Consider the following 550,464-nt stretch of genomic DNA (forward strand, 5'->3'; position numbering starts at 1 on the left):
GAGAATTAAATACAAACGCGCATTTATTTACCTTAGCTTAGTTCCGACGGGTTAGAATGGCCGTGAAGCTAACTGAGTCAGATTGCCAACTCTAAAGGTTAATTCATTTTACTTAAGCTATTTTTGAACTAACTTGCTGATTAAATTCTGTGTAGCTTATTAGAATGATTGCTACATTGTTAGTTTATTGTTGTTGTCCGGGTGCTTTATGCATTCTGTATTAAAAATAGAAATATTAAAAATAGAAAATCTGTCATAAATAATACAGGTTAGTCTTTTTTAGCGCTATGCTTTATCGTAATAATGTTAGCCATGGAAATTTCTGTCAAGAAAATATCGAAGTGTTTACTAAACTCCAAAAATACGACATGGCTTATCCAAAGTCTATCAAGTTGTTGGTGGCGTACATTTATGGCGAACATTGTAACCGCTATACAAACACACACCTTTGAGAGAGTTACGCCCACCCACAGCACTTAGGTAATAAAACCAAGAAAGTAGTTTTAAGGAAGCCCGCGACAGCCATTGCAGCCCCATATTACCCGCTGCAAAACCCTCCTTATTACACGAGACAAACAAGTTATTCGTTTCAAATTGAAAACTTTCCACCCCACTAGCCATGCTGGGGCTGTGGCCCATAAATTCCCGCCAATTTTGTTTTATTTCGCGATGCAGGCAGGGTAATAAAAGTAAGCTGGACGTGAGACAAAGCCTCTAGCCGGGATTACGCGGCCATCGCAATGGATCACTGCAGCCTGTGATATGGACTCTAAACAACGACACCTCACTAACTGGACACGCCTACGTAATTCACTCGAGTTCACTCTACGCCACTCTGCGGCACTCTACGCGCACGTCCTAAATGTGAATACCGATTTTATGAGATAGCCGACACCTTGTTCCGAAAAAGAAATCCCTCTTAAAACTCGTCCCACTTTGAAAAACATATCCATAAAACTATACTCCAAGTTTACGGCCGAATACATAAAAATATGGACCTTAACCTCGGCTCGGCGAAATTTGGCTAGAGAGAAGTCTTTTTTTCTAAGCAAATAAAATCCCGTACCTTCATACTTCGGTAGAACCAATATTAAAGGAACGCTGCGTGCGAACATAGGTACTACGATATCTTTGACGATTTACGAAAACATTTATTGTAAATGTCGGAGCTTAAAATAGCGCATGTTGTAACATTTGTAGGCAGGTGCATACTTCTGGAGTATCTCCAATCTCATCTGTTTCTGTTGGCACTGCACCGAGTGGCCGCATGTGTGATCTTTACTCCATGCTCATTGTTCCGGTCTTTCGTTCTCAAACGTGTCGACTAAGCACAAATATCAGTCCGATAAGGAAACAAATATTATTTGCTTTATTTTAAAACATTTATATTTATTCAGTACAGTCGGGATCGAAGGTTATTCTGAAACATTGTTGAAGTAGTTTTTCTGTCTGGCAAAAGAACTCTAATAAAAAACTACAAAGTTTTATAACGCAACAAATTCCGCGGCCTTAATGAAGTGTGTCCGCTCGTACCCACAAGCTGCGCTTTAAGAAGTGCCAGGTGAAAGCAAGCTCTTTTTATAGCGACTAAAATAAAATCGCCACGCGTGAGTAAGGAGAGGTCCCAATGGATGCAACCACAACAATGACACTATAGATACAAAAACACTCCTTAACGCGACACTGTAAAGCTCAAATTTATTTCCACATCGTTTTCTCTGTGAACAAAACAATGCCTGGTTTACGAATAGGATTGCAAACAGTTGCTATGTCCAACGGTTATGATCCGTCGTTTCAGCAACACGCCAAATTTGGTCCCGTCATAAAAATAAAAAGTAAAGTAGTCTGGATAACACATGCTCTGAAGATCATCCGTACAACACGTACAACGGCAGCTCTTGAATAATTTGCCTTTCAGTTCTGAAGGAAATGTAGAAGATCGCTGTAGTAGTATTCGAACATGGTCAAATAATATTCTTCCTCTAGAAATCAATATGAGCCACAAAACAACACGTAAAACAATAAACCCTCAAATAGTTAATGTGCCAAGAAGGAGCGTGGGAGCCAATTAATTTTTGCTGAGACCTCGGTTTATGTTTTCCCGGATAAATAAGGAGATTTAGCGGCGACGCCCAGAGCCACCTCATAAAATGGCTTGCTCGTAACCGGCCGCGGTCAGTCCCCTAACTAACGATTCTCGATAATGTTTATAAAAACTTGGTATATTAAGCGCAAAAACTAAATAGTCATTAATTTATTCAAATTATCATTTTATTAATTACAATTAGAATAACCACTTACTTATACTTACTCGAAATTTGGTAGATTTTATGGTTACATTTTAGAATATAATACACGGGAACCAATTACTACAGAATTAAACTTCAACATTTTGAACCTCAGCATCAAAAAATAAATAATATAAAAGTTTTTCAATACAAACATCATAAAGCAAGTTACGACTCACGGTACATTTGATGGTGCATGAAATTGCACTGTACACACAAGAGTCATTCGAATGCATTTTATTTTCGTGGAGTAGGCGAGGAGGCCGGGCGATGACTAAATAATGACCAGGATAACGCAGTTTTATTGCCGGCTCCGTGTTGCGAATATATAAATGAACCCTCTAGGGAGTGTTAAAGACGCCGCCAAAGAACTCCTGTCGAAACAAGTCGGGCTCAGAGAAATGGCGCCGTAAACCACCCTATCCGCTGAGACGTCATTTTGCTCTTTGTACGAAACTGCTGTTTGGAACACAAAAAATATAAGAATTGTATATTTGTACCAACAAGCCAATTTACAGCACCAATCGATATCATAGCTGAAGTTTACAATTTTTCTTGACAATTTATTTTAATAACAAAGATTTTATGTTTCAGCATTATGATTAGATTCATTATGTATTGTAGTCAATATGATGGACTCTACTTTGTATGATATAGCAATTTAACTTTTGTAATCTGAGGCATTATCAGTTGTCTCTGAACAAAAAAATATGTCATGTATTTACTAAAATCAGATTCTATGCAAAGAACTCGCTAGAAATCTGTACATTGTTAGCTAGTGTATCAGAAAACGAACTAGTATAGAGAACAAAATGGCGAGTCAGCACAAAATTAGTTTATTTTATGTATTTAATTATGCCAGTTTTGTTCACGGCTCCAGTTCAAATTGTGATTTCACGGTGTTAAAATATTAAAACTTTAATTGTATTCCGGCGCCCGACTCCATAGCCGTAAAGAAGCCAGCGAGGCGCTCCGTTGATACACTATTAATGCAATTGTTCGAAAACAGCGCGAGGCAATAAAATTTAGCCTTCAGGTAGAATATTCCGCACCACTTCGCAGCCGTAGCCATAATTTTTCGCATTGCGGATTTCAGGTAAACGTATTTCATTACTTCATTTTACGGTTTTACGACTAATGAGTTTGTTTTAGAGATTTAAGAAGATAAATATAAAATTATTTTTAGGAATTAGGTTACTTTAGGATATTGTGGTACGGAGTGAAAATTATATTATCTTTTAGTACTAAGATGTTTGTGTTTCTTAAGTTTTGACAAGGGCTTATCTTATGTAATTGCTTCAAATATATTGAGAATATAAAAATAACGGTTTTCTTTTTCAACCAATGTCAATTTACACTAGGTACGAGTAACTCTCTAAAGAAATGTGAAGTAATAACTTCATTTATAGCACAATGTACATGCTACTTTTCTTTGCGAAAGATTAAGGATCGTAATTCTCGCATAACCTAGATTTTAAAAATACCATCTTGCTATTTTGCGCTGGAATTTTCATAGTATAATGTTAAGTCCCCACTGTGTATACTCGGAAGAGAGCGGGTATTTCAAGTGTACCTAAATATTACATTTAAACCTTGTTTGTTCTTGAAAACATTTGTTGCGCAAGATCTTGCTCAACGTTGTAAAAGAGTGGTGCTGAATTCAATTCAATGAGTTTCTACTTTACTATAACGATGACTTATAATTTTAGAATTATGTTCTCTATAGATATTTGTTTAATACATGTATTAAACTAGTAGGTATCTGTAAAAGAACATGAACAACACAAATTCAATTTGTATTACACAATGGAGTATTTTTAAAGTATATAGCTATGAATACTGTTTAGTGCCTTTGAATAGGTTTTCATTGTTTAATTTATAAAACCTGTCCACTTTTGATGAAAAAATATGCGAAATGTCATAATATTTTTAGAGAAATAATATTTCAAAAGAAAACATAAATGGTATTACGTAAGGAGTTTGGCTCGTGACGGCCAGTTATTAAAACTTTACTATCGAAATAGGTTTGTAATAACGCATAAAAATAGTGAAAATTATCATTACATGGTTGTTTGTCTTTTTTGTAAAAATTGCGGCGTAGCTAAGTAGTTTAGATTCGGAAAATCTAAAGATCTTATTTTTTTCAATAAAATAAAATAAAAAAATATGACAAAAATAATACGTTTATTTCATAGTTTTTAATTTAATTAACATTAATCACTTTAGATCGGACGATATACATTTATTTATTGATACAATAATACTTATTTACAAAAAGGATAACACTAAATAACACTGTAACAATATACGTCCCATAAAATAATGACTGAAATTACCATAATAACATAAAGTATAATACATTTTCGAATAACATTTTATCACATTCCTCGTACCTACATACATATCGTAAAATTTCTATTGCGATGCTTTGGCTATATCTTATTTATATCCTGCAAGAGTTCTCCCGTTTTGCTGTTTTCAATAAATCTCAAGTCAAAATTTTCAGAGCATTTATTTCTCTATCCATAAAACGTCTTTGGACTTACGCTCTACACAAAATTATGTTTTATTCCTGTATTCTACTAACGTGAAATTATTGTATTCTCAACTACTTCCTTAAGAATATAAAACGATCGTCGACTTTCGTAAAGTTTTAATTTGCGTTGGTTAATTAAGTTAAAACGACGTTTAGTATTCAAAACGACCGAATACTTTTGTTATAACATTAAACTATGTACATTTAAGTTTGTGAGGAACAAACTATCCAATGGTTTATTTATCAGTCAGTCAGAAACCGCAACTTGGCTGTAGGTCTGACAATTTTGAACGGTATTTGTTCATAATTTTTGGAGTAACAACGCCACACACAGTCACACACATTCGCCCGGTTGTGTCATGTCGGGAGGCTGATATTCCACGGCGGGTAAGTCAAGTAAGTCGAAGTAGTTCGATGCAGTTCTCTCATTCGCAGTACCAAGTAGTTCTCCGTACTTTCTTGTCACCGAATCTTTTAACTTCGCCCGGCACTCCGCGCAGTGAATTATCTGGAATGAATAAGAAACATAGTTCAATTAATTTGCCTATAAAGATAAGTATGTACGGACGGGAACACGCACAATGATAAGTAAACAGTAACTGCCACCAATCAATAAAGAAGAAAGCAGGTCTAAGAAACCATCATAAAATAAACTTGAGTGAAGCATCGTGTCGTCTTTTTCTATTTAGTACAAGAAGAGGGAGAGGTAGCGAGATTAACTACTTATAAACCAGTCCAGTGGCCGCAGTCCATAATATATGTAGTACTCGGTAAGGTAAGTACTAGACATAAATCACTTTTATTTCATGGCTGTAAGGTGCGTCGGTCAGTCAGAAAAAAATAGGGGTAAGTGGGACTTTTCTGGATACTTTTGAGATCTAATAAATTGGAATCAATAGCTTAAGCCGGATCTCAACTACGGAAAGAAAGAAATGTATTTACGAAGATCATAGACAGGATTTTAGTCAAAAATGCGAAGTGTAAGATTTATGATGTACTTTATAAGTTTATTTATTCATTATGTTTTATTACATTATTATTAATGCGATTTTTTTTATAAACAATCCATCAAAATTCTAATTTTGTTTTAAAAAAGGATTTAATAAAAAAAATCACTAGCACCTGTGCATTATGTGTCGAGAAAAGTTGGAGGAATGCCATATAAATTAAAAAATATTTTAAAAAGAATTTGAATTTTAAAGGCTTTCATATGAATGTTTTAACTTTAGATGGACAGTAATTTAAAACCAACCAACAAAAAAGGTACTTTTGTTAAAATTATTCTCATACTATTGAAATATACAAAAAAATAGTCATTTTAAAGTGCTAAATTAAGTAGTTTTTCAGAAGTGTAATAAGTTTATTTTAGCCCATATGAATTATAAATAATCTAGTCAACTAATATTTATTTTAAACTTCAAACAAACCTGTAAAAAGGTCTGAGTTGCAAAAATTGCACGGTTACTTTTCAATTCGTATAATCCGGTAACTGGGACAGTAAAACGATGACAGAACTGTCTCACGCGTTGACACATTTAAAAACTAAAATCTCGTTATTATAAAACGTTTATTCGTCTCCTGTTTCCATACATAATATAATGTAGCTTTAGCCTTGACATATAATATGTTTAATATTTTTCCGTTTTAAGAAACATAAAATGAAAGGAAAGTCACTTGTACCTAATGTTTAAATAGTTAGGAAGTTTATGAAATGGAAACCAAATCCCCAAGCATATCGCTAAACAAATCTTGATATAGCGAAAAATAATCAACTTTTAATTTCGCACCGAAACCAATAGTTGTAGCCTGTTGTAGACTGTAGGTGTAAAAGCGAAGACAGAAAACGAAAGCTGAACAAACACTAGGTGGAAGGTTTGGAAGCGTGCCTAAAGTACTGACCTACAAAGCAATTCATTGGTGTAACTTCACGACAACGAAACCACCTAACAGACCTGTGGCAGAGACGTTACTGTGAGTGAGTGATGGACGTACACTACAATTACATTGCGTTGTTGCGGCATCAAAATCTCTCGTGTAAAAAATTACAAGAAATTATTAGTTTCGAATGCTCAGTTCTAAGGAAGATTTTATTAATGGTAGATAACTTATGATGAAACAAGTCTTATGCACATGAGCGTTTTAACATACAATTCTGATTTGATTAGCGTTAAAAAACTTAGTTAGACAAGAGTTCTTCAAATCGCAATGGAGATAAGTAGGTACTAGGTAAAAAAGTGGAAAGCATTCTCTCCCTGCTAGAAAGAATAAGAGTGGGCATAGCGCATATTCAGCACTAGTACTAGGGATTGCAATCCGGTCCGCCGGATCCGGTGTTTGTATTTGAAATATTTTCGTCAAGTGAGATAATAATTAGTATGCTCTCCTCTAGTAGGTAGATACTTACAGATAATTACATTAATAACTGAGACTGATTATTTGATTACTTAGAATTATTATATCTTAATTTCATTAGCTGCAAAAAAGACGAATGAATACTAATCATTTATGGCGTAACACCGGATCCGGCGGACCGGATTGCAATGCCTAACTAGTACATATAGACTGCGTTGTGCGTAAAGCAAAATGCTATCGACTTCGTCATAGAGTAGTTATCATATAGTTTGTATGGAAAATCTGATAGCACCGCTAGAATGTCAACGAAAACAATGAGTATGTAGTCCAAACTGTGGTTTTAAGATAGAATCTCTATGTTGCATCGAATTTTCGTGATTATTACTTATCATTGGCGGTTGCCGTATTGTCAGTATTTCTAACTCTAAAAGCAAATAGTGTAGTATAAAATAGGACTCCGTGTAAAACCACAAGTAGGGTTATACCTTACAAATTATGCTCTAAACTCCTGAAGAATTATTGCAAACTATTGGTGAAAACCGATCTTAAATTGGTTTATAAGATTTTGAATTTATCGCGAGCAGGGAGACCAGCCGCAAGACTTTTTGTTGTAACATGTAGTGGCTACAATATATTCTACTTATTTTTGCATAATTTACATATTTTTCCTATACATAGACAAACAACTTTACAAATCAATAATTTATAACTTAACAAGTCATTGTTTCATCTATTGATTTATTGAATATATTCCATAAAAACCCGTCCGTTTTAAGAAGATCTTTGAAACGGAAGCTATTCTCCATAATGGCGGAACAGTGTACAGTTCAATTACGATTGGACATGCATTATGCATCAGATATGTTGATGCATTATATCGAATGCGTATATCTGCCATCGACACACTTATCGCGATGTAAACCCATGCACGATATCAACACACCTATTTCGTATTCTATATGAGAAGTACATAGTACATAGATTTTGGAGACATTGCTTATTAAGCGGTACTTTAAAGGTTTACGGATAAGTGTCTGATAACTTATCCATTAGTTAACTGACAACCAATATGGCAAAGAACGGGATTAGTTATTAAATATTTTTTTAAATTGTCTCTCCACTTAAACTTAATGTAAAATAGAAGTAAGTGAACTTGTCTCCATATCAAATTATTCTCCTACTTAAACCATTACTTAGTATTTTTGAGTATACTGACCAAAATATTTTTAAGTAGCCGACTCATTGACGAATTGAAAAAACGAAACGTCGAAAAATGGCATTAAAAAAAACTGAATGAATAACTTTATGCTTCTATCGAGTACATTACTGAATTAGTTCCGTTGTCGTACACTAGAGGCGCTGTATAATTCACCATACGAAATTGACGATAGCTACTCAATGATATTCTAGATATTCTTAGGAGACCGCATATTTTATAGTCATTTGTCATTTCTTGAATCAAAGTGGCAATTTATAACGACACTGTTCAAGCTCGATTTGTTACTGTGTATCTGAATTTAGTTTTGACTATCAAAATTTTGCAGTGAGATTTTTTTTTATCGAATATGCAATATGACAAAGGGCATATCTCTCAACACAAACAAGTGATACTTGTGCTCTTTTTGAAATTGTATATCCAATTGTAAGATAGTTAGTATATAGTTTGTGGTTGATATTTACATTTGTCATCATTTCTCTCAGACTCGGTGGACTCCTCGCTGTTCATGGACACCATGGATATTCTCTTGTTACGCTGCTGCTGAAGTAGTTCTGGAAAATACAGGATATATAATATTAGTAAGGTTCTATACTGCAAATAAGGCCGAAAATATGGAACAATAATATATTTATAATTTGGAACAAAGTTCTTTAAGAAAAAAAGAAGATGTCAATGAAGTGGATTAAAACTATTATTGTAATATAATAATTGCTTTTACTAAATGTTAACCAAATGGTGCCGCTTAGTATCAAAAATATGGCTAAAACTATAGCTACATTACTGTTACTAATGCTAAAACTGCTACAACAAAATCATTTCGCGCTACTATTTTGTTGAATATATTGCAGTGGTTTACAATAAAATTGTAGTTCCCAGTAATTTGAGGGTACGATACACTTCAAACAATCAACTCAAATATACGGACAATTTGAACAACAATTTTAGGCGGCCATGCAATCGACACTAGAAAATAGTTTTACACGCTAGGCGCATGCCGCCTGTCAAAATTCCATGGAATAACTGTTTGAATTTCAAATGTTGTACATTTATTTAAAACTAGCTAACCCAGCGAACTTCGTACCGCCTAACAATCGACTATTACTTTTTTTTTATTGTGTGATTTTTTTATCCTTAAGAACCATCCGCGTACTTCAAGGAATATTATAAAACAAGAATTAGTGAAATCGGTCCAGTCGTTTACGTGTGATGGCCTGACCAAGGGAAATAGGGATTCATTTTATATATCTAGATTAGAATATATAATTTATGCAAGTTCGGTTACTACCATTTATGTTCATAGAAAATATTTATATGATTTGGCTTCATATTTTTTTTTTTATATCAACTAAAGTAAAGTCTAAAGGAACTTCTTGTGATTCAGATACATTACAAGAATATCTTATAAATTTGGTAAGTCAGTCTTATAAGTTAACGGTATGACATGCCGTATCACATAACAAATGTAAGCAAATAAATTTTCCTTCTTTTTTTCAAAACATTTCCGATCCAGTCTTAAAAATAATATTTACGGAATTTGTATTTATAACTTTGCTTGAAAATTCTCGCATCAGTCGTAATCTGGTAAAAATAGACATTGATAAAATGGAGTATGAAGGTCGGTGCGAAGCGGTTGTACTACAATAATGATATCCGTGTAATATGTACTGACCGCAGGCGCTTAGATTATACCTGGCGAATATTATCACGATAATATATTGAAATGTCACGAATTTCTGAATTGCGTATAATTTATCTGTAAAATATATTAAACGAACCTTACGGAAGTTTAAAATTTCAACAAATATTATTTAATTTATTATTGTTGGATGTCAACATTTTGAGAAAGGCATAAGTTTATCCAAATTGTTCAAATACATACATAATTTTTATAGATTATGCTATCAACGTATTGCAAAAATATTTGATAACAAGTTTACACGTGGACTTATAGACATCAACCAAAAAAATCTAAACGACAATGTATCTAACATAGTGACAACAAAATCAAGAAGACTACATTTATACTATGTTTAATTCAGCAGCGAAGCATTTTCCTCGCAACACTGTACTGACTTGCGCAAGATGATAAGCGAAGCGAATGACATTATTTCTGTGTTTCCCCTCACCAACGTAATGTTCAATAACCACCCAAGTATCTATAGTATGGTGAAACGCTCCATGTTACCACATAAATCATTACACACCTTTTCATTTGTCTCTACTTCCCATGAACTAATAAGCATGTGTTACTACAAACAACTCATGTGAAAACCACTTACGTATAACCCCATACAAATATCACCTATCTCTTTCTTTCAAGTCACTTTTTACTCTACAGTGACAATTCTGCTATCAAAATTATATTGCAACATATTGCTGTCTCTTTTAGGCCTCACCTGACTCCGCTATACTGATAACGGTGCTGATAAACGCAATCCTTGATCGCATTTATAAAACATTAACAACACCACGAACATTTGTGTTTTAAACTATTATTTATCAATTAAAAGAATGTGTTCTCAAAAGAAACATATTTCGGTCGTCTTGATGACGCACTCTATTAATCTAGAGATAAAAAAATAATTAACTATCATGTCATAGATGATGTACCTATCACATTAAGCAATATCTCTACCACGAGTACAGCATAAATAATCGCTATCGATACCACTATCAGCTCTTTACGTGATTAGAAACTGATATCAGGATAACTACGAACATTGGGTATTGTTCAACAAATTTCACACTAAAATAGATTTGACATCAATAATCTGCTTTTACTTATCTCAACAGCGATTAGCTAATATAACGTAACTAAAACTGTACCATAAACATACAACATTATTCTATAGAAAGTGTGAGAACAGACGATATTGTTGTTAAACGAAAATTCAATAATGGATAACGGGCGACAGACAGTAGCGTTCAAACTACGGTAAGTATCCTACAATAAACCGACTGTTCCATAACAATAATAGAAGTTGATAGAGCGGCCGTCACCTCCGATAGTTGAGATAATGCTCACGTAATGACACAAAGTGAACTCCCGCAAAACTATGTACAATCACACAGCTCGTCTCGATCACAGCTATCACAGGACATATGATTCACACGTAATGTATGCGCATCAACGCTAACATCACGATCCGAACGTATTTTGCAATAGACAAAAGGCCATTGTGCATTTGAGGAAATCGCAATTGTCGCTAAATAGCTTCGAGTAACAAAGAAACGCGTTACCAGAAAGATTTAAACACCAGTTTACTCTTATCGGCGTAATCTCAGCGAGAAATGTGGCATTGTAACAGCGAGAGTTCAAAACGATCGTACTTTCGTCGCAGCATTCCCTTGTGATACTTCTATCTAATTATCCGTAAGGAAAGGTTGTTTAAGTTAGATAATACGGCCGCTGCTCAAAGAGGAATAAAGAACGCAAAGATAAGTATCGTAGGAACGTGTGAGACGTGTTGTAAAATATTAACCCGACGCTTAATTTCGTTTTGCGCAAAAACAGCATTCGGAGCGATCGTTGCATATTCGTTTGCATTTACAAAACAACGGCGGCGTCAAAGAAAAACGTCGAGTTCCTGGCGTTCCCACAGACGAGACGCAGTGCACACTGCACATGCAACTTGCCAACGAGTGTCCAATAAAAAACTGTGTCGTCGACCCCGCGCCTCGTGCGTCAGCTCGTGATAAAGAAGCTCGCTCCTTCCGTCACGTATTGTACGGACAGCCACCGGGAGCAGATGACGATCAATTAAAAAGTTTGTTCGCATTAACTATGCGGGAATTAGTTCGGTTCAGCGTGCGTGCCAGATGGACTCGACCAATCTCTTTATGAGAAATGGGCTCCAAGTTAACGTTAATGTTCTCCTACTTATCTAAACGTTCCGTGAGAGCCGCGACAGAAAACGAATTATAAAACAGTTCAGTAAGATGTGGGATATATTAATATCACATTAAGATATTATACAAGCAGACAGAGTGGGGTTTTATAACGATAGGTTACTGAACTAATAATTTTTTCGAGTGGTTTCTTGAGCATCGATTTAATAGCAGTTTTAAAGATGGCAATTAGAATAGATAGGTAAATAAGAATGCTTTCTATCTCGAGAGGGAGGGCTCTCAAGCACGCACGCAATGTTTGAAAGGTGACATAATTCCAGTGCGTGGTGGCGGACACGCTTTGTCTGTCACACCACTCACACCACTCACACCCTGCTGCATTGCATAACGACACACTCGTTTCTACAGTGTGTCTATTGAACGTGTTATTTTGTTTTCGCGACAAACTTCTATTACATACAGCGGTGAAGTATGGAGACAAGTACGAAAATTTACGAGTGGTCGTAAACACGTGACAAAACCGAAGAAAATAAATTCCGCAAGTTGATTTTCAAAGCGAGTCATGTATTGTAATGACACCATAAATAATTTGTACGTTATTGCTCGACACACATTGTTAAGTACTCGAAATCGCATCATTAGTCAGTGCATTGTTTCATCGTAGTTTCCTTATCAGTATAATTTTGATGTCCGCATATCGGAACCTATCGTCAAACAAGATCTATATTTTAGCCATAACTGATAAATAGCCAAAACAAAGCCGTTATCTGGTTCGTGAAAATCGTGTTCAGCCATGTTGTTGTAAGTGCTGCGTGTAATAGATAGAATGCCAGGACTAATAATTGTGATAATAACTATAATGTACAGAATACAGTAAAATAAAAGTCAAATTATACTAGCGGATGTAAAGTAATTAAGATTATTGTAAAGACATGATTAGGTTGATAAACAGTGATAAAACTATGACTAACCAAACATGTCCAGAATGCGGAACAAAAGTCAATACGTACTTTCCAAATTACGATCATTACATAACCACTGCAATATATACATATAGTATACTACAGGCTCTGGCCTCGCACGGGTTATAAAGTTATTTGAAACAAACCCTTAAGAAATTACACACTAGATACTTACTCGAGAATCGATCTATCTACTCTTAAAAATTGAAAGAGAACCCGTTTAGTAGATTTTGAGTATATCGCGAACACACAGACGGAAGAGGACTTTGTTTCATAATATTATAAAGATATCTACCTTTTTTCTGCATGGCCTGTTCCCACAACAGCGAGGTTATGTCCTCAACCCAGGCGTTTCTGACAGGCGGTTCACTGGTCTCCAGCTTGTAGGACTTGAGGTTTCTCTTCTTGTACCAAATAGTGAACTTATGCTGGTCTTGTTCCTTCGCAGTTATGCCCAGGTCGTCCACCGATATATGGTCTTTGTAGATGAAGTACTCCACTCGCGGTTGCTGAAAAATTAAATTAATGATTTAATACATAAATAACATCATGCTTATTATACTCGTAGGTGTAGGCAGAGCTGTATGAAATACACTCGCGTTTCGCCGTTTACAAATTTAGGGGCCGAGCCGAGGGCTATATACCGGGCACATTACTTTACTTTGGGCTATTATTGGGCATCGAGCCCAGGACCACCGCCGGCAGTCCAGTACCCCGGAACAGAATGTTTTATGCCCGGTTTCTGAGAACATTTAACGGTAGTTTAGCTATTCAATAGCGTTTTTTTATATGAGTTTTTACGCTATTGAAAAAATAAACTATCGTTAAATGTACCACAGAAACCGGGGGTTAATGATGTCCAATCAATACAATAAGTGTATGGAAAGAGTAGTCATTATAAAATGTTAATTAGTAGTTTTAAGCCAAATGAGGTTTTAAATTCAACAAAAGACTATCAGTATAAAAGTGTTAATAAAGATCGGGGCCACGTATTCGTAGCTCCAACGGCTTTAATATGTAGATTTTAATTTATTCTCGCCAGCATCGATGTGTGGACTATGAACGGAATATCAATGTCACGTTTGTTTTTGCGTAAAATGCAAGACTGAATCATCGTAGGAAAGGTCATGATCATTTATGTTGTTTGGTTTTGAGATTGTTATTATAAAAACATGTCGCTGATAAGTACTTCGGGCGTATAAAACTGTTATATATTTATGAGATGCAACAAAAGGAAATCAATGGTATAAGTAAAGTAATATACATCGTTATTTTAGAAACCACCTACAACGCGTTATGCAACATATATTATCACTAAGTAAATATCCACATTAACAGTTTCACACATCGACTTCATACAAATTTTCACATATCCAGGTCAATAACCTTTCCTTAGTGCCCACCTTGTCGAGCAATTGTATGGAAAAACACCTAGAATTTATGGTGACATCCACAGCCCGTACTAATTGTGTTGAATGGAATAGCTTCCCACAATATTACGTATTTCCTGTACGTAAAGCGTCCAACAGCTGAAATCGACGATGCGTGAGGAATTAGTCGTTCCGAAGCATTGGCAAGGTCATTTAACTCTCGCCACTACAATTGCTATTGTGTACCAACATCACTAATATCTTCATAATTTGCGTCTCAAATAATGAGTCGCTTTTTGTTTTACTACGCAATACTTTTGACGAGAAACAATAACCAAAATTTTAGCTCAAATGTTCAAGTATTTATAGTAACTACCTTGTATTCTTGTGTTGTGTTTTATATAGAATGCGAATATATCGCAAGCGTGGTAAAGTAAAAGCTATATTCGGAATGTAAATGATAGAATACAGATAATTGTCGTCGACGCCAGTGCGTCGCGTCTTCGTAATAAACACTTCGTAATTTCCGACGCACAATATCTCATTATGATGCAAGTTAAGAGACAGCTAACAAATTTCATTACAAACTTTAATAAGTTCTTTTACGATGGCACATGTGGGTGCATTGCCTTATTACAACAATAATGTGTTGTCTTCATCCCCCTCCTAACAAATAATGAATGACAGAGAAAGACGAAAATAGCCTCTGGATTTCAATTCGCATAAAATCATAAGACATTAAGAGGTTAACCTTTAAAAGAAACAATATCTACTTAAGTATAAAAGAGGCGAAATGGGCTCTTTAACGTAAAACTCTTGGAATTTGAACTGAAATTTACCGCGTCAAGTCGATACTTGGCAAATCAACTTTCTTTCAAACGTCACCCTTGACTGATTTGTAAATGGCTTCAAAGGAATCCGAGACTCGGAGTATCGAACAATAAACTTTAAGGGACTCAATACCTAAACAGGCTTTCTAAATCTTTGAAATTATGGAAATTATATTAATCTTATAAACTTGTTGTAAACTTAACTTTAACAAAAATTCAAGAACACTTATCATCTTATTCATAGGTAGTTATTATCATTTTATTCATATAATGGATAGGTGTATCTAAGTGGGTAATGTGGGTATCGTGTATCGTTCAGTTCAATGAAACGGTTAATGGCATTTATCAACAAAGATATAATATCGAGTACGAGTACTGTGAAGTAATCGTTACTTTACTTCAAGTTATTGGTACTCAGTCTAAACGGTCCCAGTTATTTCCCTAAAATCAGTCCGATCATAAAACTTTTCGTACAAATTATTTATTTGAATGGCAATAAAAAGTACCAACTGATACAAAATTACCATTAATTTTGTCGTAAAATGGCTGCTCGTCCCTTATCATATCGGCCGACAGTAGGCACCGACTGGTGTAATTATAATAATTTTATTGTTGCATTGATAAATCGTGAGTCATTAAATTATGATTCATCGTAATGATGTTCAAGTAACTATTAGAAATACTCTTTATTTGCTAAATAAAATAGGTCAAGTATGATTAAGGTCGTGGCCTTTGTGATAATGTCTATATTAAATAAATGTCCGGGACGGCTAATGTTCTGGTGTAGACTCGAAGAACCTCATGTCGCCTTAACCTTAGAACAATGCCCAAACTAAATATTCATACTCAATTTGAATAAAATATAATCCAATACATAATTTGTGTAAACCAGGGAAACATTGATAAGCAATCTTTTATCGTCAGTTTAGTTTCACATGGCAAGTGTATATCACATTTTTAAATTAAAATTTGCATTCAATATGTTATTTTATTATTATTATGATCAAACTCAAAAGTTTCATGACAACCATAATACTTATAGTATTATGGTTGTCATCCATAATACTTATAGTATTATGGTTGTCATGAAACTTTTGAGTAAAAAAGAGCAAAAATTAATAAAATATTTTATTGTTGTTACCTATATTCGAGAATAACCATTTCAGAAGCTCCTTAAAATATTCTTTATACTTTTTTTCATTATTAAACTATTATCTTACCCTTCACACGTGTTTTCAAAATTAGTGAAATTATGAGCATAAAAGGAAATCTGTAAAGTTTTAACTGAAAAACTTTGTAAAACAGAACGACATTGTCGCATACAAATATGTAGAACTTGTTATTACATAGGAATAAAGCAAGCACTATTGTATTTAGAAACTAGTGTTATGAAATTAGGTTTTTGTCAGCAATACTGCAGCTTAGATCAGTGAAATTCTATTATAAAGAATGCGATTGTAATTACACAATGACTGTTTATTACTATCTCTCGTATTTGGAATAGTTTCACTTCACACACGCAAGGAAAACAAAACATATCTTGTAGATATATGTATTTTCTAGTTGTTATCTAGTTAGAATAAATACAAAGATTAGTGTTAAATCAAGCAATTGACCTTTAAAAAGTTAGCGGGGCGGCTATTTGCGAATGTGGTAAAATATAAAAAAATAAACATTTTGAATCGCAATAAAAAAACATAAACTTCATGTAATCGGGTGGGAAGTGCGATATCGTGTTATCTTTAAAAAATACGACGTAGTATTGTTTCTCAAGCACCAAATTTACTTAAAGTTTTAAGTATACTTATTTGATTTGCTAAGTTTGACGATCATACCACTTATTGTTTACAATCAATATCTATCAACAACCATTGATGTTTCCAAACACCCACAAAGTTTTCCTTCAGCGAGGTTGTCGATCAATTGTCGGACGTCTTTCCTAGTCAAAACAGCGGTGGAAACCGACATTATGTAATCAATTAGCAACTTAATTACTTAGCTCACCACTGAGCTATTGGTTAATTTGTATTAATTGATTCCTTTTAGAGCAATTTTAATGTTACTACATTTACATAACCGTTCAAGTTAATTAGTCTGCCATTATTTACAATACTTTTATGTTTAATAAGAGTAATTAATACTTACCGGCTCATTATTTAATGGCCGCACATTTATTAAATAATTGGTGCGGTATTACTTAACAAGGACTAATGAATGGCATATAGTTTAAAGTCTACTGTTTAATGTTGACTTATCGCGGTTCGGAGTTCTTCGAAACTTGCATGCAGCAAATCTGTCATTGTTATAGTTTTATGGTGACTAATATTACGTGGTATTTGCTGCAGCTAATACAAATATAGTATGCAGTTTTATATGAGAGGACCGCTTTCAAATGCAAGTCTTTTGTAATTAAGCGATGAGGAATGTTTGAAACGTATCACCTTATGTGATACTTACTAAACAAGCATAGTATATAATTATGTTGTTTTTCTAATCTCTGTAAGACCGCTATCTAATAATAATTAGATAGCGTCACTCGCGTGTTATAAAAGATCATGCACTGTAGTTTTATGTTTGAGCTGAGCTGGTTAAGTTTTACGCAAACGTAATTTAATTTTCAATTCATTCTATAATCGTCATCATTCGTTTCAATTTACAAATACTGTTCAAAATCATTCCTCGAATCATCGCACGATAATAATAAATTATTCGGCAATATATAATGTGTAAGTACAATGATTATAACGTGTATTATTTACTTAAGCGGAATGCTTGGCGGCCTTACTATTACTTGGATTTTTTTATTTAACGTGGTTCTATTTCCTATAGTCAAGCAAAGGCGCCTCGTCCGTACTTTAACTCTAATAAGAGTTAAAAATATTCCATATTACTTACTTTTCTATAAACAACAGTGATGAGCACAAGTTTGTCGAAAAGGAATATCCTCATGAGCTGGCGTCGTCTTCGCGCGGTGTCCATCGCGAAGAACTCGTTCTGACGCAGCAGCCGACCTTGGTTCAACAGGTTCAGGTACGGCTGCAAATAAAACCAACACATTAGAGACCTTGCTAATACAATAATTTTACTAAAAAACTTTTTTTTGGGGTATCCATTTTAAGACTAGTATCTAATAAGATTTCCTTTTGCTTAAGCGAACTGAGAATGTCCTTAGAGGCGTGTAATACTAATATTTTATGTATTAAATGGCAAACAAATGTTCTGGTAAAATATATTCCACAGTAAAACCTTAAAACAAGTTTGTTCGTTGACACCGCAATGGCCGTTATTTACAAAGGCCACGGTTGCGAAATCGGTTATGAATTCATTAGACACAGGCTTACGATAGCTAACATGAATTCGTTGTATTTACATACATTAACTATAAACAATAATGTTTATAATAATATTAATATAACAATCAGCGGTCGTCAATGTTTTTGATAAACAAACTTCAACAGAAACACTTAATGAACAACACAAATTGTCAACGATTATCACAGTCCAATTATTCTGTACAGTACAACCAGTCCCATTATCAACAAACTCAGAGACATATCTGAGACGTTATGAAAATAAGATAATAAACATTATCTCACTCGCCTCAGGCTAAATATGTACTCGTACATATAGGGAAAGACAATACATAACGTTGAGATTCTATGTTACAACAATAGGCGATCCGACACTATGTTTTGACGGAAGCCAATTATTAGATTTCACTCACCGGACAGTCACTAATATTCTCTAGCGCCATTATCTCATCGACCGCTGTTAATACACACTCAATCATAGTTTTTGCCAACTTCAAACTTTCCAATGGCGTCTCGTCGTTATCGGAGGACTCGCCGTTACTGCCGCCGGTCTCGTCACTGTCCACGCTCAGCTTCGATATCCTCGAGTCTGACTCACACCTCTCATTCTCGTAATTGCTATAAGTTTTCACCAGATCGGCCAAAAACAATTTATACCTCGGTATCCTTTGCACTGGTTCGAGTAAATAGCTCGAGAGATCTAACCGATCACCTAATTCTAATTGTATTCCCTGAAAAGTAAAGTTTCGTTTAAGTACATTTTGTTCGATCGACTGGTATATCGTTCGCGGTTATATTTCATTTAGTAATCATAATTTTATAGCCTTTCACCGGCTTTCATGCGTAATTTGGGTCGAATGATATGTGATCGCGATCGAGCCGTAGGATTACTGGAGCAGAATTTCATCTGAGCAACTAGACTGAGAAGGTTCACAGAAGGGAAATGGTACGCGACAATTATAATAATAAAATACAAACTTTCACTCGAGTTGGACGTTTATGTCGCGACATTTAACTTGAGTCAGCACTGAAAAAGTATGAAACTTGTAATTTGGAAAATACTAATGGAAGCTGTAGAAGATCTGAAATAGGTATATTAGCACTCGTTCCACCAGAATGATTAAATTCATAATTTTGTATAATGAATACCCGCTTGTACGTAACGGAGTATTATTTTTTAAACGGTGGCAGTCGAGCAATGCCTATGAATGTGCAAGTATAACGGTAGTACCAACAGTTAGGCGGTTGTTGAACAGTGCTCGCCAGCCACCGTAACCTCACAGAAATGAGGAAATAACGCTGGACTACCATCGTCCCGCCACTCGTGATGCGTGCATGCGGCCAACCGATAATGTTTCAATCAATTGAGTTTTTACGGTAACGTAAATCATGTAGTAACGCGACACTAATACCGCCATTAAAGCCGCAATGACGTACAGCTTTTACGTGCCACAAAAACATATTTGTAACTACGGCTAATAGAACTTAATGGTTTTTATTCATCTCATATTTATAGCTATTTAATCTACAATGTGTAGGAGTCGGATCTGAACTTTAAATGTGGGTTTTTTGCTAACGGGGAAATACCGTGACATATAATAAACAAATATAATGTTCTTATCAAACCTAAAAGCAAGTTAGTGATAATAAGTACAACTCATCAAACAGTAAGAAGTACCGACTGTATTCCGTGATTCTGTGTCAAGGTTGTATTTACTTAATTATCTTTGAATACTGTAATGGCTTCTGTCTAGAGGACTTTCACCTTTTTGTTCTAATTTAATGCCGCAAAAAATGGCCAGTTATAAACAAGACTTACCTGGAAAAATTGTTTGTGTTCAAATACCAGTCTCGTCGCTCTCTTATTATTCCTAGAGTACATTACGTACAGATTGAATCTTTTTTCCTGTAAATAAAAAAACGTGTTATTTGGTCATACTTTGGCTGAGATGTTTATATTAAATTCGCGTGGTAATCATAAAATGTCACGTACGTTAACCACGGTCAGTATCAAGTCAATATTGAATTTGATTGAGCCGATATAATTTGAGTGAAATTCCTTTACTTTCACCGAATACGGCCGAGAGCAGTAAAACTACTAAAGCCAGGGTAATGTGGCGAGAAGTTGATGAACTATGGAGAATTGTTGGACACGTTGGTGAATATAAGGGTGAGGGTCGAGTGAAGCTGAGACGTGCGGAACAGCGGTTTACATCAAAGAAATATTTAAACGAAGCGAATTTCTGATGCTATTTCTATTATATTTTCTATTTCGTCAATCTTACAAGTCTGTTTGTTGTAACTCCGCTCCGCTCATCTCAGCTTCAAAGAGACCTCACCTTTTCCATTGAAGCGAGAGTCGTATTTAGTCAAAGTTCTCGTGTTCTAGTCATTTCTATGAATCAAAAGTGAAGAAAGACGGTCTCATTACTGCAGTGAAGTGGCCAGGCATAGAATCACGCTCGGTAGTCCGTGACACCAATGTTTTTATAACGATTTGCTCTTAATCGGTCATTACGTCGACTATTTACTCTAGTTAGAGAGAGATAAACGGTTTGCAGTGAACTTGTACTCTATTTTTGTAATGTAGGAAATGCATTTGCAAAGATTGTTTTATGATAAGCGCTAGTGGGGCAACCAAGAATCGACCGTGGCGAGTGATAATGAGGCATTATTATTTTAATCAAAAGATGTTATCTAAGTAAAGGAACAAACAGATTGCTTTGCTATTAGATTGCGTGATAAGAATACAAGAAAGCCTTGCTAAATTGGACAGTCTAGATGAATGAAGAAATTAATCTTTGGCAACACACTTCCAGAATTCGTTAGCTTAGTGAATTTAATGTTGAAAGATTAACCTACATTATTAGAATGTCTAACGACTTACTTCCCGGCCTACTAACATTTATGCATATACAGTAATATTGAATACAGAAGGATATGTTTATTAAATTACTTACAAATCGCCTAAAACATTGTCCCAACTTCCTGAGATCATTCTCACAGTCTCTCAAAGCGGGCAGGAACTCTTCGGAGTGAAACCTGAATATCCTCTCGATGTTGCCGAAGATCTCTGGTTTGAGAGCTCTGAAGTTAGCCGCTAAATCCGGCCGACTCATGTGAGGTATGTAGTCCTCTACCACATGCCTTAGTCGTTCAACGTACACGTTCTCAGTATGTATTAGTTCATTCACTCGTTCTGTCAATCGCCTGCAAGAAAAAGATAGAAGATTGCTATATTCTGAGTTAGAATGAGATAGAAATAAAATAAACAATGCCGTGCTATTGTTTGTGGTACGGTTTCTACTATAATGCATTTTGTTTTTTGTTAAGTATAAAAGATATAATGTTCCGAATTCTTTTATGATACGAGTATGAGGAAATTCGTTGGTAATACGTCTGGAAATATAAATAATAAGCGAGCAAGCTGGCAGACAGACAAACGTTTTGTTTTAAATTATAATCGCGAGGTCAATATCAGGGTCACTGCAAACGAGTGGCTCTTGAGCACGTATACGTTTGCTTTCCTAAAACTGGGACAAACAAATATACCGTATTATAGAAAAGACGGATTAAACACCTAAATATTTGGTCTTTATTTTTTAATATCACAAAACTAAATTTTATGTATATTGGTTAATTTCCACCAAACTGCACGAGAATTTACATAATGAATAATCAAATAAACAATTAGTTAGAATTCATCGGAACTTAGTCATCGCGGTCAATAATATTCAGATTTCTGTGGTCGCAAATAAACAAAAAACCAGTATGACTCGAAAAAACTCTTTCTCTAGGAAAACTAAATATCGCCGGCCACTAAAAAAATACTTTCATATTGTGAGACCTAGGTATCTATTAGCCTCAACAGGCTGAAATAATTTGTTTACTATGAATTTTCTCACTGAACACTCGGATGGTATTATATCTATTTATTCTCATAATAAGCTAGAAATATATATAATCACGACCTAAGAATCTAACAGATATTTCCTTAAGCCATATTTACTCGTTCACATCTTGCTATATAAAGACATACACAGATGTACATAAATAGGTAAATAAAGTGCATGATTTTCATCTGACGTATTTGCTGACAGCTGAACCTATCAGATACGAATAACGACTTTAAAAATAAAACATTATCACTTATTATCAAATGGGTCAAGATTGCTCTATTGTCAATAAGGGCTAATGAATTAAATTAAGTGCATAAGCTATAAATATATTACTTCCTACAAAATAATGAGTCACAGGAATATGATACGAAACCGACAATACATAAAACAAAGAAAATATGTCTGAGATAAAAGTTTTTGCAATATCATGTTTCACGATTTCATTTAAAACCTTGAAGTTTTCAGAATAGAAAAGTTATTGCATTTTATCGAGTTCTTTGTTTCACAATACATTTAAATTAATTGCAATACAGCGAATAGCCATCAAAGGATATGAAAGCAAACATATTTGTATTTTATTGGATTCTGTAATTGACACAAAGACTAACATATTTAATAACTGGATCATATTACTTCGTACACTTTTTCTACAAATAAAGGTAATTTTGCAATCAGGTTCAAACACCAGTCTATTGAATTTTGCATTTGACTTTACTATAGTACAGTTTCAAAGGTATTAGTAAAACTTATAAACCATTCATATTTCTAACTAGCCACGGGTCAACGTCATCTATGAAAAATCTAATTAGTTACGGACGGAACTAAGGACAGCTGTTATTTTTAAAACAGCTTATTTAAATGTTACGCCACTCGTATTTACTAATACATTACGAAACGAATTCACACCTCAAATTACAATAGCTGCATAAAATGATACTATAGTCTAACAACTTAGTAAACACTTAAAGAGCCTTGTATGAAATGATCGCGATCGTCGGAGATATTCAAAAATCAAAAATACGAACATCAATAACACGCCAGCTTATGCAGCAGACGGAGGCCTGTTTGATACAGCTATTTCATTTTGGAAATACAGATTATGTTTATTGTAATTTAGATAAATGGCGCATGCCAAGGCTCTCTACTAAGTTGTCGGTCTATAAATAATTGTAAAGTGATTGTAGTAACATACAATAAGAAGATATTTTCGGTAGTAATTTACTGGTCCCACTTCTCGGAGCGATTGCAACGAATATTGAATATCAGATGATATCGTTTGAATACGATAGCCTGGGAATTGTAACGAATCTGACACCGCTATGAAAGTAATAAAGATTGATAGCAATCTACACTTGGAATTATTTTCAATTTCGAAGCAAATTGCGTTGTGAGAGTACTACGGGCGGATGTGCACTTTAAAAATAGTTTTATTGGAGCTGGAGCACGCTATTAAAGTTTAGAACTATTATTTTGAGAGATTATATAATTGACTTCTTTAACATAGTTCTTGAAGGTATAGAAAGTCCCCAATCCGCACTTTGACAGCGTGGAGGACTCAAGGCCTAACCCCTCTCTCATTACAGGAGGAAACCCTTGCCCAACGATGGTTAATCAATTATTTAAATGTATTATTAAAATTGAAAGTGACTAAAAGAAAACTGTTGAGGTACAAAGAGTTGTCTGGCTTCGTAAATAGCAAACACAATTTGTGCTTACTTCTGAAAAAAATTGAATCCAATAATATTAATTGCAATCATATTGACCACGCGTATAATATTTTCGGTAAATGTGTAGGTCATGCAACTATCACGTTTTACCTTAGTCGACAACTAGATTGCATTATTATAAAATGTTGAGTTTATAAATTGAATGTCCGCAAATTTTTAGCACCGATATATAAATTTAAAACGGTATTAAGTAATTCTAGCTGATGAATATTAAATGCGTCCATCGTTTAATTGAGGAAATCCGTGATTGTTCCTTATCTGTTCTTCTGTATAGATAGCCGGGGTTTTTTTTAACAGGGTCATTACCCAGCTAATATCGTCATTTCAGTAAACGGCGACACATTTGTGCAGTAGCGCAATTCTCTACAGTCAGTGCTATCGAGTATCGAGAGTTTGACATTTAAAATGTACTGCAAAAATAATTCCTACGGCGCCCGCTAGACGTACGCAAATTTTCATACAACGTTTTTCATTACGTAGCAGCCGAAAGTCGGTAATGGTTGAGAATCATCGCTATAGTTCTGTAAGCAATATTGCCGGATGTTTTTGACAGTTGTTCTTCAAATAATGCCGCAATGAGTATGCAAGGAACAACACCTGATTTGTAACAGAGTAATCTAGGACGCTAACTGCACGTTTGTCCTAGTCTAGGCTAGTATTAAGTGTGCGAAGGGACATTTGATATTCAGTTCCATATCCATATCTGATTGTCCCAGAAATAGGATACTTCAAAACCTTCTTTTTCTTTTTAAGTTAAAACTTCCGTATTACCATGTGTCACTCCGCACAGCTGTGTTTAAGGAAGACATATTAAAATGCACAAATCAGAACACACCTTGAAACTCTTGTTTATGAATCACAAAAAGTCTGTACGTTTCTAGAATTCAAACCAATGATTTAGATTAATCATTACTATACAGTCCTTTGATATAAGGTGACATTTTGCGATAGTGCTGGGATAGTGCAGGTCCAAAAAATAAGTTCGTGTATTATTATTACTTATTTCATATATAAAAATAACAGATTATGTTTAGGTAGCAATAACGACTAGAAGGTTCCCATTCTCACCCAATTATACTCATCTAACAGGCATTTAGACTAATTAATGAGGTTAACAAGAATACAGGCAACGTCCAAAATATGACCTAGACTAGCAAACAGACTAATAAACACACCACCTTTGCCTAATCAGTCGGCTAAAAGCCACACCTACTAGTAATCTGTACTATACCTTAATATTATACATATTAGGTCGGGGAAAAAGTCTTTTCGCATTATAGTATGTAGGTATGAACTTGTAATAAAATCTCTTTGGCTTCAAGAATCACAAATGAGTACATGGTTCATTAGGTTTCTTTTAGTGAGCTCGTGAGGTACCCAAATATCGAACTTTTTTGTGTAGAGAAAAGATTTTATTACAAGTTCATACATACTGTATTGCGAAAAGACTCTTTCCTCGACCTAATATGAAAGGTTGGATGTTAGTTACTCTTTCACGTAAAATCTACTCAACAGATTTCGATGTTATTTAGTACTCAAATAGTTCATAACCTGGAATTACAAGCATACAATTCTTTTGCTACAGGAAATCTTTTCATGCGGACGGAACAGAATTTAATATTTTATAGAGCGGGGCTATTAAACCACATAACATAATTAATTTAGAAACCAGTATTACTCATCTCGAAATCGCATTTAATTTCCCGTTAATATGACATAACGTGAAGAAAGCACGTTTGGAAATACCATGCCGTGACGTAAGAGATGTTTGGAGCTGCGTCACCATCTTTTGTAGGTTAACTACTCATGTGACGTCGTTATCTACATGTGCCTGTTTCACCATACATAAATATTGGCATATAAAAATAAATAAATGAACCCGTTAATATGTTACCAATTAATATTATATTTACATCCTACATTTGTCCAACGAGATGGGCCAAGGCCTGTACCGAGCGTCTGCTGAACCTAGAAAACACTCCTGAAGAGAAGATCCTCACTCTAGGAGGAACCCTTTCCCAATAGTGAGACAGTGATGAGTTAAATTATTTTACTCCATACCGCATTTTACTGGCATTTGTTAATTATGGTGAACTCTGGCATGAGTTTTCTAGTAGTATAAGTTTATCTGAGTAACTGCAGTTCAGAAATAACACGATATGTTACTATCTAACTCAATCATTGACACAAAACAAAGATTTGCATCAAAAGCAAATATGATTTTGGTATAATCGTGCAATGTCCCTTGAATCTATTTTATTATAAACGAGTTTTTTAAAATAATAAAAAGTAGATTAGACTTAAATTATATATATTATCTTGATATAAATATATATTGCGAAGTAGCCTTGATGTTTTTCCGCGATTTCACGTAGCACGGGCAACGGGCATGCATACAGAATACGGTATCTACAAATGTAATACAAGCAGTATATATACAACAAATATGTATATTATATTATATTGAATACAAAACGTTTTCTTAATATAACTTATGATTCAACCGATACTATAGTTAGAATTCCGTTCTTGTATTTTAATCGTCTTGTCTATTATGTTTGAGACCGATTGACGTCAATAATTTACTTGGAGTTATTAAAATCATTATTCTAAAGGCTTAATGCTGTAATACTAGTTATAGTGTCCACCGGCCACCGGATTTCTAAGTTCACTACTAGTGGAATCAATTCATAACATAACAGGTCTGACTTCCGTAAAACAGAAAAACACAAGGAAACTCACTTGTTCCTGTTTTCATTACATACCATACACATACATTTTTGTCGGTAAACTGTAGTTTAGCAACTAAGTTGGCGATTAAAAACAGTGGCCAAGAGTAGCCAGCTCTTCTTATTGGCCTTACGAACTGGCGGTAAATTCACTCTCTGTATCATTGACTAGCATTAGTGTCAGTACTTGACCTATATGAATAAATGATTTTGATTTAGCAGGGAGCCTTGTATGATAGGTGACCAGCTGGTCGAGGTAAAATATAGAATTTTGAACTTAAAGGGCCGTATAGTAGTAGTATGCAGCTGATGGTAGCTCGCGTGATACAGCATCTTTTATTTTAAAATACACAAAAAAAAATTCTAGATTAATCGCACATGCAAAGGCTAACTAACTTGTTGGATAGTATTCATAAACGTAAAATCTCTTCAAACGGTGTCACAGTCGGCGATAGTACACAGATAATGGTGAAGAAACATAAATACGACAACAACCTTGGCATCCACGCGGCGCGCGCTTACATGTAAATATACACGCTGTGACGTCACACCTGCCAAATTAGACAATGAGCTATTTGCACTACATTCTAATACATAATAATATTTTTGGATGTTAAACGCACGCTTTGTAAAGAAGAACGCCATAAGTCCGTTTAAGTAATAGCAATTTTAAATAGATCAATGTATGAGTATGTACAGTATAGTTCTAAGAAATTATTTTTATACAATGTGTAAATTAAACTAACAAAGCTGTTGCTCGGTATTTATAATTCTCATTAAAGGCCGCAAACGCATTATCAGCAATAATGTACATTACTACGTAATTAGGCTTTGACAGCAAATCACGAAATTCATAATTTTTGTAGTCATGATGATGCTACTCGTATCATAAGGTTGTTTCATGAAATTTTAAGCCGTGTTTCTAAAACACACTTGTAATTTATGAAGACGTTATAATCTTTATAATCGATAAAGAAATTAACCAAAAACTAAATCATAAAAAAACAACAATTTTTGCTTGATTGAATTTTTAGTGTGATAGTGGGTGAAATGGTGAACCGATTGGATAATTAATATAGTTTGGTATAAGCACTGGTAATTATGTAACCATGTTTTTATTTTGAACTACTTAATACTCTCATACTAGTATACTAATACATAGCATTCCTGTACAACTTACTGTAATTCTGCTAAATTTTAACTGATATTTCCCAGAAACTATAAACACAATCCCATTTTATATTAATGTTTGAGAAATATGATCTGAAATCCCACCATTAAAGTGTCCTTAGAAAGAAAATGAACAAAATAGGATTACGGAGCTGAAGTTATAACCATTTATACAGGCTAAGCTTACTTTATGGTCATGGACAACAGGTTTAATCTTAGTGCGCTGGTTTCGCGGTGGAGGTCACTTAGATGTTGCTACTATAACATAACATAACAATATTGTTTGTACCACATTAAAACGTATAAACAAAATTCTTCATAGACTTTATTTACTGTATGAATATGTCATATAATATAGTGTAAATTTAACAAACTTTGTTGTCAAAATTGCTGAATTTTTTAGCCTGTTTTTGCCCTAGCCGCGTTATTTGAACATAACCTGTAGTTGATGCAATTCGATTAATTAGTTTCCCATATTATCATGCTATATATATATTCTCCAATTACCATAGGTCAAAAGACCTTTTAGAGCACTCTGATACTGCTAATTCACCGTATATCTATCCCTTATAACTTATTCCTTTACATCAAAAACCATTTTCAATTATTATATAGTACATAGTTCTGTTACGCACAGCTACCAATTTTAAATAGTTATAAACATGAAGCCAAATATTTTGATTATCTTTAAATATATTTATGTAACACGAGTTTCAATGTTTATAAAACAAAAATCATCGATCGATCGCTCACATTCAAATTGAACTTAAATTAATTTAATACGTAGATAATAATAAAATGTTAATTATGATTCATATAATTATTATATAAAAATGAATCGCCAAACGTGTTGCTAAATGACTTATTCTTTTTGTGAAATTGTCTTAAGACACATGAAAGGTTCATTTAAAGGCAAGCTTCATCATTTACAGGCAAGCAAAAAAATGCAAGGGAAATTCGCGAGCAGAGCTGTGCGGGACAGCTAGTTATGTATACATACATATATGTATATGTGCGTATATTACTGCTTTTGTTATGATCTCATTGAGGTGCCGTAAGGTCTGCGAACTCTGCTGAGAAAAATGTGTGATACATGAGTAAGTATAACAATGAAAACATCGATATTAATAACAGGTTTCTATTATAAAGTTTCTCGCGGTTTTCCGGCGTTTCCCCACTTTTTCTCGATAGATAGATAGGCCTATGTTATTCAGAAACCACAGCTTCCTACTGTGAAATATATTTTTAAGCTGTTTTGGTGAATTTAAACTACAAACAGACAACGTATATTTTTGTCATTTTTACATTAGATGATTATTTCATACATCATTTTAGTAAACCATATCAATATATATGTAGACAGTCAGGATCACTGATATTCGAATATCATAAGACTTATTCATTACATTCTTAGCGTTCAATGTTCTGTTGGAGTTTTTCCCACTGCAATAAGACGACATACATTATGATTACTTCCGCCAGTCAGCCGCAGCATACAGATCGTTCTTAAACAGAGCAATATAAGGGCCCTATACAGACGACATGACACACTGACTTTAAACAAGTCCTAGTTTCGTTCGCAATTAGAGCTATAGTCCAACGACTTATGGCCGGTTTCTGAATACATTTAACGGTAGTTTATGTATTAAATAGCGTTTTTTTATATACACACGTCTAGTTTAAACGCTATTGAATAGATAAACTACCGCTAAATGTACCTCAGAAACTCGGGGTTAGTAAACCTTGTACGCAAGTTTCGCGGCTGACGTAGGAACACAAAATACAAAAATTTTGAAAATCAGTGACCCCCATTTTAGCTGACGATGGCCTGTTTCATACAGTTACTTTATTCTGGAAGTATTCAACATTAATTATTATACTCTAGGTAAATGTTGCATGCTGAATCTCTACAAAGTTGTCAGGCTATAGGTACGAAGTATACATGCGCATGTCATCTCTTTAGCACTGCGATGCTAATTTGCCCACATCAAGTGACAGTCACTTTCTATAAGGAAAAATGACATTTGTGGAATTAAATAGGTAATAGAGGTCTTGTCACTTGTTTTAAGTTTGGTAATAATTGTGCTAAAAGGAAACTGCTTCTCAACATGGTTACTTAGAAGTCGCAAAAATGAGACACTAAAATATTTTTTGATTGATTTTATTTAATACTGTGTTATTGGTGGGATTCGGCATAAAGCCAGGATCACCACTAAACTAAACAAAAAAGAAGAGACATCATATAAAATAATCTTAGAAATCGATTGTTTAACTATTTAATACTATTCAATTATAACCATCGCCAGTAACGATTGCTAATTGCACTACTAATGAATAAGACATGCTTCTACGAACTACTTTTTAAATGCTGTCACTTGTCCAAGATCAAGTGACGATATTGAACAAAATCATTTGCATTTGTAGTCACGCTTATTTATTCTTAATTTGTTCTAAATGTGGGTCTGATCCAAAACGTGTAGGAGTATTGTGATATCACCAGCTTTTTCGATCATTACAAAATGTATTTATTTATGTATTACACGTAATTCTGATCACCACGAAACGGAACAACAAACACACATACCTACATTACATAAATGTCTACGTAAAATCATGCTCTTTAATCATAGGGGCAAGCAGAGATCAGACAACATACATAGATGCATATATAAAATCACGCTTTCCTTCCTATAGGTGCAGGCAGAGATTCACTTTCCTTACATACAAACAAAACAAACGTCATTTACTTCTAAGTATAGTATACTGACGGCAATTAGAACAACTATTGAAGAACCATGATTCTATGAAACGATATTTACAGCTAATGACTTAACATAAAGCCTTGCTTACTCGTAGTATGAAAATTGCACTATTTTGCTACTCATATTATTATAATTTCCTGGTGTTTACTGTTTGTATTTAAAAATGTTTGTAAGATTCGACGTATATGTAATTTAAACCAAACGTCAACTGATCTGATTTTGGTTCGAACGATATTATTATTATTGTAAATATGTGCCGTTTAGTTTAACCAAATGATACACCAAATTTTGAAGCAAAAGCTTACTTTTGAATGACACAGCATGGCAACTTTCCCAAGGGAAAAAATAATTAATTGTTTGCTCGTAAATTCAGCAGTATTTTATTTTATAAACGTATAAAAAAGACTGTGACAGTAAAGACCGGGATAATACAGCTCTCTATTCATTGATGAACAACCTGATTTTTATTGAGAAGTGAGTACTTGCGTAATATAAGCTTCCGTCCGCGGGTTCTTCAGCATCTCAAGTCAAGTTATATACGTATGTACCAAAATTCATCAAAATCCCATCAATATTGAGTAACAAACATCCATCTAAACATCCAAACTTTCGTAAATATAATATTAGTACGAATCATCGCAAAATTAGATAAAATAAGGTGCCTATCATGTTATCTTATAACAGATGATACTCGTAATACAAACATTACTAAACAGTATGACACCAATTCGTCTGGGTCATAGCCTATTATTGATATCAAACGGCCATTGTGTCCATATGTTTGCACTTTGACAGTCAAAACATCACTGACACAACACCGTTTAGGAACAGGATTATGCAATGTAACATAATGTACCAAGATTATGATGAATTAGTTGATAAGTATCAACCTGAGTTTACCAACTGGGTACCTATATTCTAACTACTCAGTAGAGGGCTTTCTATGTAACATACAAATCTAGCGAAGGTATACAATATTCAAAATTTTGAACATCAACAATCAAATGGGTGGCCTGTGTGATACAGCTAATTTATGCTAGAAATAAACAGAATTATTAATTGTTATCTAGATAGATCGTGCATGCTAAATCTCTCTCTTATATTGTAGGAAACATAAGAAAAGTTTTTTTCTAAATAAACGTCTATAAGAAGCCTATTTTTAAAACTAAAGGCACAACTATCTCACTTTTTTAAATGACTATTTTTTACACATCCTCCTAAACTTAAAATACCTAGTTAAACTTGGCCATTAGACTACTTCGTCACTCAGATATAGTCTATATTTATTTGACTAAACTCAAATAAAAAATATAATTCGTTAAACGTATAAATAATAATTTCCCTGCTAAGCACCCGATAGGTGAGTAGGCACTCATCAAGAGGTGTTGAAATAAGCCGAGAGCCTTTCTACTTGAGTATGAGGAAAACCGAAATAATGTTTGATACAGGAAAAAAATAATGAGAATTAAATGAAAAAGGTGCTACTATTTTCACATTTTTTTTGTTTTTTAAGGCTTTACTGTCCGTTTACTGAGAAATGTTCTCCTGCCGAACTGAGTCTGCCGCGCTGGCCAAGGGCGGTTAGGGCATTATTAAATTCTCTTAAACTATGCGCGATTCTCCACTACTATAGAGTATTGAGAACCGGCTTGCTGTTGAAAAATGTTGTATGAAAATCTGATCTGCGCCTTTAACGGGTGCCGTTGGAACTATTTTTGCAGTAAATTTAAAATGCCAAACTCTCGATACTCAATAGCACTGTCTGTAGAGATTCGAGCTACTGCTTAATCTGTTTGTTCTCAGTGTAAAGGGCAATTGTTTTAGCTGCGTAGTTCTTTTAAATAGCTCTCCCATCGTGACTATGGCATCCGACGTATTCGATTCGGAATGACGTCATTTAACCTCATGACTCACGGTTTTCTAAGGCTATTGACATTTCATTTGAAACGTAAATATGTACGAAGCGTACTAATACATCAAGTATACCAGATAAGGTATGAGAAAGTACCATAACATTTCAAATTGCGCAATGAGTGTTTAATATAATTTGTTACCTGTGTCATTCAGCTAGAAAGCTTGTAAACTAGGCAAAGCGTCAGACAAAAAAAATACGTTACTAAACAAACCGCATTAATTTCACAACAATAAACATATTTATATAATGCAGAAATATGTTGAAAATTTATCACCGGTCGATTTTTCTTTCCAATTTAAATTATCCTTCTCCGGACCAAAGGTCTACTATTTTCAATTGTTGTTATTCTTTTCGAACTCCAATTCAACATCGGATTGACGGTAGTCACTAATAGGCTTTTAATGTAGCTACTTTATTAACTTATACATATTCAGACTGATTGAATACCGTTGGTATTAGTTCGACCACTAACCTAAAAAGTAGAGAAACAGAACGATTCGTAATTAGTCTCGCCTTTGAGTCGAAAAGACATAGAATTCTATTTTAGCAGTACTTCCTTTAAGCCCTGGTTCCATAATGTCATTGTTATCGCAGCTGACTCAATGTTTACTGACGCTCCTATTGTACTACAAGAAAGTAACGCGTGTTATAACCAATACGTTACATGCTAACTGCTGTCCTAATCATCTTTGTATTAAAATAAAGCTCAATTTAGGTCAAATAGATCAAATCATTGATCATATAGTTGTCAATCATATTATGAATCAAATAGTTGATCTTTTTGAGAGATTATTTGTAAAATACTAGCAACCTTGCAGGGCAAGATGGCAATAACAACAGCATATAAGTAACACTTCTAACCTTATCTAATGAGTTAAGGTAGTTAAAGTTAGTTTAAACACTAAACACTCTCTGTAATGCAGTAATAATCTAACACTCATCCGCGATGTAAATATCTATTGTATTTTTGGCCATCTAATATTTTCCTAAACATAAAAACCAAAGACAATGCCCTATTAATCGCTTCTTGAAAATAGAACGGAAACAGCTAAAACCATTGATATTTTCCAAAACAATACAATCATATCCAAAATATTTGAAAATATTTTTATTATTGAATAATAGATTCGATAAAAAAATAAATATGTGATGTAATTCCAAAAGAATAGCATGATGACCCTTAACCAAAACAAAACGGAAGTTTATCACGATTGTGCATTGTTTAAAATCGTTTTGATCCTTTGCTTTTAAGCTTGCTAAAACGTAAGTGCCATATTATGAATAATGGTTTCAAAACTCTTTTACTATGATTCGTAAACATATTGTTTTAGGAAGTTGTGATATCTAATCAAGAATGGTATAGTACAGAGTTACAGAGGGAATTCCATAATACTCAGACTTGTATTTTGCCTAATGTTATGAAATTAGTAAAGCTGCCTAAGACCCTTTAAATACTTCAATTGGATTAACAAATTGTAAATGGGACTAAATGTAATTGTAGATGTCCTATGTGGTTCATTATCTGGTCACCTCAATACGAACAGTCTTTAATAAAGCAGCTACATTTGGTGTCTAATCGCTTACGCAAAAATGTTTTGAGAAACATCCATCCGCAATGGAAATAGTACCGTCAGTTGTTTGACAAACCAATCGGCCACGCACAGCAACACCGAACGTCCTTGCCTCCTACGTGGACAGCTATTTAAATAATGTTTATCTACGTTTTTTGTTATACTATAGTCGATTTAAGAATCTCCGTGAATCACGACCAAAAATAACTACTTATTGAATTTATGTATATCGATATAACAAATTGTATTATGCATGGACTATTGTTCTCAACATACGTGTGTCGTTGAGTTATGTATGATGTTCCAATATGTCTAAATTGCTTGATGCGTTTATAAACATTACCTCCTCCTTTTAATTAAAATTATGATGTTTTATTGGAGTTTGAAGTCGTCTTACATATAAGCTTCCACAGATGCATTGTTGTTCTAAATTAAACTCCAAAACATTGCACGTTAATCATAACCTACATACATCAGTCGTGCAATCTCGGATTCTTGTGTTTATGTAGAATGTAGGTATATGGTATATGTTATAACTAAATGTTTTATCAAACGGTCGTAGTATACGTATTAGCCACCTGCCCACTTGCTCGCACCATATGAATAAACATCAAGGTGAAACCTCATACACGGCCACAACACATACATTTGCACGTTTGTATGCAGTAATCATTCTTGATTTTTTGTTCAGACTGTACTGACAGTCAAGAATATTATATTGCTTATCGAGCGATCGTAATTTACGAAATCATGAATAAATGAAACAAAGGCCCGTTAGCGATACCTATACGCACTCAGGCAAAAGATAACTTATCGCTCCGTGACAAAGCCGGGCGGCGATATCGCAAATATTTTTCTCGATATCTTGAAAAAAATCAAGTGACCTCACCTGCGATATTTCTCCTTTTTCGATTCAATCGGTAGCAATACCGGTTCCGTTGACTTGGAAATACACCATTCGTTCACTGCACTCACAGTAAGAAACTCGGTGTCCGGCGCGTGGCACACCTCGGAGCCAAACTCGTCCGAGGACACAGTAATACTGTCATACTTCTGATACGGAACCATGTCGAAAGACGATATAGACTTAATACTAACATTGTCATAGTTTCCACGAACACCAGATCCACCAGAAGAGACGGACTCACCGTCTCCTCTTTCACTCTGAACGTCACTGTCTTCTTCGTTGATCAGCGTGTCTGTAGAATGATCAGTGGACATCGTTTCTACTGCACCGTCGTCTATGTTTATGATATATTCCTTCCCATTGCTCAAGTTATCACTGCTTGAATCATCACTACTACTACTACTATCATTTTCTGACGAATCAGGGGGAGACTCCCGAGCTGGCGTTTCCTCTTCGTTATCAGACGGGTCTGATCGTTTCAGTCTTAGAATCCTTTCGATATCTTTCTGCGTCACACCGTAAGACCAATGTCTTTCTCCAGCGTGCACTTGACTTCCAGCTGTAGATTTTCTTCTAATGACTGGAGGTTGTCGCGAGCGTCGCGTTACAACGGGCGAAGAGTTCGGCGTAGTAAAGGAAAACCGTCTTTCCTTATGCTTGACCTCCTCATCCGGAACAGGTGATGGTGATTTACTTTCCGGTGAGACACTATCCTGGAACTCAACCGGAGGCGGTGGCGCGGGTCGATGTGGCACTAACATGTCTACTCCAGATTTCCTATCAGAGACAAAACCCGATGAACTAGATTCGAAACTATGCTCCGAAGCATTGGATAAAATAGAATTCACTGAAACATTAGAATTTCGATCCTGTGACTTTGTAACCGGACACAAGTGTTGGAAATGGGATTGAATAGGATTAACTACACTTGTCAAACTTCCCAAGTTCGGTTCTCTGCACTTTTCTAACGATTCTCTTGAATCGCCGAGGTTGTCTAGATTAGTCCTTTCGAAACGTAGAATCATATCTCGAACGCTAGCCCTGTCCTTTCTGATGATAACGCCATCCTCGTCGGAGGCGTTCCCGGAAGACGAGTGGAGCTCGTGCTCGAGCCGGGAGCAGAACTCTTCCTGTGTCATGGTGCGATGTTGGCAAACACTCTATTACACAAACCGCGAGCGAAGTTACACGGGCTCATATCAAATAAAACACAGTGCGCACAAAGCGACACGCGCGCGCCACTGATAACCGCACACGACTGACGGCGGCGCCCGCGCCACACCGCGCACCACTTTCATAACGCAGCACTGCATATTGTACGAACGTCGTGCGCTACCAGACAAACGTACAGCTCAGCTTGAGCTGGACGCGTTCATTACACAAATATAACATGATAATTGATGCATATTGATTTTTTATGAACCCCGGTTCAGTACAGACGCATTTGATCGCTACTATACATGATACTCACCAAGATTATTATGATTAATATAGTTTAATATAAAATGTTGTGTACCTACATAAATGTATTTTTTAAGACTACGTTCATGATTAGCTTGTAGTCTAGAACCTTCATTATAACATTGATTTATTGAAGCATTGTTACTTATCTCAAGTCTGCTTTAACTCAAATTATTTTTATTGCAAATTCGAAAGCAGTTACATGCAATCGTTTGAGTTACTTAATCGTAGTGTTAGCATTAATTAAGGCTTTGAGCTTGTCGGGCCAAGGTTTACTTTGCACCCACACACTTGCAGCCTACTTATAGTTTTTAAACAATCGCTGTCACAAACTTACAAAATAATTTACAAGAATAATATTATGTTATGAATCAATTCGACTAATGAACACTTTGATTAACTGTCTGGACTAAATTAACGTGTAAAATAGAAAGACATAAATGGCTAGAAGCATCGATATTTTTAAAAATAGCCCAAGAGCAGATTTAATACAACGATCTACACATAATTGCGAGCTTTCATTACAAAAATTGCTACCTAAGCGGTGCACTCTTTTCAACAATCAAACAAAATGAAAAATTTGATAGAAACAAAATAACATTTTATTAAAAAAATAAATTACAACGAACAACAAAACAAATTCACAGAGATTTAAATAACCAAATTCAAACATTTAATTGTTACTTATATTTAACTAGCTGACCCGCGCAACTTCGTTTGCGTGTATCCCGCTACTTCGACAAATACAGTCAACGCACCAACACATATTGGATACTAATTTTCAATTCACAATAACTTCTCTTTCCCTTAACCGCGTTTAAAATATTAAAATGTTTTTTGGTTTCTGTGACTCTTCTTTGATCGCCCCCCCTATCAGTTTTTGGAAAAAATATTTAGTAAGTATTTATAGGGACGCTGCCCCCGCCGCCGCGGCCGGCCCGTACCGTGCCGCAATACTAATATCGTGATATCTCCTAAACTATATGTCTAAATAACACACTGTAAACTGCAAAAATAATCTAAATTAAATGCTCGTGATGATGAATTACTTATTTTGATAAGGATATATGTATTATTGGTTATATCACCAGTTAAACATCACCCAACGAATTCAATGTTTTTTTAATACAGAAAAGTAGTTTTTGTGACTTAAATAAAAAAGCTGGATATATGTCATCGCGGACTTTTTTGTAGAACTAATAAAGACCAATGTTTTTGCTATACATTGTTCTTACTTGTATCCAACGGTATAAGCGGCACACGCACAAATGCAATCTTCAATTAGATTTTTTTTCTGACTTCTTGGACATAAATCGCTATAACTCAGCTAATATAGTTTCAATGTATTTCAATTATATATAAAAACCTGTCGGAGAAAATACTCTTTCTATTAGTGAAAACCGCATCAAAATCCGTTGCGTAGTTTTAAAGTTTTATGCATACGAAGGGACTACAGACAAAATGGGCGACTTTGTTTTATACTATGTAGTGACTAGCGTCATAATTTTGTACATTAACACTCTTATTCATAAAAATGTATGAAGTTATGAAAGGTTTGTAAAGAGTTTTGTTTCTTTCACTCCTTAGCAAAATTAAAGAAAGAAAGCATATTGTAGTAGTTTTTTAACTAAAATAGGTTTATAGTGTAGTAAATTTTCAGTCCACTTCAAGTTTGCGGAAGGAGCCTTCAATGCCGAACAACGTGGCAGAATTCTTGGGAATGCCGTCGGATCTCTTAGACTCATCGGATCGAGCCTCCTCTTGTTGTAAGAACCAGTCGCGGTAACTCTCTACTTTAGCTTTCCAGTGATCTGCGAAAATTGCATTTTATCTGAGTTTCTCTATCCGTCATGGCGGCAGTGTTGAAACATGGCTACATACAACTTGCACGAAAGTTTTTATGTCTCATTCTGCAATTACGCTTACAATTACTTGTTTTATTGATGACTGACAATCTGAATGTTTTACTTAGTTAGTTCTAGTAGCTAACTAGGTAATACAAAGATATTTCAAGATTTCTCCTAATAATAAAGGTGCTAGTATATCCAAAAATTAACTAGCCGTTCTGTTCTGATCCGTTAGCGTAATCGAAAAATAAAAATGTATCATCTCATTTGAATGAGGATAGTATTTTTTGAAGCACATGACTATTGTGGCTTTAATAAGTACAAAAGTGCGCCTATTTACTCCAGAATTGTTATTTATTTATAGATTATTCAACAAACTGTATACTAACTATGAACAATATGTACTTCTAACTATAAATAACTAAATACTTGACATTTTATTGTGATAGATTACCACATACCTAATGCTAATCGGAAACAATATCCCCCAGTAAAATTCCTCTTTTTTTTACTAAATTCTGCTCGCGCCTTTGTCCGTCAGAAAATATTTTGTAAAGAGACCAGTAGTAGTATGAAAATCTGGGTACCAAACTCCGTTCAATAGTTTGGGCCTGATTGAGTCATCAATATCAATCCAAACTTTTGCATTTATAACATAAATGAGAATGTTGTGTTTAAAATAACAAAAAATTCTAAATCTAGTTTCTAACGTTGTCCCCTTACCTGTTAGTTCTTGTAATCCACCATCCGTCCCTCCGTATTCAACTGGTAAAATATTCTTTGGTATTGTTTTATACATATCACTATAATTTTTATTATGAACTTTTATCTGTAAACAATAATACGGGAATTACAATTCTGTTGGTAAAATCCCTATATGCTTAAAACGATGTGTGGTATTTTTTAATACCACAAGTTTTATCACTAGCAAAATCCGGTCGAAAATGTATTTTTGTCATTGTAGTGTTATTACGCTTTAATGATAATATTTGGGAAATATTTTTAAACTTAATCAAACGTTGATTTACTATAAATTACTTTTTAGTCTTTACTTTTTCACTGCAAGTTATAGGTCCTCTCCTAACGAACGCTTAGACGAAATAGGCTATAGGTCCGCGTCGAGTGACGTTAACCAAGAACGATTTATGTAATTTAAAGTAAAATCTTACTCTCTTTTTAAGTTTCTCTCCTAAAAATGACTTGAATATCGTATAAGCAGTTTCAAAGCCGACCGGGGTGTTTAAAATATGGTTGATCTTCATCCGCACCGGGAGCGCCTTCTCGAAGCATGATATGATCTTTTTCGCAAGCGCTGGAGTCCATTGACTTAGTACGGTGATTCCTACGTCTTTTAAATCAACTACAACTTCCTAAAATATAGAAAACTGATTTATTTATGTGGTAAAAGTTACTATCTATCAATATAAAAGTTATGCTCTTGTGGACCCGATACAACAAAAGGAAATTCTTCTTAGTATAATTTAATAATAGTTTCCTATTAACGAAGAAAATATAATAACAAAGTCTAAGTCAAAATCTGTATGGAGTTATGCATCTTTTTAAGTAAACATGTATTAAATATCTTGTAGTTTGTAGCAAACAAAAAAATGACACCATTCCTCATAGAATATTTTGCAGTCATACCTCACCAGCTACAGTAAAATTGTCATCTTCAAGCATGAGTATCTCAGTGACCATGAACGCTACTTTTATCAAGTCTGACAGGTGGTACTTAGACGGGTCGAAGATGCCTAGCCTCATGATGCATGACCGAGGAGCGTCTTCCTTCGGGCAGTTCTTTAATGGTAAGAAAACCCTGAAAAAAAACCATATTATTCAGCAATAATGCAAGGAATGCAGTCTTCATTTTTGCAAAGTGTGGAGCGAAATAACTCAGTGTGGAGCCCAAGGATCCATTTTTTTTATTTGCCCTGTAGAAAGTCTTACAAACCGAGACGTATTCTCTTGCTGTGGTTTAACCGTACTTATCAGTATTTTACCTATTCCGAAGTCCTCAAGTTCTAAAGAACATTGGTCAGACTGAATTAACCTCGGCCCAAACCACAAACAAAAGCTAGCTAGTGTACAAAAATAAAAGAAAACCAGAATTTGTAGCCAACAATTCTACATTTTAGTTGGAAGTGGCCACTGCTCCACTTTCCTCATTTAGTCAACATCGATTAGACGCCGGGTAAAAATATTTCCTTACCCGAGCTTGAGTATTTCTTGAATTCTAGCCCCGCAGGGATCCTTGTCCGCAAAGAATTCTGGTACTATGGTTTTTAAAGTGTAGTACATTTCCATCTTCTCTTTGCATCTTTCTAGGCTGAATTTTGATCCACGTAAAAATGCGATAAGCCATTGGTCAGCTGGAAAACACATTTTGCGATAAATTCATATAAAAAAAATAATTATTAAAGGTAACCATATTTTAGGTTTAGGTTCTTTAAATTTTTCTTTAATCTATATTTAACAAAATGCGACATATGGCGACATCTATGCCAATAGACACGTAACTTTTTGTGTCTTGGCAACAACCAATCGTAGCATATCGTAGCGCATTGTAGCGGAACATGGTACTTATTTCTACCGATACAAAATAGATGGCGCTGTAATATTTTTTTGTAATTTAAATGTATTTGCTGCTATTCATAGGCTATTTCAACTACTATGTTATCGACCATCAGGCTATTAACTATTTTTTTCATACAAACGCCTTTATCATTAGTCTAATCATTTTAAACAACAAATCTCATAGCATTGTTTTATGCAGGAAAAAATAATTGAAATATTTACTCACTTGGTTGAACTAATTCTAAATGTGATTGCTTTTTTAACCATTCTCTAATTGCTGCGATATCTGAAGCAACTCTTTGTGGTTTTTCATTTATTTCTTTTTCTGCTTTCTTCGCTAGAGCACCTGATAACTGTCGCACAGTCATTCTTCTTTTATTGTTGAAGCACTGTAATCACCAATGGCTTGAATTAAAAGTCTTGCAGGAATTTATCTAGTTTTCAAGAGATAATACTTGGGAATTCCACACATAGGTATACTTGCTAAAAATAATTTGATTATATCTAAAGAAATGATTCATTATTGTTCGATAAACATTCAGCAATATCATAAAATAAAACCGGCTTCAGGCTTTAAACTGAAGTATGCTTATCAACATTTTGTGAAAACTGAAAAAAGGAGGTTACTAATGTACTTATTTTTGTTGGGTTGATATCATTCCAACATCAATTTGCAAAAAACGAGACGACGGAAAGTTTTTGATTTGAATTTAAAATACCTAATTAGTAAAGTCTTCTGCCCCGAAATCAAATAGAAATTACGAAAAATTGGGAAGGCGGACTAACAAAGTAGTTTCACAAAAACTAAGTTCTTTATTAAAGTGAATTTATTTACATTTTAATGGCAACCTTCGAGGCGTTTTAAATTGTGGCTACAAAAATAGAATAATTAGTGCTAAAAACTGCTCTACATCCTTTAATTAGCTGGATAATTATCACTTATTCGTTCCTTGAATCTTTTGTACATGTAAATTACATATCATTTGCGACTTAATAAAAGTACAAAGAAACCTCATCGAGGGGCGTCTAGATTTATTTTAAACATGAATCAAGAGTTGTATTTTTCCTGTTAATTTAGTGGTCTCATTCCTATAACATACAAGTTAGCTAAATACTCTCAGTGTAAACGCAATTACAATATAATCAGTGATTAGATAACACCGTACGGTTGCTACAATATAACGAGGTTATCCGCTAAACATTTGAAGACACCGACATGGATTATGATTAAGGAAAATTATGAAAATAGACATTAACTGCCAACGACATAAAAAATGCCTAAATTCATGCTATATTTAGCCAACACTAAAAGAAAATTTGTATTCTTTCTCTTTCGTTCTTTCTCAGTCATCAAAAAAGACTGATGAAAATGTCTCTGTAGTAGAGAGACAACTAAAAATATTTATTTTTTAAGATCAGTGATATGCAGATTGCAGAATATTTCAGATTTTTAGTAATCAAGGTTTTGAAAGTATACCTTATTTTGAACATTTTTTTAAATTACTTGTTATAAATACTTATGCAATTGACCAACGTTATAATAACAATAGTGACAAAATGGTTTTTAAACAGTTCCTTACAATTCCTTTTACTATTATCACCATTAGCAAAGTAAGCATATCAATTGGCGCGGCAGTCAATTTACGACCAACATTAAAAATATATATCTACGAATTATACGCGCTATCCTAATTAGGTGTCTCACAGGGAAAAAGTATTCACTTAAACGTGCTTAAACAGCTCCAATGCACAACGAATAATTAAATAATATTATGTACCTAGGTAGCTTGTTTCTACTAATTAATTATAATACTTTAAGTAGGTAGTTAGAATTAACTAATGGGATGAAGACAGGAGATCGTATAAAAAAAAATAGACAGGAACTAAAAACGAAAATGTACTATTAAACAATATGTCTCCTAAAGTAACACTAAATTGATTTCTAATTAATTAATTACCTCTTATTACTGTTGACACTGAAATTATTCCATAACTGGTCACTGAACGAAACAAGGATTCATTTCAAGGTAATATCCCTTATTCTCTTATAAAATAAATTATGTTTAATAGCTATTCAGGCACCATTTACTTTCTAAGCACGTATTACAATGTGCGATACAGTTAACCTTAATATTGACCTCTGGCATCTAATAATAACTAATATGAACTTTGACTGGAACTTTCACGTTGCATTTATCTCAATCTAAAATCTATTACGAGAGGTCACATGAAAGTTGTCTTTAAACTATAATAAATTACGTCTATTAACTAAAAACCTATTCTTAAAAAGTATTCTTATCGTTCAAAATAGTGGAAAGCCTTGTACGCAAAGTACCCGGCTGGTGGAGGTATAGAAAAATCATAATTTAGAACACTAGTAGTACGCAAGAGTACGCAGCTGATAGCTGTTTAATACAGCTGCATCATTTTAGGAAATACACAGAAATGTTAATTAAAATCTCGATACATTTTACATACCAAGACTCTTTACTATAGAACTTTAACTATCACAATCACACACGTAACTAAACAAATAAAAAAACTAACCTTAGCCGCAAAAAATCCGAATTCACTAAACCATACAGTCAAACCATCCGCACTGTACTGTTAGTTTCCTTATCGTACTAGTTTACTGCCTTCCTCCTAATATGTTGCATTGATAATTGTAGTTCACCGTTTTGAACTGTGTTACCTCGTTCCTGATTAAGAACACTATATAAACAACAAACTGTGTTACAGTCTACGCCACTACGTAATGTTTATTCACTGATTCATCTCTTAAAACTAACGTAGATTATCTAACCTAACTCGTGTTGGTTAATTAATATTCATATTACCGTGTCAATTAAGAAACAGTTATCTCCTTAGCGATGGCTTCGACGCAGGTGCAAGCCACTGACGTATGTTAATACTTTTGAAACTAAAAGATAATGTTTGGTTTTTCAATGTGTTTTTGAAGGTTTCGTTCAAACAATGTGCGATATGCTTCAGTCAATATGAGTAGAATTAGTGTATTCCTATTTACATTTCTTGATTCTAAAAAATAGTGGTTTTTATTCGTTTACGAAATGTTTGTCTGGAAATGTTAAGTTTTCAATGTGATTGAATTATAGAAGATAGTGGAGTATACGCTGGAAATTGTGCTTAGATTTCTATGATTCGTGTATTTTTACAGTAGTTTTCTTGTCTCTCGAAGATGGCGCTTATAATAATACGCTCAGCCTACTCTGGTAACACATTTCTGGTAAAAATAGTTAATAAACAAAAATGTAGCATAAAAGCAAAATTTTAAATTGTTAACAATCTTTTCCCATTTATTCAGACATTAATCGCGTATACAGTTGTGAAAATCATATTTATGTATATTTGATTACAAAAACGCCTTCTTTATGAAAACGTAAACAGCTCGTGATGTGTTTTGCTAATAAAAACCATCAGGTTTACACCACGCTCTACTTTACTCGATGTATGTATTTCTGTCTACAAAGTGACGCGTGTAAAAATATCTTGTGTTTTATCTTTATCTTTAAAGGTGTATTCACACTGCTGTTATATTTTGGAACAAAATGCATTAAACCGACGTAGTTTAATTCTTATATCATATACTAGCTGACCCGCGCAACTTCGCTTGCGTCACATAAGAGAGCATGGGACATAATTTTCCTCGTTTTTGTAACATTTTTCTTTGCTACTCCGCTCCTAATGGCCGTAGCGTGATGTTATATAGCCTAAAGCCTTCCTCGATAAATGGTCTATCTAACACTGAAATAATTTTTCAAATTGGACCAGTAGTTCCTGAGATTAGCGCATTCAAACAAACAAACAATCAAACCAACAAACTCTTCATCTTTATAATATTCTTATATTCTTATATCATATATTTGTAAGTATTTGTTGTATGTTGCTTGTGCATTAATATTGTCGCAGAAGCAGCTTTAGACGAATTGTTGTTTACTTAGATGTGATTGCATAGCGCAGAATCGGATGGATATGTTCATAAACAGAATAAAAATATCAAATTGTTTCTAATCTATTATCCTATAATATAAATTAAGTTTATTCGACTGTTCCTCAAGTTAAATTTATCACGGCAGTATATTGTTACAACAAAGAACTTTTCGCGATAGAATATTACCATTGGTCACAAATGTTTTATAAACTGCTCTATAAAGAGTAAATGCGATGTAGCTGTACCATAACAAGAGGAGAATAGCTACAAGTGAGTGCACGGGTGCAATGACCGATTTGAAGGTACACACTACACATGCAACACCTGGAGAACTAAAATTAAGGAGATTTGTTTATTTTTCTTTTTGTATTTCGACTTTGATGACGGTCAAACCTTTTGTGGTTCAAGGAGGTTCAAAAACATGTCTGTACATTTTTAAGTTTCTCAGATTTGCTGCCGTCATACTCGATGTGGAGATATTTTTTAAAGTGATGTAATGTAAAGATAGTTGAGAGAACCTTGTGTTTTAATGTTTAACGAAATCCTTACAGAAGTGATTGTTTCGTTTCTGGCAAACCCCAAGGGGAAGGACTGTGAGAATTTATATAATTATACGGACACGATGCGATAAAATAAAAAAAAGACTGACTAAGAAATAAATGATTTACTTTATTAAAACAAAGAATTATTTAGGCAAGTATGGCAGTTATAACATTATTCAAATTACTTCAGTCTATATCAAGTTTTCTAAAGGATCCTTCCGCCATGAGATCAGCGGCGACCGGTGCTCCGATGCGTCTGGACTCGTCTGTTCCCAGGCGTTCTTCTTCTTGCATCCATGGTTGATATTCTTTCATTTTCGACACCCAGTATTCTGTATAAAGTTTACAATACAATAAAATATGTGTATATGATCTCAATAGTGCGTCTTTAAAAAAAGATCTGGGACGCGCAAGTTTCAACTCAGAATTTGGTCAAATTGATATACCGATTCGAAAGGAACACAACTCGATTCCCTGTCGCGTCAACACTACGTATGACTGATTTCAATGTAAAATTAATGGCTTCTTCATTTTAGATATTTTATTGCTGTAAGTACCATGTAAATTATTTTCTCATCATTGAGAAACCAAAAACATTGTCAAAATAAATTCTTTGACTTTGTACAATCTTAAAATATTTTACGATCCTTTGTAAGTAAAAAAACAATATAATTGTTTGTTTACTCCAATTCCTGTTTGTCTTCATCGAACATTTTGTACCGAATTTTGACCTACAATAAATGACGTAGGAAAATGATCTGTGAAGTAGGTCATTTAACTATAAAGAAGGTATATTATAAATAACTATGAACTTGGTATAGCCTGACGTCAGACTAGTGAGTCGATGTTCCGTAGACATGTAAATTAATGGCCTCAATCACCATGGAAGAATCAGTTCAAGGGCATTTTCTCGGACACGATACTGATCGCTCTATTTAACAACTGACTAACAAAGAACGATTACGTGACTTGGACTTTTTCACCACTTGAATTGAATACGGGCTTCGGATACAATGCTGCCGAACGCCTTTTATCCAAATGCCAACTTAGTAGCGAAAAATATGTATTTACTAGGAACTTCGACCCAGAATAATAAATATTTAGTTATAATACTGCTCTACTCATGTACATTTTGTTTTTCTTATAGCCTTTTGTAAGTCCCACTGCTGGGCAAACATCTCCCCTCTTTCTTTCCAAATCTATCTGTATTTTCGTACCTTACAAGACATAAATATATAAACTAAAAAACATATAGAACATAGTTCTCAAAACTTACGTGCTACTGGCACCACGCCGGCACATATGTACATAATAGGTATATAGGAAGTGTATTAAGTCAAATATCTACATTCTAGCCAACATTATACCAACATATACCAACCTGTAATTTCGGCGATGCTAGCACCAGTACCGTCGTATTCTTTGGGAATTATTTCTTTAGGTATATGCTCTACCAATTCTTCGTGAGTTTTGTGAATTTTCAACTGGAAAAACATAAAAACATATAAATAAGTATCATTGCAGTTCGATAATCACGATAGACTTAAAAATCTTACAAATGTTATCCAACTTTTAAATAAAATTTGGCATAACATATTAACTATATTGGCTAATTGACCTCCAATGCACCGAAAGAGATTTTTATTTTCAACTTGTTAGATATGAATCAGTTATATAAGGTTGTCGTTTAAAAAAATAGTTTTAAGAAGTACTTTTACTTTGAGCAATATCCAGTCAACAAACTTTTTCATTTTTGTTCCAATACCTGATATTCCTATCAACCTATTTTCATAATTTTGACTGAAGCATACATAAATAATGTAATTAATTGATATTTACCCTTTGCTTAGCTTTTTCATTGAGGAAAGCTGAGATCCATGTGAAGATCTTTTCTATGCCGGACGGTAAGTTCATGTGATGGTTGCCCTTCAACCGAAGTGGCATAGAGTCCTAAAAAAGGCATCACATAATATTAATATAATTTTTTTGGAGAAGGTAAGGGACAACAAAAACTAATTAAGTTTCTGACACAGATGGTCCAAAATACAATACTTATTTTAAAAGAACATGTTTTTAGTGAAATAAAGTTTTGTACTGAATCACACATTGTATAGATGTTACATTATAAACGTACTTGAGCTACTGCAACCATTTTCTTAAGTAAAGGTGGAGCTTGCGCCAGGTGAGTCATCGTAACGCCTTCATAGTCGACTACAATTTTTGTACCTAGGATTGAAGCGACATCATCTTCTACCACCAAAATCTGAAAAGGTGATAACATTTGTTAAGACTTTTGGAACCTATTGAATTTCATAAATAACTAGCTGACCCGCGCAACTTCGCTTGCGTCACCTAAGAGAATGAGTCAAATTTTTCCCCGTTTTTGTAACATTTTTCGTTGCTACTCCGCTCCTAATGACCGTAGCGTTATGTTATATAGCCTATAGCCTTCCTCGATAAATGGGCTATCTAACACTGAAAGAATTTTTCAAATCGGACCAGTAGTTCCTGAGATTAGCGCGTTCAAACAAACAAACAAACAAACTCTTCAGCTTTATAATATTAGTAAGTATAGATGTTTATGGACGTTTATGGATTTTAGTAAATATTCAGAAAACCCTGATTCTAACGAATGACATATTAGTATTGCAACTGCTTATTTATTGATTTAGAAATAAGGTTTGTAGCGCGAGTCTGTACAATCGGTACTGTCGAGTATCGAGTTTGACATTTCAATGTACCGCAAAAATAATTCCTTCAGCGCCCGCTAGAGGCGCTCATCAGATTTTCCTGCAAAATTGCTCGATAGCTAGCCAGTTGTCGAGATTCACTCTACTACTCATGACCTAATAATACATTACACCATTAGTCATAGCCGGAACGGATATGATACTAGGTTCAAGTAGCACAATTCATCGTAATCAGAAACGATAGTTATTTGATTTGATAGTGATAAACATCTGTACAAGTTGGAAAGTCCACTACATTAATCGCTGGTATAGTGTGTCAATGCAACTGAATAACCGCTAATACCTACTTCATAATTCACGCAACAAATATTTTATCCGTTTCTGACTCCAGGTTCTTAATTTAACCCTGTATACATTAAATATGCATATATAAATTCACATCTTTCTCCCAACGATGTAGACAGGAACTAAATAACGCTACTTGTTACGATCCCTTCAAGACTCTTTATCTTTATTCGCATCCATACATATTGATGTAATATTGTTCTATGATTTAAAATAGAGTTCTATGTAAGTTATATTTCAGGCGAATGAAGCCCTGTGTAGAATCTAGTCAGTTATAACACTGAGAACAAACAGGGTGCATTTCCGAAAACGCAAGTGTTTTACTGAAAGTGCAAGCGAAACTTGACCTTCGTTGACAATGTTCTGTATGACCCTGGAAAATGTTCTGGAAACGAGTTTCCTTTCCCTTTTTATTTAATTTACTATAATTGTGTATAAGTACACATTATGTAATTATTATGTGCCGTAAAGTACCTAATAACTGAACAGCATGTATTTATGACGTTCAATCTAAGTGTTTAATGTATACGGGATATACATATAATAGAATACGGGAATTAACGCGAACACGCATTTTACCTTAAATAATTCCCGTATTCTATTATACATCAAACATGCAACGCGAGAGTTTAAAAGTTACAATAAAAGTGTGTTACGAGGTTGTTTGAATGCTAGGTAACATCCGTAATTTCTATACAAATAGGCGTTCCTTTCAGGCAAATATGGGGTCTAGACACAATTTATATTCATAGGCGACATAGGCGTTGTATTCAATGTTTCCTTTTTAAAATGAGTAAGTATTGAAGGTTCGTATGTAGAATGTATTGTATCTTATGTACAAGGATAAAACTGCAAGAAAACCTGAATCCTAAAGGTTTTTTGTTAAGTTGTTGTTACGTAAGCAGGTAGTTGATTACGAGTTTACCTTCCCATACTCGGTCACGACCCTAATTTTCGGAGAGACCCGGGCTCAATTGCTTTTTTATAATATTTGTAGTACTGGTGACAGAAAGTAGCACTTTTACTAACAATATAATGATAACCGATTTGAAAAACTCTTTGTACTCATAACACACATTGCCATGTCACGGGTTACTATAAGACTAGGACTTATCTCAGAGAAGGAATCCACGACCGGATTAAATACCAATTCGAAAAACATGCATTATTTAGGTCAAGAAGTGTGTTTATTACCAACCGAAAGTTAATTTACAGTCAAAACATGAAAGAATATTATAATAAACGTTAATTAATGAATGGAAATAATACGAGAATTATTTACCTGTACTAAATAATACAGCATGCACATAACATCAGCCACGCTGTGTGTAGCGGGATTGTAGACGCCACCTCTGATGAGGATCACGCGAGGAAACATCTTGTCCTTCGGCTTTGGCAGTACAAGCACTGATCTGAAAACAAATAACATTATAAAATCTGCGCTAAAATTAGTAAAAAATTGCCATATACTGAAATATTATAAAATAATCTTATTATTTCCTTTATTCAAAAATACATCTTATTTTTTGAGTCAGTGTCCATGGAAACTGGTTTTTGAAAATCATTGTTTTTAATGAGATCCAAAACGCCTTGTATTATAAACAATAATATGGATGCTGCCACGTTTAAAAGAACATTGATTAAATATCAAAATAACAATTGTTTTATATACATATAATATATTATTTCAAGTCGGTAATCAGCCTCGGTGCACAGATGATCCTTGAAAAAAAACAGGATTTTTGATAGTAAATCTTTTTGATAAAAATCTTGTAAAAGAATACACAGGACTTGAATGGCTATTTCTAGCCATTGTGCGTCATTATATTAAAGATTAAATAAGCCCTGGCTGAGTCAAAAAATATATATTTTATAAATTAAGTGTTTATTTTGTTAGAAATGTCTACTTGAAGAGTTTATTAACTGGTAATTCGTTACAGGTTTTATCAATTTCCTCGAGCACCACTTTAAAATTATCAGTAAGTACTGCACTCTCGCTTTATTAATTTCCACTGCAAAAGTGTATTATAAAATATAGTAATTATTACCATACTACGAGTTTAGCGTGCATACTATATCAGTTGGCTGATAATGAAAAAATCGTAACATTAATACGACTAGTGTAATATCAATAAGCGCATTTAAAAATACTATATAGACACACCCAAATATGATCAAAGTAGCCTTATTGTGGCAAATTGTGCCTGCCGCTTAAAATTATTAATTATTTTTCTAATACAGAAGGAACTTCATAAGGCTTTTTCATTTTAAAAATAGGACTTAGTGCCGATCCCACATCGTAAAGGGGAAGAAAAGTGTTAAGAGCCAGTTGGACATCTTACGAACTATTGTCATGTGACTGCTAAATAAAGTATGAACAGCAAATGTATGGAAATAACTGTCTAGATTAGAGAGAAGAAACATTTATTTAGTAACTCGCCTTAGTCTTTCGAAATTACTCTTCATAAGTTTATCCAGAGGTTGTGAAACCGCCTGTTAAATATATTAGATATTATATATTCGCTTAGCCTTTGTTCCAAACTTTGTTGGAGTCAGCTTCCAGTCTCACCGGATGCAGCTGGATACCAGTGTTTTACATGGAGCGACTGCCTATCTGACCTCCACAACCCAGTTACTTAGGTATTAACACGATACCCTTCGGTAAGGCTGGTTATCAGACTTTCAAGCTTCTGACTACTGTTAACGACTGTCAAAGATCTTCGAAAATGACAGCCGGGACCCACAATTTAACGTGCCTTCCGAAACACAGAGGAACTCGATATGTATAAGATGGTCACCCATCCACGGAACAACCTCGGCAAGTGTAGCTTAACCTCAGAGATCGATCCGGCTGTTGTAAACTAAGCCACGAGCTCCTCATTATTAGTGACTAATCGGCTTTTTATTCATCCAAAATAATCTTATCTAAATTCGTTTTAGTAGTTACATACCCAAGTCTAAAGAAGTCAATGAACTTAGGATCGGTGGGTCTAATTCTTAGTGTGATGTCAGGAGCCGTGGTCCGCAGCGTGTAGTACAGATCCAGCTTCTTCTTGACTCGCTCGAGACTGAACTTGCAACCCCTCAACAAGGCTATTAACCACTGATCGTCTGTGAACAATATTTTTCATAAGTATAGTAAAACAAGATTCAAAAATATTCCTAATTTTACAGTCCTAGTTTTAGTCAATGACTGAATTTTGGTAAAATTGTTACATATTCATTTGATTTCTGGTCTTGAACTATATTTATTCTAATCCTTATCAAAATCAACTCAGTAATTTGACGGCAAAAGCGTGTCAATCAAGCAGATTTTTCAATTAATAAAATTAATATGGAAGTTTATGTATGTTAACTCCCTGAAGCAGTTTTTGAGTAGCAAAACTCACTATATTATATTATATTCACTGAACAATTCCTAATTAAAAATTTGAATAGACTGCCTAACTAAACCAAGTTTTAACAATCCATGCATACATTAATTAGTAAATCGCTTATTTAATTATGTTTATTTTTTGAAAAAAAATAAACATTATTTAATGGCACTCAACGGCAACGACCGGTGACCGTGAGATTTTTATAACAATGTCTACATAACTAATAACATTTTCAAAAAATTAAGAAGTAAACCTACTTAGTTAAAATAAAATAGGCAAAAAACACGAATTATTTTTAAGTTTCATAAGTAAATACAAAATAGTTAGGTACATAGAACATACATATACAGGGTGTAAACGACAGCCTACCGAAAACGAAAAAAAATGACTTTAGACACGATTCTGGTGCTTATGGCGTTGAAAATTTTCATCGGTTTTTTCTTGATTTTTCCGACTTTTTATGCGTTTTTTTTTATTTTTTCTGGTATTATTTCGTTAATACTACACAATGCAACATGAATATGAAAATAAAACCGTCATATTACTGTTTTTCACAAAAAACAGCAATGGATTAAAACAACGTATAAATTCGCTATCAGCTGTTCGGCCAACGACACCGCGCCGGCGGCGGCCGGCCGCGACGGTCGACGTCACACCGCTTACCTACGCGCGCCACACAGACACGATTACGCACACAGCTGTCAACCTCACACTCACTAGTATGCAGCGTTACTTAGTATTTGTTCTATGTTAAAAATGAAAATTACATAATTATCCCGCTCTCCGATAAAAGGTAAATTCATAAGATTTAAAATGTGTGATATCTTATTATTACACGTACAAATACATACAGAACAACAAAAAATCCTATTGATATTCTTTAGCGCTATAAAAATCTCTTATAAACAATTTAACATGTATTGTCGCTTTGTTCCATTTGTTCTTGCAAAATTCTATTCGATATTTACACGCTCATTCATACTTCATACAAGCGCGGTGCGACTCGAAAAGTAGATGGCCGTAGTGACGCGTGACGCCGCGACCGCGCGTGGATGTTACATAGATGGGATGCGGCAAAATGGATGCTAAGTAATTCTCCGGGGATTATGAATTATGATAAGTTAGTTTCTCTGATAAGAATATTAATGGATATTGATTGTTATCATTGTTATGTACCTACATTTTTTATGGTTTAATTAAATAAACGTTTCGTGTTTATTTTATTTACTTTAAGCTGATTTTATGTTATAAATATCAAAGTTTTTTAAACTTACATCAATAATGTTTGTAATGTTATTTGGTATTTGAATAAAACTACAATGCAACCAGTAACAACTGTGACAAGTAAAAATAGTAATGCCACATCAATATTTTATTGAATCTAATCTCTCGCTGGGATCCTAACTCGTCGCTCGTCACCAAATCGGCGGCGCGCGGGCGGACGGCGCGGAGGGAGCGGGTGGCGCGGGCGAGGGGCGGCGCGAGTGAGCGGAGAGGCGCCCGCGCCGGCGGCTCTCTTTGATCGATAGTTCGAGCAATTCGCTCGCGGAAGACGGAAGCTCTTCACCGGTGTCGTTCGTTATGTCCTATTCGTCGTGTCGTGTGTGAACTGCTGTTTATTATTACTTGTTATTGTTCCGGTTTTGAGTTGTTAGTGTTTTTATTGTTATTATTTTTGTTGTTATTGTTTTCAAAGTGCAGTTGTGTTCGTAAATAGGAAGAAATGTTGATGTGTTATGTATGGTGAAGCACGTGGAAGTGCACGGCGTGCTCTGCACCTGTACGTCCGGATCCAAAGATACTCAAACTCTCGCCATACACCAGGTATTTGCGTGTTGATAGACATTGATAACAATTTGTTTTAGCACTTCCTTATTATTGGTTACGTTTTGCTATTATTTTTTGATTTCACGTAAGCCAAGTAGGTACCTACCTACTTACAATTTTACTATGAGCTATTGTAACATACGGGCCTACTTACGATACCATAAACGATACATAAGATTGTTATCTAATGATAGCGTTGCATACTAGTGAGCGCATAGACGTGGTGGTACGCGTATGTACCTACGACGCGTCGCGACATGTCGTCGCTCAGCGCGCCGCCGCCGCCAGAAATCTCGTAGGCATGCGCGGAGATACATCGCGTTGTTCACTATACATTGAACGCTCAAAAATGACTAACTCGGGAACCAATCATTTCCGAGAAATATCGTTGGAGTAAATTTCGCGCATACAGTGTCACAAACTTACCAGTAAAGTTTTCGGTTAGCTGTCATTTACACCCTGTATAACATTATACTTGTTATACCCGAAGATACAGGCAGAGGTGTATGGAATAAACCCGTGTTTCGCCATTAACATTTATAGTCCTATGTAATAGGGCGAGTCTATTGCCATATATTGGGCACGTTAGGTACGCATGTACTCTTAATAACAGTATCTAGATAAACTCGAGTCTCGAAATTAATGTAGTGTTTGATATAAATGTAGATTAGCAGTGATAAAGTAGCCGATGTCAACAAAAACTGTTTACACAAAGGACAATAAACAAGGTGAGATAAACCGTTAATGAGTTTCTAAAGATTACCACGATTACCGGCCTGGAAAATATTATTTGTACCCAAAATCTAAACATGATCGCATCGCTATGTATTTTAACCTATTCAAGAAGAAAAAGGTTGTCAATTTGACTTGTACTATTTTTTTGCTTACAACTTTGTCTATCATTAGCATAAGGCATATATTCAGCTATTTAAAATTATACTTTATAAACTACATAGTCCACCTATTAATGTAAGTCGCACGAAAGTCCGCTCAGTAGATTTTTTGGTTCATTGAAAGTATAGATCACATTTCAAGCCTATACAACATTTTGGAAGATTGAATGTAATTCTTATTAGCCTTGATTTACGATTAGTATTATATGACGAAGTAATGAGTAAACTACAAACTAACCAGATTAATTTGAGTATGTTTTTCTGAGTTTACTTTGTAGTTAATAGGTCTGTCTGCTACGTGATGTACTATCAATTAATTCGCTTGGCCCAATAAATAAAACACTGTGACATTTTCACATAAACAACAATATGAACAATCCTAGTCAACAAATAGAAATGGCTATGTACATCCTCAGTAGACATAAGTCGTGTGCAGAACAACCGGCTTATGTTATGCAATATCTGTCAATGAATTTGTGTAAAAAATCTAGGTCTCATGTTATTAAGGATGCAATTTGTTGCTTAGTAAAATGTTTAAACTCCTTATAAAATTTGTTGAACATAAAATGATAGTGAGGCTCGAACACCTGTTAAATCTACTTGGTATAATAAAGTTATGCTAATCGCTTTAGTATCCAAAAAAATCTACAGCAAAATTGCGGAATTACCGCATTATTATCTTTTAAATAACAAATGATTAGAGTACTATTGTGATGTTGTTACCTGTCCTCGCTCTCAAGTGCGGCTGCTTGGAGATCCATTCCTTCAAGTGCTGCAAGTCCGTTGGCACTGTCTTCGGGTTCTCGTTCAACTCATCCTTAGCTATTTTAGCCAACTCCGGTGACAACTCGCGAATCATTGTTTACAAATCATATAATTTGAAGGCTACACGAAAAAATAACATTAATGTATACTTTATGTAAAATATTTCACACTAAATAATACACAATATTTGAACAAAAAATGAGCATGATTTCCATGTCTTGTCCAAATTTATTGTTTACAAAAATAACAAATGTGCAAATATGTCAGAGAGTATAAATTTATGATTTTCACAAACTAGAAAGACGTATGTGTTTTTAAGAGCGGAAAATATGCAATCATTTAAACGATTTTATGTATATGACATTATAGTGTGACAAAAGTAATAAAATAATGGAAAGTAGAACGGTACGTACCTATCGTTTGTCTGCGCGGGCTGTGTATCGACTAACTGATAAAGTACAGGCGTTATCACAATCGCGTTGTGACACCGACTTGCCAATATAAAGTAATGATAGACTGATACGAGCTCACGGATCACGCTTACTTTGTGACGATTATTATTATATTCGTGATGTGTAAAACAGCCTGATATTGATTACAGACTGAGCCATGCACCTTGTTTCTATGGTATGACGTAACCGCCTATTCAGCCGCTAAATTGCGTTAACTACCGTCAAGGTCTTAAATTCAACTAATTGCTGTATTAATCTCAGACTAATTATAGTGTTACTTTATAAAAATATATATATTTGTCAATTTATTACAGGCCTTTTCAATTTACGTCAAATATAAATGTGAATGCATTAAATCGTAAATAAAATACGTTAACATCTCAAGACCTTACATATTATTATATTAAGCCTTTATTGTCACAATCTCTTTATAACAAACTTAAGATTATTTTCTTGTAACTGACATCATATTTTGCCTTTCTAGAGTTATTTTCTTGGTGGACTGGCTTGAATTCTATGGATATCAGACTATCTATCAATAGTACAAACTTACCCTGTAAGTTTAACGGTTAAATAACTAAATCTTGTCATTAATTTGACAATGTAATATAAGCCATAGCATCTTAGGATTCTCAGGAAACGACATTGACTAAGTTGAATTAAATAGGCTTTACTAACTTTTCGTCAAAAAAAAACATCAAGTACTGACGAATACAAAATAAAAATCATAAAAATAGTGTTATAATTATTTTATTGCGCGGAAGTAGTTTTCCATGTGAGATCAAACCTGAGGTCGAGATAAACCATCTAATTGCTACTGCAATTTTATTGTTGCGAATAATTTAATAAACAAGGTACTTTACAATATTGCTATAACATCAAAGACTTCGCAAATAACATTTTTTACAAAGAAAACAAACTTTGTAGCAATTACTTACTTACATTATTTTCCCGAGTTACCTACATGATATTCATCGTTTTAAATAGTTTGAGATTCTAATTTGTGACTTTCCGACGAAAACAAATAAAGAACAGTTTTACAAACAGCTATTTAAATGCCTAGTCTACATCAAGTTTCCTAAACGATCCTTGTACACCGAACATTCTCTCAGGGGTCTTAGGATTGCCGGGCCGTTTAGTCTCATCTGTTCCATATTTCATGTCGTCGTCCAACCACGATTCGTATTCATCTATTTTCTTCATCCAGTAATCTGTTTATAAAAAACAAAATGATCTCATCAATATTAACGGGACGTTCGCATCAAAATTCACCACTAGCTTACAAGAAATAGGCCTTGAAAGAAGGATTTACTCTTTTTTGAATATATCTTAGATTGACGAATAAACGCTACGAAATATAAAATGTATTAATGTTGTTTTTTACCTGTGATTTCTTCAGCAGTGCCACCATTTCCACCGTATTCAACAGGTAGAGTTTCTTTAGGAATGTGTTCGTATAACACAGTCATATCCCTACTGTGCACGAATATCTAAAAAATACGAAATTAGTAAATATGTATTCGTAATATTGGTCACCAAATTATGCATTTTATGACTACTTACTTTCTTTCTATGTTTTTCATTGAGAAGTTTCACAGCAAAATTGAATATGCTTTCGAAAACTGGTAATGAGTTGATATAATGTAAAGTTTTTAGCCTCAGTGGAGACGCATCCTAGAAGAGAAGATATTTATATTTTATTTAATGATTTATTATTTAAACCTATTTTAAAGTAACGTCGACTAATAATTGAAACTAACATTATTAAAATATGTTTACATAATAACATTTCAATAAATATAGTTTCATATAAAAATAGTTTCATATAGTTTTTTTGTTTACCTGGCCAGCAATAATCAACTTTTTAATTTGTGTCGGTGTCATTTGCAGGAAGTGAGTCGTGGTGATGCCCTCTAAGTCCACAATATTTATAGCTCCATTTACTAAGAAGTTATCATCTTCTAAGTACATTATCTGAAATATCATTAAGTTTAAGTATTTGTTTACATTAAACATCTTCGCAAAGATTATTGCAATTATGCGCTATTTACGTTAGTTTGTTTGTTGTGTCTCTGGACCACGCATTTAATTAAATCGCAAACTGCACAAACTATTACGCAAGACAATGTAGAAAAATGCATTAAATCTATGAAAGTGTTATATCTTTGAAAAGTTTTATTAAAGCTTTACTAAGTTACATACCTGCTGAATAATATGACAAAACGAAAAGAATTCCGACATTGTAATTTTATTGGGGTCGTATAAACTTGGCTTGACAAGTACCACTCTAGGGTCCTCGGGTCTTGCCAGTTTCGGCAACACTAACACCGCCCTAAAAGAAAAATATACCTTATTTAAAGATATTTCATGATGAAGCAACCGTGTTAAGGTCAAGGTCATAATGAACGTCATATAATATAATTATATGTATGTTCCGTGTATATTGTGAGTTCAATAAACTCATTTGATAGCGCGAATTGTGCCAAACATGTGAACTTTGATCTTATTGAAGAAAATCTTATCTGTGTGAACGAGAATATGCATATACTAGATAGTTATATTTAATTCTTTAAAAATATATAGGTAATTAATTTAATCTCACACTTCCTTAAGTGTGAGATTAAATTAATTACCTATATATTTAAGTACCAAGTACCAGGTTTCTCTTTTCTATAATAAGAACAAATATATAAAAGGGCATAAATATTTTGTTTTTTTTCCCTTTTCTTAGAAAATATGACTTTCACATAACGTAAAAGTCATGTGTCCCGAAGAACTTAAAACAATGGTTAAGGTTCTAAAGGGGTTCTGAGTTTGTAAGCGTATCTAATTTCTAAATGATTACTTACCCTGATTTCATCAATTCTCTAAACCTGGGATCCCTTGGTCTAAACGCGAATAAGTCTGGTGAGATGTTTCTTAGAGAATAATACAAATCCATTTTTTCCTTCGCTCGTTCTAGGCTGTGTTTACATCCTCTTACGAAGGCTGCTAACCATTGATCCTCTATAATAAGTAATAAGTTTTTACACTCAACTGTATTAATTTTGTTATAGTTTTATTATTACTATATGAAACAGCGAGTACATAACATACAGTAGTTGTTTAATATTTTAACTTAAGTTTCTATAGTAGTATAGAGGCAGACAAACATGTGCAATCTGCGGAACTGGGATAAGCGAATTGTTATCAAAGCCAACTGATGTCTGTTTTACGGATACAAATTCTGCGGCGAATACAAATAATATTCATTAAATTTAATTTTGATATTTACTTTGAAATCCCACCTAAGCCGCAGTTAGTTAATTGTCATAGTTGGAAAAAGAAATATTGTTAATTACTTTTATTTACTTTGCTGAATTTTAGGCGTCCATAACCCAGCTCTCCTAATTGGTTATTTGTTATGCAAGTTGTAAAAATGTAATGGACACTTATTATGAACATAATCACCTGTTCGGGCTATCAAATGAGGCTGTTTCTTAATCCACTCTTTTAGATGTCGTATTCCATCTTCAAGTTTCTTCGGAGTTTCGTTCAGCTCCAACTCCGCTTTCTTCCTTAATTCTGGACATAACGGCCTCACTTGCACTTCCATGACTTACAAATTTGCTTAACTTTACTCTGATTTAAATATACAAAATGAAAACGAAAACAATTTTCAAAAATATAAAATTTCGATTTTACAATGACTCAATTAATTCAAATAAATTATTTAATATGCAAGGCGCTCTCACACGCACTTTAAAAATTTAGATTATTTTCTAAAATTAGTATAATAATGATAAAAAGGGGTCACAGTTTGTGATTTGTCACACCACTGCACTGCACAGTTGGAGCACGACTGTACGAGTGATTACCAAGCAGGTCGGATATGAGGTCGGAACAAGATCAACACACTTAATAAGTGAATGTGTATATTTGTCGTCCTCCGTGGCGCAGCGGTTTAGGTCGCCACGCCGAAACCATTGTATCGGGTTCGTGTCGGGTCATGGGTTCGATTCCCACACGGAGCAATTGTTTGTGCGATCCGCAAATAATTGATCCGGGTCTGGTTGTGCTTTGTATCCGTTGTTTGTATGTTTGTAAAAGTCCACGCGACACAAGAGCAATTCTAAGTGTGGGAATTGTCTTTTAAAACAAAAAAAATAGAAAACAAAAAATTCGCTAACGTAGGTCGCTAATGCACAGTGGTCATAAGGCAAAGGATTGCTGTATCGGGTATCGAGTTTGTAACCCGAGACTGGACTCGGTTAGGCTAAAAGTTGATTCCGAGTTATTTTCTCAAGAATTTCTAAGTGATTGCTCGACATGACGTACTGTGTTTTCAGGGCTAAATCGTTGTCAATCTAAAATTTTAATTCGTATATAATAAAGATAGGCACTGCACTCTTTAGTTGAAATTATTTCACATGACTCGAATTCGAATTTTATTCAATGATAATAATAAAATTTTGATAATTATCCGACAGACACCAATCAATGATAAATCATTTCCAACTAACAAAGGTAACACTTTTATAGAGGGTTAATGGCAAAGGTACCGTTAGTTGCATTATGAATTATGCTAAATCCAATAGACCCCTTTCTTAGCCGACTGTTGGTATTATATCAATTAACTTTATCTTATCACCAAGCTTAATCTTATAGGTATTATTATGTACACTTAAATGAAAAATTATGTCCAGTTAAAACACTGTTTTATATTTTTGTCGCGTCATGCTGACATTTGAAATTATGATCATAAAATTAATTGCATAGCTGACAAATCATACCTATATTTTGGGTGTTAATGCAAAGAGTATGCTGCGTTTCACCATGTATTTGTTTAAAAAGGGGTATAAAAAGTAATATCTAGGGTTAAGTAGTTTAGTCGAAGTCAAGTTGTCTGAAGGAGCCCTCGACTCCGAACATGTCTTCTGAGGTCTTGGGCTTGCCGGGCCGCTTGGACTCGTCGCTGCCATACAGTTCATCCTCCGTCAGCCATGAGCTGTACTCCTTTACTTTGTTCCTCCAATATTCTGTAAGAAATAAATACTTTATTAGTAAATATATTTTGTTCTGAATTTCTATCGTCTACAGCATAATGGTAGTTTAGGCTTTTGGTAGGTTAGTTAAATAATTATGAATTATTAACCAATTTAAGAAACTGTTATAATATTCCAAGATGGGTTTGTCTGACGTAAACGGGAAGTTAAGGCATACTCCGCTGTAAGTAGAAAAAGGTGTGAATGATGACAATGATGTTGAATTAAATTATATAATTATACTTATTATTGAATCAATTTTTAATTTACCTGTAATTTCCGCAACGGACCCTCCATTTCCACCGTATTCTTTGGGCAAAATATCTTTAGGAATATGCTGGTACATAGCATCATAGTTCTTGTTGTGGACGTAAAGCTAAAATAAACAGATTTATAAATAAGTATCACGACTTGTTTAGATTTTAATTAAATACTAATATAACTTCAAATAGAAATACAACTTACTCTGTTCTTATTTTTTTCATTCAGCATAGCTTTCATGGCGTTGAAGATAGTTTCGAATCCTGGTGGTGTGTTCAAGTAATGGGTACCTTTCATACGTAAAGGCGATGCATCCTATAACGTGAAAAAAATAATATATAACAAAGATGACTTATGAATATAAAGAAAATATAAGACCATAATATCACAAAAGAGTGCTTGATCTAAAAAATATATTTTTTATAGGATAGATAGAGTATCAATTCCCAGTGTTAAAATTCTTCATATAGACTTTATAGCATGATTATTTTTAGGTCTAACCTGTCCCATAACAACCATTTTCTTCATAGTGACTGGAGTCATCTGTAAGAAGTGTGCCATTGAGACTCCCTCCAAGTCCAGGATAGAGACGGCTCCTGCTACTGTGGCGTTGTCATCTTCCATCATTATAATCTGAAATGAAAACGTTATAAGTAAATATTGATTCTGAGAAAGGTTGGCTACCGTTAGCTCATTCACTGTAGATCAAAAACTTTCGACTGAATTTTTAGAACAACTGTCAACTGTCTGATTTTCGTAGTAATTTCATGTTCTCGCTTGTCTTTCTTCATGTTTACTATAAAGTGCAAATACCTACGTAGTATAATATTTCTACTTTTAATCATCAAATGTTAGTTTCTAAATAGCAGAGTTAATTACCAAGTTCAAAAAATATCTAACTATACTGTCATATTAAAGACAAATTGTCTCATAATTATAAAATACCAAGAGAAATAATTTGTCATATTACCTTCATAACTGCACTTGAAACAGCCATTACATCCAGAATATTATATTTGCTTGGATCATATGTTCCCGGTCGAATCAAATTGACACGAGGCGCATCAGGGCTTGCTACTTTCGGCAATGTGATAATAGATCTAAAAAAATAAAAATATGTCATAACACTGGCTGTCGATAAAAAGACCATTGGTTTCAAGGTAGTTCCTTAAATCGAGAAAATTATCATGCACTAGCTGACCCGCACAACTTCGCTTGCGTCACATAAGAGAGAACAGGTCATAATTTTCCCTGTTTTTGTATCATTTTTTACTGGTACTCTGCTCCTATTGGTCGTAGCGTGATGATATAATTATAGCCTAGAGCCTCCCTCAAAAAGTAAGCTATCCAACAGTAAAATAATTTTTCAATTCGCATCAATAGTTCTTGAGATTAGCACGTTCAAACAAACGAACTCATTCAGATTTATAATATTAGTATATAGTTTTAGAGGTGCTAGAAAGTTTTTGGTATTGAATATTTGATCATTTCGACATTGCTATGATAATTTTAATGATTAAACACCTACCCCAAACTGAGAATCTCGTCAAAAAGTGGATCAGTGACTCTGATGCGGAACATTTCAGGTGCCGCAGTCCTCACTGAGTAGTAAAGGTCGAGTTTTTCTTTGGTTCTCTCCAAACTGAACTTGCATCCTCGCAGGAACGATAGCAGCCATTGGTCGTCTGTAAATATTTGGTAAACAAATGAAACATAATCTATCCAACAATACGATTCTTAACTGGAAGAAGAATGGTTTATCCTCGTATATATTAATTACTTACCTTATATTCTGATTTATCACTTTTTACGTAAACTAACAAAGTCTATTAATTTTAAAGCAGATACATTATAAATAAATATAGAATTACATAGTAACTATGGACAACATAACACATTCAAGTTAATCATATGATCAATCATAATCCAATACAGGAAGAAATGGTTTCAGTCATATATCTTTAATACTATGATGAATTGCAATTAGTTATCTAACAATAAAACCTGCAGACATTTCAAATGTTAATCTATTAAACCAGCACATCTTATCAAATATTAAATTTATTAAAACCGATAATGGGCACCAGTAACATACATCGTAATCTATCTGCACTTTATTTAGAAAATAAAAAGGAGGTTCAATGTATTGAATATATTGTAACCCAGGAATGTTATATATTTATTTCGAATACTGTCTTCCTTAAGACATGACTCTAAATTTATTTTGCTTACTTATAATTCATTAAAATTATTTAAAATAAATCTGTTGCAAAATTTTTGTTATGGTACGAACCTGTTCTAGCTCTGAGGTGAGGCTGCTTGGCGAGCCAGTCCTTAATGCTCTGCAGGTCACCAGGAACTCTCTTAGGATCCTCGTTGAGTTCGACGCGCGCCTTTTCCGCGAGCACGGGAGTCAAAGTTCTGACAGACATCGTGTATCAAAAACGTCCTGTCACACAAAGAACTTGTACAACTCTACAATTACATATATCGATCAAGTGATATTTGGAAATTATCTTTGATTAGTTATCTGCCTTATAATATAACTGTGGCCGTGTATTATCAAGTCACGGTACAATGTTAGATAACGACAGATATTCACTTTATTTGTTTACGATATTTACTGTTCGGTGTTCACATTTTATACTCCGAGTAGGCAGTTACATCACTCCCAGAAATGCTTTTGCCAATGACCAGTAATCATTTCTTGTTAAGACAATAAAACAATCATTAGATTCTCGAATATTCCATTCCCCGGTACTTACATTACGTGTGTATGTTCCATTAGTGATACCTGAAAATCGTCGGGCTTTATATCGTTTTACAGCTCATGGAATATGAACAGATAAATTTGAAGTGGTGATAGCACAAATGGCAACGTCCTCAGTGGACTCATAAATAAAAGAGTTGGCTGCTACCCGGGGACAAGTATTTTATTAGATATTATTTTATAGCCCGTTGAAAAATCAATGGAGTATAACTAGCGAACAGCGTTCAAGCGACCAAGACATATTGTAGTATCATAGAATATTCCATGTAATTCTACTATTTATTAATGTAAAGCTAGATATAAATAACATAAGTAAAATAGAATCCGGTAACCCTAAACTTTTATTTTCTTACACCAGACTATCTGTCCCTAGTTATTGATGGGAAATAAATCGGGCATTTTACAGAAAATAAATACTAATGAACAATGAACCTGTTTTAAATTATGACCCCAACTGTAAAAAATAATCTTCGCTTTTGACGTACGTAGCAAATGTAAACAAAAATGGTTTCAATCATACAAGTACTTATTCCTCGCAACTCGAATGCAAGCTACTGGCACTGTAGAGACGGTAATATAAATAAATAATGTACAAGTAAACAGAGAATAAGGTGCTACATTCCTACAAAGTTTTCACCAAAGTATGTTTCTCATTCCATCTCATATTATAATCGTATCAAATAGTTTATATTTCAAAGAGTGTTTGTTGTTCTTCATAAACCAGCGATCACCAACTCTCCTTTGTGAAGGCATTCTTGTAAAAGTTCCTTTGGAAAGATATGTAGTTTGTTTATACTGTATGGAAGCAAAATGTTTTAAACATATTTTAATTGTTATGAGTATCCGTATTTAACGTTAGTGTATGTAGTTATTACACAAATGTGTTGTACTGTACACGTATTTTATTATATTGTGACACATTTGCCGAATGATGTAACCAAAAAAATGCAAACACATGATGATGAGAAAACAATTTTTTTTTTAAACTATTGGCTCTAAATGTTTGTTTACACCCTTTTCGTGTATTTTTGTACTTACACACAATGATACAAGAGTTTTTTTTTCAAATTTAAAGAAAGTTAGATGTTATATTTTTGAGTTTTAACAAAATAAACGCTACTGCGATGTTGGTGTTATGTGAGAAATATTAGGGATAAATTAAACACTTCATTTGTTTAAACAACACATTTATTCTTGTGTATTTACAATTAATAATTTTAGTTTTATCTACAACCCTGTTACATTAATTTAAAAAGTTTGGACTAATCCCAAATTTAGGACAAACTAGTGTATCGGTGGCCCCGTTTTGTTCCGAATTATAAATAGTCTTAGTAACAAAAAGTCATGTTTCTCCGAGCAACGTATATTTAGCTTGTCCTGAACTTGAGTTCTCCAATATGTACACATTTAAAATTACTGGCTGAATTGATTATATGACACTTTTTCTACAGTAATCAACATCAATAAGTTATCATTGTCAAGACTAATAGGATCACAGAAATACTGTATGGCCTGAATTACAGTAACATGACAATAAAAAGTACAATAGTGATATTTAGTTGTTTATTTAACATTTTGTGAGATCTTCCATTGATGATAATATTTATCAACGCATGAAACAAGTAATAGTAATAGTATTCTTACTTTAGTTTCAACATATTTAAACACAGACTTAAGGTTTAAACTTTACTCACTAGATGGCGTTACAAACTCTATAATCGAGGGATTTGGAAAACAAAAATATAGTTTACATTATAATATAATATTAATTTCTATGTGATAAGTTAAGGAAAATACTATATCATACTTCAAAATCACAAACAATATTTGTCATCGCTGACATATAATCTAAACTCTTACATGCTAACATTTGAACTAGAAAGCATTGGAAATGTAATGCATAAACTTAAATATAAATATTTACACTTTACTAACTTAAGACTCAGGTGACACAGACCGAGGTATGGACGATTAGGTACATAAATGAAAATGTGATAGGGTCAATTATTCGGTAATTTTTATTATTTCATTAAAAAATTTCTGGCCAAAGGTTTCTATTAAATGCACACAGGAAGTTTTACTCTGGACCACTAGCTGACTGTAATCTTAAACTTGGATTATTCTCTCGTTGTTATATCCATACAGTGATTTTCACACATTTTCCATTACATCATGTGTACCTCTACTACTTTGACAAATCCAATCACAGAATAGACCTAGACAGCTTAAAAGTATTGTGATGTAACCATAAAATTGATTCCTTGCCAAAATTATAACAAGAAAAACGAGCAACGTGCTCAATTAAATCTTTATACTGTGTTGTCATTCTCCAATCTCAGTTGTCAGCATCTCAATCAAAGTTATTCATAAAATACAAATCATTTCACTCTATTCAATTATACGGACGGTTCTCTATAGACTCACCAAACTCACTTGGCCTCAAATAACTAATAAAAATACACTTAAATTGTAGGTGTTAAATATTATATGAAAAAATACTTTGAATATAAGTAGTTCTCATTATTTAGGCGTGTGGGCCTCGCTCTTGCGATATTTACTATTACCTTACTTAAACCATTGATGTTTGTTTAAAGCATCAAAAGTTAGCGAATAATTTCAATTCATCGGAGTCCAATGAGCGGACTGCTTTCCAGTCAGTCTCGGGGTACTCGTCGAAGTTGGAGGTGTCGCCTTCGTATGATACTGCTGGAATTATTGGTGGCTGTGGACAAGAGAATTTATTTAAAACATTATTTATTCCTTCTTTACTTGTTGTAGTTGACAACTCAATTGTAAGTCTGCATTGTGGTCTAAATTATGACGAATGTAACTTTCTACAATACCAGAACAAATTTTATGCGATCAAATAAAATATGCAGCAATGTACATTTCACGTTTCCCGTTCAGAATGGTCTGTAGCCAATTAATGATTTCATAAAAGGACTATGGGCGGAATCGTCCCCACCCATCAACAAAAATGAAATGTAGCTCAATTGATATATCTTGGCAAGACGATATTTTTATACTATGGCGACATTGCCCAAATGCATGGGGTTCTCATAGTATCTTACGTTTAAACAAATATCTCGTTAACGTATAATTGACGACTAATTCCAAAATACATGCTCATTTATTTATTAATTAGTGCACAGCGGCGGACGCCGCATGCACATAAAGATAGCTGGGTACAAAATAACCCCCTCCTCCCGCTCTCCAACCCACGATTTTAGATCTGATCAGATTTTAATCTGCCAGCGCATCTGTTAGACAGCATTATAATTGACGAGTAAAAATAATTATTGAAATATGAAATCAATAACATGTATTAACCATATAATGGAAATGATATAAGTATATACATATGAGTGCCTCTGTGGCGCGGTCGGTAGTATATGCGACTGCGGTGCGAGAGGTCTCGGGTTCGAATCCTGGGTCGGGCCAAACAGTCTTTTCTTAGATTTTCTGTTAAGAATTTCCTAGAGATTGCCCGGAGTTAGGAAGTTGAGGTCGAAGACCTCCGTGTCTCGGAGAGCACGTAAAGCCGTCGGTCCTGCGCCTGACCTCTCACTGGTCGTGTCGGTTATCCGTCCCACCAAACTATGAGAGTGATGGAATAGAGAGTGTACCTGTGTATTGTGCACACACTTGGACACTATAAACAAAGTCCGGCACAGATGGCCAGTTTCAATGAAACAGACCGCCGTAGCCGTATATCGGCTAGGAGGACATTATTATACATGTGAGTTAGTACTGTAATATAACAATAATGTTAAAATAACTTACAAATGTAAAATAAAAATATACGTTAAATAATAATTACAAATAGTTTTTTTTTTTAAATATATATTACCACTGATTTATCAAAAACAAAGGATTTTAATTAAATAGGGGGCACTTTATGAACACGTTGGTATCAGTTCCATGTTTGTTGGTAGGTGGGGACGGAGCCCATACATTTTTGCCCATAGTCCTTTCACACATACATAGACCGTTATCCGTATAAATAAAAAAAATGTACTCAAAATCAAAGGTGTTATCTATATTATATGTCATTGTTAAATCCTTCCTTTAGTTTGATACTCTTATCTGCTATTAACAATACTTTGTAAACCGAAATACGAATCATACGTAAGTATTATCAAATCGTTCACGTATAAAAGTGTTGTAATTCGGACGTACTTGGCCGTCCACTTGACCTAATTAAAATCACTGCTTATGCGGAGACGGTATTGCGCAACTAACTACACATTATGTAGGATTATCTAATTAGTGTTAATAACTAACGATCCAATTAAATACCAAAACCTCAAAGGCTGTACCAAACACCATCCTACAATCTTTAACCTTTGTACATAAACAAGATAAAGAACTCATTATGACTCATCTTATGATATCGTATAAACAAAAGTAATCAAATAAGTACCTGTAGTTTCTTCATGAACACGTCAGCCCAGTCTATATGTTTGAACCATCTGTGCCGTTTGACGTCTTCCGTGCCGCACTGCAAGAGAAACAACAACATATTAACACGAGAAAATATACAAAGAAGCACAAAGATCATCATTCAACCCACTGTATTACTGAAATGTATACGATCGATATCAGTGAAATATCAATCAATCATGAAAGCAATATTGACTATGACTATAACGCGCATTTGTGGGTGGCCGAAATTAGAGCAACTTTGTTATTATTGGCGTTCGCGACGTTCTTCAACGGTTAGACATCGTAAATTCTAAGATTTAGAGTTAGCCGAGCATATCGGAGCTTAATTTATTATTGTACAGCGATGCCAAGCGGGCCACTCGCTTTAATACCACCGTGGACCATTGGGAATTGTCCCATAATTCGTAGAAACCTGCGCTAATGTCCTAGTATTACCCTATTTTAATAACACACATTTAATGGAAAACCAGGCTGTGATTACGCGCGTCGAGAAAAGACGTTCAACCACTTACAAGTTATGCGCGGTATTGCTAATTGTATGTACATTTCAATCTCGGGTTAAAGTCGAGAGATTAACTAATTTCCCGGGGATGAGATTTTCCGAGGCTCTTCTTTAATTTAAAGAAGGTTTTTAGAGTAGATAGGTACTAAGATACCATAGTATTAAACACATGTTAGGTATACACAACGATAATCCTGTAATCGATAGCTTAAGTGTATCTATGTGGCGCAGTGTAGTAGGTAGCTACCAACTAGGTCATAAAGCAAGTATATGATGAAGTATGTTCCAAATAATATTTTTGTTTGGAAAAATACGAGCTTGGTGCAAGTCATCGCGCGTAACAAGCCTCATAGTTTTCTAGTAAATACGGAGAAGTGGCGAGTACATGGTGGATGTGACGTGTGTGCGTCGAGACATAAGTCAGTGGCGGACAGAGGCGTTTGATGTCGCCGGGGCGGCCACCTGACTGATGGCTTTCTAAACATCTCGGCGACACCGCGGCAAAAAGCTCGGTGAAAACAACCAACCACTAACTGCAGCCGTTTAAAAATACATTCTCAGCGTGATAGCGAGCGACACTTTATTGGGCACGCCGCATCCCGATTTCTCGCTTACCATGACCACATAGAAAAGGGATATTTATAACATAGAAAAGCGTCTCCAGTGCGCCATTATACTTTCTACAGTCGGTACTTTCCGTGCTTTATGATGTCTAGGAAAAGCTTTCGCTTCGTTTTATCGTCCGTATATTATTGTATTTGTGCGTTTGAAACAAAACATTAAAGTAGCGTTGTTCTCGATACGACATAATAACAGTACGTTACAAAACTATCTAGCACATTGTTGACAACGTCAACGCCAAAATTAAATAAATATCAACAATGTGGCTTGCCCAATGGCTCGAACTCAATTTATTTTTTCATTTCACTCTCAATGTTTTTCAACTGACTTTTGAGGCTAGTCCAATTTTTTCTCTAATAAAATCCAAAATTTTGCAATTTATTTCAGTAGTTTAACAGTAAATATCTATAGTCTTTAAAATATAGCTTGATTAGAATGACAGATGTCAAACTGTTTTGACTAGGGTTGTAGAAGTATTGATCAAAATCGATAGCGAAAAAATCGTATCTAAAATAATTATATTCGATTCAATTATTTTTGCTAATTGTTGTTGTGAATCTTATTGTTTAAGCAAATTCGTATAGGACGACCAGCCCTAATTTTAACACCGCACGGAGACCTCTCCTAGTTTAGTATTAATTAGGAACAATAAAATAAAACAATGAAAACAGTTAAATAAAATTAATTTATTCAGTTAATGGTGCAATTCTGATGATAGGGATGAGGATGATAGTAATTTAGGATGCGCAGTTAATAGTGCGCATCCTAAATCAGTATCATCCTCATCGCTATCATCAGAATCGCTGGAACAATCTTGAAGATTAATTATTAATTCTTGGTCACGAATAGTATCAAAGTGTACTTCGCGATTAACGATTAATCAGATGATTTATTCTTATCTATTGTGTCTCCTCACTAAAATTTTTGCAACATGACGTAGCCTTGTAGAGAGGTTGAAAATTATTAGGTTTATTTTTAAGACTAAAGAAAATAGGACAGATTTTTAGTTTAAAGGCTGATTGTATTGAATAATTCTGATTTCTTATTGAGGATCTGTATTTAAAAAATAGTTATAATGCTAGACAAGACAGATTTTTCGTGTTTCAATTTGTAATACTCGTTAGACGTCACTACAAAGTTGTGTTCTCTGTTTTGCTTAGAACTGTCATTTTAATCAAGCTATATTTTAAAGAGTATAATTAGACATTTTAGCTGTATAATTAGATTAGAAACGTCTTTAATTTTATATTTCCGTGATGTCGAGGAAAACCCGTCCCCGTGGAGTGTGTAAGTGAATAGAAAATCAATTACGTACAAAGCGTCAAGATTAGATCAAAACTTATATATGAACTAAACTGGAATACGGCCAACTTCAAAGTCACATAAATTTTCTTTTTGGACACAATCCACTAAATGTAAAGTGTATGCCACCAAAAACATTCTGTAAAAACCTCAAGTCTCGCAGCTCAGTCTTTCTGGCGTAAAAAGTGGTGAGATCTATATAATACCAAGTCGATTAATCTATTTCGTCTTTACTTAAAGGACCTTCTGTCTTAAGTTATTACATAAGTTATTATCATGCCAATATTAAAAATATTTTACGTTTAAAACAAATAGACCGACCTGGCCATCGCATGATTTGTATGTATTACACTACACAGCACGACGAGAAGTTAATGCTCCTGAAATTTTAATGGCGAATTTGTGTTTTCATGCGATGACCAAGTCGATCTATTTGTATTAAACGTAAAATATTTTTAATATTGGCATGATAATAACTTATGTAATAACTTAAGACAGAAGGTCCTTTAAGTAAAGTCGAAATAGATTAATCGACTTGGTATTATATAGATCTCACCACTTTTTACGCCAGAAAGACTGAGCTGCGAGACTTAAGGTTTTTACAGAATGTTTTTGGTGGCATCTCACTTCTTTTTGTAGAACGAACATAAGTCCAATTTGTATGGAAAGACGTTTTTTCTTATAATTCAACATATTTTCCTATGGGAATGTTTTTCAGTTTCATGGGCTAAGCACCCTTACCCACCTTATATCCCCTCCCGTTATGCCTCATATAGTATGTACCTATCTACACCTATTATTTATTATTTTCTACAGTAATAATGATTCTTAACTGCAAATGTAATCTTGTAATCTAATACATTTATATGGGATTACAAAGTTAATGTTGCAGTTAGTGTATTTAGAAAACTGGACCGAAATTAGAAAATATTGAATTTTTCCCATGATTAAGACACTAAACCCTATTTGTATTCTAAATTTTAAGCTTCTAAGTCTGCTAGAAGTACCTTATACTTTTGATGATCGGTGAGTCAGTGAGTCAGTGAGTCAGTGAATCAGTGAGTGACAAAATTCAAAATTTTAACAAGTTGTCATTTTTAAACTACTGGTTCAAATTGACTGAAATTTTATATATACCGTGTTTATACAATTAATAATTAGTAGCTGAAAATTCAGGCTTCTTGTTTTATCCACAACGACATTATAGGGGGTCGAAAATAGCCCGAATTGCTTCGAGAAAAGGATGGTACGGCCGTGCCGCTTTTTTTTGCTCGACTTGCGGGGGCACTTCCGTGCCCCCAGATGAGAGTGGAGAATTTTAAAAAAGACTGCACTATCGTAACGTACCTATCCGTTTTTAAGATATGTATACTCGAATTAAGTGGCTTATAATGGGGGAAAGGCGCTTGCCAAAATGTTCGATTCTATTGTGTCATAATTTTGAATAAATTAATAAGTAGTTGGCAGCACGACGAAGTCTGCGATCAAAGATCTCTGATGGTATTGTAAATGTATTCGTAAACAAACAGTACTGCGCTATATTCTGAAACTATCACTGAAGCGGGTCAAGCGCAAGGCTAGTGTATTTCCAATCCGTTAACGAACAAAGCCACGAGTTCAAAATAAACTTTATATTTCGATACGTAATAGAAACGTGTAACGTCAACGAGCTCATTTAAAATATGTTAAATAATAACGTGAATTATAACGTAAATATTTATTTACGACAGCGCTCATAAGAACATGAAATTAATTTCCTGTTGATATAACTGTTGAATAACATTTTGTTACTAGACAAAACACGTTATTGACGGCTACATTTGTTAATGCAGAGAAAAAGATTCAAAACATTTAGAAAGAAAGCAATTAGGAAAACAATGATTGTCATCTGACATGGCCAATTAGAACGAGAATTTGGTTTTTAGATTTGGCAAAGCATTACCCGTCGGTAATTAATTTGAGTAACGTAACATGTGCAGCTACACGTGAGGATCACAAAATCGCGGCAATAATAAAAACAGTTTCAATGAAAGTGGAAATAGAATGCGTGAGCGGAGTGCAGCGCGCCGGTGGCGGGAAATGTTCAACAACATAATGTCATATCAGACGGTAACTGTCGTCACGTGGCTGCTCATTTTCTCTGCCACAGTATCAACAACTACAATTAATGAATGCAGTCTCTGTGTTCACAAACAAACATAAGTATTTTTAGTTTACTCAATTTCTAATGACATATCGAAACGTCGGATACAGGTTTTTAGATTGCCTTATAACGTCATTTCACATCCTTCATTTGAAGCCTACGGATGGATAAGCAATTAGTTCATACTAAGGTTGCCAGTTTATTAGCTAAGGAGCATTTAATACAAGTAATCTGTCAGTGAATATGTACATACCTTCATATTGCCAAGCCTTTTGGTTCTGTCTTGTACCAGCAGTTTCTTGATAATGTCCTTGGCGACAGGGTCCAGGTGCCGCGGCCACTCCACGCGGCCGTTCAGGATCTTCTCGTAGATACCGAACGGGTTGTCGTCGTAGAAGGGAGGGTAACCCACTAACATTTCGTAGATGAGTACGCCTGGAAACAAAAGACAACACCATATGAAACCTTATCACACGTTTACTTTATTTCCTATCTAAAATTTTTGGATTAGTCTCATAATAGCCTAGAAAACTGGTACTGTAAAAATCAACATTATTTTTTTATGTCCATCTGTGCTCCTAAAGAAATTCATAAGAAATCAATTTTCATTTAACAGACGTATAGATACCGACAGTTGAACATAAACATTTATTTTTAAATACGCAAGTATTGGTTGCAAATCGAATCCGATCTACAATCAAAATCTTTCTACTAAAATACATCATGTTTTATTATTGAAACCCCATAAAGCTCTATCCTATTTATAATCGTAGTAAAGTCGTAATTTTCTAATACTATCTTAATAGCGATATACGTACTACGTTCGAGTAGTCGTTTAATCAATTTTCATTACTCAATTAACGTCATGAGTTTAACTGATGGGACATTTTATTAATTAAAACAACAACAACTATATTTTACATTTAAGTTATCAGTGCCAAAACATTTGTTGTTCCATGGACCTAATAAGTAGGAATTATATGGTTTGTGAAGTTATAAATGTGTCTGCAAATATGGACCCTTGTCAAATATTTAGTAGTAATTGTCTCTTAATACGATGTTTGCCAAACGTAAAGTATTAAAATAGAAGGACTAAAATTAACGACGGGATTGTTTTGAATGCATAGTAACATGATACTGAAGAATATCAAGAGCTGCAAGTATATAGTATTATAAATAAATATTGTAAGATGCCAAGCACGGGAGTTTGAAATACAACTAGTAGTAGCATAAACATTGTTTGCAGATACATAATTGTATAATTAGCCAAGATACCACATGTAGAGTAATAAATCAACTAAATATGTGAGTATATTATTAATAATCGTATGTAAACAATTAATTGAATCGGCGCCACAGAGGGCGTACCTACTACAATAATAAACTACAAGTGATGACAATACTAAGACAAATTGCTCTATACGTCAACGAATATTTCATTTCAAACGAAACAACGACAAATGTAGAGACAGCATTACAATGAAAGGCAGAGGACACTGCTTTTAAACACAAAAATGTGGAAACTTTTAGTAAATAAATAAATAATGTATATATGACGTTGTAAACTCTTGCAAGAAACGCCTAGCTTACTCTTTTTAATCGCAAAAAAAATGTTTTATTTTTCTACTATAAATTATTTATATTTTAACGATTATAAGAAAGGTAACTGGCAAAAAAAACACTTTCTAGGATACATATTAACGAAAACAACTAAAAATAGCTAAGTATAATCGCCTTTCCAATTCTATTTTATATATTTGTAACAGTCTATAATTATTATCTATATATTAACTATACTATAAATCTATTAATAACAGTTCACAAATAGAAATAACATCATAAAATATAAATAATCCGGTGTCAAATATTTTTTAAAGTTAAAACTAACCAGTTTATAATTATTTATTTATAGAGGTTCAGCGAAACAGTGACATTAAATCAATTAAAACAGTGCAATAAATTGCACAACTTTCTTATTTATTTTTAGACAAGTATGTCTTTCAAATTACTTTTTAGATCTCTAATCTGACAGGACCCATTAAGGACTACCGACGAATAATATTTTACTACGTCGTAGCGGGATTACACGTGAACCTTATACATAAGTACGTTACATACATTATCTATAGTTACAATCAAAGCGGCGAACTCATAAATGCTATTACAGTTTCCCTGAACACAAAGACTTTGGTGGCGTGACTAACCCCCGTTTTCCATTACGTTACCGCAATGACATTTTTAACGATAAAATATCGTTTGTTTTCGGAAAGGCAATTAAGTTGGCACGAAAATTATTTCCGTGATATATCCGAATAACTACAAATATAGTTAAATAAAGTATTGAACTTACCCAAGGCCCACCAGTCCACGGCTTTGTTGTGTCCTTTGCTTTGGATGATTTCAGGCGCGAGGTACTCGGGGGTGCCGCATAATGTCCAAGTTCGATCAGTCAACTTTTTCGCAAAGCCAAAGTCCGTGATTTTCAAATGTCCATCCCTGGCTAGCAGAAGGTTCTCTGGCTTCAAGTCTCGGTACACGATATTACGTGCATGAAGATATTCCAGCGCTGACACGATTTCTGCAGCGTAGAAGTTTCCTGCGAAAATAACATTAAAATGCATTGATTTTTTTATGAGTTCAACCTATAAAGCTATAACCAACGACCTGATTTCAGGCGAGGCACGATGGCAAATGTTTCGTTAACTTTTTATGATTGATTGCAATTTTTGTTTGCTACACAACCTTAGCTTTGTGGCTTTGGTTTTATAAAAATGTAGATATCTGGACTTATAAATAAACTAAAAACTAGACATTTAAATTGTGGCTAGGTATAAAATGTATTTGCAAGTTGTAAATAAACCAGGAAATCGAACGAGTAATTTGATGCCAATTATCTCCGGCCAGTTATTCCTATTTTAAGCGTAAACCAATCTTAAAACAACATTCTAATGTATTCAAAATATATACATTTACGAGGGGTCGGGTAGATCACTACAGATGCAACTAATAGTATATTATAAATCCACCTACATCACTTTCACTATTACAAGTTATTTTCCATTCACTTCATATACATAAATTATGACCCCGGTTATTGTTGTCTCTTGTTTACAAACGAAATCTCGAACTGGTTTTTAACTTTTATAGGCACGCCATAATATCGTTATTTACATTTAACTGGAAGTCATCTAGATAAAGTTTATTTTCGGAAGGATGTTACAATAGTTCCACTGCATAACCGTTTAGAAAATGGAGAAAGCGCCAATCTAGCTTAAAAAGAATTTAATTCTTTAACAACTCTAATATTTCTGAACTACTTTTTATATTTACTTATGGTGTTAAAACACAAATAAGTAATATTGTTTTCGATTAAATATCGTATGATGGCTCTTCCGTTATATCGTACAACATTATTCATGACAATGAATGTGCAACGATGAATACTGCCAAAAACAGTTTTAAAACATTCTACAATCTTTTCCCCAGTATTTGTGATTTATTGCTACTTTAAAGATTTTTTCAGCCACTTAAATCTGAAGTAAATGAGTTAAACATCATCTTAAATGTAAACACTTTTACCAGAAAGAATAAAACAAAATTGTTTACAAACAAATATAATTGTTTGAATATATTTACCTACTTACATATATTTTAACAATGCAGGTATGTTACGAAGACGTTTTTAAAAACCTGATTTAAAAATTTAAACAGAATTTAATACAATTTTTAAATTCTGCATATTATGTGCATGATTATTGAGATGAATATTATTATGACGGTATCCGCTAATTATTACCTCGTTATTAAAAAGAAAACAAAAGGAAGTGAACAATCGTAAACCAAACAATAAAACGTAAAATATTTTTTTTATAAACGCCTACTGGAATATTCGAACGGATGTAAAAAAAATGCAGAATTTATGGTTCACTGTGCGGAATATAACAGAAATGAGTTAAAATCATCATAATTTGTTTAATAAAATACTATATAGATAGAAAAGTAATAATAATAGATACTATACTGTGACGAGTTAAAAATATTTTGCTAGATTTAAAAAGTAATCAAAGATGCAAGTTTGTTAAAATATGCAATTTTATTAGTGTGTCTGTGTTACTTTTAGAGTATTACAAATGGCTTAATTCATATATTTAATTAATCAAATATTTGTTTATTTTTATTAAAATAGCTAAATTAAAACTTGTATGTTGAACTTTACGTTTAGAAAATCTATTTACAGAACCCACACTGATTATGATCATATCTGTTTATAAAACATTACATTTTATTTGAATAACGATTTTGACTTTAATATAATTATAATAAATAAGTAACGTTATGTTTACGTAACAGTATAACATGTTAGATATAGCTCAGGATTAGCCAAATCACGTTTATTTTTATAATTCGTAAAGTCAATGCCAGCTGGATGAGGCCCGGCGTCACTTCACGCTCGCATTATTTGTGAGATGGAAAATCTCTTGCATGAAAACACTGATATTTCACAAATCATTAAAAAATATAATCCGCATTAAAACACTCGTAAATTACATTTTACTACCTGCAGACACTTACTGTGATAAAAGTGTTTATTCTAGCCTAGACTAAGAAAAGAAGTGTCGACTGTCGACTCTACATACATTTACATACAATTAACTAAGTATATCTTTGTAAAACGATTTGTTATATTCGAAAATGTTACAAATGTAGTAAGCCTATTAAAGAAAGCGATAGTGGGCGACATCGTTGATGGTACCACTCGGAACCATGACGAATATGGCGTCTTTGCGGCAACCGTCGATGACATCACGCCATGAATAACGCGCCCAGACCAAACAAAGGTGATCGTACTAAACAAACCTTTTTAATCCGAAAAATATATTTAATCAAACAGATACCGGCCTAAATGAATAATAAAGTTCCACGTTTGAAAATACATTTATAATGAATGCGGATCAATTTGTTTTCTTTTTCTAAATTAGGACACCTACCACTTAGACCAGCCAGTTCGAATTGTAAGCAGGGTGAAGAATGCTTTCTTCTTTGAAAAGCAATTTAGTTCACAGATGGATCTCTCTGGCACAGTTTATATTTTGCCTGCTTCGATTCCTCTTTGGTATATTATTACACTTTAAAAATCTCTTTTATCTTCAGTACCGTCTTTTGAAATCATCAACTGAATCCGTTCATACAACGCTAGTGCAAGTGCACTCCATTTTTCTGCTTCCCGTCATGACTAGTGTAAAGTAATAAAAAAGTTGATACGCCTATCTCTTTAGATAGATGTGTCTTTATAATATCTTGTTTTTCATACTACACGGTGCTGATAAATAATAGCATGGACATTTTTACATGTAAAAATAACACATCCAAAAATAATTTAAAGAAAAGGCATTTTTTTTACTAATCTTCGCATTGTCAAAAGTAAGTCGTAAATATTGGTCAACAAGTAATAAAGAAATCTGGAGAGTGTTTATGAATGCAGATGATAATTTATTATTGTGTGCGGTGCACGTGAAGTCGTGCGGCGTGATGGCGCGGTGGCGCGGTGGTGGCGCGGGCGTCATGATGTCTGGCTCAGCGGCAGTCAGCAGCCGCCAAATGGCGCAGACATTTTTATTGTCAGGGAGCTATAATATTCCAACGTCAACGCTCTAAGCCATGAAAAACGGGCGAAAACACCTTCAAGTCGCACGGCACTGAAGACGTAGAGTATTATTATTTAATCTACGAGCGAAGCCCGACAGTTACTCGTTTACTCCTCACGTCACTGAACCCACATGAGCCCCTATTTCTGTCTTGTCTTTTCTCCAGAAACACGAGTCGGTCATTTGCCGTGTATTTTTTAAATTTTTTTGCAACTGTATTTCATTACACACAAGTAGTACGGTATCTATTATTTTTCTCAGTATTCGCAACACATTACGTCAGTTTAAAAAGACAAAGTAATTAAGGACAAGCTGTATTTTTGATGTGGTATGAGGTGTGTATTTTTTGTTTTGTTTTTAACTGTAATATAATATTTAATTCGGCTAGAGCTAGTCGTATTTCGAACATTTCGACCATAAAATGTACCAAAAATATACCGACAATGTTGACATCATCGGGCTATAAATGGCTAAAACTAACGGTCGAATTTACATTACGGTTAGGTACATTCGAAGTTTATTACATACTAGACATCGCCTTTCTTACGACTTCAGTACATTCGTACGGTAAAGGTGCAGCGTGCAAAAGTCAGAGGGAATAAATCCTAACTATTCTAATTTTACAATTCTTGCTCATGTACACCTATCCTACATATATTGTACGTTCACGTATACATAGATTTTAATTATTTTTAAAGGAAATCTATAATTCATTGTTACAGCGTGACTAGTTTATTTAAGTCTGTTGTTTAAATAAACATCTGTCGCGTTTTCATTTGTTGGAAAAGTTTAGGCATATTAAAGATAGTAACGTTTTAGCAGCCGTTGACATAGAATTATCTGACACGCGGCGAGACGTCGTTTTATTTTTCGACTTTGAGCTTTATTGTGCTAAAGTACAAGGATAATATTCGATACAGACACAGTGATGTGATAAAATCTTGAAAGAAGTGGACATCGTGGATGATTGCAGATGCCACGGTACGGTGGCCTGCGTGGTGCTGGCATCTCTCCAAATGTTATTTATTTATTCCGCTCCAGTTTATTTATTTACATCGATTAATAACCGAAATTCTTACTGTATTCTAATCTAGTCATCAAAGGTGGAGGACATCGGGTGATGTTGTTTTTGTCTTTGTTGTATTCAATTTTACGTAAATTTATACTAAAGTGAGGGACATCGAGGTCTACTGTATACGAAACTTGTGCATTAGAATTAAGTAGAAACTTCCGCAAAAACAGCAAGGTGTGAAATGATGTATGTAAAGTGAATATATTGTATATTTACCAATACTGTTGCTGAACCTGCCAGCGTTTCTCAGGTAAGAGAACAGCTCCCCGCCGCACACGTAGTCGAAGAGCATGTAGATACACGAGTCGTCGTGTGTCCACCACCGCCTGCAATATATCATAACTGTCATCAACTGGTAGACGCGGCCAACATCAGCGCAGATCCAAGTCCTCGATCACCACAAATTGGATGCCTAGTACTCGCTCGGATAATTGTAGTTAGAAATGCTTGCCAAGGCTTACACTAACCATAACATAGAACGTATTCAAAACTTCTCAATTTCACTTACGGTATTTCAATTACTTTTAAATTCTAAAATGTAAACGAAAGTTGTAAAGTTGTCTAAATCAGTGCCTCGATTCTCTACTACTATCGACTACCGACAACCGAGCTGTCATCGAGAAATTTTGTATGAAAATCTGAACAGCGCCTCTGACGGGTGTCGTAGGAAACAATTTGGCAGTACATTCTAAATGTCAAAATTCGATAGCTAGCCGGTTGTCGGTAGTCGATAGTGCTACAGAATCGAGGTACAGAATATTTTTCGAATGTTCTTACGCACAAATAAACGAATCCATACACTTAAAGGAAATGTGAAAACTATTATTCGCGTTTTGTCTATTTGATTTAGAATCTTTGAAATAAACAAAGACGTCAACTGAAATTGATTAATGGGCTCAACTTATTTTAAAACTTCGTAGAATGCAGTGACGACAAAAGCATTGCTGATCACTATTATACCGCCATCAATAGGGCACGCGCGTGACATTTGTCGCCTCGCGACGATCGCACTTGGCGCTAATACGGCATTTACAATCTCTAAAGTACTCTAAACAAATTAGAGCGCGCCAGTACAAATAATAGTAAATAATCTAATCGATATGCGCATGTTTAAACTCACTATTGGGTCAAATCAATCTGATAGGAAAGAGGCCGCTTCTAGAAACAACAAAAGTTTCTTTTCAGGTCAATTGATCTTGAAATACTAATAAAGAAATAACGGTAACGTTATCGCGGAAATACAATTGTACAAATGCAAATGACAACGTGATGTCGATGAAATTTGTTGTTAATCAGTCGCACCATGCGCTAGCTGGAAGGTGGAACGATTAGAAAGAAAACAGAGGTAAGTAATAATATTGGCCGAATGCCGGTGTTCGGCGCTCCTTATAATTGACGTGCGTCACATGCACTCATGCACGTTTAATTAAACGTCCAACTGTGTTTCAATGGTAAACATCGTTGTTATTACCCCGCGAGAATAATGATACCCTTTAGATATGTCGCATCTGTCTAGACGTTTTGGATAAACACCAAGAAAATTAATTGCAACAAATGATTGACGGGACATGGCAATTATTTATTAAAACATTGAAGGATGCACTTACAAGTTAACTATGAAAGGATGATTGATTTCGGCGAGGATGTTCTTTTCGTTCATGACGTGGTCGACTTGCTTGAGGCGGATGACGTCGGCCATGGACAGTATCTTCATCGCCAGATATTCATCAGCGGCTTTGTCACGACACAGGCACACGCGACCGAACGTGCCTGTACCTGAAACAATACAACAAAGAACATTAGCACCATGTCAGCTGGCACGTTGTACAATATCACTAAGTATCACAGTTATACAGTCAGCTACTGATAATGTCACTCCATGCTATGAATAATTTGAAAGATTTCGACCATTGATCATGAAAGTTGCATTTCACGTTCGAAGTAAGACGATATGTTTTTGCAGCCCAATTGCATGTGTCAGCGTATTACATTTGGGTCAGATATTCATCCAACATGATTTTATAAGGCTGGAACCGCTGGAGGAAAACAATTCCCAGTACACTACCTACAGTATCAAAATAAATGAATCACTCCCGGAGATTCCCGAGTCATTTTAATATACCATCGTACTGTAATGTGCCTAATGCGTTCGTGGTACTCGATAAACAAATTGAAAAATAAATTACTTGTAAACAAAACTCACTCATCAAACATTTGTATGTGGTTTTTATCCATCTCTCAGTGTTCAGTTATTTAACCGAGTTTTCGATTTACAGACTTTGAAATAGCCCCAATTAAGACTCAATAAACAAAGTGAAATACATTACTGTTACACAAATAAAAACAATGTAGCATTAAGCACATTTAACGAGTAACATTTTTAATAATACGCGTTCTGTTTACCTCATTTTGTGACTGTGATGAAAGTAAATAAGGAAAGTGCGCACCGTCACTGAGTTCATGCTGCAATCTTAATAATAGCCAAACATACAATATGTTACAATACGGCGATATTTTTACGTGAATTCAATGAGGCTTTTACTGAATTAATTTTGTAATGAAAGCCAAGCGAATGGCAAGGCCCATCATTATGTCACCGCCTTACGTTCCCGGAATAAGTGATCCAGTAATTGACCTTTGTAGTCCTTCCTACATAATACTACGTACAATAATTGAGTTAAGGAGCTCTACGTCTGTTTATTACTTCTATTTATATCTTATTTTACATACACAACGTTTATACCTACATGCTATATTTAAACCATGCGCTGTTTATTGCAACTGAAAGTTCTATCAGGATCCTTCTGTTAACGCACACAAAGAAGAGATTGTAAGAAATGTGCAGATTGTTAGTTTATAGCTTTACACTATAAAACAAGAAAATCATTAATTTCAAACGTAGAAGGTAATTTATTTTTTATGACTGGTTTTTGTTTACATACATTGTCTGGATAAGATGTAAAACCTATTTTGACGTTTTACTGTCAAGTTCAGAGACCTGAGAAAACTGGGTGAATTTTGCACAAAAATGTGAGGTGTGGTTGAAATCTGATGAAACAAGTAATATAATCTATTTGTTGAGAGTTTGACGCAATCTGTATTGATTCCAAGATAATGTATAGACTGAACCATTCAATCAATGCCATCGTACGATTATCTTACTCACATTTCATAAAAAGGCATATTTTTGAGGCAGGGTTCGTGTTAATCAATCATTTATACATATGTACAATATGAGTAGGTACATCACTGGGGTATCAGAGCGTATCTCGCCTAGATCTGAATTGATATAAAAAGTAAGTACATATAAGCTTCCTTCAGTGATTGGGAATTTTGACAGATTTCTCACCTGTTGTCTTTAATGTTATCTATCTATTGAATATGCCATCTAACACCTGTCTGTAACTCTGAAATAGAAACGATAGAGTGACAGCAAGTAGAAATGCGTAAAAAAAACATTCTAAAATATGTATAGTTAACTCTCACAGGGTATTAAACATTTTATGAGATGTGAGCTTCACACATAGTAGAAAGCAAAGTCGCTTCCCGCGTCTGTCCATACGTCTGTATGTACGCTTTAGATCTTTAAAAACTACAATACGGATTTTGACTCGGTTTTTTTAGTAGATAGCGTGATTCATGTGAGCTAGGTTTATGTGTAAAAGTTGACAAGGTTTTTCTGTAAAATAGGCCGGTAGTTATATATAAAACTGTTTAATAAATTAATATAATATCAGAAAATAGAGACTAACTAAAGTTCTATTCTCTATTTTCTAAGCGTGACATAAGATGAAGCACCTATTTACCTATCAAGACGTGAGATTCAGATTTATATCTCGCCACTTACGATAAAGCAAAAAACCCCTTCATCAACGAAATCTACATATCGAAGATTTCAATATCGATGATGTAATTTTTGTAATAAGCATATTTGCTTGTAAGCTCAATCATGTGTCCCGTTTTAGCAAGTGACGGTTTTGAACGACAGAAAAGGATGGAGCGATGGGATAATGGATGTGTAGACTTACCCTAAGTACTAAAATGTAGCTTAGACTTCTAGAACGGTAGGCAAAAAATGTTGCATCAGTCACCTACTTACTGCATAATCGGATAATACTAATTCCCTATAAAAAGTATGGCTTCAGTCTCTCTTGTATAAAATAAACTACCTAATGTATTTTCATTGTTTTACAAAATGTATTTTTGAATGTACATTATTGTGGTAAAAACTTTGACCAACAACTAGATACTTTTGCGGTATTGTTTAGAACAAAACAAATTATTTTATATGCGGTTGTAAATGGTACATTGTATTTATTATCGGTCTTATTCGTTCTATAAATATACAAATGGCTAGTTTATCTATTTAGCAAATAAATTGTGCATTAATAGTTTATTGACTCGTACTTATCCGCAAACCATTCCTGTATTAACATAAAGAATAGCAAACAAGTACATAGTGGTTGTGTTCTGATTACATATTTGATACAAGTCTTGCGTAAAGACCTACTTTATGCTACTACAATATTATAATAACACATCGCTTTTACATATTCATGCAATGGAGGTTGACATGCGATTGAATTCAATATCAATGTCACGAATAACCTGCAGAACAATAGGCTGTTGAACTGTGCTCGTAAAATATTGATAATAACGGCTAGAAATAGTTAAAACCATCTCTTTTGAAGTCGTGAGTTCGATACATGCAAGTTGCTTTTAGTACTTTTCTTATTTTTCGTGTGAACAAGTATACTGATAATTTTATCGGTATACTTGTTATTATGTAATGATAAGCACCTAAAATATCCATCCATACTAATATTATAAATGCGAAAGTAACTCTGTCTGTCTGTCTGCTACTCAATCACGCCTAAACTACTGAACCAATTTGCATGAAATTTCGTATGGAGATATTTTGATACCCGAGAAAGGACATAGGCTATATATCATCACGCTACAACCAAAAGGAGCAGAGTACCAGTAAAAAATGTTATTGGACGCAAGCGAAGTTGCGCGGGGCAGCTAGTACATAATAATTTTTATGGAGAAAAGGTGGCGCACAAGCATATCGCTGAATTAAGAGCATTATCAAGGGAAGCCCGCGAGCATCTTGATCGAGTCGAGTGCGTACTCACGTATAGAGGGATTCAGAATCATCAATGTCATTTTGATGTGAAGCATTTTGCAAAAATATATATTACTACCGTGAAAAAAACCTAGATTTTAAATTTGTCCCAACAGAATTATTCTTGTAAGATCAAAACGAATGAAGCTCATAACTAATAAAGTATTTTTTTTCTTCGCCTTGAATATAGTATACTAGAACCAGCTCTCATGTTATGACACATCGTCTATTTACGACACCGTATCACGTACAGTTTTGTGATTTTAAATAATTTTTAAATATTAACTGTTAAAGCGTTTATCCCTTCATAATTTTCGACATTCTGACTATACGTAGGAGCGAGTGTTTAGATATTACGATAATTAATATATTTTTTCAAAAGTCACGTATTTACTTTGGTTGTAAATTAATTAATAATGCTTGTTTATATATTTTTTTAACAAATAGTTGTTTACTGTATAGTGCTTGTTCCCACGAGATAACAGGCTTCATCCATCACTGTTTTTTCAACAATACTGGTTAATCTGGTCTTAATGGTAGGCAGTGGAATCATTTTGGAATTCAAAATTAGCTCGAGACAGGAGTTAATAATATTTTTTTCAATTTTAATACTGCCGAAGAACACAAATTATGCAGAAGAAAAAGACTTAGACTCTAGATATAATATTCTAAGTTAATATTATTATGCGATATCGATGGACCTACCAATTTAACTAATGTGTTAAGATAATATTATTATGCGATATCGATAAGACTACCAATTTCTAATTAATATAATTATGATCCACTCGACAGTTACACGAAACAGAACGCTATAATCGCTTACTTCCTTCCGAGAAACACTTGAACGTAACCAAAACTTGATCCATATAAAAATAGGATTCCAATGTTTCAAGAAACGACACAGTATCATTATAAAGAAGTCAATTAAATCGATCTAAAATATTGCTACCGAAACCTACTATTTAGGTTAGAAGGCCGATGATCCTAAAAACGGGCTATAATTTGCGTAACACTAGTTAATGCGTTGATGACGTAGCGGGAACATCTTCTACGCACTTTATTTTCTGCGTTCAGTTGCGCAAGGTTCTGGTCGGCTCTCGGAAAATAGGAACAGGGGCCATCAAATAATCGTCGACGGAAAGGAAACACGCTACTGACGACACTAATTCAGAGATACGCGCGCTTGTAACGTTAGAAAAGTTATTTTACTATGAAATCTCTCTACTAACCCGTCGTTGTGGACTTCGCACTTTGTTAGATTATCGACACGGATGTACATTTTCTAAAAGAATTTCTATCAATACTATCGCAATAGTGATTCATTACATCCCATGCATAAATTTCATCACTTTAGTTTATCTGTACATCTGTTATCAATGTCCACTTTTATTTTTATCATAACTACCTTCTCACATCACATAGAGTATGACGAACAAACACAATCATATTTCATTATATTAAATTGTATCTACATATAGATGAGGTTAACGCCCGTCGCGTGTTCTCAGAAAGGGATGATTCAGTTACCAAAATAAGATCTTATATTTCTCTTATAAATATATTACTTGTCTCGTATGAAATCTAATCTTACAGAAACATGGATTTGATTTGCCTTCAATAATCTCTACGGAAACCCCTAAAACAATACGGTATTTCATTTTATCAACGTTGTACTGAGTAGATTAGGAATTCAGTTATTCAACGGCCTCTGAGACTCAGAATGCGGACCCATTTAAAGCGATTTTATCGGCGGCGACTATTATTCCCTTGTTGATTTATTAATCTTACGACAGGAACATAGTAGTAAACAACACTAGTCGGTAAAATGGAATATTTTAAGGGGAAAATCCGATTATACACAAACCAAAAAGCTCACTGAAAAAAACAGAGAAATAATAGAAGACTTGAAAAACTTAAACAAATATTCTAACTATAAATAGTAAATCTTTATATGGCCACTATATTATTATTATTTACACGAGACAGTGTAAAACATGTTTCACCTGATGCACGCGGTAATTTGGAAAACTACCGGGTTTAACGACGCTTTCTCTCAATAATAATGTTTGTATTTTAATATAATTTATATGTTAACGTAAATAGCATGGCGTCTTCCGATATAAATTATAAGATAATATTACATAGAGCCAAGCTTGGCATGTAAACAAAAGCAAAATACTGCCCGTAGATGCTCAGTATGTTTGTAAAGTATAAAATTATGGTAAAATATTGCATAACAAGTATTTATTCGCGTCATAAACAAATCGATTGAATCGAGCGTTTTACATACAATAGTTGGACGTCTATCAAATTGAACGAATGAAATTCAGATAATGGATTCGAAAAAATAACTCTGTAGGTATAGGTTCATCACAACATCCCGACCTCTTTACTACCCTATGAAAACACTTTTTAATTTTATTGTCTCAAGGCTCTATGATGAAAATTTGTTCACACGATATAAACAAAGTCAAAATTATGACTAATAGTTTTAAAAATATTATATAGTTACCTATTTCTAAAAACGAGATATGGATGGCGTTTATTAGAGTGATGAAAAACTGTTCTATTGTGGAGATAAAATAAATCGCCTTGATGACATGCAAAAGTTCATTAACATTTTGACTTATTCAATTAGTCCAGGCGAACACATCACTGAACACTTAACACAATGTGTTGACATTTAACGGACATTCGTCACTACCTACCTGCTAGATTATATACATATTTCAATTGTGTAGTGCAAGTAACAGCGACAAAAGAAAACCTCGACACTGTAAGTTGCAAGTGACCTTTATCTTATATAATAGATATCTTATATAAATCCATTACGGGTGACGTTTTAGATCTGTGTATCAGAAATATCAGTGAAGGGCATTCACTAATTTATTCGATCAGAGTTGAACCGTACGCGCGCGACCACTTTCACTCTCGAGCATAACGCACGCGGCCGACGTCTGACGACTCTTTACGTCATCATCTTCGACGACACTAATTATATACCAAATAGAAAATTTATGTGAAATGATTGAAACTTTCCACGCCTACGACTCGACTGTATCTTATCTCATCTCATGTTGATGGGCGTTGCTTTCATAAAATGTCAAATAAATTCACTAGTCTACGTAACATTGCAAAAAATCGGAACTTGGCTACGGTACAGGGGTGGTAAAATTAGAAGTGATATATTTCTGAAATTAATTGGACTGTTGAGACTATTTAACAAAAATATAAATAAGTATAATATTGTCCAGTCGAATAAACCTAGCAAAAAGCAACGGGCCCGGCTGTTCAACAGTTTATGCAATGAAGATACATTCATTTTACATAATACTCGTAAACATGTAGGTGTAGATGCACCGTATTCACCTCCGAAGCTTGCATTGAAGCGTGTATTAAGATATTGCGCAATCAGTGATTGACACGATACAGGTGCTTACGAACCGCTGATAAATAATGCGTCCAGATGAAAACACGACGCGACTTTGGCAATGACACTCGCGACAAATCCTAAATAGAAAACGCAATAATTTAGACGTGTCGTATACGTCCGTAGATGACGGGAAGAAAGAGCATTTCCGTAATGTTACGTACAAGTATGTTGGCGCCTCATCTATTTCTTGCACGTCTCTCCGCTTTCACGCATTCTAATAGCAACCGTCGCAGAAGAATGCGTAAATGTTCAATAACTTAATATTAATTGTATAATACCTTAGCTCATTTATACAAACATCAGATCCACATCGACCCTGCCCCTGACCCTTTAACTTTCTAACATTCAAATGAGAAAATTTATAATGGTTTCCACTGCGCTTGACATCTAAATTAATTAATATAAGGTTATATAAAAAGTCGTCTTGGTCGTACGTAAGCTACGTGCTTGTGCAATAGAGCGATACCTTTCAATATCATTGCCATACTTAGTCTATTGGCATTTTACCCGCACAATAGTAGCGTGTACTTAGATCAGCACAATGAACCGCAATTATATCACGCAGTCCTATTCGTAAATCGTTAAACTATTAATAATAGAATTCTATTCAAAGGTCGTTACTAGAAACCATAGATATACGTACAAGGTGTTGAATTATTGACACAAAAGAACTAATTTAGTAAGGAGTATCAATATTATATACAATTAAAGATACCCATACATTATTGGTATTTGAATCGTTATACAACGTGTGCAAAAATTTCTCATAGTGTGGAATAAAAGTTACACATTTATCATAAATCATTTTTGTTTTAAATTCAATGTTTTAATATCGCATCTATCGTAAAGACGTGTGTCTAAATACTATTGACATAACACTTTACATCTTTACCCGTATTTGATGTTGCAAACTTATCATTCCAATGTTTTATTTTTAATCAAAATAGTTTAGTTCTTAACACCTTCACACTGGTTAGTTACAAATAATGGAGATTAAAGATTTACGCTTCAATAATCAAAGGTTGAGGCCGATTTAAAGTCTTTGTTTATTCTAAATATAGTGTCCATAAAGGCTCAATTATTGCGAGTGCTTCTTATAGAACAACGGTAGCCGAACACGTGTATGTATTTATCCAATTACTTAAGAGGTTAACGACCTTCCCACCAATCTTATATAAGCAACGTGTAACCGATATTAATATTTTATAATCAATAAAAAATTTACAACTCATTAAATGTTCAATGGAGTTTCCCAATTCAGTAGTTGTAAACCTGAATATTAAAATATTATATGTAAATATTGACCGGATCACTGAAAATATTTTGGTTCATTTTACAGCCATAATAATAAAGTATATTTAGGTTCAAGCCTTGTCCCAATTTTGGTGAAGTGCATGTGTTACCTACATATATTATTATAATACATACATCGTGTTATTGTATACCCTCCTGTCAAGTTGTCAGACAAATATATTCATAAACTAACACTTCATCATAATTATAACTTTCGCTTTTTCTAATTTCCGATTCGTTCACCACAAAGTAATTACACTGGAAATAAAGTTAATTTGTAATCTATTTTGAGATTAAAAGGAAATAAATTAAGTTAAATATTTATTATAAAACGTACTAGGGCTAGAACCTATTATAAAAATCTCTATAGAAACTGCTAATTATTTATTCTGGTGTATCTTTAATATTTAAAAATCAATAAACAAAGGAAAGTTTATGTATACAATTACTGCTACTCTTAAGCTCGGTTGACGTTAGCAATTTGCAGAAAGGTAGTAAAGACAAACAGGAAAATGTTTACTTTTTGTGCCAAACTTAAATATAACCACTCAACACGAAATGCTGTAAATAAACACAAATAAATTAATTTCCAGTTACAAACGAGTTCTCGCGGAAGTAATTTTGTAATCGTTTCTATTCTTGTCACCAATCTTCGAGTCGAAAATTAAATTAACTACTATTTCTATACTAGATTCAATGGTAAATAAAAAGCACGAAATTGTAGTGACACGCCAAACTTAAGCAATTATCGCTGTCAGCGAATGTAGCGCGATGACATCTGTCGGGATAAAGAATTAGCACTTATCTACTTGTATTTCTGTTCCTACTTTCCTAGTCCGTCATAGTCGAAATCGTTTAGTCACTTTTGACGCAAATGTCCCCACAAATTGATTCGAAACTTATGTCCGCTGCCAACCGCTTGGTACATTTCTTATGTAAAAGAAGACGTTTGAAGTTCAAACAACGCTTCAACACTCCGTTAGTTGGTCAGATTGTTTATTAGGTTTTTGGCCCCATCTCTTTAATTCGTAATGATTTTATGTTACCCGTGGGACTTAACTTTACACGAAATCATTCTTAATTTTAATTCGCATAAAGTTCTTTTTATTTATAGCATCACGCAACTACTTTTAGACTTGTTCTGATCATAGCAGTTCCATGAAAGTAAGTAATTCACTTCAATTAATCATGAACCTGTGACAAGTAAAAGTATTTTTGAAAGTAAAATATCATCACACGATGTATAAACTACTAATATTAATCATAATGATTACTTGGAATTAAGAGTATCTGCTTCATATTTTGATAATATTATAAATAGCAAACATATTAAAATCCGTGGTTACGGGTTCTGTTCAGCAAATTATAATTTTATATAAATCGTCATACTAAAGAACAGGAGTAGATAGGTGTTTTGAGAGAGTGTGACGTAAGCTCACAGCTGTCTCTATTTACACCGGCTTGACATACGTTCTATTATTTATTTTCTAAAAACACTTTTATCAGCATTAATCTTCGCGTTAGCAGCGAAGCGGTACCGCGCCGGGTGACGTCCTGACGCCGCCGGTCGCCTGCCGCCTGACGGGCAACCCACTGAGACCTTCAACCCAAGGCAACACGACGTATCAACGTAAAAACGTAGTTTATAACAATATTCCACTTAATTGTCGGTTAAATGACTTACTACGGATTAGATTAACAACTACTTATCTCACTTTTTGCCGTAATAATCCAAACTCTAACCCTACATCATATTTAAATACATTGCTCATATTCTTTTTTTATGAACAATTTTGTTGAAAAAATACGAAGAGATTTTTTATCACGGTGCATACTTTAAACACTCACTACTACAATGGAAATTCAAACTTCTATTGCAAGAAGACAACACACAATTTACTTTACATTCTAGATTATTCCATGCATTAGCCATAATGAAACTGGCAGCCACAACAGACAACTAACTTTCATTCGCATTAAGTTGTAATTTAGCCGTTCTTGTTCGCATCACCGCAAATTTCTCAAAACTTCTCTGAGGCGTTAAATAAGCGGAACAGCCCTGAAACATATGAACGGGTCACCGGGAGACTGAACGTATGAACGTATGGCAAGTACGTGTAATTATACCTTGTATGACAACTACGGGAAGTGTAGCGTCGTCTGTCGTTTGTAGTTAGACCGCAAACTCACACACACGACTGAAACCGTGTCTTATGTCTTCTTGTGTTTGTTACGAAAAAAGTTTGCTGAAAATACATTCGATGGGTCTGCAACCTGTCACTAATTGAGATTATTGTGAACATAAAGACTAACGCATTACAGCCCTGAAGCCATGTGCGCGCTCTGAGCCTTATACAAACCTAATGATGGTAAAATATTTTAAAATTATTTAGGTCAAATAATACTGTTAGATTAAAATATCGAGTAGTTTGTGTAATAAATAAATAGGAGACAGAGTGAGACAAAGTGGTACCACTTTTATTATACTGAGTCAACGGCCAAACTACACACTCTACATCAAAAGAACTGTCGGTCATAAGTTTGTGTGTTTATATTGACTCACTAAGACCGCATTTTATTCGCTAATGGTTTACAAACAACTTGTTACCCTAGAAACAGGATCTAGGGAAAATTCGATCGCATCAGTTTTCAATTCTTGGCATCGTTTAAGGCGATTTATTTTTGCAAATCAATCTTCACACCATCAAAAACTTTGACACAAATGTTCTCGATTCCGCGTTACAATATATTTAACACAGGCTATAAAGCGGTTTTTGACACAAATTGGGAACAACGCTTGAGTATAAGAAGAAATGTTTAAATATAACATAATGATATAAAAGTAAAATTCGGGAAAGTAACAAAAAAATTGGGTGCAGTGTTGAAAACATTTATTTGGCTCGTTAAGTGGCCAACACCGACCATATTGCGCGTTCTGAGAAACCGCCTCGTCATTAGTCACAGTCAGCTCGTTATGAGTGCTGTTTTATTAGAATACACCGTCCTATAATAAACTGCGGCCGCGTTACTAAACTATAACCGACACTATATGTAACCGTCTACCTCGTGTCAAGGATGAAAGTCAAAGTTGTGATTTTTGGACCAAATCCAAAGTGTCACCGGTTCCATTACATTAATTTATGAATGAACGCACTAAACTTTAGTGGGTGATATGCAGAGAGTTTGTTTATGGCACGCACGTCTTGTTACGCAGAATAGACGTGTAAATACGACTCTGTCTCGATGATACGGCGGAAACTGAGCGTCTCTCACTCAGACTCATGACGACTGACGACTTACACCAAACATGAGCGCGTACGTATGTACGTGTCCCGAAAAAAATGTTTATGTGACGCTAACATTTTACAAGTTTTAAAGTCAGCAAGTTTATTTTAAAAGTGTAGGTGTAAGTATTTATTACGTAAGTTTATTGGCTTCGATAAGTCTGCAGTGTGTAATTATTGGCATATCTGAAAGGCAAATTAAAATAACTTGGAATCTAGACTGGTAAAGTACCTATCTGACAATCACTGGAACCATTTAGGTACTCTACGGGAGGCTGAGAATGGAAACATTTCACAAACGAAGGTTAAACTAAACCACCAGCGTAGTTGAACGTCAGTACGTTCCGATCACTAAATTCTGAAAGCCGCGAATGCTCAGACAATTATAGGAGCCAAATAGCTTTGTCACACATTAGCAAACTTTATTTAACAGTCTTCAATACTCATTATCACTGTTTTTAATTATTTTCGATAGAAAATAAGCTTCACATCGGAATCGCAAATTAAACTTGTGGACTTTGTATTGAGGAAGTTCGCCATATAACGTCATTAATACATCTCAATCAACGTCAAGAATGTTTAATGAAATCAAATAAATTAAGAATCGTCATGTAGAAAGTTCTGTGGTTTAATGAATTCAGTGGTTTAAAAAAACATTGAAATAGGTCAATTCGAATGCCAATTGACTCTACAATTTTATGAAACGAATCTAGGAAAACAATTTTAGGAGTAACTTTATTGAATCTAAGATTCCATAACAATCAATACCTTATTACTAAGAGGTATATTTATGCACGAGTATTGGAGTTGAGCAGTAAATTAGCAACAAAACAATAGAACCGTCTGGCTCTCGTATTGTTTTACAACAAAATAACTCTCGGGTTGCTAAGCTGTAATACTATCCTCGAGTTTATTAAACAAATGCATTCACGAGGCAATTACGTTCGAAGACATAAGAGCGAGAATCGTTTTGTAAACTAGTTTGCGCGGCGCCTTCGGGCATTCTTTAAATGTACAATGTTGCCCCCGCAATAAAACGCATTACGGAACAATATCAAGCTTGATATAAGTACTATTATTTACGCTGCGATTGAGTGCTAGTAATTAAAAATAAATGATTTATGTTACCTATGTTCCATCTCCATTATGTTACTCAACTACATGTGTAGAGTCAAGTGAGATCCAATGTTACTACGTTTTAATTCACAATTCACGATTTTTTTACAATCGAAACTAAAAATCATGGAATTATCGAGAGAAAATCTCATTATTTGAACGCAGTTCTTTTGTTGCACTATAGTTAGCTGTTGTTTTAACAAGTAATGTTATTCAAACACAATCTGTCAACGTTATTTAATTCCCGTGTTTTCCTACTATTTCACCGTTACAGGCCCTTGAATAAAACAATTGTAGCACAGTTTAGTATTACCAAACCATTGTGATTGCTACAGAAACCGGAACCTTACTATACAAGTGAAGGCGAAATGCTAAGTGTGACACGCTAACTGTTCAGATAATGTTACAATTTTCATTTTAATTAATAAAGTTTTCATACTAAATGTATAACTATGCCGTGCAATAGTTAAAGTACTGAGTAAACCTACCTCAAATAATACTGAGATACTAAGAAGTCATTTGAATAGGTGACCAGGTTTTTATCTTGCTTATAAGTCGTCTCAAATATTGAAATATTTTACAAAATCAGGCTAGTTATAAAATCTACATATTTATTTCCTACTTGATCATATATCTGCGTGCTACCTCGTCCTTGCTTTGATCGCAAGCCACACTGTATCCGATTGTGTGCAGTTCGCCTTTATGCTCGTTCTAACAAAAACACTCGGATATAATGAACGCTCTACTAAATTCTATTAATCTATGATAAAATGTATACAATTTTATTTTTATGCGGAAACAAAGGCAGTTCGTGACGAAGGTAAAGGTTTTAACGTGAATTTCAGTCGTGTTCCCTCGATCGCGTGCACCTCTGTATCACGACAAGTATTAATCACTACACATACGCGTAACTATGTTTCACTCATTCCTTGCTAGCGTGATATACCACCGAAAAATATCAAATATCCCTCTACAAGTAGCCAGTCTGCCAAATTTCAATTTTTCATAGATAAATAAGCAGATAAACAATCTAACTTCCGCATATAATTAGAATACTAAGTGTGAGTAAAGAAATGTATTTTTTTAATAACATACAAGACTACGTAAAATTTATCGTTGTTTGAAATGATGTTGGCAATGAAACATCTTGGGGACTTCAGTGCCTATTTTTTGTTTAATTTTGCGAAAACATTTTTAGATATGCTGTCGTACAATATGAGAAACAACTGTGTCTAATTGTTTTCCATATATTTGACATTTTATAACAGAGATACAGTTGATTTAGCGTTGTTTAAAAGCTCTATTATTCCCTCGTTGATATAAGCCGTAGTGAAGAAGAAAATAAGGTTTTTAATCGAAGCGTCAATCGGTATGTTAATTTCTTGCAGGTAAGCAATGAATATTTAATAGGAGTGGATATAAAAGGTGTTTTATATTCATGGAGAGCAAGTTCAGTCGGTTCAACGGTCTTTGATCGTAGTTCACGTAATAGGTAATCAACAACACTACTCTTTATCTTCTAAACGTATTTTCTTTAGTATTTTCGTTTCGCATAATAAGAAGACTTATCGAAATAAGAACACTGGCTAGAACGCAATAGTTTTTAAAAAGAATTTACTTCGTACTCGTTCAATAATAGCTTTTGTTTTTCTTGTTTATCGATTAGGAACAAAAACAACGCAAAAATACATCGAGGACACAGATAAAAATCACGGCAAAACAAATCTGATTAGGGATACTTTCAGAGACTAGATGCCGAACACGATAAAAGCAATATCCTTTGATTTATTCAAGAATACCCTTGCCGCCATAAAATTATCCTATATTTTTTACCAAATAAATATGTTTTATTTTTCAGGATCCACTTTGTTTTCTTATTCGATTTTATTTTACGCTTTTCGCTACTGTTTTGGCGGTCATGGTTCAATAAATGAAGTTACATTTGAAACGAAGATGAAAAATGGAAAATCGACACGTAAAGTTCTACGTTCGACGGAGCGTGGACGCAGAAGAAACCTAGTAAGCTAACCTTTTACACTAACTTAGGCAAGGCACGTGCAATAATTAAGCCTGTTAAGAAACGCGTCATAGTTCTCCGTGGGCCGCGCATATCCAACCGAAAACGCTTTTATGGCGTACACGTGAAAGTTTATATCTTAGGAAAACCGATATTTAAAAAATCCGTTAAGGAATTATTTTCTAAAATCAATTATTCTGATTGACAAAGATATTAGTCGCAAAATGACGAAACTGTGTCTATAAATTTCGTTTAGATTAAAATTCCGCGTTTATGATGTAAACATCGCGCGTCCGGTGTCCCTATATTTGCTTTGAACATGAGTTAATCACTCGTAACATGAATAATAACGACGCAGTATAACAATCACAATGTTAAGTGCTTCACATGATACACATGACGTCAGACGATCATGTAAAACCTCCAAACATTGTAGATATGTTATTCTTTTACTTCCGAACGGACGGCACGTTTTGGCAGCAACCTTATACAATAATCTTTCATAACAAAGTTAAATATACGGTTTCAGCTATTGAAACTATAATCTAGATATCGTAAAAGTTATCTGGTAAATCGCACATGTGATTTGAGCGGAGCATTGACGCACGATGAGTTACTCTCTCGTCGGTAAACCTTTCAAGTCGAATACGTCAGCCGACGCCCGCCTCGTCCACGCTGAAGAAAGTTCCGTCTGGCTATGTTTGCAAAGATAATAAATATATATTCTGATGTATATGTTAATGTGTAAGACGAAAGGTCAGTCGAAAACAATATGTCGATTTCCATTTTGAACTACAGTTAAAGTCTAAATATGGCTTGTTTTCATATTTATGGCAACGGAGATTTTTTCAACACAGAATTGAATGAATAAATAAACGAACAGAATGAACTGTACCGGAGGATTTGTAAATTATAATAAATTTAGTACGAGCAGTAACAATATTACCACCTCTAGTACCAAAACTACTCTCCTTTTTTGTTAACTAAGAACCTAATAGTTAATAGCCAAAAATCAGTAGGTCAGGTAATCAGTGAGTTCTCGATACATGAATAATAATACCACAGCTTGGATGCTCCATTCAATATTTAATATTGGCCAGTGACGTACGAAACGGCCGATATGAAATGCCGTAACTCAAATCCGTTCATACCATAAATGTTCCAAGAAAAACACTACTCTACATTACTGTGATGAATTTGATGAAACGCGTGATGCCTATAAATAATATTATTAATATTTTATAACATTGTTTTATGACGTCCATCTTACATCAAAGAGATAATATAATATTCGTAAAACATAATAACAACGGGAAGGGTAAATAAATAGTTTAAGTAAGAGAAAACGTTGTTCGCTTCGAAATATTTTAAGTGCTCATTTTATTGGCTATAAAGTCTGCGTAATATCTGCCATTTAGGTTTCAAAACACATAACAATTTCCGCCAATAGACTTTAAAACGTAAGAGCATAATATCATTCGCTTGACCAACTACACGTCCACATAAAGTCTGTGTAAATAATATCGTTTAAGAGTTTATGGTGGAAATATACCCTGTAAAGTGGTGCGGCGACACAGTCATACGTACTACTGTCAGTAACATCATCGAACTTCAGTAACGCACAGCTGCGACTATAAAAGTAACCTATCCTTGGCATGGAACAAGTAGTGCGGATATACGCCGCGTCGGAAAACAATAGCTCATAGCTGAGTACATCAGTAACATAATAATAGGTTAAAACTAGATAATTATCGCGTCAGACGAATTAATCTTCAAAACGAAAGTACTCAAGTAAGAAACGTCTGTAGATCAGAGTAAATAAAACTTTAATGAGCTAGAAATACACACTTCAATTCTCACGTCGTATTTGACGTTTTATTAAATTGTCAAAACAGTAAATGGGCGCTTCCCAGAAGCGTGGGAGTTACAAAGTGGAGCCGCGCGCCGCAACTAGGTCGCATTCACCGGAAAAAGGAAAATCTGCACTCTACATTACATTAGTTATCGGTTGTATTTATTTATTAGAAATAGATTTTTAGGTTATCTATTAATTACTCGAAGACAACAGTAATCAAGTTTTGTGTATATGACTGTATTTGTATCTAAATGATATTTTCAGACTATTTGGTTCATTAAATCTGGGTCATCACAGTAAAAATTCAGGATAACAAATGTGGCTAATGTATATTTATGACGTTTAAGTAATGTTTGACCTGTTGTTGTGGTTGTGTCAAGTTACACGTTATTAATTAGTGCCAGTAGCCGGCACGCAATCCACGTAGTTAACTGTTAAATATTCAGTGTTTATTGTTACGTGTGTAACCAGCCAAAATCAGCGAAGCACGCCAGTCGCATTGTGAGATACGGGAATAGGCACTTGTGAAATCCGTCGACAATCAAGTTTCCGCCAACAAATAGTCACTTCGCCTTAAATCGCTTGCGCTTCTCCACTTTCGAGTTTGTTGACTCTACGGAACATTTCACTTTTTTCGTATCTCGGTGCGGGTTCTCCGGTGTGCCGAAAACCGTGTTTGATTACGCGATGTTGCATAAACAAACCTGTCTCCGATCGAATTTAATGTTACGTTAGGCGTTCGTTTATACCTCATTTTAGTCCAAAGTAGGCTTTAGCAATACTCATATCTGATGCGCGTAGATTAATATATTTGAAGAATATTGTACTTATCTCAACTCTTGATCTCCCGGTGTTAAAACAAGAACATTGTGATGTTCCTTACGTAAGTATGAATGCTTCATGAAAGTCAAGATAAGCGGACAACCTGCGAATTTTATCTAGACAAAAGGAAAAGTAGAATCGGAATATCAAAAGTAAAATAAAAAATAGAGAGGCGGTTATCAAACAGATTGTTGCACATAGGCATTGTTTGTAATTCCGAATAGCCATTGTAGCTATTAGTTATTCGCCGGCTCGTATTAGCTGGGCAGCTATCGTTCAAGCGATAAGCACGCAATGTCACGGCTGCGCCACTGACTCGTGGAGTCTTCTTGGAGAAAGTACATGCGAATCTTACGCACGAATATTTCCGACACGTATTGTACAAATAACACTATTGGGTAACACGGCTTGTGTACTCACTACTCAGTAGTTAAGCTATTTATACACCTCGCGCGCTCTTAAAGGTAAAACGAGAACAATGTTGGCAAAGAAGTAGAAATTAACTGCACATAAACGTCGAACCGATTCACTCGTAATACTAACAAATATTTTTGCTTGTTTAAATCTCGTGCTTTAATACCCACTATTGATGGTGCAAAAAACATGCGCTGATCAAACGCATATTTTTAGAAATAATTTACAATACGAAGAGTAAATGAACCGATACTGACATTTATTTTCGCCTTGTCTATGTCTTAAAGCAGGTAGTATTTTAAATATTGGTTACTTTATAATGCTGTTAAATGAGAGCCCCCAAGGGCATATACAGAGTGTCCTCGCCCGCATCCCTGTGATCAAATAAATTATGAATAATAAGGTCAGATTTATAACAACAGAATATAAAGCGGTCAAGGGCGCTGCATCCATGTGCTACTCTACCGTAATCTACTCTACCATACCACGCTACTTTCATGACGGCAGGGCCGAGTAGCGAGTGTACCTATGCAATACTATGCATTATTCAGAGAGGTTTAAAACTAAAGAAATGTTAATTTAACAAACGTGTCTGCATTTTCACGTAGCCTGATATCTTAGAAAGTTTTTTTTCCAGAGATTCACCATCGTAAGTTAATAAACAAATGAATGTAGAAACAACCGCCCGATGATAGGCAGATATCTACGAGGAATTAACATGTGGTTTCAGAAATTAACGACACGCTTAAGCTTAACTTATAAAAACATCAATTGAGCAATTTAATAGTTGCGAAATTATGCGTGTTAATATTCTTTAAATCGGCGCTCTGCCGATATTTAATTAGTTTTTTGACACACATTTGAAATAATTTTAATCGGATTAACTTTAACCACCATTTTCTAAACCTATCGAGTGAAGTTATTAAATAGAAAAAGGTTTTAATTCTTACAAGAAGATCTGTATAGTTGTTGCAAAAAAAGTTTATATCAAAGACAATGTTATGCGACGACAATAACTGTTATAAGACAAAAGCTCGTAAAGTTGATGTCTCGCCACGGTCTGGTGGTGTTGGCTATCAATCAGTAGGGACAGTGAGGCTGCTAGCGGCGCCGTGTCCGCCTACTGCGCTCACTACGTCTGGACGCTGAACTCCACCCGTGTGTATCGCCTCCCGGCAACACACATTGTTCTTAAGCTTTCTTTTCTTAATTTTACTCAGAGCGCAAGTACCTACCAGCTTTCAATTGTGCACGAGTGAACTATGGGAACGACTCATTTTGCTGATTTCACGCCCATATTATTATGTAGGTACTTGATTTATGACCTACAGTATATTTAGCGATATAATTCACCTTGGGTTTCTATTTCTTCAGCTACATTACGTTCATTTTGATAAACGAATTCATTTATCGACCTCATCTTGGAGAATAATTTATTACGTCCTGTTATATTTTATGTTCTATTGTACCAGATGTATGGGAGTCGTGACGTCCGATTTATAAAATAATAACCATGTGACATAAAGTAGATACGTTAATTAAATAATAATTTATTATGTTGATATTTGCAGTTCGGCACGCGACACACTAACCTACATATCTGTTGGTAATCACGCGTGTCAAACACAATTGTTCGCGTGCGTAAACATAAGCAGATATGGATTCTCTTGTCTCAGCTATTCGTTTACAATTACAAGTCGTCTCGCAACAGTTCATTTGCAACTAATACTTACTACACGCCTTGCAATCCCACGTACACATCGACTACATCCGCTATGCTCGTCTCACAAATATTGTTTGAAACGTTAGTTGGGTTTCCGTCTGTTCATAATGTTACCTAAATGCTGCCTTGAGACAACGAAGAAGACGTATATAACGCATTTATTGCCATTCAGGTCAAAAGCGATTTAGAGCTGTTAAGAGGTATTATTTTAGTGATACAATGTAGGTAAGCCGACAGTTGCGGTGCGGTGCGGCGGACAACTCGTGATGGAGTCGTTAGCGCAGTAACTGGAGCACCGAATGGCACCGCGAGGATAATGCACAAACTAGATCTGCGTCGTCTGCGTAAGTGCCTGACTTTTGTGCTCTGTTTCCCCGCCACAATCACCTACTGTACACACAATACACACATCCCACAGCATGGAACATGAGAAACTGTAACGAAATACTGAAATCCTTGAGTAGAAAACTATATTTTGAGTTCGCTCACTCAAAATAATGCACCGCGATCTTTAGTCTGAACATGTTATTCACACCTCATACTGATACCGCTTGGACGGTTTGGAATCCTGCCCGTACCTAACTACGAAGTGTCTAGTTATAACAACTTAGTACATCCTCTATTGTAAAAATGTTTTATGCGACAATGTTTTCTGAATCCATATTTGGAGACCAATGAAACTTACTGAGTAACCAGTAAAGAAACTGGGTTTTTCTATTATCTTTTCTCTCGTATGCCTACAAGTATCGTACACATACGTGCAGAGATATTTGCTAAGCGCTTGTTGAATGTGTAGCGCTATGTGTAACAGAAATCTGAACGCATATACATGCAGAATACTGATACAGGTTGTTATGTCCATGTTAAATGCATGTTGACTTCTCCTACTTTCGCTATCGATATTTGTTGTATATTTGTTACATATGTTATATCATTTTATTTAAAAGCACAAGAGCGAAAAGTACATATTCCGATGCAAATCTTTATCATTTATAATACTTATTATGGAACGGGGTCATCGAGTAGGCAGTAGTTTATAATATTAGGTATAATTCATATCAAGCTATTAGAACATTTAACTTCAAGCTGAAGTGTAACATTGCGGTATCATGTTATTTGCTAAACTGTAATTATTACTTAACTTCCCTTCTAGAGCTCGATAAATATTAACAAGCACCTTAAATTTTGCTATTTGCAATTAATACCAGTAGGAACCTCAGGGCAAATTATAGTAATTAGAATTATGCGGTAGACTAACATTCCTAGTAGTACAGGCATACCGTGTGGTTGCTAATTTAGTAATGGTTCAATTTGTTCACATGATAGAGCTACAAACAAAGAAAATATAAAGTACCTAGCTATCATAACCGGGCCATTATCCTACCGGGTCGCAGCGAGGCCCGCGACCTTGCCCCATATTCTGCACACCTAGAATTAGGTCGCGATAAAATCACCTGCATGCGCTCTATACACATAATTATTGATACGATAAATCGCATCAATAATTACTCTGTCATTTCGTCCTTGATCTATTTATTTTGGCGCATCATAACTCGATCAGCGATAACTCTATACAACGCGATATAGCCCTTGTAAAAAACGAGCTCTACGTAACTAAAAATATGAACACTTTGGCGCCCATATTTCTCGACTGTTCATGATGTAGAGCTTCATAAATTTCCGTCAAACTATCTCTCATTAATATAGCAATAGGTAGCTTGTACTTTTAATATGCACAATTTCCACAAGATCCATCACGGGCTGGCAGAAACCAAAAGAGCTTTCGATATTCTCTTGAGGCTGGTAAAAGAAACTTGTAAAAAACCTGTTCTATCCCATATCGTCAACTATAAATTACGACGAACATTTTTATAGTGGGTAAGAAAATAGTCTTATGACATCTTTTGAAATACAACTACACGGACAGACAATAAAAGAGCGTTTGATTAATCATGAAGTCTGCAAGTGTTCTCTTCACTGACAATTTAATAAATAATTCCACCATTGTTCCCGTAAAATAAAACAAATTTGCAACTGTCTGATAAAATAGAAACATAACTACGGAACGGAATATTAATGTGTTTACGTTACGCATGTTATAGAAACTATTATATAATTTTCAATAGCCTTTACGTGCTGATTTAAGTTTAGTTTCTTCATCATTTAAACGTATGCAACTGTCGTTTTGTTTACAATCAAGTATAGAAATTATTTATTAAATGAAAACAATGCAACTTAATCACATCTAGTTACTTAATGCTTGTTTTGTAAGCGTGTGGTAGGTGCGGTACTATACGGATGTTTATATTTTTTTATACCTGTAGCTTATTCGGGTGTAACTTCATTGTGTTGGTGAATTCTTTTGTTGTATAAACTAGTTTTATTCTTAAAAAATCTTATAATTAGTATGAATTACAAACCACGGAACTCTGTAATAAATTAAGTTGGTTTCTTTTTGTTTGTCGGCTAAAATAGAAACTATGAGACTACTGATGAAAAAAGGCCTGATATATTAATTTTTTAAGGCGCTAAAGGCGCGATGTACTGTAGGCGTGCTTAATTTATTTCATATTACCAAGTTTGTTACATTATGAATCACAGACCATTTTATTATAGCTTCGCAAGTTATTATTTTATTATAACATCAAACTAACCCGCAACATGAGTCAATTTCTATAATAACGAGGATAAGTATGAAATAAACCAAGTTATTGATTTATGAAATACTTTCCACAACTTTTCTAATAAACACTGATCTGACGACATATTATGAAAACATTCTCATCACCGTATTTCCGCATTTCTCTACAATTCATTAGAAATTATCGACACCAATGTCAGACGAAGTATCGTCGATAAATAAATTAACTGAAGATTAATGATTTATCTTACAACACGGGAAATGTTCAAACGAATGACAATAACAAATTACCTTTAACACGTTACTTGAATATTAATCAGTAAGCACCTAGACATACATAGAATTGAAAAATAAAAAATAGATATCCACTATAACGACATCGTCATATTAATCTATCATGTGGGCAGCAGAGCCAATGATTCATATCAGTTTTACTATATCTGTGACTATCTTGTAAAATTAGCAAAATGTGAGACTCTTCTATTAATAGACATGTTCCAGTGTTCTGGAGTCATTGGTAGTCGCAAGAGTATTTGCTCTTCAAAAAATCTGAGACCTGGCCAATTTTATATCATGTTTAAATTATCGTGTCGGTAACGAGTAACGTATCTTTAGTAAGAGTTGGGTATATAGATTATTTGCTTTTGTGTAGTAATTATTATACTATAATTGATTAATTAATAAAGATTATAAAAAGGCATTTATATTTAAATTTTGCAACTTACCAATAGTTTTCAATATCTGAAGGTCTTCAAGTTCGTACTCTTTCTCCTCCTCGGTATACTCTGACTCGGTGGTGGTAGAGTCCTGCTCCTCCGTGGACGACGCCACTGACAAGGACCGCACGTCCGAGCTCAGCTCTGAGCTGCAGTCTCTCACCATTTTTGCACTGGCCATCATCATTTTAATAAGTCAAAAGTCACAATTAAATACCACGATCAAAACCTAAACTAAGTGCTACTCAGTTCATATTTTGGTTTTCCGAAGAAAGTAAACACCGCAAACTTTGTAAAATTGTTTTTAAATGTGTATTTATACTATCAATTTCACGGAATAAAGCGGTTATTATTGAATGTGTGAATAGTAGTATGTGAAAGAATATTTAATTTAATTTGTGTTATCGTGAAGATTCGCGCGATACTGTGGACGGTCGTGGAGGCGTTCCGTACACGCAGCGGCTTGTGTCTCACTGGCGGGCCCGCTCGCCTGGCCGCTTCGCTCACGCCACCGCACAGAGCGAGACGCGACTCGAGACGACCGCGATAAAATAAACGCTGACAAACTCTTGTTTCTGCAATATTGCTGACAAAATCGACGACGCTTTTTGTGTCCAGTGGCATTTTAAATTATTGAGCAGCATCATGCCCACAAATAATAAGAATCCTTGAATATAAATAACATGATATTGTCTAAGTATATTCCTTTCATCTACGACACCGTAAATAACTTCACATTTCTCTTTATTTCTTTGTAAATAACCAATTGTAAAGGCGCTTTGTTACAATCCTGGCACTCTACATAATATGCAGAACGTGCACGAGCAGAGGTTTTGTCCTTGCTGAATGCGAGATTCAGACAACGCGAACGCGTCTTCCTATAAATTTATTTGTAATTAAGTGAAATGTTCAAAGAACGCAATGCTACGGACTGTATCCCAATAAATAAAAACAATACGTTAAAACATTAATGTGATTTTTAAAATAAATTTCAGCCGTCGTAAATATTATAGGTATTATCTTTACCTAGTAATCAAAATAAATAAAAGAGGTGTAGGTAATCTGTAACACTAAAGACCAGTTTCACAGTTTATAGATAATATAGATCTGTTAGGTCATTTTTTTTTTCATACACTTGCTGACACCCTATGGTTGCCTAATTATGCTTGCTTAATTTCTATTATTGTTTATTAAACTCGTCCTGAGTAACCAAGGACTTAAAAAGAGATGGTTTTCATAAGGTAGCGGTGTACCTATGTTTTGCAATGGTCATATTAACTAAGGTGGTCACGGTGTCGCTACTCCAAGAGATCGTTGCATTAGTAATGAGTTTGTTTTTTTCCGCTATACAAATATTCCCGTAATCTGCCTGTTATTTAAAGTCGACTAATTTAATACATTTTTCTAGTTAAAAATCTATCAAAATCGGTGAGATTCTTGCATAGTTTGATTGCTTTTTCCGAAGTATTTTATCTACCGCAATCTAAGAGAACCTTGTGACGTCTATAAAATATCCGTGAAAAAAAATCCGGTTTCACATACAGCACTTCTGAAAATTATTGGTTGTCTTATCAGGCAGAACTTTGACAGCTGCTGTTTTCATACATTATTTGCCGTCACTTTGTCTATTGGATAGGTTTTCCGACACTTATTTATAAACCGTGAAACTTGGAATAAATTTACACTAATATTATAAAGCTGAAGAGTTCGTTTGTTTGTTTGTACGCGCTAATCTCAGGAACTACTGGTCCGATTTGAAAAATTCTTTCAGTGTTAGATAGTCCATTTATCGAGGAAGGCTATAGGCTATATATCATCACTCTACAACCAATAGGAGCAGAGTACCAGGTAAAAAATGTTCGAAAAACGGGAAAAATTATGACCCATTCTCGCTTAAGTGACGCAAGCGAAGTTGCGCGGGTCAGCTAGTATACAAATATTTTTTAATTGAAATCATTGCGATTGATGTGTCACTCTATACATTCTCATCTCTGAGTAATACACAGATATGCCTATTTTATCAATATCTTGGACAAACAACACCCATCTACGTAAAGATCAGATTAGATTGACAACGTTGCTGTAAGAAAAAGGCCGATAAGAATGCAATGGCACTACGAATACATTTGACCCTTAAGGAGGACATACGAGACAAGGAAATAAAACATTTCAAGTACACTAAAGTACGATTTTCATATCATATCACCGCGCTTTTATACCCGAAGATGTAGCAGAGATGTATAAAACACACCCGCGTTGGCCCATTTACAATGTTAGTCCCAAATAATGGGGGGCGAGTCTATAACGGGCACGTAATAATAGCCAGATAACTAAGCCCGAATCGGGAATTGACCCCGAGACCTCGTGAGCAGTTGTACTAATATCCATAAAAATAGTTCTAACTAGATCCTCGGCGGAAATTTCTGTTCTCCAATCCACTTTTACTTCGTTCGTTAATTAGCATCGATCGAATTAATCATCGTCATATTCACTCGATTATTAATTAGGTTCTTAATAATTACCAGTGCAAACATATATCAATAAATTGGCCAACAGTCCTCTACTATAAAATAGATAAATCGAATTTCATGTTTTCCCGTAAATAACCCAAAAATATAGACTGCATTCCGATATTTATTTACCAAAATAAAAATGCTTAAATCACTGCCCGTCTCAGTACACGAACATAGTTTTTCATCGAATTGTATGCACTGCTAAGTACTGAATTTTAATTGGACAAAGATCTAATACCCAGAAAAAATTCTAATTAAAAATTCGAAAATAATACGAAGTACGAGTACAGGGTATTTAACTTTATGCGAGAACGTGTGTAGTGGAATTTTAACATTTAACTGAATTTTTCAGCCATTCATACTTTATTTATTAGCTTATCCAACACTTATTCGCAAGCTGTGAATCTGAACTTTATTATTCTTTCAAATACCACAAATTAAAGTACTAGTAGCGTGGTAGCTTACTCAAGACACAATTGTTTATCTAAAGTTGTGATTCAGTTACTTGGAATTTGCATGCGGTATAAAAACTACTCATGAATTTGGCATCTCCATATAAATAAAGGTCTAGGTCGATTGGTAATGAATCATACCGTAGCTTAGGATACTAAATACTCGTAGCATTAGAAGCTCACTAGACGGTAGCCAGGTAAATTCATGTATAAAAGACGACTTGGGAAAATTACAACATTTTAATATTTTTTTAGAAGTTTTATTGGTTACGCATTGGATAAGCGTTCAAAGTTAAATGCTTAGTAAAAAATGAATTGCAATGCTTTTGTATAAAAATTATACAGGTAAATTTAGCAATCGTTACATGCCCGTGCGGGCAAAAATTAAACAACACTATAATTAGTTTAAAAGGTTTATTGCAAGTAAGCATAATTATAACAAAAACAAGATATACAAGGTAGTTAAATAATAATATCACTGTAGACTCCGATATATAAGTTACTGGTACCTACGAATAAATAAACTACAACTAGCTAAAATACACTGTCATTTTTACACAAGTAAATAAAATTACAATTAACTTAATGTTATATATTAACGTTTTATATGGCGAATTCAAAAGATATACATAGAAGGATGCCAAACAAGGTAACAGTGGCAAGAAGTAATATTTGAAACTTGATATTTAAACACTTAAAATAACTAATATTATTAATCCTGACTCAAGTTTAAAGAAACTAAGAACTGATATACAATTTGCGTTTAAGATCGCAATAAAATAGTATGTACAAGTAAGTAGAAGTGGTTCACTGAACGCGGAAGACGAGTTCACATGATTTTGTGATACAGCGAGCTTTACCTAAGTATGTAAAATATATTACAAATACTTAAGTCATTGTGACTTATAGATACACTCCTCGTACACGCGTAAAACCACTCCTTCAAGAAGCCTCCGACGATAAGTATACAAAACCATTGACCCTTCGACTATTAAAAGAAGCATTACAAATAAATTCCTTCTGTTAAATCCGTAATCAAATAAAACTGTAATATTTGTGTATGCTAAGTTAAAAAACATATTTATACATTTACATTTCTGTATTTATAAAACAATATACATAAGTACCCGACGTACAAACTGCGACTTCAAGCTATTACTTTAGCTGTACCATAACCGTAGTTACCTTTAAAATGTGTATAATTTGACGCGATATTTATGTTTACTTTATCTTAAACTAAAGTATATACATATTATACAGGACAATAAAAGACTTGACATCACTCAGTAAGTGGGTTTTCCCGGCTTTTCCACGTATTCCAAAATAAAGTAACATCATGTTTTACACTCAGTTACTGCATCTTTGATGCGCTTACACTCACAGTACGAAATCTATTGGGCACCATAGCAATCCATATTATCCTTCTTCATAACCTATAAGTATTTGTAAGACAAAGTCTACATTTTAATGGAAATGTTTTATGCATTTATACCGTTCAAAGTAACGGACACGTAGTGCGTCCGGCATTGATAAAACTACCCCGCTTGAGTGTGGCGTGTCTGCATGAACACTGGCTGTTAAAATGTATCGAAATAATAGTTTTTTTCTGTGCTGTTGCTAATCTGCTACTCAGTGTCTATATAGATATGATCGGAATGCTTTTATCTAGATCACAGTAGCCACAATCAAGTTTCTTCGTTACTTCCTTATCGATTAATCTATACAATTCACTTTTTTAAACTACTTTCCAAATCTACACACTTTCCTAATTTCCCCTTATTTTGTCGATTACTACTGAAGTTATAAATTATTCACACAGATAAACAATTTAAGTATTCCAAACCCCGATAAATATTAAATTATGAATCTCTTCCTCGTGTCCTATCTCTGCCAAGTTATTTAAAACATTAACTTTACCTACATTCTCTTTGTTATTAAAATATATGATAAATATAGTTCAATTGTTTTCAAATTATTATCCTGTATTGTACATACTTCACTTACGTATATAAACTTAAAAGCTACAATATAGCGTTTTAAAGAATTTGTCTCAGTCATCAATATCTTCTCTAAGGCTTACCTTCGTACGCTGACGTCGGGCGCGTACGTTGGTCAAATGTACGTATACGTATATATACGATGTTCTATGTGACACTGCACAAGACATTAACGAGCGGGGCAGTCTGTCTATGAAAAAGGGAACCGATGGTGTGCTTGACCGAGACGTACGGAACCGATTAAACAGGAAGAAAAGCCTTAAAGCGAAGATAACTTGTCGTATATTTCTAACATGACAAGACAAAGGTTCTAAATATTACGTACTTTTATCAATACAATGAAGTCTATTGCAATCATAGCACATCTTCGTAATTGTGACCAATTTATCACGGAAAGCTTTTGTTAAATTAATTTTGCCAAGTCCCTCATACATTTTTATAAATATCTTTGGCATCTTAATTTTACATATTGTTTGCAAAACATTGTAAATGTTTCTGCATATGAAACTTTTAAGGTGGTTTTTCGTGTTACTTATAAGGTAATTAATATCTAATGCAGTACTTGTGATATGGGAATAACATCAAGCCTGCATTTCACTAAGGGATGTGCGATTAAGTTTCGAGTAATGGACGAAGTTATTACAATTTATTGAGCAGTTACTGATCCTCGGTTTACTCGCTATGACTCACTGTAAACGATCCAATAAAACTGCCTTACCTGGAGGTCAAACTCGAACCCTATCACAAAACACTTATTGCACGAGCAACCACTACACCTACAAAGCTAACAGCTTATACATTCTATAGCGTCTCCCAAAATCATCATTACATTCTTCAATCAGGCACCAACGAACTTAACCCTTACAAACTACAACGCCTTATAGTTATTCTAGCAAATTACTTCGAATCTGTTTATGGATATTGTTCTGTATAAAAAGTAAAAATTTCGTTTATCTTTTGTATTAAAAATCACAACTGTCTCTTATACTGAGACGTGTACATAGCTTTATTAATGGAAGCATATAATATATATACTGATCCAGGATACGCGCTTGACCCGCCTTCAAGCGCCAAGCATTGTTAATTTCAAGGCAAAAGCACTTCTTACCCCCTTTTTCTCCTGAATTCGACACTGTTCTCTTTCGCTATCTTATAGAATAAACATTTGTTTGTAGTATTGTGTATAGTTCATACATTTATAATGAATATGAGGCCAGCGTGCGTGGCCACGGCTAACTTGTGATGATTCCTAGCCGTGGGACAGAACGCGATGGCAGTCACGTCAGACAACGGAAACCGCTCCGGAAACGTCTCTCGGGGCATCGCCGATAGCTTTTGCTGTGTTGCCTGTAACCAAAATACGAGTTAGGCTACGTTCACACGGAGTCGTGTCACCCTGTTGCGTCTTACTGTGAACTCAGCGTAACCTCTTGAAGAATCGTACTAATAATATAAAGCTGAAACTTTGTTTATTAGTTTGAGCTAATCTCCAGTAGTAGTTCAAATTGACATGTTATTTTTGTGTTGTAATTTTTATTGAGGCAGGCTATAAGCTCATGAAGCTTTGACGAATAGGAGTGGAGATGAAAACTAAAGTTTACGCGTACGACTCCTCGGGCAGTCGCTAGCCATCTAGTCAATCACGAAGTCATTAGCAAATATTGTGTATATATTTTATCGTCACGAACTTAATATTAAAATATGATTTTTAATAAACAACTGTTGAATTGTAAAATAACTCACCTTATCTCTAGCTATGATAGGCTTGAACTCAATGCCGTACTTCTCAACAGCGTCCGTGTACGTCAGCGGTTCCTTAATCATGGACAATTCGTCGTTCTTTCGCTTCCTTTTCTTTCCAAATGGAATCATCTGTATGGTCGCTATAACCTAAAGACAAAAAAAAAACATTTTAGTCGCGAGTCGGTAAATGTGGTTCGAAAATCAAGCATTCGTAATTTAGTGTGAGGCGTAGTTGAATCAAAATTAATGTTGTATACTTTGATGTTTTGAAAAAGGGGAGGGTAATAATATTACGCGTTACCCAACGTAGAGAGGAATAGTATAATTGCGTGCAGAACGCACGCAATTATACTATTTTTTTTTTCAAAATACACGAAATAATTCAAATAAATATAGTAAATATTTATATATATATATATATATATAGTGTGTGTGTGTGTGTGCGTGTACCTGTCGGTGCAGGTCGGTGTAGGCGGGGTGCGTGCGCTTGAGGCGCAGCAGCGGCGCGGCGGCGCCCACGACGCGGCCGCACCACGCGCAGCCGCCCGCCGACCGCATGCCGCCCACGCGCCGCCCCGCGCCGCGCCACTCCAGCTCGTTCATATATATATATATAGTGTGTGTGTGTGCGTGTACCTGTCGGTGCAGGTCGGTGTAGGCGGGGTGCGTGCGCTTGAGGCGCAGCAGCGGCGCGGCGGCGCCCACGACGCGGCCGCACCACGCGCAGCCGCCCGCCGACCGCATGCCGCCCACGCGCCGCCCCGCGCCGCGCCACTCCAGCTCGTTCATATATATATATATAGTGTGTGTGTGTGCGTGTACCTGTCGGTGCAGGTCGGTGTAGGCGGGGTGCGTGCGCTTGAGGCGCAGCAGCGGCGCGGCGGCGCCCACGACGCGGCCGCACCACGCGCAGCCGCCCGCCGACCGCATGCCGCCCACGCGCCGCCCCGCGCCGCGCCACTCCAGCTCGTTCATATATATATATATAGTGTGTGTGTGTGCGTGTACCTGTCGGTGCAGGTCGGTGTAGGCGGGGTGCGTGCGCTTGAGGCGCAGCAGCGGCGCGGCGGCGCCCACGACGCGGCCGCACCACGCGCAGCCGCCCGCCGACCGCATGCCGCCCACGCGCCGCCCCGCGCCGCGCCACTCCAGCTCGTTCATATATATATATATAGTGTGTGTGTGTGCGTGTACCTGTCGGTGCAGGTCGGTGTAGGCGGGGTGCGTGCGCTTGAGGCGCAGCAGCGGCGCGGCGGCGCCCACGACGCGGCCGCACCACGCGCAGCCGCCCGCCGACCGCATGCCGCCCACGCGCCGCCCCGCGCCGCGCCACTCCAGCTCGTTCATATATATATATATAGTGTGTGTGTGTGCGTGTACCTGTCGGTGCAGGTCGGTGTAGGCGGGGTGCGTGCGCTTGAGGCGCAGCAGCGGCGCGGCGGCGCCCACGACGCGGCCGCACCACGCGCAGCCGCCCGCCGACCGCATGCCGCCCACGCGCCGCCCCGCGCCGCGCCACTCCAGCTCGTTCATATATATATATATAGTGTGTGTGTGTGCGTGTACCTGTCGGTGCAGGTCGGTGTAGGCGGGGTGCGTGCGCTTGAGGCGCAGCAGCGGCGCGGCGGCGCCCACGACGCGGCCGCACCACGCGCAGCCGCCCGCCGACCGCATGCCGCCCACGCGCCGCCCCGCGCCGCGCCACTCCAGCTCGTTCATATATATATATATAGTGTGTGTGTGTGCGTGTACCTGTCGGTGCAGGTCGGTGTAGGCGGGGTGCGTGCGCTTGAGGCGCAGCAGCGGCGCGGCGGCGCCCACGACGCGGCCGCACCACGCGCAGCCGCCCGCCGACCGCATGCCGCCCACGCGCCGCCCCGCGCCGCGCCACTCCAGCTCGTTTACTGCCTGCGACACTGATCATACGCAGATACAACAGTTACTTTTTTGAATTTTAGCCGGTATATTGCAAATGTTAAAGTATATTTCTTACACCAGTGTGCTTGAGTGAAATTATGTTCGATTTCAAGACCTTTCTCGAGTACTGTTTCGCTTTACCATATAAAACTGACGACAACACGATCACAGTGAGCAGGGACGCAATTCTATACAGACGGTACTATAAAGTATCGAGAGTTTGAAGTTTAAAATATACAAAAAAAATGTTTGTACGACATCTCCGCCTAAAGCGGTCATCACATTGTCGACAATCGATAATGGGAGAGCACGTAGTCACGACACATACCGAGGTTGTCGTCGCCGGCCAGCAGTGCAGCGGGCCAGTGCGGCGGGAACAGCACGCGTGCGGCCGCGGCATGCGCCTGCAGCGCGGGGCGGCCCGCCGAGCCCGGGCCCACGCCGCCCGCGCCCGCGCCGCCCACGCTGCCCGCCGCCACCACGCCCGCACCACGCGCCGTGCTCATCGATGGGAACATATCCACATCTACAAACAACCGATGAAAAATTTTACTCACTATAGGTATACTCATCTGTACCGCGATTCTGTACAACTATCGGGTATCGACTACCGATACCGAGTAGCTATCGAGATATTCTGTATGAAAAATTGGTCAGCACCATTAGCGGATTTCTGCAACAACTATGTACTTGAATGGCGCCATTTTCCACCAAACATTAAAATTTTTATTTTTTTTTTTGCTTGAGGCCATTTAAGGGCAATTCGAAATTCGAATTTCGAAATAAAATATTCTTTCCATTTTTTATTTGAATAAATTATTTAAATAATCTATATTAAATAATTTTAGGAAGACGAGGCCAACGAGGCTGAATAGGTATTGTTTCCGTTGCCTGCTTCAACGTAGGAAAATAAAAAGACGCTGATTCTTTTTTTGTGTTGATAATGTTTCGTTGAACAACATTAATTATGATATTTTTATATTATTGATTTATTTTTACTAATACGGTTTAAAGTAGACTATAATTATTATTTATGAGAATAATACTTTTCATGATTATTTTTTATCCACTATATAATATACTAGCTGACCCGCGCAACTTCGCTTGCATCCAATAAGAGAGAATGGATGAAATTTTTCCCCGTTTTTGTTACATTTTTTACTGGTACTCTGCACCTTTTGGTCGTAGCGTGATGATATATAGCCTATGTCCTTTCTCGGGTATCAAAGTATCTCCATACCAAATTTCATGCGAATTGGTTCAGTAGTTTAGGCGTGATTGAGTAGCAGACAGACAGACAGACAGAGTTACTTTCGCATTTATAATATTAGTATGGATTTAAAATTAGTTTATACACAATTATGACCAATAAAATTTAATTTAAGGAACAAATTTTCAGAACGAATCTTTTACTCACTTTAAATGTCAAGTTTTCGATACTCCACAGCTCGCTATTCTCTGCCGGTTTTCTAACGAGTAGCTCGGTAGCTATGTATGGTACTCGATAGCGTGACGTTAGTAGCGAATGTACAGAATGTAACTCGGTGTGTATTCCAAACTAAGAAGCCACTACCATGGTAGACTATGATAACCAGACAAATGATAAACATACTATACTTCTAAATACATCTTCAATCATAAAAAATCTTGAAGTCCTGGATGGTAGTCAATCCCGTCACACTCGACGCAGAGGTCCACCAAACATACAGTCGGTAGTTTTATTAAGAAATAATAATTATTTGAATATAACACAGGATCTGTTTACTAACCTTCAATACACATGCTTTCAATACGTTCATCGAAGTATGGATATAGTACAGTAACATTATTTTCTGTTGACTTCAGTAGTGGTGAATCGTTGTTCAGGTCGTAGTACGCGATGATACCATCCGAATAGCCAACGACTATGTGGGCGTGGCCTTTTTGCTGAAACGTACAATTTAACGTATACTTAACGATTACAAACAAACGCCAAAAATGATGTAAAAATATGATATAATAATATATCTCTAATGACTATGCCTTTGGCTGGCTTCATCACATCCGAATAATTACCATTTAGCTTATCTAATGGAATTTTAATACAAATTAGACAGGTTACCCGACACTTATCCATGGCTCGTGAAGCCGGCGTTTAAACTTACCGTGGACCACTTGATAGCTGTCGCCTGATAGCCCGTTCTATTTTTACCCATCGTTAACCTCAATTCCACAACAGGTTTCACGGTATAAAACAGTTGATCTCTGAAAGTATAAACAAAAATTTACAAATTAGATCATTACCAATTATTTTAATTGCACTCGCGACCGAATACTCAGACGTCACATTTTAAGTACCAATTAAGAATATTTATTTGTTTATTTTGCAGTAATGTGACCGTGATAGTTTTATTGTTTATATTAATTTACATTACATTAACGCTTAGTACTCCGTCGTTAAAAATAAAACATTTCTATATCGTATAATCTATATAATTGGGACTATATAATTCAGACTATGTAGCTTTTTTCGTAAATAATGTTGAAATTGTAATTCTTGCAGACTGAAACATTTTATTAGACACTCATTTGATAACAACGAAAATATGATATAGTGACGTCACTACGTCGTATTTCTATACTATAGTAGGGCCGCTGAGTTAGAAACATAAAACGTGTTTTTGACATTACATAAAGAGTAGCTGATTTGACTCGTAGGCAACTACCCTAAAGTAGGTATGGTATATCTATACGTACTTGTCTTTCATCGTAGAAGGATAAGGCACAGGGAATATGTAAGCGGCGCCATTGGCACAAGCCGCGGCACACAAGCCCAGACGCGACGTGTCGAGGGATTCTACTTCCAAGTCGACCAAGTCTCTCGCGCCGGACGGACACCAGTCGATCGCCCATATCGTGCCGGCGTCTAGAGATATACCCATTGCAAGCTGAGGCACACCACTGGAAAAACAAAGTCGGTATTTTTACTTGTACTAGAAACATCAATATAAGATTAATTAAGAAGTTAAATAATTTATTTTCCCACGTTTTGTGAATAGAAATGCATGCCTTCACTGATATAATATTTTTGAAATGCTTTGTTAAGTCACAACATATTGGCGCCTGCCGGTGCAAACGTGCGAATAACGTCATAATTTAAATAATCATAGGAATGTGATAAGGTGTTAATGTGAGCAAGAGTATCCGATTAAAATGGCATGGCGTAGTTCGCGCGTTTGTACCTAGCCTTGCTTCCAAACTCTGTTGGAGTCGGCTTCCAGTCTCTTCCAGCTAGATACCAGTATTTTACGACGACTGCCTATCTGACCTGCACATCCCAGCTACCTGGGTTATAAAACGTTACCTATCGGTAAGACTGTAGTTCGCACGTTTGTAATAGCCCGAATATATAATTTCAACGTATAATATCACAAGACTCACGCGATCAAGTTCCCGCAGTCCCATATCTGCAGGAGGGAGGAGTTGTGAGTGTGTTTGTCGCGCCACACGTGTCGCGGCGTGTCGGCGCCGAGGTGCGTGACCACGGCCAGGAAGTCCCGCGCCGCGCCCGACGTGTCGCCCACGCACGCCGGCACCCAGCACATGGACTGGATACAGCCACCCATGAACATCGTTATTATATCTGGAAATTTAATACAAAATATTATTACGATTTCATTAATCGAGAATATTCTTTCATTGATGATTGATTTTAGTTCCGTGTAATACATTTTATGGAACATTATTTTGTCTTTGGAGTGAATCAAACGAACTCGGCAGAATAACGGCCATTTTCAATGCTGTATCTAAGATGCATATCTAAAAAGCATTAATTAAGTTTATCGTTATTACGATTTCTATAGTTGCATCATGGATAGCATTTTCTACAGGCATCGCTAAATGATAGATCATTTTGAACTAATAATCTAAGATAGCAATCTATCCTTAATCTTTGGCAGAACGTTAAGGGTAAGTCAACTGTCAAAATAGTACGGAAATGTTCCAAATAGAGAACTAGACATCTGAAATTTCCGCGACTGTAGGTATTTAATTCTTTATTTAACTTACCCTTTTCTCTCTGAGCTTCGAATCGTTTATAAGCAAGCCATATATCTCCGTTGTCATATTTAACTTTGCACGATTGTTCTAACGGCGGCATACATTTGTTCAAGTTAGCTTCAGTCACCGCTTCGTAGTGGAAGGTGCGCCACTGCTCAAACAGAGTGTCCTTTGTCATATGCAGAGCGATACTGAAACATTAAAATTTTTCATAAGAATACATATTACTTATATGCTTGTACCAAATTATTGATTTAATAAACAATTTTTCGTGATTTTCAAAACTTACAATTCCTCAGCACTTTTCCTCATGTAGGTGCTAAGATTTCTAATCTGGTAAGGCAACCGTTGTAGTATTTTGCATGCTGTAAAATCGATATAATAAACAAGTTAATAATTAAAGACACATTATCGTACCTAGCTAGTAGTCAATTTATATCGGCAATGACGTTAGTGCCTCAATTCATAAATAAAAAATGTTTGATTTTTTTCATACGCTGCCATCGGTCGAGCGGATGAATTCACACAATATAATATGTAAGTATAATAGGACACTGCAAAGCGAGGTTGACATGCACGGCATATTTTTCCATGAAATATGTGACCTATTATGCACTGAACCGACATCAGCGTAGAAGTAAATTAATGCTTAAACTTACTAGACTCTCCGTGTTTCTTAGACTTGGTAAGTTCCTGGTCGCGCGCCTCTCGTTCTTCATCAGAAATGTTCGAGTCAATATCCGTGTCTGTGTCCTCCTCTTCAGAAGCATTATCCAGTTCCACCGACTCGTCAGAATCACTGCCCTCACATTTTGCCTCTACACACACGTGATTCGTCATTTCTGATTCGATGTCCGAACTAAATCCACACTTGGGACAGTATACGCCCTGAAATATACCATATAATGTTGTAGTATAATATTTTTTAAAATACGTTTTGATTTTGATTCATATTCTCATACTCATCTATGTCTAAACTTATTGTGATACTACTATAAATGCTGAAGATCGATTTTTTGGATGTTTGTTAGTCAAACACGCTTGTAATACAGATCGGATTATAATGGAATTTGATCCATAGCTAGTTTGAAACTCAGATTAACCCAAAATATACGTTTTACGCCGAAATTTCAGACAGACAAAATCATGCGAAAAGGCTAGTCTAAATTATTAAACAGCAATTGTTGTAAATACTTACATCACTGGTATTGCTAGTATACTTTTCTATAACAGTCTTTGCCCTGAAACAAATAATGTTCAAATAAATACAATTTTCATTTTTATTGATTTGCAATAAGTTTAAAACTTTTGCGTCATGTTCATTATAATAAGCGTGGACGCAGGCTGACAGTGGTCGTGGTCAATGTAACTTGCGCCGAAACGTCAGGCATACAAAATATTATTTTTACTGCTAAATACATACTTATATAGATAAATTTACATCCAGGCTCAGAACAAATACTCGTGCTCATCACACAAATATTTGTCCCGGGTTATTTCGCAAGGTGAACACGTCAACCACTGCGCCAAACGTGCAGTTTAAATAAAAACGCGTGTTCGCGTTAATCCCGTAGCCTAATATATAATAGAAGAAAATTAGTTTTAATAATATAACAAAGTGTTCCCATACTTCTCAGCTGCCTTCCGTCGTCCGCCAACAAACTCAACGACGTTATCTTCTTCTTCTTGTTTGATCTGTTTCTCCTTGGCGGCCCGTATTTTACGTTCTAAAGCATACTCTTGCTCTCTATGCATCGTCATGTGCTGACTTTTGTATATACGCAAATATTTGTTGTTGCATATCTCGCACACGCTTTTATACATCTCTGTTTCCTGTAAAAAATTTAATAAATTATTAACTGAAACTGATACAGCGAAACTTATTACATTTATCATTTTTTTCGTTATTTTTAAAATATAAGAAATATCTTAGAGAGTCTTGCATATCTAAGAGTTATTCAAACAGAATGCAAAGCCCCTTTCCCAGAGGAGAGCATTTCTCCTCACGATGGTCTTAATCCTTAACGGATACACTCTCTCATTCTGGTACAAGACTCTTGCACCACAGTAGGACCATAACGAGTTATAATTCAAAATTATTGTGTTTTTAGTTACCTCCTCAGTCTTGCCGCAAGTGATGATATGTGCGTAGAAGCCGACCGCAGATATCCTGCTGATACCACAAGATTTGCATATCAACTTGTTGTTATTTTTTGTCTGATACTCCTTTATATAGCTCTCTACTCCGTACGGGTTGTTGATATCCTGGAAAATAATAAATCGTATGAAACAGAATAACATGTTATATGATTATTACGCATGTAAAAAAATAGGTTTTATTTAAGAAACAAATAATATCAATAGATCATTGTCTAGCAGACAGACTAAAATCGTGAACTTCCCAATTTTTCTAAGCTTTTTTAAACATTTGGAATCAATTTTCTAGATTCATTTTCGTTCTAATAAACAAAATTATATGTGTGTATACTGTATAATGGTGTTGGCATCATATAAAACACTTACGATTGCAGGAGCACCGACCACCCAGGCAACATTGTAATGATTCTTCATCGCATGGTCACGCCAATCTCTTGGGTCCACTTTTGCTGAACACACGGCACATTCCACCGGGTCTAGAAGACAATACAAATAATATAATAACAGTCAATAAATAAAAAATCTAAATATCTGTTATTTAAAAAATAATTACTTTAAACCACAGTTATAAATTTGTTTAAAAACTCTTGCGACATAAATAACCACTGAATCTTTGAGCCCTACTCGAAATTAGCTTTTACTATACTTTGCTATAGAAATCTATGTAGAAAATATTTAACTGCTATTTATATTAATATTGTTATTCAAAGTACCTGTGCCAGTAACAACGTAGTTGCTACTAAGTACGATGGTGCCGCACGTGTCGATGTGGGACAGGTATGACTTGGCGTACTTCCTCGTGAGCCCACACTTCTTGCACTTCAGACCTCCCATGTACTTTGTCATCTCTACCAAGTGCCTCAACACGGCTGACTGGTCGTCTAAATCCTGTAACAAGACAATCGCATTTAAGTTTTTTTTTTATAATTCCTTCAACATTTCGGGATTAATCTTGCTTCTTATATAAATGGGAAGCGAAAACTTACGGTTATCTGTATATATGTATTAGAAAGTAATTAATGGAAACAATATACGTATTTCTAATAAAACTATACTGTTAGCAAGGCCAGCATAGTAGTTTGATCGAATACTGGATATTAAACAAACAGTTATACTAGTTACTACGTATTCACATGTGGTATTGCGCTGTCGTTTTACCCTAAAATACGTAATGTGGACCGCAAAACCCAGAACTTTAAGACGCTCATCATAAATAATATCATCCGGTCGAATCCCTACTTTGAGTACAACACATCGCTTGATCGAGTACAACTACAGTATTAAGGTAAGGTAGGTAAGCGGTATTCAGCAACCTGTGTACAGTAACTTAAGGGTATTATTATACACTATACTTACAATTGCCGGGCGTCCCTTGATCCAAGCTAAGTACTCATGTTTATCTTCTAAATGCGCCTTCCACTCGGACGCTGGCACCTTGTCATTGCAGACGCCGCACACCACTGACGTAGTTGACGCAGTAGGCACTTCAAACGAACTTATAAATGGCTCATCCTGGATAGTAATGTTCAACGGCTGGAAATAACATTGTTTATTATTTATTTATAACATCGTATCTTGTACTCTTAATGTAATTAGAAATGTATGAAATATTCCAGTGTAACGTCATACGTGAGAGCAGTGATAGCCGAGTGGTTTAAGTTGGCACCTCCCACGCAAGTGGTCGCAGGTTCGAATCCGAGGCAGCACACCAATGACTTTTCGAAGTTATGTGTGTATTAGAAATAATTATCACTTGCTCTAACGGTGAAGGAAAACATCGTGAGGAAACCTTGCATGCCTAAAATTTGTTTAATACATTTATTGAAGGCATGCAAAGTCCCCAACCCGCACTTGGCCAGCGTGGTGGACTCAAGGCCTAACCCCTTCCCCTCGTTTGGGAGGAGACCCTTGCCCTGCAGTGGGACAGATATGGGTTATTAAAAAAAAAAAAAAAAAAAAAACGTCATACAAATAAATAGTCTCATGAAGGGGGAGGGCCTATTGCTATATAAAGAAGAATTTAAAAAAATCACAATATTTACTTTATTTTTAACTACCTCTTGATAAATACTTCTAAGCAAACCAAAAGTTGTTTGAAATGTTTTTGTGTGGTATTATCAGTCAGTCGCTTTATAATTTGAAAGGGTATCCTGTATTTATATGTTACTTGTGAAAAGGCGTTCGATAAAGCAAAGGTAAATATATGGAAAATGTATCAGAATTTACAATACAATATTATTATAATCATAAACTAAACACGTACCACTGGCTCAGTACATTCTTTAATGTGTTGTAAAAATGATTTAGGATATTTCTTGACAACGCGACACATGTTGCAGACCAATCCGGCGTATGACCGTGAAATGTATAGCAGGTGAGCCTTCACCGCGTCCATATCGTTCAGGTCCTGGAATCAAACACATTTTCTTAAAACAAGTTTGACATCTAGAAGTTTGTGTGGGGAAGATAATATTATCTTTATACTCTACTTCATTGCAGAAATGTGTCTGTACGTCGTACGAAACATTAAAATTTTTAATACAGAAATCATTTCATCATATAATACAACATATGTCCTCTGGTTCGTAAACAAAATTAGAGATATTTTATTAATTCATAAAAATAATTTGTCAAATCATGCAAATATTTTTTCGGTAACAAAAAAACCAACGACCACATAGCCCAGTGGCCGCATAGCTTGTAATAATTGCGTTACGTACGTAGACTCTCTCTCTCTCTCACTCTTTTCCTGGCTATTCGTCCCATATAGTAGTAGAATCAGCCTTCCTTACACTCTTGCTCCACTTCACCCTATCCTAGACGTCGATCTAGACTAGAAAATATTATTACCAGAGGCGGTTTCCCTTGTTGCCACGCGAGATATTTATGTTCCTTTCCGATGTGAGAAATCCACTTCGATGACTTAACTTTCTCGTTACACACGGCACACGTCACTTTGTCCTGGGACGTTACGTCAATCGTAGTGTCTAAGTAGCTGGAGTTCATACTCGAATCATTGCCAGGAGCCTGGAAAACGTAATATAGAGTATACTGCCTTAAATTGACAAAATATCTACGTCTAAACGCTAACCAATATGTTTATAAGCAAATGCTTAATTATGTAATTATGTAAAATGGACACAGTCATCAAAACTGAACTGAAGTCAAAAGGATTTTTTTGTTATGTTCACCAACTTGTTTAGTTAAATTAAAACCAGAGGTTAAATACTAGAAGGGGAATTTATACGTCACCACGTGTTTCTCATCAGTTTTCAGTTTTTGCTCTTTTAGATATATTTACGATACGTGCGTGCAAAATTCCCAATAAATAGTTAGAAATTCACGGTTCTTAAAAATGTAAAAACTTCACTTACAGTGCCATCACAAGTCTGTACATGAGTTAGATACAACTTGACTCGTCTACGGTTCAGCCCACATTTGTAGCATATCAATCCGTCGCCGCTTCTAATTATCTCTAGCAGGTGCTCTTTTACAGCATCCTCGTCTGTCAAATCCTGAAAAAAATAATAAACCGGTCAAACTAAATTCAACTTTGGTCACTATGTTTTTGCGGACAAAACTGCGATGCGAAGTCGGTTTGTAAAATCTGCAAACTCGCACGACGCATCCACCATCGGCCAGTTTCACGCCTTAGTGATACAATACTTAGACCTAGTTCCAACGTTTCTATCAGACAGTTTATGAGATCTAATTTTGGCAGCAGTTTTCAAACATTTTCTGTTACTTTGTTTATAAACAGTGAAACTGCCTCTAAAGGGAACAATCCAGTAGATAAAGTGGCAGAAAATGGATAAAAACCACTTACGAAATTTCACCTGTTAATTACATAATAAGCATGTCCTTACCAATGGCGTAGTGCCGACTCTCCAGGCTAAGTAATTATGTTCTTTGCCGATATGTTCGTTCCAGTCTGCAAGTGGCACCTTCGCATTACAGACTCCACATATGTATTTCTTCTCGTCTTTCTGCTTCTGTTTCTCCTTGCCTTTTTCTTTATCCGTGTTAGCTACTTCACGTTCAGATTCATTCGAATCGATCTGTAATAACATATTTTAATGTTAAATCGGGACCCATTGTCTATTCACACTATTTTTTTCTAATGGTTAACCTAGATATAACTTAACGACTGTTACTTTAATTTACAGCAACCGGGACTGACCGTTTACCTGCTCTCTGAAGTACGAACGCTCAGTATAAAAACGTATACATTTATGGAATGTTCGCGCTTAGGTTGCATAACCCACTGATCGTTTACCGACCAGTGAGCACACCTAGCTACGAGCGCCTCCTTGCCTTACTCACAATATAATATAACGTTGATTTAGCAATAATATAATAGTATTGTTAACTTACGCCTTCACCAGCACAAGTGTTGACATGTGATAAGTACTGGTGAACTCGTTTGCGACTCGCACCACACTTGTAACAAATCAGTATTCCTCCACCTTGTTTCAGTAGTTCCAGCAAGTGCATCCGTACCGCTTCTTCATCGTTCAAATCCTTTACAACAATAATATTATAATTAAACATAAATTAACGATAAAAAAAGTATACAAGTTTTTTTCTTTATTTAGGCATCGTAGTAAACCTTTCAATACTAACAATATTCACCTGAAAAGTTTGTTTGTCTGAACTCACTAATTTCAAGAAATGCTGGTTCGAATTGAAAAAATAGTGGTAAATAGGCAATATAGTGAGGAAGGCTATAAAACATCACGCTATGACTATAACGAGTGGAGCAGACATTAAAAAGAGTGTGATGAAAACGGGAAAACTAAAGTACTCGCGGACTAAATCGAAGGCTACCGCTAGTATTATTAACCAAGAAAAAGATGTAAGCTACTTGTCCTTACCAAAGCTTGTTTCCCATGTTCCCAAGCGAGATAATTATGTTCTTTGCCAATATGCTTGGTCCATTGTAACACCGGCACCTCTTGCTTACACACTCCGCATGTCATATCCTTCCTGTCAGTAGTATTTGACGTGTTCTCTTCTACTTCGATGGTAGTATCCAAGTCGGTGCTCATTACTGAATCATTGATACGAGCCTGGAAAAGGTTTAAAAGGAAATTTTAATACTAACGTACACGTAAACGTAAGTATCCGTTAGGTTTACGAACATCTCGACGTATGTACGTAACGAACGTGAAATGGAGCGTGATAGCTCCTACTGTTTTAAAAGACTCCTGCAGTGATTTAGTGTAAGTTTTTCGACTCAATGGGTCTTGAGTAGCCATTTTGTATGTTTTACATTTTTTAAGGTATGAAGTTATACATCCAAGCACATTAGAAAAAATTAAAATAAAGTAAATAGCATATTTACCTCACTACCATCGCATGTTTCGATGTGCGCTAAAAACAGCTTGGCACGTTTGCGTACCAATCCACACTTGTGACAGATAAGACCTCCACCTATTGTTATGATATTCTGTAAATGCCTACCCACGGCTTCTTCGTCTTCAACGTTCTGAAATTCACACACATGATACGTTACACTTCATATTACAATAAACTGAATAATCTTTTTTAAACTCTGGCGACTTGTACACTTAATATTATATCGCAACGTCTTAAACGCGATCAAAAATTAAAGGTTATAATATCTTATTTGTTTCCCCGACGTTTCAATCAGATTGAGTCGCCCGTGGTGACGGGCTGACTTTTTAAGACTCGTTGCGATATAATGCTATGTGAAAAATCTTTGTATTCTTATTTGTATAAAAGGGGTCTGTGACTGATATCTACAAAAGGTTATTTAAACGTGTGTGAATGAACAAGATAAAATATTGTCCTGACTAGTGATTTGTATTGTGTCAATTGTGTGGAACAATAATGCTACTCCTCTAGATCGGGATAATCGATACGTATTGATAAGATACGAAGGCAGTCGATTCAATCGATTTTTGTATCGATACAATAACATGCGGATCGCTAGTGAATACTTGTGCAAATGTGCGTTTAGGGTATAATGGAAAGAAAGATGTCTAGCTAAAATAACATACCAATTTGTTCTGTCCGTCGACCCAAGCAAGATAATTATGCTCCTTTCCTATATGTTGGATCCATGACGTGTACTCCACTTTAGCCTGACATACACCACACGTGACTATATCTCTAGATGTTGATGCCCTCCTCGAACTAGGTTCCTGAAATAATTTAAAAGAAACATCCAATTACTCATAACAAGCAATGGGCGTTTTTCATCTATTATATCTATTACAAAAATAACAGCAGTGGAAAATAAAGGGGGCTGAAAATGTACTATTATATATGTTACTGTAAAAGCCCGAACTGTGGTAAATCCTAAGATTTTCCGGTAAAACCTAAGATTTACCAACTCTCAATGGTAAAAGTCCGAACAATTCTTTTATTTCGAACTTTTACCACCATTTAATTGGTAAATCTTATACATACATAATATCAAGCCTGTTACACCCGAAGGTTTAGGCAGAGGTGTTCACTGACATTAAATTAATAAACATGCCTTACCTTTTGTTTCATACAGTTCTTGAGGTGAGTAATAAACTTGTTGAACTTTTTAGTCGTAGTATTGCAGAGAGAACATTTCAGGGACCCCACAGCTTTCAGCCTTTCTTGTAGCTTATTCAAGAAGTCCTGGTCGTGTATGTTCTGGAAGGGCAAACGAAACATAATTACATTAATAAAACAATTATTATTATAAAAAGTACATTCGGTAGATTTTTAATATAGCTTATCATAATAATATATTAATTATTAATAATCTATTATTAAAGGGCATTGCATGGTACAGACCTCTTTTATTTACGTGTGGGGTTGGACTTTAATTTACTACGGTAAACGAATGCGTGTTGGACGTCATCATGCATTATTAAAAAAACAGTAGCGCGATTCTCTACTAAGTACTATCGACTATCACCAACCATCTAGCTATCGAGAAAAACTTTGTACGAAAACCTGATCAGCGCCCCAAGTGGACGTGAATTTCAAATGTGAAACTCTCGATACTCGATAGCACTTACATGTCATGTTTTGTGACTTAAATAATAATATACGACGTTTTCACAACTTCAAAAATTGTTAAAAATATAATAATAAAATCAAATAACTCACAATAGTCTGTCCTGCTCTCCAAGCGATCAGAAAATGTTTGTTAGTAACGTGCTCGTCCCACTGGTCTTCAGAAAACAGTTTCTCACATACACCACATTTGATATTTTTCTTAGAAGGTGGTTCTCCAGTCTTAGATTTTTCTGGTTTCTGTTCTTCCGGCAATTTTCGTTTCTGTTGATAAAGTAATAGCCATATATCAGTAAAGATGAATGGTACCTTTTCTTAACACAACTTAAATTATAATAAGCTTAACACATGTTCACAAACAATTCTATGCTGATAATCATTTTCATTCAAGTCTTAGGTTATTATAGCTAAACAACATGAACAAGTGTAGATCCAGTGCAGAGGACTCTCGATTGACTGATTTACCAATCGGGCGATTGACGCGCAATAGCTTTTGCGGTCGCGTAAAGTGAAGTATATCTAAAAATCGTTGATTACTGCGTAGTGTCATTTTCTAATTTCAACGACGCAAATAGAAAGCGGATAGCTGATTGTGCATAAAAAAGTAATTAAGTGGTTTATCTCACTCGAGTGGTTGTCTTCAATTCAGTGGGGGCAGGCTCATCGAGTGACCTTTTCTTTGCATTGCGTTTAGGCATTTCGCGTTTAGTATCAGTCTTCTCCGTCGTCGTCTTTTTATCACTGTTATTAATTTTCTCTTCTTTGTGTTCGACAGATTCCGGGGCAACCTAAATTTACAAATGAAATAGAATGTAAATTGACGATACAGATTTTCTGAAATAATATAGCCATGAAGACGTATGTTACCCACGCAAAATGTTGCTGCTTTTTGGGATTAGCACGAAACAAAAGTAAATCGGCAAATAAGGAAAAAATAGATATACATAAGTTTACCGCAACAAAACAAAATGCGATTGTAAGTATAACTAACTAACTAACTGCATGACCTTTTTTCAAAGTGCTTTATTATATTGTACCCTCTTCTTGACTTACCTTTTTAACATCTTCAGTAGTAGGCACCAATTTTGTTTTCGAGACTTCTTCCTGTCCTATTTCCATCTCATTATCGGCTACATTGTCTGTTATGGCGGTGGAAGGCTGTAATAACATTTAACGTTTAATATCACTCAAAAAATACATTACATAACTTACTACTCCTAATGTGGTACTTTAAATAAACGGAATAAGTGTTATACTGGTGACAACTTATACACAAATTTCACATATAACATGAATAATTTCGTTATACTTACTGTTGCTTCTGCAGTTTCAGCATTTTCAACCTGATTATCTAGTCGTTCAATAGTGGTAACATTGCTATCGTCCATCATATGCTCATCCCCATCTGTTGAAGTCCCTTCTCCCTCTCCCTCTCTCTCTTCCACTCCCTCTTGTATACTACTGTGAATTTCAGTTTTGGAATCACCAGGTTGGTCATTAGAAGTACCAGCATTGTTCGCCATTTCCTTGTCTTCAGCAATATCAACAGCATCATCTTCCTCTGTTTCACAATTATCCACATTTTCATCTACACTTTTTTCTATTTGATTATTTACATAATTATGCCAACATATATTGCTAGTATCTGCTTTCTGTTCTATTGGTTCACTTACATCTACCTCGTCTGAGACGCTCCTATCAATGTAGATAACATCGTCGTTGTAAATGCTAAATATTGTTTCTAAGCTTGAATGAGTTTCGCGTACCATGAAATGTATATGCTCATATGAGTTATCATACTCCGAGGGATCTAACCGGCCGAAATCATAGCACAAACAAAAGTCTTGTGTTCTCTGTGAAATTGATACATCAGCACTATTAATATCAATATCAGATAAACTAACTGTATTGCATGCAACTGATTCGCTTGCAGCTGCATCTGTAACATTTGAAACTAATTTTGGTTCTTGTTTCTTTTCTCTAGTGTAGGTTTTAAGTTCAGTCTTATCGTGCAATCCTATCTTAGGTCTATTTCCACCGGGCTTTTCCACTCCTTGGATACATAACTTCGATTTAATTAAATTAGTCTTGGAACTTATTGTTTCCGTTTTACTCTCTGCTGGCTGAGGAACTTCTTTAACTATTTTCTTATCCTTATTGTATATGTGGGCGTACTTCTTAATGATATCAGCTATTTCTTTTACTGTTTCCACTTGTGTACTTGTACCGTTTTCTTTACTAGACTTTAAAATGTTCTTTAGTTGAGCATCACATAATGCTTTATGATCGTTCCCATTTATTTCATCAACAATCTTATCTTCTGTAGATTTCTTCTTTTTAGACTTTTTCTTGGCTTTTTTTGGGTTTTTCATTTTTGTATCGGAGCAATCGGATTTTGAGTCATCTATGCATATACTTTCATCAGTTTTACCATTAACAATTAAATCTTTTCTGTCGACGTTTTCACTAGAAGTGTGCTGTGCCTCAACAATATTTACATTTTGGTCTAAGTCACCTTCATCTATGTTCATGGGTATATCAGTATCATTTGTATTTTCAGTTTCGTTACATCTATCTCCACCATGCTTGTGAGAATTGTCTAAAGAATCAAGCGCATCACAACTTTCTAGTACGGAAGATTCGTGATTGGTTAAATTAGTAGAAGTTTCACTCACAGAACTACCAAGGATATTGTTATTATTCTTTAAATCTCCATTTTCTAATAAACAAGGCTTATTGACGTTACTGTTAACAGTTTCTGCTACTAAATCCATATCTTGGTCGTTATCACTAGATTTAATTTCATTTTCTGTCTGTTCATTCGTATTTAAATTCGATGTCTCTTTATTGTCACATTCATTTTCAGAAATTATTTTTGGAGAATGATTCTGAGTACTTTTGTCCTTCTCTGTAGGAATTAAAGTATTCAACGGGACTTGTGTTAATGATACAATAGGTGATTGAGACCTTAGCTCTTTTAAACCTGAAGCAGAAATTACTTCTTCAGATATAATGTTGACTTTCTGGATTGTTTTATTTATTGAAGACACTACATTAGGATTTAATTTAGGCAAATTGTTTTTACATCCTTCAGAAAGTAATGTTCTTAATTTTGTTGAAGAATCGTCTATACAGCCATTTTGTAACTTTTCTTCCTTTTCATCACAATTATTATGTATTTGTATATCTTTAATAATTGGCTCGATTTCCTTCACTTGCGACGCTATATGCATATCTTCATCTCTCGTTTCAGTTTTCTCTTTCTCATTCCTTTCTAGATTATGCTCAACACCTACCGCAATTACGCTGTCAGAATTAGGCAAAGAGTCTTCATTAACATTGGTTATACAACTGAATTCAGTAATAATGGTACCATCAGGCATTATCAAATCTTTAACATTATCATCATACAAATTTTGTACTAAATTAGATTCAGTCAAGAATATATCGTTACTTCTTATTTCTTCTACCTGTAATGGTTTTTTTCCTACAGGCAAAATGTTGTTATGTATCTGAATATTATTTTCTTCTAAAGATATAATATCAGCTTCAATCTGTTTAATCTGAATTTCATTTTCATCTAGGAAGAGTATGTTACACTTGTCTTGTTTGGTGGGATTCGCCGTTTCTTCCGTGAAGACAGTATCAACAGATTGTTTTACCTCAATCGCTTCACCATCTAGTACGCCGATGTTCTCTCCGATCGGAAATAAAATTGCTTCCTTAGAAATTTCATCACTACAACACTCCATCTGTATTTCACTGGCTACAATGGAGATTATATCATTACCTGCTTGTTCAATTGCTGTTTCAAATTCCTCTGTAGCAATATATTTCTCTAATTGTTCAATAGGAAATCCATTTTCCTTTATTGGAATGCTATCAGTGCCAACTTGACTGATTTGAACAACTTTTTCTTTATCTGAAACTTTTCTACTTTCAGACTCTTCCACCTGAATTATATCACCATTTAAAATATTAGAATTATTTTGTAGTTGCTCAATTTGGACTGTAACACCATTCAGAGAAATAACATTATTCTCAATAAGTTGCATTTGATTAGCATTGTCTTCACCTGGAGTAAAATTATTATCAGTCTGTCCAGTAGGAGTCTGAGGTACTTTTGAACTAATTTTATTTCCAAACTGTTGGACTTTCATTGTAGTTCCATTTAAGTACACAATATCATTTACAGATTGTGCTTTCTTACATATTTTTTCTTTATCTGAAAAGTGTCCATTTATTTTTGGAATACAATATAACTCTCCATTCAGTGGCAAGTCATAATTATCTTGAGTTGCTACAGATGTCAAAATCTTTCCTTGTTGTGCATTTAATTCTAATGGAATATTATTTCCATTCTTAGTTTGCACTAAAACTTCATTTAAACAGATTTCTGATAGGTCTCCATTAACAATAGGACCTGCAGAAAATCCTCTATCATTTATGAGGTCATAGTTAATAATGAATTTCTCTTTTTTATATGGTTCAAGAGTAATAGTAGCATCTTGCAGACCATTGGTGACCTCTCCATTTTTAAAGGATAAATTTTTCAATGCTTCCGAATTACGACAATTTAGGTTATTTGAGATTTCAACTTCACCTGAAATCACATTAGCAACAGTAGGGACAAAGGTGGGACTTAAGAAAACAGACCTTCTCATAAGACTTGCTGTTTCCAAAATAGATGATTCATTTGGCTCATTATCAGAGGTGGTTGAAATATTAATTTTTTCTTCATCATTGACAGTTCTGGTACCTATAAAAAATAAGAAAATAATTTTAAATTCATAAAATAAATGACATCTATACTTATTCTTTTCTTATGCAAACCAAGAACTTTCTGAAATTATGGGTGAATTAGAAATAATTATCACTAGTTTTAACAGTGGGGGAGAATAAATATTTTTAAACCTTGCATGCTTATAGATTTTTTATACTTAAAAGTATTTGAATAACTCCTCGATGTGGAAAGTAACCTGTTTATTTATTTTTTAATTTATACTTACTTTTGATCACATTAGTATCCGTATTAGGTACTTTTTGGGATGAAAGTGAGTTAGCAATACTAATTCCAAGCTTCTTTAAAATGTCTGGAGGCACTACAAGCACATCAGAATCCCTTTTACTACTCTTAGATTTATTCCGGTTTGGGTGTTTATGATGTTTCACATTTTCTGTGTCCATTGTGACTTGATTTTGTACTGAATGTCATTTATACCCTCCTTCAATCTGTGGCCACAATGAGAGTGTGTGGTGAAACAATCCTAAAAACATAATATTAAATATTATTTTAGTGAAATAAAAAAAGTTATGAAACATAATATAATAAGGTTTTTTTATTTGCAATAATATCATATTATATAATTTTATATAATTTTATAATTTTCATAAATTACCTAATTTATATTGAGATAATCATAAAAGAACATCATGTGAAAAATTCAAATAGGAAAATTACAATTAAATAAATATACTAAAATATGATGCAATCTAATAATGACATTTAAACAAGTAATGAAGTTTTTTAAACAAAATAGAGATTTAAAATGAATAAAAATGTACAAAAACAAAATGTGTAGTAATCGAAACCGGGGATCGAACCACGAACACCAAAAATAAAGATCACACGTGTTCGCGACTACGCTACATGAACAGCTCCGCACAGTGTCGTAATTTATATTTCCTTTTGTATTTTACAAACTTACGAATAAAAAAAATATTCTGACATTAATTTAATGCTCTAAATCTATGCAATAGAACTATATAAGCAACACATAAAAAAAACTCACGTTTAATCTAACACTGAACCTCTCACTACATGTTCACGAAAATTATTATTTCAATCAATTCACTATTACAAATTCTCGTAGTCACTGAAAACTTACTCAAGTTTTTAACAATTTTATGATTTTCTAATCGCAGCACTGCGTACTTTGATTACTTGATGGAATACGACAATTTCACATGAAAGTATAGGTTATAATCACTCATCTGAACATTTTCTACGATACTACAGCACATAGAGCCGCCGCCACTTTTGTAATAGCAAACATTATGTCACTATTGCTAGGCAATTAAAGTCTATATTTCTTAAGCCTATTACCAAACATAATCTTGTAATTTTAAGTAAAAAACATAGGTAGTTTTCTTCAATAGATGTCACTGCATTCGATACTATTATGTACAGATAACAAATAAAAATGGTCATTTGTCTCTGGATAAATTCTGCGTAAAGCCAGCTGTTAATAGTTCAGCAAGATCCATAGCGAACTTAGGTAAGTAGGTAATAGTTTTAGTTAGTCAATTGATTGTGGCCTGTGGGTTTGTAAGTAAGTTTGTAAATTTAATGACACTTCGTATGTACAGAAAAAGTGGCAAGAATATAAGAAAATAATACGATATAATACCCTTTAGATAGACAATAGAAAACCTTTTCGATGAATTTGGTACGTGGGTTCTCACAGCTTTAGGGGTTTACCTATTACTACATCTAATCATTTTATCTCTATTAAATCATTACAAAAATGTGTTTGGAGTATTTGCCATTGCCAATACCTACATGGGATAAGAGATGAGTGTTGGACTGATTCAGATCGGCTGTGCAGAGCTAGCTTAGTAAACTGTCAATCGAAACACAACTATGTCAAATGTCAAATTTTTACGTCAGTTAATCTTGTAATAAAGACATGTTTGTATTTGTGTACAATGTGTTCATAAACTGTTTTCAATATATACGTTGAATACGATAAATCTACGATATCTTATAGCTAAATTAGTAATTCAGTTGTTCTTTATTGATTCTTTAACCTTGTTTCAAGTTAGCTTTTGTAGTAAAATTCATAAAATTGTAATGATGACCGCTAAACCAACCGCGTTATCATTTCATTTAAAAGCAGAATGTAATGTTACAAGAGCTCGCGCTGCAATCATGAAGTTACCCCATTACGACGTTAAAACACCTGTATTCATGCCAGTCGGAACTCAGGTCTGTATTGTTAGGATTATCTCTATTTTCGCCTGCCATAAACACCCAGTACTTTATTTGTAACCATGACTGTATTGGTAATTCCAGGGTACTATGAAAGGATTGTTACCGGATCAACTAGAAAGTTTGGATTGTGAAATAATCTTGGGTAATACGTATCATTTGGGTAATCGCCCTGGTACAGATGTTTTAACAAAAGCTGGAGGCCTTCATAACTTTATGGGGTGGAATAGAGCGCTCCTTACTGATTCGGGAGGTTTCCAGATGGTTTCCTTATTAAAATTAGCAGAGATCACTGAAGAAGGTGTAAAGTTCAGATCGCCTTATGATGACTCAGAAATAATGCTCACACCTGAGAAGTCTATTGAAATTCAAAATTGTATAGGTAATATTTTTTGTATGACTATGTTTATAGTAGATTTTATGACCTTTTAATTTATAATGAAAAAAATAACATATACTCATATTATTATAAAAAAAAATATATTATATTGATGATGACGATTGATTGTATTATGATGCCAAACTTTGCAAAGCTTGTGCTATGGTAACCAGACAATTGTTTTTTTTTCGTATCAGGTGCAGACATTATCATGCAGCTGGATGATGTTGTCCAAACAACATTCCAGGATTATGATCGCATCAAGGAAGCCACTGAGAGAACCAGTCGCTGGTTGGATAGATGTTTGAGTGCTCACAAGAGACCAACTGAACAAAGCATATTTCCCATTGTTCAGGGTCTATTAAACAAAGAATTAAGAGAGAAGAGTGCAAGAGACCACATGACTAAGGATGTTAATGGATTTGCTATAGGAGGGCTCAGGTAACCGAATAAATATTTACATCTGGCATATCTGACTTTGATTTAAGTTATTTGAATGTTTGAACCTGTAAAAGTAGGTAGTATTCATATGCATTTTTTTGATCCAACTCAAAAATCAAACCATTATTTCATTTTAACACATTTCTTTATTGTTTTTAGTGGAGGTGAAGCAAAGGATGATTTTTGGCCTATGGTCAGCCTAGGCACAGGAATACTTGATAAGAACAGGCCAAGATACTTGATGGGAGTGGGCTTGCCTATAGATCTAGTTATTTGTGTTGCTCTTGGAGTTGATATGTTTGACTGTGTGTTTCCAACCCGAACAGCGGTAAGTTGTTCATACATACATATGTAAAAATCAGACCTCTTACTTAAAAGTATAGGCAAAAACCTTAGTAGGATGCTTACAAACTTCAATATTTCATTATTATAATATGAAAGCTGTTTCATTTTTGGGTGTTGTATACAGTTTAAAAGTATTTTTGAGTTATTTGGTTATTAATTCAATAATGTGTTCATATTTTCAGAGGTTTGGATGTGCTCTTGTAGCAAAAGGCCAATTGAATTTGAAACAGAAGCAGTATGAAACTGATATAAGTCCAATAGATGAGAACTGCCCTTGTTCTACTTGTAAAACATACACTAGAGCTTATCTACACAGCATAGTAACAGTGGAAACTGTGGCTTGCCATTTACTCTCAGTGCATAACATTGCTTACCAGGTATCTATGTTATTAATTTTTATATCCATCTGTTTAACCTAACTAACCAATTTCAGCCATGCTGATGTTGCTCCTGTTCATTTATTTGACTCTTAGGACCAATTTCACAGTTTATATATAACTATTAAATAAACTTAGCAGATATATAGATTTTGTAGATAAAATGACAGCAAATGTATGAAAACAATCATCAGGATTCCATCTGGTGAACTATCTGATAAATATTTAGAAGTTGTGAAACTGGGCCTTAGAGTTGTAAAGATGATTATTTTAATTAGAACATTAATAATGGTCATTTAATAGAACAGAGTAATTGAATGCTTCATAATAAAATATTAATTTCTCTCATGTGTCCACAGTAACATTTTCAAATATTACAGATGCGGCTCATGAGGACTATGAGGAAAAACATAGAAAATCAAACATTCCCACAGTTTGTACAAAAATTTGTAGCAGACTATTTCCCAGAAGGTAATTATCCAGATTGGGTTATTAATTCTCTGAATTCAGTTGGAATAAATTTAGTTAAAAAGTATATAGTTACTTTTATTTATATTTTTCATACCTATTTCCCTTATACATATTGATGCCTGCCTCTTCTATGTAAACTTCAATCTCATAATAGAACCTGGTGAATTATTTTTTAATAAGTATTGACTGCTGTTTGCATGCCAAGTAAACATTACTGAACCAGATAAAACATTTTTTATGAATATAGGTGTTTATTGTATTTTACATAAAGTCATCTGAATCATTGCCATCATAATTAGTAGACATATTCTCTGTTTTCATTAAGGTGGAGTAGCTTCTTAATTCTGCTTCTTCTTTCTTTCTTTTTTCTTCTTCTTTCTCTTTAAGGTTCTTTTCTCTTAAAAGCTTTTTCTTATCTTCTCTTTCTAGCCTGTCTCTTGTTTCTCTTTCAACTCTGAGGTCTGGAAAAGCTTCTTTCTTAGTCTTGTTTAATCTATTTACAATTTCATTACATCTTTTAGCCACTCTTACTTTTCTGACATCTTTGTCCTTATGAAATGCTACTTGGCCAGCCTGAAATTAATAATATTTATATCTTAATGGGACAGTGTAAAGCTAAAGAATTTCCCTTTCCATCAAGAAAGGGTGACACCAAAATTAAAAGATAATTAGTGTTTGATATTATTATTAACTTCATAGTCTAAAACCTTATTACTCTAAAATCTTAAAAAACAGATTATTAAATATTTCATTAAATACCTCCATTCCAGCAGTTTTCTTTAGATTGGTCCACATAGTATAAACAATATCTATGTCATTCATTTTATTGCCCATGATGGAATTAGCTTTTACTAGCTGGCAAGCATCATCCAGAACAGAATTTGGTATGTCATCTATTGTTTGACCCTGCAAATAGAAATGTAATATAAAATTCATATTGCATGAAGCTGTTCTAAAAATAAGTTTTTACATGTGTCACAATTTAGTTAAATAATCAACCAAAACGAAAAGTTCACTTTAAAGATTTTATCAAGCAAAATAGACCTTACCTGCGCTAAGCGAAGGTATACGTGAGCTGAGGACACCTTGTCAACATGAAACCAGACATCTTCTGGCCATCCCCACTTTATTAAGTCCTCGTCTGTAAACCGAATTGAAACGAAGGGCACGTTTAGTGGTTTCCTATTTTAATGATATTGTCATATTATTACGAACACATTAAATTTCAGGAAATTGCCGGCGTAACTAAATACTGTTCTGAAAACGAAATCTGATAAATTAATGTGCAATGCTTACTTTCATGTTTATCAGCACCCATAAAAAGAGTAACGGCTGGAGCGACTACGTTGCTAGTAAAGTAGAAGACCATAGTGGCAGTTAATTGCCTGTAATTTCCAAAAAAGAAATAAAATCACGTTGTAATCGTTGACTGAGAGCTGTTGCAGTGTTTGACACTGACGTCTGTCTAGTGTCTTGTCTGACAGACAACCACAATGGCATTTAGATGACAGACTTCATTTAAAGACGAGTCAAATAGTGCTTGATGGGCATTATTCCGGCAGCTTTATTACAACAGACCTAGGTATCTGAGAGAATATCTAAATGTTTTTTACAACTCTGTGATATATGCAAGACTGGACGCGACATTATAAGGAATAACGTTCAGGACCTACTCATTCACCCTCTAGCCTCATGTAAGTAGAGCCGTAGGCATCGATCACCCTAGCATAAATAATATATTTTGTATCTATTTCATATTTATATCATATTGTAATTGTAACAAGTAAGGTTTCTACATCTTGCAGCGGTACAAAATAAAACACCTAGGAATTACCCGATTAACCACCAGATGGGTGCCTTATGCCTAGCTTTATTTTTTCATATAATTCAATTTCAAATTTCCGAACGACTTTTTTTACCTGTCATTTTCAGTCAAAGATGACACTTAGTCTTTGTTGTCATATGTCAGAAAAATTGAGACAATCTGCATTTCTGCAAGCAAAATATTCATCGTTTTTGTATACTTACAATATATTTGAGCTAAGACTACTTTGAGTCTAGAGACGCCTTAGGTTGATCTTTACGATGGGAAGTCCTGAAAGAGAACTGTGTCCTCCACCGTCTGAAGAAGACGAATTAACTCTTCCCAGAGCGAGCATTAATAAAATGATAAAGGAATTGGTTCCCTCAGTGCGTGTAGCTTTTGAGTCCCGTGAGTTGATATTGAATTGTTGTACAGAGTTTATTCATCTATTAAGTTCAGAGGCCAACGAAGTGTGTAATCAAAGCCATAAGAAGACCATAAATGCGGAACATGTTCTCACAGGTAATAGCCTAATTTTACAGTTCCTATGTCTGTTTTTATTGTTAATGTTAATTAAGATTATAATTTAAAGAGGAACAAAAACGAATGCAGTTGTATCTACAAATCATCATGTTATTATAACTTAGTGATAATAGAACATGTTTCTGCTAACAAATTTAAACTGTAATTGTTTTTTTCAGCATTAGACAGGTTAGGTTTTAGTGACTATACTTTAGAAGCAGAAGCAGTGTTGAAGGATTGTAAAGCTGTAGCTGCAAAAAGAAGAAGACAAAGTACTAGATTGGAGAATCTAGGAATACCTGAAGAGGAATTACTAAGACAGCAGCAAGAACTGTTTGCAAAGGTATATATATTTTTTTTATTTGGAATATCTCTTTATTATTATAGGTTACAGTGGAAAACTATGGGGGAGGCCTTTGCCCAGCAGTGGGACAATATAGGCTCATAATAATAATAATTCCTGCTTTTGGCCATTTGAAAGTTATGAGGTAGTACTTAAGTGTATGTTTGCAGGCTCGTGAAGAACAAGCAAAACAAGAACAACAACAGTGGCTCCTATTACAGCAACAAGGATTAGAAGGTGCTCCACAGTCATATGTACCACCTCCTCCAGGGCCCAGGATTGATGAAGAGGAAGATGATGATTACTCATAGACAATAAAATCATTGTGTTGATAAACATTTAGATTTCCCTGTACAACTTTAAAAGATTCTAGTAAAAATAACTTTGTTTTTCAAGAACTATCTTATTTATGTGATAAGCATATTCAAACTAATATAAGAGATTTCTGTAATAAACAAACAAGTTTCAAGATTTGAGCAGATTTTTCATTTTCTATTAGAAATAATAACTAAGGTGGTTTGTGAGGGTATTCATAACTTATAAATACCCTCGCAGATAAAATCACGTAAACTTTTTAATTTGATTTCATTCATCAGGTATCAGTGAGTTTGCTTGTACTTTTATAAAATGTTGTTTTGAAAATACGCGTTCAGTTCGCGGGAACCGTTGCTAAACATCTTACAAAGGATAAACCTAATTCGCATTTTCTATCAGATTTATCGACGGTCTTTTGAGCTGCGCGCGTATGGACCGTGATAATTTGTTGCTGTGTATTAATTTCTATGATACAGTATCCATTGCATCGGCACCGATCGATCCTTATCGAACAGTCCGTACAGAACGTACGCTCCGATTCCGACGCAGTGGACACGCAGCCTTAGCCCCCTTACGCACTAGCGGTTAACCGCGGGAGCGGCTAGCCGCGCGGTTACAGTTGCCTGACAAAATTGTTGGCGGTTATGTTGCGGTTCACAGGCGGTTGTATATTAAACTATAACCGCGCGGCTCGCCGCTCCCGCGGTTAACCGCTAGTGCGTAAGGGGGCTTAGAGTTTGCCTTCCATTCAAATCGAGATATATTTATTGAATACAGTTAACACTTTTAAGTGAACCGTATTTTTAGAGAACGTTACGCAGAGGTCCAAATCCATTCGCGTAACTGTAAAACCATATTCCAGCGCCTCACCACACATTACCCTAACTAAATGCTACTGCCATACTGCAGCACTGGTTTTATTTATAAACCTGAGTTTATCGTCAGAAATGTGCTTAAGAGGATTCGAACGGGCTTCGATCCTCAACTCTAACGCGCTTATGATGGAACGACTAGTCTGACCGCCAGTTTCAGAAAGATTGCTTGATAGAATCATCGTAAAAAGATAGTTGACACTGTCAATTCGTTGTTAAGTAGGCATCTTGGTTTGCTATAAGCGAGATTATTCATTTCGCTATAAACATTACATATAGAGCTAGTTCTTACCGTACTGTCACATTAGTTTGTAATACCTACCTACTTTGTATTTAACTTTTAATACGTTTATTTTTCATAATCTCGAGTATTTTATATGTCAATTTTATAATCTATGGACATTATAGGATTAAATTATGTAATGTCAAAACAATCATGATTTCCTATTTGTTTACAAACAATTCGATATCATATTATAACAGTATGGTATCTACAAAATGAACAGTGACTTAAACAAGAAATATAAAAGACCTAAACAGAATACGATAGCGACCACGAATCCAGGAACCTCAGTATGTTACCATTAAAATATTCCCTCAGTTCTTTACTGTTTAGTATGTTCGATATATGTAGTTACTAGAAAAGTTTAGCTAAGTTGACATGGGAGGTTCTAAGTGATGGAGAAGACAGGCACTGTTTATCACACACGCACCTGCTATAATATACGTAATAACATCGCGATACTTACATAAGTAAACAGGGGTGTTAATTGAACTTATAAATTTCGTGTTTCTATTCACCATTTTCTTAGAGACCAAGAAATAGGAGGACCGGAGCAGCAGTGAAACATACACCTGAACCCTTATGCCCTCTGTTAGCTAAAGATTCTGAATGGGTAGATATATTGCAAACAACTCCGGCAGAATCTACAAACAAATCTACTACGAACGTTTCTGATGAGGAGGAAGTATTACAACTAGTAAGTCAATTTATTTTAGTCATGGTAGTGATCTTAGCGTATATAGGTAGATACTTAAATCAGCTGTCACACAATGACGTAACTACAAGCAGGAGAACTGATCAACTATTCAAGTTCCATCTGACAGAGCCTTATGGATTGTGACATAGGTACATACTATTTTGATTTTTGAAATAACCATGGGCTCCCGCGAGCTTAGTTAGGAATACGGGCTGTCGCCTACTCAGTAAAATAACTAGATAGTACAGAAGTGGTAAAGAATTAGCGGATCCAGGTCATGGAGATTACGTGCCTAATAGCATTTGTGTTATGTGCATTTAAGTTTAGCCAAAAAAGAAATGATTTAACAGAATATAACGTACCTACATATATTATATATTGATTAAGACTTATCTTATCTATAATAGGTAGGTACTCCTATTATTTCGTCACTGCCATTTTTTTATTATTTTTGATACGATGTCTTTTTATATTCATCGAGATTTAGCAAGAGTTACCTGATGGCCGGGAAATCCGGTTCGGTATACCCGGATTGATTACGTACGTCTGATACGCAGTGTGGATATCTACGTCACTGGTGATGCCTTTTTATCATTACAAGGTTTGATAGATGGATTTTTTTGAACTTTATTTTCTTTGCGCCTAATATTTTCATTCTGTGAAATGTAAGGTAGGTAGGTATAGGTATCTAAGGCAACTAAATTAATCAGACAAAAGAGTCGAGAATTCTTTAGTGAACTATGATATTTTAGCCGTACGTGCGTTACCGAGAGTAAGTATTTTGGAAAAGAAAATGATCAAAATTTGCCGCTTTAATATTCTTCTCCCTAAGACTACGTAACAGATTGATTTATAAATTATGATACTACGGGTTTATACTTGAAGGTGGAGTGCGAAGATGGACCTCAAATGAAACCACTGGCTATTATGTTTCCCGGTTTGCTTGACAAAGATCCACAGACATTGCAAGGCATGCTGAATAGAGCTATGTCAACAACAGAAGTAACGCGACATCTAGTGGACCTCGGCCAAAAAGCAAACTTCACGTTCATGAAAAAGGCAGATCGCTTGATTCCACCTGAAAAGGTACAATCAATTTTTTTGTTTACTACTTTACCATTTAATTAAGCGTAATGAAGCAATGGTGTTTGCTACAATTAGACTACGGAGCAGATTGGAAAAATAATTACAACTACAAAGATTTACCAGACTTGGAAAGACGAATGTGGGACCAGGGTATCTTATGGAGATAGTCTAGGCTCTCAGAACTCAATGGCAATCACATGTTTCCCGTTTAAATTCTGAACCCAAATAAACATTCTGGATCCACAAGAAATAAGTCGAATTATTATATACACTTACTCGTATGTTCATATTAAAATTAAATAAATGTCTTTTACAGCAATGGATGGACAGCTTGACTGAAAACAGTAATTCCTATTGTTCTGTAAACTCCGGGCTACTAAGCAACTGTAAGTTAAAAGGTTATATCCTAAGTAAAAACTGCAATTTTATTGTTATAACAACTCAACAGATTGTAATATTAAAGGTATATCGAGTGATTACGAGGCAGACAGTGAAATAGCTGACGAGTTTAAAGAGAGTAAAGTAAAGAAGAGGAAAAAACATATCACGAATTTCGACCAGTTAATACAAGAATCCAATTCCCAAGTAATGAACAAAAATCAGCAAAAATAGAAACATACAAATGAGGTTACATTAGTTCACATGCATAAATTAATATTATCGAATAACACTAACTGTGGCTGTACAAGTTTAAAACTTACAAAATTCAAAAAGAACCAATGGTGAATAGCAAGAAATGATGATACAAAAGTAGTAGCCTACATGTTACTGCGACCGTATAAAAATGAATTATAGCCAGATATATCGATAACCAATACAGAAAAGCCAACAAGTGGTCATAAGTAGAAGTTATGAAAAGGGTGTAAAGAAAATGTTTAAAGCAAATATTTAAACAACGCCCTTCAGTTATAGATATTTTAGTTTTATTATTTATAAGGTGTTGCGAGGTCCTAATACAATACCTATTACTTTTCAGAAATTATAACAGTTAAACAGAGGAACAAATTTCTGTTTTAACACAAAACCATATAACCAGTTGATTACCATGTATAAATAAACGTTTTCCCAAAGGTTTTTATTGCTCGTAAATTTTAATGTTTAAGATCAGGAAATAAATTGTATATTATACAAAAATTTGGTGTCTCATTTAAAATATATTTATCAATAACAATAAAGAACTTAGTCCCAAATAAACGATGGTGCTATTTTGACTGTTGTACACAAAGCACTATCGCAATTAGGTAACTAGTTTATAATACATATATTTATGTATTTTGTTAACACTATAGACAAAACGTTATGTATCTATTGAACTTACTTTTATAAGCGTTATGTATGAGGCACAGTCATCCAGGCTCAGTTCACACAGCGACAGAGTCGAAGTGACGCGTTACGTAAATGTAATAGAGCTTTATCCTCCAATAAATACGCACAATTTGTGTGTATTGAAAAGCTTGCCATTTTTTCAAATAATTTTTAGTTCAGATAATGGGTTCGCAACAATTCTATCGAGCTAAATGTGAAAATATAAGATTTTTAATTTCCTATATTTCCAAATTTCATACCTTACTTTAAAACATTCCTTAGCTAATGCACTATTTCATTTGCGTGAGTAGTGTCTGAGTTTTTTTTAGAGGCACTAGGGAGAAGTAATTACAAGCTCTAGGATCCATGGTTCAGATTATACGACGCTTCGACTTTGCCTCCCTGTAAATTGAATCTTACATTGTAATATTGGTAATGGTTAATATGAAAAAATCTCTAGCTGCTTATACAAAATAATATAGTAATTAATTTATTTTAAGAGTCATTAGAACTACGAACACAATGAGCAAAAACATTATATTATTTTATATTGAGAACATTAAACACTTTGTAGCTACAACAAAATTTTATCAAAATTATTAATATCCAAAATTTATGTACTTAAACTAATCAGGGCCTTTTTCACGCGTGCACGTTTTCGACCCGTTCACCGTGCTTGCATGAAAATTCCCTTGAAACAAAGACATTGAGAAATTCTTACAGAATATCAGAATGTTGTCATTTCTTATGTTAATTAACAGGAAAGGTAAAATAAAGTAAAAAAATGCGCGGGTTAATTATATGAGTAAATTTTTATAAATAAAATGGTTGAATAAATATTTTACGAAATGCTATAATTATATTGGTAGTAATAATACATACTAGATTATAAACAGGATTTACTATTGGTGTATGTATATTTAATTAAAAATTTCATCATTATTTGTAATTATTGTTTTACTTCGAATAATCGACTTGGATGTATATGCATTACAAGCAGGTTTTTGTGACAGCCTATGCTGTATAGAATTATTCTAATATCTATACAATCAGCGCTACCTTTTCTATTGACAAAATTCATTAGTCATTTACTATTGTATTACAAAAATACAACAAGTCTATAAATCCACAGCAAAATTATATCACACCCAAGATTCCATCCAGAAACCACCATATTACCTCTATTAAAACTTTATAATAAAGACATTTCGTCGGGAATAGTGCAAATCTGCGTATCTCACATTGAATAATACCGCGTATCTACATTCGATTTAATTTTACACCATGAAGTTAAAACCCTTTGATATCATTATTTAAGGTGCAATAACGCTCATTTGCACATAGAATGTAATAATAAATGTTTTATGTATTTTTTTCCGTTTTAAATTATTATCTGTTTCAATTCATCGATCGAATGCAGACACGTGGCATTATCTATACTAGATACGCGGATTAGCAATACATCCGTCGAGTTCCTTTTGAAAAAAGAAATCATTAACATACCTATAAAGTTTACAACATTTGGGACCATTTTTTATTTAATTATATTTTTCTATAACTATAAAATATTGTAATACGCATATCGTGGTTTTTGGTTGGTTATTAAAGGTTTATTTACAGGTATTACATAATATTTGTATATTACTAATGACTAACGTATGATGAGTCCATACCACCCCACAGTAATTATTTTTTGTAGAGCATCATTACCTAGTGTTAGCCTCCCTTCACATTAGCAGTAAGCCGCTCCCGCGGCTGGCCGCGCCGCTAACCGTTTTTACAGTTGAATATGCAATCGTCTGTGATTGTATGCACTTAAACACCATGATTTTTCAGGCGGTTGTATATTATACTGTAAAAGCGAGTAGCGGCGCGGCCAGCCGAGCCAGCGGTTGACCGCTAGTGCCTAAGGAGGCTTAGTGGGCAGCTTCATAACTAAGTCTTATTCAAATGGGGGACATATTTTATAGTTATGGAACATATTTACCAATAGATCCCACTTAGTCACTCTAATCACTTTTTTTAAGTGTTGTGATACTAAGCTAAGGCATTGTGTTGTATTATTCATTAGGTATATGATACAAGAGAAAGATATAACGGCAGAGGGTGTTTAAGAAATATGTGCCCTCATTGTCTTACAAAAATATAAAGCTGAAAGGCATCTCAAGTTGGTAGGTTGTCGGTTTGGCGTGAAAAATATGGGAAATCTAATGCTAAGAGTAGGTTCGTGGAGCATGCTAGTTTAGTGCCCGTGATGCACTATACGTCGAGAACATATTATTATTGTGTAATTTCACTCGTATTAATTTTCACCATTCAATCGGATATACCGATCCGCAAGATTCTTATTGATTGGATTTCCATATTTTTATAGCCACTACATAATATTATTATATTGTAATAGGTCACTTTTTTATTTTTGTTGTTTATATGAAGAGTTGATCCTCGTTCAGCGTTTACGCCGTAGGGTGTATGAATACATTAGCATCGATTGTAGCAACACCGCGAAACCGTCTGATTTTCTTAGCCTATTCTAGCGTTCTAACAGCTGTATCTACTGAAACGTTACTCAGTATTAAGCAGCGCTTAATAATCTTTGCTGCCGTAGTACACCTCAAAGTAACAGACACAGCATGACATTTAAGCACTACTTATTCACAAATGATACCTATCAAGATTCGGATATTTTAGTGATTTTTATTATTAAAAATGTTACCGATTATTTATAAAAGCATGATTTTAATTATAATATTATGTATATTTGAAAATACAATCTAGTACCGCTTACCTATATTTACTAATCGGTTTGTGTTTCGTACAAATGCATACAAATATAACTACACTATAACACAACCGTGAAAACCGTGAATGTTTCTCTTTGTATCATAGTTTAAAAATCTAGTAAAACTTTACTTTCGGACAATAAACTGAACGCATTCAATATACGAGGCTTCGATCTATGAATTAAGCTATATACCTTTCCTAATATAAATTCTACTACATATAATAATTCTTATAAAATTTTCATTCGAACAATAAACACCTCAAATCAACTTCAAAATAACATTTAACACTAGGCATTACAAATAACATTAACCCAATTATTATTGCATCACTTAAGTTTACAACATCGTTATTTATAACATATTATGTATGCTAGACATCACCGGTTAACACTGAAACCGCAACCTGGATAGATACACTCGAAGACGTAGATCACTAGGGGAGGAGCGACCTCGCCGGGTCGGATTTGGTGAAGAGCACGCCGCCGAGCAGCGCCAGCGCTGCGGCGGCCGCCAGGCGTCACGCGCGGGGCCGCGCCGGCGCCAGGCCACACCGTCATTGGGTCGGCTTCAGCGCCGCCATCTTGCGGCCGCGCGCCCGCGCCTCCTGCCGCGACGTCGTGTACTCGAACCACAGCACGTTCGGTATTAGCGTCGTGTCCCTTATCATGAGCATTTCACATAGTTTTCTGAAAACATACAAGAACAACAAATTGTAATTTCCCTATTTTAAATATAATATAATATAATAATATAATAGCGGGTCAGCTATTTTAAATATAAGTTAATTCTGTAGATCCCAAAAAAGTAAGATGTGATGAAGAAGGAGTGTGTATAATATAACCAGCGTAATTATATTATAATGACTGTAAATCCCTGGACAAATTCATAGACTTTAGAAAAAGATGATAGACATGATCATTAGGACAATAAATATGAATTTGATGACTAAAGCTAACAAATTGTCTATAATTACTATAAAAGCTTGGAATAAAATGAAAAAGATAATAGGACAAAATTTGTTCAAAATAGCTCCACCAAAATAAAAAATTGTCTGCCCAGGAGTATAAGTAGTTAATTAAGTGTAACACTACTGACACTGCTAATGAACAAGCATTAAACATGTCACTGTCAATATACAAATATTGGTTACATTATCTACATGAATAATTTCATTGAATACATCATGAGTATAATCTCATAACAAATGGTTGTGTAAATTTAAAGTAATTATACTTACAAGGACACAAGTTGTGGAAATAACGGAGTGAAAACTCTATGTACTATTGCAAACCATAATGTTGCAAAAATAAATCCAACTATGCCTCCCACTACAACTTGTGAGGTTGTGTGATAATGAAGATACACTCTAGCAATGCTGACTAGTAGAGATAACATCAAGCAGCCACCAACAATGATAACTCTCCACAGTGCTGATATTATACTGTTGTTATTTATGTGGTGCAACCTGAAACAGTCAATTGATATTTGTTAGAAAAAATGCATTATTTAAAGTGTGATTATTTAAATATATTATGTAACAACTATCATACACATAGAGCATTTTGATATAATAAAATAATATACATTGTAAAATATTGATAGAAATAAACTTTATCTTACCTGATTAAAACAAAATATAGAACATAAATACTAAAAAACCAGATAAATTGGGCATGAGAGGATGGCATCCCATACTCATTGTACAAATTTCCTCTGGATAGTGGCCTGGCTTCACAGACTATGTGCTTCAACACTATGTTCAGTCCTTCATTTAATAAGGTCCCAGTGAAAAATGCAATCTAAAAACATACAAATTATTTTAGTTACCAATGAATTGAAATATATAATTATTTTAGTTACCAATGAATTGAAATATATAATTCTTCCACAGAGTAAACCCAAAAAACATACAAAGTTCTTAAGATCACCTTATCTTTGTAATAACAAAAAAATGGCAAAGTTATCATAAATACCTAGATTATTTAAACAGTTGCCAAGAATACCGAATTATATTACTTACAGTGTGAAGATCTCGACGAAATAAAATAAGTGCTACAAAACCAGCACCAATGCCAAATGGGGACAAGCTTATAAAGGCAAAGAACTTGCCTAACAAGTCTCCTGAAAAAAACATATGTAATTATACATTTGAAAATCTTTACAAAAAAAATGATTTCATTTTAATAAGAATTACTTGCCTTTAGGATATTCAACTAAAGTGAGAGCCAGTGGTTGCCATTCGATTTCACCGTTATTATGCAAAACATCACTCACTGATAAAGCTTCATTCTCCATTTTCGCTTCATTTGAGTTGATAAAGTATCGTAATATTTACAAGCTAACAAAATTCTTACCGACGAGTCGAGTGACGAATACTTTTTAAGAAACTACGATTCGTAAACTCACAACACGAGCGGCGGTACACGATACAATTTTTTTGACATAATGCAAGGCTGATCAATCAAATGATCAGCCGAATGACATTTGTGAGTAGTGTTGCCAGTTAATTGCTAAAGTAGGTCAAGTCCTAAAAGGCTCCTTTTCACACTACTCGTAAAACGTGGAAAATATCAGACCGTTTTCTGCTGTTTACTTTTTTCATTTATTGCAACCCTGGAGATTTCCTATGTTTGATAGTTTGTGGTTAAAATTCTCAACATGGTAACCCTTTACAATTCTTTTGTGAATTCGTCGTCAAAATAGAGGGCTAAAATTCCAGGATTATTGCAGTTCAATCGAAACTTTAGAACAAAACAATAATGGCAGACTCAGAAGTGGCTGACTTGGATTTAACAATCGATAGTTTAGTTCCGAAGAGCCCCGAGAGGTAAAATAAAACAAATGTTTGTAACTTGAAAAAGGCGATTTCTTCCTTCATTGTAAAACATGCTTACAATTTCGTAACTATGATTTAATAAAAATATTCCATAGGGGGTAATTTGTGGTGGTATAGTGATAATCTGATTATAGAACATAGGGTCCTTTGACATTTGACCTACTTATAGTACAATAGCATGATCATATGTGTGGGAGTGCAAAGAAATGCAATTAGTCAGACGCATTTGTTTTGCTTTCAAGGAACTATATTATTCAAATATTGAAATAAATGGTTACCAATTGAACTATAACCCCGTATTGCGTTCTATTTACGAGTTTCAAGTTCAAGACTAATCAGCTGTGCTACAGTTTGATATTATAACACTGATAAGAAAATCAGTTTGTAGAATAAGATCATTTCCTGGGTACACCCAGGAAATTGTCTTATCAATGTCTTTAGGAGAGTATTCCTATTTTATTATTTATTTTCGATGAAAGTTAAAATGGTTTTCCTATTTTCGTTGCATAATGTAAATTACATGCACTAGTGGAACATTATCAATGAATCTGATAACAATTTCATTAATTTCTTAGGTTGGCTGAAGAAAAAAAGGAAAGTGGTAATCACTTATATAAATTCAAAAACTACAAGGGAGCTCTGGCTATGTATGATGAAGCCATACAGCTGTGTCCAGAAAATGCAGCATACTATGGAAATCGTTCTGCTTGTTACATGATGCTTGGCATGTATAAGAAGGCTTTCGAAGATGCTCAAAAAGCTGTCTCTTTGGACTCTACTTTCACCAAGGGCTATATACGCATGGCAAAATGCTGTATTGCTCTAGGTAATTATGCATCTTAATTATATTAGTTTTGTTTTCATGGAAATTTTAAGATCTAAAAAAGATAATATATGAAATCCCCGAATTCCAACTTTATCCTTGTAAACATATAGATTTTCCCTAGTATCTTAATTGTTATCCATTATCTTTTAATTAAAATGTCAAATAAGTTAAGTGACTATTCATTCCATATACTTAACCTTGTACACTAGTTAGTACAGAATTGTAATGTTTACAACAATATTATTTGGCAGCTGTTATAACAAATGGTATTTAATACTTTCTGCTTTAATGTTTTAATTATCACTTAAGGCAACAAAAAAATTGTTTATCATGCTTATCTAAGCAATTTTTCAATACAGTAGTTTAAATGATTTGCAAGTATTTCTAGTCTAATAACTGTTATACCTGAAGGTGTTAAACACCCATGTTTAGTAGTAATAGGAAGTAAGCTTATTGTGATATACCTGGCACATTATCAAACTATTTAATGTAAATTTGAAAAATACCACTAGTGTTTTTTCCAAACTCGGAATCAACCCGAGATCCTCTTAGCATACACTAATGACCTCGCCACAGAGGCAGTCTTGTAACTAAACAAGAATATCCTATTTATATTAGAATCTAGACTAAGACATTAACTTATAACCTTTGTTTTTTTTCTAGGTGATTTACCCGGTGGTGAACAAGCTGTGCGTCGCGCTACTGAGCTGGGCGGCGCAGACTGCGCGTCCAGTGAGCGCCGAGCATTGGAAGCTCTACGTAAATTACATGAGGAGGGTCAAAGAGCCATGGAAGCTGGTGACTATCGCCGTGTTGTGTTCTGTATGGACCGCTGCCTAGATTACAGCCCTTCTTGCACTAAGTTAGTATAACATTCCTGATTCAATCATTTTTTTTTTTCCTTAGCCTATTTGAATGTCCCACTGCTGGGCAAAGGCCTCCCCTCTTCCCTTCTAAATCACCCTATCGGCGGCAAGATTCATTCATGTTATGATTAAAACTCATTCGGATTATTTATAGCCCATTGTTCCTTAGGTTGATAAAATAGTTGAATATCTGTATAAAGTGACTATTAGATTGAACGAATTAAATACGAACATTATTAATATGATAAATAATTTAGGGCGAAGCTGACAAAAGCCGAATGCTTGGCGATGCTTGGACGCTGTCAGGAGGCTCAAGAAATCGCAAATGATTCACTTCGCTTCGACAATTTTGACACTGAAGCTATCTATGTTCGTGGTTTATGCTTGTACTTTGAGGTAAGAATTAATAGTAAAACAACATTATCTTATCATCAAACTACACATTACTACAAGTACTTTTGTGATACCACCAAGCACCACAGAAATCATTTAAATATTTTTTTTATTTAAATTATATGTAAATTCACTTTGATCTTTGCTTACCCTTATGGGAAAAAGGTGTGATTTAACATAATACATATGTATATCGTAAAAACTACTAATTTTGATGAATAGGCTATGATGTGATCTGTGAATCGTTTTTACTTCACCAATATCAATAGATCATAGATTGATGACTCAGATTGTAGTTTTATTGACTGTGCACAATAGTTCATGTAAATTTATTTAACTATTGTTATGTCTATCAAAGATCAATAAAATGTTTATGCTGATTTATGGAAAGAGACCTTGATTTTCGGTCAGATCGAGGTTTTCGTTTTCAAATACATCAAAATTGGAACATAATAATATGAAGTAATCATATGTTCAATAATAATTATTTTTCAGGACAAAGATGAACAAGCATTCAAGCATTTCCAACAAGTCCTGCGTCTTGCCCCAGATCACAAAAAGGCTATGGAAAGCTATAAAAAGGCCAAGCTACTTAAACAAAAGAAAGAAGAAGGTATTTATTGAAATTGTTACATTACTGACTTTTAATTTTATATAAGTTGAACCTACTGCCATGTTCTAAGCCCTTCATAGCAAAATGTACAACAAGCAAAATGAGCACGGCACTTAAAATGTACAAATCGCATAATGTGCAAATAGCAAAAAGAGCAAATCGCATAATGTACAATACGCATAATGTGCAATACTTAAAATGAACACTATACGCAAAACGAGCAAAAAGCAAAATGTACATAATACTGTTAGGGCATGTTTACAAGACCGACTCGTGGAGATTTTTTTCTTTGATCGTTAGTATCCTAAAACAAATTTTAAATGTGACTATGAGGTTGCGCAAATCAATGCTTTCCAAACAGTATTTCCGGACGGAAATCTTTCTGGTTGTTACCATCATTATAATGCAGCTATACACAAGAAAGCAAAAAAGCTAAAGGCGAATTTGACCAAAGAGGAAAGGATGGTGGTGCGCAAGTCCTCAATTTTACCATTATTGCCGGCAAATATGATTCCTGAGGCGTGGTATGAAATCCTTGAATCATCGCCAAATACCAACGCAATGAGAGCCTTTAGACTCTACTTCGAACGGACGTGGTATCCCAAGTTTAACCCAAAGATTCTAAGCTGTGCCAACCAACGACACCGAACAACTAGCCCTGTTGAAGGTTGGCACAGGCGTTTGAATGCCAAAATTCCGAAAAAGATAAGTTTAATGTTTTTCATTTATAAATTAAAAAAAGAAGCTATGTTCAGTGATAATAAAATTTAAAAAAGTATATTTGAGCTGGCAATGAAAAATAGGAGAAAAGCAGACATCGTCTTTGATAAAAAGTATAAAAAAAATACTAAACAGTTTGCATATTAAAAGTATTTCCGTTAAACAATTTCTTCTACAGATGATATATACAAGACTTGCATTTTAGTTTGTTTTCTTTTAAGTTTAAATAAATAATATAATTTCAAAATCAAAATCAAAATCAACAGAATTAGTTGTTGCGCAAGTCCTCATTGCTTTGTTATTTGGTAATGATTCAAGGATTTCATACCACGCCTCATTAAGTTCCCTTTATTAATATATAAATAAACTTATATTGAATGTGAAGTTGTTTTATTACAATGCTATATGAATCCAACAAACCCCAAACTAAGAAACGGCAGTAAGTGGTTAGTGTGAACGAAGGCGACTATGTACATTTTGCTTTTTGCTCGTTTTGCGTATAGTGTTCATTTTAAGTATTGCACATTATGCGTATTGTACATTATGCGATTTGCTCTTTTTGCTATTTGCACATTATGCGATTTGTACATTTTAAGTGCCGTGCTCATTTTGCTTGTTGTACATTTTGCTATGAAGGGGTTCTAAGCAAACTCTAACATTATATTTTTGTCATCTAGGTAATGAAGCATTCAAAATGGGTAGATGGCCGCAAGCTCTGAACCTATACAACGAAGCATTGACTATTGACCCAAACAACAAAATAGTCAATGCCAAGCTTTACTTCAACAAGGCTACTGTCTGCGCTAAATTGAATCAAGTCAAAGAAGCCGCTGAGGCGTGTACTGCTGCCCTCGAACTTGACGAAAACTATGTGAAGGCACTGCTGAGACGTGCCAAATGTTATACTGAACTCGGCGAATTTGAGGAAGCTGTTAAAGATTACGAAAGACTATACAAGATTGATAAAAGCAAAGAAAACAAGCAACTGTTACATGAGGCTAAGTTAGCACTGAAAAAATCGAAGCGTAAGGATTATTACAAAATCCTTGGAATTGACAAAAGTGCATCAGAAGACGAAATTAAGAAAGCTTATAGGTACTTTATAAAAAGTATTATTATGAAATAGTAATAAGTTTATCACAGCACAGATACATATCGTAATATCTAAAACATTTGTGTTGTTTTGTCGCAAGACCATCCACCACCATTCAACTATTTTAAACAGTAATATTTGCTACAAGCAATCATGTCTTTTTTAAGATTATTTTTCTATTCTTTTGCTGTAGTAAATGAATACACAATAAAAAATTACTTGTTCTAATTTACAGAAAGCGTGCTTTAGTGCACCACCCTGACAGGCACGCGGGCGCCCCAGATGTCGAGCGCCGCGAACAAGAGCGCCGTTTTAAGGAAGTGGGTGAGGCGTATGGAGTTTTAAGTGATCCGAAGAAACGCGCCCGCTATGACCACGGACAAGATCTCAATGATGATGGCTCTAGCATGGCAGGTTCGTAATAACATGTAACCAGTAATAACATTCAATAAACCCGTAATACTGTTTTATGTAGTGTAACAGATTATAATTAGATTTTTACCTATTTAACAATGATTGCCATACCATTTAACATTACAATTTATTATTAGTGTCAAGTTAGGTACATCTTGTATTACCAATGTATATGGACTTTTGTATAAATTATTTTTTTTATTTCAGATATCGACCCTAACGTGATATTCCAGACTTTCTGCAATCGTGGTGGACAACACTTCGATTTCCACTCGGGCGGTGGGTTCCCAGGAACTGCTTTCAGCTTTAAGTTTGGCTAAATATATTTTATGTTCTCAAAAAAAATATTTCAACAATCAACAAACATTTAATGTTATACATAAATTAATTGGTATGTGTATACTTTATATGGAATTGGAAAGTTAATAGTTCTAGTTAAACACATGTACGTCATTCCACATTGAAAGTAATGTTTTTGAAAGAGTGATTGGAATTTTGGCAAATAAAATGTTTTATTTTTACCATAATTTTATAATATAACCAGATACAAATGCTCCCTTACGTGAATAATCTGGCAAAATTCTTTCAACATATTTCGTCTGAAAGGTTGTTGTTAACCCATATCTTCCCACCGCCCCATTTAAGGTGCACTTATATTTTACACGATAAAACCTGAATGTTAACAATTAACGACAGATGTTATATTTTTATTATATACTAGACACCTTTGCAGTTAATCTAGTAGTGATTGGCAGTGATTTTGGTAATTCATATTTTTTTTATAAAATTCCGAGTTTGGTCAATTTCGAGCAACAAGAGTGGGTGGAAAAGGTACGTTATAACTATTATATTTATTATTCATAATTTTAGTGGGGCGATGTTTTAGTAAGTAATAAGGTTATATTATCAGGTAATAATAGTAGCATAAAGTTATTTCATTTTTATATGTGAATTTAACAATGTTCTTTTCAACGCCCCATTTGAGGTGCGTTGGGAACAGAAGGCACCATGATAATTTGTTTGAACAATTTTATTTTTACATAGTTTATGTAACCTTTAGAGTTATTTCTTTCGTTTTTTTAGTTACAGGTTGAATGTTAATGAATAGTATCAGCTTTAGAAGACGATAACATTACAATTTCAGCTGATATTTTTATCACGCCACCTGAAAATGATGATTTGAGTGACGAAGATAGTGGAAGTGAGGATGTAGGGGAGATTTATAAACTTGCGCGTCGCAAATTCTTGGCTGGAGCTGAAGTTCGACGTACGGTTTCATCATCAGAAGTTCGGAAATTATGTGGTAAGGCAATGTGGACGACTGTTTGACGTCTACGAGAAAGGCGAAGCGGTGAAGACCCCTATTTGATCCGATATGTCTGCTGCGCAGCTAAAAAAGCTAAGACTATGATCAAGAGGAAGGAAAGGATCATTATATTATCAAAACGGAACTCAAATTTGGTGACGTGAATGCCTCAAAAGCCTAATTTTAGGAGCCGCTAATGAAGGGTTTGCGTAATTTTTCGCACATTATTCGCAATATTGCCTCACAATTCAATATTTTTTGTTTTACTGATTGCTTTTTCATTTATTTATTTATTATTTAATATGATGACTTGCAATTCTATGTATTTGTATGACATTACATAAATAAAAGTGATATAACATAACAACAGGTAATTTTTTCTCCATACATGTTCCAGTGGCATATTATCCCAACGCCCCATTTAAGGTGCGGTACTGAATTTCAGTTATCCTATAACCCTAAAAAATTTGCCGCCTATTTTTGTCTTATTGAAAGGCTACTTAAACTAAAAGTGTAAAGAAAACAATGTATTTTTGAATATTTATTGCTTTGGGAAGATATGGGTTAATCACACTTTGAGCTAGTATTGATATAATCACCTAATTTTGATTGCGTTCTGATATTTAGTACCTAATTATTATAATATTATGACTGATTTGGTTAAGTATCATTTGATTGTTAGCCCCCATATGAGAGGTGTAACCATGCGCTGTAATATGTATGTAATTTAATACCTAATTAATAAAACTTAAAATAACTCGTAACTACCTCGGGATCTTGTAATGGGAACATGCCTTGATAAATATCCATCTGGAGGTAATCCAACTACGGACATGGGACATGGGAAATTTTGTGAAAGTAAACTTTATTGTGTGACCAAGTTTGTTTTATTAAGTATATACAAATAACTAGACCTGCCAAACAATCGCCAATATTGTCAAAGATGTATTTGTTTAATTAGATAAATGTACCTAATAGCTTTTACTATAACATGAATAGATAGTTGTAGGTGTAACCTTTAAGAACCAAAAATCCACTACTGGGGATATAAAACATTGTTATAAATTATTGTCACCCTTAAGACAGTGTCACGGAATTATGAGCTGTTTAAGATTGAGTCTGTGTCCAATAAGGTAGTGAATCTGGTATTTAGCATAATTTTAATAGTTCCAAGTTAATACCTAGATTTTAATTTAAAAACACTCAGTAGCTATTGTTCACTGAATTCACGATGGCATATAAATAAAAATCCTGATAACTACTTAGATATATTTTTATTTAACCTAATTAATTAACTACTAATCTAACCAAATTAAAAGGGTATGTACAAATCCAAAGCTAAATTGGCACTTAGGCTGCGTTTCCACCAGAGATGTGCGATGGAAATGTGTCGTGCGAGGATGTCTAGCTGTGCTGTGAAAATGTGTGGGTGTTTCCACCAAAGCTGTGCGATGAAAATGTGTCTACGAGGATGTGTAGCGGAGCTGTGAAAATGCGCATTATGTGTGGTGCGAGGATGCGTTGCGAAGCTGTGAAATGTATCGACGGGGGTGCGGTGTAGTGGGAGCGGAGTAACGCGAACGCCTGCCTGCCGCTCACGTCTCACTTTGCTGTCGTTAGCGCTTGTAGTCGTACGCATGTCGTACGGTTGCGTGGCATAATGGACGAAAAATTAATTGATTCCGTTAAAAAGTAACTCCGTATCTTCTGCTTCCATTTCTTCATCGCAAATTGTTAAATATAAAAGTATCTTCTTTTTCCAATTATCCATATCTATTTTACGCACTTCTACTTCCAACAAACTCCGTCTATGGACTGGCTGGTACAGTATGCGCAAACCTCGCAACACATCCTTCTCAACACATCCCTCGCACACATCCCTCGTACACATCCCTCGCACACATTCCTCGCTTGTTTTGTATGCGCAAAAATCTAGCTCCGCTGAGCCGTTTCCACCAGAGCTGTGCTGACCGAGGCGAGGTAAATGAAGCGATTCTATTGGTTCTTTACAAACACATCCCTCGCTACGCATCCTCGCACATCTCTGGTGGAAACGCAGCCTTACACTATTGTTTATGTTAAGGCCACCTCTAGAGTATGCTGACAAAACTATCAAAAATGTAATTTTCAAAAATTTATTACAGTAGCCTCTTTTGTACTGACTAAGTGTATTGTCCCAGTTCAAATGACGTGAGGCGCTTCAGTCGATCTTGAAGCAGGTCGGTTTATATACTGCCTCTTATATGTACAAACAACACTTCAACCACCCAACACAACACTCAATCTCTAGCCTGGATATCCCTATTTGAAGACTAGTAAAGGTGCGTAGTGTTTAGTACCATAAATATATTCATACCTCTTTCAATTACGAGAGGTGGCTAAGGATTTTGATTCAAACAAGTGAACAACCAACAACCTTCCCCCTGCTTCTTGGTCTAACTTGATCTTTCCAGTTTCCCTTCCTTGTCTTTTTTCCAAACTTAACTTGTAGTAATTAACAAACACGAGTTAGGCTTAGTACTTTAATCATAATAATTTACACCTATAAAAATGTTAACACTCGAAATACAGTAGGTAGATAGGCTTTTATATATGGAGGCAAGTGTAAAAAAACTGGAAGTCTCTTAGTAGATAATCTAAATGTCACGGAACTGATTTCACTATTTTTTCTCTCGCACTGCCTTGTCACCTGGCTGCCGTTTCGATGTAGTTTTACTTTCAATGCCCTCAAACCTTAAATGCAATAAAACAACCGCTAAGTTTATTATACCTATGTACAAACTTTTCACTTACACTGCCACCTGAAAATACGCTTATTGTTTTTTAAAGTTCTTTATGAGGATAATAATATTTTCAAACAGACGCACGGGGAAGTTAGAGGTTGACATAAACAGCGAATGGCTTATTCATGATTCTCGGATAACGTTATTTTGCGTTGTTTAGGCTGGCTTACTGGTATTTAAGTAAAGGTAGACACTGAGCTTGTAGTTACTTAAAGGCACTTACTTTTTCATCTTAAACGGCTTCTTTTTTTCAGGCTTCGGGGGTTGATGATTATTTTTAAAAGTCAATACGTAACGCTTAACGATATCAACGTTAACTGTTGTATTTTCAGGATACATGCGTTTTTTCCAAGCTTCTCGTTCTTCCATCCACATTCTTTGATACTCATACGACAGTAACCATTCTACACGAGATTTACCTTCCTGCAAAATGCGAGCTATTTAAAGGAGGCCGCCCAAATTTATAATAGCAATCCCAGTCCCGGCGAATATAACGTGTTTTAAAATAAAAGACAATAGCAAGTAAAATGTTGCGCAGGGGAAATCGTGAAAATGAGTGGGTAAAAATATTGTTATTAGTGACTCGTGGTAGCTATAATGGCCTTGAGGATCATTGGTTTGGTATATTTGGGCATTCTCCTTTCTGCTATCATCAACCACTAACAGTAGTTATAGATATACCTACCTACCTACCTATACAGGAACAGCTGTTTGGGAATTTCATAATCTGAAGTGATGCGAATGTACCGTAAAGGTAAGTTAAGTTTCTAATGGCGGGAAAAGTCACGTGTCTAGTGTAAAATTTCTCAACAAGACTTCAACAAAAATAAGACTGGAACGCTAGACAAAATTAACGTGCATAATCTCTTCTCTCTAATATAATCTAAGCCGAAGCGTAGTTTTGTTCGAATGTTATGGATCCCTTACCATAAACTTCCAAGGCTGGGGATTATACTTGGGAAAATCTGATGAAATAATGTTGTGAACAGGTCTACACTGTGTGGATTTTTCCCACTTAATACCGGCCATACGACCCATATTAATAGTGATTTATATTTCTCTAAACATGTAGTAAAATAAAATTCATCAAAAAGAAAGGCTTCAAAATGACTGAAATATTATTATGACATTAAGTTCGAAATTAGAAAGTCTCTTTTTGCCAACAAACATTTTAATTTTATCCATGGACGATTTTTTCATTAGGCCAACGCCAAATAAAACCTCAATCACCATACCAAGTAGATACCTACCGATGACTTGAGACTCTCAACAGGTTGCTCTCTCCTGGGCTCTTGTTGATTTTATTTACCTATTCTAATGTTCAAGAAACAGTGGTGCTAAGTCTTCTCATTTCGCAGGATTAGAAAGCAAATTAATATTGGTAAGCACTTTTAAGTAGGTACTGTAAGTAGGTAGGTACTTAGACATAAAAAAATCAGAGGTTCCTGTAGTTGGCAATTTTTCTAAGCACCTACCATTTTTTCTTGACCATTCTAAGACGCTTTGGGACCAATACCACAAAATTAATACTAGTCACGAGGTCTGGGAACATGTTTTTGATGATGATGAGATACTGGACGAATTGATAACTCTAGGCTCGACTTAAATTCGAAGGTGTCGGAATGTTGGAGGAACGGTCTGAAGTTGGCAAATTTACGGCAGCCTTTGATGCCCTATCAGTTATGCTGGGGCTACATTAGCGAGCGAAGATTCGTATGGTGTTGGCGCGACAAAAACATCGTGTTTGGGTATGGGCGATGTTCTTGTCTACATTAAGGCGGGCGAAGATTCGTGTCGAGTTGACGCGATGCATCGTGCCTTGTGCTGTTCAGTTTGTTGTGCGGAGACGTGAGCGGTAAATTAAAAATGGAGGAAATAGTGGCTTTGCATTATATGTCAGTAAATTATTATTTATTACAATTGTACGAGTATCATTTACGAAATAATATGAAAAAGAGAAGAAAGAGGAGATGGTGGATGACTAGTATTCATAGAATTCTAACACTTTTTCGTTACTCCACTCCATAGTGTAAAAAATTAAATGCACGTCCGTCTCGCTTCAAAGTCTGGACGACACTGAATTGACGTAGATGTAGCCACCTAAGCGAATATTGGCGCGACAAATCCCTTTGATTCGCGCCAGTTTACCGACAGCTCCTCGATACTACGTCGTCTTCGCCCGAATACTACGCGATGACACGATGAACCCGGCCACATTCATCGCGTTAACACGAATATTCGCCATATCCCGCTAATGTAGCCCCAGCATTAGGTACTTACTTGGGTAGGTCGCATAGGTAAGCACTATTCAGCAGTTTATCGTAAATAGACTATCAATACCTAACCCATGGATAAAATTTTAATGTCAACCGAAATTAGCGATTTAGCATTATTGTAAACTCAATGTGGAACAGCGTTTCAACCTTATCTTGTCCATGGGCCCCAAGACGAAACATTTCAATGATCCCTAAAATAAATATGAATCTTGCTACTAGGTGAACGTTTTGACATCTAACACGCGTGTTTTAGATACTCCAAATAATCTATTAAATACTAACCCCTATATAAAAAGTACTTTATGTTAAATAATTAGTATTTAACATAGAGTACTTTTTAGCCCAGCAAAAGCAAGACCCCAAGGGGTGCGCAGATCACTGGTTTAAGAATCATTGATCGCATATAAGTAATCTTCGACAGATCGTTGAAAATTGTTGACCACCTAGTACAAGCTCTTAGTTTGGAATCAAATTACTTGCCTATTTCGGGCTGCATAGTATCTACCTGACAGATGGTAGGCATGAATAAAAACAATAAAAATGATTTTTTTAGATTTTTATTTGATACACAAGGAATATTAGATGTAGACTAACTTCACCCATGTACCTGAAAAAATAGAAACAGTATTGATTAGATGAATTAAGTCAACACTTATTTACCTGCTATTAATAAACCTTCCTATGTTGTCATTCCACTATAACTAATGATGGCAGGGAGATATCACAAAGTAAAGTGTATGATTTTTTGTAGTCCTTCTGATACTAGAGTATCACAAGGGTGGAGAAATCAATTTAATATGTCCTCCATTTCTTTGCATTACTCCCATAGAGAGAGAATGACTGCCTAGGAGGAGTTAACAGGAAAATTGTGTGCAACAACCATAGTAAAGTTACTAAATTTTAATCTAAAACAGAACTTGCAAGGAATAGGTATATTGTTTCAATAATTTATGTTCTATATTCAATAACAAGCCACGAGTTTGGGCTCAACCAGCTTTTTTAAAAGACAACTCCCGCACTAAGAATTGCTCTTGTGTCGCGGGGACTTTTACAAACATACAACTGCAACGGACACAAAGCACAACCTGACCCGAAACAATTATTTGTGGAGCGCACAAATAATTGCTCCGTGTGGGAATCGAACCCACGACCTCCCGACGCAGTAGTGTTGGCGTGATGACCTAAACCACTGCGCCACGGAGGCAGTAAAAAAATAAGTTTGATGTTTTGCAGTCCACAATACATTTTGTGTTCGACCAAGAGTACAGTGCATATAGGTACATACAAAAACACCTCATATGAGTTTAGAGCTTTGATTTGACCACAATTATAACAACTAATTTGTCACCAATAACAAAAACAAGCTGAAGGCTTAAATAGTTTTACTAAGACATGACTTGACTGCTCTTAAGTCACAAAATGATGTTAGGTTTGGACAGGTTAGAAACAAAATGATGTTAGCTTGATATGAAGGGTTCTGAACATAATTGCAGATAAAAAATGCTGTTTACTGTGTGCATTACGCCTTTCGTTAGCAACAATGAAATAAAATTGCTTCCCTATCTGATTTATAGCAATCATATTTGTATAGATGACATGAACACTACAGCTATGTAATTGATAAGAAAAACAATAACAGTACATTAACCTATACTGAAAATAGGGCTGATGAAAAACAGCTTAATACTATTTACTAACAAAACTAGCTGTATGAATTTAAAATTAGTTTGATAAATTAACATACAACGTGGGATACCTATCATGTGCCATTCACAGAAAAAGGTTATTTAGCCATGTGTGAGTATTCCTGACTAAAATTTTCAATGCACGAGGGGTAGGTATAGAGATTTGGACGCACAAATCATGATGAAGTACGGGTGTATAGTAATGCAACTTGACTAAACCTATGGCATTTAAAACAAGTACTGGTTTAACTACCTATTATGAGATAGTAACTAGGGACATGCTTGATATCATAGCTAACCTAAAAATAATTATTATAGACTTAACATATTCACTGTGTAAAACATGCGAATCCACACGTGTTCGGTTATATTATACTGTAATGTTTACTACATCAACGTTATATGTAGCACTTTAAATGAGTGGTTGCACTAAAATTCGATCAGACAATATTAAAAATCATGAAAAGGGGGTGACCGGCAAGTATAAGTTAATAAGAGTACCAAAAAATACATACCATTTTATTTGGACCTTGCACGCATCTTCCTCCTTTTACGCTTTAGCCTTCGCATACGCTTCTTACGCCACTGGAACAAATAAACACAACACTGAAAATGCCGTTTCTTCGATGCACGCGTTAACATGAACACAAAATTACGGATAACAAAACAGCGAACTAAAGGGAAAATATTAAATTACCTTGGCTCTCATGTTTAAGAAGAAAGAAGTTTAACTTCTGTTCTTCAGAAGGCGTTCGTGATTGCTTTAATATTTCACGATAGAGAATGATGTCGTACTTAGGAGTCCGTACAATGAAAAGAAGGATGAAAGCAAGTACAGCGCTAAATGTCAATTAAAATGTTGCCAACTGTAGTTACTAAAATCTACGATTTTAAAAGTACTTCGATTCTACTAAATTAAAAGGGCAATAAAGAAACGTTTTCATTTTAAACTATTGAGCCTAGAGCCCAGCCTTTTATCGTAGAGTTTAGACGCCTAGGGCTTCCAATCCCGCACTCAATTTTCGATCTCAGTACTTACGAGATGAGGAATTGTCAAACCTGCGGAAGCCCGGTATTCGCAGGATCAAGCAAACTGTACAACAGTAAACCATGTGCGAAGAGTAATCTCGGTTAACTGTTCTACCGATGTAATCGAATTTAATTGCAATGGTGTAGCGAAATTGTTCAAGTATAATAGTTTGGTAGAACTTACTAGGAGATATGATGACAGTGGACGCAGGTACTTATCTATATCTATAGGCTGATAGGGCTGTTTTTTTATTATTTTGTTGCTTTGCTGTACCCGGAGGAGAAAATTTCAAAAGAAACTACAGAAACCTAACAGCAATCCACTGGTTTCGAGCCCCAAAACCAGCAGACTTATTACATGCAGCTTAACTTAGACCACAGCGGGCGAAAGTTTAGTCAAAAATGTATATGAATGTATTCAATAATACTGTGCTAATGTATCAAAATTAACCGTTTATTTGGAACCCAAATCGTACACAACATAAAACTGAAAACAAAGTTTATTTAATTATTTATAGTGAGTAGAACAGAATGAATGATAATACATAGCCACCGCAACCTACTTACTAAATACCCATGCTACATTGTTTAACATAAAAATCAACTGTAAGTACTGATAAATATATTTTTTCACTTAAAAAACAATAATATAGCTACGGCTTACAAGTGTTAATATAAACTTAGTAGATGTTTGATACACATTTCGAAGGATTCTAAAACAAAGTCTGGTCACACAACATCACAGGCTTGCCAACTGTAAGAAATCAAAATTTTGACATTCTATTGACTGTATCAAGATATTCGCGCCAAAAGTTTATTGTGATTCTTTATAAAATATAATTAGTGTTCTAATCCAACGAACTACAGTAATTTGTGCAGTAAGTATATCAAGTCATTCCGTTAAGACATTAGAGTACTAATATAAACGTTTTCTTGTATTTGTTTTTACTTTTGAAGTAAATCGGACAATGTTACCAACATGACAAGTTTGCATGGCGATTAGCGATGCGAAGTTGAGTTGTCTACTTTAGATTGTAAAATAATTCTTGGCAACGTATTGATTGTTATAGCAATATATGTAATGAGTTTGAATATGAAACAATATTGTGCGTGAAGTGTAGTTTCTATTAAATTTAATAGTTACTAAAATTATGTATCAGACACCCGTAGCGATAGGAGCTACGTGTGCCCATATATTATTTTGGTAGTAGTGCTGGATTCTTAAAATGGTTACTTCTAATAAACAACCCGACAAAAAAGTTGTGAAAATGGCTGAGCCGAATAACGGAGCAGTAGTGCCCCAAAGAACCTTATTAGGTGAGGTCAACGAACATATTACATGTCCTTTATGTCGGGGCTACTACATAGACGCAACAACGATAGTGGAATGTTTACACTCTTTCTGTCGGAGCTGCATAATCAAACATTTACAAGCAAAGAGTTACTGTCCAGTTTGCGAAATGATGATAAATTCTGCTAAACCAAATATCAAACTTGACAAAGCACTTCAAGACATAGTTTACAAACTGGTACCAGGACTGTTCCAAAAAGAAATGGAGCGGCGTCAGCAATTTTACGCTTCGAGACCTGGTCCTGCTGCAACAGCTACACCTGAACAAAGGGGTGAAGATACTGAAAGAATTATTTTCAGTCCAGAAGATGTGATATCATTCTCTTTAGAGTATTGTGATGTTACTGACACTGATAGTATATCCAGCAAATCATCTGACAGCAATGAACCCCAACCTGCATCAACAACTACTAGAAGATATTTGCAGTGTCCAGCTGTTGTCAACATTAATCATTTGAAGAAATTCTTAAGTATGAAGTTCGATATCGATAGCACACAATTTGCCATTGATATATTGTATAAGAGAGTTCCTTTACCCGACTATTACACTTTAATGGATATTGCTTACATATATAATTGGAAGAGAAATGAGCCAATGCGCTTTTTCTATCAGATAACTGACTATATAGCAATAAGAAATAGATTGTTTGAAATAAATCGTAAAAATACTGTGTGCCCATTTGAAGAAAGAAAGTCTAGTCCAGCTCCCACTGAAGATACAAGTGCTAGTAGTCCAGCACCCAATATAAATGACCAAGCATCAGAAGCATCATCAGGGACTGATAGCCCTATGTTAGAAGATATTGTTAAAGTAGCTAGTGATACTGCAAAGAAAAATGAAAAAGTTGGACATCCAAGTAAAGATACAGAACAAAATAAACCTGTTAAAGATAATTGTGAAGCCCCCAAAAAGAATGATGATGAGGTTGAAAAATCTCAATTTTTAAATTCATTTGAGCTTACAGCTAAAAGTAACTGTTTACCAGCCAAGCCTTCACCAACAAAATCTGAGGAAACACCAGTGCCTAATGAGGTTACTCCAAAACCTCAGCCTAATCTAGTAAAGATTGAAGAAAAGGTTTCAGAACCTTCTAAACGAAAATTCCAAACAGCTTCGAACACACCTGAGCTGAAAAAACTAAAAATCGAAATAGAAAAGGCAAAAATTACGAATTTAGTTAGCACTGCACCTAGTTTACCCAACTCATCATCTTCCAGTGCAAGTACTAAAACCGAAACTCCTACCAAGGGGAAGGACACTGAAATCTCATCTAAAAGTTCTCCAGCCTCTTCTGCCACTCATAGTTTACCCTCCTCATTGCCAGGGCCTACAAAAGAGATCAAGCAACATATGATGCCTACTAAACAACTAGAGAGTCCTGGTGTGAAAAGAACAGTTACAGGTGCTCCTAATATCTCATCTCCAAAACGAAAACCTCATGAGATTCCTGCTTCTATGCAGCCCCCAGCCCCCCAGAAAACTGTTTCTCCTTTGAAAGTTCCTATACCAAAAACTGAGGGTATAAATACTAATGTAAAATCAATTGAAGTACAAAAACCCCCTACAAAGAAAATGCCAGATCTGAAGCCTGGTATCCCAATGGGTCAGTCATCTCAAAACAAAGTACAACCTGTTAGCAAAGTAAGAATGGATCTTTTAGCTAATAACTGTGATCCAACATGTGACCGAAGTAAAATTCTGCCTCATGTAAAGAATCCTCTTAGTACGCCTCCAGTAACCCAACAACAGTCTGGTGACCCATTAAAATCATTATTTGACTCTTGCAAAATTAGTATACCCTCATCTCTTTCTATCACATTAACAGATCAAAAACTTGAAGCCCGCAATCCTCCTGAGACAGCAGGTCCTGATCCTAAACAAAGCATGGTTAATAAAAATTTGGCTGGTGTCAGTAACACTACTCATAAAGTCCCAAGTCCACCTGTGCATAACTATATAGAAATATTAAAATTACCTGATACTGAAGCAAAAAAGCAAGGGAAATCTGAGAGCAATGTTGAAGCTAAGCCAAATCAGAGCAACAAGACAGATGCTCTTCCACCCACCAAACCTACTACTAAGTCATCGGAAAGCTCAGCGAAAGGTCCCATTCCAAATCTTAAACCTATTGCTGACACAAAATTGGCGAAACAGAGTGGCAATTACTCTGTTCCTATAACATTTCAACAAACATTTGAACAGCAACTGCAAAATCTGCAGTGTGATAAAAAAGGCAAGATGCCTAAAAATAAAGCTCAAGTTCCTAAGCTTGTTCCAGCCACACCAAAATCATTTAATGCTGCTAATAAGCCCAATACACCTGTTAATAAGCCCATTGCTAATAGTATGCCAATACTTGAAAGTAAGTCAAGTGCTGCTCTCGATTTATCTACTCCTCACAACATTCAAACTCAGTTGTTGACTATGCAGTCAATAGATAATTTAGCTAAAAAGCAACAAAATCTACCAAGTAAAGGAATACCTTTTAGTATACCACAAGCAAATGTGTTTCAAGGCATTGCTAACAGGCAGCTAGCTGCAGGTGTCACTCCTTTACGAATTCCATCTGCTCCCAACTTAAATTTAATAAAATCAGATAAAGCAAGCCCTGGTGGATCACAAATAAATAGCAGGCATGATACTATTTCTGGTAGCAAACCAAATCCTATTAAGGGCACAAAGAATGTTAGTCCATCTGTATCATCACCAGGCTATCAAATGGCATCTCATACGTCACCAAGCCCTGCCCAACCATCTCCAAGATCACAGACGCGTTCTCCTAGCTCTTCACCAAAACTTGTAATAGCTGAAGAAAAACAAGCAAACACATCTACATCTGAACAAAATGTTAATCAATCAAATCAGATTACTAGTACACAAATTTCAAATATGAATTCTAACAATGATCTCACAAAAATTACAGCAGGGCCTTCTAAACCATTATCCAAGCCTATGCCTTCTTCAGGAAAACTATTAGGCATTAGACAGCCCCTCCCAACATCAATAAAACCTAGTCCCAATATCAATGCTTCCGCTGATTACCTTTTGTCTCAAACACGTCCACAACTAATGGCCCACCATCAGAATTTTATGCAATTTTATGCGGCAGGACAACAAATGGAAATGAATGCATGGGCTCAAAGACAAATTGATCAGTTCAAGAAAATTCAGAATGAATTTAATAAGGACAAGCAATAATGTTACAGTGTTATTACTAATTTAATTATGACCATACCCTTTAAGAGAATTAGATAGTAAGCTTTGCAAGTATTAAGTAAATTTTTAATAACTAAAAAATATGCATTATTTTTAAAGTACATTAAAAAGTGACTAACAAGACTATAAAATCTTAAATTCAATCACACATGACTCTCAGTAGGAGTACTTTTGTTTTGCTGAATATTTTTGTTGCACTGGAGATATGCTAAACTAAAATAAATTAATATGTAATGCAACATAAACTAGGTATCTAATACAATATTGTCAGGTATGCTGTATGATGAGTCTTCTTGAGTTTGATTATATATTTGTTTTATTGCCAAGGCATTACATTGTGTTGTTAAAATTATTGTTTATTTTGTAATTAAATAGTTACATCAACATATGGCAGTGAGGAACATTGGGTACAACTGTGATAATGGGGTCAATGTCTGGGACTATGTTATTATTAACATGTACTGATTTGCCTCTAACAATTCATTTTTTCTGACAATGTACCTTATTTCTGTAATTGAGAAAGACTGTGGTTGTCCACAAGGACTCAATAAGGTAAATGTAATATTTTATTAGGCCTGTATACTATTTTATTAAGTTATTTTGTATATAAAATTATGTAAATTAAATACTAATTATGTTTTTGACAATATTTCTTTGTACAGCTTCCATGATTTATTTGTATTTTTTAAATTTTGCAATCAATTTTTAATTAAGTTTTGAAAATTTACTGGATGTAAGTTAATTTATTTTTGAATGTATAAAAAATGAAATATACAAAAGATGTTTCTTGTGTTAATGGGTTTATTTCAAAATATTCGACATTATTATAATACAATGTTAATTAGATAGGCCAGGGATTGCCCTATTTATTACATATTTTGGATCCAGTTGCAGTACTACTGAATAACTTCAGTCTATCAGAATATCCATTCATTTTTTATTTCATGGTTTTTACCTAATTTTGTTTTCGCCTAACATTGTAATATAATACTAAAATATGAAATGATAAATAGCCTATTTTTAATATTATTAATTGTATTTCTAATGATATAAGTTTTACTTAAAAGGTATGCTGAATTTATATGATTAATTGTAAAATAAACATCTGGTTGGTCAATTTGAAAATTGTTTATATTATTTTTACCTCTTTGCACTTAATCCTAACTTCTCTTCTGCTATATCACTAAATAGGTATGTATACAATCTGTTCGCCAGTATAAGACATGAACACATCAAATACTTATTTTCTTGAATTAAAATTTCTTGTAACATGTTTTGTTGCAGATGGCTGGAGTCCAGGCAACAATTCCATTTAGGCCTCGTAAGAAAATCTTTGTGGATGATAGAGACACAGGATCGAATGAAAATGAAGATATTCTTAATATAAGGAAAATGCCTAAAGCAAAGTGCTTTAAAAGGCCCAAAGAAAACAATCTCAAAGACAATTTTGATGATGGTAATTTACATATTTGCTTAAGTAACCAATAGGATAGCAATTGCCAGAATCATTTAAAATTTCAGTAAAAAGAATTAAGTGTACCTACAGTTAAATAGACTGCACCTTTTTATCTTTCTATACTAATATTATAAAGCTGCTATGTTTGTTCCTTTAGGCTAGACTACAATTTCAGGAATTACTGGTTCGAAATGAAAAAATATGTGATAAAATGGAAACGAAAACTGTTGCAGATTTTAAATGAGTTATATAAATATTCTGCTATTATTTTTCAGACTGTTCTGCCATTAAGATACCAAGAAAGGAGTCAGGAATGGGCACCATTTGTAACAGTAAAAGGTAAAATTTATTGATTCGTTTATTATAACATACTTATCTTTTTATTTAAACGAAAGCCTGAGAGCTTTTGGACATTTTAAATATGAAGAAATACGAAGTCACCAGTGCCCTTTATTCTTGTAATAATACCTTATTATTAGCCTGCAATACAGTTATTACAGCTACCTTTGTTTGATTTCAGTGAAGAACATATGAAACCTCTTACGAGTCGAGAAAAAGAGATTGAGTGGTTAGATAACTTTTTAACACAGCATCTTGAAGACGAAGAGTCAGCATCTTTGTATGTGTCTGGTCAGCCAGGCACTGGGAAAACAGCAAGTTTATCATATATACTAAATTTATCTAAGGTTTGTAAGCTATGTTATTTGTTCAGGTTTTCTACTCTATTAACTCTTTCGCGGGCAATGCTGATTGCACCTCTAATTTTTGTTTTCGCTGCAGAAGGCATTATAAAATAGCCTAAGCAAATTGATATTTATCAGTTCCACTCCTTAATTTAATAGGCAAAAATTTTGCCAATACTCGCGACAGGGTTAATAGGGTAAAAAAAAATATATATGAAACAGGTTTTAATCAGTTTCATTATTTCAGAGTGAACACGAATTATAGGTAGCAATAGTTTCTGTAGACAAACACTCAAGAAACTCAAGTGCTTGCGATGAACAGTATTAAAATAATATTATAATTTGTATTTCAGTTCAGAGAAGGTTACAAACAAGTGTATATAAACTGTACAATGATGAAGTCAGCAGCAAGTATTTACAGCAGAATTTGCAAAGAACTTCAACTTCCAACATCCGGTTCAACAGAGAAAGCTTGTTTTAATGCTATTGAAAAGTATTTAAATAAAAAACATAAAATGATGTAAGTATATACTATTATATACTATTCTTTATTAAATTTCATAAGAGATTTATAGTCAACCAATATAATTCATTAATTGAAATTAACACCGCGATTTAAGTATGCTTAATTAATAAAACAAGTAAATACAAACCTCATTTAGTCGAGATGTAGAATATACTGTCTCTAGTTATTTGACTATTCTTCAATGTGATGAGTTTTATTCCGACTTTGAAAATCGTATTATTGAAAATACAGACGCTAGTATAAAAGATTTTTAGTTTACAAACAAAGTGTTATGTGAATAAATGTTAATTCTAAAATTTATTGCAGCCTTTTGGTACTAGACGAGATTGATCAATTAGATAGTAAAAGACAGTCGGTGCTCTACACAATTTTTGAATGGCCAGCAATGGCCAACTCTCGTATTGTTCTCATTGGGATCGCTAACGCGCTGGATCTGACGGAGAGAACTTTGCCGCGGCTACAGGCGCGCTGCTCACTGCGACCCAACACGCTACACTTTGCGCCTTACACCAAAGAACAGATCATTAACATATTCACTACTGTGCTGGCAAGCGAGGACAAGAGCAACTTGTTCTCTCCGGTCGCTTTGCAAATGCTCGCAGGTAATTTATATTCACTATTACAATATTTTTGAATAGTGTTAGTTTCCCATAAAAAAGCAGTAATTTCTCAAAGCATTCCGTAAATTTGGGTCAAAACTAAAAATATTTCAATGTTCACAGCTAAAATCGCTGCTATATCCGGCGATATGAGAAGAGCTCTCGACATCGGGCGAAGGGTAATAGAACTGGCGAAACGGACGAAATTTTCTGACAATCAGTCCGTCGATAACATGATGAAAGACGCTACGGTCACGGTCGAACTGAAGCAAGTGCTCGAAGTACTGAACGAAGTGTACGGAGGGTCGACGAAGATCGAGGCCGACGTGGACGATGGATTCCCGCTGCAGCAGAAGCTCATACTGTGCAGTCTGATGCTGATGCTCACGAAGGGAAAAGCGAAAGATATCGTCATGGGCAAACTGCACGACGTTTACAAAAAGTGAGTATTCGCACGCCGACCTATTTATTCTATCGATATCGCAACGTTTCCGGCGAATCGTTCACCCGATCGCGGCGATACGGTCGAACCTACCTAACGAGCGAATCGTATTCCGCACCCAGGGTGGCGACGGCGCGCAACATCGTGCCGCTGGACATGGGCGAGATGGCGGCGGCGTGCTCGCTGCTGGAGGCGCGCGGCGCCGTGCGGGTGGGCGGCGGCGCGGCGGCGCGCGCGCGGCGCCTGCGCCTGCAGTGGGACCGCGCCGACCTGGCCGCCGCGCTCAGGGACAAGACTCTGCTCGCTTCTATACTCGACGACGTCAAGTGTCTACATTAGCTCACTAGCGTCGGCGACGGTGAGACTGACCTTCACGAATTCGTAGTAGTATTTTATTGTCGTAGTCCGGTTAGAACCTAGTTATTTAATTTTCATCTTAGCTTTTGACTCGGCCTAGAAGACCGTTTTATGAATAAATTTTAACGTGTCGCCCCGACCGTTAATCACCGTTTTTCTTAGAAGTGCATGCAATTTTTACCTATTCATTTTTAACCCTTTCGCCGCCCCACATTTTAAGTACGTATTATTTTAAAGATTTTACTCGCAAAATAATAATGTTGAACGTAACAAAAAGCAATATTTTATTCCATGAATATAAAGTCTGTCGACGAAAAGGTTATGAAGTGATAGATAATAATTGAACACTATTAGAATACCTATTTACGTGTTGAAATTAAGTTTTATTTTTTTTTGACAGTTGTGAAATAATTGTTTTAGTTTTTTGTGTTTGAGTGCAGTTAACATTTTTGGATAATGGTATTATTTTTTAATGTTTGATATCATGTTGTGGAAGTTTGTTTAGATTTAAGTATTACTATTATGTAATAAGGATCTTGTTATGACATAGTTGCCTTTTGACTGATAGGATAATGTTAAGTGAAAGTAAACGTTTTTAAAATATTTATTAGGCTGTGTTTGTATTACGGTCAGGAAAACTGTCGTATCTAAGTTTTAGTTACTTATAGTTAGAAGTGTAAAGAAATTACGATACACTAAATAGGTAGAGTAATGTCAATGGTTGACAAGCATTTATCAAACACATTTTTTAAAAAAAAGTAGAAATACTGTGGTTTTTTACCGCAAAATATCACTGTATTCGCAGTCATTTGTAACACGTTATTTTTATAACACTGATAAAACATATTTTGAAAGAGGAATTGTTGATCAGATGATTTAAATGTAGCAATATATATACATAAATCCTAAAATCCGGGAGAATGGCGTCTGTTCATATTTTCTCATGAGTAAATAATATTGAATGACATCTATAGCTAAATAACACAACCTGTGCTGTTATTTTATTTTTCAAAGAGAACAAACTTAGGTCTGGTCGCTTTTAGATGTTACTAAGTATTTTATTCTGTTTTTCTTTTACATTAAGAAATATATGGTTTAGTATTAATGCCAGTATTAACCACTCGGTTCATAACATATTTTCTTTTTATCTAACGATTTTATAATGAGCGATCGATGTGAACATATAACAGACTATTATATATTTCAAAGGTTACGCGGTCGCCATTATCATCTAAATAATTTAACCTACAATTGCACTATTGCACTATTACATAAAACTCTGATTCTCACGTTTTTACATTTGAATTGCGAATGCTGTGCTGCGATATGAATTTGTGGTTTTATACAATACTCCTAACGAATGTGTTATTGTGTAACTACACTTTTTTGTTTAGTGATCGACATATCAAGAAAAGATCTAAGATCGTTTTGTGTAATGCCAACTACTAACCTATAATTCTCATTAACTACAGTTCCTAGGTTGTAGTTTGCCCTTCTTTTATACAATAGATAAGTTATATTACCATAGGTTACAACAAACAGCATCTTTATGAACTTTTAAAGTAAACAAAACATCGCTAAATGTATGAAAATCTGTAGCAGTTTACTCGTAAAAGACTGGCGGGCTAGAGTTACTTTTGCATTTATTGTACCATTAAAGATAGAGCTTTAAAGCCAAAGGAGAATGTCAATATACAGTGGATATAAAATCCACTAATTTTAAGATTATGTAGGAAATATCTGTAATCTATTAAACCTTCTAGAAGCTGCTAATATTTAAAACCAACATATTTGTGTAAGTTAGCCATTTTGTTGAATGTATAATTTAAGAATCATAATAAAAAATCGCAAAAATTATAAATAGTATTTTTATTTACTTTTTGAGATTCATTTGCATTCCTTGTTAAAAAGTTATGGGCTTATGTAGATGTGATGAATGGTATTGAATTTGTTAAGTTTCGTGAGATAGTAAGCCTTTAAGAAATAAATGTAGTTATAAACAAAACGGATTGAAAAGTTCTGGATTGGTAGAAACTATTATGTATAACCTTTTTAAAATTGTGTTTTGTGTGGGCAGGAGTGGACTGCTCTATTTAAAAAACTAACCTTTCTAATTTTATTAATTATATTTATATGTACTCTTTCAGATTATTATTAGAATACAATAGCTAACAGCCTTTACTTCTTTTTTTAGTACTAGCAATTAGTTTAAACTAAGTTCTAACTAATAATTTGATTACTTATATTTGGTTTATCTAGATGAATTATTTATAACCCTAATTACAAAGAACAATATTACACAAAATGCTTTTGTCTCATAAATCCAGGTGGTCCAAATTAAAAGTACAATCTAATTATTTACCTACTTTCAAAATTCCACAACACTCAAATTTCGGCTATTCTCGATTCCTACCCGCAATGGATCTCGAAACTAGGTCCTTAAATAACATCTACTAAAGCAATAGTCGTTCGGCAACTTTACGTATGGAAATATATTATAAACAACCAAGTTTTTCATTTCTGGGAAGCAACCATATAGCTAGGCATATCTCAGTTCAATACCGCCGTAACTGTAAATGTGAGCTCTCAAGCAGAAAATTCCAATTCTTATAAATTTCGATCAACTTACTGTTATAGTTTCTCTTTGAGTTTTGTATGGTTTGAAAGCCCGCATCACATAAATTACTTTTATCGTTGTGATACCAATTTTATACTCGGATATTAGGAACGAATGTAGGTATGTATTTTACTTTCAACTTAATTTTGCACCAATGGACATGTTAAATAAAATAACATAAAACAATTATATTTTTTTATTAAATCTAGTTCTTAAATTAATATTATTTGTGCAAAAGAATACTTTTTACATGAGTGAAATAATTTAGTTACGTATCTTGATGACTGACGAAAGTAGATCAAAGGTAGCCATCAAACGATTACATCTTTTAAGTGTAATGTTTGTATGATAAGATATTGGAAAACGTATTTTCGATGTTTGATAACTGTAAATTAAGTACTAGCCTTTTTTATTCTTGAAGATGTCAAAATAACTCGTACGTATCTACTACTAGTAGTACGTATGTGTGGGAGGAAGAGGAAGTTCAGTATTAGACCCGTTTAGTGTTATTTCACTCCTCGTCTAGGGGTATTTATGACTATCACTGAGTAAAATCCAAATTGTGAACAATTAGTTAATTTAATAAATAACTTAATAATGATAGACACTTTGTTTTGTACAATGTCAGCCATCTAAAATAATAGAGGGCGAGAGTGCAGTATGATTAAAGATTCATAGGCGAAGGCCAGGGTTGCGCGAACGCACGAAGTTGAGCAACTCGTCACTGTCTTCACACACAAACGGCTTCACGTGATGACAGGCGACGTCGTGCCATTTGATGCCATCGTTGTAGAAGTTGTTCAGGATCGCCAAGCACGATTCATCGTTACCCTGCACGACACAAATAATTTGAATCAAGTTTTAAAGCTTCATGGCATAAGTTTAATCACGAGTCATGCCATGAATTATTCATTTGAATATTGGAAACGACATTTTTTGATTCGTTGCAAAATTCTACTGACCTGAGCTGCTTCACGGTTATCTGGCTGAGGTTGACCATATCCACCAGTGTAGGACCAGTCACCGGTGTTGCGTTGAGTAGTGGGTCCAATTTTGGCGCCAGAGCCGGACCAGAACCAGCCGTTCACATTAGGGGGTTGCAGGTCAGGGCGGTCGCAACCGGCGAAGTTGCATTTGCGGCCAGAAGTCCAGATGTAGCGGACATTACCGCGAGCAATCCTTTGTTTTACGAATTCATTTTCCTAAAATACAATAAATAATATAAATTAGTGTGTCGTGCACAAAACATTCCTTGCACGCTCGTTCATCTACGGGTATCTATGTCACGATAGCCATGTTGTCGTTCTGGTTTCCTCTGATGACCGGTGAAATATGCGGAGCTCGCAAAACACACCTACTTTATCTACCGTATAAGTAGATATATAGTAAGTGTCACACTTGCGGTCAACGACTTTTACACTGTGTGTAGGCTTTGCTGTTTGTTAATGAAAATCTAAATAAACGGTTGTAGTAGCTATATAATAACATATCTGTTTTCTTTACTATTGTTAATTAGGATTTCGTTAGCAGTGAGGTATAGTGTATGTATGTTAATGTCATTGGCGGGAAGTCGATGTCCATCGTGTGTACGTCCGGCACAAGAACTGGGCAACACGGCTGCAGGAGGAATTTGTGCCATGTGCTACTTGCGGACCGATCAACGTACAACCGACGTGACGCACTCGGCCGTTGCACCCCTTTCACGCGAAGTCTTCAACGCTCTACAAATCGAATCAATCTATCCTAATGAATATTAATGCGAGCAGAATTGAATTAATACTCTGTTGTATAGTGTCAATCGACAAGAATTCCGGACGTCCGTACATTTGCAGAATTGTATGGAATAGAAAAAGTCCCGAAAGAAAAGCGACGAGGCATTTGCTTTCATAACAATAGACGTTCGCGTTCGTTGCCATCTTCCGACGCGACGGAAGTATTTAGAGAAAACTTGCGTATTTTCCATTGATAACTTACCCGGATGAAGAAGTTAACAATAGATAGATAAGGACTAAAGAATAGGTAATCTCTAAGCTTTTGTCGTTATGGTTTGGTTAAGACAAACAGTTAAATTGAATGAGCTACGTCCACGAAGTATAGATAATTAACCGCATAACTACATAGATATAGGCACGTCTTACACCAATCATTGGATAGGTAGGTAATTCGTTTGGTACATCATTCTTACGAAAGACCAATTTCTATTCAATATGAAATAACAAACGGTGGCGCTTATAAAATCTGCCGGTAAATAATTTGCGGTGGAATAAATAATTCTCCACACGAGTGACCTAGATGTACATGCCAGACAGATGACCATAATAATGTGTGTAAATGAAGATGATTATCTCACAAGGCTATCACGCTCGCCGAGGTTTATTGTTTAAGTAATAAGTATAGGGTGTCGTCGGACGTCTTGAGCGTTGTTTTTTGTCGGAAAGAAGTTGAGCTACGCAACAATTTTAGTAAATAATATAATGTACCCACCTGCGGTGTCTCTAAAGAGACAGCATCCATGCAGTGACGGCGACAAATATTCCTAGCGTCAAGCCAGTCTACCTCTAGGTTGCGAGTAGGGGCATGCTCCCAACTAAAGAAGTACGAGTGGAGAACTCCTCGAGCGTCACGGTACGTTGAGTGTCGGACTCCTGCACAAAGAAACACATATTAGCTCTACAATCAAGGGCTCGTTACGTTAGTAACATTAGTGTAATGGTATCGTGCCTACATAATATGTGATATGTGTAATCGACAAGAGGCGCCTTCAATGTAAATGTAACATGACCCGAGATTGTGCAACAGCCGGGTTTAACTGAACCACGATCTACCCCGTACAAAAGCATGTCATCTATTGAAAAGTCAATGACGACAGATCTAGGTAGTCACCTAACATTTCGAAATAGTGTTTATCTGAAACGTCTTGTCGTTCACAAGTTTGCCGTTTGCGACACCGCATGTTGTCCTGATTCACACAAGCGTTGCGGTAAATCTACTTAGGTACATGTCTATAATTACCCATCTGTTTTGTGTTACCGTATCATGACGTTCTCCAGTATTATACTTACAGAAAAACAAATTAAAAACGTAAAAAATCGGCAGTATAATTAAGAAAATGGCTAAAATTTAACTTATAATTCAGAATAATAAATTAAAGATTCTGGCAGTGGCGGATTTAAATTAACAATCGGTTTACGAGCATTTGACATAAAAATTGATTCTAGTTAGTAGCTAGAGTATTAACAGGAGCGTTACCGCCACTGGTAGTGGGCTCTCTGATGATCTTTGTGTGGAACTGTTACGGTCCAAAGACAGATCATACCTAAGTAGGAACAACAAAATTGTAATATACTTAACATTTGAATTTTTGTGCTTGTGGCGGGCATTTAACATTTTACATAATAATATGCTTGCAAGTCGAACGTTTGTTTTCATTGAGGGAGTCATTGAAATTGTGCTTTATTTTATTATCTATGGGTCTGATAACCGAAAAAGTTTAAGAAACGCAAGTCTAGGTTATGAAAAAAATGATGTAGAGATCTATTTACATTCAGTTGTTAAACTTGTTAAATAATATTTTACGAGAAACTACCAATACTAATTTGTATGCATAAAACATTTCTAATTTGATTTAATCAAGATCAATAATTATCTACAATAGCCCAATAAACACGGTAAGTTGTGCGTGGGTATTTAAACTCTCGCTTTAATGCGAGACATTATCGTCTATGACTATGAAGTAAGTATGTAATCAAAACGAGCCCATCATCAGGTCGTTAAACGAAGCGATCTTTCGCAAGTAGAAAGTGCTTATGTGTGATATTTATTTTTCACACCGTTAAGTCCGCCAATATTCAAAGAATATTCACGTTAGTCATATTGACATATAATCAGTCGACGAGTCATTGTGTGCACCGGAACCATTTGCGTATCTTCCGTAAAATAACGTAATTTTAGGAATGTCACTTTACGTAATAGTGAATGGCTGAGCGTGAATAGATAAATTAAAAACATAGCTAGGCTTATTGGTAAATGTTTCCATAGTCGTTACTTTCCGAGGAAGTGTCTTTACGTAACTGTTGAGGATGTGCTATGAGAGAGGAACTTCCAAACTTAACAAAACACGCTTGTACATAAGTGGACATGTAATTATTGTTTATCTACGAATGTTACACACATTCTAAGCTGGCATTGTTATTTCACATTTCGACCAGAGAAAGTCTTGGAACAGACCGACTAGTTTTAACTTTTCATTACTCACTTATATATTTTTATTGCTAGATTATTCAACGGCAAATTAAGCATAATATATACAATTTTAATAATCTTTTTTTAAATATCGAAGCGAACCAGCACGTAGATTCCTACCTATCTAATGTTTTTGTTATTTCTGGTATTTTGAGTATGTATGTACGTAATACGTTGCCGCATAAACTAACACAAAGAATCTTTGTTTGCTTTGTGAGAGAGTATGCAATGAATGGTACATCGTTCGATTGTGAATGCGAGTGCGCTCCCAAATGACAACGCATGGAAGGCGCCGCGCCTTCCATACGGGCTCTGTATTGCGAAACATACGTTATTTCCCATAAGGATTCGTACCCATTTAGTCACATACACCCAGTACCTACATCAAATAATTTTATTAAGAATCCATAGACTAAATGCGCAAATAAACCTATTTGGATCTGGTAAACCCTGAAAAAGCCCTACACCTTAGTACGTAAGAAGATACAAATTATTTATTATATGTATAGACAGGTACCTACAAGTAGACATTAACTTATGAATCTACTGCAAGGCCTCATGACCTACATCTATCGAGTAACCATAGTTAGACGCTCAAGAATCTTCAGCGCATTTAAGGAGAGTCATTACTTTGAAGGCAATCCACCGTAATTACTAACATTCGTCGTCTGCCTATTTCAGAAACAATGATAGTCTTACTAAGTTAAATCAACCAGACTAAAGTACAGTAAGCACAGTATTCTTACATTACAGGTATTTTTGCTACTTTGATGGGATTTTTTCTAGCAGAAGACAAAGAAGTACTCAGTAATTTTTGTGGCAATGTCAGTCTTATTAATAGCCAAGTAATACCCATATAGTCATCCGCTTCTGTCAGGTCCTACACAGTCTTTACCTTATATATTTATCTCAGTTACTTTCGTAGGCATGTTATTTTTACTGACTTCAATTATAAATATTTATGAAACCGGCTGTTAATTTATTACAGACAATTACAGAGGTAAAAACTAACCTTCCATAATCTTTTGAACGCTTACGTAAAGCCGTTACAGTGACCGATAGAATTGAATTATGAGATTTAAAGCTATGATTAGATTACTTTCGACCTGCTCTTTGTTGAATATAATTATGTTTTTAGTATTTTCGTTACCTCTGGAAAAATTTGGGAACATTGTAGAAAGTGTCAAGTACTTGTTACCGGTACTTAGTTGTTACTTGTAAAACGTGGTGATTGGTAAATGTTTTATAGTTTTGTGTTGTACGGGTCAACTTTTATTTTGCCCTTTAAGTACCTATCATGTAAGAGTTCTTAGTGACAAAGAATTCAATTTTTTTGTACTCACAAATTCCCTGAAATTCAATATCACAGCAGACGCTGCACATTGATATAATATAGGTAATTTGTTAAATTAATTCCTCTGTTTCATCTCTTTGAATCAATCTTTAACAGGCGGAGTTTTATTACCTAACTTGCTATTACTTGAATTGCAAAACAATCGTTAGATGAAAACTACATGGTGACCTACACTTGTAAATTGTTGACTTTAAACGGAAACACAGCTATCGTAGCTCGAAGCTCATTGACTATTGATAGCATCGAGCTTTCGACAACACTGTATTATAGTTTATGACTGATTCTAGATCATCCACACTATGTGTAGTGGTTTCAGTGGAATATAACTGAACGGAACATAGGTACTCACGGTTGGCGCAGCTCCTGGGATCCGGCAAAGCGAGACGTCTCTGGGCATCAACGACGGAGAGAACGACGAGGAAGGCGGCAGCCGCCAGGCAGACGTGCCGGCTCATCTGTGTAGGTAAAAGAAAACTTGTTAATGTAAATAACGACATCTTAATTACAGCCAGAAAGAAATTTTTAATTTTGCGTAAATCTTGTTTTTATATTGAAATGATGTAAGTCTAAATGGGCAAGACTGATGATGGCAATTAAGAGGGTGTGGTCGCGGGCTTGCGGTGTGAGCGGCATGCCGGCGGTGTTTCTCGGCCAGCGCCCCGAGTGGCCCGACACTCAGCTGGTGGTACTGACACTGCTGCCGGGCGCTCGGTTTGACGAAAGTGGTCACGGGTGAGCCCGTCCCGTATTGCAAGTTCGCTTTCTTTTAGTTATGCAGAGCACGAATGCTCGAGGACAATCGATACGTGAGATGAATTTATTTTGTTGTATTTGTGAAAGCAAAACCCGCCTCGTTGACCTCCTTGTTGCCAGTTTAAATGTTTGCGTGAAAAGCTACTCGGCGCGAGAAATCGTCGATTTGGGACGCATTTTATAGTGACGGAAAGTCGCGTTGTGTATTTTATGTCACGACTTTACGCTTATAATAAAAACATGGAAACGTTGTTTGTTATGTAAGCTTGCAGGTTTTTGTTTGAGATTGATTGACAGGTACTTGTTGAAAAAAGTTGTGTAACTTTCTTTCTACTTTTCTTTGACAATTTAACACTAACAAATTACATACATTCTTAAAAGTTATGTAAGTAATGTTAACAGTTTTACAGGAGTGTGTACCTATTATTACTTTGCCAAATATAATTAAATAAGTATCTACTTCATTAACTTTCTACACAATATAGAACTATGACTTTATGCAATTATTATTTTAACTAGACACGTTTGTGACAAAGTCAAAACAAAAATAGAAATATATTTTTTTTTAGGGACGTATTACAAAGGTACACGATGCGCAAATAGACAGTATCAAACACTTTAACGCCGGGTAAAAAGTTAAATTAATTTAAACTAAAAATATCCTTTATTTTAATTTAAATCGTTGTAGTAATTGTGGCGTCCAATAATATAAACACAGTCTCTTGCCCATAACAATTCCTAAAGGTTTTAGAAAAACTCGTAAAACACTATTTCACTGGGCGGAAAAGTAAGGCTTTACATTTCATCTCTCATTTTTAAGGCAAGATAACATTTTAAATACTTAGATAAAAAGAAACCACACACGTCGCTTAATTTTAGAAGTAATTATTATTGTACGTATTCACTTGAAGTAATGATTTCGTTAAGGCAGCGCGTACCTCTGAGATAATGTCGAACGGACGGACTGGGATGATGCGCTTGCGTGCGGACGAGCGGGGGCGCGTGCGACAGAGTCGGTACGCGATGCACAGGTGTACAGTGCGACGTTGTCGGAGGGACTGACGCAGCCGCAGCACTCCTCTCTAATTAAGCCTCCGACATTCATTCACTTTCACTTCCAATACCAGAGAAGACCCACCCGCTTCGTCGCACCTCTTTACCATACAGAATCCAAAGACCTTCTGGAGGTCGCAGCCGGATACGAGAGTGAGTTTACATAACAAATACACAATAACAACGAAAATTAAATAAATTGCTCATTTTTAAGTTAACTCATGACCCTATTTTATAACAAAGCTTTATTCAAGTCTGACGAATTAAAAATTGTTGAATAGAATACGAGAAAAATGCAACATATATTAAAATCTTCTATTTCGAAACCTGTCCTCGTAATTTCTTAAAAAGGAACACCTTTTTCGTTATTGATGCATCTGAATGTCAGAATATTAACCAATTTTAGAAAAAAATGCAAGTTGTTGTGCATTTTGATTTTCAATACGAGCAAAGTTGTAATATTAATGTGAGTAAATAAAAAAAGTTTGTTACTTATTCCTGTTTTTAATGTCAAAGGGCGGTTTATGGTTTGATCAAGCAAGCTAAATAAATAGCTCATACCTTTCATCTGCGTAACTATCATCCTGCCTATACAAACCCAGGTACCTTCTAAAAGCGTATTGACGTTAAGACGTCAATCCGTAACCAGCAGGCCGACAGACATTTTTTTTCTAATCAGTACGTAATGTGAATAAGTTCGTGGATAGCTAAAATAATCTCTTAATCGTTTCCTAAGAATATACGGACATATCCATCCATCCATGTCCTTTTTTCAGTTTCGTTAAGTCTAAGCAAAGGCGTGGGATTTTGCTTATGGTGTTTAAGTCCAATTAGGGCCAATATTCACTCATACTAGTAAGTATATGCATAATATTATGATGCAATTAGCTATGGGTTGGTAGACCGCCACGACCCGCGGTCAGGTCAGGCGCAGGACTACCGTCTTACACACGACATCTATGACCCCTATTTCCCAATAACTATTCCGCAAATCTTAAGGAATTTCTAGTTAGAATTTAACATCAAAAACCGTTTTAAATAATCTTACTGATGCAGTTTTCTCAACATTTTAAACTATCAACCGTTATTGCCTCCTACAAATGAACGCATTACAAATCCTTTTTTTATTTTTCTTACTTCTTGCTTAGTGTAAACTATGTACCTAAGTAGTCAATTCATGCCAAAAATTCTGCAGGTACCTACCTATGTATTTTATCTTTATTTCACTTCCTCTTAATATACTACTGAATGTAATAGGAATGTCTTACATAACCTTTTTTGTGATTACTAGCCAAAAAAGAAACGACTTGTAAAATTACTTTTTTAATTGCCGCATGAGATTGATGACCTTTAGACATTATTCATGCGTGAGTAAAAACTAAGCTTTTGGTTTGTTATTATTTTACTTACATTATAATGAAAATATACCGCAAGTTACGACTTGAAGTTGACACAAATTTTGCAAGTGACTATTTTGAAGCAAACATGTAATTTATGTACTTATATGCAACGTTCATTGCATTTGTGCAATATACAAATGCAATAGCATCGGATGCGAGGTCGTGTTACTGAATGTTTTGATACCTATAACTATGCGCTGCGGCGAGTGAAAGTCTAATAAAACATAGTACTTAGATATTAATGGTATTATACAAATAATGACATTTCGCTCATTGTATTGGGGTGCTATATAAATAAAAATAAGTAGTTGACGATTATACATCCCTGTACTTCAAGGAATTTATAAAAAAGTACCTACCTAGGTATAGGTAAGTGAAATCGTTTTAGCCGTTCACGCGTGATGGCGAGACCAAGGGAAGTAGGGATTCATTTTTATATAGGTACATATAATATAGATGTGTTTACCTAATTGTATAATATAGGTACCTACCTACAGTGTTGCACTGCAAGTGCATGAAGTTCAAGTCCAATTGCACACGAGGAAATATTTCACATGTTTTACATAACTGTATTAACACTTGTTACGAGTTGAGAAAGTTCCATTGATAACTCTAGAACGAATTAAGCTGTTATGTTATTGTGTAGCTAGATGTTAAAAATGTTAGTTTGTTTGTTCTTTCAATAGTTTGCACCACGGTTTTAAATCGTCTTATGTTTTGAGCATAAAGTGATTTCTTAGATTTCAACTAAAACTAGGCATGGTTATTAGTCAGACTAATCAGCATTTTATCTTTGATTAGTGCCAGAATAATGAAGATATTTTTTTAATATTAAGATACCTACCTATTTATTAAACTCCTATAAATAACTATACCTACTTACATGGACAGAACGTAATTGCTGATTTCAAAACTTTGTAGCCTTAAGCCGAATCATTGTACCTATTGTATTAAACGGAATTTAAATGGATTTTGTTGTTATTTGCGCAATCAGATGCTAGATGTCATGCCCCCTGCACCATGGGGTGTGCAACCGCAATCGGGTAGGTACATATGTAGTAAACGTGTGACAATGGTAATCGTAAACCTACATGCTGCAAATTACTGCGAAAATGCGTGATGTTCATCTCATTTTGTAAATAAACGTTGCGTTAGAGTTTAGAGGCTAAATGCGCAGTTGCAGTCTTGTAATATTCTCGTAACTTCTCCAGCCAGCGATATCCTCGACTTAGATAATTACCCACGAGGTTATTATCGAAAGGCTTAGAGGAGATGAACGTTGAGTGCCGTATGTTGCGTAATTCTGCCGTATACTGTTGAGCACATGACCAAAGCGTGAGGTTATTGGTGGCCCCTGCCCCGTACCGCATCAAGGTGTGCGCTACCTTTTACTATTCTATCTTTAAGACTAAAATTTAAAATTGCGACTTCAAAATAAGTCACATGATGTAGTATTTCTTTAGCTTTATCCTTTGCATCATCACCAAATATTTTGTAATTTTAAGTCGTTACCTATGTCACAATGAACCATAATAAGAATAACAGAAAAATAAAAATCAAAATAAGAGAATACGTAATCTTAATTAAATATGAAATGAAAGGATTAATGTGGTGTAAAGAACTTAAATGTTTAGCAGTTATCTTCTTCAGTAGATGACTAACTTATTTTACTTTGTTTCATCAGGTAAGTACCTACATAAATGTGTTTTGGAATTAAAGCTCTAATAATACAAATAATACAACCGACAAGCAAGGTATTGATTAATCTATGAACATAAAGTTATTTATAAACACTGACCGTTTTTCTCTTTTATTATAGGTATAAAAAAATACGCAGCGTAAATTCGATTGACTATAAGCAACCATGCAAGTATTTTATAACTATCACAAGCTTAGTAATATTTCTGCATACCGAGTTAACATGCTTCGTAACCTTATCATAACTGAAACAAAAAATATGAGACTCAGCTGAACGCAATCATAAACTTTTCTCATCAAGAACCACGACAACATTTTTTTGGTCATTCCTACTTAGTGTAATCTCGGAGCAAAACTCTGATTCCGTTCGTAGCCCTCCCCAGAAATGTCTAGGATATGATGAGCCTGGATCTGACAACCCTAGTTAAGACGCAAAAAATGATACGTGTTTTTGGTGGATGCATCACGTTTTCAGGGAAGTCAGTTCACTTCTTTGCCTGAGTTCAAATTTTTTAGACAAGCGATTTTTTTAAATAAGTTACCTTTCAGCACTTCTGCTTCGTATGTCGCAGGAACATAATAGTAGGTATAATCCCGAGAATAAAAACCGATCAAGGATTTATTTATGGTGTGAAAGTGATGAATACGAAGAAGTTTAAGTAGGACCGACGCTATATTATGATCATAATAATAATATGCGGTAAGTATGCACATAGCGATTGCTCCATAGTATCAATATACAGGCTACCCGGGTCGAGCTAACAGTCTGTAATAGAGACAGGTGGCGCCGGGCAAAAGCTTCCGCTAGCAAGCTCGTGCTATATCAATTCCTAGGATATTGATCTGGGACGGTCCGCAGCTGTGAATTCCTGCTTTACTTTTAGTTGAGGTTTACTAACTAAGACCGAGGAATTAATAACACCTGTTGTACGCTGCATCACATAATGAGACCATATTCTTAGCCTCATATAGGTTCGCCGTGAACAGTGGGTAAGCAATATTGAATTGCATGATTGTCATTAAAATAGACACATACTCATTATTTTTCCGGCTATACACTTATTAAACGTAACACTATCCAAATTAGGATGTGAAAAGCAATAATAAATTAACGTAGCCCAAATATATACCCGCAGGGACCCATTAGGTCGGGCAATGTATTCCAGAAGTTATGTAATGTGTATTTAAACGTTATGTAAGAATAGTAGGTACCCACACAACACACAAATTGTTAGATTTACTCATAAACCAAACACTTTCATATCACTTTCGAAGTAAGTAAACACTTGGACATAATGACAAAGTTTGGGTAGTTATACATGTCTCTGGGTGATGGGTCGTATGGTAAAGCACCCATTACACAGTAGGTATGTTGTAAAAATACACAAAGATACATAGGTATTCCTCGCAGTGTCACTGCATAGCGCAGGTTCGAGACGCTCGGGGCAAACTTTCACAGATAGTGTCATAAATATTCACTCTATGACGCGAGGCAAGTATGTGTGTTAACTTATGGCTAAGTAAATGTTTGAATTCTATTACATTATAGTTAACCCCACTTTCAAACAGTGTTTTAGTGATGAGGATCCTATCCTTAGACTAAATTAATGGCATACTTGTGTATTCCCCATGCTATTGAATCTTGTCGTTCAATCAATGTTCCACATATAAAGTTAGATTGTGTAACTAATTACTATCATTGTTGAGTTGCATTATGTTCTAAATGTTAAACGAGACCCTCGTAAGATTAAATCGACCTACGTGTCATTTCAATGTCACGAATTCAGGTTTATTAGCGCGCTAGGAGTGTAAAATGCTTTGACAACAAAAGGATCGAACGCCCTTGTAAAGATGAACCAGGTTACATGCGCGTATTTACCTTTCAATAAAACAGATGGACTATACTTTACTAATGTTGGTGAATGTTGTAGGCCTTGTATTTTACGTAGGTATCATACAAGTACTTACCTCGGACATCAATTTTCTATTACATGTTCAACCCAGTCAGGTGCTGGCTGACTGTAGGAAGAACGACCTTCTTTTCTCTATTTTGAGGTAGGTACTAACTAATGAGTATTTAAGTTAGTAAACTATTTCCCCCCACAAGATGGACCGACGACCTGGTAAGGGTTGCCGGAGTCCGATGGATGAGGGCGGCCCAGGACCGGTCCTATTGGCGCTCGATGGGGGAGGCCTTTGTCCAGCAGTGGACGATTCCCGGCTGAGATGATGATGATGATGATGAAACTATTTCAAAGGTCATCTGCACGGTAGCCACCTTTCACCCTCGCTGTATCTAACCATGAGTTCTTGTAAACAAAGTAAGAGAACACTTGATTCTTCGTTCTTGGGTTGTCCCTGAACGGTATACGTAATTTGAATAGGAAACTCGGCTGCTTGGTACCGTTGTAATTATACCGACGTTAGCCGACACAACGAAATTGTGAGACAAGTCTCATGGTTAACAATAGAACAGGATTATCTAGATCTAATACAGCACGCAATCCCATTTATGTTTTTTTTTCTATAAAATAGAATGACGTGGTTTATTACTCTTTACTATTTATGACAGATTAGTTTTACAGCGGGTTTGTAACTTAATTAGACGCAACGCTTTGAAATAGATAATACCTTACTAAGCACAACTTTGTTATTTTTGTCGGCGGAGTGGCAAGATGCGACTTATTTGCATTGAAAGATTTATAATAAAATTGTCAACAGAGTCGTAATTTTTGTTGTTAAATCGCGAGCAATATCCACCTATCCCACTTCAATGAGCAAAAGCGGTAAGAATGTGAAATCAACACGTTGTGTCTACATGACGTCATTGTAACACATACAGGGAAGTACCCAGGAAAGAGTTATTTTTAATTTAATGATACGAAAAGAATCTTAAATATCGGTATTTCTGGTTTAAAGGGTCAATTTAATGCCGGTTAACAATATAGCGTAATCTCATTATGGGAGAGCTCGGTCTTTACGGTAGTGAGTATTTCCTTCTCATAATTACCTACCTAGCTTTATACAAAAATCCTACCATTATCGTGTAAGTAGGCAATTATTGTCATATTTTTATTTCAAGATTCAAGACAATCAAGAGACCTTTGTAGTCTGTCTTGGCAGTCGGACGCATACAATACGACTTCTAATCACAAGGGTTTGGCTCCTAGAGGTTCTATTACTGACTAATATTGATAATGGCAAAACGTTCTTATATTTCATACAGCTCTGCTCATACATTACGATATAACAGGCGTGGTGCTAAATAAATTACTTTTATTGTATGATTGTTAAAAAGAAGATTTAACACTTAAAGGTCGCGACTGTGTCTCGCTCCACTGTCTCGAACTCGGCTGTCCAAAACAAAACCTAGCAAGGGACATTTTTACTCAAACACCTTTTCTTTAACCAATATTTCTAATTTTTTTGCTGCGTTTTTCCAAAAACAACTGTATTTCTATCTCATATAGAATCAAAGTTATGAACATGCTTAAACCTAGCAAGTGCCATTCGTACTCGGAGGTTACAAAATATAAAACCTAGTAAGTAACATTTCCAAGTTCAAAATCCTATCAAGTACTATACATGCTAGGTTTTTGAATTTGCGAATTGAACTTACTAGGTTTTTGAATTTGAAATTGGTATTTTACCAGGTTTTTAATCTTGGAAACGTCCCGTACTTTGTTTAAAAAACTACTGAGGTATATAGCAATAGTAAAAGCAAAAAAATAGTAAGTCACCATGCGGACCGGTGCGAATGTAAATAATGTTGTTTATTTTATTCTTAAATACACTACAAAATATTTGTTTGTCTGTCTGTTTGTCTGTCTGTCTGTCTGTCGGTCTATCTGTCTGCATATTCTTTATAGCTGACCCGTGCAACTTCGCTTGCGTCACATAAGAGAGAATGGGTCATGATTTTCCCCGTTTTTGCAACATTTTTGACTGGTACTCTGCTCCTATTGGTCGTAGCGTAATGATATATAGCCTATAACCTTTCTGGATATATGGGCTATCTAACACTGAAAGAATTTGTCAAATCGGACCAGTAGTTCCTGAGATTAGCACGTTCAAACAAACAAACAACAAACTCTTCAGCTTTATAATATTAGTATAGATAGTATTATAGTATAGATAGAAACAAAAACTACTTACTCGACGGATTTTGACGAAACTTGCTACAGTTATACTTCATACTCCTGGGCACGTCAAAATATACTATTCATCGCGCTATAATCAGTAGGAGTAGAGCAGTGAAAGGAAATGTTGGGAAAACGGGAGAAGTTACTTGATTTTTTAAGTTTCTGTCGCGTGTGCAGCCTCAATGGTTAAAGTTACAGTGAAACCAGGTATAACGGACATATCCGACTAATATTATAAATGCGAAATTTTGTGAGAATGTTTGTAGGTATGTATGTTTGTTACTCTTTCACACAAATACTACTGATCCGATTACGATGAAATTTGGTATGTAGGTAGCTGAAGACCCAGAATAACATATAAGCTACTTTTTATCCCGGAGTTTCCCAGGGATCGGGATTTACACGAGAATGGTTCCAAGCGGACGTTCATAGAAACCAATTGAAAAACCTAGGTAGAGATGTTACTAGGTTTTTGCTATTGGTTAAACATCATACATATTTTGAAGTATCTAAAATAGTCATTAGCAAGGCACATAAAAATTGTCTAAATGCACTTATGTTAAATTTTACTATTCCACAAAGTAAAACAATTTATAATTATTCATTAGGAAAAAAGATAGGTATAAAAAAATAATTCTATTCCAAATGGCAATAGAAAATCTTTCAGGTCTTCTCCTGTATAATTAGGTCAGATGCACTTGCTAGGTTTTGGTTTTGGACAGCCGAACTGCCACCGGCTAACTGCCACCTTTACATGACGAGTTTTTAGTTTTTAGTAGCTAGGTACCTAAATGTAATAGGGTAGTCTGCTGACACGTATTTATAAATTACATGCTTGTAGCTACATTAATGATAGTCATGATAATAATATGGTGATGATATCACCTTCGGTGCTCCCAGAACAGTGACGTAGGCTCGATCCCACTCGTAATTAAAATCAGAACAACAACCACAGAATTAAGTCCGGTTGCAACACTCGTCAATATCTAACAGATAGCTTATCAGACGGAATTTTGACAATTGCTTTCATAAATTTGTTGTCACTTTGTTGTAGGATTATCTGACGGTCGTTTATCAACTGTGGAAATGGCTCTTATTAAGCTCATAATAATCTTGCTAAGTCATGCATGACAAAGTGTTTGACTAGAAATTACAATAGGTACCAGCAGCCTGCAGTCAGATGAGTAAGTGAGTGACCCAAAGGCGGAAGAAAGAAACACTAATCTACTTGAGATGCTACTTTATGATTTTATGTAATGTGTGAACTAATGCGCCATTTATCTACCGCAATTCACTAACATTCTAGTTATGAAACATTGAACCCAACTTAATCAGAATTAAGTAGGTCTGTATTTGTGGTCAAAATTAATGCGTGAACATAATAAAAAGTTTAAAATTGATTTAAAGCATTTTAAGGAGTAGAAACGATAAATGATGTGGTGAAGAACTCAAAATATATAATTTCCAAGTTTCACATAAAACCACTGAGTAAGGCGCGTTACTCGATATTTACCTAGTTTTATATGTATTTCTTACTGTAAAACCCCGAACTGTGGTAAATCCTAAGATTTTCCATTAAAACCTAAGATTTACTAACTCTCGATGGTAAAAGTCCGAACAATTCTTTTATTTTGAACTATTACCACTATTCACTTGGTAAATCTTAGTATTTACCTAAAGGGCACGACAAATATTGAAAAAGACATTTTCGTCCTATTAAAATTTAATAACATATGCCAGGTTTGACCAGTGATTGCTGGTACATATTAACTCATTTAAATAAAAAAAATAGTAATTCTTTAATAATTTATTTAAATTATATATGTGTCGCAGTAAGATAGATGAAGCCGTAATATTGTTATAGCCCTAGGGTCTAGGGATAAAATTATATACCGTAACATAGTTATAAAGAAGGAGTTTTGGACAAACCGACATGCGTGGGTTAGGTTTAGACCTTCGTGGTTATTTTTTTTAAACCAACCAGAAGTAGGAGCCCCGCGAAAACCCCTGTTAAAACCCCTTAATCCACGTTTATCGACTAGATGACAATAAAAAAAAGGTCGATCAAAACATACTCTTCAGTCATCATTGGTCACGTCCAATCTTGACGATCTGTGTGCGTGTGATTATAAAATGACTAGCTGACCCGCGTAACTTCGCTTGCGTCACATAAGAGAGAATGGGTCAGAATTTTCCACATTTTTGTAACACTTTTTACTGTTACTCTGCTCCTATTGGTCGTAGCGTGGTGATATAAAATATGCTTTTTTTTTTCACAATAAATATTCTCAAAATTATTTATATCTCATAGTATAACGAAATCGCGCTTAGGCATATCCACCATTAAAACAGTTGCCATGACAACGGAATTTTGTTAATTCAGTGTCATTATAATATTGAATATTCGCGACTTCGTTCGCCACCTGAATTTTCCCGGGAAATGCGTCATTTTCCCGGGGTAAAAAGTAGCCTATGTCCTTTCTCGGGTATCAAATTGTCTCCATACCAAATTTCATGCAAATTGGTTCAGTAGTTTAGGCGTGATTGAGTAGCAGACAGACAGACAGACAGACAGAGTTACTTTCGCATTTATAATATTAGTATGGATTCCTATATATTATGTACATTCGTCCAACAGTCCAACGCGACGTTGGACTGTTGAATCGAGTGTGACTAGTTCGATCGAGTCACACTCGATTCAAAACTTTGCACGCAAACAAGACATGTCATGCATTAACTAGGTAGGTACTCACAGTACAGCACTTGGAAGGAAGGACGAACAGTTGGACATGAGTTGGACTGTTGGACGATAATTTGAAACCGGCTAAAAATGTGGTAGGTATGATGTAACCGTAAATCGGTAATCTAGATAGAAACAAGAAAAAATTGTTCATATAACATCTACCCTGCAAATAGGAATAAGACGTTTCAATAGATTAGATTATATTCTTTTAGTCTTTGGAAAACTTACGACTCACTATGAATGCCAAGCTTTAAATTATAAATATACCATAGACTAACCAAACGTTTGCAGTATTTGGCTGAATGTAGCTACGACCTTTGTGTCTGTAAAATTAAAAATCTTTTCCTAGTGCACATTAATCACAGCATTGCTCCTCGTTCTTTCTTTCCTTTATATATTGGGGAAAAATGGCTGATAATAAATTATACGATATTTTGGGTGTTTCTAGAAGTTCTAGTGATTCGGAAATAAAAAGAGTAAGTAGACATGAACTTGTAAATTTCTGTAGATTACATCGCACATGTAATGTCATCCAATCGTTTCGTGAGTTTTGCCCATTGTCTCAATCACCGTAACTTTTCTTTATATAATTATTATATCTCTATTCCAGAACTACCATAAGCTTGCAAAAGAATTCCATCCTGACAAAAACCCGGCTGCAGGGGATAAATTTAAAGAAATAAGTTTTGCCTATGAAGTTTTATCGGACACTAAAAAGAGACAAATTTACGATAAATATGGGCTGAAAGGCTTACAAGAAGGTGGCCAAGGCGGTGGATTCCCGCCTGATGATCTTTTCGGCCACTTTTTCGGTGACATATTTGGAATGGGCGGCAGCAGAGCGCGAGGGCCCGCTCGCGGCGAGGACACCATGCATCCTCTCAATGTGACTCTAGAAGACTTGTACATGGGTAAAACCACCAAGCTACAGTTAAGTAAAAATGTGATTTGTGGGCCCTGTAAAGGTGTTGGTGGAAAGCCTGGTTCAGTGGTAACTTGCAAGGATTGCCATGGCCAGGGAATAAAAGTGTCTTATCAGCAGATTGCGCCGCACATGACTCGTCAATACCAGTCACGTTGTCCCACTTGTCATGGCCAGGGTGAAACCATTAATGAGAAGGATAAATGCCCAAAATGCAAAGGTAAGAAAGTTGTAAATGAAACTAAAATCTTAGAAGTGCATGTTGACAAAGGTATGCGGCACCAGGAGAACATTCTCTTCAAAGGAGAGGGTGATCAACAGCCTGACACTCAGCCTGGTGATGTGATTATTGTGTTGCAACAGAAGCCTCATGAAGTGTTCCAGAGGACTGATGATCTTAATCTTCTGATGGTGCATGAGATATCTCTAACTGAGGCATTGTGTGGATTTGAGTTTATTATTAAGCATTTAGATGGCAGAGACTTACTTGTGAGACATCCTCCAGGTGAAGTTATTAAGCCTGGAGATCTGAAAGGCATAATGGGTGAAGGTATGCCTAGGTACAAAAATCCATTTGAGAAAGGGAATTTGTACATAAAATTTGAAGTAGTTTTCCCTGACAATAACTTTGCTACTGAGGAACAGATGAAGCAAATTGAATCAGTGCTGCCTCCTCGCCCTGCATTTGTGATGCCAACTGGAGATGATGTGGAAGAAGTGGACATGATAGATAGTACAAGCAGTGAAGGTGGCAAGGGGCGCCAGGAAGCATATGCTAGTGATGATGAAGAACACATGCACTCAGGACCTGGGGTACAGTGTGCTCATCAGTAGTTCAATTGTCCACATAAAGATTCTACTCAAACCTCACACTATATAATTTTATTATAGGTTATTATGTAAATTTAACTAAGTAGGTATACACTATACTGTTATACTTAGTTCACAGAATGCTAGAATTATTTGACTATGTGTGCAGTGTAATGACTTATTTAGGAGTAACTGCCTGTGCCTCTTAAATCAATTTTGTTGCTGGTCTGAAGACAATCATCAGCTTGTGTCATCACTAATATGGCTCCTCACCAACATAATGTAAAGATAGAGCAGTTCACTCATTAAATAAATAAAATTGGCAGTAGGGCTTTTAAAAAACATGAAGTTTACATATATTTATATATAGGATTAGAAAATAAAGTTCAGTTTGAGTAATAATCTGCCTGTGATACCTCATAGGTCTAATTGCTGTATCATTCTTAGGTGGTGTTAAATTGTATTGTTTAATGTAATTGAGCTAAGTTTGTTCTTAATTCTAGACACAGCTTGAAAGGTTAATCCTTGATGTACGAAATTGCCTTTCATCCTGCACTAGTTGAATCAGACTTGGCACTAGAAATAGTATTAATCCAACAAGGGGTTTTGGATTCCATATTATGTATATTATATTAAACTATAAAAATACTTTGTGAACACATTTTCATTATTACTTGTCACTACTTTTAATTCTGCTTAATTGCAACTGAAAATTAATAGTTAACAGTACTTGAAAGTTATCATTACTTATCTTGAGATGATTATTTCAAAAGCTATTTCATGTATTATATTGTTTTCTGTGTTGTTAAATTTTAGTAACAAATAAACCCAGTGGTAGCTTAATACAATTACTATATTAATGCATACTTGTATATTTTGGTAACATAATACATTTCCAGAAATATAAACAAATTGGTTAGTCTGTTCATATGTAAAGCTTATGATAGTATAATTACAAAGAAAAATGTTTAATTAAAATCAGGATAAATTGCTGCACAATTTGGGGTTTTATAGTTAAATTAAATAAAGAAAAAACAACAATATTTCTTTTGTTTCAGGTTTTTAATTATTTATGTGATTTTATTAAATTATTTTGACACAATATTACAGGACTACTCACTTTACATTTTTACAACAATAAACAAGTTAAAAGATAATCAAACATCTTTGCTGTATTATCTACTATTTTCATGACTCATGTAGGGTATTGTGTTTGTGACCTGGAAAAAAACAATAAAATTTGAGTAAACAATTTCATGACCAATATTCTGTTACAGTAGTTTCATTGCAAATAGCCTACTGCTAAGTATTCAAGGTCTCTGCCCATCAGCCGCATAGGTACCTCTTGCTTCACTTAGATCAGACGCACACTTTCTTCAGTATGCATAGATTCAGTTTTTGCCCCTAATGTACAGGGTGAAATTGAAATCATGCGCTCAATTTTAAAGTTCTTTTTTTAGCTAAATTGGACAAAGGGTAACTTTTTTAGATGAGACTAGGACTACAGGTATTCGATAAAAATCCTTGAATTAAGAATACGGCCTGTGCTGATGACGTAGTGTCCCTGGTGATGGAATAACGCACATAAAAGATAAGAGAAAATAAGAACTAAAAGTTCCCCATACAACCGTACGTACCTATGGGGGAATCCCCAATAAAAATAAAACTAACATGACTAGCGAAGCAATGCACACAGCAACCTGCGGCGGCCGCGCGTCTTTTTCTCAAGCAATTTTGTCTCTTTATACGGAATGTAAAGCAGGCGGTTGTCCAAATGATATAAGCATCTAGTCGGGACTGCTGCCGACTGTTTGTGCCATTCAACTTTAATTAGGACTCACCGTTTTGGAGTTAAGATACTTTAAAATCTAAAAATTTAACTTTCTTGTAATAAACGGCGGAAATAGCGGTTTTTACATATTTACTCAGTCTTGTAGTATATGATAATATGACACATCATCACATAGGGTATGAACTGAAGAAGTTCCGTTCTTTGTAATATTATTATAATGATTATATTGTTTGGCTTTTAATAAATATTCGTTTTGGCGCTTATCTCATTATTGCCCTAGTGACATCTATTGCTCAGATTGCTCTACCTCACAAATCTGTTAGGCATTTCGAGGAGCATTCTTTACATAATATCTTTAGATTCAATGGTTGTCTTAACTTATTCCACCTTAGGAGAACAGTAGAACTATTATACATACCCATCCTAATATCTTCCGACATTGATTCTATAGAGTCACAATATCTTTTAAAACCTTTTTTACTTCTGCAGAGTACATTTAAATTAATTTGATGTATTCCTAATCCGCGCAATTTTTCTAAACGATCTTTAACAGTTTTTTGAGAAGCTGATAGAACTCTGGGTTTATTTGCAATATCTTCGACACGAAATCCTTCGGCGATGAGAAAATCAAGAAAAGGCTTTACCTGTAATTAACAAAATAATATATTTTACAGGCAACATTGCACAAACAGGCAAGTATGCCTTAGAAAATGTATATTATATAATTCCATCACCAACTTTGGTAACACGAATCGTCTTTAGTGCAGGCATCCTTAAACACATATCCTCAATAGCTTCAACTGATGTATTCAATCTATTAGCTAAATAAATCTGAGTAGATTTGGTTTCACCTAAAATGTCCTTTGTTTCTTGTGATAAACTTATAAACCTGAAAATCACCAAAGAATTAGGTATGCATTAAATTCTGTCTAATTATATAGGTAGGCACTTCAAGAAAATATAGAATTTGATGGGACAAAAAACAGGTCTTCATTCATTTTTAAAGTCATGTAAATTAAACAAGCTGTTAACTGGGTTTACTACTATTATTAATTTTAAAAAAAGCACTTCACTATCAGAACCAAGGATAAAACTGGGGATCTGATGCTCAGTACAGTTACATAAAAAATATTATGCGCCTTAGTAGCAAGGTGTTCAAACGAATAATTTTATTGTATTTATATTTTTTATGAATATTACCTCTTTAGTATACTTTCAGAACATCTAACCATCCAAGGATATAAATTTTCTATACCCATATCTTTAACTGTCTGCAGTCTTTCACGAATTGTTTCATGATGGTACTTTAATACCCACAAATCACGCAATATACGGTCACCAGGAACGCCCAAATCTAAAAAATAATGATACACTTATTAAAATAATTTCTATTAATGATTGTTTTTGAAAACGAAAAGATACTATTTTCACATTAACAAATAACTTTTGGCTTTTTGCAAATTTTAATCATCACTGGTAATTTTATTTGCAGTTACAGTAGTTCAGACTAAACTTACAAGTTTTAAAAAGCCTTTATTATGAGTGTGTTTATATATGATCAAACATCATGGACAGTGGATTTCCTACCACAAAATAAGCCACCTACTTTTAGCATTTAGTAATAGCTCAATCAAAATAGTGTTTTAATATTTAAAATCTAGATTCACGATTAAATTCAAATAAAATTGTGCTTACCCAGTAATGTATCCAGTGCTCTTTCAATCCATTCAAATGACAAACTGTATACAAAAGTTCTTTTAGGTAATTTCTCTCTTAATTCTGATGGAGGAACCTACAATTTCAAAATTATTTTTACTAAAATTACGGTTACTGTACATATCATATAAGTCAGTTTTACATTATAAAATCCCCAAAAATTAATAACATACCTTAATGCGAGAAGCAATATAATACAATCTATTTTTACAAAACCCATTCCATTCATCATTTTTAGTTGTTTTGTAAATATGGACTAGTGTTTTGATGGGCAATTTGTAATAAGGTAAGGCATCTTCAGCAGATTGAAAATTGAGGGCTGAAATAACTCTAGCTTTTGATTCATCAAAACCTGAAAAAAACATTAACAATTTTATTTGGTTTATTGCATGCAATAACAATAATCACAATATATATATAAACTATGTTAGACTTTGTTGAGCAGAAAGTAGGTTTATTTACTTACCAGCGTCTTTACTCGAAGTTGTTTTGGTTTTATAAGTAACAATCGGTATTTTGTAGGAACATGTGATATGATGGCACTGTGTTGGCAATGAAAAGTCACCTATTGATATTAACTTTAGCATACTATGTACATTGGGCCGTAAGAATATGTTAACAATTACGGATCGTAGAGCCATGATTGTTTATCTCATTTGATTTTGTAATCTGAATTCAGATGTTTGTGTAATCAGTCATTGAAGGTTATTTTATCATGATTTAAAACCTAAAATAATAATATACTCTAAGCTGTTGTCAACCTTCTTACATAGTTTTAAGACATTCAAAGTTGTTGTTATATGCTCTATCCTCATCGAATTTAGAACTACCTAAAATAATAACAAGATTTGTATTTCATTTGTGCTGCATTAATCTGCATCGCCTTCAGTTTGACAGAAGTCATACTAACTGACAAGTGACGTCATGAGTTCATGACATAATTGACATATTGTTAAATGTCTGTCAAAATGCCACAGATAATAAAACTTGAAACAGGTAGTTAGCGCCTTTCATTATATTCTTGTTTTCTTTAGTTATTTCTATGTACCTATTAGAGTTAATTATTATTCTATCATGATAGATCAATAGGATAAATCGCATGTAATGGAAAAATAAGAGTAAAGAAGAATGCAAAAAATCAAAGAACCATTTGAAACAGATTTGGCATTTATTAGGTTCATTTAAGTCCAAATCCATTAAACTAACGTCGTTCGCTTCGTCTAGGAGAATGTCGCCTGCGGCTTCTGTGCTCGTCGTCTTTTGAACTTCTCTTACGCTTTCTATCAGTTTCGGAACTTCTTTTTGGAATATCAGGCTCTGGTGACTCTGACCATCTCCATGATCTAGTCGAACTGCGATAAGACCTTGAATACAATACAATATAGGTACTAATAATAATAAAAGACATTAGCATGATAGATCAAAATTGGTATATATTAAACACTAACATATTTTTCTTTTACTCCTATACTTTTGGATACTGGCGAGTCTACTTAGTCTACTATCCTATTCTTTGCCGAAGTCTTGGTACCCAGAGACACGGATTGTTTTTTTACAGCAAAACCCAATTATTATCCCAGCCGGGAAACGTACTTAACCAAGACCTGATCGGCAGTCACATCAATTATTTACTAAAAAGGTTTTTATTTTTTGCATTTAACTTTATTTGTAACTACGCTAAAAAATTTAGTCGTAAATACCTTATAAACACACAGAGAAAAAGCCTTCGTACATAAGGCTACGCAAGCTTTTCTTTACTCGACGATTTTAGTCCCCAAGCCACAACCGCCATACATATCCAGTTGCAGGAGGATCAGTCGGCCGGCCCCCCACCACTGTACCAATCTCAATTGATTTGTATGGCGGTTTTAGCTTAATGACTAAAACCGATGGGTGTCCAAGAATTGCGTGGTCTTGTTTTCGTACGGCCTTACTTTCGCATTTTGTATTTGTACAAATGTTATACATTTAGTTACAAAAAATCTTAGATAATTTACCTGTCATTATCAGGGTTGGGTTCGTAAGTGTACACACTGAATAAATTGTCCGGATTTCTGAAGACATGTAAAAAATTACAAGCTCTTCCCTTAGGACATCGTCTTTGTATTTGAAGACCTGTAATAAATTATAAATCAATTTATTAATGGAGCATAAATATAATTATGTCGCCATGGAAACTACTATAAAATGTAATTTAACGACGGGCCCTTGTTTAAATAAGTAGTCCAAAATATCATATGGAGTATCTACATTATATTTTTGTTATAATAGGGTTAAGTTTTACAATTTTTAATTACAAACAGTAAGACAGTAATGGATTTAAATTAATTTATTGTTTCCATAAAAAACGATATGCATCTAGGTCTTCCTCATCTACTATTTCCATACATCAAATTAATTAAATATCATACCACAAATAGCATTTTTCCAGGATTTTATTAAGCAAAACTGCAAAGAAAGCTGTCTCCCTCCATACCACCGAGTGTGTAAAGCGCGGTACGCGGCCACAGCACAACGTAACTCGGAAAATTCTATGTACGTGTTCCCTCTCAAGTGTTTCTCATGATTATTGCAAACCTAAAACAGATTTAAAATATGCAGAATTTAACTATTGTTCTATAAAAATATAGGTACAAAGCCATAGACATAGTTGCACAAACCTTGCGAATCTTAACACTCTTAAATAACTGCTAACATTCTCACAAAATGATCTGTAGATGATCTGAGTAGAAATTATAAGAATGTTATATACCTAACATATAATATTATAGGCAGGTACATATTTACTGCAATACTGTTCATTTCTTTGTAAAATATTTTTTTTTTTCACTTCATAGACTTCACATCATAATAATGCTAGGGTAAAAGTAGTATGGTATTTGATCACTCACCTTAAATTGAGTAATTTTACCAAATTTTTCAAATTCACCTATGACATCATGGAAGAAGTCTTGAAATTCTGTATATGTCTCACTATCTTCATACTCTAACATAATGTCAGTATCATACTCATTCGAATTTGCATTACTAAGCCCAAAATGGGTGTAAAAATTTGTTGCAAGCAATACCTGAAACAAATTAAAATTAACCCTGCATTTTAACACTTCAGCTACTCATTTCATAACTTGACAAATAAATGAGAAACAACCAATGTGTTTTTTTTTTCAATTCTTGTTGTTATCATTTTAAAAGGATATACTTTGCTGATGCCTGGATACTGATGGTTTCTTGAACATTGGTCACCAAATCGACAACATGCTGTTTTAAAGAAAAATGGACAGAGTTCAGCACTTGGTCTTGTTTCTCGTATAACTTTTAATTCAGATGGAGGCTCATCTGCATCTCCAGATAAGAACTTGTCCAAATTTTCCATAAAGATTTCTTGTTTCTTTTTAAGTTCTTCTTGGGCTGCTTTTATTTTTTCCTCATCAATTTTCTTTTTTTGTTGTTCTAATTCCCATTCCTGGAAATTAATAAATATAATTATTCTAATTACCTATTGCAGCAATAGTACATATGCATAACATTCCTCTACACAATAAAATAATTTTAACCAATTTTCGCCTAGCTTCTTCCTCTAGATGCTGTTGCAACATTCTTTCTTTTTCTCTTTGTAATTTCAGCCATTGTATTAAAGACACTCTTTCAGCAAGAACCCATTTTTCGTTTTCTTCTTTATTTGATTTTTCAATTTGTTCAATCATTAATTTTTCTATTAGCTCTTGTTCCTTAATAAAATTTTCATCATTGTATAATTGCTCTGAAAATCAAAATACATTAAATGTCATCAAATCATGATAGGATAAAAATTTAATATGCCAATACTAATTTCTTAGTGGGTGTAAAAAAAATTTAAGTTACCTTCTTGCTTAGCTGCTAAAGTCCGTATTCTTCTTCTTCTTTCTCTTTTTGCAATTTTACGCCATTCTTTATGCCTAAAGCAAATAATGATAAAGATAAATTGTTCATGTTATATTAGACGAAATATATATTTTCAAATAAAATTCAACGAAGTGAAGTTCAAAATTTACATGGTTATAGACGGCGCCAAACAACTTGAACATAATTTGCTGTATTAGAAATTAAACAGAATGTAGACCCAGTGCAGAGGACACTTGGTTGGCTGTTATACCAGTCGGGTGGTCGAAGCTGAAACGCCCTCGCCTTTGCGCAAAACTGTTATTCCTAAACTGACCTAAAAATCGTTCACTTAGATGTGGCGAAATTGTTCAAGTTGTTTGGCGGCACCTATATGTTTGGGAGCTCACAAGATATTATAATAAAGTTGTAAAGCGTAGTTGTAAGGTCTGATCTTATCTTAAAAATGTTATAATATAATTCAAATATTACCTTCCCATATTTTTTAAATTTAATTTAATATATTAAATAAAAAGTAGCTTCAAAACTTATTGCAAAAATTGTAAGTAGATGCACCTATTGTTTATTTTTGTACGATATTTGACAGGAATCGTTTCTTTCATTTCAGCCTATGATTTGACAAGTTTGACAACTTACGGTTTTTTTATATTCCGTTTTACGGCTCCAACACTTGATTAAATAGTACTAGTGTGGCAATCGTTGACAGCAAATAAAAAACGACGTACTATCTATCTGTACCTACTAAGTGCTCGATAGAAATATAAAATGTAAAAGCACACGTAGATTCGATAAGTAGTTATGTATTCTTCAATGCTCAATCCTGGCCATATCCATATTTCTTTCATCGTTGGTACTCTCACTACCTAGTCTAATAATATGATGTGGGTAGTTTATTAAATTTATAGAGGCAGAAAATTGTAGCCGTTAACATGGAAAATAATTCTTACAAAATAAAATATTTAATTCTCAGTAAAATGGAGGAAGAATTCATAGAACTGTTACTTTCGGGTTTGGATCCTAACTATGAAGGGGGTTGGCCGATTAGATTAGCTGCTCGCTACGGTTGTACTAACATAGTGGAAACAATGATTCAATTTGGAGCCAATCCCCATTTATTAAGTGAATCTGGTAAGTTAGCACTCAATAGGTACTTGTTTCAGGTTAAAAGTGTTTGTGGAAGGTTCAGCTAGGTTTGTTACTTTATTGTTTGTTTTCAGGAGCATCGACCTTACAGTTAGCTGTATTTTCTGGTGAGCATTGGGACACTGACAAGTGGTCATTTCTACTGTCATGTTGTGATTCTTCCCAACTCGCCGATGGAGCAGCTGTGGCAATTATATTTAATAATGATGCGGCACTAAAGAAGATATTGGGAACTGGACGATGTAATACAAATATTCCTACCACTCTAACAGGTTTGAATGTATACTATTTTTCTATGTAGGTATAGGATAATAAATAATTTGACGAATAAGGTTGAAAATTATTGTCATAATAGTTCTTCCGCTGGATATAATCTAACTCCTTGCCGGTATTAACAAGGACTTATTTTTTTTAGAATGCGATTTATAAGAATCATCCAACAACATATTATACACCCTTTTTAAGACATCGCACGACGTTATACAGACGAACTTTTTTCAGGTAAAACCCTAGAACTCCTAGCAAAGGGCTACAAGCTGGCCCATTTATTGAATCCTCCTACGATACAAAGTTACCACGAACCTGCCTCAACAATATCGCCAAGAACTTCACGACAAAGCAGAACGGTAGGTATTTACATAACTAGCTATAGTAAATTTTACAAAAATTACAAACAAACCCAGAGGTTAAATTGTTTTCATCAGTGATACAAATATCGCACCCTAAGTACCCAACCCTGCCCATATTCATAATAAGTGCGGGTAGCTACCGAGTTATTGTAGCTATAGTATAATATGACTGATTTAAGTAAAACATTATCTTTGCAGGAGACGATGGATACGCTGTCCCCTTATCATTCTCAAAGAAACCTGTCACCATCTGTAGCCAGGTTTTTTCACCAAACAGCAGGCCAGACGTCACTGTCGCCTACAAGAAGAGGAATCGTTTCAACGTCTTCGTATGCTGACACCAGCAGTTAATAATAATTGACAAAACTGAATACCTACTTGACAGTGGATTATAATCTACATACAAAACTAAAAATGACGTGATAAACGAGTAAGCATAATTAGTACCTATAGTAGAGTTCGGCCTGTAAAAAATGAACGCAGAAAACCGTGGCAATTTAAAAAGTTTTTCTTAAACATTGTTTTTTTTTCAATCTGCCGCACTTTAAGGGTTTATTCTCGTTTTCTAGACATTTTTTTTTCAATCTTTTTAAACCCTCATAACCTGTTATTTAAACTCTTATAAATTACTTTTTGGTCATAGCAGAATGTAATTATTGAGGGTTTAAATAACTTGTCCCTCTAAGCGTTATGACATCTTTTTGTGGTCATTCTTAAATTTACCGTGGTTTCTCGGTTCGTCTCTTGCTGGCCAAACTCTAGATAGTTAGACACGTAGTTAGAGTAAATTATAGTAATATAATTACTTGCTTACTCACAGCATTATACATAATCTACCTATCTAGTAATTACAAATTTTAGACACATGAATTAGTAAAAAATATGAAATCGGATTTAATTTAATTTTATTGTAATTATTTATTACGCATAGTTGACATTTTAATTAAATTTATAACAATTGAATAATGTTCTTATTATTAAAGCAATTAGAGGTACTACATACAAAAAAAATATTTGCTATTTTTCTAGTCCATAATATGAGTCTGTGTTGGCGTACAAAGACTTACAGCTTGCGTGTCAGAAAAACCGCTTGGTACCTGCAACGACAAGACAATCGTGTTATGTTTACCCGTAACTGATGTAGAAAACTAAATTAATTGTATTAGTGGCAATTAAAAAACCTCATCCGCTCTTTTGCTTATTTTCGGTGGCTCGGTGCCTTTACGACTACTTAGCCTGAACGATTCATACCAAATCGGGACGCAAAGCTTTTAACCCCTATGAAAGCTATATATTTCCTTTAATTTTTTTCTTAGTTATGTAATGATGCCAAAGATGCTACAATAAAAGATTATGATACTGACCACTGAGCTCCAAATGAACATGTGTACAAAGTGTAAGCGCCCTTGTCAAAGGTGGCTTTACTAGGTATTTCCTGGTAACAACCAAATTCTAATTTGGTAATTACCTACTTAGGTCCTAGTCCGTTATACACATAATGTACCTAATATTGTTACACATGTATATTTCTCAACTTTATGATTATTATAGAGAGACCATAATTTTAACAACAGATGAAACCGAGATTAGTATATAGTTAGGTAGATGAATTACTTACTTTTTCTTCAACATTTTGAATGCATAACCAAGTAGCTCCAACCATGTCGAGGATATTGGACATCTTATTTTTCAAACAGCTCAAAAACCGTTGAACAATGGTTAACTGCATAAAATAAATTGAAAAAATCATAATAGACCAATTACCCACCAAAATAACTAAGTAACTGACTTGAAGAGTACCCTGTTGTCTGCGGACCGCTGGGAGCTCACGAGTATGTTTCGCGTATATAATGTTTGGTTGGCACTGATCAGTGCTTCAGCATACCAGAGGGTACTTATTTATATTTCAATTGAAAACTGTTTAACATTCTGTCATTAATTACTAATTGCATACACTATAATCATGCAGTAAATAAAATTAAATGATCGATTTTACCTACCTCCAGGTTTTTAGGCGTTGGCGTGATGATAGGGAAATTCCGAATGACACATAGTTTTGGATAAAGCAATGGTTCCCCGCGCCAAAATTGTATAGAATAATATGAACCTTCTTCTTCCGGCAAACGATATCCGTGCTAAGAATTTTATAGTAAACGATTAGTCAAAAGAAATAAATATGAACCTACCTATATTCAATACCTACGTATTATGAGATTACGCAAAATTTACGTGCAGCCTGGCCTACACCTGACAGACATTTAGCTTACATTAATTAGCTGCTGAACTGTAAAAATTGGTGTTTTGTTTGCAAGTTTCACGTGCATCGGAGGTATACAAAAAATTACAATTAAAATTAAAATTTCAGAGAAGCGTAATAAGGAACTGACCACTTTGATACAGTTACACCTTTTTTGATACAGAACTATTTATTATAATGTAGATAAACTGTGTATGCCAAGGCTTTCTAGTAAGTTGTCGGACTATAGAAACTCAAAATGATTACTCAACTGACGTACAATATTCTTCCAGTGCCGACGTAGATCTTTATAACATCTAAACTTGCTTATTGTAGGAAATGCTTCATAATATTCATCGACCGTAGCTTTGTTTAAACTAGAATGATGAATTAAACAAATTTAAAAAAATCACACAACTTGAAATCACTTACACATAGCTAAGTTCCTACCAAAATAAATTAATTTTAAATATATTAAAATAAAAAATACCCATTACTATTCCACTGTTGGGCGTATTAAGGGAGGGATTAGGCCTTGGGTCCACCACGCTGGATAAGTGCGGTTATTTACTTAATATATTAAAATAAAATTATGTGCACATACATTATCTAGTACTAGCTGACCCGCGCAACTTCGCTCGCTTGTCACATAAGAGAGAATCGGTCAAAATTTTCCCCGTTTTTGTAACATTTTTCACTGGTACTCTGTTCCTATTGGTAGTAGCGTGATGATATATATAGCCTATAACCATCCTCGATAAATGGACTATCCAATACTGAAATAATTTTTCAAATCGGACCAGTAGTTCCTGAGATTAGCGCGTTCAAACAAACAAACTCTTCAGCTTTATAATATTAAGTATAGATTAATTTATAAAAATATTGCTGAACCTTGGTAAAACTCGAATCCATTCTCCAGGTGAAAAGATTTCATTGTTATTCATCAAGTTTATCTTGACTGCCGCTATATCCAAAGTAAGTACATGTTTATCTGTAATGTATGAAGTGTTTACGTTTTTCGTTATTTCCTATTTTTGTAAAATCCTCATAAAAATAACGAATTATAATCAAGGAACTTGTACCGTCTACTAATACGTTGTAACGGACGCCATCCTGGGGTCCTTTTGTAAGTAAAAAATCTCTATTATTAACCAAGTAGTTTTCTCCTATAGTGTTCCAAATAGGCGCGATTTTTGCACCCATAGTGTAATGGAAACACATTTGAAAAATATCAGGTGTAGTTGTTCGTATGGCACCATCCTAAAATAATATTTTTTTATGTAGTATAAAAGCAGTTTGGGTACCTAGTAAGGAAAAATAAAATATGATCTTGTATTCGCCATACCCCAAAACAATGCATCGTTTAAACAGAGGTTTCAAAAAAGTAGAATTGAAAATTAATTGTGTTTTTACTTACTTGAACCAGTGAGAATTTCATAAAAAGAGAATTTAATTTATCAAAATCGTCACCGGATTTTCGGAACACGACGTGTACTTGTTGTATGTCTTGTTTATCCGGAGATGCCAAAATTGATGAATTCGAGAAAATTATCATTCTAAAATAGGAGCAGCGATTAAATAAAAACATTTTCTATACGCGGCTTCGTTACTAGGTAATTATTTTCGTATTTTTACTCGAACCTGCACTTAAGGATTTTCCAATGGTAATGCGATGGCGTAGATCTATCATGCTTATCACAAATATTTGCTTTTGCTACAATATAACCAAAATTATTTAGATCGAGGTTTGAAATATGTAACTTCATTTTTCACTAATAAATTATGCAGAAGTTTTAGCAAAAAAAAGCCCGCGAAAAGCTGAGGCAATCAGGCCAATGAGACAATAAGACGTCAATAGAGCAAAATACAGTCGTCATTCAAATTTTGAAAATCGAATTAAATGACGTCTAGTGTGTCTATAGACTCGACTTGAGGCTTAAAAAAGTTAATCTAGTAGACTGAGAATGGGTAGGTACTAGTATTTACTATTTTCAAATTAGGTAAATTTTAACTATTAAGTTTAATAAAACAATTTAGAAATGTTACTTTTTTTTATTAAATCAAATTAATAATAATTAATAAGTAAGTTTATATAACTAATTTCGCTAAACATATTCCAGTTTTCGAAACAATATCAATCACAGAAAACTAGGCAGATAAATTAATATTAATTATTATAAACGTAGAAAAATATCTCATTCATTTACAACATACTATCCCATCACATAATACCAATAGACAGTGCATTATATTATTATTGTCATTGTCATTTACACCAACGCCAAATCAGAGGATCGTTGCGAGTTCTTGTTAAAAATGTAGGTTATAAGTTAAGGTCTAAGGCCTAAGGTCCAGGTCTAAGGCCTAGTATCAGCATCGGAAAGGGTCCTTCGGCATCGTCACAATGACATGCAATCGCACACTCAGACACTATGCCGTGGTATGCTGCAGCGCCTTTATGGATGTCGAGGAGTCTTTAAGCCTAAATGATCACACAAATTTAGCACTCCGTTGCATTTATCCGATTTATAGGATTATTTCATAGTTACTTAGTTATTACTTTGATTTTCAAACTGGTCACGTGCTTTACGCAATACTCCTTGGGTCTTATGAATTTCCCTACATATAGCACGTTGGACGCTTCTCTTGCGCAGATTTGCAGCGTTTAGTTGCATCAGAGTTTCCGCGAGTGTCGCCTTAGTCCTTGCTAGTTTCTGCTTCAGTGTTACGTTCTCTTCATACAATGAACCTGAAACAAACAAGTAACGTTGTGATATTGATTTATTATTTTTTAATGGCTAGATTGAATTTTATCAGTGCAAAAAGTCTGAAGTGTAGTTTTGTATTGATAGAGAAGTAGAAAGAGAAAAGATAAAGTAAGAGAAAATTCATATATCTCTTGCAGCTACGGACTCTTGCTAGCTGTAATTGTAAGCTGTACCATAGCCTCAGTAATTTTGCATCAAAATTACATGAAAACCATGACAAACTTTTCTCCTGATAACCATTACAATCCTAGAATAAAATTGTGAACTTACGTGGTGATAAGGCAACAGCGTCATTATGTTCTAAGCTGGACAATCTATCGCTGTCTATGCCCTGATCGGGCGAGGTTGGCCTATCTTCTTCTGAAAGATTTTCATGTACTATAGCTATTTTGTTATTAGCTTCAACGGCTGTTTTACGCGTGACTTCTATTTCCAGTTGAGAATTAACTTCTAAGGCACTTGAAAGTTTTTCACGTGTTTCTTCGAGTTCTCTTTCTAGACGCAGTCTATCGTGCTGCGCGCGAGCTCGTTCTAACGCGGCTTGTGACGCTTGAACTGTCGCTTCGTCGGCAGCACGCCTAAGAGAACGCTCTGTTTCCATAAACGTAGCCTCTAACTCTTGTCTTTCTGCACGTAATCTCTCTGTGGTCTGGGCGGCATCAGTTAGTTTTTGCTCAATATCTTTAATACGATTCTCTAATGTCACAATTGTATTTCTTAATGTTTCTATGTCTTTGGTAGCTTCGGTCAATTTTGTTTCTTCTGACAATAAATGTTCTTTGAGTTCGTGATTTTCTGTGATAAGCTCATTTATTTGTTCCTTTGAAAATTCAAGTTTGCCGTTAAGATCATTGTTTTCTTCTTCAAGGTGTTCGCTTCGTTTGGTCAAATGATTCAACTCCTCAATCAAAGTTTCAGGTGAAGTTTTATCTGAGCGAGAACCATACGAGACTCGGGCGCGCCTTGTGCGATACTTGCTATTATCAGAGCTAGACTCACGCGCACCGACACCCGTATCACACAGACCCACGCGCGCAAGAGATACATTCCTGTCTGGCTCCGACCAACATTCCGATTCAGATATAACATCTGCCTGTGGGAAGTGTTTCAACAGAGCCTTTCTGTTGATGGAATATCTGTTATTGTCATCACTGCACATGCCGTGGTGTCCGAACATCATAGTCAAATCTTCTATTCGCAACGATTGTGATATATCGAGGTTACTCTCATCCATGGTAAGTTCCTCTGGAGCCATTGATTCATCTAATTCCAAGCCAACAGGTAAAGCTAAACTTTGTTCTAAAATACTTTCGGCCAATTTCTTCTTATCCTCTCCGAGCACACACCTGTAAATAGAACGTTTTATAAGCATACTTATGTGGGCGATAAAATTTCACGAGATTAATTTATAAAATCGTTTTTTTTTGGTGGTTGGTGGTCCAGCTATTTAGTTTGATTTCAGGTACAATAACGAGAATGTTTAAGAACTTACTTATGTGATAACAATTTATCCAAGAAATAAGCCAATCCTTGTAATCTTCGTGTTAAGAGTTGTTGAAGATTCCTGAAATGAAGATATTACGTTGTTAGAATGTTTGTAGTATAAAAACATAGAAAAGAGGTACAGAGCTGTAAGACAAATAAAGTAAGTACCCTGCTGCATCCACATTTTCAATCTTCTCGAAATGTTTCTGCAAATCTCTGACTTTACTTTCTAGATCTTTAATGTGTTCATCTTTACACTTCAGTATTTCTTCGTATTTTTCCAGTTGGGAGTCACTTACATGGGCGTATACCAATTCTTTATCCTAGAAACAAATACGTCATTTATACTCTTAACAAATCAGTTACTACAACGAAAAATCTTAGATTAGATACTTTAAATCTACAGGGTGCTTACTAGTTTTATTTTCTTGATTTCCTTATCTTGTTGTTGAATTTTCTTCATGCATCCTTTTATCATTTGTAACGCTTTCCTGTTCTCCCTGCGCAATTTGACGAGTTCATCCAGTTCATCATTATTGACAGTTACGGCCAGGTAATCTCTGTAACGAAAACAAGATTATTATAATTTTACCGATAGCTAAGAACTAAACAACGAGTTATATAAATGTACAATTATATTTACCCAGCCGACTCAGACTCTGCGCAAGTATCGTCAACCGGTTCCTTTTTTTCTGAAACCTGGTTAATAAAGCAAACATTAAATTAATATTACTTAGCCTGGCCGTAAAATGTAAATTAAAAAGAAATAATATACAAAATTATTACCTGTACTTGTGAAGTTATCTCTTTTTTCATAACAGTGCTATTGTTCAAGGACAATTCAACACTATCAGTTGATATGGAACCCTGAAAAAAAGAAAGTAAATGCTTTATTTTACTATAGGCAGGACTTTGGTATTTGAAATTCTTGGGTGTGCTGCGTAAACATCGTCAAAGTAGGAAAAAAGACAAAACAATGTCGAGAACAAAAAAAATATTCGTCCTCGTAATTTGCAGTAATTTTAATATGAGTAAAATGTTAAAGGATTAGTTTTCAGTTTTTTACCTGTTGTTCTAATACGTCAATGGCTTCTGCTGCAGCAGCTAGTAGCTCCTGTTTGTCAGTTAGTTGTCTCCTCAGCTCCTCTACCTCTACTTGAAGTCTCACATTATGTTCCAAAAGTCCCTGAAAAAAGTGTTTTTCTATGACTACCCGTAGTACCCATTGAATAAATCAAAGATGTTAAATAAAGCAATGAATCTTCATATTACAAAACCGTTTCATATTCTTTTTACATTTTTAACAGTAACAAAATATTTTCAGACTCTGGAAATAATAAAAAAGAAACAATTCGTCTTTCACTTTCGAATGTACACTACCAACGTACCTGGACTGCCGGTGGTGACCCAGTTCCCAATTTTTCTTCTAGAAAATATATCCTCAGTTTAAGGTGAAAATTTTCTTTTCTTAGTCCATTGAGCTGTTCTTCATATTGTTTCATGCTAACACCACTAGCAGTCGTTACATCTGAAGAGACAAATTACAATACACCTAAGAATGATGAAAAATAAAAACAATAGCTAATGTACCTTACGACGACATTTAGGTCCAGGTTTAGTGACATTGTTTGTAACATATAACTCCAGAAGTAAGATAATCGAGTCGTTTATACGTACCGTGTCCTTCAGCTGTAGGAAGAGCCATTTCTTGTAACTTCCGCGGACTGGTGCTGTGAATAGAACACAACATTGTACTAATATGCTTGAACTCATTCTTTAATGACACTAAATTAGTATTAATTTATATGGAGACCTATGGTGGTATATCTAAAGAACCCAAGGTCATAAACGTAACGTAAGCACGACAGATTATATTATTATGACGGTTTTAAGTGAGATTAACAACCTTCGCGCCCTTTTCCCTACTAATAACGGATGGAAATTAATCTACGCGGTAATCTTGCCAAGCAGAATTTACAGACTCAAAAACTTTCTAAAGGATTGAGTTATTGTAAGATATTGGATATAATATATGTATTATTAAACACAGGTCAGCTAAAATAAATCAATTGCAGTTCTAGGCCTAGGAAATGAACTCGCTTTTCGAAATCCTTCCTACCTTCACAGGCAGCGACAAAATTTCGCATATACACAAACCCATTTTTATTGCCTAAGCATCACCATCATCATAGGCAATATTTTGCCCTTTAACCTTACTCCCAAATGCTACTAAACTTACTATCTATGGATTGGACTCAGATGTAATATATCTATCGGGTTAAAGGTTTTATTGTAATTATTTTACCATAAAACAGCCTCAAATTGTTTACATAGTCAAACTTAATGACTACACAACAATCAAGTGTGAGGCGAATAAATTGATTGACGTCTATCTATACACACATTGAAACACTAGAATTTATTGCCGATGAGGTCAGAGCTGTGTGTGCTATATGCTCTGATATTGTTATCAATGCGTACATAATATTTAGTTTCGACTTCGCAATAACTACTAAAGTATTTTATTATATTGCCGGCAGCAAAGTTTTGTTACAGAATGCACTTTTTGACTCATATAGGGCATAGGTACTTATATTATATTAGGTTGTAAAAAAAGTAATTAGGCTTACCTAAAAGGGGACGCAATACCAGGTCCCCCTTGTTTAGCACTATGCATCCTGGGTAACGTTGCCATGTTATTAATTAACTTAATTGATTACACTATATAAAGTACACGTGCATCATCACAAAATAAAATTATAATTAACACTTTCAAAACAGAACAAAACACAATATACAAAGAGCTCCAGTCGATGACGACTGAAAATAACGTGTCGAATATCGTTCTATTTGATGGCGATAGTATTTAAATGTAAACATTAACATATAATTAAATATAACACTTCAATACCAATACAATGTCAACAAAGAAATGTGGAAAAAGGTAAATAAACAGTTGTGTAATTAGTAAATCTTATTTGCATCGTATTTGACGTGGTCCACGATCGGAGACTGAAATTAGGACGGGATGTGGGACTTCGAGCGGGATTCGGGGACGATCGCATATCATCGACGCAGAGAAAGAGAGCCGCGTAGTACGCACATGTAAACCAGCGGTATGGTTACAAGCGGGAATAGAAAACTGAAAGAGATAGATGCTGCGTTGCTAGACGGAGAAAAAAAAGGGCAAGGCGGATACTGTGAACTACAGTCCACACAACGTACAGACCGAAATAGAAGTGGCGGTGCATTAAGTTCGCCGTGTTCCAAATTTTCGATTTATGCCTTACTTCCTGCTTTCGTGTTAATATTAGATGACAATCTATAATTGCCTACGTAAGAGTAATAACAAACAGAAACTATTATTGACAAGACGTTACATGTGTTTATTGACAAACTTAACAGTGTGTTTTAGAACAAGATTTTTTTTTATAAAGATATCTTATGTACTTAGTCATTATTTTATAAAAAGGTACATTCACATAATATGTTTTCATGCGAGTCATAGGATCACAGTGTAACGAAAATAACTAGTTTTAGTAGTCTGTATATTAGTATTAATTTTAGGGTAGATTTAGTAATCTACCCTAAATACTAATAATAAATAATATTACAAATGCGAAAATCTGTTGTTGCGCTATAATGGCGAAACTCGCAGATATGCATAAATTGCGGTTGTGTATAGAAGCCCATATAGGTACATTTTTAACATACGATACGTTACGTAACTGTTACATCATGGGGAAAACTCTGCGTCATACCTAGGCGGGTTTAACTATTCCACAATTTGTTTTAGGGTTGAAAACAGTACTAAGTATATTAAATAGTATTATACTAGTTATATATTTCGGCGTGAGAACCTAATCCGCTAGTAATTTTTTAAGGAAAGGAATTAATAAGTCTTTTTTGATATCAAGAATACAGATAATTTGGATATAATGTTCTTTAGCCATCCTTGTATCTCCACTCACGAATGCAAAATATAGTACCTAGTACCTATGTATTTTGTATTATTGCGATTTATTGGGAAAGGACACCAGACTAGACTTCCTTTGACATTTCGTTTAAAAAAAAAGAATCAATTCAATCAATCATATACAGAAACAACTCTTATAGTGTGGTTTAAAATAATATGTCCTATTTATATACTACACCATATTATTATAATGCTGAGATAGCAGGCGTAACGAAATACCGCCGCACGAAAAGTAACGCCATCTAGCAATTCAAAAATGAAGTTTTCATGGAGACAGTACAATTATTTGAAAAAGTAAACATAAAAAAACAAAGGAGGGTAAAAATAATGACACCTTGTACATACAACCAACACAATTTTTTTCTAATTTCAAAATAGGTGTTTGTTTGGGAGATTTTATCAGAAACAAAATTTTATAGGTGGAAGTAAACATTCTAACATTTTTAGACAGCTGTAACTGGTCAGTACAGTATATTTTCCAGCCTTTGCACACAAATAATGGTCAGTTTTACCATAGTCTGAAAATAATAAAAACCATAGTAACCAGTAAGTAGAATTTATCCTATAGCTTCCTAGTTTTGGGTGACAGTATGCATTTACAGAACAAGTTCGAATGAGAGTTACAGAACAATTTGTTAAATGACCAGTTTTATAAGTACTAAGTTATTATCATTTTTTCATTCTAACATTGTTGTGTATATCCATATAAATAGATGCTAGCTTTAAAAAAAATGTACTTATTATGATCACCTTTATTAGAAAGTAAGCTTTTAAGGTTTTAAAACTTCAAAAAAATATATAAAAAAGTAGTTAGATTAGGGAATTTTATAATTTTAGATATTGTAAAACCAATATTTTTTTAAGTGTAATGCATGATGTTGTATACCATATTCTGATAAGCTAATAATTAATAAATTATATGCCATCAATAGATGGGCTAAAATATAATAGAAAATGGTCAATCTTTAGGCATTTGCTGCCTACACAAGTAATTGCACTAATGTTTTATTGGTCTATTAAGCCTTTTCTACTACCAGGCATATATTATTGTATGACCACTTATGCACTTATTTGGCCGCATTCAAACATTTTTTAAATGATTCAAGATCTGTAATCCAGCACAGACAAATAATATCAGTTCATGTCACTTTATAGTGAATACCAAATTAAATAAATAATTTTGTCTTGACAAAGTCAACCAGTACTCTGTCACGGTCAATATTATTTGATGAAGTTACAAACTAGTCTATCTAAAAAAAAATGTAAACTTAATAACTAGTAATTTACAAGTAATAGATCATTCAATGCAGCTCTGTGGAGGGCTCCTGAACTCAAAATTTAAGTTAATATCATGTCAGTAACATATCCTGGTAAACTTTACTTTTCCTTGGGTTTTCTGTTACAACAAACTCAGGTTTAAGCCAAAAATTTTAATGAAATAACGATTTTAAGAATAAAAGCTAGGTAGTTTTGAGTCATTGCAATAATATTATAATAAATAATTAGTGAGGAATCTATTGGTCCTTTGGCTTATACTTTAATTAAGCTTTTAAATTTTTTACACATAAGACGAAATAGAAAAAGGCCGTGTTCAACGGCCAGTGCTAAAGCAGGTGAGAGTTTCAATAGAACATGCAAGTGTCGTGTTAATAATGTTATTAACGACCACAAATTAAACAAGGACCTTGCTAGGACTAAGGCTATAACTAGTACAGTTAGTTACTTACATTAGACAAACTTCCGTTGTTAAATCAGCCATCGTTTATCGCCAAACACTGCTCTACTCTGAAATATTAACCGACCGTGTACCGAACAAAGTATAAAACTGTTTATGACTTTCAAAAGAGATTTGACCGTTAATTCAATAATCATACAAACCGATAAAAAATTGCGAGCGGTGACTGTGGAGTAATATAAGAATCCCAACGACGAATACTTATTTGACCATCCAAGTCGGAGTAATGATTATTCACGCGTAAATGTAAATTACAATATTATTTGAGATAAAATACAATACAATAACACTCACTTTTTAAAATCTGACGTATCTGCTCAGCAGTGTTGCCGACTGTTGCCGATTTGTCATTTGCCTACCAAAGACCCATCGGCCATCATAGACATTAGTTAATTCGAGTTTTAGTTAGGTAGGTACCTACCTATTCAAATATTCCACGAGTTTGAAAAAGTCTCCATTCTGTGCGACTGCGCATTAATTGCATATAAGTATAGTGTCCTGCGCGGGTAAATCTGTACACATGATTAATTTCCTTCATAAGCAGGCCGTAGAGCATGTAGCAGCCTTCAGACCTATATAGACTTAATTAATAATCCGGACAGACGGTTGGTTAGATACTAATAAGTCTAATAACCACTAATAACAAGGACAAAAGAGCTGTAGCCTTTGTTTTGATTACCTACCATTAACCCATTTAATACTGCCAAAAGTGTCAGATTTTCGACTGACTTTGACGTTTACTACCTGTCAATGTCATGCTTGTCATCTGAAATAATCTGAGTTCCATGAGTGAGGTTATGTGTGACTTATTTTTAAAATAAATAGTGCAGTTGATGAAATTTCAATTAAACTGTAACACTTCAGTAAAATAGTACAATGGCACTATCTCTCCATATACGTTCAATGCTCAAAAGAGTGGTTTTGGCAGATTTTAGAACAAACATTCGATTTTATTCGGATCAAACCGAAGAACCAACCGAAGAGCAAACACCTATTGACCCTACAAAAGATAGAACAAAAATTATTCCTGTGGAAACGAGCATTAAATATTTACAAAGTAAAGCGTATGAGCAAACATACGGTGACAAAGCAGTCTGGGTGTTGTACCGACGTAATCACAAAGGAGGTTTTGCACCGCGTAAGACAAGAAAATCCTGTGTTCGTAATGGTGTAATATCTACAGGAAACCCATGCCCCATATGTCGCGACGAATACCTTGTCTTGGATCACAGGAACACTAAGTTATTGGAACAGTTCATTTCCGAATATACTGGAGGGGTGTGTAATATATCATACCTACTAATTACTCAATTAAAATTATAATTATCAATCAGTCAATATTTGCATATGAATGACTTAAAACATACTGTAGTACTTGATTATTTTTTTATGTTATTTTGTCATATACAAATAATCATTACATTCCTGAAGACTGAAAAGTAAAGAAAGTATAAACTAATGTTAAACATTTATTTCAGGTTCTGGATGCATTTAAGACTGGCCTCTGTCAAAAGAAGCACAAGGAATTGCTAGTGGCAATAGAAAGGGCATGGGATCAAGGCCTCCTCACTTATGATGTACCATTCAGGGTATATGATTATTCACTCTATAATAAAACTGTGAATTCTGTATAAATCCATTTAATATAGTTTTTAGTCTCATAAATATAGATATTCATATATGATTGAATTCTTTGATTGCACAAGTGTTATATTATAAAAGCCTGGCATATTATGGCACTATCCTTACCCTTATTCATACTTAATTAATAAAAATATTTTAGTCATAAACATTAATTGATATGAATTAATTATTATTTACATAAAATTGCTTTTGCACATGCATTGCCTATGACTAATAAGTTTAATAACCCACTGGAAGATCAGATAATTTTGTCTTACAAACTAGTATGTTAGAATTTGCAAGTTTTTCTTGCCTCCTTGTAAAAGAATTTTCAAAAAATAATGATATTTTATGATTTTTCCAACAAGGTTAAGATTTGATTTGCATTTCAAAGTTGCATATGTTTATTAGTTAAAAGCAAATACAATTGGATTCAATGAACAGTTAGTTTATGTTAGATATCTTTTCTATCTTGTGTATAGAATATTATGCAGAATTTTTATTCATTTACTTTACCCTTTTTATATATTATGCAAAATTCTTAACCAACAATGGTTGATAATAATACCTTAATATTTAAATAATAATATTCAGTTCATGTAAAGTTGTCTATTGACTTAGATCTGTTTCTTTGAAGTAACAGTTCTCTAATGAGTGCTGACTTTTCTCGCTCCAAGACTGTTATCCTTTCATTTTTTCTGTTGACTTCCTGTAACAAATTATAAAAATAAGGACTTCTGTTGTGTTATAAACATAAACAGAGATATTTTAAACACTAGTCTAGGTCAAACCTCAGGCTACCAGTTTGTCTATAAATAAACAAACCAGCCAAATGCGAGTTGGGCTTGCACATGAAGGATTCCACAGCATTATTTATAAAAGGGAAAAAAAAATATGTTTGTTGTTCATGCCTTTAATATTAAATTTATTCTGTTTTTTATATTTGTTATATTAGGTCATTGTTCATGAGATGGTGAAAGATAGACAGACAAACAGACAGCAAAGTCTCAGTTATAGGATCCCGTTTATGCCATTTGTGTACGATACCCTAACATTCTCTTACCTCTGCAAGCATTCGATTTTGCGACCTCAGAACGGCGGCATTATTAGGTGTCGCTGTAGTACCAACACCAGATAGAGAGGCTGCCGGCAGAGCTAAATTCATGTGAAGCGAGAGCTGGCCGTGCCGCCAGCCTGCTGCTAATGCTCCCAACTGACGATTTAATTCTAAAACTCGTGCTTTTAATAGTTCCAATCTTTCTTGATGCGCCTCACTCCAGGGTTCCTGAAATGGTAAAAACGCTCTATTAAATTTACACTGTTGAGACGCGTAAGGCAATCTACTTATCTCAATCTATGCTACGGCCTACGAATGTCGTCGTCAGATTTCCGGTTCGGTTAACTAATCGATTGGGGAATGCATTATTTTTAAATCCCAAAAATAATATTGATTAATTCGCGTTGGATTTCCTGGATGGCTTTAGTTTTAGGTGCAGCGCAGACGGCACACTTTTTGTGTGCGATCGAGTCTGCAGAATATCATGATAGACATTTAAAAAGAAAAATGTGGGATGAAGTGTGCTGTATTGTTTATTCCGCTCCTGTTTGGATATGTATGAGTCTAAAGAAAAGACAAAATACGGTAAGTTTAAGTTTTTAATAGACTTTACCACATTAGTACACAGACTCGATCGCACAAAAAGTGTGCCGTCTGCGCTGCACCTTGAGGTCTATCTTAAAAGAAGGCAGGTCAAAAGGGATCGTGATCCGCCGCACGCAACGTCTTTTCGACTGCCGATGTTTTCTCTTATAAACAGCAAAGGCGAAAATAAACTACCGTATTTTGTTCTCCACTGATATGCCAATTGAGCATACACATTTGCGCAAATGTGACGAATAGTACCTACTATATTTTTAAAATTATACATGACACATGAGGATTTAGCTGCTCCTGTGCTCGCACACATGTATCCGACTGATATTCAGGACTTATCCAGGAGTACGGAAATTAAGGCAGAACTCCGTGCTTTGGACAGCACGTAAAGCCATCGGTCCTGCTCATGACCTCTCGCCGGTCGTTTCGTAATACTGTCCCCACAAGGTTATGAGAGTGATGGAATAGAGAACGTATCTGCGTGTTGCGGACACTAACTCCTACACACTTTGTAAGAAAACCCATGGCCGTCCGAACCCAATAGCGTCGGATGACATTATTAGTCATCCACTTACCTATCTACTTTTTATAAAATTCTAATCGTAATATATGTCAGCTGCTTTTACGGTTTAATATTCAACCGCCTGTGATTATACCTACACACTTAACCGCCATGAATTTTCAGGAGGCTGCATACTAAACAGTAAACTGTAACCGCGCGGCTGGCCGCTCCCACGGTGAACCGCTAGTGCGTAAGTCGTATAAGTATTTATTTATTCCTATCATCAAAATTACCTACTGCTTTATTTGTTTGCGTCGCGACGCCAAACTGAGTTCTCAAGTCTCACACGTAGGTATAATAAGCAAAAAAAAAGTTGTTTGGCCAAGAACTAATAACTTGTCCTATGAACTAATAACTATTATAGGCACTAATAGACAGACGTTTAGTTATATTTAGGTAATGTAAAACTATATCCTATTGAAAACTGAAAAATTTAATTCATCTATACTAATATAATAAAGCTGAAGAGTTTGTTTGTTTGTTTGTTTGTTTGTTTGTTTGTTTGTTTGTTTGTTTGAACGCGCTAATCTCAGGAACTACTGGTCCAATTTGAAAAATTCTTTCAGTGTTAGATAGCCCATTTATCGAGGAAGGCTATAGGCTATATAACATCACGCTACAGTCATTAGGAGCGGAGTAGCAACGAAAAATGTTACAAAAACGGGGAAAATTTTAGGTTACGCAAGCGAAGTTGCGCGGGTCAGCTAGTAATGTATAAAACTAGCGAAAGCTCTCACTAATATGTTAAATGCCATCAAAAACATTCTGTAAAAACCTCAAGTCTCGCCGTAAAAAGTTGTGAGATCGATATAATACCAAGTCGATTAATCTATTTAGTCTCTACTTAAAGGACCTTCTGTCTTAAGTTATTACGTATGTTATTATCATGCCAATTTAAAAAAAAATACCTTTAAAACAAATAGACCGACCTGGCCATCGCATGATTTAATTATTAGTATGTATCACACTACACAGCACGACGAGAAGTAAATGCTCCTGAAATGTTAATGGCGAATTTGAGTTTTCTTGCGATGACCAAGTCGATCTAATTGTTTTAAAGGTATTTTTTTTTAAATTGGCATGATAATAACATACGTAATAACTTAAGACAGAAGGTCCTTTAAGTAGAGACTAAATAGATTAATCGACTTGGTATTATATCGATCTCACAACTTTTTACGGCGAGACTTGAGGTTTTTACAGAATGTTTTTGATGGCATCTCACTTCTTTTTGTAGAGCGAACATAAGTCCAATTTGTATGGAAACACGTTTTTTTTTCATAATTCAACATATTTTCCTATGGGAATGTTGTTCAGTTTCATGGGCTAAACACCCTTATCCACCCTATACCCCCTCCCCCGTTATGTCTCATATAGTAGGTACCTATTTACACCTATTTATTTTATTTTCTACTGTAATAATAATTCATTAACTGCAAATGTAACCTTGTAATCTTATACATTTATATGGGATTACAAAGTTATTGTTGCAGTTGGTGTATTTAGAAAACTGGACCGAAATTAGAAAATATTACATTTTTCCCATGATTAAGACATTAAACCCGATTTGTATTCTAAATTTTAAGCTTCTAAGTCTGCTAGAAGTACCTTAGACTTTTGATGATCGGTGAGTCAGTGAGTCAGTGAATCAGTGAGTGACAAAATTCAAAATTTTAACAAGTTGTCATTCCTAAACTACTGGTTCAAATTGACTGAAATTTTAAATATACCGTGTTTATACAATGACTAATTAGTTGCTGAAAATCCAGGCTTCTTGTTTTATCCACAACGAAATTATAGGGGTGTCAAAAATAGCCCGAATTGCTTCGAGAAAAGGATGTTACGGCCGTGCCGCTTTTTTTTTGCTCGACTTGCGGGGGCACTTCCGTGCCCCCAGATATCGATGATTGTTACTTTGTATAAACATCTATAGATATTAAACAGATTTTTCTGTTATAGGTAGACATTTTCGTATCCCTACTTATACCTATCTTTGTTATCTATACTATCTATACTAATATGATAAAGCTGAAGAGTTTGTTTGTTTGTTTGATTGCTTGTTTGTTTGTTTGAACGCGCTAATCTCAGGAACTACTGGTCCGATTTGAAAAATTCTTTCAGTGTTAGATAGACTATTTATCGAGGAAGGTTATAGGCTATATATCATCACGGTACGACCAAGAGGAGCAGAGCAGCAATAAAAAATGTTACAAAAACGGGGAATAATTTGACCCATTCTCTTATGTGACGCAAGCGAAGTTGCGCGGGTCAGCTAGTGTAAAATAGACACCATTTTACCTAGTTCATCGGAATCATGATTGTAGGTACTTTTGTGTTAGGTTTTATAGTTCTACGCAAAACTACATAGGTACATGACAGATATTAACGAAATGCCACCTGATTCCGAAATCAAAAAAATAAAGGAATACCGTTCCGTGTTATAATTTAAAACAAAAGTTTAATGTAAATATATAACAACCTATATGGACTTACCACATACGCGCCCATTCTTCCAGCATAGCGCATTTTCTCTTGTACTTCTGCCAATTGTTTTAAATACCACTCTCTAGCTTCTTCGACTGCAGATATTCCTTGCAGTAATACATCTTTCTCTTGTTCGATCTGTTTCATACGTTTTAAAAGATTGTAATCGACACCATTATGCAGAGTGTGTCTTCGAGGTTCCCGCCGTCGTGATGTCCGGCGTAGACTCTGCGATTGTGTTTCGTTGGCTGATCTCCCATCACCAAGACCTCTGCTTTGTTCTTCTACGACTCGAGACATTTCTTCAAAATCTATTTTGTCTACGGATATTTCCTCGTTATCAAAAACAATTTCATCTTCAGATTTGTAACTGGATTTCGATGTTTCATTTCTTTCAGCGACCTGTTTTTCTAACCGTGGCGGCTTCGGTGGACCATATACTCTCCGAGAATCATGTTTTAGTATTGATGGTGCGCCCATGAGTCGTGGCTCCTGTTGTATTATCGCATCTTTGCGTCCTACCAACTGCGGCATACTAATAGTTCGGTGCTGCGAAGGATTCTCTGTACTCTTTATCATCATCCAATTTCTGTCCATGCTTTGAGTATCATTGATATCTAATAAAGGGGCAGAGGGTGGCCGATGACTTTGGGAACCTATTGGTACATGTAATCCTGTAGATTCAACGTCATCATTAAATCTGTCTTCTTTGCTATCAGGCGTATCCACCTGATTGCGTAAAAGACATATTTTAAGTCCCGTACAAAATCTTTCAAAGGTCAGTAAACCATCACGGGAAGCGACCTTCTGCAGGCTTTCAATAACACCGCGGGGTAATCCTTTGGTACGGTCGTCCCGCCAGCGGTTTTCAATATCATTTAGTTTAACATATCCAGTGTGTTTATCATCCATAATATCAAACAATGTTCTCATTGCCGCCACAAATTGCTTGGGCAAAGTTTCCATGTTTCGTGAAGAAGTACGATTCATGGTTTAAGATTCACATTGGATACCTTTATGTAAGTAGGTAGGTACATATATTATTGGGGAATTGACGAAAAATGCAATAGATATGAACGCAATAGGTATATTAAAAGTTATGCTTAAATGTATAGTCAAGATTTGTATCCATACATTAATGAGCCAAAACAGTTGTTGACATCAAAACACTAAACAGTTCTTTTTTTCACCTGTATATGTTTATAATTTTAAATTATTATTATTATGGAAGTCCACACATAACCACACAAACGAACTAAAGTTACTTTTGCAAAAGGTACACTCAGTTTGTTGTTAACTGTTTAAACTAGCACACGGAACACCGCGGACTGTTTTGAGTTGTATGACCACATGAGGACAAAATCTGACCGTTTGTCAAACGGTATGTGTGTTGTGGGCGAACCAATCGGCCGCTGGGAGAGAATTTGCGAGAGATAATAGCCTACGAGTGCGAGCAGGAGAACCGGTCAAACGACATTTCGGGCACTCCGACTTCGAAGCGGCGGCAGGTAGGCAGAGGACCGCTCGGCTCCGTATTTCAGACTCAGCTAATAAAAATACTTCCAATTAACAACGACACGGTTCTTAAAAAAGTATTTTAGAAATTGGATTAAAGATAAGAGATCTTTAGATATTATGCTGTACCTATAGATACCTAAGGACGTACTTGCCTTCAAATCCTGAAAGGTTTATCAAGTCGGCCTTTTAGAAATGATTGAAATACTTAGGTACTATTAGGTAGGTAATGCTATCTTGCATAAAATGAACTCGATTGGATATACATATTATCGTTTAAAAGCTGAATACAATGCCCAATTGTTAATACATTGATCTGTGATTGCAAGGTCGTGGGTTCGAATCTGAACAGAATAATTAATAGACTAAGCCATAGACTCGAAATCTAATCTCAGAGTCTATTCGCGAATCCAAAACGTGCCTATCCATAATTTGGCAGCCCTAAACTTCTCAATTTTATGAACCTGTGATTTCAGTTGAGGTTCGGTACTTTAACATTTGGGCTTCGATAATCCCCGATTATTTTAATCTACATAATTATTATTACTACCTAGATAACACATTTCAGATTTTTTTAAATATATTGAATATTTAGACAAAAATCCCTTGCAGTTTTTTGTAGAATTACAATCACCGTTAATTTACCGTTAATTTCTGCACAAAAATATATTTGTATACCTACATAATTTTTAATTGTTCCCATAGATGGCGATATGATAGTTTTAGGTGATTGACGGGTTTGCAATGGTTAGGTAGATGTAGGTATCTCTGTACATACGGAAGAGATAGAGTTATCCTATGTTATTTATAAAAATGTAGGTAACAAGAGACAGCTAAAACTTTCAGAATAGTTATTACTTCGCGTGAAACAGCACACTTCAAACTCTAGATCACAGTCTCGTCTTTCTTCTTCTCTTTCAGTCTTTATTTCTACTGACTCTATGTAGAATTCACTGGATGGCTGAACTCACCACTCACCGTACACACAGTACGTATATTGTAGGTAGATTAAAAAGGCCAAATAGCCCTTTAGGTCCCCCTATGTTTGGTAGTGTAACAGGGGCTTAAAACTTGAAATATAAGCTTCCAAGCAATTTTAATTTCATATTTTCGTTTAGCTAGTATATAGATTCAAACTACATGAGCAGATACTATAGGTGCAACACTGATGTTTCGTACCCATGGCTCAACTGTCTATTATTCTTAATTAGCTGTTGTTTGTCTCGTTGGCCCTTAGAACTGCATCTTTCACAGCCATATATTATGTGGTATAATAATAGCAAACGTGCCATTCCTAGGTTCATGACTGCAAAAGTGAAACACTTACAAAAGTTAGTCATTGAACACTCACACGGTCATTTGATTCCAAACTAGGTATGTAGAGCTTGAACTATAGTAACAAAATGTATATATTTAAAAATGATACCCTATTTCTCTTGGTCACGATAGCATGAATGAACGTATGGAGCGATTTCAAAATTTGAATTCTTTTTTTATCATATTCCTTTAAGTAGGTACCTCGTGGATGGTTCTTACGGAGAATAAAATTTTAAAAAAGAAGCAAGAAAGATTGTGATTTACTAAAATTCTACTGTTAGGCGATACAAGGTTTATGGGGTCAGCTAATAACTGATAAACTTACTTATATACTTCTAAACACATCCAGGCTCAGAACAAATACTTATCAAGATTTGTCCCAGGCGGAATTCGAACCCACCACACGCGGCGCTGCGGTTATTGCTGTTATAGGTTTTATATGTTTTGCGATGCTTGAAATAACATCAAACACGGTACTCTTCGGACAAATCGAGGACTGGATCGCGCGTGACTCTGTACTAATTCTATCTAAGCCTGAAATGATTCTGTTGAATGGTATTCTCGAGGTTGGACAAGCGGCACCAGTATTTTAATACCATAGAGTTGAATGAGTCCATAGACAAAGTGACGTGCGTATCATGCAGGTAACTTGTCATTTGTCATGACATAACACCTGTCGTCTGTCATAGTGTTCTTGATTTTCCAATTCCATTCCAGTTTACCTATATTAAAATTTATCACTCAATAGGACAATTTTCCATATCATTAAATATCTATCTCCAAGTTTTGTAAATTATATTTTTTATAGTTTCGTATACTACACTGATAAGCTCTATGTGTGTTGTGTAAATAAAACAAGTCCTTTGGCGAGAACTCACAAATAAATAAAAATATGAGTAATGCGGGATTTCAAAGTGAGTCTGAAGCGAACGAGTTAAATGGTAGTGTGAATCCAGAAAAAGTTCGAAAACAATGGGTGAAATTCGACGACGAGTCGCCACAAACGACAGTTCCACCAGAAACAGAAATACCGCGAAATATACCCCTGGGTGCGGGAGCGGGAGCGAGTACATCAGCTCCCAGTGAACCACCCGCTGTACTCAAAACTGAAACTGTACATATCAATCTGGAAAGAGGAGACAAAAGTGTAGAACCTACTTTGGGGACGTTATCTAAAAATGTCGAATTCATTAACGTCCGTCAAGGCTTTGGTAAGTACACAGTATAATGAATTAAATAAGCATTTGTAGTATCATATCTGAAATGACATAAACTATTACCAAATTCCAGCCAATGGTGATATCATCGTTACACTACTGCCTGTGAATACTAAATGGCCCTGGGTTACAGCAGCCCATTTTCGACCAGAACTAGTGCCTGAAGAGTTAATGGCACAGGGTTTAACAGTAAGTTTAAACTGGTTCTACCAATATAGTTGTCAAGTTAAGTTGTTGCAGATGTTTTATGCTTAATGGGTTTACTTCCAATTCCAGCTCACTGTGGAGGAGTATGTTCATGCAATGGAACTACTTATAAATGATGCTCGTTTTACATTATACAACATATGCTACAAGCGTGTACTTGTTTGTTGGATAACACTTGCATTCCTTGTGCTATTGGCACTACTATTTTCTGGACTGACTGGCCTAATGTTGTTTTCACTTGGTGTGCTATGGCTGATTTTAAATGCTGCAGCAATATTTTTGTGCATGTGGATAAAACTGAGACTGTCAAAGGGACTGGAGCAATGTTTAGCCAGAGTTAACAAGTTGCTCAATAAACATAAATTGATATTAGCTTTAGACGACAGAGGAAAAATATCATGTCACAAAGTGAATCTCTGCTTTATATATTTTGATTCTGGACCTTGCATTACACATATACAACAGTTTATTGAGAGTGAAGAGGGCAAAACTATCATGCAGGGGTGGGAGCAAAGGCTTGATGTACCTTCAAATGATATTGTCATTCAAGGATCACAATCTACTAGGCTGTCTCGGAAACAGGTATGTCTATTGAAACATTGTTTATAGGTACCTAATACCTTGTTATGATATAAGATTGATTTATTGCTAATATTGCATTGATGAAGAAATGGTGGTGGTTAGTCTACTCACCAAAAGGAGCTGTTTGTTAATTTCTGACAGTTGCACATTATTCTAGTTCAAGCAAGTTATTTTCCATATTTGTACAACTATTATGATATTGGTGGTGGTACACAAAGTAAGTTTGGTATTGGTGTGCATTATTTTTTCGATTATTATAGGAAGTTTTCGATCCAAACCTGAGCATTCTGATGTGGTGAAAATACAGCCAATATCTGTAATGACTCATAATTACTTAGAAAAACCTCACTCATGTTTAATCATTTATTCAACATAATAATAATATGGGAACTTTTATCTAAAAATGGTTGTGTAATGTTGTCATTTGCTCATTAAAAATCTAAGAACTGGTTTGGTTAAAAAAATGTGCTATTTATTAATTTGTTTAATGCATTTACTTTGGCATGACATGTGATGGTATTTTTATTTGTATATAATATATTTTGACTTATATTCTTAAGATGCTTGATATTCATTGCATTTTGACAATAGATACTAACATACCTAGTAAATAGATTATCAAAGTGGAAACAGTATAGTTTCATAGCAAATAGATTTTTTCCTGTTATATTTTGGATTTTCCTTGGAGTTTGTAATGACAATGACTATGATAACATATTTTCTTAGAAGTGATGCAATCATATTTATTGCTATCTGTACCATCTGTTCTTATTTGATTCAACTTGTTTTGCAACACATCATATAAAATCTCTAATAACTTTAAACTTAAAGTTGTAAATTTTCTCGATATGTTTTGCTTTACCGCTTTTTGCTATCGAGAAAATAAGAAAAATGTGCACAAAGGTACTTAGTCAAATATATTTGAAATAAAATTGCTTGGTATTTTTTAAATTATCCCATAAAAATACGAAATTAAGGCTAATAATCTCGATATTGTTCTTGTCCTGGTTAAGATATTTTCAAGATGGCAACCCTATCTTGTATCTAACAATAGACGGCACTTTTTACACCTCTAGCATTTTAATGATCGACTGGTCATACATAGGTAATGGCATACATTCATGCATTGTGAAAGTATATTCTTGCATTTATTTAACATTGCATTTCCCATTCATTTGCATAAGAATTTGTGTCTCAATGAGACTTAATCTGTATTTAACAAGAATTGTTCTTATTTGAAATTAAAATATGCTAATTAAGTCTGTGCCTTTTTATTAGGCCTCACGCTTTAAGTTGGTCGTAGTATATATGTAGGTATAATAGTACGACGACGTTCTTCAACTATATTATAGTTAGATGAAACCATGTAAAAACTCAAACTGACCCGTAGAGCATATGCGGTTGCCTACCATAATATTTGCGGTTCGATTCCATGTCGTACAATTTCTTTTTTTTTTTCAATTTTTGTTGGGCTATTCATAATTTTCCACAGAAGGCCAATTGTTAGACAGTGATGGAATTATCTATTAAATAACAGGAATTTCTTTTTTGTGAACTACCACATAATCATAATCTTCTAGAATAATCGTAAGCACCATGTAAACTTAGATAGATTATAAGTACTATAAGTAGATAGTAGTAGTGGTATATGTACAGGTTTTAATCAAACATTGAATACTCTTAACATTAGTAGTATTAATGGTGAATGTAGTATAAGGTGGGTAAGTAAGGCATACGAATGTGCAGGGTGTGGCAGAGCAAGTGTACCTCCGATACCTGCAGCGGTGGGGCAAAGACTTCCTGCGCCGTCGCCTCGACTGGACTCTTGATGAGGAAGGCGGCAACCCCGCTGCTCCGCGACATTTAACACAGGCACTCTGCCCTTGTCAGTATGTTGAGGAAGTATTGCGGAACAAAGAGCCCAGGGATATGCGCGCATGTTGCCCGCTCTGCAACGATTGGCTCAGGCGCCGTGGGCTAGATTGACCAAATCACTTCATCTTCGGCAAGTTTATAGATTTGTTACTGTTTACCTACCTACTACTTCACTAATTGGCTAAGCTTGTTTAATATCTAATCTTTCACAGGAACGGGGGCATCTTCTCTTTTTGCGGTATGCAGGACGATGGGGAGCATACGCTGTTAAAAACAGATTAAATCTCTGCAGCACTGTGCCTGGACGACACGGCGAGAAATACGTTTGTCCATGCCAGTTTATAGAAGAGCACCTGAAAGTGAAACCCCCCGCAGGTATCGCTAAGTATTTTACATTACCTAATCAAAATGTCCAAATTTATTAACTACTTAATATATAGTCATATCATTTCTAACTTAGCAGCTATATGAAATGTATTAATATATTTCCGTCCTTAACAATATCAGTATCATTACAATTAGAAACTTAACGTACTTAATTATTGTAACTTTAGTTTATTAGAATTATATTACACTTATACAGGCAATATGTAACATATCCTATGATTATTTCATTAACTAACCTGATAAACTCAGACCAGTAAGAAAGTATACTTAAATAGCCGAAAGCCAGCCTAAAGTAAAGCACGCCTGAGAAAGGCGATTCAATTGGCAATTGATCACTGGATGTGTTATATTTAAAAAATTAGATTGTTTGCTAGTAGGCAATAAGCGTTTTATTGAATATCATATGTTTGTAGGCTGAGCTTACACTCTGAGGCAGTCAATTCTAGACATTTTTTTGTCTCATCGTATTTTGTAATAGGTTTACTTTTTTATCGATCTGAGTTGTTAATATTACGTACATATGTATATTCTTACAAAACATTTTATAGTAGCGATGATTTTTTCTCATTGTGTCCAAAGTTCTTAAAATTATTGCAGTTTATATCATCCTCATTTCAATATCGAACCTAAGGTTCTTAGCTTAAAACATTCCAGGAGAAGTTAGGGTACAACGCCCTTGTGTAATAAATTAGATGGAGTTGTGTGTCATTTATATGTATATATAATTTTGTACTTAAAGTGTGTATTAAAAATGCTGCAGTTAGATAATATATCTTCCGTCCATAATCCAGCTAAAACACGTACCTATTGATTTTATATTTATTTTATCTGTTTAATTATTCCACATTGTATGTTATAGAAATAAGTTATCTAACGTTTTTTAATAACGAATTATTACAACAAAAAATGTATATACTAAGATAAAAAAATAATATGCTTGATGGAGACAACAATATGACCATCAACAAATTATACAACTTTAAGAAATATATTCGCACAAAATAAAATGTTGCGTTTCAATGTCTTAAAACATAATTAGTTAGGTCACGATAACAATCAGAATCTTATGTGTTGAAGTGAATCTTTTTAATTTAAATTTAGCAATAATTACCTACATTTTACCGTATTTATGTTGAGTGGCCATACATATAAGCTTTTACTGTTGTACAGAAAAACACATAGATTTATTGGAATCTTATCTGGAGAAATGACAAGGATTATTTTTGTATATTTTTTCTTGTTAGTAGGATTAAGCGTATCTATTTATTATATTTACTTTGTTTGATTCAATGTGTAAGGCATCATAGCGTCACTTTTCATTTTGAACAATACTTACCCAATATATAATTGGTTTATTTGTAAACTTTTATTGTCTTTTCAAGTAAAAAAGTATTATAAATCAGATCTGAAGGGCTTTGTTCAAAATTCAATGTTATAGTAAATGATAAGAATGTAATCTAGGGTTGCCAACCACACTCTAAATTAGAGTATTGTACTCTAAATCATGTATAATCTACTTATAGAGTACTCTACTATATAACAAAAAGTTTATTGTATCTATTCCTAAATTATTCTCCATGCTATAAGTCCGTACCCTTTATTTACTTCCTCTAAATCATAAATACCTACTCTATTTCGTCTTATATGTGTTGGCGACCCTAATGTAATCACAATCGTTTAGACTAGTCAACTACAGCGGCACAATCATTCGGTATATTCCCAAACCTTACATTGTTTTCATATTAAGGACCAAAGCTCAAAATGTCGGAGGTAAAATTGAGAGAAATATTCTAAAGTGGTTATATTGTATCAAATTGAAAACATAGCCATAATTAGAATAAGAAACTTGTAATAATATAAAGTTATGTTACCCAAAGGACTACAGAATACATACATATATATATATATATATATATATATATATCTATACTAATATTGTAAAGCTGAAGAGTTTGTTTGAACGCGCTAATCTCAGCAACTACTGGTCCGATGTGAAAAAATATTTCTGTGTTACATAGCCCATTTATCGAGAAAGGCTATATATCATCACGCTACGACCAATAGGAGCAGAGTACCAGTAAAAAATGTTACAATAACGGGGAAAGTTATGACCCATTCTCTCTTATGTGCGAAGTTGCGCGGGTACATTGCGCTGTAACATACATTGTAAACTTAATATATGTCTGCAGTATAAGTACATATCGTACGTATTGATTACTAATTAGAGTTATTATGTATAAACTAATATCTGCATACAATATAAACGAAAGGCTGATAAAGTCATACGGACTTTGGTTATAATTACATACAATGTAATAATAATATTATATGTACCTACTAAGTATTCGCAAAGTTGTGATTATTATAAAACATTCCGTCCTAAGTATTTTAAGAACCTATATACTTAGTTGTAGAAATCCATTACTTATACATATTATTTTTATGTAGCGATGTTGAATATATTCATTTTATTTTTATTTAAAACGGTGTTTTATTTTTCTAATATGTTCCCATAGTGTAAAGAAACCTCCATAAAACAGGTAATGTCGTTAAACAGAAAGACAACTAGCAGACCTGTATGAATAAGTGCCTCTGTGGCGCGGTCGGTAGTATTATGCGGCTGCCGTGCGAGAGGTCTCGGGTTCGAATCCTGGGTCGGGCCCAAAGTCTTTTCTGAGATTTTCTGTTAAGAATTTCTTAGAGATTGCCCGGAGTTGGGAAGTTGAGGTCGAAGACCTCCGTGCCTCGGAGAGCACGTTAAGCCGTCGGTCGCCGGTCACCAGACTATGAGAGTGATGGAATAGAGAGTGTACCTGTGTATTGTGCACACACTTGGACACTATAAACAAAGTCCTGCACAGATGGCCAATTTCAATTAAACTGACCGCCGTAGCCGTAACGGCTAGGAGGACATTAAAATGAATAAGTAGCCTATGCTTGATTGTCTTCGACTATCCCAGTGGAAAATTACATCAAAATAGGTTCCGTGTTTCCGCCATGAAAGCGTAACAAATAGACTTACGTTTCTGATATTGATAGATTTTCAAAACTTGTGTGTTATAGGCACCAGAAATTCTTGTTTCGTGGAGACATTTTACTATCAAGGCGGATGTGGACAGGGGTAGAATATATGCTATAAATAAATCATTAGGTACACGTTTATTTATTAACATGAAACTTCATTTACTTTCGTTTTTAATTACATAGGTATGCTTAGGTATCTATATTCGCGAACCTTATACATTACAACTGTTATCAGTGGTCGACCTGGTGTGCACAGGGCACAGAACAGTTTGGATGCCACTGAACTATAATAATGATCAAAATGAGAGAAAGCGATAATTTTAATATGAACGTTGTGTACTAAATGCCACAGGGTGGTAAGAGATGTATCATGAAGGACAAAAAGTACTTTATGGTTTGTCCTTCGCAGGGCCTAAATGACACGCATTATGAGAAATATATTTTTATTTGACAAGTAACTTGTTGAAAGAGAAGCAAGAGGCTTAATTTCCATTGTTTTAGTGCATTGTAAATGATTTTATATGATTGTGTCGTATTCGTACAATAGGTATAAAAAATTAGCATATGAAATTACTTTCATGCACTTTATGATGAAGCAGGTCTGTAGAAAAGTGTAACTAATCAATAAGCACTGGATAAAGCACTAATTGGAAGCAGGTACCTCAGTTTGACGACCCAGCTAGGTCCTTTCCGCACAGACATGTTATAAAAGAACTTATATTTAATCAAAGACAATAATGTCGAAGTTTATAGATCTTGCTGAAAACTGTTTTTATTCTGTGGGTAGAAAGGTTGTGTTTAAAAATAAAACGTGTTTCTAAGATCACAAAAAAACAATTTATTTAAAATAAAAAAATAATGACATGGTAAAATACAAATAATTAGTTTTATTTTTAATACATGGTTTATAATCTTAGTTTGTTTTACGTTTATTAACTTACGGATTTTTTTAATAATAACTAAATATCACAGAAAGCATCAAAATAAAACTTGATTATTGAAGGTGGTAATTCGTTAGCTCCAGATAATAAAAATCATACAAATAAGATGATGGTTTATTAGTGAAATTAATTAGAAAATAATGATTTAAACTTTTTTACCAGTTTCTTTTGTTTGAGATATTTAACGTACCCGAATTTGATTCCTATGATATAATAATATGTTGAGAAACCGGTGTGATTGAAGTTATATTTTTATTACCGAAATGTAATCTTTGCCTGTTTAGAATTCGGTTAACACATTTTTACTAAAACTTTAATTATTTAAGATATCTTAAAAAGTATATTTTTAAATTTTTTGCAAATTGAAGCTGGTATGTCTCTGATATTTTATTAATACTATACCAATATGTACATAATTTATAAAAAAACGTTATCGTTTTTACTTAATAAGAATGTTTCTAAATAATACTACAAATTATAAACTACTTGTGTTTCATAACAGCTACAATTGTTGCTCTATCTCATAGAAAACCAAGTATGTAATTCAATTTTGTTTTATAATGTAGAAAAATAGAACAGTGCCCTGATATTGCCATTCTTGTTTTAAACTATGCAAATAATAAAAATAGAGTCTATTATGATTAATTTTAATATTGTAACTCTTAAACAAAAAATAAATTGAGCAAATGTATAACACAATTAAGACTTTTTTGATTACAGCCTCTGTTTTCGGAATTACATTACATTACCTATTGAAAGTCGTTAATCGTTACGTGATTTTTTACGACGCGCCTTAGAACATTCGTCTACAGGGAATATACCTTTAAACGTGTTTACTTGTTCTTTTAATTGTGATTCTGTATCTATGGCTGCAATGATGTCGCGACTACGTTTGAGGTTTTTATCGGAGGCTTCGTCTCTTAAATCGATAGAACAGGCGAGGGACTCCAGAGAGGTGGCGGTGGAGTTGTCGTTGATAATTTTGCGGACGTTGAGGAGGTCTAGGTACGGCGTGGTTGCAGTTCCAGCTGCTGTGGCCGTCTGTGATGAAGCGCCACTGAGCGGCAAGTTCTCGACTGTTGCCAATCGCATTAGTTCTCGCTGCGATTCACGCGCCTCCATCAAGAATATGCTCTCCTGTTTATTGTCACAGTAACTAATCAGTCTTCATGTTTAGGTCATTTAAATTTAATGTAACACAAGCTGATAAAATGAGATTGCTAATTATTTACGTATTGTTTACGGGTTCAAATGTCCAAAAAATACTAACATTCTACTCATACGTCTAAATAAGCTTAAATGGCTGAATCGTTTATATCATATCATAAATATATCAAACCCGTATACAATTGTAACTAATTAAAGCACTTTTAAAAATCATCTGAACAAAGAGTGAAATAAAACAAAAACTAATTAGCGAGCCGTAATGTTTTTGCAGTAGACCATTAAAATAAACACTTAAGATTTTACTTCCCTGCGTGTAACCGAGTCACGATATTAGGTATATACCTAAGCTATTCGTGCCTTCTGCTGTAGCGTGATTCTGTACAGTCGGTACTGTCGAGTATCGAAATTTTGACATTTAGAATGTACTGCCAAAATATTTCCTACGACACCCGTTAGAGGCGCTGATCACATTTTCATACAAAATTTCTCGATGACAGGTCGGTTGTCGATAGTCGATAGTAGTAGAGAATCGAGCTACTGAGCGTTTAACAGATACTGATAAGAGAAACAGGATACAATGAATCAAACAGCAACGAGCTCAATTGCATTGCAAATTCTAAATGAATACTTCCCGTACAAGCAAGGGGTGTGTCCCAATTATGGTTCCCGGCACTGTTACATATACTACGATTATATAACTGGATACAATCATATCTTTATACGTAAATCTAAATACGTCGGGAATTTCAAAACGATGACCCGTACATATCTGCGAATTCTTTACCGAGGCGGGTATATAGCATTGGGCTTGCCCCTATCAAAGTCATATTGTAAATGAAAAGGTTACAACATTGCTATTAATTCAACTAAGTAGGTATATCCCTCTAGAAATTTAATTCAAGAGGGATTTGATCAAGGTCATCGTTTGATTTCATTAGCTCTATACATTACGGCTCTCTGACATGCAAACAGTACCTTGACTTCCTTAGTGGTGTATTGGTCAAGCTTGTCGTATATCACGGCATGCAACCCCATAGTCTTCAGCTTCTTAATTGTATTCTTATCATTGTTGTCGTCACCCCAACAGAATATCACTAGACCTGCGTCTGTCGCCAGTTTTACCTGAGAAAAAACACATGTAGTTGAAACAACGATAATATAGACAATGTAGGTCACCTACTCGGTGTCAATAAACCTTCAGTTCAATGAACTGCATGAACGTCATGCATACCAACTGTTTACAAACTGATAGCGTAAACAAGTAGTTTAGCAAGAATTTTGCTGAACTAATTAAACGCGGAACTTTCTTTGTTATAAAAAAAAGAGAACTATTATATATTTTTTGTTGATTTGTGGGAATCTGATTTCCTACTTGGCATAGCGGCAGTGACCGGCAACTATTTTGACCACTGCGCTGTGCATATCATAAAAAAGTCGACGACTCATCAAGACATCTATTTATACTGTAACAACAAGGTTGGGATAATAATAGACAATACCTCTGTGCCTAAGCTTTAACTGTAGACAACAAAATATGTGTATGCTAGCTAATGCTGCATGATATGCGTTCATAACAATAATAACTGCAAAAAAAAGTTGCAAAGTACGCTATTGTTCAAAGGTTTTGTTTTTAATTGTGTTAGTAATTAATTTAACTGTTTGTAGCTACTATCTAGAACTTGTGCAGTAGTAATTAAACTTTTTTTTTTAGTAATTACCATTGCGCAAAATAATTGCGTGGGTATGAATTGGTTTATAAGAACATCATTAAGACTTTATTTTAAAAATTGTCTGATTGCCTTGATTTTTAGATTAGTTTTTTAAAATAAAGCCCTGCCGTTTTTAACTAAATTCACGTAGAAGGGAAAAAAAAGGGAATCGACGCGCCTTCTTATGTGGCTTCGCTATCTTTGTAGTAAACATGATTGCGAAATACAAATCGCAGGAATAATAATTATTCGCAATAACAATTATGACGCAGTCAATAGAATCTCAATAAATTACGGAACATTAGTTGACATTGAGAGCAAGTCACGTGAACGTGCGATTTATAAACAGATACGTTTCGAGGCCATCGCGACATAATCGCTACATGTGGCTTATCTATTGATTTCGAGAGTAAATTATGAGAAACGAAAGCTGTGTTTGCTAACATCCAATATAAAAATAATATAGTCTCGGTACTATTGACGGCTTAATCGCGAAGCTTAGTAACAACTGTGGGCAGTTTTATCGCCATATGATAGATCGATTCTGATAGTAATACTTATTTATCTTATAAGTAACATATTGTATCATGTATTTACCTCATAGCTGTGATAATATTATGTAAAATATTAGTGATAAAAGTAATATTTACCTGTGTGGGATCTCTGAGTAGGTCTTCTGTGTGTACAACTATGCCTAATATGTCGGTGCTGACTGCACTCTGAACGGCAGCTGGTATAGAGGAACATCTGGGATCACGATACGGCTCATATTTTTCAGTGATACCCTGAAGATACAACAAATAGCAAATCAAATCAAACAGAATTTATAGACAAAAATATTAGAAATAGAGATTTTACTTACAACAGTTAAAAACATGACTGGGTATTTATTCTGCTTCATTCTCACCATAGTGCAGATATCTGGATTGAAACACGAAAATACGATACGACGCTCGCCTGCATGTTTTAGAACAACTTCTAGGACCTACAACAAATATAAATGCTTCATTTAACTCTATAACATAATCAACTTGTAGATGATGTTAGATTTGAGTAAATATTTTGGCAAATTTTAATAGCAACAGATGTTAGGTTTAGATAAAATTTTTCTGTTGTTTTTAATCTATATTTATACTATATTATTATACTATATCATTTATTTAAGATGAAGCCTCTGTGGTGTAGTCGGTAGTATAATCAACTGCGGTGCGAGAGGTCTCGGGTTCGAATCCTGGGTCGGGCCAAAAAGTCTTTTCTGAGATTTTCTGTTAAGAATTTCTTAGAGATTGCCCGGAGTTAGGAAGTTGAGGTCGAAGACCTCCGTGCCTTGGCGAGCACGTAAAGCCGTCGGTCCTGCGCCTGACCTCTCACTGGTCGTGTCGGTTATCCGTCCCACCAAACTATGAGAGTGATGGAATAGAGAGTGTACCTGTGTATTGTGCACACACTTGGACACTATAAACAAAGTCCTGCACAAATGGCCAGTTTCAATGAAACTGACCGCCGTAGCCGTGTATCGGCTAGGAGGACATTATTATTATTTAAGATGAAAATGTAGTCCCCTACAGGAAAAGATTTTTGTATTAAAAATAATATTAGCACATACATACCTTGTCAACATAAGTATTCATATCAAAAGGATTGTTCAATTCGAAGGTGCCATCTTTCAACTCCATCGTCCACTTCAACTCAACATTGAAGCCAACATGTTCATCTATGGACTTGAGAGTATGTTCTAATGTGGGGAAAGGTTGATGCTCCTCTAAATCTTCATCAAAGAATAATATCTCGTGGTTGCGACCTTCAACTAAGTGATAAACCTATAAAGAAGAATTATACAATTATACATTATTTATTGTTAAAATACAGACTGACAAAATACTATTTTACATAATAATATATTAATCCTACCTGTGTGGTCCATACCTACTACAATATAACAATACCCACTATTTTTAAGTAAAATAGCCAACAAACAAGTAATTCACCAAACAAATTAATAAACAAGTCAGCTGTAAACATTTTGGGTCTGTGTAAATATACCTTGAGTTTTTGTAGGTGTTCCAATGTCAAATCCTTGACAGGCAATTCTAACATTTCTGCAAATTCAACCTCCTTCTTTCTTTTCATTGATATACACACATGAAAGTCATGGTAAATAACCGGTACCATATCTTTGCTCAGCTGAACATCAAACTCTAGCAAGTCTGCACCACTTGCAGCTGCTTTTTTAAGGGAAGCTATTGTATTTTCACGAATAGCATTTCCTCTGAAAAGGATCATGTATTATCAAGAAGAATTGCCAGCTTTTATTTTGATTGGATACTAAATAGAGATCTTGTTACTTTTCATAAAAGGTGTCAAAATCTATAGTATTTTTATTACATGAGCAAAGACCAAACTGAAAATTTTACTCTTAATAACTACTTATGTTAGAGATGTTAATAAGGGGCATGGTAATCAACTATCATTAATTTACACCATATCATAATAATACAAACAATACTCACTCCTTGGTTTTAAAACTAGCACCCAATCCTCTATGTCCTACTTCTAAACCAGTCCAATTTGGATCCCAATACTTAGCATATGAAACTTCAAATGTATTAAGATTCTCAGACATAGAATTAACAAGTAAATATTCAATATTTATAGTGCCCAATGGGCGATGCTTAACATTGCATGTGACAGGTAACTCCAAAACACCCTCAGAGGGTTTGAACATATTTGGTAACACATAAGTATAGCCCACATGACATGGGGGGTCTTCAGATGAAGCCCGACTACTGTAGGAATAAAAATCTATCAAATAAGCTAGAGCTTTAGCATCCGGAACTGTTATGTTTACTATGAACACATCATTAGGCTTATATTCTCTTCCAAACTGTTCCTGGGGTTTTGGCAGACAAAGAGATGGATCATTACTAAGTGTTGAGACCTCCACAAGTATCCAAGATGGTGTCTCTGTGTCCATTGTATCAGTGCTCAGTGATGTCTCATCCACTTGTGCTTCATTTTCAAATGATAGTTTCACTGGAGTTACTTTGATCTGCATAGGTTTTTCTGATAAACGAGTCTTCAACTTCAGAGGATTATTGACAAATTTAAACTGCAGTAATGTTTGTGTTGTAAGCCACCCAGTAGTAACTGGTGATGGTTTACCATCGTATTCACCATATGTGTCAGTATATGGAACTAATACAGATTCTTTCAGAATCCTTGGCTTTAAGCTAGTTTCCCACGAGCGAATTACAATGTCGTTATTATCCGCATTTATAATTCCTATTCCATAACGATATAATACATCACAGGTGTTAGGTATTGTGACGGCTTTCGACCACAAATTTGATCCTTCTTGATGTTCGAGAACCACTAACTTTTTATAATCCCACTCACCCAGTTCTGGAATACTACCCGTAATGAAGACCTTCTCTTTTGGTCCAGCTCCTGGAGCAGCTACAGTAAATACCCATTGTTGCGTTAATGTTTCAGCCATTGTTTCTAGTTTTTTAACGGAAGGCTTTTTGGGTGGTTTATGTTTTGATCGCTTACGGTCTTCTAAAAAAAACCAACGTTGCATCTTGTTAGAAACACATCAAACAAAGGATTTAAAAATAAATGTAGAACACACACCGGAATATTAATAATTATGTAGACATAATTCCCAAATCTGTTTTGAACGTACACCCGAATACCGTAACAATATGAATCTATATGATTTTTGACATTTGGTAAACATTGACAGACGCTAATGACAAGACAAGATATCGAATTGACATTGACAGTCTTTAAAATGTCCAGAAATCATGCCAGTATTTTTATACATTTCAAAGGATATAAATAATATTTCAATAAATATCAAAATTCTAATTATGTTTATGCGCAGAAAATATGGTATACATGAGTTGGTTATCAAAGTAATATAGAATCACATATTTTGTCATTGAGCTGACTTGCAAATATTAGGTATAGGCCTACATTAAACATAAGTAAATCTAAAACTAAAATTAAATCATATTCTAATCATTATTAAAGTTGTTTTTAAGACATAACACATTCACATAACACAACTTGAAGGTCTAATAATATTTTTCCTTTTTTTCTTTCCTATCTAGGTATCTAATCTGGCATTCATATAGGTACCTACTCAATGATTTTGCGTTCTAAAAGACTAAAAAAAGTTACGAAACATATTTACGCAATAAAACTACAACGGCAAGCATCGTTTGTCGAAACATTGCGTGTTTTTTTTTGTCTTTTTTGTCTTCATTAATTTTTATGTTTGTGCTCTGGACAGACATGTGATACACATATTTTTGTGCTGAACTGAATAAAGAGTTTTTGACGCACTTATTAACCTCATTAGGATAATAAGTGCCGGGTCTCAGACGACATAAACAACAGATCACCGCTGTCCACCACACCTCTGACCACTGACGAGCATTCATACTCATAGAACCAACATCGAATCCATCTCACATCACTCACGTCTAAGTGCTTGGATGACAAAGGTTCGATTCCCGCACAGATTAAATACTTAAATTACTTATGTATTTTATGTGTCATACTTACACCCAGTTGTTGCGGGTTTAGTTTAGTTGGACTTTGAGTCTGGTGTTTGTTACTTTGTAGGCTAAGCTTTAACTAACTAGGTACTAAGTACTTAAAAAACATAATGAACAAGACCGTAGACAATAGGTAACAGTAACAATATTGTGTGACTAGCTGACCCGCGCAACTTCGCTTGCGTTACATGAGCGTTACAATTTTTCCCCGTTTTTGTAACATTTTTCACTGGTACTCTGCTCCTATTGGTAGTAGCGTGATGATATATAGCCTATATCCTTCCTCGATAAATGGACTATCTAACACTGAATTTTTCAAATCGGACCAGTAGTTCCTGAGATTAGCGCGTTCAAACAAACAAACAAACAAACAAACTCTTCAGCTTTATAATATTAGTTATAGATAATGATGCTTACTAAAGGATATGTAGATACTTAGTATTTTATTGACGTCATATTATTCGTTTACAAGTTTTTCTTGTTTATATCTCTGTATTGTTACGATAGCTTTCAGGTTGGGGAGTAGGAGTGTTCATTCACAAATTAAATTCATACCACAACGTCAGAGGCGCGCCGAGCACTTTCAGCCTTAAAGAATTCTAAACTTTAAATTCATGGCCAAGAGCCCAAAATCGCTTGAGTCGCGAGCAGTCACGCACCCTTTTATCGGTAGGTACTATTCTCCCAACTAGCAAAAAAGTTATATAATTAAGATATTATACAACTAACAGACCTATAAGGCTTTTATAGCAGTTTTCAATCAACTTAACAATTTTAAAGTAGTGTTTTATTCGATGCTTTAGTTATATATCATTTAAATCATATAAATGTGTCTAGTAAACGGTATCTCAATTAATTTATTGGATGTTATAAAAACGTGTCTGTTACGACATTTACACAATAAGGCTTTGAGTCGAGTTAACGTTTCAGTCAGATAATAGTTATGAGCCGCCATTTTTATTTAAATTTAGACACTTTTATACGACAGTTAAATAATGAACTGTCTTTTAATGTTCGTGTAATTAACTATTATTAAACTATTATAAAGTTCAACATTTATGTAACTTTTAGCCTAAAGCTTTACACTTATATGACTTTAGTAAGTCATTTGATTGTTTAAACGATATTAAGTAATTTTTATACAACATAGTCGCCATTTTTTATTACATTCTTAATTATGGATCCCGGAAAGTGGAAAAGAATAAAAGGAGGGGTGGATTTAGAAGAAAAGTAAACAAAAATTATGAATCTTTAAAGATAGCAAATACATTTACTATTAATCTGGAAAAGGCCGGGCACAGCCAAAAAGAAAGTGGCTATAATGACAGTGGTTCCGTAGTACATTTTTCAACACTAAATCTGGCAAAGGCTGGGCCCAGTCAAGATAGGAGTTGTATAATTGAAAGTAGTTCCGCTCATCTTCTTTTATCAGAAGTCACACTGAGTAGCGAGGGTAATCACTCATGCTTGACATTTTGGTGACTTCTGTCTCAGCATTTTCCAGTGAAGCAATTCCACTTCTTTTGACGACGCATTGTATTGTTGACCAGGAATCTTCGGGACGGGAAAATGGATTCTTTAATAAATCCTCTACTTTTCGTCTTGGCCAATACAAGATACCATTTTCTTCCCATTTGTCAGGCACTGCTGTTAAAACTAACTTTCCCCTTTCCACAGTTTGTACAATTTTGTAAACCATGGTACCTAATTACCTTCCTAAACATAGAAAAATATCAGGGTTATTTACTGCTATATTTACACATCGAAAAAATCAAATCAACTATAACGCATCAACTATAATATACCTACTACAAAAACAACGACGTACTATAATTTATTAGTAGGTACGATCTACTAACAATTTATATTATTAATATTGAAGTTGTTTTGAAACTACTTCTCACACCAAAAGTCAAACTAAACTAAAATCTCATTTACCTAAACACAGCGCGAAACTAAACGCGGAGAGCGAGACGGAAGAAAGGGGAATCCCTTGAGGCAGAGGGACATTTTTATTGCGCATTGACTGTCTGTCTCACAGAGTAAACGACTGACTGCCCAAATTAGTGTGATGTTTTAATTGTAATATGAATGGTCTGTCTGATGGCGGCTTGACTTTTGACAAATTAATCTAGGTACATAGTTCGGCAATTATGTAAATATAGAAATATTGAATGGAATCCTACCTTATAATTGAATCAAATATGCAGAATAAAAATAAAATTAACAATTGCAATAACATTCATCTTCAGGAAAATGGTCATATATGGCAAACTTCTTACAGTTTCGGCACCAAAAGAAATCATAGTTTAATAGTTGTACTATGCTTCTATTGTTATGTATGATAAAATGTGTAAATATTGTCGAACTGGTAGGATAACCACATCCATAGCACTTCAGTGATAACTTAAAATGTGTGTTATCCCATGGCCATTTTAAATGTCTTAGCAATCTTAAGTCTTTTTTAGTTAAAAACTTGTCTACGTCTAAAAACATCACCATTATATTCCTGAAATATAAACGAAAACGGTTAACTTTAGAGTTCTGTTGGAAAACAAAAAGATTTTTTATTTTCCAACAGAACTCTAATTGAAACCGTTATGGTGGACAACATAAATCAAATAAAAAACATCTATAAAATCAATAGTTACCTACATGTCGTAAAGCGGTCGCCCAATAATTAGGTGGCCATATGGCGAAATCTATTAATGACAATTTATGTATTTTATTTAATAAACAAAGTGAAATACCTATATTATGAAGGCCCATTAAAATATGAGTAGGGATGACTATATATATTACCGAAAAAGTTAAATGCCCAAGTATCATCACCTCTCACCGCCCATCTTACACCACAATAGGCTTTCTTTACATTAAATAAATAATAACGATTTATAACGTTTGACTTACCTTTTTATGAAGTTTTCCAAAAACAAGTTGCTTTTTTGTCTAAGTTGTACTATTCGCGTAACGAAATGTATATAGAGGTTATCGTTTAACCATAACACGACTTTTATGTATAATAGTTTACATCTATACAAGGTTATAGTTACGCAGAAGTATAACTAGATAGGTACTGTTACAAAACATTTTAGTTATACTTGCAACGTCTATATGATTTTTACACAACGTAATTGACGCTGATGCGACTACAATACGACTCTTACACGATTTAAATGTTATAATAAGCTGCGCCCAAAACCGCGTCATATATACATACAAAAGACTTTTATATAACCATACTGATATGACTGAAAGTTAAATCAAAACGTTATTCTACCATTTATATGACATTATTTTGCTAGTTGGGCTGCCCATCGCTGACGGCCGCTACCGTCCCGGTGTGAATTGAACCTTGAACCTGAAACTCTATAGCAGTAGTACAGTGCGATGTTCCAGTCATCACGCGCCGCAGCTGCGTGTGGATTGTGCGTTCGATTCCCACATGGAGCTAATATAGGTACCTACCTATATAATATGTACAACTGTGTTCGACATGGTTATACTTTGCTTTTAATTTGTAAGTTTATACCTACATGTCCCCGCAACATTCGATTAATGATAAGTGTAGGCAGGAGATTTTCTCTTTTATAAATATTGCGGCTAGTCTACACAGTGGTTTAATCGTGGTTTCAAGCCTGTACAAGATTATATTTAAATAAAAATGGGTACAATAAAACAATTGCTTGAAATAAATTTATATTTGTATTTCGTATAAACGCTTAATAATATCTTTACATATTTACATTTATTTACAACCATTAAACTTATTTACATTTAGCAGTCTTTTGAGTCTCTAACTCTAGAATAATGACTTATAGAACATAACATTACTTTATATCAAATATTTAAAAACAAAACAATCAACGGAAATTACGAGTTCTTAAAATGGGCAATTTACACCTGGGTGCAAAAATGAACAATTATCACCTTGTCGACACGACCCTCGTCGTTGGAAATATATACAAACTGCTTTGCGACCACCTCGAGCACCACCTCTACCCCTCTGTGGACCATCCCAATTGCCAGCGTTTTTACCGCGCCAGTGTCCGCCGGCACCTCGACCACGCATTGCGCCACGGAAATTGCCTGGACCCGAAAAACCATCCGCACCCGGAGGTCCTTGAGGTCCCGACATGTTGAAGTCCATAGGGAACATATTCTGTTGCATATTAAATCCTTCCGGGGGCACGGGATACATTGGGTTTGGTCCCCCAAACATATCAGGTGACATCATCATATTTTCTGGAGGCATCATCATTCCTGGAGGCATGTTACCCGGCGGAATCGCTCCAGGGGGTATGGGGCCAGGCATACCATTTGGCATCATATGCGGTGGTACTCCGCCCTGCCATTCGTTAGGAACCATATTACCTGTTTGAAATCCTGGTGGAACACCAGGAAATTGTGTGTTTGGAAAGTTGTTGGGAAATTGGTTCATATTTGCTGGGAACATGGCAGGAACATTCATATTATTTGATGATGCAGGTGCATTTCCCTTGGGTTCAGGCCAAGGCATGTTTCTAAAGTCGCTGATGTTATCTTGATTGCCAGTGACATCTTCTAATGGTATAATGGTAGGCTCAGAATAAGGATGCGTTTCAGGATCTGGTTCAAAGGCGGAGTCAGGTATCATAGACTTGGAGAAATATAGCGGTTGCAAAGTGCCTTTTTGACGTACTGCCTGTAAATCTTTTTCTTTGCTGTTTTTGCCGTGTTCTACTTGTATTTGTCCACCGGCATCGACAGGAATCAACGGTCTCCAATTTGTTTTCTCTTCCATCACATCATCATTACTAAGATTCCTTCCCTTTTGGAACGCATCTCTTTCATGAATTCTTTCTAAGTATTTCATATCCGTGAAGGTCTTTGTTACATTAACTCTTTCAGTTTCGTCAAGTTCGAAGTATTGAATCTCTTCTAGTTCAGAATCAGGTTTCCATTTAATACTCTTTTTAGGACCTTTCCGTTTGTGGTAACACAAAACACCTTTAAGGCCATTAACGGTTAATGTATGAGGTTCATTTGTGTCCATTTTATCCTCATTGTCCTGTTCCGTTGTAGACGTATCTTGAGTATCATTAGTATCAGAATTTTTATCTGAAACTTTTTCTTTACTATCCTCAGCTTCAAGAGTATCTTGATAAAATCTTGGTGGCACGGATTTACTTTCGCTGGTTGGGCTGGTGATGCTTGTTGGAGTATGTGGTGGAGAACCCTCATTTGAAGGATTGCCATCTTTAGATCCACTAGTTCGTCGTTTTCTCTTTTTAGGGTCCTTTTTATTCGTGGCTGAAGCGTTTAAGGCGTCCATGAACATATCACTTTCTAACAGCATCATCGCTGTAACAAGGAAAAATATTTATGAATACGAATTGAATGTACAAGGTTAAAGTAAAAATACACATAAGTACACAAAGTTTAAAGTCTATAATGCATAACCACGGGTTCATATGGCACATATAATCTAAAGTGTTAAAGGCGTCAAACAAAATTTATTAATTCACATGACTGCGAATCAGTAGTACAAATTAACGGCGATATAAGTAATCAAATGCAATTCAGGAAATAACTTTTCGACCACAGCGCATAATGAAAATAGCCTGAAAAGATTATCCTTGACTCGTTACATATTTTTTCTAAGTTTCTAATTTTCATGTTGATTAATGTTAGGTATAGGAAGTGACCTATTTTCCAACTCTGTATTATTTCCTGTATAAATGAGACGGTACATTGTTAAACTAGTGTACCTGCGTACTGATTCCCTACAGGAAAGGAAATAATAACAAAATCTAAATCAGTGTAATTTCAATGCTCACTTTTCTACAACAACAAAGTTATGCGTAGGGATTTAAAAATCAATACCTACGTGACAAAATGTCTCAATTATAATTAATGAACTTGATAATACTTGATATCGCTCCTTATTCCAACAGGATATGGTAACTATGAGGCTTCATAAGATTAGATAGCTGCATAACTCCACTGAGTAAAAAGTAAAGCGGGCAGTCTTTACGCAATCTAAATCAACTGCAAATATCTTTAACGACTGAATCTAATATGCATGATGTGAATCTTTAAACAGTAAATAAATAGGTACGTAATCTAAACCCTGACCTACTCAACGTCTACGGAAACGAGTAGCTGTATAGGTATCTACATTCGGTCCACAAGGAATCGGCAAAAACCGTTACATACACATTACGCTATTACTTGAAGTGCGACTTCTGCGTATTGTATCATCGTACTTAGTAAGTTATTGACCTACATAAACGTCGTATGTACATTAAAACTAAAGTGATTGTTTCAACATGCTTGCATAGCGTCGTCACTTATGTAGATTTTGTTTATCTATGGGTACCTGACATGACCTGGGTACATGACTAAATTATTGTGCCTAGTTCTGCTGTGCTTTTTAGTGGTATTTATTTCCCCGAAACCAGGTTAAATCTAGATGTTTGGCAGCCTTAGAATGCCTCGTTCACTAAGTCTGTAAAATAAGGTCAGTCGTTTAGGGGCACAGTAATGAAAAGCAACTACAATAATTTATTAGTTTTGAAAAGCATTATAACTTATGCATGCATTGTTTTACGAGAATGGTGGTTGAAATACTTTTTCTTTCTAAGAAGAAATATTGAGCCTTCGAATAATCTGATTTTGTAATTGAAATTGGATGAGGAACCCGATGGACGATAGCTAACTTCTCATCCTATTTCCGCACAGCTATCTAATCATTTGTTGTAATATATTCATCTACTACGAAGATATTTTACATCACAAACTAAGTGAGTCATGAAATATTACTAATTAAGTACATATAAAACAAAACATCAACATAAGAACAAAACCGTAACTATATACCTACCTTACTCTTATGTACCTAAATATAAAATATAACTAGTTTCCTATTTAATTATGTTTGTGAAAACGACAAAAAATATATTATCGAGAGTTAACGACATAATATTAAGAGGATCTCTGACGACGTGTTTTAGATGCAGATGGCTTACGTAATCAATATATCTTAAGGTCAATGAACAGAGAAAGTCAACTCGTCGTTACGATAAAATAAACGTGTTGCGTTGCTTTACAACAAATAGTTGCCTAAAAATGATAAAATTTATGTATCTACTTAAGTAAATGTAAGTCAACAAAAAAGTTAGAAGGGTTCACGAAACACGACTAGCGTCGATTAATAAAAACTGGCAAAGTGAGAGTTTGTCGCGCACGAAATTTTATTAAGAATTGCGTGGTTTCGTAACCCGCTTTGGATAGCGGGGAAATGGTGACAGATGTTCTCATATTATATCTTCTGTATATCACCAAGCGCTGTAGAAATACCTTTGACCAATAACTTGAGTAATCGCTAATCTAATCAAGTTAGTAGCCCACTAACAGAGCAGTTACAATGCTCGACGGACGTGATGGTTAATTTAAAATTACTTCTGACCTACTCCCTTATCTACGAATAATGATTATGTGAGGGAATGTTTCATAGCAATTTGCAAATATTTGGGCTTATCGGTATATTTCGAAAATACCCGAAAATATCAAATAGCAATAACAAGATGCACATCCCAAAAAATATAGCGCATAAACCTGAATTCTAGTGATATCTTGCTGATTTGTTTTACATTGTGATTGCAAGCCATCATAATTATAGTGATTACGCTTAGTCAGCTAGTCTAAGTACTTTCTTCCTACGCCGACGTCGGTAGTCGAGCGTATATATGAGTATGAGTGACGTGCGCGATAGATTCTTTACGTAGGTAGATAATGAGATATAGAAGGGTCGCTCGACCGATTCAGCGTAGGAGGAAGGAATATCTAAAGGGCGTATAACATTCGCGGTATAGCGCACTATTTAAAGCGGTTGCCTGAGATGGCATTTAATTATATGATGGTGTTCGATACAAATAATAATTAGACATAATATGGTTGACCTGTTCGGAGCGGACAGTGGACACGCTAAATTTGGTCTCATATCTTTCTACTTTGGATTTTATATGTTATGTAGAAAATCTGCACAGTTCAAAAAGTCGGTTACTTAAACCTTTTATCATAGCGCTCCCTTCTTATCTTAGCCTGTATAGGTACCAAAATGTTAAGCTGTTAGGTAACTATATTAAAATTTACAACCGGGGCTATCTATCTTCATAGACTAAGGGTAAGACTCACTATCAACTCAAAAACACGACCGCACACGTGATAAATAATGCAAAGAATAATCATTTTTTGCTAGACATTCGTTTAAACGGCACTAAAATATTAGTTCTACTATATGCGATGGGGTGGATGGAAGTATGTAAGTTTGTTACTCTTACATGCAGGCTACGGAACGAGTTTGGATACAATTTTGAAATAGTAGATAGGATTAACATAGCGTCAGCGTCGGTGCATTTATCAAACCTGATACCCAAATGTGTATTTAAAAAAAAATTAACACGACCCAAAAGCTGTAATTTTCGCAATGTATGTTTTGAAATATTTAAAATGGACAAAATTTTGCAAAAAATATATTTTCTGCTATACTGTGTTAAAATTAATTATTAACGTCGTTACATTTAATTTAAGTTTTTGGGTCGTCCAGGAAAGATCTTTAAATGTACATAATATCACGTTTGGCAAGCGAAACTACGATGGTTTTAACTCCGGAATGTTATTTAACGCGGACGAAGTCACGAGTAGAAGCAAGTGCTTTTTAAAATTTAATGTTATGCTGTTACTGTATATAATAAAAACCCACTTATTTAAGAACTGCAATGCATACAAAATGATTATCTGGACATGTGATTTATGAGTTGGTTCCTTACATGGTGCCTTGTTATGCATCTGATCTATCGAACAACCCTACCGAGACTCGATTAGGCACAAGAGTATAACAATATAATACTAGGAACTTATTTTAATAGGTAGGTACCTCAAATATTAGGACGGCACGTAATTTATACTATGTGTATAAACATCCTGCCAGCCTAGCCCCAAACCACCGCCAGTCAAAACATGCGAATTATAATTATAAAAACAAGAACTAGCTAGAATATACAAAGTAAATAAATCGGGAAACGTAAAAAGCAGCAATTAGTTGCAAATAAATAACGAAATTTAGATAAAAGTCAAAAAATTTAACCAAATAGTAAATAAATAAAACTGAATGTCGAATATTAAATCGGTTCAATCAAAAATAACATGTACTGGATGTTAACATCATTGGTGACCAGGTGGTGGTCGCGTCAAAATGATTAATTAATAACAATAACTTTTATAACCATTTTTACAAATTGAAGAACATTGAGCATAATTCGAAGACATTATTGTTTGAAATACAAATCCTGTAACTTCAATATCTTTGTCCACATGATATTATTTTAGTAATTATGTTTTAAATATTAAAATTTTTTATTACGTTTTTAGTCACTTGTAGCTGATAGTCTTCACTTTCCTATTATTATTATTTGTTAAATTCATTTAAGCCTTTTGTTTTCCTTCGGCATTTTATATGGTACGTATTTTGTTTCGAATAAAGTTTTACCTACTCTGGTTTATAAATTATGGTTACAACTTACAATACGTAATAAAAGCGCGCTTAATGAATTTCAGCTAAGGTACGCATGGGAAATACTAAAAAGGGGCTTTCGAGGTACTGTAGTTATCGAATCGAAGGTACCTTAAATTCTAATGACTATTGCTGATAATAAATATATCAACAACACCATAAAAATATAACGTCGGTGCGCTTGCCGATCTGATAATGTGCATTCGAAGATTTTTTGGACGACCCAAAAATAGTAAAATTAGGTAAAATATAACAACGTAAATCATATAAATAGAACAAAATATAGCAGAAATGATTTTATTTTTCTAAATTATGTTTTTTTCACATTTTCAAGACGTCCTTGAAATGCACATATCAGGCTTGACAAGCGCACTTGTTAACCATTCGGCCATGTATTTATACGCTTTTATTTGAAGTTACCGCGAAACAAAATCGTAAAATAGCAATATAAGACCTATTAAATCTCTAAAATAATGCTAAGGATTTAATTGAAGTCAAGAAAAGACATGCATACAATTAAAACGAAAATGTTCACAACGCGTTCAGGAAAACAATAATATAAATTGTTCCTGATCATGACATGTATTTACTATTTTATGTGTTTATATCTAGCGGGGCCCCCTTAGCTAGAGCGATGAAAGTGATAAGAGCGGTTAGCTCGTTCAATGTACCTACCAAATATAATGAAATGGTCCAATGTACCTCCGTTGTATCCACAGAAATGACCTCTGAAGTTGATGTCCATCCAGCGGGGCCCTTCGTCGTTATCAGGCCGAGATACTTAAAAGTGATGTCAGACGAAACTTGGCCCAATGTACCTTTCTAGTCATGTATTTGTTCTTAAAAGTTTGTGATGATATACCTACCAGAAATTAAGTTTCAAAGTTTTGTCTAGCCAGCAGGGCCCTTTGTTATTTGTATTAACATATGCATAAAATGCAGACCATTCTTATGTCTTCCCAATGTACCTCACAGTTATTCACTATTTACCAAATTTTTCGCGGTTTTTCTACCTAAACAAAAAAATAAACTTTTCATACAAAATAGTCTGTTTGTGCAACACGGGGCAACCACAAAAGTATGGTCAGCAAATTCAAAATTAATTGTTATTTTGTATATCGGTAGCAATGGCCTATACCACCAGGACAATACTCAATCACAGATGTCAATTTATAGGAGTCCTTTTGTCTCAAAAAAAGTTTTTTCTGTTTACATACCATTGCTACCGATATACAAAATAACAATTAATTTTGAATTTGCTGACCATACTTTTGTGGTTGCCCCGTGTTGCACAAACAGACTATTTTGTATGAAAAGTTTATTTTTTTGTTTAGGTAGAAAAACCGCGAAAAATTTGGTAAATAGTGAATAACTGTGAGGTACATTGGGAAGACATAAGAATGGTCTGCATTTTATGCATATGTTAATACAAATAACAAAGGGCCCTGCTGGCTAGACAAAACTTTGAAACTTAATTTCTGGTATATCATCACAAACTTTTAAGAACAAATACATGACTAGAAAGGTACATTGGGCCAAGTTTCGTCTGACATCACTTTTAAGTATCTCGGCCTGATAACGACGAAGGGCCCCGCTGGATGGACATCAACTTCAGAGGTCATTTCTGTGGATACAACGGAGGTACATTGGACCATTTCATTATATTTGGTAGGTACATTGAACGAGCTAACCGCTCTTATCACTTTCATCGCTCTAGCTAAGGGGGCCCCGCTAGATATAAACACATTACTATTTTCTATAGTCTATACGGATAATTAATCAAATCTTAAGGATTAACTCGAACAATTATTAATAGCAGCATTTTCCTATTTAATTGATCTAATAGATATATAAAATGTATACATATTAATATTAAGTAAATATATAATATCAAAGATGTCGTTGCACTGCTAAAGGTTACCTCTGCCCACCGAAGCCATTAAAAAACCGCGTGTTGGGCGGATGAGCGAGGTTTTCGTGCAATTATACCTATTTCTTAATTTGGATAAACCCTGCTTCTCACAGCTTCCGTGGACAGATATTCCTTCTAACAAGTTGTTAAGCTATCGTATGTTTTACAAAACATAAACAATTGGTTTTTCTTTTCAATATCTACGTAAATGTTTATATTTAACTGTAACTGGCACAAAGCGGCTGATCAAAGTATGAGTGCATTGACTTTCAAATGTAGAATAGGCACCTACGACCAATACTTTTCATAATATTAATGAGTAGTATTAGGTAGGTATTTAGGGGGTAGTATATTATTATGTACCTACTTACAAATAATAAAACATTCTAGGTTCTGTTTTATTTAACACAAGGTGTATTGTGATGAATTATGAAATCTTGGCATTAGTTACACAGACCAGATTTAAATTACACAAAAAATTTGATTGAAGGTAACAAATACTGCAAAAGATTGTGAACACGTACGTAATGCCTTCAAACTACTGAGTGTAGTAAAGTCGAGCCGAATGACAAAGTGCCGGTAACATTGAGAAATCATCAGTACAGTAATATGAATAGGTACGGTATCTGCAGATGATAGATATCATCATAGTCGAGAATAAAATATCAATCCTTATATATTATATAGATAGTATCTTTTTCATTTCTTACTTTATGTGGCTATGTAGTAGGTAGGTACCTACGAAATTGTTTATTTATGTCATTGAAAATTATTTTCCGATTGCATCGATATCAGAATTGATAAAAGCATATCTATCCGTACCTAGCTTAATTACCTACCTAATCATTAACGGATTATAGAAAGTATTTTCTGTTAATGGTATTTTTTTAAATTGTTATTGATAATGCATAGGTAACAATCAAATTGATTATTTTATTAATCTGCCTATTCAACGCAAGGCATCTTAATGTCAAACGAGTAGGGCACGGTAAATTTTAGTAAAACTACACTAGCGTTCTAGACACTTGTTCCAATAGGAAATCACTTGTGCCAAATCTATAATTTCCCGAATATCTGGAAAAATTAACGTATCGTCAGCAGGCAAACATACCTGCTACAACTAAGTTGTCAAAAGTCAAAATATTTACGTTTACTGCTTTGCAGCAATAGCATGGCATCGTTAACTGCTTTACAGAGAATCTTATACTGAGCCACTACTTAGGCTAATAACGTTGGATTGAGTGAATACCGGTCATAACTAAGCGCGAAATTCCAGTAGACAGGTATCATAAAAACAATACCTAACCAAATTCTGTCAGTCTGAACAATTAAGTTAAGCAGGTACCTAACAACCGTCACCCCAAAAAATCAAAAGCCAAGACATGACTGATTGATGATGATGTGTACTCTTTTGATTCTTTGTTTAGTATAATTTGTTTCAGTTCCAGTCCACCTATACCTACCTAATAATTGACCAAATAATAGACAAAAACGTAACTAGATACCTAGGTACTTAATTTTTTTACTTACTTAATAATAGCGTTGCTCGTGAGCTGCTAGTTTGTTACCTATGTCTTTGGTTCTCCGTTCTGCTGGTTTTAACGCGATCGACAAGACTAAACCTCCACTAACAAAAAAAACCGCACGTATTATACCAATATAACCTCATTTACAGCTGTTTGCTTGCATTGTGTGTACCTACTTACAGGCACAATGTAAGAGGATAACAATATACAGGTATGTAGTTATGACAGCTATATATAATATACCTAAACATATTATATCACAGAATAATATGCTAGCACGTAGGTACTTTCTGTATAATTGCTTTATTATTCTCGCTATTTACCACATGCAAACTGTTGTGTGAATTTCACATTTTTGCCTACCACTAACTAGATTAAATAAGATATTATGTATATCTATACAAGTATTTCAAGCTGCAAATCTGGTCTGTTTATCTAATGTCACCTAGTAGTAGTAGTAGCCCATTTTAACTCCTTCATGCATTTTGTGTATATATTTGGGAAATACACAAAATCAGGAATCATCAATTCGCATTGTCGCTATCTAATAATATCTTGGTAGACAATCGTAATTATAACAGATATAGTTTATTTTGTGTCCTTTAAAATAATTTTTCGCACCGGTTTCATGGATAGCCGAAGATCCACATCCGATGCACCAGCCGATTTCAACAGCTCTGCAGCATGTCGACCGGACGATCCAGTAAAGGCGCGCTGGTAATTTCACCTCACGTTTACGTCTTTGAACAGAGTCAGGTTAACGGAAAGATTCATATTGAATTCAATATTTATTAGAAAAAAATACTTTACAGGTGATAAAAACACTTTAGGACCCGTTAAGTTATGCATTTTAGACTTACCACCGAAGACATAGCAACCTAAACTACTGAATACACTAGGTGACAATGGGAGAACTTGCCACCACCAATGTAAATCTGGAAAAAAAGAAAAATTTAGTAAAATATTTAACAATATGATAATAAAAAAATACTTACGTTTAGGTTTAGGAGGAATTAATTTTATTGCGCCGGGTTTTTCAACAGGTTCTATAATTTTTGGCTTCTTTTCGGGAGGAGGATCGCTGTGAACTGGAGACGGCCTTTTCGGTATTGGTATATTAGGCGGCAATGCAGGAGGGGTCTTTTTAGTTAAGACTGCTGCACGAGAAGGGGGTGGTTTAACTTCTTCTTCCAGACCATGTTTCCTAAATTTAGAATTGAATGTTTTAACTGTTTTAGGTTTAGGTTCGTCCGGTTTTCTAACTTCAATAGATATTGAAGGTCTTTCTTTCTTGGCGTCGCTCAATTTTGGAATTTTTCCTAATTTATGAACTGATGGCGTTTTATCATCTAACTTTTCATTAGTCTTGTCTTTTTTCTCTGACTTTTCTTCTTTCGCTTTATCCTTCGACTTGTCTTTTTCGGAAGACCTAGAACTTCGATCATCTTTAGATTTACTACCAGACGATGACGATTTTTCACTCGATCTCCGGCTGTCACTTTTTGATTTAGAACTATGAGATGAATGCTTATCCTTATCCTTAGACTTTTCTTTACTACTACTGCCACTACTGTTATGTCTACTAGAGCTGCTTTTCTGGCTGCTCCTATGTTTATCACTTGAAGAATGTGACCTACTTGTATGTTTAGACGAACTGCTAGATTTATTACTACTATTTCTATCATCTACTCTATCCCTATTTTTGCTTTTGGATTTATCTTTAGGCTTCTCAGTGTCTGAAAATGTTTCTGAAGCTTTACTTTCACTATCTTCATCAACATGCGAATGAGAAATAACTTGTTTTCCGTCCTTCAAACTGATTTTTAATACTGGCAAAGTTTCTGTTTCTTCTTCAAGTTCTTTTTTAATTTTATCATCAGTCAAATACTTGTCTGCATTAATGTTATTAGAATTCAATTTCTCTACTTTAACAGGCTCCTCAGTTTTAATTTCTGTCTTAAATTCTGTTTTAAACTCCGTTTTAAACTCTGTTTTAAACTCTGTTTTAATTTCTGTTTTAATTTCTGTTTTAATGTTGTTGACATTTATATCATTTTTGAAGTCTGAATTATTTTCTAATTTACATTCAGTTTTGACGACAGTATCAGAGTCTGATTGTGCATCAGATATTATCTGCGGTAAGTCTGAAAGCTGCACAGGAATAACTTGTTCACCTTTAACTGTTTTTAACCACTGTTCTACCAATTTCGACGCTAAGGCCCTGATAGCTGAAAAGACAAATTTCCTGTTTAATTATATAAACATAATAACGTATATTCAGAATAGCGAGAAAAAAATCAGTAGCTGCCAAAGTTCTAGGTAGCTTTCGTCTAGTTCTAAAATTGTCAAAATATTAATATGATTTGTATTGAAGAATATCAAAATGTTGCTTAGCTAAAAAATTTGGTTACCGCGATGTAATTCAATGAGGCGAATTAAGAGATATGGCGTCAATTTATAATTCCAAAATTATTTTCTGCTGTGACTTTCTTTCATAATAACACGTATGGTACCTTAATCTAGAACATTGGCATACGTAAATAGATCGCGTGGTGGGTAAAATGAGTGTAACGAAATGGTGTTAAAAGTAAAGAACTGTAGGTATCAGTCTTAATTAAATATTGACAATTGTTCAAGGTAATAAAAATAACTTTACTCACCAAAGTGGTCCTCATCCTTCGATAGTTCCTTTACTAATTTGGGACAATTATTGGTTTTCAAACGTTCTATGTCAACTGGGCATAATAATAACAACTCTAGCAATTCTTTGACTAGGGGCCAATTTTTGGCCGTTATGCTTTCCGTCAACCACATATGGACCAGAAGCCACCCCTCAGAGCCCATAAATAAACCAAGTAAATCAGTTTCAGTACATTTTAGTATCTGGATGTATATGCATTTAGATACCAATTTTTTTGAATACTTGGTCATAAGTCTGAAATAGAAAAATATTATTTGTAAATATAATAAATATTTAAGAATCATAATTCCGTCACAATGCTTTGAAAGTGTGGAAGGCGTATGATTGTAATACTTCGTATCGTCGTCTGCGAATATGCTCATCAAGTGGCCGTGCAAATTAGAAGTTAATAAAGGGGTTTTTACTATGATTGCCTTTGTCAAAAACCAAGACAGTATTCAGTATAAGGATCTATTACCAATTAACGTATAGTAGTCAACCTAATTAAAATACTAATTAAGGCATTAATGGGATAAAACTTACATAGCTAGCCTCTGCACTTCGTCTCTGCTTTTGATGCCGCCTTTGGGTGACAATAGCACACTAAGGCAGTTCAGCAGTTGGATAGGATCTATACGCGGCTGTAACAAATAATAAAAGCATATTAACTAATGAGAATAAGTCAAACTGCTTTACTAATAAACGTTATACTCGTGCATAGCTCGCGATAAGATACACAATATTCTGTATTCTTCTCTCACAGAGTTTCAAACTTGGCTGATAGTGACAAAATATCGTTTCAGAAAACTTCGACGTCATACAAATTAGGACGTCATACAAATTAGGAATATACCCTAATAATGAAATCTGTGCAAAAGAATAAACTTAAAAATATCATAGTGCCGACACTGCCAATCCGACACTGGTTTGATAAAATTCATTTGTTAAAAATAGTGCAGTCTTTGTTTTAATTGATATGGATGAGAAACGCCGTAAATCCTACAGCTTTAGCAGTAAGTACGTCTATCTTGAGCCCGCGTTGTTTAAAAACAATAGACACGATTCCTACGTTTTAAGTGCGGGTCCATGGTCTTATTTATCCCAGACCGCAATAATAAAAATAATAGGCTAGGGTGGGTGTTTAAAGGAACCGACTCGTCTAATGTCTCACGACTGATGTTGGTATGGCGCGGCCAGCAGGCCGCGTCAAGCAGATTCACGGTCGCAGTAGGCTGCACCTGGCATTGCCAGTCTAACACAGCCTGGCGCAGACTTCTGATTAACTGGCCTTGGAAAATCGCTGTTTGTAATGTCCCTATTTGCTCTAGCTCTCTGTGTGGACCTTTGGTTGGCGTCTAAACATGTAAAAGCTGTCAGTAAGTTAACACGATAATAACAGAACACCGATAAGTTTCAGTAGAAATTAAAGATGATGTATATTTTAGTTTTTTATCTAATAGATTATTGAAAATATTTAACAAGTTTCCTCTTTTTCAAGTCCGTTGTCCAAAAAATATTGAGTTTGGAAGTCACAATTTTCGTACAAGATACAATTCCCCGTCCCTATAACTCTAATACGTTTCAATAATTTTAAGTCTTGTAAAATATTTTTTAATTATATAATTATAAATGAATAAGAATTTGTTTCAAATACTTTGTATAAAAAAAAATTAACAATATATTAACCGCCGCATTTACGTACCTAGTTTTACCGAGCACGATCGATCGCGTGCAGCTGACCCGCACTGCGGTGGCGATATAACAGTTATAATAGGATAGGAGAGACCTCCATGCATTCTCTGGTCGCGATTTACCCAAGTAGGTATGTGTCCTAATGTTATTATTTTAGTCCGTCTGATTCATTCTGCTCATATGAGTAATTTCATGACAATATTATGCACGTACTTTTTGCTTTTATAACGTTACCGAATAAATATTTTCAGCACATATCATCAGATTTTTTTTTGGAAGTAGGTATAATAAAAAGCAGTCCAAGAAGGAAACCAAATAAAATATCAAAAAAATATCCTCGCGTAGTTTTTTCGCTCTACACACAAATCTTATAGACACAAAAATGTTTCCCTAATAACATTAGATTTGACATACATAATTTAGCGAATTTTGGTGAAACAAAATTCCATATTATCACATAATTATTATGCAAATCTCCAATGTCTTATTTAAAAAAGCCCGAGCGGAGCGCCATAAGTGAATTGAAAAGACAAAATACCTATTCTGATAATGCTTAATTTATAACTACGCATGGCGGCCCTGAGTTTGTCAGTCTACACGTAAGACCGGTTATTCATTACTACTATGTCTACAGTATTACATGACTTGTAGCAAATTGTATTATCAATACATGAGATAGCTAAATAAAGAATATATAAAAAGCTATGATAGCATAGTCATGCCCAAATTATGAACCTAATTACCTTTATGGAAAAAAAAAACTTTCTATAAACTGTAGAATACTTCAGACGGATTCATTATCGATATCTGCCTGGCAAGAAATTTCATCGATTCTCGGGACTATTGCGATTTCTACAATAATGTGATGCAATGGTCAGTTCTATTTTTTCAAGGTAAGGCGAATTAGTTTTATATGAAGTATGGCGCAAAGTAGGTGCTGTCTAAAAAGTAAAAGTAAGTACCTAGGTACAATTTGTACAATGGTCTTAAATCAATGTTAGGGATTAGGGACACACTATTAATACCAATATTATGCCAATACCCAGCTGTTACGCGATTCCACGATCAGAGATTTGATAGGTCCGTTTACGTAAAATACAGATTTCCGTATTTTGGTTAGAGACCCGGGATCAAAGTCTAGTCAGCGTTATTGCGCAGTTTGGTTTCATACCTAGTTTACGTTGTACGTGAACAAAATGGTTGCCATTGCCCTTCTCTTTGTCTCGAGATTACGTCATCGACTACGTACTTTTAGGTGTACCTACTTCTATAACGAAATGATTCACCCTAAACTCCTGGTTATACCTATTTTTAGGCTATCTCGTAAAACAAATTCATTTGGCTGTGCAATAAGCACTGGATGGCGGCAGCTACGAAATAACTATGTAACGTGTAATGTGCTACAAATAAACTTCTTCGAGTATTATACGATTAAAAATTACAGGCATTTTTAAATGAATAAATGTTAAAACACATATTTAGTCAAAACTTACCATTATTAGCTATTACTTCAAAAAATAACACGACACCCAACTCCACAATGTGCCACGCCCCTAAACTCCAGACACAACATGGCGTCTCGTCATCGTGTTGTACAATCTATCTTGCACGTAGATTCACTTATTTTCTAATTTGATCAGTTCATTAACAGTTAACAGAACAAGTTACACTATTTCCAACATTTAGTATGTAATATTATAATGTCTATAATCACAGATGTGACCTATTATATTTTTAGGTAATATTTAGTAAGTAGTTTTCGTTTCCTATAGCTGTTACGGTTGCAACATTTAATTTTATCCTTGCAAATATAATAAAATAGCATTAAATTTATAAAATTATTCGACACTTAAGAATCAGTGAGTTGGCAGAATTCCAAGCCAAGGCCAGCTAGGCGTTCGATCCGGAACACGAAACGGCTGGCTAGCGGAGAGAATGCTTGAAGAATAAAGAAATCGAACGACCAGAAGAACGGAACGGATGGTAACTTGAATGAAATGAACGATCGTAGTAACAGGAAAAGGATACCGGTCTTACTGAATGACAAAAATATACTTCTAAATCTTCTAATGCCTTAGAAACTACTATAATTATATATTATAAATAATTGATCGGCAAATGATGTGCAAAGCGCAGAACTCACCAATGGCTTCTCCCAAAATACAAAGAGTAATTCGTAGCCCTCAGAAAGTTTCAAAAGCTTTAAATATGAATTTAAAATAACCGCGGTTTGTTGGCTTTATTTCATGCTGGCGAAACTCTATAACTCCACATCAATATAAAATTACCCTGATATGAAATTATTTGACCAATAATGCTTGTAAATTATGAAACAAGTATCTTTCGACTTAGCGGTGAACGAAACCCTGCTAAAAATATTATACTATATTTAGTAATATTTTTGTTATCGGTCATACTAAAGACCGGAAAACCGAATAAGAAAGGAATAAAGAGAAAACAAGGAATGCTTTGTGTTGCCAAGGTTTTCAAATTTTCATACTTTAACAAAATATATTACCTACCTATACTACGATTACCAATAGTTGTGAAAACTTATCAAAATCGATGAATGAAGTTTTAGAACATTTTTATTCAATAAATAAAGACAAATTATTATTTATCTAGTAAATTATTAATACTTTAAATCAGTCACCTATTAATAATTACCTAAATGCATTTATTCAAACTAGCAGGTCGGCGCAACCCTACTCGCTGTCGCATCATCTCAAATGTGTGACATTGTCATGTGTCATATGTCAATCAATCGAATAATTTATTTCAGTACCTATATTTTAATGTACTAGGTACGGATTTTCCTCCGAATTCTTCCTACGTTTAGTTTAAAAGTACTTCATATCGATTCAATTTATCAGTGTATACAATTTACTATATTTAATTCTATTTCCGAAATCTAGGTTCAATAGTTATTTGATCAAAAAGTGGGAAATCTATTCTTCGTAACAATGTGGAGCGATTCTTTGCTTATAGTTTTTATTTCGATTTGTACAGCCTTTTTAGGTGAAGGTAAGATGACGATATTATACAGAAAGTGTATTATCTACCTAACTATAAGCTATTCAAGATTTAAGTTATAATTTGACATCTTTTCGGTTCACAGGTTTAACATGGATATTGGTGTACCGAACAGAAAAGTATCAAAAGCTTAAGGTAGAGGTTGAACGTCAAAGTAAAAAGTGTAAGTATAGAATCTAATTAGCATATGTTTACTAAATCATTTTATCGATTTTTTTTGTAAATAGAGGCTTGATCATGGGTTATGAATTACAGTAGAGAAACGCAAAGAGGCACATGGAGATTCATTGGATAAACAGCACAAAAAGAAAATCGAAAGGGAGGAGGAAAGACTTAAAAACAACAACAGAGATCTCTCATTAGTCAAAATGAAGTCTATGTTTGCTATTGGTTTTGCATTTACAGCTCTTCTTAGTATGTTTAACAGCATGTAAGTAATTTAATGTTATATTCTATAGTATAGTGATATATCTTACTAAAGATTGGCAGTCTGACTGCCCTAAGTTGAACAAATAAGTTCAGCGTTTAAACAGTCTACACTTACTTTGTATACCCATACTCTAGTATTCTTTATAGTACTATGAATATAGCAGCAAACCAGATTGCTGCTACATCCATATATTACCATTTTATTGCACACCTAAACCTGGACTAATAGAACTGAACCAATTTTAACAATGTGGCTATTTATTTAATGGTTTTTGTATATTATATTTCAGTTTTGATGGAAGGGTAGTTGCCAAGCTGCCTTTCTACCCCATTTCATGGATACAAGGACTCAGCCATAGGAACCTTCCAGGGGATGATTACACTGACTGCTCATTCATTTTCTTGTACATATTGTGCACTATGAGTATTAGGTGAGTAAGATGTTAATGTGTTAACTAATGTAAATAAAATAATATTACTGGCACTAAAACTGTCTTATGGTTGTATTTAAGGAAATTATTCAGTTAAAGGTTTAGTAATGTGTAATTAAAGTATGTACTAATCATATTTTTATTTACAGGCAAAATATCCAGAAGCTTCTAGGTTTTGCTCCATCTCGTGCTGCTTCTAAACAGGGTGGAGCTTTGTTTGCTGCACCACCACCCCAATTTAAGTAAAATTTTGTTACGTAAGAATACATAAATAAGCCACACCTTGCTCCCATGGAGTTTAACAGAGCCTGAAAAATACTACTTGTTTCAATCCTTGTAAACTTACTTTATTTCATCCATGTTCATACACCTATTTGCTCATTTATCACAAGGTGTGGTTTAAGTTTAAAATTTTATATTTTAATTTTGTTGGTTGTAATAAAAGTCATAATTTATTTTGAACCTATTAGTGTTTTTATTTTATAAATTACCTAATTTCTAATATACATTAAATTCTACTAATGCTTCATTCATTAGAAATCTATCAAAACCAAATCTTGTCAAGTCTATGGTCATATATTGACTGTCAATTATTAATTCAGTTATAGCTTTGCCTATACCGGGTGCATGTTGACAACCTGTAATAAAAGGATAATGTTAAAAGTTAGCATTGTGTCTGAATGAATCAACAAACCAAATATGAGTAAGCATATTTTAACATTGTGGAGAATGAAATATATACTAATCACAACTTTTTTTAAATTTGATAACCCATAAGTTCAACATCACTTATATTTTCAGTAGTTACTGATATAATTGAAATTCAATAAAAACAAAAATGGAATAATTTTGGAGCACAGACTAAGATTTTTAAGTAATATAAAATGCGCATACCTAATCTACCAAAGCCAGTTGCTAAAAATAAATTGTTGTGGTAGGGATGTGGACCTAGTATGCCAGAATTATCGTAAGTATTACAATCATGGCTTTCTTTTGTAAACTTATTGATCTGAAAATAAAAAAAGATATTAGTGCTGCAGCTGTAGCTATTGCAACAAAAAACTTTGATTATATGATCAACTTATTTTTATTGATCATTTATTAAACATATCTACTAACTAAACAGGTTTTAAAACTAGGAGTAATACATACCTCAGCATTTTCACAGCTTGGGAATCTATTTATTAATGAAGGTTTAATTAGCTTCTCTAAATATTCTTGTTCTGACATATTCTTGGTATCATCTTTCATCAGAGGTAAGTTTCCACATAGCAAGTTATTTTCCATACCATTTCTCATTAACCACAAGCCTGTTGTGTCCATTACCATTGGAGTACATAGTCCTGTTTCAGATGCTTTTCCTTCAACTGAATACACATTGTATTCCCTGAAAATGGTTTTAGACAAGTACACAATGGAGAATGTTACCTAATTTTGATTTTTAGCACTCCATATTCTCGTTTAAAAATAAAAAATACTGGTGAAAGAATTACTTCGATACGTCAATTAGTTTTCGATTTATAAGTAAAACAAGTCGTAACCGCACGACGCTAGCTCTCGGTGACGGTGTGACGTCACTCTACACTTGCTCAGTCTGGCTCACACAGTCCGCTTGAGGTCGCGCGCTCGGTGCGTTGAAATTATTCCTAAATACTTTTAAAAATGTTCAATTCAAACACTAGGAAATCATATTTTGTGCCTAAATGTAATTTAATATTATGTAAGTAAGTACATAAGTAATAATAAATAACTTCATCTTATAATAAAACAATTTCTAACCGGTTTGATCGCGAGTTTATTGATTTTACTGTGGCAGGAAAAATGTAAAATCGATAAGTATGCGATTATTTCGGTTAAAAACTGTTTCATTATAATATGCAGTGATCGTAAATATTTATCTAACATTATTACTTATTATACCTATGTATAATATACTAGAATCCGTCCACGACTTCGTCTGCATGGAAACCCTTCCCGCGTAAATCCCGATCCTTCGGGAACTCGAGGATAAAAAGTAGTCTATGTGTTATTCTGGGTCTTCAGGTATATATATTATCAAATTTCATCGTAATCGGTTCTGTCAAATTTGCGTGAAAGAGTAACAAACATCCATACATACTTACATACCTACATACTTACATACATACATACATATACAAACATACGTACATACATACATACATACGTACGTACGTACACACATACATACGTACATACATACATACAATGACATATGTATGTCATTGTATGTATTACTTATGTACTTATGTATGTACATATATACATTCTCACAAACTTTCAAATTTATGATATTAAGTAGGATTTCGGAAGCAACAAAACCTCTATTTGTTTCACAAATAATTCGCAACCCTTATTCCATTTATTTTAGGTACATTATCCGATTGCCCTTTTTAAAATCCTTTATCCATTTTATTAATCGAATAGTATTTACTATTATTATAAGTTATTTTATACATAAGCGGACGAAAACACAACAAAATACTACGCAAGCTATTACACCTACAACAACGATTGGCGACTTAATACTAAGCGGGACGCGGCCCGCGCGGCGCGGTAAAGTAGTATGACGTCACAGCCGCTAACGCGGCTGTTAGCGGGACTCGTTATTTTTCGAAACTTTGAATGCTTATAAAATCAAAACTATTTGGTATTTTTGACTAAAACAAAAACTAGTTTATATGTATACATACAGGCTATACTGTGTCAAAATTTCAAGTGATTTGGCATACCTAGTAACATTCTCCATTAGTAGAGTAGAGCCTATGTATTCAAAACAAATAAAAATAAATAATTTTTATAGTTAATAATTCTAATGAAGTTGCTTACCTTTTCTCTACTGGTAGTGGTATTTGTAAAATGTCTTTCCCTGTGCCTATTCCTGCTAGTTTAGCAAGATGACCAGAGTTGCTTCCTGCGGCTAAGACACATACAGCAAACTTAAGTGCGTATTCCTCGTTATCTTCAGTTCTATATATTACTTTATTTATTCTCCGAAAAGTTCCTGGTGTGACTCCTTCCATAAGAACATCCTTTTGTTTTTCTACATCAAAACCTACTACTTCAGCATTGACATAAGTGGTGCCGAGTTCTTTCGATTTTTGTACAAGGGCCTTTAGTAATGACCAAGAATTAAATGTGCCTTCACCTTCAATAGCCATGCAACCTGTAAAACAAAAAAATTAAGAGAATTATTAGTTTAATTTTTATCAAATTCTATGCTTAACTTTGGTCTAGTAAACTTTATACTACCTAATTTGATATCCTGGGTATTGATCCATGGAAACCTCCTATTTATCTCTGTTTTAGTTAAAACCTGATTTCTGACACCAAGCTCATTGAGCATGACAATATTTTCTTCAAGCTTATCTGCATATTTCTCACCAGCTAATACCAAGGAACCAGTGGGGGTGTATTGAAGATCACAGTCTTCATTCAATGTTTCCCTTACACCTCTTAAGAAATCTATTGAGTACTTAGAAAGGTGAACATTTTCAGGCAATGAAAAATGTTGGGAAAGTGTCCCCAAGACTACATTATTCTGTGCTTTCTTGAACTGAAACAAACCAAACAACAAATATGAAAAACATTTGAAAATAATAATGCTAAGAACTAATACCAATTTACTCCAGTTACTCTTATGGTTTTAAATGGAGAATATATAAAGTTACACAGGAATATTAAGTACTATGTGTCCATAAGTAAATTTTACCCGTTCATCTATACCAAGAACATTTCATAACTAAATAATTTATAGAGTTTACCGTAAAATCCTTTTCTATCACTACAACAGAGAGACCTTCACCAGTTCTAGCTTTTAGTGCATGTGCAATAGCTGATCCTATATGACTTCCTCCAATTATGACTATGTCAGAGTGCTCTGGATACACAAAGTCTTTCTTTTTATTGGAAAATGATGGCATGTCTATTGCAAGAACATCTAATGTTTTCTTGAATGGATCTTTTCTTATATTCCGGGCAAAGTAGCGAACATTGGTTAGTTTTCTTCCATTGCAAAAAATATTGTTAAGCAGCTTCGTCGCCATAATTGGTTTATTTATGTAACTAGTGTAGAATCAATATGCTTTTAAGTTTCAGTTATCATTGGTTGTAATTCATATTCGATTTATTGCAGCACACAGAACAGAGTTGACAGTTTCTAATGCAGCTGAATTCAACTGCTTGATTTACACTTTACACTTTACAGCTGTTTTTGACAAATAGGTAGTTTGTCTATGCGTATATTGCGTATTAAAGAGGTCCATTCCGTCCATTCACTATTCTACCGTCATGGATACATAATCTCTCTTCGATAACATAAAAAGTCGGAATTTGTCTTTGGTTAAAGCAATGCTTGTGATGATGTCGAGCGTTATCAACTGTCAGTGTCAAGTCGATAACGTCAGAATCAAATTGAAAACAACATGAAACAATCCTCAAGAAAATAGTGAATTTGTCGCACACACGTGCTGCTATAAACATATTTCGAGTTGAAAGGCATTTTTAAAACAAAGTGCACTCTCTTTGTGAGGTAAAATAAAATTAAGTGATTTGGTGTGACTAAAGAGATTACTGACTTGATTTTAATTTAAATGTCGTTTTGTTAACATGCCGAGAAAAAAAACAATCAATTTGATTTGAGTTAATTTGTTTTATGTGATTTGATTACTTGTCATAAGTTCTTTTTAGGCTCCTCCTCCCCATAGGTGCCTTTTATGTAGTAATAATATAGTGAAATCTGTTGGGTTAAATTATTTTTGTTTATTCGCCCTAGGTATAACAGGTTATGCTTTATGAATACAACATTGATGAGAAATATGACAATTTATCCGACGACCAAGAAGAAGACAATCTTTATATGCATTTGAAATTTGGAAAATAAATTTTAAATATTAAAAGATGGATTCTAAGTATGCATCTTTTGGTGTTGGAAGTAATTCCAAAGCCAATGGCTTGAAGAGGAACCAGATTATGTTAGAAAATATCAAAGTTAAGAAGATAAAGTTATCACATGATAAACCTGGTACAACTGTCATCAATAAAACTGAATCCAATGGTCATGACAATGTCAAAGACAATAAGATTGTCAAAGAGACTGCTCAAGATTTACTGGAGGCCAGGAGACAGCTGCCAGTGTACATGGTCAGGAACAGGTTTGTAACATGAAGGTCAACTATGTAATAATCCTTAGATTGTGTTTACTGATCACATAATTACTTTATTCATGCATCATGACTTACTTTGTATAAATGCAATTCTATTCTATTAAAACTTAGGTATATAGGTACAAACATAAAATCACATCTTTTTCCCACAGTTGTAGGCAAAGACCAAAGAATGTTTATTAATTCTAATCATAATACCTTTTAATTCTATTATTTTGCTTCCTAATAAGTGTCACTTATTTATTCAAAACAGATATTTCTTCAGCGGTATAAAAAATAATACGCAAAATATTTTCAGGCTTTTAGAGGAAATAAGAAAAAATGAGACCATGATTCTAATAGGCGAGACAGGCAGTGGGAAGACTACACAGATCCCACAATTGATTCATGAGCAGAGAATTGAAGGTAGTGGTGCTATAGCTGTAACACAACCACGCAGGGTGGCTGCCATTACTATAGCACTCAGAGTGGCTGCTGAAATGAACACTGAAATTGGCTCTATAGTTGGGTAAAGTCCAATGTATATTTACTTCTCCTACCTATACACTTTTCACTACATTTTTAGGTCAATTACATGAAATTTAGTAGCAATTTGCAATTAAAACTGACTTTATATTAGTTATTTTTTAGCTAGTATTTTGTGTATGTATAGCTGATCTGTGGCTAATTGGAAACTAATGATTAGGAAACTATCATTATATTTATTTAATAAAGGCCTTACTAAAATACTAAACAACTTCTAAGCTTTGTACACTGTCTCATAAACTCACAATATTGTTTGAAAATCTTGCAGATATTCAGTGCGCTTTGAAGATGTTACAAGTCCAAGAACTAAGGTGAAATATTTGACAGACGGTATGTTGCTCAGGGAGGCGATTATTGATCCTCTGTTGAAGAAATACTCTGTCATAATACTAGATGAAGCCCACGAGAGAACAGTGAGCACTGATGTCCTCTTTGGTATAGTGAAATTAGCACAGAAAGATAGAAATGAACATAAATTAAATCCGCTGAAGGTATGTAATGCTTATCTTTATTTTACAACTAGCTTTTGCTCGAGCCTCTGTCCTTATAGACCATAGTAATATGGTCTGTTATGGACAAACCACAGGTAGAAGTTACTATTTCTTTATGCGTTATCTGGTACACAAACTACAACACTACCAAGTTTCATTAGAATCGGTTCAGTAGTTTTGGAGTGATTTAGTAGCAAAAATCCATTCAAAGATCCAAATTTTTCATTTATAATATTAGTATAGATCAAGAATGCTTCCTATTCCTATTACAATAAAAACATTTTAATGTGTTTTCAGTTGATAATTATGTCTGCCACAATGGATGTGGATGCATTTAGAAAGTACTTCAATAACTGTAATGTTATCTACTTGGAGGGCAGAACATTCCCAGTGACTATTTATCATTCAAAGATGAAACAGGATGACTATCAGTATGCTGCTATTTGTACTATATTCCAACTTCACTCTACTACACCTGCAAAGTAAGTATTTCAATCATTTCGATTTTGTATACAATACATGCTCAAATGTGAACAGTACAAACTACTTTTATAGATCACTGTACCTCACTTCATAGTAATATTCTTATTGTCAGTTTGATTATTTGACAAGGATTCATTTTCAAAGCACTACTTAATTTGACTAATATACAGTAAGATTTGGTTGCCAGTATTTCAAATTCTGTGTTGTTGTTTGTGTTCAATTTTAAACCAGTAAACTTGTTTTAATTTCAGTCATGACTTCCTCGTGTTTCTGACAGGTCAAGAAGAAATTGAAACAGTAATGTACAACATCAAACAGATAGCTAGAGTGAGTATAATATGTGTGATTCTAGAGATTTAAATTCTCTATGGTTTGCAATATGTTCTGTATAATTACTATTGCATTCGCTTTTATGCTAGATCGAAAATTCCAGGAAGCGCCAGGTCCACCTATAAGAGTATGTCCGCTGTACGCGGGACTGCCGGCGGCCAAACAGCTGCAAGTGTGGCGGGACGCGCCGCCCGGTACTAGGAAGATAATACTAGCCACTAACATAGCCGAGGCATCGGTCACCATACCTCGCATCAAATGCGTCATCGATACGGGAGTCGTCAAAGAAAGGTAGATATAACGTTGAATGTATGTAATAGGAAATAATTAATTCAAGAACTTCTTGAGAAACAAACAGAGAAAAAAAAGAAGAAATCACCTTCAGTTTCAACCCATACGGTCAATTTTAGTCACTTGGCTATTTATTTTAAGACGAGTTACCTGCTTGCCGATTGTCATTTAGATGTCCGACTAAGGGGGGGCACTCTTGTGAATTGAAGAAGCCCCCGAGAATATGGTATGACGCGTGTGGTATTGCAGGACATGGTGCGGGGGTACGGGCGCCGAGCGGCTGGCGGTGCGGGCGAGCTCGCAGGCGGCGGGCTGGCAGCGCGCCGGGCGCGCGGGCCGCACTGCGCCTGGCCGCGCCTTCCGCCTATTTACCGCCGCTGACTTCGCCGCGCGTCCACCACACCACACACCAGAGATTGTGCGGTAATACTCTCACTTACGGAGTGAGCTACTCCTTTTAAAAGTCTATGTGATATGCGATACGGTTTCAATTACTGTACGGCAAAAAAAGCATTCATAAACAAATTTTATATTTCAGGTGTCCTCTTGCCTCTACATTGTTGCTGCTAATAGCTGCGGGAGCTGAACCTACCTCTTTTCCGTTCATCGATGCTCCACCGACAGACTCAGTCAAAGCTTCCTTAACCCTTCTCAAGGAACTAGGTGAGATACTAAACAAAGAATGATTACAGCTATAAAATATGATTTGACACTTCATATAGTTTATTAATCAAATATTTTGTCTTTTTTCAGGTGCCATTGACAATGAAGCAAGTCCAAAACTCACTGTGCTGGGGAAAAAGATGTCCATGTTCCCCATAGACCCCAAGTATTCTAAAGTACTTTTAAGTGCACCAGAATACAACTGTTTAGATGAGGTATGTATGTAGAAATGTACTAAAGATATATCACATATACAATAACTACTGTTGCTCAATACTCTTATTTATTTCAGGCTTTAAGTTTGGTAGCTGTACTATCAAGTGAGAATCTATTTCACACTCCAATGCATAAACGAGAAGAAGCTATAAAAGTGAAACAGAAGTTTCTGTCGCCTCTAGGAGATCACATAACACTACTCAATGTTTTCAAAGCATTTTGTAAGGCACCGTTGAAAAAGGTGGGATTGCATTTATTTTTCTCTTGCTTTCATTATACTTGCATATTTATTTTGTGGAAATTAACTTGCATGTATTCGTGTTTTTACAAGTTTCTGTATGTTCTGCAGCAATGGTGCAAAGAAAACTATTTAAATCATAAGAATTTGACGTACGCGTTCGAAGTACGACAACAACTACTCGCCATATGCCAGAAATTGAACATGACCGTCAGCAGTTGCGGGCAAGCTCACGATCAGGTAACATACTGAATATAGTATGTGTTTTTATAATCGACGTTCAAAGCGATCGAACAGAATAAAAACAAACGAAATAATTTCTTTTTTTTATATATAGCTTCTGAAGTGTCTTCTGTGCGGGCTGTTCACGAACTGCGCGTGGCTCCGAGGCGCGGCGGGTGCGGGGGGCGCGGGCGGCGCGGGTGCGGGTGCGGGCGGCGCGCGCTACGTGACGGTGGGCGGCGCGGCGGCGGCGCTGCACCCGGGCGGGGCGCTGCACACGGTGCGGCCGGCGCCGGGCGCGCTGCTGTACTCGGAGCTGCTGGTGACGCGGCGCACGTACCTGCTCACGGCCTCCGCCATCCAGCCGCAGTGGCTGCACGCCGTGGCGCCGCAGTACGCGCGCCGCGCCCGCGCCGACCGGTGACGATCGCGTTGGGCTCCCGCCTCCACCTCAAAACTTTAACTATTCGACGAATGAACGGCCGAACAGTCCGTCGTTTAGCGATAAGTAACGTCGTGCACTTATTAGTTGTAAATGTTTTGAAGTACTCGCTTCCGCCTCGTTTTCTATGCTGAGCTAGTGCGACCGCCCAGTGTGAAGTTTCATATAGATTTATGTACAAATAGAAGGGAGTACTTAGTTACGTTTAGTCGTAAAAATGATGTGAATGTTTTGTTTTAAAGTTAATTTTACGTTTATGACGCGGTGCTAATGTCGTTGTTTTAAATAAAACCGAACCGTAGTGAGGGGTTAAGTGTTTGATTTTAAAGTTATATTAATATTAATGAAATATCCACCAGATAGACAAATGACTCGTTGATTTTTCAAGTTGCTTATTGTTAATGCCGACATAGGAATCCCTTACTAAGGTTGTGGTTTTAGAACTTAATATTAACTATAACTGTAGAAATGTAATAAGGATTGTAACATGAATAAATTTTCTAAGAAATTGAGAAACTTGTACTATTATTAAATCATATAAGTAAATCCATTATGTTCTAAACTTTTACTTCCATTTCTTATATACAGAGATCCTGTGTAAATCCATGTGGCAAATTTTAAGGAAACATTTTACCATAGTAATGGGATAAGTTATCATCTAAAGCAAACCTTTGCTTCATCAACACTTCATAGGGCTCTTTCAATTTAGACGTTTTGTGTCGTACGGCTGCCGCACGTTAACCGTGCCGCTGGTTATAGCCCGCTGCCGTACCGCTGCGGTACGTTAGCCGTCCGACACCAAACGCCTAAATTGAAAGCGTATCTGACTGCCGTGCGTTTGTATGTTAGTGTTGTTTTAAATTCATGTGACAGCAGTGTAGCCATGGACTCTGACGAAGAAACATTACTGTTAGTGCTCCTGTTAAAAAATATCAAACAGAAACAAAAACGCCGCGCCCGTAAAAGAACACTACCGATGTTTTCATTAACATGTAATTTTGGTGATTTCCATATTCTTTATCCTAGGTTAAAACAAGACCCAAGCAAATTTTTTAATTACTTAAGAATGTCAAGAGAATGTTTCTACGAATTACTCAATAATTCAATTTCATTTATAAATTCTTCCACGTCTATATCATCCATTTTAAGCAAATAATAAACATGAAAATTCATTGAAATTAGCTGTCACGTTTAGTCACCGCACTATTCAACAGCGAAATGAACACGTGGAGCTTGCGACGTTGCCGTCCTGTCGTCGTGCGTTCTCGGTACCGACACCGCACTGTTGCCGCACCGTGCGATTTGTATGAAAACAAATGACCGTCCGTGCACCGTACGACAAACGCACCGTTTCGGCACTGCTGCGGTCCGACACGATACGGCTAAATTGAAAGAGCCCTTAGTACAGCATTGCGCCGATGGATGTCGTTGTTTTCAATTTGTATTCATGTGAAGTCCTAAAAACATTTTTCTTTAGGATTAGTGCTAACTCGCCAGTTTGATAAAATTCTAATGAAAATATCAGAATTTCTCTGAAACTCCTGAAAATTGTTTGTATAGTATCGTATAACGGCCTATGGTACGCGTGTGGTCCACTAAGTTCAGCTCGGGTGCTGTAAAGTCTTGCCTAGCTGCGTCATGATCTTAGCTGGTTACAGTGGCGTAGCTACCTTGGGTGGCACCCGGTGCGGAAGTTGGTGGTGTCACCCCATGGAAAGTGAAACAAATGAGAAATGTTGCGACTGAGACGTCAAAGATCGCGAGTATGGGACGGGGAATCCCTCACGACAGCGTCAAGATCTTTTGCGGATCTCCGAAATATACATAGAGCTGAGATACGAGTTTTTTTTTTTTTTTTTTAGTAGTGTAGTGCTAGTGGAAGAATCCCCGAAAAAGAAATTATTGTGCTAGCGATTTTTTTTGTTTGCATGCTTATTCAAACTTAGAAATGGCCTAGGAGAGAGACCGGGGGGTGTCACCCCAAAACAGGTGACACCCGGTGCGGGCCGCCCCCACCGCCCCCCCTTTGCTACGCCACTGGCTGGTTATTCAGGCTGGTGTTCTGCTAGAAATATGTTAGCTCGTTCACAGCTCGTGCATTTCTGCGTGCCAAAGTAAAGTAAAACGTAGCCGGAGAGGACAGTAGTCATGAAAAAAATTGACCATATCTTCTTCAATGTATTTAATTTAATTATTTTATAGTTTTCCAATTGGCTCACAAGCTGCATATTCACCACATTTGAACAAGAAGACACTTAGAATAAAGCTTTATTTTAAAAAGTGTTACTCGTTTTGCATATCGTTAGATCATCGTTGCAGTCAGTCTGAAATGAGATCGTAAAAGCGATTACTTTTATGGTCCTCGTTCCATATCCCCGAATGCTGTGTAAAAAGTTTCAATTTCAGCTTCTAATTAAAATAGCACCCTGCCGAATTTAATTTTCTCGCTCACTTCTTTAAAATTTATTCTGTAATAAGCAGCAATGGCAGTCGTAAAAAAAGGATCCAAGAGAGGACTGAGGACATTCCCCTCATTAAAATCATTCCAGCTGGAAGCGGAACAATGTTAATTCGATAATTATGCAAATTTTCAGAAATAATTCATTAAAATTTATGATGAACATACTAAATGGAACTGGCCGCATCGGAAAGTAGATAGGCATCTGTAACGTGAATAGTGACTTGGTAATAAATTGATGTACTTAGGATTTCTGCCAATGCATTAATCGCGGTGGAAGACTTAATAAAAATAACACAAATTTAAAAAATCTTAATACCTACCAATCGAAAGTTAACTCAATAGTTTAAAGACTACATTCAGAATTTTAGCCTCCATAATAATATTTGATCGAGAAGGCTCCCACATAGGCGTTTATATTTGTACGTGTGAGTAGCACAGTCCCACATACTCGCCGCGGCTAATGGGAGTTTAGAATGGATGACGTCGTCGATAACTCTCCCGTTTCTGGTTTTTGTGTTTTAACTGCTAATTGCCAAACTTTCTTGCCAGTAAATTCCATGCTTTTGATTTGCTCCCACAATTAAATTAGATCTGCTTTACCTGGATGAATTATTTAGGAAACTTACCGAGGAAGCTTAATGTTTTTACTAACTAGCTCGCACATTGTTGGCTAAACGGAGATAACGAGGAATATCAAATGAGTTTGTGAGCTATGTACCCGCGACTATATTGGCACTCGTGCGTACGAGTACAAATTGTATAAAAGCTTTCGAGAGTAAATGGAGTAGGTATAGATATTCGTACAAGTTACCTCTCGGAAGGGTCCGGTGTCTCAAGGGGCACAGTTCGGACCGCTCTGTACTCCACAAGGATCTCATTACGCGAACGTGTACTTATAGGCATTACTTTGTTCTCTCCTTTCCTAAATGTTTATGGGCAATATGAGAGTAAGTAGTTCTACTAAAACACTGATTACTTATGTTTTGTATTTTTTTTATTGATAGTTGGATAAAAATGTTTTCTACGTTTCACACGTTACCTACGTTCTCACATGAGCGGACTTCCTGTAAAATCTCGACCCCGCAGTTGCCTTCAGTATTTTGAGTTTATTACCCTTTGTCCTGCAAAATAGTTTCGAGTTTACGATGAATTATTCGCAGGCACCTACTCGTATACATCCGTTACGTGTAAAATTTAACCGACACGACGTAGATTAACGCACGCCTCACGAATTAAAATGCAGATGTAGATAATAAAATAATAGGGTGTGTTGTTAGCCCTGGGTCGGTGAAAAGCAGCTTTAATTCGAGTTTAATTAAAATTCAACCGCAATAAATTACTTACATACTTTTTTACTACATACTTTTCCGGACAAGTTGCGTTCAACAATGGGAACACATGGTACCGTTTCGTGTTGCATTTGCGTATTTTTTACGTGCGTAAAATGAATAATCCATGATTACCACTCAAAGAATTATGTTCTCATAACCTTAATTGTAACTTCAGAGTAGGTGCCTCAACAGATGACTACAATAACAATACATGAACAAAACTGTTTCTTTTTTGAAGTCAAGAAAATAAAACAACATTTTATCAAAAATATACTCTTTAAATCTTGTCGTGATGTGCGTCTCAACTCAACAAACTCGTTCGAAATAGTATAGAAATTCGGTTACAAGCTAAAAGCTTTCCATTTGTCGGGTAAAACGCCACGTAGGTATGAAGTTAGGTGCGTCGCCCTAGTCTTCGAACGCTTTCGTTGATACTCATATATGGCCGCAATAAATATTTGTTGACTTAGGATAATAATATACCTAGCTACCTACGAGTTGTACAAGAATAAGTCGTTATTAATACATTTAGCTTCTCGTCTTGAATGTTTTGGAAAATAGCCATTTTTACTAAATATAGTTCTAAGTCTAAATATAGTCCTATATAAATTTAAATGTAGTATTAAATTTATATAGGACGGTACTTTAACATACTTTATGTATGTAAATATTAAATTAACTCATAACTTGTTTCGCTAAATCAAATAATTTTATACATTTATAATATTTTTAATCAAATAAGACAAATAATGAGACAGAGCTCACTAAAAAAACGCCCTAAAAGTGCTTATTTGCATCAAGATGAGGGAGAACGCGGGAAAATGAAGTGCCGAAAATGAACCTACCAAGAATTGCTAATTTAATTGTGAATTTATTACAATGAATCGTATTTAACAAGAAATCATTTATGTGGTCCTTTTGGTCGATTTTCAAAGCATTTATCATGGTAAAGTTCGTCGGTAATGAGTAATGTCTTATGCTTGACTAAGGTAATGACGCGAATAAATCATAATGTCACAATGGCAACAATGAATCAAGAATGTAAATTAACCTACTTATAATGTCAGTTGATGTGGTATGTTCCTTTTGTGTGGTACCTTCCAACTTGATCATCACAAATACAATAAAATTATAAGAGTCTGGCTTAAAAGAATATAATATATCTGTAGTTAGTTACACGCGCCAGCAGTTAGTCTTAATGTTCGATAAATCGAAGTTAAGAGAGGAACCTGTTTTAGGAGGAAAGCAGTTAAGGAATTCCCAGGCTCATAGATATAGCTTGGGTTCTAACCGTGGTTACCACAAAGAGGCGTAACCTATCTATCTTTGTAGACGATGTCTTTACTTCTACGTCATTCTAGAATTATTTCTCTCGTTATGCAGGGATATTTTTAAGTTTTTAAATTTTAGACGATGGCCTCACGTGATAATTTTAGCCCTATTATTGTGTTAGATGCTATTAATAATTTAGTGTGAATGCTTCAGGTTTTATTACGTAGGTATCTTAAAATCTGGCAATACGAAATGACGATAGGTACAAATTTAAACTTGTTATAAATTAAAAGTCTACGCTCCGTTGTATGCAGAAAAACCTAAGTTAACTATGTAGGTACTTACATAACTGTAGCCACAAACTAGGTTTGTAATGAATATCTACTACAGTCTCAACACGTTTGCGGGAAAACAAAAAGTTTTTTTTTTTTTTTTTTTTTTTTTTTTTTTTTTTTTTTTTTTTTTTTTTTTTTTTTTTCAGGCAAATCACCCATATTTTTGTTTACATAATATAAAGATATTACATGGATATACATAACTATTAACTAACTTATTTAAAATTATATTATTATTATGGCACATATTATTAATTAATTGGTAACATTGTATCTATTAACGTTATTAATTAGTATTTGTTACAACTATTTTTTATAATTATATATTTTTGGTATAAGTTTGTATTAGTACGACATATATTATAACTATAACTATAATTATCTTATATTTAGGTAAAGAATGTTATTTAGTACGACATATTTATTTTGTTTTATATATATTACAAATTCTCACGGTAACTTTCTGAGTACATGTATACAGCGAAAGACAGCTGTCACAATTCCGTTCTTACTTGCACTCACACGGTGAAGGAAAGATGCTCGTAACTTAGTCATAAGCGCTTCAAAGTCTATCACTTCGTAATCCGCGAACATGCCAGACGCACTACACCGCCATGGCAGGAGAAGCATCGCGCGAAATGCGTTGTTGTATTGTACACGAAGAGCGCTGTAGACACTCTTCGTGTACTTGTACCAGAGCTGGCTGGTGTAGAGCGACTGACAATACGCCTGGAACAGAGTAATCCGTACCTGCTCCGAGCACTGGTGAAAACGTCTAGCGAGCATGTTTCCCTTACAAGCAATGTTACGTCTTTGCCTCTCTAGATCATCATTGTCCATTAATGTATCGGTAAGTATATGGCCTAGGTATTTGAAGCTGTTTACTACTTTAAGTGGTGTACCACACAATGTGATCGGCAAGATACGGCTGGGGTAATTTTTTGACTTAAAAATCATGACTTCTGTTTTATTTACATTATAAGATAACTTATGTACGAGAGCGTATTTCTCACAGATGCCTATGAGTTTTCTTAGGCCGTGTATTGAGGGGCTGAGCAATACCATATCATCGGCATAACTTAAATTGTTAAGGCATTCACCACCAACAAAACAACCTGTTCTGGTATTACTCAGCTCCTCAATAAGGTCATTTACGTATAAGTTGAACAGAACCGGAGAGGTTAACCCGCCCTGTCTCACACCACTAGTCAATTTATACGGTTCTGATAAACAATTATTCCACTTTACTTGGTTTAGTTGATTAGAGTACCAGTATTCCAAAAGGTCAACAATTTTAGGTGGTACTTTAGTACTTCTTAACTTCTTCCAGAGTATACTGTAATCGATTGTATCGAACGCGCGGCTTAGGTCGAGAAAACATGCGTACACCGAAGTATTACTGTTAACGTATTTAAAAACTGTATTTTTGAGTGAAAATATGGCAAGATCGGTACCTAGGCCTCCACGGAATCCAAATTGGGCGTCGTTGAGCGGAATATTTGTTTCATTTAGGTGTATAATTATTAGACGTTCAAACAGTTTCGAGAAAATAGTGGCAAGGGAAATAGGACGGTAGTTCGACAGACTGGACACGTCACCGGTTCTGTTCTTCACAATGGGCACGACAGTGGTTCTCATGAACTCATTAGGTAAGTAACTGTGAGCAATACATACATTATATAGCTCAGCAATTTTAACAAATACTACTTCCGGGGCGTACATAAGATGTTCGACGCTAAGCCCATCGTGGCCCGGCGACTTACCACGTTTCATATCTTTAATACATTTTTTGACATCTTGAGTGTTTACAAATAATTCGTTGAGATCCGATGATGTTATGTTATTGAACATAGATTGAACAATTGATACGTCCGTGTCACGATGGGCCTCACTTACGTCGCGTACACCATGTTGACAAGAGGTCGGTGACGTTGAAGTAGGATTAAATTTATTTACAAACATATTCGCTATCTTAATAGAGTCATCCGAACCATTCACAGTTGTAGGAAGTTTTGATTTATAGTTGAGTTTATTAGTTTCTTTCCAAAAACTACCAAAATCTTTATTAAATCTATGTTTCGTGATTAAATCCATTTTAATTTTGTTTTGGTTCAACTGACACCACTTTAACTTATTTTTAAAGGCCTTTTTTGATGTAATCATATCTTCGTATATCCTACCGTGCGAGGGACGACCCTGCCAATTCCATAACACATAATATTGTCTAGCTATTAGATGGTATTCCTTTACGTGGTAATTCCAGCCGATTAATGGTTTCTTTTTATTGTTACGATGGCTTTGTCGATATGACAACTTAGCTGCGTTCGCCAAACAATTCGCGATCTGATTATAGTGCTGTTCCACTAAACTACGATGAGATCTATCTGAACAGGTCCCCGAGCAAGCAAAGTGGGGCCAGTTGTGTGTATTTATTAGGCTATTACATATTTCTGCATATTTACATGTTTCATCGTAACTTCTGGTCCCCCATATCACTTTATTAATGTACTGAAATTTTGTTGCTTCTACTTTTGGTAATATTATGTCTAAGTCACATTCAATAACTAACGGAAAGTGATCCGAGTAGTATACATCGTTTAGGACCTGGACAGAATGAATAGTCTTAAGTCCTGCTGATGTAGTGATACAGTGGTCCAGCCAGCTCGTGGTTCCGTGCGCATCACTTAGGTACGTATAGGTGTCTGATGACTTACCGAGCATATGAAGATCCGCACATACCCAATATTGCTCGTCACAAAAATTTAACAACTCGTCACCAAACAGGCTGCTTGACCGTGACACATCCGCATTAAAATCACCAAGCACAAAAACGGTTTCAACGCTATTATTCTCAATAACCGCACTTAAAACACCCAAACACTCCGTGAACAGTGGCAAGTTGTCCGCGTCCTCCGTAGGCATATACACCGACATCACAATAAAACTGCGGCCACAGCTGAGTTGTATACACACGGCCGCTACGCGCGTCGATCCGGTTTCCAGTGGAGTTACGTTGGTAAATAATGACTTTTTGTATAGTATGCCTACGCCACCATAAGGTCTTCCTTTAAGTATTGTACTCGTATCTACTCCTGATATTGCATGGTAAGAAAAGTTCGGGTGTATATTGTTTAAATATCCCAAGTTGTCAGGTAGAAGCCAGTGTTCCTGGATGGCAATCACGTCGTATAGTTTACATAGGTCGGTAACATGGTCACATGAACGTTTTATTGATCTGCAGTTAAACGACGCAAGACTGACCTTCATGTTTATTCGACTCTGGACAGATGTTCGACCCTCCAAGTCCACGCTTAAAGGTATATCTTCTGTATACAACACCTCTGGGCCAGAAATCAGCACTTAAGAAGGTTTGTTCTTGGTCCTGTTCAATGGTGATTTTAAATGATGAAAATTCCGTTTCCTTGTATTGTTCTAGTTTTACTATCTTCACAGCCGTGTGTCCGGTTTCTTTTATAAAGTCGTAAATATCTTGTTCGGTGGTTTGCGTGTGGAATCGGGAGGCGTATATGTATGATAATTTAGGTTTTCAGCACGTTGTTTTCTGTTTAGTATTTATCGTTCTGTAGTACGAAAGTGCAATTTACACATAGTGTGCTCGCAACAGCACCGAGAGTGCGGCTCTAATTACCATCCCTTTCAGTTATAGTGGATCCTCCACTTCGTATACTGAGAATTTCTTTGTATAAAAAAAATAACATTAATATTTTTTTACTGCCAAATTGCGGCACTTTTATTGAATTATCGTACCCCAAAGAACAAGTAGGTAATTTACGCGTACATTACCGTTATATAATGGCATAAACGGATTTACTCGCAGGTGAAGGCACGAAGGTATTTGTCGCGAGACGACGCGGCGAAGGGTGCGGGTGACGCGGCGACACGACGCGAGCGATCGCAGGGCGCGAGCGGGGAGACAATCTCAGCGATGGCTCATTCACTGCTGCAACGAGCCGAGCAGAGAATTGAATTGGAAGCAAATGTGCCGTACGGATACTGCCGTCGAATATAAACTGAACCACTCTCGAGTAAGCGCTTTGATCGTGAAATAAAGAAAGCCTCAGAAATAAATTTCCTAAACGCCGACTGATTTTAAATTGGATAATAAATATTACGAACGATCTTTGCAAATCAACGTAATTAACGTATAAAAAGTAAACGAGTATATTATCATTCCTCCAACGTGATGAAGGATTCCTGAGAGGGAAACATGTAATGAGATGAGAGTGACTCAGTGTACCTGTCACTCCGGCCTGTCAACGTGCGGACTCGGCTTCATAATAACGCTTAGTATGTGTACAGAATATGCCGTCATGTAGCGTGCCATGACTAAGATATGGAAAGATGATAACAGGTTTGCAGATATAAAAGAACGCCAAGATAGCGTTGTTTCAGTGGTTAATCCATTAATTGTACATTTTTATGAACGTATTGGCTTGGCGATAGTGTCCGCAGTGATTCCGATAGAGCGTGGTTTAACAAACAGTGCGTGCAAAGCGAGGAAGCGTCTGTGGGCTATTTCATTTCCGTGCGTGAGTCCGCGGCTATGGCCCTATTTCCTCTCGCTGATAGTCCGTTTACGAGCGCAGCTTCTGCACGACTGTCTCTGCATTTATATAAAACCTCAGTATATGCCACTCGAACCGTACATCTTGGACCGATATAAATAAATTTATTGAAGTTTGTCACGTATCCAAAGCAAAGACAAAATCTGAAGCCTAAGGAATGCTGAAACTACTAATAATTTTCTTGTCTCTTGGAATTTAAGGTTAATCCTACTAACAATACTATATTATTTATACATCGATACCTTGATGGGAACGATTTTTGTAAGTATGTGCTGCTTTGACTTGGATAAATATGAGTTAAGACACACATCAGAAGTTTGAGCGGACAAAATCATGTGCAGAATAGACTGATCTGATACTATTATGAATACTTTCGTTTATGAGTATTCGTAACATATTTTTTTGCATACATTCGTTATACAGCTTTACCACACTCGTGTTTTTGTGGTCAGGACTATCTCAGATTTCTGACAAGGTAGTGTTTGTATTATTCACGTGACGTCTGATTGATACCAACATCCGTGAGAGGATTTTTTATTGTATCATAATAGCTAAGATTTCTTTCCTTTGCACGTACTCTCCTGTGACTATAAATATTTTAATAGTCAGAAACCTGGGCGATATTCAAGAATATTTTCCCAAGAAAGAATATCCTTTATATGTCCGCACCATTGAAATAACATTTTGTCTAAATGTAGGATTTTTAAAAAGTCGCAAGCCATTAATTTCAGAATTCGTCCGTCTTGAATTGCATCCATCATCTTGTCTAACTAGATCACATTTTGATTACCAAAATAATGATTGATTTATTCGTAAAATAATTATCCTAGTATAGCTAGTGAAAATCACTCATCAGACCTCCTCAATGCAATGAAGAGTCTGTATAGAAGCGCTACGTTCATTAGCACGGTGATAATTACAAATCTCGTTGAGGGTTCCATATCTCAATGGCTCAGGGCTGCAGGACGCATTACGATAACGATACGATCTTGATATGTGATTTACAATCCGTCTTTATTATGTAAACATGGCGTGCGCTTTATCCGTTTAAATAAAGGGAACATCAACAAATTGTACCAGTATAAGTACTTCCTACGTATAAAAAGAGCTTTGTAAAAAGATACTGATGTAAGCGTTTTTCTTGCTTCGAATACAAATTCAAACAAAATTTGAATTTATCTTTAGTCACTGTGTTGTTCAGTAAATATAAGTATTTAATGAGATTTTTCTGCAGATTACATCCTCTTGTTCATTCACTGTGTTTCGTATTATGAGAATTCGTTCAACAAATTTATAACTATGCTATAGTACATGGATTACTTTTTCGCATTGTGAGAATATTCAACGTGGTGAAATGTTATCGTGAGCCCATAAGTATCGTACAAATGAGTTTGTATTTGGATGGGTGAACACTCAGCGACTTTGATGCTCCCGCATTTTTTATACACGTCATTAGACTGCGAGGATTCATATGTAATATACGTGGTAGTATGTACAAACACATGCGTACTTATATGTGAGTTGTTAATGTAATATTGAAAGTGTACATTATCGTCATTATTTTAAAGAGGCTTTAACCATAACGCCAAATACGTTCATCTTTATAAAAGTAGAGCAATTGATTTTTGTTTCGAGACAATGCGGTGGTAATGATTATTTACAAGTCTTGCATGTTTGCGTACATTTTATTGTCAATATTCCTATATCGCAAGTGTAATGTGACCCAAGTGTCACATGTACGACACGTAATATCTTGTTTCATGTTATGAATACCACTGTAATAGTTTTAATACGAATTTCGCATCATGCAATGCTATATATTAAAATGTCTCCATGTAAAAATATCAATATTAATATAATCTATTTGCGTAAAGTACAGCATCTCAGAGAAGCTTAGCTCTAAGAGATCTAAAGACAGCGAGTTTGGGTTTTTATAGCTATTTGAGGTTGGGAAAATCTGATTCGGTTTAAGGGTTGTGAATGTTTGTTAAACACGCAGAGGGTTGGCTAAGTTTGAGAATTGCTAAAAATAAAAGTAGGATATTTGTTGAAGACAAAGGCAGAACACGCCCAGCAGCTATATTTTTGGAAAACCATGAACACTAAGGCTCCAATAAAGCTAGACAAAAGAGTACTTACATACAATAAAGAAGTCAATGTAAAGATCTAAAGCGGACATCGGTATGTTGAAAACCGCCTTTCCTTTGTGACTGGCTTTCTTTTATGCAAGGTACTATACCGTCTTCCGTTTAAGCAATACCATTACCTTTCGTTCGAATGTGAAGTATTCGCTTTAATGAATCCACTTGAATCGAGAAATTCTCCATTCGTTCCCTATTTGCAAGAAACGAGTGCATTACCATCGTAAGCACAATAATGGTTCGTTAGGTGGCCTACTTTCTAACGGATCAATGTACCTGGGAACATGCGTTTATTCGATGCATTTACTTATTGACAGCTACTTATTATAGTTAAGGATATTTTGAGGTAAGTTTTTTAGAAATGTGGGTTGGCTTAATACTAAAAAATTAAAGAAACAATACATCAGCTATTGTAAGCTGCGCTGATCCAGTGAAATATGAAACATGTGGGGGAACTGGCGCCGAGCCAGCTGCTTGCATCACACTATAACAAAGGGTTTCATATCAGGAAATTGTTCCTAGAACAATAGGAGAAAATATAAGCCTGCTTGTATTACAAGCTTGAATATCTCGCACTTGAAAATATCATTGGAGACATTGAATATTGTACACATTGACTTGTTACCGATGCCTTATGTACTCTGAGCATTTGAGGTAACATCAGCTGTGGTCTAAGTTGTGTGAATTCGAGAAACATTGTTTTGTTTCTTTGATTTGATAAACACACGAGGGGTGTCTGTAGATTACGATAGAAAAAGTGTGTAATTAATTACTAACTAGATTCTTCTGACACAGTAAAAAGTGTAGGATGGGCAAAACCTTTAAATTACATCGATTTAAGCAGGTAAACAAGCTTAACAATAATAAAACGTGCTTTTGTGCATTACTTGTTATCTCGAGTAAATACGGCCCACCAATTAAGAAGCGAGACGTTTTTAACCAAAAACGTAACCAAATGGTGGTTGGTTACTGACGACTACAGTATTTTAATAACGGGGTATTTTTTTTAACTATAATTTTTTTTGGTCTTAACTTTACACTGACTTAAAATAAAATAGGATGTTCTTTATTCGTTGATTCTTTTTTATGAATGTTCCTCCAATGTACAAAGACGAGTTGACTGATTAAAAAAAATAATTTCATAATATGATATGTTCAATAACTCGTACATTGGTAAATTGTATGTTGAACTATTCAAAAAACTTTTCATAAAAACGTATTTGAGTAGAATTAGTATAGGTCAGCGTCGTTTGTATTGAGTTAAGAGCGTCGCAATCCCGACGAAGCCGCCAGTTGGCCGGGGGCCATCCTGCGAACCGGAGCTTTTTATTGCTTTTTACAATACAACAATAAAATATCTGTTGAGATCGTTATGTACTGTAAAATGTTCAACTCAACCACCAAACATTTAAAGTACTAGAAGCTTGTCCAAGATTGTACAGTATAAGTACTAAAAGTTTTGAAAAATATTTGCAATAAAGCGTGAACAACTGTACTTTTCTTTATGTTAGAAGTATTTCAGCAAAGTTTTGAATATTTTCCCCATATTCCTGTTGTCTTGCAACAGTGAAGTCTACGAGATGCTACGACGGCGTTCGTAGCAACGTAGCTTCGTAGCATTCGTAATGGACGAGTTGTTTGCACAATTTATTGTTCCCCCGATCAGGCTACGTTTGACTGGCTGTTTGTAGCAAAGAGCCACATGACAGAGAGCTTTTGTTTTATATCGTGCTTACGCTCAAACAGACGTTGAACTGACATTATAAACAGATACATACACGTTTCAATGAAACAACAGCTGCGATATTTTTCTATGTGGTTCCTTGAGGGTAGTTTTATCTGAGTAAATTTATTTTTTTATTGTTGAAACAGGCTGTAAGTTCAATCACAATTCATCGCAATAAACTCATTACCTAAATAATAAACGTAAGGTAAGCTCAGATTAGTTATACCGTATTTTATCACTTTTAATCAATTTTCAAACTGTATACGAGTGAAAGAGACAATCAATGATAAAGATAATCAGTCTTTAAACAAAGCTTATTAGTTGAACAGTTACAACGATTTTTTTCAAATAATATATTTTATTTATAACTTCACGCCTATTACAGCCAAAAGTGTAGGCAGTGTGAATTACACGAGCGTTTCGGTATTTGCAATAAAACGCAGTTACACATTGTTCGACCCAGGTATCGAACCCCAGCAATCCTATACACTACCTTTTAGACCACAACGCCGATTATTTTAATGGTTTATAAATTATTATGCGCTGGTTTATCTTACAGCTGGGAATGTATAAGAAGTGTGTTACTTGAGAAACCCGGCACCATTCATGATAACGTATCTGATTCTCATATATCTTGGGTGAACCTTGGCGTCGAGCCGGAATAGAAACCAGAGATAAATGCTCATACTTTTTATTGCAGGTGTGCTTCGATTATCATGATATCAAAACATTTTGTGCCCTAGTTGTAGTAATATTCTACATATTATTATGATATCAAAACATTTAAATCTATTTAGTTGTTGCAATTTATCCGTATGTTTAACAATTAGAACCTTCGTTTAGAAGTTTTTGCGAAACATATTTCTTGTGTGGATGTCGTTGGATATAAATGAGTATATCTATCACACATTTTTACGTTTATTAATTGAACAAAAAGTCTTTTTAGTGAGTTCTAGTCACATTTATGGGACATACTTCTAGAAACTTGTGTTTTTTAAACGTCTACCTTAAATTATACATTTTTATAAAATATCTTTTCCGCTTTTATGGCAGAACAGCTCAACCGATTTCTACGTAAGTTCGCATAGAGATAGTTGGAGACTCGTAAACAAACATAAGAATATACTGCCATATCTATCCTTTTTTTTTAAACCTCAGAGATTCAATTGTTTTTTCTTTATCATTTTCTCGAAACTAACAAAAAAGTCTCGCTATTTGTTAATTGTGTTTTACTTTGTATCTTAAAACGCATACTTATTAGCTTTGAAAGGATTTCGAGCTCGCTCTAGGTACGCTAGGTAATCTACAGATTATTTCGTTAATGTTCTTATTAATCACTTTGCTACGCCAACATTAACTTTTATTGAACTTTTAATGTGTTTTTTTTAGCTTTAATGTTGCCAGACTCTTAAGAGTAAATTGATACGATTGTTTTGTGTTTCGCTAAGATTTTTTGGGATCTTAATAGAACAGGATTTTTACAAAAAATGTATTATGTAGTTACTTACTACTAACTATTACTATATTGGACTTATGGTATTACGATGCGTATAATTGAATGTTAATTAAGGAATACATGTTATTAGAAAAAAAAAACCTAATTGGCTCTACATCATAATATGAACGTGAAAGAATATTATTTAAGCAAATTACGAATTCTCTTAAAGATAATACAGATTATTTATGACTGCAAAAGTATATTTATATTTTAAACTTGCCGTTCTACACAGACTGCTATCTTTAGAATTTAAAGTTATAAATATTTTGTCTTTGTATTCTAAAGCTAAATAGTATTAGCTTAATTAAATTTGAAGGTCTGCGTCTTAACATCGTTTAAGATGGTTGAACCAACGTTATCTCTTCATAACTTTTTCGCGTTTTCATCCATTTGGATTGCAAATGACTTAAACTTGGTGATTAAAATGTGCTAGAATAATACTTTCTTTTCACCCCTTCAAATAAGAGAGAAATCTTAAGTGAAAAGAATCGTTTAAGTTACAAGATATTGGAATCACACTCGCAAGAACTCGGACCCAATAGAATACATTCGAATGAAATAGTTCTTAGTCGTATAAAGATATAAAACTCGTCGAACGGAATGAGAGTGAGACGACGAAAAGGACTTTGGGTAGTAACACGATCTGCTTGTTTGAGATTAAAGTAACCCGAAACTGGATGCGCGTTAATGCTTCGACAGCCATGAGCATATATACGTATATTTTTAGTATGTATAGTATACAAATGTACACGCGTGTCAGTCCCCTTACAGTCGAAGGCAAACGTAGTACGCAGAAAAAGCCAGGATAGTTTATATAAGATTTAAATTTTCATATAAACTAGACGTATTCACCGCAAGCCATAGCTTCGGCGACCTAATACGGTTTTCCAATAACATTTATACTCGGGTATATAATAATAAAATGAAATGGAAATCAGAAACATACTGACCTCTTTGAAGGGGATTCAAACCAATTTTCCCGGGAGGAAAGATCGTGGAAGGTCACGAAGTCGATTATATTATTGTCATGTCGACACAGATTGACATGTACTCGTATACCTCATTTCATTGTATTCGCCATACGAGTAGTTAAAATTATATTTTTGGATATAAAATTGCATAATTATCAATTGAAATTGTTTCTACTTGTATACAGATATTGGATGGGATTCATTTAACCTACTGTGGCCGTAAAGTCAAATAGTAGAAGTCTTACATATATGTACATTTGTATATCTTAGTAGACATAGCAAGAATACTTTTTTCCTCATGTCGTGCCATCAAACTGGAGTAGACAAAGCTTTCCAGTGTATATCTGTCGGTCAAGATATATAAGGACGTTAGCCGTTATAAATGGTGACACAAAGATTTACCACGTCCACCATCCAACGCACATGTTCTGTTAAGATACAGTAATTAATCTTTTAAACACGATGAACAGTTGCATTTTGAAAAATATTCCTTACATCATTTACGGACAGTTAGCGTATGCCATGCCAATCCAATGCAATAATATAAGTTTTGAACTTTCTATTTATTGTACTAAATACGAAATCATAAAAAGTATGAAATTAAACATTTCCTCTAAATATGCAGGTACATATAGTTGATATCACTATACCTCAAAGGACCTTCAAGGTTTTATAATAGATTTTAGTAAAGGTATAACACCTCATAATGTGTTCAATTCAATTTGTTGAGATCACCAAAGTGCTAAATATTAGCAAGATATATTGTTATTGCGCTATTTAAAGCTTACGACGACGTCATCTGACGACCTCTATAGATGCGTACGTGCTTTTACGGCCTACATTAAACTTTATAGTTTCTTACAGCCTCTTTAATATGTGTTAAACGTCGATATACACTCAATTTCACTCTCATAATAATTCGTTATATAAAACAAGCAACAAAGGCTGCTAAACTGTAATCTTTTTGTTTAATTAGCTCCGTTGTGAATTGCGCCTCGAAGTAGAAATATTGTAATTGGGCCGCCAGAAAAAGTGATTGGCTGTTTTTCTGGGTCGGAATATTCAGAATTTTAAAAGTTGCCGAGCCTGTTGGCCCTTGTGTAATTAAACGAGTCAACATAAATCTGAGCAAACGAGACGAGCGGAAGAGTCCCCGGCCAGCCGTAACTTTGTTAGTTGAAGCACACGCCGCGCCACCGCTACACCGCCGCTACACTACCGCCGCGCCGCCATCAACGCCTTCACGGCTTCACCCTTCCACACAACTAAGTACACTGAATACAATCTTTTAAATCATTCAATTTATCCGGTTCCGGATAAACCTCTTTAAGAACTTATACTTGAATTTAACACTTTAACATAATTTTGCATTAAATATGAAGACAAAAGTAATTAGAGCGCATTAAGTACTAGATTTTCCTAGCTTTTTAATATAGGTACTGATTATACCTAGATTTCTATCCGAAACTACAAAGGTTAATATAACACAATCATCAAATGATTACGAACATAGATTTAAAGAATCTCTTTACAGAATAGCCTAATTTTGTTTGAGGATCATGTAAATCAAACAATCAGTTCGATCGAGGTATTACGTGAGCTTGTTGAGGATGTTATTTTCTTTCTACGAGAGCAGCATTAAGATTTAGAAGCGTTGTTGTGCGAGACAAGTAGATGTTAAGATATCTCCCGGGACAGTGGGTGTTGCCACTGCACAGCGAGATTACCCCGGAGGACGGTTACCGGTTTATCTGGTAAAAACCTTTTCGCTCAGATAGTAAGTTATTTAATGCATTCTCTTGATACTCACGAGCAATGACGGAATCACATGCGATTTATGGATTACTTGTTTATTTGCCATTTGGAAAACTTTATACATAAACGTTATTTTGTAGGAATGTCTTGTTTATTTGTGAGTACATGCCAATAACGGACCAAGAGCACCTACACCTGGACTTAAAATTAGTTTTGTAGATTATTTAAATATTTGTTGTGTGAACGAATCGAACCTATGTTGCGATGACTTTCACAATTTCACAATCACAGACGTCGATATACCTATATTTAAAAGTTAAAGTAATAGGTCATTATGTTTAATTTACATTTATGAAGCTTAATGGATACCTGCGTACAAATTAATTAGTTTTATAGATATAGTAGTCGCTATATAATTATATATCGCTGCAGCATGATACGAGCCAATTAAAATGGTATCGTTTGAATTCATTTTAAGAGGCACTTAATACGCATGACCTAAAAAAACATAGCACCTGTGTTCAAGTGTATCGTTAAGTAGAGGATAATATATCATATGTATTCACACATATTTTGCTTATTAGTAGCTATAGGTTGAGTTAAAGTGTTCTTTTCTAAGTATTTTTTCCAAATCTCCTAATCGGGTCTCTGTCTGACATTTTCGTCAATTATATTAGTTAAGTCTTACGACCATTTTTTCTTTAAAATTGCGTATGTAATATAAACTGAAACTTTTAATTAAAAATAGTTGTAAGATTTAAACCGTACCTTAAACTATAAAAATCGCATTTCACCGAACATTCCAGTTTAACGGTCAATAAAACCTAGCAGCAGCATATAAACAAATCATTACTTCCGGCAATACCCTTATTTATAAATAGTCAATCGCAACGTGTTAAAAAGTTTATCAGACTCCGAGAAGGTCTCGTTCAGCCCTTTCTTTGTGGTCAGTTTGTCGTGTTCGACAGTGTAGCTTATCTGTACCATTTTCTTTCAATGACCATTGGACATGGTACTGTCAGGACGACTAATGCAAAGGCGCGGAATGACAAAAATGTATCCCTCCCTGTCCGACCTGTGTCACTCAAGATTTTCCCTCAGACCCTTTATTCGGGGCCAACTTACAGAAAACACGCAAATCATCTTGGGGCACGTAGTGTTGTAATATATTGTTAAGATTGCGTAAATATTTCTGCGTTATTAAAACGTTAGTACGACAATGAAGTGAAGTTACCGCTTAATTATTCAGTGTGTATGAAAATGTACCCATAGTAACAATTTTATTTTAATTCACGATACTTTCAGTGTGCAGTATTGTCGATATTGGCATCATTGGCGCGTGCGGGCAACTTGTATAATTATCGGAGGCGGACAATGATACAGTCGGTGCGCACACCTATTCCTATCACGTAGAGATTATATGAGACATCGTCAGTTCAACCGCAAATGAAGAACTTTGCCCACACGTCGGGAGAACATGGCTGTGTTTCTATTTCTGGAAATTTATCCAATCAAGACAGAGTTGGCCATTAGTTTAGCTTCGGTCTGACATCCAATGAAATTACAACTTGCCTTCATAGTTGCGTCCACTAGTTAAGATTTATAGTCTGGCGTCTTAGTTTGTTTTTTAAGAAAATATATTGCGAGTGCTTTTAATAGTCACGTTGTATTAGTTATTTACAGTATCCACATTTTAAACAACGACTATAAAAAGAAAATGGCTTTGATGTGGCTTTTAAAAGACATTTACCCTTGTTTACGAGTGAAAAAGATAATACGTGGCGTTTGTTCTAGGAATAAACGCTACGTGACTCGGGCTACGCAAGATCCTTTTGTGCTACGAATTCGCTACGAATTTGCTACGAGATCAAGTATATAATTTATTATAGCGCAATTAGAGATCTATTGTATGGAATTACTCACGCTAACCAGCATTGTCACACGCACGCTCTTTGTAATGTATCTGAATGCACATTACACAAGCATAGACACTTGCTACAAGTGACTTACATGTACATTATAATCGTCTCCAATTTTATAGGTTCAAGCAGGTAAAAGATTTCGCTTAAAGAGCAGTGTCCTTTAAATTAGAAGTTATCCGTACGAATAACGTAACAAAAAACATGTAGGTGGTAACTGTGAATGAATAATTTGCGTTACGTCGGCAATTGGTAAGCAATAGAGTGTGTCGGCGCGGCGATTCCGCCGGAAAGTGGCCGGATACGGAACACTGTGAGAGCAACGCGGCCCGCCGCCAACGAGAGGTTAATCAGTTCCTGTGCCTACGCCCCCGGCTGCCCCCGGCCACATATCACGTGGAAATGCCCCTCATTGCATACATTTATTGATAGCTTTATGTACATTCGTCTGTTAAATTGTAGCTAATTGTTCCTTATTACGTGCTCTCCAAGTGACCAATTAAATAAGTAAAACTGATAATTTATTGAAATCAATGTAGCTTCGGTTTGGTTTTTGAATTTAATAGTGTTCGTTTATCGGTTGATAATGATTGATATTCTGCCAGTACAATTCTCGATTCTATTCATTTTGCAAATAAATGCATACTAAACGTAGCTTACCGACTTTTTATTTTTAAACGTTTTTTCCTTTTTTAGTTACGATGCATAAACGCGTCAATGTTTTGGTGTAGACATAATATTATATAATATACATTGAAAGGTGCCCGAGGCCGCGTTGCGGAGTGCAAAACGAAAAGGGATATGATGTATCTACATGCTAATCTCCAAGCGATATCCACTTTGATGTGTGGAAAAGGCTTTGTTTGATATTATCGCAAATATCAAACGATCTCTCGTTCTTAATACGGTATGAGTGCCTTAAACAAATCACAATTTTCCCTCTATTACTATTACTATTACTCTTTTATCAATTTATCATGTTTATGTTCACAAGCAATGCCTGTAGGGATCGCATTTAAAAATGTTTTATTAATTTAATTTCGCCAAATCTAAATCGTTTTGTATTTCGTGCATATTAAGTTTAATCCTTAATCCGGAGCGTAGCAACAAGTTTTATGTTCAAATATGTCAGGTTTAATTAAAGCGTTGGGAAAACAGTAATATACATCTGCAAATATGAACGATATACGTAGGTTGATAACCGGCGCGGCGGAGCTCGGATACCGGGTGCGTGTCCCGGTAATCAGGCGGCCATCGAATTATTTGTGCCCCGCTGACTTCATTTGCCAGTAATGACCTACGTTGCCTTCTCATGATCGTTTTCCTTATATTTTATCTAAATATACAAATCGGAATATGAGTGTGACTCGTTTAGACCTCAAGTAATGTAAATATTGTGAGATAATTCCGTAACACAATACACAACATTGAAAAAGAGGCTTCGAAAGATTCGTACATGTATTGATCTGATAAAAATAATATATCAAAATTGCTATTATTAAGAGTGTACTTAACGTGAAGTATGCTCTCATAACAACAAATGTTTGCAAAAGTATTGATCCAATAATTTCCTCGTTTTTCTATCTGACGGCATCGCAATCGACGACAATAAATGGAAAAATTTCGGGATGGATTGATTCCGGGTTGCGCGCGTTCCGTTTGTCACGCTATTTCATCGCCACAAGGAAGTCCTCGTTCCTGTTTTTTGTTACGTATCTCATGATACAGTTTTATTGCAGGGTTTATTAGTCTTCAAATGTCTTCTCATTACACATAAAGAGCTTCTTAAAGTCTCTGTCGAAAAATACGTATTAGACTACAGTCTAAACTAAATAGAAATAAGACACTGTATCGTATTATTTGAATATTAGTTCTATAGGTCTTACACGATGTAAATAAATAGCAATTAGTAGTAATACTTAATAAGAGTGAACAAGTTTTAATCTGCTAATCTTAGCGCAAAGTTTGGAGCTCACGCTGTGTCTACCTCTACGGGTACTATATATTCGTAGTTTAAATGTGTAGTTTGTACGTACACGAAGTCAATCTTTCCACTTTAGAGTTAGTTGGGCTCTTAAGTTTGAGTACTGGAGTTTTACGCGAAGGTACAGGGAACTGTAGGAAACAGCCTCCAGCGAGGACGGCGCCCTTGTAAAAAGATCGAGTGGCATCGTCCCTCCGTAATTACACAATTATACCAACATAATGAAATGTAAGTATATGATTACAGAACTTAGGACTCTTGTTAACTGTATGGCACACCCACCTTCTGTAATCCTTTTATAGCTTTAATTAAATGTGTAAGGTTTATGAGGCTGGTATTTTTGTACACACAGAATAAGGTTACTAGACTACTAGCAGAAGTTAGTCTAAGATATGGAGTTTTCACAAATACTCGTATATCAACAATGCGTGTTCCTAAAGAAATCATTCAGCAACTTGTTTTTAGTTGTTAACTAAAAATAACTTAATGTATTTTTCGCCAAAGTATGGAAAATCTCGCTGCACAGCTTCCACGAAATGATTCGATAGCTTTTTATTGTTGAAATAAGCATTGACGTTGTGGGTATTAAAACCTTCCATTACGTGACCTATCGTATTGTAAAAGCTCTGCGCTGAAGAATGACGATAGTGTTATTGTAAAAGATATTAATGTTTACGACGTGATGTAGCAACACACAGATGCCGCCAAATAGCACTGAATTTATAAGATTTCATGCTATTCAGACGATGTTCAACGTGTCGAGATGTAATGACAATGAGACAGATAATAATAAAAACTGCGAGGTTGTCGCTATATTCGCTACAGTCTAGACAGTTATTTACACAAATAGTTTTGTGCAGAGGTATGTTAGAACGTAGTGAGTGAATATGAAATTAGTTTACTCGCCCAGGAAAGAATATAAATTACCAGGTGGGGAATACTTATGTTTATTTCAGAGGATAATAATAGCGTTGCTGGCATGGTTTCAGCTCAGGTCGGGCACAGTGCATTGTAAATGATGCCAGCGTGCATTGAATAATACAATCAATGAGTCACACCAATGATTTTTGTTATGAGCATATTTAAAAACTAGGTACTTCAAGGATAAAAAATCTGTTTTTATTTTTTTCGTATCTTCAAAAATGACCGAGATATTAAACGTCAAAGTATGGCTTTCGCGCCAAACTCCGGCGAAGCGGCCGCACGGACGTGTGACGTCATCTCGTGACACTGCTATTTCGTCAGTACTTGCCGATACTTACATATGCTCGTTGCCTTCTCGCGGTTTCGCTTTAAATAATTTGTTTTGCTTATAGTGGACAAACAAAATGGTTAGAAAATATTGTATTGTTCCTATTTGTACTAACACCAGTGAGAAACACCCCGAAAATTGTTTTTTTCTGTACCATGTAAACTGTTTTATATTTTTGCAAAAGACACCTAATCTAAAACTTAAGGCTCGGTTCAGATACTGTCAAGCGCAATTAATGTTAAATAGAAGTTTATTGCCTTTTGAACACTTCCTCAAGATCAAGATGCCATATCATGTTCATACCTACCTAGCAATGAACTTCTACTAAACAGTTGATACTATTTAATGAGCAGTTCAATGACCTCACAGGCGGCAGCGAGCCGAGCGCGGCGGTTGAGTTGGCGTTGGTTTTTTGTTTTGAAAAAAGAACCCATGTTTATTAAATCTAATAATATCAAAATTAAAATGTTAGTTTAATTGAAAGTTCTCATTACACACCCAATCATATAAGACTACCTACAGAGTAGATTCATGCGTTCATATGATAGCCATCAACCTGACTAAAGTCAGAGGCAGGGGTGACAATTTTTTTTATAATATTATTTTAAAACTATGTTTTCCAAATTTACACTTGGTAGGTACGTAACACTCATTATTTGTAATGCCAGTTGTAACAAACTTTCAATTTTATTGTTAACTACACACAAAAATATTATTAGTAGTACCTATACGAGTTCAACTTTCTTTACCTGGGTCTAGTTGATGATTGTGTGCGTGGCTATCGAGATCGATAGGCTAGAGAGAGGATATCTTAGTGGAGGCTTATTTTACAAAAAAACAAGATGATTAAATTTATAACACATACACAGACTCTTTAAATATTAAATGCAAATCACTTTTCAAATCAAAACTCCGCATCACCCGCAGTCGAACAAGCGTGTCTGTCGCGACGTGACGTCAGCGCATAGCGCGCGAAGCAACGCAAATTTAAAAAAGCAGTGAAGCTTTATAACGCTGTAACTTCGGTAATTTTGACCCGATTTTGATAAAACAAAAACTATTATTATCAGCATAAGTACACAAATTGAATGCAGTATGTTTAATAGTCATATTTTGATGTGCTGGTGTGACTCATTGTAACCCTACATTGTGTTCGCAACAGGTATTTAAAGATGTGAACTGAAGTATGCAAACTATGTACTTAGTAATAGCGAGACTCGTACCTAAAAATAGATCTCAGTAATTTACATTGGTGTCTTTGTTACTACTTATATTGTTTACAATCGTTCGTAACGTATAAAATAAATCAATTACTTATCTACAGATTATCAATTGATTTACTCGTCATTTGTTTATTTTACTCATAGCATCTCGTGATTCAATTAAGCGAAGTGCTGACAAAATTTATGTCGTAATCAGAGCCGTCTTCTCGTTTTGCATTAATTGGACGTTACTCGAGAACCTTTAACGATAACTTGTTTTACAGTTAAAAATAACCATTAATTAAATATTGATATTTACTCGCCAAAATTATGTCATTGGGAACACTTATCACTCGCATATTAGGAATATGTTCGTAATAGTCACAGCAATCACTTAATTAAGGCAACAAACTTAATATTGCTTTATTAAAAGCCGCCTCTAAAGGTTTTAATTTTGAGTTAATATGGTAAAACGTATTACATACCTGAGAGCGGGTGTCATTATTTGAAGATAATTCAATTGTCAGAGTTAATGCTGAAAATTGTCAAGGTAGCAGAGCGTGCCCGTTTGAAATTCAAGATATTATGAGGAGCGGCGGCGTTTAATCGAAAAGTACTCTCCTTTGATCTTTGTCGAGTCGCCGTCTGCGACGCCTCCGTCTGGCGTGTTCGTGCCCGAATGAATAGTGGGAATAAGCTCAAGCAAAAGAGACGCCTGTGCTAAGATCTTTCAGTAATTTCCTCCGTTATGCAAGATTAGCGGGTCGATACCGTTACGCTACATATCACGCAATTTACTTTGTGATACAATCACATAAGCACGGAGCGTCTGGAATAAAAAACGCTACGTACAGGGAAATCTGCAGTGTCGTTTAGCAAACAAAATCGTCAAAAAGTTTTGCATGATGTATCTACATGCTAATCTCCAAGCGATATCCACTTTGATGTGTGGAAAAGGCTTTGTTTGATATTATCGCAAATATCAAACGATCTCTCGTTCTTAATACGGTATGAGTGCCTTAAACAAATCACAATTTTCCCTCTATTACTATTACTATTACTCTTTTATCAATTTATCATGTTTATGTTCACAAGCAATGCCTGTAGGGATCGCATTTAAAAATGTTTTATTAATTTAATTTCGCCAAATCTAAATCGTTTTGTATTTCGTGCATATTAAGTTTAATCCTTAATCCGGAGCGTAGCAACAAGTTTTATGTTCAAATATGTCAGGTTTAATTAAAGCGTTGGGAAAACAGTAATATACATCTGCAAATATGAACGATATACGTAGGTTGATAACCGGCGCGGCGGAGCTCGGATACCGGGTGCGTGTCCCGGTAATCAGGCGGCCATCGAATTATTTGTGCCCCGCTGACTTCATTTGCCAGTAATGACCTACGTTGCCTTCTCATGATCGTTTTCCTTATATTTTATCTAAATATACAAATCGGAATATGAGTGTGACTCGTTTAGACCTCAAGTAATGTAAATATTGTGAGATAATTCCGTAACACAATACACAACATTGAAAAAGAGGCTTCGAAAGATTCGTACATGTATTGATCTGATAAAAATAATATATCAAAATTGCTATTATTAAGAGTGTACTTAACGTGAAGTATGCTCTCATAACAACAAATGTTTGCAAAAGTATTGATCCAATAATTTCCTCGTTTTTCTATCTGACGGCATCGCAATCGACGACAATAAATGGAAAAATTTCGGGATGGATTGATTCCGGGTTGCGCGCGTTCCGTTTGTCACGCTATTTCATCGCCACAAGGAAGTCCTCGTTCCTGTTTTTTGTTACGTATCTCATGATACAGTTTTATTGCAGGGTTTATTAGTCTTCAAATGTCTTCTCATTACACATAAAGAGCTTCTTAAAGTCTCTGTCGAAAAATACGTATTAGACTACAGTCTAAACTAAATAGAAATAAGACACTGTATCGTATTATTTGAATATTAGTTCTATAGGTCTTACACGATGTAAATAAATAGCAATTAGTAGTAATACTTAATAAGAGTGAACAAGTTTTAATCTGCTAATCTTAGCGCAAAGTTTGGAGCTCACGCTGTGTCTACCTCTACGGGTACTATATATTCGTAGTTTAAATGTGTAGTTTGTACGTACACGAAGTCAATCTTTCCACTTTAGAGTTAGTTGGGCTCTTAAGTTTGAGTACTGGAGTTTTACGCGAAGGTACAGGGAACTGTAGGAAACAGCCTCCAGCGAGGACGGCGCCCTTGTAAAAAGATCGAGTGGCATCGTCCCTCCGTAATTACACAATTATACCAACATAATGAAATGTAAGTATATGATTACAGAACTTAGGACTCTTGTTAACTGTATGGCACACCCACCTTCTGTAATCCTTTTATAGCTTTAATTAAATGTGTAAGGTTTATGAGGCTGGTATTTTTGTACACACAGTATAAGGTTACTAGACTAATAGCAGAAGTTAGTCTAAGATATGGAGTTTTCATAAATACTCGTATATCAATAATGCGTGTTTATAAAGAAATCCTCTGGCGATTCGTTCACAACAATTGCTTAAAATAACTTAATGTATTTTTCGCCAAAGTATGGAACATCTCGAGGCACAGCTTCACGAAATGATTCGATAGCTTTTTATTGTTGAAATAAGCATTGACGTTGTGGGTATTAAAACCTTCCATTACGTGACCTATCGTATTGTAAAAGCTCTGCGCTGAAGAATGACGATAGTGTTATTGTAAAAGATATTAATGTTTACGACGTGATGTAGCAACACACAGATGCCGCCAAATAGCACTGAATTTATAAGATTTCATGCTATTCAGACGATGTTCAACGTGTCGAGATGTAATGACAATGAGACAGATAATAATAAAAACTGCGAGGTTATCGCTACATTCGCTACAGTCTAGACAGTTATTTACACAAATAGTTTTGTGCAGAGGTATGTTAGAACGTAGTGAGTGAATATGAAATTAGTTTACTCGCCCAGGAAAGAATATAAATTACCAGGTGGGGAATACTTATGTTTATTTCAGAGGATAATAATAGCGTTGCTGGCATGGTTTCAGCTCAGGTCGGGCACAGTGCATTGTAAATGATGCCAGCGTGCATTGAATAATACAATCAATTGTAACCCTACATTGTGTTCGCAACAGGTATTTAAAGATGTGAACCGAAGTATGCAAACTATGTACTTAATAATAGCGAGACTCGTACCTAAAATAGATCTCAGTAATTTACATTGGTGTCTTTGTTACTACTTATATTGTTTACAATCGTTCGTAACGTATAAAATAAATCAATTACTTATCTACAGATTATCAATTGATTTACTCGTCATTTGTTTATTTTACTCATAGCTTCTCGTGATTCAATTAAGCGAAGTGCTGACAAAATTTAAGTCGTAATCGGAGCCGTCTTCTCGTTTTGCATTAATTGGACGTTACTCGAGAACCTTTAACGATAACTTGTTTTACAGTTAAAAATAACCATTAATTAAATATTGATATTTACTCGCCAAAATTATCTGCCAGACTTATCACTCGCATATTAGGAATATGTTCGTAATAGTCACAGCAATCACTTAATTAGGGCAACAAACTTAATATTGCTTTATTAAAAGCCGCCTCTAAAGGTTTTAATTTTGAGTTAATATGGTAAAACGTATTACTTACCTGAGAGCGGGTGTCATTATTTGAAGATAATTCAATTGTCAGAGTTAATGCTGAAAATTGTCAAGGTAGCAGAGCGTGCCCGTTTGAAATTCAAGATATTATGAGGAGCGGCGGCGTTTAATCGAAAAGTACTCTCCTTTGATCTTTGTCGAGTCGCCGTCTGCGACGCCTCCGTCTGGCGTGTTCGTGCCCGAATGAATAGTGGGAATAAGCTCAAGCAAAAGAGACGCCTGTGCTAAGATCTTTCAGTAATTTCCTCCGTTATGCAAGATTAGCGGGTCGATAACGTTACGCTACATATCACGCAATTTACTTTGTAATACAATCACATAAGCACGGAGCGTCTGGAATAAAACTATAAAACGCTACGTACAGGGAAATCTGCAGTGTTGTTTAGCTAACAAAATCGTCAAAAAGTTTTGCACAGATAATACATATGTAGTGATGATGACAAGAGAATATTACGTACATAATGTCAAGCAAATAAATCACTCAGTGCAATAAATAAACTTTTATCTGAGTTTTTCCTTTGGGAGTCCGGATTTATGAGATTTTTAAAGCTACTGCTTGTTCATCAGAGGTGTTCTTGTGGAAAAAGTCTCTATTGTGGTTTGATTTAATGTGATATAGTAGCTGGAAGGATAAAATAAGGATAGTGTGTCGTGTGACGTGTTTTGTGTGTCTGTGATGGGGCTGTTTCTATGTACGAACGACGTTTGAAGCGTTCGTTGCGGTCGTTAAACACAAGTTATGTTTGATCCGGTTTCCTGTTAGTACTGCGGTGTTGGATCGACACCACCTTGTTACTATTTCGTATTAATATCACTTAGGAACACTTACTCGCTTTGTGTAATGTAATTGACTTGAACAACATAACATTTATAACACACTACAGAGTTTATAACCTATAGAAGTCTCGTTTGTTAAAGATGTTTATTGTTTAGAATCTACGGCTGGTATACATTATGTTTGTTTACACGAGATTACGTTGACAGCGTGACAAAGTTGATAGTGATTTGAAAGAAATCACATTTATTATTTGGACGTCCATAAAAAGATAAATCGGCGGTATAAGGCGATGTTATCTCAGTAATGCTGTCAACAAACTGTTCTGGCTGTGCTATCGCCGCACGCATCTGTGTCGGCCAATCGTGAAGATTTATAGAGGCGAACAAAGACTATAAAACTTACTTTATTATTCCATCAAATGTGCCGCTGACTCACATCTTTCACATTTAATATATCTCTACATAAAGCATCATACTTAACACAGTAGGTTTTATTGGCAGGGACGAATCGTTAAATTATTGATACGTGATATTTTGAACGCTTAAGTATGAAAACTTGTTAATAAATGATATCAAACTTTAGAACCTTCATATGTTTTCAGATTTAAAGAATATACTTATGTTTATTCAAAACGGATTTTTATCTAAGCTACAACATACCTACGTACTTTCTGTGCGGAAGTAAGGTAAAGCAATTTTCAGAGTTTACCAACCTGAATCTAATCAAAATTTTGTTTGCCAATTTTAATCTAATAAAACTTACTTAGGGGATTGTATTTGTTAGAATACCCGTGAAATGTCTGTGTATTGTAAACTTTATCAACAAATGAAAAACCTACATTAATTCGTATCATAAATTCAGCGAACTTATCCGTACCGACAGGTATTTCGTGGCTATTATAATAATATGTATTAAAAGCGAGCGTCGTGATGAGTGTGAATCCTAGCTCGTTAATATTCATGTTGAAATTATTCCTTTCATTGTCTTGAGCCAAATTAATTCATACCTAGAAAGTAAAATAAACGTGACACGTTTTTTTCTTTGTTTATACGTGTGTACTATCTTCTCAGAACATTTACTTTAGAAATTATAATTAGTCTTCTAAATATAGCAAGCCAATATTTTCTTAAATAAATATGCCTGAGAAAATTATTATTGAAAAGTTGAACTTCATCTTTGAAACGGTCTCTAAAACATTTGTTTTATGAAAAAACTGTACGCGAACTTTAACGTAAAACTTGTGTGTTCAATTTTACATAAATGTATTTATGTAAGCTTTATGTTGAACGTAGTTTACATCGTACCTGCGCTACCTGCACTACTTGCAGTTAGTGCCGAGCAGAGATTTAAGTTCAGACTGTTTGCTTAGACATTACGCTTGCCTACCGCTGAAATTGTAGGGTCGTAATAGGTTATTATATTGCCAGCAGACCACGATATCTATTTGAACTATATAATAGGAGTACGTATTCTAGTAGCACATTATGTTTGTGTTCACACTTAATTTTATTTAATTAAATTAATATGTTAATATTTATACGTAGCTTTTCTACTCCATACATTTAATGTATTACACATGATTTTTTTGTAATTCACGTGGTTTGATGTAATAAAAGTTATTTCAGAATTTCGCAGACATTAAGAACAGGTTTTATACTAAAAGAACGTCTTTCAATGTTTGCCTAAATCGAAGTTTGTCAAGTGAAAATGATATTTAGCTGAATAGTAGTTGTGTTATCATCTAAAGGGTCGTCCCAATATATACTTACGTACCTACTTATGTAAAGATGTATGAAACTTAGATATAACCGTATAGGTACATAAAGTCACAAATAGCCGTGGTTATTGTTTATGGTCGTATCAGGTTATTAATTAATAGCGGTATAAGGGATAATCTTATTGTTTGTTACCGAGATTAGCTGCTAAGTAATGGTTGTGGCATGTATTGATTTTTTATAGAGACCATTTTTGTTATTAATGTTGTCGTTTAACATTTTATTTGTTGCAATGTATGAGTGTTGAACAAACAAAGTAAAAATATACAAATGATTTTTTCATTTAGAAACATAATTTGAATGTTTAGTCTCACAACATGCCGATCTTGGGGAATAGAGAGTATAATAATATGTAGGTCTGCTTCAGATTAGTCATACATTATTGGCCCTCAAGGTATGACCCAAATCAATCGAAATGGAGTCAAGAATCGAATGAAATGGAAAACGTGCTATCGTTTTGCGTTTATTATGAATATTGATGATGTCAACTGTGCTTTTTGACATGAATCGATACACAGTGTTGTTTGCAAAACACTTGCGTGAGATAAAGCGGTGGTGCACAGTGGGCCGGCACGCGACATTCCATGCGCCTCTTTAGTCTCGTTTACATTTTTTCCATATATTGCTTACAAACATTGCTCTGGAACGTAAACATTCTCGAGACGCGGCTTGTTATTTGCGAATGTATCACATTGTCTATCGGAGACAAGAATGGCAAGCATCTTTATAATAACAAACTCAAAGTCAATAAGTTCCAGGTTGTCGATGAAGATATTATTGGATCCTTGCTTTTTAATCCAACATTTTATGATAGTAGCGGCTGCACTGATTTGTAGAACCAAAATAGCCGATTTACAGCAGAAGAAGTAACAAGATATGGTTAAATGAATATAGGAAAAAATACAAAAATCTAAGTTCGTACGTATTTATCAAGTTGTGTGCCTTGCTATTAATTATTACAATATGTGTCTGTATACTAGATTTTTACATATAAGTACAGTGTACACGCTGTAGGCGTTTGTCGTTGGACAGATGATTTTACGAACGTGTACACACTGTGAGCCGATAACCGAATTATGTTCTATATTACCCGAGGCGGAGCGGCCAGCAGGAATTTAACTCCGCTCCTCTGATGTGTTAATGGTCGAGCGCAACGACATTAAGCTCGTTTATATTAACACACACATTTATAAACTACTACAGTTTTAAACTTGTTTGTTTTGTCTCGAACACAATAATTAATAGCACGGAAGTTTGATCAAATAAAGTAGTTTGTATTTGCACTATAGAGTAGCGGCTTGATCGCGAACTTTTCGATACTACAGGAACAAGTTGTAGAATTGGCATTTGTTCTACTAGTCCACATATTATCAGCGTGAGCGTGCTAATTGTGCAAGATCTATGCTTTTTAAGAAGGTGTATAATGTAGCAATCATTACTGAAACGTCTTGAAGTGAAATATTCATAAAGTCACACTCTCACTTGTATTAATTATAGATATCACAGAGCTCTATTTTCCTTAAGGAAATGAATTTCCTTGGCTACGTTGTTTCCGGTTAAGAATAGAACCGCTTCATCACTTTCAGCGGATATCGTCCAAGGGGAACGAGGGATTTCTCACAGTGTGGGCGGCGGCGTCAGTTTACAATTTACTGTCATGATGGTCAGATCTTCCAAACAAATTAATAATAATACCAGAGTTGGCTCGTGACTTGTTGTCTATGATAGCTGGACAACGCTGCTTCCGATCAATATAAGGAAAATCACAAAGTTACCATGGATTTGATCGAAAAATGGCATGATGCGTGGGTGTAATTGCTATCTGTCTATAACGCTTTATTGACGATGACTTAAAGGTAATAAATACTTATCGAAATACTTGTTATAAAACTATTTTTATACGGGTACAGGTAATTTACTGTTATTTCCAGTAGTAGTCTGGTCCAGTAGTAGATAGTCTCTACTGAAAGTTTATGGAAATCATTGTGTGACGGAATCTTTCACTATACATAGACATAACTTTAAGTAAATGTGCTGCAAAGAGTTAGTCGTTAAGTAGCCCGACAGGTGATAGCGTGGTGGATGGGTCGCGGGCGACTGGCGAGGGGTCGCCAGCCTCGCCCGCGAGTGTTTGCCTCGCAAACAGCGCTGTACTCGAGGACGTGCAAATATCGCTCCGAGAGCACTTACCTGCGCCGCGATACCGCGCGACAAGCGACCGACACGCGCCACAATCATACCTGTAAGTACCTACTTACGTCTCACCACAAATATTATTGTCGTAAAGCCACCTTCAAAACACATTAAATGAACACCGTTTATTGCACTTTCAGTTAGAATATCACTGGCTCTGCAATGAGTTATGTGTAAGCCTTTTAATGGCGCTGCGGTGAATAAAACTCATAAAGTTATTTTTCTCTATTTCTAATGTCGTTCATAATAAATGGATTTACAGCTATGTGCAAACATAAAAACGGAACATAAAATTACACGGCAACCAGACTGAAAAATGAATGATGCTCGTGTAGATTGAAATAAATTCAGTGATGTGTGGCAGTGGATCCGCAGAGTGTGCATCGCTCGCGTGCCGCCTGTTAATATCCAATGCTGCCTATTGATCTGTAGTTGCCTAATGTGGCTTTTATCATTCACTTGACTGTAAATCTATTGTCCTCGCAAACGTTGTGTTGATCGAAAATATACAAACACACTTATTTCCGAGAGCAATCAAGAAATTCGGGGATAAAATATTTTCTTCTGGCGACGGCTACGACGAAACAATGTACACAGTTTTATTGCGTCTGCATATGAACGTAATTGTTTTCACGCATGAAAAACATACCACATGGAATCCATTACTTAGATTAGTTTCATAGATTGATATAAAATGCGCATAGTAATATATAGGTATTCTAGCGAGTGGTGTCGAAGCTTTTACCTATATTTACAGATCTCTCTGAGTAGACTGTAGACTAGATGGTTCAATGAACTGTGAATAATTTTACTGTCATATTCGTGGAAATCGTTACTGTTGTTTCGAAGATACCCTATATTTGACCTCAGGTACGAATTATACAAGAAAATTTTATTTCAATCAAATATCAATAAATACCACAACACACAATCGATTCCAAAGAAATATTTTTGTCATCAGTACGCCTCTCAATTTGTCTCTTCGTTAGCTTGGATGTTTGGTTCCTCGTATACTGCAAAACTAATTAATCTCTGAAAAGAGTTCTAAGAAGAAGGTGTGAAAATAGGTCGGTGGTTTTTTATGGGGTCACATTATTAAATAAAGCATGATTACCACGAATTATTAAGCACAAAATCCGATTACCTACTTAGTAACAATGTAAAAAACAATTTTATAAGCGGCGAATAGTACGAAAATATGTTTAAGGGTGCAAGAATGGAATAAGAAAACCGTAACGGAAAACCAATAAAAGTTGTTTTATTGCCCGTCGACCGAAACACCTGCCACATAATGAGTTTTTAGTTATTCGAGAGACTCATTGACACAATTCAACAAACATTTTTTTTGTTTAGAAATTATGGAGAGCGGAATGTAAGCATTGTGACCTCCAGTTGAGGAAAAGAGTGCGGTCGGATATATTAACACAGAAGTATAATGGAGAAAGTATTGTTGATCGACATAACGAACGTGAGGGGAAGAAAAGAAAATGTAATAAAGACTTGCTCTCTATCAATATTTGGTATACTCGTACATTGATTTCATTTGGCTTTCTGTTGAAGTCACACAGAAGATTAAACAGCAAAGAATCGCATACAAAAAGGGGTTATCGTTTGATAATATACATTTTTGGGCGTCTTTGTAAAATATAAAATGTTTAGTATCTCACCTTGTAGGTCGAACCAGCTGTTACCTCTGCGAAGACGCAAAAAATGAGTGTCTGTATATCACAAGTGACCCTGGTCACGTCCCTCCCGATGTTTGGAATAATGTTAGGACCCTCTATTTATTCCATTATACATCCTTCGTGTGAATGTATTTTTGCCATATTAAGCGAGTGGTTTTATTTGACTTTGATATATTTGAAGTTTTTGTTTTTTAATATTGTTGTCAACTTACAATTTTGAGAATCTATTTTCCTGTTCCAGAGATTACACGAGATCATTTTTTATCAAGTGATATAACTAATGTATGGCATCACTGAAGATTACTTAACTATACGTTCAGTGTATCTTTTGTACTAATGAAAATCATGTAATGTATCGTAAAGATTGTATTTTTAACAAGAAAAGAAAATCAAATTGTCTGACAAAAATATTTCTCTTTCTGTATCATTATTATTAGTTAATTATAACAATTATTTCGTACCTCTTCCAGGTAGCAAAACGCATAAATCATCCACACGAACATAAATATTCCTGAATTATGAATTGTCGCTTCCGAAATTTAATGAGTCAACAGCCAACGAACGACGTGTCTAAATTAAATGACAATTGTGCCTTGTTTGAAGGCTGCAGGTAACAGGTGTCCTGTTTAGCCGAATGAAAAATGAACTCCATAATATCACAACAATTTTGTATCTATTTTATTTTGTTTTCTGTTATAATGGGGTGTATGGTAGGAGTAAGTAGTGAGTGGTAATTTTATACATTACATCTAATTAAAACAAAAATAAAGCAGTTACTTTAGCAAATAGACAAGAATAAATATTGATGAAAAATATCTCAAGACCACCTATTAATAATATTCGTCGTCGATTAATTACAACTGATAGTAAACAGGTTCTTAAAGCGCAGAAATTGAGACTGTTACCACAGGGAACAAACAGGTGGTTCGGACCAACCGTTTGTGTATCTTGGGACCGAGTCCGGTGATATCGATCACGACATTCAAGTTGGTGTTGCGTTGCATTAGCAAACGATGGATGGATTAACAACGATGTATTCTTTTCTTACCACGCTATTACTCCATAAACTTAGTATCCAGACTCTATTCGAAATTTTGTTTACCTAATTCCCAAAAGCTTAACTAAAAACAGAAAAACTTACGAGAAAACTGGTATTATCTTTGACCATCATTAGTACCTTAGTACTGACAACTAATGCTTTAAACACTTGTTCACTTATGTTGTTTGTGTTCACTTAGCATTAGTTGGTGTTAATCAACTGAACAGAATAACGCGCAAATGGAAGTTATAGAACATACACATGTCAATTATAAAGGTCATTCTGTCTGAGAGTTAATATAAAGAAGATAATCGAACGTAAGAAAAACAGTAGTGTTCATATTGGTGCGGCTCTAGGGTGTCCTTTCATCACGTTTTATGTACTCCTTAGGCAGTTTGAATGGAAGTTTTTTCTGGTTTAGTGGAGGTTTTTGTCGGAGTAATGCGGAGGGACTGCGCCTCCCGCGTGCCTCCCAGCCCCGATGAATATTTTGTGATTTTTACGAGACAGCTGGTCGGGGATATTTATTTGATCAAACTTCTTGATTAGGAATGTTTCCTACGATCAAGATGTGTTTTTTTAAGTTATGGAGACACTCATCCAAGATTCATTTCTATGAGTTTTTATTATCCTACTCGGAAAATGTTTTATTGCATTTATTTTAATGATAAGCTTTCATATCGCATTTTGGTATTATGGTTATATGAGCATACTGTTGCAAGCCAAGTAAGAAGTATTAAAACTCAACATTTGATAAAAACAAGAGTTTAGGTTTAACATGCAAATATACGTAAGGTTAAATGCTAGCAGCAGGCTCCATCGTGTATGGTCTCTTTAGAATATTTAAATGTTCGAACAGCACACCCCGTGTAGAGAAACAATCATAAATAATTTTAACGCAATTGCCATCGTATGAAACTGTCGTAAGCACGTGTTTCGTGCCATGTTGCCACTTTCAGCAACTGCACGAGTCGCACGAGATTAGGTACCACAAGCACATAAAAGAAAATGGTAATGAACAGAAAGGTGGGTATGATGGAATTAACCGGCGTCGGGCGCGAACTTCTCGCGATAAATAAACATGATCGCCGACGCTTGTTGTCATTTGTACATATTCTGCTTTTATTCCCTTTTCACGTGATAATTAAGACCCAAAGAACTTTTATCTCATCTGCATGTCGCTCTCTCCATTCAATTTCGAAGTAAAAAGAGCTGCATACTTGTCGCATCCAATACGTATTCGGCGCACATATCGTTGCACTCAATGCTGTATTTGGTACATAGTAAACCAATATGTTTATGGCAAGATAAACTAGAGGATATAATATCGTCGAGTCGACAAGTCGAATAGTCTAGTCTAGCTGTAAGTAGCCGAGCAGCCGACGCTGGCGCGTATTTGAACGTTTTCCAGCACAAATGTAGATATTCTGTGTATTGTGTAATATTAAAGAACGTTTAAAGTCTAAAAAAGTATTGTTACATTATGATTTTAGTTAGTGTGTGGGTTCTTGTATTTCTCGCTGACAATTAAGTTAGAGTAGTTTCAGATAATACATGATTACCAACGTGATAAGAATTATATACAATATCCCCTTTAACATAATTATAAAGAATCGCCCAATATACATTGCAAAGTTTCTATAAAAAAATCATAATTCATTGATACATTTTCAATTGGTTAGTAAACTTTTAGTGAGACTGCTGTATATTTTAACTAAAAGTTTGGGTTTGCACTTGACTAAGAGGTGACTGTGAAGGAGAACTCGAAAAATCAAGGCACGCGGGAGTAAGAGTGTGTGTGAGCGTGGCGACGAAGGACGCGGTGCGTGTGTGCGTGGGGTGGGGGTGCAGCGGGCGCGGCGGTGGTTGGGGCGGGGTGTATCGATCCCCGCGGGGCGCGTGCGCCGCGGCGGCGGGCGCGGGCGGCGTCAGCGAGCCTCGCGAGCCGACTGTGTGCCACCCGCGCAGTCCGCAGCCGGCCGCCAGCCAAGCGACTGCCCACGACACCTCTGCGCGAACCTTCTGTCGCAACGTTTGACATTCAACGCGCGACAACACTCGTACAACCTCAAATCGCCTATCTCTCAGGAATTGCACTAGTGTTATCACCCCGAAACTATTAAAAACTTCTTGTTTAAATAACATTTACTAGTTTGACATTGAAATGAAACATTTTAGAAAGTGATAAACTTTATTTATTTACATACTTTAAGCACTTGTAAATTTTTTCTTCGTAAAAAAGATTTGGTCGGAGGGTGTCCGAAGCCTAATTCAATATTGGTGATGTGGTGGAAAGTAAAAAATGAGGTGCATCGTTATCTTTTGAAGTGATCGTGTTTGTGACTGAAAAAAACAGACGCTTGGAGCGTTGCTCACGAGTTCACGGGTCGTTAATTCGGTGGAAGAGAGAATCCGAAAAAAGAGGTCTCCCTTACGTCCGCTCATCGGAGTGATAAAATTTATGACAAACGGTAAGGAGCGTGTAGTGATAAGGGTTGGGTGCGTTATCGGTGCGGGCGGCGGCGCGCGGCTCGCTGTATCAGCCGCTCGTCGAACTCGAGCCATCGTTAATTACTGCTCACCGCCTCTCGGGCGGCCTCTCTATTCATTACTCTTATCATCACACAATTACATATTGCCGCCGTTACTGTCCACCGATAACGAACCTTATAATGATTTACTTCTAACTTACCACTATTCAGTTTTTCTTTTTATCTTTACAGTACCCACTTATCGCGGGGTTTCTATTTTGTACAATACTTAATTAATGTTGTCTTCTCACAACTGGATGATACTTTTTTTTCTAAGATGAGATTTTTATAGCGATTGGAACTCTTTAATGTAACTAAATAATTCAAAAATTGCAGTAACATGCTTCAGACGTCTTATAATTTTTCCTTAATATTTTATTTCATTGTATAAGTACAAAATCCAGACACTATAGTTTTTCTAATAGTTTAAGCGTAAACATTATGTTTCAATTGAGCTTAATGTCTGCAAATATGCCTATTTAAATAGCTAAGTAGTAAATGCTTAGAATGTACTTAACTTCCATGGATAATAAAATACATTCCTCGCCACATGTTAAGTACTTCCAACCCCATTTATTTTACACAAATGGCCACAATAATTCTGGTCCATTTAGCTTAACGCCATACATGGAAGAAAAGTGGCCACTATACTGCGTAGCATATTTTGTGACCGTAAAAGGACGCGTTCCAATAACACAGTCGTTAGCCTAAAACTATTCGTATGAAAAGGGACTACGCGAATGTCACGGAATCAAATTTGCGTGAAAATATATGAGTATCTATTAACGAAATGTCTAGGAATAGCGCGAGACCCTCTACGAATATTCTACGCCTCCTCTACGAGGGTGCTACGAAACCTCTACGACGCGTCGGATGTAAGGCGAGATCATATGACCGGTGTTGGAAGTCCATGACCTTTTTTAGACATTACATATTTTTGGTGTCAAGGGAACAAAAGCGACGTTTTCTCTTTCTCGAACATTGCACAGTGGCTTTATATTAAGAAAATTCTAAAACATAATCAATTACAATGATTTTACCAGTAATAAAAAAAGTTATTGATTAGGTGGATAGCTTGGTGAGCTTTATATTGTTATGAAAAATCAATAAAAAATATATTTGTAAGTATTGATTCATAAGATACCAGTACTAATAAGTTATACCGAAACCTAATTCTGTTTCTTCTGGAACATGTGGTAATATAATTTTACATAAACCAATATTTATATTTATTCACGGAGAAAATGTTTCAGAGAGCTACAAAAGGTATCAACTTATTCAACACACACGAATATTGCGTTTACTTGTAAGGCCGTACCCGCGCCAGATTGTTATTCCTCGCGTGTTTATAGATCGATATTTGTAATAAACCTAATAAGACATTTGGGCAAAAATCTATTTGAGAGCCTCGTTTCGGTTGGAAAACTTCGAACAATAGAACGCAGCAGCCATAGACATAAAATACCTCATTACTTTTTATAACTTAAAGAAATAAAAGAGAGGTCGCCCTGGGGAGCGGCAAGTTTTCATCACTCGTGTACAGTATCAGCGTGAATACGTTCTTATCTACAGACGAAACCCCAAGCATGTCCACAAAATAAATCGCCCGATGACGCCCGCGGTTCAATTTTGTGTGAAAATTACGAGTTTAGGTACGTATCTTCAGAAAATTTCCACGAACAAATAGATAGCAGACTGAGGCTCGCCGTGATTCCCCTCACGTCGCTCACGACCACAGGGTACTTTAAAAATTCGTTTCCCGACCTTCCGACAAGTTCGTATGCTTCAGCGGTGACCTTTTCCTCAAAGTGCTATGACCTAGCGCATTGCTTGTGGCAAAACAAATTAAGAGTTCCTTTTAAAAATCTCTTTATTCCATTACCAAGGAAAGACTCGTTATGTTTTCAACGATTAACAAGTAGGTCGTTTTAGCTCTGAAGTTTTAGATTATCTAGATGTAAAACATTGCTTTACGCTAATAAAGACATTAGCACTGCGACATAATGCTGCGGTAATTAATTTAGAAGCTAGAGAATATTAAAGACTCCCGAAGTAAAGCGAGAGCGCCTTGACAGATTTGTGTTGTTAAATTAATTACAACGAAATCCGTGTCAGCCTTAAAAACGCTATCAGTATTAGAAGCTCGTCTACTCCGACATTCAATCTTCTCTCATGAGGTTTCAGTGCGTTATTTTATTCAGGTCGTGAATCGAGCCGTAAGAAGGTGTTAAAGAGTGAATTGGCAAAAGGAACGAATGAATGGAATATGCGAACAGGTCGGCGTTCGTTCAGATCGCCATTCGTAGTTGAATAATGAATGCGTCAGGGACGATAATACTCAGCGTGTGCCGGCCACACGGCCCGCGCCCGCGCCCCCACGACACATGTTTCACTAGAACAAATAAACACCGCTGTCACAATACACCACAACCTACTTATTAAACGATACCTTTGTGCACGAATGCCTTTTATAAATCATTTTATAACGGGTTTAGAAATACTCAGAGATTAGTAAATTACGTTAGGTAAATAATTTGATGAAGCAAACACATTTTTTTGTCATTATCTATTTCTAATAAAACAAGTTTTGTATGTTCAGCTTCAGAAACATATACCTACACATATTCAATAATACTATTTGGTACGAAAATACCAATTTAATTATTACTATAATATTGGACAACAAACAGTGATTGTAAAATTACTCTGAAGCTAACATACAGTAGTAAATTTACTATTTTCATTGATAAAATTCAATTAAAAATGTGTTTACATATTTTTGACATTGAACTACCATAAATGTGTATACATAAGTACTAAAACAAAACATGCATACACACGTTATATTTGAGTGACTGTAGCCATTCAGTACTGACGACTTTTTAAGTGTTCCTAAACTGTACCTTTAAGCTTAAGAGCTCTATAGTTCAACGTACACGGCAAAAGTTAATTCACCGATTATTATTGAGTACTGCCATCTATGAAGACCAAACAACTCAATAATTCATAGAGTGAAAGTTAATCTAGATCGAATGTCAGTGACAAGATATGAATTAGTTACATTATGTTCCGCTCTCGACGCTCACTTATACAGGTTGATGCATGACAAGCCACAGATGGTTACCGGAGCGATGTCACACATCACAGGGGATTCTGTTACACAGTTGGATTATACAGTGAGCCAGCATCCCCTGTCATATATGTACTAAGTCTGACTACGTACTCAGGTACTAGTTAGAGGCTGAATTGCGGCTAAAGTTAGGTTTGGCTACTCAAACACGGGTGAACTAAGTCGCTTAGTCGCTGGTCGATATATCTCAGTTTTCAACTTTGGCTATGCCCTGTATTTGCATAATGTCTGTCTTAGGTGTACTCTCTAGCAATATGAGAAATTGTTAATACTTCCCAACTACGATACTCAGAACTGAATGAACTGTTCCAGGTCGAAAACACCTTTGGTAATGTCAATGATTTTACTTAGCATTTGTCTTACTTTTCATGTAATTTAATCTTATTAAGATTAGTCTGACTGGCAACATAATCATATGTTTAAAGAGGCAATTTTAAAAATGGAAAATTAAAATAGGTTTTAAACCTGTCTATGGAAAATAATTTTCATATCTCACTGGAAATGTTGAAGGACAGGTACGAAAAAAATATAAATATTTTTGGAACGATAAAGTTTGGCAACATCTCGCGCTCGGTGGTGAATATAACGTAGCTATTCGCTGGAGTCACGCGCTCCTCCGCTGTTTATTCACATTCGAATTGGTGTACGTAAATAATGGGGGAACTTTAGAACTCGCGTTAGTACACTTGCCGCCATCGAAGGGTATATATTGAAGGTATGTCGTCAACTCACGCCGATGTTCGTTTTGAAGTTTATGGATGTGACGGATTTTAAGTAGGTGAGGTTAACTGCTCGTTATTGCATCAAATGTAATTGTTTGTATAACCTAAACGTTTTACTGACTGGTTCTAGAAAAACATTGCGTCGAGTAATAATAGATAATAACTTAATTTAATATCTACAGTAAATATAGAGTTGTGGATTGATGTGTTATTAGTTTAATCTGCATTAAAAATCATTTTTTTATTGTTTTATCCAAATCTACAGATTAGGTTCTGTGTTAAAGGAAAACATCATCACAAACGTTAGCATTCAATACTGCTTTTGCCCGCGGCTTTATCGGAGTGAATGTTATTCTTTCATTTGAATAGATCCTTTCCCGTGTGCATGTATTATACTGTCGCTTTTTTCCTAAACTCATCAGCAATTTATTCATTTCAACAAATATAATAATAAAAATACTGCCCTGCATAAAATATTCTATACCACTGGTGGTCAAAATGTGGTCCGCGAATGACTTTAAAATTATCAGAATGATTATTACACTTCATCTTTAATATACTAACACAGTGGTGCCTGCTAACAAGAATAATATAAAAGTGGTCCCGGAATAAGAAGAGGTTGGGACCCCCTGTTTTATACCGTATGTGAAGAACACATACCTAGAGTGTTAGTATGACTAAAAACTTTGTCCGTACATAACTCTAAAAGTGAGGTATAGTACACCTACGGGTAAACCTTCCGAGAAATGCTGATGTGGTATTATGTTACGCTAAAATATATGTTTTCAGAGAGAAACACAATTTCCTGAGCATAATCGAAAACTCCTAGCAAGAACCCTAGTAGTTGTCCTAAATACGTTTTAAGGTTGGTTATGCTTAAAATAGATTACAATAATTGTACTCAATCGTTTTTAGATTGACGTTACCCATTATCACGCCTTTTTTCCGCAGGGGTAGGCAGAGACCAAACCATGCCTCTTGGTTCGATCCTTACAAACCTCCCTAGCCATATTCATATAGATTTTATTTCTTCATCAAAAATTACAATATAACACGTTAAGCAGTGTATTTAATACAGCCTTGTAAATGAATTCCAAGGGCTATAATGTACGTTTGTCTTTTACTTTTGATACTCTTGTTCAAAAGCACGCGGAAAAAGAAAAAATAAGCGGTCTTTTACATTTTGTTATCATAACGTTTAATACAGGCGACCGTTGTGCCATTTCCATACAGTTTTTCCGATAGCGACCAGCTCCACAACGTTTTTATTAAATAAAATAGGTGCAGACTATAGTGTTCATTGGAAATAAATATAAAAATAGTGTAGATTCACTTGTGAATACCGATAATTGAATTTCATAACTCTAATCAGGCGCTATATCGCATAATCTGCTATATTTTTCTGTTTTTATAACAACACATACTCTTTTCGAATCGTATTAACTCTTTTCGAGTTCATACGAGTTAGTCACGTCAAGCGCAGCTTATTAGTAGTATGAGAATAGAGTCTCAACTCAGCGCCGGCATTAAAGTCTTCACAAAAGAAACAGCATGAATGAACCCCTAGGCTTTATGGGGGTACATGTCAATATTTACGTACCTACTAACGCTTCCGATGTTTTACTTGCTCATAATACAACCGCGGTTGGGATCCGAATACCTTAAAATTGTGTCCATAAAGATAAGAATTTTTGCGACTTCGTTTTGCTAGGCTCGAGGTTCCCTAAAAATTTATGATCACATTTCATGACTTCGTAAGAGTTCTGTTGGTTTTTCTCAAAAAAATGTGATATCCGATGTCCTCATTTAAAGGAAGCTTTATAAATTGTCGGCAACGTTGAAGTTTTGGTTTTATTATACTCGGCAGCGTTTCTACGTATTCGCGAAGCAATTATGTTGCCTTCCACAGAAATATTGTAATTTCTGAACCACTATTTATTTACATTTTAATTATGCCACTTTGAGCTGAGTGTTTGAATATAATTGTGACATTTTTTGATGAGCTCGTGGTTGTTGTAACACGAGTCTCAATGTTCATTGTATACCTATTTTGTGGAGATTTTTGGTAAACAATACAATTATGAAAATTTTCGTGAAGCGCGGTTTTGTTAATGGGCCACTAAAAAGGGACGGGTTCTAATTGCTTTGAATAATGTAAGTATATACGTATGTATACGTATTCATCGGTAGGCAAGTTGTATGCCGACGACCGAGTGCTAGCCTTTTGTTGCTTTGAATTTAATGAAGGGTTTATTAAATAAAATACTCATTGAAGTGGGTTTTGTATAATAAAAAACATGGATAGGAGAGCCGCGCTGAAATATTGAGCGATGCTTATTTAAATGTATCCATTGTATACACGAGTGTAGTATCAAATACATAGCAAGAATGAGCTCTTTAGTGTACACTTATGAATTATGGAGAGCGTGCTTCGTCGTCTACGGCGCTCGCTAATTGATTCCGAATTTAACTCTGGTGAAACCTCGTTATACGAAGTGCATGCAAAAGATGTCACTTTAACACTTAATTCTACACTGAACACGTCCTTTGTTTGTACAAATTTAATATTTACAGGAGTATGTAATCGTAAGCTAAGTATGTTTTCTTACATACATTTTATAGACACAATTGGGTTTGGTCAATGTGTTGTTAATTAAAAAAACATTACTCTGTAAAGGGTTCATAAGCTACTGATTTAGCGAAAGATCTAAGTCTAATTCTGTCCTACAACAATTTAAACTTCATACGTTTTACAAAATAATTATCGTGGCAAAACTAAATCCTATGAGCATATTGGTTGAAAGGAACTTTGGCCAGCAGTCGGTTACAGAGAGGAAAGTATGCCAGAAAACAATATCAGCGCTAATTTAGTGAGAAGAGGAGCCAAGAAATATGCTACGTAGGTCGAGGTTCTTAAAAAGCTATAACACCACTGGGATTGTAGAGAAAAGTGATTTTGAGCCTTCCAAAACTGATCCAAATTGGATAGGAAAAGAATTCTCCAACGTATTGTGAACGTCACGCTCTGCTTAAAGCCCTTCAGTCTATTAAATCCATAGGAAAACTGAGTCTGTTTAAGTGTTATTATTACATCCGTACATACGTATAATCCCATGAGAGGGAAGCAGCGGTGGTTTTAAATGTGAACCCTTGTTTTCGTGACGATCACTTTCACTCGGAGCGAGAACAACTTTGTTTTGTGCGAATTTAGTAATTTCTATTTACTCGTCGGTTTTCCTGTTGTTTTTCCTTAATTTTGTCTCAGCTTGATAATTTTACGAAAAATATATATCTTTACTTAACGATCCGTGACGGGTGTGTTTTATTGAGACCTGTATTATTTCGGGCAAATTGTTTTCCGTTCACTTGTCCCGTTTGATACTAAAAACGATTCAAGTGTATTGTGTGTCTAGAATATTTTGTTTGTTTTTATACTAGACTGTATTGTATCTAATTTTATTCTTCAAAGATATGATTGTGACAGGTAGGCAGACTTATTGTTTTACCATTCTAACTCCGAGTTAGCAGATAATTTAATGTTTGATACTAACCAATACATATCTACCTCTATGTATGAACACAAAATATTATATAATGTATGTTTTAATATAATATTCATTTACTTCTTTTCTTTTGCCAGTCATCCAATTCATATCCTGGAATTCATTTCGAAATTGAGCAAAAAAAAAGTAATAGGATTTTGCTCTTACAAAACAATCTCACTTACGACCCAAATTGGAACCGTGCCCGTTTAAGGTCGGTAGGCATTTCCCTATCACATCGCAGCTTAATATGGTGTACGTCGAATTGTGGTCGGACGCTGGTGTGCCGCTGCCTACCCACAACTATTTACAAGCATCGGTATTTATGTTTATTATCATAACTACCTATGTTATAATTCTGCGTCTCATACGTGGATATGTGGTATAAATACACATGTTATACAGTATGTAGATTATCAATTATCCACCGCTAGCGACACGCAAGCCAACCAACATCCTGTAGATACATATCAGCCAAACCAATTACCGTTGAGCCTCTTACTTAAAAATAATTAGGAAGCATTAACGCGAACAGGTGATTTATAAAGCGTTTTTACATTCTCGAATTTCGTAGCTCTAAATATGATTGAAATCTAAAACTACGTTATTATCAATAGTTTTCGATTACATAGTTTCATATTATGTTTGAACTTTTAGCTGACGCACTATGTTTGCGTTTATAAACAAACATTGCAATCTCTAAAAACGGTAGATTAGTTCCGTGCCCAGTTATTTAAATATAGTTAATCATAAATTGATGTGCAAAGTGAGCAATTTAATTTGTGTTTCCCGGGGACTGTTGCCTTCGTCATAGTTTGATAAAGTTCGTAGAGAATTCCGCCTAAGTAGGCCAATTGATACTTAAGTTTTATTTGTTATGAGAGTCATTAGGAGAGGAAATCTTGTTAGAACAAATTTCGAGTGAAAGTTTGTTTGGAAGCCTATGTGCGGGCTCAGGGTAATTACAAACGAGGGTGTTCATCTTTTACCTATACCTCCGCGCCTTTTAACATCTCTCAAGCAAAGTTGGGAACAGTGATAAATACACCTTCATAAGTACTTTACACGATGTATGTGCTACTTACTGAACTTCAGACGATACTTCACTCCCCGCGCCGGTTTCACTAGTGTTTGATACCAACCGTTTATAACTCCACCTATTAAACTTGAAAACAATGCTGTAATATGTACTCACAACAATGCACTACCGCAAGAGTTTACCAACATGTTGTAATATGATGGATAATATACGTAGATATTCGGTTTTATTTATGTTTTACTTATACATTTTTTTGAGTAAGACGAAGCTATTGTAGGCAACGTTAGAAAATATTACAAATACGTGAATTTATGTTTTGGGTCTGCGGGACTACTAAACGAGTACTCTCGTTTATAGCTCTATAAAGTAACGTTTCATTCTAGCTTCGTCCGTATACGCTTTATAGGTCGTTGTAACTGATCGAGTACGTCACTTTTACCTGTTTTCTACGATCGCTTAATCATGGTAAATTCTGAACACGTACATACTTAAAAGTGCCTAGTACATGTCTACGCGTTACAAGCAGCAAAGTTAAAAATCAATTCTAAGTGGAGCTACGTAAAAATAAACAATACCGAAACTGGCAATCGACTCCAACAAAGAGGCATCGGTATCATGTTACTAAATATTACAGCAGACATGTTCAAACGTATCGTATTAGTCAATACGTATGCCAGGACTCACGCCGCGGTACTGCACATAAAGGTTATTCGTAACATACGAGGAGAGGGCGTCGACTTCACTATAATGTGGTTTATTTTTGCAGGCTCACGTCCATACGCTGTTAAGTGATGAACGCAATGTACACCTACTTCAATAAAATACGAATATGTCGAGTACGCGTCCAAATGTCTTTGTTTGTATTACACGTTTGTTTCAGTGCCGATCTGATAATAGGATTCGGCTTATGATGAATGAGCACAAAATGCGTCATGTTTGCCATGGAGCTGTAAGGGCGAATAAAACACAATGCGGCAACAGCAGCTGCCGCTTGCGGTGCTTGTTTGTGCAGACGACGACTTAATTACATAGTAAAACATTTAGCTGTCCCCTAACTGAACAGTTGGAAAGTTGGGCAGTATGCAGACAACCGAGCTAATATCGGCCAAATTCGGAAATTCGAGAAATCTGACTAAATAGCTTGGCCCGCGAGAATCTCAATGCATATTCTGTTTAAAGACACATAAAGATTTACAATATCTTTTATGTTTCGAATAAATATTTGGTTTAAGTTAGGGTAGAAGCGTCTTACCATTTACTTTTACTTTATACGGCATTTATCGCTATATAACTCGTTGACCCCAGGTTTATTTAAAGTTTTTTTAGTTAATTTAACCCATACCTAAACAAAGTATTATAATGGCAAATAGGTATTTCTTTAACTAAACATTTAGAAGTGATGCGATCCGTTTCAAATAAGATTATTGACCAAAATTAATGTAACATATTTATTTTTCAGTTTGATTACTTTATAGTTTACTGTATTTTCATATTGTAATTAATTTATTCAATCTTCAAACTTGAAGATGTTTCAAAGTAACGAAATCAGGAACTTTCATGAAATAGGCTAGTTTACATGAGTGCGGCCTCCGAGTGTCCTGTAGTTTAGTAATTAACTTGAATGTAATTAATGAACTGACCGTCTGCGGCGCACCACTTCTTGGTCATTACTCAAGTGCTTACTCATTAGCATAGAAGCGTTCCATTCAGATAGTATAAATAAATAGCTCGTTCATATTTCAGTAAATGTTCCGTTCTGCGACGTTCTACAGTACAACATAAACAGCAACGTCGCGCCGCTAAATGGCTGAGTATTAAACAAATTATGCAAAACATAGGTTTATATTTGATGTACTGGAGGTATTATTTTACTTTATGGCACACTAAAACTGTCTAATTTTACATGTAAAGTGGAACAACGGTCTTGTTGCGTAAGTGGCCTTGAACGTCGATAGATTTTGTTAGGTTTACTCGGTAACAGCACCCACAGAGTATCTGTGATAAAAATAGGACACTGTATGAAAGTCCATCAATCATAATTTCAACTTTACACGTACGACAAACAGTACAGGAGAAGTTCTAAGGAATAGTGTGTGCGGTAAATGTGTACAACAGTGAATGATTGCATGAACCACATCTAAGCGACACATGAACAAGCACTGCGGTTTGCTTACATGTGCAAATTATGTACACGTATAATTGTTACAATCAGCGTCTTATTGATGTATCAATATAGAGTTTACATTCAAATTAGTTACAGATTTGTGTCAGTTCACTGTAGTGAACATTACAGGGACTATCATTTAGTGCGTCGCCAGACAATAAATATTTTATGATAGTAGGCCAGCACACGTGAACCGCAAAATAACTGTTATGGCGTTGTTACACGGATAATTTGCAAATATTACCGTAAAACCGATAATGTGCACGGTTACTGATCTCTGACACGACATATAAAGCTGGCTGTTTAATATTTACCTTATTCGGGGTTATTGTTACGTAACAATTGTATTGCAGAATAACACTAGTACAATTAGATTGTATATTGGCATTGACTTAGTATCTAACTATGTTTTAAGTAGTAGCGAGGTTTGTAATAACTCACAAACTACACATGTATAACTAGCACTAAAAAACATTAAGCGTTCATGCAGAGCATTCCGCCATTGAAGTTTCACCTAATTTTTGATCTCAGGTTCGGTCAATATTGGTTAGGTTATAATAACTTCGGAATATGCTGTTATGTCAATCTTTGACTTCAAACGTTAAGTTAGAGTGCAGTGATAATATATGCGCTCATAAACACTCACCAATGACCGATTTATACAAAACTGATAGATCCTGAAATATATATCGCAAAATCACCTATGGATATTAATAATAATCTTCCTTAACCACTACAAACGCATAATGCGGTTTCGCATACAAAGTTTATAATAATAAGACTTATTATTATAAACTATGCATTAACTAAAATGGCAACATTATGAATAAATGAGAATAATGTACGAATAGAGCATAATGGGAATATTCGACACATTAATGCACCTGTAAATTATTGTATTGACATATCTATAGAGTCCAGTGCACGTTAGTAGATATTCAAATGCCAATAGAGTGCAGGCCTGGCCGCTATCGGTGCGCGGCCCGTAGAACATTAATTTTGATTGTTTGTACAGTAGTGCGATCATAATATTATGCAGGATGGCGTTATGTTATAGTTAGGTGAATCCGCTCAATGCAGTGCCACTATAATAACTATAATTCGTAGGCTCGTAGAGGTAGTGTAGCGGCGTAGCGGTGTGGCGTAGCAAACAGCCCCGAGGTGCGTGTAGCGCGTTCAAATTATTTGATCACCGCCACCAAACCAGATTAACTCCTACGATTGACTGCACAACTGTTGGTGTTCGCTTGCGGGATTTATATACCTGTAATGTTTTTTTACTATAATTGTTTCGGGGTATTTATTCATTCAATTATTTTCGTTTATTTAGTGTTCTCGTTTCCGCTACTGTGTTTGTGGTGTCTATTTATGTTAGTTTATGAGGCTATTCCTGTGAGTTTTAAAACAAACAAAACTTCCTTCCTCATACTCTTGGTATGATTGTTCAAAGTGTCACAAAGCAGTTACGGTTAAGGTCTTTTTGAACTTTGGCTCCCCTGAAACTCAGTTTTAATTAAAACAGGTACACAAAAATTAAAATAACAATTCAACAAAGACAAGCAAAGTAACCCAAAGTTTTAATAATTAAATTTTAAGTTTGTCAAACCGAACGAAAGTTAAATCACCTAACTGAAATGGTTTGAGTTATTTTTACAAAAAGGTTGTTATGCTGGTGGATAAATATGGATTTTGGGTTTAGTTGGTTGATTTACCAAAATGAATATAATACTAATTTATTATTTATCTATTCAGAAAAGTCTTTACAAGAATATATTAGCGCCAAATTGTTTTATGAATAGTCTTGTACATGACAGCGTTATTATCATGATAAATTAACAATGAATTATTTGCGATGTTTGTATTTTATACCCAAAATAGAATAAAACAATAGAAATAGCAATATTAGTAGCATACCTACAAATTTTCATGTTGATTCTCCTTAATTATTTTCGAGTATTACTAATAAATTTCTACATGATATTGTATTTCCTTTGTTAAAAAGTATTAATAATTTTCTAACCTGGCGTCTAAACGAACCAGTAGCGTAGATATTCGTTCGAAAAAAGCTGTATTTTTCAGGCGAGCATTGATATCAATAAATAAAACAGAACGGTAGTGGACACGGCGATGCCGCGGGTGGCAACACTGATGACTTTGATTTGACATGCCTTGTCGGTGTTGTGAGTTTCTGCAACTGATTGCGATTCTTATGATATTAGCCACAAGTTATGATTAGAATATAAACTTCTCCCCCGGTTTCTGAGCACATTTAACGGTACTTTATCTATTCAATAGCGTTTTTTAATATGACTTTTGACACTATTGAATAGATAAACTGCCGCTAAATGTACCTCAGAAACCAGGGGTAAGTCACGCAACTTTAAGCAAAAAATCAGTTTTTTATTCTTAAATCGTTTATAAACATTATAATGTTTTTTCCTGTCTTCTATCCCTATTATAATTGAACAGGTAAACTTAAACCGTTATAACTGTTACTTACCAGCTTAACTTTCTGTTGCGTTTTTAATATTCCCTATTCTGAGTTAAAACAAAAGAAAGCCTCGTAAAAGGAAAATCCCTACAGGAAAAATGTGTGGTAATCTGTTAACAATCTTCACTTATAAAAACGTAATTAATTGAAAACATTAAAATAGATTTTAATATTTATTTTTTTATATTTGAGAAATTGGTTTGTCGCACTAGTTGTCACATCTCAGAATAATAAATAACAAAGAAACAAAACTATGAAACGTAGTAATTTTATTACAGCAATAAAGTAAAGAAATTCCTCCAAGAAGATCGTAAATTTTATATTCTCAGGGTTTATGAGTGTGTGTCACCAGTTTTCTGTTGGCTATGATCAAATTTACAATTATTAGTATAATTAATACTTTGTTTTAATTAAACTTTATGGATAGATTTTTATATGACAGCGGTATTTATGTTTTCTACTTCAAATATATTATAGTAATTATTATGCAGAAAGTCTATGACGATGTATGTTTATTATTCTTTAGGACTTTTTGACGAGATTTAGTAAACGGATAGTTTATAACCTAAAAATAACACATAAGAGCAGTGATAGCCGAGTGGTATAAGTTGACACCTCCCACCCAAGTGGTCGCAGGTTCGAATCCGAGGCTATACACCAATGACTTTTCGAAGTTATGTGTGTATTAGAAATAATTATCACATGCTCCAACGGTGAAGGAAAACATCGTGAGGGAACCTTGCATGCCTAAAATTTGTTTAAAACATTTATTGAGGGCATGCAAAGTCCCCAACCCGCACTTGGCCAGCGTGGTGGACTCAAGGCCTAACCCCTCCCACATTACGGGAGGAGACCCTTGCCCAGCAGTGGGACATTAATGGGTTAAATTTATTTATTTATTTATATAAAGAACATCCGTGAAAATCGTTTTACGTGGACAAAGTCGTGAGCTGAAGTTAGTAACATAAAACCTGCAGTATTATCCTGTTTAAGGAAATAACTGAAATAAATCTTAAAATCTTGCCACGCGGTCAGTCACCGGCCTTTTATGAATCCTGCTTTATCCATTATTCCTGAACCCATGGAGGTTTGAGACTCCTTTCTTGACGCACCCTTATTAGCATACGTTTCAAAATTCATGGTTTATGTATTCAATGATTTCGGTTTTGCGTTTCTTGTCATCTGTAGTTAAAGGATTAAGTTAATTCTTATGGTTTCGTTATATTTTGCTTATTAAACATACAATTGGGACAGTGGAGATTCGAAAAACATAGTTCTTGAACTGAGCAAGAGTTTAGAAATGTGCATTAAATATGCAATAATTAACTGTTCCGCTAAATTATTAATATAAGTTCGAAAAAATGCAGCTAACAAAGTGGAAATTATTATTTTTAGAGTTTGCTCTATCAAAATTAGAAATGATCAAATATGGTGGGCCAGTTATTTTAGTACCAAGGTCGGTCGATCGCGTCAGGAAAAAACAATGTCCACATTCTACCTATTATGCCAATATAACGCAAATATTCTGATCGTATTTTATACTCCACTGGTTTTCTGAGACTACTTTGACCCAGTTGTGTAATACTAGACATATGAATTATAGTTTCATAGTCGATCGCTCACTTATTCAAATAGGATTGGCTGAGACTATGAACGGAATAGAAAGATTTCTAAAGTGGAAAAAAAAAGTAAGCCAAGCTCGAATGACCTTGGATTAATGTCTCTAGAAAATTAGCACACTTGCCGCGTCAAGTACCATTAATATAAAAATTAATAAAGAATGAGTAGTAGAAAAGGAAGACGTTATAAATTGTCGGCGATGAGCAGATATAAATGGCAGAAGGTTAAAAATTCAGTCCAATTAACTGGGCTGTATGCGGGCCGACAGTTTAATCCGCTACGTTATTTTAGGGTCGGGCTCGATCTCATTTTTCCTAACTGGATAAGCAAGCACGTCACGTACGGATAGTCTGAGACTGGAGGTGTCTCTAATTGGCTTGACCGCGCTCCCGGCGGCAATCCTCAAACACAAAGTCAAAGGCCTCGCTCCCGCAGCGCGGCTCACCCAAATCGAAGCCTTCCAATACTAGCCTTTAATCGATGAACAGAACGCTCTCATTCAAACTTAACCTTTTGTTCTCGATAGACAAAAGGACTTTGGAAATGAGATTCTAATCTCTTTAGGCGTAGGTTGGTACCTAAACCAATAAAATTTGAAGTATCCACTTCAAAAGATCGTTTCGCTTAAAAATAAACGGTTAGATAGCCACTTTACTTGAAGATTTAGGGGCTTACGATTTTAATTAACTCGCGGTTAATGAAAATTTCACTCATCTGTGTTTGTCACGTGAGCTACATTACACGCGTTACTTATTTTATACAAATATATGAAAAGTGAATTGATTGAAGTGTTTGTATTTCATTAAATACTTACGTACATGACTCATTGTTTAAGCAGAGGTCGCCACTTCAGCCGGAGTGCAATGGCGATTGCGATAAAAACAATTAATGGAGACTTTATTGGAAAATACTTTACTGTGATAATTTGGCATGCAAATCTTATGATGCAAACGGGAAATGCTGAAATGTTATGAAGGATTATTAAAATTAAGAAATCAATTTTATCCTTATATATTTCGCCATGTGAATATTACTGCCGAATATTTCGCATTCATTGTTAAACGCTATTGAAGTTGCCACCATTAAAGGTTCATCGAATTAAAACAACGGATATATTAAAATGCGGTGCGGAAAACAGAATCGTTCTGTCAATTACATGTTGAATGACGATAAGTCATATTGTAGAGCGTGTAATCGAGCATTATCAATTTGTGGGGATACGTGGCTGCCAGTGGCGGCCGGCGACGGTACATTTGTCACTGTGATTAAACGACGTCACACCCAATACACCCACACCGATGTTTTTTAGCTTACATTTCTGACGCAATATTCAACAATTTTTAAAATCCCAATGTCCACATTCGCTAACTGAAACCCAGCTAATTGTTTTTTATTATTGAGTTTATGTTTATTATAAGCATTAAAAGTTGAATGTTATAGGCATTTTGCTCCCAAGCAACTGGTAGAGATTAACATTTTTAAAGTTACTGCCACTTGTTATAATGGTGCAGAAAATCAATTCTCGGATACATACTAGGAGTTAATAAACAAGAACATGATCAGTGTAGTGAATCATAAGTTCTCCGTTGTGACGAGAGATCCTTGCCAAACACCAAGAAAGCATGAGTAATAAAAAATAAGGTCATAAAAAACTTGAAATCCATTGTGTTTTCTCGGAAAACATATACATTAATATAAATCTTATATTCACTTCGAAGAAGACGGCATTTTTCTTAGTATATCATATTACGTAAGCTGTATGAAGAAGAAATGCAAAGTTTAAAAGTACTCGCTAGGAGAAATAGTTCCGGAACTGACTCAATACTTGGGCAGGTCTCTGTCTGAGTAAGACGTATAGATTAATGGTTTCACATATCTCTTGTCCCTCACAATAGAAACCAAGTTTCTGACAAAAATACTTATACAGTGCTATTTTCACAATCACTCGATTCTTTGCCCCTTCCTGACCCCAATTCACTTTGGAATCCGAAGTTAAATATTTTCTGGTTCGCACTGAATACAAACAGCTACTCAATTCTGCTAATAAGATATCTGAATCGCAGTGGAAACGTGGCGGTTAGGCGTAATTCTGTTGATGTTGGCTAGGGCTGTCTGCTAAGTTTCCACAACTTTGGTGTTATTCTTCGCGCAATATTCTACGGCGGGTATTTATTTAAAGGGTGAAGGTATTTTGTGCTCTTTTGGCATAGGTTCCGTATAAACAAACTGTGTGAAAAAATATAACGTATACGCCATACGGGTTAAAAGCGTGTTTTGTAAATTTCTTTATAATTTTTTGATTATTGTTGTATACTAAAAAGGTCATATATAGGTTTTTATTTTCCCAATCACACTCGGTACATATATTAAATTATATACTTTTAAAAAGGTACAATTTCACCCAAAAAGTAACAAAAATGTATTTTATTGACTGAATCCTTAAAATAATTATTTCAAAAATTCGTTGTTTTGTTAAATAATTATGTGCCAGATCTTATTATATACCTATAATGCTGATATTATTTTATACATAATATAAGTTTTACTGGAACCATGATATTATTACAAGAACCCCACACGATTCGCATGAAGTATGAATACATAATCGTTATAAGTAATCGCTTACCTTAATCGTAAAACAACAGGCCCACGGTACCTTATTACAATTCAGGCGCAATAAAATTATTTGTTAAGGCGACACGTAGCCCAAGTCTACAGTTTATTACTTTGAACAAACAAAATTAATAAGGATCTTCCAAAATCCGTAACTGAATGTTGATAGACACGAAGAACAATTCCGTTTAGAATTTCAATTAAGAAGTTAGAGACCTATTAAAATTCAGGAGAGCGTTGTGGGCGCAAGAGCGCAGCGAGAATGCGATTGTACAGAAATAAAGGTTAGTGTTTGTTAAACGAGTTTGAGGGTCTATTAATGAGTAAGGCCCTCTTTTTCTTTTACATTGCCTCCCTGTGATTTACTGTTACAAATAAAACGTATCTGATGCTTAATTGTACGGATTTTCTGTTAGGAAACTATAGGTGTAATTCATTGCTTTCAGAGCTAAAGCCATTAAGAGTGTTTTGTTCTTTTCAATAGGCCAGCAGTAAGTACGCTATTTTACCATTAACAAGAATAATTTGTATTGTAAAAAAAGATTTTCGTTCGTCTGTTTATGATATGCAAATAATGTACCTGCTTCTCCAGTGACAAGGCATTTATAGCAACAGTTAGTGCTTATTTTATGTCCCATATGTAAGGTGAACAACATTTTACGGCGCGCTGTTCAGATCGAGTAATGATTTGAGACGCAAGACCCGAATCTGATCCTGGGAATTGCACTCGGGTTTCATCTCTTGAGAGTTGACAACCCTTTTCGAAGGTCGTTACTTTTTAGCTGTGGGTAAGTCACAGTTCCTTAGGGAAAACATTTACATTTGTTTAAAATACTGGTACGTTAGCAACATTTAATTTTGTGATGCGACGCTGAGTACATACTAATTCCTTGCGAGAACCTCTATCATTAAGAACACTTCTCTTTTATGTGTTTAATTTGTGCCTTAAAGGTTGCAATCAGTCACAAATATATTTCATGTGTTAAAATCTAAATGAATGATCTGGAAATCATGTAAATTTGTGGTTCAATGTGTTAGGAATCCAATTTATCTAAAGTTTCTTCATACAAGATTCATTCTCGTAGAGTATCTATTTTCGGTTCCGGGAATATCCCTTCAACCGCTCCCCTACTGAATTATTTTGGTGCTAACTTTTTTAGCGTTTGTAATATTTTATGAGTACAAATCTTGGTGCGTACATAAATGTTTACGACTTCATCTAAATAAGCAAATGTCTAGAAAAAGTGACGACATTAACTACATTGTGTTACGACTCGCGACTGATTGTCAACAACATCATTAAGCTATAAAAATGTTGTTGTACAAGACGAGTGTTAAATTCTTACATAACTCACATTGTAAACCAGCAGAACAGGCATTGATTATCATATATGTTGTATTGATAATCATAGTTTTGGTTAAATATTTAATATTACTGTGATAGTATAAAAAATCGTATCTGTTTTCATTAGTCTCGCAGTTCACTGCGCAATGCTACAGAATACGTGAAATGATTTATTTAGTAAAATTTTATTAATACCATTGTCAGCAGCGACATGGGTTTAAGAATAAAAAGCAAGAAAAAATTCATTCATTAGCAAGACAAATGGCAGAAAGTTATTTAGGATATTCCGTTTCTGCTGAAGAAATTTTCATTTTCTGTTTCATTAGTAAAATTTAATCTTATTACGAGAGAGGAAGGAGGAGCTATATCTTGTAGGAATCCTTGTAACGAGTGCGGGGAAATGTTTCTTGTTTTCATTGATATCTTTTGAAGAACGGCTTAATTTCAAGCCTCGAGATAAAATCGTGATTACAGATTATATTATTATTTACGATTTGTATTTGCCTAAACGTCGATTGTAATTTAATAAGAGCCTTTTGCTCTTTGCGACTAAAGAGTAAAGTTTACAAATTTAACAATATTTCTACTTTTGAACAGTCGCGTTTTTCGTGTTATAGTTTGAACAGAATTCCTTTAAGATGTAGGCGTATTGTTACGGTGTAAGTTGGATACTTCGTCCTTCTTAAATATACTCGTACATACTCATAAATTTAAACCCGAGACTACAGAATGCTAATTATTGCATATCTTTTTTTTAAATCTTTAAATATTGAAATCGACATTATTAATGCATATCCAAATTAATATAATTTTTTATTCCAAAAACTATAGAGGAACAACTTAATCTAGCAAAACAGTCTTATTTATTTCGTAAATCGATATAAGTTGACGGACATATACTCACTGAAAGTAGAAATCATTAACAAGTATATTAACAAAGCGTTTAAAATAATGTCGAGAGTATCACTAGTAATACAAAAGTCAAATGATAAAATTGGTCGATGTGGTTGCGAATCTGTTGTTACCAATGAGCTGTTGCGGTTTTGTGTAAAATATGTCACAATAATTACCGCCGGATTGGAAATTGTTATTGTAATATAAATGTTCACCTTGCGAAGGAGATTGATGGGAGGATAAAATATAGATCTATTGTAATTTGTGGATATTCTTTTAAGGGCTGCATCGTTGGAATAGATCAGGTGCGAGGTGGGAGGGATAATCGGGTTTATTCGGGAGGGTTTTAATGAAAGCCATCCGTCACGGCGCCGCCGCCGCCGCTCCTCGTCGCCCGGGAACACGCCAGCGCTATGTACCGCTTAAGCACGATGCGGCCTCTAAGATGCCAATCTATATATTTAGTAGCGAACATTTAGCTTAATGAGCGGTGTCGACATGGTCGAATCAATATTGTACGAGCCCCGAGTAGCCTAATCTTATCTTTATTAACCCTGGTCACAATTAATTGTGTAATTGAGTGTTGCTTTTTTTTGCAACACCACTAATTTTGAAACTTAGTTAAGCACTTGTATACTCAACAGAAACCAATAGTGTTTTTTTTGTATGGGTGCGTATTAAACTTTTCCTGTAAAGTCTACGATTCCTTCTTAAATTACGTCATATATTTTAAAGAAAATAACGTACTGGAGATCGTAGATAAATATTAATACATGGAGGACAATTCACAACTGGAGAGATACATTTTTCTGAGAGCAAACAGATTTCGACGCTATTGTTGGTAAAACAGTTACACTTCGGATAGCCTGAGGGTATTTTCCCCCAAAAATATATGTCCTTATGTCACGCGCTAAATGGGTCCGAAAGATGTTTGCTATTGTTTTGTGAGGCATAATGTTTACTAGCAAGTTGGGGAATGTGACCATTTGCATAATACAGTAAGTATTTACTACTTACTCAAATCCCTGTAGAGTGGTTCTTCTTTGAGTAACAATGAATCCCTAGTATGCTCTTGAAGATGTTCGTACTGATTAATATAAACGTTGCAATTAAAATGCTCCAACCAATTTATTTAAGACTTCGTTTATACTCCAATTTAATTTGGTATTTGATTCACAATAAAGACCTAATAATTTATTCACAATGTTAAATTGTGTTAACTCACAACTATTGTTTGGCATTTATTTGGTTAAATCTTTAATAAGTTCTCAATTATCTTTGATGTGTACGACCCTTTTTACCTTTGACCCCTCTTATTCAAAGGTCCTTTGCTGTCCGGCGACTTCAAAGCAAACTATCTCTAAGCTAGCTTACCCTTTGTGTGACTAGCTGGTAATCCTGACGTTGCCTCAAATTCCTGTTTGACAGATGTTTTTTGCTTACAGCAAATTGTTATTGCGTTGTACTTGGAATCAGCACTTCAATCAGGTAGATTCGAAGAAACATTCTATTTGAATTTAAGTTGTTTGATATTGTGGGTTGATTTTATTTCTTAGCGTTGCTTAAGACAACCACGACGTAAGACGACGCTAGAGCAACCGTGAAGCAATATCCGTTACCATCGACATACATAGGTAGATGGTTTGAAAAAGTTAAATCGAGGCACCAAATCGTTTGAAGCAAGCGAAGCTTTGGTTAAATTACCCAATCAACATATAAAGTGGCTACTCAGTAAATGGCGCTTGAATCCAGTCACTAGAGATAAATGAATGTCACTGATTAGATACTAAAAGCTCAGTAATCGATTCAGCTGTTTGCCTGTCTGAGCAAATTTTAACACACTGACGTGGATCATAAATATTCTCTTTGTGAGGTTAACCAATTACCTAGTGCACACATTGTACCACGCACACTATTATTTACGTATTATATGTCATGTGTGTTTTATGTTTAGTGCAAAACGAAAGAGGCCTTATATATCTTACACGAAACCGAGAGTAATTCAATATCTATAACCCTATAAAAATAAAAAATGGATTTGGAAAAATAAGTAAAGAAAATCCAACCAAAATATGACCGTGATACCGAAAAACCGAACTGTTTTTCCCATTACGCTTTCCACAACAATGACAATAAACTATGTCGCGATGGCTCCATTTCGGATATTTTTCGGGCTACGCTTACATTTGTGGTCGGTATTATTTCTCGCTGCAACATACAAAATAGAGAAGGGTAGTTTGCGTGTTCCGGCACTATACATTTGATGTTTACAGCTAATTGCGTTGATTTGTGTCGGTCGGAGTCATCTCTACGCGCCGGTACATTAGGCCGTGGGATCGCTGTCAAAGCAATCACACGTTTTTGGTGGCATTCCGTTGATGCCAACTCATTATGTTGTTCAGTCGTGCGCTCGAATAAACGGTGTAGCGCCGGCCTGGGTCGGCGCAGCCGCGTCCCTATCGATGTGGATAACGGCCAGCTGTAATTACCCGCCCGGATTTTATTTCCATAGATAACATCAACAATGTACACAAGGGTAAACAATAGCGATACTCGATTAATTCAAATTAAGCGATTATTAACGCTTTCTTTCTCCCTTGACTCTACGTGTACGATACAAGCCATACGAGATTAAACGTAGACAATTTAAAAAAGATAAAACGACAACAAACTACTGACTGCAAATATACAGATAGCTTCTTCTTTTGAGTTAATTTAAGCCCATGAACAGAGGAACTAACGAAAAACAGCTTTCATGAGGCAGGTATTTATTTTGTGAAGTACGTAATGAGGAAAGTGGAGTGGAGTGTGGCAACTTATGTGCATGAACAAACGTGCTAGTTAATTCCTTTGTAATTAGCTCGCCTTGCTTTCACTTTATTTTACTGTAAGCACTTACATATATTTGCACGAAACATGTGTTTTAGTTACGTTGCCTATATGACTATGTTGAGCTGATGTGTGTATGTAATTAGGCATTGTATATAGCCATACTTTGTTTGTGTGAGCATTTTATTTGTGTGGAGAGATTTCCCGCAATGTTTCGAATATTTTCTAGTATGGAGGTAGCAGATGTAGTATGAGGGTAGTAGATTTATTGATGTTTTATGTGGTTTTTTGAATATCGGTCAACTATCCTCTGAAAATCTGAGTTTAAAACACAGGGGTTTAATTATAAAATTTAATGAAACGATTTAAAGAAGAATGACTTTTTAAATATTATTTCAAAATAATGTTTATAGGAACAAATATAAATCGTACATATTTATAGTATGCTTTATCATTTCAGCTATAAATAATACACTTAATGTAGATTAAACATAATATAACAATTAGTACAGCTCGCATCGCTGCCAGCTTACTGGAACAATATTCGTATTGCAATTTGCGCAGTAGATACAGTTCACGGTGCTGTGGTAACATTTGCACGGAAATATTACTACGCTATACTACTAACTAGTCTCTAGGAAATATAATTCAGTGGACGCTTACGTAATTTTGTCGTCTAACGTACGATAATGTTAGTTAAGTTATTTTTAGAAGAGAAGATAAATATAGAAGACAAATTTAAAGCGTTCCTGACCTGTGGGCGAGGCTATATTCCTAAAGTTGGGAAATGTTTGGGCCTTGAGGTGTGTTGCTTTGGAGTTGAGCCTTCAAACACATGCGTGGATGGCAAAATGTTAGATTATCGCTATAAACAACATTATCTAGCATTAAATATGACTTAGTGTTTCGGAATGGTTGCACCGATCGTGGTTGTAAAACAACACAATAATAATGATAATTCTCCTGCACGGCACCTTGAGGCGAGGTGAGCGACACCTTACATTTTTAAATATGAATGCTATCTAAATGGACCACGCACGCTTTCTAAAAGTCCGGGACCCTGTTGTCCCGAGATGATAAACATACGTCCTATGAATGATAATTTTATGAGAGAAAAATACAACGCTATAGAGTCATGCAGATTTCCGCCTGATTTTCTTAATACAGTATACGGTAAAATCCATTTACTATCAGAAAGAGAAAAAAAATGTTCATTAAGTATTAAACAGCAGTTTTGTATCCAATCGGGAAAGTAGGTAAATGTAATTACGGCGGTGTCATAAACGCGACTAGAAAAAGCCCAACAAAATTCTCAATCTGCTTTCGTTAGTACGATCGCTAGAGTATCCACGCTTGACATTTTCATTCAGTTGTCTCATCAGTTCTTTTAGTAAATTCTCGTCCGTGACGGGAAGGCGAGAAGAATGCCGTCAAAGTTGTTTGTCCAACGTCGTAGAAAAAAAACAACGTTAGCTTTAACTAACCTGTTAGCTCTACAACTTTCGTTATAGCTGCACACTAACATTTTGTTTTCATTATTAACTACCTTGTGGCCGTAGCTCCGACCGCGTGGATTTTTCTTGTTGAAAATAGTAGCCTATGCACTTCATTATACATCTCAAAGGTTCAGCGATTTAGCTGTAAACTGTCAGACAGCTGCATTTATAGTTTTGTATCTTGAAGAATACAATTAACTTAAAAAAAATTAAGTTATTATTGTAATAAAAGTTACTTAAGCTTGAAAGTACTTCGTATAGTACAATCTCAGACCTATTTCGCTAGAAAAGCTTCATTGAGTTATCTTATATTCAAAAGAGATATCTATTTGACGTTTTCACGCCAATGAATAAAACTTTTAAGTAGCTACAGAGAATGTTACGGGAGATCATAATATCACTTTTCCGCTTACACTGCCGCTCCGACCCAGCGAGGCAGCTAGTCAGTTAGAATTAATCAAGTCGCTGTGAGTTAACTGCAACAAGAACAAACAAAACAGTTTCAGTAAACTTGTACACACTTATTCGCGCAGAGTAGCAAATTGCGTTAAGTTAAATACACGTTTTGAAATGGCAGCAACAAGCCACAAAACGTGTAGGCGTGGTGCTTCAGTGTGATATTTATGGGCAATGTGCGGCCCCATCCACAATCCACTATACGAAACGATATTGAACGGGAAACACGATCATGGGATTTACCCAATCGTGATTCAGTGTCGGTGGCCGATTCCGCGTTTGAGTGGCTAAAAACAAGCTCACTTAATCATGCTTGTTACTTTGTAATCGTATCACAAAGGTCCGAAAATATTAACATCATATAAGTGTAATACATTTCTGCTTAAACCTTCGGGGAAATACCTACGTGATGTGTTATTACCCGTAGTTCCTCTCCTCGACTATCACATACGCCATTTATGAAACACAATCTGTTTCACTTCCTTACATAACATCGTACCTACTTTATCGTTACATAGAATTCATTTTACTTTTATTGTGCACTTGGCACTCGGCGCCCGAGGCACGTAGGAAGCAGTTTCTGCTGAGATGTCCTCTAATTTAGACACCTGTCCTAAACTGTACGTTTCTAATTTGGCGCAATACTGTTTTGGAACATGACTTTGCCCCTAATTGGCTTTCCGGGATTGTTCTCGGAGACCCGACTATAGATATCGAGTTTCTTATTTGCTTATTGCTTAAGTTCTTCCCTTGTACACTGTCTTTGTGTGAATGAACTTTGATTTTGTGCTAGTAACAAGACCCTTTCCAGAAATAAGTTTGTAAAGATTCTGCTAATGGTATACTGTCGAAGTCTAATTTGGTCCACTTACTTTCAAATACTTATTTGATGTTTTTGAGCGTACAGAATGTCGATGTATTTCAACTATATAATATGCATAGTGGTGACTATACTACGCAACGATTTGCCCTTTTTCTTTTGAATCCCGGGGCGGGTTATAAATTTTGGTCCTCGTTGCTTTTGTTATGCCTAGAAGGAGCATGTAAGGCTTAGTATGTAGGGATTATTCTAAATTTTCTCTAACCTGCTTTAGTTGAATAATGTAATCAAGCGGTCTGGTAGGTTATAGTAGCTTGTTTTCTTACACAGTTTTGAGCACGAGGAATTTAACAAGTCTTTCAAGATCATGGTAACGAGCAAATTTCTACAACTGGATGATGGCTAATGTTTAAAAAACCTTGACAATTTCTTGTAACATTGAAGAAATGTTGTAGAAATCCACTAAGCGACATAAAAAAGTTACCAAGTCAAACATACACGTGCGTATCTTTTTTGTTTCCTATATCAGTAGTTTCAAATGAGTTACGCAGCGCCGACATTCCAATGTCAGTCTGGTCTCCGCGGACAGTTTTAGGGAGCCTCATATAAGTAGCACAAGTTTATTCTGACCTTGACTACATTCTCTAAGACATTTAGTTCAAGTTATATTGTAGGGATTCGCTGGGATTTAGAAGTTTTATTTTCTGCGTTCATCCGACGACGAAGAAACTAGATTACATCAAGCAGGTAGGTGCTTAGCTTCAGTCGTAAGAATTTGTGGATTAAAGTTCTTTATATTGTACTTAAGTTTTATTTTAAGTCAGGACCAAATCATACTTTTATTTCTCTAGAGGTGAACAAAATAAGATTATATTAGTAGTACGAGATGCTGGTAACACGAATTCATGTTAAAATTCGGCTTGTCAAAAAATGGCATTAAATATATACTTTTTACTCAATGTGAAAAAACATTTTTAGTCGAAAAACTTTAGAGCAACACACTGCTAAACTTCAAAAAATTGCGTAGGAAGGCTCACAAAATAGTTTGTAAAACTTTTCTCGTGGCGTGCCGCAAGCAGACATTTTGTTTGTTTTTAGATTCATACATTTTTTATGGTTTCACGCCTCCACAAAAATTCGTCACACTCATTAGAAACTTTTCCTTCACATAGAATTTTTGTTAGGAATTCCTTTTTACACAAGCTTAACTATATCAAAGTTTTTTACGCTAAACAAGTTCTAATAGTCAAGTAAAAATGAATTACAAAGGTCGAATATGGAAATATAATTGCATTACAAACCAATGGCGTTTTAGTAGCAGAAGTAAAGTACGAAGTAAAAAAAATATACCTATTGGATACTATTTGCAAATTGGTTGACAGTTTCGTTCGAACATTATGACTTACGAGCATGATGTTACTCACTACAGCTAGACTCTAACTGCCTAACACTGGCCGGCAATCTTGCACTGCAGCTATGACTAATAATAAAAAAGGTATTACTTTAATGATCTTTGCATGAACAAACATGGATATGATAAGGATAGATTAACTTACGTACGCAGGCAGGCTTAACCACGATAAATCTAGATAGCGTTTACGGGCGGATACAAGTGAGGCTTCAGTAATTTTGTACGAAAAAGAGTGGCACGTCTTTTGTGTTCGGTTAGAATGTTAGATAATACTTTTGGATGGAGCTACACTAAACCGGGCTCGTCGGTGCGAAGTGATATGAGAGAAAGAGACTTTAATAAAATATTTCACTAATAGAAGTTAAAGCGGGACAATTTGTCACATCTTTATGATGCCCGTAAGATGTTCGGAATGCTACGTACCTACATAAAAAATGTCGTGATAAATGTGCGTAGGAATGATTAGACAGAAGCGACACTGATAAATGGCATTGTAAGAACGCTGAACATCTGTTATTCACAAGAATAAGATAAATACGGTATGTTTTTGCTACATGGATGCTCGCCACTTTAGGGACACATTGGATAGATAAAGGTTGACTTGTGTTGTTTGGGACTGGTATAGTTTTACATAAAAATACAACTCGAATGCTACGCGATAAAATAGGGTACGACTTTTTTATCTTTTCTTTTTCAGTATATGAAGGTTGAAAAGTTATTAATGTCAACACAGTACGTAATTGAAGTCGCAGTTGTCGAATATTGACGTAGGACAGATTTACCTAATCGAGTTTCATGTTTCTCTTCTGAACTGTCCTTTTTATTCTTGTTATAAATGCGTAAATATCTACTGAATAATATTGAATAAATCTTTTGTTTTTATATTACGTTTTGTGGTTTACATAATTGAATCGAGTGCTTTAAACCTTTACGAAAACTATGTCTAAACTGTTTATAGTGCAAGTTTTAAATATATCTTCAATATATTCATTGAAATATTAATTTAAAGTATAGCTACTAGGGAAGTAGCACAGAGAAAGCCGTTTCTTAAATAATACATAAGATGTGGAATGTTTAATATACGGGTACAATTTAGTCCTCGCTGAGTTTTCATTTCGCTTCAGTCACAACAATCGACTTGATCCAACCATTTGCATTGTTGTTAAACTTTATGGAAATTCTAATAAACTTGGATTATATAATTCAAATGTCTTTTCTAAAAGTCCAACTCAAGTCGTTTCTTAAAGTTTTGTCGATCTTGACACACCATTAATGACTTATTCCGTTTTACTGAAGAGTAATTATATTTATTTTACAACTCATTTAAAATTAGGTACATACCAAGATGTTTCACTATTGTCAGTGGACTAATAGACCTTTCAATAAGTTTATTTGTTATATACGTGGCTTTGAGGCAAATATTTAATCAATACTAGACAATTACATATTATTTTACATTAGCAATTGACTTTACTGTAGCATTTTTTAGTATTCTACGACATTGTTGCAATAATAACGTCTAACTAACATTTTTGTTTTTATAATTATGCTTCTGCTTATGTCTTAAAATAAGGCATGATCCACAAAGTAAAATATAAAGTATAAGTAACACCAAAACAACCACGAAATATTCGTAAGTAGCTTTAGTTTGAATAATCTCTTGGAATCTGAACATGAAAAACATGATACGAACCTGTACAAAGTACATGCAAATAAATTAGGACGCTCGTTGAATGATTTATGTGTTTTTATATTCGGTGCTTATAAATTTCAAAACTCGTGTATTCTGCTAACTTTAATGCGAACTGAAACACAGAACGATAGATGAAAGTAATGTCAGAGTTGCGGTTATTCGAGTACGTAGGTATATCATGCAATATGTCGTACTATAGTAGTGTAGTTTTATAATGTAATATACTAGCGGTCCACTTTGATTTCGCCCTGCCTAGAGTTTTGTCAGATCTCAACAAATTGGTTATCATTTTAATTTAATTGTTGCTTAAATATACGTACAAATTGAAAAAAACTAGAGCTTTTTCCGTTTATTTATCAAGACAACTGTTTCGTGGTTGCTATCAGTTTTTAGCGCAGTGGACACAAAACCTCTAGTTGTATTCTTATCGAAACAATGGCAGTAGTGTAGTGTCTCCGGTAACGAAGCGACAGTGATGAAACTTAAAAAAAGACGCTGCATTAGCGGCCATTGTTCTTAACCATTTGTTTCACTCTGTCTGACTGAAATATCTAGTCTTGTTTGTTTTTAGGAATCGACATTGGAATGTTTTTTATTTTCAAAACATCTTTGAGTCTTTATTCGCTGCCTGAATAAAAATATTATTTTAAAGAAATCCCTTTTTATATTCCCCTACCTATCTCTTCGATATTAAGCCTGAATAAAGTTATCTGAGGAAAAAACCATTTGTAGAATAAATTGCACGACACGCTAGAACACGCAGTAACATAGATTACCATAGTAAGTACCTACGGGGAGCGATTTTTTTATTCTATTGTTCCCGGGGAGCGGAAGACTAATAGTTTTTCCATTAAGCGAATTGCGGCCCTGATTGACTAGAGATGTGATCGCGGATCGACTGCGATCACTAATCTAATATCTCAAGCGAAGATACGTTTAATAACAAAATATGCTAAAAGAAATAATCCATCAAGCCAAAATACCTACAACAAGAGAACGCAAACGTCCACAATTTTTCCAACAAAGTTAAGAATGTTGTGTGCGGGCAGTATTTAATCGAGCGTGAATTGTCGTAGCGAATGCTTGACACCCAATGTATCCAGTAAATTCCAGCGGGCACGTCCTAGCACTAGCTCATACTCCACGTGACACGTCTCGGTACATATCGCCGTCCTCGGCGCATTACACACGTTCGATTTTATTATGAACGTGTGGATTTTCTCACTATGTCTCTCTTCAACGTGCGAGTGAACTTAGTGGTAAATTCTGCGTTTATATTTGAAAAATAAACAGCTCAGTATTGATGGAAGCGATAACTGGTTTTATGGTTTAGTATAGCGAGCTTTATGATTTATGTAAAAGTCATTTGAAGCAAGGAAAGTGTAATTAAAATCAGGATTTTCACAACTTTCAAGATAAAAAGGCGACTATACTATACGTTAAACTTTACGGATCGTAAAGCATGATTCGTTTGTTACTTCAAAACTGGCCCGCAGTCATTAAGAGGAAGTTGGATGGCGGAACAACTGGTTCTTAATAATTCAAACATAAGTTACGGCTCTTGAAGACGTCATTGGCGTCTTGGGCACGATTACTTGGACTACTTAAGTCGTCAGCCGTTTAAAGGGTTAGCTGTAATTACCCCATCTAATTGTTTTTAACCGTGAACTCAAGTAACGTTTTTTATCTGCCGGCACGCTTTAAGTAATGGGTGTTTTAGTGGTGTAATGGTCTTCAACTTAAGCTTAGCAATTGCTGGAATTGGGTCTTAGGAACCTTTCAAAAGCAAGCCTTGAAATACGAGGTAATAATTAAGTTGGACGAGTTTAGTCGTTTTGTAAAGTAATAAATAAGTAGTTATTTTATTTTACTATGAATTGCTAAGCGGCTCATCCAATTTTGGTTACCATAATTGTATTTATTTGTTACGTATCTAAAAGCGATTAAATATGGCTACAAGACCATGAAATAATTAATTAATAAATAAAATAAATTCACACACCTACATAAGTATTACTCACATGAACAATATTTATATTGCTTCATTAAAATATATCATATCAATTAGTGTTGTTTTAAAACAAGCATGGGAATTATGTTCAAACTAGATTAATTTCAGCAAACGTCAATTACCGCTAGACGGAATTAAACAAATGAGCGCCGCGCTGGGTCCCGCTGCTCCTGGCTGGTAAGAGAGTATCATATTTTTTAAAAGTTTTTTGTGGTACCGAAGAATGTTCACTCTGCGTTTTACTTTTTAAATTATGTGACTCTTCCTATATCGTAGTCTCGTGAAATATTCTAACGAGTTTTGAACATTAACATAACAAATAAATATAACAGAGATAATTTGAATGTGCTAGTGAACAATTTTTCATGGAATTGATATATTTCCACGCGACAGAAATTAAGTTATAATTAAAATATTTATAGATTAGTTAGTTATAATATTTGACACTATATATTATAAAATCTATATTTTTTGCGAAAGTTGCAAATCTTATTTTGCCGTGATAGTAAAACTGACAAATTATTATTATTTATTATCATTTAGCAGAAAACATTTGTTTCAATTTTTTTTGTAAACAGCGGTAAACTTTACTCCTAATAGTTTAAAAGTTCCCCCCAGTGAGCTATTACAATGGCTCTAAACACACAATATTACCTCGTGGTGTTAAGGGACCGTCCGTTGAATTATTTTCTGTTGAAGTTGTCTCCATAACAAACGTATACTCACTCTCATAGGACCAAAAGTAATTAATTACGATATGAACTATTCGCGTTTTTGTTTTAGAAAAATATTGCCGAGCAAGCATTTCAAAAATGAATAAACTTCCTTTTTCTTCATGTACATACATAATATTATTATTTGTTTCTGGATGCAATATATTATTGAAGTAATAAAAAAGAAAGGACCCTCATTTCGTTTAAGGTTATTACAATGGAAACATGTATAATATTTTATACAACGAAATTTATTTTCAAAGCATACAGAGAACCATTAGTCTCAAGAGGATTAAAACTGAACTCATTGAACTTCTTGAGATAGATGTTGCTTTTTTTTTATTACTTCAATAATATGCAATATATCCAGAAACAAGTAATAATATTATATTCTATGTACATGAAAAAAGTAGTTTATTCATGTTTGAAATGCTTTCTTAAATCAATCTATTATGATAAGAATATCTCACATGCGAGTTTCGAAATGGTGTGTAAAAGAAATGTTCCTTTGTGAAAAAAAAAAAAAACTTAGTTTTACACTTCAGCTATTTATTCCCATTTATTTTCTATGTATTAAACCCAATCATATTAATAGCGCTATATAACGTGCTAGAATCGTTTTCTTTGGTGTAGCGTACGTAAAATAGTTCGTTATAGCTATCAGATATTCTACGTATTATATAACATAGTTTTATGTAAACCATCTTTAAAAATTCCAAATATGTTTATTAATATTTACAAAGCTTTAATGTAATCTCAACATTAATATTCAATTTAAAAAAATAAGAGATCCTTGGAATTCAAAAGAAACTTTTATAATAAATATTTATCAAAAGATCTGTTAAAAAACTACTGGAATAATTAATTCAGAACAGAATGAAATAAACAAACAGAATAATGTTATTTTCATACATTACTGAACATCACAGTTTATATTACTGTAAATACTTTTTGTTTCGGAATAATTAATGCAATCAAAAACATTCTGTAAAAACCTCAAGTCTCGCCGTAATAAGTTGTGAGATCTATATAATACCAAGTCGATTGATCTATTTAGTCTCCACTTAAAGGACCTTCTGTCTTAATTTATTACGTATGTTATTATCATGCCCATTAAAAAAAATACCTTTAAAACAAATAGACCGACCTGGCCATCGCATGATTTAATTATTAGTATGTATCGCACTACACAGCATGACGAGAAGTTAATGCTCCTGAAATGTTAATGGCGAATTTGTGTTTTCTTGCGATGACCAAGTCGAACTATTTGTTTTAAAGGTATTTTTTTTAATTGGCATGATAATAACATACGTAATAAATTAAGACAGAAGGTCCTTTAAGTGGAGACTAAATAGATCAATCGACTTGGTATTATATAGATCTCACAACTTATTACGGCGAGACTTGAGGTTTTTACAGAATGTTTTTGATTGCATCTCACTTCTTTTTGTAGAGCGAACATAAGTCCAATTTGTATGGAAAGACGTTTTTTTTTCATAATTCTACATATTTTCCTATGGGAATGTTGTTCAGTTTCATGGGCTAAATACCCTTACCCACCCTATACCCCCTCCCGTTATGCCTCATATTGTAGGTACCTATTTACACCTATTTATTTTTTATTTTCTACAGTAATAATAATTCATTAACTGCAAATGTAACCTTGTAATCTTATACATTTATATAGGATTACAAAGTTATTGTTGCAGTTGGTGTATTTAGAAAATTGGACCGAAATTAGAAAATATGAAATTTTTCCCATGATTAAGACACTAAACCCTATTTGTATTCTAAATTTTAAGCTTCTAAGTCTGCTAGAAGTACCTTAGACTTTTGATGATCGGTGAGTCAGTGAGTCAGTGAATCAGTGAGTGACAAAATTCAAAATTTTAACAAGTTGTCATTCTTAAACTACTGGTTCAAATTGACTGAAATTTTAAATATACCGTGTTTATACAATGACTGATTAGTTGCTGAAAATCCAGGCTTCTTGTTTTATCCACAACGAAATTATAGGGGTGTCAAAAATAGCCCGAATTGCTTCGAGAAAAGGATGTTACGGCCGTGCCGCTTTTTTTTTGCTCGACTTGCGGGGGCACTTCCGTGCCCCCAGATACATGTTGAATGCAAATAAAAATGATAATATAACTTAACTATAGGCATTTTTGACGGGATAACAGTAACGCTACGTGAATTTCATAATATTTTTTTAAAGGTGTAAAATTTTGTGCTTATATACATAATATATTAATTCAGAACAGTTTACGAAGGTATTTAGATGAAGTGAGTATTTCAAATTTGTAATCTATCAAGGACTATAGAAATGCCGGATAAAACAATAAAAATGCCATTATTGCCACGATTTTGTCGTTATAAAGCTTTTTACGAAAAATTCAAGTGAAACTATGTGTGAAAACAAATTCTTAGAGTTTAAGAGTAGTATAAAAGGCGTTAATTTAAAACCAAACAGATATTTACGTTTGTGAATAAACGTGTAAGGGTCAGTGCGGCTCAAAGTGGCTTTGTTAAATTGATTTTACGTGTATTGCGGACTTTGCTGGTCCGTCCGCTCTTGTGTCGGCGCCTCTACCCGCCCCGGGAATGTAACAACTACTTGGGATTTACTAAACAATGTTTTGTTTTTCCGATTTATTTACAGTTCTCTCTATCCGCTTAGAGATAAAACCTACTTGTGTCCGCTAGCACTTGTGTTTGTTCGATTGTAGATATATTTTCTTATGAATCCTTTGTATTCTTAGTTGCTGAACGGCAACTGCGTACCTACATAAAGAAAGTATTGTCAAAGAACATTTTATTTCAAAAGAGTTTTCTAAAAAGAAAATAAAGTATTTTGTTATTTCTCGTGTAAGTATGGTAATTACTTACTTTTCGTTTAACTTATTTTAATCGTCACATGATTAAAAAACAGATTTGTAACAACATTCATTATCATATTATTATAATTTAATGCGGGCGGCTTGAACAACTTTGACACTAGGTTGACCACTAACCATACGATAAGAAGAAGAAGAATTTAATGCATAAACAAAAATATTCGCATGGTAACACAGTGCCATGGAGGTTATATTTAGAAACGTTTATGAAATTACAAGAGAGCTATATAGGTAAGACTGTTATTTCTATAAATAGGACACCCAGTTTCGGGCACAAACTTTTAGTTTATTCAGCGTCTCCCGTTAGAAAATACCGTAATCTGTTGACCCACGACGAAGATATAATATGTAAAGTCATGTTTTGATCCATTCGCCTATTCCGGCGTAATTATTTCGGATGAATATAATTTAAATTTGAAATACGCTCTCGCCTTAGCATAATTTTGTTGATTTTACTTAGAATATTTATTGATATTTTATTTAATTTTAGATTTATATATTCACCCCGGCATTATATCGATTTAATAAGCTAACAGCTAATTGTCTTCAAAATGTTACACAATAAAGTTATTCAATTTTACCACATTGGATACTCAATTAAAATCCAGTTTTCATTTATTTATAAACTTTTCTTAGACTTTCTGCTAATAGTACATAAATCATGTAAAAAATAACATAATTTCCGCTATGTAGATAGGATCACTTCAATTTTACTGCTACTTTGTATAATACAGTGATTCGGAACATAGGGTCCGTAAGATGAGGTCGCCTAGTTAATCTAGTTTGTGCGGTGGAGCGGCGGTAGCAGCGGCGTCGGCTCGCGGCCGGAGGGTGCTCGACTCTAAGAGCGGGCCTAGCACAAATAGCCTCACATTTCTTCTCACAAGCCACTCGAGCCGACAGCCGATATCGACCGAGCCTCTCCACCTTTATGAGACAAGCACCGGAAAACCTATGTCACCATTATTAAGGACATGAGTATGTCACGCACGATTACATTTTGAATTAATTAGATACTTCCAATGTGACATACAATTTTTAAGTCTACACGTGCCATTTCAATCTATACTTCTATATAAATATTATAGATCAGAAGAGTTTGCTTGTTTGTTTGTTTGAACGCGCTAATAGTCAGGTCAGTTCAGTAACTACTAGTCAGGATTAAAAAATCTTTTCTTCTTGTGTTGAATAGACCATATTATATCGAGGAAGGCTTTAGGCTATATAAATATAAATACGCTACGACCATTAGGAGCGTAGTAGCAACGAAAAATGTTTAAAACACGGGGAAAATTATGACCCATTCTCTCTTATGAGACGCAAGCGAAGTTGCGCAGGTCAGCTAGTCTTATATATGTTGTCAATTTATTATGTTTTGTATAATCGCAATGGCTTTAAATGCCTATTAGTACAACGTCAATGATTACATACCGTCTACAATAGAAACGGTCGCAAGCGGCCGCCACGGTTGGATAGAATTATGTAAACGGGCGTAGGTTTTGAGATTTGATTAATGGCACTTCATTTAGAGCAGCTATTTCGCGGGATCCTTATGATATAGAAACTGGTAACCGTAGAAATCCGGGTATAAATTGTATTAGATTAACTGTATAGGCACAATTTAATAAGATTTGTGTTCAAATTTTCTTCAACATTTCGATGTTAGCGTACATTTTTACAATTACTTAAAGCAGATTGCGCATACTCACGATATTTCATACGGGGATGAAAAAATTATAATCATCTTCTGATATCGTTATACCTCATTTATATCCTTTTAATTTTGTGGAAACAATTTTATTAGACAATCAAAGAAATAATAGCTTGTTTCAAAACAAATAGATTAATAAAAGTTCTGTTCAAGAAAGAATGATCTATGACCTGCCAATGATTGATCGTTAATACTTTATGAATTTGAAAACTTTCTTGTTTATGTTGAAAGCATCGCGTAATAACTAACCTAACAATTTTGTAAAGAACAAAACAAACTTTGTTGCTAAAGACATTTATTGTAGAGTCAAATTCTTTTAGAAGAATCAATACGCATACCATTTCAACACAACATTTTCTCATATCAAAATATAAATACCTATTCGGGATCACAGAAAAGCTTGAATCTACTAAGGTTTAGCGCTTCAGCATCCATTAAGACCCCGACAGTTAAAGTTACTGGGAAGAGCTTTGAATTTTCATTCGGATTTACAATTCAAATGCGGCTAGTGGCGTTCATTTTTGAGAAATATTATATTTCTCTGTATATCTAAATTATATCTCTAAGGCAATAAGAAGTTATGGTCAGATTTTTATGCGACGTAAATTCTAGATTTTGATTGGAAATTCCTCCAATACGCTATTTACCTTTTTTATTTATATTCTCGGAAGCTAGTCAGAAACAAATGCAGTAACGAAGTTTTTATTGTCATAGCTTCTAACGCAGTTGATTACTTCTGTGTAAATCTATGTCAATAAAAAAGTATATTTTCTCAGCAAATAAAAATGAGTAAGTGCGACGAAGTGGTTGTGTAATTGTGGTGATACGACTTACATAATACCTACTACATTTAAAGCTCAGTTGTCTTTGCGGTATGCGCAAAATCCTAAACCGCAGTTGTAACATATTACATCTGTTTGTACTAGTTTTAGCGTCTGCATTAGGAAGCAGTTTATTTATTTAATTACACGTTTTTTTACATGTTTCGTCCTATTAGAAAAATATTTCTGATACTCATTTACCTAACGATTTTTCTATGAATTCTACAAGGACTATCGTTACTATGTAACAACAACAACAACCGTAGCACCGCGTGTGGTAGGTTCGAATCCCACCCGGGACAAATCTTTGTGTGATGAGCACGAGTATTTGTTCTGAGCCTGGATGTCAATTTATCTATATAAGTATGTATTTAGAAGTATATAAGTATGTTTATCAGTAATTTGGTTACCATAGCACAAGCTCTGCTTAGTTTGGAATCAAATGACCGTGTGTGAGTTGTCCAATGATATTTATTTATGATTCCCCAATAATGTTGTTTACTACATCAGTATTTTGCAACATGTAATCATCAGCAAGTTGATGAGACCATGTCCGGCAGCAGGAGATGTGCGCGTGCCCATTAAAGCTCTGCGTCAGACAGCCCCGTAGTGATTGATGACGCCAATTCGCCACTTGTCCAAGGTTCCGCACCACCCTGCACGCTCCGCCCTTTTAATTGATCACTTTTTGTTAAAATTTGTTATATTTTTACCATTTATTTTGTATTAAATTCGATAGAAGAAATAAAGCCATCCGCCATAATATTCTTTATTTTTATAAGTGAATAAATCCATGAGTTGGTTTCTGTGTTCAACAAATTCAGAAAATATTAATACCGTGTCGTAGTACCGTGCATAATAGCACTTCAAAGACATCTCCGTAGCTATGGTAATTCTACAAATATGTATCATACTCAGTTCAATTATAAAACGCTTCGTGCTCTGCTTTTAACTTTACTCATTAATTTAATTGATTACAGAGTTTATTTCATCTGAAAATCTCTCCTAATGAAACCGACATTACGTAACAATTAATAACGTGTTCTTTTGGCATTTATCAATGAAATGTTACACGAAATAAATTCCCTCGTACATAAATTAATTAACACTTTGTGAACACCTGCGACGAGTTAGATTATTCCAACTTTGCACACTCGGGTGACATAGAAACTTTGTCAAATAGATTGGGATACCAATTACAAATGTGTGTTAAGAGATCGGAGAACCCGTTCTCATTATATTACACTGTGAATTGTTTTGTATTTGTACTTATGGAGAAATATACCTACGTATGTATGTTATAATCCGACAAAAGGTTTAAAAAGCAAAATTGCCATTTTTTATGACCAAATTAAGTACTCATGCGATAAATATTACTGGCGCGTTATTATTCACGTGATAATGTTAAAATTCGGTAATGGTGTGCATGCATCAATGGAGTAAGTAAGCGATCAATCACAAGCGACGCCGGGCGCGGGCGCGGGAGCTAGGTAATCGGCGTGTTATCTTGAGCGCAGCGTGACACCCATAGCTCGGCTACGCTTAAAAAGATTAACATATTACCCGCAGATTGATGCCGACACTTCGGAAAATAGAACATCGAGATTTTAAAGCTTCACAATATGCAATTAATAACAGTATATCGGCTTTCCAATAACTTTGAAAGCTCGTTCAGTCTTTAAAATTGGCTATTACTGAAACGAAGTAAGCACGTTCTTAGTTACGGATACGTTGTAAAAATGCTGCAATAAAGCTTTGTGTCATTGACGATATATTGCACACTTAGATATTAATAACTTTTTTTATACTGCTATTTTCAGAGACAACATTGTGTAGAAAATTAAAACAAAAGTTACATCACTATTTAAGAATACAAGAGTACAGCATGGGGTAGTTGATTTCGTTTGATAAGTTAAATTCATGTTAAGCATTCGTTAGCAAAACTCAAATTTCCTCAATAACCATTTAAAGAGATTAACAGCTATTCTCTTGAGATATTTAGCATGCACATCTCCATTAAAACGTTGCTCTTGATTAAAACAACCATAACGGTTTCGTTAACGCTGGTGACTTTTGAAAGATTCATAATGGTCCTGCTAATGGTCACGATTCTGGCGGTCACGAATTTTAAACTACAGTTGACTTTTATTATGCAATTTTCGTTTAAATGACACTGACAAAACACTAAAATTTATTAAAATATTTCGTATCAAAGGTCAACGGTGACAGGGTATCAATGGGCGTGCAGCAAAATGCGGAGAGAGCACACAAAGCTTCTGCATGTCACGAGCGTGATTGATGGTACATCCCCCTCACTTGTCCCGCTCTTTGTGGGCCACTTGTGCGACCATGTTCGTAAATATCACCGCCGTGTCGCCAATAAACGTCTGCTTTTGTATAATTGATGTTCGTCATACATTTTGAAATATCCTCCGTGACTGAAATTGCTTGACTTCGTGTACCTGGCAGTTATATACACGAATTCGCAAATTGCACCCGTAAACAACAGACATAATCTTTATTTATCCTACGGGTATATGTAAGAAATTGTATTTCTTAGAAGCGGATATTTAACTCACCCATATGTACGAAAACACATTTCTTGGAATCCAATTGAATGAGATACTCGCATCGCATTTAATTGCAATGAAAGTCAGTCTTTGGTTACATAAATAGAGCGGAAGTGAACGTCTGCACGAGCGCCATTCGCGGTGTTTCGGTAGAGTCCGCTTCGGAAACAGCAAATTTCGTTTAGAAATGCGACGTTGTTGTCGTGTTTGTGTTACATTAAATTACAAACGTCGGGTTAGGTCTGTTAGGTAAATATTTTCAGTTACCTACTCCATTGTCCGCGGCTCGGCTTACTCCGCTCATATTTGATTAAAATGGAGATTTTGTGAAAATTTGCCTCGCTCTTTATTATTAGTACCTACCTATTTATATTACCAATTTATTTTACTACAATTACTGCCATACTACACGAACCAATGAAATAACACTTTGTTTTTTTTTGTTACAGGTAGAGCAAATGGTTTATTTCACTAAAATAGACAGTGTAATAAAAACATGAGCCGGGTAAGTGTTATTAGTTTTGTAGTAGTGAAAAGGTGTCGTTCGAAGCTCAGAAGATCAGTGCGTAACGCTATGTAATGTCAGTGTGCGAGGGCGTGTGAAAGAATGATGTGTTGGGCGCGCTCGGGGCGGCGGGTGTGCGCGTGCGCGAGTGCGCGGCGGAGCGCGTGATGCGCAGGGGCGCGCGCGTAGCCGGCGGCGGGTCGCCCGCGCCCGCGCTCGCGCCCGCGCCGTGCGCGTGATGCGCGCGGACCGCGCCGCGCTCTTCGCGTGGCTCGTCTGCTGCGCGGCGGCGCTCTCAGCGCACAAGTACAGCACGCGCGTCGTGCGGACCAAGTACGGACCGCTGCGCGGGATCGTCGTTCATTCGCATCCGCAGGTCGAGGCATACCTCGGTGTGCCGTATGCTACACCGCCACTAGGTAGTCTCAGGTAAATATATCATTTATCTAATAATTTCATTATATTTAACCTTATTCACTAGGTAAACGATGCTTAATTTTAATGCGGTGTAATTGAAATAACAAGTCGTTTCTTTGGGTTTTCGAAGTGTGTATGTGGGTTACCGGGTACCGTTTTCGAAATGATTAGAACAAAGCATGTCCCCTAGATACATGCCGCCGGTGACACCGTCGCAGTGGCGGACGACGCGGTTGGCGGATGCGTCGGGGCCGGCGTGCCCGCAGGTTCCGCCCGCAGCGGCTCCGCGTGACGACGCCTTGCTTCTGCATCCTCGTGCCAGAATCCGTCAGCTGGAACGACTCCTACCCGTCCTTGCAAATCAGAGCGAGGATTGCCTTTATGTCAACCTCTATGTGCCTGTAAATGGTGAGCATTTAGAATATCAATTGAACCTAATTTTTTATCGAAATAATCAAGCAGGTACAAGAGTTCTACACAAGCTCTAAAAAGCTATTAATAAACTCTTTTTTTTGTCGTGTTGCGGTTACCTAATAGAGTAGAACAATGGTACAAACATAATAGAGCGGCAACGGCGACGAGGCTTGTGGTGCTCATTAATCCTTGCCGGCGGTTTATTCATATAATTCATTCACGTCATTTCGCGGTTAATTCAATGTCTGTTAAACAAGTCCCTCTTAAAATCTGCAGCATTACGGTCGCAGCTTCTATGGCCGTTCATGAAAGAAGTTTTGTTCTGTGCGCTCTCGACTTGTATTGTTTTCATGTAATTTATTAGTATGTGCTTTCTACCATTTACCGATGTATGTTGTTTATGTTGAATTTATCCTTTAAAATTAAGTTTGCTTCAATTTATTACGACGAATATTTATAAAAATCTGTAATCGTAGTTTTTAAGTGAAACTGTCAAAACATAGTATTTTATTATAAATATTTCTGAATATTAAATACATACAAGGTACATGATAATAATTTAGTCATAGTAACATAGTCATACAACCGGTGTTAAAAAAGTACTTTATACATAATATTTTGTGTAAAACTTTTTCATGTTATATGTTGAAATATGTAGCATTTACTTGCTCTGTTGGTTGTGATAATATTTAAGCGGAACTTTTCTAAGTTTTCTGTAATTTTATGAGAAACTTTGTTCTGTAAGCAGTTACGTGCCCAGCTCTTAAAACTTTGTTTTGTTTGTTTTTCGAACAGGTATGGGTGCGGAACGTTTCCTTAGAATTCTGTTCACGTTGCCATCTGCAAAGTGACTGGATTCTATTATGCGACGGCTTTCCCGTTTTTATTTCAAAGTGCAACAGCTAATTGTACTAATAATTAATTTAAATGATCAAGACTCTCATTACAGGAGAAATATTTTACTTATAATAGAAATATATTAACGGTTTTCTATGGATAAAATATTTTGCCAACCACTAACCTCTTATTCAATTCTTTTGAACAAAAGAAAAGAATATTGAATGAATCAGCTGCTTATCATTCACACGCCATTAAACTGCTTTTGTTTTGTGAAAGAAACGAGTTTTGTTATAATCATGAGGCCCAATTTATCTATTTTATGAGTATTATTAGGTCGGAAAATCTCCTCGTTGGACAAGGGATGCTCCTATGATGATTGATGCGCGGCTCTTTAACCTTCATCGCTCCATGTCATGTAGATCGCGTACATTGATTGAAGGCAGTTTTATAAATGCCTCCGCTATGTTTTTTGAAGTATTGCTTAGTATGAATCTGTAGGAAATTGTAATTAGTAAGCTGTAGGTATCATTTAAAAAATCTAAATTTATTATGCAGTTTAAAGAACAGCCCTCGAATTAAATATAAGAAAGGTTGCTCAGCAATAGAATATTACGTTAAAAATATAGGTATGAACATTATATATTTATTTCCATTTGTGCAACCTAATTGTTAAGGCTGTGTTAACTGGTTTAGTTAAAAATTAACGGAAATTCCCGCCGTCAGTATTGGATAACCATTCTTTTACGCTTTAATCCTGAGTGCTCTCTGCTGGCTTACTTACTGCCTTATGTAGCACGTTATAAAGGATTTAATCCGCATTGCAAAGGTTCCGGGAGCTCTCCGTGTAGTAAAAGCTCACTTCGCTTATAAGCCTCCATATATTCCACGTCCAGACTGTCTACTTTACAAAATTTATTTTAAGGCACCGGTCTCATTGAAAATGTACCTAACGCTTCGTGTTGAAAACTAAAACATTTTTGTTTAAATAATAGGTTTTTGGACATACTTGTATTTCGGGTAACTTATTGTCAGAATCACCTGCGTTATTATAATTTAAAGCAAGTAACAACTTAAAAAATTGGGCAGAATCTTTTAGGCCCAAAATAGTTTACGGTTGAATAATGATTTGCACTTGAACAATTTCTTGTGGTAATACTCAAATATTGAGGTCCCATATTTAAGTCGCCTATACAATTCCTCGGGACTAGTTTGTATAGCTACCTGCGTCTAAACTTGACAGAGTCATTATTTATGCATAGTTGGCTTAGCAGCGAGCACTTAACACACTTCAAAAGTTACAAGTAAACGTTCAGCACTCATATGTAGTTGTTGTTATATAAGAGAAATGAAAGCAAGCACTTACGGAAGACGCATAAGATGACAGAGAAGATGCATCGTTGAAGGAAGCGGGGAGCTATTCGCGGCGAAGGGGTGTCGAGGCCTCAATTCCGTAGTGCATTGCAGTGCATCCTGCCCCCTGCAAGCAGTGCGGAAGTGAGGCTGAGACACCCCATATCTACAGTTGCAGAGAACGCTGTCTCCCGCCATCAATAATCCAGCGGATGTATGGGTAAACTGCATTGTTACATTCCATCACACTACGCGTAAATATAAATATTTATATATTTTAGGAGTGACGTAATAGCATTGTTAAACAAGTGCGATTTTTTTAAACATGTGTCGATACCAATAAAGTAATAATATCGGATAATAGTATTTATATTAGTCAAAAATATTAATTATTATTGTAAAAACAACGGATTCGAGATGTAATTAATAGTTTTGATTAAGTTTATTATACTCGGGTATTGGTTTAGGCGCTTGTTTGCTTTACACAAACGCACGAATAGTAAAAATATATATTTGAACTTTGTCAGATATGAATTTCATTTCATATACTGAAACCATTTCAATTTCCGAGTTTCCTTCCTCCTTTTGTACTGCCATATCATATACGGAAGTTTCATATCCAAACTTTTCTGAAGTTATTTGTTTTACATTTAGGAATCGCGGACGCAATCATTGTTTTCACATAAAATTAAATATGACTTTGCAATTTACAAGTAAGCAGAAAGATGTTTTGGTATCCTATTTTTATCGCAATAATAATGTGGAGTTTTATTGAGGGTATAATGTTTTGATGAGCACGTTTATGTTGCGCAGGGGGTGAGGGTGACGGCGAGGGTGGCGGGCTACCTTGCCTCGTGTTCGTGCACGGCGAGTCTTATGAATGGAGCTCGGGCAACGCTTACGACGGCACTACGTTAGCGGCGCACGGCAACATCGTTGTTGTCACCATCAACTTTAGGTTAGGTGTATTGGGTAAGTGATAAACTATTCATTTTAAACTTGCCTCACACGAACCTTTCATAACTACGTTACTGAAACCACATAGTGATAACGAAGCTGTAATTAAACCACTTCATACATTTCAAAGCTGTCTCGTATCATTTCAGTGTAAAGTGGTCGTCTGAATGTACGCGCTACGAGCTTTTCTGTTATGATGTCCATCAAATACGCTAGTTAATGTCATGCACTAGTCTCTGCATTTTATTTCACAGAAATACAGTGATTCTAAAGCCATCTATAATTAATTTTATTTTAGCAAATACCAAATAAAAAAGAACTATTGACGTATTTATCGATTTTTTTGGGCACCTGCAACGATAACATTTATTTTTCAAAGTACATTGGGTACTTTGAAAAAGAAATGTAACGAAAAAATCTCGCGAAATATTTTAATATATTTCCAGACGGATATTTTTTATATTCTTCAGTTGTGCGCGACGTTTGATGCAGCTGTAAAAGAACGATTCTGAATACAATAAAACAAAATTTATTCCGTATTTCTCAGTGACGAATATAATTTTCCTCAATGTTTTTTTGTCATAAACTGATGCGGTATTGATTATTCTTGGGAAGAAAGAATGGTATGAGGTAGCGAAATATCACTTCACCATTATACTTGATTCAAAGCACCTGTAAGTTAAAAAGTATTCTTTAAAGTTTTCCTTCAGCAGCTTTTGTTATTCTCAGTCAGATAGACTTTAATAAAATACCACGAAATTGGTGCGGAGTCTGAAATCATTGACATTGACAGTAACAATATCGGAGGCAGTGAGAGCCCAATACAAACTGTTTGTCGGTCTGCTTCCGCCAGACATGTTCGAGTATACAAGTAGGTTCGCACACAAAGCCAATGGTATTGTTTCGATAAATACGTTCGTCTGCTGTGTTGAAATTACTCTTGTTTCGTCGCTTCGTTTTGTTTGTTGTTGTAATATAATCAAAAAGTATTCAAGAATGCTTTTAGCGTTCCGACAACTTAAATACATTGTATAAAGAATTACTTAACTTGGCGAGACAATGGTAATAGCGGGAAAGTGTTGTCAGTCATGTGTTACACTGCTTTTATACTTCAGTAACTAATATGAGTCTAAAATCTTACATACGTTGAAAATTTAAGAATGATTGTAAGAAACCCAATCGTGTTTTTGATTACTCATAATATACTTAATATATTTTCTGGAGTTACAAACACTTTATCACACTAGTCACTGATTTTACTTGAAGTGATAGTGATTTTACTTCAAGCGTTCGGTACGGCAACTGTGTTATTAACATATCACGCTCGTAAATACAGTCACTATTCCAAATGCTATAAGTTACATCGAAAATCTCTGAGTGATGTGGTATAAAATATTGATACACCTGCGAGCATGTCTGTTCGAGGTAACTTTGAATAACGATGACATATTATGCGCGGAATTCTATGAAATATGTACGTATTTGTATTTACATAAGTGTCAGTATCCACTGAAGTGTCTATGTACGTACGTGAGGCGCAAAAATACATTACTTATATCATTATTTATAGAAGCTCCATGCAGTTTCCGTCTTTTGTTTTACGCGACAGTGCAGTATTTTGCTTTAAGTACATATTACATTTCCTTGAAGAAAATGGTTGGGTATGTGTAAATTGTTGTAGTATGTAACTACAGAATGTAACTAAATTATTTGTATTAGTAGTCTGCAACAAACCTGATTTGCGATCAGATCAACTATCAACTATTTGACCAATTTAATTTAGTGCCCACTAAACTCACCGCAATTATAAAATGTATTTGTGTGTTGAACCTGCAACAGATACAGTATAACTAGGTGGAGAATAATTGTTTTGATTGCTGGTGATTCCAAATTGATTAAACCTTGTTTATTTGTCTTAGGTTTTTTAAAGACTGGTGCTAAGGGGTCGGCGCAGGGTAACTTCGGTCTAATGGACCTGGTGGCAGGGTTACACTGGCTAAGGGAAAACCTGCCAGCATTCGGTGGGGACCCTGAGCGAGTGACGCTCATGGGGCACGGAACGGGAGCCGCGTTGGCCAATTTCCTGGCGGTGTCACCTGTCGCCAGAGGTAACTACTAACACATTTGTACTAAAATGTAAAGTGATAATAAAATAAATTAAGTTTACTGCGAGTGCACTCATTTACAGTAATCACTAAAAGCGGGTGATACAAGAGCGTGTGTAATGAGTCATAATTAGCATATATCACATGTGTTTAAAAATGTCGCAGAACAAAATTAATTAGAATATTTTTTAATTAACTGTCAGCGTAAACAGGAAGGGGTAGTGTGTGGCGGGTGCGGGTCGCTCACGTGCTCGCACGAGACACGGGAGGTTCCACCGCGGGACACGCATTGTCCGTAATTATACCGCTCCAGGCAGATTTTATTATTCCGTGTTTAGATCCTCCGTCACTTAATGCGATTAAAAGGGTCACATTAGACATGCACAAGAGCGAAGCTTTCTCAACGTAATTTTAAAATTAAGGTCAACACCGCACTTGAGACTATTCTCACGACTGCTATTAAACCGAACGAGAGAACGAAATAAAACTGTTTTTCTTGAGACCAGATTTTATTATCTCGGTGATCCTTGTTCGAAATGACAAAATTAAATTAGGTTATCTGTTTCAGAACTACTGAGGCGCGTCATCTTGTTAAGTGGGTCGGGGCTGAGTTCATGGGCGTTGCAGAGGGAACCTCTCACGATAACGAGAAAGGTACCATTAGATTTAAAATTGTCGACTGCATTTCTTTAATCTGTTGAGGAAAATAGCTTCAGGAATACACTTATTTACTTGGTGTATAAAATCTGTGAATATCTTCGGTGGTGCGGATAACGTGGGCGGTTTATCAGGTGGCGGAACAGACGGGGTGTCACGGGGAAGATTTGTTGGAGGATGATTTAGCGCCGTGCCTGCGCAACAAGCCGCTCGCCGAGCTGCTGGCCGTGCGGCTTGACTCGCCGCGCTTCTTGCCAGGCTTCGCACCCTTCGTCGACGGCACCGTTATCGTCAATCCGTCTGCTGTAAGTCTACTCAAACACTACTATAACGGCGACTTTATGAAAAATTTGTGTATCTTTGTGACAAATCTTTACGTCTACTTAAGAGTCGATAGTTAAGCTCAGTAAAAAAAATCATGTTATTGATTTCAAATAAGTAGGTATCTAAATCCAATTATAACGACCCAACGTCTAGCGTTCTACTCGATTGCTACGGTTTACTGATTATGGCCTATAAAAGCCTACCTGTCTAATGTTACTAGGCTAGGTAAAACCCTCGCCTACCAATTTCGGGGCTACTAAAATACGCTCTAATTAATGTTCAAGATACCTTTATTATATTATCCTTTAAAACAAAATCTGTTAAACCAATACCGCTATAATGGGATACTATTACCTAGAATTTAATATCTACAAAAATAAATTACAGTTCAGCAATTCCAAAGAGTAGATAAAAGCAACTCGTTTTGAGCACAATTTCGCTATAGAAGCGAATACAAAAGATATTTTAGCCAGTTGTTACGGGCTACTAATGTCCTACAAATTCTGAATTCAATATGGTGCTGCCTGCATTTTCTTCCGCGTAATATTTGTATCGTTGTAAGCTATTTTTCGTTTTGCACGGAAAAACTTTTATCTCTCGCTCTTATTACAGGATACGACTTTTTATATTTTGTTTCTATTAACTTATTTATTCTTGTTGTTTTCTTTCGGTATTTAGGTCATGGAATTAAATGCAGTACAGATACAGCTGAAATATTTAAACTATATTTAAGTAAGCTGTGTCTCACATGTATTTGACGTGTTTAATATGATTGTGTGTGATAGAATGTATGGAAGTAATTGTATAATACTATGTCTAGGCGCCTCCACCGACGGACAGTTCAAGGCTGGGAGCGGGCGCAGCGGCGGTCGCCAACGCTGCAGGCCACGAACTGGCTGGCTTCTCGCATAGAGAACTGTTATTTGGACTCACCACCACCGGTACTTATTATACATATTATTCCCATAAATGCAAACATATAAGGTCTTTTACAAAATACTTAACGAATATTACTTTCATAGCGACTATTATTTAATTGTAATATGTTAATTAACGTTTTGTCTTTACAATGGCAAGTTCGTCAACATTTCGATTGATGTCAACTACTCTATTACGGGAACTCGTACCCAGTGTGATGTTAACCTTTAAATATTAATTACGTCAAGTATATTAGTGTTTGTGCTTTCATGTATAAAAGGAATTTCGCCGTATACAAATAAACACGAACGGCGTGTTAACATCCGTCTTAATTACGTCTTCATTTAAATTTATGAATTGGACTATTTATTTCAATCCTCATTTATGTCAGCCATCAGTATGTAGAGCGACATAACTACTCACACTTTATGGTTTAGTACTAAAGTTGTAATTCACATAGCGTTAACATACTTCCGAATAAATTGAATGAGGGTTTCGAGGCGGTGAATGATAAATACATGCAAATGAGAGGTATGCCATTCCTTGCAGAATCTTACCTGGAATTTAACGCCCAAGACTTGGAGTTTGGCTTCAATGAGAGCAGGCGGGATCGCATTCTTCGCACATTCGTTCGTAATGCCTACTATTATCATCTGAACGAGATCTACTCGACTTTGAAGAACGAATACACTGACTGGGACAAGCCCGTGCAGAATCCGCTCAGTGTACGCGATGCCACGCTTGAGGTTGGTACTACGTCAAACGTTAATATAAATATTATATTTTGTAGTTACTAAAAAGAGCAAGGAGCTCAAATGTAGAGCGACACATTTATTCATTTTAGCTTTTAAAATTACACATTAAAAAAAAAAACAATAACTTTATTCAGCTAAGCCAAGAGAATTAAAAAACCAATTGAAAACCTCCAAAGAGCAATAATACCGTGAACAGAAAAAGAAATAAAACGTGATGTTAAACGTATATAGAGTGCTTTTAACGTCAGAGCAGTAATAGGGGAGACACTGAATATAAATAGAAAGTGGGGTTTTTGTTTTTGTTTCTACACAGCGGCGAATAAATGGTGTAGAACAAAACGCGATTAGCATCATCGATAGTGAAACTGCTGAAAGTTGATAACTGTCGGCTGAGTTGACGTTTCTCGAGTCCCGGCGCGGCTCCGGCGGCATCACAGACGATCTCAATTTAAGCCTCAAGTGGTTTTCGCTACTCTCCGAACGTTCGTACGCCGTACAAAGGGAGTTAATGACGCCCGCGCACCCTGAATACACGACGCCGCGTTGAAAGCCTTTATTGGAAAATACTTGCAACGACAAATAAGAAATTAGAGCAGCGACATTGTTATGATTCGATTATATTGACTCCAGCTTTGCGCGCCTTTTGCTTTGTAATTGTGCGGATGAAATCGATCACTTGCTTTGTTTATCTTTTTAATACTTTATTAATTGAATGAATAATTAATAAAGCGATATTAGAATGATGATATTAAATTGCTTCCGATATTTATTGTGGTTTCATATATCGTTTCATTGATTATTTACTGTTCTAATAGGTATTGAGTGATGGACGGACAGCTGCGCCTTTGATCAGACTGGGATATCTACATGCATTACGCGGAGGAATTACTTATTTCACACATTTTCATCATCTCTCTCAAGACAAAGATTATCCACAAGTAAGTTATTAATTATGCCATTTACAGAAAATTATGTTTATTTTATCAATTTATTAGTTACAAAAGTACTATAATAATATATTATGAATTTATATTGACCTATAAACTGAGTAAATGTTTTCAATGTGCATTTCCTTTAACTTAATCCGTATATTTACGTAAGCGACATGGTTTTTGGCAACGATTTATCGTAACAACTCTTCTTTACTCAGCGGTTTTCTTTAACAAACTATTTGTGTTTAGTTTACATATATGTAGGTTATTATTCAGTTATTTATTCTTGCAAACTATGAGCGAGCGTATACTTTCATACTATCTTATATTTTTACTTACACATACCTAGTAGCTTTAAAGACGGTGAAAGTTTGCATCTACCTCACAATTTGCATTCAGAATGAAATGAAAAACTATGTTTATTATAGGGAGAATATTCTGTTCAAAGAAAAACAACAAACTAAACTAATAAAATTCATTAGAAGTTGAACATAAGCACAGAGTGAGTGTCACAGTAGTTGACAAGTTGTGGTTAATGGCGTGTCGACAGTGGTGCGGTCGCGCGATGCATACGCCGCAGACGTTTCAAACACACCTGTTTGTTATCTATACTTCTATACTAATATTATAAAGCTGAAGAGTTTGTTTGTTTGTTTGTTTAAACGCGCTAATCTCGGGAACTACTGGTCCGATTTGAAAAATTATTTCAGTATTAGATAGCCTATTTATCGAGGAAGGCTATAGGCTCGTATATCATCGCTACGACCAATAGGAGCAGAGTACCAGTAACAAATGTTACAAAAACGAGGAAAATTATTACCCGAAACGCAAGCGAAGTTGCGCGGGTCAGCTAGTTGCAAATATTCGCGACCCGTCACACCCCTACGACTGCGAGCCAATGAACTTATCATCCGACTTATGCGGCCCACAATCATACCAGTTTAGAATTTAGGCCCAAATATTTGAGGTTTTGAATACAAAGTTAGATTCAATATTCAGAGGTTGCCCTGTGTGGTTAGAGCGGCCTTTAAGATTTTAGAACAAAGCCGGTCACTGCTTTCAGCTTGGTTATAAATAGCTACCGTTTTTATGTAGCATGGACAATTTTAGTCACCATTTTATAACGTGTGTCAAAAACAGTTACTTACGAATAACAGCTACTATAATTATAAACGAGATTAACATAGGGCGAAGATTAAACGTACGATTTTTGCCATAAAATAAGTGAAGCAGCTAAAACTTATGTAAATAACGAGTGGACTATTCAACAGTTATTGCCAGCTCAAAAATATTCGTTTTAGGATCTAAAACTAATAGGTCATGTAACATTTTCGTTTGCCTATAGATATTTTATTCACGGTCTGTTCGAATATCGGTTAGCGTGATTGCGGCTGTATCTTCCACGTGAGAGAAAATAAAATTAAGCCACGTTTTTTTAAACCGGAAAAATGAATCGGTATTGCCTACAATTTGTTCCGGATTTGGGTGCAAGGTATTCATGAAAATTCAGTTGAACATTTTGCAATAGTGAAACAGTGCGAGTGAGGGTTTTATTTATTCATTTTAAGTACTGCACGTACAGAATTTAGTGCACATAAGTGTGGCTCTGAATTCCAGTCTCGCTAGTTACCTATCTACTGAACACTGTGTATTTATTGAGCTCCAAGTGCTACTGACAGCTAGTTTTCTATAAACAAGGCAATTTAAGCAAACGCGTATTTTAGCAGCAGTCTTCAAAGGGACGGACGTGCTAACGCTTAATGATTATTTTAGAGGAGTACTTAAAACTTGTATTTACTTAAAATCTAATATTTGCAAAAGCTTTCATTCTACAGTTATTAGACGTATCTTATTGCAGTATTATCTTATTCGTGTCACAAATTATACAGAGACCAGGCTCGGTGCACGGGGAGGAGTTGCCTTATTACCTAGGCGTGCCGCTGTCCACGACACATCACCAACAGAATTACTCGCAACAGGAACAGCGTGTGTCCAAACTGTGCATACATTACATCTCCAACTTCGTTAAATATGGGTGAGTTTATCCACTACTTCACTTTTGAATTCAGTTATACGAAATGCTTAAATTAACTGCTGAATAGTGCAATTGAAAGAGAGTTTAAAATTTCACATTAACCGTTCGTGGAAACATGAACACAATGATATTTTGACAATAAATTATTTTTGATAACGATCAAAGTTTTTGCCATCATTTAAAATCTAACATATGTATATCCAAAAACAGGTAAACCAAATATCTGTGGATAAAATATTTTTTGCCGTTGTAAAAAATACGTGAATTCAAACGCTAAAGGGTACCGCTATAAAAATTGTAAAATAAATTGATAGCAACCAACAAACGTTAGGTGTAATAACAATGAAGCGTTTACAGAAATATTTTGGTACCAAAAAGGAAAATTCATATTTTGATTGCGACCGGATTTGTTTAAGGGCGAAATATAAACTAATAAAACCTTGTGCTCTTGTTACGTTGTGGGATTCATTAAACATGTTAATATGAAGTATTTAACTGATTTTGATTAAGTTTCACATTATCATTTAATAAAAGATACAATTAAGCAAAAGTATTTATTTTTGTTTTAATTAACTATGCAAATTTTCAAACCAAGTTCACGTTTGTTACCAACAGTATACATATATGTACTTATTATTGAGTTAACATTCCTACATAGAGGTAACCTAAGCCGTAAACTATGTTAGTGGGATAAGTCAAGAATTTTGTGGTCTTGCATGGAATTTGGAATTGAATTTGTTGGGAAACAAGATCTCCCAATAAAGGCTTAATTATGTAAACAGTTTGCTGTGAAATATTTGGAAAGTTTGAATACTTTCGACCAATTTAGGCTTACGATTACGTAGTTTTAAATGTAACTGCTTTTTTTATGTATGTCACCGCACATATAAAAGTGTAAATCTATTAATACAGAAACTTCGGCATATTATTTGTTGAATTATAAATTGACTATCCTGTTACATGCGAGAAGTTTAAATGTCAAAGTTTGGGTCGTAATACTCGTAATTTAGGTCTACGCCGAACATTAGCATACTGAGGGACATAATAGTATGAAGACATATTATAGAATAAGAGAAGGGATATGACATGTCTGGTAACTATTCCGCTATATGTTGTAAAAACAAGTATTTATCCGCTTTGTATGCCCATAGAAACCCAAACGATCCATCAGCAACACCGCCCCCGAGTCCAATGCTCGGCGAAACCCCGAGACTTGGTCCAGACCAGACGCCGTACTGGGATACATACGACACCATTAACCAGCTTTACATGGAGATCAGTGAGTAACTGTTCACATATACATACATTCATGTATATGCCCTGCGTTATTACCGACGAAAAACTTCCTGATTAGTTTATTCGAATACATAAGTTACCGTAGTTTATGGACCCTTCGCTCCCGGATCCTTTATAGCTCAACGACTCGATGTCGCAGTATTGTACTGAAATATATGAGAGAAGCTCGGGAAAGTTTCGTTTCCCGAGTAGTTACGAAGATTAGCATCTACAAACACAACAACACTATACAATCAACATAGATTACGGTATTGTGTCTGCAAATTTGGAGTGGGTCATTTAAAAGTTTCGGGTCGAGGAAGTCGGGTGCGTAACGAGTGGTCTCGTTTATTTCAATTCTCGCTCGTTACGGGGGCAGGTAGCAAGCCGGAGATGCGCAGCCACTACCGCGGCCACAAAATGTCGCTGTGGCTGTCGCTCATTCCACAGCTTCACCGGCCCGGCTCCGACCTGCCCGACGCCGCCATGCGACATCATCACTTCCAGGACAACAATGCCAACTATTATGAAGGTAACCGTTCTCGTTTTTTCTCTTTATACTTCAGTAAAATCATAAACAAATATATATCTAAATTCACATATGGGTACAAAGTTCGAAAAACTTAAAATGTATTGAATTTTTATTGAGTTTGAATAAACCGAAATATATTTATGAAATGAAAGTGCGCTGAAACATATTGACGGTCCGTAGGTGCGGTGAGACCGCAGTCGATGTCGCGGGCGCATGTGCCGCACGTGGTGGAGGTGGAGGGCGCACGAGGCGGCGCGGGCGCGCGCAGCACTGTGCCTCCGCGCACGGCGCCCCCCCGCGCACCGCCCGCGCCGCCCTCCACCGAGTGTCCGCCCAACGCGACCGCACCATCTGTACATCCCGACGACGCCTTGCTGCGCCGGCTGGCCTCCTCTCACTATCAGTCCTACACTGCCGCCCTTACTGTCACCATAGCAGTCGGATGTTTCTTACTGCTGCTCAACGTGTTAATCTTCGCCGGTATCTATCACCAGCGTGGATCTCGACCTCGCCGCTCGAAAGACGATCTCGCCGAAGCTGGCAGTTCCTCCTCCTCTGACAATTACGACGGCAAACTCGACTACGAAGTGCGTGCGTTCGACGGGAAAGGGTTCGGTTTCGAGTGTAAATCTGCGCACGTACCGCGTGCGGTCGGTTCAAAATTTGACCTGAGGACGCTGTCGGATTGTGGCGAACCGACTTTCGGGGAGTACAGCTGCTATGACGAAAAGCATAGGGCGGCTCGGAGTTCGATGCCCGACGTGAGCGTGGGCAGTGCCATCGAGGCCGGGAGCGTGGTGTGTATCGATACACAAAAGCCGGACATTCAGAAAGTGGAGGGGCGGTCAGACGCGGTGGGGCGTACGAGCACGTTCGAGCCGCGCGTGGTGGACAGCTCAACGCAGGTGAAGTTCGGACCGGACGGAGCCGAGGCGCCGGCGGAGACGGGCGCGGAGGCGGAGGGCGGCGCGGGCAGTGGCATCCTGCGCGCGCCGCCGCCGCCCGCCGCGCCCGCGCCGCCCGGCATCATGAAGAAAAGAGTGCAGATACAGGAGATATCAGTATGAGGGTTCCTCGACGCCGCCGCCGAGGTAGTAGTCAACAAAAGAACTAAATTGTGATGTGTGATGTAATTTAACCGTGTACATAGAACCGCGTGTACCCTATCTCGTGTACGTGTAAATATTATATCGAGTGTACTAATCGGCAGTGCGTGCAGTGAAATGGAAACGAGACCCGTGGGACTTCTCTGCCTTATTTTATGAAACTGTGGCTGTAAATTAGTGTGTGCGAACGCATCTTCAGTTTGCCACTCTATTTGCTGGTGTATCGAGGATGTACGAACACTCGTATAACTGAGCGCAGAGGATGCGGCGAAAACGTGATACGATTCACGATTGAGAACCGTTTTCGCATTACGCGCGAATAGATACCGACAGGTGTTACAGAGATATCGTTTAGCTAACTGCGGATATCAGCGAAACGAACACACTGATACGCATTTAGCTAGAAATATGCCATTGATCACCTGAGATATCATTCAAGTTCAATTTAATGGCCTAGTTACTTAATGATTGGCAATATGATAATCGAGTGAAAGGGATCTAGTCTGATTTACTATAAAAGGCACTTGGCTCGACTCCCACACTCTATGTCTGTCTATATATTTCAATACAGATAACGAATAGATTCGGGTTGCCTTTTATAGCAAAAATGTATCCAATAATTATTTCTGCTGTCGGAAATAGAAAGAAGGAATTGTAGGCTCTTGTGAATATATACGTATATAATAAATGTGAATATAACAATAAATTAGTGACAAAAGACTTAACAACAAACCGACATTAGCTGTACATACTTATATCAAACAAAGTGTTTCAGGTATGTAGGATAAAAAATAAATAATAATGAAAATTGTTTAAAAAACATTGCATACATATGTTGTAATTTTTTGTAAAGTTACTTTTAAGTGAGGTGTATTGATTTAGTAGTTTTTGATAAGTAAATATTGAAAACTTATTACTTAATGGACGAGTACATAGAAGGTTCCGTTCGGACTGAACACCTTTTCTCCAATGAAGTCTCAAGAAGGTAATCAGGGTAATAGACCACAAATGTCTACGCTTCTATTCCCAAAAAATAAACTTAATCCGCGAACCCTGGCCCGTTTCTATAGCATAGGTAAGCTTATTAATGTCGTACAATACATTTTGTAACGAAATCTTTCTATATAATCCATGCTTGCGCATGTGAAATTTTAAGCCAACAGGTTTTCCTGTTCAGAATAATTGGCCGTGCGCTATTGTACGTTAAATTTGCTTCATGAATTACTCTGGTACCGATTATTGCATAGCGGCAACAATTTAAAAATACTAAGACAAATAATGATGTCGCTTTTAATCAGGAATATTTAAAAGAAAAAAAAATGGTTTTAAGCTGTATCGAAAAGCATAACTAACTCATAGGAAAGCAATAACGTGATGCAACTTGAACAGCTGACAAATATTACCATCGTTTACAGTATTTAAACTTTGAAACAAACTAGCTAGTGCCCTCGTACTCGTCCATATTTTTATCTTCACAGGAATTGATGATGATTAACTAATGGTGAGTGATTAATACTTAAACTTACGCCATTTTCCACATTGTGACAAAATGTGAACTCTATTTACACTTAATTTATACAACCTGTTTATAGTTGACGATGTGTATAATGGAACTGGAATTGACTATGAATACTTCCAATGAATTATTTTGTGTTTGTGTAGAGTATAGAATATTTGTAAAAATATAAAAATGCCAATAAAACTTTTCCAATGTCAGAGTTATCGTAAATAAATAATGTAAGCTCAAATCTTTCGAGGATTACGTCCAGAAAGGTGTCAATTTTATACGCCAAATAATATTAATGTAAAGAGATTCACCTTTTAAATTGATAGACCGTGTATAAGAATATTGGGTTACTTTGACCACATTTGTATGGAATTGATCCTGCAACTATTAAAGAGCTGTTTAATAAATATATTTATTTATCTTTAATCCACGAAAGTTTAATTTATACTTTTTGAGAGATACATGTATAACATAATTAAACCTCCCTTCCATTCATAAAATTTTATATATTTAGTCCAATGATAGTTAAAACGAGTACCCGTATAATACTCGTAGAAAGTCTATCAACAAAAGATGTTTTGATTTTTGTAATATTATAATATATTATTATGATAAACAAGGTTTAATGAATACTAGTGAAATTGAAATATCATTTGACATCCTTAGAGGAATTGTTTAATTAAGTTGTTATATGAATCATATGTTTACTAATGTTATAATATCATTTATTATTGATATGTTGAACATTACGTTGTAAATATATCATTTTGTAACTGTTACATATTTATGTACTGACATCAGCATTTTGTTACAATTTGGTGTTTAAATGGAATGCATAAAATATGGTGTCGAATAAAGAATTGAAATTTAAATGTCTTTTAATTAATTCCGATCAATCTAAACCTTTTGAAAACATTATTTTAGTTTTAAAAATATGACAAAGTTGGAAGCCGGGATCGTTTTTAAATGACGCAGCTTCCTATAACCAATTAATCAATAGCCTTTCAATAGTCAATGAAAGCAAAAATATATAGGAACGTCAGAGTTTTGGGAAAATCCGCTCACTCTGTGTATCGATGATGACGATAGAAATAAATGTGTATAGATAGAAGCTTGTGCTATCAACACGAATATTGTATGCTACCTGCAATAAATTATATTTTGAAACTGAAAAGAGCCAAAATAAAATCACAGTTTGTGTACAGGCTCAGGTATTACGCAAACTATATTTTATTCGGTGTCCACAACCAGAATGTACCGGACATTCAATAATTAAAATGAAATACGCAATATGTAATTTCGATGCAGCAAAAATAAAAACTGATGTTACTGTACGATATCAGTATCCCACATGATGAATATTATGCATGTATAGGAGTGGAATGATAAAATTGCAAGCCAATCGGCGGGAGAAGTGTGCTGAAGAAAATAGGAAGAGCACAGTAATTAAAGTACAGATTGTGAGATTTTTCGTAAATTCATAGCAAAGTAAAAACTAATTGGTGTTACGATAAACATACATATATAAATTCCCATAGGGGTAGGCCTCTGCCTACCCCTATGGGAATTTATGTATGTATGTTTTTTTCCGCAAGATTGGTCTCTACCAAACTTGCGGAAATCTGTAGAGTAAAATTCGTTATTCGAAAAAAAAAACGGTTGTTAGTTAAATACGGGCAATAATCTGAGGCAGTAATTTGCAATATAATGTGTCAGTCTAGTTTGTCACGCCAATCATCTCTAAACATGAAATCTGACAATTCAGTTAAAAATGCCCGTGTAATGAATTGGGCCAAGAATAAATGAAAATGTGCTGAGACCATGAGGTGGAAAGTTAATGAAAGTGCTGATACTAGTGCCGGCGCCGCGTGATAATTCATTTAGTTCGTTCGGTTACTTTGCGACAAAGCGCCGCGGTGTGTTTGGAATTGCAGTGGTCTAATTTGCCTCGACATATAGCCCCGTGATTAATTCACGGAACCAACTGAATCTATTCCCAATGATACCCTCAATTGAGAGAGACATGTGATGGTGAGAAATGCAGAGAACAAACGCTCATAAATCCTAACCGCTTATTAACCTGTTGCATTCAAGCTCAAGTACATACATTATGTGTTTACAATAGCAGTGTATTTCAAAGAAAACTTTGAAACTAATGGTCACATGAATAAATTAGTTAATCTTATGAAAAGTTCGTGAAGTCCGTCGTCTCTTGTATGTTCGCGGATTAGGCGCACATGTAAGCTTGTTATGTTCGCAATATTGGAAAACTTTACCGAAGAATACAGGATTAGAAAAGTTCTAGACGGCACTGAGACGACGAACATCAACTACTCCGTATATAAAGAAGAGCTGCATCTCTCGTAAGTTTTATCAACGTTCATTTTATTGTTACCCAAGAACAAATGACTCATTCCGTATTTATCACACGTACAGATATCACGGATGGATTTATTGCCGTTATGCTAATTCAAATTATACGGATAATATTTAAATTCATAGAAGTACTCATCAATTTTCAGCTTGAGGAAACTTGAATTTATTCCGAAAAGTTTTGTGAATCTGAAGGAGAGAAACTTGGTCTAGTAGTTATTCCAACTTCAAATTCTTCTCGGTGTAGTACCAACCACAATCCCGCTTTATTTTAACAGCCCGTTTTGTTTGGTTCTTAAAGTTTCTGTAACAACTCGGAGATTTTAAATCGAGCAGTAAAAGGTAAAGCAATTACCTTCTCGTATTATGTACGTACTTAATTGGATTCCATGATAATTAGCTCGCTACGTCTACTAAGTGATAATTAATAAACTTATCGCATATTAAACGTGATTCAGTATAGAGTTAATTAGCAACAGTAACATGATGCTAGTAATTAAAAGATCATATTTTATAGCTTCAATGAATTGTAATCGATAAAATGATACATTACACTTTCGTATTATTGTTGAAGTAGTGTATTAACAACGTTATGTTACGTTCATTGTTGATGATTATTTTATATCGGTAATATAATGTTATTTGGAATTACTTTAATAAGCAATTCAATACTTCAAATATTGTAACGCTTAAAGTATGAGTATCATCTCAGGCTTGGATATGTCTTGGTGACTTGGATATGATATATACCTCGTGATAGCAAATTCAAAATGAATGTAGGATCGTGAAACACCAATAAAGATATTAAATTAACATATTAGGATTTTATTTTCCAATTGATTCCGGTGCAAACAAGCCAACTTCCATTATACAAACAAGCAGTGTGCCCGCCGGCGATAAACATTTAAACATACCCAAGTTACGGCAAAATAATTGCGTTTCCATTTGGATATGTGAGCGAGTCCAGCTTGTAACGAACGGGGAGAGCGAATGAAGCGGACCGCGAAACCTTCAAATTGAATTTTAAGCATCCAATTTGTTTGCGCGGTGCCGACTGTACCGGGTTATATCAACGCGGCTTCGTCGCCGCCCGCGCCCGTCCGCCCGCGCTCGCTCGCTCGCGCAAAATCGCCTGCCACGGGTTCCCACACTCGTAAAGCGATTTTTGCCAGCCGTACTGTGACCTCGGACGGGATTTTGTTGAATTATTTATGATCATATACGTATTGATGTATTAAACTACAAACTATATTTTCATTATAAAATATGGCGTTTGGATTTTGGATTAAATTGTATGTGTCGATCAATGAATCTATTTTATTGAATAACTGATTTTAGTCTGATTTATTGAGCACTCGTCGATATTCTATCCCATATGGGATTATGAGGTTATACGGTTGGCTGGCAAAATTTGTTACGCTTTACATTGGAGTATTTCAGAATAAAGAATTGTTCTTCCGCCTGATTACAGAAATCGTTAATTCAATTTTGGTAAGTTAGAATTCTTTCGTGTACGCAACTAAATAGGTCAGAGAGGTGACGTTGGTATTTTATATTTCGTGAAACTATTTCACGCCCTCTTGGAATTTCGCTCCAATATCAGTTATCTCCAATTCTCAAATTCTCTACACAGTTGGGTATGAACATGATTATACGAATGTGGAACGCAATCTAGAAGGACGACTTCAGCAGACATACAGGTATCACCTTATCGCACATGGTTGCTTCTTTGTTTAAGAAAAAGAATAAAGCTCTTTCTCAAACAGCGTCTTGGAATGATACGTCTTTTAATATAAAGTCTCCATGATTAATGGAGTAGAGAAAACGGCCGAGGTAAAGTGAACTTCTAGAAATATTTACTTAGGCCGTCTGCAGACTCTTGTTCAGACTTGTTGTGGATAAACACGTATCTGAGCTTTGAAGATTGTGCCTCGGCTATATTTGTTATCCTGTTGTAACCCCTTACATGAGATATGTGAAGGATAGCGAATGGAAATATATTTTTGGAGGAGTTTGTTTTGATAGATGACTTACATCAGCATAGATTGATACTCAGGCGTTAGCGGAAGATCTAGTGTTTTTATATTATCTTATCTTAGTAGAGTATTATCTAAATAATCAGAATATATTGTATAATTATTTAAATTGCAAGTACCTTTCGCAAAAATATTATAAGTTGCAGATTTTATTCCTAAAATTAAACCACCGTGTGTTATTTGCATAACTGTAATCAAGATATAATTTAAAATTGTCTCGTTCTCAGTAAAGCCACAATAACTTAAATAGTTGTAAAGTGCTTTGAAACTACGCTTAAGAGCGTCAACGCTTGGAAATAAAGTTCTAAAGACAAGGCGAGACATTAGAATTTCAAAAAAGCTTTGCTTTCGAAAGTGTCTAAAGAGTTTTGCTTCCTAGCCGGAACAATTTTCCAGTACTTGGGCTTACTTAAGGTGTCCGAGTTGGACTTTTCAGGCTTCAACTCAATAGGTAAACAGCCATTGATGCGAATTTTAAGATTTATGAGTCAGAAAATGAATAATATTGTTTTGTGTTTAGACATTTAATTTAGAAAGAGGACTTTTTAGAAGTTGATAAAGAGTTTTAGAGAGAGTGATCTAAGAATGAAAAAGTCCGAATGATAATATATGCATTATCTATATGTCTTATGTGTATTAAAGTTGTATTTGTATTAAGAATGTAAATGACGTGAAGTAATAATACAATTTACGTTAAGGAAATACATATAATTCAGTGCAATTATGTCGGATTCATCGCAGATGTGGGTAATTTCCAGAACTGCATCTTAATACTCTGTATTCAAGACGAAGTCGTTAGTTGTATTACATAATGCACATGGTATTAAATATGTATGATAATTGAGGCATTACATTTCATACTTAGGTACTGTATAAAACATGGGTTCTCGAAACAAAGTAAATATTTACAAAGTTTAATTTTTTTTCGACAGATTATCTATTACATTTTCCTTATGCTTAAAATTCAGTTAGTACGTATAATTTGTCCGTTAAGGCAGGGCGGTATAAAGAAGCGGGGATTACAAGTCATTTCCGAGCATGCGAGCAAATGATCTCGTGTGCAGGTGGGTGTAGGGTAAGGCAGGACGGCGGCGCGGGGCCTCGGCGACGTGTGCTCACCGTGCTTACTGTGCTCACTGCTCGCGTTACATAATTCACGCCTCTTCAAACACTTACTTTTATTTTACAGCTTACGCGTCGCTTTTGATGTGCTCACAAATTTGTGAGTAGATCTATTTACAAAGCGCGAGCGACGTTTATTGCATTAGCATTATGTATTTTTTGCCACCGTCACCTCAAAGTCATTCGTGCGCCCCTCATCGAGGCCCTCTGCACCTCCCCGTCCTTAAATATTATTATCGACATTAAAGAGTTACAACTTTCTTTTCGGCTATAATAATAATTACAAAAACGGCGCAAGTATCAAATTTACAAAGGTTATTACTTAAAATTGAATAAACAGATACCTAAGTAGGTGAAGTTTTGGAAAACTTCTAAGAAAGGTTTCTTCAAAAACTCCGGAGCTTTGTTTACCCGAGTGAGGCAGCTTTTATGTTGAGGGTATGAATTGTTAACGATATTTCTTTTCAGATTAATTATTTAGAAAAAACGAACTTATTGTTAAAGAGTAATGACACTGAAATGTTATTGCTAACATAAATTGTTTATTAACATCGATTCGTGAGTGATAAGAGATGAATTGATGAAACAATGGATTATTTTATTTTCCATAAAAAACCAAAACGTGCAACTTCATTAACTGTATTAAGAGTAGACTACTGACGAAATGAGACAAAGATTTCTTGGACCAACAATGGACGTCTGGGAATGAATTTTACTCTGCAGATAGTTTAAAAGTATGTTAATTTTATCACGTAATATGAATATTTCTGTGGATTAGTATGCGAGCGGCGACTGCAGGTGCGCTGAAAACTGATCGCGGCATACGCTTCTACGTGATGCGCCTTCGACAAGACTATCAACGACCAAATGACCACTTTATCTCCTCAACCAATTTCTTACTGCTCTGGAGAATACGAGAAAATATAGTCGTAGTCGAAGACTTACCGTTCGTGACTTGTATGACGTGGGGAAAAGCATTCCGGTTAATAACACAATATACTAACATTTTATCTCGACTAGTTAAACCGGTTTACCGTGATAGAAGTAGAAACAAGAACACGTTTACAGTAAACATATTAGTATTGCAGGATAACGAAATGCTAATGCAATATCTATTTTAAAAAATATAATTAAATGAGTCTACGCCTCTACGGCTACGAATGCCTACGACGGCGTAGGCGTTGTCTACGTAACGTCGCGTTTCACGGTAAAATTTTATAAATACTCTTACTTCTCGGAAAATATATTGAAAACGTGTCTTATTTGAAATAGGATAAAAAGCTAACTTTAACTCTTTCGGATGACGAAAAATATTTGTACAGAGTAAGTGAATAATTGTGTGAGTGTATTATATTATTATATATGTATATATATTGAGTAAGTCTTGTAAGATTTATATCAAAAGAGTTAATTTGCAGCGGTGAAGTAATGAATAAATCCATACAGATGTGTATGTGTCTCCAGCCCGCTTTTGTCCTCACTGTGCGTACTCCAGCAAGTAGGTATATCGCTTGATTCTGCTGAGTGCATAATTTATTAGGTCTCACATAAAATTGATGTTTTAAACATGTACCATATGTGTGTGCGAACACGACTGTCAGACCGGATACTTTCTCTTATGATACATACCGTTAAAATTCAATACTTCTCCTAAAAAAACTAGGACAGTTATAATTCTTTCGTGAAAAAACTGATAAACAAGAATATTATTTTTTATGAAAAAGAAAAAGTTCATAAGAGAGGATCGCGAACAAGCCAGAACCCCCGTGATTAATGATGAACACGACACCATTCAATTTAATTCCAGAAATTCCTGTCCAATAAGATAAAAAGGAAAAGTTTTATGCCTTTTTTATTTATTTTTAATGAAATCTCCACTTCGTCGTGTCGAAAGGTACGTTGCGACAATTAAGATGTAAGTATTAATGATGGGTTGACCGATCGCTGAATTTTCCAACAAAGCCTTTTAAAATCATTGTTATTAGGCCACCGGGCGTGTTAATTTATGCATTACTTTTTAATTGTCTTCCTCCCAACTGTCTCTCATTAATTAATTATGTAATGCCATACTAATGATGTCTTACAATAATGTTGTCCGTTATAATCAGAAAACTCTTGTTGGTTTTTATATATTTTTAGTATCAGTACCTAAGAAGTTCCAAAGCATAGTTAGTATACCCTAATAAGCGTCACATACATGGGAAAAAATAAAATAAATGCAGATTGGTTTTAGTAACATTTATTTGTCCGGACCACGTCCCTATACCCGCCCATTTACACTTTGGACAATCTAATCTACACGTTTTCTTGACAAAATAATCGTGTTTACACGAGTAAACCCGGCCACGTACGTATGCAGGGCACATAATTACGTGTAGGCAATAGTACCCATCCCTGTCTTTATAAATTGAGCCTCTGACTCGGCTATTTTGCTTCATCAAGCTTACATCAATCTTTTTGCTCATGTACGAGCGCCGTATTTACTATCCTGAACTTTGTGGAGCTTAGCTCTTTCTAGTCTTATGAATTTTATTTGTATGCTCATGCCTTAATGGAGAAGCTGTAATGTAACGGTTTTTATAGCTGTTAGATAAATATTATTATGATAAAGCATGTTTTTAAAAATCTGTTTATGAGTACCGCATAAAATATAGTTACTGTCTTCTTTTATCAAAAGTGTTTCAGTACATTATCTTGCCTTCTTACTATAATACAAAACAAAGTATCAAAATGTATTGATTGATACCTTCAAAATAAATATTTTGACACAGTTTTTGTTGTTTTTGATAACTTGACGTTTGTATTTTAGTTTTCTTTTATATTCAGCCAGCTCCATTGAAGCGCCTTCATATCAAAGTGATATTTTTTTGTATCGCACACCGTCATTTGGACAGAAAGATAATGGAAAGAAAAGCGTGGGTTTGGGCCCAAAGGATCTTTTTATATGAAATGTTTTGTAACCGCTAAATTAAAAAATTGTTCCGGACGTGACGCAAATATCAGAGAATATGAAACAACTTGAGAGTTAAGGTCAAACTTGAGACTTAATCTGTACATACTTATTAATACCTGATTGTTTTGTACGTAATCATTGAGATTATTTATTGTATAATCTTTATGAAAACCTAAAATTCATATATCTTGGTTTCGTTAAAACTACTACAGTCTTGAGATCATGATAAGAGAAATTAATCTTTTTTATTTAAATGTAAGTGGCTCACTATTAGGTTTATTGTATACTAAAAAAGTCTTTGTGTCTTCCTACTTTCTTATGCATAAGTTGCTAAGAATTACAGAGTTTTAGCTCAAAACACGTCTTTATGGTGGCGTTGTAACATTTTATGTGCGTCGATTTTACTTGTCAATTGTGTAATAAACCTCCATCTTGAGCCTTCTATCCGTATTTGATCTAAGCTCACTCGCTACTAAACTGTCTTCTCTTATTTTGTTTTATTACTCTCCGCTTAAAATAGTATCTACTTGGAACCTCGGCTCTACGTTTCAAAGGGCCTAACGTGTACTTATAGACGATAATTATGTATATGTAATGTTAAGACCGTTATGAGCGGTCCCTGTAATTTTGAAAGGCAACATGTTCTTTTAATCTACTCCAGGGTAATTATCATTTCAAATGAAAGTACCAACACGAAATAAAGGAAATATCTTGTTAACCTAGTTTATATCGTCGTCTGCCGGAGAATGAACAAAGTATGTATAAGTTCCATCAAAACATTCTCGGTTGATGAAATTTACGTTTATACGTATATTTGTATCAATAAATAAGATTGATTTCTGTTGCCTAAACTCATCTACTAACAAGTTGCAAAAGTTGGTGAACTTTTATGGAACGACTAAATATGGTCGACTTAAGTTTCTTTTTAGAATCTATTAGACACCGAAGTTATAATATCCGATCCCGGGGCAGAGCGTCGTTTACTATCACTTAACTCATTTTTATATTCGCCATTTTGGCTTGCTCGCTGTCCCAGATTCGCTATGAATACAGAGTGGAGCCACCCATAATACGATACATGGCCTACTTTGAGAGGGATTTTCGGAGCCGTGTTAGTTGTTTACATTGAACTTACATTACGTGTTTTGTGCGTCTCAGCCGGTACTGTGTAGTGTGTGTATCCCCTCTCTTATGTTACTGTTTTTCTGTATTGCGCTTTCGTAAACATAGTCGGATGCGAACGTAGCTGGTACAAAATATCTGCGAAGGTATTTTTATAATACGAGTACTCCCTGTGGTATAATATCGTAATCTATGAAGTGCTAAACGCAAGAATTTTTGTTATTACCATTAACATAGGCAAAGGATATCATGGTTCGACGTTCCGCCGCTAAGGGAAGAGAGATTAAATCTCTAAGAGAGTATTACGCTCCGCCGGGGATTATGACGGTCTTTCAATACAATGTACTCGCGTTGCCTCTTTATAATATTACACTTTCTCCACTAATGATGACACCGTTGTGATATAATAGCTTCGTCGATGCTTTAATAATTTAGCTTTTTCTATTTAATTTCCAAAACAATCTAAAATAATATGAAGCATGCTTTGTAGTTAATAAAATTGTGTGTACGTAAGTCCTGTTTTTTTAGGTATATGAAAATACTTCATATGTAATGAAGTGTTGTTTTACTATGGCTATTCATTTCAAAATAACTTATTAAGTTTATTTATTTTACTACACACTCATCTCTATACACCAACCAGTGTTCAACAAAGCTGCTTAAGATGATAATGACGGTTGGAATCATGGATGCTTGTAAAGTTGATAGTACCTCTAGTTTGCGACCTCTCTAAATCTGTCAAGTTTATTGGTGCACTTTATTGAATAGTGAATATCTGAAATCCGGTGGGTAGCGGTGGGCGAGCTGGGCGACCACAAGCAGAGCAATAAGGCGCGTGAAGCGGTCGGGCCTTGTCTTAATTGTCAATAACCGTGAGTCCCGGCGCGCCCGAGCCTGCTCCCGCCGAATAATTAACGAACTTCCGCGATTTTCGAGTTTGTAAATTGCCTCATGGTCTCGTCGACCCGCGTCCTGGTTTGCTGATATAAATTATGTGCGCAGAAAATTAATCTTAGTGATTTAAGAACACCCTTTATTTGCAGGCTTCCATTTAAATCGTATTCTTACCGAGTTTCCTAATGGCAAGTTTGGGATAACGAAAATTGTGTTACGTTGTATAGATAGAGTTACAATTCAATTTACAAATTAGAGTAAGCGGTGTCGCGGAAGGAAGTTGATAACATCAATTAATGTCATATCTTGGTGATGCTGTTATGATTTTCGGAGAAAAAGCCGTAAGGAGTGCGGCATTTCATATTCTTACATTTTGTGTGACATTACACAATGAGTATTAATGCCGCCGCGTCGGTTCTCACGGCTTTACTTTCAGAATAATTTGTTTGTGCGTGGGTGTTGCGACAAACACGTTATCGGAGACGGTAGAGTCTCGCCGGAGTCACTCAATAAATGTCGTGATTGAGTCTATTGTATTTAATTACGGCAACATTCACATGACGTAACGTTTAATACGGGCGAGAGTCTCGACTGGAGAATTGCGGGATGCGGCGCGAGTGTGAGCATAAACAGAGAATTTACAAGCCCACGCCTTTCATTAAAATGTAAACAAGCTTCCATATAATTCGTGGTACGTAAATACATCAGCGGGGATCACAAGGGCGGGGTGCACACAACGTTACGGCCGGCATGTTTTATGGTCAACATTAACCGCAATATGGTTGACCCTGAAAGCTCATCTTCCCCGACTAAATGCACTAAAACCAAAATTTAAATACTTAAGGATGTGGGTATATAGTATTTATTACAATGTTGAGCTGAGCGTTATGTTTTCGATGTATAATAAACGTAAATTACTCTTTATTAGGGTAGTTAAGGGCTACTATTATATTATTTTGAGATGTGATGTTAAAAGATTATATAAATTAAGCCTATCAAAACATAAATTATCATACTTAGCTAAATCAAGTATGTTCGTATGTTAAATAAAAAATATTAACAAATTATGATAAGTATATTTGAAAGAGACATATTGGAGCAGTCCAGTTTATTCTGCTCCACTTATCTCAGCGAGATTTATAGTGGTGTAAAGTTATATTAAGTGCCAGTGAGGTGGGAGTAAATTTATTATATTGCACTATGGGGAAATTTTCATTGTTCGAATGAATAAAAATCTCAAGAAAACTCAAAGAGTTGTTCAGCCGGTGTTTAATGTTCATCGAGTTGGCTGTTTTGTCTTGTGTTATAAAGGTGTAAGAACTTATAATAAGATAAAATTACTTAGGAGCAAGTTCGTTGTGAAACAAGAGAGTTCAAGAGACTACAGGCGTGTGTGAAAGTAAGTACGAACACCGTAACAAACTGAAGTATCAAGTATCGTACTTTAAAATTTAAAAGTTTTTATTTGATGTTCCGACAACAAACAAATATGAGAATTCGGTGATTTTATAATACACAATCACAGACAATTGATCTCATCTGTATGTTATGATATTTATTTATATAAATGTACATATTATTACTACTACTTTTTATTTTTTTTACATATTATACTAACGTAGCTAATTACTTTAATTTGTAATATAAGTCCATTAGTTCAGACTATAATAGAATTGGTTTTACAGATGTCAACAAACCGCCGGAGAGTGTTTAAACCGAGTTTAACTCTCGTTGATTTCGTAACAATTGTTGTGGCGAACTCACTCTTCGAGAAGCCATATTAAGTTCAAGTTAGAAGAACTTACAACAGCATTAGCAGCATGCACTCCTCATTTGAACCGTCTACGATTTAGCGAACAGTTTCAAGTAACGAGATTATTCCCGACCCAAGGTATACACATGTCCCTGTAGAATATTAAATCTTCTCAGGGGAGTTCAGAATCTCGAACATTAAGCACTTTCAATAAGTAATTATATTACCGTGAGATCCGTAGTGCATTGTTTGAAATTGAAACGCTTTAGACGATTCAATCTCAGTGCTAAGTTTAAATCTAATGCAATGCGTTTGTAAGGTATATGGAGTAGAATATAGGGAAATAAATAATAATGAAATACGACCGCGAAGCCTCAACTCCCAAGGGGGATCTAAAGGGATTCACAAAACGGGAAAAGAGGTTGTACTATGGCCAGCTTCCAACGTGATAAAAGGTAATCTTTTACCCAAAAGTTTATATTTTGGCACTGTACGGCGAAAGAGTGCAGTTAATCCAAATAATATAATAAAAGGTATTTTGCCAGTCCCTTTAAGAACTAATTTATCATAATTAAACTCATTTTATACCATTAATGTGCGAAATAATTAAATCATGGCGTTTGCAACGAATTAAATTGGTTATTTGATAGTAATATTTTAAACAAATAAGTGTATTGACTATCAACGTCAAAATCTAATTAATGTAATTCATATTCAAATAAAAATAAAACGGACGCAACTATTAATTGGTAAAACAATTTTCGATATCATGTTCGCGACTCATTTTTCAGAGTAGAAACGAAACGATTCTAATTCATTGACATGGCGTGATTGTGAATTAATTTGGTACGCAATTGAAAGTTTTAGTTGTTAATTCAATCAGAATAGTTGATCATGCATTGTTGATATCTGTGCGCTGTATAATCCGGTCAATATTGACCATCACAGCCGAGCTTAACAAGCGGTTTCCTGATAAGTTGTTGCCGATACAACGTTGTATATACACGTAGTGCACTTTTATCGTCTCTCAGGCACGGCATATTTTTCCTTTGTTAATGCAGCCTACAATTTAGGTATCTAGTAAACATTTTAGAGTATAACAGCACAAGGTTATCTAAGTGGATGCAGTTTATTGAAGTAACATTCAGAATACGTCGATTTCGGTGTTAACTTTGGCATGGACGCAACAAACTACCAAATGGACGCAAAAAACAGCAGCAGCAGTTTTTGTAATTCGTATAGATTGCGATACCTGATGGTCCTGACAAGATATATGGTCTTAAATGAAACAAGATCATAGGATCGTACTAAGTGGCGTTCTCTGATCTCTGGCCAACCCCTAAGAGAAAGGTGTGATATTATGTGTGTTTGTGTATGTATGCATAAATATATAAAATTCTGATAGCTACAGGGCTACATTTCGCGCTAGATGTGAACAACGCTTTATTCTTTCGGCATCAGATCTATACTTTATCTTGTCTAGTAGAATTACGTAAGAGCTTTATACAAACATACACACAGTCACACACACAAAGTCGCATACATCGTGGTGGCGTCCCTCGTTCGGTTGACCAAGATAATGTGATGTCATTTCACAACGTCATGTGTTTTGCTTCTTCCACATTTATTAAATTATTCATGTACATACATTAGCTCGGGAATCGTACCTCTATAATACCCGATGTTCTTTCATCTATAAATAAAACGCTTAGGATTGTAATTTATTACGAGGCAGTGAGAAATACTATAGGGTAAATTTATACCTATTCCTATACATAACCATCACAATCAGATTTACTATAAAAAATATTATAATTGAATACACTAATTGTATGAAAACTGCAAACAAAATATTAACTTAGTTTCGAATTATCGTGAAGATAACTTTAGTTTTAACATCATTAATCAGTTTTATTGGTAAAGTCAACACATAAAAACTGAAAACATAAACTTCAGTCCTGACAGTACACGGGCGATGACATAACTTGGGTCTAACATTAAATTGAAGAAAAATAATAACCATCTGCTCTAAAACAATATATACAGGGTAAAATATTATATCACCTTTGCAAACCCGAATGTCTTTGCAAATAGCGGCGAAAGGGCCGAAAGTACCCGTAGTGCTCTATATTAAACTGACAGAATAAAACAGGCGAGCAAGTGGGAGCGAGGTGTTATCCTCGCCGCAGGTAATAAGTGCTTCTACTTCTGTACAAAATTACTTAGCTCCAAGTTCTCAGTATAAATTCTAAACTAATTCTTCGTTGTTACTTTGTGTGGTGCGAGATATAAGAATTTTGAGGAATACAAACACTTTTCTTGTTCTTGTCTTGTTCACGCGGTTGTTTCAAACGGGAGCAACTTAATTTCTACAATCTACACTCGCCATATCACTATTATGATTACAGTTCGGTAGACAAAATATGAGCGAAGCACCTCGAAACATAAATTACGAATTATTATTAATTAAAACGTGCTTATCCAGAAGGTTGTTACTAATCAGTGTAGTGAAAATCTTCCAATAACAATATGATCGCAAAATTCACCGAAGTAATTATGTAGCTGAGTCACGTTCACGTGTAATCTGAGTTATGTACGGCGTCGAAACAAAACTAGATTATATCGTTAATCACTAACTTGATAATTATACGACGAATGAAGGTGACTCCAACTTGATTTTCGATACATTCGCCAAGTACAATAAAAACAAAAAAAAATAGAGTGTAGTGGACTACGTACAAAGAATAATAAATTAGGCTCACCACTCATAGAACTGCAGAAGTAAAAAAAAAAGTGTTCTCAAAACTTTGTTTATATTAAATAGAAGCAAATGAAAGGTACAAAAACCGCGAATAAATAATCACTTTAATTTATAGAAAGTGATGGACCCGCATGACGACGCTAGTGTAGCTACTCAAGACTGATAACACAATAATGAAGGTCTGTTTCGCAGTCGACTAACTTCTATGACGTGATTCTCCATTGTGTCCAAGGCTCTGACCCCAACATAATGTTATGAGACACTGAAAAGAATTCCGAAACTATTTCTACGTGACAACAAAGACGTCAGTTAAAAGGGTGTTGTCTGCAGTACTCGCCGAGTATATCGGAGGTTCACCTTTGTCGTAATAGTTTAAAGTTCTGTGCGCACTATGTAGCAAGTCGCATTGTCCTCGGACAACTATTCGTTACTGTGTTACCAGTGCAATAAACTTTGAGGTACTTAAACATGACGTTAATTTGTTCTGGACGTACGAGCAAAATCTTCGGTGAGTGAAATGCGTGAGCCAGCCGACAGATATGTGCCTGTTTGAAAGTGACGATGAGGCGAAATATCATTAGAACGCATTGGAGCGTTCCGCGCGCAGTTCCGACGACAAAGTAGCGGGAACATGTCAGTGAAATAGAACCAGAACACGAATTACGCTTGATTGCGTTTCGTGTATGTCACGAAGCTTTGTGTTCGTTTTCCCGCTTAATGAGCATTTTTAGGCAGAAACTTGCAAGACTAAGCGATGTCGACCACGAAATGAGACACGTGGTATGTCGTTTAAGCGAAAATAATTGCCGGTTCACTCATTAACAATTTACTGCGAGTATGTGGAAAAAAGAGAATTCTCAGAATTTACCGTAGATTTACATATACAGTAAGAACGAGAGTAACATGTGGTTAGAAGGAATTGCTACCAAATGATATGAAAGCCATTTTTAAAGTAGAGCGAAAGAAAAGCAGAGGCTGGGTCCAAATAAGGTCGTTGGTTTGCTATTCATCGAGGAATTTGGTTATCTATGGAAGTATTTTTGCGGCGGTGCCATTGTATTTTAGTGAGGTAGGACACCATGGAGGGCGGCATGAATACGTATTGACGAGTTACATCTATGTACAAGTAGTCCACACCTATATATTATAGATTGTACCCGAGTTTCGTGCACGTAGAACTTCAGCGAGAAATCGTAATTTATGTACGAAATGCGGTCCTGATATAACTTTTCATTCGGTAGTTATTTATTAACGCTCGGATTTAGCGAGTTATTTACATAAGCCCCAGTTAAAGTTTATTATAAATTACAATTTTTATCTTTCATCTATATTTGTGAAACGTAGTACAAGTTTGTTCAATATTTTTTGGATCGTGTATTTGTGGGTAATTCAGATTTTTTTGATTTAATCTAAAAAATACCCAGAGCGGATTCATAGTTATCAGCAATTTACAATAGATTTCAAATAGTTTATTTGCATAATATGGACGCTTCTTGATTTTACTCGGACGCTTTATAGGTTATGAAATGTTGAATTCAAAGGCAGTCCTTTATTTTACTGAAACTTTCATTTTGTATCTTTTCCCTTTGCTCCCTCAGTTACTCTATGATATCATGTTGAGTGCAAAACAAGAGTTTGACACTCGTATTTAATTAATAAGAGTTCTTCTGACACACGTATGCCAGAGGCGCTATTCAATATTGCTATAAAAAAGTGGCAGCGACGCGCTAACAGAGTCACAAGTGGTTCATAATAGCTCTTCAGCAATGATAATTTAATAACGTTTATTCAATGCTTCGTTTACCACAACATCGAAACATAATTACGATAATGTAATTTCCCGCGTAATTCTTTTACAAGCGTAACATCTCCTAAATTAACTCACACGGCAAATTGTTTCACGCAGCGGAGACCCTCGTCAGCTAACAATAAACTGTATTGCTCGTAAGTTTCGTTCGGTACCGCCACTGCTCGAATCGTACAACCATCCTACAGCCACGAATCAATACATCGCGTAGAATTGTTTCCCTGACGATTACCTGCCTAAATGGAATTGATTTCGTAATTCGTATTTCGCATTTTCCACTGCATTATTCTTGTTTCGCATTTGTGCATGTTACAGCGATATTACAAGGCTCGTGTACGATTGTGCCTCGAGTAAACTTTATTTAAAGTCAAAATCAATGTTCTGGTTGCGTTGTTTGTCACGAATCTTGTGCTTCTGTTTAACCCACTTGTCTAACTTTAAATTAGCAAAATCGTTGCACATATATTACATATATGACTGACATGATTTCTATGTAGTATACTGTACGCAACTACTGTGGAAATTTCTAGAAAATGTACTAATATCTTAATAGTATTTAATTTAAGTATTAAGCATTTGAAATCACGTTTACATTTGTAATCAAGTGCTTCTTATTATAGAGAGCAATCCCCTTCATATTAACCGCATTTTTTTTTTGCTATTTATTTTACACTTATAAATATTAAGCTTTCATATTTAGATGTGATAAATACGATTTTAGCGCAACACAAAGAGGTCTTTATGGTTAAATTCGCATGTGGTTTGGCTTGAGTCACTTAATCTGGCGAGGCTTAGTGCCTGTACTCGCTGTGACTCACAATAAATTATTGTCTTTGTGTTCCACTTGTATGAGTGGAGGAGGGTAAGTAAACTTACTACTTTCTCCTTTGTGGACGCCCCTCAGTCGCTCGAGTGGCCAATAATACCACTATTTTAGTGCTGTTATTTTAGGGGAAGTACAAATATGATGTGAAATAGACTCGTTTTCCTGCGTATCATATTAAACCATAGATCAACCACCGATATTTGTGTGTTTTGTTGCTTTCTCGATTGTTACGACACGCTTAGCAAAAATATATACCTATACACGCAATATCTAATGATAGCTATTGTACGAGAAAAGATAATAGGTTTTTCTCACAATCAACGTCCAAGTTAAATGTCAATAAAGGATGTGTAAAAAAGCCGTAAAAATCTATCTTTATCTTTCAAACAGCTCGGAGCTTGAAGTGGGTCGCTACTCGCTAGTTACGAACATTAACTGGAGGAGTTTAACGCGATCTAATATTTACCACCTTAGACTCATAAGAGCAAATGGCGGCAGTTCGCGATGTTACCATGATTAATTCATGTAACAAAGGCGTACCAAGTCGGTGGTGGTCGGTTTAAGTGTTTGAATTGTTAGTAAAGAGAGACCACCAGAGAATGATGTACGATCTAGCCGAGAGTCCGAATTCGTCAGGACTAAAGTACACGCCACTTAGGAAATATGAGAAGGCCATAACTCCAGTAAATGAAGGACGGACGGATCAGAACGGGCACCCGCGCCGCCAAACCTAATGGAAGTGACAAGGGTTTCTCGAAATGATGGAAGGAATCGCTGAGGGTGCCGCTGGAGAGGTGCGTTTTATGAGTTCCCACTGAAGATATGTATCAGTCGACCGTTTACTTCGTTTATGTACCTATCGAAATGAATTTCAAGTGTCTAGATGACAAACTCTTCAGTACTTCAGTAATTATATCAATATAATGAATCTCTCATTCCCCGAAATCCCTGTGAATTTTGATTAATATCAGCACAGTTTCAATTACACAACACGCCAAATAAAAACTTACCGAAAGCTTTCATTTGGAGCGCGGTGGAATGTTTGGATAATAATATCTCAGTGCTACATTAAATCTGTTTCTAGGAAATTATGTGACCAGTGATCGTATTATTATTAGGTACCTAGGTGTATGTGCTTTCATTTGACGAGTAAGATACTGTAAAATAAAGCATTTCTGAGTTTAGTCTTATTTGAATAAGTACTACATAATTCTACGCATTAGTCTACACAAGCCCTGAAAATCTTGAAGAAAAATTAGCGAAGTTAAACTAAATGAATGAAAACGTTTTCCTTTAAAAACAACATCGAAGAGAACAAAGTCAATTGTTAGCTAGAACTTTGTCGCTTTAAAATAAATACCTACTTATTGCAGTCCACGAAAAGTAATTATTTCGTTGTGTTCAACCCGTTAATCCTATAGCCGTAGTTTATGTCTACGCCTAAGGGAAGGAATAAATGAGCCCATTGTCCCAGGCTCGAGCCCAACCCATTTAAAGATAGACAATACCCATTGTCGTACAGTCAAATAATCCTAAATTTGTTGGGATGTCTTTCTCCGTTCCAAAGTTTCCAGACAAACCGAGCAATGAACAATTCAACGCACATCCTTATGACTTTATGATTGATGTACTTTAATAAACTTGTCCGTTATTATATTTTACGAAAATTGTACTACTCTCTTTGTTTGTACAGTACACGTATTGAAAAATAAGCATAAAATAAACATAGCTCACTAAGACTAGCGGTTAATTACGGATTATAGTTTAAAAACAAATTACTATACTCAGTTTATAATCTGAGAAATATTTGATTCAATAAGAACTGAATTACCACATCAAAAACTAACATAAAAAGTGCGAACTGCCTGAGATCGTTGTGACACTATGAACTAACACATAAAGACAATTTTATAGCACAGCTAAAACTGCGCTCGTAAACTTGAAAAGACGCGCACTACACGTCGCCTAAGTGAATGTTCGTGGGTCAAATCTCGCTCAAGTAATACTTAAGTTTACCTTCAACTTAATAACATGAGCGCTGTTTGATCTGAATTTCAGATGAGTATTAAAAATTCGTTCCAGCGGCGGAGAAAAAATCCACGACAAATAGCTAGGTAGAAAGTTTTACGTGCGTCTTTAGGCCGACGACGTTCTCATTTCTGAAAGTAAGCAGCAGATTGGACGTCAACTTTTCCTCTTTTTCCTCTCGTGACAGACAGTAGGTATACACAAAGAACTCGCATCTTTCGATGAACAGAACTTTACCCATCTACCTGGGAGCTTCAATATTAAAATTCTACTCGCTTTGAAAAAGCTAGTAAAATGTAGCTGCCGCGGTATATAAATGTACATACAGACTATGTATATCCCGGTAAGTATATTTCACAGTTTCTTTTACTACGCTTTTAACTCCTAAACCATATAATCTGATTGAATTGTTCAACGAAAGAATAAGACAGTACTTATCCTACCCATACCCAATCAATAATGTCGTCATCAAGTTGATGTTTTAAACGAAAATACGCACGGTCTGTTTGTATATTGTACATCAGAACAGCGCGCGATAATAAGAAATAATTGCCACTCTTCGTCGAATTGCCAATAAAATTGAGATGAAAATGTAGTAGTGATGTTCATTTTGCGACAATTTGATCACGGGCGGTCATTTATCATAATGGATTGTGCCAATTTTCAACATTGTTAAATTTTAATGATAGTATTATGTTCCGAATTCTGCGCTATTACAACCATTTTGTATTTATGACAGTAGCTGGAGTAGTAAGAGGTATGCAAATAGAGCTATTACAAGATATTTCATCATAAAATGGCAAATGAATTTCACAGCAGGAATCTCGTGGCGATTGACTTCAACGTCAGTCACACAAGATTTACGGAAGCAACGCGCTCTGCCGTGCGCCGCGCCGAGCTGCTGGACGGGTTATGCCCAGGCTAGCATAGTTACAGTAACAGTTAACATAGATTAGGTACTTGAAATATTTTATAATATATTTTCCAATCAATCGTGTGTATCAAAGTAATAGTAGTATACTTGAATTTATTCAATAAAATATGAAAGTTATACAAAAATGACGGCTTCAAAATAAAAAACGTGTCTAAAATAATGCCGAGTTTCACTTGATTCAAAAAGAAGTTAAACTTCACACAGTAAACTACATTTTCACAACAATGCTCGCCTTTGGATTAAACTTAATCCGAGTTTGTAAGACGACGACAAATTATTGACAAGTGAATTTAGCGGCGAGTACGTAGGAGACGGAGACGAGGAGACGTCGGGGCGCGAGCGTGGGGCGGCGCGTGCAGGCGCATAAGCGTCCCAGCGCCGCCGCGCCGCGCCGCACACCACCGCACACACATCCGCGCCACTCGCTGACACTCGACACGATGTCTACGTGACCGCGCAGACAGCTGCACTAATCTCGTTCCCGAGATGTGTAAGAGCTCTGCTAAATGCGGTTATACTCCACAACACGACCTACATCATAACATCTCCATATGTTTCAACCACATCACACCAAATTCATAAATTCAATATAGTCAGCTAACATTTGTAATAAATAGGTCATCGGCTTTATGCGGAAAGTTACGCGGTCATTTTATTTCAAACCGCAGAAATATAGCCGCAAATATTAAATTGTAAAAGGTCGATGGAAAGCATTTTTTTGGTATACGAATCTCGCTCCTGGTCACGTTCGAAAACACACTAATGCATGAGTTCAACTTTTTCAGTGCCCTTTTATCGATGACAAAAAAACCAGCACAAAAGTGAGAAATAAATGGTGTCGAAATGTCGAGTCGTGCTGTTTTTGTATTCAAACTTCGTCAGTAAATCAAAAACTACTTTTTGAAGTTTCGTGCAAGTGAGTTAAAGATGTGTTGTGATATAGGCACGGATCGTATTCTTTATATCGTTAGCCTTCAATGTTTTATTTAAGACGTAATAAAATATTTGTGTAAACGCACAAGTATTTATTGAGTTAAGGCGTTTCACGAGTCAAGGAAGGCTTCCGGGTGATGAATGATAAATATACAATCATATTCTGCGTGAAGGATTGAGTTCTTATTTGTGTTGACGACTTGCTAAATAATAAAATGTATACCGTGTTCCGACGTAGTGTTTAAGTATGTATGTGTATGGGTGAAATGTTTTTCTCATTCGGCGCCAGTATATATACGTCACGTTTTACATAAATGTGTGAGTACAAAGCACGAACAACTTTGTAAGCCGTGTGATTAGTCTACGCTGAAACTAGTCGCCAAATCATTTGTGAGATCAAACTGTCGCCGTGCTAAACTAACAATATTTACCTTGTTAACTAAAGTTTCGACAGTTAGTAGAAGTAACAGCGTGCAAAGTTTAAGCAAACCGACTAAAATGAATTCGGTTACCCTTTATTGAATTACTTTACACAAATAATAGTTACAACTATTGACTTGGACGTTGTTCACGTGCTGAATTTGTTTGTTGATTGATTGTTCTAGAAATAACTGGAAGTATCGGAGAACAAACAGAAAATAGAAATAGCAACGGATAAAATAGACTATCAAACTAATGGCACCGTTTGGCGTAGCCAAAACGATACGAGGCAGTGCCGACCAGGAATCGTGCATATTTTATCAGACATTTGGACACGGGCTATGAATGCAGTGCAACGCAGGTTGAAATCCATTTAGTCTCATGCGATAAAGCTTCGGGATGTGATCGTTGGTCCTCAAGTAACGTTGGATTCGTTTGTGTGTTTTACGATCTGTACACACACCTGAGCGAACATAATTTCGACTCTGCTACAATGTAGATCTGTCCATCTGTTACGATTGAGTCGAAAACGTTCAACAAGGTCTCTGACTGATGGCTTAAGAATACCTTTGCTATCTTGCTAGTCAAAATAATTAGTATGAGTATGATAGTATGACAAAATTTCCTAAGAAATGTTGTGGTGCTACAAACTAGTGTCACGTATTTGATAACTACTAACAAAAAACTACACAGACAAATATAAAAGATTAAATTGATATCATCAAATCCTGAATAAATAATTGTTTTTAGAATCGAGATCAAAGATATTCAGTGAGAAGTGTATTTTCCTATTAAAATTAAAAAATGGGAGATATTTCATTCAAAGGCTGCCTTACAATTACGGGCTTTTGTGCAATCACCTCAAATGACTTTCAAAGAATCAAGCGAGAACATCGAACGAAGATAAGGTGGATGAATATTAATATGAAAATTATAATATTTACCGTAAGAAAACAAGACGAATTCTGAGTAAAGTATATGGTAAATATGATATTATTGTAAAATAGCTATTAATGGAAGAAGTTATCGAGAGCATTGATTGTTGCTATTAATACCTATGAATACTATTATTTTACTTGCTTATACGTTGGTGTATGTTTATCATGTAATATCTTCATAAATGTACCTAAAAGTTTAAGTGAAATGTTACCGCGGCTTTCAGGCACCATTTGAAGCTAGCTTTACTTAAACCACACCTCGTAGGTAACCTTTTACGTAGCGAACATTTGTTCTTATTACACATTGCCATGTGTTCGTACCGTCCATCTGGACCAACTTTAAAATTCCATTCGGATATACTTGCTAACTTTAAAAATGAAACAAAACTCTCTGTCGACGCGAAACAGAGAGATGTCGGGAACTTTGCTACTTGCTTCACGACGTTTTAGAACGTAAGATATCATATTAATTTTACTTTTTTAACTTTGTTAAGAATGTATACTGAGTACTAGGTTGGATGTTCCACAACAAACCATTAGCGCGATCGTTTTTCATCGCAAAGTGCGGAGGACATTAACTAGGTAAGTCTAAGTGGCAATGTTGGCGCGTCTCAACCAAATCGCTCGCTCTTTAATTTACGTCCCAACTTTGGTGACACGTGTGTTCTATTGATTTGGTCTGCTCATGGCGACAGAGATCACTTAAGTGCTCAGCTTTTTGATTGTGATCGAGTTCAGGACGTGCTCTACAATGTTGAGTTCGTTCCTTTAGAAGCTATTATGCGTAAGCTTTTGTTATTTGTTTATTTAGGAATTCGTATCGTGAACTTCGTAAACATATACGTTACAGAATACGCAACGTTTGCATGGATAGTGAGATAGCTTCTATTTATTTTGTATACGTAACTTAAATAACAAACAACCTTGCCTACAGACTAACTATAAAACCCTAGTCCTGACTTGTATCACGATCCACTCGTAATATAATGAGGACTACACCAGACTGAGACGTATACCTAATATTAAACGGCTGCAATATCAGCCGAGTTTATAGACGAACCCGGATGAGATCCCAGATAACAACTATAAATATATATTGACTATCAAAATGACAAGCATTTTGATTACATTTCGGCTGTTGTGCGTGACCTGTAATCAAAGAGCTCTTAAACCCTTTTAGGTTTCTAAGCTATGAAGTGTACCAGTAAAACATAGTTTAGGGCGGAGGTTAAAGATTACTCTTAGCAAATCAAAACATTTATAAGACGTTAATTACTAAAGTAGCTATGAAATTAAATAACGGAAGATGTTTAAAAACAAATTTTCATTTCGCTGCAAATTTAATTTCTATTTTCCAGTGTTAAATCTGTAAACGTTATTAAGTGCTACACTTGAGATTTTACCAAAAAAGCTGTGTACAGTTTGTACAAATTATTTCAGAAGTTTCATTTTTGTGTAAACAAGAAGTGGTACTTAGTAAGGATTAATGTAAAATTTACCAGGTTTATACAAAAATAAATACACTGCACCATTCACAGTTTAGTATTTATATGAAACGACTTATGTTTTGTATGACCTATTTAAATCAATGTGCCACGCCTATTTGGAGTGGACTTTATGATAAAAGGGAAATTTTAATACCGACAAAACTATGTATGTGCCTATTGCCTCGAATCAAAGTAACCCCATGTTTTTTCGGAAATAAGGGAAATTTTGTTCTGCTGCTGAACTGTCTAATAACTTTTTAGCAGAACAGAAATAACACAAATCGTAATAAATGACTTTTACACTAATTATTTCAAAATCATTAAAGAGCTTAGTTTTTCGTTTTAATCTTTTTTCCGCTATCAAATACGGACAAAAACAGAATTATATCCCAAAGTTTAGAAATTAAAGTCAGAATAATGTAGTATTTTCAAACTAACTGTTACATAATTAAGGCTTAAACTCTAGTGCACACCACACTGACTGCACCAGAAGTTTTACTGAATACGTTTTTGCAACACCTCAACTTTACCAGTAAAATGAATTAGATCCTAGGTCCTCTGTGATTTCAACTGCATACCGTAATAGCGGGATATTTTACGCTAGACTGTAATTAAATTATGATTCAGTTATCATTCTAGATATTATTTTAAGCGAAAAGAAAAACTGAATAAATGCCCTGTTGGAGAGTTTTTGTTTTGTAATGATGATTGAATAGACTTACGTATATTATAATTAAACAAGGCTTTTATGAAGTTTATTATACAAAAAATACTGGTTTAATAAATCAAACAGTCGCCTGTTAACACGATGCTACGTCTATGTAAGCTATATCGGTACTACTCTAGTTTTAAAGATAAATGTTTGCGTTGATAAATATTTTTTTTGTGTGTCCCTGTACCTTGGGATTTACGACGCAAGGTCGTGACCCTATTATCTCGTTCAACAAATCCCAGCCATTGTTTCCAACTTTTTACCTAGACACATCTGCGTAGGCTCTAGGTTACGAGCAAAAACTTAACCACGGATATCTTTATATTTATCCAATTTATTTGATATCAGAACTTATAAAAGTTTACGGCACAATACAGGTGATTAAATGAATTGGAAGTACTGCATTACTTCGATAGAGAAACTAATTATATGTTTGACCTCTCAAGTAAGTTTCGTGTCGTATAGCCAATGAATTACCGTTGGGAACTGAAAAAGTGTGGGTACCGTCTCTCCCCAACATCCAATCAAGTAGAAATACATTTAGGTACGGAGTCAGAAATTAAATTGCTCGGTTCCGACCGACGTGATGTATGTTTTAAATAATTACTCATTTGCAATTTCTTTGCACTTTATCACGATTTTTACAAAGTTTATTTTAGTCAGCGTTTGGAATAATTTTAGACGTGCTTTCGAATTTTCTTCCCCCTTGCTTTAAATTTTTAATCGAAATTTTAAACTTTTGGAAAATATATTTGGTCGCAAAATGGATATTGCTAGCTGGTATGGCGAGATACCCGGTCGTTTCAATTTGGTATAATCCTTCATCAGTACATCGCAGCCTGTTGCGGCATCCAGCTGCTGCAAATATGTTTGCATTTTATTCCAGAAAATTAAGATTCACGTTCTGGGATGCTCGTATGCTCGTGTTCAAGCTTGCCGCATTTACCTGCAACATTTACCGCCAACGAAGCAATTTCCATCAGTTGTAGATAAGCAGTGCAATATTTCAGTTAACTTATTGCACTACAGATAAACATTATTATCGTAAAGACATATATATATTTTATTTTTTTATTTATTCATTTATTTCAGGCAACTGAGGCCCATAGAAAATACAATAAACAAATTACAAATTAAAAATATAAATATACTAATACAAACATAATTAATATAACTTATAATTATACACGATTACTACTATTGTGCAGCGTCGGCGTCGTGTATCGCGCAGTATCGGGTATCCGGCCACGGAATCGCCGGAAAACAACACCTTTCGGCCAAAATTCTGGCTCCATGAACTTTGTGAGATGCTCAGTTGGCACTATCACCACGAAGGCATTAAAACCGACATTGTGACGTGATTCCAACCTCTGAACTCTCAAAGTCCACTTCGTTTTCGTCTGTATGTACTCTATAATACACATAAATAGACATTAGACATATAAACGTTTAGATGATTACTACGTCATTATATTTGTGAATGTACGTCGCGTACACGACAATAAGATGAAAGAAATGATAACAATATCTTGGATACACAATACACACTACAACTATCCGTACCGCAGAATGTTCAGTTTAGTGCACGAACGCGCTTCGCTAATACAAAAGACAATCAGACCGCGTACCTGTTACATGTCACAATAGAACAAAAAATATTTGTACTGGTCCATTGTGTTCTCTCATGAAAGGATTTAGTTTTTAATACATATGTCGGAAGCTTTTCCTTAGTGTTTGACAAAACAAAATGGAAACTGTATATATTCAGGTGTAAAGTCAATCTTGTGATACCTATGCTCATTCAAAAATCATCTTAAATAAAATTTGATATTCACTTATTTCAGTAATTATTACAAAAAATACTTATTAAACGTCCAATTCAAAGTTTACTTACGTCAAAATTGTAACTATGCCCACAACATTGTCACTTGGGCTCTTACAAAAGATTCTTTATACTTTTTACGTTCATGCGGTAATTTCGCGCAAGTCACTGAAATACCATTTTTAATTGTTTGAAAGAAAGTATCAAGTTCTTTCGCATTACTGTCACAATGAGAATCGGAATAAAAATATATAGGACAGTACCCCGATTCTCTACTACTATCGACTACCGACAACAGGCTAGCTATCGAAATTTAGACATTTAAAATGTACTGCCAAAATAATTCCTACGACACCCGTCAGCGCTGATCAGATTTTCATACAAAATTTCTCAATGACAGGTCGGTTGTTAGTAGTCGATAGTAGTAGAGAATCGAGCTACAGGACGAACATCACATAAAATTATATTGTCATTGTATGTAACATGATCTCATGTGTGTAATTATTCAGCATAATAACAATAAATCAACTCGTGAAACGACGCGAGTAAATGATATATTTGTATGTTACAAATTAACGGACACAGTAATCTAATAAACCTTCCGGATAACTTGTTTAGTTGTTACGCTTGAATATAACTAAAACAAATGTTGCTCTGGGTATTAGTATCCAACAAACCAGTAATCCAGTCCTACATCAAACTATTTAACAGAAAATAAACCGTTAACAAACTTCATAGAGTTTTAGTTTTTATTAGAATGGAACAAAATGAAAGCATAACAATTTTCCAACGTTGATTAAGTATATAAAAAAGAGGTTTTAAAACACTTAGTCCCGGTTTTTTTTCTTCCAAATAAGTATCGATTGGCAGTCATGAGAATCGGATAGGATATCCCAGCACTTAACCCTAAGATGTGAAACTGACATTTTCAATTTTTTGGCAGGTATTGTTTCGTCTTAATTCATTCTACGGCCTGTTTAGAGCCAACCACGAAGGTTTTTCCAGAAATATATGAGCAACGCCTTCACCGACGTAACCTCTCGTTAAGAAGATAAACAGTCTTGTGGTTTTATCCCCAAACGTTAACAGCCAGTACTAAGAAACTAAATGAGATTCCGAAACAAGTTGCTACCTTAAAGGTTGAAATTAAAAACATTATTTTCTAGTTGAATTAATATTTAAGTGAAATGCAAAGGTTTCGATGTTTCGTTAGTTGTTACGGTTACTCAACCACGCTGAAACTACAAGACAGATGTATCCAAATGTTTTTTTTACTATAAAATAGTACTAGACAACTCATGCACAGTTTTTTGATTCCAGACTAAACTGAGCTAGTAACATCGCAATCAAATAATTGATAAACATATTTAAATACTTCTAAATACATACGTATATAAATAAATTAACAACCAGGCTCAGAACAGATATGTTCATCACACTAAAACCTACAAATTTGTCCCAAGTGGGATTTGAACCCGCCACAGCGCTAAGGTTATTGCGGCGAGGTGGGCACTGTAACCCCTGCGCCAAACGTGCAGTTAATATATGGTGCAACGTAAAAAAATTACCCCGGGAAGACTTTTTTATCAAGTCGTGGACGGAACTTAGTTGTAGTAATGGAAAATAACAAAGGAAGCTAGTTTATTTTTAGATACCTAGTTATTATGATGCCTTAATCCAAATGTTTGAACCAAGTTGACTCGAGATAATGACTAATATACCTAAACTCACAGCGACAGCAAACAATTTTAGTAGTGCAAATATGACTTAGCGTATGTAAATAGTGTGCCTACAACAGTTGTAACTATTTCTTGATTTAAAGCTATCATTATGTTCTTTCGTTTTTTGTTTGTGAATTCCGACTATCAAAAAAGCGCGTAATTAATAAGTACCTGTACTTATATAAGTACCTGTTATACCAGAAAGTGCAGGTTTTATAAAATATACTAGCGTTTTGGCCTTTATTATAATAGTACCATGTACTACGGGGCCAATCAATTCATAATATATCGGGCATGTCTTTTATTGGAAATTAATTTAATATCGGTTAGAAAAGTCCAATAGCTGAACTTAGAATCAAACTACAAAACTAGTGGTCAGTTTGTAGACACTTCCGACCCAGAGACAGCCTTTCATATTTATTATTTTTTCTTTTTAATCATATATTTGAATTTCCTGTAGTGAATGAAAGGTATTTATATTAAATGTAACTAGGCATGCCCAACAAGGATTAATGCTGTGTCAATTACACAGCAGCCCGGCGGCTATACGAAATGCGAAAAAAATTGGTTAATGGACCGCAGTAGCGAAATATGAATTTGTTACATTTCTCAGTATTAATTTAAACGAAAATCTGTTGGCATGTTTGCTGGGTTTATAGAAATAAACGCCCACATCTATTTCGTTTTCAACTAATTTCCGTGATATTTATTCATCCAACTGAAATGATTAGGTACTTAGTTGCTGAATGTGCATAGCTCATAAGCCAATTAGTTTGTGTGCCAGTTTATTACCCATTTTTCTGCAGTTACAAAATTGAACAGGCAAAAGAATAGTGAATAAAAAGCTGTTTGTATGTTCGTACAAACGAAATATTACACCAGTCTCACGTTTATGCACGACTACAGATGATATTTCAATTTTCTTGCGGAAATAATAGTGTTCAACTCTTGTTTTTCGACAGGCATCTATAAATTGGGTTCTTTCCGGTGAAACTCTATAGCATTGTTGTTTTTAAACTGCAACTGTTAGTCTTAATAAAAACACATTTATGTAGAATTCTAATAACCATGGTAGAGGTTAGGATTGTTTGTTTTTATACCTCAAGAAAATTTAGTGAAGACAATAAACTAGAGTAGTTAATGAATGAGTAAGATATAGTTTTATTATTCTAGGCCAGGCCGTAACTCCTTAGCGATAATGAGACCTCTGTCTCATCGCTATGTTATTTACGCACTTGATTGATAGAGATGAATATTTAGGCGGGCGACGCGTCGACAAATCCCGTTGTTTTGTCTCTCCAGCCTGTTTCACTCACACCTTCTGGGATTGCAACATAAATCTTTCTCGAAAATGGATACTTTGCTTCGCATCATTGCCCTTGTAGTCATAAATAATACCGTGTAACAGTATTACCAGGCTGGATTAATCATTAATCTCTCGGCCTTAGTAATCCCCATCAGGACAGATGCCGTTGCTGTTTAATTGTATTTGGAATTGCCAATATACGGATTGACCACTTTTTATTTCGATTTATACCCAATACGAGCCCTCTTAATTGATACATTCGTTTTAATGTGCCCTTTGAGTCCACATACCGAGCTTAAAAAATCTGCGAACAAGTAGGAAAAATGTATTGGTGCATCAAGAAGCGCAAGATTTTACACTACTGTCGAAAATATTATCAGAGAACTATATTTATGTACTGGATTAAAACGGATCGTCAATTTAAAAATACTAACCAAAATAAGTTGATGTAATATGTTCTAGTAAATAAATATTCAAAGGTAACTACATTATGTATTCACAGCTGAACTCGTGACACGTTTGAGATCAATGTTCAAACGATCTCGTTGAAAATGTTTGCAGATTCATCGATGCGGATAAAGTTGAGATACATTTGGAATTCATTCCAGATCCGATCAGACTGTATTTGCAAGTTGCAGTTACCTGACAGTATCTTTTTTATTCCCAGGATTTACGTTGCTGCGGCTTAGATCATAAATCCTTTCCATAAAGCGTTGGCAAGTACTGCACTTGGAAATCTACCAAATTTAAATAATCTTCCCGAAATCATAAAGATCTCGTTGTGGATGACAAAGCATACTGCATTGTTTGCTTTGTACTTTACGCATTATACCTACGTATTCATAATACATACTCGTAGATATGTAGGGCATGTTTTTTACTTTATTAATAAAGGACGAAAAACCTGTAACAAGTAAGGACGCAATGTTTCCTCGAAATAGCGGAACGTAACGAAGTAAGCTCGCTTACTGTTGACAACATCGTTGTATGTATATTTTATATGTCCACGGTAAGTAACCACTCCGAGTTTTGAAAATATTCAAAGTAAGTAAGTTGAATGGTCATTCAGTGCAGACAATACCGTGTCTTGGGAGCCGAAACTCGGTTTAGAGTGTATACTCCAGATGCAAAATACGGCAACGAGAGATTGGAGCCAGCCTTGTGCGGTTTAAGGCGTTTTCTCATAACGTTTTATGTCGACAATTTACCGAGGTTTAGCCGGAGGGATCTGCACAACAATTTGTTTGAACTCCCGCTTTCTGGGCATCGTAAATAAGACCCAACATAGAACAACACAAAACTATCTAACACGTACATTCGGTGCAGCATTGCTGTAATAAAATATTTTATTAGAATTTTATATTCAGTTGGTCTGTTGGTATTACAGCGCCTACTACTAAACCAAGTTTCTCATTAGGTTATATTTTAGTGCGCTTCGAGCTTGACTAGTAAATTTGTACAACAAAATCCCTAGCATACTATGAACGTGCCGCAAAAGTCACTGATTTCATGAAAGTACTTTTGCGGAGCGACACCTGATTTGCTGGATCAATATAGCTGTTATCATGTATCCCACCTACGCGTCTAGACAAGTGCTCACTCGAGCAGATAAATTACTTCATTGACTAAACTGTGTCTAAGTGTACTGATTGCGTTAATTGCTAATTAGGTCCTCTTGACCGAACAGTTAGATGGGTAGGTATATCTGACATAGAACTAATGGCATTAATTTATTGTTATGAGTATAGTAAAGTTAAGTGTGTAATCTCAGACTGGTAGTAATAGTGACGAACGTGTGTACTGTCTTGTGGCAAGTTCGCGACCCCAAATGCACCGCGGGGAGTGAACGTATATTTCTATCTTGCGGAGTCAATCCAATTTGTGGTGACAGCAGAGTGGCCGCTACAACAGTTTTATTTGTTCAACGTGTCGTTCTCTTACGAACATGGCCGAATATAACCGATGTTGGCCGACATTTTGTTGAATAAACGTAGTAATTCATTACCGCAAGTTGTATAGTTACGAGTTGCGATTCGTACGTTTGGTTTAAATTACACACGAATTAATGTCCCAAATTGTTTGCAAAGTTCAAAACTAATTACGATAATTGTCGCCCTGAAGGCCATAAAATTGGGATTCGTGCTTGCGAGTTCAATTATTGATGACGTCGTGGTAATTTACCGAATTTCATTCAACGTATGATTTTTATCTTGTTTTTCTGCGATTCGTCATCAAAAGCTTTAGTTCTATTTAAATCATACTATAGTTTAAATAAACAAAATGTATATAGATCTATTAAGACTTTAATATAAAATTATTTATAAGCATGAGCAAAATAAGCGAAGACCTACGAAACATCACATCGGTGAAAATTGGGTTTCTGTAAGCGGCGTGTAATTTATATTTACATTAAAGATTAAAGTAATAAATAAGTCTAATTTTACGCGAAACCGCCGAAACATTCAGCACCAGGATAATAAAAAATGAATTTATATTTAATCAACTCATAGCGAATTAATTATTCATCATAATGTTTACGAAAAACGTTTGAAATAACAAAACCGTTTCTTAAAACAAAACAGTAAATAAGGATAATAAACTCATATTTTTAAATTAAATCGCGATCTCGCGAAGTGAAGGTAGTTAAAAAGTTTTATCTTGGAAAATAAAGAGTGTAACATCGTCTTCTGAGCGGGCTCCTTGGAGTTGTCTCTTGGGCCTGCTTCTGTGAGCCACCACTCTTGAAAGCTATCTGAACAAAATTGCACTTTGTTGCGAATTACCTAGTTGATACATTTAAACTGTTATTTTACACTGTTATTACTTTTGTTTCGAATATTAATTTGCCATCCGTAAAGGCTACAGTTTTGGTTACTTTGAAAGTTTATTAAAAATTAATAAAGCAAACTGATTGGGATGAAAATCTTATTAATAGTGTACTTTGACCACAAAACCAATATATATAAGCGTGCTGAAATATATTTTGTCTCCTATTGTAACGGATGTTGCTGAGGTCTTTCTTTGACCCATTTCGTTAATATAAATCGTGTTATATAAAACTGAGAATTTATAAATCAGAACCCCGTTGCCATTAAACGAAGTTTAAATAAACACAAGACTTTAAAAATATATAAAATTACCGCTGCTAAATAAATCTGTACCCTAAGAACACATTTTCTTATAACACTTACTTATAAATTACATGTCACGTTGTTTTTAGAAGAAAATAGTTTTTCAGCAACTGCTAAAACAATTTCACAAGCGAAAATCTGTCTAGTTCTCGTATATTGCAATGGACGTGATACATTAGTTTCATTTCTGCCCTAACTTAATATTTGTATGAAAACACCGAAGCACATTTAATACACAACATGACAACTTTTAATTAAAAATACATAATAAGAATCATGAATTTAATTATTATCGTTTTCATTAATTTGTATTCGCAAAGCGAATAATCGAGAGCACTCCCGCTGTTCCAATTATTACAATAATCACGTACAAACACGCCACGCCTATGATGAGCTGTTATCAAAATTTCATTCGTTTTCAACCACTTTAGTTCTCTGTGATGATTGCTTACTATTTGTTGTGTATGTTTTCATTCGATACAGCTAGACTTGTTATTAATACAGCATTCAATTTACACGAATAATATTTTCCACGTAGGAAGAGCTGTTGTTCTTCTCAAGTAAGCGTTAACCCATAAGTGGTCGTTAGGGTACTTTAAAAGTACTGATGTAGGAAATATAGAGAGTTTGGGGACACCGTCGGAGGCAATACGCTTATAATGTGTCAACATTACCCGAGCATCTTATTACGTGGCGCATTGAGGTACTGCTTACCTGTTACGCCATTACATTAATGTGCTTTCGTACTTCAAACAACCTATAAAACGTTGGTTTCGTTTTTCGTTATTACATTCAAAGGATAAACGTAAACGTGTTATGCAAGGGCACTGTAAAACTCTCTAAGGGCTGGCATGACGAGGAGTCAAAGGAATTAAACTGAGTTATTTACGCTTTTCGCCGACCCATAATGACGACTTCGCTTTGTTTCGGATTTTTAGGGTTTCTCGTCGTCTTTTTACGACATTGATAGTGACATTTTTTGTGATAGATCTTCGAGATAATTACCGCTTTGCAATTTCGTTTGGATCTAAGGACGGTATCTTATTTACTTCTAGGATTAAACCAGCGCAATACAATTTATATTTAAACAGACATGGATCCAGTTAATCAAATAACTCAAAAGATGTATTGTCGCCGCGAGTATTTGTTGAATCTATCAATAACATGCTTATTTGCAAATGAGGATGTGCGTAAAATCTAATTTGGCTGTAGGCAAGAGCTCGAGATATTGCGCAAGAGGTAGCAGATGTATACAAACAAACGTTGGAATTATTACGGTCCGGGATCCCGATTTCCATATAGTTATCTTAATACATTGTATACGATAGATACCTGAATAATTTCATATTTAGATTGGGCTCTAATTCCTATTCCGGTTAGGGTTTCAGTGATGGAGGGGTTGTTTTGTTATATTGAATCCGTATTTTTGCAAGCGTGGGCATATCTAGTTATATAAAAAGGTTTCTGTAATTCATATCTATGTAGATATGAGCATATATGAAGATAGTGTACAAATATTAATGTGTATTAAGTGCCTATTAGTCGCAAATATTGTTAAAGTAGAACATTATACAAAAATGCAAGCACTTGAAGCAACATTTGCAGGCATTAACGACATGTTACCGCCATGGCCCGGGTGTCGTTATGACCGAAATGGTCACTTTTATGGCGTTATAAAATAAAAGGAAATCTTCTCATACTTCAGGCAAATCCCTCGTGGCACTAATAAGAAATTATAACGATAGAGCTATCTATCGCAGCCTCCACACATGGCGGCCGATTATTTAATTACTGTCTTTTATGTTAAACAGGTGGCGCGATATTAAAATTATTTAATGTTTATTAACTACGTTTTAATTAAACGCTTTTATTTTCCTAGTATCGTTTAGCTATCTCAAAGGAAGCGGTTTTAAAATTATTGATATATTAAATTAGCAGTGGCAGTTATTTTGTGCATTTTTTGCGCGTTATTTGGTGCATGTACGATAGACACGATTTGTTATTTTAGTTTAAACTACATCTGTCCATAAAAAAATCTTGGATAGTTATCAAGTACGAAAAGATAAATTAGTGATTTAAAATTAATTTGCATTAAAGTTGTTCCACGTTGTCGCGATACGATTAGTTTCAATCAGAAAGTTTGTGAGTAAGTATTGGTTCGCGTCGCGCTCACTTTACCCCACGTCAATCAATATTGAAACATCCCATATAACATGTAACAGGAGCTCGTGTGTGTTTAGGAATTATTGTCAACTCGCTATTATTACAGGCGGTAGTTAGAAAAGTAAACTTTATTTTGTAGCTACCTAAGCGTCCAGTTTTCTACGCTTTACTTGTAACAAAGGAGAAGAATAATCCACCCTTACTGAGGATAAATTAATTATTTTTATTAACAAAGCCGCGGTAATTGTACTAAATTATAGAAGAGGTGTAGTTTGCGAGAGGTAAATCTACTTACTCCGTACCTCCGCTAAGCCCAGATAGCGTTTCATGCATAAATATTTATCCTCAAGGATATTTAAATACACTTAAAAATATATCGTATGTTACACCGAAGTAATAGGGGGAAGCAGCTCATCAGGAGTGTTTTTGTTTCATCAAGCGCCAAATGTGGGTTCTGCGCCACATGAGCTTTGCATAATACGGCGAAATTGTCTGCGGCTTGTTCAAGGGAAACTTTTCAAAATTGGAAAAGTTATCTCATTTGTACGAATAGTATACGTCCCATATTAATTGGATGTTTTTTTCTTAGAACTTATTGGTATGTAACTTGTTTAACGAAATGATTGACCGCCCTATATTTTTTCCAAATAATGAAATTCCAAATTATTTACTATTTGCCTTGAAACGAAACCGATTTCTGAATAAAATGGTTGCTATTAAGTAAAATAACACAGCTTTAGCCTCTGGGAGCAGATAATTTAGTCGGTAGGCTGTTTCGTGATAAATATTCGCGGCTGTCTGTATTGTAAATCAATTTATCATTGTAGCTAGCTAGCTGTTGCCAACTTTTATACTTAACAATAACATTTCGATTCCTTACCAACCTATTTTTTAATACAGTTATTTTATTTTAACACCGTAAATGTCAAATTTTGCAAAAAAAGAAAATGTTTGATGTTGTAAGTAAAGCTGATACAGCTAATTGATAATAAAACCAGTCCGCGATTAATTGTGTTATTTATATTCTTTGTGATGTCCATCAAGACAAAATTGAATATTACGTTGTATCCACAGTACCTAAATCCCCAATAATTAGTTATTTTTCTGTGTATGTGGACCAAAAGGCAAGTTTTGATAAACTTGTAATGGTATTTAAGACAAAGCTGACTTGGAGAGCAACACGAATGTGACCCGGTTGCTACTGCTCTCTCCCAATGGATGTGAGTTTCTCGAAAGAAGCAGGTTTAGTGAGCGGATTTGGCAAGCCGCACTGTACTTATTGAACCCACTACGAATTAACTACACCATTCACTCCCACGAACGTGTTCCCAACTATTTGTTGAATAAATCTATTGTTATTGTATTTCTGGGTCATTGAATATTGAATTATTTGACTAGATATTTCTTTGGTTTGTAATGAAATTGCTTATTCCACTGTTTATACGGAAATTGGATATTTTCTGTTTATTTCGGCTACTGCTACGTAGTTTGTATAAAATAGGGATTTTATGCTACTAGAGTTCGACAAGAACCTAACCAAGCATGACAAAAATCGATAAACGATAACAAGCATCGATTGTAACTCTGTAAATATGTACAATGCGGGCGTTGACCTAAGCTAATATTACTCCTCCCCGTCTCCGGGGCTACAAACTTGAGAAAGGTTGGAAATCATTTGAATATAAATAACTGATGTTGTTTTTCTTAATTACAAGCCGAAGGTGAATCTCATTAAGGTACTTAGATTAATAATGACGGTCGGCCTGTCCTAACTTCGTCTGTTAGTTAACTTTTACTGAGTAAAATTAATTGAGAAAATTTTCACTAAATTTGTGTAGGCAGAACGTGATAAATTTCTAAAAGTTGGGAGCACCTGTTTTGGACAAATATTCAACTACCTGTCGGTGAGAGGAGAAATATGTTCCCGATTTATCTAAAGAGCACGTTTACTCGTCGTAATGGCTGAAAATCTATGAAACGTAATATAAGATCGTTTGTCCGCAATCCGGCAACACTGTGACCTACAATCGATAATATCTCGAATAACATCGGTTAATACTTTGGTAGTGTTGTCCATTCGCGTGACCTTTCTATGTACGTGACTCTAGTGCACAATCTCAACGTGCTGGAAAAAAACCATTATGTCGGAGCCGAACGGTTGATCGTAGCACTCGACCCGTTCGGAAGTCGGATAGTCTCTTAACCAGCTCTTTTCTTGTTGTTAATTAGTTTATAAAGTCAATCAAAACAATTTCGTTGAGCCTGCAGCAGTTTTAGACAGTGTAATTACGGAGCTGATTAAAATAAAAAATGTACTGTTAATTAATTTATCAGCTTCTTTGACTTCTATCGAGTTTTAGGGTTCATCAAAGGTTATTGTTTCATGCACTTTATTCTTAAGATATAGACAAAATATTAATGTGTTATAAATGTACGTATGTTTTGTTAGTATATTATAGCTCATGTATGTTCATACCATGGTTTGACTTACTTTTATTTTTGTTTTCTTAGCCTAAGCCTTATTCAATGAGGTCTGAATGATGACTACACGATTATGTAAAATATATCTCTGCGTCGTTGACATGAATACAGCTCTTCTTACGTAAGCTGTCAAAGCATAATTACATTATGCACTATCAACTCACACGCGGCGTTGTAGGAACCTCTTAAATTGTATTACCTCTTCGAAATAGAATTACGTAACCAAAATATATGTAGGCAAGTATAGAATATCGAAGTAGACTTCGACCTACTGAGCTGAGCTCCGATTGATCGGATTTTAACCGTTTAGAAATAGATACCCGGTGAGATTTCCACGTGAACAGATAGAGGGGTCGTACATATCTCGACTACGGTCCTTGCAGGTGCTACGTTATAACTAGGGATGCCTCTCGTCTCACAGTTCGGGCTATTTCCCGAGGGTAGGTTTTAATGTACAGACTCTCAATATACAACTCAATTTACAAGTTCTATCGACACGGGTTAGCTGTCGAGTATTCCAATATTGCTCAGTTATGGCATGTCCAATCAAGTATGCTTCATTAATGTTTGAATTATACTTAGCGTGACATTTCGCCAATCAGTGTCTAATCCTAAATTGTCACTGAAATAAACGATACCAAATATTTTTTAATCATTACGTCATCATTAATTGCTATAAATGTATCACTAATTTAAAGAAAATAAACTATAGCCTTTTGAATAAAAACGCTATTAAATCGATTTAAATGAACAAGAAACTGAGTTAAATCAGTAATGAAAAAGTAACATTTATTCATGTGTTTTAAATTGATATTCATATTAATTGCAAGTAATAAATATTCAACAAAATTCATTCTATACGCATTATTAAAAAGTTCAGTATTTTAGTAGTCCTTTGAAAAGATGTAAATTAACTGTATTTTGTATATTCTTGGGATCCGTGGTGCAACTAAATCTCTTATTTTTGGTCTATTGAGACGTTTAATCTATATTTATATTACAAAACTGAAGAGTTTGTTTGTTTGAACGCGCTAATCTCAGGAACTACTGAAAACCGAAATTTTTTTTTTGTGTTGAATAGACCATTTATTGAAGAAGGCTCAAGGCTATAAAACATCACGTTGCAACTATGAGGAGCGGAGTAGCAACGAAAAATGATACAAAAACGTGGAAAATTATGACTCGTTCTCTTTTATGTGACGCAAGCGAAGTTGCGCGGGTCAGCTAGTAGATAATATAGTTACTTACTTAAACATATAACATGAACTGGCAGTACTTAAAAGATAAGCGTGGTTATAACATATACACACACTTACCAATATATCAAAACATAACATTTTATAGTACCTATTTACTTTTGTAAACTGTTTTATGGACGTTAATGTCTGAGGAACCCAGGAATCTGTTCGAGTCAACTCTTTCCCAATTAGTTATCAATAATTTTATTTTATTTTACAGCAATACTCTCATTGAAAATGTTATTTAAAATTAGGTTTCCTCTTCTGATTAGTTCTATTCATTTACTCCGTGTGTTAATCGTAGTTTTAAACTAGTTTGAGATGTGTACCGTGTTGTAATCAACGTAAATTAAAGGTACTTTATGTTTATACTGTGTGTTGAAGAAATTGCTGTGAATTTCTGGGACATCTTACAACGTTCATGCTACAGTCTTTAATGAATATACCTAGTAATGTAATTTTATTCGAATATAGTACAACGGGAGAGATATCGACTGATAGATATAAATTGAAGAAAAATACGCAGAATCGTGACAGTCCCAAATAAATACTTATAAAACATAAAATTAAGGCAAAAGCCATTGCTATTATTACAAATTTGGGGGAAGCCGTCGAATGACCAACGAAATATTACCCTACACTTGCGCGGTTTGAATTTCATGAAATTTGAAATTCACGAATGCAAATGGTGAAAAATTGAGAACGAGTGAGTATTTATTTTCATTACTAGGTTCCTCAAGGTTTTGTTAGTTACTTAAATTATGTGTAAGTATGTACATAATATGTACGTAAAAACGTTTAATATCTCATATCTCTGAAAATCTATTTCTTATTTCAATACATGCTTCTATTGCCTATATTTCAATAGCTGAAACAAATAGTAATAAATAAATAATAAATTAAAATAGTTGAAAGTTATTGGAAGTAAAAAGGTCCTCGAAAAACACTTCATTAGAATCATTTATAAAAGTAGGTTCTTTCTTTAAACCAATTACTCTAACAGCATATAAATAAATGCAAATGTCGTCTGTGTAGGCACATAAAAAGTTTAACGTCTCGGCAAATATGTAATTCCAGCGTAAAAATGTTATCCGTCGTCGTCGGGAAATTGCTCATAGCTGCTAAAACTTCTTATATTAAAAGGTTTTTTAATCTATTCAGAGAGAATTTAGAGGGCCGTTAGTGTCAAAGCTGCCTTCACTCCTTTCAAGTCTTTTCTTGTGATGCCGAGAATGTTATCGGAATTTTTTGGGTATCCGTATCGCCACATTTCATGCGCGATAACAATCACTTTATACAAGTACTTTGTTGAACTAGAACGATTTTGCGATATTAAAATTTCATAGTTTATATTGTGAGCGTAAATCGTCTTTATGGTGGCCAGATAATATCGCTCGACGGACAAAAACACTGAAATGTGAACCATTTTTTTTCAATTTTGTAAACTGACGTTAGTCGTGATTGAATTACACATTGAATATGGAGAGTAATAAAAACATTATCAACTACTGATTTATCGTTATGTATCGAGTTTGTTGCAAGCTTTTCTCATCCTTTTTGAAGTCTGTAAATCTCCACCATGTATCGTTTGTTATAGCTAAGTACCTTTCAGTACAATAGATAGAGCTAGAACTAGACCAATAAAGTTAAAAATAAGATGCGCAATGAAACGAGTGTGGGTTTAATTAAACTAATAAATGACCATGGACCAGTGGCAGCACTTATCTGTCGGGAGCGCACTGCCCGCAAAGTGAATCCTCTTAATTGCACACTCAAGTAATTGGAAATCTTCACCACATTATATCGTATCTCGCTCCTGAAAGAAACTATAATCCATTCATTAGGATTTCAACTTTCAATTACATTCAAAGTTCCAAAGTTTTCTACTTACTTTTTACTCTTTTCTTGTTGAAGAAGTGTACTTTCTTCTTGAAACAAGTTCCGATTTATTGGTAAGTAAATTAGCTTCATGTGAAACGCGTTCGAGTAGAAAATAAATAAAGGAAATGGTTTCCTTTTAAAAGTTATTGGTATAGACTAGGGAAGAGCGAAGTTAATTAAAATATTGCTCAATTGTAGTGTAAAGGTGACCTTAATATGACGAACTGTAAGTATGAGTAAAAAGTCGAGTAAAGAGGCACAGTAAATTGAGTTCAGTGAATGATACCTATCCATTCGTAGCTCAACGGTTTAAACTAGGATATCATTTATTTCGATAGCCAACAGTTTCTAGAGATGGTGTAGCCGGATATCGGCTTATAAATCAGACGGTGTGCATCCGGTCGCGAGTCGGCAATACACGGGCGGTGTGGTGCGGGGCGGTGCGGCGCGGCGCGGTGCGGCACGGGCCGGCTGCCGCGGGCGCGCCGCCAGCTACGTGTTCGACATCCTACCTGCTCGACTGTTAACCAACTATTTGTAGCAGCACCAGGATGTTGCTCAAATATTCTGTATGCGCACGTTAAATAAAAACCGCCGTCAACATATATTGTGGATACATCTGCGCGTTTCTATAAACGCAAAGAAATGCTGTAAATCCTGTCAATATTACCAATGAAAACATTTCAAATGAAAGAGTTTGCTTAGATAGGAATAAAATAGCTAACGAGATACATTTACAAGTTTGGAACATTCCAATTAAAAACAAACCTCTTCAGTGTATACATATCGTGGGATTTGTACGACCATGTTGATTAAATAATAATAAAAATCCAATTATAAATAATAATATTTGTTCATTTAATAAATGTAGCTTGTAATTTGGTGGTTCTTATTGTTACGAACAACATGCTAATTAGGCCGTGTTTACAACGAGCATGTTATTTCATCATTCTACTTGAAATACAAGTTCCGCGGAGGGATGAATTGAAGCGGAAAACAATATAATATTCTGCGAGCAACACAGTGAGGTTGTTTTATAAAATCATAAGATAGACATGAATGTGACTCCATGTTCAGCGATGGCGTAAGTGAGAAATGCAAAATAAGTTAACAAAGAAAAGCGAGCACCATGAAATATGCAGACGTGCGCAACACAAATTGCGCTAACTTGAGAACGAAATGCAAAACTTGAACGTTGCGGAGGCCAAACGCGAGTCAAGTGTGGAGCGGCTCTCGGTAAATAGGACGGACAGAGTTGGGCGGGCGCGACGCTAACTCGCCTACAATATTATTGTGTGCTGTTAACTAACTTGTTTGTCATTTCAGACGCAGGCTGACACAGGCACGACTGCGGTGCTCCGTACGATGCTCAGTGCGGTGCTTCGTGCGGTGTTCCGTGCGGAATGCCTCCAGGACCTATTCGGCTAGTTTACTCGCGGCTCGCTGTCCTTGTGGAATACGATGTAAATCAAAGTGATTTATTTACTTTATGCATGAAGTGCGACGGAAAATAACTTTTCTTTGTTCATACTGTAACTGCCTTGAACAGATATACAAAACGCTTATTTATTGCAACCATCTATGTATAGCCTATATTGTATCAAAGCGAGAAACATGCTTTTAAAATAAATTATTTATATTACTCTAATATGTTCTAGAGATCTTAAAATAGGATTTTTTATTTGTGAACTGAGATTTTGTGTCGCAAAAATTTAATCATAGACCTTATCATGCTTACATAAATCAAATATCCTCGTGTTTTTTATCTTCCACAAGACGAAAAAACTTAACAATTACATAAAGATATTCACGTTACTCCACTACAGCCTACTGGAACTCAAGTAATTTGTTGATTTTACAGAGGCATTGCGTCGTCACAAAAATCATCCAGTTTTGTATGGTTCTCATATATATGAACACAGAACCCAAATAAACGGGATTGCTAATGTTCTTATTCCTCACATTTATTATGATAAGTCACCGCTGAGTCAGCAAGCATTACATTTTCTCATTCCAGTGCAAGTACCTAAATCTTTTTTTCGCGCGAAACAAGCATGTCCCATTTTTTAACGCAGTAATAATAGCGACGACTTGAAAGACTTTTATTGGAGTCCATTCGGTTAGGATTTAGGGGCTGTTAGCGTCATATAACCGCAATTTAACCGTTCCTTGCGCCGCTGTCGCAATGTTTTCAAATATTGTTAAAATTACCACATTTCATACGTTACGACTCTCTCATGCACCCTTATTGTCCCACACTTTTGAGCTATCACAGTGATTTTGTTACATTTATTTGAGATGAATAAATCTGAGAAGTGAAAGTAACTTGCATTCCTAAAATTTTGTGTATCTAACAAAATATAAATACTTATTCTATGTGGGTGACATACCTACATAGAATGAGTACTCCACTTATTATACTTAATTAAAAACTATATATTTTGCATTCAATCACTTTTACTACACCGCAAGCTTTACCCGAAGGAAAATAAAAATAGAAAAATTTCAAAAACCGTAAAAGTTGATGATGACATAGCTATGTAGAGACGCGGCGACTCGACCCAACGCAGATTGAGAAGCTCTACAAGACAGTACCCAAGCATGATATTCACGTAGTGACGTCATCCGCCGCCCCCCCGTGAAATCTCGCCGCCGTCGTGCCTCTCATTGTACCCGTCCCACTTTTTAATCTGGAGACGTCGAATAAAAGCACAATACTAAGATACATCTTGCTCGCTATTTGTTCGTCTTTTAATCAACGAGTACTCAAATCTTTATTTCATAAAAATATCTGCACTTTTTGTGACATCTATCAGTTTTTCCGTTCGATTGCCGCTGCCGATACATATAGCGGGCAGGACGTAACAAATGGTGTCAGGAGGAAGAAAAACTACACGTCCAATATTAGCGCCGCAATATTAATCTAAGGACGGCAGCTTCGTCGCGCGTCGACAACACATCTTCTGGTGTAGGATTGCCTGCGACATAGGGATAAATCATTGCTATATTACCAAGTCAGTGTGTGGGGGCCTGTAATATATCAAAAGGAATAAAGGAGCAGGCTTGCAGACGTCGGAGTGGTGCTGGAGACTCCACCTCATCGCAGCATTCACGCGAGAGGAATGCGCCGCCGCCGCGCTGTCGTGAGCCCACCGTTCAGACAATTGAGATGAATGTTCTAACGAACCGGGAGCCAGGGGCGCGACCGAACACTGTGCTGCTTCACTTCACCTATTTCGTATTCTTATACTATCGTACCTCTAACAGCCTTCGTTCCTTTTCTTTATTCCAACCGTTGATAGTAATGCCGTAGTGACACACAGCTGAGTTATTAACATGTAAGAGGAACTGCGATGAGACAAAGTTTTTGCAAAACCATCTGTATGTGAGCGAGCGCTTTGTATTAGCAACAAAGCCACACCGGGGCTTGCATCGCTGGAGCTTTTAGGCGGGTAGTTATCGTGCCAGCCACAAATGCGAATTTACGCTTTGCATTTTGAAAAATTAAAAGCGACATTTTCAATGCAATTGCGAGCGTTCTTTCCGCAGTCGGCGCGGGTAATGGCCACTCCAATCCGAAATTGCGCGGCTTTTTTGTTGCCGACGCTTTCGTAAACACTCATTTGTAGGTACCTACTATTTACACTCTACTCTGCTTTAACTTAATTACAACTAAATCACTTCATTCAAAACATTTTAATCAATATATCAGTTGATTGTTTTCGAATAAGATTTGAACAAAGTAAACACATAAATTAATCATTTACTTGTATTTATTTCACATTGGGAGCAACAAACCTATTGTACCAATCAATAGTGGGTGCTCGATAATATTGTTAAGGCGTTGCGATAACAATTATCAAAAGCCAATAATGTGATTTAACAATCAAAGTAATTACCAACTTAACGAACCGAATATTGCGCGAAGTTGAGTAAAATCCAGTTACACACTTTAATTTGTTATCAACGTAATGTAAACAAAATTTACTTCGATTTTTAATCGTTGTTTTAAACATAAAATTAAAGTACAATCCATTTTGAGGCACCCTTTCAATAGCAACGCTGTAATGATGGCAATTAGCTTAAATACGTAATTTAAATAACCAGATGTTGGATGGGGTTGCGGAGTGCGTCGGCGTCGTGTGGCGCATGGCGTGTGGCGCGTGGCGCGTGGCGTGGCGAGGGCCGGCGTGGCGCGAGCGCGGCGGGAGCTCGTCCACGTGCCGCTGCCGCCGCTGAGAGCTACGGCCTCCTTAATAGCCACTAATAATAAAAGCAAACGAGCGAACGACTTGTAACAAATTGCATTATCTGCCGAAATGGCCCTTGGAAAGCATTCATGTCGCCCGCTCCGTTACGTTAACTCTTTTCCGTTTTGATCTTCTCGAAATTGAGTTTGGAAAAGCGGATCGGCTCGTTGTTTCTAGGTAAATTAAGTAGATTTATCTCGTTACTTATTGGATTAACATTTCAGCGAAGTTTTCTCGGCACGTTTCGTTCGAGTTTACTCACATAATGCACATTAACGTCGTAAACCACAAACATCTCGCTATATTACCGCGTGTGACAATTAAAAACTACTCAGCTCGTTTTATTGCGGGCCATTAAATTTATCTTCTTAATTTTTTGCAAGTGGAAACCTTCAGTGGGGTAAGAGATTAAATTAAAAAATGGTATAAAAAGGTGAGTTTCCGGGCGACGCTGCAGTGCAACGACATTAATTCAAAAGTCGCCGCCTAGAGCAAATTGTCAAGCCGAGTGCATAGCCACTGCGTCTTATTTCTCAGCCAAGTTTAGAAAGCTATAAAACACCATTAGGAAACTCGTGTTAAACTCAACATAAGGACAAAGTTATAATTACATCTAGAACCTATTTGGAAACTCAACTCTACTTACTTCGACTGTTTATACGTAACTTATGGATTTGCTTGACATCTCTTTCAAACTATGTGTTATTAATCTATGTATTTATTTATGTGCTTCTTCTTCTTGTAGTATGGTTAGTAGTCAACCTAGTGTCAGAGTTCGCCCGAAGGCCTTTGACGTGGCTTAACGTCTGTTATCTTAATTGACAACAACCGGGACCGACTTTATACGTGCCCTCCGAAGCACAGAAACGCCCTGTTCAAATACCACTATGCGGTCACCCATCACCCATTAAAATCGCAGGTAACATAAACAGGCAAAGCTTCCGAATCAATTTAAAACTTAAAACACTCGACGAGTGTTTGATACACAAAATAACAATAAACGGAAGTTACCCAGCGAAGTGTGAATGTGTCGACATTTTGTTCATTGGCGGCGGTGTGTTCGTTCGAACCTGGCATTAGTACATTTGCTCCATAATGTCGAGCTCGTTGCGCAATAAATGTCTCGTAATAAATTCTTGACTCTTACAGACAAAGGTGGATTGTAGTTTGCAGTCTGTTCGGAAAACACGACTCGACAATATATATTACACAATGTTTGCTAACTAATTACAGCGCTTTCATTTTCCAACTCACATTAAAGTTATATCTAGATTATATTGTGATATAAATCATATTTAATACCTAATGTATTGTTTAAATAAACTATATTAAATGCAAAACCACTTAAATTTTAAATGAATATTTTCGCTACGGTATCTTAAAGACAGTAGGTAAATCTTAAATATCATGTATCTCTGTATGTCATAAATATGTCCTCAAATACATTTTCACAGGAGATATAACCCTCTTTGATCCGTTGGTCATCCATCCGACTATAATTTTTTGACATCAAAAATTTATAAGCAGCGGGATCAGACATGTAGTGGGGAAAAGTGGCACTCTTTTTCTCTTTGATTACACTGCAAGAGATACCGTATGAATATTATGTATATTTTATATTTTCTAAAGATACGGGTAAATATAAATCTTTTATAGCAAGGACAAAAGCACTTGATTGTAGCGCTTTGAGTAATATTCCTTTTAAGTAATCATCCATCCATCAATGGCCGGTAAACGTCCCCTACAAAAAGCGGACAGCGTTAGTGTAGCGGCTGCTCTTCCGAGAAGTATTACCATAATTACTATGTATGACAGGATAACTGATGACAAAAATCACATAGCAACAACTTAAATATAACGATGTAATGAACACACCATTCGTTTCCTAGTCGGTTGATAGTACCAATTTTATCATCAATACTAATATTATAAAGCTGAAGAGTTTGTTTGTTTGTTTGAACGCGCTAATCTCAGGAACTACTAGTCCGATTTGAGAAATTCTTTCAGTGTTAGATAGCCCATTTATCGAGGAAGGCTAAAAGCTATATCATCACGCTATAACCAATAGGAGCAGAGTACCAGTAAAAAATGTTACAAAAACGGGGAAAATTTTGACCCATTCTCTTTTATGTGACGCAAGCGAAGTTGCGCGGGTCTAGTCGATAATAAAGGGAAGCAACAAATAAAAAAGTAATTGCTGTCATAGATAATTCACTAAGCTAGTATCTATAATCTTGGCGGTAGTTCTTCTTATAATCACGCAACATGATCTTTGAAATGAACGAGTCAACCTAGACATTTACAAGCTACACGTCATGTTTGCCGTAAGCTGTTGAGAAGCTGCCATGTAGCATAAGCCAACGTGTTATTACCTGGCTACATGCATTGTCATCTAATTTACATAATATGTAGTTACAATGTCGCCCAAGGGAAACATTAGTAAATGGTTCAAAATGAACAAAGGTCTTATTTAATAGTTTTCACAATAAATTATTAGAAATACAATCCTTTTGTGTACAGAGCCTAAGCAAAAACTAACAATTTGATTTGCGTCTGCTACTAAAGGTCGTGGAATTTCTACAGGTTAGAATTTTTTCTATAAAAAGATAAGAAAAATGCAGCCTTCACTGGCACTCTCTTATCAGGAATGAAGTTATTTGAACGTTTCCTCGGCTAAATGTCTATTATTGCGCAGCTGAGTGATTTTAAGTATTCATCCTGAAGGGGCCGATAAACGGTTTGATGACTCCTTAAACTGACTGCTCGGTAGTTCCTATACTTACTTAATCTACTGACCAAGAAATTACTGACGAGGTTCTTTAAATTATTTCACAGCAGCAATTCTGACGTTTAAGTCATACAAATAAATTCTAACTAAAATCTAATAGATTTGAATACAAGAAAATTATAAGATTTATTAACATATGTATTTATAACTTCTTAGTTTTGTTTTGAGTAAGGGGTAGCAGCAATCGCGGTTTATTTGAAAAAAGTACCTCTAGCTAGCTAAACTACTAAGTAGGTAGGTACTAGGAATGGCGGCACAATAACACAAATAATGCACGCGTTGTCGTCGTTTCGTATTAAATTATATAACCAATCAAACTATTATTATACAGCAAAAAATATATTATCAATTAAATTGTCAGAAGTATGAATAACGATAATAATAAATATCGACGCATGATCAATGCTTTATCAGACTGTACATTTTAAAGCACTGATTTATCATATAATTTCATTAATAAACAAAAAGGATTAATGATGACAATTTCTCGATTACGTACTTAAAATATTTGTTTATCAACGTAATTAACTATGGAATCTACGTATCCTTAAATGGCATTGTCATGTAAATCAATGTGAAACATGGAAGCAGAAATATTCACATTCATATCAATGTAGAGAGAATGAAAGCATGTTCTACTAATATTATAAAAGCAAAACTTTGCATGGATGAATGGATGGATGTTAGTTCTCAATCACGTTCGTAACGGCTGAATGGATTTAGATGGATTTATTCGGATATTCTATTTTGGATTAGCATATCGTATTTCAACGGATAAAGGCACGAATCGAAAGAACAGGTTTCTGTGAAATGCACACCGAATTCAAAGCTGACAGCGAAGTGGACGGAAAATAACCATGAGAGGTTTTTATTTATTTGTGTATGACACGTGATAGGAATAAGATTTAATTGTTTGGTTAATGGACGTTTGTATTGCAGTTAAACGTTTCACCACTATTATAGTGCGGATGGTTCTAGACCAGGGGCTGCCAACCTTTTCTTAGTCCGGGACCACTTTTATATTATTCTTGTTGGCAGGGACAACTATGTAATAAAAAAAATGTAATGATCATCCTGGAAATTTAAAACTTTAAATCATTCGCGGACCATATTTTGACTTCCATGGGCCACAGGTTGGGAACCACTGTTCTAGACTAATGCCTTTTACTAAGGGTTTGATCATACAGGAAGTGAGGCAGACATGCCGTATTTAATTTTGTTACTATATAAGCCTATACTCAGCGTCGAGCTTTTGGTTACACTCTCTACAAAGTAATATAATTAGGCTTTACGAAGAGGAAATTGAAGTTGTAGGAAAGTGAAGTGATGTTATCGATAGTTAGATAAGACTAGTAGACTACATTGGAACTATTACTGCACAAACGTTTATTTATACTTTTGATACCTCACTTCATATTTTCACTGAAGGACTTTTAGATGTCTTATAGGTAGTAGTAGTTAGTTATTTATTCAGTCGATAGTTGACAAACTCTACCTACCTTCTGAGTAACAGTAAGTTGGTTTTTTTAGTAAAACTTAATAGTTTAAATTTTTTTGGTGTCATGTTAAGCACAGCAAACCATATAAGTTATTACTTAAAAATAAGACAAAAAGAGTCGGTAAATCTATTAAGATTTAAGCTAATTAAAAGCAAACCATATAAGTTAATTACTAAAAAATGAGACAAAAAGAATCGGTCAAATTAATAAAGTGTTATTCTGTGTTTGGTATGTCCCAATCCTATATTTTTCCGAGTCAGGAAGTAGCATTTTATCTGTCTAACGACGACATCTGCAATCGCTTCGGGAATATCTTCCACTGGAGATAATAGTTTCATAGTTTCCTGTGACAACTAAAGCCCGGGATTATTATAATCGATAACTTGTTAAATATTCAATGGTTCCGGGAAGAGGGTCCAAATCTCAATATCTTTTGATGTACCTGTGAGTGAAAACAGTTGGATCATAGTATAGATTTCGTAATAACGATAGTATTCTCTTAGCTGTTTAGTTATTTTTACATAAATGTCATATGATGCACGTGTTCTGTTCAAACCGCAAATTACATCGTGAGTATTTTGTTATAATTCTGCATTTGATTATAATGATTTTTACTTTTAAACCATAGATATTATTACCCATCAGGTATGTACCATCGACTGACTGAATGCATTAGGCAAAGATATAGAAGTAGATTCTTCTTATTTGCCTTGTCCTTATTCAACTTTAAGTGGGATCGGCACAGAATTTACTTTTTCTCAAAAACATGCTGTCAAAGAATTTGGCTGATGTTCTTACAACTCAGCCTAGGTATTGATTATGCATGAAAAATTACCAGCGTTGTGATCTTATCTGTACCTAATTAGACATACATACATAGATAGCAAATCACTTAACCAGATTACATAAAACAGAAACAGCTGAATATATTTTTAAATGCTCATAACTAAGTTACATACGCTTCACATTTAATCCGATTACCCAAAAATAAAAATAGCATATTGAACTTTATCGCACGTGTCCCCGTGGGCGGCATCTAGTAATATAATAATACAAATTACACTGACGTTGAATTATTGGTGTTGTCATCGCGTTGTCAGTTACGAAACGTTTTGCGGATACAGCAATGAACATGATGACGTCATGGTTTAATTAATAATCACTTTCACACCGACGCCGGCGTGAACACACGTTGTGTGCTTGTACGGTCAGCGCAACCTTTGACCTCAGCTTTATACCAAAATAGATGAGAAATCCTCACTAATACAATAATGAATGTGAAAGTTATGGTTGAATGTTTGTTATTGGATCACCCAAAAATAGCTGTTTAGATAATCCACCATCTACAGATAATCTATGATCTAAATTAGAATACTAAGATACAATTTTTAACAAAGATTTAGTTGCTGGCTATGCATATTTTTCGGAAATTAGAGTAGGATATGAAAATTGTATGCATTCAAATTCAACTAGTCTACCTACTAAGGGCCAAATTAGGCTTCAGGAATCATTTTGACCTCATTAATTTTCTTTTAATTTGTCAAAACGTAAAGGTTACTCTTTAATAAAGTGTGCAACTGTTGTGTAAAATATTAAATAACGATATTCATATAAACCGGGATTAATTTAAACTTGAATGTAAATTTTCCGTTGAATGCCAGAACCAATTATCTGTATAATAAGTTTTGATGAATAAATGCATGTTTAAAACCGATCGAGTACCTACTGCTACTCACCTATCAAAATATTAGATTGCCTTCATATTTATATAGGGCTTAGAGATGTAACGTTTTAATAACAAAAATACTTGTTCATGATTCTTTACGACAGTTTCAGATTGCTTTGCATAATATACGTTTTGTTTTTAGTGTAAAAATGTCTATAGAATTATATATTTAAACGCCAAGTCTGTACAACATTGTCTAAATTCTTCGTCTAAATAACCATTACTACTTTTGAGTACCTACAATCTACATAATAATATTACGCATTTGCTGCCGTTCGTAAAAAAACGTCAACTGTAACGTAAAACGCGTGTTACTGTCAATTCCCGTATTCTATTACACTATTAACACGAAAGTTTAAAAGAAATTAAAATATTGAGTTTATTTTAGAGTTTGAAATTTTCATTTACAAAGATTTATTTCAAACATAAAGAGGTCTGCAGCCACCCACCTTGCCTCAATGCACCTACGTTCAGCCTACGCACGTATACTCACGAGTTTTCATAATGAAACAATGTTTATCCCACACGTCTATTAGCATGACCTTTAAAACCTATAACAAAAAATAATGTTTCATCGAACGCTCCAACTTTTCATTCAATCGACAATTTTAAAACACTATTAGCGTTATGCTTGACATCCATTTTTGCGTGAATACGCCAACCTAAGCTCGTGTAGTACCATTTACAAAATAAAATGAAGAACATATAAAAACAATCAAACTTTGTATTAATCGTTTTATTTTAACCTTTGGGATTTAAATCTACCACTAATTATTTCATAACCACTAAAAAAAAGAAAGTCTTTTTAGTGCCTCATATTTTGTTTTGATGTGATCCATACTTTTCATACGTGTTTTACGTGGACGAAGGTGCATTTTCAGGCGAATGTCTCGATAGCTAGCCAGTTGTCGACAGTGTTAGCAAATCGAGTTGATCTCCAATTATATTATTGACGTAGAATTAGTTCGAAGTGAGTTCTAGTTTGCTTCAGTTCGACATAATATCGTAATCATTGTAAATATCCATCGGTTCTATACGTACATATATCTACTCGATTACTGGATAGAGCGAGCTAAACTATGTTTGACAATAATATGTTATTATGCGTTACCTGTAATCGGTCCTAAACCATTATTATCGGAGATTGGTGCGTGGGTATACGAGGGCACATTACAATTAACATTAATTCGCCTATGATTCCAAGAAGCCCTTCCAATTGATTGTATTCCGAAATTCACTGGTCTATTTATATTTTCCATTCAACGATTCAAAACAATATCAAATCAATTCTATTTTCAATATATGAAATTGGTTTTCTATTTATTATCTATGGAAGAGGAGGGGAGATAAAATCTTTTCATCCATTGTGCAGTATATCACTTGTGGTAATTCTCGGAAAGTAAGTAAAGAGAAAAGCTCTCACGACAAAATTAAATTCCATACTTGTCGCCAGCATTCAAGTGCACCATCTGAACGCTTTCGACGCGCATAAATCTCATAAATCTTTTCTAATAAAAACATTCTCATTCTCCCTCAGATTGTTCAGAAATAGAAATAATAACATTATGTAACCAAAAGCTCACTATTCCAAACTTCAATATCTTTGATGATACTTTTCTGCTGTAATCTATGAATGTCACAAAATTTATCGCTACTTTAAAAAACTCATAAATCAGAGAGTTTAGACTTCAATAACATAAATTATTTTTAAGAAAATTTAAATAAGTACTAAAGTTTATAGCAAAATTGTCTTTATACTTGGCTGTGAGCGATAGAATTTTGCTATGTAAATGCTTTGATATTGCATATGATATTACATTTTTATTTTTGCTGAATTATTTATGAACATAATTTAGCTTATGAAGTGACTTGTCAAAATGTTGCGGCCAGACATAGCTAAAATTAAATTTAAATAATATTAGTTCACAAAATGTGTATGATTTCAAACGAGAAATGCTTATCAGGTCAATGCATTTTCATGAGTGAGTTAAATATAAAATGGCGAACCATTTGTCCCAAACCCTCGTTAGTAGTAAATTAGACTAATTAACCCCTGTGAGAGTAATAACTGTTTACCAACTCCAATTACAGTATTCGGTTCAAATTATTGAATCGGTTACCTATTAAACGAACACAATGTTTTAATCGTTTTAGCTGAGTGCTCAATGTGACTGGCGCTCCGTTGACGCTTTCAAATATATGAGATCGTTACTATAGTAGACGACTTCTGTGAGTCGTATTATAGGCGTGCTTCTAATCTGATTTTAGTAACGAAATTAATGATTTTTTGGATATCATTAAATTATTTTAAGACTTTTATTTCGCTACTATTTCGGAATCGATGGATTGTACAGAATAGTTGATTGGATTTTTTTTGCACATAGTTACATCAAGTAACGTCTCTACAACTTTGCAGTCATTGCATATTAGTATTTAAATTCAACCTAAAAGTATAAAATATTACCGGAAAAATCAAAGTAGTTATTAAACAGGTAATCGTGAATAACTATTCCTTAAGCGATAAAAAGCCGCTCACGTTGATGGTCAATATTGTCTGCAGATAAACACCACTAGCTTCTTGAAAGCTTTTGTAAAGATTATCTTGCCAATGTTTCAAACTATGGAGCTTTAACTTTTAAAACTCACTCCAAGTAAGAGTTTGCACTTGACTTGGTCCAAGTTGTTGTTGCACACCAGAACAATATTTATAAAGGGATCAAACACTCGCTATTTACAGCTCAGAATTATATTTAATATTTATAAAAGAATTTCATATTTCATGACTGTTTGTTGTTGACATTGTTCTCACATTTTTTTCTTGAACACGTAAGCTGAATAATTCCTAACGCTGTCGACAATAAATATATGATATTGAAATAATTGTAAACACTGTTTGACTGAGTTTGATAATACGAGATCTTGATAATGAAAACTACATGTAATATGAGGTTGAAAAACTAAAATTACTTCAGGAACTATAAAATTACTCGTCATATCAATTTATTTGCGTTTTATTTAAAAACCTGACAATAAAAAAAGTTCGGACATAAATTTGAAATATTTCACTGTGAGTGACGTCAATCACGGGTGGACAGTTACAAAATAGAGGGATGAAACAGTGAGACTAATTGAATTCTATTGCTGGCCAAAATATTTCTAGTGCTATGTGTTAGATTTGACCGACTGAAACGAACGATTTCATTCACTATGAAATGTTTGCTTAAGGTTAAGTTCATATGATCGCGCGGAGCCGCGCGGAACTTTCGATCGAGCGGTACAAGATCGAAGTAAACAGCGTCGTCTATATCACCGAGCGATACCGCGCGTCGCGCTACGACCCGCGCGCTAGTTCTTGAACTGCGAGTAATCGCGCGGTTTCTCGGTTCTGTTACCTCGCGGTGATGTAGACAATACTAGCTGCTTACTCCGATCTTGTACCGCGCGGTTGAAGATTCCGCGCGGCTCCACGCGATCATATGAACTTACCCTTAAAGTTATGGACGGTAATTAAAATAAGTTCTGTGTATCTGGACATTCTGGACGTATGGAAGTAACATTTGCGTAACACAAACGTGTGTTTGACTTAATTTCGAATAGGTTGTAGCAGTTGAGTACATTTATATAAACGACAGTTGAGCTAGTTTTAACAAACATTTACGAACAGAACTCGTCCTCTATAATAAAATCTCATTTATATTACGTAGTTACTACCTATTTTTAAGTTGTTCCGCTTACTAAAGTCTCAAAAGAAGCGACCTAATTAGTTTATAGTTTTATGGAAATTGCTACATTATTTACTAGAGTTACTCATGAATATTACAGTTAATTTTACTTAAACATTTAAGTAATTGGCAAAGTTCCGTAGCCAAAGAGACTTTTGGTGGCTTGAAGGAACAGCTTTGAAACTACCTCAGCGATTCTGGAAATCGGGACAACTACTTTTACATTTTCATGAGGTTACTTTTCAGGAATAAATCATTATGCACATAAAGTTGAAGCAAACTTTTCTCACAATAGGTAATAAAAGTAATTTTACGTTTAATCAGAAATACAAATGTTAATAAAGGTTAATCCCGGCAAATCGAAGCGGTCCAGGTTTTTATCTCTCGACATAATACCGTGTACTTAACCTGGAATGATGAAGAAAGATTAATCGCCGCCGGATATAAGTATTGTACATTGAAACTAATTAGGAAAACGGAGATTGTGTCGATGTAATGAGCCAGATCATTATTGTAATCATTAATGTACGATTTTGTCGATACGATACGGTTGTTATCGTTTAGTGCCTAGGATATATTAAGGATTGATACCTGATTTTATTGCTTCAAGTATGAATCTACCTGCCTCCACAGAAAATAGAGCGTTAAAACTAGTTCTTCTATAAACTTTTATTCAGAAATCTGTGTCAATGAATTGGTTAAAGCGCAACTCGAATCGTTGCCAAAATCGTGACACTGGGGTGCCAAGAGGTTTTCAACAGCCTTAAAGAACAGATTTTGGTTCCGGTCGTAACTGAACCTAGCTAATTGAATTATCCTGACCTCCTTTGAAAATATCGGTATGATACGTAGTTTTCTTATAACAATTCACGTGCAATGTAAGGTTTTGTAGTCGCTTGTCCTAAAGGTAGGGGCTCGACATTAAAATAAAATAAAATAAGCCTATTTTTGAAGAATTCGGTATCAATCTACTTACTAAGAAAAGTCTCGGTGTTAAGCCGGACGGGTAAACTGACAGACATGACGAAACCGTAAGGGTCTCTTGTTGTCTACGGAACCTTTAAAAGGCTTTATAGAAGTAGGTGGCTATATTTCGATACGAGAATACTTTACTTCCCGGCTGTATTGAGTCGCGGCTCCTGGATGCGACATCTTTACAAATTTTGTATCGCGTCGCCGAGGGACAGAATAGTTCTCGTTGTATGTCGCCGACTCTCGGGGAACTTGGAACTTGAATAGAGGATCCAGTTTACAAATATATCGCATGTATGTAACGCCTGAAGTAGGTAAATAAAAAGCCCTATTTGTTTGTAAAAATACGGACTGATTCAAATGGAATACATAACGGTAAAACTGTTGTAGATATAGGTATTTTTGATAGCCCGAAAAGTAGGTTGTATGAGATTCCTAAAGTTTAAGTAGCAGGAAACACCAAATGGTTTTGGCGTCCGCTTTTTTGTTTTTAAATAATAATTATCCACAACATTAAAGGAAATCCTCGAGGTGTAAACATGCATACCTCAAAGTACTTCAAAACAGTTCTCAAATCCCCGACCCACAATTAGCTAAAAGTCTAGTCTCTCTCATTCCAGGAGGAGAATCCCGCACAGCAATAAATAAGTAATAGATAACATTTGTTTTATACTTTAGTATTCACGATAAATTGCGAACATGAACTGTAAAATATTTGGTCAGATATTATTGACAATACGAGCTTGTAATGTACGAAATGTTCAGCATTAATATTCTGATTGTCCATATTTAAACTGAAGCAGGAATATTAACTCGGCTTTTGTAATGCGGCCAGGAGGCAGCCAGCCGAACGGCTATTTATACAAATACACGATGCATCCTCGGGAGACCTTCGCCAACTCAAGCCGAAGTATGTAGACTACACTAACACCTACAATTTCATTATTGTACCAGCTTTAGCCCGCGGCTCGCTGTGTAGATGTTGCGCGCGTAAATCCTAAGGGAAGTTTAGACTAAACGAACTACTTTTTAACTTAAATAGAGCTTTTTAAGAATAAAAGACATGTTTCAGAATTAAGAATAAAACGTGGTGATCCGACGAAAAAAATAATTGAAGTTTAACAAGTCAAATAAAAACTAAACCACGACGATTCAAAGTCGTAAGTATATCCTCTTTAGTAGGGATTATTTTTCTTTGGACTTAATAACTTGTTACTGGTTAGCTGTCAAAATATTTAAAAAAGAATTATGCCTTTTGTTAATTTTACTTTTATTTTGCTGCCTATTATTTTTATTTTGTTTTAAATTGAGATTTTATGCTGTTTCTCGTTCATTTTTAAAAACGTAAAAGTATTTATACATATACGAAAAAATAAATCGAGACATCATTTATGCTGCGTTATTAAACAGGAAATTTGTAAATTGGGCAATTACAGTCACAGTCGATTTTATAAAGGAAAAGTTGTACCACGCCAAACAGCTTGCTTTATTTTTAATCGAAAATTTGTTAAATAAATTGAAGTATTTTGGGCAAGTAATTGCTCATATTGGTATGTCGCTGTCTTTAGTCATTCGCAGCGTAGAATATTGCGCTCGTCCATAAAATTTCATTAATATTCATCGTAAAACGAGGCAAATTCATTTTTTTGACATTGATTTATAGCCAGCTCCATGCATGCACGACTGTGCTCACATAATAGCATCAAAATATCGTTCTAAACGTTACACATTCAAGCTTTCTTCGCATGAAATACGGTATCAGTGAATAGTTTATACATTTTTAAATTACATTTAGAAATACAAAGTCCATTTACTTAATAAACATGCATCATAATAAAGTTCTTCATAAACATATTTGTTTAAAGCTTCAGGCGAGAAACGAGAAAATGGAGAAATATTGTAGCAAGCCATGAATTTATAGAATATATCGCTATCATTTATAAACGTGTGTGAAAAAGTAATTACCCGTAACACATCTTTTTTTCCTTTACAATACAGACAATGCAAAATTTGCACGAAACAATAGAGTTTGTATTGGAATATGCATCGCTTTTTTAATACTCGCCGACCGCATCCGCGTTTTTTATTGAACTTTTTATTGGTTGTTTTCATTCGCATCTACATATTTTATAAAACATTGCATGTCGTACTTATTACTTTTGATGGGATTTATGTTGAAATACACTTGTATTTATTAGCATTCGAATTGTTAAAGTTGTAACGGTACACAAAACATTTTATTCAGATACATTTTTACACAGGCTATATTTTTATATCCTACAATTTGAGGATGTCCTCAATCCGTGGCAACACGTGGAACAGTTCTAGGAATCGTTGATCTCTTTTTGTATTATAATTGAATTAACGTTTTTTGTTTCAAATGAAAAAAATGCAAACTTTTTATACAGGCTAGATTTTCAGCTTGTTGAGTTACTAAAAAAATATGAAACAGAATGAGTGAAATATGTATCCAAAATACTATTCTATTTTGTATGTATATATAAACAAATGAAGTAAATTAACGTCAAGAACGAATAATACGTTCGTGGAAAAAGCTAATGCCAACAGTGAAGAAATTCTGTATACTTTCCGCGACAAAGTATTATTTACTGAAGCATCAGAGCTACACATATTTAAATTGAGTGCACACAAACGTGTATTTTGTTATACATGAGTAATGATGTACCAGAATCTCCAGACCGTATGTTAAGCAATCAAGTTAAACTTAAGATTGCCGCTTGTAGTTTAACAAATGTAAATTGTGTATGTCTCGGAGGAACGCACGGAGGTAGCAAATTTTCCCGTATGCGACTTACACTTCCTTTGAATGATTTCCCAAGTTCTCTCATATGTTTGGCGACGGTCTCGAAACTACTACTGCCTTATGAAATACTGTTATACATTCAAATTAACATCATGCTAGAGTACTCGCTGTAGATTTGCTTTAATCAGTCAACCTCACAACCTTGACTACGTGATTTAAATACCAAACTTTTAATTTTACGATCTAAATAGCATGATATGTTAATCATTTTAAAGAGTCACGCAAAAACCAAATGTTTATGTAATACGTGATTTTATAGTTGAAATTATTTACGAAATTACATTTTCAATTTCTTTGGTTGGTTAAAATATTTTATTTGAAGTATGATGTGAACAGAATTTCAATTAAGTTAATAATTTAGTCTGGAATATTTAACGAACTATATGAAACATTTCAGAGATACTTTTTTAAAACTTTTATTGCAAACAATTTTGGATTATTGGATTAGTATCGCCATAATAATGTGAGATCGTTGAGAATGTTGAGACAGTTAGCAAACGCTCAATTTTTCTTAACATTTGATACAATTGATATATTAGCGATATAACTTTAGGGCGATTGTATCAAATGTCAATAACAGTATATAATAGAGTAATAACAGTAAATTAAATCTTTGTCCGTAAAGCACCCCGCTCGTGATAATTTGTGAAATGCAAATTTTGAACTCCAATTTCAGGTTTTGCCGCGAACGCATTCGCATTCATCTTGTGAGTGATATACAGTTTGTACAGAGCGGGACATGCAGCCGTGAATAAAACAGAAAATGTATTCACAGGATACGTCACTGCAGATAGTGATATCCAAAATAAGCTATGAGGAAAAACATGAGCGTATATAGTTGTAGAAAAAACCATCAGTGTTATGAATTCACGTAACCTACGTTTGCAGTTGATAAAGATTTTAACTTTAGCACTTCCTAAAAAATATAAAATCAAAACGTATATTTTACACGCACAATTATACACACTTTTGTGATATTAAGTAAATAAGTGGTTAAATCTTTACAGATTGACTAACATTACTGCAGAATTATATAATTCATCTCGTATGCTCAACAAGAAAATATGAAAAGAAAGTCATAAGAAAGAATTTCCATCTCCGCTATTATAATTATCCCGTGATGATATTTGTTTCGAAGAGAGTTTATATTCATTAAACAACGCACTTAATATTCATACTACTTGGACTTATGAAAGTTCATAAGAGAAAACGAGCACACAGAAGGATAGACTTAAACAAAGTAGCCTATTAATATCGCTACATTGTGTTTTCGAGCTGCTTGCAATTTTTTAGTCATATTAAAAAATAAGCTGGGTATTTTGCTAGAAATATGTGCGGATATTAGTTTCAATATCTCTTAGTGGACGGCATAATTAAATACTGAGCTCGGTCACGCAGCCAAAGTAATACTCTTTGAAAGAGATTAACCGAAGTCCTATGACCGCTTTACAATATCTTTCTATTAGACTACCTATAATCTGAAATCTAACATTTAAATTCCGCACGCCCACGGTTCCGTATATAAAGTCGAAAGAAAAACAGAACTCCAATAAGATAACTCGTTTTTTTCTGTCAAAGTCGATTTTCCGTGGATTGATAAGGGTGGCGAGAGATTATTTTGGCATAGTTCTTTACGAATGTTGCCGGACCACTTACGTACATTCTTATATGTTAAGAAATATTTGTTGTAAATTGAGTGATACGTAGATGGGGGTACACGTCAATTTAGGAAAAGTGAGACAACTGAATTCCATATTAGCATGAACATAGTAGTTGATTTAATCAAACTTAGTATTTAGTAACTATTTGACAAAGATAGAGCTCATTTTATAGGTTTTACATATAAAAATCACCATCCCGTCGACACGTGTGAACGAATTGCTGTGTAGCGTGAGTTTCTATGTTCGGTAAATTCGAGTATAGAGAGTTTAACAATTGAACTTCTGTAGTTACTTAATTCATCATAACTTTTAAACTCTCGCGTTGCATGTTTAATATATGTATAATAGGATACGAGAATTAACGCGAACACGCATTTTACGCGGTCGCAGCATGCGACCACGGCGAGTGCAACCTGTGCCGAAACGTTAGGCATTTTAAGGTAAAATGCGTGTTCGCGTTAATTCCCGTATCCTATCATATATTACTTAATTCGTGTTGGTGGAAACTCTTATACTGAAAGAATTGTTGGTAACTTGACGGTGACCTGATACTAGGTGGGTTACATTATCGTTATACTTCTACAATTACGCATAATAACATACTTAGGTACCAACATTAACTATAATTAGGAACAAGGCCTACTACTAATGTGTACTTAGCTTTAACCCAAGCACTAGTGGTTGCTGAACCTTAAGGACTTTTAATACTTTTATATTATAATTTGAGACCATGTTATGTAAATTTAGGAAAAACAGACTTCTGCTATGAAAGCCTCATTAAATTCATTGAAGGCTAACAATTATCTAACCAACGACTCCTTGAATAAACTATATACTATATGATATAGACTAGTAACTCACCACTCCGAAAGTATGTATCTTTAAGAAAAAATAGCAAGAGTTAATGATACAATTTTGATAGGTCAATAAATCTGTTAAGACTTTATCATTATCATAAAAGTTATAAGTAAGCTAGCGATAAGATTGCGTTTTAACGACTAGGCAATTGAAAAATGGGTCGTTATTAAAAATCTGATTGACGCAATTATTTTGTAATCGTAAATGTTCAAGTGGCTATTAATCATTTAAAATTTATTCAATCATTCATTAATGAGAAATAGAATCTTAGAACGAAAATAGACTGAATAATCAATGACCTATATTTAATTAAATTGCTTCTTGCGAATCCTAGTGCGAAGCTTTACGTTACTTAAAGGCAATCGGGTATTCTGTAAAAAAATATATAAGTATGTTATATTTATAATACTATTTTAATACGTATCTAAAATATATAAACTAATTTTGTTGCCTGAATCAACGATAAAATATTTTAAAAATACGTGGTTCTGAATCGCAGTATTATCAAAGGCCTAGACTTATCTTTCTCTTTCCCCAGTATCGTGATATAATTACAATAATTTTCAATATATTTCGATTAATCAGTCTATCGTAATTTCCTGTTGTGACTAGGTTCGCCACAACATCCGCTCCATGCCGCACTATTCGATTTACGCACTACGCAATAGCGGCATTCTACAATATAATATATAGTAATATATACTCTTACAACCATAACTACATTTGTTGTTAATGATAGGTTGAAAAGTCCAACATATTTAACAGTTAATTTACATTTTACCCGCCGTTGTAACGATATACCAATAAAATGATAAAGTGTTCGCTGTCGTTGTTATTTCAGTTCATTTAACCGATAAACACGTCAACGTTGCCTGCCTACCTCTAAAAGGGATTATATATACTTTTGGGATACGACTGTCTATTATAATCCTAAGTATTGAGGAATAGCGACGCTATTTCTTAGAATCTATATTTACGGATTTAGGTAGAGAACACGATAACCTTTATTCAGCATCGGGTACGCGGCCAGATTGGATTAGATATTTCTCGAAAGGGAGAACAAATGATTCCCTGAGATTCAAATTATTGATTACGCTGGGAACTCTTCATCTATCATAGAAGTCACGGATTTAGGGCGTTGTATTTAAAGAATTCGGTTCCATTTCACATACCGTAGAGCAATGTAAATGCGTATAATGTTGTTTGTAAACGCTCTAAGCGTCTCGACACAATCTTTTTAAGTGCCTAGGTATAAGATTTCGCAAACAATTTTCAGCTCGGCAACGAGGTAATGTTACTAGAAACTACCGAGGTTTAAACACTGAAATGGTTTCTAATGGCGTATGCGAGAGAACAGCTAAACTAAATTAAACTAAACAACTAGTAAAACTCCCCGGTCACTTAACATACCGTATTAATTTTAACGATCAAAACCTCCTATTGTGCTAAATTCCTTTGTGAAAATCTCGCCGTACGCCGTAGTATTTGATTTTCACATTTTCCAAGAGTTTGTTTCGTGCATTAATTACTGAGTGAGCTAAACGAAACGGCCAGGTAAAGTTTTATCGCCCAAAAACATTTTTTCCAGTTAAACAATATTTCAGTTTTATGAATTATATTTTTCAATCTGTGCTTATGCATGGCGGGCCGTTTGCAGAGCACTTAGCATTCAACCGGGCGGACGGGTTACTTTATAGACAAATATTTCACTGTAACATACGAGCAACGCAAATAAAGCCGAGCATTTTTTCTTCACATTTATTTTTCCTCTGTCCTTTGAAGTTGCCACTTTATTTAATGCTGTGTTAGTTCTTATATTTCCGTTTAGTTGTGCAGCAGCTGATTTCTATGCATTGGTGCTTAAGAAACCAGATGCATTTAATTTAATACATGAAGCAGGTACGAAATGCTGTGTGTTTGCTGTTTAAGTTTTATGATACGACTTTTTCAAGTTTCTTTCTTACTTGGCTATTGAAGCTAGACACCTAAAGAGTTTTTGTTCAGAATTAAATTCGGATAAAACGAAAATGAAACCGGGTAAGTAAAAGGAAACAGGTATTTTAAAAATAAATATGTTAATTATGTTAGAATGTTTTAATAAACAAACAACATTTTTAAACAATCAGATAATATCTTTGAGCATGGCAATAACTCGTTATTCCCGTGCATCGTTGCTCATTATACAACAACAATGACACGACAAGCGTAATTATGAGCATCTGTCTATGAAGGATGATATTATGTACTAGCCGAGTGGATGCTCCCACTGAGAAGCTAAGAGCCCTCCGCCCACAATTTACACAGAGCATTATTCGGCGATGTTCAGAGCACTTGTCTCGAACCACTTAATGCTATCTAAAATTGCTTTAATGTTGTTCGGCATCAACCTCGATTGAGCGAAAGAGAATTCAAATGTATTTAATGCCCGATACTACCGCCTTTCAAACGATTATTTGCGAAAAAATGTTCATTCACTGCAAAACATCGAGTTTTCAGTATTTTTAACGTATCCATTTCGCTTCACTTCATATTTCGGTAAAATAACAAATTTTTTCCTCGTTTAATATATTTTTAGCTCTATTCCACCTGCGTACTAAGTATCCTGGCTCTGCAGAATGTATATAAAGGCCAAAACGGATTAACATATTGCTATTTAGGGAAAAATTAAAAATGACTCCATTATACGAAAGCACGGGAAAAATAAGGTGAATTTAAATTTGTGTGTTGTCGACCTTTAAATTTATTTCAGTCATGATTCGAGCTTTTGTAACGGTTGTAGTCACGCGCAGTCAGGCTCAACCACGGATGCTGTTGCGGCGCCATCGAGTAAATTTAAACAATAAAAGCGCACTAATATTTTATTGCACAGTTTCGCATGAATCGTCACTATATTCACGCTCACATTCCCTTACAGGCTGAGCAAAGATACTCAATCATGATTCATGCATGGCAGTGAATACTTTAAGCTATGCATGCCCCACACACTCGTATATTTCACGACGATTGTAACAGCATGGCGTTGTAAGCTCATAAATATTCTTAAGTGTTCTCATAAATATCTGAAATCATTGTTACACCTTTCCAAGAATTCTTTCGACTTCTCGGTTACCAACGGAACATTTGCTGATATAATTATCGACTCTGTAGTTCAAATTTATCTTTATCTTACTCTTTAGAAACCGTAATGATCAAATAACAAAGAAAAATACAGGTTTAGAAATACACAAAAGGACAAAAAGCGATTCGTACGAACAATTTGACGTACAACTGCTCTTGTGATATAAATTGAATGAGAAAAAAATACGAGTAAACAGGTCAAGTGGATGATTTATAGATTATTTAGTATCGGAGGAGGATTCTTGTATTTTAATTGGATCTCTTTAATTTTAATTCTACGAACTCAGAGTAAAAAGGAACATTATTTCTTATCGGCCATCTAATTACGTTTAATAAATGTATGATTATTATAACAAATTACAAATCATAGCACATAGTTACACAGTCCAAAAAACATTTACTGAAACAGTCATCAAAATTCGTTTAGAAGTTCGCGGGCCCGCTTCTACAAAGCAGATTAAGGGTACTTCCTCTTATATCGCGAAAGTCACAAATGATAAACTGAACATGGAATACATTTATTTTTTCACGATAAGTGGATAGTATTGTTTTTTATTACTGAGACTCTTGATTTTAAGTGAACATTATATTATTATGATAGATAAAAAAGAAAGCCATAATATCACACATTAAAAGAAATATAATAAAATTATTTTTGAAGAGAGATTTCCTCTTCCTAATAAGGTAACTCTTAGCGTTAATAAGATTATGTCCTTACCGTTGTGTAAGTGAAAGAATAAAAACACTGTAGGTGAGTGTTTGCTCGCACGTCGATGTTTCTTTATTTACGCTGCTCTATCCCGTGCACAACAGTGAACTTCTCACCAACGAAAGCTGATTTAATTAGTGTTGTTAGTACAGTAGCGGTGCTTGCAAATAATCTGAGTTTGAGCTCCACGCCGAGCTCACCGCACACAACAAACGCCTTCCTTTTTCGTTATTGCTAATAGACCCGTAACTGTTAACTCTTTACTTAAAACAGGCGCTAATTAATTACTACAGCCGTCATGAAACGCTCTTGACGGCTAAATTAGCTTGTTTTTTTGACGTAACAATAGATTTGAAAGATAATACTGGCAGATTGGAAGACTGAAATATATTTTTGGTAATGAGCGTCAAGACTTAAAAACTTGTTGAAGAATCGGATTATAAAAAGGAGAATGAATTAATGAAGTATGTACTTCAATTGGAAGTAAGTTTTTTAATTTTTCTAATTTTTTATTTACTATCATGTCCTGTCTTCAATTTAAAACAAAACAAAAAAAAAGCAAAACTATATTGTGAAACTTGTTTCTGTCCGTTGCAGCGCGAATTTTCCTCTTAACATTTTCTTGCTGGAGGCACTTCTTGTATACGACAATAAGTATCGCTGCTTCATCGTCGGAATTTTAAATAGCTGTAACACAGAGTCTGTGAATAAAGTTACAATATCGATAATAACCGCATTTTCTACTTTTACCTTGCAAACCACTCTAGCTAAGTAGACATTTATGACAATGGCACGGCCGTAATAGGTACTCCTACGTCATATTACGGGTTCACTTCATGATATATATCCGCAACCCTATCGCTGACGGCACGCATCGACTTCCTTTTCATAGAAAATTGTCTATTTATCTAACAGTGTTATCTTTGGCATTTCTTGAATGACAAAGCGGGGCGGCTCAATAACCATCCAATTTGCATAACCTAATTTCTCGTGGCTGCGTCAAATTGCTGACAGATCTCAGAGCCCGCACTCTGATCATAATAGATGGGACGTCGATTCCGATAACACCGTAAACTGACAACAATATATTTGGTCATTAACAGACAACGTTATTACTATCCGTATAGCTTACTGCTAATAACAATGCCAAATTATTGGTACTGACTACATAAAATCCAGTGATTCATCCAATAACATCAGAGCCTTACACACCTACCAAATATCTCATTAAAATACGTCTTACTACCTGTTATTTTAACCGTCTATCTAATCTACCCAAACTGACCCGAAGCCCTTTAATGTTAAAAACGAAAATTACTATTGTAACCAGCAGCAAATAAATAGATCTAGATCTTTGATTGATTGTAACAATACAAGCAGACTGAATACGGGCTGTTTCTTGCGGAAAGCCAACAATCAAACAAACTTTCTTACCTCGAGCAACGAGCTGTACGAACAAAAGCTACGACCCGGTACAATTGATGTAACTGTTACTTTTCCAGCTACACCGAGGTACATGTGTAGTAAAAAACTAGGATCTTTATTGTTCTACCGTTCAAGCTTATCATCTTATATCTTTTGCTATTTATTTCTTCTTACGGATAGCGTATATTATAGGCAAAGTTAATGTCCTGAGTACACACATAAAATGTTTGCACATGTTTAACCATTATACCTGAAAAATCTTAAGCTTAGAATCAATGTTAGAAGTTGAAGTAGCTTCCGCCGACGACATAATAGTTTCTAAAAGAATATGAGTGAAGTTACCAGAAATCCTATTTGCATATCAGCATTCGCGTAAACTGTATAAAATGCTAGAAAACAAACAAATGAAACTACATACATACAAATGTGGTGTTTACGAGTACTTTGAAAACACAATATACCTGAATGCTTTCTTTACATTTCAAAGCCATAAGCGGAAAATCTATTTTCTCAACAGAACTTCAAATATCATGCGAACTAGCTGCCGCCTCCGCCTTGAAAGGATTTAGTTAGGTATTCAGTTCCGAGGCTAGCCTCGTGTTTGCACTTTACCCAACAGACTATTGAAGGTAATTTGCAGCATCTACAAAATCGCTACTTAAGTAATTTTCCACCGAGATCGAGATTCCTGCCCGCACTTAAACTACTAGTACAAGATTAAGTTCAAACGAAACTTCACCATTTCTCCTCACCGCCGAGTAAAGATAAAGTTTGAATAAATGTACGTAATTGAGTGATAATTTCAGCCAAGTTATATGTAAATCCTACAGAGATTACACTTTTCCTCAGAATTTATACGGCCATTAAATAAACTTTGCTATATTTTCGTAATCTCGTATTCTGTATCTATACAAAAATACATACATTTAACGATCACCAGTGCTTTCAGCGACGACACATCAGCTCGTAAATATGGTCCATTGAATAGGGGCTACACTATATACTTTATCAGTAAACCATAGATGTGGCTTCCCTTCCGACGAACATAATCGTTAACTTACCACATTGGTGGGATAGTTTATGATTGAGTTCTTGCACATTTTGATTTGTGGTAAGTAGCGTTCGAATGTGAGGAATGAAGCTTCCGAATAATGCACCAGCCATTAAACCTGTCATTTCCACTTTCATGTTGTAAAATCTGTGAATTTCGGAAACTTAATGACCCGGCGAAACCTCTAATTTTGGACATCACTTGAAAACGACTTGGCTTCAAGACGACAATCCTTTGTTAACATAAATTAATTGCATATAATTTAACTCTAGTAAAATCTCAATCAATGAAAAGGACAGTTAACAATGAGTGGACGCCATTACCACGCTTTCAATTGTCATAATTTGGCACGTAGCGGTTGGACGCAACTCGGATTATACGCAATGATTCCGCTCTGTAATGAAGCTATCAATTGCTTTTGAAACCGAAAATTCGGTATCACGTGCTATTGTTCGACATTTTAAAGCAGCATTGGGGATAGAACGTAAACTGTTATATCTCAGTTACTCACGAATAGTTTTTAAGTGTTGTATTTATTACAATCATCACTGGAGTGTTAGTTTGGATGCTTTGATACAAAAGGCGAAGTGTTTTTTAAGTTTAGTTAACTTGAATTTGGTAATCAAATTTTTATTTTTTAGAACATCGCAAATGAGTTCAATGTTGTACCACGAATGACCACGATTATTCAAAAGCATTAGCCAACATGTCTTGTGTTAATATAAATATTCTTATAATACTCGCAGCAAAGTCGTGGTCACTGAAAGAGTATGTCATGAAATCTGTATTCATAGGTCAACCAGCGGTATATTGAATACGTCGTGAGGGAGGTTTGTCAGGAATCCAACGGGAAAAATTAAATTCCGACAGTAGAGCAGCGCGAGCCGTGTGCGTGCACTCACGTTGTGTCGGACCCCACGTGACTTAGCTCTTAACTACAGAGCCTTTATGAATGCGGTACATTTGTATTTGTACCATTGTACTCATATACCGACTATAGGGATGTTAGGTGTTTTCTATTGATCCGTCTTACATCTAATAGACTATTTTCCCAACATGCCACGCTTTTTATCACATTGATTCTAAAAGTTACCTGCATGTTGTATGGCACTAGAATTCGAATCTTGATTTCTAACGCCGACAAAATAGTGTTCGTGTATTATGCAGCATGCAGTAATTAACGATATTATCGTTAATTACTGCATGCTGCGGTAAATATGAAAAGACGATAACATTTCCACGAACTAGTTCCGAATAGAGATAGTAAAGAAGTTAAAGAGGTAATCTATTAACTCAGGCGGGTATAAAATAAGTAGACAAAGAACTTAAGAGACTAAAATCTTTAGCAAAGTGAGCAATATGAGCAGCGGCTCAAGGCGACTCATTGTAATCCGGCTTCGTTGTGCAGACACTTCTTAATATTCTTTTTGTGATGCAGTCAAAGTGGGGCGGTGGCTTAGCGTCCGCTGTAAGTTGTAAGGCGCTGAACGAAATTAATGGCTTTCCTAGCGCGCCTGCAGGCTTAATCCCGGCAACACGTGATGCACTGCCCGCCTCCGCCTTCTATCACGGCGGAAAAAACCTCCTACAAGTTTGCTGTTAAGAAGTTGGTGAACTTCCCAGCGAAAGGCAACTTTCAAGTCAACCGTTCATTAGTTTTAGATGGATGCAGAGTTGATTAAAATGATCGTTTGGTTACGTAGTTGTATTTTTATTTCTAATAAACAAACCCTGGATTTAAAAATTCAAGACAACACCTAAGCAACAAGTTAATCTATTCGATTAATAGAACTTGACGGTGTAGACCGAAGCTGTTAATTTAGCCTAACAGTTTACTTAAGACGTTGAAATCCGTGCACGCACCCAGTATTAGCCCGCCCAATTCACTAACTCACTGCAACACCGGCTTGCAACCACACACGAAACCGCTATTATTCATTACGTTCAACGCAAATGCAGCATGTTTTTAATAACTTTAAAGCGCAAACATAGCAGCATGCAACACTTGTATCATAAATATGCAATTAGCCTGAGTTTGAAAGAAAACAGCTTGCAAACAGTCGACACTCGACAGTCATACATTTAACCAATTACACGAAATGAGCATTCTGCAATATAAACACTTAACTTAAAATTATTTTTATAGTACTTGTTTAAAAAGCACTTTGCTATTTTTAGAGTCTCTTTAAAATCATTGTCCTCCACATAATGCAATGTTGTCTATGCCTGTATTTTACTGATTACGTAACAAAAAGATGAACGCGAATATCCCTTGATCCTTTTCAAATAAACGATAAATAACGTCCGAAAAAAGGTTAGCTTACACTCCGCGTGGTACGTAATCAGCGTTTTGTATACAAAACCTAGTGAAAAGGGTGGCACGTGGGGCAGCCGAGATTTTCTCTGTGGCAATTCTACACAATGATAAGTAGACTTAGTGATTGTTTGTAATGTAATTGTGACTTTTTAACAATTTAATTTTAAAGGTAAGTTAAATTGTTAGTCTCGCTACACACCTATTCGGTTCGCCAAGTTCGGTTCGGCAGTATTTAACGAATAACAAAACCGATTCGAAGCAATTGCTGCACTTGTTCGTCTTGTGTTCCGCAATTTCCCAAACATCCATCTACACATATTCGGTTTTGCCGCCCGGCTAGGCCGAATAGAGGTAAACTGAATAGGTATGTGTGTAGCAAATCTGACATAGCTGCACCATTTCCTATTACAACGCCTTAACATAATAAAGAAATAAGTTATTAAATCTGTTCAAACTTGTCTTATTGACGTACTACAAGAAAACGTAGTTCTGCAGTCAGAGTGCTTTCAAAGTTTGAGATTTTAGCTGCAGAAGCGATGAAATGCTCTTTACGAGTTATCAGCATATGATTCCTTTGAAAAACTATATTTGCATTGTTATTCTCGCTAATAAGTTGTTGAAGTTAGTTACACTTAAACGTACAAAAGGTAACTTCTATCGAGTTCATTATTTACTTTATGAAATCAAAGAAAACTTGCGCCTGGTTTTACTGAACATGAAGAGGTTTTGTACAATGTTAATCCCATGCAGCAGAGCCTATTGCCATACACCAGGCACGTTTTCAAATTCCGGGTTACTACATATTAAGAAATATTCTTATATAAATTAGAAAAGAGACAAAAAACACTTTGCAACCTGGGAATCGACCCCGACACCTCGTGATCAGCAACAATATACACTACCGCCTTGTAGAGTTTTTAGTATCAAACATCATGAAAAACGTGTAAGCACAAACGTCTTTATTAACGACATACTCGTATATATATGTGTGTTATTGAGTATAGATCGAAGAAAAAGGTAATAAAGCGACGTGGAATGACTCAGCAGAAAATCATTAGGAGCCCGTACAACTGAGATTATGACGGGTTAAGTCTTATTTCCAGCTGACACATGATACAAGGAATGAAATATAGCTACGTCTCTTTATTTATTAATGAAAGCTGTACGATTTCAGTTAGATGCTTTAAGTTTGTTTTATTTCTATTGAGGTTACATTGGAAATCTTTCAAGATTAGATTTCATAAGTAATATAAATCTTTAAGACGATATTCGCAGTGGTGAAGGTACTCACTATCAACTACACTCCACGTAATTTTCATGGCATCTCCGATATAAAATATATTTCCTCTTTATCAGCCAGAACTAGATTTTTGATGTCACTTTCAGTAGTCATACGCAATAATATGGGACGCTTAAAGCATTTTTCCTCCCTAATGTACGAATCTTTAATTCAAAAATTAAACTCGTATTTACATCTCAAAAAACGTATCAATGTTAAAAATCGATTGGTTTTGATTCGTTCACCTGTTACTTCAGTAAACCAAACAATTTTCACATCAAAAACTCACAAAGAACACAATACAGGGAATAGGTACAGCCAGTTTTTGGGATTTGAAAATTAAATAAACCTCAGCGGTGTTCTGAAAGCGGGAAAGCTTTTGCTGGCGAACTAAAAGCTAGCAAAAACTGACATTCTACATTTAGGAGTCCGAACTGTTCGTGAGTTCGGCCGAGATGTCTATCTGAAGCATTCATGTAGTGAGGTGCGGCTCTTAGAGCAGGCTACTCTGCTGATCAATTTATACGTCGTAAACACACATACTTTACAGTTACGGATCTCTATGCCATAAATATGTTAGCCATTTGTGTTTTTGTGAAAGCTTAGGTCAAGTAAAAAAACGATCATAATAAACACATTGTCGAGGGAAAGTAATTATAAGTAAAGCAATTCTCTATGGTGACTCAATAAGTGCATACGAAATTATTTAGTAGGTACTTACTAAAAACACCAGGTAAAATTTTACCGCTAACTAGAGCATAATGTATCATTTATTTCTATAACGTGCTGGGTAAAAAGTTCCTGAAACACACCCTCCCAGACTCGTATAATTTGATAACTCCTTCGTTTACCACAATATTTAAAACAAACAAAAAAATCCACTAAAACACTTTCACAAACTGCTAATTTCAAAACAGACGTTTATCAAAATTAGATAGCTATTATGAAAGTTCTTTCCTCCATCGACGAAATACGGAATTAAATCCATTCAGTATTGGCTATGAGATCCAAGGGGGACGTCACTGCGCCAAGAGCAGATTTGATTTATTACATCAGGAAATATAAAATGGCTCTCATTCTAATGTTAAAAAGCTTTTTCATCGTAGAAATGCGACACACAAATGCAGACATGGCTTCTCGAATCTTTTCTCCATAATTGATTCTGTCTTGAGAGATATTTATTTTTATTCGACTACAGCAAGGCTCCAGGGAGCGGCTTTGTTTTTTCCTAGTTTTTGTTTTGCTTCCAAACTTCTATGTACAGTTATTACCATAAATCAAATATAGTGCGAGAATTATTGGGTGTAAGTTGTTTTGCTGTTCCATAACGTTCGACTCTACCGTTACATATTTCGTGCAATTAATCAAACTACAAATAATGGCAGTAGGAAACATTTTATAGATGTTTTATGTAAATAATATATACATAATGTATAAGATCGGTTATGGATAGCTGTTGGTTGAAGATTAGAACAATTAGAACGTCCCATGCTTGTGTCTAGTCCAAAATACAAGCAAAGATGTGTAAAGCGTGGGTGCGTTAACAAAGTTCTACAACAAAGTTCGTTTGGAACATTTGATTATTTAGTTTGGTGGTCCGCCGTTGTTTGATCAATGGCTTTGGTAGCCGCTTAGCCACTTAATGTAGATGAAAACTGTTTGGTGATTCTTGCAATGAAAGTCACGCTTCAAATTGGGGTTCGGAAAAAGCTCACAAATTCACAATCAATCTAATACTTAAGTCAAGGAAAATATTGAATCAAACACTATAAAACAGTAATTTGTCTTTATTTTTTATTTTGGACACCCACAGAGGCAGATGACAATGTACTACCCTACAAACCTATAAACAGAAAAGCCAGCCAGTCAGTTTTTTTTTCAGTATTCCTGAAGAATTTACTCCCTGATTAAAATTAAAGCTAACGTGTTCAGCGTTCATGTTGCGTTTGTCGTACTTTCGTCCGCAGTAAAACCTGCCAAGCCAAAATAAAATTAAGTATAGGAGATATAAATTAAAAATAAAACATTGTGAGCACAAACAAACGTCACGTTTTGCTACATTGTTAAAATACTGAGTTAGAGCGTGAAGAGCGCGGAGTTTACGAGTCGACCGCCTCGACAGATCAGGCCGCCCGTAAATTTCACCGGCTACGGGACGAGGGACGTGCCCCGTGCCCTGTGAATAATTGTGTACCTGCGACTGCGTGCCACTACGCTGCCACCAAGCTGCTGCCACGCCGCTGCCACTCCGCTGCACTGCCGCCACTTCTAAAGTGCTCATACCCCTAAACACATGCAAACGGCAGAAATTCTTCCATATCACACGTTAACGTCAACATTATCAAGTCTATTGCACGTGTTTACACTCTTTTATAGTACATTATCGCTATATCTTCTGTATAAAATCTCTTTCCCTATTATAAAGCTGCGTATACTATAAACATTTCTTTGAATCATCCCAGTAAACGCGTAAAAGACCTCAACAAGTTTCACTGCAACTTGGAAATAGCTTATTGAAGTTTGATGTCTGTTCAAAATTCGAAACAACATACTAAAATATTTTTATATTTACGTCGGCATTGTACTTACAACGTAAAATGTTTGAGCAAACTCTGTTAGCTGGATCTGCGTTGAAAGTTTGCGGTAATAGGGCAACTCTTTCCAGCGCGTTATACGATTTCGTCCGCTCTGAGTTTTTGAACTCACTTCGGTAAAGCAGTCCCGAAATTACTCTCGTAACTTCTTCTTTTATGGACTAAGAATAGGTACGTACTTTAAATCCTGTAATGAAGACTTTGGTAAATTAATGAAATGTAACGATTATCTTGGCTCAAGCCGTATTTGAATTGTCTACCGAGCCAGATTTATTAAATTAATTCTGTTTCCCGGCACTAATTGTCTTTTGTATCAATTCAATTCGGAGATTGAATTTGAATATTATTACAAAATAGTTGTACGGTTATATCGGCGGCTGTGGCGGACAGATTTGAAGAATAGATATTAACGATTACATATTCATCAAGTATTGTACCGCTATAATAATGAAAATCCATTAAAGGGAATTCATTAACTCGATTATATTAACCTCCCATGGCGAAGTGCGAAACTGATAAATAATATCGATTTATATTCAAAGCAGTCACTTCCATGGTTGCGGTAGTTAACGGAGAGTAGTCGTTAAAATCACGGGAAAGCTTTGTTTCATGAAGAAAACTAACTCTGACTTAGGGTTGTTCTAGGCACTTGAGCTAGAGGTCTCAAATTTCCGAGTAAACTTGAAAGCTACTTGAAAATACCGCAGTGCAGTGCTTTAACATGTAAGGATTTGAACGTTCTGTAAATATCACATTTTATAACGCAAATCCACAAGACGGAATGGATTCTATTTTATTCTACAGTATTTTACTGCTTAAAATTGTGACTGGCTCGAAATAAAGTAAAAATAATAGTGGGTATTACATAACATAGCTTGTTTACGAATAAGACGGAGCAATAAAACTATATATTTGTTGGACACTGTTAAATTAATGGCAACAAACAAATTAATTGTAGCTGGCGCGAGGCAAGTTGGTAATAACTGTCACGCACTCTAACGATTGCCTCCGCGAAACTTGCTTCTCAAAGTTGCGTAAAACGACAACTGACCACTGGCTGGCATTTTCATGTATTTCATATATTACGTACACAAAAGCTGGGCGTATTGCCCACTTTGTTTTAAAACATTGACTTCAGATTTATAACTGCAGTTATTCTGTATTTTGTGGAGCTGTGGAATCGCTAATGTTAACTATACAAAAAGGTTTTTACGAATCATTTATTCAGTAAATCGGGTATAAAACGCGTTGAACGTCAATTGATTCGAATGCTTTACAAAGTGCCGTGCCGTTACAACTCTATCTGTACAATGATTCTGCCCATTTACATTTGAATGAAACTGACCAAATTTTGTATTGATAGTGCTTAGAAGCTTATTTATAACACAGAATAGATAGCATGATAAGGAGAGCGAAATGGTTTATCTATATATAAAAACATGGTGAAATTACTGACGCCTCTTACAATTTCATGTAACCAAGTCCACTCGTGTGGAGCTACGTAATTCGAACGATCAGGGTTGACTAATAAGCGGATATAGATGAGTGATTTTCATAGTAATGGACTCCTTATACATTGGGTCAGTTGGGCCGAATGAGTGATCGTTTCAATGCCTCGCATTTGTACTCCGATCGGTATCACATGACAAATTGTCACATCAAAGCGATCCCACAGAAACTGAACCGGAAAGCGGACACGAAAATCACCTAACACCATCAAAATGTTAAGTCAGCTTTATAATTACTATTTTCTCAATGTAATAATCTTTTGAAAGTATAAAAATCTTCTGCATAATCACTTAGTCACTTAAGACAGAGCGCTGCCGAGCTGGTTCACAAAGCCGGCCCACGCAAAATATGCTAGTTTTAATTAGTATGAAAACAATCAAAATTCTCTATCCAAGACTAAACTAACTTGAATATCTTTTATGAAAAGGATTTCAAATTCTTTTAATATTTTAAATTCTTAACAAGGTTACGTATAGCAGAAAGTATGCCTTTATATTAAAAATGTATTAGAACACTGGATCTTTCGTAATCCAGCTATAATTGACTTTAAGCATTTTATTATAATGGGAATTTCTAATATCAACAGACTTCTATTTTCAGAAGGATAAAGAAAATTTCTTGTAAGAGAATTCTCTCACCGAATTTCTTTTAGAGAGAAGAGAATTCTCTTCTCTGGTCTATTTTTTTGCAATTCGTCGTGCGACGATTGTAGGCGAGACTCGTATCACGTAAGGTGGGTGTAATAGCCAGAGGTATCTTCGAACTACTCACGTCCCTTTTTCTCGAATGTGCACCTAAGCTCCCACCTGCTCTCACCCAATAATACTGTAAAGTCACACGACAATTGAAACAAAAAAAAGAGCTATATGGCGCTGCTATAAATATAGCAGTTAGCTTCTGTTCTGTTCCTTTGTGAACGTTTACACAGCTTTTATTCCATTTGAAACTATTTATCTTACTTTTAGGACTTAATTACATCTTTTGTGACACTTATTACCCATGTATACACACCTACCCTGCTAAAACCACTGAATCTATTTAATATGCATTTAAATACAAACCCCAATTTTCGGTTACGACGTAGTTTAACGGATTCGGTTTTCTTTTGCCAGAAAGTTTTAGATTTAAATTTTCCAAATACATAAGTAATAGACGAGCGAACCAGGCAAATGTTGGCTAATATTTAGTCGTGACTTTTCAGAAAAATCGATTAACGCTTTGAACCTAGTGACGTGGAAGTCTCGTGACCGTAATGACTATTGATGAAGAATGTTTAGCGGCCATCAGCCAAATATTTATGCGTTATTGAAATATGTATGCTCGTGCAGTATTACTTGTATCAGACATTGTATATATGAACTATATTCAATAGCGTTTTTTTTTAAATGAGTTTTAACGCTATTGAATAGATAAACTACCGCTTAATGTGCCTCAGAAACCGGAGGTAAGTGAAGTAATCTAATATTAGCATATAATAAATCATTTGTAAAAACCTTCCTGATTAGCCAAACATAAATTAAACATAAAAACAAGCCATTAATGAGACGTCCATTATTTTGTTATTCATACTTGATAACGGAAAACGTATATGATAACGATATACGTTATTTTGTCAACAAAAACGAAACTCAGCGTTATGTCTGTTGGCATGTACTCGTACAATGACAGCATTTCATTCGGTCGTGTCACTCCGGATAGCTGAAACGTGTTTTTTTATCATGAATATTCGCAGTATCAATGGCAGGCGTTTTAATTAAAAACGATAAAAGTACATTTAAAGCTATTTTGCGTGAAGCTAGTTTTCTATGCCAAAAAAAGCAAAAGGCAAATTTTATTACATTTATAAATCAATCAGTCTTTCATCTAATTATTAGTTACTAGCTGACCCGCGCAACTTCGCTTGCGTCACATAAGTGAGAATGGGTCATAATTTTGCCCGTTTTCGTAACATTTTTTATTGCTACTCTGCTCCTATTGGTCGTAGCGTAATGATATATAGCCTATAACCTTCCTCGATAAATGGACTATCTAACACTGAAAGAATTTTTCAAATCGGACCAGTAGTTCCTGAGATTAGCGCGTTCAAACAAACAAACAAACAAACTCTTCAGCTTTATAATATTAGTATAGATTTCAAAGTGGTTGTCTTTTTTTCTTGGTGCAAGGCATGGTTGCAAGGCATAGGGGACAACAGAAAACTCTTTAAATTTGTACACTTCGAAGATTAACGATTTGTTTAGCACAAAAGTCCGTGAATAGAGCGAAACAATCGGTACCCACTACTATACCTATTGCGGTGCGTGTTACCACCTAGGTATTTTTTTGCGGATCCACATTGCACGTTTGACGCAGTGGTTAACGCGGTCAATAATCGTAGCGCCGCGTATGGCGGGTTCGAATCCCACCCTGGACAAATATTTGTGTGATAAGCACGAGTATCTATTCTGAGCCTGGTTGTTAAAGTTTCTGTATAAGTATGTATTTAGCAGTATATAAGAATATTTATAAGTTTTTGGTTTATTTATTACTTTAGAATCAAATGACCATGTGTAAGTTGTCCAATGATATTTATTTATTATATGAATAGTGTGAATTCAGCACAACCATACGATTTCTAGTACAGCAGGCGGTTGCGGATAAGGTTTATCTCGGAATAGGCCTTAAAGCTACACTAGGCGTAACCAACTTGCCTTTAACTTGGTTTAATGGCTGCCATGATGACCACAAGCGAGACCGACGTACGTGTCATTTGAAACACGGAAATGCTCACCTCAAATCACTAGCGACCACAACATGAACTGACCGTATCGGACGGTACACTGCATTATTGTATTCTACTACTGTTTTGGCTGTGGCGCAATTATCAAAGTGGTCTCCAAGCAGTTACTTATCATTACACCGGAGGTCCAAAAGGAATACAAAATCATGTACGTTAATTGAATGTTTGTAAAGTTCCTCACAACACAAAATAAATTTCCGATGAGACATACCTATGTCAAAAAATACCTTAGAGTAAGTATTTGTTTTAAAGATACATTAGATCAAGTAAAATGAGATATAACTCACAAGAGAATCACTCGATCAACCTTTACAGTCAGTAAAAACACTGAGGTTTATTGAAATGTTTGTTTTCTCGTTTAATCTAAAAGAAACATCGAAAGCAGCAACTGATTATCATACCGCGTAAGTGGTAAAAGTGGCCCCACGGAAGGGTAAAGTGTTGTTTTACGAGTAGGCCGGCGACGACGGATCGACGACTCCTCACTATATCCACTGCAGCTATATTCAGATTACTATTAGGTCGGGGAAAAAGTCTATTCGCAATATAGTATCCATGAACTTGTAATAAAATCTTTTCTCTGCACTAAAAACTCGATATTTGGGTACCTCACGAGCTCACTGAAAGAAACCTAATGAACTGTGTACTCATTTGTGATTCTTGAAGCCAAAGAGATTTTATTACAAGTTCATACATACTATAATGCGATAAGACTTTTTCCCCGACCAAATATATCGTATTCCTTGCAAATAGCTTGTTATTTGTAGCTATTCGTTTCTTTTGTTCCGTATACATTTTCTCTATCGCTAAATGTATAGAGTAAGGTATTTATAGGTGAAAAAACAAAATTATCTAACGTATATTTCTCTACAAAATAAAAATAGAGATTGAAAAACATTTAATTCCGAAATGTATTTCTGAAATTGACTGAAGTTTATTTATTAAACAATTATATAACCTACTACAATACTTAAATAGTAAATGTATACTTTTATTTCCGTAAATTTTTAAACGATATTGAAGTAACAAAAATAACAAATGTAAACAATGCGTGTTTAGATATTGTACATTTTTGTTCATTGTTTCAGTCAGTACAATCGATCAAGTTACGCTTGGTGCCATTCTTTCATTATTTACGGCATTGTATTTCCGACTTCGACTTAAAGTTTAAGTAACATTGACGTATCGTATGTTCTAACCTTAATATTAATGTAGCATACGTACAAAACGGTTACACAAATGTGGAAAAGCAAATAACGTTTATAACGCAAGTTGGCTGTAACCATGTTGAACACAAGTAACAGTTAGAGGAGAAATATGTGTTGCGAGTTTGTTAGTATGTTATAAGATCGTTAACAATGCAATACTTGCATCGTATAAGTCGGTTTCGGTTCGTTAGGCGGTGCGGTGCCCCCGAGGAGCAATAGCTACGCGCCAACATCTCCGACTGCAATACATGTATCCCCGATGAAAATGTTGTAAACTGAGTCTCTAGAAATTCACAGATTTTTATTCTATTTTCCAGTTTAATAGCCACTGATCTGCCTTTAGCGATTTGTTATCGTAAGGCTTTGTCTAGAGGACAATTGAATCACATTTGTCTCGCTCCCTCTTATCATTCGGGAGTTCCAAAGTTTTTTACAATCGAATGTTTCTCTTTTAAATTAAATTAGAAACCGTGAAACATGCTATGGCTTTCTTAAATGCTTAGCAGTATTAGGTATTGACTTTTCAATATTTTTCGTGGTCACATTATGCTTAGTCTATATAAATAATTTATAGGTACATAGGTATAACTACGTTATAACTCAGGATTGTCAGCACCGCGGGTAGTAACTAAATGTACATTAAAAACACATTAAGCACGTGTAATATCTATCCGAAATGTTCATACCGCATGGCACAAGTGACGTCACAATATGAATACTTATTGTTTCATAGCGCACATTCGCGGAGACGACACAATTTTATCCTCGCATACTGAGGCAGGGCCCGATTTAATTTAACTTTACTATACACGTTTCGGCCCCGAACCGTCGTGACAATAAAATATCTGCCTTTCATATATAAAATTTCCCATTTACACGGTTAAATTTTAATGCGTGAGCGCTAAACTTCGGATTTTATTATTATAACGGGTGAAATTAAAATATTTACTTTGCCATGATAGGTACACAGTCCGCGCTGCCGGTTGCGCTTCCCTAGCTGGCGTCAGGTGGGCCTAAGCAAAATGTAAATAGGCCTGATTATTCGCTCTCGACATTTTGTATAAAGTCAGCGCAATAAAACGGGGAATACGTTTTATGCTTAATTTCAGTTAGTAGTGGACAGCGGGACGACGTTTTACGTTACCCGTTGAAAAATAAATTAAACAGGTACTGAATAAAAAAATAATTTAATTACGTAAATTTAATATAATAGTGCACAATCAACTCTGAAGAATGTATTTTCCGAAATCAATTCAAACACCCAATACCACGGTTATCTCTACAATATAAATAACTATAAACAATCTCGTGTGCCATGAACTACCCCACAATAGTTTTGAGCACGCATTCTGAGTGATTGGCTGATTGACAGTGATGCGGGATGCGGGTGAATATTTAAAATATTCGTGCTACAAAATTATCATGTATCAATTTATTTCCAATACTAGGTAAAAATAAAGTTTATACCTAATAATCCTTTCGAGCAACTGTAGCTAATAAAACAGCTGTCAGTCAATAATCCGATAGCTTTAATTATCACAATTATTGAATAAAGACATATTAACAGACGGGTATCAACTCGCAAGCACGATCTTAATGTTTGACATACAGACGTTTAATTAAACCAATCTGCCGTTGCTATTTTCGATTCATACCTACCTCATTTAAAAAATATATGTGTATGGGACTTAATATTTTCTTTCGGAAAAAGGGAAACACAAATTCTTATCGTCAATGTGTCCCGCAAAAGGTCAACGGTGTATTACTTGCAATGCCATTGATATACCTAAGCTAAAATATTCATGAAAAAGGAAAAATATATCTTAAGTTCTAGATTAAGTAATCGTGTACAGTTGCCGCCAAATAACTTGAACAATTTCGCTATATCATAAGGAACGATTTCTAAGTCCGCTTTGAAAGAATAGCAGAGTGCGACGGCTAGGGCTATAGCGCGTCGATCGCTTGTTTGGTAGAACAGTCAACCGAGGGTCCTCTGCATTGGGTCTACGTTTAGTTTGCTTTCTAAAATAACTACTTGTGTTCAAGTTGTTTGGCGACACCTATACTAGTATATTTTTTATCATAAGTATAAATTCCTACATCAATAATCAAAGAATTATTAATCAGCGCATAAATACTTACGCAGAAAGTTAAACAACATTATTTTATTATCTTAACCTTGTAGCAACGTAATAGTGGGAGAAAGGAAACTCGTGTATCATGTCATCATGATTAGAATCATTATGTTTTGATTGAAATACTTACCATTGTTATTCATTTATTAGATGATAAAATACTTCAAGCAAAGCAAAAGATAAACGATTATGCATATCAGAAATTCCTAAAGGTACGCAAATGCAAGCCAGTTGACAGAAGGTCCGCGGAATATATAACCTCAAATGCGACTTGTAAACTGTTTTACATAATATTTGGAGAGAAGTTGGATCTTGTGGGATGCCGTGGTTATCATAAAATGTCTTTCTTGTATCCATATTTCTAGCTACTGTTGTTTACTGCAACTCGTGGTTTGTTTTCCACACACACTTATTAGTTTAGTCTACCGATACCTTCCACAGGTCTGCTTGCATTTTAAACTTATCTGATTTTATATAAGTGTTTGTAAACTCCTTAGCAGTCGGATTTTGAGTGGAAACTGTAAGGCCCAAAACTGCGTTTAAAGTACGCCCGCAACGGGCACAGTTTCCGTGGGACCGTGACGGTGCCCAACGCGGGTCCGGATTATTATGCAGCGATACTTGCTTAAGGCACTGGGCACAGCCCGTGCGCTCGCGCGTTTCCCACCGCGTGCCCGGTGCCCGGTGCATTGGTGACCGTGCGGGTATCCGCAAAGGACCGCTTTTGTATGGAACCGCGCGGGCGTCCGCTTCACGTAGTTTGAGGCAGAAAAAGATATTATGTAAGATATTCTTATATAAGTCATATCTAACATAAAATATCACAAACATTTCTGTCTAAAAGTTGACACATTTCAGGTTTTACTACAGACGACTTTCCATTAGGAGAAGTAAAACATAAAAAGGTAGGAAATCTCAAATGGGATTACATTGACAAATTGAATACTGTTGTATATCTTCAGATTCCCAATAACGCTATTAGTTGTCAATACAATCGAATTGGAATGACACTCGGAGAGTATTTTCGTGTTATTTTTTCTGCCTACACACTACCGGCACTTTTGCAGTAAAAGTTAATTAAGTACCTATATCAGTTTGATTATTTTCTTGTATTTATTATTGTGTGTATAATTTTAGCATAATTTTAGCATTTGAATGATGTTAAGAATTAAGTGAGTTGAATAAACTATGTGAGAAATGTGTTTTAGAGCAAAAAACAGTTAATAAATGCTTCGTATTTTTAAACTTTTCTAGATTATTTTAAAGAAATTAAGTTCAACGGTTAAACGTTCGTCTAGTCGTAATCTAATACAAAACGCTGGTAATATACATAAATAGCAACAACGTACAGAACCGCAAGTTTAATTAAAGCTGATAAGTAGTAACCATGAGTTAGATCATTATGGCATCGCGACACTTACCCCCTTTGTGTTTATTGCATTGTTAATTTTACCCGTGTCAGTGGTATTTTTAACGTTTCACATAGGCACAACATTTAAGTATTTCAACTTTTTCGTAGTTGTTCTAATTCTTAGTCAAAATTTTATTTTTCGAGACATTTTCAATGAAGTAGTAAGCACACTTGTCTTGTTTTATCTATTATTATTTTTTTAGATTATGCATGCGATCATATTTACATAATTATCTTGCAGCAGCGGTCATATCGGGTTCTTTTCAGGGGTCAGACAAAGTAATATCGAAATATTCTAATTTCTGGTGAAATATTCTGTCTAGAAGCCCAATATTTATTGCATGGGACCAATAAATCCATACTAATATTATAAATGCGAAAGTAACTCAGTTTGTCTGTCTGTTACTCAATCACGCCGAAACTACTTAACCAATTTGCATGAAATTTGGTATAGAGATATTTCGATACCCGGGAAAATGACGCATTCCCATGGGAAAATTCAGGTGGCGGACGAAGTCGCGGGTAAAAGCTAGTATTATATAACCGCAAAATGTAGATAAGTATGTTTAAGTAATAGTAAATTTAACACCTCTGCCTACAACTACGGGTGTAACGCGCGTGATGTGTAAATATTTGACTTCCTGAATACACATTGCGAAATCAAAATATTTTCAGAGTTTGTCATAACTAGCTGTAACGGCTACGCTAAGCCGCTTAACTAACTCAGTTACGAGAATCTGTCCGACCATGGCCGTTTTCAAATAGAATTGAAAACATCTACTGTTTTTTAATCTCTTTCTCTCTCTTTTTTAGTCAGGATTTTAATCACCTTTGTGCTATTTATGTGGTTTAGATTCAAATACTTTTCTGATGTATCTGTTCTCATTATAATAAATCAACTATTGCGCGATTTTCTACCATTATTTGGTATCGACAATTGGCTAGCTATCATCTAGCGCGGCCCGTATGAATTAGTTTTTAGTACATTTTAAGCATCAAACTTGATAAACGTTCGACCCGATACTCGTATCGTCGTATCGTAGTACTTCTATCGAGTACCGGGAGTTTGTAATTTAATATACATATACCGACTGTAGAAGATAGCGCTACTGAATTCAGCTCAAATACGACCACTGGTCTAAGCAAAGATCGTAGATCTACAGCTAACTTCACCGATAGTTTACCTAACAGTAGTTAAATTACTGAAACTAATAAAAGTCAAGTGCCACGATCCAAAGCTAAATTATAACAATATAATCAACGTTCAAACAGTCATATTTGCGTAATGAAAATATTTGCAGCTCTCACTCATAATTTATAATGTATTTTTATTGAATGTAATCCCGTTAATTGTGGAGTAAATATTTAAATTAAATAAACAGAACACACATGACCAAATGACTAGTCATGGTGAAATGACAGAAAAAGGTTTTATAAGTGTGAATATTTTGACGTGATGTTTCAGAAGGTTTTCTTCTTTGCTGTGGTCCACTTTGACGAAATGCCTATTCGTTTTACATTATGTCAGTCAATTATTGACAACACAGTCAATCACTTGCAGTTGGGCCGAAGACTGCATGAGAGAGATTCCTTCTCTTCTGTTATGTTTTTTTACCACGATTAGTTTATACCAAATGTCCAGTCCTTTTTCTAATTAAAGAAATTTAGTGATGCTATGGTGATAGCCTACTGTAAATTAACTGTTTTACTAATAAAGGTCGTGTAATATTTTATTAGATATAATATAGTTTATCACTTTCGATCAATTGTGAAACTGCATATGAGTGAAAAAGACAGAGCCCTGCATAATTAAATTTGGGACGACGTTAATTAGTTTGACAATAGATGTCCTTATATTATTATGTACTCGTACTTCGCTTATAGCCCATAGCTACTAAAGTTACAATAAATAGTAATCGCCCTTCACTGAGTGTAATGGCCACTGTTGATAAAAGGGTAATGACATTTATTCAGATCCTAAGGTTTATTTTAACAGTATAATAGACTAACTACTATGTATATTAAACTCACTAAAATATTAGAGAATTAAATAAATAAAGAAAGTACCATAGAAGGAAGGTACTTATCCCTAATATTTTGTTTATCATTGATTAATATTCGCATTATCCATCAACAATTGCTTAAATAAGAATTTGACGGTAACAGCAAAAAAATATACAACAAAACAAACCAAAAACGTGATCCCATACCTTCACCGTAATTATACTGTTGTTATTCGAAAACACAAGGTAGAAAGGTACTCATTATGTACGGAGATATATAGACGGTAAGTGAGGGAGGGTCAATAAAACACGAATATATTTAAATATTTAATGCGAAAAACACGTTGTCTGTACTGCCAATAGGCTTTATGGTAAAAAGCTAAATGTATGTATGTATGTATGCCATTCAGTGAATGTTTGCCGAAAAGATACTTGAAAATGGCGAAATATTTACGTAAAATTGTTTCGTATTTGAGTCAATAAAGTGAAGTATTTAATGTTGCTTCATTTATTTTAGTCTGCTCTAACATCCGTTAGTTACAAACGTTAGTGAAACTTTTGCTTTCTGATCAAACAGACATTTTGCTTCAGCACCGGACAACAAACAATAAAATACAACGTTGTTTAATACTGTTTCAACTACTTCATTTACTTTGTTAAAGTTAAGTTGATAAGTGCCAACTTTTTGCTATTCATTGAATCGACAACTACTGCATAATAAAAGCAGGCATTTTTCTGGAACAAAAGAGAATTATCGTCCTATCTCTTTATTAAAGTAATTAAAAATATTAAACGTGGGAACGAAGTTAACAGCAGACAAAAGCCTGAATTTTATGGGCCGTATTAAATGTATAATCACCTTTTACAAAAGAAAGTTTGAAAAAATAACAGCCAAATTGTATTGGGCACTATTGTACGTAGGCACGAGATTACGGATAAATTATAGCTTATTCATAATAGGGTAGGTATACCTAAGACTGGGTACTAGATAAAACTTATGTAATACAGTGTACTTGTAGGTTTATAAACGAAAAAATATTGTAATAACTATACATTTTATTATTATACTATTAACTATATGCCTTACAAAAATTCTGTTAATTCTAACTACATGCTTAAGTATTCGCTTCAAAGTAAAACGAAATCTGTACTAGGTACCATTGCGTAGTAATGGAACTTTTTTTTTAAACAAAATAGTCTTTAAATTGGCAAACGTATTGTATAATTTATAATAAGTAAAGCATTACATTTCAATGTTCACATGATACATTTGCGTCACTCACATTAGATCGGATCGATAAGTCTGGAGATATCAATGAACTAAATGGAATTAGAGTTCAATTTATAAAAAGCCCGAAGGTTTTGTGAGTTATTTCTAGGATTGAATTTCTAGTCTCTATTTGTATTTTGTGGCGGCTTACGGGGCTCGATGCGGGCGAACGGCGAAGCGAGTCGAGCTCGATAAAACATCAAAAAATCGACCAGCCAACTCAACCTGTGGATGCACCTTTGTAATTGGCGGCTTCCACCTCCGCGCCCACCTGTCCGCACCCGCATCTTCCGACTTTATACCAAATGCCTTCACCATCTATAAGAACTTTGAAAAACTTCAAATATATTTCATAAGTTTGACCTTTCACATTGAATAGGTAGTTAGCGAGTTCAGGCATTAAGTTAAGAACTGTACGTAAGGTTGAACGCGTTTGTGTGCCACTCTCTCACTTTATAAACGTCACTTGCAATATAAGTTTGTATGTACAAAAACAATTTTCTCACTACATTGTATAGAAACTTGCTGATTAGGTTGACATGTATGCACATTGTCGTCAATCATTGCTATAAATACCATTGTGTTTGTATATTTAAGGAGAACACAATGCCATATTCAATTTTCACAATCGAGGATATTGTTATTAAACATTGAAGACATGTATTATTGTTTTAAATATGTATTTATTATGACGGGTCGTATGTCGTGTCTGCATGAATTATTATTTACTACAACAACATGAAAACCGGCAAAATCCATTAAAAAGTTTTGTAGTAACATACATAAAACCGTCTTTAAATAGGTTATTTCTACATAGCATAATGTGTAATCAGTCAGTTACAGCATGACAAAAATAACTGACAGAATTTTGTACTTCAATGGTTCTATTTATGATTTTATTGTTTATTTCTTTTTGACTGCAGACTTAGCGCAAATAAATTGCAAACACTTTCAGTAGAAGCGTACCTACCTACTGCAGGTTTTTTAGCCTTCACACGAAATATACGGGACGCACTTTGTTTTATTCGTCCGCGATAGATTTATAGCATTTAAAAAAGCTACCAGAGAGATTAATCCTCCTAAAAGAAATAGCCATTTTACCAAACAATAATATATTTAGTAAACGTCATAATATTCGGACGAACTCAGAAGGATAACTCAATTCTGCTACTCAACAGGCTACGTAACTATACCTACTCAAAGTTTGGCCAAGTGATAAAATACGGAATGAGAAAATTCTCGAAAGAACCAAAGTTACCGCCATAGCTTACAGAATTAGTTAGGCCACATTGCTCGTAGAACCGATAACAGCTGGGGATGAAAACTTCTGTGGTAACCACCAACTGGAAAATATAGCGCCATCCTGAAAGTGGACCAATGGCCCCGCGCCGCGCGTGCCGGGGGACTATCACTACGCGTTGTTATGATACGTTTACTTCAATTATGTTACATATAAAGTGACAATTTGTGAGATTGTTTGTTTACCAAAAAATTTTACTTATTGTAACGATCAAACAAATCAGTTGTTAACATGATTTGAACGTTTATATTTTAGTTGATATTATAGTTTAAGATAATGGAGCAAATAAAAAAAGGTAACAATAGAAATGAAGTTATAAAAATAATATTCACCTCGTATCACTATCAGTAGATTGAGAAAACTTATGACCCATGCGAAGAATGAAATGCGAGAGAACTGTTTTCAAAATCAATAACTATTCATACGGGCCGCTCGGTCGCCTATACAAACATTATTCGAGAGCTGAACTCTTTGATAAATAAGAATATTCTTCAAACCGACGTCGCGATGTCTTTACGTACCGCAAGAAAATCCCCAGGAACAAATCGACGGCCGCCCGCGCTTCTATTATACAACCCTTGTAAAATGGTTTAGCTCACTCAAACGTGCCGTTTAGTTTAAAAAACTTACGAAGGGTCGATTCCAAGTTATCTTATAAGAGGCTTTATATCGTTACATCCGATCGCGTTTCAAATAGATTTCAAAGGTTATTTAAATGTTGATCAATTATTGAATGATACTTAACCGATATCTAATATTAAAGAACATGTAATATAGATAAAATACACGTGTAATGGGAGAGTGCTTATAAGAATTAAATCATAAACTTTTATCGGTCCATTAAAAATATCCTAATATAATCTTCGTTTAGCATCATTCGCAGAAAAGCTTTTTAGGTTTTTGTGTACACAAGTTAGATATTTACGATTCCTATTTTTAGATATAATTTCTGAATATTTCTATGAACAGCTTTAGTAAAACTTAAATAAAACACTTTTAAAAGAAATGCCACGACATCGCAAGAGTATTTTACAGTCATTGATAGCCCACAGACAGTCGTCTTTGTGAGATAAGATTACGGGCCAGCTCACGAAAGTAACGTGAGAAGCATTTGTAACCTGAGTTCATGTTCGCTAAATATGCTAAAGAGTCCTGCTATCGTCAACACGGACGATTTTTCTTTCCAAAGTACTCTAAAACGAACTTATGTGACTTATCTTCGGGTAAATTATTTTCCTGGAAATACGTATCTATTTATTCTCATACCTCGAATATTCTCCGAATATACAACGAAAAATGCTATGTTATACATTATCAGGTGGCACACATAGAATACCGGTAGTTATAACAGCTTTCCTATATAAAAAGATTTCAACGAAAAAGCTATCCTCCTCGTGAGTCTATTTCGTGCCATATTATTTTATAATATGTTGCAGAGTTTGCTTTGCTTTGAGGGTTTCTTTTCTAAGCAGCGACTCTATTTCCAGATACACACGTTTCCAGGTAAACCATCCCTTTTACATCTAAGAAAGACCTGTGGATTTCAAAGCGGTTTGGCCACTGCCTGTCTTTCAAAAGTTTACTACTCCTTTCATATCTCCGCTTCAATTTCGCAGCGCAATTTATATGCACTTTGTAGCGGTGGCCGTTCAAAAGCACCTCACCGCACCGTTTATTCGTGGAGAGTGCTACTGTTAAACGCCGTTTTTTCTGCTGAAGAAGAGTCGTTGATGACGGCGTTCATAGTTAATGAGCAGCCAGTATCCGGCGGGTGTTACTGCGCAAATTGCCCGCTCTTTAGAGGCTCGCCGTTTGCCAACTCAGCGGGAGTCGGTCTAGCGTGAAAGACGTTTCCGACCGTGCGTTATTGTTTACCGCCGGAATGACTTCCTTTTGCTGGTGCACCTAACGAACACAGAGTTTGCAAGTTGTTGCAACTGCACAAAGATATCTCTTTTTTGCGTGACACGAACAAAATATAGTCATCAATGCGGAGCTCTCCACGTTAATAGCCCGTTTTGTGTGGCCGAATAGCCTCTGGCTTTGAATACCACGTTTCCCCGTGTATGTGTATTTTTAACATGCGTTGGCTTTATTCTTGGCAACATGCACTCCCGCTGCTTTAAAACAAACGAAATGTTTCGTATCAAAGACATAACTAAAATTTAATTGAGATTTAATATTCTCGTATTATTCATAACTGTCAGTCTGAATAAAATAAACTAAAAATAAAGTTCTATTGAATCTGACACATTGCCAAGTCGGTTAAACTAACATGGATGAGATGCTTTTTGTAAAACAAGGACAGTTGATTTACTAGTTTGTCTTCATTTATGTTGCAACTGTAAAAACAAGTCGCTTCCTTGAATTGTTCCGGTGCCTTATGGACAAAGAACTGAAATTACCGAGATTTCTCAGTTCTTGTTAAGCGTCAAGACCGTCGATGGGAATTCTCGTTCCTTTTTCTTTACTGTTATTATCAATGAAAATGCAAAATGTTTTTTAAACAGTGGCAAGATGATTTCTTTAACTATTATTTCGCTAACCTCGCTTAATGCCACAAAGATGAACCTTCATAGTTATAAATGTTCCGTACATAAAAGGTGACGTTGGCCACACGGACACGGGATGATAAATGGCTTTGAATTAATTTATTATGAAACATACACCACTACACCAGCCCTTAGGTCATTATTACGAACATGTGTACCTACCGGAGTCGTTAGCTGGAACATGAATGAAAATAGTTTCGTTTTACAACTCAAAATTAATTCATCAACGTCAAATAAACGTCGAGTTGTGGTTTCTACAAAGAATGAAAGGCTCTAGTCGTTTTCTTTCAGCGAATATGTTTGGTGTTAATACTGAGTATTTGAAACATTAATTTGGGCGTTCCGTTTATTCGTTATTTTTATGCTTATCAGAGCACTTATTTGAGCGATCACGCTTCCCGCTTCCTAATCCTATAAATCCTTTCTAATAGAAATATCGGGCACTGAAAGATTCGATACCAACAAGATCAAAAAAACAAACACGTTTGCGTTGTTCTTATTTAATTTATGATGTTCAAACTTACGACGATAATGGATCTTGTTGGTGTAGTAATAGCTATTGTTTTTCACTGTGAATTAAAAAAATATATACGCGATATTTGGAATAAATACGGGAATTTTATTTACTGCTCGAACCACATGATTTCAACAATCCGAATGGTTTAAAACATCCAGTGTCATTTATTTCTGTGCCGTGTCTACTAGCTTCTGTGCGAGCCAAGGATTTTGGTGTATATTTTGGTGATAAAAAATACAATGGTATTTATATATTTTTCTTTATTTTTAACTGAGAAAATATTCCGTTATCATTATAAGTGTTTAAATGACGCTAGACGCGTAAAACACATACAATGTTAAAATAAAAAATATAGCGTTATACGATGTAAACACTATTTTGCAATCACAAATACGTCAATAATGCCTAATTTCCTTCCTGAATGGCGTAGAAAGTAAGTAGTTTCGTCAAGTGCAATATCAATTCATTATCTCTAATTAATCAGCATTTCCCACTTGTCAATAATATCTACACAAAGAGTTCATTAGCTCGCAATACAAACTATTAAATGAATCATAATAAATATAAAGAACAGTTACAATTTATCCAACGAAATGTAAACATCATTTGGGCTCACTAACAATAGTGTTTTCGGTAATTTGTAACGTGATGTTTCATTACAGAAGCGAGAATGTATTATCCATCAGATGTACATGTATTTATTGTTAAGTTATGAAAACACAGTGGTCGGCGACGGTAAGGGCGACGAACGTCCGGCCCATACGTTCCGTGTTGAATAATTCTTACTTGCTTATTTTCAAACTGCATCGATTGTGTGCCGACATACCATCGACATATTTCGACGTCCAGTGATTAATGTATTTTCTATTATGGCAATTGAACGCAGAGCGCACGCGACGAATTTTATTATTAGAGGAACGCTAAACGAGATCACACCGGTTCGTCAGTCACACACAGTAAAGTGTCCGATGTGCTTTTAATATGAAATATGTGTTCACTCCGCTGATGCGCTTTCATCCCGGTTCATGTGTTTAGACTTTATAACAGATTACTTTGTAGTATTGTGTGCAAGGTCAGCAACATGACAACCACTAGCTACGAAGTCGGTAAGTCTACGTTCTGTTTTATTTAGACCCCTTTTATAAAGTTTTAAAAATACAATTTAAAAGTGCTTGTTCTTGATTAATTTAAAGTAATTATTGTAAAGTGTAACAAAACTCAGGAAGTGAAAGAAAACATAATGTCCCGTGCTTCCCATTAGACAAGGAAGCATATAATTTTTCCGCCAACGTTTCGGGGAATTTCTTGAAGTGAATCTCGCTGTAAACTCGACATGCTTTCAGCTACAAACTAAATTCAAGTACTGAGCATAGTAATGAATAAGTGGGATTAAGACTTACTTAACAAGCGCCATTTAAACTAATAATTAGGATAAAAAGTAACGAAATCAAAGTATTTGATGATGATAATTCAGTTAATACAAGGCTATGCAAAACGTATATTCACTCCCGTTCAGCAGATATTTAATAAAATTAAATGAATAAAAGTGAATTAAGTTCAGTGTCGCGAACAGCAATGAATAAATCGAATTACTGTGACATGAAACATTTTGGCTTACCTTTAATATCGTAGATTGTTTTGATTAAAAACGTGAAATATGAAATTAACATGCGGAAATTATGTTCAATATGAGTTTATTGTTTTTGCCAATAAGGTCGCTCTAAATCGTAAACATCTTAGCTGACGTATCTATACGTAAGACGCGTATGTCTGATCTTGTGCCAATTTATACGAAGGCCTTACGTACAATTGTTACATGAACTTTGTAATGTGTTGTGTCTGAGTTTTTTCTAAAAACTTAACAAAATAAATTATTTGATAGATGAAAAATTATCAGTAGCAACAATTAAAAAGTACTCATTGTCGTTTATTATCCCAGGCAAAAGACAATGGTTAGTATACCATAATAAAATTCCGTATTCAATTATGCTATGAGCTCAATACTCGTACAATAATAATTGCTGCTATAATGTAGTCACAATTACACTTCCAATATCGTTAGAACAAGCTAGCTGTTAGTTTTACCATCGTTAGTTGAATAAAGTCAGTCGTAATCATAAATGGCACTCCCGTTTCAATTGTCATATGAACTGTCCAGCGTTGACCTCAGAGGCTCCGATGGCCATCTTTCTTATGGCCTTTGTCATTAATTCTAAAACTTTTCTCGTCGACACCTCAACAAAGTTATTAATGTAATTTACAATGCTTTTAACTGGTCATAACATTCGTCCCGTGTAACGACTTTTGTTTCCACGAGTTTTTGGAAATATGTAAACAAAATGTTATTTGTTTCGTGAACATATTAGAAAAGTACTTCAACAATAATCCACCTCGTTCATCATTGTTTTTTATTTATAAATACCAATTAGCGTTTCGCTATGTAAATCCTACACAAATTAGACGAAATATTGATCTAAAAAAACAATTAAATAAGTATTGCTTAGGTTTTGGGTATCCACAGCCTTTATATAGGCTATAAGATACGTCTATCGTTTTACTCTCAGGTTAAGTCAAAACATCATCAGCAAAGTCAAACAAACACACGAGTACGACAACTATTATTTACTCCATGTGAACACCTCGTAAAACACGAGAAACAGCCAGTTCCTGTCGTATTATGAACATCGGCTGCGGCGGCTACCGGTAGTTAAAAGCTGGAAAAGTTTTGACAACTAATCTAAAGTTAAGTTGATGGAACCTCCACTTGTTGGGTCGCGGAAATCAAAGCAGTTGCACTGAATGTTACTTGATATTGTTATTTTAGCGATACTTGTGTTTGGTAAACAGGCATAATTTATGATGAAATAGAATAAACTCTAGCTTAGAAGGGCTTTAATATTATGTGCATTAAGAATACACTTGGTACGCGCATAAAGTGTTAGAAAAATACAAACTTCTCAACAGCAACAGTGTACTGTGTATTTAAATAGTATGTAAATAAGCCTCATTCTCTTGCTGGATCCATGTCATTTCAACGATCATAGACATCTGATTAAAGTGCATCGTGACGTCAAAGATAGCCTCGGAAGAAAATGAGAAAAATACAAAATGTCGGAATGTAGAGACGAGAGAGGAACTGCAAAGCCATCACTTAGGAGCGCCACTAAGTAACTCGTTTTGCTCTGTTAACTCTTAGAACTTACGGTGCAAGATGTTTATTTGTTAAAAATCGTAAATGGACTTAGACGATATTGCACAAAAGTATTATAGTTCTGCAACTGCCATCGTAGAATTCAATGAGCGGAGGTATACTTATACTACTACACGAATAACTACAGCGTAAATATAATATGACAACTTTAATTTTCAGATAAAAATGAAAACATTAGAGCGACCAATATAACCACTTTTGAACTTGGATCCTCCAAAACGTGAGTAAGTACATGTATACGTGTATGTAATTTTCCTGCCTCTTGTCTTACTAAACATATTATTATATATCTCAACATTCGTTCAATGTTTCGGATACATTCTTATAACTTTATTTGTTACAGACATCATGTGAAAGTGGAAAAGAAAATATTCCTTGGAAAGTTGTTGCAAGTACTTCCATCAGTTTCCGAATTGAGACAATACGTCGGCGTCTTTCTTTGCGGTGAGTACAAACACAATGCTGATAACAATATCGAAACGAACAATAGCCGTATTATACAAGGGCGATTACTCTCCCACAGGCCTGATTGTAATATCCAGTCAATGAAAATTTATAAATAACCTATGCAAATTCTGTTGAAACAGTATCTATACTATTCACAAAAACCTGGCAAGACCTAAGATCGCTACTAAACTAGATAACGTGTTTTTAAAACCTCCGTAATAATAAGTTCTGTGAAATTGTGTTGGTCATCACTTTTTCTTACTAAAATACTCTCGCGGCCTAGTTGAATACTGACCGAAATTGGTTATTAATCTACCTTTAGTACACCAAGCAAGTCGTTATTGTAAGTAGGAGTCATTCCAAGAATATAATTCCGTCGGTAGCTAATGGTTACTTTCGCCATTTTATTTGCGGGAAAAGACAAAAAAATAACAGAGGTTCACGTGAAACGTACTACGGCCTACTATGGCCAAAAACGTTGCGGCGTAAGTCAACGAAAAAGTAGTTTATATTTGACAGTTCAAGGCGTAGCTCGTAGCAGCGGATATCCCTTGCGAAATGCGAAACAATGAAATTGAAACTATGTTACGTTGCATGTAATATTATGATTGTCGTTAAAAATCTCATTTTCCGCGTTGCCGTCAGCTGGGCGCTGGGCGTCATAGCCCACTTGAATAGAATTTTCCGCTGATAAAAAATTGAAGTGGCAATTAATCACTGCAATTATCGGGATTATTTTATTTTACATACATCCATACCTAACATCACACCAGTTATACCCATAAATTAATGTAGGTAGAGGTGCAATAAGGTGTCTCGTTTTGCCAAGCATAAATTAAGTCCCACTAAGTACAAGCCCAATGCCATATACCGAGCACATTACCAAACTCCAGGCTGCATCAGCCGGGAAATTTCTATAACAAATTAGAAAGGCCCAATAGCACAGCCTCGTGATCGGCAGTCACATACTAACCACACAAAACACAGTTCATTAGCAATTATATTATTATCAAATAGAATGTGTTAAGAACGTTAATAACCAGTGAACTGAAACAAAATCACCATATGCTCTCCTTATTTTATTTCTACAGTATCATTTTAAAGTATATCTACTCTATAATATTTTCACGTCAGTATCCCAGAGGAACGGTCACGAATAGTTTGCAAGACCTCTATAGAATAGTTTCTGACGCTTTTGTATGGACAATCACACAGTGCCACTAGCGCATGACAAAGGCACTAATTTAATTATGTACATGTAACTGTCATACGATACCGTTTGACATCTGTACGATAGAACTCGATAGCTAGTGTCGAAAGCTTCCCGATTGCCGGTTCGGTCAGAGAATGTAAAAAAAATATTTGTATGTGTATTTTTTTTAATGTAGGTTATGTAGGTACGTTTCCTTTTTGCGAACAAATATATTTTCAATATTTAAAGTACCTAGTTTTCCTCCATGAGTCATATAAGTTTTTGCTCTATGCAACAACTAGTGAATGCATCCCGATCTCGCGAGATCCCGTGTATTTTTTCGGGATCAATCTCGAAGCATAATATGACGAGATCCCGTTCGGGATTGTCGGAGAGGGCATTTTCAGCAGCTGGCTACATTGCAATAGACTTAAGATGCCGATTAGAAGCTCGTACTATTGATACACTTTGTATTTTAAGAGGCTACTTTCAAACTGCCTTGTGATTACTTTTTATTTTGATCTCCTGGAGCTACACCTACTTTTTTGATTATGTTCATGTTATTACACCTGTTAATTATGTTACGTTGTTAGTATTATTCAAAAATAAAGGCTTTTATTTTCTTTCAAATAATAATTTATTGCATTCACCACACTATCACACACATATTACATTAAACAAGTCGTTCGAATTGTATTATTTTTACTAACTAGACGGGATCCCGAAAATCTCGGGATCCCGCGGGATTGATATTTCTGATCGCGAGGGATCTCGAGTTGACGATCTCGAGTCGGGATTGCATTCCCTAGCAACAACTACCATATTCAGTGGTCCAAATGATCGAGCAATTTTTTTATTAATTATGGTAATATTTATGATAATTACCAAATAGTTATCAAGCTTAAATTCGATTTCAGAACAAAATTACAGTGGACAATAAACCATTTGTCACTGATTTTACTAAAATATAAAACGGTATGTCATGTCATGCATTTCAATATTTATACTACTATTATTACTGAGAGTTATATACTTCGATATAATTTCAAACTAAACCAAACACAGACAGATTCTTCATAGCTATGCTACTAGCTATAACAAATATAGAAGATACATATTATAATGTTACAATTGAGACAGCTTCATCTTATTAAAATATTTGGATTATTAACTACGTATATTCCTTTGTTAACACATGTTTGTGTTTTATGAAGGGCCAGTAGACGGGCTAGTAAGAAGAGATAATATTATGAAAACCTTGCATAACAGAGACCACTGCTATGACTATAACTATGCCTGTTGGCTGTTACAGTCTAACTAATTATATGCGCTGTATGCGATGAGATGAACCTAATCAAACTTGCTCCCGCTTTACCCAAACGGAGTATGTGTCTCTTTTTTTAAATGTTTTTTGTACATTAATTTCATCAGAAATGTTTTCAAGCTCCAGGTTGTTAACTTTTCTTTTAAACTAAATCTGAATTTTAGCTATAATGACTGTCAGTGAATGAGTTACAGTCACACAAGTATACGAAATAATCAAACGTCATAAGTAGTGCGTCTCATAATTCGTATTGTTTATATACATTTCAGTCTTCCTTTCACTTCCTAGTGCACCTATTTAATGCTAAGTGGTATTCTAATATTAGTTCATTGTACAAATACACAACTGCAATATGATGTAATTTACATCAATTCACAAGTGGTCTTTAAACAACATAGCGATAAATTCTGTTTACTGTAACAATGTACTGTTTAACACATAACTACGATGCATTTATTGTTGATAGTTACGTGCAGAACAAAATAATCATTGAAAAACATCCCGTAATACCGACAATACCTGGAAATTCCTGTATTGCTTAATACGCAGAAATTTTAATTAAATAAAGCGGTGGTTTTCAATGCTTTTTTCAATTAAACTGAAATTAACGAACATGTTAAGTAAAAATATATATCTGGATATTTTAATCTTATTTTGTTAGTGTATAAAATATTTTTGTGCATTCGGCTTCAAAATATACTCTGATTTCAACGATAACCAAAATTAACAAATCAAATATACGTTTAGGAATAATCTTGTTTAAGATGAAGCAGTGTCGTCATCTCAAATTCCGAACTCACAATTAAATTAAATATCGTTTCAACAAATACAGTCAGTCTCGCGTATACTTGGAGGATGGCAGGAAGCACGATCAATTAGGTAGTCATTGCAAAGTCTTCAGAGACAATATCGGAAGAGTTCCTTGAAACGCGCCTCTTATTTCTGGCTACAACTTTAACAGAAACCTTATACTACTAACTGCCAATTTACCGCTTTTAATTGCTTTAGATATTACTTTACAAACTGTTTATTTTATTTTGTTTTGAACAATAGAAAAGTGATATCAATTCGTCGTATGAAACGTGAAAAGAATTTCAAACTGAACCGTTTCGGGAACCGGTATTACACCCGTTTTAGGCACTATCTGGCTATCGTATGCAGAATGCAAGCGTTTGCCGTAAATATAGGCGATGCGCAAACACTGAAGCCGATGCGTGCTAAACCTGATATGGCGTTCCATTCAGACCATAACCGAAAATTGTAAAAAATGCAGTTCCGTAGACTAGGTTTATCAATTTTATTGCGCAAACCGGTGGTTGTTTCCCTCGAAAATATAAATACCATCACTGCTTTTATTTTTTCTCATATGATTTTGTTATTACTTAAATACAGACTTAAGCTGGGGCTTATTTACTTTAGACATTAATACGTAAATAATGCCTCAGACTTACACCTACTTAAATTACAATCATACGTTTTTGCGTGGGCGTTATTATCAAACTGTTTTTTAATCTTTAATTCAGTTCTGTATTCACAATACATTCTCGTTTCGGTTATTTAACGCCCACATTACAAAACTCCATGGTGATATCTACCGAACATTTACTACCACAAAACAAACAATATCATTCTGCTCGAACCCGGAATGGAGCCTTTGGGACCTCGTAATCAGCAGTACCATCTAGTGGCGTTCACATGAAAACGTCAATAAACGTACCTACTTTTTTACTCGCTCTCCGCTCTCGCCCACTACATCTACGACAGTGTTACATTAAAACGCCATAAACAAACAATCCTTAAGCCAACGCCAACGGATATGAAATAAATTAAAATTACTCCTGACATAACCGCCTCTGGGCACAACATTTCAATTACTTATAAAAAACATTACGCTTCCCGTGTTTGCAAAAATAAAATATTACTCGTCAAAATGAACATCATTATATTTTTATATTCCTGTAGCTTGTTAGAACGAATTAGATTAAATGGTAGGAATCAAACATCACATGACTGGTGATGTTATCTCAGGTTTCATCATCAAATGCGTCTTTTATTGCTACAAATAATGATACGAATAAATGATTCGATTTAATAGTTGGGCGCCCTTGTTTAGTAATAGAGCATTCGACTCGTACGGCCTTGTCAGTGAATCATTCAGCTAGACATGCGGGCCCACTCAAATCAAAACAATGCGTGATCAATTTGCGTGGATAACCACCAAAATTCTGTCAATCTCTGAGGTAGATCTATTTGCGTTGATAAGGCTTTTTGCAGACTTCCAAATTTTAACTTTACTTCCATTCATTTTGAGAATCTTAAATATACGAAGACTTTCTCTTCTAGAAGTCATAACAATACATCAAAGCGTATAAGTACAGTGCAACACATTTTGTCATCAAATAGCTTATATCGTGCTTGAAACTGTCGGCAAAGTAATGGAAAAATACGTAGGTACGCATCGTATTACGTTTATTATTTTCCGTCCCTATTTCATGAGACTGCCCCGTTCCTGAATTATTCTAATGTCTGAGATGTATGCGCAGGTTACCATTATGTATATGAATCAGGAAGAAATATTTATCATACTATCCGCAACACTCAATCATTTCCGACAGATAAATTACGACCAACTACCCAAATTAATATTACCGCATTAACTTAACATTACCAATACTTTCATAATTAAAATAAGTAAATGTTGTATGTAAAATGAAATACTGTTCATTGTTATTAGCAAAGAGGTAGGATACAACTTAAGCTTATTGGTCAGATCAAGGAGGTAAATTAGAATTTTCTTTTTTATGATTGACTTTTTTTATCACTGTGGTAAACCTTTTTTTTTAAACAAAATAATTTGTGATTTATGGATTAACTGTTTAATTTTTATTTTCCGGAGATATCGCGAGCGTTAGATAGTAATTATGCACGTAATCTTGTTCAGTTGTTTCCGTAGTGCGATATATTGCCTGGGAACAATAGAGGCGATTTAGGAACGACAACGCGCAACAGCTGGCCATTATAGTCCCTTGAGATCTATGTAGGTTTCGTACCAACCTTTAAAACCAAAAATATTGCCCTATACAGTGTTACAGATAACACACAACATTTATTTTTAACAATAGTTTTTTACCACACATAGGTCTGAAAAAAAGGTTTAAAAGAGGTTACATTGTAAAACTGAATTATTAAAAAAAGACCATTAGCTGTAAAAAACAGACCCGATTCGGCGGGAAATAAATTAATTGATAGTTTTTAACATTTGATTTAGTGTTTCGGTTGTTGTTTGTTGTTTCGGTTCTGCGAAAATGGTTAGAATAATTTAACTATACATACTAATAAAAATATTGTTTAATAAGCTAATAGAAAAATAAATCTTCACCTTACTTGACAGACGAATTCATGATTACAAGGGTTTCGTAAGTAAAACGTACATAATCTAGTCTTACTAAAAACTTCTACGAGAGTAAAACACCAAACTCATTTTTTTGACAAATTAATTATATATTTAAGGCTTAATGTACCAGACTGCAAACTGGAAACTCCGCTAGAACACTGTATGTACTAGATAATTGCTTTCAGGAGTTATTTATATTAACATAATTAAGTAAACCGCAAGTTCGCGTTATTCAGCAAATTCTTTACGACTTTACGAGTGCAAACAGACATTGTTATGTGTGTCAAAGAAATGTATTACTAATTATACCTACATCGTAATCTAGTTGCGTAGGAAAACTTTCAGTAGCTCGATTCTCTACTGCTATCTACTACCGACAACCGGCTTGTCATCGAGAAATTTTGTATGAAAATATGAGCAGCGCCTCTAACGGGTGTCTTAGGAATTATTTTAGCAGTACATTCTAAATGTCAAACTTTTGAAACTCGACAGTACCGATTGTACAGAATCGCGCTGCAGTAACATACATACATAATATCACGCCTGTTATGCCTCTGACGCCTGCCGAAATTGTTGGCAGAGGTGTATAAAAAATTAACCACGTTTTGCCATTACAATGCAAAATTTACCGGGCACGTTACCAAAAAAAAACCGTAATTAAAAAAATATTCTTCTATAAATTAGAAAATATCAATAGTATTTTGCCCGATCGAACCCGAGACACAGTCAGTAACAATTACTATTATTACGATCACAATCTGTGCTACATTGACTATAGGCGCTAATTCGAGTAGGCAGCATAGAAAGTAGTCGCTATCGATATAATAGTAAATTGATCAAAGCCCCTAGTGATATAAGTATATTTAAGAATACATTTCTAGACGTTAGACTGCCTATGCAATAACGCGATAGTATTGAAAATCGTTAATACCTAGCACTTAACTATCAAAAAGCATTGAAATAGAATTTCATATTTCAGCCATTTCTTAATTAATAAATTTGGAAACTACTTAAAATGAAATAACATCCAACCCGGAACTAATAAAACTTATGGGTGGCAGAGTCTGTGCCAAGAAACTTAAACTCTATAATCAATTAAAATATTTAATTTGCGAACTTGTTTAAAAAATTATTCAATTACTTATACACATAATATCACGCCTGTTATACCGGAAGGTGTAGGCAGAAGTGTATAAAATACACCCGCGTTTCGCAATCAAGAATTTAAGTCCCATGTAATGGGGGTAGAGCCTATTGCTATATACCGGGCATGTTATCAAATTTCGGACTTCCATTGAGAATAATCTAATATAAATTAGACACTGACCAATAGCACTTTGTCTGACTGGGAATCGAACCCAGGACAACAGTTAGATATACAATCAACCGCGCCACACTGTTACTAGACAGTCACTCATTTACTTATCAAAACTTTCTAGTTTCCAAAAACAATGTCAGCAGCAACGTTTGTTTTGCAGTTCGTCAATGGTAACAATAGTTTAATTTCCAGGTGTTACAATATGGGGCACATCGTGGTTCCTCCTCAAAGACGCAGTACTTCCCGACGGAGCGCTATTCCATATGGTTGTAGTGGTGATAGTCGGGTACATATTTGGTCACACGTTGGAACGCCTCACAACAATCAACCCAGTCGTCGGTATGACGCTAACGGGAGCACTTTATAGAAATTTTGGACCGCCCAACTTCTTGCAGAACCCCGCAGCGAACTTAATTGATTTCCATTTAAGGTTCGTAAATTGTTTAACTCACTTTAAGTGATTGACAGCTGAATAAAACAATACTTACACAACAATCACATTTCATATTATTATAAAGTACTAAGGTACCCGCGGGTATTAAGGCCTAGCTAAGGGAGATTTGTAATAAAATGAAGAATATCCAATACAATCAACCAGTTTTTATAATAATCAGTCATGTACTTATATTACTACCGAGTTTAAACAAAAAATAGCTTCTAAAGCTTAAAACTAAAACATTATATCACTTTTAAAAAAACGCTGTCTTTAGGCCTTATTATAATAGGGTAGGGTAAAAAGGCCTATAGTATAAACTATTCAAAAATCAACTTAAACTAAGTAAATTAGTATTCTTGACATCAATAATCATTAACATAAGGCAATAGAAAGCATAGTAGTCTTAATAAATTAAAAAAAATGTCCTTATTCGCATCCATCAGGACATTGAAAATCATCAGTATATTCTGCAGTCAAACCGACACATTCTTCGTGGTACCACTTAGAGCATCGCGAACATTGCCTCATAGCATCATCCATTCTATCTTATTTGCAAGCATGACAGTACCGATCATTTTTTTTTGTGATTTATTTTTGTCAGATCGCCTTCTGACCACAATGCTCGTTTGGGAGGCATCGTGACTGTAAGCACTAAAAACAATAATATATAAATTGAAAATATAAACTACGTATATACTACCACTAAAAAACATTTTAAAAACACGCTCCTACTTATATAGCAGTTAAAAAAATAGGAGTATAATAAGGCCTATTGTAAAATTTTATAGGCCTTAATATCCGCCAACCACCTATTTACAGAAAAGAATAATAATATAATTTTTATAACTACAAGTCTCTTAAAACGGTAATTTACGGACAAGCATACATTAATTAATAAGCGGACAGTCAATACAGGTTTGTAAATATGATATTTTCTAAACAACTTACGTTTTACTAGAGTCAATTTTTATAATTCGTGCTGCTGAACCGCACTTCTGAATGATTTCGACGATATTTGCGGGAGGAGAAGTGCTAGAGTGCGTCCGCCACTTTGCAGCGACTTGCATACGCTCTGAGCTTGCATGACAGTAATCTTGATCGTCAACTACTGTATTTCGTACGTTTTTTGTGATTTAGGCCTTATTACCCGACAGGCCTTAATACCCGCAGGTACCTTATATATTAATAACGAATAACTCTATGGCTTAAATAATAAATTCCTCATTATTATGTATCTAATTTTTATACAAAAGCAAGTAATCGAACTGACCGACTGAAATTCGTTTAACAATATAATTTGTTAATTACTAGCTCATCATTGCTTTTACGCTCATATTTGATACATTGAACATGCATTTAAATTAATTATACTAATAGAAGTACTGTTTTATTTTAAAATGAACTATATTTTATGATAAAAGCCATTAATTAATTACTGTATGCCTACATGGCAGTCTCCTCGCATGACGTTACAACGCCGAGATCCAAAATTTTGAGCAAACATTAAACTTTACAGCAGTATTTTATAAAAGTTTGTTTTTATACTTAATTCAACTGGCTTTTAACAAAATTAACACCAGTACTACTGCAATTAGTTGCATTCACTTTAGCTTTGATACATTTATATGTTTAGAGTTATAAATCTAAGAGATTATTATAACGGCATATTTATATATTATGTCGCTATAATTTAGTTTTGTTAATATATTAACTTGGCACCCATAATCTGAGTATCTAATAATCGGTTTGAAATTGTAATAGAATCAATGCGAATGACATTTCTTTTATTTTCCAGGAGAATTTACCCCGTAATTATCTTGACGAAGGGCCCGCTAAGCTGGAATTGGGAACATATAAAAAATAATTCGGTAAAAGTTTTCTCATTGGCCACTCTACCGTGGATCGTCGAGTGTTTGTCTACAGCCTTCTTCGCTCACACACTACTTGAGTATCCTTGGTACTGGGGTGAGGAAAATATTAAACTTTCTACCTTACACTTAATAATGAACGCACTTGAACATCTACCAAACTTTACTGAGTTGAATCTTCACTAAATAAAATTCACGGCAATTTTCGTTAATTCTGTTTCCTCCACTAACCGACAGAAAAGCCGCAGATGAAAAACCAGCAGCTTCGGTTATTGGTTGGAACGGCTCAGTGAGTTCATTCACACAGATCCCCATTCACGTGACGACAATTGAGCCTTGTGAGAGCCGAGAATATTGAATAACATAAAGCTGAATATTTCAAAGGACTGCCTATGTACAAATATTTGAAATCGATTACGTTATGATTTAAGGTGTTTTTTTCTCTTTCAGGTCTCCATCTTGGATCTATTCTTGCTTCGGTCTCTCCCGCTATAGTCGTACCTACGACGTTAAGCTTACATGCCAAGGGGCTAGGAACAAAAAACCAAATAGCGCTTTTGGTGGGAAATGCTGGCGGCCTCGACACCGCCTTCACGGAAGGCTTGTGTGGAGTCATAAATAGTGCTATTTTCTACCCCGCACCGCTGGTCTATAGAGTTGTGAAGGTAAACAACGAAAACTTTACTTTGTTGCTAGAATTAAAAACAAAATAAGCCGCGTGTAAATTCACTTTATCGCGTAGCTGCGGTACGATGCTGTAATATAAGCGCTTACCTATTTTTACTATCTTTTAGAATTTGGTTTTAGAAAGCAAACACCTTAAACAAAAGAAACAATTAAAGCAAAGTTAGTATCCCTGAATAGCATTTCCACTCCCGTTTATCGACATCTAAAATCATTGTGAAGTTACACTCGAACTAGGTGTTTTTTAAATCAAACTGGCTTTCCTTAAGGTTCAATTTGAATGGAGGGCCGACCCTTAACCTTTTTGTTCGTAATTTCGTAGGCTTTCCTGGCTATATTCGTCGGTATCGCTCTCGGAATATTCTGGGGAGTGTTATCAGACGAGGTCCCGGATCACAGTGACATATACGCGCCCACTATAAGGAGCCTGCTCATTTTCGCTGGCGGTGTATTGTTGACGTACGCCGGTGGATATCTCGGATGGGGTGGCACTTGTATGTATTTACATTTTTATTTACTCCGTGAAAATGTTTTCACAACTAGAAAAATTGTTTGACTATTGCGTGCGCTTAGCTTTCTGATTTGCCTGAAATTTTACCTTATAAACGACATAACTTTAATGAATCGATATCACTTACAAAGTCGCCATGCGATAAACGTAATTTTATCAAAATGCTTTGAAATATTATATTTTTGTATAAAAAGAATCGATCCTAATCCTTAAGCCTATTATTGAAATCAAATCGCCGATAAAGATAGTTAATTCATAATTTATATATTAATTTACAAAACGCACTTAAGCCTATGACGCAATCAAACCATGCGAATATTGATAGCGAAGATTATTTTGCAAAGAAAAATAGTTATCTGTTTAATGTTCCTAATTCTGTTTGGTTGTTTCTTTAAATAGGTATGTGTACAAGATAAGAAATGTAAATGTAGTCAATTACGACACAACATGGAAGTTACCTGGAGCGTCGCATGAACTCGTGTCGTTATGAATTATTCCCATCGGTTCTATAATCAGCCTCGGGGTTCGCAAAATAAGCATTTTGTCGAGTACAAAGCCTCATTAATTTTTATTAGCTTCAATTTTTGGGATAATCTCGTAAATGTTATGTAAGAAAAGCAGTACCTATTTTTATTAATTAATTCCACTGGGAAATCCTGGCGGCGAACAATACCATTGTACGATTTTGTAAACCTTTTTCATTGAACTTAAGGCAGGTACTTCGAAGATTTCTCATATCTAACTTTACTTTAATTTTGTAAACGTTATTCTTACTTGTTTGACTTTTGTTTTCTTCAGATAAAGTTTGTTACAATTTTGTAATATTGACAGGCAACGTCTTCGAGTAACTTTATTCTATAACCTAAAGATATCTACCGTCTGTCAAACTATCAAACATATCCTTCAAAGGCTCAAGATATTGACTGGCGCCCGACAACATGCTGACTACAGAAAACAAACAAAATACAAACTGAATTGAAAAAGTATTCTTTTATGTTAATAAAATATTTAGATTTTGGCTTGGTTTAGGCTTTGACTTTTTATATCTTACTGAAACTTTGTCGGGATGAATACTGTCAGTTATCATTACGAAACCAAAGATAGAAATTCGATCGAGAAACGAACTCAGGCATTGTTCATTGATACTCTTTTTCCCAATATTTCCTGATTCCGCTTGAGTTGAAATTGTTCACTTTGCCAAAAATACCGACGTTCTAAATCTCTGTCAGTCCTCGCGATATGTCCAGCTTTTCTGTCGATGGACAGTAAGCCAGTCAGCCAGTTATCTAGGGAGCCTGTTGTCCATAACCTGTATACACAATACACATTGAGAACTCATATTAATATAATACGCATATTGTATTACAAAATTAAGAAGTTACTGACTTGATTATAACGTATAATTTGGCATTAAGCAGTATAAAAGTAAAAGTACACTACGAGCCTGTATAAAATGCTGTTTAATATTACTTATTGTTAATACGAATTACTCTTCCGGCAGAGGAATAGTAAAATAAATAAATTAAATAAATAAATTTAACCCATTAATGTCCCACTGCTGGGCAAGGGTCTCCCCCCGTAATGAGGGAGGGGTTAGGCCTTGAGTCCACCACGCTGGCCAAGTGCGGGTTGGGGACTTTGCATGCCCTCAATAAATGTATTAAACAAATTTTAGGCATGCAAGGTTTCCTCACGATGTTTTCCTTCACCGTTGGAGCATGTGATAATTATTTCTAATACACACATAACTTCGAAAAGTCATTGGTGTGTTGCCTCGGGTAATAAAGAAAATAATAAGCAGCAACAACGAAAATATTTAACTAAAATTTAACCACGTTCTGGACCAAAATGCGCAAAACGTATAGAGTAATTTATTTATAAGTACTCCCTTCCTGGTACCCGCTATAACATAACTTCAAGCTATTGCATTAGTCTACTAAGAGTCTATACCGCACATTCTCTACCCCTCTTTAGAATAAATGCTATCAACATACGTATAGTCTTACAAGCCAGTTCCATTTCCTACTCAACCAGGAATGTATACCATTATTATAACAAATTGTGCATAAAACGGACAAGTGCGTGCGGGATACGCGTTATTGCAGGGCCCTCGCTCTGAAACCAAATAGTCTCTCTTATACAGGTGTTTGGAACGTCAATGGGAAACAGGATAAAAGGAGTTAACTTAATGCCAAACGAAGTAAAACTGTTTACGATATTTAGGTTTATTTTGTTGAAATGAAAGGTCCTATGGTTTGGAATTTGTTTGTAGCGATAATAATGGGGATCCAATGAAATCTCTATAATTTAATATTATATGGGAATTTTCAAGAAACTGTACTTTAAACTACTATGGTATAAAGTATGGAATGATTTACCGTGGAAAATCTCGCGTGAGATTTAATTCTTAAATGACTCGCTTAAAATGCAGAGAGGCCAATGCTTATGAAAAAATCTAAGTGATTAAAGACAAAAGTTTATAGCCATCGACTTTTAGCAAAAATACTACATGAGAACATTTATGTAAATAGTAAGTACTTACCTATAAATAGAAGTCTATTTTTTTAACATCTAATAGAGGAATTCAAACCTCTTTGAAGATTAACTCTATCAAGATTGTGCTAAATAAAATTCAGTTCGCCTAATCTAGCAGTCGATTCCTTTTTTAGGTTTTACTATTCCACGAATGTTGATATAAAACATATAAATAAAAACAGCGCCTACGCCAAACACATAATATTTATTTATATCAATTTATTGATAAGTTTGTAAACATTTTTTATGTAATAATCGTTCGATGTTAATTTAGTAAGTGTTGAAAGTGCATAGAGAATTATATTTGGATCAGTAATAAAATATTATCATAATTTATTGTCTTGCCGACAAAGACTTGTATTCGTTTAATACTGGTTATTTATAATTTTTTGGTACAACTGTACTATCTGCTTTCTTCGGTTCGTCAGCGTGTATTAGACTAGTGCAAAATCGAAACATTATGTCGTAATGACTGATATAACTTTATGATCGGTAATAATTGACTTCCTGTTTTTTTGCCCATAATAAATTAAATTTTAGCTAACGCGCAATTATATGCGACTCTTACATAAATATGAATATAAACAACTTTTAACGATTATGTTTACTAACCATCGATTGAACAGGTCTACGGTTCCAAAATCCTTTTTATAATCGGTTTAATGCAGATGTACCCAATCTTTTTCCTGTGCGCCCACAGGTAGGTAAACGTTCAGTGGATTAAGCAACCTTTGGCGGTCATTCTATAGATGGGTGACCACCACCGCACCGTGCTTTGAATGCTACGTAAAAATTCGATCCCGGTGGTTGTCTAAACCGGTAAGCCATGTCAAAGGTCAGCTAGAACCATTTTGACACAAGTTGAACCATACGATAAAATAAATATAAAATTCCTAGTAGAGGCATTAACTACCATATTTTAGTTTTGCTTTGCTATTGCGTTTTACAGACAATTAATATAGAATGTTATGAGATTATCCATTAGTTTGGAATTTAAATCTAAAATAAAACATGGTACCTTCGTTATGTGATAGCAAATTAACGTACGAAAACCAACAAAAATATTCTATGGGACAACAAACCTTTATTACGTTTGTTACAAGCGTAGCTACGCGGTAACCAGCTATTGAGAAATAAAGAATAATGTTCTGGCATTCACATTTATACCATTTCAAAGAATAGCCAACTCATTACTGCATTTGATATTTATTTACATTTGTGAAACGTTATTCTCTAGACGTCAAATAAAATACCTGTTACCTATTTAACTAGTGCTTGTTAATAACCTGTTCAACTTTAACAAGAAACTCTTTGTAATTAATGAAACTTCTCAATTGAAAAAACTACTCAACTTTTTCTAGCTAATACTTTAATATAGATTAATTGTTTAGTTTTAGCCTTTATTCGCCGAATTTAAATAATATGTAGTCTCTAATGCTACTACTATTCACCCGATACCTCACCAATCATTTACATGTCAGTATGCGCATAATGAAAATGTTTTGAATAGAAGATGAACGTAATTAATACACGTTCAAACATATAATAAATCTGTAAATGAAAATGTACGGCTGAGCTTTCTATATTAATAACTGATAGCTGTCAAACTATCACAATGTATTCAAAATCAACGTTAGTATATCTACATCAAGATTTATCCAGATTTGGGTTATTTCTATGTTATTCTAACTAAAATGTTGTACTCGACTTGTTGTCGAATAGCTGCTGAAATCCTAATCTACATAAATTAATTAATTATTCCCGGTCACTTATTCTAGCGCTTTTAATTTTACACATGGTTCTAAAGGGCTTACGTGAATAATGTGATTACGTGAGTACAAAGGGCCCGCGACCTGCGATCTTTCAAACGCACAAAGTGAATCTTTGTCATATAGCCTCTCCCAAATTATTTTTGGGTTCGGCTGTTATGAAGCGACACGAGGATTTGGCGCCTGCCGGGTTATGAGACTGACTCAAGTAAATGCGTATAAAAAAGGAATTTCACTCATCGTTCGTGTACGCTGCGAAGGTCGACGTTAAGAAGTGCTCCACGAATTCCGCCCTAAAATATTACCGAAGATATTCGCGTGAACACTCTATGTATAAAGCGTTTTAACAATTTTCAAACTTATTTATTGATGGAAATATTTAGATCTTGAGATGCGTTCGAAGTATTCCACTTAGTTAAGATTCTTAATACCAAAGCACATACCTATTTTATTACTACATGCTTCAACATTTAATTTACTAAAATGTATGTTTTCTACAAAGTCACGATGACAATGCACGAGCACTTAATTAGGTACGTGACATAATAACATTTTGTACAGGCTTTTGTTGTAGGTGTCTAATGTAAATCATTTTCTGCTACAACATATTTATAATCACTTTCTATGAGACACCGTCTGCCTTTTCAATTTACGAACTTTGATCTTATAGCTAAATAGTTATAAAGACTTGACACAAACTAAGTTCAGATGATATTGGATTAAATAATTAATTTGATTGTAAATCTGTTTTATCACCAAGATCTGAACTACATAGTTATCTATCTTATCACGGAAAATGGCAGTCTAGCCACTGAGCCATACCCGATCGATGACAAAAGACTTGCCTTGTTAGTTAAGCCTTTGAAACAACAACTAACGAACCTAGTTGGCACCTTGCTCAGTAAGGAGGTAGTAAAATCACTACAATTAATAAAGAAAAGTTCCCTCCCGTCTGTCAGTCTGTTTGCATAAGCTTAAAATTTACTAAACATTTTATTAATAAATAGGGTCACTCTCAGGAAGGTTTAAAACAGTGTATAATTTGTTGAGATTAGCCCGGGTGAATCTGAACGGGCCAATAATACCCAAAATTATGAACTAATAGAAATCAAAGATACTGCTGTTTTCAGAATAAGACAAGACACGTAAATACTCACAACAGTTAAACGATTACGGTCATAATCTTTTTATTATCTGAAATAAATAAGTAGCTGAAGGATTAACAGCATGAAGTATGTAATAAAGGAACTATATTGTAACTGGTAAGTGCACAGGGAATGTCATATTAATAATAATAAATGCAGTCCTACGTATTTGTTGTGTGAAAAAGATCAACGATACAGATAACAGGCAAATTATATCATCTTTATGTACAGTTTTATCAATGTTTGTACTACGCTGCTCTCGTTATACTAAGACCTTTATAATCAAGGCATATTATAAATAATTGAATGATTTTATATTTTTTATTTACAACGGCGTATTCATATATATTATAACGCCGGTAATATATTAAGGTATAGGCAGAGGTGTAGGAAATATACCCACGATTCGCTATTTGCAGTGTTAGTCCTATGTAATAGGAGGCGAGGCAATTGCCATATATCGCACACGTTGTTAAACTCCGGACTACAACTAAGAAGTCTAACATTAATTAGAAAAACCGAACCTGAGACCACGAATCGCTTACACTACCGCCCGACTAAAGAGGCAATCAACTTAGCCTTCAGTCACTGAAACAAACGATCAACAATATTAGAGCTCTTGACCTGTACTAAGATCGTACTGAATGTGACTCTCTTAAGACTGTTTCAATATTGTTCTACTAATTATCTGGATAAGTGAGCAAATTCAAACATATTTTTATAAAGCGTTCTATCTCTCATGTGACCATTTATTTATTCTTTGTATTAACATTATCTTTAATAGCACAGCTAATTCGATGCGTCTGGAAAGTTTTAGAGTGCTGGACTCGTAATGAAAATGATAAAACCCTTACAAGACTTAGCTTTGCTCTGTTTATTTTTACAAATGTGTAAAAATATAGACACCCTAATTAAATGACAATTTTATACTGTATCTCCTCAGTCATAGTAAATCTGCTACATATTCTACAAATAGCTTTACGCAAAAATATGTACATCAGTAGTTACTTCAAAGTGCAGTTAAGTGGATTAACGAAAAAACCTTGGTAACCTTACACTCGTATTTACACTAAGTATGTTGTTGACTCATCAACAATTAAAGCAAATTCTTCAAGTCCACATCTTGTATTAATTTATTCCCGCCTCTCATGCTAACCTTCGTATCGTTTAACCTCAATCAACAACAATAATTTTGTTCGAGTTTCTCATGAAGCGATTTAATTTTAGAAATGCCACTAAACAACATATGAGGAAACAAGCACTGATAAAACATAAATAACGTCACGCAATTTTTAAATCAATCCTATTTAGTATGGGTTATTTTAAGTGCCGCTGTTCTACTTCTGTCTTTGATTTAATACGTCATCAAAGCGTCCTAGCCGCGTGCTCAATTGCTTTATATAACCTAATGTACTATTCAATCTAAGTTCAATGTTTAAGCCACAAAGATCACGATTGTAACTACTATTCTAGTACTAGTAATAGTACCGCCGTCGTTACAAGTTTAATTGAAATAAACTCGGGATTACCAACAGCTGAAAGCTCTAATGCCGAGACACATAGATATGTTTAGAATGTTCTAAACATTTCATTACAAGTTCTTCAAGTTGTGTGATTGTTTCAGCTGGTGTGGCCATCATGGTGTGTGCTACTACAGCGGCGACGCGGTGGGCGCGACGTGACTGGCCTATCACCGCCAACCCCGTGTGGGAAGTCTACAAACTGCTCTGGAGGATATTCGAGCCTATGTTGTTCACCCTCAGCGGGTATTTCCTAGATGTACATATCTTACAAACTATTTTGATACCTATAGTTATTTACTCGAACATTATTAACTTCGGTCAACGTGGAAGCACATTTCAGAAATTAGTTTGGTCCCGCCGTCTGGCCACCCAACGACCGATAAAAGATATTAATATACCAGAAAAAACTCTTTCCTTTAACGTTATTTCTTACGGTCCTTCACCGCTATAACACTGGCATTTGATGTTCATTGGCGTATAATTATTCGAGAGCGTTATATATCCTCTTACGACAATATTAATACCGTCGAAGTAACAGGTAACAAACTGGCGGAATTAAACACAGTGTCCCGTTAGATGATCTAAAACAAAGTACAGAATTTATCATGCGGATATTCATATTTCTTTTAACCATCTAACAACTATCAAATGATGAAAAACAAAGCTGTTATGTTGTAAATATACATACGGAGGTAATTACTATTCACGAAGCTTCATGAAGTAATAAAACTTTCTAATGACATTTATTCATACTGTACAGCTCCTGTGTTGCCCTCAGTTGTAGGGTACCTACAAAAAGATAACTCCTAGTATTACAATCACATATCTTGTAAGTTCTTTCAAACTGAACACGCGTTTAAAAATTGTATCTAAAGGACAGTACTGATAAATTAAAAGTATCATAAAACACAGTCAATAATTTAGTTTATGTTCAGAATTGCACTAATTATAACTTACAACAACTACTAACTACCAAACAAAACCCTATAAAACCTATATATTTCTTGATAAGTTGTAGCAAGATTCACTTTTAAGCTAGCAAAATACGGCACAATTTGTAGTCAACTAACTAATGTACTACATTCCAGGTTATAAATCTCTCAGCGTGTAAAACCTAGCCATTATTTCAGATCTCACAAATAAGCGTGAAAGAGCTATGTTTGATCCTGGGATGCATCTGCGCGGCGCTAGTACTTCGTCTGCTGACGGCGTTTCTCGTCGCGCTGGCTAACAAGCTGTCCGTCAAGGAGAGCATTTTTATCGCCGTCACTTGGATACCCAAAGCCATAGTCGAGGTAAGTCTTACTTCAATTTATTTCCTTACTATACTATTTTTGTAACGAGTATAAATAGGTCTTTCAGTAGCTTCAATATGATTTTTAGATAGGACTAGCTTACACAGCAAACGTTGTTTTGCCATATTTCAAATAAAAATTGGGGTGACAACTCTTGTCACTATTCACACAGCCGATTCTCAGACTTACTCAACATGCTCACAAAAATCATAAGAATCGGTCAAGCCGTTTCAGAGGAGTATGGCAACGAAAACTGTGACGCGAGAATTTTATATATAAGATAACAACTATCTATTCCAAATCATACATATCACGATGCACTGAATTTTATAAAATTAAGGTGTAATAATTTATTGCGGCTCCTAATTTAGTTGTAACCGTTTAGGCATACTTTTTAATAGGTCAAAAAAATCGATTTACAGTTTTAGATAAACTCAAAAGCAAATTTTTTTCTTCGCTTATAATTGCACTATATTTAACCACATATTGCAATCACGATAAAGTATGTAGATAGAGCATGATTCTGTCATATTATAATTTCAAAATGATAAACGTCTGCAAACGCATGTTTTTTAATTAACCCACATCGTGATCGCCGATTCATCATAACTGTGGTGATTATAACACTGTCCCTTAACAATAAATAATAGCGAAAGACCCTAATGTCCCAGCGGACAATCGTGGGATGCCATAATGACATGATGATATACATTTAGATTTTAAATGTTTACCATACATTTTACGGCTAGGTTTGCAGCGTCGTTTCTTTCTCTATACTATACTAATATTATAAAGCTGAAGAGTTTGTTTGTTTGAACGCGCTAATCTCAAGAACTACTCGTCCGGTTTGAAAATTCAGTGTTAGATAGCCCATTTTTCGAGGAAGGCTATATTCTATATAACATCACGCTACGACTAATAGGAGCAGAGTAACAGTAAAAAATGTTACAAAAACAGGAAAATTTTGACCCATTCTCTCTTATGTGACGCAAGCGAAGTTGCGCGGGTCAGCTAGTTGATAATATAATTGATTTTGTAAATGACAAGTTTTGTTCATAATCTTATCTTTCGGCAATCTAGTCTAAATATAAATGAAACATTTTAGATTACAAAGAATGGAAATATTCATTCCATAATCTGTTGTTACGGTGCATAAATTGTAATCAAATAGATAAGTAGACCATAAAAACATCGAAACACTCTGATTCAGTCCAATATCAAAGAAAAACAACGAATAATTTCCTAATTTCCAGTATCTGATATCAGGGTAATTAATTAAATGAAACTTTTCCAATTTGTCATAAAGCTAATAGCTATATTCACGCACGTTACTGGAAATCCGATAAGAAAGTGTAATGTACGGGCTTATGTGATTAAATGCTGTATTTGCATTCTTTTATGTAACGAGTGCTACTGTTACCGCAGTAGCGTTTATTATTGTTTAAGACTATTATGATGTGACTAAGTAAGCGATAATGGCTGCTAACACCTGACGAAATAAAAATAACGCTTTTATTGAGTGTTATACTTTCATCAGATTTATTTCATACTAGCTTTTACCCGCGACTTCGTCCGCTTCCTGAATTTTCCCATGGAAATGCGTCATTTTCCCGGGGTAAAAAGTAGCCAATGTCCTTTTTCGGGTATCAAAATATCTCGAGACCAAATTTCATGCAAATTGGTTCAGTAGTTTAGGCGTGATTGAGTAACAGCCAGAGTTACTTTCGCATTTATAATATTAGTATGAATATGTACATCTGCTTACACCTTCGAGTATAACAGGCGTGATATTATGTATGTATGTGAAATTATCGAAAATATTTTTATGGCAATAAATGTTGTGAATACATTGGGTGGAATCCGGTACCGGAATTATCAACCAGCATCGAAAAAGAAAATATTTTAAATCGTGGCGTAACAGGAAAATGTATAAAAAATCAAATACCTTCTTCAAAAATGAATGAGCAAGAATTTCTATTGATCGATATGACTGTCAGAATTTTTATTTCAATATTTAGTAAGATCAAATTGAAAATGAAAAAGACGTCTTTTTAAAAAGACAAAGGAAAACGTTACGCAAAATGATCTTCAAAACTATAAGATCATTGCGCGTATTACTTTGAGATACACTAAAAATTCTTGGACTTCACACTACGCTTGTATCGTGGAGTCTAGTCTCAACTTCACAAACGCAGAAACAAGCAGTGGCTCCTGTCTACACCGTCATTGACACAACACTCGAGTGATCTTTTCATTAACGAACGAGAGCAATACCGCAGTCCACCGACCAACTCTAGTTTAATTCACTTTGAGTCGTCTCACTACCAGTTTTAGTAATTCTAGGCTAGTTTACATGAAAGCTTTTACAAATATAGATCTTCAACCTCTTTGCTATGTAAAGAGTAATTAAAATGCGCCACGACGTATCTCGTACAGATAGTAGTCGTTCCAAAAATATATTAAATGGCGCTTAGCGAGTTTACCTTCTATCTCAGTGTATGTATGTATTTACAAAGTAAATGAAATTATCCTTAGAATATAATATTTGAAATTGAATTTACTTGCTGAAAACAAACTATAATGAATTGTTGAACATTGTTTCGCTTTTATTACATTAGAAAGTTAAACATTTGACTGCACGTTTGGCGCAGTGGTTTAAGCGGTCACCTCGCCGCAACAACCGTGGAGCCGCGTGTGGTGGGTTCGAATCCCACCCGGGACAAATCTTTGTGTGATGAGCACGAGTATTTGTTCTGAGCCTGGTTGTTAATGTATCTATATAAGTTTGTATTTAGAAGTATATAAGTATGTTTATCAGTTATTTGGTTACCATAGTACAAGCTCTGCTTAGTTTGGAATCAAATGACCGTGTGTGAGTTGTCCAATTATATTTATTTATTTATTTATTTAAGTCTCGTTCTATCCTAAAAAATATCGACATTATGTTGTCATTTGTCAATATGTACGCCGTACCTACAGCCACATTAATATGTTGAAATGCTAAGCTTACATCAAAAGCTTAGAACAGAATTCAAGGAAAACCATATTATAATTTTATCCAATTTAGTCGTATATTCACACCTCGTCTCCTCCAATGTTTAGCACCTAGACGTATTACGATGTACCCAACAATTCCAGAAACTAGTTTCATATAATTTCGAGAGAACAGACATCGCGTAACCAAAACTGCGGAATATGATTATTTGGAATTTCAAAGAGAATTTCTTGATTGTTTGATTTAAAGTGGTTATTTCTTATATTGGACATACAAATAGTAAGCTAAGCAATTGTAAAATAAGCAAAAACCCACGATATCCACTTAATAATCTAATTTGATAAAAAGGTGTCTATTAATATAACTACTCATACAGATGTTTGGAAACATACTACCATTCAAACTGCACCGTCAGGTGGTTGCCTCCATGAGTAAAGAAGCCGCTTTCAGTCCTAAACAGAGTGAACCCAAAAACGATTAATCTGCGCATTATCATTCAGGTCTTTAATTCCATTTTCACAATTTATAAGCAAATCTCCCTTACATGGGAGGAGTTAAAGAAAAGTCTTAAACCCATATTTGATTTGCGTTGAAAAGCTGGGTATTATATCGTCAGCCCCCGCAATTATATGGGTCTCCCTAAAAAATTAATAAGCGTACAAAAATTGAAAATTTATTCCTTAAAAACACGACACGGCTTTTAGATAATTCAATTTCAAGATGTGATAAATAAACGGGAAAATGGGCCGTTAGTATTTAGAGGAAAATATCTCGTAGAAAATGAAACATAACGGAATACTGGTTGAACGTATAACGGATCGAACTTTTACAATTTTGTTCAGTGTTCAGTTTTAGTGATACTAAATCATGCTCGTGCTAGAACATTGAACGAAAAGTAAAGCACTGAAATATATTTTTGAACAAAGTTACTTCTTCTATCAACTATATTTTTATCTAATTGATTTAAGGTTTCTTCGACTTTTCTGTGTTCATTTTAGTCTTTGGTTTTCTGAACGTACACTATTTCAGACTTAAACGTTTTATACACTCATGTGATTTGTTATGTGTATCGTGATTCAAAGGAAATATGGATATAACAGGATATCATTGCTGTTGGTTTTGAAAAACATGACTTAATTCAAAATTAATTTTGTTAGGTATATGGTACCAAACATCTTTATGCAATAAATGAATTTTGAATGCGAACATTATCTCACACCCACAATAAGCGGTATTTTTAACATCATATAAAATTAGTTTCATTGCTCAACGGAGTAGAAAATTAGGCAAGTACTATTTTGAATATACGGCCTACTTATATAACCATACACTACAATTTAGTAGGTAACAGCAATTTATGTAGGTACCTTAAAGGCCTAACCACGGGCAACAAATGGGTGTAGTGAAAGCCACTTACCAGCTAACTGACTGACTTATAACCTTATCCCGCTAACCTTAGATCTTTCAACCCTGACACTGTTATGCGCTGTACGTACCTACGTATCTATTAGAACAAGTGCTACGTCCCTGTGACGCATTACAAGCAAAAGGGAAAGCTCTTTAATATTAATACGACGTCAAAAGCGACCGGGAAAATGTCTAAGGTTGCAAGCAACAAAAAAATGATTAACAATAAGGAACAATAATAATACATTAAATCAATAATCATCATTATTTTAATGTGTTAAAAAATAATTTTCTCTATTAATTTCTTTAATATATCTATAATAATATAACCATAGCCTGTAAATCTGTGCTAGATTCTGGAATACTAATGAATCACGTAAAATCGTAAAACTGTTATTTTTCTTTTCTACAAAAGCGACCATCCCAATTATCCCTCTACCCATTTATAAGATAAACTTTTTTCACTCTGAGCAGGTCTGGCTGCCGAAGGCCTTGCCGTTTTATTATATTTTTTCCTATTTTATGAAATAGAGAAAAACAATTAATTAAGGTAACCTATAATGGATGTCCCTAAATTAGGCGAACAGTACTTACAAAGTGCTTTCTTTACTCTGATTCATAGTAACTATATCATATTTTTATCTCAAATTTCAGCGTAAAAAATTAGGGTTGCGACGGTAAAACGATAAAATAAATCGCACATTAGCACAAACTAGTTATTCATTCACTGCTTTCATTTTGTAATTGTATACATTTTCGCTTTGGTACTTACTTTCTCTATATGTGGCACCGACCTATATCGCATACTATACAATCGTTTTAAGTCTCTTACCTACATAGAATCTACTTTAAAGAACCATACTTTTCGATTCTGAGAATGATTCCACCGCAATTTCATTTTATCACATGAAATGTGTTATTTCAAGTATACTTTCTTAGACGAGATCGCTTTCATTTGATATCGTTAATATCTTTTATGCGAAAGTTCGTTCTACAAAATTGACAATATAAATCCGATAAAACGATGATCGTGTACTGAACGTGTTCGATTTCATACAATAAATATTTTATGTTTGACGTCCTTCTACGTAATATTGTATTATTGCAACTGACATACACAATAAATATTTCGTTATGAAAACCATTTCTATTGTAAAGAAATACGTTTGGTTAACACGACAATATTCATTGCTAGTTTTTGTTAAGAAAAAACTTCTCGTGAAGGTTTCTTGTTGATTAAATCAGCTGTTTTCATACAGTGTTGAATTTGACCACGTTTCACTATAATTTGTAGCGTAAAGGAAGGATGTATGTAGAAATCGCAGTACACGTTATACATGAATATGTCATTCGACCACCGTCGTTAGCTTTGACGTCTCCAAGTTAGTCGATAACTGGATAGGTACCTAATTGATTTAACGGTATCGTAGTAAACTACACATACAGTGCATGAGAGCCGGGCAACATCTTCCAACAAAGCATATTCCGTCGCAGAGCTGAGCTGTCAGTTAATTGTCGTTTAGGGTTTAATCGGCTATGCTCGCTCGAACTAGGTTATCTCTGAACGTCATACGCTTTAATATTAAATTGTAACATTTACATGAACTCTGAACCACGTCTTTGAAGCACGTTTTACCGTTACCGTAATTGTGCCGAACTATACAAAAAATGCTGATTTCCATTTTTTGTTAAGCACACAATGTCATGAGACCTTCATTCAATAATCACACAATTTGAAACGGTAATAGTTAAGTGAACCTAGGCATCAGTTTAACTTATAAAATATTGTTGCCAAAAAATATAGATCATTTGAAAACATTTAAAACAAACCACCATCAGAGAAACAGTACTTTCTCAAAATAATTTAATAATAGTTATACCACTCATTAAATGTAATTTAAAATACATAAAAAATGTATTACGTGTAAATTAAAAACCCGTTACAACAAACATTCTTAGAGAACAACATTACCATTCCGCAGAATAGATATCGAACATTTCAGAGGTGTAATAAATTAATGGTTTTAATTGGAAAGTCATTAAATGAAAATGTATTTCAGGCTGTCCTTGTGCGAGTTGCAATGGATTCTCTGTGGGACGACGCCTCATCGAAAGACAGGAGAATAGCGGCGCAGCACTCAAATATCATCGTTATTGCTATCCTGATAACGTCCAGTTTGGGTTCCGTGCTCACGACGGTACTAGGCCCCATCCTCCTGTCACAAGAATCGAGGGTCGCTCCTGAAGGTAATTCCTATTGGACATTTTATAAATATGTAGTTTTTTAATTAGACTAAGTGCTGTTTGCCATTTACGAGTAACCTGAAACAGTATGCACTGCACATGTACGGAATTCAAGATGTCGATTTAGTAGTAGTACATAAATGTTTAAGCATCATATCAAACTATGTATAAGCTATAAGACTGCTTAAGTTATTCGAGGACTTAGTAAAGCTCTCTTTAAGAGAAAATAACAATAAACATTAGGTTCAATGGTCACGGTTTAAACCTCAATAGAGCGGCTACTAGACACCAGAGTACACACACAACACCCGCAATGACCCGCATCCCGGGCTAAATTATAATAGCCTCGCCATGCAAATGTCTGAGCCACGATAAGACGATACCAGAGAATCCGATACTTAGTACGACAGTTTCATTACACTATTATACATTAGAAACGGTCGAAAACTATAATTATCAATATACAATTAATCTTATGTCTTGTGACAAATTTACGAACCACTACCGTGAGCTATGGGTGGTAAAATTGTTACATAGAAACAAATTTTATCAGCGTGTTCTTCATAACCGACAAAAACTTAAAAAAATCTGCTATTTTTCCTACGCAGTTTATTAAAGTTTTTGATTAAGAACCATCGTTGTAGGTTGTTGTAAAATGCATCTTAATAAAAACATTGCATCAGTTACCACGCGGATAATTTGCAGTTTACAGGCGGCTTTTGTAACTTGCATACGTCATTCCAATTTATGATAAAAGCAATTATTTAAAGCATAAGCTAGTATTAAACAAATCAATCCACTTTGTTGATTTCGATAATCGCGGATTACGGCTCGCCGTTCATAAATATATACGTCACTTATCAATATCGAAATTATTGGAAAAGGCAAGTGTAATTTACAACTTGTTAAGATAAGGCAGTTATGAATAACCAAATAATTTCTAAAAATAAATTGTTATTTGTATTTATAGCTCATGTCGGCTAATTTTGATAATTACGTAGTCGATAACACTTAATCCGGACACACTGAGGCAAATACAAACAGATATCGTAAGCTATATGCACATTATGCACTTAAGTACTTATGAGTTTGGGTGGACAAATTTGTATTTTCTAAATTTCAATATTGACACTTTTTCTTTACTTTATCTTAGTGCAGTACAGAGGCGCATGTAACAATTTAGTTATCCTTATAGAAAATGTACCGCAGTATTATGTAATATAATTTATTTTGAGAATATTTGCAACTTACAAGCATACAAATCACGAACACAAAGGACAGTCGGACACAAACAATTACTTAAATATTATCCAAAGTGCTATCAAGACCGGAAGTTATATAAGACCACTCAACACACGACAAAGTGCTTTTTTCTTTTAATAAAGTCCTAATGATTTGACTATAGTTGGCAAAAAATAACCTTTGAAATAGCGGCTTATGTTTTGTTTGTTTGTTTCCAGATTTCTACCGAACACAAACGCTATCGCCGCCACAGTCATCGAACTTGGTTCGACGGAACGACACCACTAGCTCGCTACAGTACTCCATTTAGATGATCAATAAATATTTATTATACTTATACGTCTTTTTGTTTTCTCTTTTAATATAATATACTATTAGGTCGGGGAAAAAGTCTTTTCGCATTATAGTATGTATAAACTGGTAATAAAATCTTTTCTCTACACAAAAAAAGCTCAATATTTGGGTACCTCATGAGCACACTGAAAGAAACCTAATGAATCGTGTACTCATTTGTGATTCTTGAAGCCAAAGAGATTTTATTACAAGTTCATACATACTATAATGCGAAAAGACTTTTTCCTCGACCTAATATTTAGCTACATTTATCCTACCCCTTAGACCTCAATGGTGAACTGAGTAGGAAAGTGATTGGGGTATAGGTACACCTCGCTGACCAAATGTGGATTGGTAGACTTTTCACACTTTCAAAAAGCCTTTAGAGTACAAATTCTTCGGTGTTTTCCTTAACTGTTAAAAGTAATTTAAAACAAACACCTTTATTTAAGAACAATAATTAATTAATTTTGTAAATCGTCTTAATTTTACTTTATTTCACAGTTCGTTACAAGGGATACATTTGGAATTTTCTTCACAATAACTTTGCTGAGCGGGACTGTACACTGTACTTGCACGTCCCTCTATGCTTAATATAACATAATATATTCGTAAAACTGTTTGCACACGTTCACAGACTAAAAAGATTAGTTAGACTACACAGCTTACACGAGAAGTTTACACAGGATATCGTCGCTATATCAGGAGAACTAAATAACTCTGATTTTGGCCAAATTGACCTTTTACGATTTTCGTGATCCCCAAAATATGCCGCATCTTTTGTCCTATATCTTAACCCAATCTAAAAAAATGGCCATTTTTGTAGAAATGGATAACTTGGTTTTAGATTTTTATTATTTTTTGGTTCATTAAGAAAATTAGATTGATCCATCATAAAATTGAGAGCAAAAATGCCTGAAGCATATAAAACTGTCTACAATGAAAATGTTCCCCATTTGTTAGTGATGTCAAAAATAGAGTAAAAAAACAGGCCCAAAACCGCGAATTTCTCGAAACTTAAAATATTGAGCTATTTAGTTCTCCCATTATACCAACGATATTAGAAAATGAATTTTGGCTTATCAGTTTCGCCATCGGTGTTAGCAAACATTATTAAAACTTCACCTTCATCCCGAACGAAACGATGTTAATACTCTCTTACCCAAATGTCCAGTATCCCACGTATCCTATTATATTTTAGTTATTATATTACACTTTTAAGCCTCCATAATCGCTCAGCCCGACTGTCCAATAGGCCCTTTTAAAGGTCATCTTTGCATAAAGATATGAGAAGCCTTTAACAGATCATCATCATCAACCCTTTTTACTAGTTTACTATGGAAAAGGTCTATGGCTTTCAGTATGAGAAGGTAAAGTTGTGGGGCACTATATAAAGACAAGCGCAGATTGGTCTTCTATGAAACATCACGAAACGAATGGAGAATGAAAGTCTAATAATAAAAATATTTCAAAAATCGCATTTTCATGAGTTGAGTGTAATATATTGTAATTTTCTTCTAATATGTATTTACTTATCACTGATTTTATTCATTCTTATTTCGGCAACTATTTTACATGTTCTTTACGGATGACTTAGTTCCGATTAGTAGTAGTTAGTACGTATTAGAGCAGATCACTCGTCTTGTTTTGCTGTTAGACGTTGCATAGCGTTGAGTTAACGAGCATTATCATAGGTACGTTAATACTAACTTAATAATAGCAATAAAGGAGAAAGAATGATTTCATTCTGAGGACAATTTACCAAACTAGCCAACAGGTTTTAGAAATTATTTCAGCAATAGTCCAATACCTATGATATCAAAGATTTTTCCAGAAAAATAAATCATATTCATACTGTGGTAGTGTGCGACGAGTCTTCTGTTGCATTTTATAGCAACCATTAGTTTCTGCACATTTAATGTATCAATCGTACGTAAATTAATAATATAGGTAATATGTATATGGAATTAATGAACATAAGAGTAAGCAATAACGTGAAACTATAATTTTGCTACTAAGCGGACTTTCTACTCGAGCTGTACGCTAAAATTTCCATCAAACTTCCACAACAATCAATGGATATATACTTTATCAGTATCACTAATCCTAGTGATGGAAGTTTAAATATATTCGTGATAACACTTCGAAATGTTTCAATTGAAAATTCTAATTAGTAAGTTTCTTCCCTTATAATTTTATTTCATAAAAAAATGCGATTGTGTTATCTCCTCCTATACTGCCTTCAATCGGTTATAAGATGTCCTTAGTTGTCTTTTCAAATTGCCTATTACCTGACCTTACCAATTTTCATAAGCGCCTATATTCTATTTAATCAAGCATTGCTACTACAATCACCTATCCTTACTTGCCAAAGTCAGAATAACACGTTTACTTTGATTGTAATCGAAACAATTTGAGAACAATGCATTTCAATTTATTTTCTGGGACGTACTTTGTACTGTCGATAGGTGTCAATATTGTGGACTGCAATATTCTCCTTGCAATAAAATACTAGGTACTATTCGATATTTTCTTATTGTGATTCGTTGCTGGTACTTTGAGCATGTTACCTTTTGAAAAACTAACCAATCTGATACCTTATGTCGACAGTGATCATAAACCTAAGGCTATCAATACCCATATGCACTATTCTGATTAATACCAATTACACAATATTATAAAATAAATTTGACTTTGTCCCATAATCATTTATATAGTCATCAACAAAAATATCGCATAACTACCTGTCTATAAATAGCTTTGAATTAAAAATATTCTGATAAAAATATAAACGATTCAACGAAAGCTTTATGAATAATGTGAACATAATGTAGAGAAAATCGAAAATTCTGTCCGTATGCTGTAAAATGTACAAAGAAATTAGGGTCATGTGATATTTGTATAGGATCAATAAGCCAACATCGGATCTCCAAATATGGCTAGTATTTAAACCTAACGTAGCGTGGTAGCACTTCTGTGCAAGCGGTGCTCTCGTATAAGGTTCCGTCACTTCCGCCACTAAACCTCTCGCAATAAAATATTATAATCGACTTTCTCGAAGTGAAGCGTACCCGGGTGACAGATATAGAAAAGATAAAAAGATTTTTTGACTAATCAACTAATCTTAGAATATCAGTTACAATCTTTATGAAGCAGTTAAAATTACGTCGTCGAATGATAATAATGGCTATTTATTGATTGTACGTGTGACGTGAGGGCAGGCGGCAGCTCGCTCGACGCTCGCCTCCAGACCGGCGTGCTCCATTCAACCAATACCTCCACGACCATGTTCCTGAACACCATCGCTCGTCTCCACTGAACTACATCGGATTGTGTTTTAACTCTCATATATTTGGGAATATATACTAAGCCGCTGCTTTCAGTTTTTGCCAAAAAATATGGAACGTAAGTTATTTTAATTATTTTTAACAATAGGAAAATTAATGTCGAAAGGCAAACCGGACGAAATTAGAATAAAAATAACTTAGGGAACAATATTTAAAATTTAAAAATACCTTTCAATTAACCGGCTAAAATATTCACGATATAATTCATGTTATGCTCTATTAAGACTTCTTAAATTTTATAAATGGTTAGAATTTATTCTGACACGAGAATAATAATAAAATTAATGTCTTGTACATACATAATATAAAATACGCAAATACTTCGTATAGTCAAGAAAGAGCAATTTAATAATTGTTCACAATACATTGTACTGCGACAACAAGATACTGGTCGTCATTCAAATAATAACTCACGAACAATGACAGATTCATTCTCTTGGTAATTATACACCACTGATCCCTTCATAGGATAACAAGGATAATAATTATTATAGCCTATTTTGCATAAAAATAGCGCTCAAATTAAGTCTTTCAGAATAGCATACTTAGTGTTCACGTTTCGATCTTAGAATAGTATAGTAGCACGTTTTACTGAGATAACAGACATGCAAAATGATTTTTATCGTAATTGCCTATAAATTGCTTTTTAATCACCCGCGTTAATACTATTTAGTTAATAAAAAACACGCAATGTAAATGTCAAAATTAAAATAAGCCAAAAAAAAATAATAATCATAAAGAAAAATGTGAAAATTGTTCTAAACGATCTAGACGCAACGCGGGGATCAATGTATCGTATTCAAAAACCTCTTAAAATTCAGGCTCATAATTCATGATTACTGCGCACGTCTTGTGATCTACATTAATACTTTTGTAACAGCCACGTAAAAATATGACACGTCCATCAATCCTCATCAGAGCTAAAATATGACGCGTCTTTCTTACATTGCTTACCGTCATAGCGTGTACATTATTGACTTCTTCATGACTGGTGTAACCATGACCTGGCGGCTGGCATGAACTCAAGCATGACATGAATCCAGCCGCCGATCATTAGCTGCGTTACGATCACAATATAATATTTATCTACTGCCCCAATACGAATATCAATGAAATCTCTATTAAATGTAACTAAATAGTATCTATTCATTCAGTAGGAGTACTTGATAATATGCATTAATATTCAATGTTTATGCTATAGTCCAACAACTTAGAAGATAACGTAACGCAAGGGTTACTTCTGTCGGATGTATACAATATTTACAGCAGACTTTTGCAGCTGCTGATGGCCCGTCTCATACATTTATTTTATCTTGGAAATACCCAGCAGTCTTAATTACAAACTACAGAGATAGTCTGTGCCAAGGCTCTCTACTAAGTTGTCGCACACTAATTGCATTATTGAATGCCCATAGTTCCATACTATTGGACAAAAACTATGTAGCCATTGTATTGTCGTATATATTGATAGTTTAAGAATTAACAAATGGCGTTTATCACCATGATTACTTAACAGTGCGTTGTTTACCTTTCATATGGAAACTATTGCTCGACACATGTCATCTATAAACCATGTACCGCGTATTTGGATCAACATTTATAATGGCATTAACTAAGTAATACACGCTAATGCAATATTTCTAGCTATTGAGGCAAAAAGGTTCTAGTAGTCTTTAATCTTAAATAATTCGAAGAGTTTTATCACGTCACAACTAAATCTAAACGTTTACAAAATCTCTGCAATTTTAAAAATCTGTTTGTTAAACTTGCGATCTTCATTTACAACTGCATTCTCTAACACTTGAACTAACAAAATGTGTTAATACAAAGAAATTACGACAATGTGTTAATCAAACATTAGACATAATTAGAAGTATTAAGTGGTCGTATACAGTAGTGTCTAGGAGCGTAGATTTAAAGTACAAATATTAGTAAAGTTTTGTTGTTTGCGCATAGATTATATGATAAAATGTTGCTGTATCAATTTGACTAACGCTTTCACAAATCTCGTATTTAATATGCATTAGGGCGAGTAAGGATTACCTTGTTGGTTGCAATGTATTAAGGCGACTATTTCTCCGTATCTTAGAATGCAAAGAACGGTAAGCTTTGCAAACACCTGCACATAGGGCTTCCTAACGTTACAATATAAATAGAAGAGGAAGCCGAGAGAATGGCTCGGTGAAAATGTAGTAAGTTTCAAAGAGAATTGACTAAACGAAAGAATGCTTTAATTGATTGATCGGAGCACTCCGGAAGTGATTTCGCTCAATCTGCCATGCCATTTAACTTATACGGTGCGATTAAGTGCTGAAACATTTTGCAGCGATTACAATGCAACCGGCTTTTTCAAAAGAAAGACGTTTTTAAACTGGATAATAGCGGTGAAGCGAATTTGACATCATTGTGACGATATCGTTCTTGTAAAAGAATGATATGTTTATTATTTGTGATTAAAATAAATTCAGTTGAAGCTATTTTTAATTGCCATGAGCTTAATTGGAACAAGTGATTAGTGGACCCGGCTGGTTCTCAAGCAAGATGGCGTAAGGCCTAAATATGTATCTGTAGACATTGTCCTCTCGGGTTGAAAGAAAATAATTTGCTTTGAATTTGAAGTTTTAATAAAGTCGTGTCTAAGCCGGCGTATGAATGTGTTTTACGGAAACCGGTTACATAGATAGTGATAATTTAGTAGATTAACATACAAATAGTATCATGCTTTTTTTTTGGATTTCACGCAAGCAATTAAGTCTTTGAATATGAAAACGTATTACTGGTAATTTTGTGAGACAATTTACCAACTCAAAAGGTTTGCTTATAGGAACATTAGAATTTAAAAATAGCTTTCAGAATTTTGCTATTTGGTTAATTTTTATTGATTTCGTACTTCGCTAATCGTTTACTTATTTTCTAATCGTCTTTTATAAAGTAGTGTTGTTTTAACCACCTTCGAGAACAAACTACACTCGACAAAGGGATTACATAGACCAACATCTGTGATAAGCATTCTGTATAGATCATGATGATTTACGAAAAACACTGTAAATATTAACTTTTGAGCACGTTGCACTGAATAGGTTTTAAACAAAGATCTTCGGTTTACCCAACAAACAATCTATGACGGTTTTTGCACTCAAAGTTAGTCTACAACTAAACAACTGACAAACAAAACTTTTACGAGTTTATGTCGGAGTATAGAACTTACGATACTAAGTGGTTGTTGACACCAACTTATGAATGTCATAAGTATTTACTAACTGTCGATCGTAAGCATAAATTATAATAATAGTTTTTACCATAAATATGTATTAACGGCAGTAGTTCAAGAGCCTATTAGACTCATTAAAAGGCTTTTCTTTTGTTATATATAATATAGTCCGGCTATAATAAAAATATACCATACAAAATACAGTAATAATTACGAACGAACTTCAAAAGACGTCCAATCTTATTATGTAATATTTTTCTAAAACTTAAGTGATCAATCCAACAAAGTTTTCTTCTAAACCTTTTGCTTTTGTAATCCCTCGAAAAATGATAAAATTTCTACGAACAACAACAAATATTCCTGCCTACTTATTCGAAACTCTGTAGAGCTTATAAAAATAGCCACTCAGACGCTAAAACCCGAAGTAGGTAAAGAAACTATCTAAGTATAAACAGTAAGCTGTTAGCCTCGAGTCGGGAACATTTAAGTTATTAATCTCGATTCCCTTTAGAACTTCATTGATGTCAAACGTACCTACATTTGATTAATTGTGCCAGACGTTAAGATAAAGTGGGTATCTTTATTTAGATTCTGTCAAATAAAGCCATATTTTTTAAGCGTGCCCACTTTAGATGTATACTATAAATAAATGTCGCAGTAAAGGTCAATTTCAAGATGGTTGATGATTATAGATAGAGCCAATCAAAGCACTCGTTGTGTTCTGTTGATGGATGCGAATAATATCGACAATCACAGTTCTACGAACATGGCGTCATTCTGTTACGCGAATACCGATACTGTTTATTCATGTAGTAAATAAATCGACATACATACTATTTGACTGTACTAAACGATAACATAATTATTTTGCTGGCAATGCTATGAAGTAATCTGTCTGCTCTGCATTTTATTTTAGCAAAACGAATACAAAATACTAGTTTACTCCCACGACTTCGTCCGCGTGAAAATATTTCCAAGGCAAAAAAAAATATCCTTTATATAAATCCAGGCTATAAACCTTCTGAAAGTATATTAATTAATTTTGCGAGAAAAAGAAAGTATTATATTATTAGAATAGAATTATCCTGTGTTTCGAAATTGGACTGATCGACAAGTTATTTTTCTTGCTTTATGATTACTGTTATAACCTTGTCATGGCTACTTTCTGAATCCTAACAGCCTGTTTTTCACCTTCAGTTGACAAATTTTAAGGTGACAAAATTGACTTTTTTTTTGAGAAATTCAAACACTGGTTTAAGATTGGCTTGCCTTAAGTATTTTAAGCAATTTTAAATATTTATAATACTTTGAAAATTTTACTTTAACTTGTAACAACAGTTGAGGACAAACGTTACCAATTTAAATATATCAAATAAATTACAATGATCACTATGACTATGTATAAAATAAACGCTACTGTTGTAATTATGACGATAATGGTAATACCAGTAGCCGAAGTAAATACTAAAATAATCAAATTTGATCCAAAGAATACATAAGTTTACTTATTTTCAGATAAAAACACAACATCTGTCTTAGATAAGGGGGTCTATATCATTCGCACCGAAGAATTGAAAACGTAAGTGAGTACTTTTTATTGCACACACACACGTCTTAAAAGTTTGCAGTAGACACTATTTAATAGTATGAACGAAGACGATAGTTTACTAGTAACATCTCTGAAACGACAAAGTACAATAATCATGGGTCCCGAGTGAGTAGTGTGTCCGCAATCATTTTAATTGAAACTATTAATGTTCGCGTTTAATTAACAGTCAGACGTTCATCGTTCAATTTCAGAACACCCGAAATTACGCTCAATTATAATTCTGAAAAGAATGCGATTAAAGGCGACGATACGAAGAAAAACAAGGATGTTTTTGGATCAGCGACACCGACGCTCCTGCATTACGTCTTATTGTTAGTTCTGGGTAAGTGTTATACTTCTAATTATATGTACTTCAATAAACTGTAGTAGAAGTTGTCCAAGATATTCTAACAATAGTTTCCAGTTCAGTAACCTGCTTCTCAAACAAATAATACAAATATTTCTTAAGTCTTTTATTAGTAAACGTAGCCTCTGAATCTTCAGAATCTATTGAAAAAGTATTTAGAGTTTATTTACTTAAAAAATCCGAGTTAATAAATACTCTTTTATAAATAAAATCTCGAAACTGAACCAAATAGATGGAATACAGATAAAACGGCGTTCTCCGAAATTAGAATAAACTTATTACTTTTGAGTGACAAGCTTTTATTAAAAGAAAGGAAACAAGTTATTTTTATTTTTCTAAATACCTTTTTAGAACATAGAAACCTAAATAATATCTATCTAGTTAATTCCAGTTGTATGTATAATAATTTGAAGAAAATAATTAAATACAGAATATCTTATTATTCGCTTTATATAACAGATAACATAGATTAATTAGTCCTTATAGCCAAACATCTCAAAGGATATTTGTATAAATCACTGCTATTGTATTGAGATGTATACAACATTATGTTTCCCGGTATTTCATAATTAATTCCACCTACGATGCTTGACCGGCTTTGTTTTGGTATTTCATGTTAATTTAGCTTGAAATTTTGAATTCACATTCACTCATTGGCACGTCTGTGCGCTTAGTTAATGGAATATCTACTCATATTTTGGCATACATGTAGACTATAATGTAGGTTTTCAAGCAGAGTATATTGGTATTCATTCAATATTGATTCGTGAAGAATTTCAATATAACCACCGTTGGTATTTTGTAGTTTGTTAAACCTTATACTATAACATTTTTATTTTATTTCGGCATTTTCAATAGCAACCATGATGCAACCTTGCATGCTTAAAGGTTCTTTAGAACAGTTCTTGAAGTTTTGCAAAGTCCCCAACCCGCACTCGGCCAGCAGTGCCAGCACTTGCCCAGCAGTGGGAAGTTAATGGGTTAAATTTATTATTATTATATTTTCAATAGCACTTGCGACATGGGGTTTGTTGTGGTGTGCTTTCGGCGAGGGTTGGAGCTGGGATGGCCGATGGTTCAGGCTGGCCGTGGTCGGGTGTATGGCGTGGGCCAGCGGCGAGGCCCTGCACATGTCCACCTCTCTGCCGCCACTACTGGCAGCTCTTCTCACTGGCATCATAGCTCGAAACGTCGGCTTCCTAGACATGCGTGACTACACGGAAATTGATTCCTTCTTAAGGTAAAATCACTAACCTAGTTTTCAGATATCATGTAATGTTCTAATAGAATTTTTCTAATTTTTAAACAGTAAAGATAAATTATGGTCAATGCGTCTCTGAATTGTTAACTAATCCATTATGAACATTTAGACAAATTAATTAACTAGTAGCTAACAGTGCGTAACAATAAAACACATGAAAGCGACGTTTAATTAACTTTAATACGATTATTGGTATTTTGATAATGCGAATAGTCAAAACTATAGTCAAAGTTATTTGTGTTTTGCAGGAAAATCTATCCAGTAATTATTTTGGGTAAAGGCTCCTTGGCGTGGGACCTTAACTTTATGAAAAAGAACTGGCAGCTTGTGGCTTCGCTGGGTATTTTGCCGTGGGTCACAGAGGTCCTCACTCTCGCAGTCTGCATGCATGTCTTCTTTGACTATCCTTGGATGTGGGGTGAGTTACTAACCAATCAAATGATAATATATTCAAACGGATATTTTTAAAGATATCAAAGTCATCCTTTCCAACTAATTCAACAAAATATCCTTTATTTCGTAAACTTTGCACAAAGTATTTAATATAGTCATATACTTATTATAGTTTTTTATCCGTTTTGGAAATGCTGGTTGCTCGAAATAAGAGGATTCAAAGCCATAATTTGTACACCATAGTGATGAAGTTTTCTGATTAATGTTTGTAATAAAACGACTTTATATTAACTATACACTAACTGCCATTTTGATTTAAGATAAAGATGATTAATAATTTTAATTAGGTGCTTCGTTAGTGTTAGAAATGTATAAATCAGAGGTGATGTCTTCACTGAGACTATTGCAAAAGTAATATAGGTATCAATCACATCAATCAAACCTCATGGCGAGTAAAACAAATAAAAGACAATCGCAGAATGTAATCAAAGATCGTGTTGTTCGTGATTGTATCGCTCAATCGTTCATAATAGTAATGTCTTTTAAACTGTTCTATTTTTATACAAGTACCTACCATGTCTGCCGAATTTATATTTACGAGGCAGTCCTCTCATATATCACTAAAGTGTCTACTAGTATCTGTCCTAACAAAAAAGACTTACTGCCTAGCATTTCATAAAACGGAAAACACCTCAAGTCGTGAAATAAAATAAAATTTGTCACGAACGTTGAACACAATGGAGTGCGGCGTGTGCGCTGTACAAAGTGAATTCAATAAATTCTAGCGTCAAACTCGCATTGTAAGAGATTTGAATGCATTTTGATCGCATGATGTGGTGTGGCCGCACTATTGAGATGCGCTTCATCCGCCAGCACGCAAACCTCCCGCTGCACACTGCACACCTATAATTACGCGGCCCGATTTCCTGCACAAAGCATCAAAGCAAAAACTTCCCAGTGACGACTTTTTGTTTCACTTTCACAGTTTTATTTACCCCACCCGTATGTATTCTCGTTGTAGATATAAACGCTCACTCACCCACAACGTAATGATTTAATTTTATTGGTTTTTTATTATGCATGCGAATATTTTTATGGCACCGCGGAAAACTCCGAATGATAAATATTACACCATTTGCATAAGTAAATGATATTTGCTGAATTATCTCCCCGTTTACAGAGGCGTATTGTTATAAACGTTCACGCTTCAGTGAAATTATGTACTAAATGCAAAGAATAGATAAATGTCAAGGTGTAGTTCAATGTTAACAGTTTTTAATCATACGATCTTGAGATACATAACAATCACTGTACTTTGTGAGATATATGTATGCAAATAATGCTCTATCAAAAACATTCGTTAAAAAATTGTGTGTGGTTATGTATGTTTTAAGTACACACTTTCGAGTTAATTCGGAACAGAATCAACATTGGATAAATGCTTTCCAGCAATGTCTACATTTTTAAATTGTAAAATGCAAAGGGAGAAAATGGCTTACATAAATACTGAGCTACTTTCTGTCCTTCTCTTTTATCTCGTGTACGATCAAAACAGAAACGTCAGTCTTTATGAGGGCAGTCTGTTTAAAAAAGCTATTTTTGTGCAATAACATTGTTAACTTAATAAGATTTTAAAATAGACTTGCAGTGAAAACAAACTTTATATAAGAAATCAGTTTAAAATAATATGGATGACTTTCTTTATGAATGTGTACAACTGCACATTTGGCGCAGCGCCGCGTGTGGTGGGTTCGAATCCCACCCGGAACAAAACTTTGTGTGATGAGCACGAGTATTTATTCTAAGCCTGGATGTTAATGTATCTAAATAGGTATGTATTTAGAAGTATATAAGTATGTTTATCAGTTATTTGATTACCGTAGTACAAGCTCTGCTTAGTTTGGAATCAAATGACCGTGTGTTAGTTGTCCAATGATATTTTATTTATTTATTTATTTTATGTATGTTGCGCCTAAAAATAATTTAAAAACAATTATATTACCCCACACACAGGATAACAATTGACTATATCAGACTTTTATTTCAGGAATCCTATTGGGGTCTTCATACGCCTCAGTGTCTTGTGCCATATTGATGCCAACGATTCAAAGGATCACTGGTGGGAAGAATCTATCGCAGAACTGGCCACAACTGATCTGTACCGCGGGCGGCACCGACACGGCTCTCAGTGTCGGTATCTTCGGAGTAGTACACAGCTTTATGATGCACGAAGGCGATGAACCATACCGTTACTTGAAGGTAAACAAGACTTTAATGCGTAATCTTTACCGCAAATGGTTTTTACGACTATTTGAGTTAGAACCTTTTTTTTCGTTTTATTCTATCTGTGACAAAAAGTTTTATTCATATTTTACAATCCATAATACAAATTATATAACTTCAGAGTTTAAATTAATTTATTACCTTTTATGTGATCAAATTATTGCACATAATTGACCAATTTGTCAATTTTATATGCATTATAAGTGCCCGTCTATACAGTTGTCGGAAAAAAGATAGTATCTAATCTAAATGATGAAAGTCTATCGATAATCGTTGCTATGCTTAATCATAGACGTTAAGTGCATTGTCACTACAATCGTAAATGACGTATTACCTTTATTGAGTATAAACGACGTTTATCATTATGAAATTAGCCTCTTCTATATTTAGACTCATTATCTTAAGCCTCATAAATGAATTGCTAGCAATCGATGATATATTGATACCGTAAAAAGACTTCCTATCGGCTACGATTGCGCTACGAGTTTGCACCGCGGTTATTTATGACACAGTGTATAATATACAGCTATTACTTTACAAGCAGTATGGAAACTATGAATAAAAAATCAAAACACGACTACATAGCGACGTCCACTTTGGACCGTTGTTGATGCGTGAATCTGGGTGACATTTTGAACGCTTGTTCATAGTTTCCGTGCTGCTTATAAACTTATATTACTCTATGTCTATGAGTTGTTCAGTACGTGTATAATTTTAGTTTGTAAGTTAACGTGAAATGACGGTTCCAGGCGGCGTTCGCGTTGTTGTTGGGCGTAGTTGTCGGCGCCAGCTGGGGCTCCCTGGCCAAGTTCATCCCGCACTCGAAAGACTTCTTCGTCGCCGAGTTGCGCCTCCTCTTCGTACTAATAGGAGGGCTCTTCACTTTCTTCCTAACTGCGAAATACGGATGGGGCGGTACTGGTAAGTTGAATACGTAGTTTTATTTGTATTTTACGATATTTTCTAAACCAATACACATCAATTTTATCAGTTAATGTAGAAAAAACCAGCTGTAACTAACAGGAAAGTCAAAAATCACGAGTATATCACACGTAGTCGGTGCGTCTACGTCAATTCAAACATTAAATAAATAAATAAACATTGCAGTAGTAGCTTGCGTCGTTTCTTTGTAAAGGCTTCAATTTTGTTATCATGTTCGTTTACATTAGATTACAATACCGAGTGCAAATTATCTGTTTACAAAATAACGAAACTTTCTCACGATCTTATAGAGATACTAGCTGACCCGGCAATCATTGTTATGCCATATGGATAAAAAAAAAATGTCACTTAGGGGTATGAAAAATACATGTTGGCCGATTCTCAGACCTACTCAATATGCTCACAAAATTTCATTGGAATCGGTCAAGCCGTTTCGGAGGAGTATGGCAACGAAAACTGTGACGCGAGAATTTTATATAGAGATATAGAGGCACTGAATATTAAACGTTCTCGGTACAGTTTTATAGTAACGTGTAAGTATGTTATTTTATATATATTTTTCTCTCACGCCAGTACAAAGAATATTCTCGTCTCTACTTTCTTCCCTTTACGACCAATGATGCATTAAAACTGGCCTCCAGAGCACTCGGTGTTTCCCATACACAACCACGAACTTGTTGAAATTTTGCACCTCATAACTATCTCATACATATAACGCAATTGTAGTCACAAAGAATACTCAGTAGGTAAATATTTTTTATCGTTACACTTTTGTTTCTCAAACTCAAAATATGATTCAAGAAAGGTTGCATTATTCACATGAATAAATACAAGTTGAGATAATTCAAAAGTAAATTGTTTAAGTAATCCGTTTCAGAAATCAGAATCAATTTCAATAAATATTAAAGTACTTTCGGTTTTACAAAGAAATAAATTCGATATGTTATTACAAAATATATCAGTAAAATAAATAATAATAAATGTAGATGGCTACATAATTTATATCTTTATTGTATTACTGAGGTTTTTTCTCGATGTTGTTCGCCAGCTGACTTTTCCCAAGCAATGTCGAGTCTTTGTAACACACATCTTTCATTTTAGTGATTTAATATCACGTGGTAACATATTTTAACAAACCACGGGACGGCGAGGTATACAATACTGTGTACATAGGCTATCTGAGTTTACATTTCAGTGGTTTGTTCGAAAATCCAAAGGTAAACAGTTACGAAATCTTATTTTACAAAGAATAACTTAATATTTACATGACAAAAAGTCACCTGAGTGTGACTCACTATTAACGTAAATGTATGTAAATCAATTAAATTGGTCAAGCACACGAAGAAATTAGCGAATAATTTTGATAATAATGTCTCGTTACGAATATCGGTTTGGATGCAAATTTGTTGTTTACATATAAACACGTCTCGGAAACGCCTGGCTCTACGAACACAATTTCTGTGAACCACGGTCTGCTTGAGGGCCAGGATTCTGTGTTACTAACAATCTTATTTGGATATAAAGATATTTGTACACAAACAACCTAAAAAAAGAAATAAATCGTGTCCTGCTTTCTATAAATCAACAGTAATTAAGAATTACTTTCCTTATTTTTTCAAAGCCTTTTACTTCATAGAAGATAGCATAAATGCATAATCCTTGATATAGGTTATTATAAAAGTTTGCGACTTAATTGATATGTTTGTTAATTCCAGGTGGTATAGCGGTGTTGGCTTGTAACTCCACGGCAGCGAAGTGTTGGGAGAAAGACGGGTGGAAGATAAACAAGAACCCCGCGTCCACCGCATATCGCGTCATGTGGTCCTCTCTAGAGCCCATTGTGTTCGCTTACTCCGGAACCTTCTTCGTGGTACGTATTTCCATTATAGTTTTAGTAAAATATACACGCTTTAATACCACTACACTTACAGAAAATATTCCGATCGAAACGCTCCTTTGTATACAACGTCGTTTCGTATTCGTAAATCTATGATACACATTTTATACTGAGGCAATCTCACGAATAACAATATTGTTCGACAAATATGTTTGTGCTTTTACCGAATAACATTAAATACCTACAACTAATGTATGATTTTTTAAAGTCAGTACGATGCATCATCAGACAGTAGCCGCAGTTTATGTTTTTACAAGTTTCGTAGAGCCATCGTAATGATAACGATATCAGTCGCATTATACAACTCTTATAAAAGATTTAATCACTTAATGCACGTTGTATATTATCGTATTAACTGTTCTGCGTTCTTTGTTCAGATAAGAGCATCTTTAACGAACGTGATGCTGATTGGCTTCGGCATACTGTGCGTATGTGTGGTTTTGAGACTCACCGTAGCCTTCCTGGTCTGCTCAAGCCTCACCGTACGAGAGAGGTTCTTCGTCTGCTGTGTTTGGATACCGAAGTCTCTTGTTGAGGTAAGAATTGTGTTAGTTAAATGTAGAATTCCTTGTGTACATCTGATAAAAGTTTAATTAGTATTATGGTAATTCATGTATTAAAATTATGCCTGGAACAATCATTAAAATTTAATTATGTGCAATGCCACTATTGCCCGCCGAATAACATACATCGTATTTGGAGTCCAAAATGTTACATTGTTACATAAAATATCCATCGCCATAATACAGGCCTTTTGCAATATTAATGAAAATCCGTTGATTCGTCAGACCGTGAAAACGAACAACAAACAACAGTTCATTTTTATTAATGTACCACGCGAATAAAGTGCAAGCGACATTTAGGCCGACTCCTACACTTTATTAAAAACAACAGGAGTGTAAAATCCTATTCAGGTTAATCCTCTCATCCGATGACTTGTTCGTGTGGATTAACAAGTTCAAGGGATTAATATTAAAACCCGTGAACTTCTCACGGGGAGTTCACAGCCCTTCTCGGTTAACTACCGAATTGTATAGTCTCGGGTGAAATGAACTACGTACCGGCTCACTTAGCGCCTGTCGTACGCCGTGAATAACGTATCTTTGTTCTGTTCATCACTTTGTTGTGGTGACAACCTACGACCCACTTCTATCCTTAACCCCTTTAGAATACTGTGGAGTGCTTTGTCCCTTTCTATCCCATTTTGCACATGGAACGAGGAAAAGAAATACTAAATGCTCTTCAACTAAATCTATTTAATGTATAAATCTGTCAGTAACAGTGGCAGTCTCATATTATGTCTCCTGGAGTAGTGGTTTGTAATGGTTGCATTAATCTTTCTCATTTAATTTCAGGCGGTATTGTGTCCAGTTGCATTCAACGCGTTGGTCGCACGCGGCCATTACGATGAAAAGGAGATGGAGTACGCCGAACTTTACATAAGAATTATAATTCAGGCCATACTGATCACCACACCTATTGGTTACCTTCTAACTAATCACTTAGGCCCCATCTTACTTAAGGAGAAACAGAAAAAATGCGACAACGGTACGTAAAATTATCAATTCGAAGAACTTATCTGAAAGATTTATGGGTATTAATGAATTTAAATAAATGCAATCAGTAAATGCTAGGGTCGTCGACTTAGAATTCAATATTACTGTCGATGCATAGATTAGCTGTTCGTTACACATAAATACTTAGTTCATTCAGTTAGTAAATACCCAACACGCTTTGAAAAACGAAAAACCAGTGATGTATTGGATTTCTTTCAAGAAGTGGTAACTAATGAGCACTCTAAGCGTTTAATCTTCTAAAGTTTCGTAGAAAAATGAACCTAAAATATAGTTGGGGATTATTTATTTTAAAATATCTCATTTTTAGCCAGAAACCTCAAAGAATCAGAAGGCGTTTTCTTCATTATAAAATATTAAATCGTTATTGACACCTCCCGCTTTTAATCCTCTTAGGTTCCGAAATCAGTGCCACAACTTGCAGAAATTTATCCGAATTAAAAATAAATTGCTAATAATTTATTTTTATATTTTGTTACAGAATCTGAAACGTGAACACTAGAAGAGTACCATAGGATCTCACTGCAAAATATTTACTATAAATTGTTATGTTCAAGAAATCGTATGGCATTTTTCATCTCTACCTGTACGGTGTAACGACCGATTCGTGTTGATTTGATATACGCATCCAGGACTATTTGTCGTATGTCGAAGATCACACGATACCCCATAAATAAATAAATAAATAAATTTAACCCATTACTGTCCCACTGCTGGGCAAGGGTCTCCTCCCGTAATGAGGGAGAGATTAGGCCTTGAGTCCACCACGCTGGCCAAGTGAGGGTTGGGGACTTAGCATGCCCCATAATGAAGTAATAAAGAACTCCGACAGTCTATGAGTCACCAGCGATCTCATGAACTCATTACACATATTATTGTTCTGACATGGGGCATCGTGTGAAATGCCTTAGATGAAGACCGCGAGCAAATGTTTCTAAATAAGTCCTAATTTGAGCTCTGACCTATTTATTCATTCATCATTTTATATGGTCATTCTCACTATAAACTCGTGAACGCTAGTTGACTATTTAAATCATTACAGCTTTATTAGAAATAGTTTTTATCATTCATTATTGTGTCAATTAAGTAGTAAAATACAGTAGCCTTTTTGTAATGTACATTGTAAAGTGCTTAATTTACTAATATAAGTATGCGAAACTATCTCATGATGCTTTAATTCAATCAAAGATCTAATGTTAATTTATAAATATGTATATTTTTACCTAAGATTTTTACTATTAGTATTGTACCGTAAGTACAAATAGTATTTTATAAATTTAGATAATAATTATTTTAATTTATACTTTAGTTATACTTATAAAGTATAACATTTGAAAAGCAATAAAGATTTTATTATTAGAAAAGTTTTATATTTATTTTTAGCCCAGTATGAAAGTTGTCGCGAAACTAAAGTGAAGATTTCTTCAGTTTTCATCACTTGATTGGCGTAAAAACAAAACAAAGAAGCATCTTATGTTTGTTTCTGTTCTTGAAGCAGTAACTTTTGCAAACGATTGTACAGCGGTCTTTTTGTAACGTTAAAATCAGCCAGACCCACCGCTGTAACTTTAAAGTGTAAGAAAACTCTTGATGAAGTAAAATAAAACGTTTGTAAAGGAAGAGTACTTCTATGTTAGTAGTACTGAAGCGCGATTCTGTACAGTCGGTACTGTCGAGTATCGAAAGTTTGATATTAAGAATGTACTTCCAAAATAGTTCCTACGATGCCCGTCAGAGGCGCTGATCAGATTTCCATACACAATTACTCGATGACAGGTCGGTAGTCGATAGTAGTAGAGAATCGAGCTTAACTTATTTACTGTTCTATAATATTTTAAACCGAAAATAAGACTCATAATAAACGCATCTAGCTTTTCAAAGCTATGTGTGTATAGTAAATGAATGCGACTTGCTTCAGCGGGGACACCCGCATACCTAAGATATCTTCAAAGACTCTTAAAGGTACGGTAGGTATGTAAAGTCAACTACACGTGGCCCGGCGAAATCTACATTAAATCTTTCGTAATAAAAGGATATCCACACAGTTTTTATTATTTCGGGCAAAAGGAAAAACCTTATAACAAACAATAAATGTAAATATTATAATAATAGACTTTGTTTTCTTGACGAGCATTTTTAAACAGACAAACAATCTTTCTGTATTGCTTGTGATTTTTAATGTAGGTATCTTATCAAACTATTCGTTTGTGCAAATAAGAAGTAAAAGGCAAAGCCAAATGTAATCTATGGTGTTAAAATAAATAAACATGGAGAGCGTTCACATCGCCATAATCATAATATACGGGTACCGGATTTAACTGCATAAGAACTCCAAATATTTTTCCACTATTAGGCTTTTGCCAGACAGCCTACTTGTAATAATATTGCGCAATTTTATTGCACAATTAAAATCATAGGCAGTCAGCCATTAATCAGTCAGCAATATTTTACAGTATGCCATGTTATGCAATTTTATTTACCGTCTAGTAAAAACTTTGAAAATTTTTCAGGGTAACTTGTCTGTTTTTTTTAGGAATAATAGTAGGATAACGATACTTTTTTGTCACGTCTGACGATGAAATTACTCGAAATTTATTTACGTAAAATATGCTATTAAGAGTTTAATATACATAGAAATAATCATGTACTATTCGATATTGTCTGTGCCTCTAGTGAGGGTTTGACGTCTGAGAAAGAGTGAAGAAAAAGAAAGATTTTTCTGCGTTTTATTTATTAAATAAAGAATAAGAATAAATATTTTGTCGTTTTATTATTTGGCACATGTACAGAGGGCAAGAAGAACAAACAAATTTTGTTGTTTGCTCGTTTTTGAGTACCGCATACAATGCCAATTTTTTTCCATATACCCAAAACACATACAAGAATTTTATAAATACTGACAGCGCGTATGCATTTTGTTGAACACCTTTTTCTTAAATCGCATTTTATACCCACACCGCTAAGTATTTTATTTTCAACTACTTATGACTTTCATTTAATAAATAATATACGTTATCTCAAAAGTTAGGATATTTAAAACGTAAGATAAAAGATAATCAGGAAGTATTACATGATACTCATAATTATAACAATACAAATAATATCCTTAGTAAAACTTGATCTTCAATCATGTGAAAGCATTTAATGCAACCTCAAATAATTCTATTTTGCGAATATTTTTTGGTCTATTGCAAATAGCAATCCCATTTGTAATTAAAAATATAATAATATCTAGATTAATTTATTTCAGAATGGATATATAACCCCATTTTAACAAAAAGCAAGACTCCATAAGTTGAATTACTGCTATCTAGTGCCGATTATTGCAACTACGTTACTATTGGATAGAAGCAATCACAAACATCATGTAACGCCATCTATCGGCATTTTCCGAAACTAAGTGTATCAACTGAAAGAAGAAAACGCGCCGTTCGTAGATTGTACACACGTGATGCTTGAAAACATCGTAGTTCTTCTTGATGTTTACCAGATGTCACTACTATTAAGGCGCCTACCACTTGCATCCCACTACGCTGGTGCTTGAATATGGAAATGTTAAATATGGAAATATGGGTATAAGTTGCCGGTACCGGTGCGATGTTTTTCACATAAAATTGCTAAATTGAATTATTACTCACAATTTTATTCGGTTTAGACATGTTGGTTCGTTTACAGTTGCAGTAGTGAAATCAATCGATTAATTTATCAAGACGTGTCAATAGTACACATAGTTCCTACCTGCACTAAACACATTGCAGTCAAAACTGTATTGGATATATTTTTTCTGAGACGACGTTCTCCATCACCTAGCAACTTATCGTATATGTGTATAATGTATACTTCATATATCTATTTGTAGGTCATTTCCATTATTGTGATATGTATTAGTGTTAATGATGTTGAGATAACGTCCCATCTAAGTGTCATATGAGAAGATCCCTTCAATTAACGAGCGGAGATCAAACAAGCGGCACAGGAGAGGTCGGTCGCGCTCGCGGCGCACCAGTCGGAGGGAACCCCGGCGCTCGCCCAGACATCCACGCTCGCCACTTGTAGCCACTTGTAGGCACTTCGCCCACTCGGCCTTCGCTCACGTAAATACTGAAACAAACGTCCTCACCAACACTGCGCCCGCGATCGCGTTCTTATACGCGCCAGTTCAAGGACCCTACGTGATCGCGCCGGCCCGACAACATAAAGGGCCTTCTCCGTCACGTATTGAGGCAGCTGATTTGTGTATTAGTTTTTATCTACAATCTTTTCACCTTCAACGTAAATATCTTATCGCTACTCCAGCTTCCGATCGAATTCATTTTTCCAATAGTGAATATATTATATCGGTCAATGTTTGAGTGTAACGTTAGAATGAACTTTGGAAAATGAAGACCCGCGATCGCCGTGCCAAGCAAGACTTCCGGGGAAAACCGCAGGAGAAGAAGGGGACGAAGCAGGATTCGTCACGTGGTGGCAAGCGTCAGAACACGGCGCCCAACGCCGAGACGAGAGCTGAAGCCCTCGCGCGAACTAAGAGGTCCGGCGTGGAGGCCGTCAAGCTGCACCTCAGGGCGACAGGAGACCCCGGGAGAACGTCACGATCTGCCACAGCGGTATGTTTGTGTCATTTATTTATTACTCTGGTGTTTCGTGTTCCGTTACATATTCAATTGATTTCAGTGCTGACTTTTACATTTATTATGAGTGAACAACTGGTTTCAACCACAACAAATACGCGGCAAACTAATTTCCCTATATACTGAAGTAATACTTAGTGATAATCCTAGAGTAGCCTGATTTAAAAATAACTCTACTTATCTCATTAGATAATACGTGTGAATTTAAATGTTATTCACTAGAGGCACTATATTTATCCGCACCGTGGTATCATTTATTTTAAGTAAACTCTTGTACACACAACAGTCCTCGTGATTCTGACGTATCCCTGTTGCGAATCGTAGACTAAACAATCAAATTAGAGTTTCTATGTAATTCAGTCGTTAACAATAACCATACGACTACAGGTCTCACAATATTGTCTGCAGTGCTTGTGGCACTAAGTTAAAGCGGCATGTGACAACATACAACATCGAGTTTGTGATTGACAAATGAATGACATCTTTATCGATAAATATTATAATCAGTTCAGCATGTTGCAATCGACTAGTTGCCATGACTAGTTCCAAGCAGCGTCATCACATCTAGTTCTTAGTTTGACAAATACGATTTAATTCATCGTTCTCCGTATAAACGACCACACGTATATTATGATTTACTATAATAGTTATTTTACCTGGTGATATTTGCACAGCTTACATAACTCAAATACAAACACAATTAAGTTTTAAACCTATGAAAAATATGTATAATTTACACCTATTTGTTTATCTTCAGAGCGACAAAATACATTCAACTCATGTGATCCATTTATCACATTTACCAAGATCGTGACAAATAAAGATTACCGCCTGATGCAGGGGTTTAGTATGTCATCTGACAATGTCTCACAGTGAGGGAATATTGATAATAATATTTTGAGTAAATCTCAGCTAACTACCTGAATATAACAATAAGTTTAACTCGTCAAAATCGAATTCCGAGATATGTTTTTTAAAGACATATCCCGCTTAAAAAAATTACTTTTAACTAACATACAAACAACGGATACAAAGCACAACCAGACCTGAAGCAATTATTTGTTGATCGCACCAATAATTGCTCCGTGTGGGAATCGAAACCACGACCTCCCGACGCAATGATTTCAGCGTGGCGACCTTAACAACTGTGGAGGCCTAAAATTTAAGGAGTATAAGTGTTCCATATACTGGTTGTTACTTTGGCCTATGAGCTCTGAGCTCCAAGTCTGCATGTTAACGTGTCACGTAGACATATGTATATGTTAAACACAACGCACACATTTAAATATATCAATATGGAAACATTCGGTATTCCCCGTGTCAATATCAAGTGGCCACTTCACTACAGTTCATTATCAAGATAGATGCAAATTCATCCACTAGGTACATTGATAGAGAAACAACTGTAGTAATTACAATGAACTGGTAACCATATTTATATGAAAATTAGCATATACTCGATGTAAGATATAAAGCTTGTGTTAATTAACGTTCACATACGTCTCGTTATCGTCTACTAAACAAGGACTAATAAATAAGAATTATTTGATCACCTCCGGTCATCGTATTCATATTTTGTATTGATTGTGACTGAAAAATATGTCCAACGGCCTCTACCTAGACGTTAACAACCTAGGATAAAAAGAATAATATCACAATAATATTTCAAATATTTGTTTTTTATATTAGTGTTAGAAACAATTTAAAATATTGCATATCATTCACGGGCTATAAATCATTGTGTCGCGTACAATAATCGTAAAATTATTTTTCTACAATTTAAACATAAGCAGGTACCTATTTACCGTAAATGCTAGAAAAGAAATACATTTTAAAATATTAATATATTGAAGATAAAACAAAAATAGGCGTAATTTAAATCATCCGACACTGTCTTCTACTAAAATAGTTGTATAAGCTACAATCATATAAAGCACACAAAACAATCCTGGGCACGTTACCTGAAGACAGCTATGATTTATAAAACCGCTTTATTATATATTTACTTTAATATATAGTTATAATAAGCTAATAAAATAACAATAAACTGTAAATACTTAGCAAAACTTATAGCAATAAAAGAAAATACTATTAAGAAAACAATCGTATAGTATTTAAGTACATGTTTGATGACCACATGCGATCTCTCAAGTACTCGTGACATATCAACGAGTACTTAAAAGTTAATTGTCTTTATTGTTTCGTTTACTCAATCGATATTACATAAGTTTTAATGCCATTGATTGAATTAGTTGATTGCAAACCGCATGTTGTGACGAATCTGTAAAACTACGCGGCTTTTAATCAATTAAAATGTTTTTGTTGCCTTCTAAGTAATTGCGAAGGGCCTAATTAATTAATAGAGGACCACTACAGAAATATATTATGGATCTGTCGGTGCTTTAAGCCATTATGTATCATTATGCTTTGAAAATAAACTCTCTTGAAATTAAAATTCTGACATAGTGATCTATCAACGCACAGCCCAAACCACTGGATGGATCGGCCTGGAATTTGACATGCAGGTGGATGTTGTGATATAGGCATTCGCTAAGAAAGGATTTTGATCAACTCTACACCCAAGGGGATAAAATAAGTATGAAAGTTTGTATTTAAATTCGGTCCAATGTTACAAACCACGTGGGTGAGATCTCGGGCAAAAGCTTATATATAAAGCAGACCTTCTCTGGTCTTTGCCTACCCCTAGGGGAAGAAGGAATAAATTTATGTATATAAATGGCGAACCATACGGCTATTTAACGTCGGTGCGAGTACCTTCAGGTATGAGAGGCGTGGTGTTAAAATATAACCTCAGTAATAGTATGACCATGATAACTTAAACTGTCTCACACACAGATAAAAAAAAACACTCAAGGTTTTAAATGAAGTTGGTAATGATTTTTCAAAATAGAAACAATTTCAAATGTGTAGTATTTGCAGAAACATCAAAACTATGTAGTAACAAATATAATACATTAGCTCAATTCTCTACAACTATCGACTACCGACAACCGAACTGTCATCGAAAAATTTTGTTTGAAAATCGGATCAGCGCCTCTGACGGGTGTAGTAGGAAACATTTTGGCAGTACATTCTAAATGTCAAAATTTCGATAGCTAGCCGGTTGCCGGCAGTCGATAGTGGTAGAGAATCGAGGTACAGTACCTCGATTCTGTACCAAAATGTTTCCTAGGACACCCATAAGAGGCGCTGATCAGATTTTCATACAAAATTTCTCGATGACAGTTCGGTTGTCGGTAGTCGATAGTAGCAGAGAATCGAGGCACTGAACTTAGTTTATAAACTGTTTACATACTGTGCAATTTGTAAAACACAACATAATTTACTTATTTATAGGTAGTACGGCTTTCGACACGCGATACTTACTATAAAACACTGAAACAAGTCTAGACAACTTTATACACTCCACGATAATAATATGAAATAAAGTATCGATAACATGCGAACATAATTTATGCATATTATACCGATATTACATCATAAATCTAATAAACTGTATTATTATGAAAGCTTTATTACTTCCAATAAGTGAATTTGTTTTAGTTGTTATCGTTGCGCACAACGATAAAAAATATGACGGGATGATAAAATCTAATAAGAATGAGTTGTCCGTGCTTCCAAATATGTCAATATTTAGCACCTTCAACCAAATGTTCAAGTTATAGTCATAGCTACTTCCTGACACACTATTGCAAATGGAATCGAATTATCGACTATGGCTTGACTATGTATACATTTCCTTTTATGCAAGGCAGAGCTGATGCAGTCTGCTATGAACATACTATCACGACAGTATTATTTCTAAAGACATTCTTCTTTCACAATATCACAACTTTGCACATCTTGGAAATATCGTTTACTATGGCTCAACATTCTACTTTTTATGTTCATCAGCTAGAAAAACATCCGCACTTTTCTTAAATATCAATAGATATAATACTATAAAGTAACAAGTCCTAGACGCGCTTGAAAATTAAAGGTTAGGATACCTTATGAATAGAAAAATAGATATGTAGACATCCGCTCCACTCTAGACTTTCCCTCTAAATATTTTCTATGAATGGTACATTATTTCATCAATATTCTAACGTCCGTCATCTCCACATGACTTCTCACTACATCTTATTCACACTTGTCACCGCTTTTCCTCAATACGTCACTCAAGCTACTCTACTAAGCTCTTAAAAGAAGGATCATATCTTTATGTTACGTTAACTTATAACGTGATAAAATAGGAATGTCGTGATATTTGAACCGCTCATCACAACTAGCATGTTCAATGTATTTCAGATAACGGTCACTATGTACAGAAACTTTTCATTCACAAGTCGAGATCACTTGAGATATAACTATCTTCAGACCTAGGCCAATAATAGCGATAGCGATACCTTCTCGAAGATTCCTTGAATATTCAATGTGTATAAATTGTAATACTAATGAGACTATTGGTGCAATCCTTATTGACAATAATAACGGCTTCTCTTTGTCTTCTAGGATATCATGGCGGAGGCTTCTTTTATCTTCCTCGTCATGAAATCTTATTGGCAGAGCATTGTTGGGTTAAATCCATACCAAATAAATAGATCAGCGCTATACAATCAAAAAGTAATCAAAATAATATTTAGTAATCATGACTTGTGGGAATGTTTCCATTACAAAATCGTCCGCAAATACTCTCGAAAAATTCCATTTACCTAGTTAATTCATACTGACAATATCAAAATTGTTTGTATAAGAATGTAAAGCACTACAATCTTACTTGTGTATTATATTTATTATCAATATTATGTCAAGAATATGAAAGTGTTTTTCCTTTACGACTTGATCTTTATTGTAATTTGAACATGTTATGTCAAAACCGTGAAACGTAAATAGTAAATTGTGTTGTTACTTGCTTCTACACGCTATTACGTCTTCATGGAAGAATGTAATGGGATAAAAGTACTAATGTTTAACAATGTAGCGTTATTCTCTAATCTATACTAATATTATAAAGCTGAAGAGTTTGTTTGTTTGAACGCGCTAATCTCAGAATCGACTAGTCCGATTTGCAAATTTTTTTCAGTGTTAGATAGTCCATTTATCGAGGAAGGCTGTAGGCTATATAACATCACGCTAGAGCCATTTAGAAGCGTAGCAACTAAAATTGTTCCAAAAAAGGGGAAAATTATGAGCCATTCTCTCTTATGTGACGCAATTTTATATAAAAATCTGATCAGCACCTCTAGCGAGCGCCGCTGAAACTAATTTTGCAGTACTTTTTAAATGTCGAACTTTCGATACTCGTAAGTACCGACTAAAGAGACTAATAAATCACTCTACTAGTTATAAACTATTTGCATGCCTTTTTTTGCTGAAGATTTGAAATAACAAAACAACATTCATCCACTCTTAAAAACCTTTGTGTTTATAATAAAATAAAATACAATTAATTAACAAAACTAGTTAAACATTGCAAAAAGTATTCAATCATATTTTCTAATTCTTAGAATTTTATATTAATTACTGTCACTGTCTGTTAAAACTATAGCGCTAACTTGAATACAATAGTTTTTAATACGTAAATAATAGGTCGATTAAAGTGTGTGTATTTAAAGACAATCAAGGTAATAATGTGATGTGAACAACCAATTAATCTATCAATATCTTGCATTAGTATTACAAAAACCTGTTATTTGAACACGCAAACTTCTTTCTAGTCGACTACAGAACTAATGCGTATTGCCGTATTGTAGGTTTACGATTAAGTATAGTATTTAGGAATAAAAATGTCATCCAAGCCGATATCCAGCTACCAATTTCATTGAAGGAAAACATCGTGAGGAAACCTTGCATTCCTAAAATTTGTTTAATACATTTAATCAGGGCATGCAAAGTCCCCTACCCGCACTTGGCCAGCGTGGTGGACTCAAGGCCTAACCCCTCCCCCTCGTTTGGGAGGAGACCCTTGCCCTGGAGTGGGACAGAAATGGGTTAAAAAAAATTCATTGAAACTGGCCTTCGGTTATAGGACTTTGTTCATAGTGATCAATTGTGTGCACAATACACAGGCACACTCTTTATTCCTTTACTCTCATTGCCCTAAGGGATGGATAAGAATTTAATAACAGCAGATAGTAATGTATGAAAAGTACGATTGTCTAAAGATATACAAATTGCCTTTCTTAAAACGCGGTGTAAGCCTTAGACTCTCAAGAACTTAGTACAAAAAGTCAAAAGTGTAAGAATAGAATTGTCACTTTCAATCAAGTTGGTAACTTCGAGTGAAAAGACAGAACACTGAATAATTTACCGCCGCGATGTTTGTGTCATTATAGATTAACGCCTTTTATAACTGAGTCTCTAAGCAACATTATACATTCCATCCTTGTACACAGCCTATTTTTAATTAAGCAATAATTAACCCAAGGAAAACGACAGACAAAATATATATCATTCGAAATTATAGATAACCTAAGTTACCTAATAATAGGAAGTACATTAAACTTAACTCTACTCTGTTTCATGAAGGTTTTGCAAGCTTAATCTGATAATAAAATAATTACAACAAGTATGTATTTCACAATCTAAACTAACTTACATAATTTCACTAACAATTGCTTTGTTGTGATAACGATGACGAGAAAAATGTTCAATTGATAAAACGTCTTGTGATCGTACTAAATACTATCTGTGATAAGTAGTCATACTTCAGCCCCCGAAGTGTGCTAGGTATAATCGCGCCAAAACTACTGATAGCGCTACCACATGACTGGACCACTCAGATTAGGGTTATGAAGGACAAAAACATATTATACAAAATATTATAAGTTCGTATTATCGCTAACAAATTTTATCGGTTCTTGCCATCGCTATTTTACTCGTATAGAACATTGATTATTTTTTTATGTTGCACTTTGATATTATACATTTTCTTTATCAATTATTTTTTTTAGTTGCACATATTTGATTCAAAGTTTAATTTGAGCTAATCGTAAAATGGCCACGGGTATTCTAAAAAATAGCTAACTAAGGTTTATATATATACGCAGGAACATTAATGAGGGCTCTATAATGGCAGAAAATCGTCCTTCTTAAATACAATACAGTCATTTTATGTTGTACAACTGTCCCTAGGCCGCCATAGCCATAAAATTAGTTAGTAGTGACCTATTCTCTAAGGAACAATTATTATTACGAGTTGCATCTACTCTACTTCTTTTTTAAATGTTTCGTTGCGTAACTCGGCCGCGTGAATCTTGTTGAGGCGCTAATTAATTTAGCAATATTTATCCTGTTTGCTTACTTTAAGTTTTAATGATCCCTCCAATAACAATCTTTTCCACCTGTATTCTAAGAATCCAGGTAATCCAATTAGCTTCGAAAATTTGAACTGAAACACAGTCTGAACCATTTTAATGGTTTACCTGTTGAGTATTTCGGATTTAAATAACCATTTTCCTTGGCAAATTCACATTTACAAATAAATATATGCAATTTTTACACAATAGGTACAAATATTATATTTACATTGTTATATTATACAAAACTGAAATATTAGGTCGAGGAAAAAGTCTTTTCGCATTATAGCAAGTATGAACTGGTAATAAAATATTTTCCCTACACAAAAAAGCTCAATATTTGGGTACCTCACGAGCTCATTGAAAGAAACTTAATGAACCGTGTACTCATTTGTGATTCTTCAAGCCTAAGAGATTTTATTACAAGTTCATACATACTATAATGCGAAAAGAGTTTTTCCTCGACCTAATATTAATACGGAACCCGACTTTCGATAGCGACAAAGCATCCTAGATACAATCGCTAGTTGTCCAATATTTGAAATAAACAAATACAAAATGATATGCATCTCCTTACAAACACTCACGTGATAAGACCTCAATGTGACTGCCACTTCAATCTGTCCGGCCGGTTAAATATATCAGATTAATTCTGACATATATCCTTTTCTATCAAACCAACATTATTTCAAGTATTCTCGTTTAGTCCAGTGCGCCTTTTCTCATTATTGAAGTAGACATTAAATCCTCTAATAGTGTTTGCAAATACGCGGTTAAGTGTTCAAATAAATAGCAATTATGAATTAGCGCGGCTAATTTTCTCATTGCTAATTATTTATAACGATTTAGCACCGGTTGTGTTAATGGAATAATCGAATACCAGGCAGGAGTGCTTTCTTATATATTAAAGGTAAGTTGATTATTACTTCAAGTTGTTTATAAACAATTTTAAAATATAAAAACTTAAATTTGATTATACCGATAGTTATAATATTAGTACCGTACATTAAGAAGTGATTAACTTACCCTTCTAGGTATTGTTAAATATCTGAGTTGTTTATATTTTTGTAACATTAAATTTAATTCAACCTAATTTACATTTTAATTCATATTAATTCATACTGGTGCTCTATATTTATTTTCACTTGCTGAATTACAAAGAACAATAGCGAATAAAATGTTTGTTGACTAATTAATGCCTTTAGGGTCAAGCTGCGATAGAAATATAATAAATCAGTTAATGTTATTATTTTACGTTTTAATGGATATTTTGTAATAATTATGGGTAGTAATACATACATTACATAACTAAATAAATCTTAGATAAACATAGTTTCATAAATTTAAATTCTGAAATAGTATTCATTATACTAAACCATTGTCTGTGTTATTTCTAACTTAATTTAATAACAGTGATAATAAAAAAAATAAACCCTTCTTGGTTCTTACAATATTTATTAGTACTGGTTTTATCACGTCAAAATAACTGTGAACGCCATTAAGGTTTTCGTTTTAATTAAGTTTTTTACTGTCTTACAGCTATCATCTCTTTAGTAAGATTCAGCTTGTGTTTATGAAAAATAACATTGATAACTTTTTAATCTGCTTATGATTTTACTATTTATTTTATTCAACTTCAACTTTTTTCACTCCTTTTACCCTGTCTTGAGGAATTTAAAAATATTATAGTTACAAATAACATTGCAACCTTTTTAGTTATTATATGATATATTAGTACTGGCTTTATCACGACTAAATAACTATGAACACCATTAAATCATTATTTTTAATTATTTTTTTTTATATTTTATGGCTAATATTTTTTCGAAATCGTTCCAGCGGGTTTTTTTTATAAACAATAACAATAATAAGTTTTTGATGGATAAATGTTTTTATTTGTTTATGTATTTTTTCTATGGAATATTATTTATCGTATATTTACATAAAAATATACAAATAATTTTTTTAAGTACTGGCATTTTCACATGAAAATAATTTCCAACGCCAATAAAGTTTTTTTTTTAATTATTTTTTATTTTATCTAAAGGTTACCAAACATTTTTTTTAATGTTTCAACCAGCATCTGTAATATTAATTTTAATAAAACATACCGTTTAGAGTTAGACCGAATAATGTGCCGGGTTAAAGTAACGATTTTTGCAAAATTTAAATGAATTATACTAGAAACTGTCTAAATAATTCAGACCCAAATATTCTAAATTGTATATTACGTCGCAAATAAATAATTAAGTACGCATTATTTTTTTAGAAAATATCTATTTATGTTAAAAACTTACCGTTTAGGCCGGGCCTTGAACTGGCCAGTAGTCTAATCGATAATTTTTTTTCCGATTATTATATTTAGATATAGAATCGTTGTTATAATATTTTGTTTCCACATTATTTTGCTATGTTATTTTCACACAACTATTTTATAAATGAAAGCAAGCAATTACAGTTAATAGGCTCTACGGGATATCGCTTTGCGGTAATCGCAAGCATTCAAGACTGCCTATAAATTATGAATTGATTTATTTAGTATAATAATTATTATCTTAAGAAGAAATATGGCAACCGGTATGTGCTTATTTATATCGAACTAACGTTTTTTTATTCATTTAATACTCCTAATTCACATAGGCACATACATAAAATCGCGGCTTCTTTATAAGAGAGACCAGAGAATGGTAGAGTAAAGTAATAATAGAAGTTAGAAGAAGCTAAATCTTATAATTTGCTTCCATATTAATACTGATACCGTAGCGATAGCATCATGTTTGAAATATTAATCGTATACTTATCGTTAGATCATTCTCGGTAACTAGAAGGTGTTTTATGGAAATTCCCTCTATCAGAATGCTAGACATGTAGTTTGATGATCTTTTTATTGTGTCGTTCGTTTACAAATAAATCTATGTGATTCGTAAATATTGAAGGGAGTCTTCGCAAATTGCAACTGTACATCTCTGTATTATATTTGTAAAAACAATAGCAATAATAATAATAATATAATTTGTTTAAAATCTAAGTTTGTATAAATAACAGATTTATATAATGGCAGATTTGAAATTCAAAAATACAGGAATTACATAAATCAAAACACTTTACTGCAAATATATCGACAATAAATCGCGAGCAAACTACTATAAACAATTATTTTGTATTTCCTAGAATTGTCGAATGCGCCTGACACCGTACTTAAGGCACACAGCCTAGAATATACTCGAACAGAAACAAAAAGCGTTCCTGTCTATCAATTTACATGCAACTATAGTAAATATAGTAGTCACGTCTATGCCTAATTGTTCGTTCGTAGACTGGGCACGTGATGTCTCCTTAATTTTCCTCCTTCCGCTTTACATATTACAGATATGAAACTAGTTGACATCATGTGATCGTTTGATTGTCCAGGTCTTACTTCCCAATCAACTGCAAGATTCTCTATAGGCTTATAATCGCTGTAATTGTTAATGTATTTATGATGGTTGAGCAACGTCATTACTTACGGCGGAATAAATTGATTGGTCAACTGGCAAAGGCAGTTTTAATATCCTGTTGGTCTATGTAAAGATATGATAATAAGAAAATTACAAAAGATTTTAAAGGTTACCTTTATCATATTTGTATAAAAACATCAAACTGAAGATTATTCCCTTTTAACGACATGAAAATATTCTCAATTCGGTTTTTAAATGAAAATGACCTCGGTTAATTAATTTACCTTGTGTATACATATCTAATGTTACAGTACCATGTTGTCCAAGGATCTGTTATATATTTCGAATCAAACAACTCCTACGTGATCTTCGAATCGTGGCGATCGTTCAATAAAGAGGTCGATAACCTACTGATTTTGAAACAGGAAAATGTAAACAAGTATGGACCGTCCTGCAAACAAATAGCGATAACATTAATAATATATAAGATCGTTGATAATAAATACATATGTTCTAATTCTCAAGTTCAACAAGCAATACTTAGCTTAATATTTCAATAGATTACGCAAGATTTTAATTTCATGATATATAATTCAAGCTTAAAAAAACATAAGCATTCCACTGTTGGGCACCACTGTCGTCGGAAAGTCGGGAAAAAGATATGAAAAAGTTCGTCCTTGAGTCAACAACGATGGCCAAGTGCAGGTCTTTGCGTGTCTAAGAACTGTTTTGGTTTCATCGCCATGTTTTTGCTCAACGTTAGGTTATTTTATGCAAATTCGCACAGATATTATAGCATTTATTAGCGTGTTATCTTTCGTTATAATCCTGGGTACCTCAAATTAGACAGATTATTTAATAATACATCACACGTCTACATTATTTTTACTGACATCATAACATGCCCTCTGCAGCTCTTATGGTATTATCTTAATCAATTGAGACCCATCTAGAACTAGGACTTAGCGACATTCCTTATCTTTAATAATCAGATCATATTTTCTCGTAGAGTAAAATCATGCTACTTGGTCCAAATAACGTAATAGTGTCTCAAGAGATATGGCATCAAGTAATCGTATTTTAATGTAGAGGGTGTAATGTTTCATGAATAGTAATTTTATTTGACTGTCTCTAAGGGAATTTCATACTCGTAAGTTCGAGAAACAAGGACAACGATCGTAAATCGCTATGAGTATATTGTACATGTGTACATGTGTTTTACAACTCTACATTGTGGCAAATGGCTATAATACATTCCTGTATTTATACTATGACTCGAAGCCTCAAAGTAAACTATAATTAATTCTTATTGTAATATGCACAATCAGGTCCAAATACGTATTCACATATTTTAATTTGTACCATATTTATTTATTTAAAGCAGCTGATAATTTTATGTATTTGATATAACCGTCATTACATACCTATACCAAAAACCAACCATATGTATTACGTGTTAGTTACGGATGAAAAAATTGGTAGACCTAGAGTCGTTCGGGGTAACTGTTCGCAGTGGGTAAGTGAGCGCAGTGCCTATATCTTCTGATCGGGATGAGGGGGCGCGGGTGACTGTTTTGGTAAATCATAGCTACAAGGGGCCGCACCACACTTTGTTGTTTATTTATTTGCAAAAAACTGTTTTACGCCATTTGATTGTTCCTTTCTTCTGGTTTGGAAAACATTCTGACACGCAAAAATGTAAAGCAACACCAGGAAAGTCATGTTTTTTTAATTAAATGGTTATTGTTGTTGAAATTTGTAAGCATGATATAAAGTAATATTTATTACTTTGGACTCAGTGGTTCTTATAATCAATTTTGAGGTCTGCGGGAAAGTGTGCGCGGGTAAGTGGGCGCACGCGCGCACTTGGATTCTTATAGATAATAATAAATTTATTTAATTTTAGTACCAAATAAACTCTTATTTACTTATTTGTTTTAGTGTAGCGCCATGCCTCGAAATTATATTAGAAAAAAACCTGAACTTGCACCTGTTACAACAAATCGCTAAAGCAAAAGCTCTAATTGAACAGGGTAAAAGTAAATGTGCTGCTGCAGGAGCAATTGGTAAAAGCAAGTCATGTCTTCGCAAAAGACTTAAATTAAACGTAGCTCTGCATCTTTAATTGGTCGGTTTAAGCCAGAAACAGTACAAATTATTTAATTTGATTATTTAAGTTTTTATTTTTATAGGTACCTAGAATGTTTAAGTAGTTTTGTCGGTTTGGTGTTTGGAATTTCTGAGGAGGAAATGTTTGATTCTGGTTAATTTTCAGTAAATTTACTACAAAGGATAGATAATTTTGGTGAAATAATTTAATTAATATCATTAATTTCGGTCAAATTAACCAATGCGTTCATTTGCCCCAAGTGCGTCTATTTACCCCATAGCTGTGCGCACACTTACCCACAACACGGGTCAAGTGTTCGCATTGCGACTTTCAGTGGTTTTTGTCTGTTTGAATGAAAACTAATATACTTGCAGATTTGGTTTGTCTTCCAAATTGTAGTCAAATAAATGTTTATTTTGATTTGTTACTTTTATTTCCCTGATTACACTGTTCTAATTCACAATGTGGTCCCAAAGGTGAAAGTGCGCACAGTTGACCCGAACGACTCTACTATAAACATAGTAACTTAATTTAGCACATTATAATAACGTGACTTTAAGACCTCATCTTATTGTTTACATGAGATGTGAATATAAAAACCGATGTAAACTGTGGAAATGTAGCAGTTGCGTCCAAGCTCCTATGTTTTCAAGTCGTTTTCCGGGTTAAGTCGTCCGGCTTCTCGTGACACAATATAATTAACACCAGTGTGATTATTTATGAAACAAAGATCCTTTTTGAGTGTTCATGAAACTGACGTCAACTATTACCATTATTGGAAACTTTCAGTGTCATAAAGTGTTAAGACAGGTTACGAACTCCCAAAAAACTGAGGTCGTGAAATAAGTGCAGACGTGAATGATTGTCGAGTGCCCTTAGTCGGAGTGATCACGTAGACTGCTACGAGCGGCGAGATCCCGACGCTGTGCCGGCGCGGCAGTCCGCCGCCGCCCACACCCGCGTTGAATTCGCATTTCGTCCTTACCCTTATCAGAAAAGGTATGGTCTCGTGATTGAGGGATCGCGGCTGCGATCACCTGTCGACGCCGTTGCGTGATATATCAATAACCTCGGATTAAATTATTGTGCCTCTTTATTGTCACGTGTATCTGCGATGTAATTTACAACGTTCAACGTTATAAAGGAAAGCGCTTTGTATTATCTACATTAGTACTTTAAAGTGGTTGTTCGTCGGATGACCATGTGCCGAACTAACATTTCATTCCTGCAAACTGCCGGTATGTAACTTTTTTGTGTACATGTGTGTTTTCAACGCATTTTATCCAAAATATGTCTGAATTTGACTTTACGTTTTTAATGAATATGCGCTTTTATTTTTTATCCATGCAAAAACTATAGGCAGTATTATACGATTATGTTCTTAAAAATAACTGTAACAGTTATGATTACTTTCTTAAGAAATAAAAACATTAGTTTATTATGTATCAGTACCAAAAAAGTATGGTAATAACAAAATAGTGCGTGTACATTATATTTTAGTTTCGTAAAAATGCTAGTGAAATAACTCTATCGACTTAACTGGAGTTTTTATCGGCTGTAGTTTAAGGTTCCCGATGTATTGTATCGTTTTCTTTTACAGTTTTATTCATGTTCAATGCCATTGTGTAGCAACATTATTACTCGGCTATAACTCTTATAAATGCATAAGGAAAAATGTCGATGATAAAGAACAAACACTCAACGAAACGTAAAATCATTTTGGGTTCTGGAACATTTTAACATTTTGCTAAGTTGTTATTTATGACTCTTTGCTACATAGTACTTTAAGCCTCGCTAAACTGAACAATCTCATTTTTTCTCTCACGACTTAAATACAATACACTCATGTTATGTTATAACCTACAAACTTACAAATCTGATGCATACTTTTATTAACAGTACAACTACCAAGCTATTTTTAACATCACTTGATTGAAAAACAATTCAGCCTGTACAAACAATTACTAAGCTGCGTATGTGTGCTAGAGGTTCAAATAAGAGAAATGGGTCATGGGCTGCAATAGACGATAGGTCGACGATACTTATACGTGTTTATTGGGACAGACATCTTAGATGCGTCACAAGCACCACATTCCAAAGAAATTGCGCAAAAGAAAATATGAAATGAAAGGCATTTGAAGTTATTCTAACTTTACATGTAATAAATCCTTTTCTGTTCATTCATATATTTACACATATCCGTTAATAAAAATGGCCTCTTAAAAAGTAAAGGAAATTAAACGTATACTCTTAAAACATTAATGAGTCTAAATTAAAGAACTAAACTTAAAACATTGAATGGAACATTTAATTTTTAATTATTTCGAGACGGAAATGTTTAATTATAAACAAAATATAAAATTTATTAGGTTCGGATGATGTGATAATTTTGTAAAAACCCGTTCTCAGGAAAATAAAGGTTAATTTGTCGATATTAATTCTGTCTTGTAAAAACAATACATACCTATAAATACTTTCATATACTGTTGCATTGAGTACACAAACAAGGATTATACTAGTTTCAAAATATAAGATGAAAAAACTTGGTGGTCATTGTAATAATATATTAGTCACACAAAGAGCAAGTCCTATAGAAACAGCATTGCATAAACGAGCCGCAACATTAATTCTCTCGTTTTCAGTGATTCCGTATGAGTCACGAGGACTATAATGAAAGTCATGTGAGCATTGTTTTGATCTGTCCCATAATTTAGTGGTTTTGATAGTTGAATAAATTGACGTCAACTCTTCAATAAAACGTAACATTGTTTTCGATTGATTGTTTAAAATACTTATTTTAGACTAGCATGAACAATCAATTATTATAGTCCTAATAAAATATAATCATTTCAAACCATCATAATATTTCATATTAACAATTGCCACTAGATTAAATTAATTTATAGATCGTTAATACCTTACTTATAGTGGTATAAGCTTATCTACAAAATATTGATATACATAATATGCATACATAAATTAATAAATTTTGATTACAGCACAGATGTACGCACTAATACCCAATTATACGCAATCTTATGTGACGTTTATGTAGGAATTGTGTTAATACTGATTAAGATTATTTAGAACTGGATTTTACCCGCGACTTCGTCCGTCACTTGAATTTTCCCGTGGAAATGCGTCATTTTCCCGGGGTAAAAAGTCCTTTATCGAGTATCAAAATATCTCCATCCCAAATTTCATGCAAATTGGTTCAGTAGTTTAGGCGTGAATAAGTAACAGACTGACAAATAGACAGAGTTACTTTCGCATTAATAATATTAGTATGGATCTACTTCAAGTTTGAAAAGTAGCAGAGGAAATCATACAAAGATACATAATTTTCAAGTTTTGATGATTTTCTGGGTGTTTTATTAGAGCTTTACGTAATCCAAGACCTGAAAAACAAATAAAATGTTCACAAATAAACATTAATAGAACAAAAGGGCGTTTTCTGAACTTGGTACGATTTACAGCAACAATTAAATCCTTTGATTGTTTACTAAGTATCTATTCTCAGTCGGTTTGTGATTAATGTCTTTTTGTCACTACTTCCTGGCTCCTAAGGTCGTAACAGGAACTAACGTTATAGTTTTCAAGACAATATTTTTCGCAATTCCACTTATTTCTAAAAACTACAAAAGTGTGGCCTAGCTTAATATTAATTACAAATATTAATAAGCATATCTCATACTTTATCGAAGTATATAATATGCCTTAAGGATGATTTTCATAATATTCATATTTCCTAATGACGGAACCTTGAATACGACGGTCACGCAAAGATTACATCGTATCACTAAACGAACTAGGAATATTAATTACAGAGGAAAAGTACAAGTTATTGTGCCGGCTTCCCTCAATATGGACGTCACAAGTCACAGTAAACAATCAAACTATTATCACAAATCATCATATAAAGATCGTGGGGACTAATTGAATTGCGAGAACAGTTGATCTCACTTCACACTGGTCTAGTTGGGGCCTGTAAAGCAATCACAATTTCTTGACGCAATGATTCCCAAAAACTCCCCTAGTCCTAATATCACACATTCGATAATTGGATATTTTGAGAGTACTGAATTAGTTTTTTAAAAGTAGTATTGAGAACAAATATTAATTAAAAGCTTGAAATTAAAATTATCCCTTTGTTTAAAGTATATGGAAATGAATATCATGTTTGTAGGCACTTAATGACGACAATCACGGAGTTGCAAATGATATTTCTAACGAAAAGCAACAATCTTCTGTTCTTTTGGACTCCCTATTATGACTTTGGACTTCAATATTCTCAGTTCAAGGATTAACAAACAATCTTTAAAATGTGATATTTGGAAAATAAATAAATAAATCCGTCAAAAGGACATAGTAGAAGTTACCTCGACCCCATTACTAATATCTGTGGAAATGTATATTTTTTGTGCAAATAAATAAACATAGTACCGTAGTATTGCAGAATAATTGACACTGGTCTGTGAAAATCTATTGGCGTGCAAGTTAACGTTATTAATCTTGATTGTGATCCAATTGACATGGATGGGAGCAAGCAGGGCGCTGCAACCGACAAGTGGGTTGGTTGAGAGTACGCTCGCGTAGTAGTGGCATCACATACCAGTACGACAGGACGCACACCACCGGCCTCATAGCAATGAACACGGTCTATTAATTGTTCTTTATCATTCACTATGAATGTTTAGGATCGTATACAGTTGACTACAGTGACAGTGAATCATTTCATCTCCAGCAAGATGGTCAGTAGTTTTATTTTTTATTACGTTACTCATTCAATCTTCATTTTAATTTTTATGCTTGTTGTTACTATTATGCATATTTGTATGTCTTGTGTTTTAATTGCGGTTTCATATTGATTACCTAGATTGTCTCACCTAACAACCAGTCTCTAAAAGGTTAGTCATATCAGTGCGCTGTCAAATATAATACAGGTTCTAATAGGTTTTTAGAAAATAGTAATAATAACAAACTTTTGTTTTGATATTGATGTTACTTTTAAACATTGGCATCTTGTTTATTGTTGTATTGTTCTTATTCTTAACAGACAATGAGTGTAATTTAACCGCTAATTGACATGTTAAAGTCGAAGAGATTAATACGCTTACACTTTTAACTACTTAAGGAATACGTTGCAGGAGTATTGTGTTCGTGTATTAATTTGTTTGGTTGTCATAGTGTATAATAAGAAAGTCGTGAAATGGCTATAATGCTAGCTACAAATAGTCGTACGATGGTATGGGACGACGAGGCAGTAAAAGGTTTAATGGTTTAGCTGTTCGAAATCTCATTAAAACAGCTCAAGATAACTCTTTTAATTCGTTTTCAAACAGCTATTCGACTATAATTGCAGTTAACTGTATAAGTCGAAAACGACAAACAAGAACAAGCACAGATTTGGCTAATAACGTAACGGTTAATTGACTTTGCTTCAACAACAATTAATAAATCAGTTGGCGTTCATTTTGTGGCTGTAATTTTTACCGTTTCACAAATATTTTTTGTACTCGTCGAGTTTTTCTAAATTGCCTATACCTTATACAAACAATAGAATAAACGAAAGAATTTTAGCGGAGCGGAGATTTGTTTTAGTTCAATTCGTAATGTCCACTTGATCGAATAAAACATAACATCCAAATTACTGTTTACTTTGATCACAGTTAGCCTTTTGTGAACAAATATTGAAAGACCTTTCGAAAATAATAACAGATAAAGAGAGCGATTTACTTTTTTATATTTCTTATAAATATTTTGAACGTGAATACACATAAAACGATTACCTAAAGGAACAATGCAACTATTTTGTTGTTAGGTTATGTTAGTTATTTTTACATTCTTACATCGACAACGCTTATGTAAAGAAGCAGCTCGTTTAGAAGAAGCGCATAATGTGCACCCTTATATATTTTCTATTAATACAATATTAGTTTATATTCTTATTTAAAACAATTTTAAGAAGTGTTTCATCACTCTACATCATGCTTGTTCATATTTATGAAACAATGAAGGTAACGCGTCAAGTGGTAGTCACTAACGCAGGTATTTCAGGCTAATAGCGTCAGTGAAAAGGGTCACTTCGTGTGAAGACTCTTACTGCATATTTTGTACTAGATATAATAAAACTTAAGATTTTTTAGAAATCTGTTGGTTTCGATATTACTTCATAATAATCTTCAGCAATGCGTAATATTCACCATACGTGTTTTATGATTTTTTGTCACAAGTCATAAACTTTCTAAATGTAACATGAAGCTAGCTCGGCCACATAGCAACGTGCAATAACAAAGTACATAATACTTGTATTAGGCAAGGATTATAGTCCCTAGAGGATATGATCCCTTTGGTATACTAACACTCGCTGGACTGAAACAGACTTAGAATACTCATTAATAAGTTATATGAATTAGAAAGCGCCACAGTATCTTTATTACGTCAGTGGGATAGGTCGTTGCTTTCGCATTTAATATTAAAGTTGCAAAACAAATCATAGCATATACTAATAAATAGATTAACACGTAATGTTAAGTCGCGCAAACAATTATTTGTCAATCAAATACACATTAAAAACCTACCTTTAGTCATTAAATTTGGCATAGGTTGGCTGTCCTTTAGTGTGTACCTATCAACTAATAAAATTAATGAGAGCCAGTGGTTGGTAAACTTTTTATTCTCCAATATTTAAGATCAATTATACAGACTACAATCGTGAAATAGTTACACCGTTAATCAACAGTACCACAACCAAACATAACAATACCCAGCGTTTCTCAGAATTAGTACATCCTTTTACAAAACTTATAACCTTTAACATTATAAATTTTGAAATAATCGTTTAAATATTAATAAATAGAAATGGAAACTACGCTACAAAACTTTAAAATATTAATATAGATATTCCCTTTTATAAAACAGAGACCATAGCTATCAATAATAAATTTCTCATCATGCTACATTTGTTTGTTGTACCTACAAGACTTGTCCCCAAGGTAATCTGAAGGAAAAATATCAATATTGTAACAAGTACAGTAAAACAAATGTATTGTGAACATTCAGCCTAAAATGTTATAACTACAATTATTTCATGACGAAGTATGTTACCTATGACGATATTATTAGTTATATGATAAATTAAAAAGAGATAAACGTTTTACGACTATTACTGTATTATTCAATAAATTATAAAATACATAAGTATTATGTTTTATAGTATGATTGTAAACGTTATCGTATATACCACACGTATAGTATTATATTATTATATGTATTGTTTATTACAGTTGTACTAATGAAGTATATAAATAACACATAATTACTGTTCTTTGGACACCTCACAATGTAATTTGTGTAGATAAAAGATTAAGTCCGTCGTTGTCTTAAAGAATAGTAATCTATTGACCACTTAGTAGTAACGGTATTGTTTCATTGTTTATTTGTTAAAAGTATATATGACTTTGTCATTGTGATAATCATCGGTACGTGTGCAAGTCGTGATGTAGGAGTTAAGTCAGTGTTCTCGATCTACGACGCTAAAAACATTGATGATAGTGTAAACACGATCAAACCCAAACCTCTATTGATGTCCTCATGTCACATGAAAGATATTAGCACTGCTATGTTCTTCAAATTAACACTGAATTATCAACTGGTTCTTTTGATCCTTCTGTGAGACTCTTATCTGCAATTGTGTGTTTGAAAAGAATACGTTATGTTGAATGAAAATAATATTGTAATACATTTTATATAAGTATTAAGTAATAAAAATATGAGTTAGAGTTTAAAACCTTAAAGTTGGGCAATGCGGTGTTTTCTTTTTTGTTTGTTGGCGCCTTGAATATTTTCATAATTGGATTACAATCAATAAACATACGAACATTTTTAATTTGCATACATTATCTTTTTACAAGGTGAGTGGATTGTGATAATTTAACTTTTAATTATAGAAAGGTTAACCTTGATTTTTCGATAATTTTCAAGTTATGTAGGTCAGTTCTGAAATTATCTGGAATTACAATTATTTCCAGAAGCTATATTTCTCCAACTTGAAATCTTTCACAGTTATTCTCAATTTAGACCTATCAATGATAAACAAAATTGTTTACTTTATGGTAGTTAAGACGGAAACCTAATAATTCTCAACAATAATCAAATGAAGTCCCTGTTGGGTGGCAACTATCCGCATTTTTTCAGAAGTCTTTATCACCATTACGGTAACTTCACCGTTATGTTCTGTTTTAGATACGTTAAAACTTATTGCAAGAGAAGGTTGTCGAACCTTGTATTTCTCCTGTAATGTATGGCGTCATAATCGATGTTGTAGTTAGTTCCACGAGTAACGAGCCACATGATCTCTTTGTTCATTTACGTAAGTTTTGTAACTATTGTAAGCGACAAAATATTTCGTACGCTATGAATATAGCCAATGAGTTGTGTATAATTCGTAAGAATAGACACAACTAATGTTTTTATGGATATTTTAATGAGCCATTAAAAAAAATTGTTGTTGCATTACAAAGTTCGGGTGTTCGGAAACTCCGTAGTTGCCAAGTACATATGTTTAGTTAAAGCATGTGACATCGCGCCAGCATGCAACACATCTTCATCTAATATCTATTTTTATCAATCAATAAACTGGCCTATTGAGGTGTCCTACATTGAAACGTTATCTATAGACAAAAGGAAATATAAAATGGAAATTTTCCAGTCACAAGATCTTTTTGAACGTGTTAATATAGATGATTATTGAACCATGACTGGTCTACGTGCTTGAAACCTTCTACTGCTTATACAAGAAAGGTTTAAATGTGAGATAAAAAACCTCGGAACTAATTCACTGACAGTTCACATCCACGTCCGTAACTGCGTAAGGAAAAATATGTCAAATAACTTTTTGTAGTTTGTATTCTAAACAGTTATGAAACTCATAAACAGAGTGATAACAAATAAAGCGGAATAGTTGGCCTCGTTGACCCTCGCTACAAGGGCTGCCCGATGACCGACGTCTTGTGACTGCTCTACAAAGGCCATTGTCCTTTACCTTTTAATTAAGATCTCATAACACATACGTCACAATGATGATTGGGTGAGCAATCCGTTTAATTGGCTTCAAGCGATAAGCGTTACGAGAACGCGTGTCGATTGGAAACTCGTGGTCTCCTTCTCGTGAATGATCATGTGATTGTGATGAGACCACTTAAGCAAATAAATGTTGTGATGACACAGCGCGCCATCCCGTCGGGAATTAGTTTAAGACACACTCACCCAAATAATTCAATACCGTCCGTTTAAGCAATAAAGAAATCATCTTCTTATGAAATGTTATATTAGATCTCGTGATTTTTTAGAGTAAATATGTACATGGATTAGGTGATAAACCATAAACCGTAGTAGTTTAAATTGGGCATTTTAATTGCTTCTTGTTTATTTGGCAATCTCAATTGAAATGATAATAATGTATGTGAGTGCGATAAGTACAGTTTATCTTTGTGCATCTTCAGAAGACTAGACGAGTACAAGGTAGAAATGGTGAGATAAAGTGATTGATTATTTTATCTACCGATACAAGGATAATCTTGATTGAAATGTTACATCAAGCAATCAATCATACATACCTACATATTATCATTAGTCATTATTATCGGTTTTTTTTAATGTTAACCACGATAACTTTGCATGTTGATGATTTTATCCAAATCTGTACTAATATCTTGTAAATTGACCGCACATCTCGCCTTTGGGTAGGTAGGTACTTATGTCAGTGGAAATCTCGGGATCCCTGTAGCAATTTTCATCTTTTGGCCTGTAGAAGGTAACGCTGGTATTGTACTGTGTTAATTACTATATTACGCTTGGAACCTTAATAAATTTAGACAAGCTCTTTAACGTTTTGACACTTCTGAATCTAAGTATCAAATTGGTTGGTAATGTGATGGATAATATCAACTGTAGAATATATTTTTTTATTCATCACATTTTTTAATTTACCTAATTAAAAAACCACTCGGGTAATCCGAGTGGTTTTTTAATTTTCTATAGGAATTATATAAAAAACCAGTGTTTAAGTTTTATACACTTTTTACAAGTTACAATATCATACTTATTGCATTGTTGCTATCTTACGCGTATGGTACATATTAAATTAATTTCGCCAGTCGCCAGTCGCAAACCAATCTGTAGTAAAAAATATATTCAAAGGAATAACAGGCTGCATACATAACCGATAAAAAAAAACTTAATAATTGTAGCCTACAGTCGCATTTGTAAGTGCAGTATGCACCGTCGCCGGTCTAATTGGAGATCGTTACAACACAATATCGGAACACAATAACAACAACGAGACGATGTTAAGCATCTATTATTGAGATAAAGCAATATGTCCACAAGTCAATTATTATTGACGTTGTAGAGTTTTCCATGTCCTCGGATTATATTTAGACAGTGTTACTTAGAACGTATCTGTTAAGCCGCTGGAGGCTTCTTTGCTGAAATCCTGAAGGCAAAGCATTCAGTCGCGTGACGATTGAGTGAACCGTCGGACATTGAGTAGCGCGCGCGCAGCTTTTTAACCGACACTTGCCTTTCATCTGCAGCTTACGAATCGGAACTATAGTACCTTACTTAGATTTCAATATGGAATTGACTAGGTACAAACGGTGTGTACAAATATTTACAGATTATTTTACGGCCATGATAGAAATCCGGTGCAAATCGATTCGGGCTACTTGTAATTTTATTAGCGTCTATTTCTTTAAAGAAAATTTTACATTTCTTAAGGCATAGAAACAAAGGACCTCAGAAAACAAATGTAGTGATGTTTTCGTGACTCTACTTACAAAGTTTAATATTTCGGTATTAAATTAAGCAATTATGAAGTTCTTATTTACCTTCGCTATTGTGAATATTGAAAATCGATATTATAATTACGTTAAGTAGGTACTTCCTGAGATTTATAAAATTAAACTTCTATAACTAATAAAATAAACATTTCTAAATAAATAATTTTAAAATTCGGTGACTTAACACCTAAGGCCTCATTAACTTTGCCATATAGTCAACTATTGTACTTATGAGAACTCAACGAAAAAAGGAAACTCTACTAACTTAAGAGACATAGGTTCTTCATGAATAAAACAGTTATAAAAACGTGCTTAAATGTAATATTATCGTTTTATTTACAGTATTAGATATATAGAGATAGAATTTCCTCCATAGTCATAAAAACCTATTATTTGAACGAGTAAACAATATCAATTCTTACAAGATCGTTTTCACATTCCAGGTTCGTAAAACCAGCGTCCGAATGACTGCGATAAAGGAATATCCTTTTGACTTAAGTGACCTGCAAAACCAGGCCAGTGTCGGTGCAGAAAAGCCACCTGCTACGGAACAACCTCCCGCATTGAAATCCGCACGCACCTCAGTGTCCGCATTAGACGGAAAAAGAAAAGTTTCCATCATGGCCGACGAGTCCAGTAAAGATCGAGAGAACCTTCCATCGGATCGAGAAAGGTAAGCCATCTTATGTACATACTAGCTTTTACCCGCGACTTCGTACGCCACCTGAATTTTCCCATGGAAATGCGCCATTTCCCGGGTAGCAAATTATCTCCATACCAAATTTCATGCAAATTGGTTCAGTAGTTTAGGCGTGATTGAGTAACAGACAGACAGTGTTACTTTCGCATTTATAATATTAGTATGGATTATTGTCGCAACTGTGAAGAACAGACCCAACAATACCGATACGAACTCGTAACTAGCGCCTGTAGAAAAACAATCCATAACGCGCAGAAACAAAACAAGGCAGGCTCTGTTTTATACAAGGAGTATGAGTAATCAATATTGTCACAAAAACGTTCTTAATTCCCCTATTACATCAATTGCTTACTGCACCCATTTCGTTCAGTTTTTAATAAAACTATTTTTTTTTTTAATATGTACAGATTCCTAACTAATATTCAAAATATAATTAGGAAAGATCTCAAACCAATTAGTTTCACATATTCCGTGCATAATGGGAATCCTGTTAGGTACCTACTGTTCTAAGGCTGCTTGGTTACAAGTCTACTATAACTAATAACAATACAATCAGAAAAAAATTGTAGCCGGTTGTAATTCGCGTAAATATTCAACATGCGCTCGTGTTAACTCGCACACATTTCAATTAGACTTACGACCGAACAAAATCTTCTTCCAGCACAAACCATGTTATACCTTTAGAATCGTGTTTGTAATCATTTACATGATCCAATTAGGATGTAATGATTGACCTTTTCTATAGTCATGTCAACTAAGCTGTTCAGACTCTTAATCTTTGTAAATAAAAATGAATCATCAAAATGTACGTACGCGTATAACTTTGAAACGACTAAACCAAATTGGATAAATATTTTAATATTTATTATGTTTGTAACTGTCGAGACGATATGGGATGAATAGGATTAAATTTTCCTGAGGAAAAGGAATCAACGGGATTAAATTGCCCGGAGGAAGTCAGGCCAGTCTGTAGTTTCGTATAAAAACTGTAAATGCTACTTGGCTATGCTAGTAAGAAAAATCTGTAACAAGTAGGTATCTACCGTAGGAGTATAACGTTTCATAACTTATTATATTTGGGTGTTATTATTTTATATTTAAAAACTACTTACAGTGCTGTAAAACATCCTTTTGTATTGAAAGCGTGGGTAATAAAATTGGCCATTCATCTTTGCGTCGTTCAGTTGCATTTATGTGCCTGAAGATAAAACAATTCATCATCTCTTGAAACTTGTATGACAATCATTAAAAACCATAGTAACTGTAATGCTAGCTATCATACCAGAGATTATACATTGTTACTTCATTATGCCCCTGCATGCTTACATTTGCCTATTGTTTTTAAATTTAAAGATTAAAATAATTATATGAAAACAGGCCTTGGCTATATTTGCTTTAAATATGTGTTTAGGAAGTCATAATTGCTACATATCCTTTCTGCAACACATTTCTATCGTTATAACTACAGCTATTTAAATTGTCAATGCGTGCACTTTCACTCAGCTAAAATTAATATAAGGAAATCGTAATAAACACAACAATAACTCGATACATTAATGCGCAACCACATGATCTATCCGGCATAATGGTATCATAAAAATTCTAAAAGCGTGTGTGCGGACATTACGAGCGATTAAAACTCAGGTGACAACGTGGTCATTTAATATCGAACGATAGGTTCATATTTTAATGATTTTTCTAGGTAGATGTTTTTATGTTGTAGATATGTTATGTTGCAAATATATATAAACAATATGTCCTATTATGTAGGTCCCGAATCTTGTATCATTTAAAAAGGGGTTGTAGAGCGTTGAAGTCTTTTACTCCTGAATTAATATGCCTTCCAATTTAGGTATCTGGGATTCTGGGAACTTTACCATGTAATTTACTTTCTTTGTGTAATTAATAAGCACGATTTAAATATTTTACTACCACTGTCACTTCAGCACAAACTCTAATGAAAAATTAATTATTAAATATATTAAATCATGAACTGTTATTGCACGTGGACACAGTATAGGTAATGTGATCCGTCATTCGCCAAAGCGTGGACAGCCAGCCATCAAGCTTGGCGAGTAATGAGCGATGCGTACCTTGTGCCTTCTTATAACTGTTCACCTTTCACTCAAGAATGACTCGCTGCTAAACAACTAGGTCTCTTACACTCATCACGTGACTGTTATTTGTGAAAGGCATAGATCATGTCCAGTCATGAAGGAACCTTGCTGATTCATACAATATCCCTTTGTTTGCTCTAAGTAACAGAGAAACAGAGGGGATAACAGAGGTCATGTCAATTGGACGCTCTCGAGACGTATGTACTTCTATCACATGATTCGCATCCAAACAATATTGTATTGCAATAATATGATAGATAGATAGCGTACACAACATCACGTGCTCCCACTCTCAATTACTGTTGGACGTAATTAATTATGTTTTTATATTGTCCCGTTATCGAGTTTATTTTTAGATTATGAAACGTTTACAAGTTCATTTTATTACTGTCACTGAGCCAATAACAAATACTGAATATGTCTTTCCTAAGATTTATCTCCAAACGTTAAAAAAAATATATTTGATGAATTATCATAGTCAATAGCAAATAAACGACTACGCAAATATTCTCTTTCGAACCACCACGTAAATCACAAAAAATACAAATTCAAAATTTTATATTTTAAGTTACGAGTATATCCGAAGTACGTCTATTCTCATGAACGCCTCCTCGCTTTGTGGAAGCAATGAGGATAAAGAAGAACAGTTCGTTTGCAGTACATTATATGCAGGCGCAAGTGCGTAAACGAGTCAAAACAGAATTAATTTATTATATTTCTTAATGTTACAAATAACTAAACGATATATTATTTGCGATTGTATAAAATAAAAATATATGAAAACCTCGGTAGTATTTTATTATTTAATATTGTAGACTGTACCTGTAATAATTGATTTAACAAGGTATGTAGGACTTTATTGGAAAGCTTAATATCATTTAACTATAAAAATATATTACTGTATTATTCACAGTTACTGAAATTAGATTTAAAAATAATCCAACGTTGATATTTCTAAAACTGTAAACTTACCTACCTTATTACCTATGAGTACGAGTATGTAGTGTTACTTCCATCGTAAAGCGTCCTATAATTATGATCAAATGAAATTTATTAGTAACAAGTTGTCTACCTTACCATACTTATACTCGTACTTACTCAAAGAAATATAAGTGAATATTTTTCATAAATTTTCTCGCAATACTTTCAAAGGTTTCCGTCACATAAGTTGAAAATCAAAGGTAAATAAGCGCTCTCTCGATGTTACAGTCTGACTTAAGTTTGCGGTGTGTGTACGCAAGAGCAGTGCGAGCATTGAGCAATCAAGCAGGTATCTTGTCACAGCGCAAATTTTAAACGAATGGATTATGAAAACACCATAAAAATTTGTAGAACATATTATTGCGCTGAAGTGTATCAAATTGTGATGAATCAAACACTAAAACTAATCAAATACGTCACACTACAGTTTTGTGAAATAACACAAGTTTTTACGTGTTTACAAACCGTGTTCTCTATTGCTTTTTACTATTTCTATGATCTAGAATACAAGTATTTAGTTATGTATACTAGGAAACAGACTGGATGTTGTACGATATCAGGATAGTTAATAAGGCAAGTTTACACTGCGTATTTAAGCGTGCGATTACGACTTCTCTCTATGAAAGTCCCTACAATTTATTTTAATATAAAGCAACGGCACATCAATTTACAATTTACGAAAAACGAACCTTGAACAAATGAATAAATAACTTAGTGGCTAAGGTTTACAATGCCTACACTAGAATTAATGATTATATATAGTGTTAAAGGGGACATATAGTGTCAGAAACAAAAGTAGAACGGTTTTAAGTTTTTCTTAGTTAATGATTTAACATTGAGTCTCTCAAACTGGTGTTAAAAGCAAGTGGTATCCATAAACGTTCCCCTCCCACCAACAAACCACAAGTGGTCAAAAGTTCGGAAGCTTAACTTTTCAAAGCCATGTGTGCCCTAGAATTTATTATCATTTGCCTTATCTGTGAAGAAAAGTAGCGTAAGGAAATCTTGCTTGTCTGATGAGACCTCGAAGCATTGTGAAGTGTCCAGTACGTTGTATTGATAGTCTATAGTCCTAGATTTACTCTTTTTATCATGAAAAAATATCATTTTATTTTAGTAGACGACATGTAGTTTTCAGTTTCCTGTCTGTGGAGATTGGATGCGCAACATATTATCGCGACTTACAGGTTTATTTCTCTTTTTCCATAGTGTTTACGATGTACTAAATTTAAAACATACAGAATGGAGAATAATTCATGTAATTTTTTTGTTTAAAAACCATGTCGAATTCTAGTGATATTTTATCGATCTACTATCGATTTATTGTTTACATGCGCATGCGCTGACGCAGATACTGCAACTGATTATTGCCATGCGAATTTTATAGAACATTGTTATTGGTTTTTGTATGTGTACTATTATGCGTTATTTTATCTTTTATATTTAAATTCAACAAGAGGTAAGTTTTGATTGCCGATTAAAGTAAATATTAAATATGGGTATTAGTCTATATTTTATTAATCCTTATCTTCGATAAGAATAATTAAATAGACTGTTTCTTTTTCAACTATAATAATCTTTATTGATTACAATATGCACAGATTCTCTACAATTTAGAACAATTCATACAATTGACAAAGACTTTACGTGGTGTCACTTTACACATTGAATACAATAATACAATGTCATGCTTATAATGTTCCAATTAAGTAGCAGACGCATACAACAAAAGGTTTCATCCTATGGCGTATTCTAACAATTCGTCGCAGTCACTTGGTCGTCACGCTTTACATTTAGGTACTTACATGTATTTTTTTCATAAATATGTAAATGCTGTATACATGATATCAGCATTATTAACAGACAGCAATAGCCGTAATTCTATTTCCAAATAATTGATGTATTTTATAACGCAACGTTATGCATCAGTACTTTACAAAAATAACTATTCAAAATGAATGTACTATATCTAGGCAATATTCATATTTTTCATACTTTTGTTCAATGCATGTAACTAGTTGCTTAGTTACTTACATCCTATAGGTATATAACCGTATGAAAACAATACTCAAACACTATACATTAAAAGCAAGCGTCGCTGCTGTTAAACATTGATATTAAACATCGGCGTAGTTACTGTGGTACCGTCCACACATACCTACAGCTAGTTCTGAGTATTCATCACACACCTATGTAGTTATCGTTAACAGACGACATATAAAACCACATGGAACAAATCACTTGGGTGTTTTTAATCGCGATCGCACACATTGTATCGATGCGTGCGGAAGAATCGGAGGTCGCGGGCTGTGCGGGCGGCGCGGGCGCCGCTGTTATACGAGCGTTGTTTGAAGTGAATAGTATAAACACGGCCGCGACGCCCCAGGCTCATTTACTCACTCGTCACCGAGTCCGCGCCCCGTACAATAGTTCAGAACGCATTTTTATGGCAGTGGGTCCACTGTTGCTCTTTTGGAAAATTTTTGCACGTCGGCCAATGACCGGCCAGCCGGCCGGCGAAACTGAACGTACAGAGGCAGTCACGTGCCCGGGGTGAGGTGAGGCGGCCGACTCGTTCGCAGCCGAACCTTCTCTTATAACATGCACATTCGCCGCGGCATAGGTGTGGAGCGTGCTGAGCCGAGCGGCATGCTCCCGTGTAAGCTACACAACAAATTCGCCCGCTAACCTAGTTATAGTGAACAAGACTCTCTGAGTACCATGTAGGATGTCTCACAGCAGCCTGAGTTGTCACTACGACAGCTATCTACCCTCGGACTCGTCCCTCGAAACAGACGCGCTTAACCGCCACTGGTAAGTTTATCACAAATCCTTATAAATCACAGTAGATTTTATTAGTTATGATATAGTTATAATTTATAGCTAGCTATTAATTATAGCGAGCTATTAAAACGTGAAAATACGTTTACCTAACTCTTGAAATAATTTTGCATTTCTAGGGAATCTGCGTCAAAATGATAAATAATTCATACTGAGTGCATGATATTGATAAATTATAAACATACTTATTGTTTTGATTCTCAGAAATCCGTTGTTTTAAAATAATAAAACAGAAGCTCCTTCAGTTAAGGCAATCTATAATGTAATGTCTACATACTAGTACTACATAAATGTCCTGTATGATATCTGTACATATACACACATAACTAGTGTAGCTTATCAATTTAGTCACACGTTACAGGCCGTGTCGGCCGATGTCGTCACTAACTTGTATGTACATAAAAAGTTTCACGTTACGGCTATGTATATGTATTAAACCACTGAAAAAGTAAACTTTTTCACGTCGAATTTCGTAATCGCAACCTTTGACTGTTTTAAAACTAGGTATTCTCATTGCGGAAATGTTATTTGTTTTCTTTTACGTCCGCTTTTAAATCTAAGCCATGGCTAAGGTCGTTGTGAGCGCATATTTCTTGTTATATGACCCACATATAGTATCAACAATCCATCGTATAAAGACCGCATGACATCTTGGCGGACAACCACGTCATGGTGACATGACAAACCATAGTACCGGTCTATACACGTATTCATATATGGATAACGAACTTGCGGTAACTACACACTGAACTTTTCATAACAATACACTTATTATGTAGATTTTAGACAGTTATAATGTTAAGGCTTGCCCATATCTGTCTCTTAACTTTGAACAAACCTATTCTGGGATCGGTACATTATACTCGTATTAAGATTTAATTACTGTAACTAATTACTTAAATCCTTATACCTACTAAACTTTTCTGATTAGAATGTAGAAGTAACGTAAATTGTACAATATTATACTTAGATCATACCATCAACAATTATTCCCTACTTATTTTAAATTGTAATTTGAATGATAAGCAAGATTGCTATCAAATAATGTGTCCAATTGTTGATGGTCAAAACTTAAGAAGCCAGTAAAGACACGTTTTTGATGTTTAATAATTATTTCATTAGCGTGCCAGTCGTTCCACTGCAAACTGAATAGGTACGATTCGTAATTAAGATAATAGTAGTAAAACAAAAAAAAACAATATTAAATCTTTACTAATATCATTATGCATAAAAATTGTTTAGTTTGTAAGCAAGGACAACTGGTTAGATTTGATAAACTATTTTATGAATGAATCCCCAAAGAGCGACTATTACACAAAAAATGACATGAACGAAACTATGAGCTGCTAGTCCCTAACGTTATACTAGAGTAGACGAACTAAATGCTTTGAAATTATAAGTAATACTATTTATAAATTGATGCTGACAAAAACCTTTTAATAAAAGAAATTAATATTTATATTTGTAAATGTTATTTTCAAAATACCTACATCAACGCACATTTTTCGTTTTGTGTCTGTCTTTAATTAAAATGTTAACTAAATCCAAGAGCAATTAATTAATTCACGACTATTTTAAAAACTTAAAATTTGTGTTACCACATTTCGGTAAAACAAAATGGAATAAGTATACATATTTAGGTAACTAAATCGAGATATTTGTACTCAAATCGGTTATTTATCGTTATCCTAACAGAAATTACATAACCGTGGCTGTTCCACAAAATCATTTTAAGATTTGAGCGACTAAACATTGACCCAGTACGTGAAGTGCACGCATAACTTTTTATCGATAAAACCTTTACCATGAACTTACCTTGCGACACGGATTGATTGAACAATACGGTCTGGTACTCGTGGTACTTAGTAATTTCACTATCACACGTTATTTGCACACGTGGCTGGAACTTACGCATTTTATACTTATACTTAAACTATTCGCGTACTTATTATGCGCCTTAAATATAAACACAATAGCTTGGTATATTTGCATAAAATAACAATCTACCTTCGAACACGTGATGCAGTGCCTTTTATTAAAAATCTGTGTTCCTTGTTCGTAATTATACGGTATCTATGTGTCGTTAGGCTAAAGACCGAATTACCTATTAAATGTTTTATTTTACTTTTGAAAATGTTTGTATTTTTCTTTGATTGGACTAGTTAAACGTCGTAAATAGAGTCGTTGTTTTAATAGAATTCAGTATTACCGATAAGTAATTCCAAAAATTACAAAGGAAAGCTCTTACATAACACTTTCGTATGTGTAATGTGTTCGAGGTTAACACGCGCATGTTACGGCAAACTCAATTTCACTCGACATAGATATATTCACCTTTCTTGAATATTTGTACGAGTATAATTAAAATTTCGCAATGAGATGGTGCAAAACTGTATTAAAAACAATTTTGCAATATTTTCATACCGATGATAGCAACGTTATTATCAAATATTACACTGACTTTGCTTTAGATCGGTATTCTCAAGAACAAAATTACAAAATGCCATCAGGAAAATTTATAACCAACAAGTTTATTTATAAAATATGCGATTACAACAGGAAATAAAACTGAACTGTGTTAAATAGTTGCGTCGTATTATATTTATTCATTTTCCTTTCGACTGCATTCAATTTCATAAGTTTAACTAAGTAGGTACCTACTATTATTGTGTTTTACATCAACGATCAATGGGTTTTTTTTTACATCAGAGAGCCTTAATGATTATTAGGTGCTTTATTATTACTATAATTATACATTAAGCTTAAGTGTAGAAATATACGCGCCCGCTTTAGTTAGCCTGATTTTATTATGACCGCCACCTATTTAATACAAAAAATGTAACAAATAATGATATTGACGTTTTTTGAACTACCACAGCAGCTTATTGTTGGCGACTCGCCACGGTGTATGGCCTTTACAAACACGTGTTAGGGTCTTTGCGTTTCATTTGTTCACATGGCGTCTATGTATAGAGTATTAATTAATTTTACCTTACAGTTAACAATAGAAATTTATTAGATGGCCCCGAAAACAATATGTCAAATTAAAATCAGTCAACTACGCATTTTAAAAATACCTAAGCAACTGTACTATATATCGTATACATTCATATACATAAGTTCCTGCTTTCCTAAATAACGTTTTCAGATAATTTAAGATTAGCATGAAACTGTTGAAGCTCAAGCAACTGTAGCCTAACGAACACAAAAAATTACCAACTCACCCGTGATACGATTCTGCACGAAACTTATTCATAGAATATAGTAGGTATCAATATAATTCTTAGTAATCTGTCATTAAGTACATCTCACGTTTTAAAGATATAAAGCATAGCATGATGGTTCAATGTGAATAATATAAGCAATACAACAATAGACGTGCTTTAACGAGAATAGGTACCTATAGCTTTTTGTCACCAACATGTGATCACGGGACTGAGATAATTTATTCTCATATAAATTCGCTACGACCACAGCACAGGGCAAAAAAGTCAACTGTTAAAAGTACGAAGCAATCATTTATTTATATTTAAACTGTATTATATTTTAGAATATACTTTATTCACAAAGTATTAACAGTATAGTATTACGTATTAGCATTGTTAACTACATATGGGCCAGTTTCTGTTTATTATGCTAGACGATGGTTATTTTTATCTTGAAACGGTCCCAAGAGTATTCCTACGTTATACCCTTCACACTATCTTGGTCTGATCTGGATTACCTTATAATATTTCATTGTTAAAATCAAATGAATAAATTAGCTTAAGTTTGTCACTTCAAGTTATTCACTCTAGCCAATTTGCAAGTAAGTAAGCAATGAAAACGAATACTGCCAAACAAATTTTTATGAAGCGGGTTCAAAAATGGCGTATTGTTGTTTTTACAAAATTGAGCTTACAAATTCTTTGTAGCATTAATTTCATTGATTTAATAGTATTCAAAAATGCACATAAGCCTCGAAACACGTTTTATTGAAAACCAGTTGTTTTAAAGTCACGGTATACTTGTAAGCTTTTAATAATAACTTTTTAATGTGTTTATATTTACCAACAGGAATGGCAGCCTATCAGCAAAAGCGGAAGGGCCTTCGCGGCGTAAAAGCAACCTTCACAATGCCATGGCAGCAGATATGGACTCCTCTTGGGGTAATTTGACTTAAAGATTTTCCCCTTAATAACGTAGAATTCACGTGTCGTAATTTAATTTGCGGGCTACAATTCAATTATGTTTCTCGGGTTGCCCCTTTTATCTCGCGGATAATGTGACACTTTTATGTCACAGTCAAATTATGTTCCACGAAACATTTATAACATCAATCTTTGCGAAGTAACTCAACACCTTAAAATGTACATGTACTCGTATGTCTAGCAAAAGAGTTTAACAGTACATATAATGCAATGTACGCCACGAAACTATAAACTAACAAAGATTAATGGTTCCAGTACTTTCAATTGTAGTTCGTAAACTTTTATTGCATTTCCTTCTATAATTAGAAAATTAAAGCAAAGAAAGCAACTAGGAAGGTCAGTTTACAAAGGTAATAGTGAAATTATGTAGAAATAACAGGTGTCTCGAACTATCTGTTAGTTCCCACGAGCAATTTGATCGATCGACATAGTGACTTGTATTCGGCTTCTAACGTTTGCCTGTTCAACACAGATCGCCAGGGGCATATCGAAGGCAGATTTAAGAAATATTCCACCACGTCGTCCGTATACTCTAAGAAAGCGCTGTCTCAGCAAAGTGAATACATAGAAAGGTAAGTTAATATTGCATACATTCATTCATTATTAATTTATAGTGTTTAAATATGTTTATCTAAACATAGAAAGTAGACGACATTTTTATTAGAAAGCTACATTATTTACTACTTTTTTCAAAGCATGTGTCGACTCCATAAAATATAATAATATGTCTATGTTTAATATGAAAACATCGCTGATCTTGAACAATAACAAAGTTTTTAACAATAACTTTAAGTGTTCCCTGAAGTTATCGTGAGTCATCTAAGTACGTTGGTACATACATTTGTGCGAAATTGGAAAGTAGCACCATTTATGAAGTAAAACGATTACTAACAGACACATATGCAAAACGGTGCTTTAATTATATACCTTTTTTTATAAATCTTATTACTCTTTATACATTATCTATATACATTGATTGCCCTACAGATCTTGGTGGTACGCTTGTTGTGCAAAGTGCCATACAGAGGACTCCGGAATTCCCTCGTGGGAACCACCGAACTGGCAGAAAGTCTGCCCCTTCCCACTATGCCCGTCTTACCGACAATTCGCACAAAACCTTTCAGTATTAATTATTGGTGAGTAAAAAATCTGACCATCTCATCTATATCTTGGAAGACCTTTCGAACTTTTAGCGATAATATGTAATATTGTTGAACAGGATTATTAGTTTGGGTAACGATATGGATAATAATGGGCGACACGGCGGCGCCCGGCGGGCAGCTATTCACGCTGGCGGTGCTCACCATCGCTGCGTATTTCGGAGGCATGATCATGATGAAGATCACAACACTGCCCGCGCTCATCGGAATGTTAATAGTGGGAATAATATTAAAAAACATTGGATTTGTCAACTTTGACGACACTTACCGACATGTCTCCTCCTATATAAGGTACTTACTTAAACCAAACTAAGTCAAATTGATTGAATAATTTTGAAATATATATTTTAAAATTTTATATTTCTTTACTAATTGCGTTAATTACCTTCTTACCGATAATGCTAATTAGTCATAATATTAAAACAATCAAGTGAAACAAATCTTATTTTTTATTGCATTTTTTTCAGAAAAATCGCTTTAACTATTATCTTAACGAGAGCGGGTCTGGATCTAGACCCTGTCGCTATGAAAAAGTATTTCTTCACTGTGATCAAACTGGCTTTAGTACCTTGGACTTTCGAGTGCGTACTTTGCGCAATACTAGCGTACTTCTTCCTTGGACTACCATGGGACTGGGGTAAGTCACTGATGCAGGTTAACATTACCAAACAAGTGTTGAAACCGACATCATATGCTTAAATATTTTTTCATATGCAAGAGCAGTTACCGGTACTTAACATGTTTTTTTCATAATTTCAGCTTTCCTATTATCGTCGATCGTGGCGGCAGTGTCGCCGGCCGTGATCGTGCCATGTCTGTTCCGACTGCGCGAAAAAGGTTACGGTGTGTCGAAGGGTATCCCGACGCTGGTGCTGGCCGTGTCCGGCGTCGACGATGCTGCTAGTGTTGCCGTGTTCGGTATCGTCTCGTCCATCATGTTTTCTAGTTCCTCACTCACCATGAATGTCATTCAAGTAAGTACATGAATACCTAAATTACGCTTTTTTGACTGTTCACTACATGTCCTCACATACGTAAATACTATTGCCTCATTAATCTAGTTTCTCATCAAAATATGATTTATTTCTATTTGCAATTAAGCCGTCCGCTTAAAATTATGTCACATGGTCAATCTGTTACGCAATCCCTCTGCTAGATTAATTGACGAAATTGAATGACGAAACGAGATAAATCCATTTAAAACTAGTTGTTTAGTCAATTAATAATAATTCTTGTTCAGCTATAAATATTTAGAAAGTGAGTAATAAATTCAATACATAATACGCAAACTAAAACATGTGCGTATAAAATTCAAATGAAAGCGATATTTATTTCATGCAAATTACCTTTAAAAAAACCGGTTAAATGAGAATAGAATCGTGTTACTAAGTTTTTTTCAAGATTCCACGTTAGACTTCGTGGAATCGATTTGCAAATAAAAAGACACCATGAATACGATGGGAACCCACGTGACATCATGAGTCATCGCCATCACGTCCAGCTCTTCTTTTGAAATTCGTTCCTTAGTGACTCGATCTTGCTTATTAACATTCATAATAGAACTTCTGTTTTACGTTTGTAGTATTTTAAAATGAAGCACTGACTTTGCGCTTTGCAGTGTTGCACACTTAATTTTGTTAGTCATATCTTCGATGTAACGTCTACAGAGTATAGTTTATATTAAGTTAACTTTTTTCTGCGACACTATTATTAATTGCATTGATTGCGTAAAATTAATATTTACAATTTCGTAAACATGATTATCAGTTATTTTGATAGGTATGATAAAATAAAATTATATTTAAACCAGATTTACTACATTTGGTGACATTTTACAATTTTAAACTGGTCTCGAAATTTATTCTCTGAAATCTTATCTTAGCTGACCTTGCACGGTTGCACACGAAACAACTAGTTGTATATAATATGTTTGCCGTATATATTTTAATTACCCCAAATAATTAAGAATGCAAGTCATAATTCATTCATGAACACGTCTTAAAAGTTATGATAATAATAAATAATAAATAAGTATTAAGATTTTTCCTGTTCGTAGTAGGAAATTAAGCTAAAACAATATGATGGTATGTTAATAAAAATGATTATATAAATAGACCGTTGTTCTTTTCAGGGTCCTCTTAGTGTAATCGGTGGTATAGTACTGGGTGTGGTGTGCGGCTACCTAGTGAAGTTTGTTCCTGAGCGCAATGACGCCTTCCTTGTGCCACTGAGAGTGCTGATGCTGCTCGCCGGTGGACTGATGATGGTGCTGGGCTCTGAAGAGATCGGCTGGGGTGGCGCTGGTTAGTCACACATTTAATTTGACTTCTTACAATGTAGTTTTGAAATGTGGAGTACCTAGTCGAAGAACAACTATGCCGTAATATTTATCTGAGTACAGGTCTAGAAGTAAAATATTTTTAAATGTGTAGAACAGTTGTATTTTATTTCAAATACTATTTGTTTACACAAGTGAGTGTCATTCTTAATAGTTAAGCAAGGTCAGTTCTCAGTCGTTTATAACATAGTTGATTGTTCGGCAGGATTTACAAACACGCATACGTTCTGACATATATGAAGAGAGTGTACGAGTACGTCGATCTTATTAGCGGAGTAATTGTAAAAACTGTAGTCAATAACTACGGATGATTGTTTTCCGTACGGTAATGCTTGCTTTCACCAGAACAATGGCTTGTTATAAATCAGTGACGATGTTGTCAACCGATAAATGTGAAGGAAACAATGTGAATTCAAATACAATCGGTCAAGTGCGCGTCGCACCTGTATCTACTGAACTCTATCCCTCTCCCTCACTCACTCTCTATACCATGTTATGTGATTAATTGATCATAATATTATAAATAACCAAAATATATGCATGTGGGAATTTCCCCGTGCAAAGATAAGTATAACATTATAAATGGATTTCCAATACCAACCATACCTATTTGTTGTCGTTAAGAGGAACTTTTGTAGAAAAACCCAAACGCTAAACTATTTTTGAGAGGATGATATTTTAACATATTAGTAAGTGTTATTATTATAATTACAGGACCACTGGCCGTGATTGCCTTCGCCTTCATCGCTGGTAAAAACTGGGCTGATCTCGGCTGGGAACTAGAAGACAACCCTGTAGCGACCGCCTTTGAAATCTTCTGGATGTTCTTCGAGCCAATGCTGTTCAGTGTCACTGGTGCTCAAGTTGTGGTACGTGTTATTTTACAAACCGTTTCACTTTATATCTATTTTGTTCATCAGAAATTGACATGGCTACGAGGTGATATGAATTTTATTTAAAGCTTTACAAAATCATTTTCAGATTGCTGACTTGGAGCCTCATTTGGTGTTAGTGGGCGGTGGAATTCTGGTAGCTTGTGCGATCCTTAGAACAATGTTGACCAGTGCGTGCGCGGTCCGGAGCAACTTGAACATGAAGGAGAAGATCTTCGTCGGTCTCGCGTGGATGGCCAAGGCAACCGTACAGGTACGTTAACTGATGCTAGTAATCCTATAAATTGCTCCAGCCAAATCGCTTGTATTATGAGTTATAGTTGACAGTAGTTGACACGTCAATTCAATGTGATAAATGTCACCCTAGCTTCAATACAAAATTGATGGAAATATTAATATAATAATCTACCGTTAAAACCCACCACTATACCTACCAATATTTACCCTACGACTTTGTTGTTCCAGGCCGCTCTAGGCCCAGTAGCCTTGGATGAAGTTCGCAAAATGACCGACATGGATCCTGCACTATACGCGACATTGTTGCAATACGCCGAGATTGTCGTGACCGTCTGCATCATGTCTATTGTGATCACCGCTCCCATAGGTGCCATCGTCATCACACTCACTGGACCCCGGCTACTCTCTAGAACTACTAAACCACCTGTTTTGGAAGGTAAGAAGCTCCTATAGATTTTTTTAGAGAGTGTCTTTCAACTTATACGGTAACGCCTGTCAAGTGTTGATAGCAAAAGATACGTGTCAAAAATCTGCCTCGTGTGAAATCGCCCTACGTGTAACATCAAACATCGCAGTATTTATATATTTGCATATTCTACCTCTAAATAATTTGTATTTTTTTGCATAACCGTTTATGAAACGACCATACTAAGAATGTTAAAAACAAATCTCACGAATTCAGAGAACTAGCACTTATTTTAGATAAGTGCTTCTTGAAATCGTGGGATTTTCTGAGCGAAGCAGGATTTTCCTTGTACCGAAATTATGGGATTACTAAAACATTTGTATTTTAAAAGAAAATTCATTTATTTGTTATTTAATCATTTTATAACACAGCAGTTTCCTTGTCTTCTTAACAAATACGCAAAAAATATTAATGCTAAAATTCACAACTTTCAGTGGTATGAAAGGTTCACATTTTGATGGTTAGGGTTAACATTTTGCCCATAAGGGTTTGAGTTTTGGCCGTAAGGATTTGACGAATTCTGAGGGTATGGACTTAAATTAGGACGATAGGAGTTTGGGTTCTGACCATAGGGGCTCGGATTTTGACCGTAAGAATTAGAATTTTGACCATAAGGATTGGAATTTTGACCATTAGGATTAGAATTTTGACCATAAGGATTGGAATTTTGACCGTAAGGATTCGGATTTTGACCGTAAGGATTCGGATTTTGCCCATAAGGATTTGAATTTTGACCGTAAGGATTCGGATTTTGACCATAGGGATTTGAAGGGTTTTGAGGCGAAGGCCTACTCCCGGGTGAATTAGGATATCCGAAACTGGAATTGGTATTTGTTGTAGGGTAATTATTATAGGGACGTTGATTTGTGGAGTTGTTCCCAGTGTTACTATGAGGATAACTCGGATAAGGTTGATGTCCTGGATACGAATTATTAGTTTGAGTGTAGCCAGGATAATAAGGTCTTGGAGAAGTGTTATATCCTGTAGAATTCTGGGGTCTACCCGGATAGCCATTTGGTGTAGGATATGGCGTATTAGTTGGTAGTTGCCCGTAAGGAGTTAGACCAGCAGATGGATTGTAAGGTCCATGGCTTGGATTGTAGGAGCCCTGACTGGAATTATATGGCCGTTGATTAGGACTATAAGGACCTTGAGCTTGATTATAATATCCCTGACCTGGAGTATACGGTCTCTGACCTGGATTATAAGGTCCTGGGGTAGGGTTGTATCCTTGGTATGGCTTGTAAGGATTAGGAGTGGAAGCTCCCTGGCCTGGACTGTAGGGGTTTGGGGTAAAAGATCCCTGACCAGGATTGTAAGGGTACGGCGTCAACGATCCCTGGCCCGGATTATACGGGGTTGGAGTGGGGTTTGGGGCGTAAGGATTAGAATAATTCATAGGTCTATACCCTTGTGGCGAAGGGTAACCTGGCTGTGAATAGTTGTTAGTGTTTGTAAAGTATTGTGGCTGCTGCTGCGGAGCTGATGGCTGATAGGGATTATATGGAGGCGCTGACGGTACCTGCGGGTACAGCGGCTTGTACCCATGCGCTAATGTCACCTGACGTTTCTTGCGGTTCTTAATAGACGACCTCTCCGCAATTTCTCGTTTCTTGATGATTTGGAAATCTTCATCTTGACTTAAATTTGCATTGATATCAATATCTTGCGTATTTTCAACTTCATGTTCCTTATTAGGTAATTCTATGAACGGTGGTTCTTCAATATTCACGTCGCCATTTTTGATAAAACCAGTCTCTGCACTGTCTAGGTTAACTTGTACATAGTCACAGGTTCCACAACATATTATAAACACAAAAAAAGCTACACAAATACGGTGCACCGTCCTCCACATTGTAACGACTATTGAGCGTAAATAGCGTTTATTCACAAAATAATAAGCAGATAAACTTCGACCTTGTTTATCTTCAATTCACACATACAAGTGAAGCGACAGATAGGTACGTGTTCACTGTACGACCTTCTAGGAAATATGTTGATTGCCTGTGTCCATATAGGTTTTAATCATATTTTTCCTGTGCATCTCTACATCTTGACACTTCAGTCGATCTAAAAAAATCTAAGAAGGCAGACATCTCAATTTAACTAACAACCCGTCGTAACGCTCACTAACTTTGATTTTGTTTTATATTTTTGTCTGCAACAGTTTAATCGTGACTGTTATCTGTAACTTATTTTATAACATCACGTTGTTAGAAATACTGAGAATGCTCGCCTAATTAAAATTGTTATGCATCTTAATTTAAGGAAAAATCCATGCGTTCAAGATCGTTTTACCATTTAATACGATCATGCATAATTGAGCCTGATATTCTAGCATTTACAGGAGCCACTCGTTTCTCGCTATCTCTTCTCATAAGGTTCTCCCTCCTTTCCGAGCCAGCTTTTAGTAATTATAACGACTACGATATGCGTCCTCACCTGACGTAAACGAATGAATGTTTTGATGTTGATGGTAACAATACGTGTGTAATGGTTCAGGTTGGCGTCGTTCTCACCGGCCGTCCATCCGCGACATCTCGATCATCGACGAGGAGGAGGTGGCGGAGCGCGACGCGGAGGCGGAGGCGCACACGTCGCTGCCCGGCAGCCCCGTGCCGCCCGCCGCCTTCAGCACGCCCGCGCCCATCACCGTGCAGCCCAGCCAGCACTCCTGAGTCACGTACACATACACACACACACGCCGCGCTCACAAACTATCTACGAACCTTCACACAAGGATTCAGAACACAATGGATATATTTCGAGATTTATTACCATGCTCGAACTCGCGAACTTGCATTACGATCGATTACCTCGAAAGTCATTTGAGGGATTCCATTCCGAGCGTTACTCCATCTTTATGTTTAAAAAATATATTTTATACTTATTTTTCTAGGAAATTATCTAAATTTTTTATTGTATAATTATGATTTTGGTAATTTATATTCTATGATATTATGATTGTATTACTTAATAACTGTGAGTACTTACGGACCAGTAATAGTATTTCTTTAACGTTTGGTTACACGCGCCACGAGACGCGGTTGTAACGATATTATTAAGGTACTTAGAGGGTTTAGGATAAGATATTCGTCGAACTATAAACATAACTTTCATGTGATAAAGGTGTATACTTAATTATTTGTTGTCTTTAAACAAACCTCGCTATTGAAGTTTACTTATTACATTTATAAGAATATTACCACTGTAACATAATTATTTAACTTGTAAGTACGTTTGTTAAAATATACCGCGAGGTTTTATTTACATAGTGGTCATCAGTATTGCTAATTTATGAACTTAGTTTAGGTATCACAAAGGATATTAATATTTCTTATTATTCGGTACAAATCTATTTACTTGATATAAGGCTCGATGCAGCATGTTCGTTGCTCATTATTAACATATAGTTTAGTTAAATAAATATTCTGTATATGAGTGAAAATGTTTCTTTAAAACATGTTAGTACGTAAAGAAAGTATCTACGTACTGATTAGTTCTATTTTTAGATATCAATTGTAAATACCACCAAAACTCAAAGTGTTGCACACATTTGAAAACTTAATTTTGTATATATTTATTATGATGAATTTATATTTGGTAATAAAGAAACGCGGGACCAATTTAATTTTAAATTTTTTCAATGAAAATTTAAAACAATGTCATCATTCAGGTTGAAACTATTGAGAAAGTATTATAATATCAATATATTTTGTAGTTAATCAGATTAATCGTTGTCTACATTTGTCACAAAAAATATGATGTTTAATATCATGGAAAATATCGAAAAAAAATAAAAGCAATAAATAATTGTAATGATTTTAATTGTTTTACATTTATTTACTTTTCTATTGACCTCTGAAATACATTTTTTACAGTTGACGACCATTCAAATGTTACCCTTTTGAAGAATTAAATTAAAAGCCTTGCACCGTTGGTAGTACACAAGCGTAGTTATTTATCTTTTACAAGTTGATTTGCACCTTTCCCGGTCTAAAACAAAATCTCTAACATTTCCAAATGTTTTAAAGTACCGTCACCAACAATCGTTTAAATAATGATGGCGCAACAGAGTTCCTTTAGTATTTACAATAATAGTGTGGACAAGTATCACTATGTACTATACGTACAACATACGCCTGTGTTTCCTCAGCTGGCACGCTATCGCATAACTAATACATTTGTACATATTTTATTAGGCGGTTATATTTATTCATAAACTATGTACTACTTCATTCTTTAACAACATGACTTTTTACGTCATTTTTCTGTCGAACAGAATTCTGCAGGTCGTTGTTCTGTAGATATGATAAGTGAATGATAAAGCTTTAGATTATAGTGTGATTGACAGCCAGTTTGGGGTTCGACCGGTAAGATTTGAACCGAATCAACATAAAAACATTTCAGTCATCAGTTTAGCTCTTGTGAGTAGGGGAACCTGTTGTACCTTGGCACTATGTGTACCTAGGCCACTGGGCTCGTTTTCAAATATTCGCGCGATACTAAATTCTACTGTTTATGTTATTCGATACGTCACTACAGACTATTCAATGTGAAGTTAGTCGCATACCGCCATTAAGCCGGTGTTTGGTGTTATCGACGCTGAAACTTTTTTGTGTGAAAAAGTAAGTATTTCTAATATATTTTGAAGTCTAATAGTTTTAAAAGTTTTCTAATAGTCACTTAACTGTTATATGCTATCGGTTCTTTGATTTTACAAGTCTCAACACAATAAAAAACTTACGAGATACTCAACCTCTAAACTATATAAAATCACCGTTTTAGTGAAGTTGGAGTAGTGTTGTACCTCGGTCACTGTCGATCAGCTGAACCTTGGCCAGTGGCCAAGGTACAACCTGGATGTTATACTTTGGCCAGGAGAATGTTTTATTACATTATTTCACATTTACGTAATAATATTCCTAATTAAATATCTTTATTATTTCAGAAATCGATGCAATAATCACTTAAAAACTGGAAATGGCCTGAAAAAGAGGAAATTAAAACCCCGCAAAAAGTTAACAAAAACAGAGAAATTTATTATGTTCCAGAGATACAGAAGTACTGGGATTTCTACTAAATGCTTAAGGCTGAATAATATATCTACATTATTGATAGTGTTTTTATAATAGCTAGTCCAAATGACTGATTAAAATTTAAGAGAGAAATAATAATTTATATATAGGTAAAGATAATCTATACTAATCTATACTAATATTATAAAGCTGAAGAGTTTGTTTGTTTGTTTGAACGCGCTAATCTCAGGAACTACTGGTCCGATTTGAAAAATTCTTTCAGTTTTAGATAGCCCATTTATCGAGGAAGGCTATATATATCATCACGCTATGACCAATAGGAACAGAGTAACAGTAAAAAATGTTACAAAAACGGGGAAAATTATGACCCATTCTTTCTTATGTGACGCAAGGGAAGTTGCGCGGGTCGGCTAGTTGTTTCAATATTTTGTTTTCCTTTGCTATGCTATAT

The 550,464-nt window shown here is 35.0% G+C and overlaps 35 protein-coding genes and 2 long non-coding RNA genes across 57 annotated transcripts; 15 read left to right on the forward strand and 22 right to left on the reverse strand.

The window, feature by feature from the left end:
- Positions 1-4,453: 4,453 nt before the first annotated feature.
- On the reverse strand, positions 4,454-36,679 carry LOC142987317 (uncharacterized). 2 transcript variants are annotated; one of them, XM_076136004.1, is made up of 9 exons: positions 35,380-36,679; positions 21,678-21,927; positions 20,537-20,623; positions 19,131-19,448; positions 18,302-18,442; positions 13,502-13,715; positions 8,857-8,946; positions 6,724-6,776; positions 4,454-5,332 (listed from the first exon to the last, which is right to left on the reverse strand). In XM_076136004.1, exons 1-8 carry the CDS (start codon positions 36,534-36,536, stop codon positions 6,736-6,738), a joined length of 2,298 nt encoding a protein of 765 aa, XP_075992119.1. In that variant the 5' UTR covers positions 36,537-36,679; the 3' UTR covers positions 4,454-5,332; positions 6,724-6,735. The 2 variants fall into 2 exon arrangements, with proteins under 2 accessions (XP_075992119.1, XP_075992118.1); XM_076136003.1 differs by lacking the exon at positions 6,724-6,776 and having other exon boundaries at positions 35,380-36,677.
- A 1,551-nt stretch (positions 36,680-38,230) lies between these two features.
- LOC142987319 (alpha-tocopherol transfer protein-like) lies at positions 38,231-44,136 on the reverse strand. 3 transcript variants are annotated; one of them, XM_076136006.1, is made up of 7 exons: positions 44,117-44,136; positions 41,506-41,668; positions 40,915-41,074; positions 40,350-40,521; positions 39,875-40,075; positions 39,429-39,534; positions 38,231-38,669 (listed from the first exon to the last, which is right to left on the reverse strand). In XM_076136006.1, the coding sequence occupies exons 2-7, from the start codon at positions 41,645-41,647 to the stop codon at positions 38,515-38,517; spliced, it is 936 nt and encodes a 311-aa protein (XP_075992121.1). In that variant the 5' UTR covers positions 41,648-41,668; positions 44,117-44,136; the 3' UTR covers positions 38,231-38,514. The 3 variants fall into 3 exon arrangements, with proteins under 3 accessions (XP_075992121.1, XP_075992120.1, XP_075992122.1); XM_076136005.1 differs by lacking the exon at positions 44,117-44,136 and adding an exon at positions 43,827-44,028; XM_076136007.1 differs by lacking the exon at positions 44,117-44,136 and adding an exon at positions 43,238-43,257.
- A 1,741-nt stretch (positions 44,137-45,877) lies between these two features.
- On the reverse strand, positions 45,878-56,263 carry LOC142987321 (alpha-tocopherol transfer protein-like). The gene is made up of 8 exons (XM_076136011.1): positions 56,081-56,263; positions 55,626-55,787; positions 51,757-51,916; positions 50,088-50,217; positions 47,905-48,033; positions 47,610-47,720; positions 47,152-47,254; positions 45,878-46,102 (listed from the first exon to the last, which is right to left on the reverse strand). The coding sequence occupies exons 2-8, from the start codon at positions 55,759-55,761 to the stop codon at positions 45,957-45,959; spliced, it is 915 nt and encodes a 304-aa protein (XP_075992126.1). The 5' UTR covers positions 55,762-55,787; positions 56,081-56,263; the 3' UTR covers positions 45,878-45,956.
- Positions 56,264-56,867: 604 nt separating this feature from the next.
- Positions 56,868-59,983, reverse strand: LOC142986753 (alpha-tocopherol transfer protein-like). Its single transcript, XM_076135384.1, has 7 exons — positions 59,570-59,983; positions 58,969-59,125; positions 58,322-58,451; positions 57,962-58,093; positions 57,683-57,793; positions 57,504-57,609; positions 56,868-57,330 (listed from the first exon to the last, which is right to left on the reverse strand). The coding sequence occupies exons 1-7, from the start codon at positions 59,712-59,714 to the stop codon at positions 57,179-57,181; spliced, it is 933 nt and encodes a 310-aa protein (XP_075991499.1). The 5' UTR covers positions 59,715-59,983; the 3' UTR covers positions 56,868-57,178.
- A 940-nt stretch (positions 59,984-60,923) lies between these two features.
- LOC142987320 (alpha-tocopherol transfer protein-like) lies at positions 60,924-63,902 on the reverse strand. The gene is made up of 7 exons (XM_076136008.1): positions 63,698-63,902; positions 62,933-63,089; positions 62,375-62,504; positions 61,906-62,037; positions 61,609-61,719; positions 61,414-61,519; positions 60,924-61,137 (listed from the first exon to the last, which is right to left on the reverse strand). The coding sequence occupies exons 1-7, from the start codon at positions 63,834-63,836 to the stop codon at positions 60,986-60,988; spliced, it is 927 nt and encodes a 308-aa protein (XP_075992123.1). The 5' UTR covers positions 63,837-63,902; the 3' UTR covers positions 60,924-60,985.
- Positions 63,903-65,350: 1,448 nt separating this feature from the next.
- On the reverse strand, positions 65,351-104,879 carry Pka-C3 (Protein kinase, cAMP-dependent, catalytic subunit 3). The gene is made up of 7 exons (XM_076136012.1): positions 104,360-104,879; positions 81,513-81,681; positions 80,122-80,231; positions 75,539-75,784; positions 73,442-73,623; positions 68,598-68,675; positions 65,351-66,896 (listed from the first exon to the last, which is right to left on the reverse strand). Exons 1-7 carry the CDS (start codon positions 104,535-104,537, stop codon positions 66,771-66,773), a joined length of 1,089 nt encoding a protein of 362 aa, XP_075992127.1. The 5' UTR covers positions 104,538-104,879; the 3' UTR covers positions 65,351-66,770.
- Positions 104,880-107,715: 2,836 nt separating this feature from the next.
- LOC142987323 (uncharacterized) lies at positions 107,716-132,232 on the reverse strand. Of its 2 annotated transcripts, none has more exons than XM_076136013.1 (32): positions 131,980-132,232; positions 131,197-131,454; positions 127,501-130,946; positions 127,241-127,345; positions 126,814-126,975; positions 126,281-126,451; positions 125,678-125,818; positions 125,191-125,334; positions 124,512-124,655; positions 124,042-124,236; positions 123,542-123,688; positions 123,034-123,225; positions 122,542-122,682; positions 122,018-122,194; positions 121,431-121,574; positions 120,524-120,700; positions 119,881-120,055; positions 119,534-119,643; positions 119,126-119,275; positions 118,641-118,843; positions 118,209-118,251; positions 117,670-117,898; positions 117,300-117,375; positions 117,020-117,201; positions 116,393-116,594; positions 115,709-115,912; positions 115,117-115,216; positions 114,742-114,898; positions 113,301-113,498; positions 111,506-112,971; positions 111,056-111,202; positions 107,716-110,659 (listed from the first exon to the last, which is right to left on the reverse strand). In XM_076136013.1, exons 2-32 carry the CDS (start codon positions 131,372-131,374, stop codon positions 110,501-110,503), a joined length of 9,465 nt encoding a protein of 3,154 aa, XP_075992128.1. In that variant the 5' UTR covers positions 131,375-131,454; positions 131,980-132,232; the 3' UTR covers positions 107,716-110,500. The 2 variants fall into 2 exon arrangements, with proteins under 2 accessions (XP_075992128.1, XP_075992129.1); XM_076136014.1 differs by having other exon boundaries at positions 132,076-132,187.
- A 613-nt stretch (positions 132,233-132,845) lies between these two features.
- Positions 132,846-135,324, forward strand: Tgt (tRNA-guanine transglycosylase). Its single transcript, XM_076136015.1, has 6 exons — positions 132,846-133,175; positions 133,263-133,560; positions 133,755-133,998; positions 134,158-134,326; positions 134,526-134,720; positions 135,101-135,324. Exons 1-6 carry the CDS (start codon positions 133,041-133,043, stop codon positions 135,305-135,307), a joined length of 1,248 nt encoding a protein of 415 aa, XP_075992130.1. The 5' UTR covers positions 132,846-133,040; the 3' UTR covers positions 135,308-135,324.
- Positions 135,325-135,422: 98 nt separating this feature from the next.
- LOC142987325 (coiled-coil domain-containing protein 25) lies at positions 135,423-136,679 on the reverse strand. The gene is made up of 4 exons (XM_076136016.1): positions 136,488-136,679; positions 136,241-136,332; positions 135,951-136,097; positions 135,423-135,764 (listed from the first exon to the last, which is right to left on the reverse strand). Exons 1-4 carry the CDS (start codon positions 136,558-136,560, stop codon positions 135,453-135,455), a joined length of 624 nt encoding a protein of 207 aa, XP_075992131.1. The 5' UTR covers positions 136,561-136,679; the 3' UTR covers positions 135,423-135,452.
- Positions 136,680-137,124: 445 nt separating this feature from the next.
- NC2beta (negative cofactor 2beta) lies at positions 137,125-138,336 on the forward strand. The gene is made up of 3 exons (XM_076136017.1): positions 137,125-137,517; positions 137,697-137,860; positions 138,031-138,336. Exons 1-3 carry the CDS (start codon positions 137,277-137,279, stop codon positions 138,169-138,171), a joined length of 546 nt encoding a protein of 181 aa, XP_075992132.1. The 5' UTR covers positions 137,125-137,276; the 3' UTR covers positions 138,172-138,336.
- A 957-nt stretch (positions 138,337-139,293) lies between these two features.
- Positions 139,294-142,197, forward strand: LOC142987333 (uncharacterized). The gene is made up of 5 exons (XM_076136028.1): positions 139,294-139,620; positions 139,860-140,027; positions 140,913-141,113; positions 141,430-141,499; positions 141,577-142,197. The coding sequence occupies exons 1-5, from the start codon at positions 139,546-139,548 to the stop codon at positions 141,723-141,725; spliced, it is 663 nt and encodes a 220-aa protein (XP_075992143.1). The 5' UTR covers positions 139,294-139,545; the 3' UTR covers positions 141,726-142,197.
- Positions 142,198-142,256: 59 nt separating this feature from the next.
- LOC142987331 (dolichyldiphosphatase 1-like) lies at positions 142,257-147,679 on the reverse strand. The gene is made up of 5 exons (XM_076136025.1): positions 147,403-147,679; positions 147,225-147,325; positions 146,825-147,003; positions 146,442-146,669; positions 142,257-145,890 (listed from the first exon to the last, which is right to left on the reverse strand). The coding sequence occupies exons 1-5, from the start codon at positions 147,497-147,499 to the stop codon at positions 145,758-145,760; spliced, it is 738 nt and encodes a 245-aa protein (XP_075992140.1). The 5' UTR covers positions 147,500-147,679; the 3' UTR covers positions 142,257-145,757.
- A 161-nt stretch (positions 147,680-147,840) lies between these two features.
- Positions 147,841-155,532, forward strand: Tpr2 (Tetratricopeptide repeat protein 2). The gene is made up of 8 exons (XM_076136019.1): positions 147,841-148,031; positions 148,616-148,866; positions 149,530-149,728; positions 149,990-150,128; positions 150,621-150,738; positions 152,136-152,553; positions 152,787-152,965; positions 153,173-155,532. Exons 1-8 carry the CDS (start codon positions 147,964-147,966, stop codon positions 153,283-153,285), a joined length of 1,485 nt encoding a protein of 494 aa, XP_075992134.1. The 5' UTR covers positions 147,841-147,963; the 3' UTR covers positions 153,286-155,532.
- A 1,247-nt stretch (positions 155,533-156,779) lies between these two features.
- Positions 156,780-158,202, reverse strand: LOC142987334 (uncharacterized). The gene is made up of 3 exons (XM_076136029.1): positions 157,982-158,202; positions 157,278-157,477; positions 156,780-157,004 (listed from the first exon to the last, which is right to left on the reverse strand). The coding sequence occupies exons 1-3, from the start codon at positions 158,090-158,092 to the stop codon at positions 156,932-156,934; spliced, it is 384 nt and encodes a 127-aa protein (XP_075992144.1). The 5' UTR covers positions 158,093-158,202; the 3' UTR covers positions 156,780-156,931.
- A 1,669-nt stretch (positions 158,203-159,871) lies between these two features.
- Positions 159,872-161,873, reverse strand: LOC142987335 (uncharacterized). Its single transcript, XR_012960516.1, has 3 exons — positions 161,713-161,873; positions 161,531-161,600; positions 159,872-159,937 (listed from the first exon to the last, which is right to left on the reverse strand). It is a non-coding gene; the product is annotated as an uncharacterized LOC142987335 (long non-coding RNA).
- A 1,161-nt stretch (positions 161,874-163,034) lies between these two features.
- LOC142987106 (uncharacterized) lies at positions 163,035-172,522 on the forward strand. The gene is made up of 8 exons (XM_076135658.1): positions 163,035-166,591; positions 167,897-168,068; positions 168,344-168,407; positions 168,589-168,754; positions 169,105-169,271; positions 169,584-169,879; positions 170,000-170,318; positions 170,441-172,522. The coding sequence occupies exons 1-8, from the start codon at positions 163,271-163,273 to the stop codon at positions 170,655-170,657; spliced, it is 4,722 nt and encodes a 1,573-aa protein (XP_075991773.1). The 5' UTR covers positions 163,035-163,270; the 3' UTR covers positions 170,658-172,522.
- A 952-nt stretch (positions 172,523-173,474) lies between these two features.
- On the reverse strand, positions 173,475-180,734 carry LOC142987332 (uncharacterized). Its single transcript, XM_076136027.1, has 5 exons — positions 180,580-180,734; positions 179,238-179,343; positions 175,777-175,937; positions 174,255-174,494; positions 173,475-174,123 (listed from the first exon to the last, which is right to left on the reverse strand). The coding sequence occupies exons 2-5, from the start codon at positions 179,341-179,343 to the stop codon at positions 173,965-173,967; spliced, it is 666 nt and encodes a 221-aa protein (XP_075992142.1). The 5' UTR covers positions 180,580-180,734; the 3' UTR covers positions 173,475-173,964.
- A 10,234-nt stretch (positions 180,735-190,968) lies between these two features.
- Positions 190,969-193,513, forward strand: LOC142987328 (dnaJ homolog subfamily A member 2-like). The gene is made up of 2 exons (XM_076136020.1): positions 190,969-191,153; positions 191,288-193,513. Exons 1-2 carry the CDS (start codon positions 191,085-191,087, stop codon positions 192,431-192,433), a joined length of 1,215 nt encoding a protein of 404 aa, XP_075992135.1. The 5' UTR covers positions 190,969-191,084; the 3' UTR covers positions 192,434-193,513.
- Positions 193,490-196,910, reverse strand: mTTF (mitochondrial transcription termination factor). The gene is made up of 7 exons (XM_076136024.1): positions 196,384-196,910; positions 196,091-196,269; positions 195,897-195,993; positions 195,402-195,555; positions 194,940-195,090; positions 194,620-194,845; positions 193,490-193,629 (listed from the first exon to the last, which is right to left on the reverse strand). Exons 1-7 carry the CDS (start codon positions 196,556-196,558, stop codon positions 193,598-193,600), a joined length of 1,014 nt encoding a protein of 337 aa, XP_075992139.1. The 5' UTR covers positions 196,559-196,910; the 3' UTR covers positions 193,490-193,597.
- Positions 196,911-197,066: 156 nt separating this feature from the next.
- On the reverse strand, positions 197,067-200,402 carry LOC142987329 (U2 small nuclear ribonucleoprotein auxiliary factor 35 kDa subunit-related protein 2-like). 3 transcript variants are annotated; one of them, XM_076136021.1, is made up of 8 exons: positions 200,268-200,402; positions 199,779-199,852; positions 199,472-199,677; positions 199,117-199,380; positions 198,809-198,985; positions 198,329-198,494; positions 197,915-198,032; positions 197,067-197,281 (listed from the first exon to the last, which is right to left on the reverse strand). In XM_076136021.1, exons 1-8 carry the CDS (start codon positions 200,273-200,275, stop codon positions 197,119-197,121), a joined length of 1,176 nt encoding a protein of 391 aa, XP_075992136.1. In that variant the 5' UTR covers positions 200,276-200,402; the 3' UTR covers positions 197,067-197,118. The 3 variants fall into 3 exon arrangements, with proteins under 3 accessions (XP_075992136.1, XP_075992137.1, XP_075992138.1); XM_076136022.1 differs by lacking the exon at positions 200,268-200,402 and adding an exon at positions 199,949-200,156; XM_076136023.1 differs by lacking the exons at positions 197,067-197,281; positions 197,915-198,032 and adding an exon at positions 198,578-198,639 and having other exon boundaries at positions 198,335-198,494.
- A 277-nt stretch (positions 200,403-200,679) lies between these two features.
- On the forward strand, positions 200,680-202,534 carry LOC142986762 (uncharacterized). Its single transcript, XM_076135414.1, has 4 exons — positions 200,680-200,924; positions 201,014-201,211; positions 201,441-201,565; positions 201,767-202,534. Exons 1-4 carry the CDS (start codon positions 200,726-200,728, stop codon positions 201,917-201,919), a joined length of 675 nt encoding a protein of 224 aa, XP_075991529.1. The 5' UTR covers positions 200,680-200,725; the 3' UTR covers positions 201,920-202,534.
- A 28-nt stretch (positions 202,535-202,562) lies between these two features.
- LOC142986758 (uncharacterized protein C18orf63-like) lies at positions 202,563-205,626 on the reverse strand. Its single transcript, XM_076135398.1, has 8 exons — positions 205,446-205,626; positions 205,222-205,360; positions 204,881-205,064; positions 204,696-204,795; positions 204,085-204,181; positions 203,569-203,703; positions 203,187-203,291; positions 202,563-202,665 (listed from the first exon to the last, which is right to left on the reverse strand). The coding sequence occupies exons 1-8, from the start codon at positions 205,568-205,570 to the stop codon at positions 202,594-202,596; spliced, it is 957 nt and encodes a 318-aa protein (XP_075991513.1). The 5' UTR covers positions 205,571-205,626; the 3' UTR covers positions 202,563-202,593.
- A 216-nt stretch (positions 205,627-205,842) lies between these two features.
- LOC142987336 (uncharacterized) lies at positions 205,843-214,130 on the reverse strand. Of its 3 annotated transcripts, none has more exons than XM_076136032.1 (12): positions 214,063-214,130; positions 213,761-213,818; positions 209,735-209,787; positions 209,446-209,585; positions 209,124-209,243; positions 208,844-208,924; positions 208,701-208,756; positions 208,473-208,617; positions 208,226-208,380; positions 208,065-208,136; positions 206,843-207,918; positions 205,843-206,553 (listed from the first exon to the last, which is right to left on the reverse strand). In XM_076136032.1, the coding sequence occupies exons 2-12, from the start codon at positions 213,790-213,792 to the stop codon at positions 206,354-206,356; spliced, it is 2,130 nt and encodes a 709-aa protein (XP_075992147.1). In that variant the 5' UTR covers positions 213,793-213,818; positions 214,063-214,130; the 3' UTR covers positions 205,843-206,353. The 3 variants fall into 3 exon arrangements, with proteins under 3 accessions (XP_075992147.1, XP_075992146.1, XP_075992145.1); XM_076136031.1 differs by having other exon boundaries at positions 213,912-214,107; XM_076136030.1 differs by lacking the exons at positions 213,761-213,818; positions 214,063-214,130 and adding an exon at positions 210,688-211,095.
- Positions 214,131-214,508: 378 nt separating this feature from the next.
- mRpS18B (mitochondrial ribosomal protein S18B) lies at positions 214,509-215,452 on the forward strand. Its single transcript, XM_076136037.1, has 2 exons — positions 214,509-215,046; positions 215,247-215,452. Exons 1-2 carry the CDS (start codon positions 214,645-214,647, stop codon positions 215,400-215,402), a joined length of 558 nt encoding a protein of 185 aa, XP_075992152.1. The 5' UTR covers positions 214,509-214,644; the 3' UTR covers positions 215,403-215,452.
- LOC142987337 (suppressor APC domain-containing protein 2) lies at positions 215,446-221,606 on the reverse strand. The gene is made up of 3 exons (XM_076136033.1): positions 220,101-221,606; positions 216,455-216,676; positions 215,446-216,100 (listed from the first exon to the last, which is right to left on the reverse strand). The coding sequence occupies exons 1-3, from the start codon at positions 221,079-221,081 to the stop codon at positions 215,987-215,989; spliced, it is 1,317 nt and encodes a 438-aa protein (XP_075992148.1). The 5' UTR covers positions 221,082-221,606; the 3' UTR covers positions 215,446-215,986.
- Positions 221,607-223,559: 1,953 nt separating this feature from the next.
- Positions 223,560-229,673, forward strand: LOC142987338 (uncharacterized). 2 transcript variants are annotated; one of them, XM_076136035.1, is made up of 5 exons: positions 223,560-224,134; positions 224,214-224,329; positions 224,417-224,929; positions 226,676-226,934; positions 227,017-227,156. In XM_076136035.1, exons 1-4 carry the CDS (start codon positions 223,816-223,818, stop codon positions 226,913-226,915), a joined length of 1,188 nt encoding a protein of 395 aa, XP_075992150.1. In that variant the 5' UTR covers positions 223,560-223,815; the 3' UTR covers positions 226,916-226,934; positions 227,017-227,156. The 2 variants fall into 2 exon arrangements, with proteins under 2 accessions (XP_075992150.1, XP_075992151.1); XM_076136036.1 differs by lacking the exon at positions 226,676-226,934 and having other exon boundaries at positions 227,017-229,673.
- Positions 229,674-231,024: 1,351 nt separating this feature from the next.
- LOC142987340 (glycerophosphocholine phosphodiesterase GPCPD1-like) lies at positions 231,025-237,791 on the reverse strand. 2 transcript variants are annotated; one of them, XM_076136039.1, is made up of 8 exons: positions 237,666-237,791; positions 236,543-237,590; positions 236,076-236,301; positions 235,643-235,852; positions 234,895-235,017; positions 234,683-234,817; positions 233,299-233,445; positions 231,025-232,293 (listed from the first exon to the last, which is right to left on the reverse strand). In XM_076136039.1, exons 2-8 carry the CDS (start codon positions 237,526-237,528, stop codon positions 231,919-231,921), a joined length of 2,202 nt encoding a protein of 733 aa, XP_075992154.1. In that variant the 5' UTR covers positions 237,529-237,590; positions 237,666-237,791; the 3' UTR covers positions 231,025-231,918. The 2 variants fall into 2 exon arrangements, with proteins under 2 accessions (XP_075992154.1, XP_075992153.1); XM_076136038.1 differs by lacking the exon at positions 237,666-237,791 and having other exon boundaries at positions 236,543-237,612.
- A 1,995-nt stretch (positions 237,792-239,786) lies between these two features.
- LOC142986764 (uncharacterized) lies at positions 239,787-241,738 on the reverse strand. Its single transcript, XR_012960423.1, has 3 exons — positions 241,508-241,738; positions 240,784-241,106; positions 239,787-240,313 (listed from the first exon to the last, which is right to left on the reverse strand). It is a non-coding gene; the product is annotated as an uncharacterized LOC142986764 (long non-coding RNA).
- A 545-nt stretch (positions 241,739-242,283) lies between these two features.
- Positions 242,284-257,926, reverse strand: PNUTS (Phosphatase 1 nuclear targeting subunit). The gene is made up of 5 exons (XM_076136040.1): positions 257,457-257,926; positions 254,815-254,912; positions 254,252-254,526; positions 252,587-253,819; positions 242,284-243,940 (listed from the first exon to the last, which is right to left on the reverse strand). Exons 1-5 carry the CDS (start codon positions 257,457-257,459, stop codon positions 242,481-242,483), a joined length of 3,069 nt encoding a protein of 1,022 aa, XP_075992155.1. The 5' UTR covers positions 257,460-257,926; the 3' UTR covers positions 242,284-242,480.
- Positions 257,927-258,710: 784 nt separating this feature from the next.
- On the forward strand, positions 258,711-260,318 carry LOC142987345 (calcium load-activated calcium channel). The gene is made up of 5 exons (XM_076136043.1): positions 258,711-258,987; positions 259,082-259,159; positions 259,252-259,426; positions 259,716-259,856; positions 260,006-260,318. The coding sequence occupies exons 1-5, from the start codon at positions 258,927-258,929 to the stop codon at positions 260,100-260,102; spliced, it is 552 nt and encodes a 183-aa protein (XP_075992158.1). The 5' UTR covers positions 258,711-258,926; the 3' UTR covers positions 260,103-260,318.
- l(2)37Bb (FAD-dependent oxidoreductase domain containing lethal (2) 37Bb) lies at positions 260,308-264,093 on the reverse strand. The gene is made up of 6 exons (XM_076136042.1): positions 263,639-264,093; positions 263,127-263,430; positions 262,704-263,040; positions 261,009-261,243; positions 260,751-260,865; positions 260,308-260,494 (listed from the first exon to the last, which is right to left on the reverse strand). The coding sequence occupies exons 1-6, from the start codon at positions 263,918-263,920 to the stop codon at positions 260,355-260,357; spliced, it is 1,413 nt and encodes a 470-aa protein (XP_075992157.1). The 5' UTR covers positions 263,921-264,093; the 3' UTR covers positions 260,308-260,354.
- A 159-nt stretch (positions 264,094-264,252) lies between these two features.
- LOC142987342 (ATP-dependent RNA helicase DHX33-like) lies at positions 264,253-269,446 on the forward strand. Its single transcript, XM_076136041.1, has 13 exons — positions 264,253-264,405; positions 264,649-265,027; positions 265,338-265,547; positions 265,833-266,055; positions 266,353-266,537; positions 266,790-266,865; positions 266,972-267,159; positions 267,409-267,582; positions 267,698-267,822; positions 267,913-268,037; positions 268,115-268,279; positions 268,388-268,516; positions 268,614-269,446. Exons 2-13 carry the CDS (start codon positions 264,774-264,776, stop codon positions 268,920-268,922), a joined length of 2,163 nt encoding a protein of 720 aa, XP_075992156.1. The 5' UTR covers positions 264,253-264,405; positions 264,649-264,773; the 3' UTR covers positions 268,923-269,446.
- A 37,064-nt stretch (positions 269,447-306,510) lies between these two features.
- On the forward strand, positions 306,511-363,543 carry LOC142987346 (neuroligin-1-like). The gene is made up of 14 exons (XM_076136044.1): positions 306,511-307,003; positions 346,498-346,982; positions 347,161-347,378; positions 350,388-350,546; positions 352,451-352,639; positions 353,205-353,290; positions 353,428-353,598; positions 354,438-354,558; positions 355,085-355,281; positions 356,106-356,228; positions 358,112-358,257; positions 359,409-359,536; positions 359,912-360,064; positions 360,245-363,543. The coding sequence occupies exons 2-14, from the start codon at positions 346,792-346,794 to the stop codon at positions 361,129-361,131; spliced, it is 2,769 nt and encodes a 922-aa protein (XP_075992159.1). The 5' UTR covers positions 306,511-307,003; positions 346,498-346,791; the 3' UTR covers positions 361,132-363,543.
- Positions 363,544-453,704: 90,161 nt separating this feature from the next.
- On the forward strand, positions 453,705-483,870 carry LOC142987351 (sodium/hydrogen exchanger 9B2-like). 2 transcript variants are annotated; one of them, XM_076136059.1, is made up of 11 exons: positions 453,705-454,101; positions 456,366-456,430; positions 456,550-456,650; positions 464,074-464,311; positions 466,113-466,282; positions 466,636-466,850; positions 467,192-467,363; positions 474,454-474,608; positions 475,483-475,647; positions 482,110-482,296; positions 483,754-483,870. In XM_076136059.1, the coding sequence occupies exons 4-11, from the start codon at positions 464,145-464,147 to the stop codon at positions 483,843-483,845; spliced, it is 1,323 nt and encodes a 440-aa protein (XP_075992174.1). In that variant the 5' UTR covers positions 453,705-454,101; positions 456,366-456,430; positions 456,550-456,650; positions 464,074-464,144; the 3' UTR covers positions 483,846-483,870. The 2 variants fall into 2 exon arrangements, with proteins under 2 accessions (XP_075992174.1, XP_075992173.1); XM_076136058.1 differs by having other exon boundaries at positions 456,366-456,426.
- Positions 483,871-486,875: 3,005 nt separating this feature from the next.
- Positions 486,876-502,079, forward strand: LOC142987347 (sodium/hydrogen exchanger 9B2-like). Of its 4 annotated transcripts, XM_076136047.1 has the most exons (11): positions 486,876-487,273; positions 491,942-492,005; positions 492,227-492,357; positions 493,393-493,621; positions 493,891-494,060; positions 496,083-496,294; positions 497,068-497,239; positions 498,976-499,130; positions 499,535-499,693; positions 500,513-500,705; positions 501,213-502,079. In XM_076136047.1, exons 1-11 carry the CDS (start codon positions 487,267-487,269, stop codon positions 501,224-501,226), a joined length of 1,506 nt encoding a protein of 501 aa, XP_075992162.1. In that variant the 5' UTR covers positions 486,876-487,266; the 3' UTR covers positions 501,227-502,079. The 4 variants fall into 4 exon arrangements, with proteins under 4 accessions (XP_075992162.1, XP_075992164.1, XP_075992163.1 ...); XM_076136049.1 differs by lacking the exon at positions 486,876-487,273 and having other exon boundaries at positions 491,942-492,009; positions 501,213-502,078; XM_076136048.1 differs by lacking the exon at positions 486,876-487,273 and having other exon boundaries at positions 491,999-492,140.
- Positions 502,080-504,723: 2,644 nt separating this feature from the next.
- On the forward strand, positions 504,724-548,797 carry LOC142987348 (sodium/hydrogen exchanger 9B2-like). 7 transcript variants are annotated; one of them, XM_076136050.1, is made up of 13 exons: positions 504,724-505,338; positions 529,495-529,724; positions 539,747-539,838; positions 540,353-540,452; positions 540,868-541,016; positions 541,100-541,331; positions 541,508-541,677; positions 541,800-542,014; positions 543,172-543,343; positions 544,093-544,247; positions 544,360-544,524; positions 544,737-544,944; positions 547,477-548,797. In XM_076136050.1, the coding sequence occupies exons 1-13, from the start codon at positions 505,111-505,113 to the stop codon at positions 547,650-547,652; spliced, it is 2,292 nt and encodes a 763-aa protein (XP_075992165.1). In that variant the 5' UTR covers positions 504,724-505,110; the 3' UTR covers positions 547,653-548,797. The 7 variants fall into 7 exon arrangements, with proteins under 7 accessions (XP_075992165.1, XP_075992170.1, XP_075992168.1 ...); XM_076136055.1 differs by lacking the exon at positions 504,724-505,338 and adding an exon at positions 513,426-513,573; XM_076136053.1 differs by lacking the exon at positions 504,724-505,338 and adding an exon at positions 518,847-519,209.
- On the reverse strand, positions 545,320-546,867 carry LOC142987350 (uncharacterized). Its single transcript, XM_076136057.1, has one exon. It carries the CDS (start codon positions 546,827-546,829, stop codon positions 545,405-545,407), a length of 1,425 nt encoding a protein of 474 aa, XP_075992172.1. The 5' UTR covers positions 546,830-546,867; the 3' UTR covers positions 545,320-545,404.
- Positions 548,798-550,464: the final 1,667 nt, after the last annotated feature.

This window comes from Anticarsia gemmatalis, chromosome 3 (assembly GCF_050436995.1).
Source record: "Anticarsia gemmatalis isolate Benzon Research Colony breed Stoneville strain chromosome 3, ilAntGemm2 primary, whole genome shotgun sequence".
Classification (NCBI taxonomy): domain Eukaryota; kingdom Metazoa; phylum Arthropoda; class Insecta; order Lepidoptera; family Erebidae; genus Anticarsia; species Anticarsia gemmatalis.

Bases quoted from the DNA above. Each gene is read 5' to 3' on its own strand.
- LOC142987317 (XM_076136003.1), bottom strand. From the start codon at position 36,536: ATGACACAGGAAGAGTTCTGCTCCCGGCTCGAGCACGAGCTCCACTCG. The intron at 13,716-18,301 runs GTAAGTAATATG...TTAATTTTTCAG, and splicing joins TCACTGTTGTTTATAGAAAA to CAACCGCGAGTGGAGTACTT. The intron at 8,947-13,501 runs GTAGATATCTTT...TGTATTTTCCAG, and splicing joins ACAGGCCATGCAGAAAAAAG to AACTACTTCAGCAGCAGCGT.
- LOC142987319 (XM_076136006.1), bottom strand. From the start codon at position 41,647: ATGACTGTGCGACAGTTATCAGGTGCTCTAGCGAAGAAAGCAGAAAAA. The intron at 41,075-41,505 runs GTGAGTAAATAT...TGTGTTTTCCAG, and splicing joins TTTAGAATTAGTTCAACCAA to CTGACCAATGGCTTATCGCA. The intron at 40,076-40,349 runs GTATGACTGCAA...TCTATATTTTAG, and splicing joins ATTTTACTGTAGCTGGTGAG to GAAGTTGTAGTTGATTTAAA.
- LOC142987321 (XM_076136011.1), bottom strand. From the start codon at position 55,761: ATGATTCGCGAGTTGTCACCGGAGTTGGCTAAAATAGCTAAGGATGAG. The intron at 50,218-51,756 runs GTATGTAACTAC...ATTTGTTTTCAG, and splicing joins ATTGACTTCTTTAGACTTGG to ATCAGTGCTTGTACTGCCAA. The intron at 46,103-47,151 runs GTTGGTATATGT...AACTTTATACAG, and splicing joins TAGCATCGCCGAAATTACAG to AATACTGGGTGTCGAAAATG.
- LOC142986753 (XM_076135384.1), bottom strand. From the start codon at position 59,714: ATGGAAGTGCAAGTGAGGCCGTTATGTCCAGAATTAAGGAAGAAAGCG. The intron at 57,794-57,961 runs GTAAACAAAAAA...CTTCTCTTCTAG, and splicing joins AGTTGATTATTGCTGGCCAG to GATGCGTCTCCACTGAGGCT. The intron at 57,610-57,682 runs GTAAGTAGTCAT...CGTATTTTTTAG, and splicing joins ATGAAAAACATAGAAAGAAA to ATATTCGTGCACAGTAGGGA.
- LOC142987320 (XM_076136008.1), bottom strand. From the start codon at position 63,836: ATGTCTGTCAGAACTTTGACTCCCGTGCTCGCGGAAAAGGCGCGCGTC. The intron at 62,505-62,932 runs GTAGGTGTTTAA...TTATTTTTTTAG, and splicing joins GACGAGATTCTCAGTTTGGG to ATCTATTATCACATTGCCGA. The intron at 61,720-61,905 runs GTTAGACCTAAA...TTCACGTTATAG, and splicing joins AAATGGTTGTTATGGGACAG to GATGCATCGCCTTTACGTAT.
- Pka-C3 (XM_076136012.1), bottom strand. From the start codon at position 104,537: ATGATGATGGCCAGTGCAAAAATGGTGAGAGACTGCAGCTCAGAGCTG. The intron at 75,785-80,121 runs GTAAATATACAA...TTATTTTCGCAG, and splicing joins CAGGTTCAGCAACAGTATTG to GAAACTTCTACGCTGCAGAA. The intron at 66,897-68,597 runs GTACTTATTTGA...TCTTGTCCACAG, and splicing joins TGTTCATGAAGAAACTACAG to CCACCAATAATTCCAGCAGT.
- LOC142987323 (XM_076136013.1), bottom strand. From the start codon at position 131,374: ATGGACACAGAAAATGTGAAACATCATAAACACCCAAACCGGAATAAA. The intron at 119,644-119,880 runs GTACTTTGAATA...ATTGTCTTCTAG, and splicing joins CTACGTTGTTACTGGCACAG to ACCCGGTGGAATGTGCCGTG. The intron at 116,595-117,019 runs GTAAGTTAAATA...TTAAATTTCCAG, and splicing joins CGAAGCTCAGAGAGAAAAGG to ATATAATAACGATGTTCATG.
- Tgt (XM_076136015.1), top strand. From the start codon at position 133,041: ATGATGACCGCTAAACCAACCGCGTTATCATTTCATTTAAAAGCAGAA. The intron at 133,999-134,157 runs GTAACCGAATAA...TATTGTTTTTAG, and splicing joins TTTGCTATAGGAGGGCTCAG to TGGAGGTGAAGCAAAGGATG. The intron at 134,327-134,525 runs GTAAGTTGTTCA...TCATATTTTCAG, and splicing joins TGTTTCCAACCCGAACAGCG to AGGTTTGGATGTGCTCTTGT.
- LOC142987325 (XM_076136016.1), bottom strand. From the start codon at position 136,560: ATGGTCTTCTACTTTACTAGCAACGTAGTCGCTCCAGCCGTTACTCTT. The intron at 136,333-136,487 runs GTAAGCATTGCA...TTCGGTTTACAG, and splicing joins GGGTGCTGATAAACATGAAA to ACGAGGACTTAATAAAGTGG. The intron at 136,098-136,240 runs GTAAGGTCTATT...TTCTATTTGCAG, and splicing joins TATACCTTCGCTTAGCGCAG to GGTCAAACAATAGATGACAT.
- NC2beta (XM_076136017.1), top strand. From the start codon at position 137,277: ATGGGAAGTCCTGAAAGAGAACTGTGTCCTCCACCGTCTGAAGAAGAC. The intron at 137,518-137,696 runs GTAATAGCCTAA...TGTTTTTTTCAG, and splicing joins TGCGGAACATGTTCTCACAG to CATTAGACAGGTTAGGTTTT. The intron at 137,861-138,030 runs GTATATATATTT...GTATGTTTGCAG, and splicing joins AGCAAGAACTGTTTGCAAAG to GCTCGTGAAGAACAAGCAAA.
- LOC142987333 (XM_076136028.1), top strand. From the start codon at position 139,546: ATGAACAGTGACTTAAACAAGAAATATAAAAGACCTAAACAGAATACG. The intron at 141,114-141,429 runs GTACAATCAATT...TGTCTTTTACAG, and splicing joins GCTTGATTCCACCTGAAAAG to CAATGGATGGACAGCTTGAC. The intron at 141,500-141,576 runs GTAAGTTAAAAG...GTAATATTAAAG, and splicing joins CTCCGGGCTACTAAGCAACT to GTATATCGAGTGATTACGAG.
- LOC142987331 (XM_076136025.1), bottom strand. From the start codon at position 147,499: ATGGAGAATGAAGCTTTATCAGTGAGTGATGTTTTGCATAATAACGGT. The intron at 147,326-147,402 runs GCAAGTAATTCT...TGTTTTTTTCAG, and splicing joins TTTAGTTGAATATCCTAAAG to GAGACTTGTTAGGCAAGTTC. The intron at 146,670-146,824 runs GTAAGATAAAGT...TGACTGTTTCAG, and splicing joins CTATATTTTGTTTTAATCAG to GTTGCACCACATAAATAACA.
- Tpr2 (XM_076136019.1), top strand. From the start codon at position 147,964: ATGGCAGACTCAGAAGTGGCTGACTTGGATTTAACAATCGATAGTTTA. The intron at 148,867-149,529 runs GTAATTATGCAT...TTTTTTTTCTAG, and splicing joins AAAATGCTGTATTGCTCTAG to GTGATTTACCCGGTGGTGAA. The intron at 150,129-150,620 runs GTAAGAATTAAT...ATTATTTTTCAG, and splicing joins GTTTATGCTTGTACTTTGAG to GACAAAGATGAACAAGCATT.
- LOC142987334 (XM_076136029.1), bottom strand. From the start codon at position 158,092: ATGGGTCGTATGGCCGGTATTAAGTGGGAAAAATCCACACAGTGTAGA. The intron at 157,478-157,981 runs GTAAGGGATCCA...CGCATTTTGCAG, and splicing joins CCCAGCCTTGGAAGTTTATG to GAAGGTAAATCTCGTGTAGA. The intron at 157,005-157,277 runs GTAAGTGCCTTT...ATTGCATTTAAG, and splicing joins AAGCCGTTTAAGATGAAAAA to GTTTGAGGGCATTGAAAGTA.
- LOC142987106 (XM_076135658.1), top strand. From the start codon at position 163,271: ATGGTTACTTCTAATAAACAACCCGACAAAAAAGTTGTGAAAATGGCT. The intron at 169,272-169,583 runs GTAAGTATATAC...AATTTATTGCAG, and splicing joins AATAAAAAACATAAAATGAT to CCTTTTGGTACTAGACGAGA. The intron at 170,319-170,440 runs GTGAGTATTCGC...TTCCGCACCCAG, and splicing joins CTGCACGACGTTTACAAAAA to GGTGGCGACGGCGCGCAACA.
- LOC142987332 (XM_076136027.1), bottom strand. From the start codon at position 179,343: ATGAGCCGGCACGTCTGCCTGGCGGCTGCCGCCTTCCTCGTCGTTCTC. The intron at 175,938-179,237 runs GTGAGTACCTAT...TTCTTTGTGCAG, and splicing joins TCCCAGGAGCTGCGCCAACC to GAGTCCGACACTCAACGTAC. The intron at 174,495-175,776 runs GTGGGTACATTA...ATTGTATTTTAG, and splicing joins TCTCTTTAGAGACACCGCAG to GAAAATGAATTCGTAAAACA.
- LOC142987328 (XM_076136020.1), top strand. From the start codon at position 191,085: ATGGCTGATAATAAATTATACGATATTTTGGGTGTTTCTAGAAGTTCT. The intron at 191,154-191,287 runs GTAAGTAGACAT...TCTCTATTCCAG, and splicing joins GTGATTCGGAAATAAAAAGA to AACTACCATAAGCTTGCAAA.
- mTTF (XM_076136024.1), bottom strand. From the start codon at position 196,558: ATGGCTCTACGATCCGTAATTGTTAACATATTCTTACGGCCCAATGTA. The intron at 195,994-196,090 runs GTATGTTATTAA...TTGAAATTGTAG, and splicing joins ATATTGCTTCTCGCATTAAG to GTTCCTCCATCAGAATTAAG. The intron at 193,630-194,619 runs GTATGTATAATA...GTTTTTTTCCAG, and splicing joins GTCGGAAGATATTAGGATGG to GTCACAAACACAATACCCTA.
- LOC142987329 (XM_076136021.1), bottom strand. The intron at 199,381-199,471 runs GTTAAAATTATT...ATTAATTTCCAG, and splicing joins AAGAAGCTAGGCGAAAATTG to GAATGGGAATTAGAACAACA. The intron at 197,282-197,914 runs GTAAATTATCTA...ATTGTATTCAAG, and splicing joins CCCAACCCTGATAATGACAG to GTCTTATCGCAGTTCGACTA.
- LOC142986762 (XM_076135414.1), top strand. From the start codon at position 200,726: ATGGAAAATAATTCTTACAAAATAAAATATTTAATTCTCAGTAAAATG. The intron at 200,925-201,013 runs GTAAGTTAGCAC...GTTTGTTTTCAG, and splicing joins CCATTTATTAAGTGAATCTG to GAGCATCGACCTTACAGTTA. The intron at 201,566-201,766 runs GTAGGTATTTAC...TTATCTTTGCAG, and splicing joins CTTCACGACAAAGCAGAACG to GAGACGATGGATACGCTGTC.
- LOC142986758 (XM_076135398.1), bottom strand. From the start codon at position 205,570: ATGAAGTTACATATTTCAAACCTCGATCTAAATAATTTTGGTTATATT. The intron at 205,361-205,445 runs GTTCGAGTAAAA...CTCCTATTTTAG, and splicing joins TGGAAAATCCTTAAGTGCAG to AATGATAATTTTCTCGAATT. The intron at 204,796-204,880 runs GTTCCTTGATTA...CATACATTACAG, and splicing joins CGTATTAGTAGACGGTACAA to ATAAACATGTACTTACTTTG.
- LOC142987336 (XM_076136030.1), bottom strand. From the start codon at position 210,752: ATGGCAACGTTACCCAGGATGCATAGTGCTAAACAAGGGGGACCTGGT. The intron at 207,919-208,064 runs GTAAGTTCTTAA...TTCTATTTACAG, and splicing joins GATAAATTGTTATCACATAA to GTGTGTGCTCGGAGAGGATA. The intron at 206,554-206,842 runs GTAAGTTCACAA...TGTTTGTTTCAG, and splicing joins CGCTGTTGCCTTATCACCAC to GTTCATTGTATGAAGAGAAC.
- mRpS18B (XM_076136037.1), top strand. From the start codon at position 214,645: ATGGCACTATCTCTCCATATACGTTCAATGCTCAAAAGAGTGGTTTTG. The intron at 215,047-215,246 runs GTGTGTAATATA...CATTTATTTCAG, and splicing joins TTTCCGAATATACTGGAGGG to GTTCTGGATGCATTTAAGAC.
- LOC142987337 (XM_076136033.1), bottom strand. From the start codon at position 221,081: ATGAATCGTACTTCTTCACGAAACATGGAAACTTTGCCCAAGCAATTT. The intron at 216,677-220,100 runs GTAAGTCCATAT...TTACCATTTCAG, and splicing joins GAAGAATGGGCGCGTATGTG to GAACCCTGGAGTGAGGCGCA. The intron at 216,101-216,454 runs GTAAGAGAATGT...AATTTGTTACAG, and splicing joins AAAATCGAATGCTTGCAGAG to GAAGTCAACAGAAAAAATGA.
- LOC142987338 (XM_076136035.1), top strand. From the start codon at position 223,816: ATGAGTAATGCGGGATTTCAAAGTGAGTCTGAAGCGAACGAGTTAAAT. The intron at 224,330-224,416 runs GTAAGTTTAAAC...TTCCAATTCCAG, and splicing joins TAATGGCACAGGGTTTAACA to CTCACTGTGGAGGAGTATGT. The intron at 224,930-226,675 runs GTATGTCTATTG...ACGAATGTGCAG, and splicing joins CTAGGCTGTCTCGGAAACAG to GGTGTGGCAGAGCAAGTGTA.
- LOC142987340 (XM_076136038.1), bottom strand. From the start codon at position 237,612: ATGCAACGTTGGTTTTTTTTAGAAGACCGTAAGCGATCAAAACATAAA. The intron at 234,818-234,894 runs GTAAGTAAAATC...TTGTATCTTCAG, and splicing joins CAGTCATGTTTTTAACTGTT to GGTATCACTGAAAAATATGA. The intron at 232,294-233,298 runs GTACTGTTTGCA...GACAATAAACAG, and splicing joins ACACCACTAAGGAAGTCAAG to GAGAGCATATTCTTGATGGA.
- PNUTS (XM_076136040.1), bottom strand. The intron at 254,527-254,814 runs GTAAGTTTTATC...TTTCTATTTCAG, and splicing joins GAAGTGCAGAGGCTAGCTAT to ACTTATGACCAAGTATTCAA. The intron at 243,941-252,586 runs GTAAGTATTTTT...TCCTTGTTACAG, and splicing joins AATTCCTCCTAAACCTAAAC to CGATGATGCTGTTAGAAAGT.
- LOC142987345 (XM_076136043.1), top strand. From the start codon at position 258,927: ATGTGGAGCGATTCTTTGCTTATAGTTTTTATTTCGATTTGTACAGCC. The intron at 259,427-259,715 runs GTAAGTAATTTA...ATTATATTTCAG, and splicing joins CTTAGTATGTTTAACAGCAT to TTTTGATGGAAGGGTAGTTG. The intron at 259,857-260,005 runs GTGAGTAAGATG...TTTTATTTACAG, and splicing joins TTGTGCACTATGAGTATTAG to GCAAAATATCCAGAAGCTTC.
- LOC142987342 (XM_076136041.1), top strand. From the start codon at position 264,774: ATGGATTCTAAGTATGCATCTTTTGGTGTTGGAAGTAATTCCAAAGCC. The intron at 266,056-266,352 runs GTATGTAATGCT...ATGTGTTTTCAG, and splicing joins ATAAATTAAATCCGCTGAAG to TTGATAATTATGTCTGCCAC. The intron at 268,517-268,613 runs GTAACATACTGA...TTTTATATATAG, and splicing joins GCGGGCAAGCTCACGATCAG to CTTCTGAAGTGTCTTCTGTG.
- LOC142987346 (XM_076136044.1), top strand. From the start codon at position 346,792: ATGCGCGCGGACCGCGCCGCGCTCTTCGCGTGGCTCGTCTGCTGCGCG. The intron at 352,640-353,204 runs GTAACTACTAAC...TATCTGTTTCAG, and splicing joins GGTGTCACCTGTCGCCAGAG to AACTACTGAGGCGCGTCATC. The intron at 355,282-356,105 runs GTTGGTACTACG...CTGTTCTAATAG, and splicing joins TACGCGATGCCACGCTTGAG to GTATTGAGTGATGGACGGAC.
- LOC142987351 (XM_076136058.1), top strand. From the start codon at position 454,077: ATGACAACCACTAGCTACGAAGTCG. The intron at 456,427-456,549 runs GTGAGTAAGTAC...TATTTGTTACAG, and splicing joins GAACTTGGATCCTCCAAAAC to ACATCATGTGAAAGTGGAAA. The intron at 475,648-482,109 runs GTAAGTCTTACT...AATGTATTTCAG, and splicing joins TACCCAAAGCCATAGTCGAG to GCTGTCCTTGTGCGAGTTGC.
- LOC142987347 (XM_076136047.1), top strand. The intron at 496,295-497,067 runs GTAAACAAGACT...TGACGGTTCCAG, and splicing joins AACCATACCGTTACTTGAAG to GCGGCGTTCGCGTTGTTGTT. The intron at 499,694-500,512 runs GTAAGAATTGTG...ATTTAATTTCAG, and splicing joins TACCGAAGTCTCTTGTTGAG to GCGGTATTGTGTCCAGTTGC.
- LOC142987348 (XM_076136050.1), top strand. From the start codon at position 505,111: ATGAAGACCCGCGATCGCCGTGCCAAGCAAGACTTCCGGGGAAAACCG. The intron at 541,017-541,099 runs GTGAGTAAAAAA...ATTGTTGAACAG, and splicing joins CCTTTCAGTATTAATTATTG to GATTATTAGTTTGGGTAACG. The intron at 544,945-547,476 runs GTAAGAAGCTCC...GTAATGGTTCAG, and splicing joins TAAACCACCTGTTTTGGAAG to GTTGGCGTCGTTCTCACCGG.
- LOC142987350 (XM_076136057.1), bottom strand. From the start codon at position 546,829: ATGTGGAGGACGGTGCACCGTATTTGTGTAGCTTTTTTTGTGTTTATA.